Source organism: Rattus norvegicus, chromosome 15 (genome assembly GCF_021556685.1).
Source record: "Rattus norvegicus strain SHRSP/BbbUtx chromosome 15, alternate assembly SHRSP_T2T, whole genome shotgun sequence".
Lineage (NCBI taxonomy): Eukaryota > Metazoa > Chordata > Mammalia > Rodentia > Muridae > Rattus > Rattus norvegicus.
In genome coordinates, this window is record NC_141548.1 from 60,055,714 (window position 1) to 60,531,184 (window position 475,471).

At 43.8% G+C, this 475,471-nt stretch overlaps 2 protein-coding genes, 6 long non-coding RNA genes and 1 pseudogene across 13 annotated transcripts; 3 read left to right on the top strand and 6 right to left on the bottom strand.

Moving 5' to 3' along the window:
• Positions 1-14,428: 14,428 nt before the first annotated feature.
• On the top strand, positions 14,429-17,718 carry LOC108353040 (uncharacterized). The gene is made up of 3 exons (XR_015638994.1): positions 14,429-14,947; positions 16,628-16,702; positions 17,308-17,718. It is a non-coding gene; the product is annotated as an uncharacterized LOC108353040 (long non-coding RNA).
• Positions 17,719-34,608: 16,890 nt separating this feature from the next.
• On the top strand, positions 34,609-358,709 carry Vwa8 (von Willebrand factor A domain containing 8). Of its 2 annotated transcripts, XM_087585390.1 has the most exons (46): positions 34,609-34,863; positions 54,218-54,295; positions 58,247-58,392; positions 80,420-80,550; positions 84,195-84,305; positions 96,398-96,565; positions 101,984-102,148; positions 102,913-102,962; positions 103,493-103,601; positions 105,469-105,573; positions 115,077-115,208; positions 117,284-117,418; positions 117,502-117,579; positions 151,167-151,327; positions 153,090-153,203; positions 161,858-162,026; positions 163,454-163,531; positions 171,597-171,712; positions 178,832-178,938; positions 180,786-180,892; positions 188,350-188,421; positions 203,066-203,142; positions 226,369-226,444; positions 228,076-228,211; positions 230,279-230,398; positions 232,587-232,792; positions 234,957-235,108; positions 251,901-252,009; positions 253,632-253,770; positions 256,960-257,159; positions 263,995-264,105; positions 265,258-265,322; positions 265,723-265,848; positions 267,012-267,121; positions 267,755-267,909; positions 271,743-271,938; positions 276,843-276,924; positions 278,410-278,614; positions 326,573-326,681; positions 329,751-329,907; positions 334,163-334,271; positions 345,065-345,190; positions 347,200-347,358; positions 353,312-353,410; positions 354,108-354,346; positions 357,516-358,692. In XM_087585390.1, exons 4-46 carry the CDS (start codon positions 80,467-80,469, stop codon positions 357,622-357,624), a joined length of 5,433 nt encoding a protein of 1,810 aa, XP_087441516.1. In that variant the 5' UTR covers positions 34,609-34,863; positions 54,218-54,295; positions 58,247-58,392; positions 80,420-80,466; the 3' UTR covers positions 357,625-358,692. The 2 variants fall into 2 exon arrangements, with proteins under 2 accessions (XP_087441516.1, NP_001414212.1); NM_001427283.1 differs by lacking the exon at positions 58,247-58,392 and having other exon boundaries at positions 357,516-358,709.
• On the bottom strand, positions 50,609-51,216 carry LOC120097120 (uncharacterized). Its single transcript, XR_015638998.1, has 2 exons — positions 51,092-51,216; positions 50,609-50,742 (listed from the first exon to the last, which is right to left on the bottom strand). It is a non-coding gene; the product is annotated as an uncharacterized LOC120097120 (long non-coding RNA).
• Positions 67,274-78,500, bottom strand: LOC120097121 (uncharacterized). Its single transcript, XR_015638997.1, has 3 exons — positions 78,311-78,500; positions 70,729-70,826; positions 67,274-69,082 (listed from the first exon to the last, which is right to left on the bottom strand). It is a non-coding gene; the product is annotated as an uncharacterized LOC120097121 (long non-coding RNA).
• LOC148001069 (histidine--tRNA ligase, cytoplasmic pseudogene) lies at positions 195,780-197,864 on the top strand (annotated as a pseudogene). Its single transcript, XR_015638996.1, has one exon. The product of XR_015638996.1 is annotated as a histidine--tRNA ligase, cytoplasmic pseudogene (transcript).
• Positions 307,557-347,339, bottom strand: LOC134482158 (uncharacterized). Of its 4 annotated transcripts, XR_015639002.1 has the most exons (6): positions 347,131-347,339; positions 344,470-344,757; positions 343,434-343,591; positions 332,638-332,804; positions 311,248-311,301; positions 307,557-308,395 (listed from the first exon to the last, which is right to left on the bottom strand). It is a non-coding gene; the product is annotated as an uncharacterized LOC134482158 (long non-coding RNA). The 4 variants fall into 4 exon arrangements; XR_015638999.1 differs by lacking the exons at positions 307,557-308,395; positions 311,248-311,301 and adding an exon at positions 328,451-330,855; XR_015639003.1 differs by lacking the exons at positions 332,638-332,804; positions 347,131-347,339 and having other exon boundaries at positions 344,470-344,726.
• Positions 336,338-340,580, bottom strand: LOC148001070 (uncharacterized). Its single transcript, XR_015639004.1, has 3 exons — positions 340,023-340,580; positions 337,403-339,876; positions 336,338-337,285 (listed from the first exon to the last, which is right to left on the bottom strand). It is a non-coding gene; the product is annotated as an uncharacterized LOC148001070 (long non-coding RNA).
• A 46,062-nt stretch (positions 358,710-404,771) lies between the features above and the next one.
• Positions 404,772-410,608, bottom strand: LOC148001071 (uncharacterized). The gene is made up of 3 exons (XR_015639005.1): positions 410,381-410,608; positions 408,599-408,655; positions 404,772-408,477 (listed from the first exon to the last, which is right to left on the bottom strand). It is a non-coding gene; the product is annotated as an uncharacterized LOC148001071 (long non-coding RNA).
• Positions 410,609-444,289: 33,681 nt separating this feature from the next.
• On the bottom strand, positions 444,290-457,125 carry Rgcc (regulator of cell cycle). Its single transcript, NM_054008.2, has 5 exons — positions 456,984-457,125; positions 456,249-456,434; positions 447,638-447,745; positions 445,933-445,995; positions 444,290-444,680 (listed from the first exon to the last, which is right to left on the bottom strand). The coding sequence occupies exons 1-5, from the start codon at positions 457,030-457,032 to the stop codon at positions 444,673-444,675; spliced, it is 414 nt and encodes a 137-aa protein (NP_446460.1). The 5' UTR covers positions 457,033-457,125; the 3' UTR covers positions 444,290-444,672.
• Positions 457,126-475,471: the final 18,346 nt, after the last annotated feature.

Sequence of the window (475,471 nt, forward strand, 5' to 3'; positions counted from 1 at the left end):
GTGTGGGATACAACAGCATGCCCAGAATAAGGTAACGGAATTAAAAAATTCCTGGACCGTGGTAAATCGAATACAAGAAAAATTACTTCCGACACAGTGTAGTGTGAAGAGCTTGGAGCATAGTAGAAGCCTGAAAGGTTCCTCACTCCTTTCTATATAAGATGTGGAGGGTGAGGGGTGAGGAAAACAAGGAATCTTCAGGGAAACTTATAAGAAAGAAAAGGAAGTGTGATGTTTAAAAGCGAAAGTCAGGAGATGAGCTAGAAAGCATCTCCACACTTAGGAAAAAAGAGATTCATCATTTTCCTTATTTACTTGTTTAATTTCAAAAGGGAATCTTACTCTGTAGCCTGTGGGCCAGACTTGTCTCAAACTCACAGAGATCCTCTTACCTTAAGCTTGTGAGTACTAGGATTACAGCCAAGAACAACTGGATCCACCTTCCCTCTGTGTGTTGAAAATGCACCACCAAAACACACGGTGAGATTGACTCAACCATGTTAACAAGATCCATGACTCCAGTAGCACTACCACCATTTTACTAGTTCCTAATTAGTTCACTAATTCATTCCTTACTACATTCTACATATTAACCCTTGTACCCAGAGATAAGTATAGGTCTCACCTGTCCTCGCAACTGTCGGGGACCATTACAGAAAACCTTGATAGATTAAACTACAAAGAAAAAGAATGGTACCAGCATAATAACATCTGCCCGCAGCTCCTACACCCAGGGCTCAGGGAACTTAGTGGAAAATGGGGTGGAGGGACTGCAGAGATGGCTCAGTGGTTAAGAGCACTGACTGCTCTTCCAGAGGTCTTGAGTTCAATTCCTAGCAACCGCATCTATCACAACCATCTGTAATGGGATCTTCTGGTGCGTCTGAAGACAGCCACAGTGCACACATATAAATAAAGATAAAAAAAAAAAATGGAGGCGCTTACCTAGGAAGCGCAAGGCCCTGGGTTCGGTCCCCAGCTCCAAAAAAAAAAGAACCCCCCCCAAAAAAATGGAGTGGAAAGGGTCTAAGAGCCAGAGGAACAGGACATTTGCTGTCAGATTGTATCTCATAGAAATATCTGAGAAGCTGCCCCAATCGTCTTCATTAATGATTTATTGCTGTGACAAAACACCATGACCATGGTCACTTATAAAAGAAAGCGTTCAAGTGGTGGCTGGCGTACAGTTTCAGAGTACTAATCGATGAGAACAATGTAGTGCAAAAGCAGTTGAAAAGGAGAGGAAGCACGAACGGTCTGATCCTCCACTGACAGAGCTGGCCCAGCACCTAGAAGAAGGGTATTCATTGCTGAGAAAATGCATGCAGGAGATATCAGCCCTGAGAAAAGGTTCCAGATGGGAACAGCATGCTTAAAAAACCACATTTAAAAAGTTTAGGACAGTAGCTAGGGCTACAGCTCATTTGGGAAGTGGAGGCAGGTGGGTTGGACGTTGAATGTCATCCTTGGCTGTATAGTGAGTTGGAGGCCATTCTGGGATATTTGAGAACCCCCTTTCTCAAAAACAGAATAAACAAAAATTTACAATTGTGGAAACTTTTTGTTTACAACAATCCCAATATGAAAAAAATGCTACACATGTAAAATTTTCAATCCAAATTTCTATCATTAAATGGATAAATTAAGAAATAAAGTAATGGAAATTATGTATATATTTTTATACCGACACACACTCTTCTATTCCCCCATCAAAATGTGGTCTCTGTTGGGCCTTGTGATGCATGCCTATAATCCTATCTTGTGGGAGCAGAGGTAAGAGACTTAGAAGTTTGAGGATAGTTTGACCTATATAGTGTGCCCCATCTTAAACAGCCCCCCACACACAAATAAGTAAATAAAAGCTTAAAAATCTGAAATTTTAGGCAGATTCCAGGATTGTAGGAGTCAGACAGGTCAAGAACACCATAAGAACAAGGCCCACAGAATTAACCAGAGATCATAGGATCTCAGAGAGACTAAAACTACTACCAGGGAGCCTGTATCGGTCTGAGCTAGATCCTCTGCATGTACCTTATGGTTGGTGGCTTGGTGTTCTTGTGGGACTCCTAACAGTGGGAGTATGGAGTGTTTGCCTGCCCTTGGAACACTTTTCCTCCTACTGGGTTCCCTCATCTAGCCTTGACACAAGGGTTTGGACCCAGTCTTACTGAAACTTGTCATGCCATGTTGGGTTCATATCCCTGGGAAGCCTGCTCTTTTCCAAAGGGAATTAGAGGAGGGGTGGATGTAGGGGATAGGGGTAGTCAAAGGTGTGAGGGACTTGGAGGAGAGGAGGGAGGAAAAACTGTGGTCAGGATGTAATATATGAGAAAAAAATAAATGGATAGAGAAATAAATAATTTTTTAAATGTCAGAAGAAAAAGTAGTCTCATTTAAATGAAGAAGTTTGAAATGGTGAAAGGCTATGCTGTTTTATTTTGTTTGTTTGTTTGTTTGTTTGTTTGTTTTTGGAAAGCTGACCCCTAACCTTGACTGTGAAACTGCTTCAGACTGCTAATGTGTCTTCCTATGTTAGACTTAATTATTTAATAGGAAACAGGGATCCCCACTGTATTGGAAAGGCAAGGGGAGGCTGCTCTTGACTCTTGCCAGTCTGGAAATTGTGGAAATAAAGCCTGTCTTAGAAAACAGTAGCCCATGTTCTCATGTTTCAAAACCAAAGAGTAGAACACAGTACAGATAAAGCCATCCCTACAGTTATAACCAAGAGCAGATCCTTTACGCAACCCAAACTCTCTTTACTAGATGCTCAAGGATTTGATCAGATAGTTCAGCAGGTAAAGGCACTTGCTGCATTGCCTGGCCACTTAGTTTCAGTCCCTGGGACTCACATGATGGAAAGAATCAACTACTGCAAGTTGTCCTCTGACCTTCACACATGCACCATAGTGTATATGAACACACACACAAACACCACCACCACCACCACCACCACCACCACCACCACCACCACCACCACCACCACCACCACCACAACAACAACAACAAATATCATCGTCATTGTCATCATCATCATCATCATCATCATCATCATCATCATCATTTGAGAGGCACTTAAATTCTTTCAGTCTGGATGCGCAGGGATCTGGCTCTTCTGCCCTTCCTTTTTTTTTTTTCCTTTTTTTTTTTTTCAGAGCTGGGGACCGAACCCAGGGCCTTGCGCTCGCTAGGCAAGCGCTCTACCGCTGAGCTAAATCCCCAACCCCTCTTCTGCCCTTCCATTGTAACCTCTTGTATGGTCCTGCTGAAGGAGCCAAGATGTCCCTTGAAGGTCCCCTCTCTCTGCACTGACAGGCGATAGACAGTGGCAATTCACTTCTCCATAAGAGTGGTGAGAGCTTCAGAGTTTCTGGTAATTAAGAGGTTAGAAAGAAAACATCTCACTAAGAGTTACTTGTACTCTGTCTGAGTGTCCAGTCTCAGTCTGTCTCCTTCTCTGCCTCCTTGTGGCCTTCTTGTCTAAGGTGTCTCCTGGGGGGTAGTATGGAGGTGGAGCTAGCAGTGTTCACTGGGGAATTAGACTCCTGGATGGCAAAGGAAGTCCCTGGGAGAGATGGGAGGGCTCTCCCTCTGACAGTTCTGACAGGTTCTCTGTGAGTGGGAACTCCAGAGCCTATCCTTAGAAGGGTTAACTTTGGACTGTGTTAGACCCCATACCAAGGCCTTGCTTAGTCCCAGAGCTGTGCAAGAGGGCCGTGTCCTTGATTGAAAAGTGAGCTGGCCCAACTGCCTTAGCTGCAGCTAGGTGTGTTTCCTGCCGCTGAGCAGCCTTTTCTGAAGAGCATCCACGTTTCTGCTGCTCAGTGCTTCTCTCTCCCCGTTCTTACATTGTCCCTGTGTCTGTCCTGTGAGTCTGAATCTGTGCCTGCTATTGTGTTTGTCCCTAATGAGCTCTGGGCACTCACTGGAAGCCTCAACCATGGTGCATTACCTTGTCTCAGCTATCTTCAAATGGGGCCCACATTGGCCTTGGAGTTGCTATATAGATAATGGTAACCTTGATCTGATCTTCGAGTCTCTACCTCCACAGTGACAGGACAATAGTCTGCATCACCATGCCAGCTTTACGTGGTGCTGGGGACCAAATCTTGAGCTTGATGCATGCTAGTTGAGCACCAACTGACTGAGCTGCATTCCCAGCCTGACTTCTGGGTTCTGTGGGAGTCGGAACACCCAGCATCTTCACAATAAACCTGATCCCCACCTGCATGAATGAAAGGCATTGAAGATTCCTCACCCGAGGCACTGAAATGTGGTTGGCTAGAGTAGTAAACTCAGAGCATGCGTGGTTGGCTTGAATACACTCATAGTAAACTCAGAGCCACCAATATGGTGCCAGTGCCAGGAAAGAAAGGGAAGCACTTCCTCTTGGTGTCATCTAACGGAGATGGAGCTGAGATTTGAATTCATGGCTTCTCTCTCTTTCCATTCTTCCATGGTCCCCGTGGGTCTACTGGGTGAGTCTGAGTCTGTGCCTGCCTAGAGGCTGTCTTGTGCATTTGTCCCCATGTCTGCGTTTACTCTTGTGAGTGTGTCCCTAACGAAGGGCTTTATTCTCTCTTATTGAACAGCATGGAAAGCACCACATCAGGAAGGAATGAGGGGTGTTTTGCAGAGAACTTTAATGGAGTTTTTAAAAAGGAATGAAGTCACTGCCTCCAACTGGCCCAGATACTAAACACACACACCATCGAGTAATACTGGAATGCTGCCTTCAGCGTTCATGGTGGATGTTCATTTCATAAGGCCACGTTCAGCCCATTTTCCATTTCCAGCAAATGGTTATCACAACACACACACACACACACACACACACACACACACACAGGGTAGGAAGAGCACATGACTTAAGATGACAGCTATGTGTTAGTGTAGATTATAGAAGTTGATTTCACTGGAAATCCAAAGCAAGTAAGGTTGGTTGTTTCATTGTCCTCTTAAAGGCAGGTAGAACAGAGTCTGAGTATGCAGCAGGATAGCAATCATGGGTGTATTATTCACGCTGCCTGCGAGGTCCAGCCTTTCTGTCTCTTAGAGTGGAAGAGATGGCTTTATCACAATGCATCTCTTCAACCTCCCATGAGAGTGTGGCTTGTCCTGTGACTGCTCTGACAATCCCTCCATAGTCTCGTGCCAACATATTGCCTCAGGATTGGTTATTGTATTTGCAAAGTACCACAAACCAGCATTGGATCCAAATGGCCCTCTGCCAAACTCAGTATCATATTCCCCCTTCCGAGGACTTAAAACTGAAGGATCTAGTTAAATTTGAGGGCACCTTATTCAAAGAGGAATGTGTGGGAAAGGGCTTTGAGATTTACTTTCTATGTAAACTCAAGGAATTCTATTCATAGTGCCAAATACTCATGGATGTCTGAGAATATTCTTGACTGAGTGCACTTTCTGCTAAATGTTAACGCTCACGTGACTTCAAACAGTAATCAATAGGAACAAAGTTTAACAGAACACTTCAAGAATTGTCTGCCTCTACCTCTAAGAAGGGCTCTGGTTACGTAGTCTGTGGCTCAGTCTCATGGTCCTCAACATCCTGAACACTCAGATTACACATGCTACTAACATGCCCAGTCTACTATTCTTCCCAATATGTGATGGATAGTGTTAGCACTGAACTCAAACACATTTTTCCCTAAAAAAAATTAGTTATAAGACTTTATTTGAAACTCAGAATCTATTTTCTTGAAATAATAGCATTTGATTTCCTAGGTGAACACACAAAAGATAAAGAATCTGGACCTCTAAGGAGTTGTGTCTTTCTTCTACGTAAGATATACTTATTGATAAGATGTGTTTAAAAACATGTTCAAGTCAGCAGGCTACTCACCTGTTTCCATAATACAAATCAATATGGCCGGTTACCGGTAAGAATCTCCAAGTGGGAATGTAAGTGATTCAAAAGAATAAAGGACCAGGGCTTAGAGGTTGGCTGAAGGGAACGGCTAGAGGAACTTCCAAGCTCTCTTTTCTAATTTCAATCCCTCCATTTCTCTCAATTTCCTGTCAAACATAAGCTCAGGCTGGTGGGCATAGTGAAGTGCAGCACGGGAAACCTGCTCCTTTCCCTCTCTCACTTCCTGGCACTCTCTAGCTTCACCTCTCATCTCCATTTTCTTCCTCCATATTCCTTTCCAGCCTAACTTCCTAGTCAACTCCTCAGTCCTTCCCTGAGCTTTGTTGTTTGCCCCTGTGTACAACACTGAGCTTCTGAAGATTCTCCAGTCTCTGCCCTCCATGTTGCCATAGATTGACTGCGTCCAGCGTTTGTGGGTTCTAGAGATTCAGACTAAGGTTCTCGTGCTTGATTGTGAGTGCCTTAGCACACTAGGACAACCCTCAGGTCTCTATTTTTCTTTTGAGATGAGGTCTTACTTTGTACCCAACATGGCTGTGCAATCACCACAGTCTGCGAGCTTCAGCCTCTCCAGTGTTGTGATATGTGTGAGCCGCCATCTTGACTACCCTGTCATCTCTTGTGCTCTACCATTTCCATTTGTACCCATCTTTCACATTTACCTCGTGTTTATTTGTATGAGTCATATCCAAACTCTTCCTAATTGAGTTTCCCTCAGTATTTTGAAGAATAGATCTTGCAGATTTTTTTAAAAACCTACTTTTAATGGGGGTTTTCAAATCTTTTGACTCCCTTTTAGCCCACTGTCCAAAGGCAGAGGAAAAAAGATGGTGAATGGGACAAGGGGATGTGGATCTGTTTAGAATTAATTCTTTGGAGCTATTCCAGTCTCCATTTGTCAGGACACCAGCAGTCAGGTTCAGTAGTGTCAGAATACCAAACATGAATCAGTAGCTGTGGCATGATCCAGCAGAAACAGCCAGGCCTCTGCTGAATCTGCACAAGTCAGCAGAAGCAAGCAGAACCAGTCTGGACTCTGCCATGTCTTTCTCAAGGAAGTGAACATTGGTGAAGACAAGAGACCAATGAAGCGTTGAAAGGCTAACTATGCAAGCGCCCTGTCTGTTTCGTCCAACTTGTACTCTCCCCAAACATCATGTGTCCTCCCACAGGTCTTGCCTCAGCAAAACACCATGTGAGTGTAACACATGACACAACCAGAAGCTTCCACTTCAGAATCTAAATACCCTATGTCTGGCTCTCCTGCCTCTTCACCCCTATCTCCTTCACTTCATCTGATTCATTCTTAGATTGTGAATCATTTTAGGTGCGTCCTCTTCAGACCCCTTCAGTGTCTATTTCTCACTTAACATTTGGAATACTTTCTTCTCTGTAGAGTACCAGACTATGAGCACTTTGAATGCAGACATTAAGTCTTTAATCTGTAGTAGAATGGTACACAATTGAGCCTTCTAGCAAGTTTGGGATCAGGGACAAGTAGAGAAAGCAATGCTGGGATAGGTCAAGAGCTGGGATCAGGAGCAACAGTAAGTGTCTGATGTATGATGCTCTGAATACAGTTTGGGTAGACTAGCATTAGAGATTTAGATTGGGTAATTCCCCAATAATTGCCTAATAAATAAATATCATAGTTCGAGTCTCATTCATTTGAAGCTAGATGGGGTTAAGTTTAATTGTAATATTTTCTAAGGAGGAGAAACATAATCTCTCCTGTAACTGTTTTCAGTTGAATTAAGGATGCCATTGTTAGGGCCCAGGAAAGCTGAGATCCCAATCAAGAATGGGGAGGGGAGGGGATTCAGGCAATGGTAGGAGGCATTTGTCAGAAGCATCTGGTTCAGTGACCCAGCCCAAAGAGTCAGGGAGCAAGCACATGGGCTGTACTGGTTTCCATAAGATCCAGGACCACCTGGGGTTGGTGTGTCCTAAGCAGTTTTGGAAGCAGGTTGCAGGTCAAAATTGATTCCTGGATGGTTTCTGTCAGCTTAGTGAAAATTTGTTCGGAAAGATATACAAGAGGGGCAGAAGGTAAAGTTAAGGAGTTTAGGGGGGTCTTTACCTTGGGTGTACACTTGAAACTTCCAGGCCTGAGGTCCTGGTTGTTGGAGGTGGTAATAGTAAGAAGCTGTCCTCAGGCAGTAGTCGGCTTAAACTACTGGCTGACAGAAGTGCTTCTCTGGAGTCCATTTGACCTGTGACAAGTGGACCCAAGTCTAGACACCCTGAAACTTACATGAATTTTGTTAAGTTTACAAAAAGAGATAAAAATTTAAGATGTACTAGTATGACCAATGTCTGTAATATGCACTAAAACCCATGCCTATGAGCCATAGAAAAATTGAGGACACCAAAGGATAGATTTAAGTTTAAAAACATGAACACTCTTTCCTCTGTCCAGAGGGATGTATATGTATATGTATATGTATATGTATATGTATATGTATGTGTATGTGTATGTGTATGTGTATGTGTATGTGTATATGTATATTTATAGAATAACCAAAGGAAATTTAAAATCTTGAGCTTGTAACTATGATAATAACCATGTTTTATCAAGGCTCAATAGCTTATCAGAACTTCATTGATTTATATGTTAAAATTCTGAACTTTTGAAGTCTTAATATCAAGTATGAACTTTAAGTCTTATTTTTTACATCTTTTAAATCACCTTCTCAGATCTTTAGAACTTACATCTACTTTTCTTAAATCATTTTCTTAGACCCTCACAACTTACGTAAGCTTTAAATATGCCTCCCACCCCCACACACCCAATCATTTGCCAGGAGACAGCTAATAGGTGGTTGATTACTGTGTTGGTTTAAACAAGAACGGCTCCCATAGGTTCATATATTTAAATGCTTAGTTGCCAGGGAGTGATACTGCCTAAGAGAAATAGGAGGTGTGGCCTTGGAGTAGGCGTGGCCCTGTTGGAGGAAAAGTGTCTGACATGGGTAGGCTTTAGGGGTTAAAGAAGCCCATGCCAAGCCTCGTGGCACTCTCTTTGCCTGCTGCCTGTGGATCAGGATGTAGAGCTCACGGGGTCTTCTCGAGCACCCTGTCTGCCTGTGTGCGACCATGCTTCCCACCATACTGATAATGGACTAGACCTTGGAACCTGTGAGCCAGCCCCAATTAACTGTTGTCCTTCACAAGAGTTGCCTTGGTCCTGGTGTCTCTTCACAGCATTGAACGGTGACTGAGAGGATTACTGAGAGCTGTGACTGGGAAGCCAGTACTTTTAAACAAAGGAATATCAAAAGGAGATACTTTAATGAATAGCCGAATGATAGTTTGTTTTTACATTGAAACAAGTTTTTGTGAGTTTATCTTTTTCGGAGTGAAGCCCATCTGCAAGCCTACCTTTCTCAGCAGGAGACCTAGTAGCTCTAGAAAAAGGAAGGTCCAATTTATACCCAGGAAATGGACTGACTGTGCATGCTGCGGCAGCCTCGGAAGGAGGGGCTGGCTAAGTGGCTTCCTAGAGTTAAACTAATAAAGCTACATGCAGCTTACCATTGAGAATGTCACAGAGGTCTGGGAGGGGTCAAGGTGATCAGGAAGTGGAGTCCAAATGGCCTCAGGATCAATTAAAATAAGGGACTTACCTGATACTGGAAGAGTCAGCTGAGAATCCTCCTTGGTGATTTTAATGGCTTTGTCGGGGACAGAGGCCATCAGTTTTGGGCTGTCATACAGGGCAGCATCAGCCTTTGGCCACCAAGCCCAGAATGTCTGAGAGATTTTCCTGGGGTGGAGGAACCTTGGCAAGGCAGAGTAGAGCAGTCAATCCAGCGATCCGCAGTTTGAACAGGGCCTGGTGGTGTGCTAGGCTGGGGCAGTTCTTAGTTCAGTGGTCAGTGTTACAGCTCTTGAAGTAAGCTCCAGGTGGGGTCAGTTGGGACCCACCTTCCTTGGAGATAGCCTCAGCTACTGATACAATAAGCTAGTAGTTTGGTTGATTAGAGGAAGTCTGTTTTCATTAAATACCTTAAAAGCCACATTTAGCAGATCTCTCTGAGGGGCTAGAGGGCGATCATCTAATAGATTAAGTATACCTGATTTTAAACAAACTTATTTTTTACCTTCTTGATTTAGGCTTGACAGCACATACAGGAGGATAAATCTGTTTTTTTTAAAAACATTACACAATTTTTTATTATTAAATGAGAAAAATCGCAGTTGTTACATTGTCACACTGCTAGTGATGAAGAAAGTCAATGTTTAATCCTCATTTCTACAACATTCCTTTGCAAAGAAATAATGTTCAACACAGCCCAACACAACGTTCTTGGTTTTCTTCATATCGAAGGCCCCCCTAAAAAGTCATCTTCTAGCAGGGTAGGCTCACTACATAAATTATACTTCTTCATTTTTCACAACTCACCCCAAACTGTGTGAGAAATACATCACACTAAAATCTCTAAAGCTGTGAGGAAATCCTTCACACATCGTCTTCACCCGATGTGTCACCTCTGCTGTTTTTCCAGGGTCCAAACTTGAAGTCACAGATCAGGCCATTTTTGAAGACACCATTTTTTTCTTAGACCGTTCTTCTGTAACTTCACTAATACCTTGGAATCCTCTCATTTCACCCTCAGTTAAGGGAGCACATGCTTCATCATTTCCACTGTCTTCCTGCCAGCCCATCTCTTTTCATAATCTGTGTTCTGCCTCAAGTGAGCTGGAAAGAACATCGGTCCATGGAAAAGTCAAAGAACGAATGATCTGTTGAGAAATCACCAAAGCATTGGCGTTCAGGAGGGTAAATCTTGTCTATGTAAATTAATTAAATTTTTACTAATGTAATATTTTTATGATTTTTTTAAGATAAGATTTATTTGTTTTATGTGAGTACACTGTCTCTGTCTTCACACACCAAAAGAGGGCATTGGATCTCGTTACAGATGGCTGTGAGCCACCATGTGGTTTCTGGGGATTGAACTCAGGACCTCTGGAAGAGCAGTCAGTGCTCTTAACTGCTGAGCCATCTCTCCAGCCCCTAATATTTTTATTCATTATTTGGGAATTTTATACAATGCACCCCAATCATACTCATTCCCCATTCCTCCCAGGTCCACCCTCCCACCCTTGTGCCTCCCCTTAACAAAGAAAAAAGAAAAAGAAAAAACACCAAGTCCAATTTGTATTGCTCATATAGACTTTGGAGATTGGTCAAACTCCCAATGGCCAGACCCTTGAAGAAAACCGAGTCCTTCTGTACCCTCCCACCAGAAGCCATCAACTGTGAAAAGCTGCACTTCTGCATCTTTATCAAACTTTTAAGGACTCACTTCAATAGCTTTCTGTCCGGACTATTTCCTTTTTGGAGGGTGCAGGTGCTATAAAATTCTTCAATGTCTCTCATTCTCAGTTATGAGTCTGTCAATACCACTGTAAAAGAAGCTTCCTTGTCCATAACAGCCAGTGGCAGCATGGATCATGAACTTCCACATGGTTTCTGGCAGCAGCTTGGATCATAAACATCAGCCTGGTTGCTGGGGGAGCATGGGTCATGGACATCAACATGACCTCTGGTGCCAGCATGGACCACAGACATCAATATGGCGCCCCTGCAGCAGCACGGACCATGGACACCAACATTGTGTCTGTCAGGGTTAATCCAGAAAATGAAGCACTGTTCATCTTAGATATCTTCTTGTTGCTCCGAGTCAGGGTGATCCTGTGGTTGGGAAGCATATCAGGGGGCAGGAACAATGCAAGTTCCAGGATGCTATAAACTACCCTGCTGGTACCCTGGCATGCCTGCCATGTTTGGATCCAGAGGGCAGCACCACAGCAGGGTGAGCAGCAGCTCCATGCAGCAGGCCACACATCTATGGTTCCATTTCTTCTCCTGTGCACCCACTCCATTCTGCCATCTTTCCCCTCTTTCTACCCATGAATTTCATTTTTACTTGGCATGACTATAAGCATAATTCTGAGTACATCGAAGAATATGGTCATTTATAAGGTGACTGACCATTAAATTGCATGCCTTTCTTTAATAGTTTGCAACAAGTTAGTAGCTTTTATGAGATTAAGATTTTATAGTTTTATTCCTCTTAAGTTTGAGCCTTAAAATTTAAAGATTTAATTGAAGATCCTTTACCATACAAATAACACTTTAAACCATAAATGCAGTTCACAGATTGAGAGCCCCTTACTTTTTTGATCATTTTTGCTAGCCTGATTAGACCTTAGGAATTTACAAACCTTATTTATCAAACTTTTTCATCAAAGATGTTGTTACTTCTCCAACATTTTTCTAAATGCCTGGTGTTGAATACAGTTAGCAAAGACATAAGTGTTTAAATGCTAACTAACATCTAAACATCGCTAAGGTTCGTGTTAATTGAGTAGACCTTTATAACCAGAAGAATTTATAAACCTTAATCAAAAGTGCCTTATTCATCAAATGTGTGTTGTTAGAAGTGCTATATTTATAAACAATTGAAGTATGCCATATACACAGTATACATATACAGTATACATATACACATACATTATATATACATATACAGTGTTGTAGCAAATCTATTTTTTAAACCAGAGTCGAATTCAATTACATAGAAGCATGCTGTAGCAAATCAAGATTACCTGTGTATAGATTTTAAAACTATCAGCTTCTTGTTACGAGTTTTAAACTCACTTTAAGTTATAGATTTTACAGTTTTAACCACACTCAATAAATTTACAGATCCTGACATAGAGTTTAAACAATGGTCTTAAGAGGTTTTTTTTAAGAGCAGAGAGAAGGGGGGTGGTGAGAGATGAGAAAGTTTCGAGAGAGAAAGCTCAGCTGTAAGAGGCTTTGGGGATCGTTTGCTTGTATGGCGGCAGAGGTTGTAACAGTCTGCAAGAACTTGGAAATCTAGTGTGCCATTTTGTGTCCATTGAACTGTACTGAGGCCAAGCCATTTGCAGTCAGACAGCAGGACTAGAGATTGGAGAAGGCAGGAGACGAATCTAATTCTGAAGGGGAAGAAGAGCTCATGGTTAGACAGCTGAGACAGCTGAGAGGTAGAGAAGGCAAGAAAGACTTCATCCTTCAGAAGCAGTGAACAGAGGAGGTCAGAGAGAGCAAGAGCGAGAGCAAGTCTCCCCAAGAGCAGGAATTTTAGCAACACCCCACAAGACCATTTACAAGGAGCTAGGGTTAAATCAGGTGCACGTTAGTCGGGAACTTCTTGCCTTACTCAGTTGCAGTGTAAGCAACAGCAGTTCATGACGCCTGATTGTCTTAGTCATGCGAGCTCCGTGGCAAATGTGTGTTACTATTATAATTTGGTTTATTTTAAAAAAATCTTTGTAGTGCAATTTTGTGAGGAAAAACTTCAGAGAGATTGTTTAAACACTAAATTATATATGTAATGTGCATATAGACGCATATATCTATAAAGTGTGCAGCGAGACAAACCCAATTGGAAGTGATTCCTCATGTAGCATAAGTTACGATTGTCTTTTGCGTTGGGGAAACCTCTCTCAATAGACAAACCATTTTCTCCCAGTCAAATCTTGTCCTTAAAATAGCTGAGCTGTTCGTGCTGTTACTTACATGCAATTGCAATACTCTGACAACACTACTGAGCTGTTTGCGGTGTTACATGCAATTCCAATTCTTTGGAGGACGAAGCAGGGGAATTCCCACAGGTCAAGGCCAACCCGTTTTACAAGCAAGTTCCAGACTGGCCAGCGATACATGACGAAAACATGTCTCGAAACAAAAATAAAAATGAACACTTTTGACTAAAGCATCAAAATTAACTGAAGGTCCCTGGTAATATTCGTATTTGCCAACAAACAAACAAACAAACAAACAAACAACAAAAGTATTCTCTAGGAGTCAGAGGCAGCCACACATTAACTATGTCTGGCCACAGGGAAAACACTAACTTACTAATTCTGGAGTAGATGATGTTCACCTCTAACCAACCACCTTGCTACCCACCCTGACCTGCTGGCCAAAGGCTGAACCAACACAATCAGTCGGGGCTACATAAATATGTTATTTATTACAGACTTTAAAAAGAGAAGAAAGTGGGGTTGGGGATTTGTCTTAGTGGTAGAGTGCTTGCCTAGCAAACGCAAGGCCCTGGGTTCGATCCCCAGCTCCGAAAAAAAGAAAAGAAAAAAAAAAAAGAGAGAGAGAGAAGAAAGTGTTCTCTGTCCTGCTTCTGTACGGTAAGTATTTAGTAAACATTCCAAACCAAAAAAACATACTTCTGTTCTTTCTTTTGATGAGGAGGAAGTCGGGAGATAGGGAGAAATGTAGAAGAGTTAGAGGAAGTCGGGAGATAGGGAGAAATGTAGAAGAGTTAGGTGTCGCGCCCAACCTCGACCAGCAAGGAAGACCCGACCAGAGAAGATCTTCTTCAAGCAGTTTTACTCAGGAACCTTGATACAATCTTCTGACCTCAGGAACCCCCACACCACACTTAAATAGCTAGCGCTGGCCAATCCTAGCAAGCCACGTAGGGATAGCGGATAGGCTGCATCTATACGGAAGCGACCAGGCCAAGCAGGACCAGCCAAATAAGGACTTGTTTTTCACAAGGAGCAGAAGGCGGAAACCGGCACCATCCCTGGGGCGCGGGACCTCGCAGCTCCCTACAGTTAGGATTGGGAATTACATGCGAGACAGAAAGCTCTAGACCTAGGTAGCTACCCAGAGCTTACCGAGCAAGGAGACAGGTCAGGAGAGACAAAAGCCACGTCAGGGGAAGTGGGAGATTCCTCCTCAGTGGGTACTTAAAGGTGAGGTGTAAGGTGAGAGAGGCTGGAAGAAGCGAAGTCAGAGGGTAGGGGGCGAAACCAAGGAAGAGAAAGGGGCAGGAAAGATGGAGCCGTAGCTCTGTTCTGGACATTTGCACCTGAGGGACCCACTGAAGAACCGGGCTGAGGTAGAAGGAAGCTCAAAGAGGCAGGAATACAGAACTAGGAACCCGGGTAGAACAAGAAACGGATATAAGAAGAAACAATGCCATTTCTACAGAAGTGTTCATAAACCCTTCACGTGGCTTTACAAATGACCAGGAAGTAGGATTTCTCCTTTCTCTTTCCGAAAAGCGTAAATAGTGTTTCTATTTATAGGAGTGAAGTGACTGGTGGAGCGTGAAGAAGGGCGTGGAAGGTGAACGTAAGGAGCGGCTCCAGTGAGATACTGAAGCGGCGTGCTTTCTTTCGTTTTATTAGTCAAAGAAATGGGATGTTGCATTACTTAGCAATATTTTGGTTTGCTGTTTTGTGGGTCCATTGGCCTAAATGCCATTCCTAATGTGGTTTATTGTGTTTGCCTTCGATGGTGAAATGCTCAATTACATGGTTGGCACTTAACAAATAATGACACATACCTCTAAGTTTTACTAAAACTCAATGGTCAACTTCTGCCGCCCCTGATGCCAATTGGTTTTTCTCACAAATCAGTTGGTAGGTAATATTAATTAACTATTATTTGACATGGCTTTTTTTTAAAGGCAAGATTTTTGTAATATATCTTAGGCTACCCTTGAACTTACTATGCATCCCAGGCTGCCCTCAAGCTCTTGGAAATCCTCCTGCCTCCACCTTCTAAGTGCTGGGATATTCAGCGTGCACACTGACACCTGTCTAAACGTTGTATTTTAAACTTTTAACAAATGAACTCAAGCGGTACTCATACTCTTTCCTTGGAATGATGTGACAATTGGCTTTGAAATCCTTCCCCCAGAGTTTTAGGTGTGCAGACTACAGTAGTGTCCGTGAGGTGTGTTTTTACATTATTAGACAACAAAACCATTGACGGATGGGAACACTACCAAAGCTTCCATTTCCAAAATGCTCCCTCCATAAGACAATTTCCTCTTTAAAAAGCAGTTGATCAGTGTCTCACTCAACTATCTGCCTTGAATTCAGGCCCGACTAGATCAGCACTGCTTGGCAGTTGGTTGAAAATCGGGTGTGAGAATACAAAGACAACAAAGAGTAACAAGTTTTCTTTCTAAGACAGATGGTCAATGGCAGAAATTTCCAGAACATCCATTCAGCAAGTTTATATGCCCTTGGCTGAGGTTATTAGTATTATCTTCAACCAGTATCATCGTTTTAGAGATTGGTAGAACCATTTGTTCATGTTTCGTGGACATATTTAAAACTTGGAATTATACTTCTAAGTCCATGTAGCCTACAGTGTGGGGTAATTTTCTGAATGAGTTCATCGTGGACTACATGGACACCCATTATGCCATTCTCAGTCTTCCCCTGGGCCTGTCCAGTGACAGATGGACAGAAGGCAGCAATGCCATTCTCCACATAAGCATTAGTGAGCCTTTCAAATGGGATGAAGGGGATGCACCCCAGGACCTTGCATTAACTAATTCCCTTTAAAACAAGTTCTCTAGGGTAGTCTTGTTTCCCAAAAAAATATTCAAAAATGGGTCATCAAGAAGGACTAAAGCCTCCCACTGCTGAAGGGGTGACCTGGATATTTTAATTGCCATTCAATATCTACCTGTGCCTTTTGCCCATCCAGGGTCCCCTTAATCTGACACACTTTCTAACATACTGACCTCATTCCTGAAGTGCTAAGGTGAGCTCACAATTCCCAAGGTTGTTGACTCACCATGAAAATGAGGCAAATGGAATTGAAGGGCTGTTCCCATGCAACTGAGACCCAGCATGTTCTCCTGGCCTGTGTGGTGCAGGAACACCAGGGCTTGCTTTCTCTCTCTTCCCTCACAGTTCACTGAGAAGGGACCTTGACAGAAACATCACTATTTTCCTGAAGCTGGAGGATGACTTTCAAGAAGCAATATGGTTGGTACCTTAAAGATGTTGTGATGACCAAACATGGTTTCTCTTATCTGTAATGCTAGCTTTCAGGGAGCTGAAGCAGGAGAATCACTGAGTTCCAGGCTAGCCTGGGCTATCTTATCTCAAAAAAACAAAACAAAACAAAACAAAGAAGCCCCAAAACAAAAAATTAAAAACAAATCTATAATTTTGACTTTCTTATTTAAAAAATCCTAGATAAAAAACACATAAACTGAAGAATTTCCACTCTTCATTGTTCTAATATCCCCATTTATTCCATCTAGAAGTTGATATTGATCATGAACCCTTGTGCAGTGCTTTTTTATTTTTAATGTTCGTTACCTAAATCTTCATAAGAATAGCTCATATCAGAATTTCCCAGGCATTTGAGGAGTAATAGTTGAATTGCATTAAATTTTTTACAGTGAATGCCTTTGGGAATGTTAATTTCAAATAACAGCTTAGCTTCGCTGATAGCTTACTACAAATCAGGGTTTGTCCTAAGAGCTTTAAACTACTATTTCTGTTGTTTAGAAATCCAGCCAACAAACATTTACTCTGCAGCCCGGGCAGTCCTAGAACTTGTGGTCTTCTTTCCTCCACCTCAGGTGTAACAGGAGTTGGAGCCCTTTGCCGGTAGACCAATTCGATGAACTGAGTTTATTTACTGAGTTTCTACTCTGAAGAAGTCACCTTGATAGGTGCTGGGAACGACAGATGGCAAAACACACCCAGCTAGACTCATGGAGGTCTCGCTGTAGCTGCAAGACAGCTGTCATTCAACTGAGCTCACCAATCAGAAATGCAGTGCTGTTTAATATACAGAGACATCTGGCAGTCAGATGACCCAACTGGGAGGCTGGCTTAGAAAAAAACGTGAATGGCTTCCCTGGGATTGGAAGTTGGCCTGATGTAAGAATAATGACTATGAGATGAATATATTCATGTAATATATGCATAGATAATTCTCATATATATATGTACATATATAAGCCAAATATATATCTTTGGTTTCTAAACCCCAGATTTCCTGTATTTGATTTTAAAAAAAAAATGTCTGTAGACTACAAATCTCAACATATTCTACCAAGAGAATTGTATCTATATTATGACCAGACTTCTAACAGTCGGAAGTTAAGAAAAAACTGGGGCTGGGGATTTAGCTCAGTGGTAGAGCGCTTACCTAGGAAGCGCAAGGCCCTGGGTTCGGTCCCCAGCTCCGAAAAAAAGAACCAAAAAAAAAAAAAAAAAGAAAAGAAAAAACTTAGGTGCAGCTAAAATGTAAAGATACTTCACTGTCATTTCTGTATCTGTTTCCATCCCCAACCCCTTACACACACACCATGAAGGAGTGGAGTTGACTTGCGATCAGCTTTGGGCTGTAGGTGACGGTGTGGATGGTCGAATGCAAAGGATTAGTGCAGAGCTCTGTGTTCCACTGAAAATGTCCTTCAGAAAGGAAGAAGATATCCGTTTATCCCAGTTGTAGATGGATTGAGAGAGGGTAACCAGCAGATTTGTGCTGCACGGATGCAGCCAAGTTTTCCGGGCTGAAGGGCAATATTACTAGATAGGAAAGCAGACCTAGAAGACGGAGTGTAACACATGGACGTGGGGAAAGCAAATAGAGGCCCACCATGCCTGGCTTTTCTTGGAGTTTGGCTTCAGTCGTGTATCACTGTGTAGCCCCGGCTGGTTGGAACTCACTACATAGCCCGTGCTGGACTGGAACTCGCAGAGTTCTCCCACTAGCCTCTGTCTTTACAGTGCTAGGATGGAAGTCTGTGCCACTACACCCAACCCAACCTTCTCAAAGCTTTAAACAACCGGAATTTGCTAGACTGTGCTTCTCTTTCTAACCGCAGCTCCCCTGTCAGGTTCTGGTTCTTAAATTCCTCTTGCTATGTGGTTTTAGGTTAGTGTTGGCTATATAAATAATTCATTATTTTTGGAGCTCGTCAGACATGCTGAAGGGTAGGCACGAAGGGAATTAGCAGACTGCACTGTTCTCATCCTCCTGCTCTGTGCCCAGCTTTGTCTTCTCATTCTTGGTTCTGCTGGCAAGTTCCTAGTCCTCACTACAGACCCACAGAGCCTTCAAGGGAGTGTGGGGAAAACTTAAACCGCCATGTTACGTAATGCTTTCCTGTTTTTAGTTCCCATGTCCACTCTTTATGGGTCTGGTGTTGTTCGGAGATTCTCCAGTCTCCCCAAGAATACATTTTGAAACAAAGAAGAGGCTTTATTCAGATGCTGATGCCGTATACCCCAGACTCATGATCCCTAAGGTATAATGGAAAATTACATTAGTCAGGGGCTTATGAAGGCGAAACTCACGAGGCTAAGTTCTTCACGCCTTCCTGCAATCGTGAGCAAGCACACATACTGACGTACTTCCTGCCTACATGTTACCAAGCACACATCCCAGTGAGTGCCGTCGAGAGCAAGCAAGCTAGTTTACAGAAGCAAAAGCACACACAGTGTTATCTTACGTGAACAGGAGTTTCATTAAAACTGTATAAGGCCAGGCAATTAAAAGAGCAGTCCCCAGTATCCCAGGCAGTTATCTGTCCTTGGTCATTGGGGCTTCCAGGTAGAGGCATTTTTGTCTTATAGATCTCTTAAGCACAGCGATTTAAATTTAAAACATAATGTTTGCCACCACACACTGATTTCTTGTTATAGTTTTAGGTGGCCGTGTTTTCCTTTAAACTGTTTCCTGTACTTTGGGCTTTGCAAAGAAGTACCTCCCCCACCCCCGTCCCAATTTTACGTTTCTAAACATGTACTCTATTAGATGATATTCTAGTCTCAGACCTGTACACCTTTAGAGGGGTCCCCTTTATTAGTTCAATAAACAAATTGGGACTGTTCATGCTGAAAAAGGTCCAGAGGTTCTAGACGATGATCTCACCCTAGGGAGTCCAGAGTCTACCAAGAGAGGCAGGCTATCGATGGAAGACACTAGATACACTAGAATAAGAAAGGAGAAGGCTAGAATAGGCCCATCTGATGGGTAAGGAATTTTGGGTTAATCTTTTTTGTTTGTTCGTTCTTGTTTTTCCAGTCATGGTTTCACCCTGTAGCCCTGGCTGTTCTAGAACTCGTTCTGTAGACTAGGCTGTCCTCGAACTCAAAGAGATCTGCCTGCCTCTGCCTCCCGAGTGCTGGGATTAAAGGCATGCATCACTACCGCCCTGCCGATCTTAAAGGTAAAATGGAAAAAGTGAGTGATGTCTTGTAATAAATAATAGGAGATTCACATTTTAGAAAGTTCCCACTGAGGAAGACAGCAGAGAAATTTTAAAAATTAAAGTCGTCAGGAGATCCCCGAAGCCCCGACTCCCCTGAGGTGTCACCAGGGGAATGAACGGATTATGTGGATGTGAAAGAGTTCCAATTGATGGAGTTTGCCTGTATGTGAGAAGTGTGAACCCTGAAGGAAGGCCAAAGATTTTAATTTGCCTGAAAGATGAAAGTGGATGGTTTGGGCTTTTTGTTGGTTTTTATTTTTGTTAAAAGTCTCACTTTTTAATGCATTTGGCTGGCCTGATACTATGTTGCCAGGGTAGCCTTGGATCCACAGCAGTCCTTTGGTCCCCAGCTCCCGAGTGCTGGGATTTCACATATGAGACAGCACGCCCAGGATAAAGTGGGTCACTATTGTCAGGAAAAGGGGCCTGGGAGGTAAAAGAAAAGTAAGTTTTGAAGGAGAATGGATGGGTTCAGTTTCTTCTTTGAATTAGCTACTCTTCTTGGTGTTATTCAGCGAAAAGACTACTGAACTGGTGGGCCTGTTGATTGTTTTCTGTGTGGTCAAGGCTTGCCTTGTTCACTGAAGGTCGTTTGTTTGACCCCTGTCTCTGACTCCACCTTAGTAGATGCCAGAAAGGGCACCCCCCCTCAGGTCAGGGACATCAGAGATGCCTGCAGACTTTACCAAACATGCCTGAGGGTCAAACCCTCTCCATTGTTAAGAATCCCTGATTTAGGTGGAGGTGGTGTCCCTGGTGTTGACCGTCACACTAATGACATTAGTGTTTGCTTCTCAGTCCACACTTTCCCCAGAGCTCTAGACTCAAGTAATAAACAGATTGGCTGAACAGGATGAGCTCACGTCCATCCATGGCGGTAGTTACAGTCCATCTTCTTTCATTCTTTTGAGGAACTGAGTCAGTTTCTTCGTTCGTTGTTTCTTTCCTTCTTTCTTAAGAGAGAATCTCACTATGTACTCCTGGTTGCCTGGACTTGCTATGTAGACCAGGCTAGCTTCAACTCACCAGATCCACTTGTCTCTGCCTCCCAGGTGCTGGGGTTAAAGGCATGAGCCGTCATACCTGGCAGGAAAGAGGATATTTTTTCTTTGGGAGCATTTTTAATTTTCCCCAGTAGCAAACTAGATACATCTTTTAGGACGTCAGCAAAACGTATGCATTCAGAAACAGACAGTTCAGTTATCTGGCATTGTTCAGATAATAGCTTGTCCTAAATTCATGGGTTTAAATGTGTCAACAATTCTCTCTGTGTGGAAATAGAACTAACATTCTGCCCCCTCTCATTTTCTTATTTCTCCAAGGATCTAATAAGTGCATGCTTATACTAGAAAAAAATAATTTTTTTATGTATGTGTATGTATGGTGTGTGTGTTCCCACATGGAGGCCAGCAGGAGGTGTCAGGCTTGCTGGAGCTGGGGTTACAGAGAGCTGTGTGCTACCTGCCCATAGCTGCTATGAAACATACTGGGATCCACTGCAAGAACAGCAAAGATTCCTAACACAGAACCATCTTTCCAATTCTATAATAGAAACATTTTGAAACATAAAAGTTTTAACAGAAATATATGGTTATCTTGAACTGGTCACTCAGATGATTTTGTTTTCTGTTTCATATCCTTATATAGTGAACATTTTAGAATTGTGTTGTGAGTGCAATTTTATTTTTGTATATTTTGATCATAATATTATTAAAATGTTATGGGTGAAGAATTATAAATTTACTTCAGTTAGTTATTCCAATAGAATAATTTTCAATGTTTAGTATTGTAAATAATGTTGTGGAAAACATTTTCATCCCAAATGGTTTAGAACATCTCCATTTCCTCCTGCTAGGCTCATAAAGGAGTATAAAATACTTCTAGGTCAGTGACATGGGTTGCTATAGCACATCCAAGAATAACTCACGACCTTCTGCAGCCAACCCCAGCAGTGCATAGGATAATCCTCCTAGCTTGTGCTCATCTTTATCACAAAGGCATTTTACTTTTATTAAGTTCTTGCCCAACTGCTGAGATAGCTTGGCAGGTAAAAATGCTTGCTGTGCTGTCTTGGTGATCTCTGTAAGGTAGAAGGAGAGAATCAGTTCCACAATGTTTTCCTCTCACCTCTCTCTCTTGCACACATAATTAACAATAACAACAGTGAGCCTTGTCCATCTGATTGTAACATTTTTTTTTTGGTCATCTTATGTTGAGGGAATAGAATTTGTGCTGTTAGGCATTTTCTAAGAGGTCTGCTGTCCACTGCTGTATTGTGTGTTAGGTATGTGTGCACTTCATGTGCAGGAGTGTATACCTACATGTGTCTATATGCACCATTGTGTTCCTAGTGCCCTTAGTGGTCAGAAGAGAGCATTGGAGCTCCTTAAACTGGAGCGATACATTGTCACCATATGGGACTCAAACCTGGGTCCTCCACAAGAGAACCTAGTGCTTTTAAAAGTATGGACTCAGGGAGGCTCAGACTGTTCTCATGGGCAAGACTTTGACAGTAGTTTGTATCTCTACCTCCCTCATGTTCAGGAGCCTCCTACAGGACCCCACTCCTCCCTCAGGAGTCTCAAAATTTTCATTAATAATAATAATAACAATAATTATTATTATTATTTTAAAAGTATTTATTTTATTTACATGGGTATACTGTAGCTGTCTTAGACACACCAGAAGAGGGCATCGGATCTCTTTACAGATGGTTGTGAGCCACCATGTGGTTGCTGGGAATTGAACTCAGGATCTCTGGAAGAGCAGTCAGTGCTCTTAACCGCTGAGCCATCTCTCCAGCCCCATATTAATCTTTTGTTAATTCAATTTTCTCTCAAGGAAAAGTTTAATAGATGCTGGGCACGGTTGAGTTCCTTACATGCAGATGGACATTTAGACGTTGGTTTTGCTTTACTTACAAATTCAAATGCTATGTCCTGTGCCTTTGAAGGTTAGTGGGAGATGCTTGTGGAAAGACTTTGAGGAGAACACAAACCCAGGAGGGTGGAATGCGATGGCTGATGGATAGTGTAAGGGAGCTTGGTCTCCAATACAGAGATATAGATGGGCGTGTGGGTTTGCGTATGCATGCACACACTTAGTTGGAAGAAGGCACGCTTTCAGAAGGACAACGTTTAGTTTAACTTATCTCTGAAGAGGCTTCTAATCTCCATCTGGCTTCTCGTCTGGCCATGGGATGACCTTCTACACTTCCGTGTACACTGTGATGCCAGCTGCTAGGAGACCTAATCCTGAGTGCAGAAGTAATGATGCAATGCCCCTTGGACCCTATAGAGTACACACACACACACACACACACACACACTACAGCAGTGCACGGCAGGGGCCCACTGTGAGCTAAATTGCTCCTTTTCAAAATACTTTATTTTATGTGCATGAGTGTGTGCCTACGCTCCATGTGCGTGCCTGGTACCGTTGGCAGTCAGAAGAGGACATTAGAGCTCCTGAACCTGGAATTATGGGTAGTTGTGAGCTGCCTATAGGTGCTGGGAACCAAATCTGGGTCCTTTACAAGAGCAGCTAGTAGTCTTAACCACAGAGGCACCTCTGCAGCAGTAAACCTGTTCTTTATGAAGTAAAAGAGATGGGGGAGAGTAGAGGAGCAGAGACACTGGCTTAAGGGTTGTTATCCAGTTCTGAAATGGTAACTTCAGAACAAAGAGGACAAACAAATACTTGTCTTCCACCTCCCCACCCCCTGCCCCTACCCCCAGACCTGTTTATGGAGCTGTAGACTTGGTTTGCTGGGACTAAGATCGTGGTCATAATGGTTCAAGGCATTCTCCCTTTTCTTCCACTGTTCTTTTCTTTTCTCTTTTGAATAACAAAAATCGCACATGGTCATTTGGACTTGCACCTGTCAGCCTTGTGATTTAATAAAATAATACTAAGGGGAATTACCCTTTTCTTTCACCCTACCATTCACTTTTCTGAGATAAACACATGATCAGTGCGTGGCCCTCTCATGCCTTTCCAACAAGAAACATTCTTCAGAGTTTTTACATTTTAATTTACTGATCATAATGGGGTCTTGGGAGCATTGAGGTAACCCCTTCATGGATGGACTAGCACTTGGAATGTGACTGTCATGGAGTGCTGGCCACAGGACTTGGATGTCACTCCCTTGTCAAGTTTTCAGCTTTATGAGGACCCTTATTATTCAGCAATTTTAGTCTTGGCTTATCCCTATCAACTCAAAATTCACAAAAGGCTGGGTGGCGGTGGTGTACACCTGTAATTCTAGCATTCAAGAGGCAGAGGCAGAGACGGGCAAATCTCTGAGCTCGAGGCTAGCCTGGTCTACAGAGTGAGCTCCAGAACAGCCAGGACGATGGATGTCTGTGTAATCTGTCTATGTAAGACATATTCTGTCAAAACTTTGCAAGAAAATACCAAAGAGGATGAGATTTTCACTTCTTAGTGTTTTAAAGTCAAAAAAGAAACTGGGGAGGAAAAAGAAAAACATGTTAAGGGCCTTCCTTCCCCAGGACATTTTGACTAAAATAAAGTACATGAGGGTGCGGATGTGGTATGGAGATTGGGCGTGTCTCCCTGATGGCAGCTGCAGAGCTCCCTGGTGCCCGGTTTCTGCACTTCCTTTTCCATCACACTGCTGCAGGCCTGGTGATGGTTGTTGAGACTGTCAAGCCCTTTCGTCTATAAGAGAACCCAGATCTATCTCTTTGTTCTGCACTACAGCCAAAATTAGAGGCTTAAAGATCAGTTCCCATGGTTATTTAAATTACACTTGGTTTGCGGAGGGACCATCAGGATAACTTCTCAGTGAGGATCCTCAAACCCATCTTCATCATATGCCAGCTTCCCAGGGCTCACTGGAGGATGCTTTGCAACAAACACTGCAAGGACCCTTATGAGTGTTAACAAATGTGAGTCATGCCCTGTTCCGTGCAGGTGATCTAGGATGGAATCCTACAGAACTAAATGAGCAGAGTCTAGGATATGACCTTTGGTTCTAGTTGAAAAATATAACAGCCCTACTCATGATGATGGGACCTTTGAGGACATGTTTGAAGCATTCCCCCTCAGAGACTAAAGCGGTCACAAAATTTAAGGTCTTATACTTAGCAGTCAAGTCAATGCAGGGACAAGGTCCTATTGGCACATAGTGAATAATGACATTGTTGGTCACCATGTTGGAAATCACCGTGAAGCTTAGGACTACAGAGTCAGTCTGTTGGCTGCAAAGTTCCTAAGTTTTGCCAGCAGCTCAGATCTTGGTCACGCCATCTTGGAGAACCTCTTTGTCCTGCCACTTGAAAAATTCACAGCATTTTCAATATAGAGCTCTCCTGATGCCTTATGAATAAGCTTCATCCATATGGCTTTGGCCACATGGATAGGTATTTAGGACACATAGCAGTAATGACCCTTGCGGATGTCCTCGGAGCATAGCCAACCTTGTCACTGGTGTACTCTTTCTCCTTTGTGGAGTGGCTGGCACACAGGGTATTGAGTTCTGCTCAGGAAGGGTATTTAAGAAATCACCTAGATTCTGGACTCTTCCTTCAACCCAACTCAAAAGGTAGGTTCCTCTTCATTTCAGGAGCATCTATACAGACCCATTGATGGCTGCATAGGAGAAAAATACTGGGTTTTTGAAGTGGTTTGAATATGCTTGGTCCAGGGAATGGCACTTTTAGGAGCTGTGGCCTTCATGGAATAGGTGTGGCCTTGTTGGTGGAAGTGTGTCACTCTGGGGGTTGGTTTTGAGACTCTCCTGGCTTCCTTTTGATGAAGATATAGAACTCTTGGCTCCTCCAGCACCTTGTCTGCCTGCATACTGCCATGCTTCCTCCTGCAATGATAATGGACTGAATCTTTGAAAGCATAAACCAGCCCCAATTAAATGTTGTCCTTAATAAGAGTTGCCTGGTTATGGTGTCTCTTCACTGCAATGGAAACCCTAAGATGGTTTTGCTCCACCTGTGATCCTTAAAGATTATCCAGGGTAGAGACCACAATCCATATGTTCTTCCCCTCAGCCATTTTCACTTGAAGGCCCACAACCTTCTTCTTGGAGATGCCTGTGTAAGTTTGACACAGTGTAAAGGGGGCATGCAGAGACACCCAAGACGATTTGTCCAGATTTTATTGATAACATTTCTCCTCCACAAGCATGAAGTAGTGGCTGACACTTCTGAAACCATCTTCTTCTGTGGGAGTGGTCAGTGGGCCCACACTCACCTTTCATCCTTCCTCAGGCACACTTACCTGACTTGGTATGTCTTTGAGTTCCAGCTACATGAGCATCAGCTGATGTCTGTCTGCTTAGCAGCTTGGAGACTATAAAACATTTCAGTCTGAATGGTCACATGGTTTTCTCCGATAATAGTGGTACCTGCAAAGCCATCACATCTGGAGACAGTCACACTGAGCAAAATAAGATGACGGATGCCTGCATTAGCTCTGCCACATACTCTGAGTTCCTCGTGGCTTGTCTCAGTTGCCAAGACAGCACCAAAGTCACCCTTTAAGTCCTTCCACTGTCTCTTTTCACACTACTGTCTCCTGAGGGTGTCATCTTGTCAGGTTCAATTTATTCATAAATTTGTCAGTTGAAAATCCTGGAGATTTGTTCTTACTCGCAGTGGCTTTCCGGAGGCTGCCACTCATAGAGATATGCACCAGTCCATTTCAGCGGAGTACAGACCCTCTCCTTTCACACCTTTTCTCCCACTCATGTGACACATTCAATGTGAACATGGAGAGCACATTCATGCCTTCCCTTCCATTGTCCTGCCTGTCCCATCAGTACTGTCAAACCCAGCACTCTGCTGCTTGCTTTGCAATGCAGGGACACCTTGATTCAACTCATCAGGTATGGACTGACTTATTCCTCCTCCCTTCACAAATAGACACTGTGATGACTCTTCTTAGTGGTCAACTCGGACAACTGGAATGAGATACAATCCAGGAATGGAGGGCACATCTGTGATCCAGATCTTGAGGCTGGAAAACATAGGCTTTTGATCTGGATCTGGAGGCATAATGGGCTACACATGTTTAATCCTAGGAGTAAGAGGCTAACATATCTCTGAGTTCAAGGCCAGCCTGGGACAGAGCAAGTTCCAAGTAAAGAACAACTTAGATCCAGGAGTGCACACCTTTTGCTGGGCCACATCTGGGCCACACCTTTTGCTGAAGACCTACATAAGGAAAGTGGAAGAAGAAAGGCTTCCTTCTTCTCTGCCTGCTTGCACTTGCTTGCCAGCACAACTATTGGAGCCTACCTCTTCAGGATTCTAGCTTATATCAGCTGAAAACCCAGCCTCGTGGGACTGAGCAACTAATGGACTCTTGGACTTCCCATTCACAGCTGCCTATTGTTGGGTTAGTTGGACTGCAGACTCTAAATCATTCCAATAAATTCCCTTAATATATAGAGACATTCCATAAGCTCTGTGACTCTGGAGAACTCTAATACAGGCACCTCTACAAATATCAAAACATCCCATGGCACCCCATTATTATGTATACTGTTTGTGTTTCTCATTGATCTTAGCTAAAAAGCCAAGATGCTACCAATTTTTATATCCTCATATATCAGCTAGTGAATATACTTTAAAAATAATAGACAACTCTAAGTTGAATAAAGAAATAAATTCACATGATACAATGTCAAACAGTCAGAGAAGCAACTGTCTGTGGTAACATGATGTTAAGAAAGGTGTTTTCTCTTACTAGACTTAGAAACTAGGCATAGTGGCTGTGAAAAGCTTAGGCCCAGGCAGGTGGTACACACCTTTAATCCTAGGAGTCACAGACAAGCATATCTCTGAGTTCAAGGCCAGCCTGGGACAGAGCAACTATGGACACAAAGGAACAACCATTCCACATTCTGAAGGATCCAGCCAGTGTCTTGACTAGCAAGCACAGCATCCAACAGAGGCAGGGTGAGGGTGAGAGATAGAAAAGAGCAGAACAATTTCCTAGGCCTTAAGGGGAGTGCAAAGGCAGTTAGTTCTCTCGGATTTAATGCCCTGACCATCTCCAAGAGCAAGTAAGTGCAGGGAGTATTCCAAGGGATTGGATTGGCAGTGGGTGCCATAGCCACTTTCTCTTGACTTACAGGTCAAGGGTGCCAAGGTGGCCTATCAGGGTCATCTGTTTGCATGCAGCTGAACTACAGTCTCATGGTTATTCAGAAAATTCCAGCAGCAAGGTCTATGTGATGTGCTGCAGAAAGCAGGAACTTATAGGGGAACAAGGCTGATAACAGCTGAGTGGCTCACTCAGGAAACTACAATAGAGAGACTTCTAGAGAACCTTTGATACAATTAGAGAGTTTTCATATGAACAAGGTCCAAAAAGAGAGTAACAACGACTACAATTATTTATCTAGAAATCATGATAAGCAACTGGGAGAGGACCATAATTGTACTCAGGCAAATAAAGAGAGTCATTCTCTTTGCCCCAGGCAAAACCTTATACTCAAGGGAAGGTTTGTGTTAATAGTTCCTGGCCTAGTGACTTCTAATGCAGTACAGTTCATACATTTTGGGTCAGGGATCAGGGATACTAGAAAACCTGCAGGATACAAATAGGATCTTACCCTTTCCCCCATAAATAAATAAACGTAACATCCTGGCATCTCACGTCAGGATTTTTTTGCACACAGCTCTTCAGTGTGCGTCTAATGATTCATATAATGGAGAAGCATGCGTGTAGCTATTTGAGTCTATGACCTATGCTTGCCACTCTCTGTAGCCCAGGCTGCCCTCTGCCCATACCTCCTGACTCCCGGGATGATGGCTGTGGGACTGCCACTTGCTCATCAGCGATAATGTGACTTAATATCATTTATAAATATTTGTTTATTTATAAATATAATATAAATATTTACAATTAATTAATATTAGTTAATACTCATTGTCAACTTGATTGGACTGAAAAGATGCCTAGGGGATTTGTAAATGTGCTTCTGTGTGTGACTTGGATGGTTTTCCAGAGACAATTAGATCACAAGACCACTGAAGTAACGAATGGATCAGTCATTTGACAGTCGCTTGTTGGATTCATAATTATGATATTATAGTGAGGTGGTAAAAATTAGGATGTGGGGCCAAGTTGGAGGAAGTTGGTCTGTGGAGGAGTATTCTTGGAACCTGTAATTTGTCCCACCTCTCTCTGTATGTCTCTGGGCTCTATAAACTGTTCTGTTCCACCACACTGTCCCTGTCAGGATGGATGGTTACCTCTGAAATCATCAGCTAATATAAATCCTCTTTAATTTTTTTTTAATGTCAAATATTCTGTCACACTGATGGGAAAAATAACAAATACACCCCAGGCTGGCTTTCAACTCTGGGCGGTCCAGCCTCTGCCTCCTGAGTGCTAGAATTAAAGATATACACCACCAGGCCTAGCTTTAAGTAGAAACAATTGAAATCTCTCATTTCATATTTATATGTGTATGTTAACACACATGCTAAGATTTGTGTACAACACTCTAACAGACATTTGGATGTGCTAAGGGGTTATGACTTAGCATGGTTCTTCTCCAGCAGTCATCAACTTTCATGAGGAGAATACAAAAGTCGTTGTGGTGTTTCTGCTGTATGCAGGATTCCACCAAGTTTGTGAAATACTCCTAAGAAGTGGGACACAGGGCTGAGGAGACGGCTCAACAGTTAAGAGCAGTAGCTGCTTTGCTGGAAGATGCAGGTGTGATTTCCAGCACCTCCATGGAAGATTACAACTGTCTGAAATTCCAGCTCCAGGGGGGATCTGATGCCCTCTTCTGGCCTCTGGGGGCATCAAGTCTGCATCTAGGCAAAGCACTCAACACATAATGAAATAAAGTAAATGAAGATAAAGCAGAAGTGTCAGCTCTGAGCAAAGAGACACATGCTTCAGTTTCTGTTCTGAGCCTTATCATATTCTCTTCTAAGTCTATGAGTAAGGAGGAACTACTGTCTGGTAAGAACCTGAAATAGAGAGCCTGGTGTGGTGGCCCTTGCCTTTGATCCCAGCTCTTAGAAGGCAGAGACAGGCAGATCTCTGTGGGTTCGAGGCCAGTCTGGTCTACAAAGTGAGTCCAGGCAGCCAGGGCACAGAGAAATCCTGTCTTGAGAAAATGAAACCAACCAAACAACCAAACCACCACCACCACCAAACCCCTGAAGTAACTAATAATGGCCTTGGAAAACCAACTTGGGGCTCCTGTGCTCACCGACGGTTTGTGTCCCATTTTCTCAATGAGTAGAGTCAGGAGCTGGTTAGAGGAAACCGACCTCCTGTAGTGATCCTTCCTTCTCGGTTTCTAGTCTGCTCACATTTTTTAATGTTAAATGTTTTTGCTTCCAAATCAGCTTTTCTCAAAGGGACATTCCTCTCCTTCAGAATCTGGTTTTCTTTGAATCACAACCTTAAATTAGCTTTGAATTTCTCTTTTCTTCTTCTTTTCATTTTTCATTAACTGCTTGATAATTCCTTATCTGTGTGGCTCTTGGATTTAAACTCCTATCTTGTCATATTTTCATTTAGCTATTTTATTGGGTTCTTATATCTACTCCTCTTCCAACATTTATTCCACCCTAATCCATTCCAACCCCCACAACACTAGGTATGAGAGAACAAGGGTTAGAGAGGAAAGGGGTCATAGACTTCTTTAGAGTACTTCCTGCTGATTGGTGATGTTGGAGCAAGTCCAGTCTTTGGTCATCAGGATAACCAATTTTTTCTTCTTGTCTCTTTGCTCATGACCTCTTGACAAGCCAAACGAACAAGAACCAGGCACCGCTGACACAGGCCCTCTTGGGGTTCTCCCATTTATACCCTCTCCAGATTCCCCAGAATTAAACTATCTGCTCCTAGTGCACTAGGTAAATCACAATCACCTGGGATTAAAACAAAAACATATTCACATAACATAACTGGTTTTTAAAGTTGAGGCTGTCCATTTTGACAGCATATATATCTATATCCCACCCCCACACAATCCTAGGTTTGTCCATATACAAAATACAAAAATACAAGATAATAAAAATAGTTTTTAGCAGCTGGGCATAGTGGTGCACACCTTTAATCCCAGCACTTTGGAAGTAGAGACAGGTGGTTCTCTGAGAGCTAGAAGTTAGCCTGGTCTACAAAGTGAGTTTCAGCACATCTAGGACTGTTATTCAGAGACCCTATCTCAAAAAATTGTGATGATGATGATGATATATTATAAGTATTATATAATTTATAGCAGTACCTGATATTGAGATGAATCTGTGTGGTTCCAGCGATGTTGAAATCATGCTTCCAATTCACTTTCTGCATACATCAGAGCAATTTTCTTTTATCTCATATGACATTTCCTCTTACTGTATGCATCACAACTTCCTGTAAACTGACATGATGTACTGGTTTGTGTTTTTTTTAAATTACATTTATTTATTTGTGTGTGTGTGTGTGTGTGTGTGTGTGTGTGTGTGTGTGTGTGTAAAGGTCAGAGGACACCTCGTAGGAGTCTGTTCTTCCACCGTGTGGGCTCTGGGGATCAAATGGAGGTTATTATTGGCAGCAAGTGTGTTCCCCATTGTGTCACTTCACAGGTCCTCAGTATGTTTTAGAATTCAGCTTTAGCATATAGTATGTCTTTATGTTTTTATATAAATAACCAGGAACAAAATCTCTGACTGCACATTCTGAAAAGACAGATGGATACAAGTTCAAACATTATATTCTCTGTGAAACTTCACTGACTTTCCTCAGTGTAGCATTGTTTGAGAGCCTTGAGCTTACGTCTTGCACACATCAGTCTGTGCACACCTGCTGGTATGTCTGCTTTCTGTTTTTGCTGTGATCCCACTGTTTTGCAATAAATGGCTGAGTGTGCTCGTGTCTCAATCTCTTCATTGTCTCACCTCTGAGAGCAGTTAGATCATTTATTTTGTTAAACTGCCTTGGATTGTTCTTACATTTTTTTCTCCCCAGGTGCGTATTGAGATCTTCTGAGGTTAAATCAGGATGCCTTGGCTATGGTATGTAACAGAGCCTCAGTTTCTTCATTTCTAAAATGTAGAAATGCTGGATAGTTTTCTGTCCATTTGACATAAGCTATAGTCATCTGAGGGAGAGAATCTCAATTGAGAACATACTCCCATAACATCATGCTGTAGGCAAGCCCGTAGGGGCATTTTCTTAATTAGTGATTGATGTGTGAGGCCCACATGGGTGAGGCCACCCCTGGCTGGTGGTCCTGGGTTTCATAAGAAAACAGGGATTGGGGATTAAACTCAGTGATAGAGCGCTTGCCTAGCAAGAGCAAGGTCCTGGGTTCGGCCCTCAGCTCTGGAGGTGGGTGGGGGTGGGGGAATAAAAAAAAAAAAAACAAGAATGCAGGCTGAGGAAGTCAGGGGAAGGAAATGAGTAAGCAACACCATGGCCTCTGAATCAGTTCCTGCCTCCAGGTTCCTGTCCTATTTGAGTTCCTGTCCTGACTTCCTTCAGTGATCAATGACAGTTACCTGGAAATGTAAGCTGAAATAAACCTTTCCCCACATCAGCCCCTACCCTTGAAAACTTGTTTTTGGTGATGGTGTTTCCTCATAGTAACCCTAACTGAAACAGTTACCTCATATCTGTGAATTGTGTCAAATAAGATTGTTAAAGTGTTCAGCACAGTTTCATGACAGAGTATGTGCTCAAGTTTCTCTAGAACAGAATGAATTGAGTGAATATATATTTCAAAAAGGTGTTTAGATTAGTTTGCACAATAGGAGCTGGGAAATCCAATAGTGGTTGTCTGTACATTAGAGAGGTGGAGAATCTGGTAGCTGCACAGTCCACAAGGCTGGGTGCGTCAGCGTTTCCTGCTGGTGGTGAAGGTTTGGAGGACTCCTGTCAAGCCACTTGGTCTTCATCTATGTCGGAGAAGCTGGATTCCGATGGCAGTGAAGGATGATATTCATCAGCAAGAGGCAGAGGCCGGCAAGCACGAGGAAGGCTTTCTCCTGCCAACTCTTTCTAAGTTTTCTCAGGAAGGTACTGCACGAGCTGGGTGGGAGAATCTTCCCTTTTTAATTACTCCTTCCTTGAAATGCCCTCATAGACACAGAAGCTAGTCTCTTAGTCAAGTCCAGACCCAATCACGTTGACTGTAACAATGGTCATCTCAGGCTCAAAGGGGAGAAGCACAATTTATGTGCTGCTTACAAGCCATTTTCCCAAGTCACCTAGGGGTTGAACGAAGGAAAATAAAAAGGAAATAGGAAATAAAAGGAAGACATGACTGCTCCTGGGAATGATGGAGGAGAAGGTTTATTGTAGATGTGAGGGAGAAAACTCTCAGAGGCAGAGGCATCTGCCCGGGTCCAGAGTAGACAAGACCAGCTGACTCGAGGGTGTGCGTGCGTGCGTGCGTGCGTGACTGGTAGTAGTAGTAGTAGTAGTCGTCGTCGTTGTCGTCGTCGTCTCGTCCAGATAGCTGGATTGTATAGGGAAGGGAAGAGCAGCTGGGGAAAAGGCTGCATTGCCTCTGGGTTGGAGGGTAGGAGACTGAGTAGCTCAACTAGGAGGATCCTGTAACAGGGAGGGAGGGATAGTGGGAAGACCTGGCAGTCAGCGCCAGCTTTGATATGTTAATAGGCACTTCAGTTATCTGTTTATCTGATAACAGGCACTCAGATAGCCATTTGTCCAGGGTTTGAGACCTAACAAGGGTGGTTGTGAAATAGTGAGAATGTATCCATGGAATAATCATGGAATAATGCTGTTTTCACAATTTAAATATTCACTACCTTTATTTTCACTTTCTCCAAACTATATTAGATTACTTCACTCCCCCACCCCCACCTCCATTTACTGCTAAGTTCAAGTTCCTCAGAAAGTTCAAGTGCCTTGGAGGTGGCAGCTCAATTTGATTATAAGATACAGGTAGGTCTAGAATCGGCAAGGCCATTCACTGAGAGCCAGGCCTGCGTCCTGCTTGTTTGATTTCATTGTGCAGAACTTCATTTAAACTTTTTGCTTTGGTTAATTCACTCTTGACATTTCGGGGAGGCAGCATAATTACATTAGGTTTTGTTTGCTTTATGGAAGACTGCTGCTGCTTTTGGAATGCGTGGAAGGGAGGAAGCCTTAGTCAAGTGTCCTACTTTTTGCTCACTAAAGATATAAATTATGTTTATATAACCCTTGCCTCGTAGCCTGACTGGATTCTTCGGGTAGTTGAACGTTTTTTCATTCACCATTATAATGTAAAATTTCCTCTTAAAGTTTAGAAGATAAAACAGGTCCGGCAAAGGAAGGCTAAACAGAGACTTTCAATGTCTGTTGTTGGAAAGCCTGGGAAGATGACAAACGAATTAAAATAGGTGGAGTTCTAGAATCTCTTTTATGTTTTCTTAATTCTGAAGCAGTTTTGAGGGGAAAGCCCACAGTGCATCATAACACAGTGGGCTAGCAGCCAAGAAAGAAACGGCAAGAGTTCAACTGTGCTAAAGGTCTTTGGCATCTCCCCAGTTCGGGGCGTCCCTGGGGTGACCACGCCTGGGGCGGTGCGCTGGGCCCCGGTGGCCGATCTTACCGGCTGGCGCTGCGCCTGTCCTCCGCCCCAGGCCGGGCCCACACGGCCGAGCCCAGCGCGCCGGGGGAAGGAGTTTCCGGCGGACCCGCCTCCCAGCCGCTTCCTGTCCCGCTTGCCGACCGGCTCCTGCCCCGTCCCGGGACGGCGCTTGGCCCCGCAGCCCCTGGAGGTCCCACTCCGTGCCTCCTGCACTATGCAGTCCCGCCTCCTCCTCCTTGGAGTCCCGGGCGGCCTCGGCGACGTGGCCTCGCGGCGCGTGCGGCTGCTTCTGCGGCAGGTGCTGCGGGGCAGGCCGGGTGGGGGCCAGCAGCGGCTGGAGGTCAGACTGATGCACGCTGGGGTGACTGACTCAGGTAACTGGGCCCTCCGACTCCGCTGCTGCCACCTGCCCTCTCTGCTGTGTGATGTGGGGCAAGGCGCTGGCGCCCCCTGGGCTCCACTCTGAAACCTGAGGGATTCGGACTAAGGTCTCTGATGTTTAGGAAGACAACATTCTTCGCCCACTGGAGGTTTTGCTTAGACTAAACTCAGAGGTTCATGCAGTAGCCTTTTGGGGGCTGCTGAAACCGGCGCTTGACCTTGATCTCTGACTTCTAAGGGCTCGGTAGGTGGTTTTATGTCCTGAGCCAACTAGGGCTTGTGATGGCATAGAAAAGTGTACATTCTTGCTGGAGAACCTGTGCCCACGTTTCTTCCCAATTTTAACAGAAGACTCCGTTTCAAGCACTCTTAGAACTGAAAATCAGATTTAGTTAAAACCCTGGACTATAGTTGGAATGAGTGAGTCTCAAAAGAAAAAAAAAAGGGCCTTGCTGAGGATCACACAGTGAAATTGCAATTTAAAACTTGCCTGTCTGCGATCATAACTTCTAGAGCATTCATTTTCTTTCTGTTCTGTTACTCACTTTTCTTCTGCCTGACAACATTAAAAAAACAACCTAAAACAATGAAAGATTTCTTTTGGCTCACAGTCACAGACGTTTGTATGCGTGATATCTCCATCGCTGTGTTGAGGTAGAAACTCATGGCGGCGAGTGGACTTAGCAGAGCAAAGTTGCCTTCTTTGCGAGGCAGAGAGAGGAATCAGGGATAAGACCTACCTTCCGAAGATAGAGTCTACTTTGTCTCACTGGGCTGACCTCCTTGTGTGTATCATCTCCAGATAATGCCATCTCATCTAATGAATCCATCAGTTCACCACTCCAGATGATAATACGCGCTTGTCATAGAAGGCAGAAGTCAAGGGTAGAATGTGGCATAATCTGACAGGCTTTGGGGTAGACTCTGTTTTTTTTGGTTTTTTTTTTTTTTTTTTTTTTTTTTTTGTGCTCTCTAGCTAGCTGTCAGAGCCATGAGTCAGCAGATAGAACATTGGAAAGAGGTTTTTAAAAAATGAAAAGTTGTTTTTTTTTTTTTTTTTTTTTTTTTTTTTTTTTTTTTTTGTACTGACATGCCTTCTATATCAAGGTTTCTAACACTGAAGCTGAGAACTGTGGGTAAACAAAGTTGGTGCGTTCACCAGACCTGGGCACAAGTAAGAGCCTTTATGACAGAATAAAAGATGAACTCTTGGCTATGCAGACTCCTAAGTTAAGACCTTCAAGGTTAGAATGGCACTGTTGAAATCAGAGGACATACACAGGCCCAGCACAGAAAGCAGCAGGCTGTGATGGATTAGTGTTGATGCTGGAAAGACTCTCCAGCATGTGACCTGACTCACTTTGTCCTCAGTTGGCATTATTTCCTAGCAGTGTGACGAAAGAACAAACTCAGGTTATAGACATTTCTTCTCCTGCACCATATGCCTGTTTGTCTTGTCTGCATGTTCCTTTGGTGCCTGTCAACACTGTATACCAAACAAGCATTCACTGGCTTACTAGGTGAAAGTTCATGGAGAGTGTTTCTGTGAGAGTTTGCGATTGCTTTGCTGGCTTTCACGATAGCACCTTTACTAATCCTTTTATGAAGGGGGAAAAGGCCATTTATGTGAAAAGTAAAAAAGAAGTTAGGCAAGGTGGCACATTTTAATCCTAGCACTGTGAGTTCAAGGCCAGCCTGGTCTACATGGAGAGTTCCAGGCTAGCTAAGGAAACACAGTGGAACAGTTGTCTGAAAAAATACAAAACAGATGGGCACTGTAGCCCACCAGCAGGAGGATGTCAGTGAGTACGAGGCCAGCCTGGTTTGTAACAAGTCCTGCATCGCCAGCTCTATGTAGAGAGAACCAAACCAAACCAAACCACCTCAAACCCACCCCAAACCATCCAAGGAGTTCTCAGAGCTCCTGCTTCTCCTCCTTTTCTGTTGGCTGGGGTGGAATCTATAGCTTGTAGATTCCTAATGTCTATGCTTTAATTAGTGGTAGTCATATCTCAAGGTTTCAGAAACAAACCGTCAGTCAGCAAGGAGGTTATGGCTTCACATAGTTGACACAGATCACTGTGACATCGTCATAGACGGGGCCAGCTGGCTCAGTAGGGCTGGATCTGAGAAATCGATGAGCTGGGAGACAGTTCTCTAAACCCACGGCTTTCCTTTATCACCATTTGCTGTAGGTTTCACAGCCTTTTCCTTATGATGTCTGTGTGAAATAGATCTGTTTATACAAACAATAAAATGTTCCCAATAAGCTGTTTTTCACTTAGAAAATGGAAAAATAAATCCTGTAAAACAGTCCTCTCAACACATTAATAATTGCCAGTTTTTGGTGTTGGTTCTGTCAGATTATATATATCTAACTGTACAAATTGGATCATATGTTTTTTGTAAGTTATTGCCCTATATGATCACTTTAATGAGGTATTAACTTCAGACATTTACCCTTATAATTTATTTTATCAGTTTCTTTTCATGAACATATAAAATCTATTTTAAATATTTTTATATGAAAACAATAAAAAAGATATTTGTTCTTATACATGTTTTGTGACTTAAAGATTGTCCTTGGGCCATAATAACAATAGTCATGTGACTTTGGTGAGGAAAAATTCAGAATTCTGGTTTCAACTGAGAACAACTACTGTGGTTTAGTCTTATCTCTGTATTTAACAGATATTGAACCTTATGGAATTCATTGGCTACTTTGACCTCTTAGACTCTGAGGATCTCCTGGCTGTGTTGTGTATTAAAGAATTTAACAATAAGATTCCAGAACAGTTGTAACCATATAAATCACTAGAAAGATTCATATCAGGAACACACAGACGTAAGATGGACATTATTGATACATTCAGTTTTTTACTCTGCTCTAAGTTTTACATTCGTAAAAAATGATGTGGGTTGGGGATCTAGCTCCATGAGAGAGTGCTTGCCTAGCATATGCAAAGTCTTTAGTACAAAAACAACAAAAAGCAAAAGTGAACTATTGGTTTGGACCTGATGCGATTCCCCTACTCTGGGAACTTTGGCAATACTTGAGATGAACCAAGGGAGAGGGATGCTATTAGCATCAGTGGGACTAGGGTGACAGTCAACATCACAGGATAACATCTCAAAACAAAGAAATTACCATTCCAAAATGTCAGGACTGTCACTGTTGAGAACCCTGAACTGAGCCAACTTGTCCATGCTGCTGCTAAAATAAAAACTCAAAACCATTTGAGTTTAATAGAATTGACAGCTCAGGCAGAAGGTACTCAGAGACCTGCTGACATTGTAGGCAAGCAGCTCACAGCTCACAGAAGTAGGATGTGGAAACAGCTTGGCCATGCCCAGCATTTGTTTTATTTGCGCCTGTTCTGAGCAGCTGACAGCTGGTGATTGAGGGTAACTAAGCTACTGTGACTGGCTCCATTTTACTCGTTAAAAAGTCAAAACGCTTGGGATTTCACTGTGTAGGACTCAAAGTACAAAGGTATCCTCAACTTAAAGTCCGAGTTAACTTTAACATTACGACTGCATCCTGAGGAAGGTTCACAGAACTGAGTGCCAAGTGTGGTAAAAGTTAGTGTGCTCACGAATAGAATCCATGGTCTCTAATCCATGGTCTTTTGAGGTGAAGATCTTGAAGTATCTGGCAGAATATTCAATTTTTCAGGGATTAACAAACAAAGTTATTGTAGCAACATTTTATTTATTTGTTTGTTTATCAGGGTCTCTTTATATAGTCCTGGCTGTCCTGGAGCTCCTTAAGTAGATCAAGGTAGCTTTAAAGCCACAGAGAACTTTCTGCCTCTGCCTTCTGAATGCTGTATAGCAACATTTTAAGAAAACACACACACACACACACACACACACACACACTCACTCACAAACACAGACACACACACATACATACACACACAGACACACACTCACACACACATACACACATACACACACACACTCACACACATACACACAGAGACACAGACACAGGCACACACATACACACAGACACACAGACACAGGCACACACATACACACAGACACACAGACACACACACACATACACACACACTCACACACATACACACAGAGACACAGACACAGGCACACACACAGACACACACACATACACACACATACACACACACACTCACAAACACAGACACACACACATACACACACAGACACTCACACACACACATACACACACACACACTCACACACATACACACAGAGACACAGACACAGGCACACACACACAGACACACACACATACACACACACACTCACAAACACAGACACACACACATACACACACACACATACACACACAGACACTCACACATACATACACACACATACACACACACACACTCACACACATACACACAGAGACACAGACACAGACACACACAGACACACACACACACACACACACACACACACACACACACACACACACATACACCCTAGATGTAAGAGTTAAAAATAATTATCAAAGCCGGGCACAGTGGCACCACACCTTTGATAGCAGCACTTGGGAGGCAGAGGCAGCTGGACAACTGTGAATTCGAAGCCTGGCCTACATTGTGAGTTCTAAGACAGCCAGGGTTATGTAGAGAGACCCTGTTTCAAATGACAATAACAAACAGCAGCAACAACAAAAAGAAAGTTACTATTTAAAAGAAAACTGACAGCCATTCATTGTAAAAAAATTGTATTAATTAAACATTGGAAAAAAATGAGTGAAAGGTTCCTGGAATTGACTGGTGTTAATGGGCCAGAGCCATGGAGGACCGAAGTGATCAAATTCTAGAGGAAAAAAAAAATGAGACAGATCAAATTTCCCTCTTATATTTAACTTAAAGGAAAAATATAATGATCTGGGCATCTTTTGCACTGAAACCAATTTTTTGGTGAGCATTTGTGATAGTATGGCTTTCACTGGAATGTTTGTTTCCCGAGTGTCCTTGGGTTCAGTCCGGGCTCCCTCACTGAGCATTGCCTCCTTTGTTGTTGCTTTTATTTTCTCGAGACAGGGTCTTTCTGTGTAGCCCTGGCTGTCCTGGAGCTTGCTCTGTAGACAAGGCTGGCCTCTATCTCAAAGAGATGCTCCTGCCTCTTCCTCCCAAGTGCTGGGACTAAAGGAGGGCACCAGCGTAGCTCAGCTCCTGAGCATCTTGTCTGTAAACTGACATTGCTATGCCTGCTGGACTGCCTTTGCCTTACTGGAATGACAGTGTCAACAACCATTTGGTTTTAAGGGGAAGCAGTATTCACCAAAAAACATGTTAACTGGTCAGCTTCTGAGGGCGCCCTATTTCTTCTGGCTAGACTGAATTCTTGGTGGGTATTCAAAGCTGCCTTTTGGGTTTGTGTGCTCCCTGCCTTTGCCTTGGTTCCTGAACTTCACTCTTCCCCCTCATTAGGCTCAATTTTGCTCTATCAGTTTCACTGCCTGGCCAGATTTCTTCAATAGGAAACAGTGATAGCTTTACTGCCTCCCAGATCTGCATTGTTTGTTTGTTTGTTTTGCCTGTGTGCATGGTTTTAGGCAAGGTCTCACCACGCAGTCTTGGCTAGCCTGGACTACTAGATGTCTGTCTGCCTGTGCCTTGCAGGCAGCACAGGGATCAAAGGTGTGCGCCGTCCTTTTATTTCAGTGTTAAAGAAACAGCATCTTTTCCCTCCACCATTGACAGCATTTCCAAGCTCTCTATGGAAAGTCTTCAGTCACCTGTATATCTTTGAAGCAGTCACTGGCCCGAGGGTGGGGCGTTCTGGTTATTTTGTGGAGAGACCTCTTCTCTAGGGGTGTAGAGTAAAAGTCAGGGTTAGGGTCTCTTCTGGAGACAGGGATTTTGATGTCAAAGAATGGGAAAAGAATAGTGGACATTTAAACACGACAGTTGTCCACTGGAGTGAGTAATTGCCAATCGGGTTCATGTAAGATTAATTACTTTTTTATTATCTTAAACATAGAAATTTTTATATACCTTTGAGAAATCCTTTTAAATAAGACATATTCTAGGAAATAAGGTTAAAACTTACTACTTTAAATATTTTCTAAATTTAATTTCATTTAGAAGGTTTTAGCCGTTGGATTCTTTTTAATTAAAAATCTTGTGCAATTTCTTCCATATCTTAATGACACATAATTGACTATAGTTATCTGTGACAATTTCATACAATATGTGGATTTAGCTAATATGTGTCTTATTTGCATATTTATTATAAAAGTGCAGTTAAAAACTCAGCAATATTGTTTTCGTACTTTTAAAATGGGCTCATTCTGATTAATTATTCTAGTAGTAGTAATTATTCTAGAGTAGACTACTACACTGTGAAGTCCTGATTGAACCTCTTCCAGAACCTCTTGAATGAGACTCACAGAGGCAGTGATCAATGTAAAAGCAAGAGGAGTTTAATTCCGACATGTCAGGGCCATCCCACTTCAAGGGGAGATGACCCTGAGTCACAGAGTTATATACCTTACAAACAATTGGGGCAGAATTTGCACAATGGTAACTAGGCAGGGTACTATGTACATTTGGTGGAGTGAAACAACTTTCAGATTGGACTCAGTGTATCATTCAAGACTTTCCCAAGGGTGGGTCGGTTGGAAGCCACAGGTAGCTTTGTGTGACAGTTTGGCTTGTAGCTGTTCCAGGAACTAAACCAGTTTTCTTCTTCCTGGAAGAGAGGGGTCCTTGTGCTCGGAGGTTTGTGGTGGGAATTTCCCCACTGGCCCAGATGGACTCCAACTTTGGCTCTTTGAACTCTAGTAGTAGTCACTGAGTATCCTATGTTTTAAGTCTCCCCTCCCCCCCAGTACTTTTTATTGAAGCAGGTCTCACATAGTCTAGGCTAGCTTCAAGTTTTGTATGTTGCCAAGTATGTCCTTGAACTTTTGATCCTTCTGCCTTCTGTATTTCTGCTGTGCAGGGATTAGAAGGTGTGCCTCCATGCCTGCCCTGTCTCTATATTTCTTGACAGGATTTTATGTAGCCCTGACTGGCCTCAAACTCATTTGAGAACCAGTTGTCTCTGACTGCAGGGAGTAAAGGTGTGGATCACCACATGTAGTTTTCTTTAATTATTTGATTTTTTGATGTAAAGTCTTGCAATGGTGCCTTGGGCAGCCTGGAATTTGTGGCATCCCTCTGGGATTATTTACACGTGTGACTGCATCTGACTTTAAAATTAGCTTAGAATTAACAAAAGGTTGTCCTCAAGAGAAGCTTGTATTCGCTTCTTCTGCATAAATTATATTACCTGTTGATTTTTCACATTCCACCTTAAACCATCTCATTTAAATAAATCTGTCTCAAATGGCTTGACTTATGAGCATGTCCATACATAGTATGTATTCAAAACATGCAGAAAAATTACTTAAATTCAGGGCTTAAAAACAATATCTCAGAAGACAGTAGTTAATTTAAAACTAATCACTTGTTCACTTGTCAAACATTTGTTGAATATCTAGAGTTTGAATATTTTATTTGGCACCAGATATAGTGATGATTAAAACATCCACCCTCTAACAAGAAAAACACTCTTGAAAACTAACAGTAGTCTCCAAATCTTCAAACATTTTTCTCATCTTCTAAAAGGATTTGCAAATACATGTTTTGTACATTTTTAGGTTGCTGCCTAGAAGTTTTCCTTCTTGGTACAAATGGTAGCAAAGGGTATTGTTTCTGGCAGACTGTAAACACTGGCACTTTAGATGATTTCAATTTCATAATCTTTAGGAGCCCAATGGTGGGTTTGCCGCTGTGTTTTAAAGAAACCTGGAGGCTCTTGGCCATCAAATATTACTTACTCCTGCATATCTTTGAAGCAGTCACTGGCCTGAGGGTGGGGCGTTTGTATTTCAGCTTTACGTGTACTTTATGATTTTATCTGAATATGTCTTTTCTCTTAGAATTTTTATTTTTATATTACTTTTCTGCAACAAAAAAACCCTTGGATGTTTCTTTGGACCTTTATGTTATTATACTGCTTAGTTGTTCAACATGACTTCAGTGTTACAGAACTTGATAACACTTTAGAAAGATACTCTTTAATGACTTGAGCTATTCTCTCAGCTAAATATTACTTAATATTAATTAACTTACTAATATGACTCCTATTCCCCAGTTGAATGTTATTGTTGGAGTGTAAGCAATTTCAATGTAGCAGTGTCAATTACGTCTTTCCAGACTTTCTAAATTATATTTTGTTCTATATTAATTGGCAACTTGATTAGGGCCTTATTTAATTTTGTTGGTAACAACACAAAGCTGGTTAGATTTTATTAATTTGATACAAACTGAAGTCAATTGAGGAACTGCCTTCATCACATTGGTCTGTGGCAAATTTTCTTGGTGAGTGATTGTGGGACAGCCCAGCCCATTGTGGTTAGTCACGTCTTCTCTCAGGAAGCAGGCTGACTAACAGTGGAAAGCAAGCGGTGTTCCTCCACAACCTGTGCTTTAGCTCCTGCCTCAGGTTCCTGCTTGAATCTCTGCTCTCACTTCCCTCAGCGACAGGTTCAAACCTGTGAGATGCAATAAACCCTTTATCTTCAAGTTCCTTTTGGTCATGGTCTTTATCACAGCAGTGGAAAGTAAACCAGGACAGACAGAAACCACCTGACTTGCAGAAGAATGGTGTGCTTGGTTAGTGAAGCCATTTGTGTCTCCATTTCTTGGAGGGTCATTAGACTCTCCTCACTATAATTCATCAGATGGCCTTATCAGTTCTTCTCTTGGTGGCTCCTTCTATAGTGTGCTTTACTAGGATTTGGGGATAAACTAAAATTATTTTCAAAGTGCTTTTGCTAATACATTGATCTAAATTTTTGAGAAAATACTTTAGTCTATTATATTTAAATACATTTTGTCAAATTTTTAAAGTTTTTGCTATTAACAAAGGTATCTATTTTGTCAAACCAATCACTCAAGTTAGCCTTTCTGACAGAAAAAGCGGTTATACCTTTTAGTTAAAAATGAGTGTAATATAGTTTAGGGGATGGAATTTAAAAAAAAAAAACTATCAAGAAATCAGTTATGGGATTTCTGATTTACTAAAACAAGTAAAGCCAAAGCTAAAAGAATCTTGTGGCTGTATTTGTGACTCCTTTCTTTCTATATGCCACGCATTCATTACATTGATAACATATTTCATAAGTGATTTTGTACCTTTGATCTTTTAAAAAATTGACAAAAAGGATACAATATTGAGGTAAGATTTTAAGGCATGAATTAAGGACTATGGTAGATGCATGGTGTTCTGTTAAATGTGTAAGAGTAAACTATATTGATCATGTCTGAAGAATAATTAGATGAAAATCATAAGAATTGGAAATAAATTCTTTTTAAAGCTTCATGTCCATACTCGATGTATTTAGTGAAGCAGAAAACTAATTGGCTGGAGTTCATCATCCTCACAGTAAAAGCATGAAAATAGAGCTTTCTATGATAGGTAATAACTAAAGGGGTTGAATAGGTGTCATTCAAGAATATGTTTTTGCCTGTCTACTTGAAAGGCACACCACATTTTTTTTCTGAAAACTTAAGTTCCCTCTGATATTCAGTCAGAGCATTGGGAAAATTTTTATGGTACTCTATCAGGGACTACTCACTACATGAGATGGGTCAGCATCCATGGTCGACATATGAAATATTCAAGCTGTGCAACATTCCTCTTAGAAATGCATCAGATTATTTTCCGTGGGTGTGTGAACATGTGCACACCAACTTTCAGGAGCTGGTCTCTCCTTCCACCTTGTAGGTCCAGGAATTGTCTCTGGTCTCACGGCTTAATGGCAAGCAATCCCCCTACCCCAACGCCATCTTGCTGGCCTTCAACAGTGTTTTTATGTTTGTTTTGTTTTCTTAAAGCTGTAGCATGAGACAAGCTGATCATTTAGCTTATCTTCAAGTGTGCAAAAAAAAAAAAAAAAAAAGCTGTGTTTGAAGTTTTCTATGTTTGCGTCTGACATTTCCCATCTTGGCTTCTTGATAAAACTCATTTCTCCACTCTGCAACACACTTTATTTGACACAAGCCAGCACCCACCAAAATAGCTCTAAAGCAAATCTTTGCTTCTAGTACAAACATTAATATCTAGAGACACCTTTGTTTACGTTGACTTGAATATTGTTATAGTGTTCAAAGGATGCTTGGTTTTGACCATACACATATATGTTCCTTTAGCTGATGCCTTGACACAGTGTCCTGTGGTAAAATAAGTCAGGGAAGGGACTATTCTGAACACTTGGATGTGAACATCTGACAATGAATTCTGAAAGACTGCTGTGTTCTGTAACCTTGCAAAGCATTTACCTAGCTTCATCTCAAGAGCATTGTCAAATGGGAAAGCCAATAAGTACTTATATTAATCTTAAAATGAATTAGCCAATTCATGTGTATGGGTGTTTTGTCTGTGCGTATGCATGTGTTCCATTTGTCATCTAGTGCCCATGAAGGCCAGAAGAGGGCATTGAATACCATGGAACTGGAGCTTAAGACAACTGGGAGCTGCCAATGGGTGCTGGGAGTGAAACCTGGGCCCTCTGGAAGAGCAGCAAGTGCAGAGCCATCTCTCCAGCCTCCACATTCAGTAATTATAATACGACATGAGATGCTTGGGAAGGAATGGGATGGTATGTCCTTGAGGGAAGAGGAGATGGCGTCAGAGGAAAGTTGGCAAAGATTTGGTGGAGGAGATGAAGCTCTCCCAGGAGCAGCTGGGAGAAGTGAAAGAGGTTGTGTGGGATGTATAGCAGGCAGAAGGCTGATGGTTCAGTCAGTCACTGCAGCAGGATTGCAAGGGCAGGTTGACGTAAAGCTGTCTAGACTGCGGGTAACTACGAAGTCATTGGCAGCTGTGCTGTGCAGGGGGAGTAATGAGCCAAAGATAGACATTTAGGCATAGCGTAGAGGTAGGGCTATTGGCATGGCGTAGATGGCTCCCAGGTCTAGCACTGTAGCCAAAGATGGACAAGCTCATGATTTCCAAGGCAGAAATGATTAAGAGCCTGGTTCATCTCGATGTCATGCCGCCTCCCCTTTGTCTGCAGGAGACATGGTTAATTGATCATTGCCCCATTTCTCAATGAAAAGTTTCCATTGTGGTTCCTTCCTCTGTGTTTTTAAAAGCCTCTAGCTTGATGGCTAAACGTTTGGGATCTTCCATTTACTTGTTCTTGTCATTGATTTCTATGTTAATTCTGTTATGGTCAAGCAGCATACCTCAGGGCTTAGTCCTTTGAAGCATACTGAGCCTTGATTTATGCCCAGCCTGTAACATATTTAGGTTAATGTTACAGACTCTTTAAAAGCACGGATCATGCTGTCACTTAGTAGTAGTATGGGTGGGTTCAGAGTCTCTCTGTCTTCAGTTCTCCCCTTGTCTTGGCCAAAGGACCAGGAAGCAGCTTCCTAGGTTCCACAGCCATTTATCCCCTGCTTCTTCCTTAATGTATAGAGATGAACATATTAAATTATCTGGGCATATTTTGAGTTTATTTCTACTCCCAGTTCTGTTGAAATTATTATTTTTGTATAGTTATTATCCATCTCTCTCCTTGCCAGGTCACTGCCAAAGGTTCGCTCTGTTCTTCAACAAAAGGACATAACTGTTAGGAGAGTGACTAATTTAGGTACCTGGTATGCTTGCTCTCTCCAAAGCCCCTCCCTTGGGCCTAGGGGTGGCCATGACTTTCTGTTATTGTTAGTTTCTTTTTTTTTTTTTTTTTTTTTGGTTCTTTTTTTCGGAGCTGGGGACCGAACCCAGGGCCTTGCGCTTCCTAGGCAAGCGCTCTACCACTGAGCTAAATCCCCAGCCCTTTTTTTTTTTTTTTTTATGATTCTTCTCAGCGTTTTATTTTTATTTTATTTTTTTTTCGGTTCTTTTTTTTTCGGAGCTGGGGACTGAACCCAGGGCCTTGCCCTTCCTAGGCAAGCGCTCTACCACTGAGCTAAATCCCCAACCCCCTATTGTTAGTTTCAGAGTACTGCATTCCCCTTGTTTTTCTAGAATCCTGCCCTCACCTTTATGTGGTTCCTTATCATACAACAAAATACAATAAATTGACATTTTACTGAGTGTGAGGCCCAAACCAGGCAATAAGAAATGAGTGGGGAAGGACTTCTTATGTGCAACAGACAAGGGCCGCATGGAGTCACTCCCAAAGCAGTGCTCTCCTTGAGCAAAAGAAAGGAAGATGGAGATTATTTTTTTTTCTTCCTGGCAGTTAATATATAGTCATATGAGAAGGATTTTGTGGGCACATTCCTGCGTATGCTCAGTTTATAGTTCAAGAAGGGGCAGTGTCTACATTTTTTGGGACATGCTTAGCTTAAGGACATGAAACACATGTTTGAAAAGTTAAAACGGAGGACTGGCACATTTTGGGGCATACTCTGTTTGTATTGTAACAATGGTAGTCAAGAAGGCCTCTGGTCATGCTCACCTTGCATTCCTAAGGATGGCAGTTAGGTGTGGTGGCACAATTCTATAGTCCCAGCACTGTAGAAATGGAATATAAAGGGTACTTGGTCAACCTGAGCTATATCACAAGTTCAAGGTCAGGCTAGCCCAAGTAACCTTCACAGTAAAGTAACCTAGCACAGTAAAGGCTAGCCCAAGTAACCTTCTGTCCTAGAGAGCTGAGGGCAGGGTGTGATAGCACACAAATGCCACAGAGCATGTTCTGTTTTCTTCAGAAAGTTTAGCTGGAAAAAAGGAAAGGAGAGTTTGAAAGTATGTTAATACAGGATTTTGCCCAGAATGGTTCCTGCGACTAATGATTATGTACTTTTAGTTTCTCATTTTGAATCTACCAGTATTCCATTTGCTCCTTACTAGCAATCTGATAAATGTCTCTTCTTAGGGAAAGGGTTTCATTCAGTAGGAAGATTTAGTGCAAAGGCCTGAAAACAGTTTAGCATGCTCAGTACGCTGGTAGCTTTATGTCAACTCAACATGCATGAGCCAGGGTTATGTGGGAAGAGGGAACCTCAGTTAGAAAAATGGCCCCAGCAGATGGGCCTGTGGGCAAGCCTGCCGTGTATTTTGTTAATTGATGATGGACATGGAAGGGCAGGTGTGGGTTGTACTGCCTCTGGTCCACTCGTGCTAGGTACTATAAGAATGCAGGCTGACTTCTTCCTTTCCAATTTGTGTCCCTTTGACTTCTTTTTGTTGTCTGATTGCTCTGGCTAGGACTTTGAGTACTATATTGAATAAGTAGGGAGAGAGTGGGCAGCCTTGTCTAGTCCCTGATTTTAGTGGGATTGCTTCAAGTTTCTCTCCATTTAGTTTGATGTTGGCTATTGGTTTGCTGTATATTGCTTTTACTTGTTTAGGTATGGGCCTTGAATTCCTGATCTTTCTAGGACTTTTATCATGAAGGGGTGTTGAATTTTGTCAAGTGCTCTCTCAGCATCTAATGAAATGGTTGTGTGGTTTGTTTTTTTTTTTCCTTTGAGTTTTTTTCTTAGTGGATTATATTGATGGATTTCTGTATTGAAGATGATGTGATAGTATACTTAAGTGACCCCAAAAATTCCACCAGAGAACTCCTAAACCTGATAAACAACTTCAGCAAAGTGGCAGAATATACAATTAACTCCAACAAGTCAGTAGCCTTCTTCTACTCAAAAGATAAACAGGCTGAGAAAGAAATTAGGGAAACGACACCCTTCACAATAGTCACAAATAATATAAAATACCCTGGTGTGACTCTACCCAAGCAAGTGAAAGATCTGTATGACAAAAACTTCAAGTCTTTGAAGAAAAAAATTGAAGATGATCTCAGAAGATGGAAAGATCTCCCATGCTCATGGATTGGCAGGATTAATATCGTAAAAATGGCCATCTTGACAGAAACAATCTACAGATTCAATGCAATCCCCATCAAAATTCCAACTCAATTCTTCATAGAGTTAGAGTAATTCTCAAATTCATTTGGAATAACAAAAAGCCTTCGATAGTGAAATCTATTCTCAACAATCAAAGAACTTCTGAGAGAATCACCATTCCTGACCTCAAACAGTATAACAGAGCAATTGTGATTAAAAACTGCATGCATGGTATTGGTACAGAGACAGGCAGGTAGATCAGTAGAATAGAATTGAAGACCCAGAAATGAACCCACATTACTATGGTCCCTTGTCTTTGACAAAGGAGCTAAAACCATCCAATGGAAAAAAGATAGCATTTTCAACAAACGATAATGGTTCAAATCATCCATTTTTATTGCCCCGTACAAAGCTTAAGTCCAAGTGGATCAAAGACCTCCACATAAAACCAGATACACTGAAACTAATAGAAGAGAAAGTGGGAAAGAACACGTAGGCACAGGGGAAAATTTCCTAAACAGAACACAAATGACTTATGCTCTAAGATCAAGAATCGACAAATGGGACCTCATAAAATTGCAAAGCTTCTATAAGGCAAAGGGCACTGTCAATAGAACAAAACGGCAATCAATAGATTGGGAAAAGATCTTTACCAATCCTATATCCAATAGAAGGCTAATATCTAATATATACAAAGAACTCAAGAAGTTAGACTCCAGAGAACCAAATAATCCTGTTAAAAATGGGGTACAGAGCTAAACAACGAATTCTTAACAGGAATACTGAGTGGCTGAGAAGCACCTAAAGGAATGTCAACATCCTTAGTCATCAGGGAAATGCAAAGCAAAACAACCCTGAGATTCCACCTCACACCAGTGAGAATGGCTAAGATCAAAAACTCAGGGGACAGCAGATGCTGGCGAGGATGTGGAGAAAGAGGAACACTCCTCCATTTTTGGTGGGATTGCATACTGGTACAACCACTCTGGAAATCAGTCTGGCCGTTTCTCAGAAAATTGGACATAGTACTTCCCGAGGAACTAGCTATATCACTCCTGGGCATATACCCAAAAGATGCTCCAATGTATAACAAGGACACGTGCTCCACTATGTTCATAGCAGCCTTATTTATAATAGCCAGAAGCTAGAAAGAACCCAGATGACCTTCAACAGAGGAATGGATACAGAAAATGTGATACATCTACACAATGGAATACCACTCAGCTATTAAAGACAGACAGTGACCTCATGAAATTCTTAGGCAAAAGGATGGAACTTTAAAATATCATCCTGAGTGAGGTAACACAGTCACAAAGAACACACATGGTATGCACTCACTGATAAGTGGATATTAGCCCAAAAGCTTGGAATACTCAAGAATCAGTTCACAGACCATGTAAAGCTCAAGAAGAAGGAAAACCAAAATGTAGATGCTTCAGTCCTTCTTAGAAGGGGGAACAAAATACTCATGGGAGGAAATATGGAGACAAATTGGAGCAGGGAAAGGTGACTAAAGGAAAGGTCATCCAGAGAAACAACACCCCAACAATACACCTCAATAAAGAGGGTATAGTATATAATCCTAACGTTGCATATGCTAAATTTATTATAAAGCTTTTTAAAACTCTTTTGAGATAGGTTCTCAGGATGTAGTTTAGGTTGCCTTTGAACTGAATTTTGAGGGTAGGCTGCTGAGAACTTTACTTTGTAAAAGATCTGAACAGATGTGGATTCTGTCCTCCTGATGTTTTGGATGATTTCATTAGTTAATTGTTCTCTTCACTGTTATCCTTATGCTGGACATGGGCAATTTAAGGCAAGAGCGAACCCATGGTGAACATTAAAAGATTTCATAAAATTGTGCCCTGGGTCCCAAAGGCTCATTGCTCTCTCATGAGTACAGTGTATTTAGTTAATATTTAAGAGTGCCTTCAATCTTGACACTTCCAGTATTATTCCAGAGTCCAAATTCAAAGTCTCTTCTGATACTCTGGTCAAACTCAGATGAAATCTCTGTAAATTCAAAAAGAAAGTCACAAGCTTTTAGTATACAATGGCATATTCAAAGAGGGAAGAATGGGAGGTTAGGGATTTAGCTCAGTGGTAGAGCGCTTGCCTGGCAAACGCAAGGCCCTGGGTTCGGTCCCCAGCTCCGAAAAAAAGAAAAAGAAAAAAAAAAAGAGGGAAGAATGGGAGATTACTATTGGATGGTCAAACCAAAACCAAGACCATCTAAGTCAATTTGTGCCCATGGCAGGCAGTCTAGACTCCAGCGTACTTGGGGAGCCTCCATGGCTTTGCTGCTGGTAGCCCACTGACACCTGCAGCACAAGTGGTTATTCTTTGGGCGGGTTCTACTCACTGATTGTAGGATTCCTGAGCACATTCTACTTCCCTGACATTTCCAACATCTTTACGATGTCTTTATGACAACGTAGGCTCTGTTTTCACAGCTTTGTGTATTTCCTCTTAGGGAATCCCTGTGGGAGAGCTTACCCTAATGCACCTTGCCTAACCTCTGGCCTTCCTTAAACATGTAGGTAGAAGCCTTTGTGACCTCATAACTCTTGCATTCTGCATACTTACAAAACAAAACAAGCACCACATGGATAATGCCAAGAGCACCCATCAGCTCAAGCAGTAACCAGGCCCCTTGAAACAGCTACACTGGTTTCTGGTGACTGAGACCAGTGGTGGTTGAACCTAGAAAAACACTTCCCTATGGGGCTTAAAAAAAACTTTTTTTTTAAAAATTTAACTTTATTTTACATGTGTTGATTTTTTTTTTCTGCATGTGTAGCTTCTACCACATGTGTGCCTGGTGCCCTTGGAGGCCAGAATAGTGTGTCAGATCCCCTGAAGCTGGAGTTACTGATGGTTGTGAGCAGGCATGTGGGTGCTGGGAATTGAACCCAGGTCCTCTGGAAGAGGCCAGTACTCTTAGCTACTGAGCCATCTCATCTCTCCGGCCCTTCCTAGGCTGCCTTGTATAAGTATAGTATCCCGGCAATTCCATCTTCTTCAGGGAAAATCTCTCAAACGAGGTTTTACATCACCACAGTGGAACTTAGAGAAGTTCCTCTAGTTTCTGAAATGCCCTCAAGGCACTTAGGACCTTGTTTTTTGTTTGTTTGTTTTTTAAATTGCCTGTATTTCTTTAACTACTGTATTCCTGACTTGGGCTCATTAGTAGAGTGCAAGTAAGAGGCCTTTTATTCAGTCCCTAGTATGAGTCGTTCCCCCACCCTCACTCCCCGTGTACTAAGGATTGTAATATTGTATTGTAGAATTTTTGCCTGGGTCCTAGTTTCATCCCCAATAGAATGGGCAGAGAAAAAGAAAACCAGCCATATTCTCTTTTTTTTCCTAAGACAAGGTTTCTCTTTGTAGCCCTGGCTGTCCTGGAACTCATTCTGTAGGCCAGGCTGATACTGAACTCAGATCTACCTGCCTTTGTCTCCTAAGTGCTGGGATTAAAGGCTTGTGACACCACCCCTTGGCTTCCAGATAACTTTTAATATGTTCCTTTCTTATCCAGATTACATAGTTTTGAGGTCCTTCCATTTTGCTTTTTCGTTCTTATTTTCAATAAAAGACTGGCTAATGGGCTGGAGAGATGGCTCAGTGGTTAAGAGCACTGACTGCTCTTCCAGAGGTCCTGAGTTCAATTCCCAGCAACCACATGGTGGCTCACTATCATCTGAAATGGGATCTGATGCCCTCTTCTGGTGTGCCTGACAGGTACAGTGTACTCATATAAATAATAAATAAATGTTTTAAAAAAACGGTAAAAAAATAGCAATAACCATGCCACAGCCTGAATACTATAAGTTTTGAAATTTCTGTTATTCTGATATCAGCCTCACTCAAATTCACATCATATGGACAGAATATAGAAAAGTCCTTTCCCAGTGCATAGTGTGAGAACTCTGTAATCTGTTCTTTATAAAGTCCCTTTCCCATCTGAAGCCTTGTGAGTACAGTTTTCACTGGGTGTTTGTGTTGATATTCTGGTCACCTAAGCTCCCGTTAGCTCAACTGTCAAGCTTACAGCATCCTCGGACTCCTCTAACCTGCATCTTCAAACACCCTGCTCACATAGTAGTTCCAATGAGCTGAGAACTGCAAGAGCAGGTTCAGTCACATCAATGACCCCTCTTTATGTTACCCATTTTCTGGGTCCAAGTTGAGTTGGTTTTCTCATAGTCATGAAGAATGATGGGCATGGGCAACAGAAGTAGGGCAAGCAAGCAGGATTTTACTGAGGAGATTGGAAGTTTCTTGAAGCAAGAAAGGGGTCATAAAAACCAGCTGCCAGATAGTGTTTTGGAGCAGGTGTCATTGCGTCCCTGGAATCTGGCAAATCTGGTCCCACTGTATGGAAATTACTCATCTGTCAGGGGTTAATTTGGCTGGTAAATTTGAATGAGTCTGTGGGAATTCTGATTGATTGATGGGGCAGGTGCAAAAGCATACACTCAGGAAAGCCTGCTGGTGGGAAAAAGGCCCACCATGACATAGCAAGCAGGGAGGAAGAGCCAAGGTTGGCTGACATCTTGGTGGGCCAGGACTTTTGGCTATAAGCTCTTAATCCACCAATTATATAAAGTTTGTCATAAAACTTAAGTGTTCTCACAGCTGACAGTGGATTCTACTGGGGCTGTGGACACATTTTCTTTGGGTCTGTAACCCCGAGTGTCTATAGAATGGGACTGCCTTTGTCCCATCATTTTGGTACCAGTTTTCTGTATTTATTTTCATATCACTTTGACCCAATTATCTGATACAGACAGTTTAGAGGGAGACACACTTTTTTGACTTACAGTTTCTAAGCATTCAGTCTGTTTTGGTGGGGAAGGTACGGTAAAGGGCGCTTCTGTTCAGGTCATGTTGGGCTTGGACTAGAGCAAGAAAGTAGCCAGAGGTACCCCAAGGACCCACTTCCAAGTGGCCTACCCTCCTCACCTACCTTCTGCTCCTAAAGCCTGTGGAATCTCTTAAAACAGTGCCACCAACTAGGGATAATGTGTTCAAGTCATGAACCCATAGGGGACATAGAATCAAACCATAAAATTAGCTAGAAATAAAGTCTTGCCAGGGACAGTAAGATGGACCCTATGGCATATATATATATATCATATATATATATATATATATATTTCCTAATGTAAGTGAAGAAATATAAAAAATTAAAAACCTTTAAAAATAAAATTTTCTGTATTATTCTTGCCTATATTAGTATTGTTATTAACATAAAATATAAGTTTGGTTAATATAATTTAATTTATGTGGCAGCCTAACTCCTGAGATGTAATTTTTTTTAGTATTTATTTCTCTCTGATATAACTTATGCTGTTTATAGAAATGTTAGATGCATGTGCATGGTACATTTGTGTGACATCCTCCTTGGGGGTCAAGAGAGTCATCATTGACAGAGTGTAGTCTGTGCCCCTTGTCTTTTGTAATGACTGTATTCTTCTCTTTTTAGGTGAAACTGTTAATATTGGAGATGTGTCTTACAAGCTGAAAACTCCCAAGAATCCAGAACTTGTCCCACAGAACTACAGTAAGAAATGTTACTTGTGAATGAATATATTTGAGAATTTCATTGTGGCCATTAAAAGCAGAGACAAGTGAGAGTGGCTGGTATAAACCCAGTGTGCCCTCATCAGTTTCATGCTGGTCTGCATGTACTACACAGTGTTTTTCTTGGCTTCTGTCATGGCCTTTGGAGTGGTGAAGCCTTTGTGAGGCATCCCCTCTCTTCACTTGTGGCTTTTATCAGAACTGTCCATGTGCATCACATAAACTATGGCTTAAGTTGGATGTTAAATAAAATCAAATGCATACGATAAAAGGAAACTTTTAATTTGGGTAGTTTTGATCATTTTATGAAGTGTAAGAACATCAAGATCACTCTTATCATCTCTAAATATCTTGTGTCTCTGCTTTTTCCTGCCCTGGAAACCACTGTTGCCTTCTCTGCCACAATAAGTCAGCTGTACTTATTTTTTAGCTTTATAAAAATAGTATCATTATGGTATGTATGAGTATGTATATATGTGTGTGTTTATGTTTATGTGTATAAGTATGTACATACATTCATCTTTGTATGTGTATGTATTGCATGTTTTCTATGTGTGTGTTCATGTTTGTATATGTGTATATATGTATGTTCATGTTTTGTATGTGCGTGTTCATGTTTGTGTCTGTATTCTTGTATATATATATGTGTGTGTGCATATTTGTGTGTATATGTATGTGTATGTTTGTGTATGTATGTACATGTTTATATATATGTGTATGTGTGCATATGTGTATATGCATTTGCCTTCTTTCCATTAAGAAGATGAATTTCAAGTTCATCCATTTTGTTGAACCTTTCCATTGTTTTGTTGAAATTCATACACTATACAGTTCACATTAAAAAAGATTTATTTTATGTGTATGTCTGAACATATGCGTGTGCCTTTAGAGGGCAAAAGAGCATTAGATCCCCTGGAATTGGAGTTAAAAGCAATTGTGATATCTGTGTTGGGTCCGAATCTGGGTTTTCTACAAGAGTAGTGAGTGATCTTAACTGCTGAGCCCTCTTTCTAGCCCCAAAGTTCACTCTTTTAAAATAACCATTTAGTGCAACCAGTATTTAGCATAGCAAAAGACCAAACTTCAACAATAGGGCCGGAGAAAGTTCAGGAAGCCGGGCAAGAAAACAGTGAAAGCAGCTGGAAAAGTTGGAAATAAACACCTCCCACAGCAGGGCATGAGGCCAGGCCCTTTTAGAGAGAGAGAGAAGGCAGATCCCTTTAAGAGAGAGGGAGGTCTGTGAGCTAACCATAGGCAGGTCTGGAGCTGCCTCAAGGTCTCTGTTGGACAGGACACTGAGTGCACAGTAACTCAGCTTCTCCCAAGCATAGCACAGTTCCAGAGAGAGGTCGAAAAGTGCACTAGAGAGCGCCAGACAGCCCAGTTCAGGTCCACAGGAGAAAAGCCCACAATTGCCCAGAGAAAGGGTCCGACCCCGAAGTGGGCGGAGCTTTAGGAACCCAGCAGCAGCACCTGCTAGACCAAGTTAAGGCATGGAGTTGGTCACAGACACAGGCTGGCCTGAGAAGCCCGCGATTTTCCCAGAGCTACAGTGGGACTGAAAGCTCCAAACTTGTGAACTAGTAAAGTATTATTGAAAATAATAAAAGAGAGAAGTAATTGGGTATAAATAATCACAGGAAAATAGTTTAAAATGGATAAAATGAAGTCCTTAAAGAAAGAATTAAATACATTTAAAGAAATGAGACACATAAAGATGAGAGGCATAATGATAAAACTTTTGGACTCTATATAATGCCATTTTTGATGGTTTAAGTATAGAAACAAAAGAGAAAGAGATAAGTGACTTAATTGGAACTAATACATTACCAATGATGATTTCTGTCACATTGGTAATCCTCATTTTAGTCTCGATAGTCAAGATGACCTCTTATGCCTTCTCAGAAAAAAGGGGAGAGCTTTAGAAATACAAGAAAAAGAAAAATTAAAAATGGAGACAAACCTTAGAAGAAAATATTAAAAATATATAAATAAAAATGAGGAAGATACTAAGATAGTAAAATACAAAAATGGGAGAGAAATGAAAAAAAGAAGACAAGCTGTAGAAGAAAAATTAGAAAAAATATAAATAGAAATAAAGAAAATAATAAGGATACAAATACAAGAAGAAAAATATGAAAAATAGAGATAGACCTTAGAAAAAATTTGAAAAAAATTATAAATAAAATTGAGGAGCATTCTTTCAAATGGGATAGATAAAAAAACATCATATTACAGTTTGGCTATACAGTTCAAACTGACTTATAAAGAAAGACAGATAAGTTACCTGTTCAAACAGAGAGCAGGGTATCATATTTAGCTAAATTATATACACTGTACATTCCATACATGTGTAAATGCAAAAATATGTGTTGCCTCTAAAAGCATATATATTCACAGAGGAAAACAACTGGCCAAGCACCCCTGACAAGAGTCACCCTTGGGGATGGGGAAGGATGCTGAGTCTTACCTTACCATCAGGCTGGATCTAACCTCAGACTGCCTTCATAGATGTTCATCGAAACTTCCAGAACAGCTTCAAAAAAAACTGTCAACCTCAGCTAGTCTAGCTGTTCAGACTGTCCCAGCTAGGACTTCATTTAAGCACTGAAAATTGGACAGCAAAATGTTACAGTTTGCTTTCTTAAGACTAATCAATATCCCATTTTTCTTGCCCTCCCCCCCAAAAGGACAAACTATGCCCCTAATCAGAAGGGAGCAATTTTAAGACAGTGATGCTTCATTCTCAAAAAACAGGATGTATGGTTTTGGTCATTCACTGGGTTATGATCATCATTAAAGGGGAATTAATTGCAAGTTGTTAAATGGTCTTGGTGAGGGAGGAAACAAAATAAGGTAGGTTAGATTCAGAGATTTCTTTCTTTTTCTCTTTCCTCTGTTCTTTCTTAGGGGAAAGGGGGGCGGAGAAGGGATACAAAGAAGAAAGGAGGAATATAGAAATTATAGTATAAAAGGGTAGATTATTGTTTCTCCTTTTAAAGCAAAGAACATCAACAAGACAAAGATTTTTACATTGGTATAGACTTTGTACAGTGATACAGTTGTAGGGTTTTATTTTGCTACAACATACTATGTATTTCTTTAAAATGCCATGTTAAGTTCTAGTCCTTTTAAAAACTGCTGCTACAAACTGTTTAGATCAATTAAGGAATCTAACTTAGTAGTCAGATAATCAAACTTATGCTCATGTTAGATACTAGTTTAGTTAATTACAGAAATATGCTTCCTAGCTGGAACAGATAGTAAATAGCTAGAAACAAACAATTCAAAAACAGTATAGACAGATAGATGGTCTTCAAAAACTTCAGAGATCTACAAATTGGCATTTAAAGATCTTTCGTTAATAAAAGGCTTTTTTGACAGTAAGGCAGGTCTGCTCCTAACAGCTCCCCCATTCTGCTTCAGTGAAGATGAGAAACATCGAAGAATCTCCTTCTGGTGTTTGCTTCATGGGTGGCAAGCTGGCCATTGTTGGGGAGCCCTGCTATTAGGATAGCAGTATTTCCATGACCAATGACTTTCTGATCTTGGCACAAAATGGGGGACTCTTTTTCAGCAGGGCGTCCCTGTCCTGCCTCTGGAGAGTGTCCCTGAACATAGGTGGCTGTCCTTGTCTGGAAAGTGTCCTTGTTTAGAACTCTCTGCAACACTGCTTAACTCAGCACATGTGTCCTGCTCTGGCTTCCCACCTGCATGATAGTTAGGTGCTGTATTATAACCAGTCAGCCTTTCCAGCTCACTAGATGCTATGACTAATTATCCTTCTCTACCCATACCCCTATGAAAGCCCTTCTATATCTTATCCCTGAAATGATAAAGTAGACTTGTCCAGCAGTCTCTGGAGGTCATTTCGCTATACTCATAGCCCTCTGAACCCTGCTTCCCTCCCCTGCTCTCTTTGTCCCATCAGGTTGGAGGCCAACATTATCTGAGGAGAAAGAGGGATGCACAAGCCACTGGGCAAAAACTGCCTGTGCCTCAACTCCTGATAGCACGCTGTCCAGACTAGACATTTGAGACTAAGGCAATTCGACTGCCAAGCTTTGCCAAGACAGGGTAAGCAGTCCTTCGTATTTCCTGCTTCACAGGAAAGTGTCAGATATTCTGGGCCAGAAGGCTGAAGGTGAGACTTCAGTGACAGAGAAACTTTGGAGGATTTCAGGCAGACAGCTTTCTCTGTCATTTTTAGTTACAGAAGCTGCTTTCCTGCACTTCCTGCATACTCAGCTAATATTTACCTCCTCTCAGGTCTCTGACGGAGTTGAAGATTAGAAAGTTACTGTCTCAGTTAACCTTAAGTTGTTTAGAATTTAGAAAATGTTTTACTGTCTAAGACATTTCTATGTTGGTAATGCAAGTTATGATGGAAACTGATTTAGATACAGAACTTGAAACTCATCAAGATAAGATAGATAATGGAATATTTTCTCCAAGATTGCCAAATACATATGAATTAGACATTGTGCATGTACTCTTATAGTTTTGTAATTGTTATTGTTTACAGTTTATTATTGAAAGAGAAATAGCCTTTTATAGGACTGAAAGGAGGAAATATAGAATCTCTAGTGTATCATATGGAAGCATCACCTATCAGTAAAAAACGGATCGGCCAATGAGCTGAGGCAGGAATAGGGATTGGCCAATGAGCTGAGGCAGGAATAGGGATTGGCCAATGAGCTGAGGCAGGAATAGGGATTGGCCAATGAGCTGAGGCAGGAATAGGGATTGGCCAATGAGCTGAGGCAGGAATAGGGGCAGTTGTCCAGTAGGGAGAGAGGAACTCTGGAATAGAGTCAGGCATGGGAAGACATTCACCCTGCACTCTGAGGAGACGGATGCATGAAACTGAGAAGAAATAACTAGCCACGTGGCACTCATAAAATAGAATAAATGGGTTAATTAAGTTACAAGCTATTTGGAGAACAAGCTCAAGCTTATGGCCTAGTCATTTATTCATATATAATTAAGTCTCAGAGTCATTATTTCAGGAACTAGAGTGTGGGTAGAGAAGCCCATGGTTATAGTTCAGATTAATGCTTATTTACACACACACACACACACACACACACACACACACACACACACACACACACACAGAGTCACATAAACATACAAGCACCAAAAGAATTTATTGATCTGCTTTATCATCAATGTTTTATAAAGTTGCCTCTTAAGGCAGTAGAAGGAAAGTCGGACAAAAGCGTGTCTATGTTGTCTTCATATTTACCCGTGCAGTTTCCATTACTAATCCTGTTTCTTTGGATGAATTTGAATTGCTGTCTAGTGAGCATTTTTATCAGCCTGAATGTACTTGTACTGCAGTTCGGTTATGGATGAATTCTCTTGCTTTTGTTGTCTTAAAATGTCTTAATTTCTTCTTCATGCTTTGAAGAATAGTTTCACCAGGTACAGATTTCTCAGTTGATGGTTTCTTCTGCGATTTTGAATATGTTATCTTGGTTCTTCCAGCCTTCCTGATTTCCAGTGAGGAGTCAGTTCTAATCTCACCACTAACCCTTCTTACACCAGGAGTTATTTGTCACTCTTCTCCTTAGAAAGGGTCGTCTTGGTTTTTGATGGTTTGACTTGGACCATTTGTCCAGCAAAGGTTCCTGCCCGAGAAGCCTGGTCTGCAGTGTGAGTGTTGATGGATAATGGAACCTTTAAAAGATGGGGCCTTGGCACTGGCAATGATTTGTTTTAAAAGACCAAGACTTGCCTTTCCCCACTGTTTGCCTTCCCCATATTGTTGGTTCTTTCTCTCACATACTCCTGCCATGGTGCTTCAGGTATTTGGCTCTAACAATGGAAAACTGACTTAATACAGTGTTTATTAAGTGCTAGCATCCAAGTTTACCATTTCAAATTTTATTAAGCTTCTTGGATGTTGGTTAATGCTTTCAATCAACTCTGTCAAGATTTTGGTCAGCTTTTCCTTTAATCTCTGCCCACCCTTCCCTGCTTTTCTTCTCTAGACTTGTCATTATTGGTGTGTTGATGGGCATCTGAGACTGTTTCTCCTCCCCATTGCATCAGCTCATCTGTCTTCCGCTTTGCCTTGTTCTGCATCCCTTCAAGGACCTTTCTTTATATCAGATGATTCCATTACTTCCTCACGTCTGCTTCTTTGCCTGTCTAGTTAATTTTTCCTTTTACTTACATGGTTTAAAGTTCATAGTTTCTGTTGGGAGTTTTAAAGTTATTTTTATCTATTGACATTCATTATTTGGTGGCACAGTGATAACATGCTATCCTTTAATTCCTTGTACAGCTCCTGTTAGTTCTTAGGACATATCTATAAAGCCAGTTGCTGGTTGTCCTAGTTGGCTTTCTATTGCTGTGGAAAGCACCATGACCGAAAGCAGCTTGGAGGGCTAAGTGTTTATCTTCCAGCTTTCAGGTCACAGTCAACCCAAGGGAAGTCAGAGTAGGATCTCAAGGTAGGAATCTAGAGGCCCAGAGGAAGAAAGGGTGGATGAATGCTGCTCACTGACTTGCTCAGCCTGTTCTTTTACCACCAGAACCACTTGCCCAGAGAATAGCCAACAGTGAACTGGTCTTCCTACAGTAACCATGAATCAAGAGAATGCCCCATAGACTGGCTCAAGGGTCTGTCCTTGGAGACTGACTCCAGGGTGTGTCAAATTGAGGAGAACTAGCCAGTAGACATGTCTACTAAGTGTCTGCCTGTGTGTCTACCCCTGAGAACACTTCCATACCTCTCAGACAGCTTTCTTTAATTTTCAATGCACAACCAGGCCACACTTTCCTTGTTCTAGTAGCTTCTGTTGTTGAAAGTGCAGGTTAATGTGTCAGCTGTGGAAAACAGTACTTCTCGTAGGGTTCATTGTTGCTGTTACTTTAGGTGACTTCACTTAGCTGTTTCTTTAAGTTGTATATGCGTCGTTACCCTCAGGTATTGAGGTTTTTAGTTTAGTGGTCACCTAACAGTCCCACAGTTTTCTTTTTTTTTTTTTTTTTTTTTTTTTTTGGTTCTTTTTTTCCGGAGAGCTGGGGACCGAACCCAGGGCCTTGCGCTTCCTAGGTAAGCGCTCTACCACTGAGCTAAATCCCCAGCCCCCACAGTTTTCTTAAATGCCCTGACATAGCAATTCTTCTCAGTCTTTACTGAGAGTCTTTTGTTTCGAGCATACCATGTTAGAAACAGGTTGACATGTCTGTGTCTTTCTACAAAGTCAGAATTTATTGATTAACAAAAAAATTCACAAACTAAATCCATCTCATTGGCATTAATTCTCCCAGTGCTCCTGAAGTCACTTGATGTTCATGGTCATTGGCAATCATGGGTTCTTTAACTGCATTATCAATTATATTAATTCTGAGATTACACATTATAGTTCATATCATACAGTGTGTGTGTGTGTGTGTGTGTGTGTGTGTGTGTGTGTGTGTGTGGCTAAGAAAGGGCTAAGGAGGCTACCGCATTCAAACTTCCTGACCTGAAAACAGAGACTGAGAACTCAGTCATAAGCAAGGAAAATGTCTGGAAGGGGTCAGAAAAGAAATTTTACACATTGCAGGCACAAACCTGTTCAGAGCAGAGTTGCCAAAGTGGCCTATGTGCCATGGGGAAAAACTCTTGGTGCCTGGGGTCAGAGGTGAAGGTCCTTTGCTGTGGCCTTTCTGGGTGAGCCTTGTGAGAACACCCAGGGATGCTCTGTGTGCTGCTGTGTGCTGCTGTGTGATATCAGTTTTTGGGAGGCAGGTGGGACAGGACGTTTCAGTACCAGGAGTGGGAGTTACACCTGTTGTGGTTGATAAGCACATGTGTTGGTGTTTTCAGATATTATTTGGCTATGTCTGTGAATTCCTCATTTAACTTGAGAAGGCCATATTTGACTTGTGTGAATGTTCGCCATCAGTCTGTGCCATGGCAGAGCCAGACAGATGGTGGTTGTTTACTCACACAAACAAGGTGCTGAGTCACTCTGCCTCAACATTTGCTTTCAAAATCTAGCCAACTGCTTGTGCTGATTAGTTTTTGTCAACTTGACACAAACTAGAATCCCCTGGGAGGAGGTAACCTCAGTTAAGGAAGTGCCTCCACAGACTTGCGGGCGTGTCTGTGGAGGTTTAATTTTTTGTTTCTTAGTTAATGACTGATGTAGGAGGGTCCAGCTCACTGTGGATGATGGGCAGGTGGCCCTGTGTTACATAAGAAAGCAGACTGCAGTCCACAGAGAACAAGTCAGTAAGCAGCATTCCGTCATGGCTTCTGCTTAAGTTCCTGCCTTGACTTTCCTTAGTGATGGAGTCTGACATCAAAGTGTGGGCTGAAGTAGACCCTGTCCCCTCTAGGCCGGTTTATCACAGCAACAGAAGACAAACCAGGACACTACGGTTTGAAAATGGAGTTACTCAAGGCAAGTCACAGCTTACAACTGCAATTTCATAAGATAAGGAATGACTTAGGACAGTCAGGACATGATCTCCACACCTTTGCTGAGCACTGGAGTGTGAACCCACCCTAAAAATTCCTCACCCTCATTGTAAATGTGTCTGTACCTGCTGCTTATGCAGACCCTCAGGGTCAGCTAAGCGTCAGAAATCAAGTCTTCCTAGTATTTGCCTGGGTATATGCTTGGACTTGTAGGTTCCTAAGTATACATTGGAGCCTTGGGTGAGCATGTATTTCTTAGTTTTTAACATTTTTAAACTCTAATTGATTTCTCTGCTTCAGGCAGCCAATGCTAGATAATTGTAGCTGATTTTTTTGGGGAGAGGATGGTGAGCACAGTATTGTTTCTACACAATGGGCTTTGAGTAGATTAAATAAGGACGAATTCTGAGAATGAACATTGGAGGGCATGGCCAGCCCAGCCCGAGGGATAATTCTCAGGGAATGGGCTTCTGGGAACATTCCAGCCTGTTTTGGTTCCTTTAGTGGCGGCTGGGTGCTGGTGTTTGCTGTGATGTGATGGTAAGTGGCTGGTTTTTAGACACCCATAGAGTCTGGGCAAGTGGCTGGACTGGAATAAGGGCAGATTGAAAACACCACCAAACTCGTTTTCCCCAAGGCTGCTCTGTTTCCCTTGGATTAATGTCTATCAGATGATTGAAAGCCTTTTGTTAATTCTAGAGTTTTGGAAGAATTTATTTGGATAATTTTAACTAGTGTTCTCATTTGTTTTTTACACGGAGAGATGAATTTTCACAGGTTCTGTCTCTGTTTTTCTAGTAATAGGAGGTTACTAGGATTGAGCTCTCTCTCCTGGTTTGTTTGCTTTTCCCTGAGGAGTAATGAGGTACATGGTATTTTTCTATTACTTATTGGCCATTTTCATATCTCCACTTATGAAATGCTTGCTAAAACCATTTTCCCATTAGAGGATATTGAGTTGTTTACCTTTTAAAATTAGTTTCCATGCCGTCCTCATATATTATGACTACAGATCTCATGAATGATGTGTGTGTGTGTGTGTGTGTGTGTGTGTGTGTGTGTGTGTGAGAGAGAGAGAGAGAGAGAGAGAGAGCAAGAGAGAGAGAGCAAGAGAGAGAGCGCTTTCCTTTGCCTAGTCATCATTACCTTGGTTGGTAACATTTATTATATTAGACTCATTGTTTGCTGTTTATTTTGACTTTTGCTTTGTGATGATATTTGTGCCCTTTTCTATGAAGTTTATAGCTCTGTTTTATTTCATCTCAGTTTGGAAATTTGTTTGTCTTCTCTTCCTGTTTTGTTATGTTGCTCAGGCTTCGCTCCTCCACCTCAGTGTCCTGGCATCCGAGCCTGCAGGTGTCCCATTACCCAGCTGGCCCAGAGCCTTTCAGGAGACAAGCTTCATTATTCTTTGTGTAGCTTTAGACACTATAGCAATAGTCTGCTCCTATTCCCAATATTGCAGCTTTCTACTTCCGTTATCGGTCATTGTTTTAAAGATTGGGATTTTAAGATATTTGTTACATTTTGTGGGGTGTGTGTGTGTGTGTGTGTGTGTGTGTGTGTGTATGTGTGTGTGTGTCTGTGTGTTGTGTGTGTGTCTGTGTGTTGTGTTGTGTGTGTGTGTGTCTGTGTGTCTCTGTGTGTGTTGTGTGTGTATGTGTGTGTGTTGTGTGTGTGTGTGTGTGAGAGAGAGAGAGAGAGAGAGAGAGAGAGAGAGAGATACATGCCACAGAGCATCTTTTTTTTTTTTTTTTTTTTTTTTGGTTCTCTTTTTTGGAGCTGGGGACCGAACCCAGGGCCTTGCGCTTCCTAGGTAAGCGCTCTACCACTGAGCTAAATCCCCAGCCCCACCACAGAGCATCTTTAGAGGTAACAGAAAAATTTGAGGGAGTTGGTTTTCTCCTATTGTGTGGGTCCTGAGGATTGGGCTCTGAATGTCAGGGTTGTGACAAGTGTCTTTATATTCTGAGCCCAGAAACAGCTTCAAAAATTAATTAGATTAATTAAAAATTAAATGTACTTCACGTGTATGGGTGTTTTGTCTGTATGTATGTCTGTGCACCACTCATGTACCTGGTGCCTGCAAACGCCAAAGAAGGGCTTTGGAGCCCCTGGCTTTGCCACAGCTGCAGCTGATTGGGAGCCACCATGTGGTGCTGGCGATCAAACCAGGGTCCTCTGGAGGAGCATGTGGTGCTCTTAACCACAGAGCCATCTCTCCAGTCTCCAGAAACAGCTTTGCCCTACACAGTCATTATTTCATTCTCCTAAGAATTGCTGTTTCTTCTTTACTTTTACCTCAGTTTCTTTTCTTATTCCAGCTCCACAAACCCTGGCACAGCAAAGACAACTTCTCTCTGCTTTATAGCTGCCTCAGTATGGTATTGCTGAGGAATTGTGTTTGCCCTTCAGTTCTGTATTCTGTACACTGTAGCTGCTCTCACTTGATCCTGTTACTCTGCCTCTAGAGGCCATTTCAGTGAAAGCCAAGCATGTCTCTAAGGGGCTTACAGTCTGTTATTGATAAAGAAATAAGTATGATACACATTTGCCCTAGATTTTGGTTTTGTCACAGCTTGTTTGAAGAATTATAAATGGTGTAGGTCTTTCAGATAAACTTCCATTTAAGGAACTGCTACTGTGCACTGTTTAGAAACCTGAGTGCCTGAGGAGAATTTCTGTCAGGTCTTCTGTCCATCTTTGCTATCAGTGGGCTGTTGATTTGCAGTAAGGAAAGGTCTTGCATGCTTCTAGAAGGGCACCCCTCAGCTAGTGCCCAGCCTCTGGACCTGTGTGCATCCCTGTGGGCTTGCACTTGTGTGTCTGGCGGGAGGGCCAGTGGGCCGCTGCAGGTGTTTCCTATCCTCCCACCAGGGCGAGAGTTAGCTTCGGGTCTCTCCTGCCCGTGAGAGGACTCATTCTTTTTTTTCCCAGGATTTAAATTTATCTCACTGACTTACTATCTCTCCCCTTCTCTTTCTCTCACTTTCTTTTTTAAAGATTTGTTTCTGTGTGCATATGCTATATAGAAACACTATGGGTGTTTTCAGAGGCTAGAGAGGGCATCAGCTCCCCTTGGTCTAGACTTAGAGGCAGTTGTGAGCTGTTTTTGTGAGTGCTGGGAACTGAACCTGTGTCCTGTGGAAGAGCAGCCAGTACTCTAACCACTGGGCCGTCTCTTCGTGTCTTCATAGTCTTAACTGTGTGATAAAAACTGTCTTTTTTTTTTTTTTTTTTTTTTTTTTAGATGAACTGTTTTGTTCTGGTTGTTAGGTTGATGTGAAATTCTCTTGCATCTTTTCATCCTATCAGTGGGTGTCAGGAACATTTATTTTTAATGTTCATTAGTAAATGCCTGTGTCTAGTGCATTATTGTAACAGACAGCTTTTCTTTTCTAGAGGTAAAACTAGTGACATAATTCTTCAACAAATTGTTATACATGTCTGCAGAAAAATTAAGAAAATAGACCTGTAATACCTTTCATGCCTTGAGTACAAGATTAAGTGGGGGGAAAAAAGATAATGACCTTTGATTTCTGGGTCTTTTTTTGATTATGAATGTAGCTCATTTTTCACAATAAATTTGATACTGAAGAATAATATTCCTTCTTAATAGAAAATAGGAAAATTATTTAGTTCAAGTCTCAGGGAAATAAATCGTTGCTGAGGATGAAGATTGTGCTTAAAAATTTGGCCGTGCTATATTTACTGTGTGAATTTCTCTAGGGCATTCAAATCCCGAGTCCCCTCGACTGTATGGAGACGGAGTCCATGGGCAGGAACAGGTCCCTGTGCAGTTGGAGGGCTCAATGTTCACATTCTTCTTACCCGCCCCGTGTGGCCCTTCCTAAGTCAGTTGAAAATCCTGAATCTACTGACAAACTGTCCCCTGGAGTCTGATTCTTGTACGCTGACATTTCCTGCCTGGAGAGCAGCAGTGTGGGATTAGTAAGGTTATTATTTTGTTAAGACACATGCTAAAAATACTCGTGCCTTCAGTTTTTCTTTAAAACGGAAATCTGGGCAGGGGCGATTGCAGTTCCGCTCTGAAGTCTGAGTGTTGCTAGACAGGCCACGCTCCACCCCTGACAAGTCCACGCAACAGCAGAGCACCACTGTAATGCTCACACAGATCTCACTGCTCCACAGAACCCTCATGGCGTCAGCTCCAAAGCTTGCTTGTGTCCTTTGAAGCTTACTCTTTGAAATGTACCTGAAGGTTTATAGTGGGAGTGTCTGGGTAGCCTTCACATCACTGTTTGCATTTGCTGTGTCTGCTTTCTGTCTGACACTGACATTACTCAGGCACAGTGCCCTCACCTGTCACCTTTTGCATATCAAGGAGGAGGTAGCATATGTTTTACCCAGTGTTAAATTGTTACTTGTCTCTACTACTTAACTGTGTCCATTTGTTACATAAAGATGATTAGACGTTGGACTTGGAAATGGAGGTGTGGCTAGGTCAACCAGATCTCAAGAAGTGTCTGTATAGGCAAATGCAACAGCTAAGTGACAGTCCGGCAGAGACAGCGTATGATTTTGTACACTTGTTTATTGTATTCAGATACTGTGTTTGTTTCAAAATGGGAAAATTACAGGTCTTTACTTTCGATGCTCTGTAATTGGCAAGACATTATGTCTGTAGGTTCTGAGGGAATTTTGAAGCATTTTTTTTTTCCTTTTGGAGTTTCAAAAATATATTCTTAGAGGACAGTTTATTTAGTCAGGTGCCTGCAACACAGGCATGGGAACCTGAGTTCTTTCCCAGTGACAGCACCAAAGCCAGGTGTGGTCCATTGCTTCAGTACTGTGCAGTGGGGCTGGTGGACACAGGGCGGCTCCTGAGCTCCTGGGCAAGCCAGGACAGCCAGGTGCTGAGGTACAGCTTCCCAGAGACCCTGCTTCAAAATGCAAGACACCCAGCATCAACCTCCAGCCTCCACACATACACGGGGACACATGCACATACATGCACAGACAGACACTGCATACACTCACTCTCCCTGTCCCTGTCCCTCTCTCTGTCCCTCTCCATCTCCCTGTCCCTGTCCCTGTCCTTCTCCCTGTCCCTGTCCCTGTCCCTCTTCCTCTCCCTCTCCCTCTTCCTCTCCCTCTGTCTCTCTTTTTCTCTCTCAGTGATAAATGGTGGTGTTTTTTTTTTAAATAAAGTTTCATTCCTTTTTTTCTTGCTATATTTATGCATCACTTCAGCTTATTCTAAGAATTTTTTTTGTTTTTTCCATAGCTAATATTTAAAATGGAGCATAGAATGTTGGCCAATTGTTGTAGAAAGGTAGAAAGATGCTTTACCAATAGTTAGTCTCTCTGAAGCTGTTCTTAATAGTTGGGAAAGTCAAGCACAGGGAAGAGGTCTGAGGATTTATCAATAAGCTGCAGAGCCCAGACTTTCTGACTTCAATTGATTTCCCTTTTTACCCTCTCAGACTGATACTTTGAAGGTACATTTGTTTTTCCTTGGAATTAATCCTGTAATTGAAGGAAGCAGGATACATTGGAAAATTCATTTCTGCCATTGTGGCGTGGCAGTGCTGTATATTTCTGTCCTCACCAGAGTTTTAGAGCGCTGAGAGACGAACTATTGGCAAAGCACCTTTCTACAACAAAGGGCCAATATTCTCTGCTCCATTTTAACTATTAGCTATCAAAAAGACAAAAAACATATTCTTAGCATAAGCACACAGTAGGAAGAAGCAGAAGCAGTGTGTTGCAGTGGCAGAAGCCCTGAGCTGCAGGAGGCACAGACCACAAGTATTCAACAGAAGCCTGGATTCCATGCACACTACAAGGAAGCAGCCTTGTCTTTGCACAGTGCACTTGCTCATTTCAGATCCACCTGAGATCAAGAATGTCACATCCTGCAGTCACCTGTGGACATCTCATCTGAGCTTCTCTGTTGTCACAGTGTCAACTCCACAGGACACCTTTCTGGTTCAGCAGCTAGCCTGCGGCTTGGCCCATCACACACAGGAGTGGTGTTGCTTGTCAGTGTTAAGTGATCCAGCCTTGTCAGCTCCTGCCTCTGCCATTATAACTTCCAAACAGCATCTTGGTCCCAGCCTCTCCCCTGCAAGCCTTGGAGTGTGTAATTGAAGCCCTTTGCTGTCTTGTGTGAAAACTGAATCTCAAAGCTTAGATGAAGTTGGCAGTTTTTTTTGAAGACATTCTTTCATATTTTGTGTTTGAAGTTAAAATGTTTTATTTCAAAGAAAGTATTTCTTCCAGAGCCTTTGAGGTGCTGTTCTCCAGGTAACAGGTCTTCCAGAGATAACTTTAGCCCTCCTTAGAGGTACATCCTGATTCCTTGCATAATCATGTTGTCATCTGCAGATAATGATAGTTGATGTCATTTAAGGTCAGTGGACACACCAAAGTTTTATCGAAGAAATTAGGCCCCACAAATACTGTCTGTAAGAATTATATACAACATTATGCTCTCAAAATAGATTATGAGATTGAAGAGTGTTTTCACTCTTTATTTAGCTTATAAATAATTCAAAGGTTTGAGAAATTCATCAGTGTCATAAATGACAGCATAACTTGGAGAGACAATGTGATTTTTGTGTCAATGTAAATACCACAGAACAGTCACCACAGCGATTTACCACTTTTACTAAATTAGTGCAGAGGTTACACACAGGACCCTGCGGAAGCACTCCCTAAGCTTTTCATAGAGGGAGCTTGAGGAAATGTAAAGGAAGCAAGGCCTCCAGTGCTTATGGTCTTCCTTGTTTAGTTATGGTAAACATGCTCTTTACAGCGTCATACATGTATATAATACATTCTGAATGCACATCATCCCAATCTTTCATATCCCCTCCCAAGCCCTCCCTCTTTCCAACAAGCCCCCTCCCACTGTGGGGTCTTTTTTTTTTTTTTCCGGAGCTGGGGACTGAACCCAGGGCCTTGCGCTTGCTAGGCAAGCGCTCTACCACTGAGCTAAATCCCCAACCCCCTGGGCTATCCTTGTTGACAAGGATGTAGAGCTATGAGCTAGAGAATGGGCAAGTCACCAGTAGCTGTACCACTGAATACAAGGACTCTGCCTCCCACCAGCCTTAGCTGCCATGAGCTTTCTAGGAAGGGACTAGGTCCCATGAGACTCCCCCATTCATGACTGACTGTTGACAAGTCCAGGCTTGCCAAGCAGTGCCTTGGACGACAGCCATGGCTATTGTGAGTTCATGAATGCAGTGACCATGTCATTCATGTGAGGAGACAGCATTCATGACCCTGTTCCCTTTGTTGCTCTTACATTCTTTTCACCTCCTCCTCCATGATGTTCCTTGAGCCTTGGAAAGGGTTGATTATGGGTGTCCCATTAGGGGTGAGCACCTTGACCATACACGTCTCTCTAGTAATTGCATTTGTCATAAGTAGAAACTTCTGTGACCAGGGCTGAGGGCAGATGTTTTACTTTAATATTGTGTAATTGCTTCTTTTTGCATGAGAGTTACTTCTCATATTACTTCTGATTTTTTTTTTAAGATTATTTTATTTTGAGACAGAGTCTTGCTCTGTAGCCATAGATGGCCTGAGACTTGTTTGCTACATACATAGATCAGGCTGCCCTCGAACTCAGATCCTACATACATACATCAGGCTGCCCTCGAACTCAGATCCTACATACATAGATCAGGCTGCCCTCGAACTCAGATCCTACATACATAGATCAGGCTGCCCTCGAACTCAGATCCTACATACATAGATCAGGCTGCCCTCGAACTCAGATCCTACATACATAGATCAGGCTGCCCTTGAACTCAGATCCTACATACATAGATCAGGCTGCCCTTGAACTCAGATCCTACATACATAGATCAGGCTGCCCTTGAACTCAGATCCTACTTCCTCCTAAGTGATTGGATTGAGTGTATGTAGCATCAGACCCAGTTATATGTATTTCTTTAAAAAGTATTTTATTTTTGATTATGTGTATATGCATATATGTGCCACATATGTGTAGGTACCTGCAGAGGCCAGAGTCAGCCAGTCTCTTGGAGGTGGAGTTACAGGCAACTGTTGTGAGATCCCTGACATGAGTCCTGGGGATTGAACGAAGGCTCTTCTGGAAGAGAGATGCAGTCTTTTAATGGCTGAGCCGTCTCTTCAGCTGCTACAGCTAGATGTACTTTTGAGAATGTATGCTCAAAAGGAAGACTTAAGTCAACCTCTACAACCTTTGACTTTACATTAAGGCTCTTCTCGGACTCAGCATGAGCAGTCTTTGTCTAGTGCCTAATTTTTCTTCAATCTTGTTTTGAAACATATTATAAGACATTACATTTAATATATTTTATCACTTTAATTTTCACTTAATTGATTTTGTTGCTTTCTCAGTCTTTTTATCTCAGATATATAATTAAAATTGTATTAATTCATTTTTAATTGATAAATTGAAATGGTATGCTATTTAACATATATTTTTATTTTTGAATTTATTGGAGAACAGTTAAACTTACTATATGTCTATTTCCTCATATAAATTTTTTAGTGAAAATATTTCGAATCTACTATCATAGCCATTTTCAAATATATGATTCTGTTGCGTTTGATAAAAAATATGTGGAGAGAAGAAATATGTTTGATGGATGTGCAGTCAGGTGTGGCGGAAGTGGGAGCTTCCACAGGCTCATGCCGAGGCATCCCTTCCCCCGAGGGACCAGTCACAGGATGGTATAGTATAGAATAGAGTTTATTCAGGTCATGGGGAGGGGAGTTGAGGGAATAGAGACAGAGAAAGGCAGAGAGTAGAGGAGTAGAGGCCGCCATGAGCATGTGGAGAGAGGGGAGGAGAATGAGAAGAGATGGGGAGCAGGAGGGAGAGGACAAAGCAAGAGAGCAAGAGAGAGAGGAGGGGACAAGCAGCCCCATTTACAGTGAGTCATGTGTAACTGTGGGGTGGAGCCTAGACTAAATACCAACAGGTACTGTGCTGGCTAGTTTTATGTCAACTTGAAACAAGCTGGAATAGTTTGAGAGGAGAGAACTTCAATTGCGAATTGAGAAATTGCCCTCATAAGATGGGACCATGGGGCGTTTTCTTCATTAGAGATTGATGTGGGCATTCCTAGCACATCGAGCATGGTGCCACCTCCGGGCTGGTGGTCCTGGGTGCTATAAGAAAGCAGGCTGACAAGTCATGGGGAGCAAGGCAGTGAGCAGCACTTCCAGATCAGCAGTTCTCCTTGCATTAGCTTCTGCCCCCAGCTCCCCACACAGTTGGAATTCCTGCTTTGGTTTCTCACAGCAAGCTAAATAAACCCTTTCTTCCCCAGATGGAGTGTTGACTAGCACACCATTTCAACCTTTGGTCATTGTATTTCATCATAGCAGTAGACACCCCAACTAAGACTTACTCTGTTGTCACCAGCTATAGTCAGCATGATTTCAAACATCTGAACTTGTTCTTCCGATATTTGATTGTCTTTGATCAACATGTCTGCAGTACCCTCTGCCTTGACACATACTGTTGAGGTTTGTAATAAGTTAAATTGGTTTCTCTGGATCTGCGTGGCAATTTGGCTGTGGTTAATGACCATAATTAAATGAGAAAATGAACTCAAATAGTAAGTCTTTAATTAATAAACAGCATTGTAAAAATCAACACTTATGATGTTCACATATTTAGTACACAGATATTCTTACAAGTTGGTGAGAAGAATCATGTGGCTGGGAGAAAGTAAGCCAAGGATTTCAGTAGGCACCACACAGAAGAGAAATAAATGGCCAGTAGATGTGTGAACAGTGTTCTAACTCTGTGTGACAGCCAGCAAGCTGCAAATTTCCTTGTAAGGTGCCAGTTTTCATACATCACCTTGCCTAGAGTTGAAAACACTCCTGTCAGGTTCAGAGAGTCCAGGAAATGGCACTCTGATCTATTGCTGGCCGAAGTATTAGTTCCTGTGACTGCAGGGGAGTGAGATGACCTGCACTTCCAGATCAGAGTAGTATCTGTTCTTACCATTCACACTGACAAACGCTCCGGTGAGTGTGCTGTGACAGGAGCATGCCTGCCATAACAGCCATTTGGGAGGCGGAGGTAGGATGAAGAGTTTGTGTTTAAGCTAGGCTTTGTGATGTGGGCCTGTAATCTTAGCCAGTCAAGGGATGAGGCATGAGGGTTCCAAGTTCAAGTCCTGCCTGGACCAATAGAGCAACTTTAAAAACAGCCCAGACAACCTATCTTGATCTTTCATCAAAATAAAAAGTTAAAAGGGGTAGATAGATTAGCACAGCCCTTAGACCTCATCGGGAATTATTTTGTGGTGGATGGTGGTTAATGCAGAAATTCAGCAAACCATCACAGGCATCAGTGGGATACTCAGCCACAAATGGGGTGTCTACAGCACTGCACCCCAAGGCTCAGGCGTCATCTTAGAAGAAGGGCAGAAAGATTGTAAGGGCCAAAGCTTGGAGTAAACCGTGTCTTCAGCAACAGACACTTAGGAAACAGGACGCAGATGATTCTAGCTGGATCTGATCTGAAAGCTTTCTTCCCATAGTCTCCCTTCCACGGTATCAGAAAATACCATACAAGCTGCCAAGGGAGGGAGGGGATTAATAGGCTACCTAGCTGTAATATCCATGAACTACAACAATGACCATCATAGCAAGATAATCATACAGCTGACATTAAGTGACAGTCATATGTTAGTGGTAACCAACAGCTTTGGGCCCACTCAACCAGAGGAAAATCAGGCTTCGTACTAGAAACCTAGCCAACTTTCTAGAGCTAGAACGGTCATGGACTTTATAAAAGAATTTACTATGGCTGTTTTACTAGACCAGCATGAAGTCGAAACTTAAGGGATCTTTGGAAAGTCAGTTGTGTTGGATGGTGTTTTACTGGGGCAAACACATGAAGGAACGTTTCCTCGTGAAGAAACATTTTGCTCAGACAGCCAGGGGTGAAAGGATGTTCTGCTGAAGCAAGCATGTGAATGGACACGTGATGAAGGATTCTTTGCTAATACACATTTATTGGTCTGCTTTATATTGTATATTGAGTTCATGTTGTTGAGACTCCATAGAGACAAATGCACCAGAAAACTTCTGGTGGTGTGCTGGCAGCCTTTTGCTGCTTCCGAGGACTTGGGCCAATTGGCAGAGTGATGTCAGCTAAGACAGACTTAAGTGCTGAGGCAAGACACGTGGTGAGGCAAGACCCATGGAGGTCATGTGGTGTTTGGAGGGAGTGTAAATAGGACTTGATGGACAGCGTCTGAGGCTGAGCTTGGCTTGCTGGTAGAGCTAGCTGTGCAATGCGGAAGGTCTCGCATGTTCGCTGGTCTTCCCTTCGCTGAGAGAGGCACAGCCAAGAACTTTTCCTGGTGTTCTTATTGGCCCTGGTCCCTCCTGCTGACTTGTGCCAATTTGGCTGAGAACTGGCTGTTCCTGCTAGATCATGCCACTGCTGCTGCTATTCCAACACTACTGAACTGGACTGCTGATATATCCGTGAAGTGTTTGCGAGTGGACTGAGCTGACCTGTGAACTGAACTACAGATTTCCTGACAATACAGATAGGATTTGCTCCAAAGAACCATTTCTAAACAGGTCCACTTCCCCCGTATTCTTTCTTTTCCACTACCTGTGGTGGGTGGTGGGCTAGAAGGAAGGTTAAAGCATTTAAGAATCATCATTAAAAATAGGTTTTGAAAAAATTAAGATAACGCCAGCATAATTCCCAATTGCATTCAACATTTGATTCTTATACCACAAGTAACTATAGCTATCACCCGTTATCAAAGAGCAAGTGGAGACCATTACAGACAGCTACATCTAGACACAGTGCAGAGATCAGAAGATCAGGGGAGTCTAACCTGAATAGCTTCACCACAGCCCCTGCATCTCTGGCTCAGAGACCATTGAGGAAGAGGAAGCAGGACAGTGAGAGCCAGAATACCAGGAAGTCTGTATCAGCCTCATGTAGAAAGGGCTGCGTAAACAAGACGGGAACAACACCAATACCAACAGATATGGTGCCATCGAGGGGTAATCTGTGCTGTCCCATGGTTATACAAAGGGCTATCCAAAACTAGTGATTGCTAGGGAAGCAGCTCTTCCAGAGACCCAGTATTGCTTACTCAGTAGAGAGTGGTCAGAATTGAAGCCATATAAACTCAAATATATATACACCACCATGCTCATTCATAGATTTGTAATTTTCCAATAGATAAAAGCTCCATGTGTAAAATAAAGATCTTTTTTAAAGAACGGCTATATAATACATCTTAATTGCATTTTCTGTAATTTGAATGAAGAATATTTACACGTCATGTTTAAAGAATTTGGTCTTGTTTAACAAGATGTGAAGTTTGTTGGTTCTTCTGAGATCCATTTATAACTAAAGACAGTTCTTTTTCTTTATTTTGTTTTTATTGGTTGTTTTTTCCTGAATATGACACTGAGACAAAGATTATCTCCAGCAAATTGTTAACTCCTTACAGATAAGTCCTTAACTGGGTAGGTTGTTAATTGAAGTTGGATATTAAATTGTGAAGAAAGTATTCTGATATGTGTCACTTGTCATCTTGCTGCTCTTTTGATGACTCACCTTTCTCCCTGTGCAGCTATTGTTACTGTGTGATACAGAGGTTTTTTAAAAAAAGAACAAAAACTTTGTTACCGTTACAAAAACGGATCAACACAGAAGACCAAGAAAGTTCAAAACACTGAAACACAAAACCTAAATTGTGCTGTAGGACTGTAAGAACCAAGACTATTTTACTGTGTGTGTGTATGGTATTTTCCTTCCCTGTATAATATGGCATCATTACTTTGACACTCTGCTGTGTTTCTGTTATTTGTTCCTTTTTATTGTTTGGCATTATTCAGTTGTATAGATGTATCAAAAGTTTGCCTGTTGATGGGCATTTGAAGGTCTCATGCTTTTGAAGCTTTTAGAAATAAAGCTAGGATTATGAGATAGTAGGCTTATTGGTGCTTAGCTCTTTTTGTTTTTATTTTTATGTTTGAATCAGGATATTTGTGCTTTGACAATTGAAATGTAGCAATGTATTTGTTTACTGTGCATTCTGGATAGTAACCCCTTATTCCTATCTATCCTAGTCATGTATGTTTATAAATAGTCTCACATACCTCGTACACTCCCACTCTCTGGGTGCCATTTCACTCTGTCGTGTTTAATTTTTCCTCTTAGAAGCATTTACTTTGATATAGTACTCTTAACTTATTTTGGCTTTTGAAGTCAGAGCTTTAGTGTGACACTCCAAAAGTCATTGCCAAGGCCAATGACCAGGAGATTCCCGCCATGTTCTCTTGTAAAAGTTGTATGATTTTAGGTCCCTTCTTAGTGTTGAGTTGATTTTTGTATAGGCTGTAAGATAAAGTTCCAGTTTCATTCCTTTGCACATGGAAATAGTTTTGTTTTTTGAAAAGATTATCTTACCCCCATCATGTCTTCTTGGTACCCTATCTCCACAGTTAATCATATGTGTTTGCATTTATTTCTGTATTCTTTTCTTTGCTGCACTGGGCCACAGTCTGTTTTTGCACCAGTCCCATACTGTATTGATTCCAGCGGCACTGTCTTTCTTACATGCAGACTCTAGACTTATAGATGTCTGTGTACACACATATAAGAGAGCAGAAGGGGTCCACGTGTGTAGAGAAAGAGGATATACAGGAGGAGGGAGGAAGGATGGGGAAGACAATGGGGCATGAGCAGTGGTACACAGGTAGGAAAGTGTTATAAACAGAAGCCATTGTTTTGTATACCTGCTAAAAAATACAAAAGGAAAGAAAGCTATTCTGTACAGATTGTTTTGTGTCCCTATTCATAAAGGAATATCCTATGAAAATGGTCTTATATCAAATAATTTCTAAAGCTTGTTTTTAAAACATTACCTTTAATATAATTTACTTTTTTGGTTCATATGTTAACACAAGAAGATGTTCACATTTTCCTCTGTTGCCTTTCAAAGTTCTGGGGACATTTCCTTTTTCAATTCCTGTGCAAATTCTAGGGACAACACTACCATCACAAGCAGTGTACAGTATGGCTTCTACTTAGTAGATATGGATATGCAGTGATTTACTTAAGCTATGTTGATGGGTTTTCCCTGGTTTTAAGAAAAACCTCATCTGGGGTTGGGGATTTAGCTCAGTGGTAGAGCGCTTGCCTAGCAAGCGCAAGGTCCTGGGTTCGGTCCCCAGCTCCGAAAAAAAAAAAGAAAAGGAAAAAAAAAAAAAGAAAAACCTCATTTGTGCCCAGCACTTCTGTCAGCATTGCAGTTTTTGTCCAGGTGCAGCTGTGTTGGATGTGGTCTCTCAGTGCCCCTCATGGCTGAGGTTTATGTAGTATTTTTTTCTTTGACATCTCTAAGGGTCTTATTATCCTCACCTTGGTGTTCTCCATGCTCAGCATATAATAGATCCTCACTAAACAGGGCTGTGTGCATGACTATAGTTTAGTCATTTAGCCCTATAGCCTATGTTGTAAATAATGAGGACTTGGGCTTTGAACACATTGTTCTGGACAGACGGACACATGTAGTTGGTGACATTTGGTAGAGTAGACAGTTGCAGTGAGAAGGCTCGTTGTAATTCCTTACAATCTCTGCAAATATTGGAGAATGATCCGACTCCTGGTAGGCCTGGGTTAGCTCTTTCTGAGTTATTTTTCTAAAAATGTGAGTGTCTTGCTTTTATGTACATGTATGTAGTATGTGCATGCCCGGAGCCCATGAAGGTCATCAAAGAGCAGAGCTCACAGACTTATAGTTGCAGATGGTTATTAGAGACCATGTGGGTGCTGAGGATTGAATCCTGGTCCTCTGCAAGAGCAAGAGTAGCAGGAACCACTGAGCTATCTCTTCAACCCCTCTGCATAATTTTTACGGGGATGATTATGGTGAATAAAATGATATATCACTGGGAAATACTTAACACGGCCCCTGAGGATTAGGCTGTGGTAAGTTCTGGGCCCCATTTTCTGTGACTACTACAGAGTGGACTCTTAGCCCAATCCATTTGTGTCCGCAGTGTATACTGTATACCTGCTGTCCAGGCAGGGAGAGGACGTTGCAGGTGAGGACAGACTTCTGCATACTGGGTATCACTGACTTGGGCTGAACCAGATATTTTTGTAGCTGTAGTGGTCATGGTGGTCATATCTGACAAGTACTAACTTTCTTTGGAGAATGAGGAAGCTTAGACCCCAAATGTTTCAAGTGCCTGGCCCAGGAATCCAAGGACAGGACAAATACCCACAACTAGGTCTGTTTGGGTCCAAGGACTTTTTCTTTCACTATATTGTATTGTTTCTTAGAATACCAAAGCCAAAGCTAAACCAACCAACCAATCAATCAAGAGTTTTTAAGGGTTTATTTATGAGAGAATTTGAACTATGCTTAGTTTTAATTTTAAGTTTTTACATAGATGATAAATTAGCATCTACCTGGGAAGAAAAATTATAATTTAGAGCCCTCTAATAAAATTAATTTAAAGCTCTTAAATATGACAACACAATAGTTAAGTTTTTAAAAGAAAAATATTGGCTAAGACTTAGTTAGAAATGTAACTTACCATGACCCAGATGTTTTCTCTTCACGGGGAGAGGGTATCCTGGACTGCAGATGAAGCCCCGTGGTACTGCTTTAACACTGGGTTCCCTTAGTGGCCTACTGGAAGATAGTGGCATCTTGTGCCTGGAGTCAAAGCTAGGGGTTTCTCCCATGTATGTTATGTTGTGCGTGGCAGTTTGGCAGTTTACTTTGCAGATGTTCGTAATGTGCAGCCTTAAATCTTGCTTCTATTTCTGGCATGCTTTTAAGTATGACTCATGTTTCCTTGAGGCTGTCCTAAAAATACTGCTGCTCTGAAGCATTAATGTGAAATACACCACAGGCATCAAACAGCACTGCACAGTGCTTGCTTTCTGCAGGGTAAGGCAGTTTCCCAACCAATTAAATGGGGAAGTGCTGTTAAGAATGTGCTGCACTAAAAATATGACTTAGGAAAGTAGGAATTTTATGAAAAGATAATGTACAGAAACAACAGCGATTAACAAATTCTAATAAAGGATGAAACATCATTAATGTCATAAAATGTAATAGAAACAGGACTAGTAGCCAGAACACCATTTGATGTAATCCTGTGGTAAGGAAAATCGTGAGCTTGAAGGTGTCACAAAGCTCTTGGAGCAGGCTGGTGAGATGGCTCAGTAGGTAGAAGTGCTCTCTGCTGAGTCGCCAACTCGCTGGCTGGGCTATGCTGGCTGGGCTATGCTGGCTGGGCTATGCCTCGGTGGTGGGCAACTTGTCTGTCATTCATGTCTCTACTTGCCAACCAGGATATCAGTTACCCAGGGAGGTCTCGGGGACTTACACTTTACTGTTATTGGTCCTAATGTGAGGCAAGGGTTTCCCAAGACCACTAAAGCATAGAACATAACAGAATATATAGTCAACTCAGACATGAGAAAGTTCCTAGTAACAGCACATAAGAAAGCTTCCTTGGAACAGCATAAGATGGCCGGTGGCAGGTATAAGAAAATGGCCACAGTAATATCAGACAGGCAGTGATTTCTCAGGCCTTAACACTTGTATTATAGTAAGCTACCTTGCAGGTGGGACCCAGGTCAGCTCCATTTTCTGTACCTCATGAACATACAGCTTAAATAGTTTCAAGAGATATTTTAGTGCCTTTGCATTTTGACAATTATTTGTTACATGAGGTCTGGTGTAGAGTTTCCCTCTGTGGTGTGACTTGGGCACTCAGAAAATTGCACATTTAGGAACATTTCAAAAGTTATCATGTTAAGGACCCTCCACATAGCTTTCTGATAGCTTATTTAGTTTTTGTTGTTACACAACTATTATGTACATTTTGTCCCTTTTCCTGTCTTCTGTATTGTTTGGAACAATTAAGACTTTTCTCTCTCTCCTTCCCTTCCCTCCTTTCCCTTCCTCATCACATTCCTATAAGAAACTTAACACCCATCTTCCAGGAAACACGCCCAATACACTCTTTAGTTCAAACTAGACTTAGATGGATTTATTCTTCTTGTCCTTCCTGTGTGAGTAGATGTTTGTTTACATCTTCCTAGGAAATGCTCATATAACAAATGGTGTAGAAGAGTGGACTGGAATTATAGATTCCTTAGGGGGGTCTTCCAAGCATTGGTGTTTGAGATTAGAGCAGACTCCAGCTTCTCCTGTCTGTAACAATCATATCATTAGTTGTCTGGGATCATTTGGTTATGTCTCCTTTGAGAATAAAATGGTTAGGATTTGAAACTCTGATAAAATAATGACCCTAGTTTCTGACTCAGCCATAAGAAGCATTTTCAATCTGTTAAAGACACTACAGATGATTATCCCACTGTTCTCATGGACTTCGAAATGTAAGATGTATGACCCTTTGAAGTCTGGTTGGTATGTTTTCTGTTTAGCATTGATAATAATTTTCATTTAAAACTGAATTTTTGCCAGCTATTTATACTCTATCTATCTATCTATCTATCTATCTATCTATCTATCTATCTATCCATCCACCCACCCACCTACCCATCCATCCTATACAAATGGATATAGTTTTCCCTATATGTATAGTTTATATTATTTGTGGATTTATATAGTTATATGGTAAAGTTGTAATAGTTACATTTGCATTTCATTTTTCCTTTTCTCCAAGTTGCAGCTTCTCCGTCTCAGTCCGTAGTCCAGCACCTGAGATGGATAATGCAGAAGGACCTGCTGGGGCAAGATGTCTTTCTCATAGGGCCTCCCGGGCCTCTGCGACGCTCGGTTGCTATGCAGTACTTGGTGAGCAATCAGTCCTTGTCACTTCCTTAGGGTTTTAACTTTGATAAAGGATTAATAAAGTAAATAAGAGTGAAGAACTTACACAATATCAGAATTAGCCATATTATTAGGGTACTGCTGTCATCAGGCAGTGCCGAGTTCAGAACGGGCTCAGCAGATGTCATGTGGGAAGCCCCTGTGCAGCTCGTTTTGTTTTGCTGTAATTGGAATGCTGTATACCTTTAGAGGAAGGGAAATATAAATCTAGGCAGTCAGTAGTGAGTGCACAGGATCAGCAACTCTGAGGTTTTAAAAGCCAACTGGTCTACCCCTCCCCCAGCCCTTACTTCGCCACTCAGTGAACTTTTCCTTATCTTGGGTTCACAACTTAAAAACAACAACAACAACAACAACAACAACAACAACAAACGATGGTTTTTGAAGCTGTGTGGTTTTTAGAGGGAACCCGAGGCATAGGCGTTTTTAATGTTATACTCACATACTGCTTTTCCTCCTGTTTAAATAGATTAGAAAAACAAATGAACAGAGATTGAATAATCTACCTAATCTTTATCTAGTTAGAAAATTATAGTTAGACTTACCCCTCCCACACATACACCATTTTACCTCTTTGACATGTGTTCTTTTGAATAATACTAGTTCTTAGACAAATGTTACTAAGTCCATTGATATCTTCTGCTCTTAATGCCAGTCAAGATATTTACAATGTCTTTCTGTTATCCTGAATTAATAAGGATTGTGGTCCCGAACCAGGCAAGAATGACCTCTGAAAACAACTTTTTAGAATAGAGGAAAAAAAAAACACTCTAGTTAAAATTTGCTTGTGTTATTTATTATTGAAGAATTGATCTTTATGCTGTTGAAATCTGTTTTATATATTTTGCCTCAGTGGCACGTTTAGTTTACTTTTTATTTTTAAAAACATTGACTTTTTGTGTGTGAAACACACGTATGTTGGTGCTCCCTGAGGCCTGAAGATGCCTCAGATCTGGAGCTGGAGTTACAGGAGGTTGCGGTGCCTCAGTCCTCTGTAAGAGCAGAGAGGCTCTAACCTGCTAAGCCTGCTCTCTGGCCCTCCCTCAGCTTACTTTAGAACGTAAGAGTGTATGTGTGACAGGCGTGACAAAAGTCAAGCCACACATCAGGAACAGCTCTCACTGGCTCATAACCTCTGCATCTGTAATTCAGTTCCAAGTCATGTGATGTGTAACCTCCCACTGTAATATTAGCCTTAGTGAGTTCACAAGGCAAATGTGTCTGGTCTAGGAACAGGGGACCAACTCCTTGGGATTCTTTGCCTGACTCATTTTAAAGACTGTGATATCTCACTGAGATTTGGGTTTTAGATGGACTTTGATGTTAGAATTCTGAAATGAGAGGGGCTAGGAGATCCTAGGGATTTGGTCAAAAAAGCAGTAGGTCTAGAGGTGTGGGTGGAGCCACATGGCTGCTACTGCCAAACTTTAATGGTAGAATAGATCCTAGGTAACCAAACATAGAGGAGAACTCAGTGCCATTTAAATGCACTTGTGGAGACGCAGTGCTACCCGCCACCTTGCACACTCTGCATGAGCACTGTTGTCACAGACATAAGAGCCTTCAGTTGGTAGTGACCTGAGTAGATACTGTCTTGGGGGTAAGTTTACTGAAACAAATAAAAATTAAATAGAGACACTTGATACTTGCTGTGGTCTTAACTCATATTAAAGGGATTGTAGATTGTTTAAGACAATTCTATCTGCTGTGTGAGCTTGTTCTCTTCTTTTGTGAGATAGTGTCTGAGGAGACTTACTTGGCTGAGGAAGGAAGCTGTCAAGACTGAGAGTGAGAGCACTGTCCTCAGTGTGCAGTTCATGGTAAACTGTGGTGCTCTTTGATAATTAGGGGTGCCAGGCACAGTAGTGGCATGCCTTTTATTCCAGAACGCAAAAGGCAGAGGCAGGAGGGTTTTTGAGTTTGAGGTTAGCCTGGTGTACAGAGTGAGTTCCAGGACAGCTAAAGCTTCAAAGAGAAACCCTATTTTGAAAAACCAAAAACCATAGTACTGGAGAGATAGTTCAGTGGGGTTAGAGCACTGACTGCTGTTCCAGAGGACCTGGGTTCAATTCCCAGCACCCACATGGCTGCTCACAAATGTCTGTAACTCCAGTTCTGGGGGGTCCAACACACATGCAGATAAAACACCAATACAGTAAAATAAAAATAAATAAATCATTGAAAAAAGAAAAACCAAATCCAAAAAGAAAAAAGGCTCATACAGTTTTGGCAATCATTGGTCATGAAAGGGTTTTCAGGGAGGGAGGTCACGTTCAGTCAATCAAAGCAGGCATGAAAGATTGTTATCACTGATGTATTCTGACATCAGGAAGCAGGAATCTGCTAAAAGGAGGAAATTACTTTACTCAAGAATTGGCTTTCACAGTCAGATGATTCATTTATATTTAGGAAATCATCATTTGATATTATCACATTTTTATGACTATGCATCTTCTTTATTTAATGTTGGTCTCTATTTCATTATACTCCAAACTATGGCAGTCTGGAACAAAGCTGTTTGAAAGCTGAATGACAGTATTGTCCATCTGTATAAGACAGGGTTGAGTTGCAAGGAATCACAACCTCCATGTGTGCAGACGTCCTCCTTCAGCAGTGGCCTCCTCTGTCAACCTTCTCCTTGAATTGATTCCTAGATTAGTAAAGGCTATTAGACCCTCATGTGACTGGAGAATGGCTCTGCTCCTAGTTCGTCATTGTACAAGCCAAGGTGATGAAAGTTCTTGGCTGTGAGATGAGGGCAGGATGCTTTATGAGAGGTAACTGCTCTGAGACGGGACGGCTTAGATCCCCTTCCTCGATTCACAGAGTAGTTTTCCTTCCCTCCCCTTTGCTTCCTCTTCCTCCTCTTCCTCTCGCTCGCCATCTCTTTTATCTGCTTTTCCCTTCTTTGTTTCACTTTCGGTAAAGTAGCTAACAATTATATCACAATTATAATATAACAATTATATCACAATTACTAAACCCTGGTCAACTCAGTAAATGAATTAAAACCATACTTTTAAAAAACGATAAATATTCCTGACAAAAATTTGTTATGACTTGTTGGAAAATTGCCCAGTAACTATTCCTGATATTTGAGAAGAGTTTAACAGGATACATTAAGTACTAGGATGGAGTAAAAATGAAGCTCTGAGGATGTGTGTGTACATATGTGGAAGCACAATGTATGTGCTTGTATGTGTGCATGCATATATGCATTTGTATGCATGTGTATGCATGCAGTGTATATGTGCCTGTGTATGTGTGTTTTGTTTTTGTTGTGAAGGGGAAGTTTTGAGGCAGTTTCTCCTATGTATCCCTGGCTGGGCTGGAACTTGCTATGTAGACCAGCCTGGCCTTAATTCACAAAGACCACTTACTTCTGCCTTCCACGTGCTGGGATGGGAGGTGTGGACCACATCCCTTGCATGTGTATGGTTTAGTTTCCAGCTTATTGAGTTTCTCTCAGAGACTGAAAATATTTTGAATCCATAATTAGCAGTCACAGTGCTCTTCTCTAGGCAGCAGCTTTGTTGAACATGTTGTCCTAAATTGTAGGCTGGTAGTTTGATTTTAGCTCTGAAATAACGTTGCTCTGTGTTCTACAGGAGCTGACCAAACAAGAGGTGGAATACATCGCCCTGTCAAGGGACACCACCGAAACAGACCTCAAACAACGCCGGGAGATCCGAGCTGGCACAGCCTTTTACATTGACCAGGCAAGCTCTTACCCTGCAGCCGTGACTCCAGTTCTATGGGAAATTGACTTTGGAAATGGAAAGAGAGGTCTCATGTGTCCCTGACACACAGATGTTGTGTGTCCTTTCTAGACAGATTTGATGTAGGGCTTGGTGCTCTCGTTCTTGGCAGTATGTTGATCTAGATTTAAAGAAGTGACTGGCGCTCACGAGGCAGCTGAAGAGCAGGGTTTCTTACCTTTCAATTGCCGCTTACAGCTTGCTTATAGAAATTTCATTTTCTAGAGAAAAAGTGCTATAGCTGCTTTTAATATAGGAGCTTCCCTAGCATGCTGACACGAGTATTTTCAATCTAAAGGTGAGTTAGAGCTGATGTGGGTCTAGGTAATTAACACTGTCTCTCAAAAGACAACAATCAACACACAAAACACTGGGTACCTGTTTGCATTCCGCTGCTATATTTCCAGCATTTTTTTTCCAAATGTGTGAGGGGTCTCTGCATCTATCTGTCAGGGGCAGTAGGGAGACAAGCTGTAGGGGACAAAAGGCACAATATGACTCAGTAGCCAGCATCATATTAGGAAGTCTGACCACCAGTGTTCCTTTCGGTGTATTTAAACACAGCACAATCTGGTGAAAACTATTCCTGTATTAACTAACTCAATCCTGCATGCACAACAAAGTGTACCTAAGTCTCTGGGGAGCAAAGTAAGCTAAATACATTTCAGACATGACTGCAATGAAACTCTTTGTAAAGTATATGTGAAACCTAACAGATAGGTTCCACTGCGATCACACAGTATGTGATCTCATTTGTGATAAAAGGAATTCGTCTGTGCTTTTGTGCACATTGAAATCTTCCAGAAAGCTACACAAGAAGCAGTTATGGATGCGAGATTAGAAACCTGGAATGAGATAAAGGTTTGTTCCTTTTGTGTCTCGTGACCAAAATACCCGGCAGCAATAGCTTAAGGGAGGAGCTTGCTTCATGGTTTCTGAAGGTTTTCAGCCAGTATGGCAGGGAAATCATAGTGGAAACTCTCAGTCCTTGTGGTGGGAGTGGCTGCCAGAGACTGTTCATGGAGATAGACCAGGAAGCGGAGAGAGTGGGCAGAAACCAGAACCTTCAATTCCACGGGCCAAAAGTTCTAGTTTCCGAAACAGTAGGACTAGCTGGGGACATTTCTGCAGGAAACCAGAAGAGCTGGTGTTGTGTGCACGTGAGTGTATTCCCAAGTATCCGGGTTTATAAGTGCACCCTACCACTTATAGGCAGACTTTTCGTGAAGTTTAACATTTTATTTTAATGGGCACAATCTTTATAATTAAAAGAGTACAATTCTGAGGGGGTGGAACAGAACATTCACACCTCTTGAATTAATTGTTCACTACCAAATAAAAAATGTACATGAAGCGCAACTACTTGGTAGTCACTTCGTGGGATGGCGGCCAAACTTAGTGTCACTAGTGCGAAACCTGAGACCTTCGCTCTTCTCCTTCATGGATGGTGCACACGAGTGTATTTTAAAGGAATCTCTTCTGAGAACCGCTTGTATCCCATACGTTATGTGTAAATGCCAGTGGGTGACAGCTGTGGCTTGTGATTTCCTGCTTGACTTTCCAGTCTTACAGTAAGTTTTAATGGGTCTGTAATTTTAAAAGTGGCTTAAAACTTTGGCTTTTCAGAAATGGAATTATTTTAGGTAACTAAATTTACTAATGAGCTGAAGAATTTTTGGTTGTAAATTTTAATTATCTTTACAAAATTGTTTTGGGACTATAGATGGCTTAGAGGTTAAGAGCACTGGCTGTTCTTCCAGAGGTTCAGTTCTGAGCCCCACACAGCAGCTCACGACTGTCTCTGTCCAGTCCAAGGAGATCTGACACTCTCTTCTGGCCTCTGAGGGCTTGAGGCATGCATGAGGCCCACAGTCATTCTAGCAGATAAAATATCCATATACATTAGATAAAATGCAAATAAACAATTGTTTTATTGATTCATATCCATTGGAAGACTTATTTATTTCTTGTTAAATTTAATTTTATCTTATATATGTGGGTGTTAGTTTGTTTTGTGTACTTCTGTGCACCATATGTAGAGAGTGCCTACAAAGGCCAGAAGAAGGTAACAGATCCCCTAGGGCTGGAGTTACAATTGTGAGCTGCCATGTGGATGCTCAGAATCAAACCCTGGTACTCTGGAAGAGGAGCCTTTGTTCTTAACCGTTGAGCCATCTCTCCAGCCTAAAGATTTATTGCTTAAGGCATAAATGTACATTATTTTCATAAAACTATCTGCCAGTCTAAAATATGTATTTTCAGACACATTTCACAGTTACTGCAGTGTATAAAATGTTTGAAGAACCATATACATGTATGGCGTATTTTATCCTCCCTATTTCTTGATGAACCTTATTGGTGATGCACATCAGTTCTTAGCGTTCAGTAGCACATCGACACCTTCCGAGCCTGTGACTGAACAGAGACCATATTGGTCTTTCTCTTTCAATTGCCTCACGCTCTTTTGAGGTTTAAGCTAATTTAAATTTACTTTCTGGTACTTAACAGGTTGTTGGTGAAAGGCATGAAATGAGTCCATAATTAGATAAATAAAATCCAAACCCTGTAACACAGCCTAACAGGGCATCAGCATGTGAACTTACCATGGCTTCCACATTTATTTCCTGTTTTTCTATTAGAATATATCAATTTTATTAATCTCTGGCACTCAAAACTGGAACATAAGTGGCACTTAGATTTGGTGATAGATTTTGCCTTTAAGCTATCAATCAGTCTTGGTAAAATTTTAAGTACACTGAAAAGAAAGAGGCATGACTAAGATCAGTTGGCTTTTCTGTGGATAAGTGATTGATCCTTAAGACAAGACTTGGGGCGTGTGTGTGTGTGTGTGTGTGTGTGTGTGTGTGTGACCTGTGAATGATTCCCACAGAGAACAGGAAGACATCAGATCTTCTGGATCTGTAGTTGGGTGGTTGTGAGTGTGGGTCCTGGGAACTGAGTCCAGAGTCTGTGGCCTTGCAGCAAGCTCTCTTAACTGCTGAGCTGTCTCTCTATCCAAATATTGATTTTTTTAGACATCTGTTTTGAATTGCCACAAGTTATAATTAATTTCCATTTGAATTCTAGGTAGAAAAAAATTGCCCATCGATTGCCACCTAATCACATTTTTGAGACTTCAAGTCTTTTAAGAAATTTATTTTATTTCTTTAATATGCTTAAACATTGAATTTGATTTCAGGCTGTAAAGTTAGTAGCTTTAACTACTACCAGGTAATATCTGCTACCTAGATAGATCACCACATGGAACATTGCCTGTAGCTATATGTGGGCAGTAGGAGAACATTTGTGGTTTTCTGTGTAGTTAACATGTTACCAGTATCCACGATATCACTAAGGAGTTTACGTGACTTGTTCTGGGCTTTACAAAGGTGATTTTGAATACTTTCTACAGTTTCTCTCTATGTGCCTATTTATTTATCATCTAAAAGGAACAACTGATAAAATGAAATATCATGTGTAAAATTTACAATATTCTTTAATATACCTGGTATCTTTTAAAATTAAAAGGCATTAGTTATTTCTTTAAAATATGTTTTTTTTAAATGTCTGTACTATAGTTCACCAAACAGTGATGCTGTTACATAATGTTGATTTTCTGTACCCTCTCATGTTGCCACTAAATTTGTTGTGGCTTTTCAGTGTTACAAATAATGTTTGTTGAATGTGGTTGTACTTAAATGTTTTATGACCAGCTGAGGTTTGTAGACATGAATCCTAGAAGTCTGAATCTTCATGGGCAGGGAAGCACATGCTCTAAAGGGTGCCTCATTACCTCATGTGGTAGCCATTGGCTTACACAGTCTCATCACCACTGAGTGTCTGTATACTCTGCCAAACTGATAGGCTTTAATTTGTGAGGTCTAATTTTTAAGAGTTCATTGGCTCTCATTTCTTTAAGCTCCCAGTCAATGGAAAAGGAGTGTGGTGCTGACAAGGGAAATCAGAACTTCCCAAGACAATGCTGAACTCTGCCACTGGGTCACTGCTCTGCTCACACACTTGCTACCTCTATGACAGCCAGAGCTCCAAGGCTCTCCAGGCCTTGGCTCCTACTTGTGATCACACTGAGATCAGCTTTCCTTTCTATATAATATGAACTGTTTGCAGGGTTTGTGAATTAAGTTTAAGAGTATCAAGAGAAATGATGAGAAGGTATTTGTTGGAGAGAATTCTCTTGTGCTAGTGCTTTATATCAGTGCTATTTAATCTGAAAACTTCCTTAGTGGGGAGATGACTTACCTGTCTTACAGATGAGACAATAAGCTTCCATGGCCAGGGTCATATAAATTGACTAATAGCAGAGGGGGGATTTGATTTTGTTGCTTCTCCCAAAAAAATTATGGTGGTGATCATGGTGATCACATTGACAATTGCAGTGACCACATGGTATGGTTTATAATTGTAACAATAATTAATTTTTAAAAAGAAAATAAGCTTTTCTTTAATTAATATTAATAACTTAAAAATCCCTCCCATATAATTATGTATTCACAGTATATTTGGGTCAGATATTATAATCCTGTTAAAATGAAATGTACTTTGTATTTGTAAAAATAGGTCATTTAGCTTACTTGATTGGGTCATAGTTCTAATGAGGCCAAGTCTATAGGTTTCTTGCATTTGCACACTAATACTGTACCTCAGGGTCTTCCTGTTAAGAACAAGCCCTGACCTTGTCCAGTTATCTTTCTTCCTTCCTTTCTTTGTTTCTTTCTTTGTTTCTTTCTTCGTTTCTTCCTTTCTTTCTTCTTCCCTCCTTCCCTCTCTCCCTCCCTCCCTCCTTCCTTTCTTTCTCTCTCTCTCTCTCTTTCTTTCTTTCTTGTTTCTTTCCTTCCTTCCTTCCTTCCTTTCTTTTTTTGACAAAAGGACTTTGTTTAGTAAGCAGATATTAACATTGGGTATACAGGCTTGTTTAGACCCTGAAATAGACCCATAAATTGTATAGAAATGAAAACAGGCAAAATTCCCACAGTGAGGCTTTGCACTGGCATTTGAAACACAAGACACCATCATCTGTTGTCACTCTGCTGTGGACAGCACACCTGAACAGTGCTCCTTTCTACTGTAACCCAGTGCCTGCTCCTCATCCCCTTCCTGCCCTGCTCCTCCCTCCTCTCCAGCCTTGGGAAACCACAAGGGAAAGGTTTTAGGGTCCTTATGTAAGTACGACATGTGGAACTTGTCTTTCTGTGTCTGTTATTTAATCCAGTGATTTCTAATTTTACCCATGTTCTTTCACTCATTTTGCTTGTTTATTTTTCTGAGACAGGATATCACTATGTGGACTTGGCCGTCCTGGAACATAGCCAGGCTAGCCTTGAACTCACAGAGATTCCCTGCCTCTGCCTCCCAAGTGCTGAGATTAAAGACATGTGCAATTACATCCAGTCATTGATTACTTCTTAGCAACAAACTGCTGTGTTCTGGGGGGTCTTCTCATTTGATTTTTTTTAACTCCATTAAAAGGAAATGAAGGCTCAAAGATGAATCTGACTAAGCTAAAAAAGATGAACCTCACTAAGCTAAGTCACTCTCGGCAAGTAAGTAGTAAAGCGACTTACTGTATTTTTGTTAATGTAACAGATGTGTGAGACTGACACAATAATGACCAGTAACTTATTTGGCTCACAGCTCTGGAGGCTGGGAAGTCTAAGAAGGAGGGGTTTTTATCTGAGGAAAGCTTTCTGGGCATGAAGAGTAGAAGGACAAAGCATGGGGGAGGGGCAGGAAGAAAGGAGAGGAACATAAGGGAATTGAGAGGAGATACAGGCCAGGTTCATCCTTTGCATAATAATTAATCCAATTGCAAGGCTATAACATCAACTGTTCCATAGTAAGTGGCCTTGATTACCTAATTACCTTTTAAAGACCCCACTTTTTAATACTGTTCCATTGAGGACCAAGTATCAAACTAATGATCTTTGAGGGACACATTCACCCTATAGTAGCAAACCAAACCAATGTATCCTATTTTGATATTTGTTTATTTTGTTTAGAGGAAAAAGGGTTTACCATTCTGATATTTTAAAATAAAGATTCGGGGCTGAGGAGATGGGTGAGTTTAGTAACATGCCTACTGCATGGACATGAGGTCCTGAGTTTGGATTTCTAGCAACCACATAAAAGCCAGGCAGGGATACAAATCTGGGTAGGGGGTATGGTGGGGGGACAGGTCAGATATAATCAGATTTCTTGAACTTGCTGGTTAGCTGGTCCAGCAGAATTTGTGGACTTAAGGCTCTGTGAGGACCCTTGCTCAAAAAATAAAATGGAAAGCAATTGAAGAAGACACTCAGTGTTGGCCTTGAGCCTCATACACACATTCACACACACACAATAAAGAACTTAAAATCCAAGTTTTTCATTATATCCCTTTCCTCCAGTATCTTTACATACTGTAGATTTTTTTTAGTAAATGTGAAGTTTTGAGAAATTTATTTTCATTAATAATGACTGTATTAGCAGTGACTTATATTTTAATAAATATCATTACTTTTTAATTCTAGTACTGCTTATTAAATTAGTATGTTCTGGATACCCCTAGAGGGTACTCTCATTTAGTAAACGAGGCCACAGATATCTAGATTAATTACTTGCCGCGGGTCTTATCAAATTGGAACCAAATCTAGAACAAACTTAGTATTTATTTCAGGTCATGTATCTGTTTTTACTTTAGACTCCTTTATGTCCACGTGTTGGCTTGTTAAAGCTGAGGTATGAGATGGCTGGGTCAGCAGGAACTTGATGTATTTTTTTTCCTGATTTTTATTTGAAAGAATTAGGTCTGTAAGGTTCTGTTACTTACTAGACAAGAAAGACTCTTTAAAGTTGGTCTAATTTCTCCTCTGAGGGAATACCATAGCTAGTCATGCCACATAAAAATGTATGTTCACTGTTCTTTTGTAGGTTTTAAGATTTCAAGAGAAACTTTGTGGTGTTTACTGGTCCACATAGAAAGGCTGTAGTCATTCCTCAAGCTCATACTTCTTCTCACTGGGTTCCTGCAGCCAGTAGGTGCAGATGGCTGTTCTTCATATGTCCCCAGCTTGTGTAACAGCGCTCCTTAACTGAGCAGTTGTGTGGCTACTGCACAAGCGGGGGGTGGTCTGCAGCGAGCTGGCTTTAAAACAGCTCTCCTTTGAGGACCAGCACATCTTGCTGAGGAGACGCAGTATGCATGGGAGATCAGAGAAGGCCAGCATTGCCCCTTCTTTCATGAGCAGGCCTGAGATGAGGGGACAGGACTGAGTGAGGGCCAGATGCTGGCCCTGTGGTAAGCATGACACTTGTAGCGGTTTTTCTCTCTAGCTAAGTCGAAGCTTATATTTGGCCCAAAACACCATAGATACATTAGAGTGCTTACTTATTGTTAATTTTATTTATTCCCTGTAAATGTGATCAGATAGAGTAATAAAGTCTGAAAGTGCCGATTAAAGCATTTAGATAATGCCGTGGATGTATAACGAATCAGGAAGCGGTTTGGCAACTGAGGCAGTGCCTGGTGCTTGCTCTCTAAGTCAAGTGCTTCACAGATTCCTTTCCCACAGAGCATCTGCCTAAGGCCTTCTCCTATGAGCTAGTATCCTTATCTAATAAATTGAAACCTTTTAATGTGGGTCACAAGTCATGAGGCTCACAGACTTGACCTGTCTGGGGATGCAAGGGAATGAAGAAAGGACAGACACAGACACTGGTGGAGAAAAATGGGGTTTGCTGGGCTGTGCTCACTCCAGTGGCAATAGCACCAACTACTCAACAGAGCTGAACCTCAGTGTCTATTCTGTACAGCGAAGGGGAGGACTATTGAGTCTCTGGAAGTCTGTAGGCAGCAGGCTCTGGTTGCAGACATGCACTAGGAGGGAGCTGGTTACCGCTGCTGGGCTTTGCCCAGATGGCCAATCACTCAGAAGCATTTGTACTTGCACACACTGTCAACGTTTGCACTTGGACCAGAGAAAGGATCGTTCCTCTGAGCATGGGGTGGAGGGAGGTCTGAGGGCCTTGATATGGCCATGCCCATGTCAATCAACAATTTGCTTCCTTGGCTCCCCACAGATTCGTGTATAGATAGGAGTGAGATGCTTCTGGCTTACAGCCATATTACCAAAGGGTATGGAGAAATGAAAATCCTTTGTGACACTTCTCATTATTTATCATTTATCATTTTAATAATCAAGTTCATAATTGTGCAGGCTCATTTTTGTCACAAACTAGGATCTTCTACCAGGTCACCCAGTGAGCATGTCTGTGAGGCATTTTCTTGATTGCTAAGCTATGTTAAGAGAGCCTACCCACCATGGCCTGTACCATTCCCAAAAGCCTGGGTCTGGGTGATATAAAAGGAAGGCAGCTGAGCATGCTGGGAGGGAGAAGCAAGCCAGTAAGCAGTGTTCCTCTATGGTTTCTGCTCCAGTTCCTGACTCCAGGCTCCTGTCTCAAGTTCCTGGCAGGGCTTCTGATGCTGGACTGTAAACTCTGAGCAACCCTCCCCCAGTTGATTTTCATCTTGGTGTTTAATCACAACAGAAAGCAAAGCAGATCAATAGCTCTCTGTTCATATCCACATGCTTGGATTCAACTGTGATGTGAAACTTCCGATTCATTGCCACTTAGTGCAGAAGATTAATAAGTCACTTATATCAAATTAGGAAAAAGCTGGAGAGATTTACTTTTTTAAATTCTGAGTTGAGTTATGGATCTCATAGCTTACAGATGGCTTGCTCCAACACCAAGCAAAAACCTCCTTAAGTTTTATTTCAGTAATTAATTACTCTCTTTTCTGTATTTATCCACAATTTCTGCCTCTTCTTTTCAATACACCTACGTTTTGAATCATTCAACAAATGGCTGGCCCTACCCATGTGGTGCTCAGTGGGTGTCTGCAGCAGGATTTGTCCTTTATGTGTCCAGTAATTGTGGAGACTGTAGCTCAGCTTTGGGTGGCCTGATCCCCCCCCCCATTTGAAATGATGTATCCTTGTTAAGCATATGTAGAAGTGATTGCGTGTCCACCCTAGCACGGTGTCAGAAGCCTCAAGTGTGAGCCTGGCACAGCTCACTGCTGCCTACATTGGTTCTGACCACAATTCCGGCCTGCCACACTTACTGCTGTGATGTCTTCCCAATGGGGAATCTCTCCTCTAATCTTTAGCAGCAGTGTTCCTAACTCGAGGTCCTTACTGTGTGAGGTTTGCTCTGGAGAAGAGGTGCATGTAGGGGAGGGTTTTCAGGTGACCACGGGGGTACTGTCTTTTCTTGTCCACTAGTTTCTTAATTTCTCATTTCTATGCATCCATTAGAGCAGAGGAAAGAGTCTTTGTGTGCTTGGCTTCTGTCTCTGATCTCTGCCTTCATTCACCTCACAGGTACTGTGGCCACTACACACACAATCCAGAGAATTTTGCATTTCCCCCCAGGAATGTGTTGTCAGATGCTGCTTTTCCTGCCCATAGTTAGCAAACTATGAAATATTGATCTGTGTGTATTTCTAAGTTTTTCTCAGCAAATAGGAATTTTTATCTTTCTTAAGCTTCTAAAAGTCAAATACAATACTTTGTCTTACATTAAAGGTTGATAAGAATTTTGCTACTAGTGGTGATATTTAATTTATTTATTTATTTTTATTGAGAGCTATGTGTTCTTGAGAAGACAGGTTTCTTGTAAAAGAAAGCTTAATTGAAACCTCCCCTGAAGTGGGTTTTTATAAGGAAGTATCCAAGCCCTTCTGTGCCAATCTGTAGGTGGAGTTTTGATATTGCAGAAACTATGGTTCTAGCTTTGTTCTTTACACAGTTAGAAGAGGCAAGGTCCCCTACACCCCATTCTTTTGGGGTCTTTGAAGTCACCTTGATTCATCTGATAATAAACAAGCAAACAAACAAACACCATGACATGATGGTCAGTTCCATAGATGAAAATCAAAATATTTACAACAATGATAGATTTGAAGAATTATTTGTGAGCTACTCTTGTTCTTAAAGTGGGACAGTTGTCTTTAGTCTATCATTAGATCCCAGTCTTATTTTCTTACAATGGTTCATAGATACCTGAAGTAATGAACCCTTTGTTATATAGTACAAAATTGAACAATTTATTGAAAGGATATCTTGATTAAGAAAGTCCTGTTTTTGCTTTGATATTTGAAAAATGAATGCTGTAGTACTCCAGAAATTTCTCTGCTTATTGGATGGGTATGTGCAGGGGAGTAGATGTGGTTAATTTAAAAAGTTCATTGTAAGAGTGATTGAGAGGGAGAAATCAGACCAAGTTCACTGTCACTAAAGGGTTACCAGCAGGCGACCGATAGCAGGGGTATCACAAGCATCTGGGACTCTTAGGGAGGAGATCTGAGGGATGAGGAAGGTTTGAACTAGGGGAGAGGCAGAAAGAGATGAGTTCAGAAATACTCTGGCCTCGTATTTTTGCAGCAAGGTAGACCCAGGCTGGCCTCCACCTGCCTTCCTTTTGTTAGGCTCCTATTTCTAGGTGCTGGATAAGTTCAAGTTGAATTGAGGATGTCAGACTATCAGAACATGAAGATAAAGCAAATCTAGGAGCTGAGAGGATTTGGAGCCCTGTCATAAAGGAAGGGTATAAGATGTGCTGGTTAGTGTTTGTCAACCCGACAGAGGCTTGATCAGTACCGGGGAGAGGGAGCTCCACGGAGGATCGAATCCATCAGATAGGCAAGTCTGTGGTCATTCTCTTGATAATGGTTGACCAGGAAGGGCCCAGCCCATTGCATTGGTGCTGCCCCTGAGCTGGTTGCTGGGTTATATAAGAAAGGCAGAGAAGAACTCAGTACGCAGCCTTCTTCCGTGGCTTCTGCTTTGGGTTCCTGCCTTGAGTATCTATCTACCCTGTGTTTCCTCATTGGTTGTCACCTGGGAGTTGTAAGACGTGACAAACCTCTCTCTCTCAGTTGCTTTTGGTCATCGTATTTATCACACCATGATGCAACCTAGGATAGAAATGAAGCCAATTTGGGAAAAATGGGGTGTGCTCAGTGTTGTAGGGGGAGCCTGGGGTGCTATGGGTCTGATTGCAGACATCTATCAATGCAGTACAACTCTGTGGACCTGAAGCTTTGAAGAGCTGGAGTTTGGAAATCAATTAGCATACAAAAGGTACCTGGAGCCTAGGGATGGAGATCACTTGGAAGCAACATGAACAGTTGTGAGGAGAAGCCATGGGTGATGAGTATTAGTTTGGACCTACATTTAATGAACTTACAGTAGAGGAGAGCTGTTGCTGTTCTAGGAAACTCCAGTGCCATGACACTAAAGATGACGCGAGGAATGGCGGGACATATTTAGCAGTGTTAATTCTGTGTTGCATGCAGAGAAATGTGAATTAGATTTCCTTCTAAAGCTGATTTTCAGGGACTTTGATGTAAACATTTGTGCTCAGGACCTGTAAGTTAAAGAAGTTCACCATTTTCTGGGACTTTATCATTTACTTCCTGCTTCCCCTTGTTACTAATTTTCTTAAATCCACAGGGATATAGTACTTACTTATCAGTTCAGTCAGCCAAATGTGTAATGTTGTCAGCATCGAGCAACACACAAAAACAGAACTTGTTTTAATACTGCATTAGCAAACACTGTGGTCTTCAGGCTTCCCTACCCAGATTTTTGGTTTTCACAAGACATATGGAACAGAGGCCAGGCTATTCCCTTTGTTCCTCTTCTCCAATTAAGGGGTTTGTTCCTTTGTTTCATCACATTACCCATTCATAGGTAACTGCTAGTTTTCTATTTCATTGGCTATGAAATCTAAAATGTAAAGTTTCAAAAAAACCCTAGAGATCATCTCCAGCTCTCTTCATTTAACAGATGATTAAGCAGGCACAAAGAAGTGGAATCGTTTGCCTGAGATCAGATAGACAGAGAAAACAAAAGTAAGACTGAATCCACCTGTCCTGATTCCCTGTCTCCAGAATGAGGAACACGTTGAGTTTCAGTGCGAGCGTAATCAGGCAGGCTCTGGTGCTCTCAGTGATTTCACTCTGACTTTGTATTTCTTGGAAATAGTGTGCTGTTCGGGCTGCCACAGAAGGCAGGACGCTGGTTTTAGAAGGCTTGGAAAAAGCAGAGAGAAACGTGCTTCCGGTACTGAACAACTTGCTGGAGAACCGGGAGATGCAGCTTGAAGATGGCCGCTTCCTGATGTCTGCTGAGCGCTACGACAAGCTCCTCCGAGTAAGAGAGGGAAAGCCAGCTGCTGGTGGGCCTCTGCTCCGGGTGGGACGTGTCTGTGAAAGTGCTCTGTGGGCCTTCTGTTTGGCAAATTGCTTAGTAAATCACAAGTTTATATGATTTTAAAGGGTTCCATCCACAAAGACCTGGATTGCTGGGTTCCCCCACTTCTTTTAACACCTCAATATCTGTTCTCCTCTTACCCATTTTTCTCCTTTTTCCTTCTTTAGTCTAACAGCTATCACGGCAATGACATTTAGGCCTCGCTGAGCCCTTGGGATACAAAAGTCTAGCTCCTAAACTCAGAAAATGCAGTGTTCCTAGGGATTGACAGATGAACAGGGTGTTAAAAAGATACTCCGGGGGCTGGAGGGACGCTCAGTGGTCAAGAGCAGGTGCTGCTTTTCTGAAGGATCCCAGATTGATTCCCTGCATCCACTTGATCGCTCACAACTGTCTCTAACTCCAGTCCCAGGGCCTCTGCTGTTCTCTCCTGGTTTCTGAAGGTATCAGATGCACATATGGTAGACACAGATGCAGGCTAAACTTCACACATAAAGTAACTAGCTGATGACCCAGGCCACCAGCGTTTCCTGCCTGCCACTGAAGTTAACTCTGCTTCCACATCCCAGCCCCCCACTTTGTACTCAGCCCCCGAGTCAGTGGTCGATTGGAAGCATGTGTCTCCCCGCTGTGATCCCAGCATTTACTGGTTGGGGCAGGAGAGTCAGAAGCTCAGGGTTACGTACCTGGTGAGCTCTAGCCCACAGGAAACAAAACACCATCCTCCCAAACTCAACCAGAACAAAATAAACAAGTATATATCTCTCCTGTGCTCTGACCCCAATGGCTTCCCCTTTCCAGTGCAACAGGACACCCACAGAGTCAGGCCCTTGCCGCCTCTTCCCTCAGCTCTTTCTGTCTGCCTCCCTTTTGACTCTCGTCCACATCTAGGCACTGCTATGCTGTACTTGCTCAGTAGGCTTCTTCCAGGTCTAGACTTTGCACAGGTAACTTCTTGTTCCTGAAGTGGTTTTCCCAGGTATTTGCTTGTCTCAGTCCTACAACCCCTTCAAATCTTTGTTACATTACCAGTGCATCTTGATGCTCTTACTTATATTTGCAGTCTGTCCTCTATGTCCATACTGATGCTTCAGTTCTCCTGTGCTGGCTGCTGACACTGTAGACGTTAGTTATGTTCTAGTTTTACTCTCTCCTCCCTCTATTAGTGTACACATTTAAATGGGCAGGGATTTTTCGGACCCTCTGAAGAATGTTTAGCATCTGATGTTCATTGGCTCTTTTGTTGAGTGAATAGTAAATGCAATAAATAAATGACGTAACATAATGTGTACAAAGGGGACAACACTTATGGGCAGTTGGGGGCCATCACCTGTGTGCTGGGAGTTCTGGGAAAGCAGCCCCTACTCTTCACTACCTGTCCAAGGAGGGCTCTTCAAAGACTGTAGCAGTGAGGCAAGCTATGGTGAGAAGCTTCATCCTTGGCCGTTGAGCTTGAGCTGCAGCACACTGGCTCTCTCAGCAGCTGGGGTAGCCTCTCAGCCAGTTCTTAGACATTGGCGCTCGGGACTGCAAGTCCTTCTCACATTTTTATTTACAGATATGCATGTGCTAATCTGTTACGCATTGCTTAAGAGTGGCATCATGTACTGCTCTCTCTCTCTGTGTGTGTGTGTGTGTGTGTGTGTGTGTGTGTGTGTGTGTGTCTTCACCTCCCGTCTCCCTGAAGGAGCCTGGGGTTACAGATGTTTAGATCATGTGTCTGGTTTTCACATGAGTTCTGGAGATTCAAACTCGGCCCCTCACGTACCGTCAGTACGTTCACCCACTGAGCCCTCTCTCCAGCCTGTGTTCTTCACTCTGAGGCTGCTGACACAGGCCTAGAACACACTGGCCACTAGACAGTAGAATCGACGTGGGAGTGTCTCTGATTGAACTGATGCTCTAAGTCCTGCATACAGAGTCTGCTTCTCTATAACCCACCTTGTAACAGTATAGCAGTCTTGGAAAGTACGTAAATGGAATTGTCCTAGCTCAGTAGTCATTTCCTCCTAGATACATGTAAAACTGATTTCATCCTAATGTAGGCAGATGATTATAGATTTAATCAATAAGAAAAAGTTAAATTTGCACCTTCATGTTATTATAGTTTGTTTAGTGAAATAAAGGCAAATTTTATAGTTAGTCTTTAAGAAAAGGTGAGTATCATGCAGATACTTCCCTTTCAGCCGCCTTCTGTTATAAAATAACTATGTGCAACTAGAGATTATACTAGTTACTTACCAGTTTTACTAAAAATTTTAGAAAAATATTACTAAGCACAGAACTATTTTTAAAGCATATTTATTACTTCATATCAACAGATTGGTATATTCTTTATCCTTACAGTAGAATTTATGACTATATTATTGCTTCAGATACAAACTCAGGACACGAGAAGTACGAAGGGTATTTTAGCACCTGAGGCATGGTTATCATCAAGTCAGAGGAATATGATCTACATTGTTTTTTCCCAAGTAGTTGTTAACACAAACACATACTTTTTATTTATTGATAGATATTTCTGAATCCTCAGGATCTCATGAATATAGGTATATGAAGATATCCTTCTTAACACTTATATCCTATGGTGTGTTCCGTGGTAAAAAATATAATTACCATAACTGAAGTCCCCTTTGCTTATGCTTTGTTTATGTAATTACTAAGTTTTAATATCTCAGAAAACTTGGAGCTGGAGAGGTGGCTCCGTGGATAAGACTGAGTTCAGATTCCCAGCACCCACATAAAAAGTTAATCATGGCTGTGTGTATCTGTGACTCAAGCACTGGGGGCAGAGACAGAGTCTAGAGCTTGCTGGGCTTGGGTCAGCGTGATCTCCTGTGTGACAGCACTGAGGTGAAATGTGATAGAGGAGATGCCAGACGCTCTCTTCTGACCTCTGCAGCCATGCACCTGTGTGCATGTGCTATCAGACTGGGGCTCACCCCAGCACCCCAAGGCAGGTCCGTAGGCATTCAAGAGAACCAACTAAGAGTGGAACCAGAAAAAAGATTTACTCATGTGGTCACACTGGGAGGAGACCAATGAACCTGGAATTCCTTGTTCATTTTGGGACTCTGAGGTGAGATCTAAGTTAAACTAGAGGCCCAAAGATGGGGACATCTGAGCAGTCCTTGTCAGGGTGTAGCCCCGCCCACCACTGTCCTCACTGCAGAGGCTTCAGTCTCATCCTGTCAGGGTCTGAGGAATTGTTAGTGCAGTTTGAAATCTCTTCCACAGAAACCATTTCCCCTCCAGCTGCTGCCTTTTCCTTCTCTCAGCACAAGATCCCTGGCGGTTCTTACTTCTTTGGGGGGGGGGAGGGGTCCATTGTTTTACTAATCTGATTGTCAGATTGAAAGATACAAGTGTCTTATTAAAGTGTCTTCATTTCTGTCAAACTGGTTACGTTAGCATCAGGTGAATGTACCCCAAACTTCATTACATGTTACCCCCCTTTGTCTGTCTCTTTCTCTTCTCTTCCTCATCTCTCTCCCTGTCATTTCTATCATTCATCTCATCTATTTCTTACTCTCTTACTGGTTTTGTTTAGATGAGGATGGTGGAGTTTTATTATTATAGAAATAACTAGTTTGTATAAACTTCATATTCTGATTATCTGAGTTTTGAGGATTTCAGATACATCTGATCCAAACACTTGTTTTCTATGTGGCTTCAAGTATGATTAGGTTTACTTTAAAAATTGATCCATACAATCACCCAGCAGACTCTTTCGGTTATGTGCTGAAAAGGGTAAGTCCTGAAGGTCTTGGAGTTAGCATGAGGCAATCTTTTAGGAGTAAAGGCACAAATACAGAACGACAGAAGCTTGCAAAACACGGAGTTAAGTGACACCAAAGGCTCCTCCTGAGCAGGCTCAGAAAGGACCTACTTTTCCTAAGTTCTTCTGTTGAGCCTTACACATGTGTGCTTGCCCTGTGCAAATGGAAGGCAACTGCTGCCATGCACTCACATGAGGGGTGCGTGCTGTCTTTGCAGGGCTGCAATTGCTGGGCAGGTTGGAGCTGCAGGATCATGGAAGGTGGGGCTGCCGAGACTGGGAGAATGAGACATGAAGGATGACAGGGAGGGGTTGAGTACCATATTAAATATTTCTGCATTATCTTATTGCTGACCCTTGGAATTTCTAGTCAGAGTTGTGGACTTAAAACTCTTAAAACAGTGGGTTTCAACCTTCCTAATGAAGTCCTTTAATACACTTTCTCATGTTGTGGTGGCCCTCAACCATAACGTTATTTTCATTGCTATCTTATAGCTGTAGTTCTGTTACTGTTAGGAATTGAAATGTCAGTGTCTGTGTTTTCTAATGGTCTTAGGTGACCTGTGAAAGGGTCATTCAACACCCCCAAAGGGGTTGCTACACACAGGCTGAGAACCACTGTCTTAAAAGTGTGTGCATGTGCAAGTGCTGGCATGTCTGTGTATACACACATGCATATGTACATACATACATACAAATACACACTTGCAGACTTGGTAGAATACCGTGAATCTGTATGTAAGGTAGAGAAGAAAGGCACATTTACCAGGTGTCTGCCTGGTGGATATGTGTGGGCATTCACATATATCCTAATATGTAGTTTTTGTGACACTCAGAGTCATGTAAGTTATATGATTTTCACATTATCTGTGAGAAAATGGAGGCACCTGGAGCAGAGTCACAGCTGTCTTTGGTAGTTTACCTAGAGCTGTGTCAGGTGGCTGTCACAGTCTGTCATGACTCCAGAGCAGCCGTGGCTCTTCTTCAGCCTTGCCGTACACTGGACCATGGGTATGTTATATAACTCCTCTCACCTCTGTTTTGTTCTTTCTTACAATGCTGTCTGTCAGTATTGTGGCTAATTACACGAGACATTTGTAGACTGTGGATGTGATATTCTGAGAAGTTAAATCAGAAAAGCGAGTTTTTAAAAACTGATACTATTAGTCATATGCCTTAATAGAAGTACACCTATAAGTATACTGTTTAAGGCCTGTGGGCAACCTCTACTATGGTGATGTCTGTTCTAGGTCTAACTATTTGATAATGTCTGCCCTCTGACCCTTTCCTTTCATGTCATGGACTAGCCCATGGGAATCTGTCTTGGGCTCTTTCTTTCCTGTGTTCGTGGGCTACCTTTCCCTCCTAACAGCACAGTCTCCAGGCCCTGAGCTTTCTTTGCCATTGGATCCTCATTTGTTTTGCTGCATTCCTCAATGGCTTGATTTTTAGAGAGTTCTCATACACACAGGGTATGGTTCCTCATCTTGGAACTCCTGCCTTTGGAGTCTGTGTCACTGGCTCTGGCATCTGTAGTCTGCATCACTTACGATGTAGTGTTTGATCTCTTACTTTCCTAGGATCACACTAAAGAGGAGTTGGATGCTTGGAAGATTGTCCGAGTCAGCGAAAACTTCCGAGTGATTGCCTTGGGCTTGCCAGTGCCCAGGTACTCTGGGAATCCTTTAGACCCTCCTCTCCGTTCTCGATTTCAAGCCAGAGATATTTATTTTCTACCCTTTCAGGTAAGGATACCAAGGACATAGTGCTTGAAATGGTTTTTATCTATAAGACATTAAATTCTGTAACAATGTTAGTATATTTTTATTTTTGCTTTTTTTTAAATTTTGTATGTATGACTGTTTTGTCTACATGTACGTCTATGTGACCCACTCAATGTTTAGTACCTGTGGAAGCTGGAAGAAGGCATCTGATCTCCTGAAATTGGAGTTAGAGTCAGTTGTGAGCCATTATCTTGGTGCTGGGAATTGAACTCTGTTCCTCTGGAAGAGCAGCTAGTGCTCTAACTGTTGATCTCTCTCTCTTTCTCTCTCTCTCTCTCTCTCTCTCTCTCTCTCTCTCTCTCTCTTTCTCTCCCTCCCCCCTCTCTCCCTCTTTCCCTCCCTCCCTCCCTCCCTCTCTCTCTCTGCCTTTTTTCTTAAGATTGATTTATTTATTCTATATATGTGAGTACATTGTAGTTGTCCTCAGACACACCAGAAGAGGGCATTGGATCCCATTACAGATGGTTGTGAGCCACCATGTGATTGCTGGGAATTGAACTCAGGACCTCTGGAAGAGCAGTGTTCTTAACCACTGAGCCTTCTCTCTAGTACCCCCTGACTTTTTTTTTTTTAAAGACTGCCTTTGCCTTTATTAAATAGAATATACCACGGAATGCTGTAAATTACAGAGTCTACCTAATTAAAAGTTTGGTTTATTTATAAAGCATTGGTGTTTCATCTGTTGTTTTCATTATTAATTGGTTGTATGTTTTTCTGCTATTTAGGACCAATTAAAACTATTATATTCAGTTGGAGCCAATGTTTCTGCTGAGAAGTAAGTATACTTTATAAATATTGGATGATAAAACATTTAATTTGTTTAAAAATTAAATTTATTGTTAAACTAAAAAAAATGCTTAACAGTTTAGTTTGTTGAGTCTTTATAGAGGCTTCCTGAAGACACTCACATTGAAATGAGTCCAGAAGTATGCGTCGGCTTTGCAGACAGACCAGAGTGAAGCAAGAGCCTAAGATTTCAGCAAAAGTGGGGACTGGAGAGCTGTGCTTTCTCCTCAGCGTCCAATCACTTTCAGTGCCTACACCTTAGCTCTGAGTTTTAGGAAGGTGGGGCTGAGGCTCCCATGATGGACTTAGACCAGGGCGTGTAACCTTACATAGGGCATTAGATTAGAGGCAATGCCTAGGTTTCTGAATTTTTAATAGATATTATAAGAACCATTGTTCTTTAAGAATTCATAGTATATTTCATCTGTCTTAGATGAATGAAATTAGCCTATTTTAGACTTAATGTACATTTTACATGTTAAAATGATTCAAATGCAATTTGAACATTGTCCCCTCTAGGATCTCTCAGCTCTTGTCCTTTGCTACAACCCTCTGCTCCCAAGAATCCTCTACACTTGGGCTTCCAGACTTTCCCTTAGATAGTTTGCCAGAGGCAGTTCAAATCCTGGTAAGTATAAAATAATCAAAGGACAGATACATATACTCACATGTGGCAAAGGCGAGTTGTTGGACTTACCATTGGCAATTGGTGACTTGAGTTATCATTTTCTTCTATAAAAGGCCCGAGATGGATGTGTGCACTGGAACAAACTGTGCAGACACCATGGCATGCTTGGTCTCTGGGGAGTTTGCAGTTTTGAAGGGAGAGGTGGAAATGCAGCCTCCTGGAGATTCCAGGGGAAAGACAGCTTCCGGCTGGTCCAGGATATACTTTAGGGAAATAGATGGCTAAGCTGACCCAGCCTGGGGCAAGGCAGCTGAGTTTTCCCACCCAAGCTCCCAGGAGTCACTGGTTAGTGGTTATCCTAAAGGACACAGGTTTCTAAGTGTTAGCAGGTCTCCCACCTTGTGAAAAAAGATGGCTCCAGGAGCCTAAAGGCAGCCTGTATTTGCAAGACTTTTAAAAGTGTGGGAAGGAGAAGAGGCTGGAGATTATAAGAGCAGACCTGAATACGTTGCGGGGAACACAGTTTTTTCGCAAAGCATGTGGTGGCCTGTCTGGAATGATGGGAAAGCCTTCAGGGCAGAGGGCACAGACAGAATGTTCAGCCTCAGATGGGCCTGGAATGTTTGCAGAATGAGAACAAGTTGTATCCTTAGAACTAAGTGTTTGTGGTAGAGACAGCGTTAGAACCCTACCGTGAGTTATTTTGTCGATGAGCAAGCCTGCTTGGGTTTTATGGTGAGGGAAGAATGACCCATCAGAGGTTGGGAAGTAGGTGGAGTGTGATGTAATCATTTTTATGTTAATGGATACCTCCCTTACGGACTGGAGAGTAGGGAGATTCTGGTTCATGGCTGCGACTGGAGGAGGCTGTTGAAATGCTGAGTGGGACCCTGCTGGAGGAAGGCATCATCTGAAATAAGACTCTATGCTTGCTGCCTTCCCCCAGTGTTTGCAGGTAGTCAGTTAGCTTTCCTGTCTGTTGTTTACGTTGTTGTGTACATCTGGCATACATACTTCTTGTTCACTTAATTCTATAAATCTCTTTTCATTTATCCTCAGTACATTTTACTTGGAAAACTCTGTAATCTGAAAAAAAGTTTTAAAATAGCAAACACTCATAGTCTCTTCAGTTAGAAGCCCCTGTTGTTAACATATTGCCACCCCTGCTTGCACATGTACCCCTCCACCCCCAGTTTCCTCTGAGCTACTTGAAGGTAAAGGCAGCATTTTCTTAAAGTACAACCACTAAGAATTGAAGCACCCTGTTTGTCCAGAACATGGCTCCTTTGCTCGACAGCTTGTTAACAGTGATTCAGAAGTGTCTAATAGGCAGCCCATACAGGAGCTTCTGTTTGCTCTTGGCAATAACTTCCTGAATGGTACGAACAGACTTGAGTGCAGTACGATTTGGGTGAAGAGTTTGAGGCTAATGAACACTTTGAAGTTATAATCGTGAGGCTTGCTGGATGCAGATGAGATTAATTCAGATTAGTAATAAAGGATGGAAATGTGTTGCTTAGAGTGACGAGACAGGGGAGACATGTGCTCTGCAGGTGTGTCAGATCTGTATACTGTAGGATCCTGTGTCAGACAGCTGAAGGCTTTTTGCTCTAGAGCTCCAGAACGAGGCCAGAACTAGATAAAGATGCATAGGGACCAGCAGTGCAGAGGAAAGGTGGGAGTGCATGGCTCTCTGGGATATGATGCAGGACAGGAAGAGAAGCCTCTGTCTGCCTTTCTACATTGCTGCAAGATACTTTGTTTCTGCTTCTGGGAAAATAAAGCAACTTCAGCATGATATGTACATAAGATACATTGTCTGTGACTGAGCTGTTGCTGACTTCTATATACGTCTGCTCCTAAATAGGATTCCTTTCCCATGATGCCAATTGAACATGCAATCCGGTGGATGTATCCTTACACTGTTTTACTAGGACACGAAGGGAAGATGGCGGTGGAGGGTGTTCTAAAAGTGAGTATCTGCTGTCCCTCCTCTCCATCCTCTTCATTTCACTTCCTTCCCACTGTCCTCTTTTTCCTATCCCCTCTTATTTTTCCTTACCTGTCTTTTTTCTTTATCATCCCTTCTCTCCCCTTCCAAGACAGGAAGCATATGATGCCAATAACAAGAAAGCAATGGTGGGAGGTGTGGGTGTGGCTAGGAGATCTGTTATATGGGGCAAATAAACAAATAGAGCTGAGCCAAGGAATGGGTATGTTCATTGTAGTGGGAGTTAGACCTCTCACTGTTGGAGAAAGATCACAAACACGGCAAGAGGACGACACGAGAGGGCCCTGAGGGACTGGCTTGGAAATGGAGATGTGAACGGGAATCATGTTGCTTTTCAGTGCATACCCAGCAGAATTGTTTCTCCTGGGAAGATGTGAACAAATGTCTTCTTGCCCGAGATGGAGCACAGACAGTAGAGTAAGGAAGGGATTCCACCCAAATCTAGAATGGTGCACCTGGGAGTTATGTACAGGCGTCTGGAGAGTTTAGAGTTGGCCACACTGTGTAGTCAGAGTGTGTCCTGTGGGTCTAGTGCACAGCCTTGTGAGTGCCTTGTGTGCTGACACCTGAGAGAGATGCTCCCACACTGCCTTGTGAACCTGCTCTCCCTTCCATCAGGGAAGAGCAGTGGGCATTCTTGTGCAAGTCTTCCATTGGTAAACACAGCAGCTCTGATTTCAGTATGATAGGGGCAGTGTCATGGCCAGAGGATACTGTTACCCAATATGTATGAAAAGGTGTGTGTGTGTGTGTGTGTGTGTGTGTGTGTGTGTGTGTGTGTTTACACATTTTCTAGCTATGTGGCCTAATAGAGCCTAGAAACTATGATCACACCAAGTTCCTGAAAGTCTAAATCCCACATCTGCTAATAGGATCTAATTCCTGAGAATTAGGGCTGAACTAACAATTACGTCAAGAAGCAGAAGATGAGATCATGGAGATTTTCAATAAATGATGTTGACATATCAAAACCACAGAAGAACTCACTGCCTTGAACATTAAAAGTAAATAGTAATTGATGAAAATCCATTGTATATAATGGGTATCCATCCTATTAAAATCTAAATATGGAGGAAGAGCACCTTGTTACTGTAGAATGTGTACCAACAAATAGGGAAGAAATTATAGAAATTGAAAAATCACTATTAGGTCATCATTAGATTGATGGTCGAGTTGGAAAGGTGTAAAGTGTGTGTGTGTGTGTGTGTGTGTGTGTGTACACATGCACTTTCATAACTGGATATTAATGTCATCTCCTGAATATCTCCTTGCAAAACACTCAGTTGACTTTAAAATAGGAAAGTGATATTTTTATAGTCATTGTCAACATGACCAGGCATAACAAACTAAGTGACATTACATTGGCATTGTGTGCCTCTCAAGCGTTGTGTTGGGAAGAGAGCATCATTTGTCAGGAATCCAGCTGGGAGTTGAAGATTTGAGTTAGACTATGAAGAAAAACAGTATAATCCTGGGCTAAGGGACACTTTGCAGAAGAAAGACTTGTGTGTTTAAAACTCTTTAGTCCATGAAAGACAACTGAAGAACTGCCCTGGGTTAAGGCAACTGAGGAGTGACAACAGCTACATGCCATGTGCCTTCCTGCAAGCTCTTTGGTCACATAGGAACAGGTGGCACTGTGGCACAGTTGAGAACACACATATGGTTATGGATTGAACAGCATGGTTGTATAAATTTCATATTTAGCGACTTAGGTAGTGATTAAATTTGCTAGAGGTCTTGCTTTCAGGGAATGGTGGGCTCTGATGAGTACAGACTATTATATCTTCAGCTTGCTGATGAGAAAAAAAGAGTTGATTGTTTGCATCTGTGTGGAGTAATGAGGTCACCACATGCTGCAGTGGTAACAAGGAACTTGGGTGAAGGTGAAACAGAAATCTTTTATATAATTGTGTCCTTTGATTTTCTTATTTTGAAATTACTTCAAAGTAAAAATTGTAAAAATTTAAAAAATATCTAACATTTAAAAATTTAAAAACAAATATGCAGTGTAATACAAAGTTCAAATTTATAACATATTCATAGCCTGGAAGGCATTTTTATAATTATGTAGAGTTTATACAAATTTGAAGTGGTTTTTAATATCTTCTCTGGTATAGTTTTATGATATAAATTTGTGTTTTTATTTTTGTTTTCAGTTGCTAATTCTTGGGACATGCTTTTCTTCTAAAATATTTATAGCATCATTTTTTCATTGTATGGTTACCAATGCTGAGTTCCAAAAGGCTAAAAATACCCTGTAATGTTTTGCTAGTGTATATTTATGTGTTGATATTCAGTAGAAAATTATTAGCTTACTAATTAGCTCCCTCTTGGGAAGGACAGTTTGTTTCTCTTTCACATCTGGCTAAAGATGTAGGTTTCCCTGTAGTAGTTGAAATGTAATATTGTCTAGGACCTCCTTTATCTAAAGGCCAGGATTTGACAGCCTTAAGTATTCTTCAGGGTCTTGTTTAGGCAACCATATTTGTTGCGATTTCATGGTTGCAGCACCCAGGTCCTAGCTTAGAGGATATCGTGTAGCAATAGGCATCCAGGTCCTAGCTTAGAGGATATCGTGTAGCAATAGGCATCCAGGTCCTAGCTTAGAGGGTATTGTGTAGCAATAGGCATCCCTGTTGTTGGTTTTCCTTCCTCTTTCATGGCCTCTGAGCCTTAGATATAGGGCTTGCACTGTAGATGTACTGACTGGGCTGAGCATGTACCATGAAGCCATTTGTTTTCTGCTTTTTGTCCACTCTTGGATCTCTAATAGCTTCTATCTGTTGCAAAAGGAATCTTTAATGAAGGGCAAGAACTTCACTCATCTGTCTTGTTACTAGTATTTAGAATATAGTAGACATTATCTTGCCTTAGAAAAATGGCAATAGCAAGTTATTCTACTGTGACTTCTCCAGCCATGGATGATTTGCCAAGTTTATAGTACCAAGTATGAATTCTCACTTACTGAGTGGGCATTTAAGTTCAAGTTGACAGCTAATAGTCGCCCCCACAGCAAAAGTGCCACTATGTTGCACCAGTGGGGATACCTTGCTGGGACAGTCCTGTGATCCATAGGCTTTTTAGCTGGATAGGGTAGTTGATTCTTCTCCCTTGCAGCTTGCAAGCACTTCCAGATCCTATGCAAGCTAGTCCTCAGGGAGAAGGTTTCCAGGTAAATTCCAGATCAAGTTCTCCCAGTCTTGTGTTTGAGGTATGTGGTGTGTCAGTAATAGAGTCTTACTTTTAAGTCCTGGAAGGCAGCAAGGACAATGGCAACAGCCTATATTGTTTTGGGAACCTGTGGGACCTCCTTGACCAACAACTGAAAAGGAAGTTTCCTATGTTTGAGGGGTTTGTTAGTCTATGGCTGTAGGGGAGCATAACCCTATGTGGCCTAAGTCCGCTTCAGCCCCATTCCCACATGTGTATGTATGTATTATAAAAATGTTTCCATGTGGCTTTTCAGACATCCTCAGCAGTATACATCTCCCGCCTGCCTCTGTACTTCTGTCCTTCCTTGTCATTCCTGCTATCCTCTTATAGCACTGGGTCCTGCCACCCTTCTTGATGGTGTGAGTGATAGCGCTTCCCATAGGTTCATGTGCTCGTTAGAGGGGCTGTTTCTAGAGGCTCTTCTCCCTGCCTCCATTTCTACTTCTCTGGCTTCTGTCTACTTCAGGAGTTAGATTTCTCAAGAAAACACTAATGCTGTTTCTCTTAGCTTTGCCCTTCTTTTGGCCTTCATGATAAGGGAAGCAGAAATTGGGTTAGCAGTTCATGTTACAAACAGAAATCATCTAACTGTGATGGTAGGTGTTGGAATTACTTTGATAAGAGAAGAGAGCATGTGAGTGTGCTTGTCACCTTAATTATCTCACCTGCAAGTTAAGTGGCAGCCACAGCTCACCTGAGCCTAAGGATCTGTTGCTCACACTGGCGCTCTGTACACATGGGTACAGAACATCCTGTCTTAGCCTCGGGCCACGCTGCGCTCTGCCGTAGCTCTTTATCTGTTTAGGGCGCTCTGACCTATCTTCTGCCTTAAATTTTTCTCTCACTTTTTAAAGGCATATCTTAAGCTAATGCTTATGGCAGAACAGTATCTTCAAATAGGTTTGTGCGGAAATGTGAAAGTTAGTGAATTTGATTAAATTCAGAAAGGGTTATAATAAAGGAGAGGACATATCTGTTCTAATAGAACAAATCAAGAAGGGATATATTTTTCTTTCATAGATATAAAAATTGAGTAGTTGCATTTGAATTTTAATGTAATCATTTAATTAGACTGCATTTTAAAGAAAAACCTATTACCCAGTGAAAATGCAGTCAGTTAAGACTCAGAATTCTTTTCATTTTCTCTGAACCAGCTATAGAAATGGCTGGAGTGACGTCAGTCCCCAGATGGTGCTTATCACATGATGCTCCTGTTCTTAAAACATCTCTGTAGCCATGGAATCCTTCTAGCTTTAGTTAAGACTCTGAAAGAAAATGCTTTCATTCTCATCGTGCCCTGCTTTGAGAATGGTAAGCTTGCCGGCAGTTTAGTAACAGATGCACCCAAGCTTCTTATAACATGTCTTGGCTCTTAGCCCTACTTAAGTAGGGCTCCGTCATAACAATGACTAAATTAGTATGTTCCCTGGGAGACTTAGAAAGGGTGTGCCACTCTTGTTCATTGATAATATAGTCTGAACCCCCCCCACCCCGTGAAACTTGGAAAGATCTTGCATTTAATGTTCTATCCAGTTCAACAAACATTAATTGAGCATTCATTATTTGGCAAATAATTGTCTACATAGTGAATTCTAGAGATGCAGAAACAGATGCTATCTGATCGCTTCTCTTGGAGAATTTACAGTCTGGTTAGGGTAGCAGGCACTCTAATAACATTTTAATATGGTAATTTTCTAACGCTGTGGCTGAAATAAAAAAGGAATGGCTCTGGTAAAAGCAATGGTTAAGTGGAAACAGGAATGCATGAGAAATGTTTTAGAGGTGGGATGATAGACGTTAGCTGATAACAGTTAGCATGAGTGGCAGACTGAGCACAAGTGAGAGGTCAAGAGAAATGAACCGCACTCAGACAAATGAGCTGCAGATGCTGTCAGTTAACATGAGAAAGCAGAGAAGGGAGCGAGTGTGAGGAGGACACACAGCTCCTTACAGGGGATCTTTATGACTTAGCGCTTTCTAGGTGACTTTGTCTAGCAGCTTTTCAACTGTAGTTCTATTTCTAGAGCTATTTTGAATTAAAGATAAATGCTTGGTACAGACACTGAGTTCAGGTTGGGCCTGGTTGGGAGGCTCTTGGCAGGAGATTTCCAGGCAGTAATGTGCTGTTTTGGTAGCCCAAGGCTGTCTTCACTGGGCTTTGGGGCCCCTTACCCATGTCAGCAGAGTACTGGATGCTGAATTCTGGGAACATCAGCATTTAAGGATTAAGATGAGAACTCTGTGGAGTACTGGGGAGAAGGCTGAGGGAAAGCAGTCAGGAGACTATATTAATTCAGTTGAGAGATTATGGTGGCTTTGGCCAGCGGTGAGGTTGGTAAGAGGTAAATGCATTTAGGTTATTTGGAGGTAGAGCCAATATGATTCGCTAAAGACCTGAGTATAGGCCTCAGTCAAGCAATTAAGGATAATTATACATTTTCCAGATTGTGGAATTTTATTTAAGTTGAGGATGGAGAGGCTGTGGAAAATCAAGATCCCATGGTTGAACAAGTTTGATTGAGGTACAGGTTAGATATCCACATGGGGCTGTCAAAGGGGCCGGGCAGGCATAGATCTCATGGATTCAAAAGAGAAGGATCAAGAGTTATGAAAGTAGATGATTTCTAAAATTATTTGTCTGGATATGATAGGATTATTCTTTTTTTTTTTAAAGGAAATAGACCCAAGTCCTCCTGAAAACATGAAATTTAAAAGACCCTCATTCATTCCATGGCAGTTTTGGTATCCAACCAACTGACTGCATTATGTCCCCACAGTCACAGACGTGAGCTCTGTATTTTTCAATCCGGGATTAATGAATGTTTTTGATGTCTTTCTCTCTCTGCTCCTCTGACAAATGTAGCCTATGGTTTGTTGCACAGGTTTGAACACAACAGTAATAAACTCAGAGTTACCAATAAAAGTTAGGAAAAGAAATCAAAACACTTCTCCTTGGTGTCATTTAATGAGAGCAAGCCCAGATTTGAATTCTCGGCTTCTCTTCTTCCCGTGTCTTCCACTGTCCCTCTCTGTTGTTGTAGCAATCTGAGTCTGTACCTGCTCAAATGCTGTCTCTGTGTCTGTGTGTCTGTGTCTGTGTGCGCCTGCGTGTGTCTCTGACAAAGGACTTTGCTCTCTCACATATTAAACAGTATAGAAAGCATTACATGAAGGTAGGAGTGAAGGATATTTTACAGAGATCTTTAATTGTTTTATCAAGGATGAAGTCATTGATTCCAACTGACCCCAGCTCAGACTTATCAACTTATATCCATGTGGTACTCAGCTTTTGTGATGGATATGCATTTTATAAAGCCATTTTCACTGTATTTTCTGTTTCTATCATAACACCTATACAAACACGTACCTTAAACCAGAGGTGTGGAAAAGTTCATAATTTAAAACTATAGCAAATGCTTTAACTTAATTTGTAGAAGTTACTCACATAGGAAATCCAAAGCAAGTAAGATTGTTCTCTTAAAGATAGATTAAAACAGGCCAGGTACACAGTAAGATAGCAGTCGTAAATGAGGTTCATCTAAAGTACCAGTCTTGGAATGTAAGAGATACCATTACCACAGTACATGCCATACTCCTGCAATTGATAACTTGTTAAATGGTTCTCTCCTGATGTTTCCTAGAGTAGCAGTTGTTGGGAAAATTAAGGAGAATTTCAGATTAGACTAAGAAGGAAGGGGTGGTAAAAATAGGGAGAAAATGAGTTTAGGACCTTCGGTGGTAGTTTGCGGATTTAGCTAGAGCAGTGCTAGTGAAGTGGGGATGTATGCCCAAATCAGGTGGGTAGCAGACACCAAGGAGATAGAGGAGATGGGCCGGCCATGATGCTAGTTAACTATGTCTGGTGGTGAGTGGAAGCAAAGGATGCTGGGGGCCTACAATGATGTAACTTCAAGAGATGTGCGTCCATTATAACAAGACAGTTAAACATCTTTATAGGAACAAAGGCCAGAGGTCGTGGGTACATGAACTGCGAGCTTGGGCAGCGAGGGGATGCTTCTAGAACACCACTGTGCCTTGCTTTGGAGTAAACATCGTTTTACCAGCGGGTACCAGAGGGAGGATCCTAGTCACTGTCACTTACGTAGAACTCCTTTGCCTCCACATCTGATTCTGTGCTCCATGCATGGCTGGAGCCTGTGGAGGCCAGAAAAGGACCCGAGTTAGAGGGTTGCTAGCTGCCAGGTGGGTACTGGGAACTGAACTTGACTTCTCTCCAAGAACAGTCAGTGGTTAGTTCTCTCCAGCCCTCCCCTCAAAGCATAGGTGATTTTGAGGATGAAGGGGGAAAAATTCCATTTTAAAGGATTTATTTATTTAATTTATTTATTTAATGTATATGACTACACTGTCACTGTCTTCAGACACACCAGAAGAGGGTATTGGATCCCATTACAGATGGTTGTGAGCCACCATGTGGGTACTGGGAATTGAACTCAGGACGTCTGGAAAAAGAGTCAGTGCTCTTAACTGCTGAGCCATCTCTCCAGCCCTCCCATCTGCATTCCTATTTACCGACTTTTATTGACTGACCCCTGACTACGTCCCACGTGTGAATCTGGGATCTAGAGATTGCAGAGTCAGTCAAATAGACTCATGTGGTATTTGCCCAAAGGCTGATCTTTTCCTAAGACTTGTGTATCTGAGGGCTCTGTTGTGAGAAGAGAGCCACCTGGACACCTGCTGATCCCCACTAGATAGGCTCCCATTGTTACTCTTTGGGAGAGTAGCCATGCTTCGAGTAGCTACTGACAGGAAAAGCACCCCATAGGAACAGGACAGAACCACGTATTTAGTAGCTGGTGAACTTGGTCTGGAGAATTTCTCTTTTGTGCTCCATAGCCTAGAAATAAGAAGAAAGAGTATTATTCAGTGTAATGTTTCTCAATCCTCCTATTGCTCAATCCTTTAATGTAGTTCCTCATGATGGTGTGACCCCCACCATAAAATTATTTTCATTGCTACTTCCTAACTGTGATTTTGCTACTGTTCTGAATTGTAACAGACGCTCTGCTTGTAACACAGTCTCTGACTTCAGCTTCCATTAGTGTCTCTGGGAGAACACACCTTAATCCACCTGTTTGCTTTTCTGGATATAGCGGCTGTTTGGTTTCATCCAATTGCATTTCATTCCTTGGCTGTGCCTTGTTGCTTTCCGTTGACTCTCCCTTGCAATACCGTGTTAGTCCATGAGATCCATGAGTCACTTGTTGGTGCGGTGTGGAAGCAGTTGTCACCACGCTGTTATATGCTGTGGGAATTTTGTAAAGCATTGGAATTCCTTTATGGTTGCACAAATAATTTTTTTCTTAGGCTTCTGGAAAGGAGTGATTGCCTGTGGGATCTAAGTCTCCAGCATGAAGACTTAACTGGGTTGTTGTGAATATCGAGTTTGAACATGATTTTCTTCTGGATACTATTTTCTGGAGTTCTGTCATCCTTTTCAATATCAGATGGTTGTTCATGCATTGGCCTGCACAAACCTTTCATTTTAGTGATAATGTTCTAAAATGAGTATATGTTTTTCTGTTTATTATTTTTTAAACCACTCTTTTTTATATTGAACAAACCCTATGCATTGGTTTTAATTAATTTTCTATCTCTGTGTTTTCATATATATATATGTGTGTAATATATATATATGATCTCTGTATTCATTCTTAAATACAGTAGCTGGTATAAAGTAGTCAGTGTTAAGATGTCAATAATTGGCTCACATCAAGAAACAAACAATGGCTCTGGCCTTTAAGCCTAATTCTCCACATTTAAACCTGTGCAGAGCTGGTTGTTGACGTTTATTTTAGTAGGTTAACCTATCTACACAAAGTTACTGCTGAATGATAGCTGGATTCTGTTTTTCTGAATTTAGGGAACACATTAGCATCTGTCCTCTGACACAGGCCTGTTTTAATAAGTACTTTCTAAAGTTGAATCATCCTTTTTTAGTAAATTGTAATGTTGTCTTATCAAGAAATGTGGATTATGAACTGGTGCCAGCTCAGGAATGGAGACTTTCCATTTTGTACTAGTACACTTTAGGGGCTATTTTTATATCATCTTTAATTGTTCAAGAAGAAAGGCATTAGTAAAAAGTAAAACATTCTCATTAACTTCAAGCCTTTGCTTGTATAAATAACATGGAAATGGTTTCTGTTCTAATTAGATAGAATTCCAGTTATTTAACATTCTGAAACAAAAGGTAAATTACATATCTTTCTGGTAACTTACAGCGCTTTGAGCTCCAAGGTTCTGGACACTCCCTGCTTCCTAAAGAGATCGTAAGAGTGGAGAGGATGACTGACAGCCACATCTCCCATGCCCACGTGACAATCCGGGTCTCAGGAAAAGAGGTGACCATTAAGGTACTTCATCACAAGTCTATTCATCCTAAAATCTGTCACATGCTGGCTACTTCTGTGGCCTAAGTTAGGCTCTTGATCCCCTACTAAGACGGGCTCTGGTGCATCTCTCTAGATCCATCATTTTGTGGCTACCTCTGGGTGGGGACTCAGAGCTGTGTGGGAAATTCAGGATGAGGAAAACCTTCCTTCCCAAGAGTGAAGTTTACCTGTGTTTTGTGCTTTGAGTTCTCACTAAGGATTAGTGCTTTCAAACAGACACTCATTGGCCAAGGGAAAAGTGGTTTCCTCCAATGGCCTGTCACTGGTACATCAACACACTCCTGGGTAGGCCCCACGCACAGAAGCACTGGGCAACAGAAAACAAACTCCATGACATCAGTGAGCTTTCTTTTGTGAGCTCTTTTGTTTGTTTTGGCTTTTTGTTTTATTTTATATATAGTTTGTCTTGAGAGAGAAAGAACATGAAGTTGGATGGGTAGTGGGTGGGGAGGATCTTGAAAGAGTTGCAGGAGGTATAAAACATGATTAAAATGTTGTATAAAAATTAATAAATACGGTGAAAAAAGAAACAGTGCTTTCAAACACTTTCCCTAGGAGAGACCCTTTTCCAGCTGCAGGAACCAGTTTGAACCGGAGCTGTGCTGCTGAGCACTGTTAGAGAGGGAAGGTGTGTGGTCCTAGAGGTCCAGCTGTGTGGTCTGCTCTGCCCTTCTCTCCTAACCATTGCTCAGGACTCCAGGGACCCCAGAAAACCCAGCTTGCAAGTGCTGGGTACAAGGAGTAGGAGAGAACAAATGCTTGCCTTCTTATGAGTGACCAAGCGAAGCTCTCGTGTAATCATTTGCTATAATTGGGACATTAATATTTATTCATGTAGCTGTACTTATTCCTTGAACTTAATATCAGCTATGACTATCATGATCTAGGTTGTCCGTAATCGGATTTAGTGAGTATTTCTTGTATAGTAGGGGTTGTTGTTGTTTTTTGTTTGTTTTTGTATACTAGAGTCTTAGATATTAGATATAGGGAGACTGTCTCTGTTTCAATAAAAAAAAATAAATTAGTGTTGGATGATGCAGAAGTAATCTAGGTTTATGTGGAAATACACCGTGCAATGGTTAAGTCAGGTCATCTTGGTAAAGACCCTGCACGTTCACTGCCTCCTGTCCCTCCCAGTCAGCCTTTTATGTTAGTAACATAATTTGTCTTGAGAGAGAAAGGACATGAAGTTGGATGGGTAGTGGACAGACTCTCATCTAAACATAACCCAGTGTATACATAATAAAGAAAGTAATTTAATTATACACATGATTTTTAAGTTTATGTATGAGTTAAAAATGAATTTAATTTAAAAACATCCCTAAAGGGGCAGAAGAGACCGCTCAGTAGTTTGGAGCTCTTGCTGTCCTTCCAGAGGACAGGGTTCAATTCCCATTATCCGTGTCAGGTGACTCACGGCCACCTGGTACTCTGGCTTCAGGGAGTTACATGTTCTCTTCTGGTCTCTGCAGGCACCCACACACAGACATGCATACACATACATGAAAAGTAAATTTTAAAGTAAATGTCCCTCAAGAAGAAAAGAGCAATCCAGGTTCAAAGCCCAGCGATTCTGGAGAAAAAGAGAAACTAGCAAGCAGAAGGCAGGCGGATTGGGGGGAACATTTGCACAGATAGAGAGATACTCTAGAGCAGTAAACTAAGGAAGGGGGCGGAGCTGCATGTGGGCGTCAGGAAGAGGAGAAGTCATCAGTGAGATTCCAGTGTGTGGGGACTTTGAGTTTTGTACTTAAAACTGGAGTCTAAGAAAAAATAATGCCAGGCTGGCTAGTATGTTTTTGAATGACCAGTTAGAAAGAACATGGAAATAACATGTTCTAAACATACCTGATAGTCAGGGACTTCAATTTGGAGGATGACTAATGTGATAAGGGTCATCAGGTTGGAATGGAAAAATAATTGCCTAGACTTGAATTAAGATAAATTAATAAGGGACTTTTGAGTGGAAATTGTGTGCTTCTTACTACTTATTTTTTGAAAAACATGCGTATTCTATCTGCCTTTTAAATCGACAGGTGCCAGCTGGGACTAGAGCAGTGAACCAGCCTTGCGCTCCTGACCGTTTCATTCAGACTGTGAGTCACAAGCAGTTACTGGCTGAGATGATGCAGTCTCATATGGTGAAGGACATATGTTTAATTGGAGGGAAGGTAAGAATGGCAGCCTCCCTGTAAGCATTCGCTCTCAGCTGTGAGTGGACTCATCCCTTACCTGGTGGTGTATCCTTTTGCAGGGCTGTGGGAAAACTGTCATGGCTAAGAACTTTGCTGCTCTCCTAGGATACAGCATAGAACCCATCATGCTCTACCAGGTACGCCATTGCTTCCTCAGCCATGGCCTGGAAACAGACATCTTTAGCCCTTCAGTACTTCTGACCTGTTGAGTATTTGGTGTGAATTTATTACTGCAGGAGCATTCAAATTAGAGAACGATGATACTTGTTTGGGGGTTTTGACAGTGCGTTCTAGACCATCTGATGTGTATACCAAAGCAGGATCTGCTTTTCATTAGAGATACATTTTATGAACATGCACTCTCTGTACACCCCGAATACATTTGTTAGTAATGGGAAAGATGAAGTATTCTCTGATGTTGAATTCTATCATCTGGATATGACGTGGTGTGGTTCCCTTGAGATCAGAGTAGCTTACAAGACAGCACAAGGGCAGGCCACAACCAACTTCAGAGCATCACTGCCCCCCACCCAGACACACACATACAGTACAGGCATTTACGGTTCCTAAGTGGAAGAGACCTTTCTTTGCTGGTGTAGCTGCCCACAAGTATGCTGCCATGCTTCTGTAACTAACCCCTCCCTCATGGTGATGTAAATCAATCCAATTGCTTCTCCTGTCTTTGTCTGTTGTTGGTACCCTGTCTGGGGTGAGCAGACAGTTGTTCCCATCTCTACAGAAAAGGTAATGAAAATAGATGGTTTTTACATTATTATAGAAGACATACTATGTAACATTTACCCCTCTGCCCATATAATTCACAGGAGCTAAATACATTCGCAACATTGTATAGCCATTACCACTTTAAATCTTTGTTACATTCGTGTATTTCGTGTGTGTGTGTGTGTGTGTGTGTGTGTGTGTGTGTGTGTGTGTGTGTGTGTGTGTGTGTGTGGTGTTCGGTGTTCATGTGGAATTCAGAGACAACTTCTGGAGTTGTTTCTCTCCTTCCACCATGTAGGTCCCAGGAATTGGATTTAGGTTAGCAAGGTTGGTGGTGGGTCTCTTTACCTGCTAAACCATCTTACCAGCCTCACCGTCCTATCCTCCTTCTCTTCCTCCTTTTTTTTTTCTGAATAGAAACTCTGATCAATAACACCTGAGTTCCATTCTTGCCTACATCATATCCTTACTTTCCTTCTATCTCTGTAAGTTTACTTATTTTTAGATACTTCATAAAAATGAAATCAGATGCCTTTTGTCATTTTCTGTGTAGTTTACTGAATTTGCACTGTGTTGGTATTTATGCTTGGAGCATGTGGCAGGATCTCACTCATTTTCATGGCTGAATAGTATTGCTGTACATACACTATTCCTACGTCTCCCTCTGGTCACAGAAGTGCATTGTTCTAGTTCCTGGTTAGGAGTCTTGTGCTCACTGGGGAAAGGCCGGGTTGCTGCTGTCAGGGCTGTTGGGTTATTCATGGACATGCGATTGCTAGATCCTAGATCCCACCACGGCTGTGCACATTCACGTCCCACAGTGCTGTGTAAGAGGTTCAGTCCTTCCATGTCTCCATCACGGCCTGTTTCACCTTTTGGTTGGTTACAATGGCCATTGTACTGGGTGTGAAATGGCAACACAGTGCAGGTTCAATTCGTGTTCCACAGCAACTGAAGTGTTGAACACCTTTGTGTTGACTGGCATTTTATACTGTCTTTGGAGACACGCCTGAGTTCCCATGAATGTTCTGTTACCCTTTGGTTTTCTTTTAGTTATTTCTTAAGTTTGCATACAAAGTAATAGGTTTCACTGTGACATTTTTGAGAATATGTGTCACACTTGGCTTTAAGTCATCCCTTTCCCTGCTGACTCCCTTCACCCCTCTCTGGCTGCTGTCCTTGCTCCTGAGCAGTTTGTCCTCTTGCCACAGGTATTCAAGTCACCTTCTCATTTACTCCTTTTGTGTCTACACACACACACACACACGTTAAAAATAGGTTCTGCTTATGCAAAAATGTTGTATTTGTTTCTTAAAGTTGACATATTTCTCTTAATACAATGACTTCTAGTTTCAGTCATTTTCTTGAAAATGTTATGATTTTTATTTATGGTGGCTGCCTTAATTAAGGTTTCTATTGCTGTGAAGAAACACCAGGACATGGCAACTCTTATAAAGGAAAACATTTAGTTGGGGCTGGCTTACAGTTCAGAGATTCAGTCCATTATCACCATGGCGGGAGCATGGTGGGGCTCGGGTAGACGTGGTGCTAGGAGAGGAGTCACGAGTTACCGGTCTGGATCCGCAGGCAGAGGGTAAAGAGGGGCATTGGGCCTGGCTTGATCATTTGAAACTCAGAAGTCCACTCCATGACATACTTCTTCCAACAGGCCATACCTACTCCAACAAGGCTTCAGGTCCTAATCCTTTCAAAACTGCCACACTCTGAGCCATGGGGGCCATTGTCACTTGGACCAAAAGCATCGTTGTGCCTATGTAGTATGCTTTCATTACAGTCGTCTGCAGTGGCCATTTCGATGGATTTCCTGATCTTGTTTTTAAGATGAGATTGAGATTTTGAAGGAAGTGCTGATTCTATGGGTTAATTTAGTTTGATTAGTTTAGTTAGTCCTCCAGGCAACTGAACAGGATTTATTTTTCCCTTTATTTCTTCCTAGTTTTTGTGTATGAATCTTTTATCTCACATGTGAATTATTCTAAACTGTCTTTAGATGGACTGTTTTAGTGGGTGTATATGTTGTGTATTTATGCTTATTTTTTAAAAGAAAATGTGTAGCTGGGTTCTTACAGTGAAATCCCTACTCCCTCCCCTCCCCCCTTCAGTTTGTGTTTTGCTTTGCTTTTGGAGACAGGGCCTCATCCATGCAGTTTTGACAGTTCTTAAGCTCACGGAGATCTGCCTGTCTCTGCCTCCCAAGTGCAGGAATAAAGGCCTGGGCCATTTTGCCCAGCTTTAAAAAGTCTTTGTAACGCTCTCTCCTAACACGTGCTCCCTGGTGTTTCTGATGCCACAGCTTTGGTTGTATTGGTGTTGGCAGTTTCCTTATATGGAAGAGTTTCTATTCTTGTTCTTTGACTAGGTTTGGAAGAGAAGGTGACACTGTTTACTTTTATTTTAGGATAGCATTCGTGTCTTTTGCTTACTTAAGCATACTTAAATTATTTCTTTTAATTTTTATTTTATGTGTATGGGTATTTTGCCTGCATGTATGTCTCTGCTCTCTAAGTGTGCCTGGTGCAGGCAGATGCAGGAGAAGGCATTGGATCTTTTGGAATTGGGCTTATAGAGAGTCGTGAAGTGTCACGTAGGTGGTGAGAATCAAACCAGGTCCTCTGGAAAAGCAGCTGTTGTACTTACCTGCTGAAGCATCTTTCCATTCCTATAGTTTAATTATTTCTCATGCTAAATATATTTATATGAAAGTGTTCTTGGACTTGGAAGATAGCTCAGGAGATGAAATGTTGGTCTCACAAATCCAAATGCCTGAGTTCACTCCTTGGAGCCCAGTTGAAAAATTGTCTGTTGTGAGCCAGCTTGGAGTAAGCCTTACAGTGACAGAGACCAGAGATGTGCATCAGCACAGTGGAAGAGAAGAAATTACTCCTAAAGTCGTCATCTGAAATTCCATATGTGTACTGTAGAATATACATGTAGCCTGCATGCCACATGCAGTCAGCTACAACACAGACTTAATGCATCCTTATTTCTGAGAAGTGACATTTAAAGCTGCTAGTAGGGATGCTTGGTAGGACATTTTGTGAGATGCTCCCAGTACAAGTGATCGTGTTGAAGATTCCTTTCATGAACTTTAAAGTACTTTGTCCCTGTCAGGTGAGTTGACCAGAGTCACCTATATTTTATATAGTTCTCATTTTCCCATTTCAGTGAAGACAGCTAAAGGTGGAGGGCAAATTAAGATAATGGTCATTAAAACAATCTGGTGGACAGATTCCAAAGATTCAATATTTGCTGTGAATTTCCATAATCTTGAGAGAGCTATGACGATAGCTATCTGGGTAAGAAATGAGCATAAGCGAAGGTAAAGAGATTAAAATTAACAGGGATTACTGTGCTGCTTCAGATGCCTGTTCATCCCCCATATCTACTCACAGCTCACCAGAGATGATTTGAGGATCTCACCCACCATATCGTCTCACCGCCCTGACCCCGCCACCCTTCTAATTAGTTTACAATAAAATGATTCTCTACTAAATACTGAGGGAAAATGAAATTGATAATACTTTGTGACATATGACTATAAATATTAGATCAGTTTATCTTCCCAAATGTCACAAGACATTTTTAGGAAGACACATTTTTTTTCTTCCTTTAAAAAATTTTTTTTGAGATTATAATACAATTGCATCATTTTCCCCTTCTCTTCTCTACCTCCAGACTCTCCTTTATACCCTTCCTTGCTCTCTTTTAAAATTAATTGTTTTGCATACAGATATGTGCATGTTTATATTCGTATAAGTTTCTAAGTATAACATTACCGGTGTGTATGTTTTCAGGGCTGACATTTGGTACTGGATAACTAATTGGTGTGCGATCTCTCCTACTCTCAGCACTCCTTAGTTGTCTGTGTCCTGTGTGTGGGGTTGGGACATCCTGGTCTTTCCTGTCCACTTTAGCACGTCTGTTCATCCTGTTCAGCTCATGTCTGCGCTGTCCTCAGTGAGTCTTTATGGTGTATTACCTGACACTACCAGGAGACAGACTCACACAGCAGACTCTGACCCTCTGACACTTACAGTCTTTCAAACTTAGTATATTTATACAAGTGTCAACATTTTTAACTTTAAAATAAAACTCCTGTTCTAATAAAGCCAGAAATACTTTACAGACCTTGTGAGTTTTTCCAAATACATCTTTGTGTATCAGTTTTCCCTGATAGTTTTACACTTCCTGTGTAAACTGTGAAGCGTATCTTTGCTTTATTTTGCTGTCCCCTGGAAAAAGAAGCAAGCTCCACATTACATGTGTGATTCCGAATGATTTAGGTCTCCTAAGTATAGTGGAAAACTACTCAAAGTATCCTATGACTGAGGATACCTTAACATGTGAAAGATTAGTTTAGAATCTGAGAACATATTCTTATATAATTTTGGAGTGTGACAATAATCTTATAAAAACATGTTATTAATATTCTTTCCTGTTCAGTTTGTTGATGGATAGAAAGTTGCAACTTTTAAAGTGGATAACAGGTTCTTCTGTTTCTTAATATACTTCTTGTGCTGGATAGTTTATGTCAACTTGACACAAGCTAGAGTCATTTTGGAGGAGGCAACTTCAATTGAAAAGTGCCCTAACGTCCCCTTGCTCCCCTAAACACCAATTGACGTGAGGAAGCCTGTGGTGCATTTTTTCTGTTGATGGTTAATGTGGGATGGCCAAGTCCACTATGGGTGGTGCCATCCTTAGGCTGGTAGTTCTGGGTTCTATAAGAAAGCAGGCTTGAGTAAACCTTAAAGAGTAACTAGTAAATGGCACATGGCATCTGTATCAGTTCCCACCTCCAGGTTTCTATCTTGAGTTCCTGCCAGACCTTCCTGGATGAGAGACTACAGATGTAAGGTAGAAGAAACCTTTCTTCCCCAAGTTGATTCTGGTCATGGAGTACAATTGTCCCAGCAATATAAAGTCTCTAAGATAAAGTCATTATGCAGATCGTAAGGTGTTGCTGTGACAGGCCTAAATGTGTTTGGGGAGAACTGTGGTGCATTTGAAGCTTTGAGTTAGATGGAAAAGATATCTAGTGTTTAGAGCTCATGGTCTGCCCTGCAGGAGCTCAGAAGGCAAGTGTGTTAAGAACACTGCACTTCGGAGGTCTGACTTGTGAAGTTTCAGAGTGAAGTTTTCAGAGTCCTTTAAAGCCTATTAGGACAGTTGAATATTTTGAATTAAGAATCTGTGGCTCGCTGGGTAATGGCAGGATATGCTTTAATCCCAGTACTCTGACGACAGAGACAGGTCGATCTCTGAATTTGGAGCCAGCCTGGTTTACAGAGCAAGTTTCAAGACTTCCAAAGCTACATAGAGAAAGCCTTTCTCAAACAACAAACAGAAAGTGTGCCCTCAATGTCAGCACACAGACACTGTGGTCGGAGAAGGCCAAGTTTGTGTGTAACTCATGCTTGCAGCCCAACTTGGAAACACATAAGGGTCCCCAGATATCATTGGCAGGAAGGGATTATAGAGAGAGGCTGAGGCATGGCACCATGTGGCAAAGATTAAAGTCCCTAAAGAGAGTCCCTGGGAGGTTTACTGGTGAAGTTATGGCCCAGTTACAGGAAACACTCCAGCATTGTAGAGATGTCAGTACCATGGGACCACCACCAAGGACAACTGCGGCGGTGGAGTGGAGCCAGCCTGAGCCTAGGAGAGGAGCTGCGTGTGCTTGGGGTAGCAGAGCTAGAGAGCTGGAGCTGTACCAGGGTCCTCTGGATCTGAGTGGGTCCCTGATATCAAGCATTGAACCTCTTTTATTTTTATTTTACATCCCAGCTACAATTTCCCCTTCCTTCTCTTCTCACAGCCCCCCCCCCCCCGCCCCCAATCCATTCCTCCTCTGTTTCTCTCAAAAGGACCAGTGTCTAATAGCTATCCACCAGCCTTGGCATATCAAATTGCAGTAAGGCTAGGCAGCTCCTCTCCTACTAAGGCTGGACAAGGTAACCCAGCAGGGCAGAAGGGTTCCAGAGGCAGACAGCAGAGTCAGAGACAGCTCCTGTTCCCACTCTTAGAAGTCCCACAAGAAGACCATAAACACTGAACTTTTTACACTGTTGAATTTTGGTTTTATTTGGTCTGATTGTGACTGTGCCCTGGTTCCTCCTACTTTGAATAACAAAATCTTTCACTTATTTTTTATCTTGTAGGAGCCCTCAGGTGAGAGATTTTGAACTTTTAGAGATATTTTGGAATTTTATAGAGACTTTGGAGTTTTAGAATATTTTAGAGAGATTTTTAAAATTGGAGGGAAATTTTAGAAGCTTTGAATATTGGAAGAAACTTTGGCTATTTTAAGAGAGACTGAACTTCTAAAGACCATAGGACTTTAGAAACTGGAATATTTTGTATTGTGATATTAATACTATAAGATCTTGGACATGAACAAAAAAGAAAAGAAATATGGCTTAATGGTGGTGTGTCTGTGTATCAAGTTGAAAAGGGGTCAGTTGTGCTGGCTCGGTTTATATCAACTTGACATAAGCTAAAGTGATTTTGGCAGAGGAAACGTGGTTGAGAAAAGTCCATACCTCTAGATTGGCCTATGGATAAGTCTGTGGAGGCATTCCTTTTTATTTGATTGTTCACGGATGCTCACGCTGGGCAGTGCCACTCCTGGGCTGGTAGTCTTGGATTCTATAAGAAAGCAGGCTGAGCAAACCACCAGGAGCAAGCCAGTGGACAGCAGTCCTCTTCCAGGTGTCTATCTTGAGTTCCTGCCCTGACTTCCCTGGATGAGGGATGGACCAGCTGTAAGACGAATCAAACCCTTTCCTCCCCACGTTTGTTTTGGCCATGGTGTCAAGGCAGTAGAAATCCTAACTTCAGGCATGTTTGACTATGTCTTAGGGTTTTACTGCTGTGAACAGACATCATGACCAAGGCAACATTTTAAGGACCACATTTAATTGGGACTGGCTTACGAAGTCAGAAGTTCAGTCCAGTATCGTCAAGGTGGGAGCATAATGGCATCCAGGCAGGCATGGTGCAAGAGTAGCTGAGAGTTAAGAAAAGACTGGCTAACAGGGAACTAGGATGAGTGTCTTTATGCCCACGCCCATAGTGACACACTTTCTCCAACAAGGCCACACCTCCTAATAGTGCCACTCCTTGGGCCAAGCATATTCAAACCACTAGAACTTGTGAAGCCAGTCTTAGTAGTTTCTATGGCAGAATGTCATTTTATCGTGTTTTATCAATGAAACCTATCATAACTGAAAGGCACAGGCTTCTCCTGATGAATATTTTGCCTATGCTTTGCACATATTTTGCTGACTTTGGAAATTTATGAGCAAACTGATCACATCTTCTGAAAGTGCCTCCCATCTGTTTGTCAGTCTTCAGAGGACACCCATGGACAGAACAGTCGCTGGAAGTGTAGAGAGAAAGAAAAGGTTTAACCTGTTTGACTTCCTTTTCTCTGCAGTGCTGCTTTCTGTGAATTGCGTCAAAATCTGTGCTGTGGATTTTGCTAATTGCCAATCAAGTAATTTTCATGCTAGAAATTAAGCTCCTGAGATGAAACATAAAAATTTGCTTTTAGTTTCATATTTTTAATAAAGCTCATTGATCTTTTGGGACAGATGATGAATTTGAGAGATGAGAATTTGTTTTTGTAATTAATGGGAACATTTCAGAGGTCTGACCCAATGGGGAGAGCTGAGTAGGAGCAAGTGAGGACCCGCCATCTGTTTCTATAGAGACGGAGACATCCTGTTATTTGTATCTGCGTAAAGGCGCACTTAATCCATGAGTTTTGCTGTACTTATGATGACTATTTTTGTAACTAGTTCATCTGAAGTCAAAGGAAAATGGGGTTTTAACAGATTTGTGGCAGTGCATAAACTGTATTTCATACTATGCTATAAAATCTCAAATCACTTGCTCATGTGTTAGGGCAGATTCTTTTCAATTTTTATTCTTTGTCAATGTTGAGGCAGTGAGTTTATAATGTTGAAGAAATGCTTTTTCTTCTTCCCAGCCAGAAAGCTGGATTTTTTTTTTTTGACACTGTCATACTGGGTTTGAAATCTCCTACTCCTAGACGCTAGTTGGATTAAAGGCTAAATTGAGTGAAATTAGAATTGTAAGGGGACATACATCTCTGGGACTTTGAATGAGAATAATCCTGTGCAGTGCATGTTAGCATCTTAGGGTTACCATTAACTCCTTAGTTCAGCTTTTCTCCCTGCACCTGAGGTGAGCCACATCCATTTCCCCTTCTGTCTCTGCTGCAGTCCTTGCCTTTTGCTTTTCAGGGCTGAGCCCCGTCACAGTTCGCTGTTGTGAATATTGCCTTTATCCCAGAAGCTTTGCCTGTGCGCCTCAGCCTTCCTAACCAGAGCTGGCTCCCACACTTCCTTTCAGCCCGGGTTTTGCTAATTTTCTTTCTAATACTTATTTTTGCTCTTTCTAATTCCATTTTATACCTTGGGATCATTTTTTATAGTTGGCAAGATAACATTAAAATTCTCTTGTTTAAGGTGGCTAACTTTTGCTTGCCTGTCCCCCTTTAAGGCCTCACGTGTGTGCTGAGAGCCGAGACAGGCTGTTGAACTCTGTGTCCCCTTCGTGAATACCCAAGGGGCTTCTCGTCAGAAGCTCTCAGTTTCTACAGCCGAGGTCCTGTTTGTAATAGGAATGATCAGCTAAGGGCAAATGTATTTTCATCTTTGTTAATATTATTTTTGTCCTTCCCCAGCTGCCGGTGATTCAGTCAAAGTGAAGTAGAATATATTCAATCTTTCATGTATGGAATATTGAGTTGTTTATAAAGTATGATTGAAAACTAAGTTGAAATTAAAACCTTGTTTGTATGTATTTCCTGTTGTTGGAAGTGCATTTTCAGGATAATGCTGGAAGTCCATGGCTAAGAAAATAGATCTGCTTTCTTTAGATAGTCTTACTCTAACTTTCCTTTATAAGAACTTTGCCATTGGACAACATCCCACCAACCCCCCTAGACTAGAACTGTCAGAGTGCTCAATATTCGCCCATCTCACAGCTAAAGATACGTCTTAGCACAGCTTTAATTTTCTTAGGAAAGAGTCGAATTTTCTATGTTTTTTTTTTAATGTAAGCTTTATTCAGAAACGGTTGTTAATAAAGAATCTCAAATTTTAAGGTTCATTTTGATATCTTTATAATTCATCTGTTCATTTCATTTACTTATTTTCTGTATCAAGTTCTTCATTTGGTAAAATAACCCTAATCTTAAATGGATGTATGTGTACCGTATGTTTGCAGTGTGCATGGAGACCACTAAGACTGCTGGATCTCTTGGAACTGGAGTTTGAATGGACATGAGCCACAGTGGGTGCTGGGAACTCTCGAGCCCTGATTTCTGAATTTTTAATGTACTAGATTTATTGACTTCTTTTATTTTCTCAATTTTTCATTTGTCTTTTGATTTTATGTTTACTATTTTTTTACATGTAAAGGTTAAAAATGAAGTGATGGTTAGAAATGACAATATTTTCCTTAGTTAAATCTGTGTTTTAAATCTTCATTAGAAAATCTTTTTTTTTAAATTGGATATTTTATTTATATTTCAAGTGTTACCCCCTTTCCCAGTTTCCCCTCTAGAAACGCCCTCTTTTATCACCCTTCCCCCTGCTTCTATGAGGGTGCTCCCCCACCCACCCACCTACTTCTGCCTCCCCACCCTGGCATTCCCCTACACTGGAGCATTGAGTCTTCACAGGACCAAGGGCCTCTCCTCCCATTGATGCTAGACAAAGCCATCCTCTGCTACATATGTGGCTGGAGTCATGGGTCCCGTCTTGTATACTCTTTGGTTGGTGGTTTAGTCCCTGGGAGCTCTGGGGGTATCTGGTTGGTTGATGATGATGTTCTTCCTATGGAGTTCCAAACCCCTTCAACTCCTTCAGTCCTTTCTCTAACTCCTCCTTTGAGGTCCCCGTGCTTAGTCCAATGGTTGACTACAAGCATCTGCCTCTGTATTTGTCAGGCTCTGGCAGAGCCTCTCAGGAGACAGCTATGTTGTGGTTTGCCCTGAAGTTGTCTGTATTTTGATGCTAATTCCACTGCCCCAAGGACAGCTGCCTAGTCACTTACTCAGGAATCAGGTGACTTCACCAGAACCTTTTCCCCATTGAATTTGTACAGGTGAGGTGCAGGTACAGGATAGAAGGAGGCCTGTCATTGGAGGAGAAGGAAGGATGGGCGGGAGAGAAGTTTGAAGGAGGAGGAGGAGACTGGAGACAGGAGAGATGGAGAGATGGAGAGAGGGGAGAAGCCATGGCAGGTGATGTTAAGATTCTGCTCTGTGTATTTACAGGTTGTTATCAATGTTCCTAAGGGATGGACGGTACCGGGCTTTATATGTTTAAGTGGGCAATTATATCTTATCAAAGATTGGATCAAAGATTATTGTGTTGTGTGTTCTTTTTTTTTTTTTTTTTTTTTTTTTTTTTTTTTTTTTTGGTTCTTTTTTTCGGAGCTGGGGACCGAACCCAGGGCCTTACGCTTCCTAGGCAAGCGCTCTACCACTGAGCTAAATCCCCAACCCCTTGTGTGTTCTTTTATGTGAGGGTTTGAGTGTAGGAAAGTGTGGGGCTGGGATGTGTTTCCGCCAAGATATCTAGCAGATATCTTGGGGCACTGAGGTGCCAGACCTAGCGGGGTAATAGACAAGTATTCTTTTTATTTTTATATTTTTACAACAACACAGCTGTATCAGGCTCCTGTCAGCAAGCACTTCTTGGCATCCACAATAGTATCTAGTTTTGGTGTCTATATATGGGCTGGATCCCCAAGTGGGGCAGTCTCTGGATGGCCTTTCCTTCAGTCCCTGCTCCACACTCTCTCTGTATTTCCTTTAGACAGAAGCAATTCTGGATTATATTTCAAGTTATGAAGAAATTGAACTGTTGGTTTGATAGGCTCCATATCAATTCCTTTCCAGAGAAGAGGGCTCCAGATTCTTCTTACTCTGCTGTTTCTTTCTCTTGTTCACAGTTGAGAAAAATATTTATTTTCAAGACACATGTTATAATGTAGGATTCACCCAGATTGTTCTGAATCCAATCTTCAAAATTCCTTTTGTGATTGAAGTAAGGCAGTGTATTCCTAGGCTCTAGAGCTTAAGACATGGACATCATTGCAAATAGAGAATAGCTCTGTGCTCTGATTGTTTCTTTGTCATTTTTACACAAGCTACAGTCACCTGGGAAGAGGGAAGAGAAAACTCCTCTATCAGATTGTCCTGTAGGATGGTCTGGAGGAATATTTTTTTTGGGTGGAGGGTTAATGGTTGATGTGGGAAGGTCCAGTCTATTCTGTAGTGCTACAGGTGGTTCTGGGTTGTATTAAAAAAGGAAAGAAGAAAAGGAAGGAAGGAAGGAAGGAAGGAAGGAAGGAAGGGAGGGAGGGAGGGAGGGAGGAAGGAAGGAAGGAAGGAAGGGAGGGAGGGAGGGAGGGAGGGAAGAAGGAAGGGAGGAAGGAAGGGAGGGAGGGAGGGAGGAAGGGAGGAAGGAAGGGAGGGAGGGAGGGAGGAAGGGAGGAAGGGAAGAAGGGAGGAAGGGAGGGAGGGAGGGAGGAAGGGAGGAAGGAAGGGAGGGAGGAAGGAAGGGAGGGAGGAAGGGAGGGAGGAAGGGAGGGAGGGAGGGAGGAAGGGAGGGAGGAAGGAAGGGAGGGAGGAAGGAAGGGAGGGAGGGAGGAAGGAAGGGAGGGAGGGAGGAAGGGAGGGAGGAAGGAAGGAGCAAAGAAAAGATGGAAGAGAAGACAGAAAGGAAGAAAGGAAAGAAGGGAAGGAAGTAAAGAAGGAAAGGAAGGAAGAAAACAAGTTGATCAAGTTATGGAGAGCAAGGAAGGAAGTAGTGGTCCTCACTGGTGTTTGCTTCAATTTCTGTCCTGATTCTTCAATGGTGGCCTATGACCTGAGAGATATAAGATGAAGTAAATCCTTTCTTCCCCAATGCTGGTTTTGGTCATGGTGAATTAGAAAGCAAACTAGGATACTTTGCCTACTACACCATGACCACAGCAACTCTTATAAAAAGAAAGTATTTAATTGTGGGCTTGCTTACAGTTAGTTTCAGAGGGTTAGTTCATTATCATTACAGCAGGAAGCTGGTAGGCATGGTGGTAGAACGGTAGCTGAGAGCTTTACATACTGATCTACAGAGAGCAGGTAGATAAGACCGATGCTGGGCTTGAGGTGAGCTTTTGAAACCTCAAAGCCCATCCCCATGATATATCTTCTTTAACAAGGGCACATGCACTCCAACAAGCCTCCTAATCCTTCTAATCTCTTTCAAACAGTTCTTCTTCCTCCTATTGTAAATATGGAAACTATAAAGACTGATACACGTGTATCTATGTAAGCAAATGTTTAGTATGACAACAGTCTCAGTGATGTATCATCTTCAAAAATGTTCAGTATGTGTGGTGGTTTGGATGAGAATGGTCCCTATAAGTGCATATATTTGAATGTATAGCAGTAGTCTACACTTTGCTGCAAGTATCTGACTTGACCATCATGCTTTGGGGGTAGACTGTACCCATTTATTTGTTGAAGGATGTTTTTAATAAGTTATTTTTTACTAATAAGTTTAGGCATGATTTTGATTTTTTTCCTTTGAAATTATATGTGTGGACATATTTCAATTATGGCTTTTACAAAGCTATGAAGCAGGTAGTACAGAATATTGTTATAAAATTAGGATTTGATAGAATAGGATTGACCAGTAGGATAGACCATAAAATTGTGTGGCGTGCAGAGTCTGCTTTCCTCCTAAAGAGTAGGAAGTCTGAAGGTGCTGCCAGTGGAAGGGAACCTGGCATGATGGTTGTCAGCTAGTCGAGTGTGCTCACCCAATTGTCATTGTCATTCTGCTCAAATGTATTGTCACTGCTCAGTGTTTCCTAACGAGAAAAGCACAACAGTTTTGATCACCTGACTTCTGGGAACTACCACATTCATGTCAAGGTAAGGCGGTAAGGCGAGCCACCCATTTTCCAGATAGAGTAATTTCAGTGCAAATATTATAATTTCCCTTGTTTTTCAACAATAGTTTTACAAGGTTTAATAATTTTTTAAATTTCTTTGACGTGATAGAAGTTGTTTACCAGAAGTTAGCCCACTAGTTACTCAGAAATAGGCCACTAAGTGGTATTTCCTGTCTTTCAAAAGTGAGGATAAGAAAATTAGGCTCAAAGTTTGTAGAGCAGAAAATAGATGACTAATTCATAAGCCGTTTTCTTTCCCTTCAGATTGTACATCTTCAAAAGCAATAAGCAGCAGCCAGGCTTGCCGTGAAATTAGAAGTGACTGAGTTGCACCCTCCCAAGTACCACGGGAGTGCCCAGCACACCGGCCTGACTTACTTTAGAGTGCTGGTGTCATGGGCCTCTTACTTGGTTTTCAATAGTTTCTGGTTTTGTACTTCTAGCATTTAATAAACAAAAGATTAGAATAAAGAAATATAATTTCCTTAAATTAATGATCATTTTCAAATAAAGCCCATTTTAACAGGGTCTTACATTTTATATTTTGGATGTTGTATGACATCTTGAAACAGATAGTCTCAAAAATTGTGTGTAATGATACTTTATTTGAAGCTCCACTGTAACCACTTGTATGAGTTATATCATCTGATATTATAGATGGCAGTATACATCATACTATATATGATAGTATATATATATTACATATATATATGTTTATATGATAGTATGTAGTTATAGTGGTGTATTGAAGAGGAAGGATATTGGATAATGTAACTTGATCATCTTTTAAACTCTTACACACTACATTTTCTAGAGGTAAGAGATATACTTTAAGGTTTAACCTTTATAGTATACTATAAATATTAGTTTTAAGTTAACTGGCCTGTGTTTTACAATGGTTTCATTATAATGCAGCAAGAGGCCAGAGACATGACACAGTGTAACTACTGCCCTTGCAGAGGACCTGGGTTTGGTCCTCTGTACCCACGTCATGTAGCTCCCCACTACCTGTACCTCCATCTCCAGTGATGTGATGCCCTCTGGTCTCATGGACTCCTGTATACACATATAAATGAACACACATGCACATAATATCTAAAAACTTTTAAAAACCTCATGAGATTTGGAGCTGGAGAGATGGCTTAGCAGTTAACACTTGCTGCTTTTCCAAAGGCCTGGGTTCAATTCTCAGAACTCACATGGCAGCTCACGACCACCATAATTCCTGTTACAGGGGTCTGACATCCTCTCCTGGCCTCCATGGACACCAGGCACACGTGTGGTATACAGACTTAATAGAGGCAAAACAGCCACACACATGAAAGATAATTCGGAGGCAGCCGGCTTTGCATTTGCCTTTAAAGAGACTAATGTGATAGTCAGATCTTATGTATCTGAAACACTTTTTAAATTAAGTATTTTTGTTTAAGGCTAGCCATTTTGATTAATTTATTTATTCTTCTGTTTTTATTTCCCCGTATTTGAAATTTAATTGACAATAAAATTGTCAAGTTTTATTTTAACGTTTGTAGCATTGTGGAAGGATTACTGCATCCAAGCAAGCTAACACAGCTGTTCCCCACGTCGCTGTGTGTTTGGGTGGTAGAGACCAATGCTTTACTCTCAGTAATTTAAGGTATGCCGTGAGATATGATTGTCTGTCCTCATGGAGTGCGCCTTAGATCTCCAGAACACGTTTGTCTGCCTAGCTGAAGCTTCATGCCCTCCGACCAACACTCCACCTCCCAGACTTTAGCCACAGCCATGTCCTCCTGAGGTCGTTAGCCTCTGGCTATGAGTGAGATCATTGGCGGGTATGTGCCGGTTTTTAAAAAAAATGACACTTCTCAGATTTTTATTTGTATGATTTGTTTCCCTGGATGTATGCCTGTGTACCATGTACCTACCTATGTCTATAGAGGCCAGAAAAGGCTATTTGATTCCCTGTGACTGGAGTTACAGACAATTGTGAAACATTATTGGAGTCTGGGAATCGAACTTCTGTCCTCGGGAAGAGCAGCCAGTGCTCCTGACTGCTGAGCCATCTCTCCAGCCTTCACATGTGTGTTTCTGTGATTGAAACTTACTTTACTTAGCATCGTATCTTCTCAGTCCATCCACATTGTTGCATCGACAGGACTCTCTCCTCTGGAAAAGCTACATACTCTTTTGTGGAGTATATACACATTTTCCTTATTCATCTCTTGGTGAGGTTGTTATGCATCCTGACTGTTATGAACAAGACTGTGGTGATGCTGTGGTATGGGTGAATTGCTCATCTCACTTCCTTTGAGTTCCTGCCCAGAAGTGGGCTTGCTGAATCATGGGCTAATTCTTTTCTTATCCTTTTGAGGACCTCCATCCTTTCCATAGTAACTGTATTTGTTTACTTTTCCAACAGCAAGGCCCAGAGTTCCTTTTTTCTCCATGTTCTCTCTGTATCCCCTCCCTCCCTCCTTTCCCCTTCCGCCTTCTCCTTTCCCCCTTTTATACATTAGTCATTCTTCCAAGTCTGACAGTATTTTTTGAGGCTTTGATGAGCAGTTTCTTCATGGTTTATGATGTTACCATTACACTACACTCATTGGTCAGTGTTTATCCTTTTCTGAAACACAATTGCTCATATCCATTGTTTATTTTCTTATTTTTATGCTCTTTAGGTATTTTTAAAAATTTCTTTAAAAATGGGCTATTTATCCTCTTAATAAGAGATGTAGTTTCAAAATATCTATCCCTTTTGGCAAGTTGCCTCTTGGATCTGTTGCCCCCATTGCTGGATAGGATTTCTAGTTTGATGCAGTCCTATTTATCTAATTTAATTTTAGTTGCCTTTGCTTTTGGTGGTTTTTTAATTCCCCGTCTAGGCAAGTATGAAGAAGAGTTTGCTCAGTGCTTTCTTCCAATAGCGTCACAGTTTCGGGTCTTTCACGCTCATTTTGGTTTTCTGCGTACTGTGAGATATACGGCCTTACTGCGTGTCAATCCTCCTGCACGCCAACCCACGATTTCCCCAGGACCGGTCACTGAAGAAGCTGCCTGTTTCCCATTACAGATCTTGGCATCTATGTGGAAGACTGACTTGCCACGAGCGGGTTTGTCTGTAGGTGTCTGATCCATAGGCTTTTGTGCTCTTCCTGCAGAACCATGTTGTGGTGCACTCACACCCTCATGGTAGATTTGGAGATCAGATAGTGTACTCGTTCCACCTTTTTTGGGTTTGTTCAACATTTTTTGGGCTACTTCAGGTCTTTTCTTATTTCACATGAATATTAGGACTGTCTTCGCATTTTGTTAAAAGTATCCCTGGAGTTTTTAGCATTGTATCTGTAGGTCAGGTTGACTAGCACAGACATTTTAATTCTTCCAATCTCTGAACATATTTTTGCATTTATTTGTGTCTCTAATTCCTTCCATGAATGTTTTTATGTTTTCAGTTTATTGATATTTAACCCCTTGTTTAAATATATTCTTACTTGTCTTCTGAGACGCTGTTATGACTGGCTCTGCTGCAGTGTGCTACTAAGAATCAGAAGTGTCGGGTTCGTGTGTGACTTGGAATGTTACAGTTCTGTGATTTTTATTTGTTCCAATAGTTTGGGGAGGTGAGATCTTAGGGTTTTCTGTACATATATCACCCCATCCAGAAACAGACTCTTGTATTTCTTTAATGTAACTGCCTTTTATTATTCTTGCCTACTATAGAGGAGTCACATTTTCACCACTGAGCACATTGGACTTAGGCTTGTGTACTGACGCACATTCCTTTCTTTTATACCTCGTTATTGAGAGTTGGGTTCACGAAAGAATTAGGATTTTGTTCCATGCCTTTCAGCATGTGTTGAGATGATCCTGTGATTTTAATTTTTATTAATATAATGTGTCACTTTTATTGATTGTATATATTAAGCCTTCAATAGGATGTTCTTAAATACCTTGGATAAATTGCCTTTGATCTTATTGTGTAATCCTTTTAATGATGCACTAATGTTAGCTTGCTAATACTTTATTAAAGCAGTTTGCCTTAACTGCCATCAGGGGTATTGGCCTGTAGCTCTGCCTGTGGTGTCAGGGAAAGGCTGGCCTCATCAGTGAGGCTGTCAGTATACGCTGGTCAGCAGTGTCCTAAAGCATTTCAGAAGTATTGACTGGAATTCTTAAAATGTTTGCACGTATTTACTGCTTAGTCCGTTAGAGCCTTAGCTTTTCTCCACGAGTAACTTGGTAACTCACTGGTTTGCTATCTTGGTTTCTACTGCATGGTATGTTGTATTTCCAGAATTTATCTACATGTTTTCTAATCTCTACAATTTTGGGGATATACAGAAGTGTTCATGGCAGTCTTCTGATGTTTAATACTGTTGTCTTCTGGGGCTTATAATTTTTTCTTTCCGTCTTTTGGATTCAGGTAGACTCTTGCCTTCACAGAACTACTCAGTCAACAATGGCCATACTCTTCACTGTCTTTTACTCTCATTTACTCTTTCCATGAGACTTAAGATCTTTCTTTGGCTGTCTTGGAATTCAGTTCCAGCTCTCTGCTTCCATAAGGTCAACATTAGTTCTTTGAGCTCTTTCTTGTGTCTTACAAGTTATTCTTTCCAAGTTTTATATGTGTATTCAATGAAGTATTATCATTCACTCTACCCCCAGGTCCTCCCATATGCCTAATGATATGATCATATCCACCTCCTCCCACTTCCGTCCACATGCCTGATGATTGGATCATATCCACCTCCTCTCACTTCCCCCGTGGGGGTCCTCCCACATGCCTGGTGATGTAATCATATCCACCTCCCTCCACTTTACTCCCCTCCCCAAGGGTCCTTTTATATACCTGCTGGTGGGTTCTTCTTTCCTAGGACAACTTTGATAAAACTCTGAAGGTTTAGTGTGTTCTGTGTCCATTCCTGTTTGTCTTAGGTATTTGCTTTTAAGATCCTGTTTGGATTCCTTGATGTACTGGCAGATCACAATCATTTTTTTTATTTATTTAACTTTAATTGTTTTGTGTGGGGGTGTGTTCTGCCTGCATGTATGTCTGTGCAGTATGTCCATAGTGCCCAAAGAGGCTAGAAGATGGTGTCAGATTTCCCGGAACTGGAGTTATAGCTCTTTGTGAACTACCATGTGGGTCCTGGGAGTCAAACTCAGGTCCTCTAAAATAGCAGCCAGCACTCTTAACCACCAAGCCACCCTTCCAGGCCCCATGTCCATGGTTTAACTTCTGAAATTCCTCTGGCTAATGATTGCTAGTTTCATACTAGTAGAGCTAGAAAAATGTGATTTAAGTCTCTTAAAAAATTTACATTTCTCTCTCTCTCTCTCTCTCTCTCTCTCTCTCGTGTGTGTGTGTGTGTGTGTGTGTGTGTGTGTGTGTGTGTGTGTGTGTTGCGCATATGGGTACCCACAGACAGTGACAGATTTCCTGTAGCTAGAATTTCAGGTACTTGTGTGCTGTCCCGTGTGAACGCTGGGGATTAAACTCAGATCCTCTGCAAGGAGAGTAAGTGCTTTTCTCTTTGCTTGAGAGCCTAGCTGATAAGTGACCGATCCATCTCTTCACGCTGTAAGTAGTTTTAACCATAGAACCATCTCTTCAGCCTCAATTTCAGTTTTCTTCAATTTTGTGGCACTCATCTTGCCTAATTAATACATGTCCCATTAGGGAGTGGGCATCTCAGGTTCAAAAGAATGCGTGTTCTGCTCCTGTTGGATGTAAATTCTCTGTGTGCCTCGTAGTTCTGTTTCTCCTGTTTTCTTCAAGGATGCTGTCACCACAATTTCTATCTGTATGACTATCCTTGTTTGTTTTTATAAAACTCTTCTTTATCTTTAAAAATTCATGCACGTGCACAGCAAACTGTGATGATTTCTACCTCCCATTTAATCCCTCCAGCTCCTTTCTATTCTACCCAGCATGCTTCTTCCCAGCTTCATGTCTAACCCTCCAGGTTCAGTTAGAGTTACACATTTGTGCATGGTGTAGGACCATGCACTGGAGCTTGGGAAACCTATCAGCATCCATCTTTTTAAAAGATATATTCATTTGTTTTATGCGTGTCTAGTGCCCAGAGGCCAGGGAGAGCACTAGATTTCCTGGAACTGGGGCTACAGATGGTTGTCAGCTGCAGATGGTCCGAGCATGTGGATGCTGGGAACGGAACCCACGTTCTGTAGAAGAACAGCCTGTTGCCTTTTCTGCTGACTCAAGTCTCTAGCCCCTCCCCCACTTTTAAAAGTGGAGTATTGAAATCCCCCCAATATTGTAATGTAACCTCTTTTCCCTTCAGATCAGTTCCTATTTTTCTTGTGATTTCAGTGCTTAAATGATAGATTTACATATATTTACAATAGGTTTTGTTGATAAATTAATTCTTCTTAACATTGTGTAATGATCTTTTGTCTCTTGTGAGTTTTAAACTTAACACCCATAATTTTAATGTATAGACATTCCTGCTGTCTTTTGTTGTCATATAAGTTTGTCAAATATTCTGTTATTTTCCATTTAGATTGTGTAAATCTTTATAGCTAATATGACCCTTTTAAACCAGAATATAGGGGGCCTTATTATTTTTCTGTTTGCTTGTTTTATATAGGTTCGTTTAGCAGAGCTTTGCTATCTGAAGAATTTAGGCCACTTACATTCGAAGTAATAATCGATAAGTGCTTTCACGTTGTTGTGATTTTCTGTTTGGTAAATCCTGTCTCTTATGGTTCTTCCTGATGATCTTCAGGAGTGAAATGCTTTGATCTTTTTTCTGCTTTGTGTTTCTGTGGTTATCATGGTATGTAAAACATATCATAAGTATAATAGTTTATTTAAATTATATTTAACTTCAGCCCTATACAAAGACCACTCCTTGACCCACATTTGATTTTACTAATGTATAACTTCTTTCTGTATTGTACACCTATTAACTGCTTATTACTGTAGCTCCTTTTATATGTTTTTTCTTTAGCCATTTTATAATTAGAAGTCATTTGGATGATACCATCCTAATAGTAGAATATTCTGCGTTTCTGTGTTTTTTTATCTTGACAGTGAATCCTATGGTTTTACATGTTGTCGTGTGTTAGCATATGTCCTTTTCTTCTACCCTGAAGACTTGCCTTAACATCTCTCCTGGGTCAGGTTGGGAAGGAGAAGCTCCTCGGGGTTTTGTTTGTCTTGGGTCTTTGTTTTCTCTTCATTTCTGAGTGAGCAAAGCCAGCCGACTGCGTTGCTAGCTGTGTTTTCCTGAGTAGGAGTTATTCCATACTCAGCCCTCCTCCTCCTCCCAGCCTGTTAACTTGAGCCATGGAACCCGTTGACTGTCTCACTTCATCCTCTTCGCTGGCTGTTCTTTATTGGGTGCTGTCAGTGTTTGTCAGCTTTTGATCTTTGAGAATTTGATATGTACTGTGTGTCGTTGACTATAATTTCTTTGAGGTTCTTTGGATTCTCACTTACCTCTTCAAATTCAGGAAATTTTATGTCATTGATGCTTAAGTTTTCTGCTTTCTTCTCTGCTCTATTCCTCTGCCTCTATTACACACCCATTGGCTTGGGGATTTCGCCACCAAGTCTGTAAGCTTTCTTTATTCTTTGGGTATTTTTTTTTCTTTTTTCTTCTGTAATTTCAAATGATCTTCTGTAAACTCACCGATTTTCTCTTTTGCTTTGCAAAGCACGGGACCCAGACTCTCCATTGAAATGTTTTGTTATGTTTCTGTTCTGCTGTATTGTTTAATAGCACAATTTTTCTTTGGTTCTTATATGTAGTTTCTGTACGTTTTCTTTTTATTTATTATTATTATTATTATTATTATTATTAATTTAGTCACTGTGACTTTCCTATTGTCATTTCCTTGTGTATCTGTTTTCTTATAGCCCACTGCACTTCTTTACAATAGCTCTCTGAAAATGTCAGCTTTCTGTAGATGAGTGTTTCTTCAGTCAGTTAATAGTTCTATATTTTGTTCCTCTTTCTTTGATTACCTGTGGTCCTTTGGCTTTTCCTTGGTATTGAAGAGAGCATACACCTCTTCAGTTTTCAGACTGACTTTGGCAGTGAAAACCCTTCAGTAGTCATTAGGACCAGAGATTCTAGGAGGGCATTTCAGGGAGGTTCTGAGTAAGTTTGGTACTAGAATCCTGTGTCAACAGGCCCAGTTCATGAGTCCGCAGGTGTGCAGGCCTGGCTTCTGACTTTTTAAGAGCTGACATGTGCTGTCAGATCTACCTTGAGTGTGGGCATACAGGGTCCATCAAGAGCCATGTGGGGATTAGCCTTGTTCCAGGGCCACTGGCATGGATATGGCACCTGAGTGAGTCCCCCAGGTACTTTTGATGTGTGTGCTTGCTGCCATGCCTAATCAAAGCTGTGCTTTATTTGTTTCTTTATTTTAATTAATTTTTTTGGTAATGAACAATATCTTTATGTTAGCTTAACTGATATGATTTACCATGGTTGGTTTGTTTGTTTGTTTGTTTTTCCAGTTTATAAAAGCAAACTCATCTTTTGGGCATGTGTATAAAATAATCATTATAATAAGACCAAATCTGTTAGTTCATGAAAAGGAAAAAAAGTTAAATAACAAAGGAATTACTGTTAGGACCAGAGAAATCAGAATTTGGATAATACAAGGATAATCTTTACACAGTGCACAATAACATGCCTACGAGACTGTACTCAGGTTATCAGGCTTGGTGGCGAGTTCAGTTCCTACGGAGCCATCCATCACACCGGCCTGGATATAATGTCAGCATTCTTACAAGTTTTGTGCGTATTGCAAGTTGTGTGAATATGCTTTATTTGTTGTAATTCTTCCCACTTTACCCTGAAGGTGTCTTCTGAGATTTCTTAACATCCTGCCTATATTTTTTCTTTTTGTCCCGATTATAATAATTACTCAGGCTCATTTTCTAAATATAGTTATTTCTGATTTGGGAGTCAATCTTGTAGTCAGAATAGGGCTGTTAGAAATGGAAATTTTTTACGGGAACCATCAGGAAAGGGCAATGCTTAGCAGAACCACCTGTGTCTCCAGGAACTTGGAATTGAGGACTCTTGGGACCTGAGGTGGTAGCTGCTGTCAGGACAGATTCTGCTGTACACTCTACTGAGTACTATTTAAAGACCTGAATGAAGAAGGATTTTAGACCGCGCTTGTGATGGATGCTTCCTGCTCGTTTCCTGTGGTTTGCATGGCTCGCTCACATTTAGGAAGCTTAGCTCAGGTAACCTCTGCACAGGGACTTGGTGCCTGTGGTGCTGACTGGTGGGAAGGTGGGCAGCTTGGAAACTGCCTGCTGTTTATCCAGCTCACTTGTCAAGTGCTGCCCAGCCCAACCCCCTAACCATCACTGCATCCTGTGTGCTTCCCTAGGCAGACTCTCGCAGTCCTCCTTAGCAACCCCCTAAGGATCACTGCATTCTCTTTCCAACCCAGTAACCAGATGCTCAGCTTCCTGCGCTTCCCCATGGAGGAGGAGTGCAAGGACAGCAACTTTAGTTTTGTGAGGAAAAGGTCAAAGGGTTGCATTAAGCCAATCAAAAAAGTTGTCAGTTTTTTGAAGCTGTGGCACAGGGCTTAGACTTCTTCTCATGCTCATTACCGCCAACAGCTGGTGGTCAGTCTTCCACCATTTGTGCAGAATCTGCCAGAAGCACAGACATCCCTTGTAATTCCTGTACCATCCCTGGGTCCTGAGTGCACTTGGCAGACAGACAGACTTTTACTTCGTAACTGTGAAGAGCACATAATGTTATGTCACTTGAGCATTTGTGCATGAGTAATTGGAATACATTGTACCACAGCCCTTCACTAGGGAGTTATGACCTCCCAAGAAGTAAATCAGACATGCCCTGTCACAACTGCCAGTGGGCTTCCATTATGTTCAGAGTTTATACCAAGGCTTCTTTTCTCGGGTTTATGAGCTCTCTTCCTCCAATGAGGTTGTCTATTAGAACCATTCAGGGCTCTTCAGAACACTTCCCAGTACAGGACATACCCCCAGGACACTGAAAAATAACTGTGAGGTGAGGTCTAGTTGAACATTTTAAATTGCAGGGACAGCCAGGGTTGAGGACCCCTGCTGTACCTGACCCGACCCCCAGTGCCCTTCCCAGCCTCTTCCTGCATGAGCCTCCTACTCGTGCTTCCTTTCACTGGCTGCATCCAGATTACATTTGTCTGGCTTTTTCTGTGTCAAGGCCCTCTTTACAGCCCGTTCTGTTCACTTGTCCTGGAATGGCCTCACTCTGATGTCTGCTTGCTTTTGGCAGTAGGGTTCAAGGTGACTGTCCTTAGAGAAGTGTCCCTGACTCACCAGTTCATCTGCTGTCACGTCACCTTTCCTTGGGTGGCACTGAGCAGTATGTGGTGTCTTGCCGTCCATGTCCCTGCGTGCCTTCTCTTGTCTGTTTTCACTGTTCCCTGGATTGTGAACTGCACGCTCATCTTTTAGTGTCTGTGCTCTTGGCTCCTAGAACAGTGGCCTGCACACATAGGCTTTCAACCTGTTGTATATGTAGCTTTGATGAATAAATAAATTAAAAATGTTGACTACTTTTAAATGATCAAGCTAGCATAGATTACCCCCCCCCCCGATCAATATTATGTGGTGTTATACAATGCTAAACTAAATTTCTGTTGTCTGGTGACATAATAGCCCTCACACCATCATAATAATATACGTTTGGTGATTCTGGCATAATCACACCATATATGCTTTCAGACACTCAAGATATAGAACAAAGTGTTATATGTCCATAATACTTGATCACAAATGACAGTTCATCTCATGTTATTTGATCATCATGCTCTAGGAGTATATGTACCATGTATATAATCACATACAGCCAACTTGCATGATAGGCTATCTGATTTAAGTTTGTGTAATGTGGATGCTATTTGTATGATTAACTTGCTAGTGGACTCAATTCTCAAAGCATTCATCCCTATTGTTAAACAGTACTATGATGTATTTGAACCACAGTCACATACGTGTATTGCTTCTAGGTGCTGATTCACATTTGGCTACCTTAAAAATGTCTGTCAGTGCTGGGCATGGCCTCACTTAATTCTAAAGGCATGTTTTGCCACCAATGATAAGAAAACTACAAAACTAGATTATAGCCCTACCCAAAATAGCACAATTAAAAATGCTATCCCTTCAAGGATGCTGGTTTTCACACTGGCAGACTAGCAGGAATTTGGGTGATCTCGAGTTTGATCAAATGACATAACATAGATGTCTTTGCTGAATACCAAGTTTACATGCTTAGGTAATCACATACCTTCATAAGTCTTAATCTTCCTTAATATTTGACTTTGAAAACCAATCTCCCATAAGGCAGTTGGTGCAGATTTCTATACTAGAATTTGCTGGCACTTCTCTATCTGTTCCTCTATGGAGTTTGTAGTTGGGGGCAAAGTCTGGTTCTTTCTTTAATAGTTGATCTTTCTCATTATTGCTATCCTTATGCTTTGATGTTCTCTGTAGACAACAGTAGTCATTTAGGCTAATACCAGGAGAGATTTATTACAGGGAGTTAAGTAGGTTACAGCGTAGGGAAAGACAGTTTACCCAGTCTAGAATGACAGGTCCAGGGAAGTTTCAATGACAGCTGCCCTTAGAAGAGCAGCTGCCCCTGCTGGCTGTCACCTTCCTTGCTTAGTAGAGCGTGGCTTGCTTACAGACTACTGGCTGCAAAGGCGTGAAGGAAGGCGTTCTAGCCCATGTCATCTGGAAAGAATGACAGGAGACAATTTAATTACACATTTTCTTTTAACTTGTTAAATTATTTGCACCCACTCTTGACCTTGGCTGTCTTTTATTTTGAGGCTTTGGTAATATTTTCTTCAGTTGGATCCATCATTAATAAGATAACAGACCTGGTTAGCTATAACAAGAGAAACTTTAATTACTGTGTGTTTGGTGAGTTGGTGAGTGCACATGTGTCATTGTGTGCTCACACATGTTCACTGTGTGTGTGTTTGTGTGTGTGTGTGTGTGTGTGTGTGTGTGTGTGCGCGCGCGCGCTCGCATGTGCCTGCACGTGCCCATGTGTGTAGGTCAGAGGATAGTGTGTGGGGGGGTCCATTTTCTTTTTCTACAGTAAGTTCTATGTATTAGGCTCCACTTGCCAGGCTTGCGCACCAGGTAGTTTTACCCACAAAGTCATGCCACCAGCCCGAGACTTTTGTTTGTGTTCATGAAGTGAATCTGTAACCAGAGTAGATTATCTCCAAGTAGATCCTAGTAGTTCCAATAGATAGAGGTGTTTCAGAATTCCGTGAACTGTCCACAGAAATGTAGCTGAGAAAGCCATGGCAGACTTGTGATGCTAACATATCACGATGCACATAAAGGTAAACATTTAGTTTCATGTGACAGGTGAGGAGTTCTTTAAAAGAAGAGTGTGAGGGAGGAGCATGGGGAGGGAAGTTTAGCAGTACTTCATACTGGATGGAAAACTGTTGTTGACACACCCTGTGCTCTGTTCCCTGAGCTTGCTTAGGCTTTGTAAACAAGGTCTTGTCATTACCATCTGTGTTACACAATCCTGTGTCGCCTCCTGTCTTTGATAGAGACATAATCCCTATTGTAAAGTTGGAAGTTTAAATTATCAGTTAATCTTAATATATGCCTTTATTCACTGAAAACAAGAGTTTCTCGGCGTGTATATGACTGATAGGATATCTATATCCACGTCTATATCTGTAACTCTATATTGACCTATATATCTGAATCTATCTATATCATCCATACTTATCTATATATCTGTATCTGTCTATATGTGTCTGCATCTACATCTATATAGCATCTATATCTACCTCTGTATTTAATCTGTCTATATCTCTTACTCATCTCTATCTGTATATTTGGTAGACTTAGCTTACAGAATTATAGCTAGTTTCTTTCAAAAACCAAAATAGTTGGTAGCATTTACATATAATTCTTACCAAAATAAGCAATGACAAATGGCCACTGTTAATATTTTAAGTGATAAAGAACAAATATCCACCTAGATATAATCTCTTTAACTAGGACATTTTAAAAAGATTTGCATATTTCTATTTTATGTTTGAACGTTTGCTTTCATGTGAGTCACCGTGTGCTCGCCTGCTGCCTGTGGCGACCACACACAGCGTCTGGTCCTGTGGAACTGGAGGCACAGGTGGTTGTGAGCTACCACGTAAGTGCTGAGAATGAAACTGGAATCCCCGACAAGCTGAGAGTGCTTAGTTACCCAGGATGGCTACATTTCATTTGTGTATTTAAAGACATTTCACAGCAGCAGTAGCAAGCAGTTATAATTGAGGCCATTTTTTTTTTAATTTTTATTTTTTTGGTTCTTTTTTTCGGAGCTGGGGACCGAGAGGCCATTTTTAAAATGAAGTAGTTAGCATCGTAGATGCCAGCCTGATTTTTATAATCCAGCCTGGACTGCATAATCATGTTCCAAGTCAACTGCATAGCGAAACCCTGTTGCCCTGCCAGACAAAGCCATCATTTTAAACTGAGTGAAGTCTTACTCTGTATGTACTTTGATACACTACTTTTGCCAAAGTCATTTTACTTCTTTACATGTTCATTGTAGTGTAAAATTGTAGTTCTCATGTCAATGTTAGTATTTATATTTAAAGGGAGATAGTTAACTTTTCTTTATATGCTGAAATGTGCTGAGAGTTTTCTTTATAATGACATTTAACTTGAAACTAATTCTAACCTAATTCCAGCTGCTCTGTAAACACCCGTAGTTATCTTATTGATTTGTGTCTGGATCTCTTAAGAATATGCTGGAAAAATTAGCTTAGATGCAATATCCCGAAAGTATCTGAAGCATACTGTTACTTTATAGTTCAAATCTATAGTCTCGGATACATGTAATGCAGTTATTGAGATACAATTCCTTTTCAGCAGGCTTTTTCTGCTTCAAAAGCAGAGTTTAATAGGACACCAGACCTTAGGAGATGGTGCGGGTGTTTTCACGAAATTTGAATGAAGGAGCTGTATTGAAGTTAGACAATGATAGCTTTTAAATGAGCTAGATTTAATGTCCTGCTGTAAAGCTTTTGAGGAAATGCAGAAAAGGAAATGGTTGGGCTCTGTGACATGTTAGTGCTAAATTTTTATTGCCAAAAGTTCAAAGGTTTCAGGGGCATTAAAAACGTATGCAAAAATTAACATTTTATTAATGTGCTTCCAAGATGCCTCTAAAAAGCAGGTTTAAGAAATCTTCATTTTTCAATTTACTGACATGCATATAGGTAGAAGAATAAAAATATACATACACTGTGGTGATTTGAATGTGCTTGACCCCAGGGAGTGGCACTTTGGGGAGGTGTGGCCTTGTTGGAAGAAGTGTGTCACTGTCGGGGTGGGCTTTGAGACCCTACTCCTAGCTGCCTGGAAGACAACAGTCTTTGGAGCAAGATGTAGAACTCTCAGCTCCTCCAGCACCATGCCTGCCTGGATGCTGCCATGCTTCTGGCCTTTGTGTTAATGGACCAAACCTCTGAACCCAAAAGCCAGCCCCAATTAAATGCTGTCTTTATAAGAGGTTCCTTGGTCATGGTGTCTCTTCATAGCAATGGAATCCCTAACTCAGACACACATGTACACTTAAATCACTGTACCTACATATGTACACGTTAAATAAAAATATTAAAACAATTACAGGGAACTAAAAGCCAAATGGCCTATATGTGAAAACATTTGAGGGGCTAGAGAGATGGCTTAGCAGCTAAGATCGCTTGCTGTTTGTGCAGAGGACCTGGGTTTGATTCCTGTACCCACATGTTTGCTTCTAGCCATCTATGATGGGACCTAATGCCTTCTTTTGGTATACAGACATACATGCAGACAAAGCACTTATATACATGAATACGTAAATGAATAGATCTTTTTTAAAAAAAAAAAAGAACAAACAAGATGTTAAAAGAAACCACACTTGAAAAATCTCATGTTTTACCAATGAGTATTTTACCTGAAACTAATTCTTATTCCTAACTATTCAGGTTTTGCCTTTGATTGCACTTGGTCTGGTCCAGTTTATGGATGTTTAGTTTGCTGCCCTTGAATTTTAATGCAACAGAAAATAACACACACAGCTGCCTGTAACTTCTGATATTAACTGTTGTGAGCAAATGGAGCCAACTATTTCCTTGAATGGCTAGACTTTTATCTTTCAGTACAGGGACTTATGAAAGTCAGCAGCACGTATTAAAGGGAATACTTTTTCTCTGTGGAGTTTTCTAAATTAATAAGCAATAAGCTAGAAATGAATGATTTCATGAAGTTATACAGAAAGTTGAGGTGATCAAAGGAACTGGGCTAGTCTGCAAAATGCCGTTCATCCTTCGTTTTGAAGACTTAATAAAGGAAGGTTACTTCTGGTCTGTAGATGTGATTTGAAGTAGAAGCATGGGTTAATATTGATCTGTTACAACTTGTTTGTTATATAGCAGCAAATAATTATTCTAATTTTGTTCCAGTCACTATAAGGAGCTTACCAGCTGCTAGGGTAGAGATGTACAGCACATTGTGCTGGCCCCTCTCTCATCTCTTAGTGAATATTAACTTACATCAGTGAGGTGGGCATTGCAAACAGGGTGTGAAGTAACTTGATAATAAAGTACTTTTGGATGAAGACCATATGGAATGTTTTAATATTTTGCACAGAGTTAGGATTCAGGATATGCTGGGTCGAGAATGAAGAATTACTTCTCCTGACAAATAAACAGTAATAAAACCCCCAACAAAGCAACGTCCTGAGATACTGAGCTTCTTATGCCAGAGGCAGGATATTCCTTGTCTCACTTTTGGGGAACAAAACCAAGATTAGAGCTGAATTCGGCCAGTGTGTTACCAGTTTTCAGTGTGGACCTGGGATTTTCAAAGTCAGCATCCATTCATTTTGGGAACATGATGTCATGTTGCTACCTTCCCACCACCACCTCTCTGAATCCAGTAGGAGTGTGTTTTTGTTTGTTGTTGTTGTTATTTGTTGTTGAAAATTTTCCATTTTCAAGGCATAATCCCACAGCCCAGGCAGTGCTGAGGTCATGCATGCAAATTTCCTGCATACAGAGCAAGCATTCCACCTCCCAGCAGGTAGATTTCCAGCCAAGCAGTAAGGGTTCCTAAAGGACACAAGCTTACCCACTTACTTCCTCACCTTCTTGTTTATGGTGCTTTGTTGCACATTTTGCTTGTCCTTGTACAACCTCGTTAAGTACTATTAGAATAAGGAGGGGCGTAAATAAATGAAACTCAGGTTCACATTAGCTTCGTTCCTTATAAAAGATTGTGTTGCCTAGGAGACGTAGCAGGGCTGCAAATGTAATGTTAATAAAAACAGGGAGGTTAGACCTATTCAATCTGACTCTTAAGGGAGACAGAGCCTACACATATGTGCTGCTTCAGAGTTTCTCCAGCTATTTCTGAAACATAGCCTGGGCTTGAAATCGCTGTGCCAAGGCACGTGTTCATTTAACATCTCTGGGACAGTATGTGATGGGACTCTATAGTGAATATTTTGTCTGGAATAGTTAATGTTAAGAGTATTAAGTTAATTTGTTCTAATATTTAAAAATATTTTATGTATGTATACATTTTATATGTGTATATACTCATGTTTGATTTTTAAAATGATTTGAATATGAAAATGATCTACCGATACACTTTTGATTTACATCTAACTTTTCCTACACAAGAACAACTTAGCACTCAGTAGCCCAGCCCTGAGGGGTTAGTTCCCTACCCTGCTGTGCACCATCTCACTGATGATAAGGCCAAGTTTAGCCTTGGCTGTGGTTAGCTCTCAGTGACAGTATGAAGTGATAACTGCTCACACAGCTTGTATAATAATATACATTAATTGTTGAATTGAAAAGTGCTGTTACCCCTCAGAGCTCAGGGAATTCCTTGGAAGGTGAGGCAGAAAGAGTACAAGAAGTAGGCAGGATGAGGGACACCAGGAGAACAAGGCCCTCTGAATCAACTGAGCGGGGCTCATTAACTCACAGGCTAAAGCAGCAGCACAGGGATGGCAAGAGCTGCACTCGGCCCTCTAGTGTACACCGTAGCATTCAGGTTAGTGTTTATGGGACTGCTGAGTGTGTGGACAAGTCTGATTCTTGTGATGAACCTGGGGCTCTTTCCCTTCTATTGTGTTGCCTTGCCCAGCCTTTATGTGATGGTTTTTGTTTTATCTTAATATATTTTGTCAAAAAAGAAAAAAGGGGGGGGGGAGGGGACACTACTATTAAAGTATGGCCTACTTGCTTTTATATTGCAATGACAGAACACTATAACCAGGGCACCTTATAAAATATTTAATTAGGGGCCTCTGTATAGCTTTGGAGGGCGACTCCATGACCAGCATGGTCAGGAAAATAACCACAGGCATAGTGCTTGAGCAGTAGCTGCGAGCTTAAATCTGATCCACAAACACAGCATGGTGGGGCAGGGGCAGGTAGGGAGAAGGCGCACAAACCTGGAATGGTTTAGGTTTTTGAAACCTCCATGCTCACTCTCAGCAACATACCAACTCCAACATGGCCATACCTCCAATCCTTCTTAAACATACTGCCAATGGAAACCAAGCATTCAGACATATAAGCCTATGAAAGCCATTCTTAGAAAGAACAAAGAATAAGGCCAAATTTGATACCATGTCCAAAGCAGCATTTTAAGGTTATGGAGCTTGCCTGAATTTGAATGTTTAAGAATGCCTTCATGGGACTGGAGAAATGGTTCAGTGGTTAAGAGCATGTGTTAATATTGTAGAGGACCCAGTGCTCATAATTATCTATGATTCCAGTTTCAGGAGATCTAATGCCTTCTTTTGACCTATGAAGACATCAGGCCTGCATGTGCTATACATACATACATACCTGCAGACAAAACACTCATATACATAAAATACATAAATCTAGAAAAAATGTCCTGATAATTTAATCCTACTATGTTTCTGAAGTCATTACCTTTTCATGGTAGATGTATTTACCTATTTTTATTTGATTATCACATGTAATAGTGCATTTCACTAAGACATTTCCATGTATGTATAGAATTCATTTGATCACCTTGGTGTTGTTAGCCTGTGCTGTCCCCTTCTGACCTATGATGATTGATTTCATCTTACTAACTAGCTTCCCTTCCACTCTTTTCTCTCTTATTTGGGGGTGATGTACATGACCCAAATGAATTTTATGTGATTCCATGCAGGAGCATGGACATGTTATCAGTGGCTACACCACCAAAGAAAATGTTTTTGCTTCTGTCGGCCCGAATCCATATATCCTCAGGGAAGGATGGAACCCCATGAGACTCGCTCCCCCACAAAAAGATGTTGATGGCCTATATTGTATAGATTTTTGCAGACAGTCAGAGCAGGGCCATCTGTGGAAGCTAGCATTCTACACCTCTTTCCTCCCACTGACCTTAATATTTCTTTCTATTCCCACTTCTGCAGTATTTCTTGCTGTTTGAAGGAGTTCTGTTTATGACTGAGTACTCAATACTCAATTATTCTCAATACTTCAACCAATTATGAGTCTGTATTCGCCATTGACCACTGCAAAAAAGAAGTTTATGTGTCCAAGGCTCACAGATTCATGCTCTTGATATAAGCATACTCACCTAGGAGACACATCACATCCATTGAACCAAACCACACCACAGTAGTTTCCCTACTAGGATCTAAGACCTTCCAGGGTTTCAGTACCAGTCATGAATTACCTTCTGTGTAACAGGCCCCAAATCCAGAAACGACAAATGAAATAAAGCAGTTGGCTGCCTCCATGACAGACATGCCAGTGCTGCACCAGTGGCCACACCTGTAGTCAGTAGTGTGGCATCCGGACCTACAGCTGAGTAACACTGCTGATGACAGTTCTCTTCCAGTAGCCTGCACTGCACCTTCTCGCTCTGTGAGGGCTGGTTCCAGCGATGAAGCTTCCAGCCCAGTTCCAGTTCTATTTCTCTATGTCCTAGGACCAGGTCATAAAGCATTGAAATCAGTACCTTTTCGATAGGAAAACCATTGGAAGAAATAAAGACTCCGATCTTAATCTTGGTTTTAGTGAGATTGTTATAAATATCAAACTAGGAACATTTACAACAGAACTTACAAAGGAGTATAAATTTTTGAATAGCGGCGATGGTACAGGCTTAATTTTTGTTTGATACAGTAGCACAAAGTGCATCCCAAACTATAAGACATCCTTCTCAACATGAACACACAGGAGGAAACTCTGTTCCTATTAAGGCACCACATTGTTTTACTGTAGTTTTACACAGTGCAGCTCTCCCGGCTTGCTTGAATTTGCTGCACTGTTTCAATGCTAGTGTGACGCGTGAGCCCTTAGGCTGCTTTTTAAGTGTTGTGCTATTGTTTCTCAGTTCCTGCACTCCACCTGGTCTCCTTCGTGATTAGCCTCTGTAAATCCAAGGAGTCGAGGCACCGGCCCTAGGAGGGCTTTTCAAAAGGAAACACATATGCTGGATGGAGTAGTAATCTCTGAACGCATGGCTTCTCAATGTGAAAGAGACACTCACACTGTGATCCTGTAGGAGTCCAGGGATGACGTTTGATTCCATTAAAGTGTGGTGGTAATTACTGCTGTCATCCTTTTGAAAGAGGAAGGGGGTACTAAATAAAAGGAGAAAGAGGGGAACCCTCATTCTTTTTTTTTTCTTTTCTTTTTTCAGAGCTGGGGACCGAACCCAGGGCCTTGCGCTTGCTAGGCAAGTGCTCTACCACTGAGCTAATTCCCAGCCCCGGGAACCCTCATTCTTATATTAATCAAATAATGTAACAAGGGGAAAATGCCTAAACCTTTCTGGTGATGTTCCCTTTGGCTTTGAGGAGACTTTTTGATTGCTATTTGAAATATGCTGTACAAGGGCAGATGTGTGCAGAGAAGTGTCTACAAGGCTAAGCATTGCATAGATCTTTAACATTGACTCTGCATATTCTTTGCTGGTGCCTGCTTTTAGGATATGACAGCTCGGGACCTGCTACAGCAGCGGTACACGCTCCCCAACGGTGACACTGCCTGGCGCTCCTCACCCCTTGTGAGCGCTGCTCGGGAAGGCAAGCTGGTCCTGTTGGATGGCATCCACCGAGTCAACGCTGGCACGCTGGCTGTATTGCAAAGGTTTGCATCACAGTCAGTCTCCATGCCAACCTAAACACTGAGTTTTCAGGTTCTGAGGAATTTACAAGTCTATATTTAAGTTGAATTAAAAAAATATTAAGTTGAATAAAACATTATTAACATTTGGTTATAAACACATGACTATCAGATTCCAAACCCTACTTCTGTGGCAGAATTTGCTGGGTAAGAACTGAACGCTTACGGACATAGATCAGTATGTGCAACAAGCCACACAGCTGGAGAGGCTGCCATTTTATCTTAGCTGTACCACCTAGACGTTATCCCATACTGCACTGGAGATGAACGTATTGGAATATTTTTTATTATTTAATTTCTTGAGAGAAAAAGATTTAATATAAAATGTCCATGTTTGTTTATTTCACTCAGTTGGCACAGATATGACCATTTCTGTAACCATTGTTTCCTTATTTTGAGTGGAGAATCAGTTATCCACACATTTAAAAACCTCCAGCCTTTCAGAATTTAATGTCGGAAGATTCTGTCTAATTTCTGTGGAAAATCGTCCCAGCCTGTGTCATTTCAGAGGTTACTGATGCTTTTCATTCCTTTTCTGCTACATGACTTTTTAATCTGACTTACTGGGAAGTGTCAAATAAGTGAAATAAGCCATTTCTTCAACCAGCTAACCGCAGTTTCTATCGCTGACAAGATGCAGGCACTGGGTGGAATGAGAGACTGCAGATGTGTTATATTAGTCTTGATTCACTCTGTGTGGGTTTAAAAATAGTAATCACAAAGTTTTGGTGATTTACCACATTTCGTAGACATAATTTAATATTCTCTGCCAAACAGATAAATGTGGATACAAAATAAGAGAAGACTCAGCCCTCTCTTGCTGGCTGTCTCTCAGAGCAAGGACAAAAGAGCGGCAACAGCAACAGGAGGCTGCACTGTGCTAAGCCAGAGGCTCCAGCGTCAGCCTCCGGTCACCTGCAGGATGGAGCTGTGACAGTACGAGGCCTGGCCTCCATCCCGAGCAGTTCTTGAAATCACTGGTTCAGGCTGGAGTTTTGAACTTAGTCAAGGCTGAGCAATGACACTAAGCTTCTATTTTAAATTACTTGTTCCATTTTCACACCAACTATATGAGGTTGGCATTGTTGTCTTACTTATTTTTTGCCTTAATTTTATAGTAAAATTTAGAGAGATGGAATGGTTCTCCCTTTTCTGATTGTCCAGCATGTCAGACTTGAACCCAAGTCCTCCAGACTGCACTGCCTGTACTCATAGCTTCTGTATTAGTCCTTGCCCTTTGCAGGTCGTAACAGTAGAGCCCTAGGTAGTATGGAAAGCTAGTTTCTTCAGGGCTGCCATGTGGAGGAGCAATGGAGTTATTTCAGAGGCATTCGATATCTTAAATCCTGAAATTCCAACAGTAGGAACATTTTAATAATACTTTGCCTTTAAAAGTTGCATTGGATTCAGGAGTGTACACTAACTCGCTCACACATGAGTGGATGCCCCATGGTTGGCCTGAGACACTCGGTTAGCTGTTTTTGTCTCCCACCTCCTCCTTCCCTTCTTCATGCCTCTTCTTCAGACCCATCTCTGACATTTGGGACTGCTCTCTGCAGAGTCCAGCATGTCTGCGGAGGATAACATAATGGCAGTAAGTTTCAGTTGTGAAAAGTACACCTAACAAAACTGTTAGGCTTGCCCACCAGCAGTGACTGGCCTGGTGATATGTTGCCTCTCCTAACATCACTGATTAACTTGTTTCCTCCAACCCCTTTCCCACCAGACTAATCCATGACCGAGAGCTCAGCCTGTATGATGGATCTCGGCTGCTGAGGGAAGACAGGTACCTGTGCCTGAAGGAGCGGCTACAACTGACGGACGAGCAGCTACAGAACAGGTCACTGTCGTCGTACATTGTTGTCAGCTTGTCTTTGAACACTTATTACTGTATGTGCATGGATGTGTAGGTGCACACACTGCAGCTCACATACAGACGTCAGGACAACTTGAGGGAATCTTCTGTCTTCCTCCTCCAATTGGGTCTTGGGGATCAAACTCATCCTGAGGCTTGGCAGCAAGCGCCTTGACCATTGGAGCCATCTGGCCAGCCCTTGAGCACGTTATTCTTACTGTTCGCTAACTGCTAAGTTGAAAGTAACATTCCTTATTTTTAGCTAAACTAGAGTCAATCAGAACAATAACTGAATGGCTTATTTTGGTGTCCTGGGGATGGGATAGCCTGATACTTCTTAAAACTCCAAGCCCTACTGTCTTCTTAGCCTGCTTTCAAATAACTGTCTCAACTGCAGGTCATGGGCATAACGATGGGTGTCCCAGAGGCATCATAGATCCCCGGCCCCATCTTCCTTACAGCTCTTTCCCTAGATATAACAGTCAAATTCAGTGGGCGAGGTCTGATGTGACTCTGTAGCAGGAAACAACGTGAAAACATTTACAAACCACAAATAGAAAAGATTAGGGCTGGGAGAATGGCTCAGTAGTTAAAGTGCTTCACTTAGGCCAGATCCCTAAGCCCCTATATAAAGCTATATACTGTGTATATAGGGACTGTAACCCCAACGTGAAGCAGAAGTTTAACCAAGACGGGCAGATCTTTGAAACTAATTGGCTGACTAACTTAGCCAAGTAGATAAAGTTTCAGGTTCGGTTAGAGACCCTGTCTCAAAAATAAAGGTGGAAGCCTGGGTGCAGCTATTCCAGGGACGCAGCTATAGATAGATAGACCTCTCTGAACTGGAGGCAACCTTGTTTTTCATAGTGAGGTCCAAGGCAGTCGGACCTACAGCAAGACCTTGTGTCAAAAAATATAACAAAATAAAAAAGGGAGCAATCAGCTGAGGAAAGTTGACTAACCCCGCTCTCACACATGCACCTGTACTAACAGGTACACACACACACACACAGTATACAACACAGATACACACATGTATCTGCACTAACAAATACACACATATACATACATACACACAGTACACAACATACATAACATCTGTACTGACAAGTACACACAGGTACACACATGTATCTGTTAACAAGTACACACATATGTACATACACAGAGTACACAACACACATGCACCTGTACTGACAAGTATACACACAGGCACACACACATACCTGTACCAACATACACACAGTACACAACACAGACACACACACACACACCTGTACTGACAAGCACATACATTCACACACACAGTACACAACACAGTAACAACCTTCCTACGCCCCCAAATGAAAAATATTACACATGCACTATGTGTAAATTCCCTACTATTGAATTGATATTAATTTGGTTACTATCATAATGGCCTTAGATTGTGAAAGGAAACCTTGCGTTGGCAGGAGCTGCATGTTGAGATAGAAGGGACAGACAAGCTTGTGGGTGTCCAGTAAAGGAAGCTGCCGAGTGGCGTGGGAACTGCCAGTGTGAGCAAGTGCATAAACCGATAAAGTCTTAGCACTTGGGGAAATCCGAATGAAGGGTGTGAATGTTTGTGCATAGGCTTTACAGTGGAAGAGAAATATTTCCACTGCATGTCACTCTTCTCTAGACTAGGCTTCCCTGATGTCGCCTGCATGTCAGTACCTTCTGGTGGCTCTTCACATATTTGGAGATTGGTACACTGTGGGAAGGGGAAGCAGTTACAGTGACGACATCTTCCTCACACTCACTTCCTCTTACTCTGACTGGAGAAGCCAAAGCTTTACCTTTCCCGTACTGAAGGCGAGAAAAGCCTCCCAAACCAGTGAAATGCATTAAGTATTGAATGCACATTTTATTTTTGCCTTGGAAAGGAAATGTCAACTTCTTGTTACTGGGTTATCCATGATTAACAGTGGACTTCAGACGTGCTTTTTGAGGTGTACCTATCAATCTGCTGGAGCTTGGAGGTGGCTCGATTTAGCGTTTAGTTCCTCCCTCTCACACCCTCTCCATGCACTCAGTGCTTGCACTTGATTTGCATGGGGATCATGGTCAGGAAAGATACAGATTTTCAGAAAGATGACTCAAAGCAACTGAGAGCAGCTCCCGAGCTTGCCTGGCAGTGTTCCTTAGGATGCTGGAGGCCTGTGCTTCCGCCAGTATCCAGGGAATGGCAGCCCTTCTCTTCTTCTCCTTCCCTTCCCTTCCCTTCCCTTCCCTTCCCTTCCCTTCCCTTCCCTTCCCTTCCCTTCCCTTCCCTTCCCTTCCCTTCCCTTCCCTTCCCTCCTTCCCCTCCCCTCCCTTCCCCTCCCCTCCCTCCCTCCCTCTCTCTCTCTCTCTCTCTCTCTCTCTCTCTCTCTCTTTCTTTCTTTCTTTCTTTCTTCTTTTGTAGAAAGTACCTATATTCTCTGTAACAGTCATACAAAATCTTACAAATAAAAAGCCTCCCAGGAGCAGAGTGGCCTTCAGCATCATGAGGAGGGCTTGGCTCATAGTGGTCATTAGCCCTTCCTCCCCTTGTCATCTCCATCTCCCAAGGTCATGCTGAGAAAGTGGAGGGAGGAAATGTCAGACTTACTTTTCCTCACAGGCTTAGAAAAGAAGTTTTGACCTTAGTATCACCTAGCAGCTTCTTCTGATGTTTGCCTCAGATCACCAAGAAACGTGCTTCATAGGCGTCTCTTGACGTGTCAGTGTGGAAATCCTACACATAAAGTGAGGGCGCCAGCCTCTGTCCTCCCTGCTCAGTGCACACATTTCATCTCCATCCCCTATTCTTTCAGGAGCATTATTATACTTGTGGAGAATTTCATTGAGCTTTAATTTCATCAGGAGAGTAGAGTCTACAGCTGTTACTCAATACATTAAGATGGATTTCTCTCTTATACCCATCCTGTCTTCCCTAAGGCTAGTAATTACCTCCATAGGAAAGGCAGCCTGTAAGTTAGCTCACTGCAGTGAGACAAGAGGGTGGGAACCTGAGCTAAGAGGACACTAAGGGGAGTGGCCCTCGTCTGTGCACACCCCTTTCTCCCTAGTCGCTTCTCTCTTGGTGAAACTTCGTCTCCTTGGGCACACCTAAGCCATGATGCCATGTTCCACCAGCTTCACATCCCTTGTGTAATAAAACCTGGACTCATTCTCGTTTGTAGCTCCAGAGCCCCTGCAGACCTGGGTCTCCCTGGTTTCCCAGGTTCCCTTTCGCTATACTTTGCCTTATTTAGATGTAGGTTGAACCTCCTGGACAGAACTTTATTTTTTTTCTCTTTTATTTCTGTTATCCTTTTGTTGTGTCTTCATTAAATTTTCAGAAGCAAGATGTTCTAACAATGATCTTTTCTTGTCTAAAATCCTTTGGCCTGTTGAGAGAATGGGAAAGATGGCTCAGCAGGTAAGGCATACGATGCTCTTGCAGAGGACCTGAGTTTGCTTGGCTCACAACCATCTATAACTCTAGTTTTAGTGGATCTGATGTCTTCTTCTGGCCAGGGAGGACAATAAAATAAAATGAATTCATTAAAGATAGTCTTGTCAGATCCAAAGGAATTTAGATTCAGTTCTTGTGTATGAAAAACAAGACATACTATCAACAAATGTTTGATGATTATAGTTTTAACTCCTAAGATTCTAAAAGTCTATTCAGGTTAGCAGAAGCTAAATGAAGATATATGTCTGCCTCTTTGTCTTCTGCAGCTGTATTATGACTCATCGTCCTGCCTGAGTTGGTCCTTTATGTTGACCACATGTACTATGCCACTCTGGGCAGTAGCATGTAAAGTACAAGTTCATGATCCAAATTACCTCACCATTAAAGTATATGACTGAAGGTCACAAAGCCTTTACTTTGGAGCACTTAAACAAACTCACTTTTTGTTTTTTACTTATGCCTTATTTCCTTCTGGGAGATTAAAAAAAAAAATCAGAATCTTCTGGCAAGGGAGATTTTGTTGTTTAGAAGGATGGATTTTGGAGGGATGGTCAGAGGCAGTGTCTCATTGCAAATGGAATAGCTGCTGTAGTCTCGCACAATAGATAAATCTCTCTCTTAGGAAGACAGTTCTGAGAACAATGTCTACCAGTGCAGGGAGCAGTGCTCCTAAGGGTGATTGTGAAGCTGTGGCTTTGTTGAAGGTGAGTGGTTTCACAGTAACCACAGTAAGGGAGATCTAAGAGCATCGGTACCTTTCAACCCAGTGCTGAAAATGCAGATTCCTGTTTCTGCTACAGATAGGAGCAGTCTTCGTACTTCTGTTTGGAAAGATTTCTTTGGCTGTCAATAGGAGAAGCTTTCTAGTTGTTTTCATCAAGGATAATAGTGGAAATGTTTTTGAATGAGTGAATTCTCTTAAGCTGAGAGACTTTAGAAGGCCAAGGAAAAGTGATTGCTGGCCTTTTAGGCTATGAGTCTGTTAACTAGGCCTACCTTGACGTACTTTTAAAAAGATACCTTGATAGCATAGGGTCCCCGAATTGACAGTGACGACTGTTGACTCCCAACCCTTCCAACTTCATGGCATGAACCCAGTTTCACAATCACATTTGTCTCCCTCATTGTTTACTAGTTCTTCAGACGTTCATAACCTTGGTCATGTCCAGATTTGGGGCGTTACATTTTCCTCAGGCAGTCACACGCCTAACCACCTTTAGAAATGTTAACATTTTCTTGTATTGTCATAAAGAGAGTGCATGGTCACAGTGATTAAAAATAGTGTGATGGCCCCTTATACCAGACACCAACCACACCTTTGTCTCTGCAGGAAATATGGACCAAGATAGAACTACTTCCTTTAATGACATTCTTCTTTATAAAATCCCTGTCCAAAGACTTTTTTGGAAACAGAGTACAAACTCTAGTGTCTGTTCGTCTGGAGTCTCATGTAGAGCAGCGATACAGATTTGTGACCTGTACCTGCGTGTACTTAGATATGCCCCACTAGTTTTTATTTTGGGTTAATAGTGTGTTTTTATCGGCTGTTCTTGAACATTGACTATAGTCCACAATCTCTGTCTTACTAATTCATTACTTACTAATGAATCATAGCAACATTTACAGTTCTTAATAGAATGCGTTCTGAGGTGGCCTTTATCCTTCTTGTGTTAGAAGTGGGTACAGTATGAACATTCTCTCTGACCTTTCTAGAAGCTACCGCATGTTTTTAAACAATTAAGTTCATAAAAGCAATCAACAAATTCGAGGGAGATCCAGATTTTATGTGTTTGGTTCCTAACCACAAGCCTTAAGGAAATTCTGATTTTTGAAACTAATCCTGAACATTTTTATGGTCAAGGAGCAGTGAAGTGTAATCACTTTTTGTTGTGTGTTCTGTTTGTCTGTTGAGACAGGGAATACAGCTTCTTCCATAGATTCACTCAAGGCCAGGTTGAGACTAGCTTTTCAGCAGGAGAATAGTTTTAGTTCTTATCCCTTACCACCAATGGTCCTTGTTTGTAAAGAGCTTAGGAAGGGGTCTTTTGATCACGGTGATTGGATGCAGCCACACCCATTTACTTACCTGTCACTCATTTTCCTGCTTCATTGCAGGGCTCAGCCCCTGTATGGTCACTAGGAATGCCTCCTTGCCATGCAGTCCTTGCATGGAAAGAACTCAAGTAGTGGCCTGTGCTCACATCCCTGTAACTTGTTGGTTTTGACGGGAGCATTGGTATGATGCCGTAGGAGGCCAATTTTAAACTCCTGTTGCAGCCCACGATCTGTGTCGTTATAGAAACCTTCTGTATCAGTCTTTTAAGTGATTTAAATACATTTTCAACCAAGAGGTAGTATAATTCCCTTCAAAGGGCTGGGGCTTATTGAGCTCTGACTTGAGTAGACAGAGCTCTGCTTAGGTGTACCTGGTCTATGGCATTGCACATTCATCGTACCCCATTGTATGTGCTTCTGAATTCATTTCCACAACCAAGACATCGGCACATATATATTTCTTGAAACACCTTGTTAAGGCAGCCCTTCCGCCTTCCCCTTCCTCTTCAGGTCATTATGGGTAGCTTGTTTGGTTTATAGTCAGAAGCACACAGCACAGTCCAGCTCCTTTTCGCTAGCTTTTCTGTCAGTCCCGTGAGGTTATCCATGTTACAGTGCTTTGTGTTCACCCCACCCACCCCACCCCATCTTATTTTATTTTGATTATGGTTAGTTTTGGTTTTTGAGCAAGGGTTTCTCTTTGTAGCCCTGGTGGTCCTGGAACTCACTTTGTAGACCAGGCTGGCCTCGAACACCAAGATCCGCCTGCCTCTGCCTCCAGAGTGCTGGGATCAAAGCGTGCGCCACCACAGCTTGCTTCATTCCGCTTTATACTGAGGAACGTTAGACAAGATTTTACATTCTCAAACTTCACTTGTACCCACAAACATTAAACCCTAATAATCTTTACATAGTTTTAAAAAAATGCGTGTTTAGCTACTAACCTCTTTAATTCTTAGGAAATGACTCATGTTTATCTGAAGGAAAACACACAGCTTGCATTTTGTTTTTGTCATTGTTAAATTTTAACGAGGTTAGACTTAACCTCTCTATTATATACTTATGGTCTTTGTTTATGTGCTTGTAGTGAAGAAGTGCAGCTTCTTCAGTCCTGCAGCCTCAGGATTACCCAACGGCTGCTGATTCACACTGACTGCAGGCTTAGGAGACTTAGGGTCCGGAAATGACCCCCTGTATAACTATTCGTATGTGCGGAAGCCTTCAGGGAGAGCCTAGAGACTAAAAGGCCCTTCTCATCCTGTTATTCAGTGGTCTGGTGGGCCGTTTTTATCATTAGCATGGGCCTTTCAGCCCAGCACATAAGCCCTATCAAGGCTGGTCCCTTTCAGGTTGGCCTGCTCACTCCCTCCAGTGGCTGTGAGAACCAACAGTAGAGCAAGCTGCGGAAAGTGTGATTCCGGCAAGCACCATCCCCATGTCTACACTCAAACTTCCCTTGGTTCCGTTGCTCTTCTGTTAACTCCACAGCTTAGCTGTGCTATGCCTCCTGCTCCTTTGTTTGAGAATACTCACTAGGCTCCCCCTTTGGTTTATCGGTTGGATTTTAACTTTAACTCCTAATTTGCTGTCCCTCGTCATCACAGTGAGAAACTGTGTCTGCAGCATTAATTTCCTGCAGCCAAACCAAGCTCTACCTTCTCCAGCTGGAGTCGGAAGGATCAGGGGTGAATCTGGCCTCTGTAATTGAGCCCCAGGAAGTCATCTGTAGTTAGCAATCACCTTAGCTGAAGGAGAACTGTGGGAATCTGCCTCTTCTAAGGACCCCACGTACGGTGTCTGCTGTAGTATGAATGAATTCTCAACAACTCTGAGAGACCAGCCTGTCCTGGGAACATGAGGGCCCAGTCTGTGTTGTATTCCTTCACTGCTTTCTCAGAAAAACTTCTTTTGATACATCATTCCAGACTCTTCTAGAACACACACACACACACACACACACACGTCTTTTTTAAAAGTTCAGTGAAGTGAAATATCTATGAACTTCTAATAATTCACTCTCTGTTACATCTTTAGGACGGTAATTTCTTATATATTTGGTTGTGAGCCTAGCCTTTAACGGCTGAGCCATCTCTCCAGCCCTAGGACGGTAATTTCTAAAGTTGATTTCTCCCACCTTACAAATACTGATATGACCTCAAAAATGTATGCAGTCAGGACTTAGAGTGGCCCACTATCTAGTTGCCACTTTCTCTCCTCTGAACTCTTCAGAGTTCTGATTTCATCCACGCCCTCCTCCTGACGTTGCAACCTCTTTATCCTGTAACTCTCAGGTTCCGCAGTTGACTACAGTACACTGCGTCTCTTAGCGGTGCCTCCGTTTTCCTCAGACCGTAGCAAGCCCCAGAACTGTGTTACCCTCTAAACATGTCTTGTTGCTGACTATTCATAGGGATTGGTTAAAACAGAAACGCCAGCAGTAGCACCCACTGGACTGGGCTGTAATACGGGGAGCTTCTGTTCTGACTCCCCAGACATTCAGGGGCCCATGAGTGTCATCCCTTCCTCCTTGGTGTCCTTGGGGAGTGATGTGCTTCCACAGATTTCCACAGACAGTTGTTAAAGAAATTGGTTTTAAGATTCTGACATGTTTGTATCAATGACAAATGCCTTCAGCTTTCTTTACCTTTTTAATTACTAAATAACCTCTTGCTGACCTGATTATAAATTTAATATGACCCCATAGGCCTGATTTAAATGGCTATATTTTAAAATATTTCCCCACCACAAATGATGGGTTTTGGTTTCTCTGTGATTCATACAGAGTGGGTTCCTTGAAAAGCAGAGTTTGAAAAGGCTCTAAGTGACTCTAGAAACAAGGAGATCTATGTAATGAATACGAACTTGGTGTGGCTGCATTTCAAGAGATTTTGGAGCAGTCACTGTGCGAGGGCCAGGGTTTCATGAGCACCTACTGTACACTTAGCCGTAATTCTTTCAGTCTTCACTCTTGAAATCTTAGGAGTTTTTCCAAAGTTCCACTCTTTGGATAACAACTTTAACATTATTAATAGAATGAGAGTTTTATTGCTAAGCTGCATGCCCCGTGTCCCAGTTTCTATTGTGAATAGTTACGTTTTGCTTTTCTCCTTCTTTCCTTTAGATCCATTTTTCCTATCCACCCCTCCTTCAGAATCATTGCATTAGCAGAGCCCCCGGTTGTTGGAAGCACAACACAGCAATGGCTGGGACCAGAATTCTTAACCATGTTCTTTTTCCATCACATGAAGCCGCTGGTGAAGAGTGAGGAGCTCCAAGTGATAAAGGAGATGGTAAGGGTGAGGCCTGCTCGGGGCTCCCACTGAAGCTGCCAGATCCCTGTGGACGGCAACCCTAGAGTCCCGAGTGCTCCCTCCGGGCTGTAGCTGCTGCAGTGGCCATGATTTCCCTGTCCACCTTAGCCAAGCATTGATTTAGCTCCTTGGGAAATCTGAAAGTGTACTGTTTAGTGGGGATGCATGGCCCATGTGAAATAAAACATTTCAAAACTCAGTTTCTCCACATACATCAAGTGTTCAGTAGCCACTTGAGACTCATTTAGCTAATGAATTAGGTAGAAAAGAAAAAAAAAACACATTTTACAACATCATAGAAAGTTCTGTTTGACTGTGCTATTCTATATCACTACTAATTTTATATAAGTAAGACCATTGCTTAAAATACTAGAATTATTGTTTGATTTGGGGGTCTATGTGAGCATAGTTATGAAGGCATAGTCCTTAAGTCTCAACACGTTAGTTCTAAATGCCAGGTTTTTACTATACGTTGGCTTCCAGAGCTCAGCTAGATTAGTCATGGTTTCTTCACCTGAAAAATGCAAGTAATTTTATGCTCTACACTACAGGATTTATTTTTAAAATAAGCAATATAAAGTATGCTAATTGAATTAGGATTTTTTTAAATTCTAGTTACTTAAATGGCTAAAGAAATTTGGAACCAGTATATTTTCAAAATGATTACATGATGCCACTAACATCTCTTTCTTACTCTTATAAATTAAAAATATTAACCTACTATTGCTTAAGTAGAAATTTACATTTATTAAAATTTTTATTTGCATTAAAGGTTTTTGTGATTAAAATTAATATATGTTATTTGTGCAAATACTCTTCAGAGGTCATTAAGTTGAACATGGATATACTAGACTTGAACTCTTGGCAAAACTCCTGTCTTGTCCTCCCAAGTGTCATTAAGCACCATACCCAAAACAATGTGTCTCAAAAGTCTTTGAGAAAGATAAATATCTTGAATATTCATTTTGCACACAGGAATCCTTTTGGGCCACCTTGTAATTGGATGTAGGCATATTATATATGCATTAAATCACACCAGAATTAAATAACTTGTATGAATTAATATTTCCACTGTGCAAGTTTGATTTCAGTCAGAAAATGCCTAACTTGGCCCTGAAGACTCATATGGAAGCTTATGGGGCAGGAACCGGTGTTCACGGTTCTGCCTGATGCCAGCTTCCTGTCTGTGATCCAATTGCAGGCAGAGAAGGGGGGGCTTGGTTTTATCTTCTTGGCTGTTTCAAAGAATGCCAGGCCTCAGGTGTTTGCTGAAAAAAAAAATGAAGTAGTAACTTCATGACTGCAACGTAGACCTAATACTCAGAGACTATCGAAAAACACCCTTCTGGCATTATTTGCTGAATGTCCTCATTTCTTCCTGCTTTTCCTTACTTCCCTCATAACAGGTTCCAAATGTACCTCAGGAAGCGCTGGAGAAATTGCTGTCAGTCACTCACAAACTCAGGGAGACCCAGGATCCCACAGTAAGTCGGGCTCTTCCTGCTTGTCTGTTGCTGACCTGCTCAGTCTTTAGCTGCTGCTTTCCCCATACGCTGCGCTTTGCCCTGTGCATAGTGTAACCCTGATTCCGCTGTCTGTCTCGAGCGCTGTTGGAACCCTTCCTGACAGTCATGGAGGGTGACTCCAGAGGAGTCAGCGAGGCCCTGCAGCTCTGCTCTCTCCCTCCGTCTCTCTGCTGAGGAGCTCCCACTGTTCTGAAGTGTTGCCTAGGCCTGCGTCTTTAGCTTCTAAGTTATCTTTGCTAACAGACTGTTTATACTTCTATTTCAAGAAAAAGGCAATTATTTGCTATAAAAACTAATTTATTGTATGTGTGTGTGTGCATATAGAGGTCAGAGGGCAATGTATAGGAATCATTTCTCTCCTCCCACCATGTGGATTCCAGGGATCACTCTCAGCCTTGGTAGCAGGCACCTTTACCCACTGAGCCATCTTGCTCACCCAAGGGCAATAATTATGTCTTTGTTTTTGTCTGTTAAATGGTGCAAGGACCTCATAAACAAGTATAGTGATTCAACATAAATGCATATATTTAAAATTTCGCTTAGTTAGTTGCTTAGTAAATAGTATCTTTGATGTTGAACTGGATGCTTTAGGGTCATTATAAATTCAACATATATAGCTATCTCTTAAACATCTTTAACTCTCTTCATGCTCCTGATCTAATCTGCTGAATTGCTGGTCTGTGCCATTCTAACATGCTCTAACATGAAAGCAGGCCTCTCCAGTGACCATGAGGTTGACTCTGCTGTTATCTGCAGTCAGCAATTGTCCTTGTATCAGACTTTCACAGAGTTTGTCCTGGAATTTTACTTCCTCGTTATTGACCCTTCACCAGTACCTCTCTCACTGCACAGATTCCTGTTAGTTTTCTGCAAAAGCTTAACAAATTGCCATTACTATTTTAACAAATCATGTCCTGATAAAAAAATTTTTGATCTGGACAAAAGATTTTGAAACCATCCAAAATGGAAGTGTCAACAAAGCTGCACGCCAGGAAGGCTCCTGGGAGAATTCCCTCTCAGTTCCTTTTCCTTTGGGGAAACTGTACTAGCATCCCTCCATCTGTGGTCTCACTGTGCAAGCCTCCCATCACCTCCACTATATATGGGCTGAGTTTTCCTCCGCCTCCTTACAGAGAGACGCATGAGGTTGCATTTAGGGCTCACCCCACTAATCCAAGAGAATGTCCTTCTTAAAAAAATTCTTAATCTCATCTCCAAAGACATTTTTGACATAAAAAGGAACATTCCTAATTTCTGAGAGAGAGAGAGAGAGAGAGAGAGAGAGAGAGAGAGAGAGAAGGAGAGAGAGAGAAAGCCAGTTACCACAGTTCTCTTGCTAATTACCTCTGGGACCTCACCTCATTTTTTCTCTTTCCTGCTTTGTTATTTTCTTTGCTGTTGCTAAGTTTAAAAATTTATTCTTAGGTTATTTCTTATCTGAATACAGTGCATTTAGATTATATCCCCACTGCCCTCGCCTACCCTCCCTGTATCCCAATCCCCCTCCAACTTCATGTCATTGCCACCGTAATGTTTCCCTCCTCTACTCCCCTCTGTAACCCCGAGTCCAGTTAACGCTCACATGCACATGACTTTAGGGTGCCACCCACTAGAAGACTCAGTCACTCTCCTCGTGTGGCTGTCAGTTGCCAACAGCTCTTCAGCTGGGGTGGCTCTTCAGGAGTCCCTTCCCTGTTGATGCTGGAGTTGCCTGACTTGATCTTGTTGAGTTCTGCTGACAGCCACAGCTGCTGTGACTTCCGGAGTGCAGTGGCCTTCACACCAGAGGATGTTGTTTTCCTGTAGCCATTTCTATTTCTACCTCTCGGAATCTTACTGTCTTCTCTTCTTCAGTATTCCCTGAGCCAAGGGGTCTGTGGGGGAGGGGAGAGGGGGGAGGGGAGTGTGTGGGAGATCAGATGCGTCATTTAGGGCTGAGCACTGCAGAGTTACCGATTCTCCACACTCTGAGCAGTGAGTTTCCATATTCACCCTCATCCAATACATGAAGACATTTCTCTGATTAGGGGTGAGGGCGCCCTAATCTATGGATATAAGAATACATATTTAGAAGCCAGATTGCACTATGTTCTCTTAACAAAATTGTAGTAGTAGGGACTGTGACCTTCACAGCCTGAGTTCTGGCCCAGTCCACAATCCCAGGTCTGAGTTCTCTGTGAAACAGGACTTAAGTCCAGTTACAACACAACTGTCTGTCCATAGTAGTCATGACACTACTGCATCATTGGGTGAGTCTTACCAGGCTGTGAATTAAACCTTTCAGGGTTACAGCCAGGAGGGACTGCAGATGGCTCTTCTTCCCACGCTGTGTGGAGCACCTCCTGGCATGTGAGATGGAGCTAGCAGGCAGGCTGCCCTGTTCAGGACACACTGACTAGCGCCGGCCTTGGAGTGTCTAACCTGTTTGCCTCTCCTTGGTGGTTTAGGACTGTTCCCTTGTCCGTTAGATTTGCTAAGATGTCACACGTCCAATCATCCTTTTCCAAGTGAGTGTGATTCAGAGGCATTTCCTTGCTGTTTCAGTTTGTCTTCTCCTCTTGCCTCAAGACTCTCTTCTATCTTAGGCGTGATGGACATGCTTGAGGGACGGACGTTCTCATGTCTTGGGATTTCACTTGTTTCATTCTCTCTGGATTGTAGAATCGGGATCTTTGCTTCAATGTAGTAGGTATTTAGCAGGCATCTGATAGAACGTATTGTCCATGGAGTGACCTTTCCAGTGAATTTCCAGACGTTTTCTTGTTATTCACTGTTTGTCCTTAGACTGAGGACAGCACACTTAGTGGGCTGCTGGTTCTGTGACTTCTGATTGCCAACCTCATTTCCTCAGCCTCTGCTGAGGAGCACATAGCTTGGTGCTATTTTAACTTTAGCACCATTAAAAAAGCCTCTTCTTTAGAAATGCCTAGAATGTGCTTTCTCTCTATTGGCCTGTTCCTTGGGCCCCTATTCGGCTGGGTCACTGTCTTGGTTTCCCTAAGCAGAAGTTACATGTACCTCCCAGTTTGTTTTCAAGACACTAGAAATACTCAAGATACTCACCTATCGCAGTTCTTGTATTTTATTTTTAGCTCTCCAATTAGTCCTTGAACTCTCTAAGTCTGGGATTGTTCAGTCTTCTATTCTGACTTTCTAACTGGAACCTGACAGTGAAGAGATACTTAAATCTTTGAGGAATGAATGGAAAATTAATTAACAACTTATTAAGAGATCATCTCTAGGCTTCTCTACTGGCAGGGTTACATTTTTTATATATATTAACGAAATAATTCTTTAAGAGGAAGAAAAGAAGCATTATTTTTGTTTATGTCTCATGAGATCTTCTTATTTTAAGCAGTTAAGGGTATTAATAATTGCGCTAATATGAAAAACCCGTTGAGTGTGCTTTTAACTTGCATATCCATGGTAACCAAGGGAATTTGTTTCACATTCTCACCTTCCTTTCTGCAAGATAAAATTGCTGTTAGAAATTTGATATTACAATGCCAGGTACACTAGGACTTTTCAAATTAAAGTGAATTCCGAATTTCTGACTGACAGTCTGAAAGCAGGGTTACCAAGTTCCTTATTCAACACAGACATGGCTCACATCAAACTTAGTTCTTGTTTTAAACAGTAGATACTACTGTAAAGATTGTGGTTCTGTCCAGTGAAGGAGTTGTTCTCCTTCACCCTGCACTAAACCTTCAGGGTTTGAAGGGATGAACCTTCCCAATACCAAAAATTTGATTCTCACCTTGATCAATCAGACCCTTTTGACCTTCAACCTTACAGATCCTAAGTTAGTTGAAGATTGTTGGCTCCGCTGTCATTCCCAGCCCCCTTTTTATGAAGGAATAGCTGTGGTCGGAGACTTTATCCCCATAAATGATTCCCGCCCTTGCAGATGGCAACCAGGGGAATGGAATGGTTTGTCCCTGTCCCAGGTGACAGGGCTGGGGCTTTGTGTTGGGGAATCTCATCTCCCCAATAGGTATTCCCACCTTTGTAATCAAACCATAGTCCCTGATAAATATTCTCAATATTTATTACCTCAAAATGATACTTGGTGGATTTGCCTTGATGGCCTCACCCCGTTTGACTACTGAGGCTGTTTTCACTGATAGTTCTGATTTTTGTGTGTTGGTTCAATTGGCTCCCCATCTTGTGTATTATCATTCTGAAGAATTTTTCCACTTGTGGGACCAGTCATTCGAGTCCCCACCCGCTGTGCTGACTAGACAATGCAGAGAACCCATCTCAGCGCTCACCGTCTCTGCACTCCTCGGTTTTGGGGTGGTGGGTGCAGGAACAGGCATTTCTTCCCTGATCTTATCTAACTCCAGATATCAAGAACTTAGTGCCACCATCGACGCTGGTGTCCAGAGGCTCCAACAAGGGGTCGATGATCTCTCTGGCTCCTTCTCATCCCTCACAGAAATGGCCCTTCAGAATCGCAGAGGACTCGATCTGCTCTTTTTACAACAGGGAGGACTCTGTACAGCACTCAAAGAAGAATGCTGCTTCTACGATAAGACAGGAATAGTTAAAGACAGCACGAAAAAGGTCAGAGAAGGCTTAGAAAAGAGAAAACGAGAAAAAGAAAAAGCTGAGAACTGGTATCAAAATTGGTTCTCCAACTCCCCTTGGTTGTCCATCCTGCTTCCCTCTCTGTTGGGCCCCCTAGTAGGCCTACTTTTGCTTATATCTTTTGGCCCTTGGGCATTTAATCGTTTAACCAGCTTTATTAAACAACAGGTAGATAACATAGCAGCAAAACCTGTTCAGGTATATTATCATAGGCTAGCTATGGAGGATGCCTTTGATGAGGGCCAAGCTCACCTACACATCTCCTCCCAATGCAGGCAAGGACATTTTTGTCCTTCAGCCAAATGAGGCCAACATTCTTTTCTGCCTGCTGTCCTGATGCCTTTGCTGAAAAATCAACAAATTGTCACCCCTGTGTGCTGAGCTGGACAGTCAGTGACGGGTAAGAGAGTGGTATGTTCACGAATAAAGGGCCTAAGACAGGAGGGCCGCCATTAGCTGCTGCCTTATCCCATGACGGACTCTGGCCACAAGATTCTCTTGGCCATGTGACAAATATCACTCCAACCTAAGACAGACACAGTTCCCAAGGGGTTCATTCCAGGACAGCACGGCCATTTGGTCACCTTTTCATTTGACTATAAAAAAGGGGGAGATGTTGGGAGTGATGCCCTTGAAATCCTCCATTATTGATGATATTATTATTGTTAGAGTTAAGCATGACTGGGTTCGTGGAAAATCCCCAGCCGGCTGTAGAAGACTAATACAAATCTGGTGGTCAAGATGAATAGTAATATGATAAAGTTGTGGCCTTGCTGAGAAATACATCTGACGTCAAGATACCCAATGTGATGACTTATAATCTTTCTGAAAAACCAACATCCTGTTGACCAATAGATCTGCCAAACCTGTGACCTTTCTAACATCCTGTCAACATCAGCCGATTCCCTGACCACACGAATATTGTGTCCTTGGCCTGCGTAAATGTTTCTTACTTCCCCCCTCCCTCTGTTGTTACCCCTGTTATGGTATAAATTCAGCCCTGGGGAAAATAAAATTGTCGCCTTGATCAGACTCTTGTCTTGGCGTCCTTCTTCACGTCTCTTGTCCCCCATTCTCTTCCAGGTCCCCTCAGCGCCCTCGTTACAGGATGAGATACAAAGCCCATGTAATATTAGGGTACAAGACGGGATGTTGGGTTTTAGGAAATTATATTAGTGTATTATTGGACTGTTAGAAGAATCATGTTGTGGTACATTTCTCAGACTTTGTGTGGTTAAAGTGGCGAGTTTTCGTAGCCTAGGGTACTAAGGGTGGGGTTCCCGAGTTCTCTGCTGTCTAGCACGGGTGAGTGCTTATCCTCAGCACCGCCCTCTACCCTGAGTGCCACTTAGCAGGGACTCAGTCGTTTGCTGCCACCTCCTCTTCCATTTTGCTGTCATGACCCTACTGTAGGACTTTGTCGTTTTGAGGAAAGACCAACGAAGCAGCATCTGCTGCTGGTCCCAGTTGTCTTTGTTCTTTTTCTACACTGTGGCCAGTCAAGTTAGACCTCAGGCTGGTGAAGTTCTCTTGTAAGAGCTACCACAACTTTGTGGCCAGAGTCGTTTATGGAGGCACTGGGGGTCCACGGCGGTTTGAGAGCAGCAGCCATCTACAGGTACGGCAGGGTAGAGCCAGTCTGGCCCTCACGTTCAACATGGGTTTATATTCCTTTTGCTTTCATGCCCTTCTCCATTTCTCCTGCTCATGTGACTACTTTAACCTACATTTGTCAGTATTTTGCTTTGTTTTGACTTATTTTAGCATTAAATTACATCTCATTTTTAATTAAAATTTGCGGTTCTTTATCTTTAAATATTCTCTGTGAGACGAGTTATAGCTGGAGCACAGCACTAGTGGCAACAGAGCCACACCTCAGGGAGTTGTGTGGTGCTCGAGGATGGGGTTATTGGTGCTCCTGGTGGGGGTTCATGAGGATCTCCTAACCCAAACACATCTGAGACGTGTTCCCTTGTCCCCTCTGAACCCATTGTTATTTCCTCTGTTTCCTCTTGCTGCAAAGGTGCTTAGGGTCTCTCTGTCACCCTCATCCCACTTTGTAACAGATCACTCGGTCTTATTGACCTCTGAGAGGTCACATAGCTTCAGAAGGGCTTCATTCCACTGCCTTTAGCCTACACCATGCTGTTAATATGAGCTGTGAACTAGGTCAGTAAAAATTTGATTCATTACAATTATGTGGGTCTTTGTGAGCGTGTGTGGCTGCTTTCATTGTAAGGAGGCCATCTGGCTTATCTATCACTTTGTGGGCATTTCTATCATCTCTGTGATTTGTGGGGTACCCCCATCATCTCTTATTTGTAGCGTGCCTGATTATATCTGTCATTTGTTGGGCACCCCTACCATCTCAGTCATTTGCGGGTCACCCCATAATCTCAGTTGGGTACCCCTATCATCTCTGTTATTTGCGGGGCGTCCTTGTCATCTCTTTCATTTGTGGAATATTCCATTGTCTCTGTCAGTTGTGGGGCATCCCCATCGTCCCTATCACTTGTTGAGTTCCTGTATCATGTCTGTTATTTTGGGAGTAGCCCTACTTTTCTGGCCTGTGCTAAGTGCTATAGAATCATTTTAGAATTTAATCCTCAGAACAATTTCATAGGGGAAGGTGCTGCTAGTGTCATCTTAAAGACATCTTAGACAACATCATATGGCTAGTAAGAACCCAGAAAGATGAAAGCTTTAAAGCACAAGTCAGCAGATAGCCTGACTTTACTGTAGCTGTGGCTCTGTCGTAGCCACTGGGTTGCTGCTTTACTGAACTCGGCAACTGGGTTGCTGCTTTACTGAACTCGGCAACTGGATTGCTGCATTACTGAACTCAGCAACTGGATTGCTGCATTACTGAACTCGGCAACTGGATTGCTGCATTACTGAAATTTGGGGCAAGTGTAGGAAAACAAAAAAGAACGTATTCCAATGGTACTAAGAAAGGGGTTCCCGTAGCAATCCGCCACTGAGGTGATAAACTAGCTGACATCTTTGAGGTCAGCAACTAAACTGTCCACGATTCCTTTTTTGTATTTCAGAAACCACAGATTTGCTTAGAGCTCTGAGTTCAGAATATCTTAACAAGTCAGCTGTGTGAAGAAGAAAGGCGAGAATAGTCGATTGTACGTAAGGGTTTTGTGAGGCAGGTATGACCTGCATGTAGAAAAGCCTTCTCTACTCCCTCCTCACCAAGAGACCGCAGTCTAATTTCATTTCATTGATAAATGCTTTCTATAGATTAGTAAAACTATCCTGAAGGCTACTTGAAGTATAAAATGGATTCTGTTCATTTTTACTCATAACTCATTCCTTGCCATATTTTAATATGGCCTTGTCCCTCAGTAATAGGGAATTGTGCAGTGACAGGGGCATTAACAAGTTGCAGTGAAACTCTTAGCAGCCTGTCTTTGCCTTTTCATAGGCACAGTCCTTGGCCGCCTCGCTCTCCACCCGTCAACTGTTACGGATCTCTCGCCGGCTCTCTCAGTATCCCAGCGAAAATCTCCATGATGCTATTACCAAAGCCTGTCTTTCCAGGTAATCCTGGTCCCCTTTTGCCAGAGGTCAATCCCCTGATCCTTGGCTAGAAAGGTACCATAAGCTAAATTGACTAATTGTCTCTGTTCCCTGTCTGTAAAAAGTGTTGTATCCACCACATAGCTGGTTCAGCCTGCTTGCAGTTATTAGAACATACTTTATATTTATTGAGGAATGAAAGCAACTTTAAGGATGGTATAGTGAAAGGGGTTGGGGATTTGGCTCAGTGGTAGAGCGCTTGCCTAACAAGCGCAAGGCCCTGGGTTCAGTCCCCAGCTCCGAAAAGAAAAAAGAAAAAAGAAAAAAGAAAAAAGAAAAAAGAAAAAAAAAACAAAAAAACAAAAAAAACAAAAAAACAAAAAACAAAGGATGGCATAGTGGTAAAGAATGCCCTGAGTTCAATCAGTAGTACCAGAACATAAAATAAGAATGAATGAATTCATTCATTACAATTCATAATTAATGTAGTTTGTGAATGAGAAAACTGTTTTAGTCACTTCCTTGTGTCACATAGGAGTAAAGGAGTGTGCTTGGGATCTGCATGGTAATCCATGGTCTTCTGAGCCAGGTTCCCTAAGCCTTAGGGTTGCTACTCCCCAAATTTGCTCTGCAACTTTTGTTTTGCTAGTACTGATTCTGTAGCTAAATTTCATAAATCTAGCATGTTTTTGTGACTACTAAGAGTTTACATATCAGTTAGGAAGTGGTTATAATCTGCGTTAGCTTGCAGAGTTTTCTTACAAAATCGTGTTTATATGAAATCTTTTTTATAAGATTAATAATGGCTGGAGAAGGTAGCTCAGTAGTTAAGAACACTAGATGTTCTTACAGAGGACCTGGTTCAGGTCCCACCATCCACAGGACGGCTCACAGCTGTCTGTAACTCCAGTACCAAGGGATTCCATAGGAACCAGGCACACATGTAGCACACAGACAAGAACATCCATACACATTAAGTAAGTAACTTTAAAGATAATTTATTCTCTAAAAAAAAGATTAGCAGTTCCCAATAGGCATAGTTTTATTAGATTATTTATATATACTTTAATATTTTCCTATTTAGACTCTTTATTATTTTTAATGATATTAGCTATGCTTATTGTCTACTCCTTGACAAGAGGAATTAAAGGAGACTTACTTGGCTTAGGGAACTTTGCATTGTCCTTTGTCTGTGCAGGTTTTCTTGTAAATGCCTGTGCTTTGGCTTGAACTTTCTCCCCCTGTGGTGCATCCCACTGAGCTAAGACTCTGTCTGCAGTAGCCCATCGTTATAAGAGGTATTACTCCTGAGTTTTCAACAGAATAATATTAGACTTCTAACAAAGTTGGAAGCAGAGAAGCCTCAGCTGCGTATTTTAATGTCCTAAGCTGCAGAGCACAGACGTTCATCCTTATTACTTACAGCAGTTTGTTGGGCAGGACTTGAGAGCAAAGATGCAAATCCTCAGTGCTAAGCAAAGTAGGCAGTAGAAGATTAGGGAAATAATACAGAATAACGAGAACTAATCAAGGAAATAAAGAAGGATCAGTCAGGAGAATAAATAAAACAAACGGCCTCAAGTATTGAGAATGAGGAAGGGTAAAAGTGAAAAACCGTGCAGCTTGTCCTCGGATATTGAGTAGGTGAATTAGATGTGAGGCTTGCGACACAGCTCAGCAGCAGCACAGGTAGAGTAAAACTCACTGAAAGCATCAATTGTGGAGAGCAGGACAGCATACACTGGCGGTTGTCTACAGCCTGGGGTACTGGGAAGTGGAGCATTGTGGGTTTGTCTTGAGTAAGCAAAATGTTCTAAAATCATTTGAGATGATGGTTGCACAACTGGGAGCATAACTAAAACAACTGAATCATACACTTTAGGCAAATTGTGTAGGTGGAAAATTGCATCAATAGATCTGCTATTAAAATAAAATTAAAGTTAAACGAGAATAAGAAAAGATTGATATTATGGCTGCCAAGAAGTTAGGGCTAGATTATAACGTCTGCTTGAGCAGGATGGGTGGGTCTGGATGTGTGAGACAGAGTATCTTCAGCAGAGCCCCTGCTGCGAAGTAGTGAAGTGAAGGAGGAAGTAGACACGTTTGCTGTAACCAGAGGATGTTAAGAAATCTTGCCATCTCTCTGGAACTCTGTGGGAAAGAAAGCCTAGTGTACAAAGTGCAGTGCCCCGTGCTGACTGGTGCAAGTACGAGGTCTGTGTTGACACCGTCTATGAGGGTGGAAACTACAAGGTGCTATTTTAAGTTAACTCATTGAGAGTTTTGAACAACTGCAGGCTTGCAGAAACTAGCAACCCTAGAGCCCAGTGCATCAATGCTTTACTCCCCAAGGTGTTAAACATCTGAATATAAGCCCATAATCAAAAATTATAAACCTGGGACTGGAGAGATGGCTCAGGAAGTAACAGCACTGGCTGATCTTGCAGAAGACCTGGGTTCAATTCCTAGGACCCACATATAGGTGGCTCATAGCCATCTATCTATAAGTCCAGTGCTAAGAGATCTAGCACCCTCTTCTGGCCCCTATGGGCATTAGTTACACAAGTGGTAAACAGACACATAAGTGGGCAAAACCATATAGAAACAATATTTTTAAGTTATATTATACTTGAGAAACAAATGTGAAGGAAATTTGCCAGATAAAACATTTAGAAAGAGAGCTCCAGGAAGCCATTGTAGAGCATTTGATTTCCCAGTGAATATATTTCAGATGGTGTAAATGTTAGGAAAGATTGGAACCAGCGTAAAGGAGACCTGGAGTTGTGGATTTGAAGGAAAAAGTAAACAAATTTGTAACAAAATTTTTGAAATAAAAGATTCTTACTGGGCAAATGAACAGTAGAGACAGCTGTAGAAGCATTGAAGTGGATGGAAGCTCACACAGCAAGTTGAAGAGCTGTAAAATGAATAGTCGTTGGTAAGCAAAAGATAGCAGGAGAAAGACCGAGATCCACCTAATGGAACTTCTGTGGGGTTTGCTAGGGATTAAACACAAAGCACTGTGCAACAGCTGAATTACACCCCAGTCTTTGAATAGAATAAGAAACAGGAACTATTCCAGCACATTTTAGCTAAGATTGTTCTAGATCAGTAAGATGTGAGTTTATAGGTTGAAATGTGTCAGGTCCTAAATGGGACAAATTAGAGCAAATTCCCATGGTGTAGCAATACAGCTCAGCAATAAGGACAGTCCTAAACGTTTCAGAAGGAAGTCTGCAAGGAACCAAGCATTAGACAGCTTGAGAACAGCCACAGTGAATTCCAGAAGAATTAGACATCTGCTCTTAAGCTTCTGTGGTATAAGTGAGAAAAAAGATTTGATAAAACCCAGTTCTCCAACTACAGCCTAACCCTTAGTAACCCTGGGATATTCTTAGTAAATCATGGATAAGAACAAAGTTCTTTAACTTGATAAAGACTGCTGACTTGAAATTTACAGCAAACATTTCTCATGGTCAACTACTTGGCATATTTCCTTCAGCATTAGGAGAAAATGAGTATAGTATCCTCTTCACTTTATCCAGCCTGTCTGCCCATGCCAAGATTACATGATCAGTCATAGTAAAAGTAATCAAGAGACAGCCATGCAAACTGCTAGAATAAATAGAGTCTAATGAAGTTCTTGTGTGTGCAGATCGATGGCATTCTTGTGCTCTTGCTGACGAGAGTCATTCAAATAAAAGACATGCTGTCCTTCTGTGGAGAAAAGAATCGATCTATTGATGGTTGTCAGAGGGAAGCTATCCTTATGGCTGCATAGAAGAGACTCATTGTGATAAAAATGCCCTGCCAACCGTCTACATGTGCCTAGTCAGAATCCCACAGGTAATAGTGAATTTGACAAGTGAAACTCGGGTTGGCATGGAAATAGAAAGTTCCAAAACTAGCCAAGGAAAATCTGAGAAAAGTACATGTAAGCAGATGCTGTCTGTTGGGCAGCTGTATTCTTCATAACCATGTTACTGCAAAGAAGCTGAAACTATAGAAGCTACAGTTTTGTGAAGCTTAGTGTGTATGAAAACATCACTGTTAATGTAGAAACGAATGGACGTGCCAGCAAAGGGTTAAGATGGACACTTTTCACACAGTCTTATAAAAACGTAAATCTGGTTATGTGCCCAAAAGAGTATAAGCTACTGTGGATGCTAAAGCCAACAGCTAGCAGCATGCCGGGCAAAGCCAGCTGACAATCAAGCATGGACTAGCACCCCGAACTACAAAGTAGGAAAGAGAAGAGCTGGGCCTGGGTAGGCAAAGGATTGAGTAGGCACGTACTCAGAGAATGAGCCGTTCCAGCATGCATGTAACACTGGCAGCATGCTGACCTTATTACTGCTCAGGGAAGTGATCAGGAAGGAACTCCCAGGTACCGTTCTACACTTAGTTTTCGTGCAGTGTTTTCTGACGCTCTCTGCAATGTTACCGTATTTAGAGTGGTTAAGTGCTTACTTTACTCTTAAGTAGATAATTGCGTGCGATTACTAGTATTTCCGGTGTTCACGGTAAAGGTCTGTTTTCCTATCACCCTGCAACCCTTTGTAAATGGGAGCGAACACTCCAGCACCTTCCTTATCCACCCGTCACCTGTTGCCCTTAGCAAACCTACAGTGGGGCAGGTTTCTGCCAGCCTCAGAGGAGCTCAGGCAGGAAGAACTGGAGACTATTGGTGCATGAAGTAGGCTTTCCTTTCTTAATAACCTCTTTTCATAGTGAAGCACTGAAAGGAACTGAATTTCATTGACTATAAGACAAAAAATGAGAAGTTTCATAAGATATGCGTGAAGTATTTATTAAGCAGATAAAGTCAGGAGAAACCAGCCTAGTGCTGGGCTCTCGTTCATGGTCCTCATATGAAACACTATGTAGTCCTTCACCCTGTGCTCTGCATACAACTTCAGGGCCGTATCACACAAATGCATCCTTTGATGTCTGGATACTCAAAACCCAGGGCTAGAGCAAACATTTAGAGGTTCGAGACATACTCAGTTTGAATTCTACAACTGCTTGTTTTATAGAGGAACGAAAGGGCCCCATATGCAGAGTTCTAGTTCACTCTGATATTTTCCATTACATTGAATAGTACCTGAGTAATTTTGGAGGAAATGATCCTTAGTGGTAAAATCTTGGATAAAGCTGCCAAGAATCCAGTCAGAAATGAAGATTAACCGTCTTGGAAAGTGAAGTAATAAAAAATTAATCTAGGGACCAAAAACTGAGTAACCCACATTTTTAAAAACTTCCACATGGTATGAAATTAATAGATTTTATAAGATTTCCACTTTATAAATGTTTACATAATTAACTTTAAGCCTGATAACTAACCACACACAGTGTTTAATGATTATCAACAAGAAAGTTTCACTGTCTCCGGGAACAGAGGCCAACTGTCTAGAGACAGCTTTGTCTTGAAGACGGATTCCAGTTCTCAAGGCTCTGGTGAAAATACTGAAACTTCTTCGGGCTTTTCTCTTAGTTAGGTTCCTTCACTGTAAGTCTACCAGATCTTAATAATTGTATTTAAAGGCCTTTGGAAAAAACACTGGATTCCATTTGTAGAACCGCCTAAACTAAATACCTTGAAGCTCTGAAAACATTAATAAACGTTACAGATTACAGAGTATTTCTCAGAGAGGCCATACTATGTTAAATCTTCTAATACCACTTGTAAATTATCAGTTCAAATCACGAGTATAAATTAATTTCTTATACATTCTAAATACGACTCCATGCTATCCATTGTGCTGCTCAAACATGTTATCTCACTCTTCAGCAGGCATCCCTGTGAAGCCGGTTAGCCCTGTCTTTCTGCCTCAGCCCTCCCATTGCTGGCCTTGCTGCAGTGTGCTTCCTCATCTGTTCTTTAGAACTAGGACTAATCTCTTCCCGAGTCTCCTGTCCTCTAGGCTATAAACAGAAGACCAGAAGTGTTCCAATATAGGGCCAGCCTGAGATGTAGTCATAGACAGTGTGGAGATCAGAGCCGCCAAGAATAGCAGACAAGTCAAAACTTGTAAGTGGTCCATATCGTCCAGGTGATCTAACAGGTCAAAGTAGAAATGCCCACAAAGGCCTAATATTCCCAGACTCGGGAGTACCTCTGAGAGGAATGTTGAGCATGATGCCAGCTCAAAGGCTCAAGAAACAGGACGGAAACCCTGTAATGGGTTTGGGAGATAAGGTGGGGGCTTGGTTTGAACAGCAAAGCAGTGATCTAAATCCTGTGATGACTTCTGAACTGATAAGACAGAAAGCTGGAGATACATAGACTTCCCCATGAGCTTATAGAGCCCAAGTGAGGCAGTGAGTAAGACAGTGTCAGGTCTGTGGCTCAGTCTTATGGGGACAAGGACTCGTAGTTCCAGTGATTTCATAGTCATTCACATGCCTTCTGGCTTATGCCAACCTTTCTACTATTAAGGGTTTGTTCTCCAGCCTGGGGGAGCATCTGCAAGGTTTAGTACTGTGTGAATTTGAATGGCATGCTCTGATTTGTTTATGTGGGACACTGCAGTACATGGTGGTAGCTTTATACTAGCACAGAATAGGCAATCACTGGCCTAAGGGCCTTCCTGTGAGTTAACTGAGATCATAAATTCTAAACATAACTTTTTGTGGAAGGAAAATTGTTCCAAGCCACGGTGCTTATGGAGTCTTTGTAGTTGAAGAGTGTCTTGTCGCTCACAGATTGTTACTTTGACAGTAAAATAGATTTCTTAATGGAAGGAATCACAAAAACAGATAATCTTTTTGTAATTTATGTTTAAAGAGTAAGGAAAACCACATTAATTCACTTCTGCTGATTTAAGTTTGTGACCACCTTAGACCAGGCTAGAATGTTGGTGTTTTATCTACTTAAGAAAAATTTTGATATGCCACAATATACAATTATGCAATCAACAAAATCCAGTTATGAAAGCAAAAGTTTTCATAATCTTCAGTTTATATAAATGAATATTCATATTACATATAAGCTTGGTTATTAAAGATTACACAAACATGTGCTTTACATACAGTTTCTCCTTAATGGGTTGTAATTAGTGAAGGGGGTAAGTGTGTTAAACAATACTTAAGAACTGAAGAAAGCAGTGAGCTCATCACCATCCCCCATCCTCTTACTAGGTTCTTACCAAGCCTCGCTCAGTCAGCCCTGGAGAAGAATCTGGCAGATGCTGCAATAGAAATAAATGCTGACAGTAGCCTGGAACCAGAACTGGAGAATTACAAGTGTAAGTCCTTCTCTTGGTTATTTGAGGGCTACATAACAGTGATCAAACACTCGGTACTATTCGTTTCAGTAAAGCTCTTTTTAAATCCATTTTGTTCTGTGTATTCTGTGAACAAGTGAATCTGTTCCTTTCTTTAAGAAACAGTCTGGGGTGAGGCATGGTAGTACATGCTGTAAGTTCAAGGCCAGCCTGGTCTACTAAGTAAGTTCAAGACAGCCTGGGCTACACAGAGAAACTCTGTCTCCAAAAACAAAAGCCAAAGCCAAACGAACAAAAACCAGTCTGAAGCCAGTTTTTCTGATATTACTTCTTTCAATGAATATTAGACAAGCCCCTGCCCCCACTTTACATGTGTACCCATAGTTAGTTTGATACTAACACACTAAAGGTTTTAAAGTTTCTGTCCTGAATTAACTTGTCTAATTTTGACAAGTGTATGTCTTTCGTTCTGAATGTGTTTCATCATGCAGGCTAGAATTGTTTTCTTCATACGACATTGGCATTTTGAGGGCTACCAAATTTCCTTATGGAGCATGTCAGGGAGCATTTTCTGGGATGACAGAGACTAATAAGAGCCCCCTCTAGTCCCTCCATTCACCTGTAGAGCTACCTCTCTTCACCTAGCTGTAAGTAGACGCTTGAACTGGAGAAGACAGAACACTCTAAAAGTTTCCCGTCCATCAGTTGAAACACAGGGAAATTTTCCATTCTTAAGTCCTTGTCTTTCAAAGCACTGAGTGTGTGACCGTTCTCCAATGGGACTGTAATGGCCACTTTTGTGATTAGTATTTTAATAACTGTGGCTATATTGAATCAAGAGTTTAGTATTAAGGAAATCTAATAACTTTTTAAAAATTATCTATAAATTTAATATTGATGGATCTGCAGATGTGCAAAGGCCTCTCACAGAGATGTAATTACCCTGGACATGGAGAATCTTAGTGTTATTTGATTGGAGCTGGGAACGTGTCTGAGGAAGGTTGTGTTGTCAGGATGGTAGATTGCTCAGTCTGGGAAAGGTCAGCCCCAGTAGTGTCTGTCTAAGCTTCCTGCAGGAGAAAAGGGGCCTAAATGAGAATATTGCTCCCTTGGCTGGCTTCATTAATCTTAAAAGCTACCAGTCTTAGGGAGAATGCATTTAATTCCCTCTGCTTGTTGAGGACTCAGGCCCATTGAACAACCTTCTCATGAGGGCTTGGCTCTCTCTCCAAGTAATGTGGTGATGGCAGTCTGTGTAGCATGGTCATATGAAGGCTGAACTTATACTGTAATGCCATATTCTCCACCTCTGCTTTTTATCAGAATATATGTTTACTGTTCTCCTGAAATTTTATTTGCCCTCATTTGTGATGGCAAAACCAGGCTTTGAGCCCACAAGGCTAACAGCCCTGGCAGTCTTATACAAACAGTATGAGACTTCTTGAAAAAAGTTAGCCTGCTTTCTCCCAGTGTGTCCCCTTTGTGGTTGAAATGTTATCAGCAAACACTGGTTGTGTGAACAGTAATCCAGAAAGCCTCTGTCTACTAAATGTCCATCTGTAAGCCTATCTGTAATGGGTGTTGGACCTTACATCGTGTGTGTTACCTAAGGTACCTAAGTTGGTTCACAGCCATACTCTTGTCCTTTGTGGACTCGTGTGGGGTCTACAATGTAAGCTGGAGAGCTACAGTGTTTTCGGCTTGTTTTTTATTTGCTTAATTTAAATCCTGAGGACTTCTCAAGTTGCAGAGGCTACCTTGCATTCTATGTTGGCCAGACTAGGCTTCTCGGGATATTAGCAGGATGTCACTAAGACTGAGTACTGTACTGAGTAGTTCTAATGCTCTGTTCTGTACAAAATGTCCAGGTGAAGTAGTTGCAGGGTCTCTGAAGATTGGCACCGTCAGTGCACCAGTGCACAATGCCCATGAGAAGATGAAAGTGCCTGACGTTCTTTTCTATGACAACGTTCAGGTGAGAGCATTGCTTCATGGTCTTGGGCAAATCATGTTATAGTACTCAACTCTAATCCAAATGATACTGATGTGTAATTGTAGTCATGATTTCCTAAATTCAGTTCAAGTAAGGTAAAATGAAGTGCTGAAATATTTTTTATTGGTTATTTTATTTACTTATATTTCAAATGTTATCCCTCTTCCCAGTTTCCCCTCCACAAGCCCTCTATCCCTTCCTCCCTTCCCCCTGCCTCTTATGAGGGTGCTCCCCCACCCGCCCACCCTCTCCTGCCTCAGTGGCCTAGTGTTCTCCTATTCTGGATCATCAAGCCTTCACAGGACCAAGGGGCTCCCCTCCCAGTAATGCCAGATTAGGCCATCCTCTGCTACATATCCAGATGGAGCCATGGGTACCCCCTATGTACTCTTTGGTTGGTGGTTTAGTCCCTGGAGCATTGGGGGTTCTGGTTGGTTGATATTGTTGTTCTTCCTATGGGTTTGCAAACAAACCCCTTCAGCTCCTACAGTCCTTGCCCTAACTTCTCCATTGGGGTCCCTGCACTCAGTCCAATGTTTGGCTATGTACATCCACATCTGTATTGGTCTGGCTCTGGCAGAACCTCTTAGGAGACAGCTATACCAGGCTTCTTGGAATCAGCAATAGTGTCTGGGTTTGATGTCTGCAGATGCGAAGGATCCCTAGGTGGGACAGTCTCTGGATGACCTTTTCTTCAGTCCCTGCTCCACTCTTTGTCCTTGCATTTCCGTTTGACAGGAGGAATTCTGGACTAATATTTTGAGGTGAATGGGCAGCCCCTTCCCTCAACTGGGGGCCATGCCTATCCACTGGATATGGTCTCCCCTTTGTTAGGTATTTTAGCTAAAGTCCTCCCTGTTGGTTCCTAAGAACCACTTGGGTCCATAGTATCTGGGACTTTCTAGTAGCTATCCCCAGTCTCCCCCTCCCCCACTGCTACACACCTACTTTCAAATTTCTGACCCTCTGTACTTCTCCCCCTTCTCCTCCCTTTTCTGAACTGCCCCCTCTTTCCCCTCCCCCCCTCTCTCCGTCCCAGATCCCTCTCTCATTCTATTCCCCAGAGGTTATTCTCTTCCCCTACTGAGTAGTATGAAGCATCCGTACTTTGGAGTGATCTTTCTTCTTGAGTTTCATATGGTCTATGAGTTGTATTGTGGGTATTCCAAGCTTCTTTTTGGTTAATATCCACTTATCAGTGAGTACATACCGTGTGTGTTCTTTTGTGACTGGGTTACCTTGCTCAGGATGACATTTTCAAGTTCCATCCATTTGCCTGCAAATTTCACAAAATCATGAGTCATAAGTACTCTATTGTGTAAATGTACCACATTTTCTATATTCATTCAGCTGTTGAGGGTTATCTAGGCTGTTTCCAGCTTCTGGCTGTTATAAATAAGGCTGCTATGAACACAGTGGAACATGTGTCTTTGTTGTATGTTGGAGCATCTTTTGAGTATATGCCCAGGAGTGGTATAGCTGGGTCTTCAGGAAGTACTATGTCCAATTTTCTGAGGAACCTCCAGACTGATTTCCAGAGTGATTGTACCAGTCTGCAATCCCACTAACAGTGGAGGAGTGTTCCTCTTTCTCCACATCCTCACCAGCATCTGTTGTCGTCTGAGTTTTTGATCTTAGCCATTCTAACTGGTGTGAGGTGGAATCTCGGGGTTGTTTTGATTTGCATTTCCCTGATGACTAAGGATGTTGAACATTTCTTTAGATGCTTCTCAGTCATTTGGTATTCCTCAGTTGATAATTCTCCGTTTAGCTCTGTACCCCATTTTTAGTAGGGTTATTTTGTTCTCTTGGAGTCTAACTTCTTAGGTTCTTTTTATATTTTGGATATTAGCCCTCTATTGGATATAGGGTTGATAAAGATCTTTTCCCAATCTGTTGATTGCCATTTTGTCCTACTGATAGTGTCCTTTGCCTTACAGAAGCTTTGCAATTTTATGAGGTCCCATTTGTCAATTCTTGATCTTAGAGCATAAACCATTGATGTTTTGTTCATATTTTTAGTTAAAATGATATAAGATTTAAAATTCCTTTCAATGGTTAAAATTAGAGGAGTTACTGCTATGGGTTTAAATATGTACATATGATGGGCACATATATATATATATATATATATATATATATATATGACTGTGCTTGAGGCTAGTAAAGTATTTTATTGAATTAAAACACACAGACCTATTGGTTGTCACTTTGGTGTCTACTTAAGTCCTTTCTGTAGCTCACAGGAGGTAAGCATCTTATACATCTTCTCTTCCTCTTCCTCGTTGCTACGTACTCCAAGAGCTCTCCTTTCCTTTGCTCCTTTTCTCTTTGGAGGGTGGACTGCGAGAGAGACTTTGCCTTCAACCCTTACCAGTAATTGTGGACTGTTTCTGAAGACACGGAAAGAAGTTTGAACTTAGAAAGCTTTATTACTCTTAAGATTCATTTCTGTACAATTTGTTTTTAGTAAATATTTCTGAAAATATTCCCTTTATGATAGAAGCATGCTTACTTGTAGTTCTTATTTGCTGACCTGCATGTAAACAATGGCATTTACAAAGTACATTGGAACTCCCTTTTATCTTTTTAGGAAATTAGCAAAATTATAGTAAAATTTCTTTGGTTGTTCAATGAGTCTCATAATTTATATCTCTACATGCAGTAATAGTATTTAGGTATCTAGATAAATTTTTCTTTTTTAATAAAATAGCTCTGTTCAAACGTTTATAGCTCAAAACTATACTTTTTGTTTCATTCTCTAATCAGCTGATTTTTCCCTTAAGACCACTCCATCATTGTATATCAAAGGGGCAGAAAATGAAGTTACATAGATAGAAGGAAAATACTCTCATCTATGATATAAAAACAAAACCCTGATTAAAAGAAACAATATTTCTAAGCACTGTCTGTCCACATTTCACATTGGATCCACACAGCAGAAACGAGAAAAACAGAGCAATATGAAGTTGTCAGAAGGAACAATGGAAAACTCCAGAATAGTTAAGATTGCACAGCCTTCATGGCATATAAGGAGGTAGGAAGTTCCGTAGGGAGGAAGACCATGGTGTCCTTGAACAGTGCCTGTTGCCATGGTATTGGTGACACAGACACAGACACTGCAGGTCCTCAGTGAACTTTCCACAGGTGCCCGAGGGGCTTTGTGTAATCCTTCTCCAGAAGCTCCTCTTCCCCCAAAGAGTAACGAATCAACCATTTATGAGGAGTTTAGTTGTTGCAGTTCTGGCTTAGTGCGGTTTGCTTCAGTAGAAGGCATTACCCCTTCATTTATGCTGCAGGTCATCATAGAAGCAGGGATCTGCAGGGTCACTGACAGATAGAGGGGCATTCCAGTCCATCTTTCCTGTGATGTCCTGTTGTCCTCTTACCACCAAGCACTGAAAATGATCTTTAAAATGGTTTCCCCTCATCTTTCCTTTGTCTGCTCTCTCCGCTGAACAGCAAAGTTTCTAACACATGGTAAATAAGTGTTGAGGGGATTAAAAGGCATTAATAAGATTTTGAACATCCATTCGAAAGAGAATTTCTTCATTGAATCTTTTATTATGTTTTATTATGGACTATGACCCTTGGAGGAGTAACTAGGAGAAATGTAGAATAACAAGATTAATAGCTTTTTAATAAGCTGAAGGAACTTTAGACCTGAAAAGTTAAACACACAAGTCAGTCTTGGGCCTAAGGTATCAGGGCACCAAGATTAAATGTTCACACACAAGCAGGTGCAACTCCAAGATTCAAATTGCTTTTTATCTAGTGGACCATACAGGCCAATAAATACATATGCTTACTACAAATGGGATGGAGGTACACACAGGTCTGTGTACTGCCAAGGAGGTGACTGATGGCCACTGACTGGAAAGAGCTCAGAAAACTAGTTAACAAGGCAGCGTTGGAAACCCATTCAGGCTAAAATGGTTATCTGTTTGCAGAGCCTTGGCTGTGTGTGAGAGACAGTCTCTTAGAAAGCCGCATACCCTTGAGCTCAGTCCACAGAGCTTTGGCTTCCAGAAAAGTGTCCAGTGATGAGGCTGGTACCTGAGGAAACTGGCATTGTGCAGGCTTCACTAACGAAAGAATTCAGGTCCTTGTCAAGGAAACCAGCGACAGATTTTAAGCACACTGTACTTTCACTAACTTTCTCTTCACCTTCCTGTGCTGTCCAAGAGTGAGAGATGAGACAGACAGTTGAGCAGTGCTTATTGAAACTGTCCAGGTCACAGTTAAGAACCCGAGGGAGGGGTCTGGGGATTTAGCTCAGTGGTAGAGCGCTTACCTAGGAAGCACAAGGCCCTGGGTTCGGTCCCCAGCTCCGAAAAAAAGAACCAAAAAAAAAAAAAAAGAACCCGAGGGAGGTGAGGCAGTGGGAGTGGACACCTTAAGGACTCCTTAGGTGGTACACGTGGGGACTTGGTTTCAGACTCTCTCAGGCAGCACATCATCTGGTGGATAGAGAGTGAACAGAAAATCATTCCTGCACTGGGAGGGGTGCATGGCGTATGTGTGTGGCGGGGGTAAGAGCAGAGGTTGGCCCTGCACAGGAGCAGGGGAAACTGCTACTCCCAAAGCATTAAGAGTCATCTAAGGAACTTTGAAAAACGAGTGGCAAGCATCTGAACAAAGAAGCAGCCACAGTTGTAGTGTGGAGAACAAATTTCCCTGAGAGAAATGGGAGTTTCAGAAGCTAAATTGGCCAGTGAAATCTAGGCCGGAAATTATCAACGCCCTGACTCCCAGCTGTGGCCATAGAAAAGAAAGAGTATACTGTATGTGTCTTAGTCACTAGAGTTGGTTTTTAGCGAGATCCTAGTAAGAGAGGATCATGATGTGCAGAGGGGCCATGGTGATGTCAGTGGGATCAAGGGACAGAAAAGGATCATTGTTAGTAGGCTGGGGTACAGGAGGAAGGAGAGAGCTTAAGACAAGGAAGCAAGGGGTCAGGTTTGGTTGAGTTTCTGAAACTGGGGAATAGGATCACTAGAAGAAAGCGTGCAGACACGTCTCATGTTATAATCTCCTACAGCTGAAAACTCTGGAGTTTTGTTTTTGCATTTTGTGAGTTCATGTATATATGTGGTCACACACATGTCATGCACAAGAGGAACACACAGCAACTTGTAGTATCCATTCTCTCCTTCCACCATGTGGGCCTCGGGACTGAACTTGGGTCCTCAGGCTTGTAAGGCAGAGCCTTGATTTTTATTAACTATACAAGATCATAAGGAAAGTTCACAAGATAAAACCTGTCTTCAGTTTGGAAGGTTGGCTCGGAAAGGGCAAGGGAGAAGCCCTGTGCTCTTTGATCACCAGCCCGCACTTCTGCTCACTTCTCTTACCTGGTCCTCAGACGGGGCCCTGTGTCCATGTAGGCACAATCCACTCTGTCATATCCTGGGCACCTAAAAGAAAGCCAGGAAGAGAGTGATAAGGAGCAAATACAGTGCTGCAGGAGGATTGGGCAGTGCCCTTAGCCTCAGCTGGTGCTCACGGGTGCTGGTCAGCGGGGCAGGTGTGATGAGGGTGTGTGGTAGACAATGTGAGAGGGAGTGCAGCCAGAGCCCAGGGTCTGCAGGGTCACGTTTGCAGGCCCGACCAGGGGTGCCTGTATCCTTTCCTCCAGCTCCTTGGCTTGTTAGTTTTAGGAAGTACCACCAAGTTTTCACTTAGTTAAATGCAGCAAGTCCCAGTGTAAGTGATGTCCTAGGTCGTCCTCCTAGAGCAGTGCCTCTCAACCCTCGAATGCCGCCATGCCCAATACAGTTCCTCATGTCCTGGAGATCCCCAACTGTACAATGATTTTCATAGCTACTTTATAGCTGTAATTTTGCTGCTGTTATGAATCATAATGTACATGTCTGATATGCGTCCCCTGTGAAAGGATCTGTTAATCCCCAAAGGGATTTCGACCCACAGGTTGAGAAACATTGTTCTAGAAGGTAGTCTTATCTGTTTTCTATTAGGATACTCTATTTATACTGTTAACCCAGTGCTTTTTATTTTATTTTATTTAGTGTTCCAGAAACACAGTAAATAAATTTAGTCACGTCACTTTAAATCTTGTTAAAACTTTAGTTCCTCAGTGTTTCTAACCTAAGAAAAGTAAGAAAAGCCAATATATTCATTATTCTTAAGGGAAGGAAAATTAACTGTTTAATAAGTTCTAAGGGAAAAATGAATGAAAACATTACAGATTTGACAGATTTTGACTGTCAAAAAAAAAATCAGTTCAAGAAAAGCAAGCAAGCAAAATTCTGAAAAATACCTGTAGAGTGTGTGGGTTTTTCAGAGCTAGATCTCGAGTCCCTTGAACATCTTGGAGCTGTTGCTGATTTGATCCAGAAACCTAGAAGAGGGACTTGGAATTCAGACTGTGCTGGGGCACAGCTCTTCTTCTGTCCCATGAGCCTTTGTAGCCTATTCAGGTGTCCTATTTCACAGTCTACAAAGAGAACGAAAGCCTCTTCTGTGGCTGCTGCAACCAGAATTTTGCCTTTTTTTATTATGTTGTGTCATAATTCAAATGAAAACAAATGGAAGGTATAGGGTGCCTTTTTAGTTCTAAGACTTTACATAGCTTCGGAGGGAAATGGTTAAGCTATGTGTGTGAATGGGTGTCTCTGTTTTCTGTGCCTTCTACACATACACACACACACACACACACACACACACACACACACACAACCCAAAATGGAGACATTTGGTTGCTTTTGGTAGCCTTTGTTCACTTATGCTAGAAATCGTCAATTTAAATGTGTCATTAAATTAAAGCCAAGTCTACAGTGTCAATAGTTTGCCTTTGTTCAGATGGAATATTTGAAGTTTTCATATTGATAATATAATTGATTACTGAAATTACTTATATCCACACCATTAAACAAGTTTTTAATCATAGCTAGGTGTGATAGTTCTAACCTTTAATCCCAGCACTAGGTGGGCAGAGGCAGGTGAATCTCTGAGTTTGAGCCCAGCCTGGTCTACATAGAGTGTCGAGGATAGCCAGAGGTAGAGAGAGAGACTTTGTCTCAAGCAACAATAATAAAAATGTATTTAATTCAGGTCAGTTACTTATTGCAATATATGTTCTGTACTCGTAGATAGCATCTTATAGCCAATTTTCTTTTTTGTTTGTTTGTTTCAGGTGTTTTATGAAGTGGGCCACACTGTAGCTGGTTTCTAAGTTGCAAAACAACATAAATTTAACAGTAATGATATAACCAGTTAGATTGTGACAGGCTTTTCTTTTACTTTAAGAGAAAATAAGAAAAGAAAAAAATACTTGAACGCACAGTGGCAGGTTAAACAAATAAGATAGATGAGGACAAGACAACGCTGTTAAACATGCTCACGCTTACTTCTGTGCAACGTTGTGCTAACAGGAGAGCTAACTTTCTTACTTATCCGATTGCATCCTTGTTTTCTAGCACATGGTAGTGATGGAAGACATGCTTAAAGACTTTGTCCTCGGAGAGCACTTGCTACTGGTTGGTAACCAGGTGAGTTTGGAGAGCACTTACTATCGGTTGGTAACCAGGTGAGTCTGGAGAGCACTTACTATCGGTTGGTAACCAGATGAGTTTGGCTGGGAGAAAGCACAGGGGAGTGAGTGCTAACACATTAGTTTCTTCTTTTGGGAATAAGAACTTGGAGATTCTTCTTCCTCCTAGTAAAATGAGATATTTAAATTTTCAGCATAAAGCTCTTTACCATCAGAACAGGAATCTGTACCAGAGGGACTTAGGAGTTCTGTTTTTGCGACAGAGTCTCACGATGTATCCCTGGCTGGGTTGGAAATTATTCTGTAAAGCAGGCTAGACTTGAACTCTTCGAGCTCCACCGGCCTCTGCTTCCTGAATGCTGAGCTCATAGGTGTGAGCCATCTAGCCCGGCTCAATCCCAGAGTTTTGAACACTCTTTTTTTTTTTTTTTTTTTTTTTTGTCACTTAACGCCTGGTGCACTTAGTGTGTCCTTTGAAAATTCCTGCTGTCAAATGAATGGCCCTAGAAGCAGACATGGCTGACAAACTCATCAACAGATCAGAAAGACAGAGAGAGTAGACTGAGTGCACCCAGAGCCGCTGGGGCTTTGGGGATAGTATTTCCAGGATGCTGGAGTGCAAACGGCAGATTTCTAGCAGTTAAGGCATGACTGATAGGCCAGCCATTTTCATATCAGGAGGATTTTCTGATTTTTTTTATTATAAACCTCGTCTATCACCAGCATATATTGGGTACCAGTGTTGAGGAGATGTTTAGATTGAGTAAGTATTTCTGCTGCCTGTGTCTTTTTTGTTTGTTTCTCAAGACAGGGTTTCTTAATGTAGCTCTGACTGTCCTGGAACTACCTCTATAGACCAGGCTGGCCTCAAACTCACAGAGATCCACCTGCCTCTGCCTCCTGAGTTCTGGGCTGCCACAGCCTTCACTGCTGCCACCAGGAGCACCAGCAGCAGCAGCACTGGTTCTCAGTGTCTTTTAAATTATCTGATGGAGTGCTCTGACTCCTTCAGACAGTCGTTTGATGTCTCCATGTCTGATCGCATTGTTTTCAGCCTGGTGTCTTGAGAATTCCTCACCTTGAAATCTGTTCTCAGAAGTAAGTTAGACTTTGTTTCCCGAGTGGACCTTTGTCCTGGTGCTGTAATCCAGCCTCTGGTCCTCCACGCCCACCCCAGCTCTTGTCTCTGTCCGTGTGCTCTGATCCTCATGGTGGCAATGTGCTGTTGTGGAAATGAAGCAAGCACAGAGACCCATTGCACGCCCAGGTTTTTAGTTGTCCAGGACCCTGAGTAACTTGCCGTCCTGGCTCAGTCCTCTGGAGTGATAACGTATACCACTTTTAGGTTTCTGTCCGTGTCTGGTTAGATTGACAAACTTACTGCCCTGTCTACCAATGTGAGTGAGCCACTGAGCTCCTGGGCCTCCTTTCTGACGCTTGGTGTATAGTGTTTATCAGGTATTTGTATTTGAGAAGTATCTTAGAGGATTCCACATGTCCTACTCAGTAAAGTATAACTATTAATAATTCATAAAATATTAGTACTTTGAATGTAAAATTTAGACAGATTTTCCAGGAGATCTGAAAACAATGGACTGAACCCTTCTATAAATGTGCCCCTGCTGGGTCAGTAGGAACCTAGGTGAGCACGTGACGCAGTGCCCATTTGCGTGAGATAGCTCAGAGTCTGAGACTGGAGCCCTGCGACAGAGCTGGGTGATCTTTGTGCTCCGAACAATCATAGCTAGCACTGAGCTGAGAGTGGCGTCTCATGCTTGTATTTAGCAATCAGAAGGTGGAGCTGACCCAAATGGAACAGGGTAAACACTTGAGCCAACTGGGCTCCACTCAAACCTGTTTTCAATCTGTGTGTAGAACGGGCAAGGCTCTGGTCAGCCTTTGTCCACCTGCTCCTGAGGGTGTGAGCATACACACTCGGAGGGCCCTTAGCGAGTGCAGCATGAGGCTGGCTTGCTCCTTTTCCCCACTCTTTATTCAGGATGGTTTCTTTCCTAGTTATGGTGACTAGGTCCTCCTCCTGCAGCTTTGAACAGTAACACCCAGATTTGCCGCCCAGTGGGTTTTCCTGCTTCCCAATGTTTTATATTCCTGCTCACCTGCACTCATGTTTGCCTCGTAAAGCATCACCATGAGAAAAGGCAGGCAGATGGGAGCGTAGGCTGCAGGCGGTGGGCTCCTGACTCTTAGCTCCCTGCAGTGGAGAGCTGCTGTTCTCACTGAGAAGATCAGAAAAGATCGCCACTGCAGAAGTGATCTGTCTCCTCCCTCTCTTTCTAGAACATTGACGAAACTCGGAAACAGAAAGAGTGAAGAGAGGCTGTGGAGATTAAGTAGGACAGAGATGCCAACAGTGGGTTGCATACATGTAAATACACTCAGTACTCTTTATGGAGTGGTTACAGTTAGACGCTGCCCAGCCTCCTATGCACAAATGAGAGTCGGCCGGGCCCCATGCAGAAGGTTAAGTTTTATTGTATCTATGGTTATTTTAGAAGATTGTTGGGATACTAGCCGCATGTCTTAAGCAAGGGAAATTAGAGGAACTGAGTGTTGATTTTGAGGTATCTCAACGATTTTTACCTTTATTAAACCAATCCTACCTTTCCCCCTTGTATATAATTCCATCTTGCCTGAGTATCTATAGCATTAGACAGAATTCCACATATATCTGTTAGGAAGCTGAAAACAGGCCCATGTACAACACTTGCCAAATTAAATGAGAATAAAGTGGCTTACATTCTACCTAGACACAATACGTTTTTAAATTTCTATTTTCACTGAGGACTTTATGCCATAGCAGCATTTAGTAAATGAGGCAGAATTGCCACCTTTGAACCAAATGGGACAAGTGCCCTGGACTCACACGCTTGGTCACTCAGGAGCCTCTGCTGCAGGTGTGGGAGCTCTGCACAGTGCTCCCTCCCCTGTAGTTACAGCATTGCAGCTTCCCCTTGTGATCAGGAGTCTTTGTTTTTATATTATTATGTTAGCATGGCATTCTATTTAACAAAAAGAGAGCTGCCTGCTCATTTCTTAACTGATGGTGCTTAGGGGGTGGGGTAAGGCGAGTGCCCAGCCCTGGGAATACAAAGAACAAACTGCCTGGTTACCCTCCCCCAGCCCCTCTTTTTTTGAACAGTTCTCCATATGAAGCACAAATATTTATAGAAATTGAGTTACTGGGTCAGCCTACAGGTATGTCATTTCTATTTAATTACAAAGCCCCCGCGAATGAACGTTTTGGACGAAGAACACTTGTGTGAAATAAATCATGTATTTTGGCTGGCCCGTTATTTGCGAGCCTTAGCCTAGCGGGCAGGTTGTGAGCTTCTCTGACTTACAGCCCAGCTGTGTGGCCCTTGCTGTCCGAGCCTCGCCCAGGTTATCTCTCCTCCTTCAGCTAGTCCTCAGGTTCCTTTCTCCTGGCCATGTGCTCCTGGTCCGTCTCCTCTCACTGCAGCCTCTCCCTCTCTGCCTCCTTTCTGCTTCTTTCCCTGTCCCTCCTGAGACCCCTTACTGGATCCTCAAGTCCTGCCTTTCTTCTCTCTTTACTGCCCAGTCACAGATTCTAGCCTTTTAGTAACCAACTAAGTTTAAGTTAGGGAGCAAGATTTACACAATAAAGGCTGGTACATGTGTGAATTCTCTTTCCTGGGGCAACCAGACCTTGGGCTACAGGATTTAGCATTTGTATACACAGCACCAGACCAACCCCCAACATGCATGAGTTTTGAGAGCATTTTGCTAGACCATTTGATGGGAATATATTTTTCTAACACCGTCTAAAATGCTTGACTACTCTTGCATAAGAAGCATTTTAAACTCTTGCCTGTTTTGTTTTAGAAATCAGTGTTTAATCAGCGACATAACCAACTACACACTCTGCTACCCACTGCCACTTGGTTTTAGTATGAGGCGAGACTTCACAGCGAATCAGCAGCGTTTCCTATGCTTAATGAGGTGGAATTAATTACAGTCGCTGCTACCTGAGCAATCTGCTAAAATCACTCCTAACCTTTTTCATTTTAAGCCAATTTTTTATGTTTTACCAAATAAGAGCTGCCTGCTAAAGTCTTTAGTCTTCCCTTTTTAGTGTTTTATGATTCATATTTTTCCCTTGTCAAGACTCCTATGCCCACCTTTCCTCAGCCCTTGTCTGTGTTGTTTTTGGTACATGTCCCTGCTTCACCATCTTAGCCTGTGAGCACCCTCAGGTGCTTTGTTCTGTAGGAAGCCTTTTTAGCTGGTGTCACAGAGAAATTCAGTATTGCTGTTGTCTAAACATCTGTGCCATTTCCTACTCTGATTCAACGTTAAGATAGTTGTACTGTATATTTAATTTCAGCTGTAGTTGAATTATATAGTTTTCTTATAAATAAGGATTAAAGCAGTGATATGTGTATTACAGTTTCTCTTGCTTTTAATCATTTACTGATTCTACAATAACACTGTGGAGTAAAATAAAAGTTGAACTTTCTATACCTTCCTCATAAACAGACAAGGTTTAAAAGGCTCCAGTATTGTCCAAGATCACATAGCTAGTCAGTGGCAGACCTAGGTCTCCCAAGCTCCCATTTTCTCCAATACCACACAAGTTCTATTCTATTGATTCTAATAATAGTGACAACAGCAGCAAAAATGCAGTGCCTGACTTTGTTGAATGGTTATGACTGCACTTTTTACAGAATAAAAGACATTCATTTATATAAAAAAGTACATATTTATCCTATTTAACAGTCAGTGACACCTGAAAATCTTCTATTTCTCCAAAACTTCTGAGATTCATGTGTTCATGTGCATGTGCACTTGTGTGCAGGTTAGAGGTCAGCGTCAGACATCCTCTCAGCCACTTTCCACTGCAGGTTTTAAGATGAGTCTCTTACTGGAGCTCACTGGTTGTGCTTGGCTACATTGGCTGGCCAGCAAGCCCCAGCGATCTCTGGTCTACCTCCCCAGTCCTGAGATTATAGGCGTGTACTGCTGTGGCTGTGCCTTTGACATGGGTGCTGGGAATCTGAGCACGGTCCCTCATGTCTGTGGCAAATGTTTTACTGACAGCCATTTTGCATGTTGTCTTGTAGTGCATTCTCTTTGCAGATTTCTTAGTGGTCTCTTTCCCATGTTCTGAAGTCTAATCCTACTGCTGGTTTGTTCCCGTCAGTATCTATCAGTCTGTTTGAGAGAGACTGGAAGTGAGAGAAGAATTCCTGAGGTCTCAGCCTTGGCCGACTGACTCCATTCCACTGGTGCACAGCCAGCCTAAAACCTTTCAGAGGTACATCTCAGTGACCTCCTTCAACTAGACCTGACCATCAAGTCATCCATTCCAATGTCAGCTCCATCATTCCCTGTCACCTCAGTAGTGCCCCCAGCTGGTAGCCACCCTTAAGTATGTGAGCCTGGAGCCACGTTTTATTTTTCACATCATACCAAAAGGATGTTTTCTCCTGTTACCTTTATTTTGAGAAGATCTTGTTCCACTTGTAGTATAAATATATAGGATTATACCAATCTAGTGAATTTCTATTGAGGAAACTTTTTTAGATAAAACTTTATTAAGCCTATTTCATTTCTTGGTTAATTTACACAACAAAGTTAAATTATATTCATATGTTCTAAGATAGACATAACCTTTTAATTTTATAGCATTTGATTTTATCTGTTTTGCATTGTAAAAGTCAGAAACATTTACTTAATGTCAGCCAAGCAGCATTCTGCGACCATTGTTATTATTTTGTATATCCTCTTCCCTTTATTAGTTACAGGTTGACTATGACCAGTTTTTCTGTAGACAAAGGTTTCACAAATGCCTGTTGAGTTATTTAGTATTAAGATGCTGCACGTATTTTGTTGCCAAAATTAAAGAGTGTGTGAATTCTGCTAACTGATTGGAAATGGGCCTGAGCAGGTTCTCCTGTGCTCATCAGAACAGGAGTGCCAGTGTAACTGTCTAATGTCTGCAGGGGGACTGAACAGTTTGTCCAGAAATGTTCTCGTCTGTTCCCTGGTGACAGCAGGGAACTGGATAACTAAGTGTGCCACACTTCCAGTGACTCTGGCAGCCAGGGGGCCCCATGGCGAGGGAGGACTTGGTGTCATCCTGCACACCATTGCTCACCGTTAGGCTACTGTTTGTACCTTTCCGAGCTTTCTGCAGTGACTACTGCCTGATCTGTATGTAGTCTGGAAAGTTTTTGCTATTCTATTATATTCTCTCCACAAATTTAGTTTTTCTGCCTTGCGTTTTTTAGTGAACCATTTTTTCACATTTGTGTTGGATTTGTATTTTCTTCACGAGATGCGTTGACCTCCCTATCCCCTCCATGCGGTTTTGGTGGTACTGAGGCTGACCACACTTCCAAAGTTTCTTTGCTGTATATAGTAGCAGTGTATTCCATAAGCAGATTACAGAAGTATAGATTTTATTCCTGTAAGGAAAGGCTCTTAGCCTTTTGCAGGAAGCTTTATGATCACTTGTGTGGAAGCCATACCTTTGGACTCTGTCTTCTTTTCTTGGCTGTTACAAGATTCATCTTTGTGAATATTTAGGATTATTTCCTGTTCATTTTCAGTAAAGTTGTTTTTCTGATTATATAGTCTGTTTTTATTGGGAGAACTTGAAAAAATAAGAAATTGCCTCTGATTGTATAGCAGCAATCTCCTTCTTGGGCATAAGATTAAAGGGTGTGGCAGTATCTAGAGAATAATAGCCTGTGCCTTTGTAGATGAGCAAACCTAGGCCCAGAGACTGAGTAAAAACCTCCATATGAGAACAGTTTTGCAGATCATAGTCCTAGTGTCCACACTCCGTGTAATGGACTGTAAGAAATGGTAAGCAAAATTTGGAAGGCTCATCAAGTTTCAGTTTTAAAAAGCCAGATAGAATTTATTTTTCTGGTTCTCACAGTTACTTTACTTTGTTATTGTGTATTGTGTGTAGTATTTACTGACATTCAGTTACTTTTCTACAAAGGGATGCTATTGAAAGATAATTTCTAAATATCATGTAGACTGAAGCAACGTTGTACAAATTATTCAAGAATTAAGGGAAACCAGAAAGAAGGACAGAGCAAGCCACTGTGGAGAGCAGGAGCTGTGCTTGTCAATGCAAGCTCCGGAGAGGAGAGGCCTGGACTGCCCCCTCACGGGCACCCTCAGTTCCACGCAGAACATTCCCATACTTGGTCAGGTCAGTTTTAAAGACCTTGGATTAATGGGCATTTGTTTGATTCTATGACATTGTGACACAAACCCTCCTAAAAGCAGTCAAGGAAGCTGCCTCTTGATGTCCATCTTGTGTGGTAAGATTTGAAATACAGCTCAGTTCTGGTTGGCAGACAGGATGGCAGATCGTGCTGCGCTGGAGGAGCTGGTGTGACTCCAGGGATCGCATGTGAGGGGCCTTAAGGAGGAGAAAGCATCCGCTGAGCAGATCGAGGAGGAGGTGACGAAACTCCTAAAACTGAAGGCACAGCTGGGCCATGATGAAGGCAAACAGAAGTTTGTCCTCAAAACCCCCAAGGGCACGAGAGACTATAGTCCCCTGCAGATGGCAGTCCGAGAAAAGGTGTTTGATGTCATCATCCACTGTTTCAAACGCCATGGAGCAGAAGTGATCGATAGACCTGTGTTTGAACTAAAGGAGACACTAACTGGAAAGTACACAGAAGACTCAAAGCTTATCTATGACCTGAAGACCAGGGTGGGGAGCTGTTGTCCCTCCGTTATGACCTTATTGTCCCTTTTGCTCAGTATCTAGCAATGAATAAACTGACCAACATTAAATGCTACCACATAGCAACGGTGTATCACCGGGACAACCCAGCTATGACCCGAGGCCGTTACCGTGAATTCTATCAGTGTAATTTTGACATTGCTGGACAGTTTGACCCCATGATTCCTGATGCAGAGTGCCTAAAGATGATGTGAGAGATCCTGAGTTCACTTCAGATCGGCAACTTCCAAGGTAAATGACAGGCACATCCTAGACTGGATGTTTGCTGCCTGTGGTGTCCCTGAGAGCAAGTTCCGTACCATCTGCTCCTCCGTGGACAAGCTAGACAAGGTTTCCTGGGAGGAAGTGAAGAATGAGATGGTGGGAGAGAAGGGCCTTGCACCCGAAGTGGCTGATCATATCGGGGACTATGTCCAGCAGCATGGTGGGGTATCTCTGGTGGAACAGTTTCTCCAGCATCCTAAACTCTCCCAAAGCAAACAGGCTGTAGAGGGCCTGGGAGACCTAAAGCTGCTCTTTGAGTATCTAACCCTGTTTGGCATTGATGACAAGATCTCCTTTGACCTGAACCTTGCTCAAGGGCTGGACTACTTACTATACTGGGGTCATCTATGAGGCAGTGCTGCTACAAATGCCAACCCAAGCTGGGAAAGAACCCTTGGGTGTGGGCAGCATAGCTGCTGGAGGGCGCTACCATAGGCTAGAAGGCATATTTGACCCCAAAGGGCGCAAGGTGCCATGTGTTGGGCTCAGTATTGGAGTGGAACGGATCTTCCCCATTGTAGAGCAAAAATTAGAGGCTTCAGAGGAAAAGGTGTGGACTTTTGCAGGTGCTTGTGGCATCTGCACAGAAGAAGCTGCTGGAGGAGAGACTGAAGCTTATCTCAGAGTTATGGGATGCTGGGATCAAGGCTGAGCTGCTGTACAAGAAGAACCCAAAGTTACTGAACCAGTTGCAGTACTGTGAGGAAGCAGGCATCCCACTGGTGGCCATCATTGGTGAACAGGAGCTTAAAGATGGTGTCATCAAGCTCTGCTCAGTGACGAGCAGAAAAGAGATGGATGTCCAAAGAGAAGACCTTGTGGAGGAGATCAGAAGAAGAACAAATCAGCCCCTCTCCATGTGATGAACTGAGCAAACTAGTGGAAGAAACAGGATTGGCCTTAACTGAACTAGAACAAAACTGCATATGTACTTAAACAGTTTGGGCGTTTCTGATCCAGCAGAAGACTGAAGGGTGGTCAGAACAGAGGCTTTGTGGGGGGTTGGGTTTTTTGTTTTTGTTTTTATCATTATTATTATTATTATTATTATTATTATTATTATTATTATTTTTGGTTCTTTTTTTCGGAGCTGGGGACCGAACCCAGGGCCTTGCGCTTCCTAGGTAAGCGCTCTACCACTGAGCTAAATCCCCAGCCCCTATTATTATTACTATTATTACTATTATTATTATGTTATTATCCGTAGTCATTGGCAAAAAATGGCTAGGTACTACACTTTCCTTGTGTGGGGGGTGGGGTCAAGCAGTATAGGTGGATTAATCAAGTCTCTGCCTCCTAAACTCCCGTTTGGACTTGAGATGGCTTCATTGAAAAGCCACAGCGCAGATGAACAACCTCCGGCCAATAAACATCTCTGCCACACACACAAAAAAAAAAAAAAAAAAAAAAAAAGATTTGAAGTACAGCCTAAGACATTTTACCACATGGGGTTGTCTTCAGTTCTTCGTGGCCTAGAACTTAATTTAATTTGCCTCCCTCCAAAACAGGCACGCTAGTTTCTCCGTGCGCGTGGCTGATGTGAGCATTGGAGCCATTTTGCACTGAAGGGGTATTTGCACATGGACAGCAGCTCTGGGAATGTTACTCTCCACTTTCTGTACTAAAAGTGTCACAGAAAATTTCATCATAAAAAACAGAAGGCACCTACACAAGGTGTCTGTCCCCTTAGGAAGAGCTGAGTGCGGGGCTCCAGCTCCCTCCCCTTTCCTCCCCTTTCCTTCCGTTTTAGTGCCTATTACCTGAAGGTTCCATTGAGTCACTAGAGATAGACATCTGAGAGGGATGCCCTCTTCCAGAGGTACCTGACTTTACTGGTGTCCTCTAGGGCATGGCAGTGTTGTAGGAAGATAGAGGAGTGATTCTGAGCTAGGATTGAAGGAGAGAAAAACAGTAATCAGGCTAAGCTGTGGAGGAGTAAGGACATTTCACCAGAAAGCAGAGGAGTGGCTGGAAAATGGCAGATGAGACAAGATGGGCCTTGGGGGCTGATAGGAGCATTCAGCAGTGAGGAGAGCATCGGCCTGGGGTTGCTTCTGCTGAGGAGATTCTTCAAGGCCTGTCACTGACATGAAGTCTCACATTTCAGTCTCAGGACCCAAAGCCAGTTCTAGACAAACTTCCCTCTGTCTGATCTCTACTCTTCTTGGCCTCTTTCTCCTATTCCTTCTCCTTTCCCTCTGTGATAGACTACAGATAGCGTGTTCAGGAAGACAGCCTAGATCTCTTTCTTCTGCAAATGACTTTAATTGCCCAAGTACATAGTTTAACTAAAATAATAAGACTCATAAGTTTTGTGACCCCAGAATATGTTGGAGTTAGTAAAGTTGTGGCCCCAAGCTCCCGGAGCTGGAGGAGGGTGGCTTCCTGCTTTTAGTTTGAGTGCTGCCCGTGCGTGAGCTTCATGTCCTCTGTCACTCTCAGCCGCCCAGTGCTGGAGTTGACAGACCCTTGACTCCTGCCCTTCTGAAGCCGCTTCCTCCTAGTGTGTTGTCACGACAAGCTCAGCAGGCCAATGATGGAAAGAAAAGACTCATTTCATGAGATCTCCCAATTCCTTCTCCTGCTAAAAAAGTTTTACTCACTAAATATAATCTCAATACCTATGTAAGAATTTATTTTATGTTAATTTTATTAAAAGAGACAAGCTACACTTATAGAATAGTAGCTAGTAAGTAAAGATATATTTGCACAGGGATAAAGTGAAAATATTAGCAGGTAATTTTTTTAACAGTTACACATTGAATAGTGTCTTATTTTCTACATTTTCCAGTGAGAAAAGAGGGGAGCGTATGTAATTTTTATGACAGAAAAATTAGACATTATTTATGTACTTACTCAAAGTAATCCTGAGGATTTTCTGTTCTAGACAAAAACTATGATTAGAAGGAACAAACAGCTGTAATTGTTTCGCTTTGCTCCGGATATTTACAGAAATTCCTTCCCAGATTCTTCCTTCTGCATTTCCTCGAAGGAACTGTGAGTGCCTCTTGAAGTGAAGTAGGAAATGACCGGGTGAGCTCTGTGGCTTAGGAACGGAGCTAAACAAACTGTGGGCTGTCCTGTGGAGAGGGTGGAAGTGGGGAGGCAAGCAGGACCCTCTCCAGCAGCCCAGGAGGATGTGCAGCTCCAGAGCTGAGACAGGGGATTGAAGAGGAAGAACCAGATGTGGGAAACAGGCACTTCAAAATAAACAAGTCCAAAATTAAACTGCCTTTGTAAACTTCCCTCCCCTAGCCAGCAACCCGTCTCTTCCCCTCGTTTCTTTCTCAGATAATGGCCTGGTCTTCCCACTCTCAGCCCGGGATGAAGACCCTCCATCACACAGCGATGTTAGTTTCCTTACTGTCTCTTAAATAAGTGGCCTGCTCTCTGCTCCTCAGCTTAGGCTGCCATCATTGTGGAAGTCTTTAAAGAGTTTCTCTGCTGCTTCCCTCTGCTCTCACTCCTTTCTCTCTGTCATTCCGTCAGACTAGTTTTCCAGAACTGAACATCTGAGCCTGCTACTCCCAGCCTCAGTGGCTGCTCTTGGAAACAGTGCACTCTTGGCTGCCTAGGCTCTGCCACACATAGAACCACCTCCCCAGACGACCTATTCCTCCCTCTCCACTTCTGCTGTGCTCTTTGACTTCTTGCAGACCTCTCTGGATCACGAAACCCACAAGTCCCCTTATAGCACTCTCTCTACTAGGACACTCCCTGTGCCCCTTCCCCATACCTTCTGATTTCATGATTATTTTAAGTCAAATCTTACAATGTGATGGGCCTTCCTAGGCCTCAGGTTAAATCTCAGAGCATCTTGGGTGCCTCATGTAACCACATTCACACAGAACCCCAGCAGTGTTCCCTTGTGTTCTGTATTGCTTAGGAAATGGCCTGTGAAAGCCACGCTCTCACTTTCAGTGAGTTTGTAAGGATAGAGCAAGCAAAGATAGCGGAAAGAACAAGCAGCAGAGAGAAGCAGCAGATAGCAACCGTCACCAAATCAGATGCTCTCAACCTCCAGCAGACACAGCTGGAGTAGACCAATTAAGAGGGCAAACAAACAAAGAAACAAAATACCAAATTGGGGAGCTTACAAACATCCTTTAGAAACTGAAGCCCCATGGAAACAGCCAGCTGGAGGCCTCAGTGGAGAAAGCATCTCCTTTGGTGTGTTTCTTGGAATGAATGTGGTGAGCATTTAGAAACTGTAGCCACACCTGTGCACTTAGTCAGCTAGCGGAAACCAATGTCCTGGCTCAGCAGAGCAGAGCAGGCTCTCCATGAATGAGCTTGGCCTTCTCTTCCGCATGGGCATCTTGTACTATGGGATCAGCAACAATAGCCTCTTTGGGCAGTGTCCACCTTCTGGCTGGTCTCAAGGACAGGGTGCTTTTACTTTGAGCTCATTTTATTTTTCTTTTGTTAGCGTAAGGAGGCCGGCTGTCCCAAGACACGGGTTTTGAAGGAGGTGAAAGAGGGCCTCCCTGCTCTGCCTGCTTTTTAAACTTGTTTTGGTTTTTGAATCTTGAAACAAGGTCTCTCTTTCTAGCGCTGGCTGGCTGTTGTAGAACCAGTTGTGTAGACAAGGTTGGCTTCAATGTCACAGAGATACCTGCTTCAGCCTCTCTCATTCCGGGACTAAAGGCATTTACCACCATGCCCCATCCAACTCTCTACTTTCCATGGGCTCAGACAGCACACGGTAGTTTACAATATGATGCGTGTTCCACCCCATTTGTGTTTCCCCATAAACTGCAGGCGAAGCATGGCCAGGTGTTCTGTGCACTGTCATATCGAGCCCGTCTAGGACAGGGCTCCCCTGTGTACTTACGGAGCTGAGAATGGAGAGCGGAAGAAGGAAAGGAAGGGAGGGAGGGAAAAAGACATGTCCCGTACTAATACCCTCCTGCACGAGTGCTGGCTTTCATAGCAGTGCTGTCCCGCTGGACATAAGAGGAAAGACTGCACAGGATTCTGATGAGTGCAGCCTGAGCATCCCTCTGGTCAGCAAGAACGGGGTCTCCAGTGTAGCTGAGCAAAGAAGTGTGAACTATGCGTAGAAAAGGAAGGCATGGGCACAAAGTAGACAGCCCAGAGGCTGTGGAGCAAAAAGACAGGAGGTCAGTGTCCTAGAGACCCCAATGACAGCAAGGAGCTGCTCAAGAGCCCGGGCATCTTAACCTGCCCCCGCCCCCGCTCCCGCCCCCGCCCCCGCCCCCGCCCCCACCCCCGCCCCCCAGGGGCTTCCAGGCTCTGTCTCTAATGTCTCTGTGGCTAATGAGGAGGCAAAACTCCTGATGCTTTTCAGGACTCAGCTTTCAGATCTTTACTGTCTCTGGTGCTACCTTAAGTCTGTGTTGTTCGCATTTCTCTGTAATTACAGAAATTAAAAGAGCTGAAAGTCTTAACATAGACATCTTCATCTGACTTTATCTATTTTAAACTGTATGTTTCTTCCAGCATGCCATTTAAAACTTCCATCCTGTCCTAATTGACATGCAAATGTGCAAGTGTAATTTTCCTTGTTTGTGCTTCTGTGCTGGGCTTATGTTTTTTTGTGGGTAAAATCCATGTAGATACTAAGCTGATTCCTAGGAGAGGAAATGAGCCATTATTCTGTTATTAATGAGTTTGACAGTGGTTCTTAAGCTTTCATAACCTAATGTGGGTAGGAGCTTGGGGGATGGCTTCTAAGAGTAAGTAAGGAAGTAGCTTGAGGCCCAGACTGCCTAAATGAATTTCATACTGAAAAATATAACCCACTGCACAGGAACTAAAATGACGACTGTGAGGATCAAACTCACCCAGAACGGAGTCCTCGGTCACTGACTGTGATTATTGTACTGCTTAGCATTGCTGAGCCTTCCTTCTGGGTTTGTGAGAGTAAGACAGTCTTAGTTCCTAACTGCTGGTGCCACAACCGCGTAGTGATTAAATGTGAAGACATTAACAGAAACCTTGAAAAAGTATAAGAAATTACTGCTGTTACTGATATTTCCCACGATACCGAGCCTCAACTCTCTAACTGTGGCTCTTCACGCACAGCGCCAGTGTTAGGTTTAGTTGTATTGAGCCGTTCCCTGCAAACTTTCAAATAGGGAAGTAACAGGTCTACCCTCTACAGAAGGTCACATCCAGCGAGTCAGAGGGAAGGAGGACACATCTAAGAAGAGCACATACATCTGGATTGTGCTAATGCGCCCAATGTTAGACTTCCAGAGCTTTAAAGGAAAAAGCACAGGACTAAATGAAGAAGAACTATGGTGGTCTATTTATCTTCCTATAATGGAAAGATGTGTTTCTGAGGAACTGAAGCAAAGCCGTTGTTTGTATATGTACCTGATTGTCAGTGTTCTGTGATAATATGAGACTTAACTGTGAAACTAAAACAAAGGTCAAGCGGTCAATGCCAGCATCTGGACTTCCTCTCATAAGGACAGTGTAGGGGGCCATGCTTCAGAATCAGAGCCTTCAGTGGCCTCTGTGTCACTGGAGAGGTGCCAGGCATGTTTGCTGGTTTGGGTTTTATTAACAGCAAAAGGTAGTAGACCTTTGAAGAAGTAGCTTGCCAGAAAGTTACCTCCAAAGCGTCTTACTGCTCGACTCTGTGTACTTGCAGGGTGTAGGAAAGAACAAGATCGTGGACCGATTCCTTCACCTGCTCAACAGGCCCCGAGAATATATCCAGCTGCACAGGTAGGAGAATCGTCCATGAGGCCTGTAAGCTGTGACTACATTATTCATCTCTCTCCTGTGAATTAAATATACTGTCTTAAAAGCCACTTTCCTTAAAACGCCATGATGGGCAAAGGATGGCTCAGGGCTCAGAGCACCGGCTGCTTTTACAGAGGACCAGGTTTGGTTCCCAGCACCCACACTGTGGCTCAGAAGCCCCTGTAGCTCCAGTTCCAGAGGGTCTGACACCCTCTTCTGGCCTGTGCACATGTGTGATGCCCATTCTCAGGTACACACATGGATATAAGTAAATCTCTTTAAAAAGCTATTGAGTGATGAATACCTTGTAAACACAAGTTAATAGTTAACAAGTTTTATGCACAAAGAGATGCAGCAGGTCTCATCAACATCTAGGTGCTCGAGTCAGAAAACACATGGAGCCCAAGCCCCTGCTGCTACTCAGCTAAGCCGGCTGACAGGGAGGAGCAACAAGGTTTGTGGGCCCCAGTGTGGGGTAAGGAGCACGCACTATGGAAGGGACATAGTATCTCTTGCCTTCCTTAGACACTGTGTGGATGATTTAGTTTTGCATGGTTGGATTAGTGGTTCAGGGATAACTTTTAAGCAAATGAGATTTCTCAACCTAGTTGTTTAAGCTTTAGCAGTGGATTGGTTCTCATTTTAGAAACCAAATGCAGGCAGCAGATCTACTAGAAACTAAATACTGGAGCAAATCAGGACACAAGCGAGACACACACACACACACACACACACACACACACACCCCAACTATTGAGCAGTTTAAACCCAGTGTCGATTATTGTTTTGATCCTAGTAGATAACAAATGCTGTCATGGGAAAGAACACTGGACTGTGTTAAAAGAATGAGTATCTGGTTTGAGTTCTTTGCTAGATAATTATGAGTTCCTGAGAGAACTTTTTAGAATAAGAACAGTTAGCAGGTCAAAAGTCACAGAGAAAAGTTCTAAAGGAAAGTTGAGATATGATAAAAAAAAAATAAAAACAAAGCAAACCAAAACAAACATTCCATCTGGGATTTCATCCCTGAGGAGCCCCAGCCCAGGAAGAGCCGTAGACCTGGACAGAGTCAGAGGCCCTGGCAACAGCATCCCCTTAGGGACCTGTGAGCTGAGCCAGTCACCTGAGCCTGCGTAGGTGCCGTGGCGGTTGGAGGTTGCCTATGCAGGTATGCTTTAGAAGTAAGAGCCTCTTTGGACCACGCTGAGGTTACCAAGAAAGGAAGAACACAGGCTTGCTGCTGCTGGTGGGTGCACACCTCCCCCCAGCATGGAGAGCAGCCTGCTCAGCGTAATGACCGCAGCTAGAGGAAAGGATAGAGGCGTAAAAGCAAAAAGGGAAGAACGCAGCTCATCATCTTTATAATTCTGGAGCTTCTTCCTCATGCGAGATAACATTAAAAATAAAAATGGATATTTTTGGAGGCAGTAAGGAATGTGGGACATAGAAAGAAGCAACAAAATTAATAAATATGCACTTAAGATGATGGAATTAACATAGAGCAGTTATAAAATAGCCAGCATAAACATTTTCAAGTTTTCTAAAAGGGAACCAAGAAGCAAAACAAGGCACTAATTAGGAGTTCTAGATGCAGAATGGCAGTGCTGAAAAAGAATAACATATATCAGCACTAAAGTCTCAAAAGTGGGGACGAGGGAGAGCAGAAAAATATTTGAAGAGGTAGCAGCAAGGAAGTTCCTGAAATTGATGTAATAACACGAGATCCTCAGTAGCCTAATGGATCTCAAGTATGGTAAAGAGAAAAGCAGAGCATGCCACATCATGTCCAGATGCTTGAAAACCAAGCGAAAATATGTAAAGCCATTAACGTTGGAGAAAAGGCACATTGCCCGTAGTGCACAATAGTAAAAATGACTGTTAGGAGCAATAAATATGAAGGGATTCAATCAAATGGTTGCTTTGCATTAAACAGAGAAAGTTTTGAATAGCACATTAAGAAAAATGCTCTTTCGTGTAAGGAAACATACATTTTTAGAGCAACACACACACACATCCCAGGACTTGTAAAAGGATAGGATGGGACTGCAGGGAGGCTCAGTGACTGTAGCTCTTTGTCCAAGGACAAGCATGAGAAGCAGGGTTAGGTCCCCAGATCCCCAGTGCCAACATAAATGCCAGATATGGTCCCCAGCACTCACATAAACATCTCTCTGTAATTCTAGCCCTTGAAAGTCAGACACAAAGAGGCCCAGAGCAAGCTGGCAAGCAAACTAGCCAGGTTGGTAAATTCCCGGCTCAGTTGAGACTCTGCCTCAGTCAGGAGGAGAGAACGTAGGAAGACTACCAACATCAACCTTGGCCTCCGCCAGCACACGCACGCACACGGTTGTCAACATGCACACGTAAATATACACTAAAGGGATGATGTGTTGTGACCGCAATACGTGTGTAATCCCAGGAGTGTAAGGTAAATAATGGCCCCCCTCTTATTCCTGTTTGTGCTTGTTTGGTTTTTGTTGTTTGGGACAAGTGGGTCTATGTAGCCCCAGCTGTCCTGGGCCTGGCCCTGTAGATCAGGCTGATCCTGAAGTCAGAGATCTGCCCACCCCTGCCTCCCAGTGCATGGATTGAAGATATACACCACCATACCTAGCTAATAATCTTGTTCTACTCAAAGAAACTACTTTAATTATGTCTTTCTTTCATTTTAGAATTGCTGATTTTGTCTTTATTACTTTGTTCTTGTATTAACTTTGGACTTGCTCTGTTCGTTTTTAAACTTCAAAATGCCTAAGCCATTGGTTTTCAGCCTTTAAATTGTAACAAGTGTGTTTGGGTCTTAGGCCCTTCCCCTTTAAGTGAAGGACATAGACATAGCATTCATGATGTTTCTTTGTGTCTGGCATTTCAGTATCTTCAGTGATGAAGCTGGTACTCAGGGTGCTTTCAGAATCTTAGACGATTAGAGACAGCATTCCTTGCTTTCTGTCTAAGTGCCTTTAGTATGAACATTTTGTTATGAAGTAAAAAGTGGTCCATAAAATGGTGACACCTTCTGCCAGCACATAATCGGTGCTAATTCTGACACTAGCTAAATGAATGTGTGAAGATAGTTTCTAAAGTTTATGTTTTATGGTACCTATTGCTATATAATTGATTGATAACAGTGTTGCAAACAAAATAGGTATTCATTTCATTAGGGCCTAAATATCTCTACTCAGTCATATTAAATATTTACCTGATTGTGTAAAGTAGAAGAGAAAAAGGTTCAATTTAAAAGATAAAACAGTATAGAGTTCTCACTAATCTCAACACAGAGGGATTTTCCCTACCTGCAGCATTAGGGTTACATTTCCCATAGACCTTAATGTTTGCTTTAAGTGAAACCTGTTGAAAGGACCTCAGACTAGCAGTCGGAAGGATGTACAGGGCTTCTCTGGTGTGTGGATGATCACTTAAGGTCTCTGCTGTGTCTGTTGTGGAGTTCTTCCAGTGGATTGCTGACGATGTCCCCTAATCAGTTCCTCTTAGTTTGATTTATGGATGTCCTTTGAAGAGATTCCTTACAAGAGCCTTTCAAACAGTTCTGACAAGTGAAGCACCATGCAGCGCTCAGGGGCTCCTGAGCGTGGTCCTAAGAGCGTAGGTTCTGATGACCACGGTGTATATGATGAGCAAGCTGAGCAACTCGTGTCTGTGGATAAAATCAAGGTGTCTAAAGAGTGTGGCTGAAGAGATTTAGACGATTGATAGGTGTGATGTGGTTAGTTGTGTATTTCGAGTGGAAGAGTCTGTGGGAGGCAACGTTCACACAAAGACTTGTGAAGTCACTTACTCAAGTTATGATCTTATGTTCATCTGACACGAAAGAGGACCCTGAATATTTGCCTTCTATGTTCTTGAATAAAAGTACACGCCTTTTTAAAATCAGTATTATCTGATTTTAGGTAGGGTGAGCTGCCAGATTGTGTCTCATTTGCTGCTCTTCAGATACAAAGATGAAGGCACAAGTCCACATTTGTATGATGTCTGCCCTTGGCTGTTTTCCTCACAGCAGTGTATAACAAGTAGAGACGCTTCCAGCACAGTTCTACTTCAGCTGGTCTGTCTGTCTGTCTCAACTTGTGATCAGCGTATTCCAGACTAGATGATTCTGTGTCCTACTCAAAAGTTTTGAACTTGAACAACCCTTTTTATTTCTTTATTCAGAGTTTGATTGATTGGTAACTTCTTGGTTAACTTCGTCTTTTGTTATGTTTTAGATCGTGTACAACATTTGCTCCCCTGATCGCCCACAGTAGGGAATTGTACCACTCAATAGAAAGGGTATGAGTTTTAGAGAGCAATCCTTTCCTCACAAATTTTTGTGTGTCCTTAAACTCCTTGAGTCCTGATTTCCCTATCTATCAAAATAAAATAGTTTCTTGCAGGTAGCTAAGACGATTGAGTAAGAATGTATGCAGCAGGCTCACCGTGGTGTCAGGTACTTGCAACTGCCTTAGCACTCAGGCTAAACTTAAATAAACTTTAAGCTCCTGACTTGCATCATATGGGCAAAATATTCCTAGTCCACAAATCTAAAATTTGAAATACTCTAAAACCCAGAACATTTTGAAATGTGACATGACTTGATACAGTAAAAATATTTGGAGAAGGAAGGTACCACTCACATTGAGTCGTACAGAATTATGGGAAGTTTTCTAACTAGAGAAAGGAACAGGATATTGTGGTTACTGAAGATAAGGCTGTATGTGAATTCAGAAACACAGCTTTGAGGAAAGGGCTGGGATCGGGAGAATCCGAATGAATGAATGAATGAATGAATGAATGAATGAATGTGTGTCTGAGAATACTGGCAGGAGAATGATCACATTCAGGAAATGGAAGAAAGTTGGGGGAGAGGTCTGTACCTGTGACCTGCGCTCGTGAGGCCAACGCTGTGTGACTCTCTGGACATACTGGATGCCGCGAGTGCTTACTGCAGTGACGTGGCTTGTGCTCGTCTCATCTGGACTGTGAACTTCACTCTTGTCCCTGATCGGCCTTTATTAACTACAGGCACCCATGGCTGTTTGAGAATTGAGTAAGATTCTTTGTAGACTCAGGCATCTCTAGAAAAGGGACCTGTGACTGTGTTCTCTAGATAACGTAGCCAGCCCAGCTACTTAAAATGTAGTTATTTTTAAACCATTTTGTGTTTTCTCTATTTTGTCTTCAAAGTTTTCCCTTTCCAAAACCAAATGAAGTATACTTTGTAGCAAGTAGGTGCCAAATTCTACGATTAGCCCCTGTAAAATCAGAGAGCTTGGAGTGAATGCCTTCACAAAGCATAGAATCATCCACACACAGGGCTGTTCCCAGGGCGAGGAAAACAGGATGTGACAGCACAAAATTTGGAATTTGCAAAATCCCACAGGGCAGATAGAAGTGTTGGTAAGAAATGGAAAAGGTGCATACTTCAGTCTCATGGCTGAATCCGACTGAGCCATCACCACATCATTCTCTGTGACGTAGGGATCCAGGGCTGGGACAGGGCACATGGCAGCTGCTGTTGCTCCCGAATAGTTCTGGGAGCTCCTGCGTCTCAGCTTTCCCCACTACACACTTGAAAGACCTATTTAGAAACGTTTATTAGCAGTTCAGTAGGTGGTGGTTTTCCCGTTGACTGCCTGCTGCTCCCGTTTGGCAGCACAGATTATGATAAAGCCTCAAATCGCTATGCGTCGCTCTTTGGGTTTGAAATTATTTTTGACTTGTATCTGGTTGATTTCCAGTTTCATCAAAATTTTTATATTTGTGTCTTTCACCACATCCAAGATTATATCAACCTCACAAGTTCTACAATCACCTAGGAGAAAGGGTAAGCTGTGATGAATTGTTGTCTAGGTTAAATTCACCATCTTGAGAGCATCTGTAAGGGATTATCTTGATTGTGTTAATTGATTTGGAAAGACCTATCTTGACTGCGAATGGGTCCATTCCATAGAATAGGATCTTCCTGGGCTGTAGACAATGGAGAAGGTGGCTGAGTGCCCTCTTTCTAATTGCTGTTGGGCCAGCTGCTCCTGCCACCTTGGTTTCCCACCATGATCAACTGAACCTTTGAACTCTGAGACACAATAAGCCTTTCAGCCCGTAAGTTGCTTTTGTGAGAGTGTTCTCTCACAGCACAGAAGAGAAACTAAGATATGTGATGTCTGTCCTTGTTCCTAATAGTCTTTGAGCCTATGGCTGGTTGCTGTCATCATGTGCTTGTGAATTCTCCCACCACTATCTCTGTTTTAGGTGAACCCGTGAGGCATAGGACTGAGTTCACAGTCACACATTGTACATCCCGGCTCCCGCTCTTTGCTTGATTTCATTGTACTGAATCTGACATGTCTTACTACAGTGCTGTTGTAAACTGTTGGGCACCTAGCTTACATTCTCACTCAAGTCTAAATGATCACTTGATCGGTTAAATTTTAGCATTGTGTTTCTAATTTTTCCTCAGCTTGATCCCAAACTATTTTTCCCTGGGCAGCTGTTCCATTGTTTCCCCTCTTTTAATCAATAACATTGTCCTTACTAGGTCTTCTCTTTGCTTTCTTGACAACTTTTCCAGGTTGTTAAATGTACTTTACCCATCCCTCCTATGAAGTATGTCACCGGTGAATTTTGAGGTCCTCTTTTCTGGCTCCCAGGTAATTCACAGATAGTATTAGTCAGGGCAGGCCTTTACTGCTGTCCCGGGGGCGGCCCTGCTTCTGTGATACAATCTTTTGCTTTGCTTCTAGTTTGTCATCTGTGGGCTATGAGTCAGAGCTGCAGACTGGGACTCTTCATTCCCAAGCAGCTAGCTCTCTGAGGCTGTGTAAAAGCAGGCTGGAAAGAGGGAGGAGACTGTGGGACTCGAAGCTCATGTTCTAAATCACAGGCTTAAGCATGAGAACCACTGATATGGTCTGTCTTTCCTAGCTATGTTATCTCTCACCACCAGAGCATAGTACCTTTCAGTCTGAGAAAACTTCAGGAATACAAATATATAACGTAGAATCAAACTTGTCATACAGATCTAAGAACTATTTATAATTTCTAAATTAGATGGTGTGCCTCCATTTGTGGAAATAAAACAGTAACTGCAGCTGTCAACCCTTAGCCACTACCTCCAGTCACTATTAGGATTAAATTTGTTTGTATGTTTGCGCTCCCACCAGCAGTGGAGGAGTGTTTCCCTTGTTAACATCCTGGCCAGCGCGTGCTCTCACGTGACTGTTTTATCTTAGCCATTTGACAGGTGTGAGGTGGAGTCTTAGAGTCACTTTGATTTGCATTCCCTGATGACTAAAGATGTTGAACGTTTAACTGCTTCTTGGCCACTCTAGATTCCTCTGCAGAGTGCAACCTCGTACAACTGGTTTGGCAATCAATTTGGTGGTTTCTCAGTTCTACCTCAAGACTCGGGTATACCACTGCAGGGCATATACCCAAAAGTCCCCCCACCCCACCCCCATACCACAGGAACACTTGCTCCACTACGTTCATAGCAGCTTTATTTGTAATAGCCTGAAACTGGAAACCACCTAGATGCCTCTCAGCTGAAGAATGGATACAGAAAATGTAGTACACCCATACCATAGAGTACTGTTCAGCCATTAAAAACAAAGGCATTATGGCTTTTACAGGCAAATGGATGGAACTTGAGAATATCATCCCGAGTGAGGTAATCCAGACCCAAAAAGACATGCATGCCAGGGGCCTAGCATAACTGTCCTCTGAGAGGCTCCACCCAGCAGCTGACTGAAATAGATGCAGAGACCCACAGCCAAGCATTGGATGGAGCTCCGGGGTCTCATATGGAAGAGTAGGAGGAAGGATTATGGCCCCTGGAGGGAATAGGAACTCCACAGGAAGACTAACAGAGTCAGCTGAACTGGACTCTTGAGGGCCCTCAGAGACTGAACCACCAACCAAAGAACATACCAGGGCTGGACCTAGGCCTCCTCACTCATATGTAGCAGACGTGCAGCTAGCTCTTCATGTCGTTCTGAGCAACTGGAGCAGGGGCTGTCCCTGAAGCTGTTGCCTGTCTGTGGGATATGCTCCCCTCGCTGGGCTGCTTGTCTGGCCTCAGTGAGAGAGGATGCGCCTAGCCCTTCAGAGACCTGATGTGCCAGGGTGCGGATACCCAGGGGAGCTGCTGCCCTCTCAGAGGAGGGGACGTAGGAGGAGGGGGAACTGGGAGGGGGCAGCAGTCAGGTTGTAAAGTGAATAATAATTGATTTTTAAAAAACAATAATTAAATTTATTAACTCATCCTTTTAAAACTCAAGCAAAATAATTAAATGTTTAAAAAAACTTTTTTAAAGATGACTGGCCTAGACCTTGTAGACTGGGCTGGCACCAAGTTCAAAGGGATCTTCCTGTCTCTGCCTCCCTAGTGCTGGGATTAAAGATATCACTACCACATCAGGCACATGCACACACACACGAAATTACTATTTCACCTTTATTGACACTGGTATGCCAATGGAGGAAGAAACCTATTACTTTTAGTATTTTTTATAAAAAGTAAGACAAGTGACCTCAGTATTAAAGCTTTCTAATCTCAGATTATCTGACCCGTTTTGCTAGTGTCCCAACCATTTACACTGCTGCCTTCTCCCAGTGCCTTTCCGGCCAGCCCCAGCTGCCAGTTCCTTGTGGCATCCACAGGGAGCAAGGAACAATTAATGTCAGTGCCGAATGCCTGCCGCCTCCCAGCTCGTGCAGGCTGGTCATGCTTTTGTGGAGCTTTGGAAAGTGTGGAGCTCGTATGTGATGTGAGAGCTGTGCTCTTAGATGGTAAAGCAGTGACAGATGAACAGAAGGCACTTCTTGTTTATGGTTTGTTTATGTGCAGTGGGGTTTTGCCCGCATGTATGTCGGTGTGGGGGAATCGGATCCCCCTGGAACTGGAGTTACAGACAGTTGGGAGATGCCATGTGGGTGCTGGGAATTGAACCTGAGTCCTCTAGAAGAGCAGCCGGTGCTCTTAATTTGCTCCAACCCCTAATAGAAAGTTATTTCAACCAAGAGATTTGGCGCATGTTCCTGGGATTGCTCAGTGCACAACTCTATGAGGAATTCCTATAAACTGAGGTCTGTCTGTAATGTTTTGTGCAGGAAGAAACAATAGCATTGCTGAAAATCTAAAAGCGATTGCTACTTTCAAATAGTCAACAGTCAGTTAAGTTGGGTTCTCTTGAAGCTGAGCCAGAGAAAAGAATGTTTGTAAGTGATTTCTGAAGGACAGTTTTTATAGGAAACATGCAGCGAAGTAGAAAGTGGTATAGAAATTTAAATAAATGATCATGTGATAGGCAGTAAATTGAGACAAAGTGGAATTTAAACTCTGGAAGCTTAGCAGTAGTAACTTACTTTATAACCTCAGTGGGATTATTCTGCATTTTGACCACTTTCACTAGTCTGGAGACTTAGTGGGTAAGTCGATGCAATGCACCTGTAAGAGAACAACAACCGAACTTGGGCTAATGACTGCTTAAGGGTCCCAGCCAGTAGATAAAGGAAACAGGTCTGCCTCCAGTCCCTCTTGGGGAAAGAGCCATCAGCATCAGCCTGTTGACACAGCAGACATTAGTCCACTCTGTCTCTGTCCTGGTTTGCTGTAGCCTCCTGACCAAACAAAACAAAACAAAACAAACAAACAAATAAACAAAAACAGTCTCTGTTCTGTCCTCCTTAAGCCTCACAGTCACTGAAGCTGATCTCTTTCTATCCTGTGGAGAACTTGTGGTGACTCCCAGTTCCCAGCAACAGGTCCACAGAACACCATACTTTCCTGGAGAAAGAGATCTTAATGCTTTCCTGCCCCTGTTCTTTTGCAAGCAGATGTTGTTCCTGTTCTCTGTGCCACCTTTGGCCAAAGCATTTGAAGTGCAGAGCAGAGCAAGGAGACCAAAGTATGAATGTCACCTCAGGACACTTCTGTGCACTTGTCTGTGTGACCTGTTCTTCAGCTGTTGATTAAACTGAACTTAGGACTAGACCATTAAATCTCAAATAACTAAGTGGATCATTCATATTGTTTATACCAGAATAACTGTCTTTAACTTTTAATGACGGCAAACATTTTTTTAAATTATCAACAAATAAAAATGAAGATTATTTTAAGGTACTATTTTTCAGTTTCAGCTCATGGTTTTTTGCTTCTATTTTTGTATGTTTCAAAATGTGTCCTTTCAAAACAACTTTTATTGATAGTACATTTAGGGACAGTGACCTAGGACAGACTCCGCTAGAGTTCCTGTCATTCCTTATCACAGTTCATGTCCCTGTCCCTGTCTACCCCACTGGAAAGTGAGCCCTCCAAGGATAGGACTATGTCAGCTGCCTATGTGTCAGCACAGTAGCCACACAACCAGCACTCTGGAAGAATGCCTTAACCGACGAGTCTATGAGTGTCTCTTAACACCTACCAGTCTCTGTGACCTCCATTTGGAAAATCTTTTCTCTGAAGTAGGTAGGCATGAGACAGTGTACCTGCCTGTGGGCGGACTCTGGCACGATGTTTCGTTGTTGTTGTTGTTTTCTTTCTCCCCCGCCCGCCCCGCCCCATTTAACAGTCTCTCATAGCTGACGTTCCTTCTGTAAGGCTAGGAGAAACTGCCAGGGAAGGGGACCTCTCAGTCTCAGGGTGACGCAGCCAAAGGTGCATCAGACAAAGGCCAGCAAATGCTGTATGCAGCCCTTTCTTGGCCTTATCCTGGATCGCTCCAAAGTGCTGATCCTCATACCAAAACCCACCGCTGATTAAGCCATACGTTTTCTTCATTTGGGGTTTAAGACGCCATACGAGAGATGTGAGCAAACGCACTCGGATGGTGCAGTTTTAGATAAAATGTGACGTGACACAGCACAGTGCATATGAATGTGTCCAGAGAGCCTCTGCAGCTCTGCCCTGTGAGCCCCTGGCACACATGACCTTCTCCCTGTGCACTGAAGTGCCCAGCAATGAACAGTAGGCCTGGAGTGGAAGCTTGTCTCTGCCACCAGAAGCAGTGTCTCCCTTAGAGACCATCAGACATGAAGCAGTGGGTGGGTAAACCGGAAAGCTCTGGCCGTGCTCACCTGTTTACATACCCTCTTCTGCCCCACAAGACTTTAGCCTGGTCACTGAGACTGGCAAGTGTAGAACCATACCGCAGGGAATGCTTTCCAGTTCCAGGGAGTGGTTTTCCAGAGCGAGGGACATCCACGGCCATTTGGGTCATGAACTTCCTGGTGAGGCTAGCTACTGTGTCATCCATGATGGCAGCCCTTGAGCAGCCAAGGAAGAGGGGAGCCACACCAGCTTTTTAGTGAGGATTCTGTGGGATTGAACTCAGGCCCTCAAGTTTGCATAGCACGTAGCAAGCACTTTCCAAGTGAGTCATCCACAGCCTGCTACCTGTTCTGTTTGCATAGTCATCCAGTAAAGCCATATGTGTTGCTACTAATGCAGTAAATATGTCTTGAATGAAAGACTACAGAATATCATGCAATGAAAATTTGCTCAGTTTTCCTCTTACACATGTAAATCAGAATGTTCTATAATTTCTGATAGCGATTTGTGCAGGAACAGACGTTTATCAGTCTTGGCCCCTGGTTGCCTCTATGCACGACTTTTAATGTTTGTTCTCACCCCATCCTTCTATCCCTTTCCACACTGACTAGAAAGAAACTGGACAGTGTCTTTCATTTTTGTCTGAAAAAAGAGAAGTGCCTGCCAAAAAGCAAAATTGTTTTGAGTTCTTAAAATTTCTCAACCAAGAAAGCTAATTTTCGGCGAAAAGAATCCAATTATCTATGCACCATTTGAGCAGAGTTTTTTATTTCTAAAGGCTGAACAACTTGCAAAATTTTTCTGAGTTTGTGGAAATACTTGTCACGGCTTCAATTAATAAAAGGATTCCTTGTGGAGTAGTGCGAGTCTAGAAGGACAAGGAGACATGATAGAGGTTTGGCACCAAGAGAAGACAGGTTTGGCTCCCGTTCTTCCTAACAAGCACTTACCCAACAGCCGAGGGTGGGTACATCCATATCTGGAGACCTTTGAAAAGAACCTTACTCCCATCTTGGTTTGTTAGGACCTTTTTTGCATCTAGGCTGTTAGAAAGGAGCAAGTGGCACTAGGCAAACTGTCCTCTATGGGACTATTTAAGGGCAGGGCTCTCTTCAGTGTCTGTCAGGAATCATAAGTAGTTTGTTTGCTAACAGACTTTTCTTTCTAAGCCTTGAGAAGGCTCAAGCACTGTAGGCATCCCCATTCCACCCCCAACCTCCCATCCCACTCCAACTCCCATTCCACCCCCCAACCCCCATCCCACCCCAACCCCCATCCCACCCCCACCCCACCCCAACCCCCCATTTCACCCCACCCCCCATCCCACCCCCAACCCCTCATCCTACCCCCATTCTACCCCTTAACCTCCCTACCCCCTTCCCTTGCTTTCCTCTCAAATTTCATCCTTTTTCTCTATTATATTTTTTGGGATGTATGTTGATTACCCCTAGAGATGAGTTGCCTTGGACTTTAGGAGTCTGAGTGGCTAACAAAGTCAGATGTATTCAAATGTAATCTGGTGCTGTTTCTAAAATTTGTATTGCATTAATCATATTCTTAGTTTTTGTCTCCATTCTGATGTCTCCATTTCTCTTAACAAGGACTGAATCTATTTGAAAGCCCAAAGGAATTTCTTTCCCAATATAGCAAGATAAAGTTGCATATCACAGGAGAGGCTATGTGCTTCTACTATTCAGTAAAAGGCCAGGGTATCTGTAAATGGTTAATCCTTAAATTTATTGACTTCATCTCCACACGAGCGCCTCCATGCTCCATTAATAATTATTACTGCACTTTCACTACTTATCTTAAGATAACGCAGGCCTGTACAGGTCTGGGCCTGTCACAGCCAGCTGTGGCTCAGGGGGATTCATGGGGCCTATCCCTGATGGACCATTGGCTGCTGAAGGGCTTGAGGGAGGGAAATCGCTACCTGCAGTTGTATATCCACTGGTGACCCTACTAGGAAGAGTGGGTGTTCCAAACCTGTGGCAGCACAGATGGCCTGGTTAAAATGTGTCGATCACAAACAGAGAATTTGGGAAAGAGACCTGTAGGCAGGAGACAGGGATGGCAGAGGATGGTGGGAGATGGAGGTAAATAGAAAGCAGCTAAGTCCTGTGTGAAAATGTCAGTGAATATAGTCGATAAAGTATGTTATTGAGCCAGGTGATGCTCGCCTTTAATACTAGAACTCAGAAAACAGAAGCAAGGCAGATCTCTGAGTTTGAGGCCGTCCTGGTCTACAGAGTGAGTTCCAGGACAGTCAGGACTACACAAAAAAGTACTACCACAAAAAACAAACAAACAAACAAACAAAATGGTCTTGATATCAAACTTTCACTTAAATATCTAATTTCAGCCAGTCATGGCAGCCCACACCTTTCATCCTGGCACTCAGATGTGGGAGTGGGGAGGCTTGGGGGACTTCTCTTGTGATTTGGGATTTCTAGGTCAACAAAGACCACATACTGAGACCTAGTCTTTAAAAAAAACTTATTTACTAAATATTATTTATATTTTTGTTGTTGTCTAATAACTATTAGTTTTAATTATGACCTGGCCAGCCCGCCAATAATCTAGTCAGTCTTATTGATTTATTTAATCCTAATAATAAAGATATTAATAATTTAATAATAAAACGTATTTAATCAGCTTTTGCACAGTTACTGGCGATTGCCCCCAATCTATCTTTTTATGCTAGATTGGCTACTTCCCATCTGTGCTTCCCAATCACTTGCAGTTTGAGAATCTGAGTCTCACTCACTACCCACGCTGCCTTTGTCCATCTGTCTGGCCTCAGGGGACACTTCTCTTAGCCCATGCTCCTGATCTGTCCTGTCTACCGAAGACTTCCTGCCCTCTCTGTCTTCTGTCCTTCTCCTCTGTTGTCTTCCTCACGGTCCCTACCTGGGACCCCAGCCTGGTAACTGAAACCCCACCTACCTCTATTCTCTCTAATAATTGGCCGTCAGCCACTTTGTTTGACCAGTCCGAGAAGATAGGCAAGCAAAGTTTATACAATATCACTCAGTATACTTGAGAGTGTGCTCAGCTGGACTGCAACCAGGTCTTCAGGGCCAGTATTTAGCATTTGAATACATAGCAGCCCCAGACCAACCCCCAATAATTATTGATAGAAATTATCATTTAGTTCTAAATCACCCCCCTGTTTACAGTATAGATCAAATATCTGTGTTCTTTGTCTCCTGAGCCTTCTGTTTTCTGTTCTCATGTTTACCTCATTTGGAGTGTTCTGTAGATGCTTTGGTTTCAGGACATAGCAGGTACTGAAGCTCTTTTTTGTTTGTTTGTTTGTTTGTTTGTTTTATTGGATATTTTTTAATTTACATTTTAAAAGTTATCCCCTTCTCCCATTCCCCTCCAGAAACCTGCTATCCCATCTCCCCTCTCCCTGCTTCTATGACGTTTCTCCCCCACCCACCCACTCATCCACTCCCTCCCACCTCCCTGCCCTGGCATTCCCCTACACTGGAGAATTGAGCCTTAACAGGACCAAGGTCTTCTCCTCTCATTGATGCCAGATAAGGCCAACCTCTGCTACACATGTGGCTGGAGCTGTAGATTCATCCCTGTGTACTCTTGGGATGGTGATTTAGTCCCTGGGAGCTCTGGGAGGTCTAGTTGGTTGATATTGTTGTTCCTCTTATGGGATCGCCAACCCCTTCAGCTCCTTTAGTCCTTTCTCTAACTCCTCCATTGAGGACCCTGTTCTCAGTCCAATGGTTGGCTGCAAGCATCTGCCTCCATATTTGTCAGGCTCTGGCAGAGCCTCTCAGGAGACATCCATATCAGTCTCCTGTCAGCAAGTGCTTCTTGGCATCAGCAGTAGTGACTGGGTTTGGTGTCTGCATGTGGGTGGATCCTCAGGTGGCGCAGTCTCTGGATGGCCTTTGGTCTCTGCTCCACTTTGTCTCTGCATTTCCTCCTGTGAGTATTTTGTTCCCCTTCTAAGAAGGACTGAAACATCCACACTCTGCTCTTCCCTCTTCCTGAGCTTCGTGTGGATTGTAAATTGTATCTTGGGTATTCTGAGCTTTTAAGCTAATATCCACTTACCGGTGAGTGCATACCATGCATGTTCTTTTGTGATTGGGTTACCTCACTCAGGATGAAAATATCCTGAGTTACTGAATCTCTTATGCCTTCTCTTTTTCTTTCACCCTCAGGTGTTTTGCCTAAGGGGAAACAAAACTGCATCTATGGAAATGAAGCTCATTAAAACATCCTCACAAATCTTTACCTTAATATTTTTGCTCCCAGATGGAGTAGAGAACAGTTTTATGTACCACACAGACAGCATTTCAGAGCAGGCTGCGTTTTCTCTCCTGACCTCTCCCCCTTCCTCAGGCCTGTTACCCCATGCCTCCTCGGAAGTCGGCCTCTCCACAACACACCACCCACCCACAACGGTTTTTTCCCCTCATTTTGACAAAGATTTGGTCTGTGCATAACTTAATTATTTTTATTGTATCTGGCATCATTTTTAAGTAAACTACTGCATATAACAAATTTGACTTCAAAAAAGGATGTAAATTACACTTAAAAGAAAACGAGTTAAGCACACCATTTCCCTATGCCACCCACATACTGACTTAAACTTTGACAGAAAATTGTACTTTGCAAGCTGGTAAGAAGCAGGAACAATTGGTAATAACATAAACGCCAGCAATTAGCTGGACGTTGATTAATAACTCAAGCATTACCAGTAACTGGAAAGCCATCTCTGTTAAAACTTGGGTCAAAGAAACCGGTGCTGGGGTGTGGTTTAGCTTGTCCTCCCCCAGCATTGTTAAAATCATTAGCTAATATTTCAAAGCTGTTTTTTGAAAGGAACAAGTCAAAACAGTTTTGAAATTGCCATACTCTCTTCAGGCATTGTTTTGTATGTGCAGAGTTAATATATTTGACTCAAGATGCTCATAAATGTGGGGCAATGATTTAAATCTAATACTCTGGAAGAAAAACATCACTGTGTCGTTAGGAATCTATGTCCTGTGCTGTCTGTGGCCACAGTAAGTGCCTTGTTACTTACTGACTTGGAGTTTCTAAGATGTCATAGAAATCCAGCCTTTCTCTCACTGTGTCAGGTACCGTACAGAGCAGTTGTGCCATCCACTGTCCCAGCAAACAGAAGGCATCAGCACATAACTGCCCCAGATCCAGGTACCGAGGGTCACTCCCATTGAACACACTCACTAGCATGTCCTTCCCTTTGCCGCTCCACATGAAAGTGCCATAGCCCAAGAGGGCAGACAGACGCTGACTTCATCCTGAGACAGCCTTCTTTTTTCTCTAGCCAGTTCACCAAGAGTCATGTTTCCCACTTATAAATGCCTTTATCTCCATCGCGGTCACCTTTGGAGGGCAACGACAACGGAACAACAAAGCAAAAACCCACAACCGTGTGTTCTTACTTCGAGCACCAAACCTTTAATGAAATCTAATTTGACAAGCTGCATACTATCAGACTTCAGATGTTGTAGGGCAGTTTCATTGGCCTTTTTAAAATTGGAACTGACCTTCAGTTGACTGAGCCCCAGGCACTGTGCAGCACTTCCCTTCCCACTGACGTGACAGAGAGTTTCGTGTTCCTTTCTGGGGCTGCAAGGTGTCAAATTGTTGCCCTTAAAAGATGTGAGAGCTGAGGTGAGGGTTCCATTATGTTGCTATAAAAATCTGTGTGAATAAGTATTTTTCCTTTCCCCTCCCACCCTCTCCTCTACTGCTAGAATATTAATAGTGGATCTAAGTCAGCTAATAAAACTTTGTTCTTAGTTTACTCAAAACTCAAAACTGACTTGTCATCAAAGGTAGTATGAAATATGACTGACAGTGAATGTATTAGACCTGAGAATACAGAAATGGATATATATAACAACGTACCCTAATGTGTGTGCGTGTGTGTGTGTGTGTGTGTGTGTCTGTCTGTCTGTGTCTGTGTGTGTGTGTCTCTCTCTCTCTCTCTCACACACACACACACCCATGTTGAAAAGCACAAATAAATTGCCAGAATGTATTTACACAGTTCTTTACATTTAGTGGAACATTTAATTTGGTTTTTAGTAAATACAAAACAATGATTCTTTGGTGAAGTGGAGGAAACAATCAAGCCTGGGGACAAACCATCATCCCACAAGGCCATGGTCGTGGAAGCTTGGAAGAGGGTCAGGATAGTGATCAGGCAGACCCAGGGGATTAACTCAAGAAATCCATTCCCTGTCAAATTAAAGAATTCTTTCTAACAAAGTATAAATGAGACAGGAAGTGTGGAAACAGTGAAGATGCATGGGTATATCACCCATGTATCTGTTCTAGCCCTGGTATGTGAAGACTGTGATGGAGAGTTACCAAATGCAATAGGAAATCTAAATTCAGTTCATCTGGAATAAAAGATGGACATAATCATCACATGGGAGTGCTGTGACTACTCACCCCCAAGGGTACCTTCCTGACATCACAGTCCTTTGTAAGGCAGACTTCAAGATCGTTTAGACCATACCCTACCTCCGAGGGGCATGTTGCAAATTTTTAAGTTTGCAGTAGAGTACAGAGTCTGAGTTCAGGCAGTGTCTTACACATAGGTGCTCAAGGCTATGCCTCTGGGGCTTCGTTGTTTGCTTTGACTACATGGCAGGGTTTTTGGAAAGGTAATTTGTACTTTGAGAGATGATGAGTATAATTTATTCCATGCCATTTCCATTGTGGAGCATGATTAGGTTGGCCATAGCACTTTTTTCATTTTTTTTTTATTTAGAGAATACTTTATTAGTTTTTGTAATCAAACCCACGTATATAAGACCTTACATATTTAATACAGTGTGTTACCCCTGTACAAATGGAAAAAACTTAAGTTCAACATTTCTAGACCAATATGGCTGTTAATTTCTGTACAGTGCCAACTCAACACAGTAAACGGGGATACTTTTTTCGAAAGTTGACAGCACAGGTAAAGTTTCAAAAAATTCAAATTATATATCTGTATATATATATTTATATTTATATAAAAAGACCAATAATAGCAGTGTGTTATGCATCAACAGCAGCAACAGCTTTTCCAGGTTCTGCAGTCATCTGAACAAAACTGTAGAGACATCCAGCACACTCCATTAAAAAAAAAAAAGTAAAAAAACAAAACCCGAGAAAACAGCACAGTTCTGTTACTCTTGTGGTACCTGGCACCATTTTTTTTTTTAAATTAGCTTCTCAATCATCATCTGGAAAGAAAACATTCTGAGCAACATCATTAAAAACAGCTCTGATAAAGCACGGTCACTACTACGTATCATAAAGCAGGTACAAGCTATTTTACATCCACAGAGGTATGATACAGTACTGTCCTACATCTATAATACTAGAGGATACAATTTAAAAGGCATTATTTGAGACTTGATTCTACTTTTCCAGCAGAGGGCCCAAAGGATGGTGTGACACAGCTTTGTAAAGAAACATATTCTAGACAGGATTTCCTTTCACTAGTGGCACACTTCTAAGGATTCATTCTCTCCATGAATGTCAGCTAAAACCGTTATTAAAAAAATGAAATATCCCTAGAACAAAACCGTATAACCACCGGATTCACATGAAGATGACCTAGTGGAGACAAGCTGGACCTCACCTTACCAACAAGCTATCAAATCTGTTATGTTTAAACAGTGAGACCTCCAAGGAAGGAGATGCCAAGTAGTGCTTCAAAGCTTCGGACCACAATCAAACACAGCATCCTTTTCAACAGAAGCAGAAGCTCATCTGAATATGCTCATGGATGCTGACATCAACATTTAATCATCTCGTCACTCATCCAGGAAGAGGGGGAGATCAGTTACTACTGTACTTTAATGTGTTCAACCAAATCACCATATTACAAAAATAGCAAGCTGCCATAATAAAAAATAAGGCTCCTCTATCCAGCACCAGATAGCATCATTTTACTTTCAAGCCTAGAAATTGCACACTTGTATATAAACCAACCGAAGATGAGGATTGAGAGTTCATCTTGGTGGATTTTTCCTTTGATGAATATGAAGTGTCCTTCCTTATCTTTTTTGATGACTTTTAATTGAAAATTGATTTTATTTGATATTAGAATGGCTACTCCAGCTTGCTTCTTCTGACCATTTGCTTGGAAAGTTGTTTTCCAGCCTTTCACTCTGAGGTAGTGTCTGTCTTTGTCTCTGAGGTGTGTTTCCTGTAGGCAGCAGAATGCAGGGTCCTCATTGCGTATCCAGTTTGTTAATCTATGTCTTTTTATTGGGGAGTTGAGGCCATTGATATTGAGAGATATTAAGGAATAGTGATTATTGCTTCCTGTTATATTCATATTTGGATGTGAGGTTATGTTTGTGTGCTTTCATTCTCCTTGTTTTGTTGCCAAGACGATTAGTTTCTTGCTTCTTCTAGGGTATAGCTTGCCTCCTTATGTTGGGCTTTACCCTTTATTATCCTTTGTAGTGCTGGATTTGTAGAAAGATATTGTGTAAATTTGGTTTTGTCATGGAATATCTTGGTTTCTCCATCTATGTTAATTGAGAGTTTTGCAGGATACAGTAACCTGGCTGGCATTTGTGTTCTCTTAGGGTCTGTATGACATCTGTCCAGGATCTTCTGGCCTTCATAGTTTCTGGCGAAAAGTCTGGTGTGATTCTGATAGGTCTGCCTTTATATGTTACTTGACCTTTTTCCCTTACTGCTTTTAATATTCTTTCTTTATTTTGTGCGTTTGGTGTTTTGACAATTATGTGACGGGAGGTGTTTCTTTTCTGGTCCAATCTATTTGGAGTTCTGTAGGCTTCTTGTATGCCTATGGGTATCTCTTTTTTTAGGTTAGGGAAGTTTTCTTCTATGATTTTGTTGAAGATATTTACTGGTCCTTTGAGCTGGGAGTCTTCACTCTCTTCTATACCTATTATCCTTAGGTTTGATCTTCTCATTGAGTCCTGGATTTCCTGTATGTTTTGGACCAGTAGCTTTTTCCGCTTTACATTATCTTTGACAGTTGAGTCAATGATTTCTATGGAATCTTCTGCTCCCGAGATTCTCTCTTCCATCTCTTGTATTCTGTTGGTGAAGCTTGTATCTACGGCTCCTTGTCTCTCCTTTTGGTTTTCTATATCCAGGGTTGTTTCCATGTGTTCTTTCTTGATTGCTTCTATTTCCATTTTTAATTCCTTCAACTGTTTGATTGTGTTTTCCTGGAATTCTTTCAGGGATTTTTGTGACTCCTCTCTATGGGCTTCTACTTGTTTATGATTTCCTGGAATTCTTTCAGGGATTTTTGCGATTCCTCTCTGTAGGCTTCTACTTGTTCTCTAAGGGAGTTCTTTATGTCTTTCTTGAAGTCCTCCAGCATCATGATCAAATATGATTTTGAAACTAGATCTTGCTTTTCTGGTGTGTTTGGATATTCAGTGTTTGCTTTGGTGGGAGAATTGGGCTCCGATGATGCCATGTAGTCTTGGTTTCTGTTGCTTGGGTTCCTGCGCTTGCCTCTCGCCATCAGATTATCTCTAGTGTTACTTTGTTCTGCTATTTCTGACCGTGGCTAGACTGTCCTATAAGCCTGTGTGTCAGGAGTGCTGTAGACCTGTTTTCCTGTTTTCTTTCAGCCAGTTATGGGGACAGAGTGTTCTGCTTTCGGGCGTGTAGTTTTTCCTCTCTACAGGTCTTCAGCTGTTCCTGTGGGCCTGTGTCTTGAGTTCACCAGGCAGGTTTCTTGCAGGGGAAAAGTTGGTCCTACCTGTGGTTCCAAGGCTCAAGTTTGCTCGTGGGGTACTGCCTAAGTCCTCTCCGCGGCGGCAGCAACCGGGAAGATCTGCGCCGCTCTTTCCGGGAGCCTCCGTGCACCAGGGTTCCAGATGGCGTTTGGTGTTTTCCTCTGGCGTCTGGATGTGCACAGAGTGCAGTCTCTTCTGGTTTCCCAGGCGTGTCCGCCTCTCTGAAGGTTTAGCTCTCCCTCCCACGGGACCTGGGTGCAGAGAACTGTCTATCCGGTCTGTCTCCTTCAGGTTCTGGCGGTGTCTCAGGCGCAGGGATCCTGCCGCTCCTGGGCCCTCCCCCACGGGAACCCAGAGGCCCTACACAGTTGCCTCTTGGGCCAGGGATGTGGGCAGGGGTGGGCAGTGTTGGTGGTCTCCTCCGCTCCGCAGCCTCAGGAGTGCCCACCCGATCAGGCGGTGAGGTCTCTCTCCCACGGGGTCTGGGAGCAGAGAGCTGCTGCGGGCCGGGATCCGCGGGTGTGGGACTTCCGGTAAACACAGGAAGTGCCCGGTCCTAGAGGAATTTTGCCTCTGTGTGTCCTGAGTTCACCAGGCAGGTTTCTTGCAGGGGAAAAGTTGGTCCTACCTGCGGTTCCAAGGCTCAAGTTTGCTCGTGGGGTACTGCCTAAGTCCTCTCCGCGGAGGCAGCAACCGGGAAGATCTGCGCCGCTCTTTCCGGGAGCCTCCGTGCACCAGGGTTCCAGATGGCGTTTGGTGTTTTCCTCTGGCATCTGGATGTGCACAGAGTGCAGTCTCTTCTGGTTTCCCAGGTGTGTCCGCCTCTCTGAAGGTTTAGCTCTCCCTCCCACGGGATTTGGGTGCAGAGAACTGTTTATCCGGTCTGTTTCCTTCAGGTTCCGGCGGTGTCTCAGGCGCAGGGATCCTGCCGCTCCTGGGCCCTCCCCTACGGGAACCCAGAGGCCTTATACAGTTGCCTCTTGGGCCAGGGATGTGGGCAGGGGTGGGCAGTGTCGGTGGTCTCCTCCGCTCCGCAGCCTCAGGAGTGCCCACCTGATCAGGCGGTGAGGTCTCTCTCCCACGGGGTTTGGGAGCAGAGAGCTGCTGCGGGCCGGGATCCGCGGGTGTGGGACTTCCGGTAAACACAGGAAGTGCCCGGTCCTAGAGGAATTTTGCCTCTGTGTGTCCTGAGTTCACCAGGCAGGTTTCTTGCAGGGGAAAAGTTGGTCCTACCTGCGTTTCCAAGGCTCAAGTTTGCTCGTGGGGTACTGCCCAAGTCCTCTCCGCGGCGGCAGCAACCGGGAAGATCTGCGCCGCTCTTTCCGGGAGCCTCCGTGCACCAGGGTTCCAGATGGCGTTTGGTGTTTTCCTCTGGCGTCTGGACGTGCACAGAGTGCAGTCTCTTCTGGTTTCCCAGGCGTGTCCGCCTCTCTGAAGGTTTAGCTCTCCCTCCCACAGGACCTGGGTGCAGAGAACTGTCCATCCGGTCTGCTTCCTTCAGGTTCCGGCGGTGTCCCAGGCGCAGGGATCCCGCCGCTCCTGGGCCCTCCCCCACGGGAACCCAGAGGCCCTACACAGTTGCCTCTTGGGCCAGGGATGTGGGCAGGGGTGGGCAGTGTTGGTGGTCTCCTCCGCTCTGCAGCCTCAGGAGTGCCCACCTGATCAGGCGGTGAGGTCTCTCTCCCACAGGGCCTGGGAGCAGAGAGCTGCTGCGGGCCGGGATCCACGGGTGTGGGACTTCCACTTTTTTCATTTTTAAATACAATGCATACAGAAAGTAAAGGCATGAAACAGCTTGCAACACTGCACACAGGTTTGGCAAAAAGCATCCACAGGTAATGGTAACTTCACAGCTCATCAGAAAAGAGGCTGTGAGCATAGATATCTCAGTGCTGACACTTTTCAACACCCAGCCTTGAGTAGTTTCAAATAAAGAACAGTGTGGTTCAGGCCTTGGATTTCGTCTCCACATCTTCAAAATCCTATGAAGTAATTGTGTTCTTTAAGTACCATTACAGTCTGACCTTTGCCCCGATGACATGGGATGTGCTTGTTCACCTGATGGCCAGGATGGCAAACTTGTCATCAGGATGTTTAAAGAGTATAACATGCATTCTTTGTAATATGTGGTGGTCTAAACAGATTTTTAAATAGTCTATTCATCCTCAGGAAATCATTTTGAGTAGTGGAATTACTACAAATAAGGTTACTGGAGGAAAGGGAACTGATTTGGCCACTGTATTAATTTATAAACTTAGACTTATATTGTCAACAGAATCCTGTTGTTGGCTGCACTTCTATTCATTATGTCATTTGTCTTGGGAAAATCAAGATGATGGACAAATTCAAAGATTTACTCATTGATTTATTTATTCATGCCCAAACACTGGTTTATTTCCTTACTGACTGAAATGTTTGGTTTGATTTTAGGGACACCACAGTGCAGTCTCTGACTCTTCAGCCCTCGGTTAAAGATGGACTGATTGTGTATGAAGACTCACCTCTGGTCAGTAAGCCAATGATAACAATATTTTAAAGTGTGTTTTGCTTGAACCTGTATCTCAGCCTACAGATGGGTAATTGTCTGATTGGAGCACATGTGTATATTGTTTTAGATGTGCATATCTATCTCATTGGAGTACATGCATGTATCATTTTAGATGCCTGTTTTTATCAAAATGATATTATTGAGAAAGTAGCATATTCTTTTACTGCACTTTCTCTCCCAAGTGCAGGAGTCAGGGACTGACACTGATCTCTGCTTATTTTCTGAGATTGTTTTAAGTCTGCTGTTGTTCTAAACTAGCAAAGCATTGACTCAGTATTTTGGGAATCATGGGGCTACTGTTGGCCAGGCTCTAAGGCTGGAGACTTAGAGATCTGTGCCAGGGGTCTCCAAGGTTGAGTCCAACTCCTTTCTGAAAAGAGATGTGTTGGGGAGGAGCCAGATGTTGTTCTTTTTTCTTTTTAAATTTATTCTAAATTAAAAAAAATTCTTATCAAGTCTTTGAGACTACTGTATGAAATTTTGTGATAAAAGGAAGCAACTTAAGGCAATGGTGGCACACATCTTCAATCCCAGCACTCAGGAGGCAGAGGCAGGTGGACTGCTGAGTTCAAGGCCAGCCTGGGCTACAGAGTAAGTTCCTGGACAGCCAGGGCTACACAGAGAAACCCTGTCTCAAAAGAACAAAATAAAAGTCGGGGCCTTTTATGATATGGTCTACCGTGTTATAGGTTATTGGTGTCTATTTAGAAAGAAATCTTAGGGTTATGTTGAAGTGCATAGAATATCTCCTGTCTACTCCCTAAAAAGCTCAAGGAGATATATGGCAAGGTAGGTCAGGTCCACAACTCCCATCTTCCCTCTCGTGGCCCTCTCCATGTGGTCACTGAAGACCTCACGAGCTTGCCTGTGTCTCTCCTTCCTCTGCAAACACCTGTAGACTACACCTTTCTCCAAGATCAGTCTAACATAATACTTTACCTGTGCTTTCCATACCTGCTTCAGTTTCCCAGAAGTCTATTTTGTGTATTCTGCCGAGTTCAGTGTCCTGCAGACTGGCCCAGTGCTCCATTTCCATAATGTCAGATTCACATGCGTAGCTGTGCCCCGTTACTTGGTGAGGTCAAGTGCTCATTTCCTGCTCTGGCAACTCATTCCTTAGCAGAAGAAACCCAATCCCTTTTTACAGTTACTCTCTTAGAGACAACATAGGTTCTCCTTGTTCACTCCTCTGCAAATGCTGTTTGACCATTCATTGATTGTCTTTGCCTTGAATACCCACATCCTCCGATCTATTAGACTGTGACAGTATTTGAAGATCCATGAAAGCACACAGTGACTGTTACGTCAGACTCCTCCCAGCTCTGTGGCCCTTCATCTACTTCTTATATGCCCTAAGTGCCCCCACTCTAGGGTGTGAGGGGTTGGTGGGAATGCATCTAACAGAGGAACATGCGAAGCTGCTGCTGTGTTTTGTAACGGATGCTTCTGTTGCTGACTGCGGTGGTGTCCCCGTCCCCATCCCCGTAACAACAGCTCTGACAGGCCCAAAGCAGTGAGTGATGAGCTTTCTTTCAGTAGTGCTCACTTCAGTTCTCCTCTTGATTATGATCAATTTTCTCTCTTCAAAGGTTAAAGCAGTAAAGTTGGGTCATATTCTAGTAGTAGATGAGGCAGACAAAGCCCCAACAAATGTCACCTGTATTTTGAAAACTCTGGTAGAAAACGGAGAAATGATTCTAGCAGATGGGAGACGCATTGTTGCAGGTGAGTACTGGAAAGGAGTGTTTTCCCCGCCACGGGTTGGTTTGCATCTCTGTATGCTTTGTCGTCTGCTTCGGGTGGTGCTGAGTACAATGGGAGCTTCAGTCGTGGAATCACTGCTCTGTCACTGCACATCGTCCACAGCCCCTACTTTCCCTTCTCCATAATCAGTCTTTGACAATTTCGGTAGGAGAAGTGAGACAAATCAGCCTTGTTCTATTCTGAAAATGTCAACCTTGAACCTTTATACTAAGTTTCCATATATTTGTGTGTTATTCTATTATTGAATTGCTATATGGAAATTTGTAAAAAACACTGGTGCATTTCTTTTGCTCACAAAATTTACATTATTGACTACGTATATTTAAAAATCATCAATGTGGGCTGGAGAGAAGGCTCAGTGGTTAAGAGTACTCGTTGCTCTTCCAAAGCACCAAGGATCCATTCCCAGCACCCCATGTTCCCTCATATCTGTGACTCCAGGCAATCCAGTGCTGTCCTCTGGCCTCCGCTGGCACCAGGCACACAAGTGGGCGCACACATGCAGGCAAAAGGCTAGACACATTTTAAAGATCACTGGGTGCTTTGGGGTGTGTGTGTGTGTGTGTGTGTGTGTGTGTGTGTGTGTGTGTGTACATTTGTGCATATATGTATATCTCACTCAGGAAGGGGTTATTCTCTGCCTTAGGTTTGCTTTTCTTCCTACCCAAACACACATTCTTCTTCCAGTTATTGCTGGAAAAAAATGGAGATAAATTAATCTCATCGGTGTTGTCTTCGTTTGAATTCCTATTGTCATAAGGCAGTGTGATCACAAGCAGCTTTGGAGAAGAAAGGTTTATTTCATCTCATAGTTTACAGCCTACAACTCTCAGGTCACAGTCCATCGCTGAAGTCAGGGCAGGACCTCAAGCAGGACCCTGGAGCCAGGAGCTGAAGGATCATGGGGGGCGTGGCTTACTGGCTCGTGCCTGGTAGCATTCTCAGTGTGCTCTTTTATGCACCCAGGAACCCATACACACACACACACACACACACACACACACACACACACACACACACACACACACACAGGGGTAGCATTAACCACAGTGGTCTGGGTCCTCTCATATCAGTCACTAACACAGAAAATGACTCATAGACTTTTCTACAGGCACTCTTACAGGGGCATGTTCTCAGTAGAGTGCCCTCTTCCCAGGTGAACCACCATGAGCTAAGCAAACAAGCAAACAAACAAACAAACAAACAAACAAACAAAACAGAACAAAACCTAGCCAGCACAAGTATATATAACTGTAAGACAATCGAAGTTTGCCAAATACAGGGCAAGATTTCAGGGATTTTTTTGTCTCTTGAAAGACTTGAAAATTCATAACTAGCCATAGAAAATACACAGCCAGGGTTGGGGATTTAGCTCAGTGGTAGAGAGCTTGCCTAGCAAGCTCAAGGTCCTGGGTTCGGTCCCCAGCTCCGAAAAAAAGAAAATACACAGCCAGCACCGTAAAATCTTCCATATTTGAAGGGCACACTTAAAGAGGGCTCCGCTAGAAAGCTCAGCATCACAGAGGCGGTCCTCTTTGATCTAATGCTGTCGGTGCACGGTCCCTACTCCAGACCCTACTTAGCACCAGTACAGCATTTTAACATTTCTCCTTCACAGTTTATGAAAAATGAGAATTTGCCTTAGCCTGAGTATCGTCCCTTGACAGAACCCCTCTGACTCAGAGAGCAGAGCTCAGCCTGCTCCTGTGCTCTGAAGCTTACGGCACTACAAAGACCAGTGCACCAAGAAAGGAGAAGGGGCTGTGGGGACAAAGCTGTGGTCAAGCGCTGGCTGGGCCTGGCCTCTGTGTGCTCTCCTGTGATTTGGAAGACTAGCTTGATAGAGGAATATAACAGCTTTCAAACTCCAGTGTGACTTTTAAACAGCTTTTTCCCCTGGTTTCCAGATTGAAGCAGGGCCACTGAACCTTGTTGCTTCTATGTCCTACCACAGCCTCATGGATGATGTTTGAATTGGGAACACCTGATTTGAGCAGAATTTCACTAAGTACCCATTTTGTTTTTCAGATGCAGCTAGTGTGGATGGGAGAGAGAATGCTATCGTGGTCCATCCTGACTTTAGGATGGTGGTTCTGGCCAACAGGCCTGGCTTCCCTTTCTTGGGCAATGACTTCTTTGGCACTTTAGGTAAAGCAAGGGCTGTGATGACAGCATCAATAGTTTCAACCACAGTGCTGTGCTGTCCGCTGCTGCTCACCATGCGCTGTCTCTGTCCTAGCCACATGGGGGCAGGGAGCTTTACTAATCACGGGAGTTATTTTTCTGAGATCACTTAGCTAATGAGTGGTGAGCTGAGCTGTGTGTCCAAGTCTGGCTTAGCCCCCTTCCTTCTTAAGCAGGTGTACTGTACTTTGCTGTTTAGTGATACATGATGAATGGCCACCAGTGTCTGCTTCTACCACCTCCTCTAACTGAAAGGACCAAGGCCAGCCGTGAAGAGACTGAGTCATACTGAGTAGAGAGGCCCCTGAGGATGCATCCTCCTCCTCCTCCTCTCACCCTCCTCCTCTTCCTCCTCAACCTCCTTCTCACCCTCCTCCTCTCCCCTCCTCTTCCTCCTCCTCATCCTCATCTTCCTCCTCCTCCTCCTCATCCCCTCACCCCCATCCTCATCCTCCTCATTATCATCCCCACCCTCCTCATCCTCCTCATCTACCTCCTCCTCCTCATCATCATCATCCCCTCATCCTCCTCATCTACCTCCTCATCATCATCATCCTCACCCTCATCCTCATCCTCCTCATCCCCCTCATCCCCATCCTCATTATCATCCCCACCCTCCTCATCATCACCCTCCTCATCCCCACCCTCCTCATCCCCCATCATCATCCTCATCCTCACTATCATCATCATCCCCACCCTCCTCATCCTCCTCATCTACCTCCTCCTCCTCATCATCATCATCCTCACCCTCCTGATCCTCCTCCTCATCATCATCATCCTCATTATCATCATCCCCACCCTCCTCATCCCCACCCTCCTCATCCCCTCATCTACCTCCTCATCATCATCATCCTCACCCTCATCCTCATCCTCATCTTCCTCATCCTCACTATCATCATCATCTTCACTATCATCATCATCATCATCATCATCATCATCATCATCATCATCCTCATTCACGAGGGAGGATTCCTCTGCTCTGAAATCTCACACACATACAGAGCAAGCCTGTGTTCCTGTTAGGATCTTGACCTGGCAGTTCACACAGGATTCGTTCCAGGACTTTACCTGAATAGCCATCTAAGAACAAGGATAATCAGTACAACATTGTATAGTAACTAGAATGAAAACAACTACTGTCCCTCCAAGGGGGACTAGATAAAGAAATTCTTCTGGATGCACACAATAGAGTAGAGTAGAGAAATATCAGTCATACTAGCATGCTGAAATAAAAAGAGTCCTCAGAATAGCAATTGAAACAAGAATTCATGGAAATGGGGATGTAGTCTGTACATTCCAAAAGGGACAGATGTATACTGTAGGCTCACTTACGCTATTTAGGTCGTTTTTACTTTAGATTTCTGCATTCCTGCTGCTGTTACAGATGTGTTCGTGAGAATGCTCCAGAGCAAGGCTGGAGTAATATATATATATATATATATATATATATATATATATATATATATATATACACACACACACACACACACACACATACATACACACATTAACCTAGAGCTGTACTGAGGTAATATATGGTATCTGAAAGATGTTTAATAATTATTTGGTGACTGCATGATAGAGGGACCAAGTACCTTTTACATTCAGGATAAGTTTAATTTTCAACAAAAATACTAGAGCTGTCCTACATGTTTGTATTTGAAAAGGTCAGTCTGTGAGATGAAGCTTGAAGCCGTGATACTCTGCTTTATTGCTTTAAATATACACAGGCATTCTTTTTTTTTTTTTTTTGGTTCTTTTTTTCAGAGCTGGGGGCTACACAGGCATTCTTACACATGCACACACAAAGTAGCTGTGTATCCAAATGCTTCCTAAAGCAAAGTAAGGCCTCGTTGCTGCTGCTCTAGACTGAGCCATTCCGCTGCTTTGCCAGGGCTCTGTATATTTTAATATCCCTCGGGAAGCATGCATTCAGGTGTCACATACCTTTTAATAGAAATGAACTCGTGCAGAACAAACTGTACGTTGACTAGTTTCTTCTGGTTCAGGCATTTCTTCCTTCTTTGTATTCGATGGGCTTTCTGGGATTTGCTGAGGAACTACAGGCTCTTCAAACCACGACTGCAATTTGCGCTGCAGCCTTACAGAGGGTTGGCTGCTCACTGAATGGGATTCTTCTTCTTTTCTGCAGGTGACATTTTTAGCTGTCATGCCATTGACAACCCCAAGCCCCATTCAGAGCTTGAGATGCTCAAACAGTATGGCCCAAATGTGCCTGTGCCTGTCCTTGAGAAGCTTGTGGCAGCCTTTGGAGAGCTGAGGAACTTGGCTGACCAAGGGATTATCAACTATCCTTATTCTACCAGAGAAGTTGTCAACATTGTCAAACACTTAGAGGTGCGGTCAACTCCCATGTCTTCCTGACTGTATGGTTTATATGGATAACTGGTGCTTCCATATTCTATGACAGGTCAGCCAGGCAACCTGATATGTGTGCATACGCTAAGTATTAAATCTAAAAAATCAACAGATATTCACTTCAGTCTTTGAATTGGCTTTTTGCAAGGTTTTGTGACTTGAGCATTCCAAAAAGCTAAAAAAATTTGATGGGTTTATTTTGGTTTTGTTTTTCTTTTTGATAGTATGTGTGTGTGTGTGTGTGTGTGTGTGTGTGTGTGTGTGTGTGTGTGTGTGTGTGTGTTGGAGGGGGAAATAATTAAGCAACAAGGAAATGTTCCTATTGTTTGGCTTTTCACAGGCAGCATATGGTGTCTGGGTAGGAACTATTATAAGTGACATGAGGGAAAGTAGAGCGTGATCTAGCAGACAATATGCTGAAGGAGCATTTGTCAAGATAGGTAGGAGGTCAGGAGAATAAAAGCCCTGTGATCATACACAACATATAACCCACTCGATAAGGAAAAGGAAAACCATGTAAACTCTAGTGATAATAATGATCTCCAGACAGCAGCCGCAGCCTTGTGATTCTTGAATTCTCTTTGAGCTCTAACCCTCCAAGAAAACCTAACTGAAAAAATAAGTTGCTGGGAGGTAAAAGGAGGGAGAGATTTTTAACGTGAGAAACTCTTTCATTGCTGAGGAAGAGATTCTGTTACACAGCACAGGGACTGAAGAGCAGGTAATAGTAATGGATGGTTCATTTCAAGCTGCTAAGGGAGTAGAGTTTAAATTATTATATCCACTAAAATATAATTATGCAAAATGACAACTGGGTCGTTTCACATGCTTTAATTATATTACAACTTATACACATACAGGAATATTGCATTCTATCCTGAAGTCTGAAAAACTGGTTTGAAAAATGTATTTTGTTATATATTATGTTTTATGTATAATATACATTTTATTATTTATCTATTTGTTTATTTTATATGTAGATATATATGTAATAGATACATTTATATGGGAAGAAAAGAATAGATTTTCTCTGTATGAGGCCTTTCTAAGCCTAGCACATGAACCTGGATGGCAGCTCCAAGAGAAAACGAGGCCCTCAGTAGAGGAGCTGCCAGCACACGGGTTCCAGGGAGCAGCAGCACCTCACTCCATTTCCTGTCCTCTTCCCCTCCTTCTGAGTGTTCTAGACAGATCTGTGTTGACAGTCAACATTTTATTTAGCTGATTTGTTTAACTTGGTCAATCTGGTATGCCCTTTTTTTGGTAAATTACTTTTTATTTAGAATACAGAGCAATATGTTTTATATGAGATTTTCATACACACATGGCATGGTACCTCACTCTGTCCACTCCTTCTCTGTCTGCTCCTCCCTGTTATTCCTCCTCACCTTATATTGGTTCCCTTCTGTCCAAAGTGTTCCCTCTGCTCTGTGTGTGTGTGTGTGTGTATGTGTGTGTGTGTGTGTGTGTGTGTGTGTGTGTATGTGTGTGTGTGCGCGTGTGTGCACTCGTGCACATAGTTAAAACTGCCTGTGCATGGGGCTGGGGATTTAGCTCAGTGGTAGAGCGCTTACCTAGGAAGCGCAAGGCCCTGGGTTCGGTCCCTAGCTCCGAAAAAAAAGAACCAAAAAAAAAAAAAAAAAAAAAAAACTGCCTGTGCATGTAAGAGAGAACATGGTATTCTCTTTCCCTTCTCGCCCTCTTTAGTCCCCCAAAACTCTCCCCTTTAAACCACGTCCTGCTCTGGCTTACATCATGTCTCATGAGCTTGGTTCCATGCATTTTCCTGCGAGTGGCACACTTAGTGTCTTTATGGCTGCATAAAACCCTGCTGTGCGTACACAGCACATGTTAATCCATTCGTCTGTCAGCAGACGTCTAGTCTGTTTCATGTCTTGGCTGGTGGAAGAGTGCAGCAGTGAGAAGGTTGAAGAAGCCAACAGAGGGTCTGAACAGGGACCTATACCTGAGATAACACAGTCAAAATGGAGGAGGTCCAGTCACTGCTGTACATAAGTGTGTATGCTTTCTTACTGTCTGGTTATCAGACACAGCTAGTGTGCTTCTGCTGAAGTTCACTAGTGCACTGTTGCTCTATCAGTTACAAACCTTCATAATGATGTATGCCTTTTTTTTCATACAGAAATTCCCTACTGAAGGCCTCTCCAGTGTGGTTCGGAATGTATTTGACTTTGATTCCTACAACAACGACATGAGGGAGATTTTGATGAACACTTTGCACAAATATGGGATCCCCATTGGAGCAAAGCCTACCAATGTGCAGCTGGCAAAGGAGTAAGGAAACCCCCGTTGGTATAACCTCAAGCATTGTTCTTCTGACTCCTAGCTCCTAATCTACTGTAGTCACTACTAGGCTGACTTGGTGTGGGGAACCCTCCAGGAGTGGTGGTCTTCAGATGCTACTGTTTGCTGGCTGGTTCTCAGTTAAGTGGCATCATTTATAGTCCTGTAAATTAAAGATTTCAGTTTTTATGACTATCCCATGAGTAGATGTAACACACTCAAATAAAGGGAAATATTTGTTTCCTTATCAGTCTCTGTCCTTTATTGAATACTGTGGGTCTTGTTATTTCAAAATCCAGTGCAAGTCAGTGTACAGATGTGAACACTGCATAAAGAGTAAAGTGTTCATTACCAAGATGCTTGCTTTATGAGATAGGCTTCTAATATACCAGACTCGTGCAGATCTGAGGGTACTGATTTAAGCCCTATAGATGAGAGAGTAGTGACAAGAATTGGATTCCTAGCCATGGGCTGACAACCCGCCTTTCGTATGCTCAAACCAAATGTGTTATTGGCCAGACAGTAGTCGGCATCTACCAGTTCCTAAGACCTTATTCTCTTATGGGAGGCATTATTTAGAAAGATGTTAGGTTTAAATCAGTGATTAGTCTGGCAATATATGTTTTCCTAAGTCTACATATCATCATTCTTTGAAGTCATTATAAAAACATCATAGTAGAAGCCAAGAAAAATAATTACTAACATACCAAGAATTTCTCAGAGAGAAACAAATATTTCCCTTCTGTGTAAAAGCACAAGATGGTGTTTTGTTAGACATTCTGAGTGTACTGGTTTGTGTTATCGATGAGTAATTTTCTTTCAGGAATTGTGAGTGGGAGTCAGTTGCTTGTGCTTATGGTTTTCTATACAATACTATTTTAGTGATTGGTTAGCATCATTATGGGCATTTGAACAAGGTAATTTCTTGGGTCAACATCTTCTATATTAGAGGGCTGAGAACATTGCCTTTATGCACACACTCCTGCTACTCTCATGGCTTTCTTACAGACCCTTCTCTTTCTTTTCGCTTGGCAATGGGATGGTTCAATCACTGATAACAAACTTATGTCATTAGGATCCAAGCTCTGAGAAAAGTAGGCATGTGAATTGCAGTATTTCTTAGTTGCTGTTTATCGGTGTAACATTTATTAGTTCTGCACATCAATTATAAGAAAATTGTGCCAGTTTTCTCTGGAAGGGGGCAGGAATGGTTTGACTTCTCATTGCTACGCTTAGTTGTAAGAACAGCTCTAAGTACCGCCGGCTTGTTCCTGCCTTGCGCTTGCAATTGGGCCAGACAGAGCCACAGAGACCTAAGAATGAGCCGAGAGCAAACATGGAAAGACGGCGACTTTTTCGAATGGTAGAGCTGTTTGGATCGTGTATGATGTGGATAGCCATTCAGAGCAGGTGTTTCGTCTATAAACTGTAAGGACTCTAGCAGCTCACGGTACTGGTCCTTCCACAAAACCCATGGGTTCCACAGGACTCTTCCTGTCAGGTCACCAGCCCTACATTGGAGAAGTCGGGTGGTAAAGTCAGCAAGGCTTGGGATTTTGTGATCTGTTGTCACACCATAGACTGCATCCCTATGTCTGACACAGACACACTCAGAGTGCTGAATTTCTCTTCAGGCATTTGAATTTGGAGCAGTCACTTCACTGAATGGAATCCCCACTGGTAAAAATGAGAGCATTTTATTATCGAAAACATAAGCTCTTCAGATCAGGGCATTTTTGAGAGTGGAAGAGGAAGTGTTGGCAGTAACTCTAAAAGGAGATGTGACACAGGACTGTTCTGGTCCAGGCTGCAGTGTGCTCATCCTCAAGCAGCCCCTCACTGGGCTCTGCCTGTATGGTAGCCTCTGCCTGTATGGTAGCCTCTGCCTGTATGGTAGCCTCTGCCTGTTTGGTAGCCTCTGCCTGTATGGTAGCCTCTGCCTGTATGGTAGCCTCTGCCTTCTAGCAGAGTGGTACTGTTCCCCATGTCTTAGTTAGGGTCTTATTGCTGTGAACAGACATCATGACCGATGTAAGTTGTATAAAGGACAACACTTAGTTGGGGCTGGTTTACAGGTTCAGAGGTTCAGTCCATTATCATCAAGGTGGGAACATGGCAGCATCTAGGCAGGCATGGTGCAGGAGGAGCTGAGTTCTACATCTTCAACAGAAGGAAGCTGGGAACAGACTGAGCACCGTCAGACAGCTAGGAGGAGGGTCTCCAAGCCCACCCAACAGTGACACACTTCCTCCAACAAGGCCACACCTTCTAATGGTGCCACTCCCTGGGTCAAGCATATGCAAACCATCACACCCCATGTCTGCAAAAGCAAACAGACCTTTTATAAGAAGTAATACACATTGTGCATCTGAAAATCCAAACTCTAAAACTTTCAAGTGTCAAAAATGATGCATGCCACAGCTGGGCATGGTGGCACGTGCCTTTAATCCCAGCACTCAGGAGGAAGAGGCAGGTGGACCTCTGTGAGTCTGAGTACAACCTGGTCTACAAAGTGAGTTGTAGGGTAGCCAGGACTATGAGGAAAGACCCCATCTCAAAAATTAAAAGAAAAGCTGCTGAAGAGGAAAAACACATACCTAAAGGCACATGGCAAGCTGGAGTCAAACGCAGATATGCTAAAAATGTATAAAATTATGTCTAGCTACATGAATAAATTATATATAAAGAAAATTAATGTTTGTACTTGGGCCTCAAAAATTCAAGTCTCCAAACACTTCCTAAGGGAGATGGGTAAAATGAATGGTCCAAGTTCTTTAATATTTAAATAAACCTTGTTAAAACCTGTTGATTCTCTTTTTACCTAATCAGTCATCATCCTGATTGGATGGGAGCAAAAGTCACACGGACTCTAGCACACCCGGTCACTGCTCCACTGAAGATGAGAGTGGGAGGTAACTTAGCCACAGTCTACATAGCTAGCTCAGAGGAGAGATGCTGCAGAGGGAGGCCTCACATGGTATTGATACCCAGCTGCAGGTCGTCTGTCCTTCCTCAATTCAAGTCAGAGTATATACGGCGTGTTTAAGAGCGCTGTTGTCAAACCAGGTATTCAAGACCAGCACTTGGGAAACAGACGGCTAGATCTCTGAGTTGGAGGCCAGCCTGATCTAGACACTGAGCTCCAGGACAGCCAGGACTACACAGTAAGATTCCATCTAATGAGAACAAGAAAAGCTCCATCATTTAGTGCCCGGTGGTAAGATACCCAAAAGAAAAGTGCTGTCTCCCTCTTTCCCTCTTAAATAGTACAGTTCCATTCCCAGGCCTCTCTCTACAGTTTTAAGACTCAGTGTAATAAGAAGGACTTTACTGTCTTGTTTAATAAAGCTTGCAGACCTGTTGGGTGTAGCTTGAAGGGGGTTAATTTTGTTTTGTTTGTTGGTTTGTTTGTTTGTTTTAGTGCTTTGCTCACAAGGTAGCCCTTATTCTTGATGCACAGACACATTCCCAGATCCTGGCCCCAGGTCTGAGCTGAGGTCAGACCTCCATGTTGCCCTTACCCCTTTCTGTTAGGACCCTGTCTGGATGGTTATGGTGTCGTTTTATCCCTTCGGCAATTTCTGCTACATGAGGAAGCACATGCCAAAGGAATGATAAGTATGATCAAATCAGGCACACTGGGAGACATGACTTCCAAATAGAAATGTGCTGCACAGGGAATTGAAGTTTCCTGATTTTTTTGCTCAGTGGCTAAAGAACTAGTGAGAATTATCAGTGGTGTATGGAGTAGAACAAACAGCACGCCATAGCGCCATGGGCAGACACGGGAATATTTGGATTGGAACTAATTGCTTTAGTTTTAAATGTCATTGTTTTTATATGGGGTGTATGTATATAGCGCCTTTTATGTATATATGTATGTAACATATTATATACATAACAGAATTAGTTCTACACACCCAAAGAAAAACATATACACCATGTACTATAAACATAGATACCTATGCATATAGCTGCAAACTTTCTTAGCATAGATTACATGTTTGTTCCTCAACTGAGCTCTTACTCTGAAGTTCCTTTTAAGAGTAAGTGGTCTGGGGTTGGGGATTTAGCTCAGTGGTAGAGCGCTTGCCTAGCAAGCACAAGGCCCTGGGTTCGGTCCCCAGCTCTGAAAAAAAAAAAAAAAAAAAAGAGTAAGTGGTCTGCTATCCTATCAATGCTTCCAAATTGAAAGGTCTGTTTTAGGATAATGTATGAAATCTGTCATGCTGGAGATGTATTTTAAAAGGAGGAGAACGTTTTTCAACCTCTGTTTTAAATGGCATACACTATTTTGTACCTAACAGCAATGAAGAGGAAAGAACCATCATTTCATACATCTAAATAAAATGCAGATGTCGAGAAAGCTATGATTACAGCATCGTATTGTCACACTAATGAGATAATAACAATCATATTAGATGGCGACGGCAGAAGCACGGTAGAGGATGAGGCCACATGCTCTCCAGGCAGTGTGCACTGCACGAGCTAAAATAGTTCTCACAGTCAACTGTTATACATACATACACATGTGTGCACACCATGCATAAGGCTACATTTGTAGATAAGGACCTTGAGACAGAGACTCTTAGAAAACAGGAACAAAGATGCTGTCTATGTGTGTGTATCCGCACCCATACGCTGTGTGTGTTCCAATTCCAGTGACAATATAAACTATATTACTGGCAACTTCTGAAGCAGTTATTAGAGACTGAACTTTTTTTTATTTTTTGTTTGTTTAAAGAGGACCTTACAAAATAAAGGCAAGGAAACTTGTGGTCTTCAGTTCTTAAGCTTGGAATCATCGTTGTCTATGATATATAGACTTGCCCTGTGCACTCACACAGGTGTATTTACGTTTTACTTCCGACATGATAGAAGCTCTTAGAATAAGACTCTGAATGATCATCTCTGATGTCTCTGTCTCCTGACTCAGAACACAAGATGAACTCTCACTGGCCGTGGTCCTTGTGAAATGAATAAACAGGGCTACTTACCTGCAGCTTCCAGGGCTGCCTCTGCCTCCTGCCGTCTGTGACACACAACCTTGAAACCATGCCAGTGGCCTCGAGTTTTGCTCCAGGTTCATTGCCCCTGACGTGGTTTCTACCCCAGCACCTCTTTGGTTTTCTCTTAGGCCTCTTTTCTTATTGCTGGTTTGTAAACAACATACCAAGAGACCAGGACTCCGTACATCCTACCCTACCCTACACAGAGACTCCGTACATCCTACCCTACCCTACACAGAGACTCCGTACATCCTACCCTACCCTACACAGAGACTCCGTACATCCTACCCTACCCTACACAGAGACTCCGTACATCCTACCCTACCCTACACAGAGACTCCGTACATCCTACCCTACAGAAATAGCTGTTTGGAAGTTGGTTTTGTTTTGTGTTTGTTTGATTTTTGTGTCTGCTCTCTTGCTTTCCAGGCTAGCCTCTGAGCACTGGGCTATGTGTCACCTTGCCTGGTTTATACGACGCTGGGCAATCACTGTACCAACTGAGCGGCTTCACCAGCTCCCAGACATGCTTCCGGGAAATCCCTGGGACCTTTCACAGGCACATGTGCCATGTCATGACACTGAGGCATCAGCGCTGTTTCCAGTCATTTTATCTTCCTGAGGCTTTTCTCTTAGGAGGGCACATGTTCCTAAAAGGCATTCTTTCTAAAACACGTCATCCTCAAGTGTCTGTTGAAAAATAAAAATAACTAAATTAAGAGATGTAACTACATATAACGCTTCCTTCCCATTTCTCATTTTGCTCCATTTCCTTCCCTCCTTAAAATTTAAGCTTAAGACACTTATCCTCATGGGCAGATTTGTAAGCCAGGTAAGAGATTCTCAAGAGAAAACAAAGACCTGTTAGATCAGGGTGTTGGGCTTTATGGAGATGGCTAAATGTCCTTATGGTTCCAGGCACACTCGAATGTTCTCACTAGACAGCTCGTACATCTAAAACGACCGTTCCCTGTGACCACCCTGTAGAACTGCCCATGGCTGGTGAAGGAGCCTTATTACAACCTGGCAATTGCTACTCAGATGTCCTGTTGCTAGGCATTCGCCCACCACTTTATTTAAAATGGTGTAAAATCTCACTTTTATGCTAAATAATGTAACACTGAGTTGGTGAGTTACAGAAGTATATTAACCCATGTGTTTTTTAGGAGTTTTTGATGGTCTACACTTTAAACAATTTAAATACAATGGTGTCTGCCCTTTACTGGGACGAGTTTTCTGTACCGTTTCAGTTTTAGAAAATATATATCACTTCCATATTCTAGTTTTTAAACATCCACTGTGTTGACACTGGAATTTTTCATTTTTTTTATTTTAAAAGTTAAGTAAAAGTCTATTTAGAAATTGCTCTTTCTTGGGGTTGGGGATTTAGCTCAGTGGTAGAGTGCTTGCCTAGCAAGCACAAGGCCCTGGGTTTGGTCCCCAGCTCCGAAAAAAAGAAAAAAGATAAAGAGAAAAAAAAAAAGAAATTGCTCTTTCTTGGGACTTTTGCTTCTGTTAACAATAAAGCGTTAGTCAAACTCCAACACCTCCTCTAAGGACAGAATTCTTCAAATTTGTCTGTGGCAGATGAGAGATCAAGTCAGCAGGCACTCCGGTATTTCAGTGCCGTAGGTTTGGGGTTGATATGCATCAGCCCAAAAATGTCAACTGGGAATACTCTGAATGCCCCCAACCCCAGCCACTACCCAGAGCCTAAACCCAGGGCCACTTGCTTGCAGAACACATGGTCTGCTATCCCCACCCCAACCCCATACAACATACCTTTAAAGCATCAAAAATTATGGTAGTTGGTATCTGTCAACTCCTACCACATTCCCTGAGAGCATTGTGAATACAAACTCCCTTATTCTACAAGATATGCATGTGCCTTGGGGTTTGTGCCACACAATAAGGAACTGGGCTTTAGTTCCTTGAACAATGTAGGAAGTGATATAGCTTATAAATAGCAGGCTAGGGCATTCAACCACACTTCTACTAGGAAATTTCAAAGTTATTCAAAGAAATGGATAGGGAAAAGGAACTTTTTTTTTTTAGATATTTCTTATCCATTTTTTCTTCTTCTGAGATTTCTGTGTTCAGATCCAAGGCACATTCTTTGAATGAATTGACTGCTTAGTGTGGTTTGGTTTTGGTTTTGTTGTTTTACTTCTTGTCATGTATTCCAGATACTCCTCCTCAGTCAGACGTATAGCGGGCAGAGATTCTCTGGCATCTCTGGGCCTCCTCTTCTCCAGGCTGTTTCCTTAGCTGTGCAGAAGCTTCATAGTTTCGTGAAGCCCCACTTGTTGCTGTCCCTGTGCCTTTGTTCCGTGGGGTGCATGTGGGGTGCGGCCTGTGTCGTCCTCAGGCTTCACCTCTAGGTTGCTGACTCACTCGGGCTTAAGTTTTGTACTGAGCGATAGACAAAGGTCCAATTTCATTCTTCTGCATGTGGATGTCCAGTTTTTGCAGCATCATTGGTCGGAGGTGTGTTGTTTTCCAGTGTTTATTTTTGGCATATTTGTCAAATATTAAATGGCTGCAACTGTGTGTGCCATGTGGGGTCTTCAGTTTTGTTCCATTTGCCCGCATGTCTGATTTTGTGCCAGCGTTTTTATTGCTGTGTTTCTGTACTAGTCTGAGATCTCGGGAGGTAATCACTCCAGCATTGTTCTTTGCTCTTAGGATTGGGTTGGCTCTATGGAGTCCTTTGTGGTTCCATATGAATTTTAGTTTTTTTTCTATTTCCTTCTGGACCCTAGAGAAGGGAGTACAGGATCAGACTGGATAGAGAAGTTGAACATGGGAGGTCTAAAATGTTTCCTTCTTTGAGACCTTCAAGCATGTATGCAGTGAAATATCATATCTGCCCTCATTTTCTCCGTCAGCTCCCCGAAGTCCCTCCAGCACACATTCCTAACTTCATCCACCTCTATCAAATACGGTCTCACTATTTAGCTCTGACGAGCTCACTATGTAGACCAGGCTGGCTTCAGACTCAGAGAGATCTACTTGTACCTACCTCTTAACTGCTGGGACTGAAGGTCTAGGCCATTACATCCAGCTGCCTCTCTCCTTTTTGAATAACAAATTAAATCCAGTCAATGTTGTCCACGTTTATAAATGTGCAAACGCCCATTGGAGTATAGGTAACCAATCAGTAGCTATGGAAGAATTTTCTTCCCTCTGCTCCTAACTGCTCGTTGGGTAGGGTTGGGGCCCTGTGAGCTCCTACCCCATCTACACTGGAACTTTGGCTGGCTTGATCTTGTGCAGGTAACCATAGCTACGATTTCATGGGCACAACGGTTATGTCATGTCCAGTCGACAGCGTTACACAGCGTTCCTCCACGTCTTTTGACTTGTACATTTTTCTCGCCTCTTCCTCTGGGGTGTGCCTGAGCTTTGGTGGAGTGGGAGGTTGGGGGTATTGATAAAGATGTCCACTCACGGCTGAGCATACCTGTCACTCATCCTCAGCGTGGTAGTCAGTCACATTCCCACAGACTTTGCTTTCTCTTGCTATACTGAAGGAGTAGCTGCACAGCTGTTTTGATCTGATCCTTTATTGGAATGGGGAATAAATAGTTCAGTGTTCCCTGTCTACTGAGAAATTTTGAGATGTACAGGTCTTAAGTAGTCTTACGTCATTATACTTACTCCTTTAAGCTTTCGTAAGTGAGGCTTTATAAACACTTGTCACCTAGTCATATAGAACACCCCTTATAGATGCCTGTTTAAGCTACTTTCACACCTGCTTGCAAGCGGTCTGTACCCTTTGCTGAGATTCTTCTAAGTGAAGGAAACATTAAGATGTAGTCAGAACATTGGGGAAGATTTGCCAATTGTAGTTTGCCTCTGAGAAGAGAAAACAAATAGGTCAAAATACCAACCATCCATTCCCTCATCAAACAGACACTTTTCAAGTGCTGGTGGGGTTGGGGGGTGAGAGGGCACCACGTGGGAACAAGAGCTCCAAAGGTGAAAGGACCCAGTGTTGTCTTAAGTCACGGAAACCGAGAAAGTAGTCAAGAACTAGTGGTGTGTGTCATGTTGTAGCAGTCTGTCAGTGGGAAGGGCATTTGCCCTTGGGGCGAGCCCATGAGGGTAAGGAGGCTGAAGCTGTGCGGTATTATTCTGTGTGCTTGGACACACGCAGGAGGGAGAACAACTCAAGCGGAGAAATTTAATAAGTTTTCAAATTACATTTTATTTCTCATAAACCTGCTGGAGCGTGTGTATGGAGGCTGAGGACAGTTTGCTAGCTTGAGTCAGTTTCTCCTTCAACCATGTGGGTCCTGGGGACCAAGGTCAGGTCTTAGACAAGAACCTTTACCCCACTGGTGGGTGTATTTTGAGGTACAAGTGCTCTGTGAGTAGGAGGGTGAGGGGATGGGTGCAGGGGAGTGAGGCTGAGACAGAAGAGCCAGGTTTAGCTGCGTGGCAGGAAAGGGTCTTCTTGTTTTTGAAAGTGAAGAACTGGATGGCAGTGAACCCAGGCATAGGAAGGCTCAGTGGGAAACAGCGGCGGGAACCCCTGTTGATGAAGGAGGACCTAGTTATCTGTGGGGAAATGGAAAAGAGATGACAGCATTGAGAGAACAAGGTGACCATCAGTGGACCTGAAGCGAAGTCTTACCAATTAGGTCAAGCCTGAACCCTACTCAATGAATCACCAATTAACCAAATCAGAAGCCTGTGCTATTGATCTGTTACTTTCGATGTCTTTATTCTCAGTGGGTTGTCCCTCTGTGGGTCTGTCCCTCTGTGAGTCTGTCCTGTGGGAAATTCAGGATGTTTCCACATTGCCAGTGAAGGTGGCTGGAGTTTCACTCCCAAACATTCCTTGAGATGGTTAGGAAAGGAAAGAACATAAGATTGGAAACCACTAAGATACAGTTGCTAGAGCAGATGACAGAGAAAAAGAAGGCATTTTCCTTCCAGGAGAATTTGAAGAGAGATGAAGGAAAGTCCAAAGCCAGCCTCCAGACCCGTAGCCTGGTAACAGCCTCTAGGAGAAAAGGCAGCCAGAGACCACGGCTCAAGCTGTCAGCCTCTGCTTTGGCTGCCCTAACACTGCAGGGTCATTCTGCAGAGCAGGAGGAAGTGCCAGCCAAAAATAGCAGCTCTACCAAATGTGACCTCGGCAGGCTCTGGGTGACAGAGGTACACCTGGTAAATGAAACTAAGGACTGAACACAGAGTTGGGAATACAGAAGAAAATGCAAGAGCATACTCAGTACACACTGTGTTCAACAGAACAGCGTAAAGGTGCCAGGGATTTGTGTGCCGTAGGGAAGGAGATTTTAAAGGAGGCAAAGGAGGATTCTCCTGGGAATTTGTGGTGCTGCGCATCACTGGTATTTTGTGTTTAAAATGGGCCTTCATTCTCTGTTAAGTGTGTGACTGGAGTGTGTAAGGGTGCATGGAGGGGCGGGTCTTGCAATGTAGCCCATGCTTATCTGGTAGTCTACACTAGCTTGGACTCCTGCCTTAGCTTCCTGAGTGCTGAGATCAGGCATTTGCCACCATCCTCAGCCTTGTGCTGAGTGATTGTTTTACTAAGTAAAAAAATAATCAAAGATTTCATAGATTGGTTTCTAATCTATTCTCTCTAAAATTACGTTCTCTCTACCATCTTAAATTGGAAAGCTACCGACTCTATAAAACTTCTCAGCGTTTCATGTGTCAGTTTGTATGGAAACCCAGAAGGGCAAAGGACTGATTTTCTTTTCCCAGAATGAAATTCGAGGAGGGACTCAAAGGCAAATAATACTTGGATTGTGACTTGGAAGGAAGGATCTCCAAGTTGAGTGCAACGGTACATGCGGCAATCCCAACACTTGGGAAGTAGAGGCAGTAAGATCGTGGTTCAGTGTCATCCTCTGCTCCATGAGGAGTCCAAAGCTAGCATCATGATACCCGATCTCAAAGGAAGAGGGGGAGTTATTCGCTCACTGAAGAGGCTCCTGCAGAATGAATGGAAATGGCCTCAAGGAGGCATTAAAATGCACACGTTCAGGGAATAGCAAAAAAGCAAAAAGTAGTTACAGGGTGGCCCTGGGGCAAAAGGGAGAGAGAAGCAAGTGGGAAGCGTTGGTCAGGGAGCCTTGGTCTGTGAAAGCGCAGAGAACTCCCTGCACTTGGGTCTTAAGAAGGAAGGCCCGAGGGAGGCCGGTGGAATTAGAAGCTCTTTCTTTTTTTTTTTTTTTTTTTTATTTTTTTTATTAACTTGAGTATTTCTTATATACATTTCGAGTGTTATTCCCTTTCCCGGTTTCCGGGCAAACATCCCCCTCCCCCCTCCCCTTCCTTATGGGTGTTCCCCTCCCAACCCTCCCCCCATTGCCGCCCTCCCCCCATAGACTAGTTCACTGGGGGTTCAGTCTTAGCAGGACCCAGGGCTTCCCCTTCCACTGGTGCTCTTACTAGGATATTCATTGCTACCTATGGGGTCAGAGTCCAGGGTCAGTCCATGTATAGTCTTTAGGTAGTGGCTTAGTCCCTGGAAGCTCTGGTTGCTTGGCATTGTTGTACTTTTGGGGTCTCGAGCCCCTTCAAGCTCTTCCAGTTCTTTCTCTGATTCCTTCAATAGGGGACCTATTCTCAGTTCAGTGGTTTGCTGCTGGCATTCGCCTCTATATTTGCTGTATTCTGGCTGTGTCTCTCAGGAGCGATCTACATCCGGCTCCTGTCGGTCTGCACTTCTTTGCTTCATCCATCTTGTCTAATTGGGTGGCTGTATATGTATGGGCCACATGTGGGGCAGGCTCTGAATGGGTGTTCCTTCGGTCTCTGTTTTAATCTTTGCCTCTCCCTTCCCTGCCAAGGGTATTCTTTTTCCTCATTTAAAGAAGGAGTGAAGCATTCACATTTTGATCATCCGTCTTGAGTTTCGTTTGTTCTAGGGATCTAGGGTAATTCAAGCATTTGGGCTAATAGCCACTTATCAATGAGTGCATACCATGTATGTCTTTCTGTGATTGGGTTAGCTCACTCAGGATGATATTTTCCAGTTCCAACCATTTGCCTACGAATTTCATAAACTCGTTGTTTTTGATAGCTGAGTAATATTCCATTGTGTAGATGTACCACATTTTCTGTATCCATTCCTCTGTTGAAGGGCATCTGGGTTCTTTCCATTTTCTGGCTATTATAAATAAGGCTGCGATGAACATAGTGGGGCACGTGTCTCTTTTATATGTTGAGGCATCTTTTGGGTATATGCCCAAGAGAGGTATAGCTGGATCCTCAGGCAGTTCAATGTCCAATTTTCTGAGGAACCTCCAGACTGATTTCCAGAATGGTTGTACCAGTCTGCAATCCCACCAACAATGACGGCAACCAACAGATTGGGAAAAGATCTTTACCAATCCTACAACAGATAGAGGCCTTATTTCCAAAATATACAAAGAACTCAAGAAGTTAGACCGCAGGGAAACAAATAACCCTATTAAAAAATGGGGTTCAGAGCTAAACAAAGAATTCACAGCTGAGGAATGCCGAATGGCTGAGAAACACCTAAAGAAATGTTCAACATCTTTAGTCATAAGGGAAATGCAAATCAAAACAACCCTGAGATTTCACCTCACACCAGTGCGATTGGCTAAGATCAAAAACTCAGGTGACAGCAGATGCTGGCGAGGATGTGGAGAAATAGAAGCTCTTTCTTTTTGAAGATGGTAGTAATTGTTGAGTTTCTGAGATGGTGGAACTACCCTGAAGGGTTCCATTATTCCCATAAACACTCACAGTTCTTGTGGTAAGGAAATGTCTTAGGAATTGTTGATAATAGGTATGCCAACAACTTCCAATTGCATAATGGCCCTAGAAAGATCCAAATCTTCATGTGTTTTCTTTCAGACTCCAGAAATAGTGTTGGCAGAGGTTCAGAGGAGGCAGAAATTTGCCAGAACATGTGCTTTAAAAACCCAACCCCCCTCTTTTTGGAAGTTTTTCTGAGACAGCTCTCACGTGTCCTTCAGATGATATTACCTAACTTTGCTGTCCATATGCGTCGTGTTAGGGCTTGTCTGTGTGTGTTTTTTTAAAGCAAATCCCTTCCTTTCTGTAACATGCTCCAAGCACTATAATTTGACTCAAGTCATAATTTTGATGTGCACCTTTCTATTACTCAAAACTTAGTCTCAGATCTTTGTCGCTGCTTCCACAAGGGACTAGGAAACATCACAACGTGTGTACTAAAATACATCATTGTTTTAAAACACATAAATTCATGAGTGACACCAAAAATAAAAAGCAATTCTATTTATAGGTCTTGAGTTCACGCTCCTCCCCCTCAAAATCAAACCCAGACATCATTCCAGCCAGGACATTACCACAGTTCAACAGCACAGCGACATAATCTTAAAACCATGGAAAATGTCATTGTTGTGTCAATCAAATCAAACGTGAAAACTTAAATCTGGCCAGAGCTGGATACCACATTTCAGTAAAATGGGGGGAAAAAGCCTTTTTGCTAACTGTTTACACTCTACCAACTCCAACCCATTCCACAGCCACCATTTTGTTGATTATTCCAGAACTCACTCATACCTCAAGCAATGCTTCCTCTCTCCTCTGACTGCTAACGCTGAAGGGAAGAAAGTTACAAATGGTCTCTCACATACACACAGTTTGTGGGAGCCTTCATGGGAAATAAATGGGTGTGGCTATAGTTTCCCAACTATATTGTCAGGGTCCAGGAGATATCAGGGAACAGGCCAGGGTGTGTGTGTGTGTGTGTGTGTGTGTGTGTGTGTGTGTGTGTGTGTGTGTGCTCATGCGCACACACAACTCCAGGCCACCTGCCAATGCACCCTTCAACATCGTTGACATTGCCAATAGAAAAACACTACGGTTGCATGGCTCTGGATGCAGTCTGTGTGGGGTATAATGATCCACCCCATACTCTGCCGGTCAGACAGCCTAGTTTTTCAGACAACTAGTCAGGTTGTGAGTTCCATGTCTGTTACTCAGAATGAGTTGGCAACCGAATAAGCAGATTTATGCAGATCCCTGGCATTGACCATAAAATCTGAGAAAGGTTACCTTCTCCAGTGGATGGATATTTTTCTTACTTGGCACTTTAATATTATTTATAAAATTATTAGTGACTACATTAGTGGTGTTGTGTTTCAACAGCTGGGTATCAAGCCAAGAGCCTTGCTCCTGTTAGGCAAGCCTCTGCAACTGAGATGTTTCCAAAGACCTGGATGCATTTCTTATGCTGGGTTATCAACAAATGGTTATTTTTACTAAGTGGTTCTCTAGCTGCAACTAGTTCAAGATGTGAAAACTTTGACCTCAAACAACCAATTCTTTATTCCTTAAGAAAGAATGCCTATTGACCAAGGAACCCATCTGATTGATAGGTACAGATACTATCATTCTGATTGATCAATTTCAGTCAAGAGCACCAAGGTAATACAAGCCCTTTAAACTGTACTGTTTCTTCTGGCTTCCATGGTTATCACAGACTCTCCAAGCCAAGAAAACCTTATAGATCAGTCCTTTTTTTTAAAAGTGAAAAAATTAATACTGAGACATTAGCTGACACTTTTTTTTTTTACAGTTTTGCATAGGTAGTCAATACAGAACCAGGACCGAAACCCAGATGTCTTTACATTCACCAATACCGTGCTGAGAATGAAATTAATGTATCTCCTTATGTTTCTCCTCCCATATTTGGAGAGCAGTGAACTTAGGAGAACAATTGAAGAATGCAGTTTGTTCCCTAGAGGAGCGAGGAAGTTCCCACTCTGGGAGATCCGCCCTGTTACTGCAGAAACACATTGTATTACTTTATTTAAAAAAACACATCGTAGTCTTCTGATTCAGCCAGGCCCCAGCCACCTTCCACTCTCAATCAAGGTTGGTCTGGCTGCTTAAAATGTATTTATTATTTTGTTCAGATTTATCTGAATATTTTTATTAATGTGTATGAGAAGGGTGTGGCTGTGGAGGTCAGAAAGGGCATTGGATTCCCTAGAGCTGAAGTTAGAGGTGATTGCAAGGCAAGGTAGGACTCGAACTCTGCTCATTTGTAAGAGTAGCTTGTGCTTTTTAACTTCTGTGTCATCTCAGTTCCTTAAATGTATTTTAGATAGCATATTCCAATGTGTCCTTCTAAGCAAGGTATGACACAGGGACATATGCCTTAGAAGACACTCATTATAAGGGCCCTTCCTTCCTTTCAAGTTTCAACAGGTCAAAAAAACATATGCAGCCAGAGCGTTTCGTTCCTTGTCTTATGCAAAGAATATTCAAAGCTATATTGTCTTATTAAGCTTATGGAAATGCATATCAGGCTATAACTTTACTGAAAGCCAAATAACTTGTCAGTACAAATATGTGCTGTGTGGATGATCGCCATACTCATTCTAAGCATATTTTGATTTTTGGTCACGTAGAGAACTTTGAACTCTGAGTCTTGTTGTTATCGTTGTTGTTGTTGTCGTTGTTAGTGGTGGTGGTGGTGGTGTTGCTATAATATATAATAAATAAGAAATACAGCTAAGTGAAAGTGACAGACCCCTTGTCCAAGTTTGTAAAGATTCAAGTGAAAAGATTTGCAGTTAAGAAGTGGAAGCTTTGTTCTCAGGTCTACCTGACATTTTATTCTTTATTGCTGACATATTTGCTTTCATATAGGAATCACTTTATTTAAAAGTTGCTTAAGCCAGATGTTGTATTGCATGTGTGTAAGTCCAGCACTTGGGAGGCAGAGGTAAAAGGAATGCCACAAGTTAAGGGCAAGCCTGGTTTTACGTAGTGTCTTCTAGGCCAGCCAGGGTTATTCATAAGATCCTGTCTCAAAAAAGAAATGTGGTCCCCAGGGTGTTCTGGGTCCTGGCCTTAATTACTGGTTGCATGGGTATATTGAGTACTAGGAAACACATTTATGTGAGTATGTCTGTTCTATATTTTACATGTTAATCACCAAACTACAGTCTGTGGGCTTCATTCTCTACAACCTTCCAGCATGGGTCTAACACTCATGTAACCTGGTTACTACTTGATTCAAAATCAAGTAAAAGAACAGACTGAAATGAAAGAGAATTGCTCCAATTTCCTTTAAGCCTTCCTGTAGTCTACCAGGAATCTGCATGTAAAGTTACTATACAGTGTATCAGCTCCAGTGGAATGTGTGTTGGCCTTAAGAACAGCTGTCATAGGTGAAATGGGCCAGGGTCTTACTTCCTGAGCGTCTGAAGTGGAGCGTCTTTCTGCTCCTAATGTGTACACTGTAAACACGATGTCGTAGACTGCATTCTGGGTGAGTTTTGGAGTCAGATAAAGCTTTCTTCCTATGTACATGTGCTCCTGGTGACGTGTGCTGGTGAACATGTTTCCTCCTGGCTGCCTCTATGCCAACCAGACACAAGCTAAAGTCATCTGAGAAGAGGGGACCTCAATTGAGAAAATGCCTCCATAAGATCAAGCTGTAGGCAATCCTGTGAGACATTATAATTAGTGATTGATGGGGGAGGGCCCAGCCCATTGTGAGTGGGGCCATCCTTTGACTGGTGATCCTGGTTTATATAAGAAAGCAGTACCCTGCCATGGCCTCTGCATCAGCTCCTGCCTCCAGGTTCCTGCCATGTTTGAGTTCCTGTCCCAGCGTCCTTTGATGATGAACAGTGGTATGGAAGTATAAGCCAAACAAACCCTTTTCTCCCCAAGTTGGTCATGGTGTTTCATCAAAGCAGTAGTCTATCTAAAACACTTGATAATGGGGAGACATACTTACACTTTCAAATCATCTTTGACAGGTTTCCCCTACCAGAAAAGACATTCATGGGCTACTGGATAATCGGTCAGACGGGAAATGGAATGCAAAAGGTCTTGTGTCCAGCAGAAACTCATCGCATTGACATAAAGGTGACTGTCCCTATTGTTTCCTCTTAGCATTGAATCTAACAAGCTTTTTGAATCTTCTGTTGATGTGGTCCATACTGTCTGAGGCCGGCAAGCAATACTTACTGGTTGGTTGGCTCTTTAGCTTCTGTGCCAACTTAAAATTCAATCTGACCTCCAAGGAATTCAGTGTAGGCAGTTGCTATTGGACAAACAGAACTTCTAAGAGCTAGTCTTGTGTTTCAGGACAATCTATTGGATATATTTTTTATTTTCCTTACAGAATTTCTCTGTGATATTTGTCTTTATGTATGCTAACAAGATTAAATTGTCTTCCTTTTCCCATTTTTACCCATACATTGTTGACATTGTCTTCCTGAGAAAAAGGAAAGGGTCACATGCCATTAGTTATCATCAAAATCATTCTAAGCATTTCAGGGAGAAAGAGTTCCCCTCTGGGCCATTAGGAGCAGAAGTCAGGGATCACACTGAAATCATTGTTCTAAAACAGGTATTCTGTCTGCCACTACCCCACTGCTGGGATCAACATGGACAGCAAAGTCAGCAAACCTAACCTGTAAATGGCCAAAAGGTATATGCAGTAGATTTTGTGGTCTATAAAGATTTGGTTGTAGCAAAAAAAATTCTGTCATTGTAACACGATAACCAGTTATGGCAGTACATAAACAAAAGGATGTTTTCTTCCTCTAAAGTTGTATTTAGAAAATCCAGGAGTGAGTTCTGGTTTGTCATTCCCTTTGGGAGCATAGAGTCTTCTCATTTGTCAGAGCCTCTTGTCAGGGCTGTCCCTTTCCTCTACCCCACCCTCCCAATGTCACCTAAGCATGATCAGAGCACCTAAGTCACTTCCAGAAGTGTTTTCTCAAGGTTTTAAGAGGGCTACAGTTTGACTCTTCAGTTCCCTAGGTACAGTCTATGTAGGAGGGGACATGAACACCAATCTCTAGCCCAAATGTCTTGATTAATTAAGGACTGTAGGACATACGAGTCATTGAAGACTTAGTTGTACAATAGGATTCTTCCAGGAAGTCATAGCTAGCTACCCAGACTGATATGCACAATATTATTAAGTTAGTTTCTTTGCTTGTACTGAGAATCATATGACCATAAGCGAAACATTCCACTTTTTATAAGTAGCACTAATGATTATCAGTCATTTGAGGGGGGTTAGTTTGTCTTATAGGGTAATTTTTAAACATTTCATTGCAAAGATCCACTTTAGCCATTACGTTTCAGTATAAAGATCTCACAACCTTCCTTCACAATGGAAATATACCAGTCCCTGGCTTGTTAACTTATGTTATTTTGATGGTTTGAGCAACTCTGGGTCTCTTTCTATTTGGAGGTCAGTGGGTTTGGATTTAGGAAGTAATGTAGTCATAAGAAATCTTATACTGCTTTAGACATGGTATGCTTCATTGAAACAAAAGAAAGAGAGAACTGTAATGAGCTATAGCACGGGAAAGCACTGATGAAGGTAAGTATATGCTGTTATTATGGTTGTAAGTACCATGCCAAGTGATAAAGTAGAATATGTCAAGACAGCAAATACTGAAATACTGTATTTTGGAAGAACTGCTTTAGTGACTACCCAACCACCTTCACTAACTGTGGCTTTGTTACAGGGTCCAGTACTTGTGAACATAGAAAAGTACCCAATAGAGAAACATGAATCCAGATTCCTGAACTTTACTGAGGAATGTACTTCTTGGCGGTTTCCAGTGGATGAAGTTAATTTAATCTCTGACATCGCTGTATCACATGGTATGTCATTGATTCTTTTGGTCTTTTCCTCCTGTACTATTTTAAAATCAGAGGGATTACAGTGATGTTTGAGGCATAAAGAACTCTGAGAGAGACACAGTTGGTGACTTGGCCAATCCAGATAGCAATTATATGTAATTTAGAACTAATTTCCTCTAACAACCCCACAAAATGCTATTGTGGACCCCACATAAGCATGGCTGGGTTGGTGTACAGACGTCTGTTTCTCATTACAGTCAGAGCACAAAGTTAAGTGCACCCAGGCATGTGCTGAAAATACAAGGGGAGAAGAGTAAGGAGAAACATTGGATCTGAGGAGGGAGGCTGGGGTTCCTGAATGGTGATTGCGTAAACCACAGCAGTGAGGCCCAGAGCCTCTTCCCATCATTGAGCCTTCCGTTGTCAGGGATACAGGGAGTGGGTGGCAGCGGTTGGCGTCTGCACTTGGGGGCTGCTGCCACCGCTGTCTCGATTGAGCCTTAGACCCTGGCTACCTTTGGACAGATGTTCTTAAGGTGATGTCAGTTACTAAAGTGGTAAGAACAAACTGGTAGAAGGCAAGGACAGCTGCTAACTTGACTGAGATGGAGTCACTGAGGGGAGTAAGTCTGGGTCTTGCTTTTGTTCGTGTGAGTTCTGTGGCTGTCATTTAGTCCTCCAGTCAGCCATTTTGAATAAGTGTTTGAGACTGGGTTATTGTTTGTTGGTGGTAGATAAGAGCTCCCAGTGGTAGCACCATCCAGGTGCTCTTATCAGGAAATGTTGTCGCACTCACCGGTAAAAAAAGAGAAAGTTTGGGAATGGTTAAATGAAGGTTAAATGAACTTTGGTGCTTGTGATGTGTGGTGACCCTCTTAATGCACACCTGAGGCAGAGAGCAAATTGCCTGCAACACTTTTTAAACTTGCTGTTGGCCCTCTCTTCTGAACATAGTGCTTCAGGTTGCCGAGCAGGCAGTCACAGTTGGCCTTGAAAAAGACTCATTTGCTTTTCCTCTCAGAGGAACCACATCTGCAATCTGGATTTCCCCTTTGTTCTTATCCTTCTCTTTTTAAAACCTATTCTGCATATGCATATATGTATTATATATATATAATATGTATATATATGTATATATATAATGTGTGTGTGTGTGTGTGTGTGTGTGTGTGTGTGTGTGTGTGTGTGCACGTTAGAGAAAACAGCACTTTCTTGGGAGGGAGTTGGATAATTATATATCTATGTGTTTGAGCCGAGGACCAGACAGCACCTAATGCCTGTAATGTGAGAAAGATTAATAATCCTGTGGTGCATATTTCTGCCCCTGCTCCTTCTGAGTCCCTGCTGCCCTCTCATATTCAGAAAAGTATTCATAAAATGTTAAATCGAACTTGTTTTTGTTCATAATGAATGTATTTAAAAGACTTATAAAGGACAAATTCTATTATCCTGACTGATACTTGGAATTGCTACAACATAGTTCATATCAGCTCTTAAATAACAGGCCAGGTATGGTAGCACACATCTTTAATCCCAGCATTCAGGAGACAGAGGCAGGTGGCTCTCTGTGAGTTCAAGGCCAGCTTAGTCTATATGGTGAGTTCCAGAACAGCCAGAGCTCATAGTAAGACCCTATCTTAGAAAATGATGATGATGATGATGATGATGATGATGATGATGATGATGATGATGATGATGATAATGATGATGATGATGATGATGATGTCTGCTTCAGCTTCTTTCTTCCTCCTCTTCCTCTCCTCCTCCTTTTTCTCCTTCTTTTTTAGACAGGGTCTCAGTGTGTTACCAAGGCTGGCCTATTACTTGCTATGTAGACTAGGCTGGCCTCAAACTCACAGAGATTCACAAGCTGCTGCCTCCCAAAGGCATACACCACCACGCCCAACCTGGTGGCTGTGTTCCTCATTGATATTAGTTTTGTTATTTAAATTTCACATATCTTTTAATGCACTTTTCTAGTGTGTATATACTTATTGTAGAACTGATTATCTTGGGCATATTTGTATATGTTTTAGAATGTTTTAGAATGGCTCATACAAATGCGTGATCCAGATTTTCTTGGATTACAGCAAATTTCACTCCATCTCACTGTCTTCCTTTTCATCTAATTTGACATTAAGGAAATATGATTGCTATAAAATTAATAACTGACAGATAAGCAATGCTTAAAGCACTCATCAGACAAAGGCAGCTTATACCGCAAGGTGCTCACATAAGAGATGGTGGCCCTGTTAATTTAAGGGGGGGGTGCTCAGTCTACAATCCTTGCCATGCTTTGCTGAAGCAGGGGGCACGGCAGCCCCCTCCAGCTCCACTGACGTCGTACCTACAGTCCATTGGCTCCGCTGGCGATGGAAACATACAGAAGCATTCATAGATGTTTTACAAGTACCTGGATTTAAGAGATTTTGGATTTTGGAGATTGCATAAGAAAATTTCCAATAAGAATATTAGATTAGAAGCTAAAATCTATAGTGCTAGACTGTGAGGGTTTAGCTGAGTGGTAGAGTTCTTGCTTAACATGATCATTGCCTTAAGTTAAATCTCCATTACCATATCTGGAAGGGGGAGGCCCACAGGGCTCAGAGGTTTCTTTTTAATTTATTTATTTTATGTATGTGAGTACACTGTGGCTGTCTTCAGACACACCAGAAGAGGGCATTGGTCCCATTACAGATGGTTGTGAGCCACCATGTGGTTGCTGGGAATTGAATTCAGGACCTCTGGAAGAGTAGTCAGTGCTCTTAACCGCTGAGCCGTCTCTCCAGCCCAGGGCTCAGATATTTTTAAAAATCAAATTTCTTATTTATAGCAAGAAAATTCTATAAACTAATGACTATCTAAAGGAGAAGAACTTAGCCGACGATGTTGACAGAGTTCTTCTGAAAGAACAGTGTCCTGATAGAGGAAAGCAGTGGCCACAGAGCTCTTTGCTACCAGGCAGCGAGAAGTTTCCTGACGTCACCGATTGGAGTTATCATGGGTCGTCGTGGAATTCTTTGGGAGCCCAAATAGGTGCTGCTTTACTACGTGGTGTCACTCTGCACATTTAGGAGGTTTTCAGCTTGATAACCTGAAACCCACGTGCTGAGCTTCCCCCGGCTCAGGTACAAGATTCAGCCATGCTAGAACCCTTAGCCAGCCAGAAACCTGTTCACAAACTGCACAACGAATACGTTTTCATTTCAGAAAATGGAGAGCATACACTGTATGTAGCTACGTGCAATCCCATTTCCTTGTACTTCATGAACATGACTGGGGAAAATGGCTTCTTCGTGGACTTCTTCGACATCTTCCCAAGGATGGCCAGTGGATCCTGGCGGCCGTTTGTCACAGTAGCACCATTGGGAAGTCCACTCAGGGGTCAGGTTGTTCTGCATGAGGAGCAGGTAAGGCACACTAGGCACTCACGGGACTGATGTGGGAAGAGCGAGTGCTTTGAAGGAAAAGTCAGCTGTGATTGAAAACCTGTGCTTTCAGAAAGAGCTCGTGCTGTACCGATAGCACAAACCACAAAGCTGGGCTACTGTCTTCTCTCTGCAGAGACCTGAACACACTTTTCAAGTCTGCAAACGGGTCACAGACAGTTTTCTACCTTACCACATTGACAGTTAAGAAACTGTCAGTCTCTTTAAAGAGATAGAACACTAGTGAACCAACAGATGAATGCATCTCCTCCAGGTTGTCTAGCAGCAGGGTGATGTCAGAGAGCGTGAGGAGATGAAGTGGGTTAGGAGGGTAATGGGACGAAGAGTGCCGAGGCGTCTCCTCTGAGGAAGTAGCATTTTAGGGGGATCTAAGTGACGTTTTTCGGAGATAGCCACAGAAATCCAATGAGTGAAGTGCACTGGGATCCTTCTGTATCTAGCGATGCTCAGCTTCTATCCATCACGTTTATAGATTAGTAAATTAAGGTCTCCCTAATGAAAAGGGCAGATGCCTAGCTAGCGTCAGGCTGACAGCAATTCCAGACAGATGACACAGATCAGAAGATAGGCTGTGCTTCCCTTAGTGGAATTCTAAAGGTCTCATTACTCTGTACCACCAATAGACAGTGGTCTGGTCTTGTGTGCCTATTTTCTACCTAACATCTACCAGGTGTTGCGCGAGACATAGTATTTATCTTACAATTCCCATGCCTACTCCCGGGAAAGGGAGGAAGGAAACAGCGAAGGTGGCTCAGTGGTTAGGAGCACTTACTACTCTTGCACAGGACCCAGATTTCTGATACAGTAGCTCACAGTTACCTGTAACTCTTATTCCAGGAGATCCAATATCCTCTTCTGACCTCCACAGACTATGACATGAATATTATACACCTAAACTTGTGCAAGTACACACATACATACCCATAAAAGCAATAAATAAGTAAATAAATCTTTTTTTAAAAAGCGATAACAGTTATTTTTATTCTCAGTTTATAATCTGGTCCAGGATAGACAATAAGAGAAATAAACCACTGGTTAAATTCCACCCTGTCCTAGAGTGTAAGACATGAGAGTGGATGCAACTTAAAATAAGGCCGCTGGGATAGCCCAAGTGGCTGATGGAGGTCAAGGGGAATGGGATAGAAACCTGGACAGAGTGTAGGTGAAGGGAATGGTAAGTCCTGAACCCCAGACGCTAGAACATTCCCTCCTCCTTTTTAAAGATTGAATGAGGGTGAAAAAGGGTGAAGTAGAAAGGTTATTCAGTGAGCGGGAGTAGAGGTGAGGCAGAGGAGGTGGTTGGGAGCAGACTGCTCAGGGCCTTGTAGGCATTGGAAGGTTCTAGGCCCTGAGAGTAACAGGGGAGTGTGGTCTGGCGTGTTAGAAAGGGATTTCTTCCCTTACTCTGTGATCAGTGAGTACTGAGGCAGAATAAAGGGGCCAGTTAAGACCTTCTCACGGTGAGCCATCCAAAAAATATTGGTGGCTTGGAGGGCGAAGGTCATAAGTGATTGACCGAGATGCATTCTGACAGCAAACTGACAGGACTTCCTAACAAAACAGGCATGTGGGGTAAGAGCTCCAGGACAGCTCCAGAGCGTCTTGGTGACACCCTGCCTCAAACAAATGAACAAACAAACAAACAAGAGAAAGCATGAAGACCTGAGTTCAGATCCTCATCCCACAAGAGCTTCACAACCAGAAGAATCCGCCATAGAAAGTACCTGTCAGGGTGATTTTAAATTTAATTAGCTAATCAAATTTGAATGAGACTCAAAATTGGAAGTATTTATTCAAACAGTTCCCCCAGATTTTCAGCTTGTCACATTAACAGAAATTTACAAATTCTGTAAAACTATTAGTTTTTAGATGCTCAGCTCATGTTTTACTTCTCAAAAGACCGATTGTTTTGCAACATTGTAGACTGATTTTTTGTTCAGTGACTTTCATCAAGTAAATAAGGTTTCCACTGTAGAGCTGCACTTGACTTCACAGCCTGTGCCCCGCCTCTAGGCATCCTCAGACCCTGTCTGACTTCTCATCCCGAGCGACACGACATTCGAGGTATCCGTACGCTCCCTCAAGCTGCCCCTCCACTCCCTCCTCACAGAGGTTATCCCAGTCGACTGTTTTATAAAACGGCGCAGTCAGGCTGGATGGTGGTGACGCACACCGTTAATCCCAGCACTCAAGAGACAGAGGCAGGTGGATCCCTGATTTTGAGGCCAGCCTGATCTACAAAGCAAGGTCCAGGACAGCCAAGGATGCATAGAGAAACCCTGTCTCAGGGGCAAGGGGGAGATGAGCAATTTAACTAGTGGTGTAAACATGTGGGCTGCCCTCAAATCCTTCCTGACTGGTAGGACTGAAGACGGAGTTGAAAGGGACACAGTAAAGCCACAAATAAACCCGGCTCTTATCATGTTAAAGCTTTGCTGTAGTTGCATCCTCCTGCTTAGTTGGAAAGTTGCTCAAAAATTCCTTGCTAAAATAAAATCTTAAGTGAGGACAGGAAACCTAAAAATAGCGGCCTTGCCCTGCCCCTGTTCCCCAGGGCTCCTCGTACATCTGCTCAGCCTTTAGTGTCTCAGACTGGGCATGGAGGTCGTCCAGAGGTTACTCTTCTCCCAGTCAGACACAAATACAAGAAACTGCTCAGTTGCTCCACCCTGCCCCCACCTCAAGCAGGGCCAAGCCAGCTTCTTGTACTCATAGGTGACGTGAGATTCTATTTTTGAGCACAGGCAGAATATATCATTAGTCATTTACAGAAGGAACCCATTAACATCTGAAAGGACGGAGCCACAGAGCTCCTTAAGGCTGCCAAGGGTTGGAGGAACCCATTCTCAGCCCACGGGGCAGTGCACTCAGGCTGTGGACACATGTGCTAGGAAATGCGTGCGTGTGTGTGTGTGTGTGTGTGTGTGTGTGTGTGTGTGTGTGTGTGTGTGAGAGAGAGAGAGAGAGAGAGAGAGAGAGAGAGAGAGAGAGAGAGAGAGAGAGTGCTCTAGTCACGTATGCCCAGTTAGGATACGAGTTTTAGAACCTAGAAAAGGAAGGGAGATGGGAATTACACTGAACTCTCTCTGTAATCATCTGCTCATTCTTTATTATTTTAAGACTTCCTTTAATTGCAGATTCCCTAAGAGCTAAGCATTTATGACAGAGTTATATGTATTTATCATGCAAGAAACATTTTCTCTATTAAAACCTACTCAAACAGAATTTAGCCTAGGACCTAGAATTTAGCCTTGCACATTTTCAGCTTGCTGTTACACTTCCTTTTTAAATTATGTTTCACGTGCATGTGTCAAGGCCACAGGGTGATGTGAGGTGTCCTTCTCGGCCTCACTCTGCCTCACATTATTGAAGCAGGGTCTCTCACATGACTGCAGAGAGCACAGGTTCATCTGTCAAACCCCAGTTCTACCTGGAAAGTCCAGGCAGCTGCCATGTCTGGCTTTTATGGCTTTTACCTGGATTCTAGGGACCCAACCTCTGCCCCTTGTGCTTGGTCTGCTGTGGTAAGTTCTTAACAGAGCATCAGAAAGTGTGTCGAGGTCTCGTCTTAAGTAGGATAAGAGAGTGTGTTCTGGAGCCATTATAAATGGCCATAGCCCCGGGGAACACAGGCTTAGGTTCCCAAACTCCACGTCCAGCATAGAGCCAGCTTTATGAAGATTTTAGAACAAAACAGAAAGTGTCATAAATCAAGTCAAGTTTAAAATACACTGGGGGATACACCAGCGAGGCAGGTACAGCAAGATGGGGGGAACTATTTTATAGGCCCAAGATGCTACCTGATGACTCGGTCTTAGCTCTTGGATTAGTAGAAGGTAGTGTTCTGCTAAATTAATAGCTCCTAAGAGTTTTTTATTGATTATTGTGAGATGTTAGTTCAGATTCAGAGTAGAACAAGGCATGGCAGTTCCAGAAGCTAAAACTAGCCCAAGATAAAGTACATAGCCTCTGAGCCTACAAAATCCCTGTCCCCCACAGCACTGAGGCTGCAGTCCGCCCACCCGTCAGCACTGAGGCCGCAGCCGCCCACCCGTCAGTCTCTGCAGACACACACTCCTTCTAGGAGCCTTTGTCCACAGCCAGACGAGGCTTCTTCCCAGGAATTGTAGTTCACAGGTGTTACTTGTGAAAAAGTTAGCGTTTTATCAACATGCTCACTAAAAAATAACATAGCCATAAACCAGAGTATGTGGTGTACAGTATAAACTCGGAGGTGGAAATGTTTTAAATTATCTTGTAAAGTACATTTCTGTATTTCTTTTCATTTCTCTGAACTTTGGAAGACAAGGAAATCTAGAGCCAAATTAGAGCAAGAAAACTGCACTGTTGTGAGACAGTGAGGCATACCTTGTAGATGTCCTTTTACTCTGCCTGCTTTTATATTTTAACCAGAAAAACCAGCTTCTTCGCAGGCTGTGAAGACACGTAATCTCTTCTAGCTTTCTCAGTTTTAAATCCCTATTGCGTGTTTTCCAGTTTGTAAGCTCAGTACTTAGGGTTTATTTCCTTTCTTGAAAAAAATCACTGAGATTGTTACTGCATTGTGATGCCTTAGGATGGTTCCAGGAGTAAGAAGGGCAAGGCCTCAGCCCTCAGGCAAGTTCCACCAAAAGCCAAGGCATGTGTGTGCACAGAGCAGAGTGCCAGAGAGGACAGGACCTGCCCCAGAAAAGGGAGGGTCCTGGAGATGTGTCCAAGTCTGCTTAGAGGTGGGGGATTGTGTGTGGTCCTTCAGAACTGACTGCTTATGCTATCACAGGTAAACCTGGACGATACGAAGACATACAAATTTATTACTTCCCACCACAGGAACCTCCAATGGGAGATTTGAGAGTTCCTTACACAGAATAGCTCCCTTCAGGGAAGAAAAAACAGCAAAACAAAAACCACCAAGCCTTTGTCACACAGAGGGAGAAGAACCCAGAAGTGGGCATCTTAAATGTTTAACTAAAAGGACATGAGTTTTCTTTCTTTTTTTTCCATCTTTATTAACTTGAGTATTTCTTATTTACATTTCGATTGTTATTCCCCTTCCCGGTTTCCAGGCCAACATCCCCCCTAACCCCTCCCCCTCCCCTTCTCTATGGGTGTTCCCCTCCCCATCCTCCCATTACTGCCCTCCCCCCAACAATCTAGTTCACTGGGGGTTCAGCCTTGGCAGGACCCAGGGCTTCCCCTTCCACTGGTGCTCTTACTAGGCTATTCATTGCTACCTATGAGGTCAGAGTCCAGGGTCAGTCCATGTATAGTCTTTAGGTAGTGGCTTAGTCCCTGGAAGCTCTGGTTGCTTGGCATTGTTGTTCATATGGGGTCTCAAGCCCCTTCAAGCTCTTCCAGTCCTTTCTCTGATTCCTTCAACGGGGGTCTCGTCCTCAGTTCAGTGGTTTGCTGCTGGCATTCGCCTATGTATTTGCTGTATTCTGGCTGTGTCTCTCAGGAGAGATCTACATCCGGTTCCTACAGGCCTGCACTTCTTTGCTTCATCCATCTTGTCTAATTGGGTGGCTGTATATGTATGGGCCACATGTGGGGCAGGCTCTGAATGGGGGTTCCTTCTACCTCTGTTCTAAACTTTGCCTCCCTGTTCCCTCCCAAGGGTATTCTAGCCTCTTTCCAGTCTGTCTGTCCACCAGTTGCACAGCTCTCCGTGGTGCTGCAGAAATTGTTGCAGCAGCTGTAATGGAAGTTCTGTGGGTGCAGGGCAGAGACAGCTCCCCACCACTCCCTACTCCCTGAGTTCAGGCTGCAGATCTCCACTCAGATAATCCCACATCCTTGGCTTCACCTCAGAAAAGGATTTCAGGCTGAGCCAATATTGAACAAATATGGAGGGCATGTTGGTGGTGGTGGTGGTGTTGGTGTTGGTTTGTTGTTGGTAGTGGCGTGTTTGTTTCGTTTTAAAATGTGTGTGAATGTGTGCGAGAGTGCATGTGCACACACGTCTATGCCATGGTATACTTGGAATTCTTGATTTTCATCTGGAAAGAAGCTTCATGCCTGACTCATGAGAGAGGGGCTCCATTTTCTTCCTGCCCCCCATCATTTTCCCTGTCTTTCTATCCAGCCTCATTTCAACCTCAGTGAATTTCAAGGTGACAAGCATTTGCTACTAGCTAGGTTTTTACACTCTCACATACTTTTGCTAATCCGATTTTCTACTATTTTCTTACTTGAACCTAGTCTATGAAAAGAATAAAATTTTACTAAGGGTCATATAAGAACACTATGTTAAAGGTTATCCTTTTTATTCTTTTTAAATATTTGATTATTTTCTGTGTGTGAGAGAGACACACACAGAGAGACACTGAGACAGTTGCTGTATGTAGGTTGTATACTATGTGTGTGCTTGGTACTTATAGAGGCCAGATGTTGGTGACAGATCTCCTGGAGCCACAGGCGGGGGTACATCACGAGGTCCTCTGTGAGAGCATGCAGTGTTCTAACGCTGAGCTATCTCTCAACTCCAAGTGTCATCCTCACTTCCTGACTATGTAATAAACAGAAATACAGAGCAGCTATCTTTGATTTTAAGACAACCTTCAAAGAAAAGGTTACATCATTATCTAGTTAGAAAATCTTCAGTAAATTACCAAACATGTATTCTGTGTGAAGATTACCGAGTGTTCTCATGATACCTTACATTTCAGTATCATTGCCTTTCCTTTGGTTTATCACAGTCACCTTCCGTCTCAGGTTCCTAGTCGCTGCTGTTTTTATTGTGGTTGGGGGCGGGGAGGAGGTTGTCTTCATTTCATACCATTTTGTTTCTTTCCAGAGTAATGTCGTCCTCTTGCTAGACACCACTGGCCGTGCCATCCACCGTCTCGTCCTTCCCACAGAAGAGTCTACATCTAAGAAGTCTTCCTGGTGGAACAAGGAGGAAGGTGTAAGGGATACCAGACTTGCCTAGCAAATTGATTGCCAGGGATGTTCCCATCCACAAAGACGGATGCCTGCCTGTCCCTCCCAGTGCCAAACAACAGAAACTAGAAGACACAGAAGAGTTATTCAGCAATTTTAGATTTTGACGTGTAAAGGCTGTGTAGTTAGATATACAGTTAAATAGCAGGAGGTCCCTGTAGTAGATAGCATATTAACATGAAGATTGCCAGGACTGGACTATTAAGGAACATTAGAGCTATTTGAGTGTGTTATTCGTAACAGATTCTTAGTCATGCAGTCAACTTAATTATTTTCCGATAACATAGTTATATTTTGGATTTGTATGTTAATATCTTAAGTATGGCAACGGGTTTGCCTCTGTCAGAGACATGTTTCAATTTATCAACTAAATTAAACAAACCATGTAACCTCACACAGGGAAAAGTTTTTTCTGCCATTTAGATATAAAAGAAAGCTTGTCCAGTGCTTTGAAAATAAGCATACATAGTTTATAAAAGACTGAAGAACTGTTTTTAAGTGTCATAATTGAAATAAGAGCTAGGAAACAAAGTATTTCCTGTATGCCTATATTATGACATAAATTCCACAATTAACCAGTAATGAGCACCTTTTTTAAACCAGTATTTTGCACTTTTTCAAAGATTAATTTTCAGGTGTTTTGCTTACATGTCTATCTGTGCATCATGAAAGTGCCTGGTGTAGAGGTCAGAAGAGGATGTTGGATCCCCGGGAACTGGAGGTGTAGATGGCTGTGAGCCAACATATAGGTGGTAGGAACTGAACCTAGGTCCTCTGCAAGAGTAGCAGGCACCCTTCACTTCTGGGCTCACCCCACTTGGTACTATTTAAAAATTACTCTGAAGAGGCTTTCGTAGCTTAATGATAGACTGTTGGCCCACCAAGCACAAGGCCCCAAGTCCAAGCCACAGAACTCAGAACAAAACCCCCAACACGCCTAAAGAAGCTTTAATATATAACATGCAGTGTGTTTTAAAATATAGGTTAATCTATGTTCCCCTGAAAGTCTTGGCATGGATAAATGCTTCTCTGTCAGTGACTTGGATCATGCATTGCAGGAGTAGTTATGAGATCATTCATGTCTATCTTTGTTTTGTTTTGTTTTGTTTTTCTTTAGGAAACTTATAGAATGTGTAAAGAATTTTCACACAAAAACTGGGTAGTATTCTACAGACAAACAGGGTAAGCTCTTCACTATAGATGATTTTAAGCCAGAATTCTTATTTTGTTCACTCTGTTATCTGATGTAATTATATTCATTTAGTATAAAACCAACAAAAAGTAATAAAATCTTATTCTTGAAAATAACCTCTGAATATCAGAGACCCCTGAGAAACAGGCAAAAAAGTGATACTGTGATTACACAGCCCCGGCTACACGGCAGGTGTCACTTCTTATTTTTTTCTCATGCCTACCCTGGCAGATGGAGAATTTTGTACACCAGTTTTCTAAAATAGCATGTTCCTTTATTGTTGCTTAGTCTGAGAAAATGCTCGTTTTCAGGTTGTATATTATACCATAACCTGATTACCCCACGTTAGCCCCATCACTTCCTTTCAGATATAATTTTCTTCTCTTTCAGGAATAGCTTGACTGTCCTGGATGTCTTAGAAGGACTAACTCACACCATCTCACTTCCCATCAACCTCAGGACAGTTTTCCTTGTAGCGGAGGACAAATGGCTTCTTGTGGAAAACAAAACAAATCAGTGGGTAAACCTTTGGGTGTTCTCTCTCATGAAGTGTGCAGAGGATCAGCCTCGTCTATCACTGCTCTCCCCTAACTTTATGTTTCTGTGCTTATCAGCCTTTCTAAGGAAGGTTTAGAAGTACACACTGAGGAAAAGTTAAAGTATATTCTGTGTCTCTTCTCAGAGAATGAAATGGAAATTAACAATTAAAAATGATGACTTTTACGAATGACCCACTTGTGTTTGGGGCTTTCCTACTAACACACTGAGCATTCACTGTGTTCTTGCCAAACTCCAGCTGCTACAAAGCAACCCTTTCATCCTCTTTCCTGAGAGGCAAACCCTCCATCCTGGAGATGTTGCCTTTTTGTCACAGGACCCACTTAGACATTTCTCCTTTTCATCTCGTGTACGTACTGGGTATAGTTATGGTGGTGTCTGCTAAGTGCCTTCTTGAGCCTCACAGTTTCTGTGGAAGGCACAGTATCCTGCACCGGCCTTCCATGGTGGATTTCAAGTTTATCTTCCTCGTGTGCTACATCCACCAGGACTCTTCCTGCTGGTTAGCAAAGTGCCTTCCAGACAACAGCATCCGGTACTGATAGATCTATGTTTTAGAAATCTTAAAGGCAAATAAAAGCTTGGGCAATTATAGTCATGCACTTCTCTTTCTCAGCTGGTCACAAATCCAGGGCCATACTCGCATCGGCTGCCTGATCCAAGACTCAGGTCCCGAGGGAGCTCCATTTCTGGACATAGCAGGGCACACCTGAAATCCTAGCACTCAGAATACGGAGGCAGGAATCACAAGCCCATGGCCAGCCTGAGCTAATAATTGATCCTCTACCAATACCCTGTCTCAAAATACATCCACAAGAACAAAAATAGAAAAAAGCGAGAGGGGGCTCAATGGTAGTAAGGGTCATAGCTGTGCCTGTCTTGAATAGGAATTTATTTTAAATTTGTATTCACTATGTTATTTGGTATTTCTCCTTACAGTATTGTTGAAAATACTGGTTTGGTAATTTGTGATGAAAGGTTTAAGGTACAAATTATGCTCAGGGGCTTTGAGAGGAAAATAAAATCTAATTTTTCTTGGTCTGTCCTAATTACTGTTAGAAAAAGAAAACGTTTAAGGTAAAATGGACTTAAATTAAGCCAGGCTTCTTGTTTGCTTACAGGAAGTGTCTCCTGACTAAGCCTGCACACATTGGTGCTGAGGACACCGGGGCCTGCCAGCTGTATATGTTGAAAGAAGAGCTGCCCAGCACAGGGTTTGGGGTCACACAAGGTAAATACTGTGTCCCCTGTGCTTGCTGCTGTGTGTGCATGCTTATGCATACACTGCCCTCCAGGCTGATGGGGGACAGGAGCCTCCTCCGCCTGTGGGATACTTACACCTAACCCAACAGCTTAGACTGCACCAGAGGTAGGAAATCAGACTCTTGCACCTACAAATCTTCATCAGGAAGCCATGCTTTGAAACTCTGTGTGAGATTTGTTTACTTGTTGAATGGCTTGTTTGTCTGTCTGTTTCATTTTTTACTTACTATAGTGAGGTCCCAAGTCTAGCCTGGGTTAGCGTCTTTTCCCCCTATGGGCTGCTTGCTGTCTTATCAGAACTTCTGCTCCGTTCATCACAGTTTGCCAACCCTGGCTCAGCTCCTTGATTCAGGAGGATAGTTACTGCTGCAAGTGTTGGCTTGCAAAAGTGCTTGGACTCACTTTGGGAAGATGCTTTGATAATTAAAACCATATTCTCAGACAAAATCTGGCAGGTGTCGTTTAAGATGTTTTTTTAAAAATTGTCCTTTGTTGCTTGAGTTGTTGAGAATGAAATCTTGCAAAAAAAAAAAGCAACAATAATAATTGCTGGAATGTACTAGGATTATATCATGTCTAAGATGTATCTCACACTTTTCAGAAACAGAGTTCTACGTACCTCATAAAGTTTCAAGCGATCAGCTGTCATCTGAAAACCTAACCTCAGCTGTGGGCCAGAAGATTGCCTCTCCTAACCGTATTCTCTCGGATGAAAAGAGTCACGCCACCATAGTTGTTGGCTTCCCAGACCTCATGGTAAATCCCAGCTTCTGACACTGAGTGCTCCTGAGTGAACATTTCTCCTCAGTGCAGCCTAGCACATCTCGGCCGGTCTGAGGAAGAGGAACTGAAAGTCATGTTCTTGTAAACATTTCCAGTCAAGCCTATGTTTGAAACCAGCCACCAAAACTGTGTTCTCCATTTATTTATAGCTTTAGTACTTTAAAAATAGCGTTTAAACTGTGATGTGATAGAATGTAATAAGGAAAATGGCTTCTTTCCGCCTCTGAGAGTTCATGTGACACAGCACTTAACATACTAATGGTGACTTTCTTATCGCCCCATCCTAATTGTGTGCTCATGGACTGACAAGAGGAACAAGCTGAGACCAATCAAAGTGCCGTGTCTTCTAGGATTTATATAAAGTGATTCTTAAATGGCTTTAAGTAAAAGTAGTCCTCATTTTCCCCCAGTGGAGACGTAGAGGGTGAAAAAGTAAGATTATTCCAAGACAAGTAAGTTGCAACCTGATAGTCTAAGATGTAGCCCTGTGTGTTGTGATTAAATATTCAATTTAAATGATTCCCTTTGTGACTGAAGGCAAGTCAGAGTCTGCTGAAGATAAAGCACGGCTCTACTTGATACACCAAGCTCACATGCTTCCAAGTTCTAGTTTAATTAACAATTGGGAGAGTACTTACGGATATAAAACATTTGAAATCCAAAACTGAGTGGATAATATGTGCCTTAGAATTTGACATGAGCATTACTAGTTGTCAGGTCACAAGCATCTGCTCCCACATTGTGCGACTCACATTGCACAGTGCACTACGGTGTCTGCAGCAGCCTTGATAGACTGATAGAACCACGCTGGTGAGCTTTCTGCCACCCTTGCTGCTTAGGTAGAAAAATAATAGAGCTTTTCTGTGGCAATAGGACTGTCTAAAGATCGGCCTCACCACTTTCCTCTGGTTGGAGATATCAGTGTTAAAATGCAGTGCTACCATGATTAAGGTAGAAGGCAAAAACTGTGTATAGGCTATGGCTTTCGTCAACCCTACAGAACTTCCTAGGACACAAGGTTGTAACCTCATCAAAGCCATCGCTGGGTGCTGGTGCCCACTGTGGAGGAGACGCCCAGTTCAAATGTAAGTGGAAGCTCGGCATTCAAAGCAAGTGCACTGCTGAGGCCCAGTACTACGGCAGCACACTGTGCTCCTCTAAGCCCTTTCATGCCAATAGCTCTTTGATTTTTACAATACTTCTATAGTTTTATACATGGAAAAACAGGAAGAGATTATACCTCCCATCCTTCCTCCCACAAAGATTGCAATAACAGACCCAGAGCTTCAGCTCAGGAGTGATTAGCCCCATAGCCTGTATCCTTTGCCACATTGCTTCCCTGCTTGCGTGTGAATTTCCCTGTATTTCTTCATAAGGTTCTACAAAAGGATATATCATTCCTTATTAGGTTTTTATGCAGTTGTCAAAATAAATAAACTATTATAAGTTACATAACTCGCTTACCATAACAGTAAGTAGATAATTTTTAAATCTACAAGAAATATCATTACCAGTGATGACCATTATGGGCGTTCATTTTGTTATCAAGAGTAAGACAAAGAAAGCAGATAGGCAGTGCACACCTATGATCCCAGGACTCAGGAGGCTGAGGCAGAAGAACTGTAATTTTAAGACTAGACTGTGCTAGCAAGATCTTACCTCAAAACAAACATAAACAGAAGACCAGAATACCCACTACCACTACCCCAGCCAAGTACTGTAACATCTTAGACATAGAACAAAGAGAAAAAATCGATAATTATTCTACCTCAAAACTTAAGCCTATAAAAGACACCATTGAACGGATGACAAGACAATCTATAGGCTAAAAGAACATATTTTTAAACGACATCTCTTAACCCAAGACTTATATTCAAAAAACTTAAGATTCATAAAGTTCAAACTAGATATGGTTGCACATGCATTTAATCCAAGAATTGGGGAAACAGGCAGATAGAGCTCTATGAGTTCAAGGCCAGCCTGGTCTACAGAGTGAATTCCAGTATAGCCAGAGCTATTATTTGGAAAAAATACTGTCTCAAAAAACAAAACAACTACAACAAAAAGTCCAGAAAGTTCAAGGCTAAGCAAACAGCCACTTCTTAACATTTCCAGACAGTAAGCTAGTATGAAGTAATACAGGCAAGTGTGGGTGGGGTAAGGCCATCCCTGGTGGAGAAGGGATTATGTGTCATGGTGTCAAGCACGATGACTACATGTCCCTGTGAAGGGGCAGCCTGCTGCGGGAGTGCAAACCCTAGGTAAGCACATGAATGGGTGCATCCCCATGTGGGCTACTGGGACCCAAACAGGAGGCACCAGCTTCAGAGATGAGAGATTGGTAGAGGTGAGAGATTGGCCACGTATCATGGACCTGAGGAAGACATTAAATATCGTGAGGATAATCAACTATACCAAAGATAGATGAATGATGAAAAAATGGATTCCTCACAGTCAGGAAAGGAATTCGCAGATTCTTGAAAGAATGAAGCCTGTAGATGTTGGATTAGAATTTCATATATTTGTGTTGTAGTTTCCAGTATATTTAGGCAAATATAAAAATAAAATTAATAGAAAATGTGAAAACATGGGTAAAAGTCATGAAATATATTTGGTCAAAGAAGATGCAGGGATAGAAAGTAAATATATGAAGGATTCTCACAGCCGTTATACATTAGTAAGAAACTTGAAGCCATGGAGAGATGCTACTCCGTAGCCATTAGAATAAAAATATGGGCAGCACCAAGTATAGAGTACTGAGTGCCCAGTACCCAGCACAAAGGAAGCCACAGGCCAGTGCTTCTCTTGTAGCCTTGTGGAGTGCAAGAACAAAACAGTGAAGTGTGAGCGGTTTGCCTGCTCTCTTTCAAGGCTGGGTAATTAACCCAGTCCAGGAGTGTCATGGCCCAGGGTATAAGACACACAGTAGAATAGAGTGCAGTGGCCAGAAGCAGGTGCATATGGCTGACTACATATGCTGGCCAGGCCGCGGGCAGTGGTGAGTAGCGTTTGGACATTAAGCAGTCCAGAAAAGTAAACACGAGTCCCTGCCACACCACGTGAAGGACAGTACATTCTTTGTGAGTTCTGGACTTAAATGCAAAGACAACACCTTAAAACTTGTGGAGAAAACAGAGGACAGAAATAGTCTATAATCTTGGGAAGGATAAATGCATGAAGTAAAATAATAAGAGGGAAAAAAAATCACAAAATTCCAGAAGAGCTAAATCTGGACAAGACATAGCTATGTAGCCAGGAGGGACACCCCAGGAGCCTTAAAAGCCCCAGCATATTTTTTTTACTTTACATGACTAGTAGAGGCATAGATATTAATACTACTAGTTTAGTTTCTAAATTACATTTAGATCACGTGTATGTATGGAGCCCTGTGACATTTGGACATCATAGGGCAACTTCCAAGAGACTGGTCTTTCCTTACACCCTGAGAGTCGCAGACATCAAACTCATTGTCAGCCTTGGCAACAGCTCCCTTAACCCACCCATCCATCCTGCTCAAGTTGTATTAGTGTAAAAATAACTGTACTGCCATCTTCCCTCTTTTCAATTATAATTCAAAAGTAGAAAGTTAAGTATTTCGTACCTGCATAGACATGGGTTAAACATAAATCTCCTGTGCCATGTTTATTAAAAAAAAAAAGGATTAGGGGATATCTTGAATTTACCCATAAATCTAAGTCAACACTAGTTTAAAGAATCTAAGCACTGTGATGAACGTAATAGGTGTGAGATTTTATCACCGTTTCTCCTCTTTCTTCTCTTTTCTTTTTATCTGTGTTTTTTTCCAGTCACCCTGTGAAGTTTATTCATGGAAGAGGTCGTCATCTTTGGGAAAACCAAGTGTCACTAATATAACAATGTATACGGGGAAGCGGACAAGTGTTACCCCAAGGCACAACAACTGCGTGACTCTCACACACACGAATCAGGTGGTGAGGATTCTGCCCGCGGGAGAAGTCCCTCTGAAAGACATCTACCCAAAAGGTGCGGAGCCGTTTCAGCTTGCCAAGACGGCTAAAGGCAGCTTGCTTTTGTGCAGTGATGTTTAGTCTATCATTGTCATTTTCTACTTAGAAGTATAAACCATCCTGATGGTTAAAGGAGCTAAAAGCACCTCTGTGTGTTGGAAGTTTGTGGACACCTCCACACGGTTGCTCCTTGTGGGCTCTGCAGTGTTCGTCTTCGTTCACGCTGCATCTGCACGTACCTTGACTTACTTAGAACTTGGCTTCCGGAGAGCTCGCTCTCAGAGAGCCCGTGTGTGGATTGCTTTATTCACCAGTCCCGGTTGCCTCGTGTTGATGACTGTGTAAGAAGTGCAGTATTGATCATTTCTGTGTCCATCCACTCATCTTCAAACCCCATGCTATTATTAGCTTGCTTTTCTTAACTTGTGTTCAATCTCAGGTGTAGGGAGAGAAAGTAAACATCTGGGATCGCTGACCAGTGGCCTGAGGGTGCAGATCTGTGAAACTCTCCCTCCAGACCACACTGGTGTTCAGCATAGCCACTATAAGAACCATCATTTGCATAGTGGAAGTGCTGTTATTCAGTACTTGTATTTGTGGTATTAGAGTGGCCTTTATGGATATAGTGCTGAAGTGGTAAATCTTAATCTGCTCTGAACTCCTCTCTGGCCATGGGCACTTCTCGCTACCACTGGCCAGAATGTTCTGGATTCCCCCCAAAAAGACACATACACAGTCTTATATTTGAAATACCTTAAGCATCTTAAGCTGGGCACTTCCAAACCACCCCGCAGCTAGCATGCTTTCCCCTCTTGTATTCCTGAATTATTACTTTCTAAAATCTATATCACATCTCTGCTACCCCAGACCCAATCGGGGAAGTGGCCCCTGGGAGGTACCCTCAGTACAGACATGCAGGTTCCCATGTGATTTTGGGAGCCAAATTAACACAACATAATGCTAAATGTTTTATAACTGTTACTGAGTTTGAAAGACCTGTTTAAATGATTATACTTAGAATCTGTTCTTTCCAAACTAAAACTCATGGAAAATAATCAACTTTTCCTTAAAATTCTCTGCATTAGAAGCAGCAGCTGAATGATATGGCAGCTGCAGTACATCACAGCATTACTATAGTGGAATATATAAAATCATATATATGATATATAATATAGTGTGTGTGTGTGTGTGTATGTGTGTGTGTGTGTGTGTGTGTGTACACAAACAATCTGATCTGTAAACACAGGAGCAGCTTATGCCCCAGTTGATGACAATTTAGTGACTCCTGGACGATGTGTGGGAGTTAATGAAATGAAGGAATTATGACAGGAAAAGGGGAGCCAAGAAAGACACTTCCCACCACGACACAGTGCTCTTCTCTCCACCCAGAAGCCCAGGGCTCCCTCTGACCCTCCTCAACACTCATGTCTGCCCTCCTTTATCCACCTTGTCCCTGTGCTACAACTCAGGAGTGTGTGTTGTATCAGAGTCTAGTGCTAGCACCCATCAGACACAGGCAGGTGCTGGCATGGTCAGGAGTATGTGTTCTATCAGAGTCTAGTGCCAGCACCCATCAGACACAGGCAGGTGCTGGCCTGGCCCTGTCAGAACCACTTCTTCCGTGTTTGTCCCCTCGCCTCTACCTGTGAGAGTTTGAACAGTCACATTTCTTCTGATTAAAGGCAGCACATTTCACTGTTGGTGAATACAGCATTTGCTTAGCCATCCTCACAATCAGTAAAGAAATGTCTTCCTGACCCACTACAGATAACACAGTCAACCCTTCCAGCTGCCTCCAGTCCCTACTGACCTAATTTCTGTCCCTACGGATTTGTCTTTAACGTGATGCTATACTAATGGATTCCTATAAAAGTATATAAATCAGTCCTTGAATGTAAATGTACTATATACGTAATCCTTGAGTCTGGCGTCTTTCACTTAATAATGTCTTCAAGAATCATTTATGTTTTGTGTCTGCCCTAGTTTGCCTTCCTGTTGACATGACAAACATCAGGATCAAAAACAGCTAGGGGACGGAAAGGTTTATTTCACCTTACAGCTTCTGGGCCATCATGAGGGGAAACCAAGACAGAAATGCAGGGAACCAGAAGCAGAGGCCACGAAGGAGTGCTTCCTATTGCCCTGCTCACCCAGGGCTTGCTCAGACTGCTTTCTTATGCAACTCAGGGCCATCTGCTCAGGAATGGCCCTGCTACAGTGGGCCAGGCCCTCCCACATTGATCATTTATCAAAACAAATGCCCCAGAGGATTTCTCACGGGCCAATAGATGGAGACATTTCCTCAGTTGAGGTTCCCTCTTCCAAGGTGACTCTGACTTGTCTGAAGTAGACAAAAACTAGCCAGTACATTGCCAGTATACTGTACTGCTTATTCGGTCTAGTAGTCTACTGTGTGGTTATAGGACTTCCACATGCGCATGCTACCATTTGGGTATCCATTCACAAGCTGATCCACAATGAGTGTTTCCAGTTGTACCTGGCAACGGGGCCTCTCTGAGCATTTGTGCAGAGGTTTCTCCGTGAGCCTACGTTTTTGCTTTCCTTGGGTAGATACTTGGGAGTGGCATTTTTTATATAACCTACAGTCAAACTGTTGAACTCTTTTCTGAAACGGCCAGGCCCATTTGCCTCTCTCTCAGTAGTGAGTGAGAGCACAGTTGTTCCACATCCCTGCCAGGACTTGGTGCTGTCGGCATTTCATCCTAGTGAGAGGTGGATAGTACTTCTCATTACAGCTTTTATATTTATTGCACTTTTATTTAGTGTGTGGAGGGGGCTGGCATTTACCTTGGTGTGCATGAAGAGATCAGGAGACAATGTGCAGGGATTTGGGTTCAGGAAATTGAATTCAGGTTTTCAGGCCTGACAAGGATTGTCTTTACCCACTGAGCCATCTTGCCAGCCCTCATTATGGTTTTCTACCGCCCAGTCATGTTGATCTCTGTTTCATCTGTGTCTAGATGTAAAAGTGACATTTAGTCACCTGATGGGCATGTACACACACATACATAAAGACCGTTCGTTACTGGAAAACATCAGTCAATGAAGCTCTCACTGCAGCCCATGTCACGTTAAATCAGTAAATCCAGACAGAAGGACCTCGATCCTAGCGGCCAGCAGAGACGCAGCAGATTGCATTTCCAGAAGTGGATTTTGTAAAGTAGCTTCATTTGCCTCTGCAGACGCTTGCTTGTTTCACCCAGCAGTTTTTATTCCTGACCTAACCTTGGCCCTGTACATATAAACGCTCCCTGTTCATGGGAACTCGGTGATAAACACTGCAGCAGTGACTTCCCTTTGATGATGAGTGCACTAATCCCTAAATACAGTCCGAAGCTATCTTTGAAATGCACCTGCGCCGTAACCACAGTGGAAATATACTAAGCCTCCCTCTTAAGTACTGCACGTTTAAAATGGATGCATAAAGCTAAGTCTGGAGAGAGACCTGGCTGCAGATACACTTCCTTAATTCATCCACGAATCCCACTGAAGGATACACATGAGGCACTTTCTGTAAATATTTTTGTCTCCTGGTCTATTTTTAGCTCAGTAAACTTTGCTCCCGTTTCCTTTTAAGTGCCTAGAGGTATTGCCATAACACTGCCAGGTACCTGCATAACCACAGAGCCCTCTGCCACTGTGTGGACCGTCTTCATATCAGGATGGAGTCTTGCTTTCTCCTTAGTGAACAGAAGACACAGCCAGCACTGCATTTTCTCCTCCTCTGTCTGTGGAATTAATTGTGGACAAAAAGAAAGAACGATGTAGAGAAAGATTTTAAAATGAGCAGACATGTTGGTCTCATAGTGGTCAGAACAGGCTGGGTAACCCAACTTACTGTTATGTGCTTTTGAAAACGTCCTTAAGTGACAAAGCAACCTTTCGAGGTTAGCTAGGCAGCGCTAGCTTCAAAAGCTGGCCCTCGTTAGAAAAGCAAGACAAAAACCAAAACATCAACAACAACAAAATATGTGCTCAATAAATATATATTTGTAGACCTACTATAAAGTCACCTCATTTCAGCAAGATTTTAGAATCAGAAATAGTCAAAAAATTACAAACGGTGTACAACTTTATCAAAGATTACTTTATTCCATGGAAGCTCAAGGCAGACAGTGTAACTTGTGACAAGCTTATGCTGTCACCTGGGGACAACTACTCTAGCCAGGTGGCTGTTTACGTCTAACACGTTTCCTTGGCCCCCTCTCCCTGGTCAACCTCTTCCCTTCCTCTACACACACACACACACACACACACACACACACACACACACACACCTCTGAATCTCTCACACCTGGCTCCAAATCGAGGATTCCCACTCTGGAATCTTTTCCAAGTCCCCAGAGGTGCACAGTGGCTCAGAAAGGAAAAGAAAGGCAGAGGGAGGAGGGAACTTGGCTCCTTCCTTCTGTGAGCTCATGAAGAGTGACCTCCCTCCCACCTGCCCCCAGCATGCTGGTTAGCATGTCCGCTGCAAAGTTAGCATCCACACATAAACCTCTGTTGCATACGTAAAGGTTCACCAAAGATTCTAGACAGCCCGTTTCAGAAAAATCCTTCACCGTGAGCTTTTGAGATAGCCATTTTGTTTGGTTGAACTAGAACCCCTGTTACTGTTTGTTTTTTGATTTTCTTTTTCTGGGGTTTGTTTGTTTGTTTTGTGAACCACACTCAGTGGGTATGGTGTGAATATCCTGGGCATTTCATTCTAACCCAAACTATAATAAAAGTGATGGCAGATGGGAAAATAGATGGTGCACGTGTAGCTAGACAGACAGGAAAGAACCTTTTAAAGCACGTTTGTGTTGTAAAAGTGTTTGGTTGTCCCAGAGTCCACCCTTGGGTTCACTTTGGCATCCGCACCTTTAACACTGGGCTTGTGTCATGACTTATTTGCAGATGTCACTCCCCCACAGACAGCTGGCTACATAGAGGTTACTGATCTTCAAGCAAAGAAACTCCGATACATCCCTGTCCCCAGGTAATCTCTCGCCTCTGTTCTGACTGTAGCCTGTCCTATGAAAGCAGCAAAGCTCCTCCTGCTCGCCCGTTCACCACAGGCTCACCTGCACAGCTCCCACACTGACGCTGAGCAGTTGCAGAGACCCCGGATGGGCTTATTACCGCTTGGTGCTTTGCTTACTGCCAACCAAAGCCTCCCACTCTACTTCTAAATCGCATCCCCTCCCCTGATGCTCCCAACACAGTGGGCAGAGCCTTGCCTGGCATCCCAGTGAGAGGGGCCTGGAGAGCTCCCTGCATCAGATATAAGCCAGGCTGGTGTGGCAGCATCTGAAGGCTACCCAATGCTAGACCCTCCTCCAACTGCCAGAAGAAAACGGCTAGGTAGGCACAGCAATGCAAACTCAGCAACAGCTTCGTTGCTCGTGACCTCTCGTCAGACTTTAAACTTACGAAAATGAAGTCATTAGCTAGAGTGGTAGATTTGCTTCCTCTAACACATGTGGCCTCTTAGAACGCCTTAATATGTTGGCTTAGTGGGAAGTGTTTTGTGTTTTTAATCATGTAAGGAAATGTCTCATTCCACCTTGGCCATGCATTTGCTTAAAAACAATTGGTTCAAGAATCAAGGTTAAATTGAACACCAGGAATGTTCTACACGCTACCGTTCTTAGTTACTGTATTTTTGCTATGATAAACATCATGACCAGGACAACTTTTGGAATAAATCATTCATTGGTCACAGTTTTACAGTGTTGGTCCATGATGGTAAATGTTGGAGAGAATGGCAACAGGCAGACATGGCACGGAAACATCAGCTGAGAGCTTACAGGCAGGAGACAGAGAGAGTGAGGTGATGCTTGCCATGGGATTTTGAAACCTTAAAGCCCATCCTCAGTGCCATACCTCCTCAGGCAAGGCCACACCTCCAAATCCTTCCCAAACAGTTCCTCTGTCATTAAGTATTTAAATATATGAGCCTATGGGGCCATTCTCATCCAAACCACAGCAGCTAACTTCATAGAATAAAAACCATAACAGAATTACATAACTGCAGAGCCAAAATTAATGCCTTTTTTCTTCAAGTTTTTTGTATCATATATTTGAATTTGATTACACTTTTATTCTGTGGTGCTGGCGATTGAACGTGTAGTGTTCTAGTAAGCCCTGCTTCCCTCCATGTACTCACATATCCTCTGTGGCTGGATTCACAGGGGCAGAAGCCCCTCCCCTCCGCATGCTTGCACAGCAAGCGCATTAACCACTGAGCCGTCTCCTCAGCCCCAAACTGAGTGTGTGCATCTCTCCCTTCATTGGGTGTGTCCTCAGGATGTTCTGTGCTGTGAGCTGGGTGAGAGCAGACAGGAAGCAACTCTGCACTGGAGAAGCACAGGTGCAGCTCTCCGAGGCTGAGGGGATTGAGGGAGGGGTAGCATTGCACACGTTAAGGCATCACCTGCCTGCTTTCCGTGGTCTCTGACCTTACTTTGGGCTCCTCTTTCAGTGCAGAGTCTCTCTCGCCATATACCGCATGGTTATCCGCTATTTCGGACACAGATGCTCTGCTGGCTGAGTGGGACAAGAGCAGCGTCGTGACCGTGGATATGGGAGGGTGCGTCAGACTCTGGGAAACAGGACTCGAACGTCTGCAGCAGTCGCTCATGGAATGGAGAAACATGATTGGACAAGACAGTGACAAACATATGCAGGTATCACTTAAATTGACCTTTCCTCTCACCGATTAATTGGGTTTTAAATGCCACCATTAAGGGAACTTCTGATTTAGCCACTCCAACAGCTGTTAAATGGCTAAAACTGATTTTTTAGACTCTTACAAGAAAAAGCAAATCTATCCATCTTGAGAATGACAAAGTACGACTGTCTTTGCTTTCTGCCAATGCTAAATGCCACCAACATCACGATATACGGATAGGGTCAGCATGTAGCGTCCAGCCATAAGCCTCTCTGGGCTTCTTCATCTTTTCCTCAACTCAGTGTGGTTGTCGACATCTGTGCGTGCTGGAAGGGAGAGAAAATACAGGGGCTGTTGTACACAGCATATTCCTTTACGGTCCAAAGCTAGAGACTGGAGACGGTCAGCAAAGGTCCCCAGTAGTGTGTACCAGCTCCTGTTTGCAGATGGTAACGCTCGGGAGGTGCCATGAGTAGGTGCAGCTCTGACCGAGACGGACGAGCCCAGCAGCAGTGAAGTGCACTCCGTATATAATCTCAATGCTGTCCAGGAGGAGCCAGAGGGACAAGGAAGCCTGCAGACTTACTTAGACTGAAGCGTAAATTAATGGCATCAACTTGCAATTGATTTTAATCTTCAGGAAAAGATCCTTTCTTATTAAATATCATTGTTATGTAGCAGACAGAAAGGTAGTCTCCAAAATTAGTTAATTGGCTAGCTAATTAATTAATGAATTGAAAAAGTGTAGGTTGCCACCAGCCCCATTACTCTGCAAACCACCATTAGCTAGGTAAGGCATCGTCATGTGTCATTCCATCAGTAATTGATTAATAACTACTATTTCATGATCTTCTTTAAAAGAGATGCAATTATGCAATTATATTTGTGAGCAAATGATACATTGTTCTCTTAGACTTTTTTTTTTTAGCATATAGGAATGTTTTTAAAAAAATCTTGGGGTTGGGGATTTAGCTCAGCGGTAGAGCACTTGCCTAGCAAGCTCAAGGCCCTGGGTTTGGTCCCCAGCTCCGAAAAAAGAAAAAAGAAAAAAAAATCTCAAACCAAAATAGGCTACTGACTTTCAATACTTTTGAAGAGACCTAAACGTACAAGTTTAACTAAGTTAGAGCAAAACCATTGCCTAAAGCAGTGTTCGTAAGCCATGGCAGCAGCTGGACAGGGCTGCATGATTTTAGGGAATTTGTTACCTGTGGTTCTGTTCAGAACCATTCTGAACAGTAGCTTCCCATCTGTTGGAACTAAATTTCCTTCACTTCTACTTTCCTTGGTGCCTAGCAGTAAATACTACTGTGTTTGAACTTCAAGTATGTGTTCTTTGAATTTCTCATATAATGCAGAGATCAAAAGTCATGCTTTACCTATGGTCAAGGTGTGCATGGGTGTGGTGGCGCATACCTGAGCTCCAGCACTTGTTTATGTGAGGAAGACAATCATAAATTCAAGACCAGCTTGAACTACTTACTGAGTTCTGGATAATCCAGGCTCCATAGCAGGTCCCTGTCTCAAAAGTATAAAAGGAAAGAAAACGGGGCTTGCATGGTGGTGTACACCTTTAATCCCAGCACGTGGGAGGCAAAGGCCGGCAGACCTCTGAGTTCAAGGCCAGCTTGGTCTACATAGCAAGTTCCAAAGCAGCCAGGACTACACAGAGAAGCCCTGTCTCAAAAAACAAAAACAAAAGGGAGGGAGGGGAGGGAGGGAGAAGGGAGGGCAGAGCGGGGAGGGGAGATTTGGTGACCTAGATTAAGCCTCTTATTTCTTTTTCTAAAATAACTTTGAAAGAATCTTTACTTACAATTTTAGTAATGGTTCCTGGCTGTTTAAAACGTAACCTCTATTTCTTTGTGCTTTAGTCTGTAGCTTTTTTTCCCCCAGGGCTTTTCTGAACATATTGCAAATCTTTGCTCTTTCAGCTCCCAGGTTTACTAATGGGTACACAACAATTAACGTGTTCCTTTCTGCTCTGTCTTGTGTAAATTAAATGGCACTAGCAAATGAAGCTAAATAGTTAAGCTGTTTAACTTAGAAATGAGCAAAATTATCTCAAGAATAACCAAAATATTATATGAACTTCCTGTAATCAAGTATTTCTCAGAAATGTATAACTTTATGTCCTCAGCTCAAAGTTCAAAGAGAAGACATAAGAAAAACTTAGTAACAAAGTAATGCGAATCAGAATTAAATGGTATTTTGATGGGAAGAACTAGATGCCAGCCTGCTCCTCTTACTGCACTGTCCCTCGGTCTGTGTGGTTGATATTAAACATGCACACTGGATACTTAGGTAGAAAAACAGCTTGTGAGTGTGCATCCTTAGGCTAAGTGGCCACAATGAATTCTCAAAATAGTCTGCCACTGTTTGCGCTTTTGGTCAAATCCCTTCATAAATAATGAGGCAGAATACTAACTACTCTATTTAGGTCCACTCATGTTAGGATTCACAAGTAGATTATACCCCCAAATCTACAAGCCATTGCCAGTAATAAGAGGTAAGACTTGACCTCTACAGTTCTGTCCTAGTCAACCTGCAAGCTCTGTCATTAGTGGACTCTTTTCTCAGAAGAGTTCTTCTGCTCCTGGTTTTGGAACCTGGTTCTTGTTGCCCTTCTTCTGCTCCTGATGCCAGCAGCTTTCTTCTGACTCCGACAGAGTGCCCTTATCTCCATCTAGTGGCCATTTGGTGTACTACATTAAAATGAATTACCTTTGCACCCCAGCACTTGGGAAGTGAGCCTTCTGCTTGGGAGATTTCCACAGTCCCTTGTGTGGCTCCTGTTGGGTAGTGGATGCTTCTTTATTTAGGTTGGCAGTGGTGGCCTGGAAAGCAGTCTCTGAAGCCATCTGCTTCATCTTTGCATGATTCTTCTGAGTATAGCAGACTATCAGACACACAGACAATAAGCTATGCTGTCCTTACTGTCTTTGCTGCCTTCTACTGCCTAGCAGCATGAGCATAGAAGACATACTTGTTTGAATTTTTGTTAGTGAATTCTTTGCTATATTTTCAAATGAAAACACAGGGGAGAGTCTACTGAACTCTTCGTATAACATATATTCGTTAATTTGACACTGATAAGAACATGCATTTCTCCTATAATTAGAACAACTATAACAATAAATTCAAATATTGCTACAGCTGGAGTCCCTAGTATCAGTAGTTACTACTTTTAGACTGTATTTTCAGGAGCATGGGTTACAAGCCAAAACTCGTCTAGTTATATTTCAGTGTTGCTCCATTTTTGTTGGTGGTGGTGTATTAGATTTGTACTCTTCTAAACAATTCTATTAAATCTACACCATTTTCCTCAAAAAAATGAAATCATGGTCTCTGAAAAGCTGTCAATGACTGTTCTCATGAGAAAAGGTTGAACAATTATAGCTTTCAAATGTCGTTTTCTAATTACAGCAGGAAACTCAGAAAGCAGATCTCCACATGGTACTGCGGGAATCTCTGTGGCTTTTGGAGAGTGCTCACTCAACCATAAACTTCAAAATGGATAGAACGCTCTGAATCACAGTGGGACTAGAACCCACGTGCCCGTGCAGCTAAGGCTCTGCTCAGTACATGGGAGGCACATGCTCAATGTTTAAACAGCAGGAGATGCCCAGAAAGAAGTGCAGACGGAAGACCCTCTGGGGCCATGCATAGATCTAGTTTATTGTATATAGATAGGTACATTTCTGTTGCTGTGATAAAACACCACAACCAGGGCAACTGATAAAAGAAAGTGTTTAACTGGCCTTATGGTTCCAGAGGATTAGGGTCCACGATTGTGAAGTGGAGGCACGGAGGCAGGAACAGCTGAGCGCTCACATGTCAAGCCACAAGTAGGAGGCAGAGAGAGCCCTCGGAATGGCTGGAAGCTTTTTAAACTTCAAAGCCCAGCCCCAGTGGAACACATGCTCCAACAAGGCCACACCTCCTAATCCTTCCCAAACAGTTCCACCAACTAGGCCACACCTCCTAATCCTTCCCAAACAGTTCCACCAACTAGGCCACACCTCCTAATCCTTCCCAAACAGTTCCACCAACTAGGCCACACCTCCTAATCCTTCCCAAACAGTTCCACCAACTGTGGATTAGCTTCTGTGGACCGTTCTCTTTCAAACTACAGTGGATACCTAATAGTCAGCAGATTTGTTGTTTGTTTCTTTGTTTTTAACTAGGAAAAAAATAATGCAAATTTATTTTCTTTTTATCTTATTTTTACTATTTAAAACAATTTTTTAAATTAAATTTATTTTGATCATATTCTTCCCCTCCCTAAGTCCTTCCAGATCTTCTCCCCTTCCTACCCACTCAACTTTAATTTCTTTCTCAAAACAAACAAAAATCCAATGCAACAACAAACCCTCCAGTCCAAGAAAACAAAACATAATCCAAACAGAAAAAAATCACTAGACTGTAAACCAAATAAAAAGCACGTGTATACACATACACACACACATAAACACACACACATATACACATTCACACACATACACACACACAAACACATACACACACACAGACACATATACACATACACACATTCACACACACATATACACACACATATACAATACACACACACATACACACATTCACACACATACACACACATACACAATACACACACACATACACACATTCACACACACATACACACGTACACACACACATACACAATACACACACATACACACACATATACACACACATACACACATATACACACACATAAACGCACACATTCACACACACACATAAATGCACACATTCACACACACATACACAATACACACACATATAAACACACACACATACACACATACACATAAACACACACATACACACAAGTATACACACACACACACACACACACACACACACACACAGTGGAGTCCATTATATTATATGTTGGTCAACTACTCCTGATCATGAGGCCTGAGAACCTGGAGTGATTAATATACCCAATGTCCCAGAACACAAAACTGGTTTTCCCTCCAGCAAGTGCAAGGGACAGTTCCGTTGTCAATGGTTTGCAGCCTGGCAGTTTTAAGATTTCAGTCAGATGAGAAAGTCTATTTCCAGATTAATTGTTACTCTTACATTTAAACGTATTTTCCCCAATATGCAAGTAGTTATCTTAAGATCTTTTAGTGGTACACAGTGCTCTGTTCAGTTTTCAAAGAAAGCATGATCTACTTATTCTTTCTTCTTTGCTTTAGCCAATAGCTCTGGAAACAGTCTGCTTCGTGTGCCACTGTTCCAGAATGATTCAAGCCCTGTGAAATATAAACTGGCAATGGCAGGAGTAGGGGACTTCCTGGTGGGCCCCCCTTGAGGCATCCCCCTAATAATAATACCACTGACAGGCTTAGTGTGAAAGAAAGTTTATCATGGGGAATAGAGTAAGGATAGGGGGTCTGGAAAAGAGTGGAGGCAGAGAAAAGGGGACAGAGGAGGACAGAAATTGAGAAAGAAGGGCTGTCTGGAGCCATGAGGAGAGAGAGTGGCAGGAGGGCTGGGGTAGCAGGCAGTCCTGTTTATGCGATGGCTCACCTGGCTCACCTGGCAGCCAATGACACAAGCTGTTGCTAGGTCGCTGTTGGGAGGAGCACAGCAGAACTGTCTGCAAGCCAACAGCTGTTACAGCTGCTGACTTTGGGGATCTCCTATCCCAGAAGGAAATGCCTTTCATGGTCTTCTGCAGTTCCCTGCTCTATCTCCTCTATTCATGCACAAATACACCTGGCTTTTACTGTTTGCCTCTGTGGTGACCCTTGGGCTGTGCCTGACGTGATTTTTCTGTTGCTTATTCCTGCTAGAGAAACCCATAGAAATTACTTTTGGCTCGGTAAGGTTCTCAGGAGTTCCTACTAAGAGTGTAAGATCTCCTGCAGGTGTCCCTAGGATATGCTGATAAGGCAGCTGTCCTGGCTGCAGCGAGCAGAGGGTGTTCTGATATGTGCCAAGTTCTGTGGTGTCATGTGTCTGCCCTGCTGATATCAAGCTACCAGAGGTTAACAGTCTGTTTACAAAATTCCGGAATATCATAATATGTATGCAGTGATCCCCCACAAGCAGGGAGGGTCTGGTTCCCGTGTGCCACTAGCTGAACTGTCTTTATGCCTGACCCTTTGAGAACTCTGATAGCTTTTTAAAAAGAGCAAGACTGACATATATAAGGTACTGTCCTGCTCTCTCTGGGAAATATAGAAACCCACGGTTGTCTCAACTATAGATAGCAGTGTCTTTTAGGAAAAAAAACAAACACTTTTTTTCCTCTCCAGTGCTGGGGACTGAACATATGCCAGGCAAATGCTCTCACTCCCATCCCCAGCCTACTCATACCCAAGAAGTAACATCTGGGTTTGAGAAAAGAACTAGAAAGAAGTCTGCCCTGCAGGGACGCTCAGAACTCCTGTATGGGACTGCCTTTCTTACATGCATTGCAGTTCAGAAACAGTTACTAGTCAAGTTTTCCACCCCTCCAAGGACTCCCATCCATCACAGCTTCAGAAATAACTACATCTAAAACAGTAAAACCAACAACCACTTCCCTAAAAAGAATCAGGAAGTTTATAATCCTTGGGAGGCTGTGAGTTTTCAGTTATGCCTTGGGTATATCCGCTAAGAGAGACAGCCCTGTGGAATGTGCACATCCAGTGAGAGAGGCAGCCATATAAACTATGTATATCCAGTGAGAGAGGCAGCCATATAAACTATGTATATCCAGTGAGAGAGGCAGCCATATAAACTACGCACATCCAGTGAGAGAGGCAGCCATATAAACTCTGCACATCCAGTGAGAGAGGCAGCCATATAAACTATGTATATCCAGTGAGAGAGGCAGCCATATAAACTCTGCACATCCAGTGAGAGAGGCAGCCATATAAACTATGTATATCCAGTGAGAGAGGCAGCCATATAAACTACGCACATCCAGTGAGAGAGGCAGCCATATAAACTCTGCACATCCAGTGAGAGAGGCAGCCATATAAATTCTGCACATCCAGTGAGAGAGGCAGCCATATAAACTATGTATATCCAGTGAGAGAGGCAGCCATATAAACTATGTATATCCAGTGAGAGAGGCAGCCATATAAACTCTGCACATCCAGTGAGAGAGGCAGCCATATAAACTATGTATATCCAGTGAGAGAGGCAGCCATATAAACTACGCACATCCAGTGAGAGAGGCAGCCATATAAACTACGCACATCCAGTGAGAGAGGCAGCCATATAAACTATGTATATCCAGTGAGAGAGGCAGCCATATAAAGTATGTATATCCAGTGAGAGAGGCAGCCATATAAACTATGCACATCCAGTGAGAGAGGCAGCCATATAAACTATGTATATCCAGTGAGAGAGGCAGCCATATAAACTATGTATATCCAGTGAGAGAGGCAGCCATATAAACTATGTATATCCAGTGAGAGAGGCAGCCATATAAACTATGTATATCCAGTGAGAGAGGCAGCCATAATAACTCTGCACATCCAGTGAGAGAGGCAGCCATATAAACTCTGTATATCCAGTGAGAGAGGCAGCCATATAAACTACGCACATCCAGTGAGAGAGGCAGCCATATAAACTATGTATATCCAGTGAGAGAGGCAGCCATATAAACTCTGCACATCCAGTGAGAGAGGCAGCCATATAAACTACGCACATCCAGTGAGAGAGGCAGCCATATAAACTATGTATATCCAGTGAGAGAGGCAGCCATATAAACTATGTATATCCAGTGAGAGAGGCAGCCATATAAACTACGCACATCCAGTGAGAGAGGCAGCCATATAAACTCTGCACATCCAGTGAGAGAGGCAGCCATATAAACTATGTATATCCAGTGAGAGAGGCAGCCATATAAACTCTGCACATCCAGTGAGAGAGGCAGCCATATAAACTATGTATATCCAGTGAGAGAGGCAGCCATATAAACTACGCACATCCAGTGAGAGAGGCAGCCATATAAACTCTGCACATCCAGTGAGAGAGGCAGCCATATAAATTCTGCACATCCAGTGAGAGAGGCAGCCATATAAACTATGTATATCCAGTGAGAGAGGCAGCCATATAAACTATGTATATCCAGTGAGAGAGGCAGCCATATAAACTCTGCACATCCAGTGAGAGAGGCAGCCATATAAACTATGTATATCCAGTGAGAGAGGCAGCCATATAAACTATGTATATCCAGTGAGAGAGGCAGCCATATAAAGTATGTATATCCAGTGAGAGAGGCAGCCATATAAACTATGCACATCCAGTGAGAGAGGCAGCCATATAAACTATGTATATCCAGTGAGAGAGGCAGCCATATAAACTATGTATATCCAGTGAGAGAGGCAGCCATATAAACTATGTATATCCAGTGAGAGAGGCAGCCATATAAACTATGTATATCCAGTGAGAGAGGCAGCCATAATAACTCTGCACATCCAGTGAGAGAGGCAGCCATATAAACTATGTATATCCAGTGAGAGAGGCAGCCATATAAACTACGCACATCCAGTGAGAGAGGCAGCCATATAAACTATGTATATCCAGTGAGAGAGGCAGCCATATAAACTCTGCACATCCAGTGAGAGAGGCAGCCATATAAACTACGCACATCCAGTGAGAGAGGCAGCCATATAAACTATGTATATCCAGTGAGAGAGGCAGCCATATAAACTATGTATATCCAGTGAGAGAGGCAGCCATATAAACTATGTATATCCAGTGAGAGAGGCAGCCATATAAACTCTGCACATCCAGTAAGAGAGGCAGCCATATAAACTCTGCACATCCAGTGAGAGAGGCAGCCATATAAACTATGTATATCCAGTGAGAGAGGCAGCCATATAAACTCTGCACATCCAGTAAGAGAGGCAGCCATATAAACTCTGCACATCCAGTGAGAGAGGCAGCCATATAAACTATGTATATCCAGTGAGAGAGGCAGCCATATAAACTCTGCACATCCAGTGAGAGAGGCAGCCATATAAACTCTGCACATCCAGTGAGAGAGGCAGCCATATAAACTATGTATATCCAGTGAGAGAGGCAGCCATATAAACTCTGCACATCCAGTAAGAGAGGCAGCCATATAAACTCTGCACATCCAGTGAGAGAGGCAGCCATATAAACTATGTATATCCAGTGAGAGAGGCAGCCATATAAACTCTGCACATCCAGTAAGAGAGGCAGCCATATAAACTCTGCACATCCAGTGAGAGAGGCAGCCATATAAACTATGTATATCCAGTGAGAGAGGCAGCCATATAAACTATGTATATCCAGTGAGAGAGGCAGCCATATAAACTATGTATATCCAGTGAGAGAGGCAGCCATATAAACTATGTATATCCAGTGAGAGAGGCAGCCATATAAACTCTGCACATCCAGTGAGAGAGGCAGCCATATAAACTATGTATATCCAGTGAGAGAGGCAGCCATAATAACTCTGCACATCCAGTGAGAGAGGCAGCCCTGTGGACTGCGCACGTCCAGTGAGAGAGATGGCTCTGTAAACTGGAAATTGTAGCTGTAAGAACTCTAAACAATTCTCAGAAATAGAAACCCTGTTTGCCTCTCGACTCTGGAAAAAGCCTGAGGAGTCTCCAGCATCTCCTCTCCAAACCATCCTCAGAGCCATTTCAGTTCCTTTCTCTCAGGCCAAGCCGTAAGACATTGCTTTACAATGTTATTCCCACCATGCATAGTAGTTAGACAATAAATAAGGGAATGATATTAGCCATGCTTATTAAATACGGGAACTATATTAGCAATGTTTATTAAAAGTATAAGGAAGCAGATTTAAAACACGCCCGTGATGTATTAAGGTGTCACATAGGCTGACAGGCCACGCTCTAGAAGCATTATGACTCTGAGCATTTTTAATAGTTGTTTAATGTGGTCAATACATCACAGTGGCTACAGAAATAAACTTTCTTACCATTACCTTTCTAATAAAATTATGATTTATTTTTACCCGTGAGCAGTATAGCCTATTTTTTAAGAGTATGTCAAGCTGACTTTAGGTCTGGGTCTTGTGTTGTATGTGATCTTTGACAAATTCCTTGTGCTTTTGAAATTTCACTTCTGTGATTCGCTGATAATGCTGTTTGTCCACTGCAGAGTTCTTGTGAGAAGGAAATACTTTTTTACCCGAAACAGAGTCTAAGTGCTCAGTAAACAGTAAGATTTAGAGACTTACAATTTAAGTAATATTGGGCTACAGAATTGTGTGATGTTTATGTGGGGACAAAGCCACTGTAAAATGAAATGCTATTACCCAGATACCCACTAGTGAATCACAGCCCAGTGGGCTATATAAGTCATCGTATGCCTTGGTGTTAAGTGTAAGCTTTGTTTATAATCCTGCTAGGAAAAAGTTTTGTCAGACCCAAAGAAGGAATTGGAAAAAATAATCTTTGCTTAAACCTGTCAGCTTGAAGAAGAACAGAAAATCAACGACAGGACAATGGTCAGTAGAGGATTACACTTGTTTAGTTCTTCAAGAGACAAGCTAGAGCAGGGTCGAAATGCCCAGCAAAATAAATAGCAGCAGCGCATGCCCGAGGAGGCCAAGGGCAAGGGAGAGAGAGTGAGTTAGATTCTGAGCTGTGTTTTTATAATACCCCACCCTCTAATTTAGCACTTGTCAGCTTTAGGACTTGAAGGCTGATGTTTGGAGTGTGGGTGACACTAAAATCTGGCTGCCTATTCAGGGTCATTTGGTTGTATGGTTCTCCCTCCATCTGATACCCCCAGCAACTGGCTCTCTGCTACCTTACAGGAGGTGGGAGTGGTCAGAGACCGGAACTGCCTGGGCTAAGAAGACAGGAGTTTCTTCCAAGCAGATAGGAAGCCAGGGAAACCATCTTTGAAAGCTGGCAGGACTAAGACTATTTGTGATGCAAAAATCTAGAAGCCCCTCCAGATCACTGTAAAGAACCCACGTGCTAGCAAACTCTACCTTTATTCAATGCCCCACCTCCTGCCTTACCCTTAAATATCAATGGATCCCCTCTTATCCAGAAGCTGGGTAATAAAACACATACGCAAAGAAAATAAACTTTGAAAAAAAGTCTGGGCATTGCAGACAGTGAGAAAACATGTTATAAAGTGAAAACAGGAAAGTAACTCCCTCAGACCTAGAAAGGTAAGACAAATTCTGTAAAGAAACAAAACCATATCCCTAATTAACTTAGGAATCTTCAAAATGTGCGGAGCAAGAACTCTTGGGGGTAAATCTGTTGGTAGAAATAAAAATTAAATGGAAGGGAATAGACATTAGACATCCTAGAACCAGCACACATATGCACACACTTGAAATGACAAAAAGAAAGCCAGGCACGATGGCACATTCCTTTAATCCCAGCACTCAGAAGGCAGAGGCGGGCAGATCTCTGAGTTTGAGGACAAGCAGAGGTACACAGAGAAACCCTGTCTCAAAAAAAGAAAAAAAGAAAAAGAAAGAAAGAGAAGGAAGGAAGGAAGGAAGGAAGGAAGGAAGGAAGGAAGGAAGGAAGGAAGGAAGGAAAAAATTTTAAGACAGGGTTTCTCTGTCCTGGAACTCAGTCTGTTAATCAGGCTGGCCTTGAACTCACAGAGATCTGCCTGCCTCTGCCTCCTGCATGCTGGGATTAAAGGCATGTGTTGCCTCCACCTGGCAAGAATTTTTTGTTCTAATACAATTTTCAGAAACAGAAAATGAAAGAGCAGAAAATCATAACAAAAAGTAACTTAAGGAAATTAGCAGGTGTTCAGAATAACAAACAGAAAACACAAATTCACCTATTATCTACATGAAAGTTTAGAAGCCTGTGGATAATGAAACTTCTCACAGTTTGTAAGTCGAGGGGAGTGGAGAACAGGTTGCATATCCTTACATGTGTTGGGAAGGCTAATGGCATTGGGATTGGGTCATAAAGAGGGAAATTATTCTCAATCCACAATTTAGTATCCAGCAGCACCATGAACCAAGCAGCAGGCAGACTCAGACTCTGGCAGATGCCCAGGCGGCAGAGGGCATTTTCAGGAGTTACTGTGTAGTGTGTTCTCACCAAAAAGACAGAGTGGACGAAAAGTGGCCTGGGTGGAAGAAACAAAAGTCACTAATGCTAGAAGTGACAGAGAAGGAGTGTTTCAAGATGGCACGATGTCACAGAGCAGCAACAGCCAACTCAAGAGGAAGTAAGAAAGTGGAGGAGGGGCAGGAGCGGTGAGAAGCAGGGAGAGAGGCAGTTGAAGCATGAAGTGTGGACACAGGCTGTGCCGTGACCAGGAGGCCTGACGGACAGTCCCCAGAGTCCTCGTGCTGATACACCACATGGAGGTGAGGAGCCATGATGGACAGTCCCCGGAGTCCTCGTGCTGGTACACCACATGGAGGTGAGGAGCCATGACGGACAGTCCCCGGAGTCCTCGTGCTGGTACACCACATGGAGGTGAGGAGCCATGACGGACAGTCCCCGGAGTCCTCGTGCTGGTATACCACATGGCGGTGGGGAGCCATGATGATTTAGGAGAATATGGTTGTGAGAATGGAAACACTGCAGTACAGAGCAGCGTGCTAACTGTATAGTACAGCACAGCAAGGCAGTCGGTGAAGTTAGTGCGGCCGTCCCTCAGTGCCCTCTGAGGACAGCAGTGGAGAGGAATTTGAAGAGGAAACAGAACAATAGTCCTCAGCCCCCCAGCTGAAAGTTAATAGATGATGTCAGAAGGTGAGAACTAGAGATCATGTGAAAATATGGAGAGAGGGCTGGTGAGATGGCTCATCCAGTAAAGAAGGCAGGTCCACCAAGCTGACAGACTGAGTCGGATCCCAGGACCCCCACGGTGGAAGAAGAACTGATCACGTAAGTGTGCTCTGGTGTCCACACGTGTGCCTCCAGAGTGTGAGTGTGTGCATCTGCTGTACTATACATGTTCTAGAACTACTTGAGGTATTTAATTATGTTAGTTATTAGTTTGGTAAATATCAGAAATTAGAAAATAAAATAATTGGGAATTGACCAGGTAGGAAAGAGGAACAAGAATATGCATGGCACAGTTCCCTGGGAGTTGGTTAACTGAAACTCATCTGTGGGCACTTGACTCTTAAAACAATGCAGGGTTTTAAAGGCACTGAATTAAATGTTCCGTTTTTCTGTTTAAAATAACTCAGGAGTTGGCAAGTTGGCTCAACCAGAAAAGGTGCTTGCCACACAAGCCTAGAGTCCTGAGTTTGATTCCCCAGAAGCTACATAAAGGAGCAAGGCTCCAGAGGAGAGCAGCCTCCACAGAGTCCTCCTCTGACCTCCCCCGGAGAGCACGGCACACGTGTTCACACACACACACACACACACACACACACACACACACACACACACACACACACAGTTCATGTGCACCCAAAGTAATAAACTGATTTTTAAAAACAACCCATGGGTTCCTGTTGTGAACTAAACACACTATACCACATCTCTCCCACCAATGTAGACTGAAACCCCGTATAGATGCATATATCACTAGTGAAGCCCCTGAAAATATTACAAAACATTAGAGGAGAGAGGCTGAGCTGAGGAGGAGAACCAGAATTTGAGCTATGACTGAGCCATCTGCGGCCTTCCTCAGTGCCCTCCAGACCTGACCTGACTCGGGGCAGCCTTCACTCTGCAGCTGGGAAACAAGGCTCCTGGGCCCAATGCACAGTGCCAACTAGCACCACACTTACTGGGAAGTGGCTGGTGTTCTCCCTTAAGTGGAGTAAGGCACAGATGATGGTGCCCACCATCCCTGTCCAGCACCACGCTGGACGTGTTAGTATGAGGAAATAAACATAAGGAAAGGCCTGATTGCCTGCCTGGAAAATCCAAACTTAGAACTAATAAGTTTGGCAAAATCAATCACACGTCTCTGTAATCAGAAGCAGTTAGCTATAACATAGTGTTAAACACACACACACACATTACATGCGCTCTCTCTCTCTCTCTCTCTCTCTCTCTCTCTCTCTCTCACACACACACACACACACACACACACACACACACACACACACACACACACACACACACTATTTCTAAGCAGCTCCTCTTGAGAATGAAATACTGAGGTAAGACCTTAACAAGACTGTGTGTATGGTGAACACCACAAAGCACTAAGAAGGAGATAAAAATAGAACCGGAAGAGACAGGCCAAGTTCACCTGTCAGATTTGAAATGAAAAAGACTCCACATCTCAAGACTGACCTGCAGATTTAATACAGCTCTAAGCAGTTGCCAGCAGGACTTTTTCTAACAAGCCAATTCTAAAACGTTTATGTAAAGGCAAGGAGTTAACATAGCCAAAACAATCACTTTCAAGAGAAAGCTAGGCAGTCCTGTTACCCAGTTTGAGGGCTCACAGCAAAACTACACTTATCAAGACAGTGCAGTGCTGGCAAAAACATGAAAGAACAAATCGATGGGGCAGAATAGGAAGTCCAGAAATAGACTAGAGACATAGCACCAATTAGTAGCAGGCCGCAAAGCACTCTAGTGGAGGGAAGACGGTCAGCAAAAGGGGAACAACTGGACAGCCCTGTGCAGATGACAACAGCTGTTTTAAAGACCCTTGTAAGGGGCTGGAGAGGTGGGTCAGCAGTTAGTGCGTGTGCCGCTCTGGCAGAGGACGGAGCTCAGCTCAGCAGCCACATCAAGCCGGTCCCAGATGCCTATGAATCCAGCTCTGGGGATCTGACACCATCTCTGGCCTCCACAGGCCCTGTACTCACACACTCACACCCACACATACATTCACATTTTCTGTGATTAAAAACACTTACTACACTTATAGAGAACCCTGGTTTTGTTCCCCTTATCCACATGGTGACTTACAACCACCCATAGTCCCTGCTCCAGGAAGGTCCCTTCTGGTCTCCGCAGGCAACAGGCATATACGTGGTACACATACCCACATTCAATCGAACACTCATATACACAAAATAAAATTTAAAAAATTTAAAGCACATTTTAAAATACAGAAATAAAATTTCCTGCCACCTCAGAAGTAATATTACACTACAGAGCGCCCTAGCAGTCATGATTATTTGAAGAATGTGAAGCTGATTAAAAATTATTCTAACACTGGGCTGCCAGCATGGCACAGTGGGTAAAGTCACTTCCTGCCAAGCCTGACCACCTGAGTTCCAACCCTGTACCTGCATGTTGGATGGAGAGGATCAACTCCACTAATTAACCTCTGACAGCCGCACACGTGTGTGCACACTCACACACACACACACACATACACACACTCACACACACACACACACACACACAACCCGATAATTTTTTTAAAAAAGTCTAATACTCTTAAATTTTAAAAAGCATTTTTTAAAGAGGTTTATTACAGCTTCATTTTTTTAAAAAATGTATGTGAGGACACTGTAGCTGTCTTCAGACACACCAGAAGAGGGCACCAGATCCCATTACAGATGGTTGTGAGTCACCATGTAGTTGCTGGGAATTGAACTCAGGACCTCTAGAAGAACAGTCAGTTTTTAACCACTGAGCCATCTCTCCATCTTTTCATATCAATTTGGGAGTAAGAAATCCAAGTGTTTAATTCATATATTCGAAAAGTTGAGGCCCAACAAGACGAGAAACTAGCCTCAGGTCATATAGCTTGGTCTGTGTTCGTAATCCACCCAACTGCATGGTCCAGGAAGCATTAACAGTACTCAACTTCTAGTCAGCTATCCTAGAGGTCATAGTACGAGCGGAGTTTAAAACCTGTCCCCTATCTCTGTTGAAGCCTCTTAGGTCACAGGAGTGAATGTGGAGCCAACTGATATCCAGCCATCGTTGGCATCTTCAGCCAGGGTGCTTTGGGATGGATGCCCCTCAGGGTCTCATGAGCTTCAGTTTACCTTCTGAACGTTCTTCGTTTTGGTAGATAAGAAGCCGAAACACTACCTGGTGCACATGACACATAGCAGTGCCCCTGCAGCAGGTTTCCAGAGAGCAAGCAGCCTGTTGACGGGAAAGGCTGGCAGGAGACATTGCCACATGTGGTTGGGCACCCAGTGTCACCTCTAGACCACCATGAAAGGTCAAGTGCTTGCCAGGAATGAATGGCTGACTGACAGGAGGGTCCTCCTCGTCACAATAAACAGCATATTCTCTCCTTGGAGATGTAGTTAAATCACATTGGAATGGGTAGGGGGAAATGGGGTCTCTTGGATTAACTATGATTGCCAACTCCATGAGTAACCATGGCTATAGGAAAGCTAAACCCCAAATTTCTTCCTTTCTCCTTATTATTTTTAAAAGGTGTCTCTGGTATAGGTGTAGAATATCAGGCTAACAGAGTCCAAAGGTTTTGGAGATCACAGTAGAGGCACCCCCCCACATGGCTTTGTGATGCTGATGGATTTGTTGGAAATACCTTGCTGGCCCAAGAAGCATCAATTAACTACCTTGTCCCATCTCCGTGTAAAGTCACTCATGCTTCAGGCGCATTATCTTATGAAAGCACTTTTAGGAGTCACCAGTAGTTGAATTATTTTGAATTTTGACCAAAAGCCTTGTCACTCTTCTTGTGGCCTAGTTGGATATCTATACAGAGGTCAGAAAGCTTTTACTAGCAGCGCAGTTGAACACTGAATAGAAACCGGTACTCATTGGCTGGACCTAGAAGCACCGGCCCCAGAAGCAGACAAGTCACCTGAGGTGTCTGTTTTACCTAATACTGTTCTGGCATCTGTGGGCTTTTTGAAGGAAGGGGATTCTATGGTGGTTGTGTAGTAGAGGTCAGAGGAGAAATGATAGGAGTCAGTTCTTTCTTTCCACCATGTGGGTTCTAAGAATCAAACTCCAGTGGTCAGGATTAGCCACAAGCTCCCTTATTGGTAAGCCAGCTCACCAGCCCATTGCCACCTCCTGGTGGGCTTCTGCCCAGGGCTGCTGGAGAAAAACTAGACTTTCTCTGTCCTGCTGGCAATACGGTCAAGAGGACACTGCAGTTTCAGACTGGCTTCCAGGATCCTTTCAGCCTTGATTCTGTGCAGTGATCTCTATTCCTTGATTTAAGAACTACTACAAAAGCATCTTCTGTTCATATAGGTGTAGATGATTAACATAATATACCAGTCTGTTTGTCTTCATGCATAGCCTTAGAGCACATAATGCTCAGAATAATAATAATAACAACAACAACAACAACAACAACAGAATCTGATTGACTGGCTTTTCCAGCAGCTGGGGTGCCCAGCATTGAGGTTCTGACAGGATTCGTGTATGAAGTGCTCCCCCTTTCCTTGGTGGATCCCGTCACTGACAGGTGACTGTGCTGTGAGAGCTCTGCCTTCATCACCCGTAGAAACTTCTAAAGATAGAGCCTCCTTGGAAGAAGCAGGTTGGTGGGTGTTAGGACGTGTACCGTTCTGGACCTCCTGTCGTCTCTCCTTGCTTCCTAGCTGCCCCATGTGAGCATCTCCACTCCATTTCACCCCTCAGCCATGACTTCCCGCCTCACCACATCCCAGGCAGCTGAACAAGCCAAGCATGGGTGAAATTGTAGAAGTGCGAGCTAAATAAATCCTCCTGTAGGTTATTCTCCTCCGCTGTTCAGTCAGTGATGAAAAGTCAGGCTAACCTGGAGTTCAAGATGGCATCTTGACCTCCATGTGAAAGAGACACTAAAGAGAGTGACAGTCACTCTATTCTAGCAGCGTGGACTCCCTGTCCCTTCCCAGAACCCTGGGGCCTGCCACCCCTCAGATGTCACTCCTTAGTACTGTGTCACAGTCAGGTTTCCACCTGAGTTTTCGACAAGGCTGTACCTGACCAGGGTTAAATTGATTTCCTACACATGGTTTCATGAGAGCCTCTGGAGAAGTTACCAGAAGGAAAACAGAAGTGGGGGAAGGAGGTTTTCCCCACTCCTGCTCATTCTCCGGGCAGACTAGCTCACGCTTCCCTGGGTTCCAGAGCCAGTAGCTGAGCTGCCATTGTTCTTTCTTCCACCAAAAATACTGAAGGTGATGGCTGGGGAACCCCAGGGGGAGAGGAATACCAGGGGGAGGAGTGTGCTGTGTCTGGAGTGACACCCTAAGCTGCAGGACGAGCAGAAAACCTGACCGCTCGCCCCACAGAGCCTGGCCTCTCACCCACCCTGAAGAGCTGTCCTTTTCCAAATTACCTTGTTCTCATGATTCACTTTGATTTGTCAAGTATGGTCTTATATCAGCTGTGCTTGAATACCCCTGAAATAACTGTGGCATTTAAAAAGAGAATCAATTGGTAATTATTGTCATATAGTTAGAGTGAAAACTCTCAAGTAAACTTGAGTGAGAACGATGTATCAGTAAGTAGCTCCTGGCGGCCCTAAACAACAGTTTATACCACAGCTCCAAATGCATTTATATGTGATTAGACACAAACCATACATGAACGCTCAGTGGCAAAGCAGTCCTACCTTCAGTCCCCAGCACTCCCCAGTTACATATTTCTCAGCATAAATATGCTGATGTATCTGGGGTAAGATGGCTCCCTGCCACGCTGTCCCGTCTGCAGTCTAATGGCTTAGTAATTGACTCTCATCCTTAGCGTTCTACTGGTCGGCCCTCCCTCCCACCCCATGTTTCTAGTTTATTTATAACCATACAATAGCAGTGTGATCAAATCTGGCCTCAGGAAGCTCCACAAACCACAGTTTTCCTCAGTAGGTGATGGCCATCCAAGCTGTGCTGTTGGCAGGTCGTCACCCATTGATTATAGACAAACAATAGACGCTCCTTTGAAGCTCCCCTAGCCAGCCGCTTCTGGTGAAGCACTTACTGTCTGCAGGGAGCCTGTTCCATATGGCTGTGATCATGAAGCAGAAGCAGGGTGCCCAATGGTGCCAAGCAGTATGAAGTCAGTTCAGTGTAGAGTGGAGGCCTGTGAGGCCTGTGTGTTCTCACTCACCTCCTGGGATCTCAAACAGAGACAAACCTGTGTGAGGCAAGCACTCTACCCGAGTCACTTCTCTAGCTGAGGCTTGGCTTTTTAAATAGATGTGTTTGAGTAAACAGAGAACAATTTACTCCAGCCCTTTAAAACCCACGGGTGCAGGTGTAGGCGTAAGAATTAGTATTGTGAGCTCTCTTAGCAAGAGGGAGAGCTGTGCCACAAACCCAGGGATGACCAGGAGTAGAAACCATAGGAGCCGAGAGCAGATGCCGTAGCCAACACAAAGCCCAAAGGGCAAGTCCAGGTTCAAACCCAGGTATCCAAGGATGGTGTGGGATGTGCAGCAAAGCCAAGGTGAGGGTAAGGGCTAGAGCCACAAGAAGCACGTGAGCTTGGGACAGTGTGGCTAGGTTCTGTGCAGCCTAGGAACACAGAACATGTTTCAAACAGTTTAAAGGAAATTCACCTCCCAGACATCCATTAGTTATCACTGTATGCTCATAGACGAGCCTGATTCAAGTCAATGGTTCCCAGACTGCATAAGGGCAGGTTGAGGCTTTCTGATTCCTTGAAACTGGGAGTTGTTATGGGTAGTGACCTTGGTATTGAACAGCAATGTGAGAACCATCCCCTTCAATGACGCCCGGCAGCCATGAGGCCCAGGCAATGACTGGGTGTGCTGGGGAGGCTGGCTGAGGAGGGGCAGGAATTATAGACCGATGGATGGATGGATGGATGGATGGATGGATGGATGGATGGATGGATGGATGGATGGATGCATGCATGCATGCATGCATGGATGGATGCATGGATGCATGGATGGATGCATGGATGGATGCATGGATGGATGCATGGATGGATGCATGGATGGATGCATGGATGGATGCATGGATGGATGCATGGATGATGGGTGGGTAGGTGGATGGATGGGTGGATGGATGGATGGATGATTGGTGGGTGGGTAGGTGGGTGGGTGGGTAGGTAGATGGATGGATGGTGAATATAAGTGTATTTTAATATTTATTTTTATATGTAATTTTTTTCTAAAACTCCAATAGAATGTCCTTTAAAAAATAGATCTTGAATTTTCACCTCCAAGTTTCTCACTACATGTTCTGGTCTTCATTAAATGTGAGGGGAATCTGTTTTCACCGATGCGCCTCGAGTGAAAATGGGGGATGGGGATGGGTGGTGCAAGCATTGTGCCATCAGAACCTTGGAGTCAAACTCTGTTTGTGATTTCTGCTCTTTGAGAATTTAACCTTTTTTTTTAACCTTCATAAACTCGGTGTTTTTAAAGACTTTTTAATGTTTCTGTGTGTTACATGTAATACTTGTGTGTATATATATATTCATTAAAAGGATAAATATACATATCCCATTAGCACTAAGTCCTGGAGTATTTCCTCCATGCAGGCCTCAAGTGCAGGAACGTGAGATTAATCCGGTATGGAAGCCTTGACACCAGACCACATTCGGATCCAGCACTCTGTAAGAACAGGAAGCAATTGAAGAGCAGGCCTCTTTGGGTCTTTCTGTCTCACAAGTTCCTCGTTTTGCTGGCTCTCATACCGGTTTCTCTGTGGCATTTTAAAGAGTACCACAGCCCATTGTTTTGTAAAACATCCTTTGTTTTGGGACCCAGAGTATGAATTTTTGGCAGGCGAGTCGCTGACAGCAGCATTCCGTTCAGTGTGCCCTCTCCGGCACTGAGGAGTGGTTCGCTGAAGTGAGGTGGAGGTGTTCTCTCCACTGTACTGCACTGAAGTTGCTGCTGTTTCCCGTTATGGTTAGTGTGTGTTTGTGGCATGTGCTCCAAGACTGTCAATACCCATCCATTAGTTTGTCGTTCTTTGCCTGTACTAATACTGCGGTGGCTGCCGAGTGCTGGTGCCTTACTCCACCGTTCTTCCTGTCCTTTCACACTGGTTGGCAGGCTACATTAGAAAGGCCCTTCCTCCTCCTCTGTCTGTACTCTGATCCCTTGGCTGTGAGCCCCCCCTCCTTAACAGACTCAAGAGTATGGCTACCCTTCTTTGCTTTGCTGCTCTAGTTATCCCTGACTCTTAAGTCAGCATTTGAATACAAAGGGGGCATCTTTAAACTGACTTTTACTTAGCCGCAGGCTCACCAGCCTCTCTCTGCAGTGTTCTCACTTCAGCTCCCACTCCAGAGCTGTGTTCATGGAGTGCATCTTGGTAAGGCGACATTCTGGAGAAGCTCCCCAAATAGGATTCTTATTCATACAGGGACCAATGAAACCCAGAGAGTAACAATATTTTTTCATTCACAGCATTGGAGAAAAGCCTAAGAGATTGTCGGTAGTGTGGCTGCTACCGCATATGTTGAGTATTATTATTAATTATAACAGGCATTTCTCTTATGAACAACACCTCAAGAAGAACATCCATCCTAGTCCATCCTAGCTGTTTCTTCAGAGTTACTTGGAGATATTTTGCCTCTAAGCACAGGCTAGAGCCTAAAATAATATAATGACTTTTCCAAATGTTATTTATCTTGTTATATTTAAGTGTTAACTTCTAAATTGCTCCAAAGTTTTACTTATCTAAAATTATTACTTCTACTGACCACAAGAGGGTGTCAGTGAGCTTAAAAACCGAAGTGTCTCGGCCTAGTCAATGTTAAAATCCTATCTGCTGAGCCATTCCTCTGTCCTCACTGAGTGCCTCTCTGTCTGCTCTCACTAACATTCAGGCGCCTTGGTTCCGTGATGAGGATGGGTGGTTGAACCTGGCTTGTCGGGGTACACCTAAGGATGGCAACATTGTGGAGGCTACAGAAGGATAAAAAGAGATACTTCGGGGTGTCTGTCAATCGGCTCCAGAGAGGGGGTGACTGAGAGGTTCCTGCAGTTTCCAAAGTCATTTAACTCTGGTGACATTTTTCCTAGCTGGACCACCATGCACTTCTTGCCTCCTGGTTAAACTCTACCCTCTATCATGGCCCCTGAAAATAGACGTGGGGAAGTCCCTAGATCCCCTTGTCTCTCATCCCAGTGTCGCCACATTGAGTAATGCCCGTTGCCTGCTATTACTATTACTGTGGCTTCTTTAGGCTTATTGAGGACCAGTGCCCAAACCTGGCTTGTTGGGGGCACAGGCCATGAGTGCTAAGTCCAATAACACATATCCTTTGTGGCTGGGTCATTTTGAGCTGCTTAACTCCTCCCTGGCCTGCTTCTTTCCCTCGGAAGTGGGAGGTGCTTGTGTGTACATGTAGAGGCCAGAGGTCAAGGTTGGGCATCTCCTATTTAACCTGGCGCTCACTGATTCAGCCAGACTCCCAGGCCAGCAGCTCCAGTGTCTCTTTCGTGCTGAGTACAAATCCCCCATGTGCTCTAGGGGACTGAACTTAGGCTTCATGGCAAGCACGTCTCCACCTGAGCCAGCATCTGAAATGTACAACCTCTGAGTAAGCTGCCTCTGCAAATGTCGCCCTCCTGAAAGAGTTACAGTTAGAGAGCACAGTCAGTTGGGTCTTTGCACTAGAAGAGCTTTGACCCTCAAATGAAAGTCTTTTATGAGAAGCGTTGGGTAAGGCGGCATGTCCTGGAAAATGGGACACAGAATGGGTCCTATTGAAGCCACAAGGTACAGAGAAATGTCCTTGAGCCCATAATCCGGGGAGGAGATCCTCCTTCCCGAACTGTTAGTATGTGTCCTCAAGCACTCCCTTCTCCTCTTTGGCTTATTTTTTCTATAAAATCAGGTATATTATAATCTAATCAGGGCTACACAGAGAAACCCTGTCTCAAAAAACAAAAAACAAAAAAGGGGGGGTGGTGGATCCTGACAGCCCTGTTTCTGGTGTGTGGCGTTCTCTCTCCATTTTGAGGTTTAAATAATTTAGCCACAGTGGCTGGGCCAGCAAAGAGCAAAGCTGTAATATCAGCCTGGTCCTCGCAGTTCCATCAATTCAAAACCAAAAAAGATGGGCAGTGCCCACCTGCTTCCCCAAGATAAAGTAAAAACAGAACTGTGTCGATCAGAAAGGGGAGAAGGGAAGGAAAACTATCAATTTCTCCAAATACTACCTCAGTATAAGATTTAAAATATTATCATGGTATTCATTGTGGGGGAAATCTAATCTGCCCAGAATGGTGTCTTAGTATGTTCTGTATTTTGTGAATGACAAAGCAAGATTCTTTACTCCTAGAAAAATTCAAACAATGAAGCCAGACCACTCTCCTCCCAACCTCAGACGTGCACTGTGGGCTCCATGCCTTCACTCTGCCCACTGCACTGCTGTGCCCCAGCCTTTGTAGCTAAGGGATGCCTGGTGAGCCCAGCAGCCTTAGCTGATCACACGGTGATCTTTCACTCTGATCTGTCTGGAAGGCAAACTTCCCAAGCCCAACGCTGGTGTCTGAAGGCTGGCACCCCCAATGCAGCCTGTAATCCTGACCCCGGGCTGGTGCTCAGTAGAGTGTTGGTATGGTGGAGTCAGTGGATGTGTGTCTGAGTTCCCTCGAGGCCCTGGGGAGAGCTGCAACATTCACAGCTCACTACGGTGACAAAGAACTCTTTGAGCAGTTTCATTGTTAGCCTTTCTTTCCTACTGATAAGTTTGTGGCTCCTGAATGAAACCTGTGAGTCAGGTGGCCATATGTCCTACAGTCTGTTTGTAATGACCATTTTTATCTGTCTGTAATATGTATGGACTCCAGCTGGTGGTGGAATGTCATCCTTCTAAGCAGTGAAGCCCAATGTGAGCATTTGGTATTTTCTTCTACCTTTAGAGGTACCTTTAAATTCTCTGATTTCATAGAAGCCCAAACTCTGAACATTATAAAGGTTCATTTCAAAAGAAAAAAAAGTGCCACCGCCACCCAACCAGCAAACCTGTAGAAATTATGTAGAATTATGTGAAACTTTAAAAATTGTTATTAAATACCAACATACTCAAATCAGCAAACTTTATAGATCTTCTCTACTCAAAATATTCACCTAGAAATACACAAAATAACATTATCCTACAAGAAACACAAGTGATATAATTACCTCTCTAGGTAGCTCAGGTTAGCAGCTCTTAGGGTTACTACTGCTGTGGTCAAGCACCGTGACCAAAAGGAACTGAAGGAGGAAAGGGTTTATTTGACTCATATATCCTCATCACTCTTCTTCATGAAAGGAAGTCAGCACAGGAACTCAAACTGAGCAGGACCCTAGAGGCAGGAGCTGATGCAGGGGCCATGGAGGGGTGCTGCTTACTGGCTTGCTCCCTATGGCTTACTCAGTGTGCTTTCCTATAGATCCCAAGACTACCAGCCCAGGGATGGCCCCATCAACAATGGGCTGAGCCCCCTCCATTGATCACTACTTAAGGAAATGCCCTACAGCCGGATCTTATAGAGGCATTTTCTCATAGAGGCTCAACTAGCTGTCACAGTAACCTAATGTAAGCGAAGGCTACTTATTCCTTTTATTGTACACATTGAGCTTTCCTTCTGAATACTTTTGACAGAAAGAGTCGCAGATTTCAGGTACTTTTAGGCTTTTGGAACGTTTGTGTGGATGATGAAGTTTCTTTGGGATGGTACTCAAATCTGAACACGAGATTCGGTTCCTGAAGGCAGCTTCACACAGTAATTTTAGCATACTGACCATGCCTATCACTTGACTCTGGCATGGAAATCTCTACTCGTAGCAGTGACTCAGCTCTCCAAAGGTTCAGGTTTGGATCCACATTAGCGATGCCAAGGTTCCCAAGTGCATAGAGAAAAGTTGTTTACTGTGAGTGGCAGAATATCTGATCCTTGATTGAAAAGGGAGATTTGCAAAGTCTAGAATTACAACCCCCCTCTAGTCAGATCTACTAAACTGCTCAATTCAGTCATTGTAACTAGTAGCATAAACATGCCATTCTTGATCAGAAATTGTAGGCTATGATTTCATGTTGGCAACATCACAGGTAGCCATCAGCCCACTTTCTGTCTTTATGGGGGAAGGGGTGTTTGTCAATTCTGAACATTTTGTAAAAGATAAAATCTATGTTATGTAAGTCTTTATGGAAATCTTTATTCAGTTATAATATTTTAAAGTACACCTATGCTATAATAGACTCCAGAACTTCAGTCTCTTTTATTTCTGAGTACTATACCATTGCATAAGTATGTAGTGAATACTTGTGTTCTCACTTTTGTATGGACACAGGCTTTTGGTCATATTGCATGTGCACCTGGGTGTGAGTAGCTGGGTCATGAGAAAATTCCATGTGTAGCTCTTGAAGGAAATCCCAGACTGTCTTTCAAAGCAGCTGTGTTATTTTATATCCCCACTGCAGTATGGCGGGTTCCTATTTCTTCACATTTTTGGTAGTGGTTATCACTGTCTGTCCTTTCATGGGAATGTCCATAGTCATGGTTTTGACTTACTCTTCCCAGCAGTGAATGATGTCGCACATCTGTCTGGTCATCAAGTGTCTGTTGGCTGTCTGTGTATCTTTGGGGAAATAGCTATTCAAATCCCTTGCCCATTTTCTGCTTTGTCTGTTTTTTTGCTGTTCTATTATCAAAATTCTTTATATAAAAGCTCCTATCTGGTTATGATTTGCAAATACATGTTGTCTTTCTGTGGGTTGTATTTTCGCCTTCCTAGTAGTGCCCAGTGAAGCATACAACCTGTTTTTCTTTGCTGTCTCAGTTAGGGTTTCTGTTGCTGCAACAAAAAAAAACATGACCAAAAGCAGGTTGGGGAGGAAAGGGTTTATTCAGCTCACACTTCCTCACTGTTCCTCACTGAAGGAAGTCAGGACAGGAACTCCAACAAGGCAGGAACCTGGAGGCAGGAGCTGATGCAGAGACCATGGAGGGGTGCTGCTTACTGCTCACCATGGCTTGCTCAGTGTCCTTTCTTGTAGAACCCAGGACTACCAGCCCGGGGATGGCACCACCCACAATGGGCTGTGCCCTCCCCATCAATCACTAATTAAAACACTGTACAGGGTTGTGTACAGCCCAACCATACAGAGGCATCTTCTCAGCTGAGCTTTCCTTCTCTCAGGTGACCATAGTTGGTGTCTAATTGACACAATTACTTATGCTTTGGGTGTCATATCTAAAAAGGCATTGCCTCATCCAAAATCACAAATATCTATCTCTATGTTTCTTCTAGGCATTGTATATATTTGGGACTTAGTCTAAGCCTTTGAGCCATTTTGAGTTCATTGTTTTTGGTATGTTATAAGATAGGAATCCCAAGTTAATTCTTTGTGTATGGCGATTCAATTGTCATAGCACCATTTTTGTTTATTTATGTGTTTTTGAACACTGTAGAAACAATTGAATTGTTCTGGTATATGTACAAAACCATCTGACCATGAAGTCAAGGGCCTCTTCATTTTGTTCCATTAATGTCTAGCTACGTCAGTCCTGCATTGTCTTGAGTTGTTAAATGAGAGAGCATGAGTCCTCAGCAGTGTGGGCTGTCTTGGTTCCCTTGCGTTTGTTTGCATGCACGTTTTAGAACTGGATTATTGGTTTTACCAGGAAACCAGGCAGGGTATTAATGGAGATAATGCGAAATCTTTAGGTGAATGTGGAGAATGTTGCTACCTTAACAACGTTAATGCTCCTGGTAGGTCATGGGTGTGCAGGTGCTATTTATCGAGCCCATGAGTATGCATATCCTTGTACTTATCAGGGTCCTCACATTCCTTCCAAGAATGCTTTGTAGTTTGCAGAGTATAGGTTTTACATTGTTTTATCCTTAATTTTATCTTTGAATGTTCATTACCAGCATAATGGAAATAATATTTAGTTATTTATCTTGTTTTCTGCAGCATTGCTGACCCAATAACTTGTTCTAATAGTTTTTAGTAGAATCCTTGGAATTTTCTATTTATTTATTTATTTATTTATTTATTTATTTATTTATTTATTTATTTGTGGTTGGTTGCTCGGTTGGCTGGTTGACTAGCCTCCTGAGTGCCGGGATTACAGGCATGAGTGAGCTGTTCTAGTCATACAAGCCTGTGCCATGTACTTCTTTCTTTCCCATCTGACCACCTTTAGTTTTCTGTTCTTTCCTAGTCCTGGCAAGACTCTCTAGTATAGTGTTGAGTGGGCATGGTGGAAACGTCCTCATCTTGTTCCTTATCAGCAGAGGGGCAGCTCTTACTCTTTGATTGACAGCTGTCATATTATCTTACTCTTTGATTGACAACTGTCATGTTATCTTTGCATTTTCATATGTAACTCTTATTGGGTTGTTGAATTCTTCCATTTTTCATTTGTTGAACATTTTTGTCATGAATTTCTCAAATGCTATTTAAGCATCTGTTAAGATAAAGATAATCATGTATTTTTACTCTTTATTCTAGTAATTGTGAATTGTATTAATCTATTTTTCATGCATAAGTTCAACCTTGCATTCCTTAAAGCCCACTTGGTCATGATATATAATCCTGTTTTTACTACAATGGGCTCAGTTTCATATCACTTTGTTGAGAATGCTCATGCCTGCACTGCATGTTGGGCTATAGAATTTGTTTAGTATAATTTCTTTTTCTACCTTTTGGTATCAGTCATATTGGCCTTTTGGGTCAGTTGACAAATGTCCTCTCTTTCTGTTCTTTAGAAGAGTTTATGAAGAATTCCTTAAACTCAATTCCTCAATTCCCTAAATGTTTGATACAACTTAGAGGTTATAGTATCTGATTTTGAGTTTTCTTTGAGGAATAGGCTTTTTAAAATTGTGTGTGTGTGCGTGTGCGTGGTGTGTGTGTGTGTGTGTGTGTGTGTGTGTGTGTGTGTGTGTAAGTGCATGTTATAGGACTGCTTGGGGGAGCTGGTTCTCTCCTACCATGTGTGTTGTGGGCTCAGACTCAGGTTGTTAAGCTTGGCTGCAGGCACTTTTCTCTCTGAACAATCTCACTGGCCCCTAGAAAAAGGCTTTCAAGTTACTAGTACACTCTCTTTAAATTGCAGGCAATTTGAGGTGTTAAGGATATCAGATAGTGTAGGCTCTGACTTAGAGCTTGTCTGTCACTAACACCTTCTCAACTCAAGTAAACTGTTAAAAAAACAAAAAGGAAAAAAGAGATTATCAAACAGACGCCATTCAAAATACTAATCTACTTGAATGTATGTATTAGTAAATGGACCAGTCCTCAGGTCCTCTTAGTGCACCAGTAGTAGAAACTGAGCAGGGGTGGAGGGACTTTGACCTGAGAGGGCAAAGCAGATGTTCCTGTGTCTCTCCAAGGTCCAACCTGACCACCCACCTCATGTTGGAGCATAGGAAAGGCAGAGCAGGAGAAAGTGTGCTCGAGTCCTCCTTATGGAGGTGAGTCAGACACCAGGTAGACACTACCCAGCCCCTATTGCATATTTAATACTCAGTGATTCTGTCTTCTTGTACTATGTAGGCCATTGGGTGTCCTTGTCTTTTCCCAGTCAGATGAAGGGAGATGTGGCAGGGAAACTCTGAAGGTCATGCCTCTTCTCTCAGACAGGAAACAAAGCTATGGATAGTGTCTGGTTTATTCTTCTAAAACCGAACCAACGGTTCATTTTATGTCACACCTGTTTATTACTATGAATATCTTGAGACAGAGGCAGCCCTAAGTCTTGCAGGACCCAGCTCTAGAATTGGGCAGAGCAGAGTGAATCCTGAGCTCCTTGTTCTCACTGTGTGATCATGGCAGCTGCCTGTGCAAGCCTCAGTGTTTTTGGATGAAATGGAAGGGATAAGACTTGAAATATACATAGAAGATATTTCACTGACTGGATATCATTGACATTTAGGCGTCATCATAAACCATAGGGTATTTCCAGTGTCCTTTGTGATCTGAAAAGAATTGGCCCTGTTCACACCCAGGCATAGAGGCACAAAAGACAGTATCACAAAAACTGACCTCAGAGACACAGAAACCCTGACCCTATCCCCTCTTATTGTCCCCCACTCCAACACAACACATATCCATCTCAAATAATAGGGGCCTGTAGAATTTGATATTTATTGTTAGGGTTTAAATCTCAGCCCATGCCCAGACAGAACACACCAAGCCAACATGGTTCCACATGGAGAGATTTAATGAGAGAAGAGGAGAAAGGCTGGCCATGAGCATATGGGGGGATGATGGGGAGAAAAGAGACAGGGACAAGGGGCACAAGAAGAGGGAGAGCAAGAAAGAACAAGAAAGAGAGGAGGAGCCAAGCAGCCCCCTTTATAGTCAGGCACAGCTGGCTGTTGCTAGGCAACTGTGGGGCGGAGCATACCTGGCTGTTCCCAGGTAGCTGTGGGGGTGGAGCTTAGACGGAATACTAACATTTATTATTTGAAAATAGAAACTGTCACATAAAATCTAAACAAAACACTGTTGTTGAACTCTGTAGAGAATTTTCTAGGACTATTCAACAGAGAAGAGCCTCAGGGTGGGCTGTGTAGGATTTGAGCTGACATGGTGCTAGTAAGATGCCTACAAGATCTGAGATGGGTAAGGTGTTTCTGTAATAATGGTGTAATCTTCTTCATTGGCATAAGTTCATTAAATATTAAAATCAGTGCCCATTTTAACTTGCTACGATGAAGAGATGTATAAATAATAGGAAATATTTCACTTTACTGCTGTTCCTTTTGGTTTCAAATGTGAATGCTGCTCTTCCATGATCCTAACCTTGTGAGCCATCTGCTCTGTGGGCCTTAAACTCCGACTGAGTGCAGAGCATCCGGACACTGATGTAAACTGTGTGCCAGCATCCCATACTCCTGAGGACTGCCTGCCCTTGGCTCTGTCCATCCTGGAGATGTCTTCTTCAGAGCCTCTCGTCCACAGGCTGCGACTGGGGCTCTGCAAGTGATGGGAGTTGTCTGTCTCCTGGGATGTTAGACTGAGCAGGGCTGTCAGCAGAGTATCTGAGGAAAAGGTTGTTTTACTGTGTGCTAAATGTAGCTTCAAGCAAGAACTATTGTTTGAGACCTTTTATAGACATAGATGAAATTCCTTTTGCCATTTGAACAGTGTTTACATTCAGGACAGCCCAGCTGAGTCTGGACCCTGTGAAGGGCTCTTTTGTTCTCACTTCCTCACCCTTTGACTCACCTTGTTTTTATTCCCTTGTTTACTTTTCGCGGGAAATAAAACCCATCTCCCCAGTAATGTCAAGGGAAGAGCTATTTCAGAAAGCTTAGTTGATGATAGAAAAAAACTTTTAAAACCTGAACCAGATAAATATTGTAAGCTCAAGCTTCCAAAAATTCTTTAGTTTTTTTTTCCAAACACTAAAAAGGGAATCTTTTTTTAATCATCCTAATTAGGAGCAATCAGGCTCAGGAAACCTGGCCCTGCACATGGGGTGCGAAGCATGGCACAGAGACCTGTTCCTGCAGTGCTGGGAGAGCTAACGGTGCAGGGCTCTGAAACAGTGTCTTCCCAGACTTTCATAATGAGCTTAGCTTCGGCTGGCTGAGCCCGAAGTCTTTGATAAATACTTATTTATTGCTGAATTTCCCCTTGTTCTCACATGTTCAGTGCTACCACAATTCCCCATACTGACTTTACACCCACTAATCTTTTCCTAAAGAAATGTCTTCGGGGTGGCACGTTCAAATAACAGTTTTTGGATTTTTAAAATTTTTCTTTTAAAACAGGGACCCTTTCCATGCACATGGCCTGGTGTATTTAAGAGAAGCTTATTGTCTGTAGATTTGTATTTGAGTGCTTTGTGTGCATTTAACCTTACTGAATGTGCAGCAGCGGGTTACCTGTGGGTTAGAGATCATTTATTCAAACCCTTCTCCAGTTACCCAAAAGACGACTTACATTTTTTAAGTATCATAAAAGCTTCCCATCTGCATTTAGGTCCCAGGTTTCACCCCGAGCAGAGCGTAGGTCAGAGACCCATCTGCTCGGAGGAACTTTTATGGGACTATTTTCTTCAGTATCTGAGAAGGCAGTGTGCCCTGCTGCTATTGTCAGGAAGCCTAGGTGAGGGGAAGGCAAGAGACCTGTTCCTGCCCCTCTGCCCCTCCTGTAACAACAGCCTTGCGATGCGGGCCAGTGGTCCCGCTGACATTTGAGAAGACACCACCTCCAAGAATATACCCAGTGTCCTGTGACCCAAACATCTCCAGGTCCTGTTCCTGACTGTCTGTGTGTATACAACACTTGTTACTGGGCTTCTGGGGGGTGCAGTGGTCCCTTCCAAATGTCTCCTCGCTGATGTATGTGGATTCCTGTACATCTGTCTGACACATGCATTAAAAGGGAAAACAGAATTCTGGGACTTTTAAGAACATGTTCTCTACTAAAAGCCAGTCTAACGGATTTGCACCATCTGGCTTTGGGACTGGCAAGACTGGGCTTAGCATTAACAGTTTGTGTGTCAATGGATAAGCTGTTTTCTTCCTTGAGTTTTACTCTCCTGCCCTGCGGAGTGGAAATTGCACAATATGGAGAATTGTGAGTATTAGCCGTGGTCTGTAAGGCGAATAGACTGTAAGGGGGTGTTGTGCTGTGCACAGCCCAGGCCTCAGTGGTGCTCAGTAGCAGGCCCGTGGGCTGACTGCGCTAACTGCGTGTTCCTTAGCCACCAGACTCATCCTTATTGCCTACTCTACAGGTGAAATAGGAGACGCTTCTCCTAGAAGCTTTTATAGAGGGAAAGCAGTGCACGTCCTCCTCTTTACGTCTTGTGGAACATGTTTCCTTCCCGTTAGACGCATGCCAGGAAACATATAAATAGTAAGACACCAGAGGGGCACATATGCTGCATTTGGTATTATCTGACTTAAAATATGTTGAAGTTGACAAACAGACAAGCCAAAGACATTGAAGTGCAAACTTGAATTTGGAATTTGCAGGAGAGGCGGGCGGAAACAACCTTTCCCTCACTACTTGAACATATTTCTTCTCATTTTTGTAAGATAACTTTCTCTCTCAAGTCTTGCTTGGAACAGTCATGTGTGCTGTTCACCACTGGAAGTGTCTCAGTTCCCTTCCTGCCATGTCTTTAGACACGGAGAGCAAACATAATTTTCAGGAGTTGTAAAGCAAGGTAGCGCTCAGTCCAGCTGCAAAGCCACAAGAGGGGCACACGCGCTGTGGCCTGGGCCCAGCTGCCCGAGTTAGGAGGGTCAACTTGGTGTTTACAGTATCTGCAGCAACACTGAACTTCCCAAAGGAGGTCCTGAGAATTAAATGATTTGGATAGAATGCAGAATTTTATACAACCCAAATTTCACAAAACCTTCTTGATTAAAATCCTGACTTACGTTTCCCAGTGCTGATATTACATATCTAGCACGTGTCTACTAAAACAGCTGATTTACACCAGGCCATATTTTTACTCTCAGAACTAATGGAATAACAATGGATGGTATAGACGACCCTGGGCGTGGCCAAGGACTATTCCAAGTGATTCTGTGTGATTTCCTGAATGACACTGTGGATGAGACGGGGCCTTTGTCTTTCTTGTAGATGAGGTACATTACCTGGGATTAAGTCCAGGCAGACAAGTTACAATGTCTGTTCTTCTAACCATGTTGAAGAGTTCTCTTTTAATACCAGCAATATATGTATCTGTTAGAGAACTGGACAAAGAATACATTTGATGATTCTAGAAAAATCAGAACAGACAAGCTGCTCCCTTTCATTTTCTTAGGTTTCACATAGAGTAGAGGTAAATCTCTTCAGACTTTCCAAGGATTTGCCCAAGGCTCTGGGGGAAAACCTTGCTTTAATACAATGCAGAGTAGCACACACTTACCAGCTCTCGATGAGGTCTGTCTGTGTGGACTTACAAAGGGATGTTGGTGTTTGCCTGCAATAAGTAGAAAGGCTCATGTAGATTTATTCATTTCTAGATGATTGCGTCTTTAGAACCAGTTTGCCAAAATTTTACTTCTATGCATCTGTGGGAGTGCCAGCCCTAGAGCTTCTTCCAGCACGGGTGGGCGCTACACGGAATCAGGAAAAGGACTGCCGAGTGGGAGGAAGATAACACATGCAGCCTTCTCCAGGCAAACCGGCTAGAAGGAAAACGTAAAATAAAGAATACAAGCTGCTGTGTGTGTGCGTGTGTGTGTGTGTTGTGTGTGTGTGTTGTGTGTGTGTGTTGTATACATGTGTTTTTGTATGCATGCTTACATGCCTGGGGCTCATGTGCATATACTTGTGTATAGAGACCGGAGGTTAATACCGGGTATCTGCTTTGGTCACCCTCTACCTTGCATACTGGGACAGGCTCTCTCACTTGAACCCACAACACACCCATTGGCTAGTCCGCTTGGCACTTATCCCAGGGATCTTCCGCCTCTGCCTCTGCACACTGGAATAACTGGCAGCCACTGGACTGGGCAACTTCTGTGTGGGATGTGCACTCTGATTCTCATGCCTACACATCAAGCACTTTATGAACTGAGCCATGTGCTGCTTCCTTTAGGCTGACTCCACTCTGTGAGCTTCAACACCCGACCCCCAACACACCCCCATCCCCACACTAAGTCATGCAGGCAGTGCTGGGAGCACAAGGATTAATGGAAGCTGAGCACACACAGGGCTGAGTGGCCACAGCTGCTCAGGGTGAACAGAGAAGCACAAGGACAGTGGGTCTGGGGAGCCTGCTGGGCAGCAGCCTGACCAAGTCTGTGCTCCGGGTGCAGTGAGAGACTCTGCCTCAAAAAGTAAGGTGAAAGCTAAGTATGGCAGTGTGCACCTTGAATCCCAGTGCTCAGGGCACAGAGACAGCAAGAGCTCTACAAGTCAAAGTGAGCCTGATCTACACATTGAATCCAAGCCACACAAAGTAGTGAAGACCCTGTCTACAGAAGCGAAGGTAGGGGAGAGGGGATAACTCCAGAAGGCACTTGGCCTTGATCTCCGGCCTCCACATACAAATACTCTTATGCGCGTGCGCGCGCGCGCGCACACACACACACACACACACAGGCATAAGCACATGCACACACATAACATATTCAAGACCTTAATTTTTTCAAAATTCAAAATAATCTTTATTCAAGAAATTGTTGGTAGGGGTTTGTAGTAAACATATTTTCTAAGTAAACATTCATGCTTCCGATACAGTCTAGGAGTCTCGATCAGGTTTGTTTCTCTGTCCATTAATGAATTAAAAGCCAGGGGGAAACTCAATGTAACATACAGCAGTGGCAGAACCTCAAGCACTGCCAGCAGCAGCGTAGGGAGTCAATAGTTGAAAAAAGTGTGCTTACTAGGCTGAGGAAGCACATGTCAGAGACACAGAGAAAAATGCCCTGTGCAAAGCAGAAGCGGAGCACCCAGTCTCTTCTGGAGACCTGGAGTCTTTTGAGTCTCTGCAGTTTTCCTCTCCTAGTTCAGGACTGGTCAGTTTGAAGAAGGGTAGGATGACCCCCAACTGGTTTATAACATGTTCTGATCCAGCCTTGAACTTGTCCAGCCAGTCTAATAGGTAGCCTGCTTGGTGGGAGACAAAAGCTTACCAGGCCCTTGTCTTAAGATACCAAGTTTTATTTCAAGTCAGGAGGCTGTGGAAGAAGTGGCCATCTTGGAAGTTCATCTTTACTACCTAGTCTTGGCCCCTCCCCAGTGTGTCTGCCCTCCAGGGAGTCTGTCTAACTCCTAGTCTCTTACTTCTTCTGAAAGAGCATTGCCCTGTTGACTGGTGCCAAGAAACATGCTTTAATTTAGTGCCCAAATACCACAGTTCCCTCCCTGAAAAGGCTGAGCTGTGTGTAATGCCCAGGCCATGACGGTTAGTGTGTGTTATGAAGGCAGGGTTTTAATCACTTCACTGGACGTTTAGTGATAGGGACAGCCCTGCCAAGGACATCAGGTCTCGCCGACCTCTTCAGCCCTTCCTCCCCTCTAAGCCTCTGAGTAAAATGGTTTGGTCACAACTAGTAATTATTATTATTATCCTCAGACAACTGGTGCTGACTGGGATTGCCCAGGCACAGCAGGATAGGATTGAATGGTGAGTAACAGTTCATCACACAGCAGCGCTGGCCCCTCTGCAGTAGGCAGACATTACAGTAATACTGGTTCTTAAGAGTTTCAGGCTAGAGAGATGCTCAGTTGTTGACAGTGCTTGCTGCTCTTCCAGAGGACCTGAGTTCAGTTCCTAGCATCTATGTCAGCTGACTCACACACAACCACTTGTAATTCCAGCTCAAAGGATGTGGCGCCCTCTTCTGGCATCTACAGACACCTGCACACATGGGGAGGGGGTGAAATAAACTTTTTTTTTAAACTTTGCTTCACTGTATAAAATCTCCTGCTCTTACTTCAGCTGTTCATTGTACATCTTTCCCCCTTAAAATGTTGAAGCCACGTTTTCCTCCTGAATTGTACCATAAACAGCAGTATTGCTCCCTGCCAGCACTCTCTGCAGGCAGGTGCTTAAAGACCAAGACCTTCCTTCCTGCCGGTGGGTGGTCAAACTGTGGACAGGGGTCTGGACAGAGCGGGTGGAGTTCTCACTCGATTCCTAGGTTCCCTCTTTGATTGTATCTGCTTCTTTTTAAGCAAAATAAAGCAATCAGGATTTTTGGTATTTTGATTCAAGCTCAAAATGTTACTTCCCAAAAACTCCCATAAGTTTTCTTTTGTCATTGGATAGTCCACTGTGTTGAGCAGCTTTTCTTTGCTACGGTCAGGTGACGACAGGTGAGTCTGAACAAAGTTCACTGTTTACTGCTTACTGAACACTGTGGAGCTTGCTGTCGCTTTCACTGACGTTTTCATACATGCATGTACCAAACCTAGATCATATCCATGCCGTCATCACCCTTCCTTATCCCCAAGGTGCATTTTATAAACGGCCTAAAGCCAGAAGTGGGTATTTTCAACTAGCAAGCATGTGAATTTTAAATCACTGAATTCAATACCCTCCACATTTAGGTTAACCTACCAACACTCTAAATGATGGCTTTTTCTTGCCAGATTGATTTATTTTCCTTCTTAGGCTAACCATCCTTCAGGCTTACAACATTCAGGTTTATTGAGCATGGGGAATATCTTTAAAAAAAAAAAATCATTGCGTCTCGGTTTATATAAGTCTACCAGCAGGAGCATTTATCACTCCCTGGGGTGACTGAACCATCCAGGGCTGGCTGCCTGTTAAAATGTGTGGCATTTGTGACAGGCTGGGGAGCTACAGTGGGGCTCCTGCCTTGCCGAGGTGAGATCCCCAAGCCTGACGGTCACCTGGCTGTGGTCAGGATCATTGCAGTGAATAGGCACAGACAGAAAGGTCACCTCTCTATTTTGTTCATATTGAGCAATGCGGTAGATAATTATCTGTCTTCTGTTATCTAGGAAGAATAGGAGCATGGGAGGGGTGTTGTTTCATTTCCTTGAATTTTCTCCCAGAAACAGAATGGCTGTGCGTATAATCCACACAAAGATCACAACACCCCAGAGGTGACCCACCCATTGTTAGGATCTGAGAGTCTTTGTTCTCAAGGAGATACTCAGTGTGTGCCAGCCTTCTTCGGGACCTGTCCTTTAAACAACCATTCCAAAGGTCGTGTTCCATGAAAGGCTACAACAACGTGCACCTCAGCTGTGGGCATGTTTTCTGCCTGCCCCACACATACCAGTGGGCACATGTTTGCAGTGAATAAGTACCCAGGACGGATGGGGCTCTTGTCACCAAAGGGCCATGGGGACAGGATGCCGGGAGACTACAGAGAAGCAGAAGCAGGTGCTGTGTAGGAAAACAGGCTCGCCTTGGGGAAGGCCGGTCACATGGTGGCTCTTCTCCACTCCATTCCACTCTTGGAATTCACCCAGAATGCACACTTTGCTGCTCTAACCTCACCTGATCCCTTTCACACCCAGCAAACTATCTTTGCCTCTAAACAGACAACCACAGTCTACAAAATACATAGATTTTCAGAAACTCTTTTGAGATTGAAAATGTCTTTTAAGCTCAGTCTCTCTAAGGAGTTCTGTATTGCCTGTATGTCTCTAAGATTAGAAGCCCCACCACACACACACACACACACACACACACACACACACACACACGACATAGTTCCTTACCTGTTCCTGCAAAACCTCTTAAAATCATTATCTGTGGGGCTGGCTAAGACTGCTTGCTAATGAGGCTAGGGAGATGGCTCAGTGATGAAGAACACTGGCTGATCTTGCAGAAGTTCAGGTCCCAGCACCCACACAGTAGCTCATAACCATCTGTAACCCCAGTTCCAGGGGATCCAATGGCCTGGCCTTATTAAAAACTAAGTTCCTATCTGCCTGCCTTGGCTCCACCTCCAGACGTCCATCCACTTGGCCCCCCTGCTGACCTCGTCCCTTCCTCCGTGAGCGTGCTAGATTCCGTGGGCCTGTGGGTTTTCCTCTTCTCTGGCCCTGTGCTGTACCCAACCCCACACTCTGAGCTCTCCGTCCCCCACCTCTCCTCTGCCTATCTTGTCCACGTCTTTCTGGGCTCCTTCTTGCCACAATTCCATCCGGGCCACATTCCTATGCCCTTTCCAGGTGACTTATTCAATTTCATGGTTTCAGGCTATAAAAAAATACATGCACAAATAAAACAAAATGTAGAAATTATAGGAATTTACAAAAATGAGCACCAAAAATCCTCAAATGAGTTCTCTCCTGTCTTACTTCATATTGCTAACATAGTTATATTAGAATGGTGCTTTGCATGTGATGAATCACCCTCACGTAGAAAAGGGTTTCAACCTGGAAAGTATGTTTTTTTAAAGTGTTGTGCAATGGTTAAGAGGTGAGATTCAACATTAAAGGTTACAAGAATTTAAATCTTATGGAAGGCTTCATAGACTGTGAGTAGCAGAACAATCCTGAACTGGTTGCTAAGGCTGCAGGCACGTAGATGCGTCTCGGCGACTTTGAAGTAACTGCAGCTAAGTTACACAGATTGCAAGGACTGAGCTGAGTTTCCTGTCTCAGCGGGGTGGAGGTTAGAATGAGGCATCTCCTGTTCATGACCTCTCTGAGTTTCTAGTGTGCAGGTAGCTGGACGCTACAGCAGGTCTGTATGAACCCAGGCAGAGGGCTCTGCTGTACGCAGTCGACTTCAAGCCTGTCTTCAGCTCGGTGTCTGCCTACTCCCTCTGGCCCTCCTCTAGTCTGGACTGCTTGCCTATTGGCTCCACCTACCGCTGTACGTCCTGCTGACCCCTGACCTTCCCCACTCCACACTGGTTTACTGAGTACAGGTCCTCCCTGCCCCTGGCTGAAACTCACAGAACCAGGTCTCACTGGACTGCACATCCTTAAGGTCCTGTGTCTGACTCATAGCCAATGCATAGTAAATAAACCGTAGTGATGGTCTCAGTTCCTAACCATGGCTTCATTTCCTGGAGCTTTCTGTGATCCAAAAACAGCTAGTAAAAGATTCCGGGTGTAAATGCTTCGTACATTTAAAATTTTGCTCTGCCCTGGGTAGCATCATGGGTGCTTGCACTGTAGGACTGTGCTTCCCTCCCCCACAGGAACATGAGCCTGAGGTACTCATCCCTCATCTTGTCATCTTGCCTGTCAGGAGAACCACGTGGTATCACAATGCTTGTGTTCAGAGAACCTTTATTTTACTTAATAATGGTCCTAAAGTGCAAGAAAAATGGTGCTGGCAACTTAATTGCAGCCAGTTCTTCCAATTGATGCCTTTATTATTGGTGGTTATTATTCACCTTTTACTGTGCCCAGTGTATGAACTTCATCCTGGGTGTGTGTGGCACAGGACTGTTCTCTCTGTGGCTCCAGGCACCCTTCAGGAACCCAGGAGCACAGCCCTGTGGTTCAGGCAGACCTACTATGCTCACTGGCAAAGAAGAAAGGAGCACTGTCTGAGCATGACTACGTCATGTAGCTTTACACTGAAGTCTGTGGGCCGGTCATGATACAGAGCTCAGGAGAAAGCACCTGTCTGCTGTCGCTGAATTCTCTCTCTCTCTCTCTAAACCTCTCGCTTGTACGTTGATGTCCCTCCCCGCACAATGACACATTCCCTGGTTACTCTCCTAACATTGACGAGACCCTTGCACACGCTCCGCACTGTAATAGCCCTGGGAAACAACTGCGCTCAGCAGAGCTGCTCCTGACCCACCGCTGGCGGCCAGCCTCCTCACTTTCCACCTCAAGAAAATTAAGGCAAGATAAGGAACTTCGGCCAAAACCAGTTCCCCGGTTAGTGCCAGAAATAGCATGGAAAGGCAGTTTTCTAAGTCCTAGTAAAGCCCTCTTTGCCAGGACATCAAGCTAACACTGAAAAAACTGTCAACCCCACTGAGTCCGTCTGGGGAGATGCTGCCTTAAGTAACAATCCCGCACTGGTCTGTAAACTCAACTTTTTGTTTAAATTGACCCTGGGGACTGAAGTAGAACCCAAGTGTCTGGAGGTGAGGACCTGCATGAGGACTCTGGAACACAGAAGAACAGAGTCTGGGGCTCTATTTGGAAAACGAGAACACTGGTCCCAGAAAGGCAATGTGAGCAACACAGCAAGTTAGAAGCCATAAGAGGCTCAAGTTTGGGTTTCCCCTTTAGCCTTCTGTCACCTGCTGTGAGCCCCTCCTTTCAACACTGTCTTACCTCTTGGCCACTTTCCTTGTCTGACATTTGTGCTTACAGATGCCTACCCTAATTCTCTCTGACTCACCTGAGAGAATGGGAGTAAGTCATGTCAAAATAAGACAAGGGGGGCATAGGGTGTTTCTGTTAAGCTGCCTCATGGGCAGACAGCACAACCCTGATAAGCTGAACTGTTCGTTCCTGGGGTACCACAGTGCCCATAGGAGACAGACAGGAAGTTATCCCTGTCCTAAAGAGTTACAGGACAAGTCAGCCCCTGGAAGGATACAGAGGAGGAAAGGTCTGTGCCAACCCCATTCAACCCCATGACCCTGGACTAAGTGTTCTGTCCCTGCGGTATGATCCACGCTATGGAACCCTTGGCCCAGACCTTCTCAGTGCCCTTTCCCAAAGGCTGTGCTGCCTGAGGCCCAGAACCTCCCAAGCCCAGTACTGTTGGAGGAACCAGGAGGTGTGAGTGTGGCGAAGGAAGAAGACAGGCACACAGGAGGCAGAGCAGGGGACAGACTCCAGTCTTCCTAGGAAAAGGGCAGTCCAGGGTACAAGTGGGAAGTAGACAGACTCACACTCTTTAAGGTACCCTAGAACTGAGTGAAAAAGAGGATAACCTGCTCACCTGCGTGCTTATGTGAGCCCCTGGTTAGTTATGGGTATTGTACCTATGGATGTTCCTGATCACTGAGTAGCCAATGATGCCCGACACAGATGTGTGTCATCTCAGCAATGCTCTGAGTGTAACTGGAAAGCTCTGCTTGCTGACATTTAGAACTCTGAACTTGTTCCCAGGGTAAGAAGCCTTCAAACAAAAATTAAAGTATGTTTCATTGAATCTAGTAGTGCTCTTTCCCTACTGAAAAGTTCCCACCACTGTAGGCCATTCCGTCTGTCACCATTCTGTAGCCTTGGCATGGCTCTGGTGACAGTGTCTGTCCCACAGTCATTGTCTGAGCTGCAGAGGACTGAGTATCGCCACTGCTAATACTAATGCTAACACTAATGCTAATGCTAATGTCAAATGCCAATGCTAACGCTGCTGCTGCTGCTGATACTAATGGTAATGCTAACACTAATACTAATGTTGCTGCTGTTGCTGCTGCTGCTGGTGGGGGGGGGGGGGGACACACAAGCCAGTCCTGGCTTCCAAGTACTCACTCAGAATCCATACAACTGTAGGACACAAGTCAGATCTTCATGTCCTACAGCACTGACTGGTGGGAGTGCTATTTTATCAACAAATTGTTTCTTTTAAGAATGTGTATGATGGGAGGTGGAGTTAAGAGCACTTGTTTCTCTTACTGAGGACCCAGGTTCAGTTCCTAGCACCCACCTAATGGCTAACCATCCATAACTTCACTTTGAGCAGACCTGACTCCTTCTGATTTCCACAGTCACGAGGCACATAAATGGTGCACATGTACACATGAATGGAAAATCCTCACATACGTAAGTAGTTTTTAAAAGTACACATAGTAGGTGCTGTTGGTAAAGTGCTTATTGTGCATATGTGAGGACCTTAGTTTGAGTCTCAGAACCCAAGTCTGAAAGCACACGACTGGTGGCATGTACTTAACAGTCCCAGCACTGGGGGGGGGGGGGGGGGGGGGGGGAGAGGCAGGTGGATAACTGGGGCTCAGAGCCTAGTCAGTGAGGTCCAAGACAAGGATAGACACCCTTTCAAAAAACGAGGTAGGAGGTACCTAAGGAATGACACCCACGTGCATACGAGCACACACACAGATGTGTGTGAATCTATGTAGTGAACATGTATGGAGGTATGCTATAATAAAGAGTGTGCTGTAATGAAGATCTCCATTGTGGTTATTTCATCTGTAACTTTGCACGTATCCTGAGTGCAGCTTTGAGCCAGTGAAGGAGTGTTGAAGACTCCCTCACCCCGTGAGCTTTGAGGACCACACCAGTTGCAAATGCTCTCCACCGCTGATCTGTGCACACTCTATTCCTCATGCTAAGGTGTCATATTCTGATGGATTGTTCTGACCCACAGTGGCTATGACCCATAGTGTGCGAGTCACCATGCTGTGCCTGTGCAAAAGAGGAAGAATGTTCTCTCCCGGTGTCATTATGTGGTTTTATAAGGACTCCATTGCCAAGGGGTTACCTGGGAGGAAGTAGGGGTAAGAAGAATAGGGAGGCTGGGGTTGGGGATTTGGCTCAGTGGTAGAGCGCTTGTCTAGCGAGCACAAGGCCCTGGGTTCGGTCCCCAGCCCCGGAAAAAAAGAAAAAAAAAAAAAAAGAAGAAGAATAGGGAGGGGTTTGTGAACATTGCACAGCCCGAGATGGTAAACCATCGCGGTGTACCTAGAAGAAATGATGGTTAGCAGCATAGCATGGCTGTGTAGAGGGTGCTTCTTCAGAACAAAGGAAGGATTCAGTCAGTTGCCAGGTTTGTCACCTCCCACAGGGACTCTGCATCAGTGACCTGCCTGGTAAGGTTTACTTAGTGTCCCTGTTTTCAGAAAAGAATTCTCCATGCTGAGTGCGTTTTGCACATAGTTATGATGGCTGCTTCTAAGCTATTGTAGACGCTGGATCATATCACAGCCACCTTTTGCTTTGTGATGGTAGGAACGGCTTTACCACTCACACTTCTCTTTCCTGGCTGCCTCAGCACCTCACAAAACTGCTTTATATGTTGCCTTCTGTTCCGAAGAAAGCACAAAACCAGATCATAAACCAGTAGTTACCTGGCCAGGAAATGCCACAGGGCACCTCTTAGCTTCAGCTAGACTGCAGAGCACTGAGTGTCTCCTGCCAGGCCATGTTATACACTGCAGACCAGAACATTGACATGGTCCTGACCATATTCGAGGAGACCTCGCATGACTCTGAAGGTCAACGGTGTTGGATATCACCTTTTGGAAGGCTCTTAAAAATACCAGGCAAAAGTAGAAGAGGTGGAATATATAAGACCCAGCATTGTGCCCCACCCCTCCTTTCTCAGAATTTAGCTGGCATTGTTTTCATGGCTGTTTAGAATACCGACCGTCCTCCTGTGGAGGGGTAGCAGGAGGAACCATCTCTGTGCCAGGAAACTGTAGCTGTGCCAGTTACTTATGAGGTATTTGTGTTCATGGTTTTTTGGTTTTGTTTTGTTTGGGGGTGGGGCATCACTTACCTGCACTCAACGACAAAAACATTTGGTTTCCCTCAAAGATTCGTTCTTAAGTAAAGCCCACAAAAATCACCTTGAGTCCTTCGTTTCTCATTCTCTACTTCCTGGGTTTCTGAAAATCTCCGTCTGTTACTCCTGTTTGAACTTAGAAAGAGAACAAGCAAGGTTCTCAAAGAAAAGTGAGAAGTAACTTTGGGCAGAGGGTTTTGCAACCCTGTCTTATTTCTAGCATCCATTCCGATCGTTTGTGTCTGGTAGCAAGTGGAGACCATCTCCATGGACTCACAGGCTGTGCCTGGAAGCCTCTCGAGTGTCTAGAGGGAAGGTAGACCAGAGAGGTGAGAGTCAAGCTGAGGATGCACAGGGTCTAAGCCTAAGTGCCACTGAGAACCTACAGGCAGGAGTGTTTCCTGCCTGTTAAGATGGCCTGCCATCCAGCGGCCCCACTCTGTGCCAACTATGGGCTGGCACACAGCACTGGACAAGGCCCTTCATCTGTTCACATGAAGTAGAGCTTGATTTGAAATTATTTTTTTTTCTTTTTCTTTTTTTCGGAGTTGGGGACCGAACCCAGGGCCTTGCGCTTGCTAGGCAAGCGCTCTACCACTGAGCTAAATCCCCAACCCCTTGATTTGAAATTATGTCCAGAAGTTAATGCTTACAAGTCTGTGTCTGAGCAGTTGTGGTGCTTGTTCATCAGTGTGCCCATTATACAGAAGGCCAGTGTAACTACTGCTGTCCAGGAGTGGAGTATACAGTAGCACATTAGCAAGGGGTATCTCTCCGCTCCTTTAAGGCCAAGCCCGTGAGATCTGTAAAATACTGCTCATTTTAACTTGGATGGGGTGGTTGTTGTTGTTGTTGCATAGAAATGGCTCCTGGCATAGAGGGAAGGGAGAAAGCTCTTTGCCACAGACTCTGTAAACTGAAATACTGAAATAACATAAGGTATATTCTAAACATCTAATGGAGAAAGGGCGTTTAGAGCTCGAATTTCAAACTTGTAAACATATGCACCAAGCACATCACTTGGACCCCAAATGAAAGTGTGCAAAGCCTCTAGGGTGCTTAGCTGGGAAGAGAAAGGAGGTGAGGCTACGGTGCGGAGTGGAGGTGGTGGCTGGGTTTGGGGAGGTGAACAAAGGGTCCAACTCAGCGTCAAGAGGAAAGTGCCGGTGAATCATTTGAAAAACTCTCACAGGAAAAGAACAGAATTCTTTCACACCAGAATATGGGGCTTGGCAGGGCTGAAGAGGGTCCAGCCACTGCTGTTCATAATGTCACGGGGCCCCTGGAGTAACTAGGATTGTGTGCTGATTGTGGGGAGGCCATGCGGTGGTGGCGATGGGAACTGGGCCTAGGACCTCCAGCTTAGGCAGGCTATAGCAGCAGTGAAAGTCCGGGTTACGAGTGAGGAAAAGTTGAGAGGAGGGCTTTTAGGCAGGCTCTGAGATAAGAGGACAGGAAGTCCCTGTTGGTGTGAAAACAGATGTAGCAAGGACTAAAGATGAATTGAAAACTTTCAGCCTTGCCAGGGATGGGAGTTGGGACATACAGAAGCTACTGGTAAGGCATTTTTATCAATCATTATCAGTGTAGAAGGAGCAGGTTATTTATAAAACTGACGATGATCAACTTCTTATCATGAAAGGCCACCATTCCTGGGACATGCTCATGTGACTTTCATTCCTTCAGGATCTAGGAACGAGCATTCAGGCCTGTGGGTGAGAACAGCGGCGATGCCATGCTTCAGGGGGTGTGTTGTATCTCAGTGCAGCCTGTCCCACCCTGCTGTCTTCTGTTCCCCGTACTGTGTCTCAGCAGAGGCAGATGCAGCTCCACTCTAAGCACTCAGTATCCCAGTGAGCAGCGATTCATTACGACACGCTCAGGAGTCGGAGTATGGTCCAGTCAGCTGCTGCTAATGAGTAAATAGCAGGTGACTGGATGGGTTTCATTATGGATCGTTTTGTGGATTGGTGGCAAAGTGAAGACAGAACCTGGGGCCTCGTGAATACCCAGCAGGCACTTTACCACTGAGGTATATCTTCTGCCCCATGTGGATATTGTCATGTCAGAAAGTTCAAGACCCATCTTCCCATCAGAAGTAAGGCATTGTCACGTCAGGCCTTAGCCTCTGACGACTGTCTCCTACTCATCCTCCATATACCAGTCGGATTGTTGCAAGCAGCAGAAAACCCACCATAATGCGGCTGCAGCTAGACCAATGGTTATTTCCTCCTGTAGACCACAACAGTGACAGGGTCAGCAGCTAAAGAATGGTGTGAGTGGTGTGATCTCTTCCACTACTGTGATCTCTATTGTCATGTAGTTCATAGGCAGAGGCTTTGGTGCTTTGCCATGTCCTCAAGTGGACCTGGCAGGAAGTGTGTGTGTCTGTGTCTGTGTCTATCTGTCTCTGTGTGTGTATGCATGTATGCTCAGAGTCAGCAAGGGATAATGCATGCCAAGTAGTAGAAAGTTCCTCACCACCCTTCTTTCTGATGTGGGAGGAAACCCTCCTGACACTTTCTCTGACATCTCAGGTCACATCTCTAGACCTGTTGATGGTAAGGCCAAATGGAAAGACCGTGCTTAATTCCACCACCCATAATTCACCTGGCTTCTGTCTAGAGGAAGAAGAGGGAGTGAATATTGGGTAAGGACCTAGAAGAGTCTGCCAGGCCATTCCTAGTCCCAATGTGGAAAGCAGTAATCAACTGTGTGGTCCAGTCAGACCTTCAAGAGTTAGCCTTCCTCCCGGAATTATGATCTGGCCATTTATACCATCTTACTGAACTTTACTTTAGCTTTTGTTTTTAAATTATAAACTCAAGGAGGAGCCTAAATATATGGGCCCTTCCCAGAATTATAGGCTTCAGTGAGTCATGTTCCCTTCAGGTCTGCCCTCTCATTACTTCATTCTGGAACATTTTATGAGTTGCAGTTTACAAGATCCATGTTTTCTTCCGTTTAATCCATGTGTAGGAGGATAATGGTTCTTAGGACTATGTCACACGTCCCTAATAGGAATTAAAGTACATCTGCTGTGAGAAATGTTATCAAGGGATTTAGCGCAAGTGTTGAGTTATATCAAAAGTTAGAGGAACTGTTCTCTGACTGGGGGACAATGTTCATCGCCTTGTATGAATTCAGCAGTGTCTGTCTACTTTGCTCATTCAAATGCCTTTCCTAAGCTTTTAGTGGGTGAGCCCAGTTCTCAGAGGATACGCGTTCCAGCGGCACCTCAGGCGAGAGCTTATCTGCTCTCTGAATAGCAGTGCCACTCAGCATGCCTCCGTCTGCCAGAGCAGGCGGCTGCCCTGCTGCCCCCACAGAAACTAGATAAACTCCCCAGATGTCATGCTCCTAATTAAATATTCCTGGAATCTCACAGTATGTGTTTCTGTGAAATAAATCAGGGTTTGAGCAATGTTTCTGTCAAGAATTAGTCTATTTTGAAATGTCTCGTTGGTGTTGGTCTGAGGGTTGTTAGTGGGCAGTGTGAGCAGAGGCACTTCCCTGCAGATGGTCTGACAGAACCTGCTTCTTTCTGGCCAAAGCATTTAGCCTCTCTGGTAGGTATTATAAGTGTCCTTGGAATATCGGAAACATGGCCAGGGTTCCTGAGGAGGTTATCAGAGAGGCCTCTTCTTTTGCCCCGTCATCTTTTTCTTAGTTCTTGAAGTCTCTTAGCAGACTGGCTGCTGGACTGTGTGCAGTGTCTACAGGAGAGAGCCAGTGTGAGCTAAGTGAAGACTGGCTGCTGGACTGTGTGCAGTGTCTACAGGAGAGAGCTAGTGTGAGCTAAGTGAAGCCACATGTCACATGGGAATTTGTTTTTCTTGCATTTTTCAAAGTCCTTTAATTTTAAAATAAACAACAGACCAGAAAGGACACACACAGTGCAAAGTGAAGACCAGTGTCGAAAACGGTTCTTCCACTAGACCTGTGCTTGCTTGGACCAGTGTTAGAACTAACACACATGTGTGTACATGTGTGTGTCAAGGGTGAGGGTCAGATGAAGAGAGGAAAGGAAGAAAGGGATGGATGTTAAATGTCGCCTTCAGTCCTTCAGTCTCCCTCTTCCTGGTTGTGCATGTTCTGTGTTATGTTTTTGTTTTGTCAGCTACCTTTATCTGGAGGGAGGAACCTCAATTGATAATATGCCTCTATCAGATTGGCCTCCGGGCAAGTCTGTTGAGCATTTTCCTAATTCATGATTGATGTGGATGGGCCTGGTCCTCTTGGGGTAGTGCCACTCCAGGGTCCTGGATGGTATGAGAAAGCAGGCTGAGCCAGTAAGTCATAGGGGAACAGGCCAGTAAGCAGCAACCCTCGTAGCCTGCACTTCAGTTCCTGTCTCCAGGTTCCTGCTCTGAGTTCCTGCCTGGATTCCTTCAGTGATAGATGGGGTGTGACCTGAAAACAAGCCTTCTCTCCCCACACTGCCCTCCTCATTCATCCCAGCACCAGAACTGTAACTAGGGCAGAAATCCGCAGCAAGGTCTCAGGTGTTGCTGTGACAGACCTGACAGTGCTGGTTTGGGCAGGATTGTGGGATGAGTTTGGAACTTTGGGCTGGAATAGCCATTGATTGAACAGCTTAATAAGCTGGCATAAGAACTTGAAAAAGAATGCTGAGCATTGCGGGTAATGAAGGCCTCGCTTGTGGATTTCTGCAGGAAACTTGTGAATCCCAAAGACTCTTATCAGACCATTCATGTGACAGACTTTGAACTGAGAATCTGTGGGGTTGGTCAGCTGGTGCTGAAGAATCATCTGTGGCCAATAAGAGACCTGCACCACTGACATGAAACCTCTACTGGGATGGTTGATGCTGGTCACTGGGACTGAGAACTGGGGCTCAGATTCAGTGAGGTGAAACCTCCCAAGGGTGTCTCCCCAGGGTCAGCACACAGAAGCCGTGGTCCAGAGAGGAGGACAGGGTAGGGCTGGCTGCACTTCATACAGGCAACTGAACTGGGGCATGTGTACCAGCCTCCCAGGAGGTTTTATAGGCATGGAGGGGCCCTGGAGGGCAGCTGAGGCTTGGCACTGTGAAAGCCAGGAGAGGCCATTGGTGAGGGTGCAGCCTCAGTGGCCGTGGAGATGGAGTAATTGAAGGGATTGAGGAGAGCGCTCAGTGCACTTCTGCACCAGAACTCTACAGCTGAACATGGCTCTGCTCCTGATCTCTTCTTTAAAAGGAATTCCCTTCCCAACCAAATGGAGGCTGAATGTGATGAAGCTTTTTCCAGACCCAGCCTCTAGTGAGCTGAGGGTACCAACCCCTCAGGACTCGGAGACAGGTTCATCCGTCATGCAGCACCTGGTGCTCGCAGGAGAGTGACCGTGCTTCAACTCTTCTTTTCAGATAACAATTGAAAGAGACAGTAATGAAGACGTGAGTGAGCCCAAACACGGCAAGGAGGACCCAGACAACATGCCCCATGTGGGCGGCAACACCTGGGCTGGTGGAACAGGTCAGTAGCCCATGCGCTCTCCTGGGTCTCGGCAGATTGTCTTAAGTCCATCAAGGCCAGCATTCCAGCCCTGAGATAGTCCCTGCGCTGGTTCTTCTCAGCCTCTCTCGCTCTGTTAGATGTGTTCTCCCCCTCTGCACCTGCACAACATCAAGACATGCAGAACACCTGGCACTGGGAACCCCAGACTCTGCCACTCTGTTTACCCCTCACTTGTAGTTGCTTCATCCGTTAAAGGAGGGAGGGGTGACCTTATCTGCCTCATGAGGTCAGGCTAAAGATTAAATACGAACTTAGATCACGGATCACAACAGTTGGGCTGAAGAACATGGTCACTGGAGTGTCTCCCTTCTTTTCAATTCCTTGCCTTTGCAATTGTGTGCGAAATCTACAGCAAGTTCTTGAAGGACTAATGTGGGGAAGAAGTGGTTCTTGTCCTCATCTGAGAAGGGAGTGTGTGGAGGTCCACGGTTTGGAGATAAGGTTGCTGTGCTTTGCACTGATGGCAGGGTGCCAGTCCTTCCTCTTGGCTGCCCTCCTAGACCATTGTTCCTAAGCCTGCCGTCTTCCTTTTTCCTCCCAGCAGCTGCAACAGACACATGTGCCTGCTCACAGGAACAGGGCCAGACTGCGCACTGTCTGGCTATCTCGCCAGGAGAAGTGCTGGCACGGCTCAGTCCTTCACCTTCCCCTAGGATGCTCTGTGCCTCTTGGCCTTGAAGGCCTTGGCAGGAAATGGGTTTCTGTGCTGAGACAATATGCTGTCAAATAAGCCCGGCACCTCTTGCCTACTCTGTTTATTCACCGAGCCTCAGCTTTAAAGAAAGGCTATTTTTAGAAGTGTCCTTTGATCTGGAAGTTAGTGTCAAGCCAACAATATTTAATCCATATGGAATGCATCATGGGACGAGCTGGCCAGATGTCAGCTTCCCAGTAGTGCCTACGCAGAGGCAAGGTTTCATTTGTTAATACATGGGAGTCTGATAGGCCCAGCACCTATTCAGACCAAACGTCCTGTCTGCTTCCCGGCCTTGGATCTTTCAGTTGATCAAGGCTCCTGGGCTTCAATCTGTCTCTTTCTGTTATTTGTGCCCTTCAGAATGCTCTACATTAAACCCAACTCTGGGCCAGCAAGTCATTTGGTTCTTTTCCATCATCACAGTCTTTTCTTCCCCCTGTGCTCCCACCCCTTTCTTCCCCCTGTGCTCCCACCCCTTTCTTCCCCCTGTGCTCCCACCCTTATCTTATGTTCTGGTTGATGTGAATCCAAGTTCATCTGTAAGCATGTTTCATTTAAATAATGTGAATTTAGAACTGTAGAGTAGGGAGAAGTCTTTCCTTATGAAGGATCAGTCTCAGCTGACTCCCCCAGGGGCCACCTGACCCATTCTGACCACACCCACGCAGTCTCTAACCATTGGATCCTCTTCTCGCCAAAGTGACGACCTGTGGGCACACAGGGAGCTTTATGCTCAATCCTGTCCCACAGATCCTCAAGGAGACCTACCATAGCGGAGCAGGTCAAACCACAGCTTTCCACCCTCAGGGCTTGTCACTGCCAACCAGTACAACTTTCTGCCACACACCTGCTGGACGTGAAACTGGGAAGCATACAATATAGAAGGGATTTTCCACCACCCACTTCTAAATGAAATAAGATATGCTCAATCAGAAGACTAAAATACTGTGATTAATAGATATCACTGCTCTCTCAGTGCTTTGCCAAAGGAAATGACCCACCTGGACTTTGATGAAGCAAAGAGTTCATGCCAAGTTCTCATTTTTAATTTATTAGACAAATCAAAGCTCTAGTGGGGGAGAGTAACGTAATTTATCCAAAGTCTAAACGGTTTCCAATTTTCCACCATATGAATCTAGGAATGACCTCACTCTCTGTGTCACTGAATCATGTAATTATCATAGGAGCAGTCACTCACATAGCTCTTAACTGCATACCAGATACATTCCCAAGCGGTTCGGCCGTGTGAAAATCCCATCAGACAGGTATTGCCATCCCATGCTGTAGGTTAGCACTGAGGCACGGAGAAGATGAATGATTCTTCTGGTGACCCAGCTACTGAGTTAAACCAGGTTCAAACCCAGACAGTCTTAATTACTCAACCGGCTTGCAATAGCAACACGGTGCTATACTGTGCGGTCTGACACTGCCTCTCCAATCCTGGATTCTCATTAAGTTCCCAGATTACATATGTATAAACAAAGGGACCTGGTCACTAGTTATCTAGGAGCAAGGATAATAAATCATTCACACAAAGGCCAAATGTGGCCAACAAACGTAAGTATTTTCTCTGGTCAGTATAACTAGACCAAGCTTTCCTCTGTAATCAGCCAGTGTCTCTACCCCCGTACAGTACTACCTACCTTGCCGTAGAGGCACGTAACTTTCAGTTTAGTGTAAATAGCTCGCACAGCATTACATGACGTGTACTTACAGGCACGTAAACTTGGGCTGATTGAAAGACTGTCCTGAAGCTAATGATGTTTATCTGTTGAGCGTTATTCAAAACTGAAAGTCAAGCCTACATAATCATTGGCTCAGCTCCTGCCTAGCAAGTGATGTGAGGCCACAGAGATGTCATTTTGTTTCTCTGTGAATCATTTTCATTTTTTTCAAAACAGAAGAAACTTTATCTATAAACTGTCTTGGTATTTTAGGGGAAAAAAAGATAACTAGGAGTGTTGCCTCTTTTAACTAGTGGCCATGTAATATCTACAGCCACTGTCACAGAGCCATTCATCTAGGGCAGAACAAAGACATCCACAAATAGTGCACAGAATCACTATTCCCCACAAAGCAGAGACATCAGATGAATTGTTCAAGTTGAATTTGGACTGAACCTTAACACATGTGTAGATCGGGATGGATGAAATAAAAGGAAAAGTTATCCTAAACAGGGGTATCTTAGAGTTTGGACAAAGGTGGTGTGAACTAACTGCCAGGTAGTTCAATTAATATTCCTCACAGGACTGTTTTCGAGCCATGATCTGACTTTTGTTTTGTGGCCAGGTTCTAGACATAACAACTATGTCCTCATGATTTCTTTCCAGGGGGAAGAGACACTGCAGGTCTTGGTGGCAAAGGAGGTCCTTATCGCTTGGATGCAGGCCACCCAGTGTATCAAGTATCTGAGGTTGAGAAAGATGCAGTTCCTGAGGATATCAAGAGAGCTGCAAGAGAGATGGCCCAGAGAGCATTTCAGCAGAGGTGAGTGTGCCCTGTGCACTTAGAGTGGTGCAGGTGAGTGGTGCATGCGCACACACACACTCGCTCACATTCACACACTCACACACATTCACACTCACACTCACACATACACACTCACACATACACATTCACACACACATACACACACATACACACTCACACACATACACACTCACACATACACACTCACACACACATACACACTCACACATACACACTCACACATACACATACATACAGTCACACACACATACACACTCACATATACACACATACACACACACATACACACTCACACATACACATACATACAGTCACACACACATACACACTCACACATACACACTCACACATACACACACATACACACTCACACATACACATACATACAGCCACACACACACATACACACTCACATATACACACTCACACACACATACACACTCACACACACATACACACTCACACATACACACACACATACACATACATACACACTTACACATACACATACATACAGTCACACACACATACACTCACACACACAAAGCTAATGTCGCAAGGACTATGTCCTAGGATGATACTGAGAAAGGTAAAATCTCTGGGCTAACATCAGCAGGGCCTGTACTCATTTAGGGTTTGGAGATAAGAGCTTTGTTTGGGCTACTTTGATTGGCCCCCACTAGAAAGGAAGAATCCACAGGGTATTTTATTAGACATTCACATGTGCTCTTCCAAAAAAAGTGAAAAACCCCAAAGCAGCAGGGAGCTTCCTCTCTCACTGCAGAGCACAGACCATGCAGGAGGGATAGAAAGCAGATCTGCATTTCTGTGCTCTGTGGAAGGAGCCTGGGCAGCCAGACAAAAACATACTCAAGAGTATGTGAGTTATGAAATTCCTCCCACGTAGAACATCTGGTATGTTATTACACGCCGTGCTCTCACATCCTACAAGTAAACAGAAAAGAACAATAGAGACAAAAATGCAGGTCCAGCCTGCCACACCCTCAGGAAAGCCTGCAAGCCTCACCCCTGTGGTACAGCAGGTAAACTTCACATGTCTGGTCGGCGTTGCCCTCAGCCTCATCACTAACTTCCTGGAACCTTGGGCAGCTGCTCTGTCCTCGCTATACCATGCATGCTGCATCCATGGAAATGGGGAACCACCCCCCATCCCCAGGTTCTGAGAATGGAAAACTTATTAGGGAATCAAAGTATTCATTTCTCAAAAGACGTGAACATAACAACAAGTCTTATTAGAATTAAAATATTGCTCCACATCTCATATGAAAAATAAAACTTCCTTTGAGAAAAAAATAGGAATTAGGCATGCGTCATTCTCCTCTTCAATTAGTGAATGGTTGTTACTACCACACCCCAGCCCTCGCAAGTAATCATCCAGTCTGAATTTGCCTACATGGACGTGCAGAGTGCCCTAGCACATGAGCGTCTCCAGGAGGCAGGAAGTCTTCACAGTGGCACTTAGCCATGAGCAAGCCAAAAGGATCACTCCCCTCTGGTTGCCACTAGAAACAAAAGCCTATTGGGGCACTATTAAGACCCAACAGGGAAAGGCCAAGAGTTAGCTGTGATCTAAGACAACTGAATGGACTGATTATAGGAGAGGGGGCCATCCCTGTCTTTTCAGACCTGCCCGTGAGGTGGTGACAGGGAGGACGCAGGCAGGGTGTGCAAAGGAAGAAATGAAACACACAGAGGTCCTAGGGAAGACGGCACATCAAAGCAAGAGCAAACACTACCTTAGAAATGGCCTTGCGACCCATTGGATAAGGGTCTACCTAGTAGTGCCGATTTTGTCTTTAACTTTGTATTATGGACCTTTTCAAGCCCAACTGCAAATAATGAGAACCCTGTGGACCCCTGCCCCCACACCATTCCTACTCTCCACTTTGGATTGTTTAATCCAAGGTATTATCTCATCTTGTCGTAAATATTGCAGACTGTGTCTCTACACACAAAAACTAAATAAGACAGAAATCCCACAGCCCTGCTGATACACACATTCATTTTTACGGTAATAATTCTTTACTATCATGTTGATTACAGAATGAGTCATGTGGACAGGTCCGGAGACTTTTACAGCATCCTGTATCTTGTCTCCAACACTGACCACTCTCTCCCATCTTATTACTTGTAGGAGGGACTGCTTCTCCCTTCCTCTGTAAATTCCACGAGGACAGAACCTGGAGTGGGGCAAACACTCACAGAGACTGAGTAACACGCATGTGCGTGCAGGGGCCAGCTCTCACCTGTTAGTTCTTGTCCTTGCTATCTGTGATGGACTGACTAAGCAGTCCTCACCATTAGTTAGAAGTCTTCCCTGGTACAAAGGCCCTTCCCACATCATTCCCAGCATTCAGTTAGCATTGAGTCAAACCAGATATTAGCCCTGCACCTCAAGAATTGAGCAGCTGAAGCTGACTAACAGGGGGACACAAGTCTAAGACTTGCAGATCATGTACAGAAACGTAGTGACATCAGGTGAGTGGGGACAAGGAAGTGCTCACACTCCGCTAAAGCACACGTGGAAAAGCTGCAGTCAGGTGGGCCACCTCTGTGGAGACTGCACCCACCGCCATTTGCATAACTAAGCAGCTCCTCATTCTTGAATCCAAATTATAGCATGTAAGTCTAACCTATAGAAGAAGTAAAATAAGGACAGATTCCCAGACTCTTACATGATGATAAATATACCCTTTAAACACGTACCACCAACAGCCTGCTGCTGGTTCACACTGATTCCCAGGAGGCTCATCCAACCAGAGCCTAAAGTGTCCTGCTTTATTCTCTCATTTCCTGCTTCGGTCGGTCTTCGACATTCAGACATTCATCCACTGTGAGTGTCCTCTGAGTGTTCTAGTGAAGGCTGACATAACCTGAAATATGATTTCCAGATTTCCTCATAATTAAATTAGCATTGGATGGCTGGGGTGCACAATGCTCACCCCAGAGATAGCTATATAGCTAGAGCTAATGCTGATCTCTCCCAAGGCCACTCTGCTCCATGCGGCTCACTGCAGCCTGAGTCCTCTTCTCTGTGTGTATTCATCCCCTTCCGGTTCCTTTCCCACCCACCGTGCTCCAAGGACAAGCTCTGTCCACACATTTCCCAATCAGTACTGACCAGAGTTCTTTGAGACATGAGGCGGTATGTGGCATATCCTACCTAGTGTTCACTGTGCCCCACTTCTGCTCCCCAAAACTGAAGATTTAACCTAACCTAATGGAATGTATGGAGAACTCAGACTGCGGAAACTAAACAGAAGAGGTATTGTTAGGCGGCGAAGTCTCAGGCACAAATTCCTTTTTGTTCTTTAGAACCCAGAGTTAATAGGACTTAGAAGGGCATCTTGGCATGTCACCTTGAGGGGGTGGCATTGGATATTATAGTGGCCTTGTCTATATTTACCTTTTGATAGCCAGTACTTTCAAAGTATTACATAACAACGCGTTGAGTATCACTGTGTATCAGGGTCTGTGCTGAGTATTAAAGACTCAAAAAGTAAGATGTGGTCTTATTACACACATACATGGAGTTCTGAGCTTCCTCCATTCTGATTATATTTTCCCAGTGTTTTGTCTAAGAGTGAAGAATAGAAACCTTCTATAAATATACTTTATATATAATTTCAGCTATGCATATAGGTTTTCTGCCTACACACACAAAATGAGACAATTGTGTCATGCTTAGACTTTTGAGGGATGCATTTCATATATCTTGTCCTGATATCATCACCTGTAATATTTATAGCCATGCACAGAAATGTGTGTTAAATTAATACACTGTGGCTTTCACACTGGAAAACCCAAGGCCATTTGCTTACAAAAAGACCCCTTTGCTTAGGATTAACTTTAGGTGGCTGTGCTCTGCTTTGATTTTAAACTAAATATCTGGGAGGCCAAAAGGCATCGGGCCCCCTGGAGCTGCAGCTACAGGTGGTTGTGAGCCACCTGGTAGGACCGTTTACATGAGAGATGTCATCATATATGATGTACGGTTGGGGCTTTCCCTTTGTCCTGGGGGGCAGTTTGTTCATCAATTAGCAGTGGACTTTGAGCATTACCGTCCTTTGAATCTAGGGGCATCACTGGTGACATCATTTCTTGGTTTTTCTTCTCAAAGTAGTACAAAGTCACCAAGGAGTTGTTAGAGGTCCTGTCAGTGTGTAAGCAAGTGTAAAGAGGCTCACACGAACGTGGCTTAAGCGGTGTCATCTTACCCCTCTGGTTTCAGACTAAAGGAGATCCAAATGAGTGAGTACGATGCCGCAACCTATGAGCGGTTTTCACGTGCTGTCCAGCGACAGGTGCATGCCCTCCGAGTCATCCTGGATAATCTACAGGTAACCTTTCTCTGTGGGCACAGAGGACTTGGGAAAATCTGGACTTACACCAAAACTGCTGGAGAAAGTTAGCTGAGCACTAGTCAGCCAACCAGAAAGTCATTTCAAGATCAACACGCAAGGCTGTGAACTCAACCCTGTGATTGTCTTAGGGAAGTTCTCCCAGGGAAAATATCTGACCTCACCTTTCTCTTCCTGTCCAGGAAGCAGTAATTTTACCAGTGACCCTCCCAGACAGTGACTTCCTGACTCCCCTCAGGGAAGATCTGTGTATATCTCACCTCTCCTGGAAGTTCACAAATAGAACTCTCTCTCCCCTTAAATCATTTTACTGCCACTGAAGAACAGGTTGGGTCAGGCAGGGTGTGCTTTCTCTGTGTCCCCTGCCACCTCCTCTTCCTGCCCTCCTCTAACCCTGTATTGCCCCACCTCTTGGCTGTTTTACAAGGTTCTCAGTCCCTGAGGACCAGTGGGCACTGGTACAAATTTTTAAAATATTAAGATACTTCAATATTTCCTAAGTAAAGACTATAATTTCTGTCCAGTCTATTCCCTAAATTACACATGAAATCAGAATATTTGTCCAGAAACTGAATGATCATTTTAGGGGAAGGGAGCCCCAGCCTGCACTGAAGTCTTACATATGCTTCCCATGGAGTTCTTGACTTTGGTTCCCTTCTGTTCACTCTTTGTATTCATTACTGTTCTTTTAAAGGAATATTTATTATGTTTTGTTAGATATTGGAGTGTGGGATGCAGTTTTAATCTTCCGTTTTAACCCAAAACTCTGAGGCTTCATTTTTATCAGTATTTTTTTTAATATGTGTATCTGTATGAGTGAATGCCATGTGTATGCAGTGTGCAGAGAGACCAGAAGAGGGCATTGGATCCCTTGGAGATAGAATTTAGGCAGTTGTGTGTCACCTCATGTGGGAACAGAACTGGCTTCTGGAGAAGCACCAAGAGTCTCAACTGCTGAGCCATCTCTCTAGCCTAGGTCTTCATGTTTAAAGAGCTAAAGTTTACTGTCCAGAGGAGTGAGCTTCTCAAATGGTTGACCAGATACCTGATTTCAAAGTCTAGCTGAGATGGTCATCACAATCTTCCCATGCTCATGGAATATAGATATTTTGCCCCCATTTTATAAGAAGGAAATTTAAGACTACACAAACAGTGCAGTTTCCTGGGTTGTGTGGCCAATGAAGCAGGTGTCTGAGCCCAAATCAGGCTCCTGTTATCTGCCAGGTCCTTGTCATCTTCCTCAACCCTGTTGCCCATCCCAAGGGCAGTTCTCATTCATGACCATAATACGTTTTGTACCATCAGCCAGATGCCGGCACAACATTTGCCCATGTTCCCTTACTGAATCTTTAAGCCATAGGGGAATTATTTTGGGTGGGTTTTCTAATCCTCAAGTCATAGTTCTGAGGCTGCTTATCTTGGCCATAGTTACTGGGCAAGAATAGATGAGTCCTCATGTAAGCTATAAAACTGCAGATTGTGGCCAAAGCAAGAAGATTTTGGGTTGGTCCCTTCCTGCAGTCTTCAGCGAATGCTGTGTAACTGTAACTAAAACTCTCCAGCTGTTTTGACATTGCTGTGTAATAGCTGTAACCATGGGCGTTTCCTCACTGAGTGTACACAGTGTGGTCAGAAATGATCAAGATGGCTCTCCAGAGCTCAGCTTTAGGCCCACACAGACTTGATTCCATTCAACGTGGACTATTATGCTGTTATAATATCCAATAGTAATGAAATTACTGGGAAATGTTATTAAAACGGAATACAAAATACAGGCTCCTGGGGGGGGGGGGTCAGAAACTTTGAGACTCAGGCTGACCTCAGAATTGCCATCTTCCCACCTCTGCCTCCTCAGTCCTGAGGCACACACAGCAGCTCCTAGCTTCAGGCTCCTGTTTGTCTTAGCTATAAGATATGAACACCATGGCTGGACAGTGGTCGCACACACCTTTAACCCAGCACTCAGGAGGCAGAGACAGGCGGATCTCTGTGAGCTCAAGGTCAGCCTGGTCTATAGAGCAAATTCCAGGACAACCAGGGCCATTACACAGAGGAACACTGTCTTGAAAACCAAATGAACAAAAAGATACAAATACCAGATGTCTTTGTCCAATTGCTGTGCTAGTTTCTAAATGCTTTCCGTCATTCTCTGTGACCTGTGACGTCACTGACCAGTAACAAATGTCTGCAGACTGAAAGCAGTTTTTGAAGCCATCATATAGACAGAAGAAACACCTGTAGATAGGATTTACTTGGCCACGAGGCTGTATGGAGAAGAACACAGAGTCCAGAATGACTCAGGCTTGGTGTCTGGGGCGTAGGCCTGGAGGCCGAAGAAAACACTAAAGAGAGCAAGACTGGCTGTATTGTGTCACCGCTGAGGTGCCTGGAATAGACTGGTGCCATTCTGTCTTCAGAATGTGTGTGGCACAGCCATCTGGAAGGAGGACTCAGAGAGAAAGACGGAAGCCAGGAACCAAACCATGAAGTAATCTGAATAATACACAGGAGAATGAGACAAGCTCGGGTTCAGAGGATGGACAGGAGGACAGTGCCTGAGGGAACCCTGGAAAACAAGGAGTAGGGGACTTGAGAGGAAAGACTTGCGAAGAAGGTAGCTGTTTCCCCCTGGATGCTGGTGTGTTCTCATTCCTGGGATACCTGAACAACAGTGCAGACATGGCATTTAAAGGTTTTAATATGTAAGCCAGTGTTCAGGAACAGAGTTGGGTCAGCTTGGAGCTGCATGTCCCTAAGGATGTCTGTGTCTGTGGTTCTGTGGTTCTGCTGTTGCTTGTACTGGAGTAGCCCAAGTCAAGAGAGAAGAAAGGTGTCTTGGTTAGGGTTTTATTGCTGTGAACAGACACCATGATCAATTCAAGTCTTATAAAGGACAACATTTAATTGAGGCTGGCTTACAGGTCCAGAGGTTCAGTCTGTTATCATCAAGGCAGGAGCATGGCAGCATCCAGGCAGGCATGGTATAAAAGAAACTGAGAGGGGCTGGGGATTTAGCTCAGTGGTAGAGCGCTTACCTAGGAAGCGCAAGGCCCTGGGTTCGATCCCCAGCTCCGAAAAAAAGAACCAAAAAAAAAAAAAAAAAAAGAAACTGAGAGTTCTGCATCTTCATCCAAAGGAAGCCAGGAACAGACTGAGTATCCTCAGGCAGCTAGGAGGAGGGTCTCAAAGCCCATGCCCAAAGTGACACACTTCCTCCATCAAGGCCACACCTAATAATAGTCCCACTCTCTGGGCCAAGCATATTTAAACCACACAGAAGGGGAAAGTTTAAAAATGTCTGCATTTAAGGGAAGCCAGCAAAAAGCTAAGATGTCCTTTCTTAGCACATCTGCACCTCATCTGTCAGTACAGTGCCAACCTTGTGTACAAGCCAGAGAGAGCACTGATTTCCAGGGTACTGAACACTGGCTATCTTACCAGGCTGCAGAACCTAGGTAACCTTGGAACCAGGTTACCTTGCCAGGTGTGGTTAATCTTGATGGTCAACTTGACTGGTCCTCAAGTCATCTAAGAGGCAAGCCTCTGGGCACACCTACGGGGGACTTCACCCGCTGTGAGTGGCACTGCTCCTGTCTGGGATCCTGAGCTTGATGAGCGGAGACACTGAGCTAGGCAGCCTCAAGTAGTCATTGCCTGACTAGGGCTGTGTGTGACCAGCTGCTCCAAGCTACTACCATATGGCCCCATGTTTTGATGGACTGCATCCTTGACCTGAGAGACAGAGCAAACCCTTTCTCCCATACGCTGTTTTAGTCAGAGTATTTTAGCACAGCAACAGAGAAAGGAGTGACACTAAAGTGGTTGAAAAGTACAAAGCTATTTTTCCTATTTTACTAAGAAGTATATTGTAGAGCCTTTCTGTGCTGCCCAGGGACAGGTTCTTCATTCCCATTGTAACGTAAAGGGAAGTGTGCACAGTGTCTGTCTAGAACTCTTGATATCTTGCAATGAAAGAGGAGGATGTCCTCAAATTCCTTGCCAAAGGCACCCTCTTAGGTGGCACCAACCCTGACTTCAAATGGAGCAGTACATCTGGGAAAGGAAAGGTAATGGTATCTACATCATAAATCTGAAGGAGAGGCTGTTGATTTCAACTTGGGCTGTGGTTGCCATCGAGAACCCTGCTGATGTCATCGCCAGGAGCACCGGCCAGCGAGCCATGCTGAAGCTTGCTACTACCATTGGAGCCATTCCCATTGCTTGCTGCTTAGGGACCTTCAGTAACCAGATCCAAGCAGCCTTCAGTGAGTCTGGCTTCTGGTGGTGAGTGATCCCAAGACTGACCGCCACCCCCTCACAGAGGCGTGTTGTGTCAACCTGCCCACCACTGCTCTGTGTAAAACAGACTCCTCTGCACTACATGGGTATTGCCATTCCCAGGGACTCACTCAGTGGGTCTGACATAGGGGATGCGGGCCTGGGAAGGATTCCACACACATAGCACTATATCCCATGAAGACCAGTGGGAGGTTACATCTGATGACTTCTCTACAGAGACCTGGGGGGGGGGGGGTGAGAAGGAGGAGCAGGCTGCTGTTGAGAAGGCTGTGACCAAGGAGGAATTTCAGGGCGAATGGACCATGCCAGCCCTTGAGTTCACTGCTGCTCAGCCTGAGGTGGCAGATTGGTGCAGCTGCCATCTGTGCTCATGCAGAAGTTCCCTACTGAAGACCCGAGTGCCCCATCAGCCACTGAGGAGCTCAGCAGCTCCCACCAAGTGGGTTAGAGCCACCACGGAGAGGTCCTGAGCTGCTCTGCAGACACCTGAGCAGAGGGGAAAGTGGAAGGGCAATAAAGTTCCTAAAAGCTGAGTAAGAGAAATGAATTGTGGGCAGTGCTAATGACATACAAGAAATTTTGAAGAATTTCTACCAAGTATAATGTACTGGAACTTATGCCAAAGACAATTTTAAAAGCCTTTCTGAAAAATAGCATTGCTAGCAAGTGTGTCAAACCTAACTGGAGCTGGGGAGAAGCACATCACTTAACCCTTGTTTTGTCCCTGCCTAGCAGCACAGGGAGCACTGCAGCACTGAAGAGGAGGGAGAGGAGAAAGGCTGACGTATGCAGAGACTGCAGCAAGCAGAAAGATAAGATAATAAAGAGGCCAGCCCAGCCCCAGGGCTTTGAATGACAATGGCTCACATATTTCAATGCTTAATCTCCAGTTGGTGGAACTGTTTAGGAAGGATTAGGAGGTGTGGCCTTGTTGGAGAGGTGTGTCACTGGGGATGGGCTTTGTGGTTTCAAAAACCCCATGCCATTCCCAGTTAGCTTGTTCTCTGCTTCCTACTTGTGGATCAAGATGTAAGCTCTCAGCTACTGCCCCCAGCACAGTTGTCTGCCTGCTGCCTGCCTACCTGCCTGCTGCCTGCCTGCCTGCCTGCCTGCCTGCCTGCCTGCTGCCTGCCTGCCTGCCTGCTGCCTGCCTGCCTGCCTGCCTGCCTGCTGCCTGCCTGCCTGCTGCCTGCCTGCCTGCCTGCCTGCCTGCCTCCTGCCTGCCTGCCTGCCTGCCTGCCTCCTGCCTGCCTGCCTGCCTGCTGCCTGCCTGCCTGCCTCCTGCCTGCCTGCCTGCCTGCCTGCTGCCTGCCTCCTGCCTGCCTGCCTGCCTGCCTGCTGCCTGCCTGCCTGCCTGCTGCCTGCCTGCCTGCCTGCCTGCCTGCCTGCCTGCCTGCCTGCCTCCTGCCTGCCTGCCTGCCTCCTGCCTACCTGCCTGCCTGCTGCCTGCCTGCCTGCCTCCTGCCTGCCTGCCTGCCTGCCTGCTGCCTGCCTCCTGCCTGCCTGCCTGCCTGCCTGCTGCCTGCCTGCCTGCTGTCTGCCTGCCTGCTGCCTGCCTGCCTGCCTCCTGCCTGCCTGCCTCCCTGCCTGCCTGCCTCCTGCCTGCCTGCCTCCTGCCTGCCATGCTCCCCACCATGATGTCATAGACTCACCCTCTACAACTGAGAACCCTAAATTAATATTTTATTTTATAAGTTGCTTGGTCTGTAACTAAGACAAAAATCAGATCAGCACTACCAGACATTGAAAGTCGGCCCCATTGCAGTGGCTCTTCCAAACACAGCATGAAGCACTGTGGAGATGCAGTTCTCCTGCCAGGACTAGCCACAGCTTCAGGTCCTTTCTTACAGCTTTTGAGGTGATGGTATAGCCTGAATTCAACCAACGCCAGCTTAAATTCCTTAAGGGTCCTGATAGTAATTAAGAGGAAAGAACATGCATGCAAGAGTGGCCCGGCTGCTCTGTTCCTGAATAACTTCGTCATCTGAGAACAAGAACACAAGAAAAAAATGCAACAGGGCAGATGAAGGACTACATGGAATGACAAGCCAGGACATGGGAGTGGCAGCCGGGCTAGCATGGCTTCTTTTTGTTCTCATTAGAAATGTCTCCTATGTGAAGTAAGACAGAGATTTAAAGGAATCAAAGCAGAGCTGATAAAGGGGTCAAACGTAGTAAGGAAAGATGGAAAGAGCAATCAAACAAAATCCAGTCCCCGGACTTAAGTCTGCTCAAGAAGTAGAACAGGCTTGACCCAGCCTGAAGTGCAGACCACAGGGGATCCCATGAAAACTTGGGAAAGTGGACAGAAGCGAACATTGAAGAACTAGTGAGGATAAAATTTAAAAACAATCCTAACTCGAGAGAAGCATCCAGCGAAAAGGGTGCACTGAGCTGAAGAAGGCCTGCATGTGTGGGCCCTGAGAGTATTACTGACTATGGCAGCACCAAGTGCTGTCTGTGTCTCGTATCTTAGGGCCATTAGAATACATGGAGAAAATGTGAGATCTGGAAGTGCTGTAGCTGGGCCTTCAGGCAGAGCTGTTTTTATTGCATTTGCTTATTATTGGGGGGTGGGGATACATGCATACAGTGCATGTGGATGTCAGAGGACAACTTTCTGGAGTCAGTTCTCCAAGCAGGTCGCAGGGATTGAAGTCAAGTTTTCAGGCTTGATGGCAAGTAGTTTTACCGGATTAGCCATCTTGCCAGCCCCAAAGTCCTATTCTTTTCTTGACATATTTTAGGGAAACCGTCTTTGTGCTACAGAATGCTTTGGGATATAATCATCATAGGAAAAAATGGCAGCATGAGAAAATTAAGACCAAACTCTCCAGAGTCTTGTGTGATGACCAAAGATAACAATTACAATATTCTAAGAAGAAAATAACTTCCCTATCAAGTGCAGTAACAATAACCCATGTCTAAGCAGGCACACTTTTATCGTGTCATAATTATTAGCAGAAATAAAATGCTCTCTGCTGCTGCGTCTGTGTACCAAGCCTCCACGGAACCACGTGACTCACACCGCTCCATCACTGCGCCACTTCCTGTCTATCCAAGGTCCACGGCACCCACAGCTAGGGATTAATTTCTTGTCCACTGTTACAAGTTCTGGGTCTCATTCTGTCAGAAATGGACTTGACATAACTCCCACAGAAGACCACTCTGTGGTCTTGAGGGGTACCTCACAATAAAGGTCTTTTTTAATGAGATTTTAAATTTTCTTAAATATGGCGCCCCTGTAGCAGTCATTACTGTACTAATTTTTCTAAGATTTTTATAGTTATGTGTGTGTGTGTGTGTGGTTTACGGATGTAAGTGCAGTCCTTGTCCAGGTCAGAAGTGGGCATCAGATCCCCTGGAGCTGGAATTACGGGTTGCTGTGAGCAAGTGTGCATGCTGGAAGCCAAACTTGAGTTGTCTGCAAGAGCACTAGGTGCTCTAACCATCTCTCCAGCCCCGTATGGTAATGTATAAAGCAACAAAGCACAGTGTTCTAGTCACTTTACTACAGCAAGGTCACTACAGACTTGACAGTCCATTTCTTCTGATGCTGAATAATATTCCATTGCCAGAATTTACCACAGTTTATCCATTTGTATCTCAGTTGCTTCCAAGATTTTGCAGTTAATGCAAAAACATCATGTATACATCTTTTGTGTAGATGCATGTTTCCTACTGTGTAAATACCAAGGCATGCGGTTGCTGGATCCTAAGCATGAGTTTTGTTTTGCAAGAGACTATCTTCACGGGGGCTGCAGCATCCCCACGGGCAATGAGTGTCCACTCAGCCCTTCCTCGCCCACGCTCGGTGACATCAGCGTTTTGGATCCTGGCCATTCTGAAGCACAGAATGATATCTTATAGCTGTCTTAATCTAATGATGTAGAACATTGGACGTGTTTTCACTTGTACAGGCATCATAGCAAAGAAAGCACACTGATACTGTTCTTGCCTTTAAAAAGACTTTTTCTTTGAGAGTCATGTGTATAATGTATTTTGATGATACCCCACACACTTCCTCTGAACTCCTTCCTCTCAACAAGTTCCGTCCTGCTTTGTGTCTTGTCTTAGAGACCCCCTGAGTTTACTGAGGGCGGCTTATGTGACAGTGACTGGAGCATGAGCAACTTGCCAGTGGGTATAGCACTGAAGAATAATGAAATACCATGAAATACCCACAGCACTAGCTGCTAGTCGCTCCTCAGGATAGAGGTGGACCCGCAAGCCCTGCTCCCACCACGAGGGGTGTTGAAAGCCCCATCATCTTGGGTATATTCTCTGCAGGTAGCGGTAGCTGCTGTCAGTCTGTGCATGCACAAAAATGGCTGTGTCCTTTCATCGCCCACCCGTCCTTTAGCTCAGGTGTCCTTTCAGCTCTCTCTACTGTACCTGGTCTTCCCTGAGCCAATATAGATGGCCCATGCACAGTAAACATTCAACAGTGCCTCTGCATTCACTGCCACCACCAGTGAGAAGCTGTCTGACCAAGGCAGCACCAGCACTAACCGGACTGTAAACATAAAGAATGTGTTTGACAATATGTCCACTCGGCTAAACAACAATAGCAGGTTTGCCCATAGGCTTTACCCATTTTTGACATTTTAGAACTTGGGTTTTAAGAGAATTTTATATATTTGGATTATCATTCCTTTATCAAAATTATGTGAATAATTATATATTAATATAAATATGATAAAGAAAACCTGCAGATCACCAACACGAATATTTTAATTCTGGTGGGCAGTTGACCCACACGTATATCCCTACAATAATTCCACGAATGCACGGAAATAGGGCATCCTGGCACAAAGCTCGGATCATGTAAGTATATATTACCAGTGGTGGACGGTGGGCAAACACAACCTTCTAGCCTCCCTCCCACTGGGTCAGAGGTCAGACAGCTGGGACTCGGCTCCTCCATTCTGGTGACTGGTTGGTAATGCCACAGTCTTCCTGGAGTCACTGCCGAGGACTGACTCCCCTGAGATCAACCACTAGGAAAATAAAGAAAAAGTAAATGAGGACATAGTTGCTGTCATCAAAATGGTACAGAGGTTGAATTCTTAAGCCGGGTTCAGGAAGACTGTGGGATTTGTACTGGTATAAAATTGTATGCCATGTTAGATGCCTCATTGTTAAGCATTTATTCACTAATTTTCATAAATCAAAAATGATGACCCTGAGGATTCCCCACCCGCCCTGTTAGCTGCTACGTGACCATGCTAGCCAGGCATGAGCTCACTCCCTACCATGCTGGATTCTTGTAGTGAATTTTTAATGCCTGCCAGAGCTATAGAAAACTAAATTTAAATCCCCTCCTGTTACCATAAAGGAAATATAAAATCCTCAAGTTCTAGTTCCATTCTTCCCCATTTTTTTATATTTCTGGGAGAGTGTGTCTTAAAATCTGGTTTGCATTCCCAAAGCTCTGTTAGCCTAGATCCTAATGTAACTGCAGTCATGGGCTCTCACAAGCACGTGCCTTCCTTGGGATGTTAGAGTTTGTCTTAGTCAGGGTTTCTGTTGATGTGACAGAAGCGACAAATAGAGGAAAGGGTTGGCTAGCCTTATACTTCTACATCATTGTTGAGGCAGAAACTGACACAGGGCGGGAACTTGATGCTGAGGACATGGAAGGATGCTGCTTGCTGGCTTGCTTCCCTTGGCTTGCTCAGCCTGCTTTCTACCAGCCCAGGGATGGTACCACCCACAACGGGATGGGCCTCCCGAGTCAATCACTAGGAAGATACCCTGCAGACTGTCTCCAGCCTCGTCTTACAGCGGCATTTGTTTGGGTCTCTTCCTCTCAGATGGCTTTAGCTTGTATCAAGCTGACATAAAACTATCCAGCTCAGAGTTCTTTATCCTTTACCTGTCTGCTTGGGCCACCTGGCATAGTTGTAAGTTCCCACGGCAAAGCGTGCTGTGGAAGTTCCTTCCGAAGCATTCAGATGCTTTCCGGATCTGGAAAAGCAGAGAGCCGTGCATGGCAGACTGCTCCCATCCTCCCAGCTGTTTCAGTTTGCACACGAAGTCTCAGGAACTTGAGTATCAAAATTCCCATCCAGAAGGGAGAGCGCTGAAGACCAGCTCACAGACTCTGTCTCCGTTAACAAGTTCAAGCTGATTATTTTGTTACCTAATAAATCTTCTAGGATCACTGTGACAGAAAACCCATAAGAAATACGTCATCATTACATTTCCAGACGTTGACCTTTCCCTGGGGGTTCATTTGCATACTGCCTTCCTGTTCATACGTCCTCCGTGCGAGTTCTTTGTGTTGTTCCATGTGGTAAAACAATTTCAACCGAGAACCCACACTGCAAAGGCCTTTCTCAGAGGCAGAGAGAGACCTCACTTACTGTCGGGATCCCACTATGCTTCCTGTTATTCATGCAAGAAGTGTGTCAAAGAACTGTAGCACCAACCATGTAAAGTTTCACGTGCGTTTGTTTGTGACATTGCAGGCTAAAGGCAAAGAAAGGCAGTGGCTAAGACACCAAGCTACCGGAGAGCTAGACGATGCCAAGATCATTGATGGGCTGGCTGGAGAAAAGGCCATCTACAAACGTCGAGGTGATCTGGAACCACAGGTAAATAATGGGGAACCCTGAGCCTCAGATCCACATAGTTCAGCCCTCTGTAGAGAGTTCATAAGTTGTGTCAAAACACCATTAACCCAAAAATATGCAACTACAGAAAGCATTATGGAAGACATAATTTTTTTTTTAAAAAAAGTCTCATCAAGACATGGAGCACACGCACATAACAGAAAAAGATAGAACAGGCAATGCGAGCGCCAGGCATACAGTCTTCTAATCCAGACACCCAAGAGTCGGAGAGATTGAGACCAGCCTGAGGTACAAAGTGAGGTCCAGGACATCCAGGCTACATAAAGACACCCTTTCTCAAAACAACAAAGCAGGGCCAAGCTCCTTCACAAAGGTAGGGTAAGCTTTAAGCAAATCCAGAGGAGTTAAGAACAGGGTTCAGACTGTGGCCTAAGGTTTGGCAGGCAAAGCAGGGGAATAAATACTAAAACCTGGTTTATAGATGCTAGTTTATAGAACAGAAAAGGGTAGTTCATGGTGCTATGGTCTTAGGCCAGCCGCCTCAGAGAAGAGACCAAGAACAAACCCTGACCACCAGCCCTGCAGCAGCCGGTAGTCAAGAGCTACCTATGCGACCACCTACAGGCCCGCTCCCCAGTTGCAGAGTGGGTACATCTGTGTCCATCAACTGCCTTCAGTTTTTAGGAAACCGGAGTTCTCTCCTAAGTTATACTAATTGTAGTAAGTATTCATCAGGCTGTGGCAACACAGTCAACTAGAGAATCTGAGTGAACTTTGGGGTTTCCTGTTGCCCAGAATAATCAAAACTGTGAGCGACCCCTGGGAACCAGGGCGCAGTGAGGGAGTGCAGCAGTGCCACACTCTGTAAGTTTACTCAGTGGATCTGGGGGTGATTTGGGAGATCTTATTTCTGTGTCACTGCCACGAGTCAACAGCTGCTCTCTCTACTGACTCACTGTGGTCAGCAAGTGTTTGGACACATCTGTGAGCTAGACATGCACATATGTGTGCCATGATGCTTCTAATTGGGGCACACTTAACGTTTTTAAAGGAATGTAGAAAATTTACTTCCTACTATTATTCTCTAAGCATCCATGATACCTTAAATTATTTACATATATATATACATATATGTGTATGTACACATACACACACACTCACACAGGAGGGGTCAGTTCTCTCCTTCCCCCATGTAGTCCTGGGAATGGAACTCAGTCATCAGGCTCCAAGGCAAGTCCCTTACCCACCAAGCCATCTCATGAGCCACCCTACCACCCTCTAGAGTGTTTTCTTGAAATTATTAGTTCTGCTTATCATCTTTCATGCACACCAGCAAGTATATAATAATAGAATAATCTGGAATTTTTCTTATTTATTGTTACTGACTTTAAAAAAAAGTCACATTGGCAGATCTGGACCCCAAGCTGATCTCTTAAGATTTCACATTTTAATCAGTAATTTTTGCCAGACAGCAGATCAGCACCATTTTGACTGCCAAGAAAAGAAAAAAGTTCACCCACCAGAAGAAACCCTAAAAGCTCTAAAGAGTCGAGACGTTCTGAAAATACTTAAGCTCTTGGCCAGACCCCCTCTCACATAACTAACTGTGTTTTAGCAGTCTGGCATTTCTTCAGCCTAGGTGAAAAATGACCTTCAAGTGACTGCACGACAGAACAAATGAAGCTTTTCCTCCAGCCACACTCTCTCCGGGGCGGGGTGGGGTGGGGTGTGCTGGCACATAGAGCAAAGGACACGGGGCCTTAGCCTCCCAGGCTGGTATTTCTAAAATGCATTATCTTTAAGTTGTAAACCTCCAGGCAGCAACTTTACCACCGTATTCCAGAGGCAGCTCTTTTCCATGTGCTCCCAACAGCCAGCCTAACATCTGCTATGGGTATAGTCATCGCCCCCAGCCTCTGGGACAGCCCTGTCCAGGCTGAGCCTGAGTCAGATCTGCCCACCTTAGACTGGCACAGCAGAGCCTGGGCGAGAACCAGCTGACCATGGTCTTCTGCCATTCCCATCTTCAGCTGGGCAGCCCACAACAGAAGCCCAAGCGCCTACGCCTGGTGGTAGATGTCTCTGGCAGCATGTACCGCTTCAACGGGGTGGATCGCCGGCTGGAGCGCTCGATGGAGGCAGTGTGCATGGTCATGGAGGCCTTTGAGAACTATGAGGAGAAATTCAAGGTAAGGCCAGAGCTGGCCATCTAGAGCTTTATTGGTCACTTAGGGTCAGCCCTGGAAAGGTAGGTGTAGACCCCACCCAGAGAACCAGGCACCCCCTCTCACCAGCAGGGAACATGGCCGCTGCTTCATCTAATAGTAACACAATGGAAGGGTCCAATAACCTCTATCCTCACTAGAAAAGCACCTAACATACAAGTCGTGTGATGTTAAACCACAGCACTTCCTGGGAACACTGGACCTGTTCTCATTTTCCTGGGCATCCCCCTCTCGTGCCTCTGAGCACTGACATCCCGTCCCCTGCTGTGGTCATACACAGCATCCTGTGCTGATTCCCTTCCCTGTCCTCATGAACAGTGAGCAGACAGTGATACACACTGCAGCTGACAGGACGGTTCCCCCAAGAGGAAGCCGCCTTCTGTTCAAACCGTTTCCAGCTTGTCATTGTGGAGTTTGCTATCAAGTCCCTCATCCCAGATGTCTGTGGATAGGGAGAGAACGCACGTTCTACTGTGTTGCCAGCCAATAGGAGTCAACTCACCTGCTTGTGATTGTCCAAAGAAAACACCGGCATCACAGCAGATAACCTGACCACCAACACATGCCGGAGAGAGACACAGTATCTGCACACACTGTGCAAACTCTGGAGTCTGTACTGAATAGAACAACCCTTGGGGAACAGACAGTCTCAAATCAATTGCCATTTAAGGTCGCCTGGACCTCTGCTTATGAGTATAGTCTACATTAAGCAAAAGCAAGAGACAAGTTGACTGCCATTTTCCTTAGGCTCCTTGTGAAGGGTGCAGCCCACTGGCTCTCCCGGGTTCCTGCCTAAGTCCCAGGGAGAATGGCCTTTCAGAGCTCAGTGGTGAGGAGTGCGCAGCATCCCGCTGTGACTGCTGGTGGGGCTGCAAGGCTCTGCACAGTACAGGGGTAAATGCATATAACACACGCTGACCATAAGGAAGCGCTCTGCTTCCCTTCACAACAGGAATGCTCTCCCTTGTGGCCCCCGAACCCTGTGGAGTTATGTAAGAGTCGTCTTGGCTCTACTGTAGCTGCCAGAAATCCCAGAGCCCCAATCAAAGACTCACTCTGGCAGGGTGAGGACAGGGCAAGGGGAATCTGGGAAGTTTCTGAGTAGCGTTGCACTGCTTATAAGACACAGCACTTCCTCCTGTGGGAGGCAGAGGTGATCAGCCTTTTAGAGCACACCCCTGCTGGGGCAAACAAAGCAGCAGGCCTGCGCTCTCTGCACTGAGGCGGCCATTCAGCCTTCCCATCTCTTGACCCTCCTGGATCTCATGTGATTGCATCCAGATTTTTTTTTTTTATAAAAAATGTTTATTTAAACCACTTTGGCCAATGGGTGGCTAGACAGCCAGGGGTCAGCATATGTCCATAAGCGTTTGGGTCTGAACCTGCCCCAGCCTCCCCTCAGAAGCTCTCTCCAGGCCTTCTTCTCATGCTTATTGGAGACCGCCATATTGCTGCCACCCCACCATACATCTTGAGAGTTGATTGGCTTGGGCTTCCCAGACCCCCTCTGTAGAGGACAGAGGAGTGATGGAGTCACATATTCCATGAGAGCTTTTCCTGCTTCTAATTAGGGTACAAGAGGAGCAGGCACATGCAGTACAGAGGAGGAGGATTAGGACTGAGGCTCAGCCTCACTCCAACTACACGCATGCATTTTGGTTTCTTTGTAGAAATATTGGGATATCCCTATATCATTGCTATCTCAACCAGTCAGCCACACACTCAGTTTCTTGACTGTGAAAGAAGGATAAGGTCCAGCAGCAACTGCTGAGAGACTGCAGATACTCAAAAAGTATCTCCTGGGCAGATAGATGACGGTTGGTGGGGTACCCAGCGTGGCATCGCTCAGTGTCTTTGGGAACTGGCAGTGTGATCTAAAGCTCCCCCTGAGTTCCAGACAGTCCTTAATTCAGTCTTCCTACAGTTCACCTGTGTTCTGCAGCCTTCAGAAGTGCCTGCTGGTGAGGTGGTCTGCGCACTACCCATCCCTCTCGGCATCTGCTTATGTTGTGTTTGACTAGAGCTGTGCTGCCTCGTGGGTCATACAGTCTGCAGGGGGAGGCTCACTTACAGTCCTCACCACCACCCACACCAAACCACAGGGACCCTCAAGCATGAGCGTCACTGAGGCAGAAACCTGATTTAGCGCATGACGCTTGCTAAGCCTTTAAAGTACCTCAGAGTGTTCAGCCACCTGACTTCACACATTCCCAGAACAGCACAATTCACAGACAGCCAGCAGCAACTCCGCCAGGCTGGAGACCAGCACCGCTTCTGCTGGTCACACAGCTCTTAGGCAACTGATTTCAGTTAGGGAATTTCTCCTTTGCTTCATCCTGTGTGTTCTTTTCTCCAAGCTCCTTAAAGTAGACTTCCTTTTCAAAAGCTCTTAATGTCCTGACAGTTCTTTCAAAGACTGTTTTTCCACTAAACATCCAAACAATGGTACCAGAAAATGGGTTTATTCTCTCACTCAGAAGTTGGGCTTTGGAGAGACAATAATGTAAAATGTTTAATTGTTTCCATGAAGTATGTAAGTCAGGCAAACAGTATGAAGGGAACCCTGTGGGGAGTGTGTGGGGTGGGGCACCCCACTTGCCCAGCACTACCCAAACAATGCCACTTAACTGCACAGTGTGCATAAAGTGGACATCGTGCAGTTTATTCCATTGCCAAGAAAGAGCTGGGGATGCAGCCTTGGTGGTAAAGAGTGTGAGCAAAAGCTTTAGGGAGTAAAAGATTATGTGGCTTTCCCAGTCACTATCCACAGAGGGAGTCAGGACAGACACCACAGAGCAGTGAGACTCAGTGGCCTAGGCTCAGCCTTTCCATACGGCCAGGTCCATCCGCCTGACTACATGTAGCACCATCTACAGTGGGCAGGCTCCTCTCTCCTCAGTCAGGACAGTGTCTCACAGACATGGCCGAATACCAGGCTGATCTAGGCAACCCTTCATTCAGCAGAGGCTCTCCGCCTAGGTTAACAATAAGTTCTAACCAGACCTCTTAGCCTACGCAGGACCCTAGGTTCTGTCCTCGCATCTGCAAAAACCGAAGATGGAAAAGAAACCCACTTTTCTAGAACCACGCTGAACTCTTGCTTCTCACCAACTTCGAGGACTTTCCCTCAGTAGATGGTGTTGAGGGTCCTCACTTCCCACGTATGAAACAACAGATGAAGACCAGACACAATATATGTGTGCTCCTCAAACTACGAGAAGCCAGCTTTTCACTCCATTAGATTGTCACAGAGCCTTGGGTCTGGGCATTCTCTTCACCAACATCAGCCTACAGATGAGAAAGCCAGGGTTCAAAGAGGTGAAGTACTTGGCCCAAGGTCACACTGCTAAATGTGCAATGCCAGGGCTTGTGACCCCCTGGTGGCCCCCATTGGGGATAGTCTTACTTGTTCTGTCCCTATTCCTTGGATCTGTTTTACATATTTCCAAACTTATGCCAAGTCAGTATTTCCAAACATTCATTCAAAAGTAAAAACGTTTCATTACCATCTCCCCCTCTTAATACGCCGCCCCACAGTCAGGAAGACTCTGTTACTTCCCAGAAGGCTTTAGAAAGATATGACTCACAGAGACACGCTTAGCTGAGTATCTGTAATTACTCCTGTCCCAATGCCTTAGGAATGTTCTTTGAGTTTAAATATGGAGACCAGTCACGCTATTACGCTTTGCATATATTTGTTTACCCCCAGATAGGACTCCCCAAAACACTGCACAAAGTTTGCTGAGACCATCAGAATTGACTCAGTAACTGATGTGGAAATATTAGCCCCCCCAAAAAAATTAAGAATAGATATAGGACTAGCTTGAGGACTCATTACTTCTCTGTGGTAACTTGAATTAATAGATGAATTTAGAGACAACACTAAATCTTAGGAAGGCTGACAGCCCCTCGGAGTGTCAGCCTTTCCTACAGCAGAGCTGGTTCAGGGACCTAAGATGACCCGTGTGAGGATGCTGGCATGTGAGGAGGGGAAGCAAGTCCTGACCATCTTCATCACTAAGTGGACAGCGCTGTCCACCCCTATGACCCTGGGAAGCGGCTGAACAGATATTATCCCTCTGTCAGAGAGGAGAAGTGATGACAAGCAGGCACCTTTAGAGGCCATCTAAACTAGCATCACTGCAAGGCAGGAAGGAGATTTAAAAGGTTAAGCCTTTTTTTTAATGTCCCGGCCACGTCACACGGTGACTCTGAGAACACTGCTCCTCCTGGGGATGAGAGCTCCGTCTTCCCTCCTAGCCTCCTCAGTGCACAGTGTGGGCACAGCCACAGTGCAGTCCATCTTTCCTCGATGGCCCTGCCCTCGTCCTGTTTAAATGGGGGTGTGGGGGGGCACTTTCACCAGAATTATTTCTACCTCCCATTTCAGACATGGCCGTCTCAGTTATGTTCTATTGTACTTCTGATCTGGCTTAGGAGAACGGTGTTCTGGTTTCTGGACTGTAAAAGAATGTCGCCCCCACACAAAGACAGGCTGCTTTTTACCCCAGGCTCCCCGAGAGCATCTGTGTCTACCGTAAACATGCACAGAAACTGAGCGTGCAGAGATCAACACGTCAGAACCTGTCTATCATCTGCAAAGGTGCAGATGGGCAAAGGCTCGCTTGCCCTGTCCCATAGCACCCAGTGCGGGGCATGCAGGAGGGGCTGGAGAAGAGCTGTTGTGAGTACTGCATTGGCAGGTATCCCAAATGTCCCTGGATCTTCACCCCCAAACATGCAGTATTTCCCATGCAGATACCTCAGTTGCCCCAGTGTCCCAGCCTTTGTGGAATTACAAAATATCTCTAATAGAGGTAGAAGGGTTCAGAGAGACTGACTCTCCCAGACTGTTTCCCTCTGGCTTCTCTTTGGATTTTGTAGCGGGACACCTGACTCTAACACTGGGCTCCTCTCAACAGTCAGTACTTCGTGTGCCCAGGAGATGGGGGTGAAAAGGTGCTTCCTAAATTGAAAGCTACATGCCATATATTAACAAGTGGAAAAGCAGATTATTCAGTCACATGGTCAGTATCAGGCCATTATGCTGATGCCGGTGTGTTTGCTGTCACTATGCACCCTGGCATGTCTGTCAGGAGGAACTGATTGCCAACAGCTTCTGTCAGAGAGTATCTTCCGAGCTGACCTGAACATAAGTGTGGATACATTTTGCCTTTTCTACACTTTAGTTTCTTTGAGTATGTTTCACTTTTACAAATAGAAATAGGTTGTTCTCTGTTGGGGACAGAATTGAATTGCTTGGAATGGTGACAGAGGTCCCTAATTTCCTGCTGACTCTCAGCTTTTGGGAGCCACTGACACTCGTGTCCATGGTCTCATCTATCTATGCCATAGTTAACTCCCTCATGTCAGATCTCCCCTTCCATCAGCAGCCAAGAGAGAGCCTTTAAAAGGAGCTCTGTGTGATTAGATCAGACCCACTGGATAACTTCTCTTTTGATTAAGTTTCCTTGACTGTGAGTTAAATTACATCAGCCGGATCCTTTTTGTCATGGAAGTTAATGTGATCATATGTGATTTCCCCATTATGTTTACCAGACTTGACCACAATTATGGGGAGAGGGCAGAGAGCTTGCATGAGGCAGCTGGAATCCTGAGAGCCCCTGTGAGGTCTGCCCAACACTATGTGCGTTTCCTACTAAGTCTCCCTTGAAACGTACACATGGAATCTGGGACAGCCACCAAAGTCCCCTTCACACTTCCCACCTCTTTCCAGGGGACAGAGGTCTCAGAGGACGGTGGACCCAAACAGAATGAATCCAAAATCATTTGCCTTTTGCATCCTTTTATGACCAAATATTGATCAACTTGGAACAGTCCAGAGTTGGGGATCTCTAGACCGAAGACCATTGTGTTACTCACCGACTTCTGACCTCTCCAACTCTCTTCCGAATAGTACGACATTGCTGGACACTCGGGAGATGGCTACAATATCAAGCTCGTTCCAGTTAACAAGATCCCTAAGAACAATAAGCAGAGACTAGAAATTCTGAAGGTAAATACATTGTTCCTTCCACATTGTGAGATTTTCTATCAGATTAGATAGAAACTAGGATTCCCTGAAGAAGCAACAAATATCTCAGGGGACAAATAGAAACCACCTTCCTTGCTTAAAGCCCTGTTTCCACCCTCTACTGTTGTGTTCTCTAAATGTTTTCAGAGTACTCATTGTTTTATTAGGTTTGGACATCTGAGATCAGAATTCCATAATCACACAGGCTCAGTAGAAAGGTAAACAATGGCCCCTTTCAAGGCACTCTGTATTTCAAATTTTATATTTTTGTTGTAATTTTGAGTGATAAATTCAGTCTCACTTAAACCTGCAGAAGATACCATGATCTTAAAACAGGTTTCCTCCTTTGCCACCGAAAACAGTGATTAGCATCGGATTAACTTGTGTGCTGGAAACTCAGCCCATCCCTTCTTATTCTCCTGCACTGTACCTCTCTTCCAGATAGTACCAGTTACATATTTTCTTACTTTAAATCGAATGTTGAGTTGTAAAAGTGTCAGTTGTGGACATTTGGGAGCAATGCCTGTGTCTAAGGAAAGTCATCCCTATAGAACTGTCCGTGTGCCATGTTGTCTCCAGTACGTAATCAAAAGGCAGGTAGTCTGCCAATAGACCGACCGTCGTGGTTGTTGAAAAGGAGTTGCTCACCTGTGGTTTCTGTGCCCAACTCTTACCTCAGACAATGCATGCCCACTCTCAGTTCTGCATGAGTGGGGACCACACACTCGAGGGGACGGAACATGCCATCAAGGACATTACCACAGAGGAAGCTGATGAGTACTTCGTCATCATATTGAGTGATGCGAATCTGTCCCGATATGGAATAAACCCAGCCCGCTTTGCCCAGATCCTCACAAGCAATCCTCAAGTAAATGCCTTTGCCATTTTTATCGGCTCTTTGGGGGATCAGGCAGCCAGGTGAGTATTGCCACAGCAGAGAGCAGATCTAATAACTGGCGTGTGTTGTTTCTTGAACTTCATTCCTAGGGGCTGGGGAGGGCAGGTAAGATGGTCTAGAGTTCTACCCTGAAGCAGCTACTGTCACACTTGGGCTGCAAACACTCTGGCTTGTTTAGACAAGCAACCATAGTTTTGAGGGAACTCAATGCTCTAAGGTTTGTCAGACAAAACTTTATAATTTTAATTGTTTTTATAAAATAAGTAATTACCAAATTGATTTTCCCACTAATTGGTTAAACAGTATTTTATAGATTAAGTACTTAATCTATAAAATCTATAAGATCCCCAGCCCAATCTCATCATGTCATTTCAAATCATACTCAAAATAGTAAATATAGCTCAGTGGGGTAATAGCTCAGTTGTTAAACACTTGCCTGGCATGCACGATCCCCATGTTCAATCCCAAATATTGCCAAAAATAAAGAATAGTGAATGCCCTAGCATAGCAGAAAGTGTACTCGTCTGTATGTAATGTGTGTCTATTTGGCGTGTAAACAGGCACTGTTCTGTCACTGTGACGAGACACTATGACCAAGGCAACTCTTACAGAGAGAGTATTTACCTTGGAGGCTTGTGCACAGTTAATCTGTGATCAGATAGTAGGAAGCAGACAGGCGTGGCCCTGGAGCAGTAGGAGAGAGCTCTACATCATGATCTGGCATCAAGCAGAGAGAGAGAGACACACTGGGTCTGACATGGATGTTTGAAACCTCAAAGCCCACCCTAGTGACATACTTCCTCCAGCAAGGCCACGCCTCCTAATCCTTCTCCCCAACTGAGGACCTAACTTGAAAATATATGAGCCTATGGGACCATCCTCATTCCAACTACCACAGACATAAAGAGACTGTCATATGCATATGCATACAAACATACATACATATATACATAGATATCCCTATAAATAAACTTCAATAACTCACATGAGTATATATTTAGACATGTGTGTGTATATATATATATATATATGCATAGATATATGTCTACATATAGATGTGTGTGTATATCTCTCACTGGAGAGGCATGTAGGGGAAGCTCCCTGGACACACAGGAAGACTGACTGTATGTAAGTGTGTGTGGATGGTTAACTCCCTGGACACACAGGAAAACTGACTGTATGTAAGTGTGTGTGGATGGTTAACTCCTGGACACACAGGAAGACTGACTGTATGTAAGTGTATGTGGATGGTTAACTCCTGGACACACAGGAAGACTGACTGTATGTAAGTGTGTGTGGATGGTTAACTCCTGGACACACAGGAAGACTGACTGTATGTAAGTGTGTGTGGACGGTTAACTCCCTGGACACACAGGAAGACTGACTGTATGTAAGTGTGTGTGGACAGTTAACTCCTGGACACACAGGAAGACTGACTGTATGTAAGTGTGTGTGGACGGTTAACTCCTGGACACACAGGAAGACTGACTGTATGTAAGTGTGTGTGGACGGTTAACTCCTGGACACACAGGAAGACTGACTGTATGTAAGTGTGTGTGGATGGTTAACTCCTGGACACACAGGAAGACTGACTGTATGTAAGTGTGTGTGGACGGTTAACTCCTGGACACACAGGAAGACTGGCTGTATGTAAGTGTCTGTGGATGGTTAACTCCTGGACACACAGGAAGACTGACTGTATGTAAGTGTGTGTGGATGGTTAACTCCTGGACACACAGGAAGACTGGCTGTATGTAAGTGTATGTGGATGGTTAACTCCCTGGACACACAGGAAGACTGACTGTATGTAAGTGTGTGTGGATGGTTAACTCCTGGACACACAGGAAGACTGACTGTATGTAAGTGTATGTGGATGGTTACTTGCTATAGTTACCATGCTGCATGATATATGGAATTTATAGCCAGACAATAAGTACCTCTGGGACTACCCAAAAGGCCAGGCCAAGAAACCCTTCCCGTAACGTAAACACACTAACAGAAGGCATCCATGGTTTTCCTCTGCCCAGAATACTCATAAAAGGCAGAAAAAACAACCGAAAGTGTATCTCAGGAAAACAAAAGCCATCCTGTCTTACAAATGGGGGGTCTGGCTTTGCTTCTGCCCTGCTGCATGCCGGGCTCTGTGGTACAGACTCCCATAAACCAGGGCGGTTTCAGCCCCTTGGATGCTGCAGCTTCCACGGTGAGCTTGAGAACAGCCTGGGCACCGTGGATTGGGCTCGCTCAGTGCAGCCGACTGCACACACCTCTCTCACTTCCATGTGTTAGCACTTCACATTTTCTGGAACCTTCCTGTCTTCAAAGCCTCCTCTGTCCACATTTCCCCCACACCAGGGCTCAGCAGACGGCGAGCTCAGCAAATGCTGGCTGAGCTGAAGCGGGCATTTTTTCTATCTAGTGAACAGATCCTGTTGGAATACTTAAGAAAGCACAATAATACCCTTGTGGTTTCCTGGGGAAATGGTCCAACATTCGCTGGCAAAAGGCATGGTGCAGACTTAGCTGGTCTGCCCTGCATGCCAAATACATGATGCTGCACAGAGTGCCTGACTTTTATTAAATGTCACCAAAACCAAACTTCTTGGCACAATGAAAGGCAGCCTTCTTTCCAATACATCTACGCCTTGCCGTCTTATTGCCTTCAAAGATGGCCTTTTGTTCCCAATGATAAATTGACATTTTTAAAAAATTACCATAAGCCCTGTTCACCCTCGGCGCTGTCAAGCCGCAGTCGAATGATGCACATTGCATTTCACGGTTTGTGGCGGGGAGGAACCAGAAACCCACTTGGGGACTTGGTTAAGTAGCGTGTTGGAGGACTGTTTATAAGAAAGGTTTTTAGAGAAGTACAGCATCAGACCAGATGCAGGCGAGCTAATTCCAGATGGGCCCCTCGGGCACTGTCCTGTAAGGGACTAGAACATATCAGGAGAGGCTAGAACTTGAAGACCACTGGTTTCCTCACTGCAGAGCTCTTGCTTTCCCTGCCCTTCGCTCCCTGATGCTTCCCCAGGCCTTCCACTGCATAGAGACGGACAGTTCAGGTGCAGTAAGGTGAGAAAGTGAAAACAGCCTTTCCCAAGAACCCATTTGGATGCAGTGGCAGCCAGGCAGGGCTGGACCGGAGCCTTGATTTGCAATGGTGATTCCCTCCTTTCCCTCTGACAGGCTTCAGAGAACTCTGCCTGCTGGCCGGTCCTTCATCGCCATGGACACCAAGAAGATCCCTCAGATTTTACAACAGATCTTCACCTCCACCATGCTCTCCAGTATCTAAGAAGCAGCCTTTACCGTCCCCAGATTGGAGGCAATATGAGCAGACAGAATTCTAAAAGACCGCAACCCAGCTGACCTGCGCTGTGGCGGGCTGCTGCCGTCCAGCCGCGAGTGGGCTTGTGGATGGAAATGTATTCTGGATGGGTTGAAGGTCTGCAGACGAAACAAGTTGACCTGCATTTCTTAGAAGGTCAGCATTGAAGGATGCAGGCGCAGAACTGCAAGACTCGGCCTCGTTCTAACCCCAGAAGATGCAAACCACCCACTTTCGCCTTAATAGGTCATCTGCTGCCCGTAGCCATGCGGAGCCTTTAACCCCATAGTTTGACACTGAGTGGGGACAAGCCTGCAGACCCCACCCAACACGCTCCTGTCTACAATTATTTCCACTTTCTCCCCAGAGTGTATTGCCCAGCAAATTACAATTTTACAGCATTTAACCTTAACAGGAAAGTATTTGGACTGCAGTACTTCATAAGGCATTGGCTTCTCTCAATAATTCCATTCTCTTGTCAGAAAGGAACCAAACGATCCTTAGGGTGCTTGCTATGCCACTGACTTCTCTTCCCTGCTACCTGAGGTGAAGGATAAAGGATAAAGATGAAGGGCCTCAGTTCCCTGTGCCAAGCCCTTTCCGTTCTCCAGAGTTCCACAGTGGCGTGGAGTATACTGTCCGACAAATTACCCAAAGTTCAAAGCACTGTGTTTGACTGGGTGCTGACTGGAGACTTGTTTCGATTTAACTAAAGAAAAGGATACTTTTCAGCCAAATTCTCTTTCCTTTCAAAGTCTTTAAACTCAAATACTCCAACAGAACTGTCTCTCGAGGCATCCAGTGAAATGCCACTCTTTACAGCTGACTGTGAAGTCGGTGCTGGGGTGGGATGTGCGTGCCTACTTAGTGTAAGCGAGAGAACTAATCTTTGGTGACGCTACTTACCCTAGCCATGTACACTGTCATTGTACAGTAAATTCATGTCATTTAGTCGTAGGACAGAAAATGCTCCCCATCTCTTCTGACACCCATCTCCTCCTCATCCACTGTCAAATAAAAGCAGTTGCTTCCCAATATGGTGTCACCACCCAGTGAGTGCGTGTGGTTTGTATTTCTAGTCACCTGCTTGTTCCGGGTGCTCAATTATCCCAAAATGTACAAAGTTCCAACTCAGTGCCTTCAGAATGTAATCACATGACTACTTACCACCACTCCTATTGGCTGATGATTTACTGCACCGCAGGGATATGCTAAACGGCTCTGTGCATTGTCAGTTCAGTTCTCACGGCCTGACAAAGTGTTTTCACTCAGAAAACTCGTTGCTTTCACGAGATTTCTGACCACAGACTTTTGATCATTCACTGAATTACTAGTATTACTTTGCAAACGAAGACATGGAGCCTTAGTGACATCCACAGTCACAGGCAGGTGAGCGCTTGCATGAGCCCCTCACCCACACTGCGTGTTGCTGCCTCCTGACTTCATAGAGGGCTCCCACTGCCTCCTTCCTTTCTACTCCTCTTTTTGCTTCATAGAGCCACCTTCCTCCCTCTTGTCCCCACAAATTTTATCTGTGTGCTTTCAGGCCCTCAGAGGTATGGGGACTGGGGCACGAGACACTTCTGGGAAGAATCTTGAAACACCACAGTTCTTCCTGGGTACTGCAGTGAACTGAGGAAATACACATCAAGGGGCAGCTTAGCCCCTAGGACACTGCCCCTGGCAACTTTTGGAAACAGCATTCACAAGTGGCTCAAGAAGCAGGCCCTCTACACAGCCTGAGTACCCAGCAGAACGATTCTTAAACAGGGAAGGAATGTTTCCTAGTAATTAAGTTTCCCTTTCCCGTAGCCAGATATCCTTTGCTATTGTGATTTGAAAGAGAAAATAGACTTCTGTGTTTTCCTTATTTGTAAAGGGAAGGATGGTGAGGGAGGGAAACACGGCTTTTTTTTTTTTTTTTTTTTTACTTACACTACCTACGAAGTGAGTGTGTTTATTATTAAATGTACTTAATTATAGGCCACTATGAACTGTTCCCAGGCCCTCATAATAATAACCGCACTGTGTGCCCGAGGGGTGTGCATTGAAAGACGTCTAACCCGTGCCTCTCTTGCAAGCAAATGAAACGCTGAGAAGGTCCATTGTTAGTCCTGGGCGGCCAGGAGGAATGAGCGCGGTGAATAGCGGCAGTATGTGGTGTGTGTTCCCCTTGGAATCCTGTGCCCCAATAAGATGACCTCATCGCAGATGGGGCGGCTTGAGCGCACAGCCACAGAGTGGGTCAGACCAGGAGGATTTGAAGGGAGTGTCAGATGTCCGGAATGAATCACTTAATTCTTTACCCCCTTTCTTGGGAAGCCTCGGAGGAGGAGAAATTCCTCTGCGCCTGGAGGATTTTCTCTGAACTGACCCTGAGGCTTTGAAGGCCCATTAGTGGATTTCTGAGCACAGCCTGATCAGAGTTCCCCAAAGGCCAGCGCCAGAGTCTGCCCTCCCCGCACCTGGCTCCTTCTGGGCCTGCCAGCTCAGCCAACTTGAGGTTTTTCAGCGAGCCCAGCACAGAGATGCAGAGAGAGGGAAACAGAAAATGGTTACTCTATCCTCCATCTGTGTTTGATTTCAACAAAGACAAAAGAGGAGAACCCCCCCGACTTGTAAGCCAGTCTCCCCTAACACGGGCAGCCTGTTCTGAAGCCACATCTCTGGAACATCACAGTCAACTTTAAAATCCAACCGATTCTATAAACAGTGGGAAAATAATTAGATGGACAGGGATGTATAGTAAAGATCTTACCTACCGCCTTGAGCTGCTAATTGCTCTGGCAGAACTACTAAAATGCCAATTTTCCACTGGTATAACTCTAGAACTAGTCTGTAAAGTGATTCTGGATCCTGAGTCCCATTAACTACCTGTGTACACTTGAGCCAGTCTGGGTCTCATTAAACTGAATCAATGCCTTAAGATAGTTGAAGAAAATAATTACTAAAACTACAGTTCTATGCCTGTGTAACTTATTTACTCAGTGAGGTGACTTGTCCTGGCTTCTTGTAATAGCCACATCACTTCAGTGTGACCTACGGAAGTATTTAGCCCGTGGTAGCCTGGCTTCCAGCACACAGGGTCTTGGCACCTGCATCAACTACCCCTTCACAGCGTTGCTGACTGAATATGAACACTCCATTACACGAGCGCCATTAATCCCACACAAGAAGGATCTCTCCCTCAGTAGATAAGGATTCCAGCCTGTTGTCTCCAGCTTTGCACAGTGAAAGTGCGTATGTGCTCATCTGCACGAGAGTCAAAAGGGGATCAAGGACTGGAGAGCTACTTTCAATGTGAAAGCCGACCCTAGCTGAGCAATGCCCAAGTGTGTGTATGCACATGTGTGTGTTTGCATGTCCTGCAAACACAGCCTGCTCCAGAGGGGTGTGCTTGCCTAATACCTCAGGTGGAGGAGTCTGAGCACCGAGTGAGGCTCCTACCTTCAAACACAGACATGCGCACCAGGCGCTGGCCATCGGAGTGCCAGGATTATGTAAGTTTGAACTTGAGTAGTGTCTGTGGTATTTGGGCCACTCAGAGCAAAATGCAGCACTCTTAAAGTGGTTCAGATCCTGGGGTGGTGAGAACACTGTGTTCTGCTTCAAGGAATCTTATCAAGTGGATGTGAGCCACTTTGTAAGGCTGTCCCTCCCCTGTGGCCCACGGGCACCAGATACCATAGGCTTTGGAATAGTTAGAGCGTGTGGCTACAGAGGAGTCTCAGAACATAAGGACTTGTTGAAATCAAACCCAGATGAAGCAGTAGTAACAGTAGCTGGCGTGACCCGGAACTGAAAGGGAACAATGGCTCTGAGAGCAGGCATGTTCTTCATGGAGGTCTGAATATGGTGTAGTTGGTCTCACGACACCAGGCCATATATGAAGCCTTTCTGACTTCAACATGAGAAAAAATAGATGTATTTACTCAGAGGATATTAAAATCATGCTTCCTTAGGCTTGGATATTTGTATTACAAATGCAGATGCTGACTTAATGGTGCTGCCAGTTTCCTTATTCTAGCACTAGTAACTCTTCCATGGTGGGAGCTCCAGAAACAGAGTGAATCTCAACAAAACTGGTTGGTCTGTGTCCGTTTACAAAACTTGCATAGCCCACATGAAACTGAGCCCTAGAAGAAACAAAACCGGGAGTCACCTCTGTACCATCCTCACAGAGACCACATGGTGAGGCTGGGGACTAGCCTGATTGGACAGCCTTGGTCTTACCAGGGCATCCGGGACATGTGGGTGACTCTCACGGAGCCTGGCACACCTGGGGAAACTGAGGAAACTGCATCCAGGCCAGGGAGCTGAGAGTCCAGAAAAATCCGCACATGTGCGCACACACACACACACACACACACACACACACACACACACACAGAGAAGATGGTCAGTGAGGAAGACAAGAAGGTCAGTCCGTGTACACACCAGGTTGAACGATTACTATGCTTATTAGGAAGTTGGTGGAGAAGGGATCCCTATTGGGTGGGTTTCCTTTACTGTGCTGAGAGTTTTGAACAGCTCCATTCAAGGCTGACGGGTGTAAGCAGCACATTCATCACAGGCATTGTACAAAGATTTGGTACCGAGTGTGGAACACTAGCACTAAAGAAGCTTTCTCCCTGTGACCTTTCTTAGACACTGGAGGAGAGGGCAGGCCCTGGGTGGCGGAGGCAGAGGACTGTAACAGCTCCTCCAACTGCCTGAAAGCAGACATTCAATTGCTTGGCTGGAGGACAGCTGCACACAGCTGGCCTGGCTCTGTGCCCCAGCGTCTGAAGTCTGTCCCCGGAATGGCGTATCTCAGTGAGAAGGGATGCTCTGTCATAATACACATCCCCCTGCATAGCCATCCATCATGTGTGTCTTGCTTGGAATTCTTTTGTCCGAATGCTCTTCCCTAACAGCTGAGGTGAATTCAAAGTCCCAAAGCAGAGGTGTGGTTGGGGTAAGGACGGAAGGAGCTGTATTTATTATTTTTGTGTCTTGGTGGCCAAATACCAGACAGAAACAGTTCAGCAGAGGAAAGGTGTATCTGGACTCATGGTTCCAGGGGGTTTCAGTCCACCTTGATAGGAGATCAGTCCAGACCATAGTCCCAGGACAGCATGGTGGAGCAGGAAGAAAGGGAGCAGGAGTCAGGCAGGGTAAAACCTTTAAAGGCTCAGACCTTATGACTCACTTCCTCCAGGACCCATTAGATTCTCACGGAGAAGAACCAAAGTGGTTTCGGGTGGGGGAAAGACATTACAGCTCTACATTTAAAAGTACCCGGAGGGTGTTGATGACAGGAAGGAGTAGCTGACTGAGTGCGGAAGAGAAGAGGAGAGGAAAGTTAACTATTTTGCATGCATGGGGGGTGTCCGAGTGTTTGCACAGGCCTTGGGAAGGGCTGTCGGGCAGAGGTCAGTGAGCCAATATCGTGTGTCTCTTCTCACTGCTCCCTTCTTCAGCTTTTGGAACAGGATCTCTTACGGAACCAGTGCCCAGAGATTATCTGTCCAGTCAGCACCAGTCTCTACCTCCACCACTGGGCTTATCCGGGTATGGCACCGTGACTGGCTTTTTACATGGGTGCTGGGGTAAGTACGTGTCCTCTCGCTTGCCACCCAGTGTGCCACCTCCACAACCCAGAGACTGTGTTTTTAAGCTGATGTTAAGTTTTTGGAGGCCTCGGATCTTTAATTGTTAAGACACTGTCATAAAACCATGTTTCTGTAGAGGCTGGTTACAGACTCTTCCAAAAACTTCAAACATGACGACAGATGCCTGAGATCCCCTAGGCAAAGGAATCATGAACTCCAGGTCACCCTGAGGTGTGAAGCAAACCTCTGTTTTAACAAGACAGCAGCCAAGCTCAATAAATAAAGCAAAAAATGGTGGTAGACTATGCTCAAAATATAAGATAGACTTGTATGAAGATGTCATTATGTACCACAGCCCATGGTGGAAGGTAACCCCTGGTGTTGCGTTGCCTTGATCAGTTTTGCTTGGGAACCATGACGTACTGATAAACACCTCAGACCTCGTTCAGAGGCTAGAGTGGTCTCTTTCCCAGGAGGAACGTGGTGCAGGACCAATGAAAAGTTAAGATACAAAACCCAAGTGTATTTCCCTGTGTAGGCGGCTCCATCAAAGCACGCCGTTACCATTTCCCCTCACTGGACAGGAGGAATATGCTCAAATGTGAACAGGCTCACATTAACCCCATCAGTCCTCCCCAGGATGGAATGTGGAAATTCCGAAGCCCTTTCCACAAGCTCCCCATGGAACATGGGCCAGTCTATCCAATGGGGCTCGAGTGAGTTCTGCCTCTACAAGGGAAGCAGTTTCAAGGCTTGGGGCCTCCTAGGGCGTTTGTGGTCCCTTCTGTGAACAGAGACTGTGCAGTACGTTCTGTAAGTCAGACTCACCAAGGGATGAGCCACAAGACAGAGATCCATGATGTTTGGGTTGAGAAGACTCCTCCTAGTTTCCTAGCCTGCTCTGCCCCTGCCAGCCATGGCTACCTGAGACACCCCAAACAAAGTTCTTCTTGGATCAGGTTCCTCTCACCCCTGAGATGAGGACAATCCCATCTCCTGTCATCAGAGAACTGAAACAGAATAACAAAAGGACTTCCTAAGCCGTAAGTGTGAGCCTGTGTAAGAGGTATTTGGAGTTTGTCCCCAAAATGTGTTTATTGAGGTGGTTTCCTGCACACCTCAATCCTGGTACTGTTAGCGGAGCTTCTGAGGAACACCATTCCAGAAACTTTGCTTTTCTTCTAGAGACACAGGACTGTAGAGCAGCCAACATAAAATATCAACATTTGTGCCTGGCTACCAGCCCAACGCCATCACAGCATGTTGGTATCCCACATCTGCAAGCTCCGGACCAGAATTCCTCACCCAGTGCTATGCTTTCTTTCTCTTCACTTCTGGAGAAAAAACAACCATCCTCCGAGAGTCTTGCTCTTGTGGGAAGACCATTGATGCCCCAGGAGCAAGACACCTTTGATTTTAGGCCCATGGTGGAAGGTAACCCCTGGTGTTGAGTTGCCTTGATCAGTTTTGCTTGGGAACCATGACGTACTGATAAAACACCTCAGACCTCATTCAGAGTCCAGAATGGTTTCTTTCCCAAGAGGAACACGGTGCAGGACCAAAGGAAAAGCTGCAGGAGGGGTGAAGGTGTCAGGACAGGTAACTGAGGTTAGCCAGATCCTCGACTTTACTTTGTTGCTAGGAGCAAGTGGCGTCCATACTGACTTGTTTATGATGATGAATCAACTGTTTCTCAGGAGCTAATGACCTGTCTCTCAGAAGGGTCAAATAACCTGTCTTAGAAATGGTTCTAGGTGGTTTGCACTGCAAGCTCAGGCCTCCTCAGGAGGCTGATCATATTGGACAACCTTAAAGACTGTAATCAAGGGTATCTCAGATGACCTCTCACCTGTACTCGTCCCTCAGCCCAAGGGGGAAGCATCCTGACTCAGTTTTATTTAGACACTCTGCAAAGGATTGGTCTTATTAGTCAAACCTTTCTGGCAGTAACAGAGGACGATATACAAAGACTAAGCATAGGATGCTGTGTCTGCATAGGCAGAGGCCATGTTAATAGTAGCATCACTATTAGAATAATAATAGCTAACTCTTACCTAGTAGTTCCTATGTGCTGGAAACTTCTTAAGCACTCATGTAATTCACTAAACCCAAATGTCAGTGAACCTGGTATTTATAATCTAATTGTAATGAAAATCCATTCTATCAAGTTGCTGTGTGGAGAGTGAAGCAATTATCAGACCTAGAAAAATCTTAGAGTAGCCATGGAAACCATGTCTCCAATGTCTGCTGTGGTTCCTTTGGGGACTCAAGTACCCCACCACCACCTGGACACTCACATTCTCCCAGCAGCGCCTTCTCTAAGCTAACTGGGGAAGTATGACAGTAACACACACTTCACTAAATGCCCAATACACCCCTCCGCTGTATTCAAGGGGCAGAAGACAGTGTGGGTGGAGATAGTCCTAATGGCAGAGCCTCCGTGGGCTGTGTTTCCTGGATACTTTCAGTCTTTATAACCCCTAAGTCATATATGTTGGAATCCATACCCATAGTGATTAATTACATTGGGAAATGGGACTGTTGGGGATTGAGTAGGACCTGAGGATGCAGTCCTTCTGAATATGGTTGCAGCCTATCTGAGTCATGACAGGACACCACAAGTGATCATTTATAAAGCACCCCAACTTTTTTGTTCACAATTCCAAAGCTTTGAAAATCCAAGATTGAGGCAGTGACATCTGTTGTGAGCCTTCTTACTGTACAGCCTATGGCAGAAGGTGGGAGGGCAAAGGAGCCTGTATGGAGATGACTATAATCTTTTTACCAGAAACACATTGTCTCAATAACCAATCAACCCAGTCTCATGAGAAGAGCACTGATCTCCTCATGAGAGAAGGCCCTGGTGATAATCACTTTGTGAAAGTCCCAATTCTTAATACTATTACAGTGGTTATTAAATTTCAACATGAGGCTTGGAAAAGGCAGGCAAACTGCAGCAAGATCTTCCCTTTACTACGAGCTGGAAGGCAGGACACATCATCAAGAAAGCACGAAGAAAGTGTGCTCCACAATGCTTGACCCCGGCCTCCATGGGCAGGGCCAGTCAGAGCAGCCCTGAGTGTTTGGCCGTCCTGGGTGTTCAGCAAGCCCTATAACTGTTTTCATATCTGTCTTCCCTGTTCTGGGGAATAAGGGCAGGTACCAAGTCTTGTTTGTCTTTGGCTTGAACATAAAGAGGTGATGAATGTGCCTTTAGTGAATGATAGCTGTGGGATGAAGAGGTGTAATGGTCCCAGGAGACAGAAGCTGTGCTCGCTTGGGGACAGGGGGGGTGGGAGGGCAGGAACAGTAAGAATTGGATGAACCAGAAAGATCAAGGGAATCCCAGATGGAGGCAGAGGGATTGACAGTTTGAGCAGAACTTGGCTTGCTCTTGGAGGCAGCTGGGCAGGCAGGCCTGAGATTACAGTTCTCCTTCTCCAGCCGCTGCTCCCCAGCTAAGTATTTCTAAGAGGCTCCAGCCAGTCTTTGGGATTGTCCCACCACTAACCCTGAATGGCCAGGGGTGAAACAGGAAGCAGCTGGGCAGTTCATGCCTGCCTGGAGCCCAGAGTAAAAATAGCTCAACAGAGCAAGCCTTGGGACTGTCTCATGCCGTGGCTGTTTTGTTTTGTTTGCATTTTGCTGTCTCAAAATGAGTGGAGAACTTTCTTCCCCAAGATTACAAGTTGGATGAGTGATGGAAGGCTCTGTGTGTGCAAAGGAGCCCTCAGGGAAGAGGGTGCACATTTGCAAGTCCTTTTGGAGAAGGTGCCTTCTCTACAGCAAAGAAAGGAAATTAGAAGGGAAACTCAGTTTTTGTGAATCTGCCTGGGAATCTTTGACTGGGTCATCATGGCTGCCAAATATTTCCACCATCCACACTTCCCATTAAGACTCCAAATTCATAAATTCCTAGAAGACTTAGAAAAAAATAATTACTTGGCTAATATTCTAAAACCCAGGTTTATGAAGAACCTCATGTAGCAGGTAATAATGAATTGGAAGGGTTGAACAGAATGATGATGAACAAGTAAATGAATAGATTTATGGGTGAATGGATATGTATATGGATGGAGGGATGGATGGATGGATGGATGGATGGATGGATGGATGGATGGATGGGTGGGTGGATGGAGGGAGGGATGGGTGTTTATGAATGGATAATTAGTAGATCCTAAATGATTGAGTAGCTGCTAGGCAGGTAAATAGATAAGGCAAAGAGGAGAAAGTCTACCCTGTTTAAGACTTCAGGGAAAGGATATTCCTGAGACTTATTAATACCCATGATAAGGTAATAGTCAGAAAGCAAAAATGGATTTCCACCTTTAGCCCAAGCAATATTGTTACTGTATTTTCCCAAGTAGCCCCAAACACAGCCATGAAAGAGCTGAACACTGTCTGGAAATGTTTTTACCCAAGAGAAGACAGAACCAGATGTACAAGCTTGAGACTATGATAAAATCTTCATCGTGACAGAGTCAGAGTTGTTTGGGTCACTTTGAGATGAATGTATGTCCAAGTCAGTTGGTAGTGACAGCAGACACCCAAAGCACCCCCAAAGAAACCATTCTGTGAGTACCTAAGACAGTTCCCAGGGACCCATGCTGCCTAGCAAGGCTTAATAACACATGACCTCAAGCTCATGGGCACCCAATTCAAATCATAACTTCTATATTAACTAGTTGTATATCCAGGGGAAAATGTTCCCTAACAATTTGTATTGAAGCACTGTAACATTCATTTTTTTAAAGTATACATTGCTGTGGTTTGACATATATTCAAAAATTACGCCAATATCACCACTGTCCAATTCCAGAATATTGTTATGATCTCCGATGGAAACTTCATCCTGCCTAGGAATCACTTCCCATTGCTCCCTCCCTCTTCCCTGGCACAAGTCTACTGTCTGTGAATTTCCCTGTCTGGACATTTCATATAAATGACTTCATGCCATATGAGATGCTTTCATCTACCATAATGTTTTCATATCATTCCTGTTATATTTATTATTCTTTTTTATGGGCAAGTAATATTTAAGTGAAAGTATCACATTTTGTTTATCCACTCTTACAGGGATGAATCTTTGGCTAATACAAAGAGCATTCATGTATAAGTTTATGAGAACATGTGTTTTTAGTTATCCTGGGTATAGAATTAGGAGTAGAATTTCTGGGTTAGATGACTCTGTTTAATGTTTTGAGGAACTGTCCAACTGTTTTCCAAAGGAGTTGTACCATCCTACATTCCCACAAGCAGGAGGTGGCTTCGGTTTCTTTGACCCTTGTCAACAAATGCTCTCGGCTTTTTAACTATGGTCATCCTAGTAGTGCTCATTAATATGTCACTGTCATTTTAATTTGTTATTTCCATAATGGCTATTAATCCTGAATTTCTTTGTCTATTCCTATTGGTCAATTGTATATCTTCTTCATAGCTAGGGTATGGCTCAGTGGTAAAGATTTGCTTGGCACACAAATAATCCAGATCCTTGACTTTTTAATTCCCAGCAACATAGACACAGGTGTATATTTTTCTTTTGAGAAGTGTCTATTAAGACACTTTGTATCTAATTTATTATATGTCTGTTATTAACTTGTAAGGATTCTATTTACAATGATTTACAAATACTTCTCCCATTCAGTAGGTTGTGTTTCCACATTTTTTTATGTAGACAGGGTCTTAGACTACATCCAGATCTGGCCTGAAATTCATTATTGTAGCCCAGGCTGGCCTTGAACTTACAGAAATCCTCCTGTCTAAGCTTCCTGAGTGATGGAATTACAGTTGTGAATCACTTCATCCAGCTTGTATTTCACCCTCTTGAAAGTGTTTTTGGTGTGTTCATTTGTTTGTGGTTTGGGGACTTGCTTTTGTTATTCTAACCGTCCTGGAACTAACTATGTAGCAGCATATGCCATCACACCTGGCTTGGGTTATGTGTTTTAATTTGAATTTAAAATGATATTTTAAGTTTGGATTTAAATTTTAAAATGATCTTTGAACTTACACACTTTGTTGGTCACTTACACTTTTAGTGTCTAAGAAAGCCTGGCCCAATGCAAGATCATAATACCCTAGACTTAGAACTTACATGTTCTTCTAATAAGAGTACAATTTTCAGGCTTATGTTTACGTCTGGGACTAATTTTTGAGTTGGTTTTTGTAAATGGTATGATGTATTGACCAAACTTCATTCTGTTACATATAACTATCTGGGTTTCCCAGCACCACTTGTTGCAAAGATAATTCCCAATTTAGTTGTCTTGGCCTGACTTCTAAAGATTTGTGTTTCTCGCTGCAGACCATGCTGCTCTCAGTCTTGTCCAAAGAAGCTTCTGGTGCAGTGGGCAAAGACCAATAAATGCAAAGACTCATAGCTGGTTCGAAGGCTGGCAATAAGTGGCTCTTGGTGCTCATCCCTATAGAAGACATTTATGTCACCCCTTCGAACACTCGAGGAACAATGCAGAAGAGGGGGATTAAAAAAATCTAAGAGCCAAAGGACAGGGAGAAGTGCTGTGAAAGGCCATCTCCTGGACATAAGGCTAGGGCATCCATGAACTCAAAGCAGCTATGGTGGTCTGCACAAGGCCTTCACAAGACTGACCCTATCAGTACTCCAGCATGGATTAGGGAGGGGTTCACTGAAGCCTCTCCCATGACTGAGGAGTTATTGACAGTCAATCCTTGCTGGGGGAGGCAGAGTCATTTCGACAGTGGTGTAATCACTGGTCAGTTGCCCATCCTTGTATATAGTCCACAGCCACCCTCACACAAACTACCCTAGTTCAACTCAGATGGGCACATGCACAAGCTTGACTTTCCCACATGCATATCAAGCTATGTCATTTCTATGTGTGTGGGTGGGAAACAGAGACAGAGAGACAGAAAGTGATGCTGAAAAAGACTGGTAACATTTTACATCAACTCTTATCACTGTGGAGAGGACCACAATTTAATACAAAATGCCACTCTTCCTGTAAGAGGTGACCTGTGAAGATGGTTTGCTACCCTCTTGACCCAGAGAACCCCACCAAAATCATGCAATTCAAAACGTTCAAACCCTCAGGTTTACTTTAAGAACAACCAGGAAACTGTCCAGGCCATCAAGTGTATGCATATCTGCAAAGCCACCAAGTATCTGAAGGATGTCACTTTAAAGAAGAATGTGTGTCATTCTGGTGGTATAATGGTGGAGTCAGTAGGTGTGCCCAGGACAAACAGTAGGGCTGGGCATGGGGACGATGGCCAAAAAAGAGTGCTGATGTTTTGCTGCACATGCTTAAAAATGCAGAGTGATGCTGAACTTAAGGGTTTAGACATAGATTCTCTGTCACTGAACACATCCAGGTGAACAGGCACCTACGATGTGCAGACGAACCTACAGAGCTCATGGCCGGATTAACCCATCCATGAGCTCCCCCTGCCACACTGAGATGCTCCTCACTGAGAAGGAACAGATTGTCCCAAAGCCAGAAGAGGAGGTTGCACAGAAGAAAAAGATATCCCAGAAGAAACTGAAGAAACAAACACTCATGGTATGGGAATAAATTCAGCATAAAAGAAATGCAGATAAAGTTTAAAAAAAAAAAAAGTCTTCCACCCATGTACTTAAATCTTTTAAAATTACGTTTACCAGTGTTTGATAGTTTTCCATATATAAAGCTTGCAGCTTTTTAAAATTTTGTTCCTAATTTGTTTTCCTTTGACGCTATCATATATGTAATTATGTTCTTAATTTAATTATTGTATTGTTCATTGCTCATGTGCAGAAATACAGTTTACTTTTACTTATTAATTCTGTGCCCTGTAACTTCATTGAATTTGTTAACTTCATAGGAGTAGGGATTGGACATTCGTGCTAACATTATCCTACTGAGCCGTATTCCCAACTGTTTAACCTTTCTTTCTTTGTTAATAAGGTCTCTCTATTTACTATGCAGCCCTGGCTCTGGAACTCACTTTGTAGACCAGGCTGACCTTGCACTCCCAGAGATCCACCTGCCTCTGCCCCTGCGCCCCTGCGCCCCTGCGCCCCTGCACCTTTTGGATTAAAGCTATGTAGTACCACACCTGGCCTGTTTTTACTTTTCAAAAAATTAGAGACAAGGTCTCTGTAGTCTACCTCAGCTGTCCTTGAACTTTCTCTCAAGCCCCAGCAGGCCTTGAACTTGTGATCCTTCTGCCTCGGTCTTTCAGGTAGCTATGACTCACTAAGCCACACTAAACGGGTCCACTTCCAGCAAAACACTAGGAAGCTCTCAGCTCTTACTGAATATGGGGTAGGGGTTAATTCATGCTCTCCAGATTTCTGTAAATCTTTGATTCCCCAGGTTTAGGAAAAATTTAATCTGACTATTTTTGCCAGTGTTCATGCTTCTATGTAGACTGAGGTATTGGGAAGCCTTTAGTTCTGTCTGTATGTCACTCTGTCTGTTTCTCTGTGTCTGTCTCTGTCTCTCTCACTCTCTGTCTCTCTTACTCTCTGTCTCTCTCACTCTCTGTCTCTCTCACTCTGTCTCTCTCACTCTCTGTCTCTCTTTGTTTCTGTTTCTGTCACTCCGTCTGTCTCTTGCACACACACACACTATACTAAGGAAGCCTTGTACATTCTATTCCCTTGACTAAAATGAACCCTCTGTCTATACTTTTTTGAGATAATTATGATAATGCAACTAAACACCTGTTGTCACTTGGTACTAGTAAGTACTCAGGAAAGTTTCTGTCACCAGATGAAAAGGAAGGAAGTGACAATGATTGTGGAGTGGTCGCCTAACCGTGTCATGAGCACAAGCTGCACAGTCCTCAAAACCCTCAGCTCACACAGAGAGCCTGGCAGCCAGTGCCAGCACTGACGGGCAGCCAAGCCCCATGCTCCAAATCCTTCCTCTGTGCCTGTCTCCTTGTCAAAACTGGCCTTTCCCAAATGCTGGCTTCCTTGACAGGGTTGGGGGGTAATATGTTCATCCTGGGGTGTTTGGTCCCCAGGTAAATGAACCCAGGCATGCTCGAAAGTCTGAGTGAGGCTCACAGAACCACAACCATCCCAGGCCACAGCCAGCCTGGGTGGAGGCAGGAGCAAGCAAACCCTTCAAACAGGACACAGGCTCCACCACCTTTCCCTTGGGCAGCCCTGGTTGGCAGACGTCTGCTGACTTACAAATTGTTCTATGCCCATCTGTATATCAACTGGAAACATTAACTGAATAACTGTCATAAACCTCTATGTGGGGCTCCTGTGCACATCACCTGAGAGCACCCAAGATCCTTGTCCCAGGGCACGACCCATGCCCTGCACTGTACTTGGCCACTGATTGATTCCGTATCACTCTCCCCTTGGCAGGAAAGCCTTCTATTCCCTTCCCATCTGCCCACCCTCAGGCCTCTGGGCCAACATGACCTCCTGAGAGAAGACTGACTTCCCCTGAGTCTCTTTTGAAACTGCTTTGCTTTAGGAAGCCAGAAAAGACCCAGTGAACACTTGCTGTTTTGCAGACACTGTCCTGACTTCCTCTTGAGGGAGTACATTCTCATGGCAAAGCCAGTGAATAAACAGGTCGGCGGGTAGTGTGCAGTGCTGTGACAAGCTCTCAGAATGCAATGAGAAGGGTCAGGTTTGGGTTGAAGGCCACTGTCTTAGATATGGTACACAGGGAAAAGATAACTGAGGGAGTTGGGGCGTGGCTGTCAGTAAAGTACCTGCCACAAAAGCAGGAGAACTTCCCAGACTCCCAGAACCAACATAGAAAGCCAGGCTCTGGAATCGCACTGTGGATGAACAGGGCAAGGGATGGCAACAGGGGGATTTCTTGAAGCTCAGCATCCAGCCAGCCTAGCAAGTCAATAAGCTTTGGGTCCAGTGAGAGATTCCCCCCTCAAAAAGCAACAGTTGACAGCGGTCAAGCAAAGATACTCTCCGAAGAGTGACATACTCTCAATTGTCTGAGTCACTCGTAGCTTCAAAACACTCTACAAGAGGGAGACCACGCCTGGTTCTGGAAAGTTAACCAACGACCCAGGGCTAGTGAAGTCATGGATTTCAGAAAAGGATCTAACCTACCACTGAAATAAACCAGCACAACCCCTAACTGCATCCTAAATGCTTGTTCTTATAACCACAGAGGAGAGTAGCTTTTGCCTCTCGGTGAGGAAACTTCTCTTTGCAGCAGACAGAGACCGCTATACAAAACCACGACCAATTGAATGCACGGTTGTGGAGCCCAGGCCCATCAGATACATCCGCAATGCAACTCCCTCACCTAGATGATGGGGCAGAGAGATTGTAAGAGCCGGAGAATCGGGGAGTTTGCTGTGCAATTGCGTCACCTAGAAATGTCAGAAGCTATAACCATAAAGTTTCATCACATGACTGCCTAAACATGAGCTGGGAAAGGATAACCAGACATGCTAAAGTGGGCGGGGGTGGGGTGGGAAGGGGGGCAGAAACCACAAGGCCTCAGCTCTACACAAAGAACCACAAGAGCCAAGGAATGCTGAAGTCTGGAGAAATTCTCTCCTGAGGGAAGAGCTCACCAACTGGCTCTCCAATACCAAATGGTCAGCCCTGAAAACATGCATACAAGTAACATTATACAGACTAATCAGGTTGTAGTACACGCTTAGGAATATACTTGTATGTATACATACATATACGTAACAACAGTTAATGAAAAGTGAATTTGAAAGAAAACAAGGAAGGGGATGTTATGGATGAGTTTAGGATGGGAGGAAAGATAAGTAGGAAATGATACATCAAAAAAATCAAATAATTAAAAAGAGAGAGGGGGCATGCTTCAGAAGGCCAAGGTTAGCGTGAGACTGACAGCAGATCAGTAACTCAGAACTAAGACAATAGGAAGTAACTAGCCAGGCCCAGGCTCGCGGTGCATTTTGAAATTGGGGCCCATTTGCTAATGGACTGTGTGTGAGAGAGAAGCACAGATGGAGATAACTCCAGGACTTTGGACCCTCAGTGTTGAAAGCAGGAAGCTGCCCCTGGAGGAAGCCAATGAGGAAGAATAGAGAGTATGGTCTGAGTCCATATCTCCTGCCCCAAGACCCATTCTTTGCCACACAGCACAAGCTGTGGCATAGCTCTTGCCACAGAGGTTTCTTGAGCCATCTGCAAATAGCCACAGGTTTCATTCTTTGTCCTCTGTGGTTGAAGGCTAGAGGTACCTTGGCCGTCTCCAAATAAAATTTTCTTCAACCACACTGAATAGTCTGGAACTATAGGAACTTTACAAACCTCAGTGGTCACTAGAGGCCATGCCCTGAGAGACCCCAAGCTGCGACACAACAGGCTTAGTTGAGCAGGGTTGGGACAGTGGAGGCCACAGGACAAGGAAGGAGCAGAGAGCAGGAATACCAGACCTTGTCAAGATCATTGGACTCATGTTTAGAATACACGGGGTGGGGGTTTTTTGGTTTTTTTGTTTTTCTGTTTTTCAGGTTACAAGGCAAGCCACTCAACCAGAATGTGTGCCCAAGAAAGATGTCTCAAGGGTTTTTTGGTTTTCTTTTCTTTTATTCCTTGTAGAGTTTTAATCTGCAGATTTTATTTGTCTTTGTTTTTGTTTTTAGCATTTAAGTTATTTGATAACAAGGGCTAGAGAGTTAAAGGTACACACTGTTCCCACAGTTCCCAGCATTCATATGGGCTGCTTGACTCCACCCACAGGAAACCCAGCACATCTTTTGGTCTCCTTGGGCACCTTTGTTCTCAGTGCTTGGAATGGGAACTTCGCACACACCATTCAGTATTCAACCGCTGAGCTGTAGTCTTATCCTGTACACTCTTCTTCTACATTTCTGTTCCTCTAGTGGTTTCCAAGGTGTCCAAGTTATCACCCAGGGCTGAAAACTACTACTTTGTGTCAATAAATACTTCCTCAGAGTCTCCTGGTATTGGCCAATTTCAACTTGGCTAATCAAAGGGTTGGGCACTGAGAGAGGGTATACACACATCTCTCCTCGCAAAGTCAGACGAAGCAAACCAGGCTATGGGGTATTCTGTGCAGAACTGAAATCAAATCCAAGTCTCCAAGGAAACATTACTAATCTGCCAGGCCTCACTTCCTGTCTCTCCACCTCCAGCCCTGCAAATACTTAAAAAAAAAAAAAAAACCAATCTTCCCAAGCTCTGGGTCTCTCCAAAGAGGGCAGAGTATAGGCTGAAGCAAGTGTTCCGATGTTTGAGTGATCCTTTCCCCACTTTAGTGGGGTGGTGGCCGGGAACCAGAGAGGAAAGAGAATGACAGATATTCTGGGGCAAATTGTCTAGGCAACAGATTCTGTTTCAATTCCAAATAGTGTAGGCTTTGATGCAGTCTCTGGGGCCCTAGTTAGTGCCCACAGGGCCATCAGAACAGGTCCCAAAGACACAGCCAACCTAATTATTCAATAGCTACCTCCAGACCTGCCACGGCTGTGACCTCTGCCCTTGTTGCTCCACTCCCCAGATACTTTTGTGGATAGAATCCAAATAACGTGATTCCAGTAAAATACAAGAAATGCCTGCTCCTTGAAAACTCAGGATCTGCCTTGGCTAGCAAGCCAGCACAAAGCCGAGGAAGGAAGGCACCCTCCACGGTCTAGATGAGAGTAATGGCTATACCTTGTACACCCATCTTCCCTACCTGCCTTCTCATGTGGTGTGGTGACTGAGAGGCAGATGTGGCATTGCTGGCCTGGATCGAGCCATGATTCTACAATGACATTTGCATGCCCATGCTCAGTTTCCTCACAGGTTTATGAAGGATATGAGAAGATGCTGACAAACAGGGATGCACCATTTTGTCCCCGCTTCTTTGGTCCCCTCATTTGCCCTTTGGACCACCATTTGACAGAAATGAGACATCTCTTATTTCCATTCAACAGAGGTGTCCTTTCTGTAGGGGCAGAGGTAGAAGGGCCAGCTGCCCAAAGGCCCCGGTTATGTAGAAACTCGTCTACTTTCAACATCCCCGCTGGGTGAGTAACAGCCAAGTGCTGTGCGCACTGGGAGAAAGGTCCAGGACTGGTCCCGGATGATTAGGAGGATGGCCTATGACCTGCCTTAGAGAGAGATCTCTGATATCTCCTCATTGCTGATGATGAAGCCCCAGGGAAATCTAAGGATACGGGATTTCCCCTTTGCCATCCTAGTCAGCGACCGCACAAGGAAGAGACAGTTTGCAGTGCTGTTTCTGACCCATGCCTAAGTGGTAGCAATAACCCCCTGCTCTTCCTATACAGAGGATTTTCAGGGAGCCCTGGTCGGTGAACAAAGGGTGGAGGGGTTTTATTGTAGGGGACTTTCTATTGGCTAGAAGCCACAGCCTTCCCAGAACAGCGCTGCCAAGCATACTTCCTCAGCCTTACTATCTGAGAGCAGCAAGCGTCTACTACTCCTGTGGTTCTCTGAGTTGCTAAGGCCCAGCTGGGTGACTTTTGAGGTTTTCTCACAGGACTACAGACAAGACACCCAGGACTCTCCAGGAATCTCTCCTAGGTCCCAGGGAGTGCTGCCCTGTCTATGACATAATCTCAAAGCCTCTGTTTCCCACTCTCTGTGTGGCTTCTAAAGGTAAACTGGCTAATGGGGGGTCAGGACCTCTGACAGATAATCAAGGTTTCTTTTCAAGACTTAACAGGGGAGCTGGCCTGGCCTGGCTTCCTCTCCCACCTCCTGATGGCTCAGGAGTCAGGGAAGCAGCAGCAGCAGCAGCTCTACCTCTTCATGGCAGAGTACAGTGTCACGGTCCACTGCAATCGACTGCACACGCCCAGGTCAGTCTTCACAGGAGAAAGGAGTCGTCGCCAAATCTTAGCAGATATGGCAGACACTGGAACTATCCTAGCTTGCTGCTTGAAGCCAGAGGCGGGGGAGGGATTCGTAAGGGCTGAGGCTTTGAGGCTGTGTGAGGACTTAACCGAGCTGAAGCTGGAGGCAGTGAACCCTGAACTCACGTCCTCGGGATGGAAGCGGTGTGCGGTGGATTAGCAACTCCAAGGACAGGCAGCCCCTGGCTGAGCAGGGAGAAAGGAGCCTGACATTCTTGTCTGGTTTTAAAGCTCCACAATTTCATGTTGATTTCATCTCTTGCTCTGAGCCCTGATGTCCTGTGCACCTCCATATTATGTGGCACATCAGAAGGTGAATGCAGACTGGAGTGCATCATGAGGAACTCCTCGAGGTCACCCGCAGCTTCAGACAGCTCTCAGGGGATGGCATGTACCTCAGCTTTACCTTTGGCACATCCTGACAGACCCATCTCCCTTAATGTCCCAACTCCACATCGCTGCTAGTTCCCAGGCCGCCCACAGATGGGAGCTCCAACCTTCCAAATAAGCAGGAGGATATTAAGGCCTCCATCTGAACCAGGCCCATGCTCACACACCCTCCAAAAGACAACTGAAGAAGAACGCCTTCACACAACGTGGCAGTTACCCGAGGCTTGGCCTCTGAAAGCCAAGCATAATTTCTAAATGTTCGCAGCAACTGATAAACACCCACAGACTGTCATCCAGGACTCTTAGCAAACCTGATTCTGTCAGCTCCCCCGTGTCTCCTCACACCCACCTTCCAGAATATCCTGAAGCAAACCCCGGGCATCGTTTCTTTCAGACATGAGTAATTCCAGATTTGACTCCAGAAGCAAGGTGCCTTCTCTTCCATGATGATACTATGGCTCATAGACCTTGAGAACCCAAGGGCCCGCCCAAGGCAAAGCCACTCAGTGGAATGTGGCAGAGATGAGAAAGCACCAGGCTGGCCTGAAGGTTCAAGTTCCCAAGAACATGAAGGGACCGGAAGAAGAGAGAAGGGTAAACAGACACCAAGAAGATTCCGGAAGGTGACGGCTTGGGAGCAGCCAAATGCTGCTGTGCGCCAGTCTTCCCATTCCGAGCTCTTCCCACAGAACCACAATCTCTGGCCAGGTGTGCCAGAAGATAGAGCCATCCATTCATTTCTACCCCAAGCCAGCAGTGACTGTAGCCAACAGCTCGCCACAGAAGGGTTAGACCAGCAGCCACAGCCACGGTCTCGCTGTCTCTCCTGCTTTCTCACTACCCACAATGCCCCGCTCAGAAGAGGAACAGAACTCCTGCATTTCTTGCAAACGTGGGTCAGAACAAGGTGAAGACCTTCGGAGAATTAGAGGGGGTTTCTGTTACGGAGCATTTTGTAAGTGACTCCACCTCCAGCTGGTGAGTGTGACTCCGTGGTAGAACACGTGCCAGGCACACAGGGCCCTGCGCTTGATCCTCATCACTGAAGGAAAAGCCACTGGGGAAAATAGCAAATATGAGTTCCTAAAGGACAGCGGAATGAGCTTTAACCCCTCTCTATCTGCACAGCGGGCGCCTCAGCCTCGGCCCTACTCGCTGACTCGCTGATGGAAGGCAGGTAGTTCTTTGTTGTGGGGTGATGAAGAGGCTGCAGAAAGGTTCCCCTGGATGCTGTGACAGCCCTAGCAAAGATGTCTGCAGACATTGCCAGCTGTCCCTTGGAGGCAAAGTCACCCATCTCTAAATCAGCCTCTACTCTACATGAATAGTAAGTACATTCAAGCATTCATAGCACTTTACAAAATAGAATCACTTTATTCTATATGGAGAATGTATTTATATTGAGAATATGTTTATATATAGAATAAATATTCTAAGTTGCTCACCAATAAAACCGTGACACAGCTATATTATAGCACTCAAACACACTCCTGGTCCCAAACTATTACATCTCGGTGAGTTTCTGTACAGTCAGAAGGGCCATCCTGAAGTCATGGCGCTTTGCTTAGACTTTTACCACCAAAGATCCTTGAAGCCCACAGCCTTCCAGGAGATGCCGGAGTCTCCATGGGCCTCACTGTGTGTGAGTGCTTCCTTTGAAAAGAGAGGCGGGACTGTCCACATTCAATCTATTTAACTTGAATGTTTGTTTGAAAAGAGAGGCGGGACTGTCCACATTCAATCTGTGAGATGCTGGCATCTCATGGGGACTTCATGTCCTGGGACAGGATGGGCTCATTTTATCAAGGAGCTGAGCTCAGTATGGGCGAGTACGGACTCTGTTGACATTAGCACACTAGAGGACCTTCATGGCAGATTCCTTGGATTTTAACACAATTGTGTTTCATGACGTATTTACTGGATCATGAGGAGGAGTTGAGAGCTTTGCCAGCTGTGTGCTCCCAAAACTGATTGACTAACACTGAGATGTGCAGAGGCCCAGGGCCAAATACTAGGCATTTTTTTTCTGTGTCTAGGGCTGTCTAAACTATGAGGACTTAAATCCAGGTTACATATGGTGAGTCGTGAGTTGGCTGTGCCCATCTAGAGTCACCAGGGGTGTTCAGTACGCTTGCTTTCTGTCTGGGCTGGAGAGGGGGCAGCTTCACAAACTGATAGATTAAGAGAGTAGACATGAGATCAAGGAGACCCTAAGGCAGAGGAATCTCTCTCCTCTCATTCCACCAGATGCAAACCTCCCCTCTTATCTAGGAGCCCGGAGACTTTTATTAGGCCCATCACCTAACAGTTTCGATTTAACCATCACTGACTTGTTCTGGCTGCTCTTTGAGATGGTCTCACCCATTCCCCTACCAGGAGAGGTGACTTTAGTTCACCCTAAACAGCAGGGCCTTACACCAGTTTACAGCTTAGGAGTGGGGAGATTCTGCAATTTAACTGCAGGCTTATCCCTTGATCAGTCTACTCATGAAGAAGGCTAGAAGGCAACGCTTGTCTCTTAGACTGCGGGCTCCTCTCCTTCCTGGGTCCTGCGGATACGGCTAGAAGGGAATAGTGCCCTTCCAGGAATAAGAGCAGCAGAGAGGTCGGGGGTATCAGGTGAAAATGGTGAGGACCAGGACCACAGGCATGAATGAGAAGAACAAGTCAGACACTGGGATGACTGCAGGGTGTTTTGTTAGGTCAAGTTCACTGCCCCTTCAATTGACTAAATATGCCTTTCGGGATGCTGTGCTGGAGACTCAGGAGGATGAGGGAACTGTCTGCCTCTCCCAGTCTTGGGCGATGGAAATGGAAGCCACTAAGGTTTCTTCAGGTCCCCCCCCCCCCGCCCCCACCCCCTGCTGGCCTCCTGGGCAGCTGGAGTAAATTAAACCCCAAGGATTAAGAAAGAAAACTTTAGACTTTCTCTCAGCTTGTGTGAGGTGTAAATATCCTCTGGGGGATGGTGAACCGTGGCCCCCAGGGAGGGCTCTTAATTATAACACCATCATTCAATTACAGCCATTCTGAGGGAGGGAAATAAACAAGAGGGAATGTTCCCTGAAATTCCCTATGTTCAACGTTTCTCTTACCTCAGGACCACCCAGAACTCCTTATAAACAACAAAACCCTACAGGGCGGATTTGCAGACCCTATCAAACAGGAATGCCAAAGGCTCCAACTATGTGGTTGTGGGAAAGACATCATCCACGCTGAGAAAGGCCTTCCAATGCGTGGCTTTCGGGTCACCCATGCTCTGTAAGTGAGCCTTACAAAGCCATTGGTCCCCCAGCGTGAGTTCTGTTGAAACTGAACTTTGGTTTGTCACTGGGACCTTATGGAGAAGGCTAGATGTGGCTTAATCCCCCTGGGAGAAAACCCTTACAACAGGCAGCAAATGTATTTATAGGTGTTAGTAGATTGTCATGGTATTAAGAAACTGGTAAGATATTAGAATGTAAAGATGAAAATATTTTTAGTAAATAAAGATTTATATATGAAAATTAAGATGGCTGGATTTTTTTTCTAGGATGGGAAAGAAAACTGGACAGGTTATCCAAGTTACAAGGGTCTAAGTAAATTATTTAAAAGTTATATAAAAGAGGAGACTTAGAGAAAATATATATATATGATTTAATTTCTAAGGTCAAAGTTTAGAACATTAATATCAAGCCTCTGCTTAAATAAGTGGAGTTGTCATAAGGTATTAATCTACTCTTCCTAACAGTTTTGGGTACTGGCTTAGAAAATGAATGTCAAGTCAGGATTTACTTTAAAATGTTTTATTTCTACTCAAGCCTTATCTAAATATTACATAGAAGTTAAAAGCACCAGACTGGGGCTCACCGTCGTATCATGTGCCTTTAATCCCAGCATTGGGGAGGCAGAGGCTAGCAGATTTCTGAGTTTGAGGCCATTGTGGTCTGCAGAGTGAGCTCTAGGACATCCAGGGTTACAAAGAAAAACCCTGTCTTGGAAAAGAACAAAAATAAAGTTCCATGATGCAACTGATCTTTTGGGCACCCGACAACTGTACTTCGAGGTCCATTACACATGTGTTCCAGGAGCTGAAGAGGGAGAGTATTTCTACCCACTTGCCTTCCAAGCTCAAGTAAGTCCCAGGAGACTCTGGTGCACCACTAAATTAACCTGTAATTATGGGAAGTCACCTGCGCTCTCCCTCAGGAGGCTGTGGCGTCTCCACTAGAAGGACTCTCACTAGTTGTTGACACGGGCACTATTTTCTCACACTTTAAGTGAAGCATTGGTCAGGCAATTTGGTTTCCCCTCACTTGGAGGTAAAAACGCTGACCAGAGGAGCTGGAAGTTTTCTCTAGCTCAAGGGACTCCTTGAGGACCAGATCCTCCACTGGCCTTGATAGTAAAAAGAAAGATTAATCGCCTACCTACATGGTCTTAAAACAAGCAGCAGGAAAGTCTAGCCAAGGTTAAGGAGATCAGTAAGCAGACTGGGCATGGCTCGGTGGTTAAGAGTACAGTACTATGCTCTTCAAAAGGACCTGGGTACAGTCCCCAAACCCACATGACAACTTATAACGGCTCCAGTTCCAAGGGATCCAACACCCTCTTTTGTCCTCCATGATCGTCTGTCCTCCATGAGCACTGAGTGTACATGTGGTGCACATACATGTAGGCAAGACACAGAAATCTTTTAAAAACAATTGATATGTTAATATGCTAAACTGTCTAAGGGCCTGCAGTCCTCACACATTAGGCTTAACCACGTGAGGTGTTATTTAGAGGCCAAGTTCTTAATAAGAACTTTTGATAAGGAAAACCCTACCTAGATATATTAAATCATAATCTGGGCTCAATTCAACATTTCAGTGTTGTATCTGCAGCTGAGAAAAAAGGGATTATTATTATTATTATTACTTTGTTTTTGTTGGGGGTTTTTTTGGGGGGGGATGGTTTCTCTGTATAGCCTTAGCTGACCAGGAACTTGATGTGTAGCCAAGGCTAGCCTCAAACTCAAGAGATTCGCCTGTCTCTGTCACTGAATGCTGGGATTAAGGTGTTCATCAGACCACCTCCACTACCACCCAAACTTTAAGGCTCAAATCTTAATGTCCAGGCTAAATCTAAAACTGTTTTTACCAACTATGGATACACTCTTTCTCTCCCTGGAAGAGTTCTTTTCACAGCCATGATGCACCCAGCAGCAATCTAACTGCCCATCTTCCCTGATTAAAGCTACCAAGTACCCTGCTGCCAAACTTACAAATGGGGACATATCGGAAGACCCCAGGTAGTGTCCATGAGGCATTTCTGGATAATATTCTAAGACATAAAGATTATATTTGTCTCTCAGATTGTCAACCAAATGTTGACATCTGGTGATCCCTCAAACAAAAACGGAACCCAGATTTCATCCTGGTCTGGCCTATTGTGTCAGCCCCACTGGGCATTGTGCCTGGCACTTGGGCAGGGACACCTGTTGCTGAGAGGGCACTGCCAATGACAGTTGCGTTGATTTCTCCTGTAAAGCTCCTAGGTGCTGTCTTCCCTGTGTAGGAGTGTGACATTGCAAACGGCTGGTTGCACGGTCACACTTTAGTCGTGAGGCAGCACCCTTAACAGCTGAGCCACCCCTCCCAGTCAGCACAGTCATGCTTGCATCTGTTAAGTGAATTTATGTCAATACAGATGCAAAAAAGACCACTTCTCAGGCCTTACCTTCTCGGGGCTCCCGTGCGGGCTTCAGCTAGCTTCATGATGGCATTGTACCTTACTACACGAGATAAGTGCTGATCACGAGGCCATTAAGGTTGTTCCTAAATGTCCCCCCGAGAGCGTGATAGAAGGAACCCATGGGCCTGCTCTGAACTTAAGCTCGCTGAAGAAAAGCTTCTCCGACTTCAGACAGACTAATGGTGTGTGCCAGCAGTGGACAAAAACGACAAAGAAACGTCAATCTGACGCACGTGGCAAAGCCTGCCAGGGGTTACGTGGGTGGCTGTCTAGCCTGTCCTCTTCCCCTCATAAAGCAAATCTGCCCTATTTCCTTAACTATGCTCTCAGCGGGAACTGCAGTAGCACTAAGTCTCGCTCCATATGCTGCAACTACCCCGAAGCACCACGCACTCACCAAACGGCTGTCTCATGATCCGGATCTTCAGCCCCTTAAACTGACCGTCGCAGGGGCGCTCCCTCTGCTGCCCTCTCTACATCGTCCTCTTGTCAGCGTGAAGTATTCAGAGTAATGTGTACCCCTGAAACCCTAACAGAAGTTAGGGTGATCCCTGAGATGGGGAAATGAGAGACTAGGAGTTAGACCAGTGGTTCTCTGTGAGTCAACCTGTGAGTCTGGGACTCCTTTGGGGTCACATCTGATATCCTGCAGTCAGATATTTACATTGCAATCCATAACAATTGTAAATTTGCAGTTAAGAAGTAGCAACAAAAACAGTTTAATGGCTGGGGGTCACCATAGCATGAGGAGCCATCTTGAAGGGTTGTAGCATTGGGAAGGTTGAGAACACTGTGTTCGAGAGATCCCTGATAGACAGAGGGTAAAGCTGGCCACCCTCCTCTTTCTTCCTCACCCTTCCAGCCAGTCAGGCTCCTGTGGACAGCTCCCGAGGGTCCAAGGCCAGACCAGGACACAGCACACCTTCATCTAAAGTTGTGGGCTCATGGACTTCCTCTTTCTTTCTTTAAACTGAGATGCCCTGAATGGGGAGGGAGAGTGCCATTTTCACCCACAGAAGCACTGTAAACACCCTGTCTTCAGGAGAGGCCAGGTCTTAGCTTCCCAAGTTCCCCTCTGCTATGCAGAGGAACTTTCTCCCAGTGTTCCTGTATGTCTGCATACATGAGTGTGTGTACTGTATATGTGTGTATGAATGTGCATGTGTGTGTATGAATGTATGCGTGTGTGTGAATGTGCATGTGTTTGTGAATGTGCATGTGCGTGTGTGTGTATGAATGTGCATGTGTGTGTGAATGTGTGTGTGAATGTGCATATGTGTGTGTGAATGTAATGTGCATATGTGTGTGAATGTGCATGTGTGTGTGAATGTGCATGTGTGTGTGTGAATGTGCATGCATGTATATGAATGTGCATGTGTGTGAATGTGCGTGTGTGTGAATGTGCCTGTGAATGTGTGTGTGTGAATGTGTATGTGTGTGAATGTGCATGTGTGTGTGTGAATGTGCATATGTGTGTGTGAATGTGCGTGTGTGTGTAAATGTGCATGTGTGTGTGAATGTGCATGTGCGTGTGTGTGTATGAATGTGCATGTGTGTGTGAATGTGTGTGTGAATGTGCATATGTGTGTGTGAATGTAATGTGCATATGTGTGTGTGAATGTGCATGTGTGTGTGAATGTGCATGTGTGTGTGTGAATGTGCATGCATGTATATGAATGTGCATGTGTGTGAATGTGCGTGTGTGTGAATGTGCCTGTGAATGTGTGTGTGTGAATGTGTATGTGTGTGAATGTGCATGTGTGTGTGTGAATGTGCATATGTGTGTGTGAATGTGCATGTGTGTGTGAATGTGCATGTGTGTGTGAATGTGCATGTGTGTGTGTGAATGTGCATGCATGTATATGAATGTGCATGTGTGTGAATGTGCGCGTGTGTGAATGTGCCTGTGAATGTGTGTGTGAATGTGTATGTGTGTGAATGTGCATGTGTGTGTGTGAATGTGCATATGTGTGTGTGAATGTGCGTGTGTGTGTGTAAATGTGCATGTGTGTGTGAATGTGCATGTGTTTGTGAATGTGCATGTGCGTGTGTGTGTATGAATGTGCATGTGTGTGTGAATGTGTGTGTGAATGTGCATATGTGTGTGTGAATGTAATGTGCATATGTGTGTGTGAATGTGCATGTGTGTGTGAATGTGCATGTGTGTGTGTGAATGTGCATGCATGTATATGAATGTGCATGTGTGTGAATGTGCATGTGTGTGTGAATGTGCATGTGTGTGAATGTGTATGTGTGTGAATGTGCATGTGTGTGTGTGAATGTGCATATGTGTGTGTGAATGTGCGTGTGTGTGTAAATGTGCATGTGTGTGTGAATGTGCCTGTGTGTGTGTATGAGTGTGCATGTGTATGAATGTGCGTGTGTGTATGAGTGTGCATGTGTATGAGTGTGCATGTGTGTATGAGTGTGCATGTGTGTATATGACTGTGCATGTGTATGAATGTGCGTGTGTGTATGAGTGTGCATGTGTATGAATGTGCGTGTGTGTATGAGTGTGCATGTGTATGAGTGTGCATGTGTGTGTATGAGTGTGCATGTGTGCATATGACTGTGCATGTGTATGAATTGCATGTGTTTGTATGACTGTGCATGTGTATGAATGTGCATGTGTGTGTATGACTGTGCATGTGTGTGTATGAAGGTGCATGTGTGTGCATGAAGGTGCATGTATGTGCGTGAAAGTGAACATGTGCATCTTCACCTTAAATAAAAATATTTTTTCATCAGTTGATTCTGGTGCTGCATCTAAAATTTTCCCTGTGCTACCTTTTGTGCTTGAAATTTTTTCCCTCCTTTTAATTCTTCAACTGGCAGAGAAAAATGAACTCACTGCAGCTCACTAAATGGTAACACTTGTCTGTCCTGCTCTCCAGTGGGAAGTTAGAGTGCTGCCTCTGAGCTCTCAATTGCTGGGCCTTGGAAGGTCCCCTGCTAATTAATGATTGTCGGGAGGATGACAGACTGGCCCAAGTTGTTACAGAGATGAGCACCATTGTAGATTTCTGGGGATGAGGACCATAGGGCCAGCCGGGGAGTCGCTCATGGCTATCTCTAGCTATAGCACAAGGGAACCGTACAAATAAATGGTCATTCTAGAAAACAAAGTGCAGGACCATTGGATACTCAGCTGAGAAAACCAGGCAGATGAGGGAGGAGGGCAGGGTGAGGAGGGTGTCTGCAGGAGGACACAGGCAAAAGATCGGTTTACACAAACAAATCTTCATTTTTTTTCAAGTTTTGCACATCCCTAACCATCAGAAAAATGCAAATTAAAACTATTTTGAGATATCACCTCAGTCCAGTGAGAATGGCCGTTATCAAGAAATCTAGGGCTGGAGAGATGGCTCAGCCGTTAAAGGCTAGGCTCACAACCAAAAATATAAGAAATCTAACTACAAGTTCTCTGCACCCAAATCCCGTGGGAGGGAGAGCTAAACCTACAGAGAGGCAGACACGCCTGGGAAACCAGAAGAGACTGCACTCTGTGCACATCCAGACGCCAGAGGAAAACACCAAACGTCATCTGGAACCCTGGTGCACGGAGGCTCCCGGAAAGAGCGGCGCAGATCTCCTCGGTGGCTGCTGCCGCAGAGAGGACTTAGGCAGTACCCCACGAGCACACTTGAGCCTCGGAACCTCAGGTAGGACCAACTTTTCCCCTGCAAGTGACCTGCCTGGTGAACTCAAGACACAGGCCCACAGGAACAGCTAAAGACCTGTAGAGAGGAAAAACTACAAGCCCGAAAGCAGAACACTCTGTCCCCATAACTGGCTGAAAGAAAACAGGAAAACAGGTCTACAGCACTCCTGACACACAGGCTTATAGGACAGTCTAGCTACTGTCAGAAATAGCAGAACAAAGTAACACTAGAGATAATCTGATGGCAGGAGGCAAGTGCAGGAACCCAAGCAACAGAAACCAAGACTACATGGCATCATCGGAGCCCAATTCTTCCACCAAAATAAACATGGAATATCCAAACACACCAGAAAAGCAAGATCTAGTTTCAAAATCATATTTGATCATGATGCTGGAGGACTTCAAGAAAGACGTGAAGAACTCCCTTAGAGAACAAGTAGAAGCCTACAGAGAAGAATCGCAAAAATGCCTGAAAGAATTCCAGGAAAACACAATCAAACAGTTGAAGGAATTAAAAATGGAAATAGAAGCAATCAAGAAAGAACACATGGAAACAACCCTGGATATAGAAAATCAAAAGAAGAGACAAGGAGCTGTAGATAGAAGCCTCACCAACAGAATACAAGAGATGGAAGAGAGAATCTCGGGAGCAGAAGATTCCCTAGAAATCATTGACTCAACTGTCAAAGATAATGTAAAACAGAAAAAGCTACTGGTCCAAAACATACAGGAAATACAGGACACAATGAGAAGATCAAATCTAAGGATAATAGGTATAGAAGAGAGTGAAGACTCCCAGCTCAAAGGACCAGTAAATATCTTCAACAAAATCATAGAAGAAAACTTCCCTAACCTAAAAAAAGAGATACCCATAGGCATACAAGAAGCCTACAGAACTCCAAATAGATTGGACCAGAAAAGAAACACCTCCCGTCACATAATAGTCAAAACACCAAACGCACAAAATAAAGAAAGAATATTAAAAGCAGTAAGGGAAAAAGGTCAAGTAACATATAAAGGCAGACCTATCAGAATCACACCAGACTTTTCGCCAGAAACTATGAAGGCCAGAAGATCCTGGACAGATGTCATACAGACCCTAAGAGAACACAAGTGCCAGCCCAGGTTACTGTATCCTGCAAAACTCTCAATTAACATAGATGGAGAAACCAAGATATTCCATGACAAAACCAAATTTACACAATATCTTTCTACAAATCCAGCACTACAAAGGATAATAAAGGGTAAAGCCCAACACAAGGAGGCAAGCTATACCCTAGAAGAAGCAAGAAACTAATCGTCTTGGCAACAAAACAAAGAGAATGAAAGCACACAAACATAACCTCACATCCAAATATGAATATAACAGGAAGCAATAATCACTATTCCTTAATATCTCTCAACATCAATGGCCTCAACTCCCCAATAAAAAGACATAGATTAACAAACTGGATACACAACGAGGACCCTGCATTCTGCTGCCTACAGGAAACACACCTCAGAGACAAAGACAGACACTACCTCAGAGTGAAAGGCTGGAAAACAACTTTCCAAGCAAATGGTCAGAAGAAGCAAGCTGGAGTAGCCATTCTAATATCAAATAAAATCAATTTTCAATTAAAAGTCATCAAAAAAGATAAGGAAGGACACTTCATATTCATCAAAGGAAAAATCAACCAAGATGAACTCTCAATCCTAAATATCTATGCCCCAAATACAAGGGCACCTACATACGTAAAAGAAACCTTACTAAAGCTCAAAGCACACATTGCACCTCACACAATAATAGTGGGAGATTTCAACACCCCACTCTCATCAATGGACAGATCATGGAAACAGAAATTACACAGAGACGAAACAGAAATTACACAGAGACGTAGACAGGCTAAGAGAAGTCATGAGCCAAATGGACTTAACAGATATTTATAGAACATTCTATCCTAAAGCAAAAGGATATACCTTCTTCTCAGCTCCTCATGGTACTTTCTCCAAAATTGACCATATAGTTGGTCAAAAAATGGGCCTCAACAGGTACAGAAAGATAGAAATAATCCCATGCGTGCTATCAGACCACCACGGCCTAAAACTGGTCTTCAATAACAATAAGGGAAGAATGCCCACATATACGTGGAAATTGAACAATGCTCTACTCAATGATAACCTAGTCAAGGAAGAAATAAAGAAAGAAATTAAAAACTTTTTAGAATTTAATGAAAATGAAGGTACAACATACCCAAACTTACGGGACACAATGAAAGCTGTGCTAAGAGGAAAACTCATAGCGCTGAGTGCCTGCAGAAAGAAACAGGAAAGAGCATATGTCAGCAGCTTGACAGCACACCTAAAAGCTCTAGAGCAAAAAGAAGCAAATACACCCAGGAGGAGTAGAAGGCAGGAAATAATCAAACTAAGAGCTGAAATCAACCAAGTAGAAACAAAAAGGACCATAGAAAGAATCAACAGAACCAAAAGTTGGTTCTTTGAGAAAATCAACAAGATAGATAAACCCTTAGCCAGATTAACAAGAGGACCCAGAGAGTGTGTCCAAATTAACAAAATCAGAAATGAAAAGGGAGACATAACTACAGATTCAGAGGAAATTCAAAAAATCATCAGATCTTACTATAAAAGCCTATATTCAACAAAACTTGAAAATCTACAGGAAATGGACAATTTCCTAGACAAATATCAGGTACCGAAGTTAAATCAGGAACAGATAAACCAGTTAAACAACCCCATAACTCCTAAGGAAATAGAAGCAGTCATTAAAGGTCTCCCAACCAAAAAGAGCCCAGGTCCAGATGGGTTTAGTGCAGAATTCTATCAAACCTTCATAGAAGACCTCATACCAATATTATCCAAACTATTCCACAAAATTGAAACAGATGGATCACTACCGAATACCTTCTACGAAGCCACAATTAATCTTATACCTAAACCACACAAAGACACAACAAAGAAAGAGAACTTCAGACCAATTTCCCTTATGAATATCGACGCAAAAATACTCAATAAAATTCTGGCAAACCGAATCCAAGAGCACATCAAAACAATCATCCACCATGATCAAGTAGGCTTCATCCCAGGCATGCAGGGATGGTTTAATATACGGAAAACCATCAACGTGATCCATTATATAAACAAACTGAAAGAACAAAACCACATGATCATTTCATTAGATGCTGAGAAAGCATTTGACAAAATTCAACACCCCTTCATGATAAAAGTCCTGGAAAGAATAGGAATTCAAGGCCCATACCTAAACATAGTAAAAGCCATATACAGCAAACCAGTTGCTAACATTAAACTAAATGGAGAGAAACTTGAAGCAATCCCACTAAAATCAGGGACTAGACAAGGCTGCCCACTCTCTCCCTTCTTATTCAATATAGTTCTTGAAGTTCTAGCCAGAGCAATCAGACAACAAAAGGAGGTCAAGGGGATACAGATAGGAAAAGAAGAAGTCAAAATATCACTATTTGCAGATGATATGATAGTATATTTAAGTGATCCCAAAAGTTCCACCAGAGAACTACTAAAGCTGATAAACAACTTCAGCAAAGTGGCTGTGTATAAAATTAACTCAAATAAATCAGTAGCCTTCCTCTACACAAAAGAGAAACAAGCCGAGAAAGAAATTAGGGAAACGACACCCTTCATAATAGACCCAAATAATATAAAGTACCTCGGTGTGACTTTAACCAAGCAAGTAAAAGATCTGTACAATAAGAACTTCAAGACACTGAAGAAAGAAACTGAAGAAGACCTCAGAAGATGGAAAGATCTCCCATGCTCATGGACTGGCAGGATTAATATAGTAAAAATGGCCATTTTACCAAAAGCGATCTACAGATTCAATGCAATCCCCATCAAAATACCAATCCAATTCTTCAAAGAGTTAGACAGAACAATTTGCAAATTCATCTGGAATAACAAAAAACCCAGGATAGCTAAAACTATCCTCAACAATAAAAGGACTTCAGGGGGAATCACTATCCCTGAACTCAAGCAGTATTACAGAGCAATAGTGATAAAAACTGCATGGTATTGGTACAGAGACAGACAGATAGACAAATGGAATAGAATTGAAGACCCAGAAATGAACCCACACACCTATGGTCACTTGATTTTTGACAAAGGAGCCAAAACCATCCAATGGAAAAAAGATAGCATTTTCAGCAAATGGTGCTGGTTCAACTGGAGGTCAACATGTAGAAGAATGCAGATTGATCCATGCTTATCACCCTGTACAAAGCTTAAGTCCAAGTGGATCAAGGACCTCCACATCAAACCTGATACACTCAAACTAATAGAAGAAAAACTAGGGAAGCATCTGGAACACATGGGCACTGGAGAAAATTTCCTGAACAAAACACCAATGGCTTATGCTCTAAGATCAAGAATCGACAAATGGGATCTCATAAAACTGCAAAGCTTCTATAAGGCAAAGGACACCGTGGTTAGGACAAATCGGCAACCAACAGATTGGGAAAAGATCTTTACCAATCCTACAACAGATAGAGGCCTTATATCCAAAATATACAAAGAACTCAAGAAGTTAGACCGCAGGGAGACAAATAACCCTATTAAAAAATGGGGTTCAGAGCTAAACAAAGAATTCACAGCTGAGGAATGCCGAATGGCTGAGAAACACCTAAAGAAATGTTCAACATCTTTAGTCATAAGGGAAATGCAAATCAAAACAACCCTGAGATTTCACCTCACACCAGTGAGAATGGCTAAGATCAAAAACTCAGGTGACAGCAGATGCTGGCGAGGATGTGGAGAAAGAGGAACACTCCTCCATTGTTGGTGGGATTGCAGACTGGTACAACCATTCTGGAAATCATTCTGGAGGTTCCTCAGAAAATTGGACGTTGAACTGCCTGAGGATCCAGCTATACCTCTCTTGGGCATATACCCAAAAGATGCCCCAACATATAAAAAAGACACGTGCTCCACTATGTTCATCGCAGCCTTATTTATAATAGCCAGAAGCTGGAAAGAACCCAGATGCCCTTCAACAGAGGAATGGATACAGAAAATATGGTACATCTACACAATGGAATATTACTCAGCTATCAAAAACAACGGCTTTATGAAATTCGTAGGCAAATGGTTGGAACTGGAAAATATCATCCTGAGTGAGCTAACCCAAACACAGAAAGACATACATGGTATGCACTCACTGATAAGTGGCTATTAGCCCAAATGCTTGAATTACCCTAGATGCCTAGAACAAATGAAACTCAAGACGGATGATCAAAATGTGAATGCTTCACTCCTTCTTTAAAAGGGGAACAAGAATACCCTTGGCAGGGAAGAGAGAGGCAAAGATTAAAACAGAGACTGAAGGAACACCCATTCAGAGCCTGCCCCTCATGTGGCCCACACATATACAGCCACCCAATTAGACAAGATGGATGAAGCAAAGAAGTGCAGACTGACAGGAGCCGGATGTAGATCGCTCCTGAGAGACACAGCCAGAATACAGCAAACACAGAGGCGAATGCCAGCAGCAAACCACTGAACTGAGAATAGGACCCCCGTTGAAGGAATCAGAGAAAGAACTGGAAGAGCTTGAAGGGGCTCGAGACCCCAAAAGTACAACAATGTCAAGCAACCAGAGCTTCCAGGGACTAAGCCACGACCTAAAGACTATACATGGACTGACCCTGGACTCTGACCTCATAGGTAGCAATGAATATCCTAGTAAGAGCACCAGTGGAAGGGGAAGCCCTGGGTCCTGCTAAGACTGAACCCCCAGTGAACTAGACTATGGGGGGAGGGCGGCAATGGGGGGAGGGTTGGGAGGGGAACACCCATAAGGAAGGGGAGGGGGGAGGGGGATGTTTGCCCGGAAACCAAAGAATTATTATTACGTATTAAATAAATTAAAAAAAAAACAAACAAACAAAAAAAAAACAATGTCAATCCCATTGAGGAGCCCATTCCCAGCTCTGGGAGGGCAGCTTAATAAATAAATAAAAAAATAAAAAAATAAAAAAATAAAAGAAATCTAACTACAAATGTTGAAGAGAATATGGAGAAACAAGAACCCTTTTTACTGCTGGTGAGGTGAAATGAATACAGTAATTATGGAAATTAGTTTGGAGCTTTTTCAAAGAATTTAAAATAGAATGACCACTCAGCCCAACTCTTTCCCTCATGAGCGTATGCGGGGGGACTCCACACTCTACCACAGGGGTATTTGTACTCCAATGTTTTCAATCTGTTATCCACACTGTAACAAGAAAATGAAACCAACCTAATTGTCCATCAACAGATGAATGAATAATGAAAATCCGGTACATATATAACGTGGAATACTACTCAGCTGTGAAGAAAAATGACATCACAAAGTTTGCAAGAAAATGGGTGGACTTAGAGTATATTAAACACAATCTTAAAGGAGATTCTTACATAATCTTAAAAAGGGAAAAATGCATTCTCCCCGATATGTGAATTCCAGCCTACATTATATCTGCATGTACATGTAAACGAGTGCACATGTGCATACAGCGTACCACGTAGAAAGGAGAAGAAGGGTAACTCTTAGGTGCCCAGGAGGAACAGAACGCAAACGATGGGCAGATGAGGCACGAAAGAGGATATGAAGCTAATTTTTCTGGTTTTAACTCCATTGTTGGTGGTTAGTGGTTTTGTGGTGGGAAAGTGCATGAGAATGTATTTGACAGTGAAAGTGTGGACCCAATGTGAAGCTGCAGAGCTTCAGAATGACTGATAACCGAATAGAGGGTCTCTGGTTCACATCACTGCACGGTGTATATGCCAAGTTCTTTACAGTAGGCGGGAGGGAGGGAGGAAGGGAAGTGGGAAGGAAGGATGGAGAGATGATGAACAGAGGGGCAGACGGACAGAAGGATAAGAACGAAGTCAAGGGAGAGATGGCATGGCAGCCTGAATCTCCTTGAGACAAGAATAGAAATTTTAACCTTTGGGCTTCCTGAATGAAAGGGGAGGCTGTTCTGAGAGACTGTGGGAACAGCCTGTCTTTAGCACTGCCCTTGACCAGGGTGCCAGGGACAAGGGTCAGACGGTGCTGGCCCTCAGGCACAGGGAAAGTATTTGGGGTCCTGGGTTCCCACATGGAGGCTACCCCAACTCCCACACCCAGGGCTCAGCAGGGCCAGGAACTGCCCTCTCCACCCTCTCCCATGGTGTAAGCATGGATGGGGAGGGGCTGGCCCAGGCCCCCTACTGAGCTGGTCATTCCAGCACTTCCAAGACTGGGACTCAGAAAGCTGCATCTCCTAACAGAGGGGCTTTGTTCCAGCTAGCCTGGGGGTTTCGCCCTCTTCACGCAGGGACAGAACTAATGAGACAGGTTTATGTTATTGTTATCTTCAGCTTTGAAAGAACATAAATGTGAACATTCACGCAGGCTGGAAGTAAACAGCACTGTGTGCTATAGCTGGTCAGGGGTGGCCCAGTCCCCAGCTCCCCTCAGTGGATGGAGAGGCTTGACCTGGGATACTCCGTGTTCTACCCTCTGAGGGGACCTGTGAGGTCTGAGGAGAAAGAAAGGGGACATAGTGAAGCACTCTTGTAACCCTGGGCTGGGGAGGCTGAGGCAAGGTCACCAAGGTGGAGACCAGTCTAAGCGACACAGTAAGAGTGTCTCAAAAGAGAAGTGAGAGCAGTCTGCCGGTGAAGGTTCCTCCTGCTTCCTGAATGTCGCTACAGAAGCAGCTGACTGGGCTGCTCCCCACACCCAAACCAGGGCCTTTCTCCTTTAAAAACAAAAACAAAACATACATGTATACATCTTGAAATTTTCAGGCAAATGGATGGAACTAGGGGGAAAAATCATCCTAAGTGAGGTAAACCAGACCCAGAAATATAAATTTGGTGTATAGTCATTTATATCTAGATATTAGCCATTAAATAAATGATAACCAAGCTATGATCTATGAACCTAGAGAGGCATAGAGAGGGGAACATGTGGATCTCCTGGGAAGGGGAAATGGACTTTGTGGGTGGACTGGAGAGGGGATGGGAGGGCTAAGAATGGGGGGTGAGGAAAGGAATGAGGGGAGAGACAGAAAGAATTAAAGAGCATTGGTGGCCGTGTGGAAAGTAGTGTAGTGGAAACTTAAAGAGCGTAGGAGGGGAACCTAATGAAGTCTGCAAAGAATGAGGGGAACAGGATCCCTCCTGCTCATTTTTTTTCTACCAAGCTAAGCAATCCAGTGCCAGGACTGGGTTTCATCCCAGCTGTTGGCTGAAAGGGTCCCATGGAAACCCCTAAACAACCCAGGCTGTTGCCAGTAGGTTGCTCTCCACAAGCTGACAGCAAGGCTCCTTTGCAGAATATAACACCCACGCAACTCTCTGAACCTGGAGAGGATGAACAGATACCTACAAAGAGCCTCACCACTGTGCGCTGGTGTCTATGACACAGAACGGCACTCTGCAGAAACAGCAGCACCACCAAAGGAAAAAAAGCAAACACCAGCCCAACCACAAAACCTTTGATCTACGATCCGTCCTGACTGCAATATATACCAGGGCAATGTTGGCAGAAACATGTGGGAGGAGCCAACTGACGTCTGATTTCATGTGAGGCCCACTCCAAGAGACGGAACCCAGGCCTGACACTGCTTTGGTGACCAAGACCCAGAGCATAGATAGCCCAGAGCGAGGGTAAAACCAAATACTAGTGGGAAAAACAAACCTCCTTATGACACTCTGCTATACTCGTAGATCAGAGAGGCTTCCTCCTGAAGCAAATGGGAACAAATACAGAGGCACTATGTGGAGAGAGACACCTTGGAACACACGGATGTAAACAAGGTGTCCCCATCAAGTCCTTCCCCTCAGAGCTCATAGATCCCTGTGGAAGAGGAGGCGGAAGGAGGGAGGGAAACAGAAGGAACAGAGGACACAGTCTGCTTGGCTTGTCCAACTTCAACGTGAGGGTGTTCATCTTATCTGACTATACTTTTTCATGTTTGCTTGTTATCTCCTAGAAGCCTGTTCTGTTCTAGTAACAGACAGAACGGGGGTAGATCCAGATGGCAAGGGAGATGGGGAGGAAGTAGGAGGAGCAGAGGGAGGGAAAACTGTATTCAGATTATATTGTATGAGAAAAGAATCCATGTTTGAGAGCCAGGGAAACCCAGCTCCATGAATGAACTGCAATGAATTGTGGTCATTTTCACCCCGTGACAAAGCGATAAAGAGGAAGGTAACCACATGACTTCAATACTAGGTGGATAAGTGCTGGCCACAGAAATAGCAGCCAGGAGTTACTTACGATGCATAACATGCTGGGTAACTTAAGCTCGCTTGATTCTTCCAGCTCTGGGACAGGCCTATACAATCCTAATTTTCCAGAGAAAATTAACCTGTGACCAATATCACAGGGTCAGTAAGTGGTAGAGCTAAGGTGATGTGCCCAAAGGACCAGGCACAGCAACTGGACATACACTAGTAGTTCTAGCAGTCAGGAGGCAGAGGTAGGAGCATCAAGAGTTCAAGGTCAGCCTGTGCTGCGTGGTAAGACTTTGTCACACACCTTTTCCCAAGAGGGAGAGTGCCCGGAAGCTGTCCTCTAGAGTACACCCTCAATTTTCAGAGGCTGTGGCTATCAACGAGCCTTTGGTGGATGGGTGCTGCAACAGAAAGGCAGAGGACTCAGATGTGTTTGACCCCTGCATCCCTGCTTGCAGGCAAGATTGTTCACAAAATGCCTAGCTTGCCAGATCATAGCTAATCTGACCATGAATTTAAGTTAGTCTTTTTTCTTTTTCTTTTTTTTCAGAGCTGGGGACCGAATTAAGTTAGTCTTAAAGAGAGGCAACCATAGCTATTTTTACCCTCCTATTGTTCAGTCAGGCTGGGATCATCGAACGCCAGGCTCCAGTGAGCCAGCATCTGATTCCCAGGACAGAACAGTCCTGCCAGAGTCAGGCAGAATTACAATGTGTGAACAGCCGGGGCTCCTGGAACACAAGAGAGCTTAGACAAGAAGTTAAGCAATCTCACTGTGGGTCCTCCCAGCACTCCATAAGAAGCTATCTGTTGCCAATGATCAAATGGTGGGGGCTAAGGAGGTGTGGTGACAGCCTGCAGAGAGGCTGACTGTGAGCCGACAGGGTGCTTGGAAGCAGAACTAAGGTGAGAACTGAACACTGTGCATGGGGTAGCATCTGCCAGCCTGAACCCTGAGGAGTGAATGGGTGTCAGACAGTTTCAGCAAGTGTTGAATAGATGTCCCATCAGAATCCAGAGGAGAGAGTCATCACTTGAATTTGCTTATTAAACAAGTAAGATTAGGAGAGAATGCCTACCCCCCCCCCAAAAAAAACCAGTAGAATAATAAAACAAAATTTTAAAACCCTGCAAAGTCTAGCAGGGCAATACCATGAGAAGAATGAATGTTTGAAAGGATCCAAAGGGAGAGTGTGCCTGCTGCTGCTACCCACCCCTCTTGCCCATCCTTCGGGAACCATGGGGCCGAGCTAGCACCAGTGCCTGTAGTACAACCCTTTCTCCAACTCACCCATGAAGCCCTGGTAAGCGCTTCAGCCCGGTGTGTTTTGAGATCTGTGCTGAGAAGCTTTCCCAATCTCAAACACTCCCCCCTTTGCTCCGAGGCCGCCCAATATACAGATGGGGGAAGGGGACCAGATCTCAGAAACAGCAAAGAACCAGGATCTTACACTAGGTCCCTTATCGGAATCCCAAAAGAAACTATGTCCCGTCCCCCTCCCCCACCTCACCCCCACCCCCATCTTTCATGACTATCCAGGAGCCAAAAGACAGGTCCTCCTTAAATAGAACTTGCTTAGGCAAAACCTCCTCTGACAAGATGGGTTTTCTGTCCTCACTCAATCATTTCCTCTCAGCTCGGAAACTGGGACTTAACCATTTTATGATATCAAGTCAGGCCAAGAAGGGGGTTGAATTTATGACAGATTTTACTTGTCTGTCAGATTTCCATCACAAAACCAGAACCATGCATCAGGAACAGGTTCCTAAGGGTAGGATGTAGGTCAGGAATCGGTCACCCTGAAAACTGGGGACTGGAGGGAAACAGGATCCTGCAGGAGAGGAGCAGGCATGGACTAAGGCAGACACTGAGGAAAGAGCTCAGCTGCTATGCTCTGGGCTCCTGCCAGTGCCCCGAAGTCAGGGACGGTAGAGGAGACTCTGGGAAACTCCAGTTCATTACAGCCCCAGGCTTCCGTGAGCCACAGGGAGAGGAGAGAGTGATGATAAAAACACCGGAGGAGGGGTATGGACCTGACCTGTGATTTTATTGGAATCTCCTGGGGAAAAGCAAGGTTCCCCAATGGGGCTAGTTTAAATAATGTCCACATAATCCCAGCTACTCAGCTCTTGGATTGGTTATGGCAGAAAATAGTGCCTGCACGGGTATATGGGCCAGAGACAGAAGCAACTCAGGGCTGGTCTGCACCTCAGAGGCTTGCTTCAGTTGGGCCCTTTGCTGTCAACATGAGCTGACTGGTCCAGGGGGCAGCCAGAACAAGTCTCATAAGATATCAAATATCCTGCTATACAATTTAAAAAAAATTAAACACAAAGCAATATCATGTTCTCGGCCCCAGTGTCTCGAAGGGGAAGGTTCTCTCTGGAGGTGAGCGACCCCTGAAGCCTCTGTCATGAGGCTACGGCAGAGCTAATGACCTTGGGATGACCCCTCTGAAGCAAGACTCAAAGGCAACCCTGCAATACACAGAAGCGTGTAACTCGATGCTGTCTGGACAGACGTGAGATTTGACACTGGCCATTCCACTCGTACTTTCAGCTGAGGCATGCACACTACAAGACACTGGCTCTCAGCAGCTCCGTCTCACAGGTTTAGCCTGCTGCTCCCTCCACTCGGCCCTAACAAGTCCTCAGATAAAACAGTCAGGACTTCAACACTAGCTCAGGGGTACTACCCGCACATCCTCCGGCAAAGTGCAGAGCAGCTGGAGGGAAGAAACCGTTTCCCAGCAGAGAGACCTCGCTGGTATCTCAGACCTGTCTGTCCATCTGAGTGAGGAGCTGGCCCAACCGCACCAATAAAATAAACCGATCAAACACAAGTGCCGAGCTTGCAGGCAGGGCAATCTGATTTTTTTGTACCTATTATGCTACTGAATAATTATCTTCATGATACATAATCTTGCCATTTGTGTTGCAAGTTTTTCCCGTTTGTTCGATCACACCGAGTCTTTTATACTGTCAGCTCACTGAGGATTTAGAACACACTCTCTACAGAAAAATCCACTCCCCTCCTTGAGCAAAAGTAAGAAGAGCCCCCAGGCTCCCTGGGAGCCTCGGTGGGGTTGAGAGTCTGTGTGGGTTTGAGAACTTTAAGAACTGATTAGATTTCTTTCTCTGCCGACTATCTGTCCCTCCGTTTTCCTTTTAAAGCTTTGTTTTATTTTACATGTATGAGCGACTGCCTGAATTCACACATTGCTGGGTGGGAGTGCCTGGGTCACAGAGGCCAGAGGAGGACAGCTAATCCTGTGGAACTGAGGTCACAGACAGTCGTCAGCTGTCTCAAGGGTATTGGGAACCGAATCGAGGTTCTCTGCAAAAGTAGCAAGTACTATTAAACACTGAGTCATCAGCCCAGCCCCTTGGTTTTTTAAATTTTTTCCATAAGTAGTCTTTTTTTTTAATTAACTTAAAAGAATATATTTTTGTAATTATTTATGGCAATATTGGTTTGTCACTCTTTCACCTTGTTTATAGAGGAGGGTTTTTTTTTCCAATCTAGTTGCTATGCAGATTTACTCTCTTGGTATTTTGTTGAACTAATTTTTTCCACAGCAGTGGGTTTCAACCCCCCTAATGCTGCAACCCTTTAATACAGTTCCTCATTGTGGGGTGACCCCCAACCATAAAACTATTTCATCACTACTTCAAAACTGCAATTTTGCTGCTGTTATGAATCATAGTATAAATATCTGTGTTTTCCGATGGTCTTCAGTGACTCATGTGAAAGGATATTCCACTCCAAGGGGTCTCAACCCACCAGTTGAGAACCACTGTTCTAGAATGTTTTGTAAAGCTTAGACAGACTTTTCTCTTGGGCTACAGAGAAGGCTCAATGTTAAGATCTCTGGCTGTTCTTCTGGAAGATCCTGACTTGATTCTCATGCCCACATGATGGCTCACAACTGTCTAACTCCTGTTCCAGGGGATCTAAGACCCTCTGCTGTTGCCATCCTCTGGCACCAGGTGTGTGTATGGTCATATACACACAGGCAAGCAAAACTCCCATACACATAATATAAATACCTTTTAAAAAGCTGAAAAAAAGGGGTTGGGGATTTAGCTCAGTGGTAGAGCACTTGCCTAGCAAGCGCAAGGCCCTAGGTTCGGTCCCCAGCTCCGGAAAAAAAAAAAAAAAAAAAAAAAAAGCTGAAAAAGAGAATGCGGCAGGAGTGGCGGAGAGGAGAACTTCTTTGCTGATATGTGTTTAAGTTCTTAGAAATCAGATGCTCTCCTGGTTTTATTTTAGAAGGTTAAATACTGGTTCCACCTAGAATTCCTTCACAGAGGAAGTGAGTAGGGATAAGGTCCTTTGTCTGTGTAAACCATTATAACAGATTACCCTAGACCTAGTGGTTTAAACTATACCTTCTTAAACTGTGTCACCAGCCGTGTAGGGCCACATATCTGAATGTGGGGGCTGGGTTGCAAACCCTTGGCAACACTACACGGCTCCTGGATGCACACCCAAAATTCAGTTCAAAATCAACTGTGTAACGAACCTGGAGGTTTCCGGCAGCACGCACCCTGATCACGTGACTGCCCTGCAGCCTTGTTTCAGAACACACTGCCGTGTGCCCGCTTTGCCCACAGTCACATAGCAACAGGGAACACTTCCTGTCAGAGCCTCAGAACCGAGCCTCTTCTACACCATGAGCTGTGGTGCTGCGTTCACTGTATACACAGATGACTTTAATAGAAACATAATGGATTACAGCCTGGAAAATATTATATTGTATTGAAATGTCTGATTTTAAAAGTTGTTGTTTGAGTGCTTGACTTGAATTCTTTTTTTTTTTAATCATTCATTGAATTTAGGCTTGGGATTAGGAGAGAATTCTCAACAACTTCTGAAACAGTGCTAAACACACTTCTGCCATTTCGTTTTACGTATTTAGGCAAAAATGGCATTCTTAGCATTCACAATTATAAAATCAAAAATATCGGTCAATTCTGAAAAACTTGTGGATAGTGCCATACGTCCTGCAGTATAGAACGTTTACCCAAGATTTAATCTCTATGTAAAAATGAGCAATCCATCTCATTAGTCTGCAAATTCTCTTTAATCTTTAATAGGTAGTAAACCTATGTATATTTAAGTTTTTTAAAAATAAATGTTATGATACATTATCAGTAAATATCTTATTTGTATACCTATTCTATATACCCATATACCTGTGGTCAAGTAAATACTTCTCCAGTGAAGACATTTTAAAGGGCCTGGCTTAAACAGCCAACATTTATTTCCCTAAATCCTTGGACTTAGAAGTCCAAGATCATGGTGCTAATAGACCTTGTATCCAGTGAAGTCACGTTTCCTAGCTTGTGAATAGCTGTCTTCCCACATGAGAAAGAGGGGGCAGCAGGGAGGGGTGGGGATAAGAGAATCAGAATGATTTTGTTTTATGCAACTGAGCATACAAGTCTGGAACTCCAAGGAAGACCTACACCGGAGGAAAAAAATGTAGAAGCCATCAGAACATAGGAGGTGTTCAAGGTTATGAGAATGGATGAGCTAGCAGTGACTCGGGAGACGACCAGAGGGAACCAAGAGTGTGTGGAAGTGAACAGCAGAACAGTAGAACAGCAACGTTCAGGGATTAGGCAAAGAAGGGAGCCAGCTGCAGCAGACAGAGTGGGAAGCCACAGAGAAGGTGGAGGACACCAGACACCGGAGTTGTCATGGAAACAGCACTGTGTTTCAAGAAGTGGCTAACCAATGTCATTTACCAAGGTGGAAGGCAGTACAATAAGAGTTTCCATGGAATCGTGCTGAATCAAACAGAAAGGAAAGAAAATCCAAGTTCCTAGAGTCAACACAAGGCAAGAGAAATGAAAGTAACAATCTTCAAGAAAGGTGACTCCAGCCAGGCATACCCACCAGCATATACTTGTAATCCTAGCACTTGGGAGGCAGAGGCAGTCAGAATCCCCAAGTTACCCAGGGCTACACAGAGAAACCATGTTTCAAACAAAACAAAATAAACAAATCAATGATGAAAATAAATTAGACTTTGAAGAAATAAAGAAGCAAGAGAGCCCTCTTCTTTACTAAACCAGCTCTATCATTCAGTGATTTGCCCAATTATTTTGATCGGATAACAGCACCCTTTCTTCTAACACAATTAAAAATGCGTCACTTTTAAATGTTTTTCCATGATATCAGTGGGATTCTAACTGAAAGGAGAAACTCACCAGAATTCTGCACCAGTTACATCCATGGTGATATTAAGTCCTCATCACAACCTTGTGAGCAAAATATCATCATCCCTATATTACAAATGAGAAAGAGAGGTCCAGGGGGAACAGCAGGCCAAGGTCACTCACTGGGCTGGTGAGCGATGCAGCTGGGACTCACACACAAATGTGTTTGCTTACAAAGCACAGACCCTTTTCACCCCACCCCCACCCCACTCCACCACCAACCTAGACAGAGTGCAGAATGTAACATGAAGGGATTGGGAAGTAAGAGAAATGGGGGTTTAAAAGAAAAACCCCATGCCTTCTGTACTTCATACATGGGCTTCTTAAGTTCCCATTCCTTTAGTAAAATTATTCGGGTATTTGACCTGGTCCATATAGGTTTTGTTAAACATGCTGGACGTCTGCAGAAGGCCTGAGGCTTTCTGAAGCCGGCACAGGAGGGCATCAGAGCCTCACCTCCTGCAAACTCCCTTACTTTTCTCTCACCGTGCTATGACGCTATGATCGAAACCAACTTGGAGAGCAGAGGGTTTATTTGACTCACACTTCTACATCACAGCCCATCATCAGTGGAAGCCAGGCCTTGTACTCAAGTAGGAACCTGGAGGCAGGAACTGAACCAGAGACAGTGACAGAATGCTATTTACTCACCTGCTCTCCACTGCTTGTTCAGTTTGACTTTTTTTTTTTTTTACAACCCAGGACCACGTGCTCAGGGTAGGCAATGCCTACAGTGGGATTGGCTCTCCACATCCAATATTAAGAAAATGCACCACAGACTTGCCTACAGACCAACTTGATGAAGACAGTTCCTCTTCCCAGGAGACGATAGCTTGTGACAAAAACTCACCTGCCCAATTGACCGACAGACCCATTGTCAGCTTGACACACAAACAAAACACATCACTATTTTTTTAAATATTTTATTTATTTATTATATATTATGATTACACTGTCGCTATCTTCAGACACACCAGAAGAGGGCATCAGACTCGTTTCAGATGGTTGTGAGCCACCATGTGGTTGCTGGGATTTGAACTCAGGACCTTGGGAAGAGCAGTCGGTGCTCTTAACCACTGAGCCATCTCTCCAGCCCCAAACACATCACTATTAAACCATAAACTTTCCTCTTTTGTTTGTCCCCAAGATCACATTAATATTAATAACACAATATAAAATTAAAATACAGTTCAACTTTAAAGTTCAATTATCTCTTTAAAATATTTAACTCTTAACTGTGTGGGTGCCTGTGAAATAAAAAACAAGGAATTCTTATTCCAAGAGATGAGAGTCAGGCTATAGTTATAGACAGATCAAACCCAAACCAAAACCCAAAGTGTAAATAACTCACTGTCCAATGCCTGGACTCACCATCGTCTGGGCACTAAGGTATTTAGGTAGCTCCTTCTGCCGTCTGCAGCATACAGCTTGTCTTCCAGGCTTAGGCCAGCCTGGACACATCTGCTCCTGTCCTTGGCAGAAATCCTACTATCCCGGCATTTCTAATATCCTGGGATTTCTACTGCAACTGAGGCTGCACCTCCACCAACAGCCTCTCCTGAACACTCACAGTGCCAAGCCTCCATTGCTCTCCATGACTCCTTCGTGCCTTCAAAGCCAGCACCATGTGGGAGACTTTACACCCTATTTGCCGAGTTCTACCACCAGGTAAATAAATTACAGCCTTGGCCTCCTCTGAACCACAGCTTCTGTGTGCCGACCCTGAGGAAACACGTCTCACCTCAATGATGGGGCCTCTTATTGATCACAGCTGGTTCTTCAGCCCCAGATGACTGGCGTCTATTGTCTCAAAGAAGCACCCATTCACTTCCAGTGAGTCCTACTGCAAATATCACGGCTCCAATAAGCTCTAGGCATTTTCAGCCCAAAGTTCCACCACCACAGGGCCGTCCCAGCAATATGCCACACTTTGTCCTAGTTCGCTGTCCATCGCTGTGATAAGAACGATGTGACCAAAACCAACCTGGGGAAGGAAAGGGCTGATTCAGCTTACGCTTCCACATTCTAGTCCATCAAGAGAAGCAAGAGCAGGAGCCTGGAGGTGGGACTCCTCAGAGACCACAGAGGGATACTCTCTACTGGCATTTTCCCCATGACCTGCTCAGCCTGCTTTCGTAGACCACCCAGGACCACCTGCCTAGGCTGGGCACTGCACACAGTGGGCTGGGCCCTCCCACGCCAATCGTTAATCAAGAAAATGCCCCGAAGATGCACTTATAGGACCATCTGATGGAGTAATTCCTCAGCAGAAGTTCCCTCCTCCAGATGACTCCCGTCTGTGTCCAGTTTACAAAACTAACCAGCACAAACACATTAGTAATGCCTCAGTGTGTGTTTTACTCATCTGGGGAGTTTGGTTTGGTTTGGTTTTTGTTGTTGGTTTGGTTTGGTTTTGCTTTTGATTTTGTGTTTGTTTGTTTTTGTTTTGTTTTGTTTTGTTTCCTTCTTTAGACAGGCCCTCTATAGAGAGGAACTTGCTAAGTTCCTAGAATCCTAGAAACTTGCTAAGTAAACTAGGGTGGCCTTGAAGAGCCACCTGCCTCTATTTCCCGAGTGCTGGGTTTAAAGGCTTGTGACACCACACCTGGTTTCTTACTGCGTGTTTTAATTATACCTAACAGGGTAGCATGCCCACAGCAACTAAGAGACAGGGGGAGTTAACTGATTTGATTGTAGCAATCACTTTGTAATATTTGCATGCAATCACTTTGTAAAGTATGTGTGCACGCAATCACTTTGTAATATTTGCATACAGTCATTTTGTAATATATGTGTGCATGCAATCACTTTGTAATATATGTGTGCATGCAATCACTTTGTAATATATGTGTACATGCAATCACTTTGTAATGTATTGTGCATGCAACCACTTTGTAATGTATGTGTGCATGCAATCATTTCCTGCTTCATACATCTTCAATCTTAGATCTTAGATAAACACAATTAATTGCCTCCATCCCTTGGCTTCTCTAGTCTCTTTGCCAGGGAGAGGGCAAACTGCTTCTGCCCCTTACAAGAAGTGCTCCTCCTCCACCCCCAGCCCTGCACATACTGTCCCAGAGAGAGGCAGTTGCAGCTATAGCAGCAAAGAGGCCAGTGTCTAAGCAGTGTGTGCTACAATATAGGAAGGTATCCTCGCCCTGTGGGTTTGGTGTCGGGGCTAGGATGCCCCACCAGGCTGTGCACCTTCTAAAAAGGTTCAGAGTGTCCCTGGGACACTGTGAGCAGCCCACTGTCTTGCTCATTGGCCCACCCCATTCCCTTAGCTGTACTCTCACTTGCTTTTGCTTGCAGCTAGAAACTCTGACTGATAACTCTGATTTTGTTATTTTCTTGGCTAGGAGGGAATTCCTTTAGGCTTTCATAGCTTCAGTTCTTACCAGTGTATCGAGTATCCAGCCTCCGTGGCCCACTGTGGACACAAAGGCCTCCCGCTGAGCTATGGCATCCGATACTCTCAGTTTTCCCCTGGCAGAGCTCCAGAAGTTGGCCAGCTCTCCAGCTGCTGTGACTATGAAGTCTCACCGTGGATGTATGTGCCTGTTCCCACCTTATCTTGGCTCAGGGAAAACCCAGCTGTCCCTCAGCAGTACCTGCTCTTCCCCAGGGCTCTGCAGAGCCTGCAGCTCTCTAGCTGCTTGCTGCATTGAAGGAAAACAAATAGAGAAGTGCGTGCTGTTGAAACTTCACCAAAGCATCTCAGATTGTGTCTTGTTTGCTCTGTTTGCTGCGCTCTGCCTGAAATTGGACAAAATTGTCACCCTGGGCTAACAATGGATGACTCAAACTCTGTGTCCCTAGGAACTCCTTAGTGGTTCCTCAAGCTGCTCTTGATAAAGGCACTCAGTGTAACTCACACACAGGCCCAGGATAACTTCTAACCATCAACATTGACAAATATTCAAACTGTGCCTCCAGAATGTGTTGTTTCTTCACTTACGGCCATGTCTGAGGATCCTAAGGCTTCCCAGAGGCCTCCTTGCACTAACTACATGTGTGGTGAGTTGAAGAGACTCACTAGATTCAGCAGAGGTTGAGGGACATGAGTGTCACGCACTCCCTTGAGTATAAGGTTCTTGGTCAATAGTCTCATTTTTTCCAAAAAGTGTTTTTGTCACGTGACCTGCCATGGCTTCCATTAAGGTAGGGGAGGGCATAGATTCTGTAACCTCAAAATATGAGCCTTGGTCTTAGTACAGTGGAGAAGCTCATACCCACTCAGGGCTATTGATGACATGTCCACATCTGCTTCTGATGTCACTACCACACGGCTTATTCTATCCTAGAAAAGCATTCTTGCTGTTTTCCTTCTGTCCTCCCCTGTTGGCTACTAAATATTCCAACCACCAGAATCTGGAACACCAGAAGGAGGCTACAGTTTTCTCCTCTAAGAAGGGATGTGTTCTACAGGAAGATTTAGGGCACTGTGCTCTTCGAGTCTTAGCCACAGATTGGTGTGGCCCCGTGGGTGGTGACATCTCACCCAGGGCCTTACACCAGAGGAGAGAGCTGTAGTGAGGAGTGATGACAGTGTGGGGTTTGCTGAGGCCTCAGTGGCAGGGAGCAAAGACCCCGACTGGGTGTGGAAGAGATTTACAATGTAGTTTCTTCTCCCTGGATATCCTGTTCTGGGGTCAGGGGTCATATTACCAATCTCTAGAATGTTTGGGTTGTTGCTTCTGACTTCAAAGATTTCTCTTCTGTATCTCTGTTCCCACCACAAGAGAACCACTTGAGAGCTGCAGGACCTCAGAGACTGCTCTCAACTCCTCATTTTACAGTCACCTGATGCAAAGACCAAAGCAGAGGATCAAGTAGTGATGCATTCAGGGCAGTGACGTGGGAGTACACTTGTGCTTCATCTGTGGGATCCTTTGGCCCAGCCTTACAGCCCAGCGTGTGGTCTGGAGAAGGAAACCATCTGGGACCTCCATCCACAACATCTTTTTCCACTTCCCTACTACATAAGGCCCCCATTTCTCTCGACTTTGAAGTAGTTCATTCTGCATGCATGGCCTCCATCTCCATCCACCTCCCCTGACGCTGGAAGGGGCAGGCACTAGATCCAAGTAGGGCCTCCAGAATAGAATGTCTAAGTATACAGGGGCTGGCTGGGGCTCACACAAATTGAGCCCTGGTAGACATACCACAAAAACTACCAGCTTCTATGAAGCCAGGAGTGGGGAAAGTCAGGTCACTTTTGATGAAGGAGATCTTAAACTGAACAGTAGCCTACAAAGACACCAGTCCCTAGTGCCTGTGAACATCCTGCCTGATGTGGGAAAGCGCTCTGCAGATGGACTAAGGTAAGGGGTCAGAGAGATCATGCCACATGACCTGGGTGGGCCCAATGCAGTCACAAGGTCCTTACAGAAGGAAAAAGGAATACAGCTGAGAAAGAGAAGCAATCAGATTTTCCAGAAGCTTCTAAGAACGCCTTGCCAGCATGTTGAGTTTCAGATTTTTGACCTCCAAAATGGTTAGAGAATAAATGTGTTTTGATTTAAGCCACTAGTTATTTTTTTTTAGGCTGCAATGAAATGGGAAACTACTGTAGAGATCTCAGGGAAGAGCCAGGACCAGGAGGGAACCCAGCATGGCGCTGTGTGGATTTCACATTCCCAGGCCACAGGTCTCCTGGCACTGGGGGCTCTGTAACCTCAAGTAACAGAAAACCCAAATCAAGTTAGCTTATACACAAGTCCTAAGGCAGGTGGTTCCACACTCAGTTGACTGGTGATGTCAGTTGACTTGGGATAGTGATGTCAGTTGACTTGGGATAGTGATGTCAGTTGACTGGTGACTAGTGATGTCATGGAAGAGCTCAGTTCTTGTCATTCTCCATCTCATTGTTTTAATTCACAGTGTAGATGCCAAAGCTGCAGACAGTACATCTAGGTACATCATGGTCCATACTCAGGACGAGAGGCCACTGCATCTTTGAGTCTCTTGTTGAGAATGACGGAAGCTGTATCCTGCTGCTGTTCCTTTCTGAAGCCACATTCCCCTCCCATCTCCTCCTGCCCATGCCTAAACCGATCACTGCTGAGAGAAATCAGACCACCAAAATGTGGGTTAATAGAGTTCTGCCCCAGAAGCCAGACTCTCTGAAGTATTTGGCTGTTGAGTAAAGGACGAGCACCGGAACTGAATTGTTTGAGTCAAGAAGAAGTAAATCCATTTCCAAGAGCATCTACTCTACACCCTAACACCCACATGGGACACACGTGCTCCTGCCAGCACTAGGGAGGTAAAGGCAAAAGGATACAGGAGCCTGTTGGCCTGCCAGTCTAGCTTGCTGATGAGCTCAGTTCAGGGAGAGACTCTGCCTCAAAATAAAATGAAGAAGCAACTGAGGAAAACATTCAACATTGACCTCATTCAACATGGAGCAACTGGCCTCCATGTGTGTGTAGGGACACCCTGATATATACATGTAGTTCATGCACGCACACACACACACACACACACACACACACATACACACACACACACACACACACACGCATGCACAGAAGCACACATGCACACATTCATGTTTGTAGTACATATAGTTCCTAGTTAGAAAGGCAGAGAGATCAAGAATGAAAATGGGTGGGGCTGGAGAGATGGCTCAGTGGTTAAGAGCACTGACTGCTCTTCCAGAGATCCTGAGTTCAAATCCCAGCAACGACATGGTGGTTCACAACCATCTGGAATGGGCTCCGATGCCCTCCTCTGGTGTGTCTGAAGACAGCTACAGTGTATTTATACATAATAATAAATAAAATATTTTTTAAAAAAGTATTAGGGAGGTGAGTCCAGGGTGTTTTAAAAAAAAAGAATGAAAATGGGTGGGATTAGATGGCTTGAGGGAAGTTCTCAAGACCAAGACAACCTTGTGTTACAGTTATCAAAGAAAGAGCTAAAACCATGGGATCATTGCTGCAAAACTTCTAACAAAGTACCTCTCTTACTCAAGTCACAACACCAAGAACCCAGGCTGATCTGATTTCTGATTCTGGTACTGTTTTGTTTTCGTGTGTGTGTGTGTGTGTGTGTGTGTGTGTGTGTGTGTGTGTGTGTGTGTGTGTGTGTGTGTTAAGTGTGTAAGTGTGTGTGAGAGAGTGTGTATGTGTGTGTGAGCTAAGTGACTACAGGCTCAACCTTCCAAAACCATGAGCCCAAATCATTGTTTCCAGTTTCTCTCAGGTATGTGGGTCCCACCAGCAACAGAAGCCCAGAGGAAAGTCAAGGGAAGCAGAGAACACAGCATCCACCTGACTCCCCGTCCTCCTCCACACACTGAGGCACTGGAGACTGCCAGGAACAGGTTTCAGTATACAAGCCCTCCTTCCCTGTTTTCAACTGACCCCACTACTAAGAGAGAGGTGAGGGGCTGGCTGGAGAGATAGCTTAGTGGGTAAGAGCATTTGCTTCTCTGGCAGAGGACCTGAGTTCAGTCTAGCATCCACATCAGGTGACACAACCACCTGTACCTTCAGCTCCGGGGATCTGACACTCCCTTCAGGTCTCCATGGGCACTCAAACTCACACACACACACACACACACACACACACACACACACAGAGAGAGAGAGAGAGAGAGAGAGAGAGAGAGAGAGAGAGAGCGCTCACCAGCCATACCCATACATACAAATAAAGTATCTTTTTAAGTGAGTTATGGAGGCTAGAGAGGTGGCTCACTCTGTAGAGTGCTTGCCACACAAGTGTCAGGACCTCAGTTCAGTCTTCAGAACCCTCATTTTTAAAAGTCCAAACATGATGGTATGCGCTTGTAATCCCCATGCTGGGGAGGTAGAGACATTTGGGGCCCTGGGGCTTGCTGGGCAGCCAGTCTAGTTGAACTGGTGAGTTGGAGCCCTTGTCTCCAAAACCAAGGGAGAAACTAGACTGGAGATTGTCTCTGACCTCACATGCATAAATACACACACACACACACTCGGACGCACACACACACGGTGGGGAAGAGGGAGGGAGAGAGAAAGGGGAGGGAGGGGGGAAGCGAGGAGGGAGGAGGGAGGTCCCACGAAAAGGCCAGAATACTTACTTTGAGTAGCACTAACATGGTGATATTTCTTCTGTCTGTTCACAGCCCATCCCTAAAGGATAAGCGTTCCAATAAGAGCCCCACTTTTAAGGTGAGGAAATTTTCCAACTGATACATTGAGTCTTTGTTCTTGAAGGAGCTCTCCTCAAGTGTGAGTAGTGACACATTTAATGCTAAACAAACACACCATGAAGAGCCCAGACTGGTTTTAAAACAACTTTTTTTTAACATTAAACTCCAGGACTGCACGGCTTGGAGCTAGCTCTTCAGCTGAGAGGAAATGACATCTACAAGACAGGAGAGCCCCAGATGCAGCTTTTTGAAAGCTTTTTTCCCCCTGAGACAGGCTCTCTCTATGTAGCTATAGCCCTGGCTATCCTAGAACTCACTCTGTAGACCAGGCTGGCCTTGAACTCAGACATCTGCCTGCCTCTGCTTTCCATGGGCTGGGATTAAAGATGGATGACACCACTGCCCAGCTGGGCTTGTCTTTTTATTTTTATTTTTATTTTTTTTTTTTTACATTTCGAGTGTTATTCCCTTTCCCGGTTTCCGGGCAAACATCCCCCTCCCCCCTCCCCTTCCTTATGGGTGTTCCCCTCCCAACCCTCCCCCCATTGCCACCCTCCCCCCAACAGTCTAGTTCACTGGGGGTTCAGTCTTAGCAGGACCCAGGGCTTCCCCTTCCACTGGTGCTCTTACTAGGATATTCATTGCTACCTATGGGGTCAGAGTCCAGGGTCAGTCCATGTATAGTCTTTAGGTAGTGGCTTAGTCCCTGGAAGCTCTGGTTGGTTGGCATTGTTGTACATATGGGGTCTCGGGCCCCTTCAAGCTCTTCCAGTTCTTTCTCTGATTCCTTCAATAGGGGACCTATTCTCAGTTCAGTGGTTTGCTGCTGGCATTCGCCTCTGTATTTGCTGTATTCTGGCTGTGTCTCTCAGGAGCGATCTACATCCGGCTCCTGTCGGTCTGCACTTCTTTGCTTCATCCATCTTCTCTAATTGGGTGGCTGTATATGTATGGGCCAAATGTGGGGCAGGCTCTGAATGGGTGTTCCTTCAGTCTCTGTTTTAATCTTTGCCTCTCCCTTCCCTGCCAAGGGTATTCTTTTTCCTCATTTAAAGAAGGAGTGAAGCATTCACATTTTGATCTTTTTAAACAGTGTTTTTATTCTTTGAATGTTGGATACAAGTACACAATGTATATTGATCATATCACACATTACTACCTCCCTCAACTCCCCCTGGTGCCCTCTAGCCCATCTCCCTCCTGACCTTGTGTTCTTTCTAGTACTGTTATCAATAAGCACACATTCCGTCATTTCTGCCCATACACACTGTGGGTGTGTGTCCATCCACTTTGGCCTGAGCAACGGACCACAGGCCATGTCCCCGAAGGACAGACTCTTCCTTCCTCAGGAGCCAGCGGGGTTTACCCTACTCTTTTAGATTCCTGCCACCCACAACTGTTCACCCAAGTGATTCTGTGAGTATCTGGTCACTGTTACAGATCTCTGAGAGGGGAAAAACAGCTTTAAGGGAAAAGAACTTAATTTTGACTCCAGTTTTAGGTTTGGGCCCAAGGTCAGTGGCTGCATTGTTTTGGGCCTAAGATAAAGTGAAATGTCCCAGCAGCAGGAATATGAGGTCACTCGATTCATGGCAGCTAAGAAACAGAGAAGTAGGCCCCAGAGAAGCTACAGACAAGGAGCACGTTAAAGGCACACCTCAGGAAGCTACCTACCACTATTTCCTCTCAATAATGCCATCAAAGTATGAATCCATCCGTGGAGTAATCCATTATTGAAGCTTAAACCCCCTGATCCAATCACTTCCCAGAGACCACATTAGCAGCTGAGAACTGAGACATGAGCTCCTTGTAGAATACTTCCTGCCCAAACCATGGTGGTCACTCATTGCTAAGTCTTTCCTCTTTGTTACCTTGTCCTGTTCTTATTGTCCCCACAGTATTTGAGATTATTTTTGTAATTTTTTTCATTATTTATTATTCACTTTATATCCCATGATCAGCTCCTCCTCTTCCCAGTAACCCCCTCACGCATCTCCTCCCCTCTTTCCCCTCCTCCCTTCTCCTCTGAGAAGGGGGAAGCTCCCCTGGTTATACTCCCACCCTGGCACATCAAGTCACTGCAGGACTAGATCCTCTCCCACTGAGGTCAATCAAGGCAACCTAGTTAGGGGAACCAGATCTACAGGCAGGGAACAAGTTTGGAGACAGCCCTTGCTCCATTTGTTGGGGTAGTAGCATAAAGACCAAGCTGCACATCTCATTCACATGCATGGCGCCTTTGTGTGACCTTAAGGTCACGTTGTTTATTTTCCTCTCTGTCTCCCCATTAGAATGGGGGTGGGGGGCTGGAGAGATGGCTCAGCGGTTAAGAGCACTGACTATTCTTCCAGAGGTCCTGAGTTCAAATCCCAGCAACCACATGGTGGCTCACAACCATCTGTAAAGAGATCCGATGCTCTCTTCTGATGTGTCTGAAGACAGCTGTCTTTATAATAAATAAAAAATCTTAAAAAAATTTTTAAAAAAAAGAGAATGGGGGTGGGGCTGTGGTGTGCTCACCCACCTCACTGTGGAATGTCCAGGGCCTCCTCACCCTCCTGGTGTGCACGGTCCCTTCAGCTGGATGCCTTCTCCTAGCTATTACGCTGCCCTTCAGCCTCCTTTCCATCAGCCCAGGCTTGGGTTCTGTCCCAGGGAAGGCCACTTTGACAAAGGGAAAGGAAAAGCAAGTACATGACACGGATGTGCTGTTGGAGCTCAATCAGACCCTTCATCTCCCAAGATGCTCCTCTCCAAGCATTTCATCACAGACGAGAGCTTAGGACAACAGCTTTGAGGAAGACAAGAAGCTGCTTCTCCGGGACCTCTGGGCTGCTTCCTCCTACCGGCCTCTTCTCCACAGGCAGTAGCTGCCCTGAGAGACAGAAGGATCTTTGGGTTCAAGCCAAGACTGAGCTACATAGAGCGATCTGGGGTAGCCAGTACTTCATAGAGATACCTCATCTGAAAGAGAAAAAACAACAAACAAACAAACAAAAACAAGAATAGACGTGTCCTGGACTGAGCTGTTGGTGAGGTGCACAGCAACCTGGGAGTGGAGGAGGTCAAGGGTCATACCCATCTCCTGGCCTTTAGATGTGGATAGGGCTTGGAGAAAGCTTCTAAGTCATCAGTATTCCCCTAGCTATCTCTCTGCCACTCCTGGCATGTGATAAAGTCAAGCAGGATCCAGCCGCTCAGCTCAGAGGGTCTGGCAAGGCCCAGTATGATTGCAGGTCTGTTCTGGCTTCACTGCTAGGAGAGCTCTCAGCCAGGGTTAACCTCAGGAAGGCCAGGAAAGGACACAAGAGGCCTCGGTGAAGTGTTAGAGACAGACAAGAGCAAGGTTAAACACAGCTCATTGACAATCACTATGTCTTATTAAAACATGATAGACATATACTATAAAAATAAATAAAAGGTGGGGTAGCGGTATGTGGAGGCATATGCCCTTACTCCTCACAGAGATAGGTATCTCTCTCAGTTGGAGACCAGCCTGGTCTTATAGAGAGTTCTAGTACAGCCCGGGCTATCTAATGAGACCTCAACTTCACAAGAGGAGTTAGGAGAGCCATTCTTTTCTCTGTAAAGCCTTGGGTCCTTTCTAGCCTAAGATTCTTCAAATATGGGATGCATTGATTTTTATGCTTTTATTATTTTAATGGAATTTGACATTTTAAATAAAGAAATAAGTATGTTTTAAAAATGTACTTTGTTATTTAATGTTTAGAATAACAATATTCTTGAGAATTATTAAAACACGATTTTTTTTCTTCCCTTTTGTGATCCTAGGGGTTGAGCCAGGGCCCAGTGCGTGTCAGACATGCTTGTAGGTATTAGGTAGACATAGTCTACCAACTGAACTACATCCCTATCCCCAGACTTAAGATTTTAAAAGCTGACAAAAAATGAAATAAAAAAGCAAAATCAATATACCCTTTTCTAAAGCTTCCATTATGAATTTCCACCACGTGAGAGAGCCAGACTCGAACGGACTCTGAGGTGTAACCGGCATACAGTAAACTGCATATGCTCTGTTTACCATTTGATAACCCACCGCTGTACCACAATGAAGGACTTCTTTCTTCAACCTTCAACAACTACCCAAAGGGGGCCGAACGAGGAAAGACAAAACTATAAAACACTTAGGAAAATACACATAAATCTTTATGACTTCAGGTTAAATAGAAATTTGTAGTAAACGACAGCAAAAGTACAAAACTCTCTGAGAGGACATTGGACTTTATTAAAATTCAAAACTTCAAAGCACATTATCAAGACATTACCAACATCCTTTTCCACCCACTTAAGATGACTAAAATCAAAGAGACCGACGTAACACCTGTAGGCCAGTGGCCAATTTTGTACCATGATCAATAAAGTTGATATGCTCATTTAAAATGTTAGGGATCTCACTGCCAATATTGCAGCTAAGAGACCTTTGCTTAGCTCAAGATCAAAAGGAGGCTGTGTTTTCTTCCTATCGTTTAACACCAAGATTTGGTTTTGTTCAAATAAATTGACTACCTAGTGATTTGGGATGTTGTAGGTTGTGTGTGTGTGTGTCTGTTTGTGTGTGCATTTGTGTGTATGATTTGGGTTTTTTTAGGTTTTATTCATATGTATGTGTATGTATGTATGTATGTATAATGTATATATGTATGTATGCATGTGTGCATGGATACACGTGCTTGGGAGGTGACTGTATGGCACACATTTGTGTGGGGGAGACCACAAAAGACAGAAGAGGACTTTGGACACCCTGCAGCCAGAGTTATATGTGGTTGTGAGCCACCCAATATGGATGCTGGAAACTGAACTTGTGTCCTCTGGAACAGCAGCAATTGTTCTTACGCCCTGGGCCTTCTCTCCATCCCCAGGGATAGCTAAGGGTTCTGATTCGGTTGATGGGACTCTCCCCCTGAAGCCCTCCTGGGTGGATCTTGTCCAGCCCTGTCTAGCTTCCTCGTACATTCGTTTTGTTACACAGTGACCACTACTTGCCTTAATCTACTATCTTAATCTCCACTGGCCTCCATAGATCTTTCCCTGCACTGCCTCTCTTCCTCAAACTCTCAGTCTAGCTTAACTCCAGAGACTGCTGAGTGTACCGTAGTTGACCCACCAATGCACTACTGCTTGGAAATTCTTGACAATAAAGGAAACCATGCAGGACTGTGTCTCAGGGACCCCAGTCTTTCATTGCACGATCTATGAGCCAGTATCTTAACAAAAACAGTGACTACTCTGTTTTGTGGCACCTCCTAGGTGGTCAGCTTTATCAGGACGAAGCTGCACATCTTCTTCCCAGCCCCTGAGCTGTCACTGGGTGGACAATGAACACAGACTTTGTACTTTTATTGAGAAGCACACGGTCACAGAAGTAGCTGCCGCTGCTCCAGGTGAAGAGTGGAAAGGTTATGTGGTCTGAGTCAGTGAGAACGACAAACAAGGTTTTCCCATGAAGTAAGGTGTCTTGACCCTCAGCACAGCATGCCTGCTGTTGAGTGAGGGGCTTTCTTGTTATAGACCAAGGCGAACTGGAGAGAGTGAACACAGGTCCGTTTGTGGAGGTACAGTGGTTGCCAATCTGACTGTTCTCAACTTGGTTATTGTTGAAGGGGGATGGAGTTATGCTAGGTCTGACAGTCCAAAAGTGCTAGCAGAATCCAAAAGTTCTTCATTCTCTCTAAAGATGAGTGTCTACCAATATGTTGTGAGAAAGCCCTTAAAGATGTAAGAAGCCCAGGACCAAGTAGTTGAGACTCAGCGTCTTGTTTCTCCACGTGTCCTGTGACACAAACGTTGACTAAGGTGTTGCCCTGAAGAACTAACCCACTGGGTGCCAGGTGTGGTGATCCACACCTTTAATCTCAGCACTACAGGGGCAGAGGCAGCGGGATCTCTGACTTTGGGGCCAGCCTAGTATACACAGCAAACTCCAGGAGGGCAGGCTAAGAGAGACCTGATCTGAGAGAGAGAGAGAGAGAGAGAGAGAGAGAGAGAGAGAGAGAGAGAGAGAGATTACTAAAAGGAAGCTGCAGAATATACTAATCTTTTGGCTAAAGGAATGAAAGAAGCCAAAAACAGCCACCAGGACAGGTCACTAAGAGACATTCGCTGTCCTCACTGAGATCTACTTCTAAGTCTCAATTCAGTCAAACTAAACCTTGAAGAGGAACAAATAAAGGACCAGACCTTGAATCTCAAATAATTTTAAATTAATAAGTGATAAAAAATAAATGATCAAAATAATATAATAAACATAAATAAAATAAAATAATAAAAATAATAAATGTGTTGCCCATCTTGCTCTGTTTCCCGCTATTTCAGGTACATGAAAGGTCCATCGTACTTCATCTATAAGGAAGTAGGCATTAAAGGGAGCTGTTGATTTTTTTTAATTGACTGTTGATTTGAGTAATAATTACAGAGAGCAGAATGCTAAAATAAATATAAAGTCTAGAATGTTTGGGTCAGGTAAGAAAGAATTATTGAAGCCATTGATGGTCACTTAACTCCCTTCTTCCCAGAAGCAGGACTGTATTTTACAATGACATTCACTTGGTACTGTAGGGCTCATTCCCAAGATGAGACTGTCTGATAATCCCCTCCCCCAGGCTCTTTCCCAGAACTGTTGCTGCTAAGATGACTGACCGTTACTCCTGTGCTTCTAGCAACTGCGGTGTTCACCACCCTCCACACCTAGACCAAGATAATAATAATCATAATTAAAGAGTGTACACATAGAATAAGTAAATGAAGTATACATTGAAATGCCCTTACCTCTGGTGATATTAGTAGCAGTGTGCTCTTTCATATCTTAGACGATCACTTTCTCAGCTTGCATGTGTGTGTGTGTGTGTGTGTGTGTGTGTGTGTGTGTGTGTGTTTGTCTCTTCCTTCCTTTATTCTGGGTTTTCCCTCTCTTTTGACTCTGAGTTAACTCACAAGACTCTTCTTCCAGGGTAGGAGTTGTTAGACAGTTTTTGACTCCCTCTTAGAATCCAGAACAAAGGCAAAGAAGATTAAAACTTGTCTTTAACTGGATGGATGGCTGGTTCAGCCACCTTGGAGGAAGACTCAAGTAGATACAGCATCTTCCAGTGCTGGGTGCCACAAAACCTCCTGAGAGGAAATTAAATTGCAAAGTATCTTGATTTCTAATACCAATGTGTCAAGTCCCAGTGAGCAGCCTCTCCCCTGCTCACGGCCTAGAAAGATTTGAATACTTTTACCTAGTTCTTCACTCTTTACAAAACGGTTGTTCTTACTCCTCCATCATCTTGCTAACTGTCATTTCTGTCCCTCCCCGAGCCAGCAGGAGGATCCTGTTCTGTATCTTAGCTAGCTTTGCTCTCTGTGGGACACAGTGTAGAAAGCTCTGTCTCTTGGGGCAAGCACTGAGTTTCACGAGATCCATCCAACTAGCAGGGCTCTCCATGTCCCTACTTCATGTAGTTGGTCGATCATTCTCCTCTGCCAAGGTCTCTCCAAGACATCACTCCCTGGGTCGTCTCCAAGCAGGAGCTGGAGGGAAGGAGGCTGAAGGCGGTGTAATAGCTGGCAGAGGACTCCAGCTGTGGCACAGTGTCCATCACAAAGGCCCTGTGTACAAGCATGCTGTGTAGAGAGCAATAGTGAAGAGACCAGGGGTCTAGAGGCCAGTGAGCCTCTGGTCTCACAAGCCAGGGTCTCAGCTTTCTGGTGGAATAGATTGGAAGCCATAGGAGGGTGATTTGAGAATTATATGCTGTCAGCTTAGCATCTACATGGAAGATAGATTTGGGAGAGGAAACTGTGGGGAAAGCCAAGCAGACAGAGATTAGCTGGAAGTTTTGCCACAATCTATGTGAGGGAGATGACAGTATGAAGGGGGTTGGTAGTGCTGTGAGTAGAGAGAGGTGGAGCCAACAGAAGCCATTGTTTGGGTTAGGAGTGCTGAAGGAGAGAAGAATCCACGTTGATACCAAGGATTTCAGCCTTAACAAGTAGAAGGAAGGAATTAGCTGAAGGAAGCCTGCATGTTTGGGGCAGGGACTGAATCAGATGGTTATTAAGATATGTTTGCTTGAAGATCCTGTGAGAGCCAAATGACGAAGCAGACAGACACTCCATTCCAGAATGGCGGGGGAGATAAAGCCACAGTTACCAGCAATCCTACAAGACAACCTTGAAAATCATGAGACTAAAGGGAGTGAGTGTGTGGAAAGCGGAGCAGAGGTCCATGGGGCTAAGTCATGCAGCTTCTAGCCTTGAGATCCAGAAATATGAGGGGCTGCAAAGACTGGAGACGACCCACAGTCATTTACATAAGCAGAATGCAAATCTATGGTGCCCCAGAAACCAAGGCAACGTAAGAACTCAGGAATGTGCCAAGTGTGGAGTTGATGAAGGCACACAGACCACTGGAAACCCAGCAGCATCACCAGTGACCAGTGGAGAAGGGGTTCATTCCCAACACTCACATGGTAGCCCACAGTCAGCCATAAATCCAGTTCCGGAGGATCTGATGTCCTCTTCTGGCCTCTAATAGCACCAGGAACACACATGGAGGACAGACAGACAGACAGACAGACAGACAGACAGACAGACAGACAGACATGCAGGCAAAGCATTCATACACATTTAAACAAATTAACCTGGCTGGGCATGGTGGTACACACCTTTAATCCCACACGCAAGAAGGAGAGGCAGGGAGGTGTCTGAGTTCGAGGCCAGCCTAGACTACAAAGCAAGTTCTAGGACAGCCAGGGCTATATGGAGAAACCTTGACTTGAAAAACCAGCCAATCAAACACTCAATAACAACAAACAAATGAACCTGCATCTGGTAGCACAAGTCTATAAATACATCACTCAGAGGAAGCAGATGAGGGAGGAGAGTGAGTTCAAAGCCCACCTGAGCTACACAGTGAGATCCAAGCTGTCTGCACTGTACAGCAGGATCTGTCTCAAAAGAAAAACTAGAGAATATATATGTCTAACACTTGATTGATTTACAGATATCAAAATAGCCAGCCAATGGAAGAATGGCACTCACTGAGACTGGTATTTTCCAAGGTTTTTTTTTTTAAACAGTGTGGAAGAATGACTAAGATAATGTGCATTGTCTTAAAGGTGGAATAAAAAGAATTAAGAATTCGGGGAAAATTCTAAATGCCAATTTTATAACTATCTTTGGCTAAATATCATAGATGAGTCTTACTTTTCCTTATCATTTTCTGTATTTTCCATATGTATATGTATCTGTCCCAACTCAGATAATCTGTGGTCCTTCCTAAAAGGGCTTGATGGCGTCTGTGTCACCTCTGGTCTTGCGGTTCACATACAGGCAGCCTCCTCCACCTCGCAGTCAGACTGTGAATTCCTGGCACACACAGTCCTGGTGTGTCCCATAAGGGTTGACCACCAGAAGCTTTAACCTAAAGCTCAAACAGTTGTTCATTTCACAACCACCTATTTCTTCAATAACAGATTCTTTCCCCACAACGAGTTGTATCTCCTAACTCTTCCTTCCTTTCTAGACTTGCCCACAACTCCTGCTCTCAGCCTTAAGTCTTGGAGGCAGCCTTCTGGACTTGAAGACATAGAGATTCAAACATATATCCCAACCAAGGTTTGGGAACTCTGACTCACGGCTTTGGCAAAACGAATGTTGGAACAGAACACATGAGAAGAAACTCACTGGGTTAGCAGCCAGCTACTGTAATTAGGCTCTCGGAACATACATACATTGTACTCATTCATTTACATAGTGGCTGGACACAATCGGATGCAGGCTGAGTGTGGCCAACTGCAATCAGATCGGCCTGGCGGGCTAGCCTGGAATATGCTAGAAAGAGCAAGACGAGGCTAACCATGAGAAAGTATGGCAGGTCCTTGCTTGTATGTCCGCTACAATCCACTGACTAAAACAAGTCACACAGCAAAGGCAGGGATGAGGGCCAAGCAAGGGAAGAACCACACAGTTGTATGAGAGAATGTGTGACTGCAGGAGCTGGAGGCAAAAGTCAGTCTACACAGCCAAGGAAGGATGAAAACGAAGCCAAGTGCCAACATGGAGGGGGAAACGATGTTCAAAGGACACATTCTTGCAGGCGGTTCCCACTCGGAGTTACTTTCTCAATATTTCCATTGAATATCAACCCTCAAAGCCCCAAGAGACCATCACTGGGCACACCTCCTACAAGTAGCTTCCAGAGGAGACTTGGAGCCAGACTGGTCTAGATGGGTCAAGAGTAACAACTGTGGTTCCAGGGGAGAGACGGGACCCTTCATTCTGTCTCAGGAATACTAGAGACGGAAGCCTCACCCCACCTTCCAAAACTATCCCAAGATAAGCCTCAGTTGTCATCTGCTCTGCATTCCCACTTCCTGCCACGGGGAGAGGGAACAGCCTTTCCTGGAGGTAGAAACCGGGCTGTCCACTGGTAAACTGCATCTATTTGAAACATTTGAAGATTCTGCTATCATTCCAAGAACTATTACTGAAACACACAGAAAAACAAAGAAACAAAAATTCATCAATGGCATTAGAATAAACTAAATATGCTGACTACAGTGGTCTCAGTTAAGAGCACCGCCTGCTCTTCCCAGAGACCTGGGACTCATGCCCAGCACACACAGATGGCTCACAACTGTCTGTAACTCCAGCCCCAAGAGATCCAGCGCCTCTTTCTGGTCTACATAGGCACTGTATGCATGTGGCCCACAGACATATTTGCAGGCAAAATGCTCACACATATTAAAAAAAGAAAGCCAAGTATAGGTGGCACACTCCTTTAATCCCAGCACTCAGGAGACAGAGGCAGGCAGATCTCTGAGTTCAAGGCCTGCCTCGCCTACAGACCTGGTTTCAGGACAGCCATTGCAGTCTGACAGTTCTTCGCCTTTTCTTCCCCCACGTCCACTTTCAAAGCAGACCTGTCCTTTTAACCAGCTCTATCACACGGCTGGGGGACCCCTAGACGCAGTGGAATGGAATTTGCTTTCTAACCCTAGCACAGATGGCTGAGCAAGTCTGGACTTTCACCCTCTTACAAAACACAGTAGCCAAGAGAATGGGACTCTGGAGTCTCAGAGACCTGTAGCAAAAAGTGTCTACTCACTATGGCCTTGAACAAATTGTTTGCCCCCTCAAGCCCCTCCTGGGTCAGTATAGCAGCCAATGCCTAGAACAATCCTGTGGATAGAATTTTAAAAGGTTGATTACAGTGCCTCCCACATGTAGATTTCCAACAAGCCTAACTAGAGATCTCACAGACAAATCTGAAAATCTCAACTCTGAGAAGCAGGGACCACAACTCACACGTCTACTGAAACCCTTATAAGATCGGGCCCACTTTGGAAGTTCAAGGAAGCTCCAGTTTGGAGCTTAGCACTCCTGAACGTAATGAAGCGTTATAACCAGAAATGTTGTGGTCTGAGCAAGAACGTGCAAAAGTGCAGGTGTCTGTGAACTGGAAAGGAACTCGCAGCGAGAGGCCAGAACCATCTGTTGCAGGGACGAAACACCTGCTGCTCACTGCTGGCTGCCCCACAGGAGCAAGCTGGCCTTCCTTCTATACCACCGTCTGATTACATCATGTGCGGTTTGGTTTCAGTTTGGGGTTTTTTGTTTGAGACAGGTTCTTGCTTTGTAACCCATATTGGCCTGACATGCACTATGTAGCCCAGGCTGGCCTTAGACTCTAGATCTGAGCCTTGTAGAGTTACTGCCAGAGTGATCTTCTAGATCTTTGCATCCCAAACACTGAGATTGCAGGTTTGCACCACCACGTCTGACTCTGTTTAGACTCACTGAGAGGTAAGAATGCTAGCCGCTGTAACAAACCGTTTATTTTCAAACTAACTCATGCTACCCTCCAGTAAATTTGATGTTTCTAATATATTTCCAAGCACCCTTGATTCAATTTGATACAGATGTATGAAATGTTTAAACGGCGGCAGATGTTTCAAACCTTAAAAGGCAGAAAACGGCCATGATTTGAATGTCTACTATGACACACAAACTCAGGCTCTTTACAAACCCCTTTGGTCTACTTTAAGAGTAGTAGGCCCAGAGGAAGAAGAGTGCATGCCCTGGGGTGGGGTGGGGGGTTACAGGTCATGGGGCACAGTGGGAAATCTTGATTCTTTGAGTAAGGAAAAAAAGGAGTGAAAGCTAGAAGCGAAGACTCCAAACTTGTGAGAGGGCTGGAAGATTTCTGGGAAATGGGGAGGCAGAGGTAAGAAGGTTGGGATGGTAAAGAAGGAAAGGAAGTAGACTGAGAGGGGGAACCTGGAGCAGATGTGGGGAAAGAGAAGAGCCACTTAGAGCGATACCTGGGGACACATTCTTCCAGGTGTGACGTAATTCCCTTCTGTGTCTCCATGTGGGCTTACTGGTTTTCTACACCCAGGAAGTGGCAGGTGTACAACACGCTGTGACTCTGAGAGAACAGGGGCCCTCACCTAGGTAGAGCTCTGCTAGCTGGTTTTTGGAAGTTCTAGAACTCCAAAATAGTAAACATCTGATAATAGACATAGAACTATGTGACTGATGGAGAGACCTGGGAAGACTAGAGAAGGATTTTTGATATAATTAATTTAATATGCAAATATCCTTCCCCCCACCCCCCAATGTCTGTGGTCTGTGATCCCTCTCAGTTGGCCAGCTCTACAGAGCATGCTCTGGGAAATTCTCTGGATGGGTAGAAGAGTTGTGGGGACAAGGTTGGCTTAGACGATCGGATACAGAAGGCACAAAGCAGGAAGCGAATGTCAGAGTATCTTAGATGTTTCTAGAAAACATGGACCTGACTGATTATAATTGATGGGAAAGTCCTCTCGATTTTATTATTAGGAAAATGCTAGCTGTTTTACAAAATGACCCCAACATTTCAATCCACGTGGTGATTTAGGCCCCAGGCTCCTTGCATCTTATGGACCTGACATCCCCTGTGGTCTCAAAGCCCCCTGTACCCAAAATACAGGCCCATCTATTTCTTTAAAGCCTTTTCCAGAAGACAAGGGTCACTTCTATTCTCATCTCATTTCCAAAGGCTATCACGTGACCATGCCTGACTGATCACGTGACCACACCTGGTCATGATTAGACCACAGATGGAGAGAAAACAGAAACTGTGATCTTTGTGCCTGCTGAGACAGGAATGATTCCACAGTAGCTAAGGAAACAGTTCTGGGAGTTAGCCAGCTATGCACATGTGTGCCTATTAATAGCATTGTGTTTGTTTGCCTGCTTCCTTCCACTGTATTACAAGCTCCACAAGCTTGGGAAGAGGGTTGCTTTCTTCACAGAAGAATCCCTACTTGTAATTGTACTTTTTAATTCTCCTGATGTAATTGTTGTCTCAGAGGATTACTGCCCCCATCTGCTAACTTAGGGCTAATCCTGAAAACTTCTAGACTCCTTACAATCTAATCCTTACAATGTTTTCAGTCTCTGAAACTTGTTGCTGAATAAACTCACCCCTTTTTAGTTCTTCCTGAGCTCTGGCTGGCTGGTTCGACTCAGCTGTTTGGGCTTAAACTCCTCTCCAAGATGACTCATTCAATCTAGCTTCTCTTTCTTCCTCTCCTGAATTGCCCTGCTTGGCCTCACGCTAACTTTGGCAATCTGTTCTCATCTTCTGGTTCCTTCTCACTCTCTGGCTCATTCTGCCTTTACCGGTGTCTAGCTTGCTCTCTCTCCAACCTGTCTCTGTAAAACTCTTGCAGTAAAACTGTCTCCTCTCTGCACTGCCCCTCAGGTAGCTTCCCTTTCCTCTCTCTTCTTGGGAGAGCTGGGCGTATCCTATTCTGTCAAATCGTTCTCTGATTCGACACTTTGTCTGCCACTCAATTAGACATCACTTTCAAACTTTCGTGCTTCCTTCTACAAATTCACTCTACTTCCTTGTTTGGAATTAAAGGTGTGCACTAAAGGTGTGTCTGTGTTCCAACCAAAGAGATTAAAGGTGTGTGCTAAGGCTAAGTCACACCACAACTAGAAACCGGTTCTTCCAGTCAACAACAGTCTTGGGATTCACAGTGTGATCAAGTACCCTGCAGTGCCTGGTTGTCTGAGGAGAGCTCGGACGAGTTGTCCCGTTTAGAGGCTACAGGCTGACCGTGCCAGGGAGTGGGTCGTAGAAGTTGCTCAGGTGTGATATGATCCAAGTGAAAGGAGAAGGTTCTAGGACTCCACAAGAGCCCCTTATAGACACCAAATGTGTAGGATCCTTGTCCCTCAGTTAAGAAATCGAAACCACTCCCGACATACCAAATGTCTAGGAATTTCATTCATAAATACACAAATAACTGAAAACATTTGCTTACACAAACCCTGAACACAACTGCATATGACAGTATATCTCAAAGCTTCCAAAAGGAGAAACAACTGAAGTATCCATCAACAGATAAACGAGTTAAGCAAAATCTGCACTTTGAAATATTATTTGGCCATAAAGAAGAATTATCTACTGGTTATAGATACATGAACTTTGAAAGCAATGTACTAGTAAAAGAAGCTAGCCACAAAAGGCCATATAATGCATGATCCCATCTAGACACAATGGGAGAATCCATAGGAGAAGCAGCTGTGGTTCCGCCAGGGGATGTGGAAGAGGTGAGCACTGGTGAGTATGAGTTTCTTTTGGGGGTGATGGGAATGTTCTGAAATGTAGTGATGGGGCCAAGCCCTGTGGCTCCACTAGAGAACAGACCCATACACGGGGGAGACTCTGTGATAAATTGAGCTTCACTCAATGACATAGTTATTTAAAAGTCTATCTTGAGGCAAGTTGAGAAGCATGGAAGGACTTTGGACAAGCAATGGTGACCCAAGGAGGCATCAACACAGAACTGGTGTCTTCAGTTTAACAGTGAGGACAGCAAAGAGAAAAGAAAAAAGAAAAAAACAAACAAAACAAAACATGAGTCGCTGAGCCCTAACCAGGAGTTGAAGCTGGAGGCATGTGGGCATGTGGTGGTTGGAAAGAAAATGTGCCCCCTCTCCTCGTAGGCTCATAGCGAGTGGCACTATTAGGAGGTGTGGCCTCCAGTACCATGTCAGCCTGCACACCACCCTGTTTCCCACCATGATAATAATGAACTAAACCTCTGAACTGTAAGCCAGTCCCAATTAAATGTGTTCCTTTATAAGAGGTACAGTGGTCATGGTGTCTCTTCACAACAATAAAAACCCTAACAGCTGCATAGAAAGAAGATACCAGCTGCCCAGGCCCCACCCCGCCCAGTAAGGGGAGCTCCAGGAGTCTCTGACAGATCTTTGCTGTGAAGGAGCCATGAGATGGGTCACACTGGAGGCTCAGAGATTCATTGCCAAAGAATTTGTCCTTTCGTTGCTAAAACATGAAGCCGATTCTTGTCACAGCACATCAGTGCCTCCCCTGCCAACCTGAGCTGTACCTTTTTGCTGTTTTTCCTTCACAATATTCATAACTGCACAGCCAAAGCTATTTCCATGGAACTTGGCTCAAGTTCCACTGAAGCAGAGACTCAGGCACGAAATAATACCTGGCAGTTTGACATCCTGTCCTATAACCGAGTCTATAACACCATTGGGTTTCTTGAGCATTTACTATGTGCCAGGAACCTTGGCATCAGAATGAGAGAGGTACCAGTGTCTTGAGAGAGACACTGCCTTGGGGCAGATGAGGTAAGATTGCCAAATGCAGTGACAGAGGCAGGAAAGGTACAGTCAGAGGTGAGGAAAGGCCTGAAGCCTGGGCTTCCTCCAGGGCCTGAAGGACCTGGGACTGGCCTTGCAGTCATCAGATGTCAGTGCAAATTTTTCCTGGGAGAAACACCCCATCGGGGGTTGCAGACTGGAAGTCCAGGGAGGAGGAACTAGGGCATAGGCGAGAGCCCAAACCAGGAAGATTTTTCAGATCTTCCCTAGTCTGTAAGTAGGAACATCCAGTATATAAAACCTTTACCAGGTTTTAACCATGAGGAGTTCCCCAAAAAGGGCTTTCTGGAGGACGGGTAGCATTCAAAATTTAAAACCACACCTTAGTCCTTCATGGTAACAAAACGTACTCATTACAAAATTTCAACAACACAAAAACTCCTTTGTTTTTCTTCATGGATGAGTTCTATGTGTTTTCGTTTCTCTCTTTTAATAAGTCTTAGGTTGCTTATGGTATTTACACCAAATACTCAAGTCCCAACACAGGTTAAAGACTTACCCCAAATCTCCAACTAGAAAGCAGCAGGGCCAAGATTTCAATCAATTCTCAGGTTCCCGGTTCAGCTTTCTTATTACTCCAAGCTAATTATAAAATAGGGGAGGCATTGATTTTTCTTTGAACGAAGGGTTTTAAGGCCACAATTTGTGCCAAGACAGGTCTAAAAGCACACACAGCTGCTTCCAACTTGAAATCATTTCAGCTCAGGTCAGCCAGGCTACATCTACCGTAGGAACATGGGGACCTGGTGGGGAAGCAGCCATCGCTTCCAATAGCTCAGGGACAAGTGGAGGAGACAGTAGACAAGACCGCCCCTGGGATTAAGCAGGTACAGGAAGGCAAAATGCAGAAGACTCCGAGGGCAGCGAAAGCAGGCATGAGGCAGCAGGGCCTTGTGTGCAGGGCTGGGGCTGTCGCTCAGTCAAGTTGATAGGATGCTGTCCTGGCATGCACGAAAGCCCTGTAGCAGTTATCACATGAAAATCCCAGCACTTGGGAGGTGGAGGCAGGAGAATTAAAAACTCAAGGTTATCCTTAGTTACAAAGCAAATTCCAATCCAACCTGGCCTGTAGGTTGGTTCATTTCCAATATACTTAACTGTGTTAGGGACCAAGCTAGGTGGCTTCCAAATTAAATGCCCCTGTTGCCTGAGGTCTAAAGAAATAAATTTGATACATTTGCTCTTTTTATTTTTCCCACAGACCGTCTGGACACGGCCTGAGGAGCTGAAGGGAATAAACCTGGGGCCTTATTCATCAACTTCCCTCCTCAGAAGTCATAAGGTAACCATGGCAACACTGACCCAGGTTACTTCTGAGACTGTCAAGCTGAGTCAAGAAGATGAAGGGAAGAGCTGAACTTCATTGTCAAGGGGCAAGGTTTATGAGATTTTATTTGGATCAATGTCCCAAGGAAGTGGACTCCTGAGCCCTGAATGACAGGAAGCCTTGAGGGGTTACAAGACCTTCCCTTGGGACACGACTGGCATGACAGGAGGAGCAAGGAGCAGCCCTGTGACTGCACTGTCCTGACAGGAGCTCTGACAGCTGCCTGCGCACTGGGGCTGCTCCGAGAACAAATGAGTCACCTATGTCAAGTGCCGTGCCCATGAGACAATTGCACTCGAGTCCCACTCTCGAGAGGCCTCGGCGCTGGCTTTCTCCTGCAGTCACATCCGCATAAACAACCCCTCACAATCGGCCCTCAGAAGGTGACTTCACACTTAAACGTAAGGTCTGTCTATTTAAATCCCAGAACAGGATGTCTTTGTCCTCAGAACCCCTGAAGTGACTTCTTAAGAATCCATGCCACACTAGAACAGGCATATTTCATGCGACAGTCCCCTCTTCCTGTACTGCCTAAAAAGGTGACTAAGGTGAGCTCTCGTCTGTGCTGCATTTAGACTGCTTAGCAGGCTCTGTGCAGCTCCAGTGAGGAACTGTCATTCGGTTTGCCAAAGTCCAACAGCCCAAGAGGCCCATGTGAGGAGTGAAACCCTGGGAGGAGCAGCCACAGTGCCGAAAAAGCCTCACCACATCAGGTACACCTCCCGCCCTCAGAAGGGGGCTTCCCCACACCCACTGAAGCTCATTATAATCATTTAAAAAGGAAAGGGGGATGGGAAGATGGCTCAGCAGCTCAGAGCACTGACTGTCCTTGCAGAGGACTTGGGTTTAACTCCCAGCACCCACACAGCGGCTCTGCGATGTCTGTCCCCAAGGATCTGCAACACCGTCTTCCTATGTCACCAGGCACTTGGGGAACGCAGACATACGTACAGGTGAGACACCCAGATGAATTAAATTTCCTAAAACTGTAAAAGGAAGAAAAGGCTGGGGTTTGGAGCCAACAAAGCTCCTTCCTCCCCCTACCACCTCCTCTGAGTGATGGGGGCCTGGGCTTCTTCCAGTCTCATTTGTAAAAGGATTCAGGCCAAGTGCACCAGCCTCACCTTTAATCCCAGCACTGAGGAGGCAGAGACAGACAGATGTCTGTGAGTTCAAGGCCAGGCTGGTCTTGAACATATCAAGTTCCAGCTCAACCAAGGCCACATAGTGATGCCCTATCTTTTTAGTTGTTTTTGGAGATTGGCCCCCACTCCACACACACACACCCTATCCATACAGGGTTTCTCTTGCTGTAGCCCTGGCTGTCCTGGAATCAACTCACAGAGAACCAGCTGCATCTGCCTCCCGTGTAGTGAGATTATAAAGTGTACACCAGCACTGCCCAGTGATACCCTGTCTTTAAAACAAGAAAGAATGGAGAGAACCATTTTAGTAGATTTCAAACAAGGACAGGGCAGGTGTTAACCGTGCCCAGGACACTTTGAAAAATTCCTCCATTCTGTTATGTGGTGGAGATTTCCAGTGATTAACACTCCAGAAGAGCTTTCCTAACACTGCCCACTGCAGACCCCTGATGGTTCTCTCACTCAGTACTCACCACCTTCCTTTGGTCACTGCCAGCAGTCAGTCCCCAGCCAAAAGGGGAAACACACATCCCTCTAACTACCCGTTTGTAAGTACCCTGCAAGATCTGGGAGACTCTAACAGACCCCTGGCTGCAGGTTTTACACCATAATAAAGAAAGAGCTTATGCGTCTGAAGTCATTTGTTCTTTTTCTTTCCTTCCGGTTGACCTTTCAGTAGGCAAACTGCTGGTCTTGACAGACGGGGATGGCTGAGTTCAGGGCCAAGAAAGCAGGCAGGTCTAGTAGCACAGGCTGAGAGTGAAAACGTCCTCAGGGTTAGGACAAGCAATCACATTCAGGATTTTGATCAGTAGCCAGAGAAGGGACAGAAAAGGAAAGGAGGAAAGAAGCCGTGCTTTGTAACTCAGGTAGACAAGCTTAGCAAGGAAGATCGGCAAGCAACCACCTGCAAGGCTGTAGGGGCTCCTGGATGAGGAGGATGAGGGATCAGGACTCAGATTCCCCGAGACCGAGACCGACAGATGGGTAGGGAGTCCTATTTAACTAATAAAGCTCATCAACTTCCAAGATGGCCGGCTTCCCTGCCCACAGTTAGCATTTCTTCTAGGCTCCGCCCAACAGTTATCTAAGCCAGGTGCACACTTAAAAAGACAGTTCTGGCTTCTCTGTCTCTCTCCCTCCCCTCTATCCCCCCTTCCTCCATCCCTCTGTCCCTCACACCACCCCCACTCAGTTCTTGGCCAACCTCGGCCTCTTCTCCTGTTTCTCTCTCCTTTCTGTCCTCTGTCCCCTTTCTTTTTCTGCCTCTACTCCCTTCCCCACAGTCTCTTTCCCATACCCCCTTCCCATGTCCCAAATAAACTACATTTTATGCTAGACCCTGATGGCTAATACCTGGGTGTGGGGCCCTTAGGGTACCTCAGCATGGGCCTGCTAAGGCACCCCCTCCTGCTGCGTCACTACCACCACTAGTGATCCGATCTACTAGAGATCCACCGAACCACTGAAGTATCACCCTCCTGACCTGAGTCAAAAGCCTGAGAGCTTTTCCTCCCACTAATAGACTGGGTCTGTGGAATTACCTGACAAGTTCAAGGCCAGATCATACAGTGTGTCTACCCCAAACCTATGGGCCTGTTAGCCTCCAAGTCTGTGTTCAACTGACCAATCCTAAATAGAAGGAGGAAGATCTTCCTCAGAAGGACTCCTTAAAACTACCAATCTTGCTGGGTGATGGTGGCTCACATCTTTAATCTCAGTACTTGGCAGGCAGATCGCTGAGTTTGAGCCCAGCCTGGTCAACAAAGCAAGGCTAGGGCTGTCCTGGAATGCGGAGAAACCCTGTTTCAAAAACAAACAAACAAACAAAAAAACCCGAAAAACAAAAAACAAAAAAACAAAAGCAAGCCATCCACCTTGGAGGGGAATCCAGGCTTCAGCTCCAGAACCCGCCCTCCTGTTTTGCTGAGGATCTTGATCTCTGCGTGCCTTGATGTTATAGGCACACATCTGTGCATGTCCTCATTCCCAATAAATGCCTTTTACCGGCTGTCTCTGTTGCTTCCCTTTGCTAGATCTAAGATTTACCTACTTCCTATTTTCCTGCCTCTTAATTTATTAAACCTAACAGAACCAGATCAAGATTCCTAGATGTTAACAGAGTACGTTGTTTCAAAAGGAGAGAATCATCCTCATCCAAGGCTGCCTTCAGGTAAATCAGCCTCCATGTGGAGCTGGACGAATGAGTGAAAGGCCCAGCTTGTTTCACCCTTGACGAGGACAATCTTCACCCTTGACGGAGATGACTGCATGTAATGTTCTGGTCTCCAGTGCAGTTTACAGCGCCATGCTTCTACTAGGGGCTGAAGTAAAGCCAGATCCCATTCTTTTGACAAGGAGGAGTAGCTTAATGGGCTTCAGCAAAGTCTTGACACCACTACCTTTTCACATCGATTCAACTTTAAGGAGGAGAAAGCTGGTTACGAAGGAGGAGGATTCATGCTCCGTGGCTTCCTAACCTCCTAATGTCCATCGAACTGCCTAACAAGTGTGTCCAACTCGCATGCCCATTGGATGCCATCGCTGTCCCTTAACTCTGGGTCTCTTGCTCCCTCCTTGGCAGTACCAGAAGTGACAGAAGCTGTGGTTTTAAATTGCCACTGGCCTGTTGGGCAGGGCAGCTCTTTGGAAGGAGGCTTTACTCCCAACCCTCCCGTTCTATGTCCCCGTGTCTCTTCTGGATTACGCAACCAAAAGCACCAGAAAGTAAGAGCCCAGACTCCAAGGAAAGAAACAAGCCAGGTATTTGACATCTTAAAAGAAAGCAGTGACTGTCTGGGGTGCTCTTGATTATCTGGAGGAAATGCTAATCTGACCTTTTAGACAATGGGGACGCTGTTGACAAACTCTTTATTCTCACTGAGGACAGTTTGTCTTTCGAAAGGGACCTCAGTATATAATCAGGGTGGATTCTGGACCTGGGGACAGACACAGCAGATCTCACAGGCGTCAAGAGCCCCCAGTACAGAAGCCGAGGCTCACAGTTGTCCATAAACAAAACCAGCAAGCAAACAGTTGACAGTGGTGTTAGTCTGGCTGTGCTTGGCCACCTCCATCAAACTAGCTGCCTGCCCAGTGAGGAGCGGGTCCTTCATTTTCTCTGACAAGACTTCTCTTTCTTCACTGTTTTGAAGGACCCAGATTTCATCTTTCCTTGTACCTTGGGTCTCCAGGGGCCAGGCACGACCTGTTTCATAACCTCTCTGCTGTCTCTATACTTAGCACAATAGAGCTTCCTCTCAAGGTGACCTCCCTTCCCACATGTTTTTCTTCTCCCAGCTTGAGGCTCCCTGGCCTTTTGCCCTGGCAATCTTTCTTATCTGCACCCAAGCACCTAGTAAATGGATATCCTTCAAGGAACAGTTAATAGCCTGACAGCCCAGATCCCCTAAGATTGTGGGGGTTCCTTCTGTTTAATCTGTGGAGCTCAGCTCCCCATAGACCTGATTTTGTCCTCCTGGTTTGTCTTCTTTCTTTCTTTCTTTCTTTCTTCCTTTCTTTCTTTCTTTCTTTCCTTCTTTCTTTCTTTTTCCTCTTCTTCCTCTTCTTCTTCTTCCTATTCTTTTCCTCCTCCTCCTCCTCCTCCTCCTCCTCCTCTTCCTCCTCCTCCTCCTTCTCCTTCTCCTCCTCCTCCTCCTCCTTCTTTTGATTTTTCAAGACAAGGTTTCTCTGTGTAGCCTTAACCATTCTGGAATATGCTCTGTATGTGCCTGCCTCTGCCTCCCCAGTGTTCGGACTAAAGGCTTGTGCCAACATCTCTAGCTACTTGCTTGTTTGTTTGTTTTGTGTGTGTGTGTGTGTGTGTGTGTGTGTGTGTGTGTGTGTGTGTGTGTTTTGTTTTGTCTAAGAGATACAACATCTAATAGACTCCTAATTCTTAGGAACCAGCCTTGTTTTCTGGTCTCTAAAATGAGGCGGTTGGACTAAATTCCATTTTGTTTGCTTGTTTGTTTTGTTTTATGGATGAGCTCAAAGAAAGCCAGCCAGTTAAGGTAGCACTTGTTAGCATTCCTTCTAGGCTCTGCCTACCGTTACCTGGCAACAGCCAGGTGTGCCTGACTCACTATAAAAGGGGCTTCTTGTCTCCTGCTCTCTTACTCTTACTCTTATTCTCTTCCTCCTCTATCCCTTCTCTCCCCATTCTCCTCCCCCCTTTCTCCCCATGTTCATGGCTGGCTCTCTCTCTGTCTCTGTCTCTGTCTCTGTCTCTGTCTCTCTCTCTCTCTCTCTGTGTGTGTCTTTCCCTGTCTCTACTCCCTCAACTCCCCTCCCCATGCCCTAAATAAACTCTATTCTATACTATACCCATCATGTGGCTGGTACCTCAGGAGGAAGGGATGGCTCAGCATGGGCCTGCAGAGGCACCTTCCTCCCACCTCACCACACCTCACTCTACCAAACATATTCCTGGTTCTTCCTTTTCTTTTTTACAAAACACAACAGCACTGGACGAGGAAGCAGACACTAACAGCTAATGTTTTCAGAAAGGTGCTACCAGTCTACCCTCCAGAAAGATCCTGGACTTCATTTCACTTTCATGAAAGAAATCTGAAAGTTATCCGAATAAAATGGACTTTTGTGTACCATTCTTCCCAGGAAGAGAAAAGGGGTGGCTAAACCGACTATGGTGGGAAGGTTCTCATACCAGATGGCCTGAGAATAATCCAAAGACTTTTCCAAGCAGAAGTCCACAAAGGCCACCACAACCTTATACCCAAAGAACTTGTCCAAGGACATCTGCCCAGAAACATCTGCTTAACCTCAGGCAATGTCACTTTTGTAATTAGTCACCAAGGCCAAGGGTAGTCATTTCAAAACATCTGCTGTGACCCTTCTCAGTCACCATACAGTCTCCTTACCTCACCCCCCTCCTCCCATTGGCCAAAGGTGGACATGCTCCTGCTGCAGGACTCTACTCTTCCTACTACAGCTCAGCTATTCCCAAATTAATACTAGCATCGTTCGATTTTTCTTCTTTTAAGGTTAGCTGAGCCATTTCCTTTCTTTGGGCCTGTTTATGTGTCAGAAGCTTCCCTGAGTAATCCCCACTTCTAAAATTCCTCTCTAGCTGGCTCAGCTATCACAGGAATTTCTCTGCCCTCCTTGTAGCTATCTGAGCCAACCCAACCTATGAACTTCCTCTGACTCCCAATGTCCCAAGCAGGAAGGCCCCCTCATCTTCAGTCCCTCCTGGAATGGCTGGTGACTGGATGTTACCTTCCCCTGGACTTCCAGGATCTCCTTCCTGCAACCTCTGCCCTCACTCTCAAGACATCCATGACAAGAGAAGGTCACACTCTGCTCCTGGCCTTCCCAAACCTGTTCTCCACTGGGTGGGGGCTTCCTCTGGCTCAGAATCCACAGCCAAGCCCTGACTTTTCTGGTTCCAGAACACACTTTGGCTTCTGGCCTAGGACAACAGGTCCCAAGACTTCCAGGGTGCACGTGGGAATGGGCGCTTCCCATGTGACCTGTGAAACCCTAGCTACAAATCAGATTCTGGTCTATGAGGTAACCAGCAAAGGCAAGTTTGCAGGAGGTGAGGCTGCCCCAGTGCCAGGTCTGGGCACGGTCACCGCCCTCTAGGCCAGCCCAGAGAGACACTACAACCAGTCCCTCATGGCCCAGGTCTTCCAAACTGGACCCTCATTCTGGTCCCCTATTCCGTTATTCCTTTAACTTCATAATTTATAAATGCATGAATACCTGGGTATAATTGTACACACGCAGGCATGTGTTACATATACATACAAACCACATACACCCACCCTGCAATTATTCTATATACAGTCTCCAAAAATAGAGCTGACTTTAAAGTCTCTATTTTGCAGGGGAATATAAACTCTGTTGAGATCAAGGGGGATCCCTTCACTGACACTTAAGGCCCTGAAACCCCACCCCCACAAATTCATTTCTTTGGGCCTCCAAGATCTCTTGGTTTTCAGGAGCCTCTTCTTCCCTTGTGAATTAGAAGTAGCTGGAGAAGGGACTTCTGTAGGCTCCAATAGCAGTGTTAGTTCTAAATCAATGTCTCGCAATCAATGGTAAGATAAGGAGAAGAGCCTGGAAAGAGAAAGCAGCAAAATCTGTGTGCATGGGCAGTGGTCAGCAAGCACCCGATGCTCTCTGCTGTGTCCAGACAGCCTGTGGTGCTGAGGAGTCAAGAGAACTTATCACTCAGTGGACATGGACTATGCTTGCATCCAGCACCATGGTAGTCAGGGAGCACCATGGTAGTCAGGCAGGGAGACGAACCAAACAAGATCCTGGCCCTCATGGAGTTCATCCAGGGGCTGAAATCTGGGGAGACAGGCACCAAAAAGCTGGGTTGGTTATTTTTCTCACTGGTGTGACAGAGCACCCAGCAGAAGTAACCTGAGGGAAGAGAAGGGGCTTAGAGTTAGCTTAGCCATTTCTGAGGGATTTCAGTCCAGCATGTTGAGGAAGAGACGTGCAGCAAGGCCGTGTGGTAGAGACTCCTCATATCTTGCTGAACCAGGAGGCATAGAGAATACAGACGAGTATAACCTTCAGCATCTTTGTCCAGCCAGCCACCTCCTCAGCAGACCCCCAAAGTTCCACATTTTCCTAAAAGATCCCATTAGATGAGGACCGAGTGTTAAACCACGTCAGCCTGTGGGGAGTGTTTCTGACTCAAGCCATCACAGATGCACATAAGCCTTACGTTGCAAAACAAGATGGGTGAACTTAAGGAAAGTTCTAGAAGGATGTAACACCAATGACTCAACCTAGACCGGGGAGCAAGGAAGGTCTAAAAAGGGGATACTAGAATCGATCCCAAAGATCTATTACAGAATTAGGTAGAAATGGGGCAGGGGATACATTCTGGGCTGTAGGAATTGTGTGCACAGAAGTTCTGTGACAGAAAGGGTCTCTAGCCTGATCCATGTGGCTAGTTTTAATCCTTAGCATTCAGTGAACTTTGAACTTGGAGAAAAATGTTCCCTTCTAAAAATGTGCTTCCCTTAACTTTCCACTTTTCCCTGGATTTACTACCAAACTAGGCAGAGAAAGTGAACTATGCAGGAGAAAGACACTAAGAACAAGCCTTGGCTGGGTGTGGTAGCATATGCCTTTAATCCCAGTACTTGGGAGGAAGAGAGAGGTAGATCTCTGTGAGTTCAAGGCCAGCCTGGTCTACAAAGCCGAGTCCAGAACATCCAGGACGATTACACAGAGAAACCCTGTCTCAAAAACAAAACAGAACAGAACAAATAAGCAAACTCGGGGACGTATTTTGAGATTCAGATGTAAAAGAAACACATACTGAGGGAACGAGAAATACCTCATCTGCTCTGAAATGGAGAGCAGCAACTGTAGGACCAGAACACCAACCATGATGGTGTAACAGGCCCAGGACTGACCATCCTGCTCTTGAAGGATATAAGGCCTGCAGCGGGGAGAAAGCCCAGTCAGCAATGGGGCTTGGACACCCAGAAACATGGTACACACTGTAGTAAAAGCTTAATTTTACCTCAGGAATAGTAGTCCATTGTGCCTGTGATGCTGGACACAATTCGTTGGCTCTGTTTGATTTTTGTCATGACCCTAGCAGACAAGAACTCACCTCTCTGCTTCAGAAATAAAGCCATAAAGATGCTGGGTATGAAATAGCTTTCTCATGGTCCCACAGCTTCTACACAGTATTGACGAGAGCTTAGCATGGTCTAGATTCAAAACCCCTCCTCCATTAACCACCACACACACAGAGGGATACATCCATGAAGAAATGTCATCAAATCCCAACCTTGAGTGTCAATAGTCAGTCATCGGCATCAGTCTCCCCTCAGCTCAGATGAGGTTTCTCTCACCTGAGACAAATGTGGTATGGAGTCTCCCAGTCATTATTGTTGAGGGTGAGACATGTGCTGGGCCCCTTCACCCCATTCCAGAGGCTGGTTTGGCACATGAATACTTGAGCTGGCACTGAATTGTCTTACTTGTGGGTATGAAATATTTTGTTTTGTTATTCTTTGGCCATTCCTCTCAGAAATTAGAACAGAATATTTCCATTCTAACAACAACAAAAACAAAAAACAAAAACAAAAACGCCTGCACAGAATCCCATCTTGCTATGTCCCCAAAAAGACTGCTAGCTGACCTTCTCTGGATCACAGTCAAGTGGTTTTCCAGGGACACTCCAGGTCCTAGAGAAGGTGAGTTTTATCCTGTAACTAAGACTTGAACGAGGGATTCTATGTGAGCAGAGGTAATATGAGTCTTCAACAAATGCTGTGGAAAGGGACAAGCCTGGGGCTTGACAAGCCTTCTCTCCTTCCCCTGGCTGACAGATAACTGTGAGTGCTAGAAGCCTAGCCATCCTTCTGATCAGGGAACAACCCTGCCCTGCTCATCTCTAGAAAGTTAGTGAGAAGTAAACCTTCAGCTTGTCTACCTCTTAATCTCTCATTCAAGAGCTTAGAACAATGCCCAAGAAAAGCACACAGAAATGTACATGACGAATCTTCAGGTGGGGGCTGAGCACGCATGCTTTCCAAGTACAGATGACGGACCATCTGTTTTCAAAACAGGTGAGGGCCTTGCTCCGTGAAACACATCTTACAGAGCTCAAAAAACACTTAACATTCCCAGAACCTCAGGCCCTGCATGACTCAGGCTACTTGTCCCCCAACCAAGTCATTATCCAACCAAGGTCCATAGAGTAAAAGCCACCCCTCCAACCCACTCACAGCAAAGAATTCATTCCTTTTCCCCAACCCGCAGAGCCTGGGTCTTGGGAGCCCCAAAAGGAAGAACTGAAATGTAGTTCCTCAGCTCCAGCATCAAAACACATGGAGAAAGCAAAGAGCCTCTGATGAGAAAAAAAAAGCTATCCCCAGGAGATAAAGCATCGTGAGCAAGAGTCAGACCCACACAATGGAAAAGACGAAATCTAGAAAAGACGCTGAGCACTTTGATCCAACAGAGGGACTGGAGAGATAGCTCAGTGGTTTCAAGCCATCTCTGCTGCTGTGTCAGACAACCTGGGTTTGGTCCCCAACCCATACATGGCAACTCACAACATGGAGTCTATAATCCCAGTTACAAGGGATCCAACACCTTCTCATGGCCTACGAGTGGGCACTGCCCACACATGCTGCACAGACATACACACATGCAAAACACCTATACACACAAAACAAAAATAAATCGTTTTAAAAATGAGAAACTTACTAATGTAACCCTTTACCACAGTGCCATCATGCTTTAATGGTACAAGCTTGTCCTTTGAGGCCACCAGCCAAAAGAGGGCAATGACTTTTCAGCTCTTTTTTTTAACAAAATGGAAGATACAACAAATGTAATGAAGAAATAGAAGGCATTCATAGTATCAGTAGAGAGGCAAAGACATCAGTACTTACAGTGTGATGCCATGTTTGTAACACACACACATACACACACACACACACACACACACACACACACACACACACACACACACAGAGCCAGAAAAAACACAGACATGGGACCAGCATACACAAAATCAATGTCAGTTCTGTTCACCACCAATGAAGAAAATCTGAAAGCAAACTTCATAAAAAATCTATTTTTTTTAAAGTTATTCGTTTTATGTTTCTTTGTGTGGGTGTGTGCTCCTGGTGTATGAGTGTGGGCCTGTGTGTACCACAGCACATGTGTGAAGGTCAGAGGACAACTTTACAGATGGGTTCTCTCCTTCTACCTTTACTTGGGTTGTCAGATTGATCTCAGATTGTCAGGCTGGTGTGTCAAGTGCTTTTCCCCACTAAGCAAGCTCTCCATTTTTAATAGTATCAGAATATTTAGTGGGTGGTTTAAACAAGAATGGTCCCCCCCATAAGCTCGTGTTGTTGACTGCTTAGTCATCAAGAAGTGGCACTATTTGAAAGGATTAGAAGGATTAAGAGGTGTGGCCTTGTTGGAGAAAGTGTGTCACTAAGAGTGGGCTGTGAGATTTCAAAAGCTCATGCCAAGACCAGTCTCTCTCTCTTGGCCTGAGGATCAGCTACTGTTCCAGTGCCATGCCTGCCTGCCTTGCCCGCTTACCTGCCATGACGATACTAGATTAACCTTTGAAACTGTAAGCAGGCCCTCAACAAAATGTTTTCTTGTAGAATAGTTGCCATGGTCATGATGTCTTTTCATAACAGTAGAGCAGTGATTAAGACATTTAACAATACATTTAATAAAAGATGCAAGGTTTATACCACAAAAACTATAAGCTATAATTGAGAGAATTAAAGAGGTAAAATAAACTTCTGTTACTTGTAACTTCACAAGAATTTAAACAGCTCCTTATGAATTGAAAGGGATTTCATGCCTGTAAATAAAGATCAGCTGTCAAGGCAGAAAGCATCAGCCTGGCATGGTGCACATCATGAACACCACCATGGAGAAAGCAGAGCCAGGAAGTTCGTGAATTTGAACTTCAACCCTGAGCTACACTGCAAGTTCTATGACAGCCTGGGCTGCATCATGAAACTGTGCAAAAAGATGGGAAAGAAAAAAGGAGACGGAAAGAGCCTCTTCATTTGCAGCTCCTGTTCCACAGTGGCACAAATCAGACTCAATGTAGGGAAATGTCTTCTTAAAAAGTTGTGACAACTAGCTGGTCTAGGGCAAAAGAATGGTGACGGAACTAATTTTGTACCACTTAACTCAAAGCAAATCACAGGCCTAAACGCAAAAGCTAAAACTACATTTTTTTTGTCTAGTTTGTGTGTGTGTATGTGTGTGTGTGTGTGTGTGTGTGTGTGTGTGTGTGTGTGTGTGTGTTTGAGTGTGTGTTAAACGGCAGCACAAGGGGGAGTCTTGGCCCATTCGACAGGCCTAATATAAAAGGGGGGTTATTTGGGACCTGGAGGAGGGGGTCGAGGCAGAGGAGGGAGGGGGACAGAGAAGAACAGAGAGAGGAGAGAGAAAGAGGAAGAGGCCCACTGGGACACATAGGAAATGGGAGAGTCAGAGAGGGAGAGGGGAGAGGGAGGGGAGGGGGAGGGGAGGGGGAGGGGGAGGGGGAGGGGAGGGGGAGGGGGAGGGGGAGGGGAGGGGGAGGGGGAGGGGGAGGGGAGGGGGAGGGGGAGGGGGAGGGGAGGGGGAGGGGGAGAAACAGTCCTTGAATGTAAGCCGGTCTTGTACTTGTACTGGCTGTTGCTAGGTAACGGTTGGCCGGCACCTAGAGGAATGCTAACAGTGTGAATGTGTGTCACGTGTATGAACGGAGACGGCAGAAGACTATCTTAAGTTCTTTCCTTTTCCTTTTTCAGTACTGAGGATTGAGCCTAAAACACCATTCTAGGAAGGCAAGCACCCTACTACTGAGCCACAGCCATGGTCTCACCCACCTATGTTTTAGAACCAACGTCTCTTACTGAGCTGGAACTTGCCAAGTTGGATTGACTGACTGATACCCGAACCCCAAGGGCCTGCCTGTCTCCCCCTTCCCCGCGCTGGAATGACAAGCACACCACAGTGTCCAACACTTTTGTGTGTGTTTTGGACGTAAAACTTGGGTCTTGATGCTCTCAAGGCAAGCACTTTACTGGCATCTCTGACATCTCTCTCCCGATGCCTGGTTTTTATTTTTTGTTTAATTTTGAGACAGATTCTCACTATGTAGCCCTTGAACTCGCCTATGTAGCCCACGCTCACCTTGCACCGGAAGTGATCGTACCTCAGTGTTCCACAGCTGGGATCATCATCATGAGCTGCTATGCCCAAGTTAAAAACTACGAAATTATTTATATATATATTGGTTTTTCTTTTTTTCTGATTTATTTATTTATTTATTTATTTATTTATTTATTATATTTAAGTATATTTAAGTACTCTGTAGCTGTCTTCAGACACACAGAAGAAAGCATCGGAGCTCATTCCAGATGGTTGTGAGCCACCATGTGGTTGCTGGGAATTGAACTCAGGACCTCTGGAAGAGCAGTCAGTGCTCTTAACCACTGAGCCATCTTCCCAGCCCAAACTATGAAATTATTAAAAGAAAGGCTAGGGGCAACTGTGTTGGAGCTGGGACCTGACTGGTTTCCTAGGGAGAATGCCACAACTGCAAGGAACAGAAGGATTTCAACAAAATTAAAACATTCATTGCTTCAAGGACAGAATCAAAAAAATACAGCTCTCTTGCTAAAGTCCGTGGAGCGATATAAACGAGATGTACCCCTGTTCCTTGGTTTACAAACCGAGGTGCAATTCCACAGTTCTACCAAAGTTTACCAGCTTTAACCAACGGGTTTATTAGGTCTTCTTACAGAGCAGGGGGTGAGAGTTTGTGGGAAGGAGATAGGTGACCTTAAGGCAGAGAACAAAACCCCCTGGCTATGCAGATGAAGTCCCCACCCTTAGTCATCAACGGGCTATCCTGTAGCTCTGCCCCATTCCCTAAAGTATGGGCAATTAAGAAGAGCTGCACACAGCTAATTGTGAGGAGGTTGAATACCAGGTGAGGGTTCCAAGACCCTCCCCACCCCCTTTCTAGGAGGGAAGGTAAAAAGACCCGGTTGTGAGGATCTTTTATAAGAAGGCCCAGATGGACTCCTGAAGATGGTGGTCGGACAGTCCTGTACGACACACCCACAAAAGAGAGGGTATTTTTTAAGTCACCTCTCTGATAAGGAACCTCAGTAATTTTCTACAGCTCCACACTGAAACAGAAGTCAGTAAACACTGAGAAGACTTCATTGATCGGACTCCTCGCCCAGTGGAGCTCTCTTCAGATAGAGACACCATCACCAAGGATGAGGGCATGGGGCAGTGGGAGGCCTCAACGACAACTGGCAATGTGACACAATGTGACCGCTTCCATGCCAATCAACAGTTCCTCAAAAGGTTAGCACAGAGCTTGGTTAGATCCAGCAATCCTAGGTCTGCTTCTATAACCTAGAAGACGTAAAACAGACCTCCAAACACTTGTACGTGGGAAGTAATGAGAGTGTTACTAGGCCAAAAGTAGAAACCCAAATGCCATCCATTAACTAAGCAATGGTTGTATATACAAAATGCAACGTCCTCGTGGTGGAATACTATTTTGTTACTCAAAGGTATGCCATATGGATTAACCTTGAAAATGCACTAACAGAAGAACACTGTATATAATTTCACGTAATGTGTCTAGAGTAGACCAATTCATACAGACAATGAACAGCGATAATGGCTGTAATATCTGGGGATATGCTAAGAGCTTCGAAACTAAAATTTCAGTAAGTGAATTATATCTCAAATATTCTAAAAAAAGGGGGGTGTGTGTGGTGAGATAGCTCAGCCAGTAAATGGCACATGCTGCACTAGCCCGCTGACTAGAATTGAATCCCAGGAGCCCATTCAAAGTTGTAGGAAAAGTTGTACTCCAACCTCCACACATGCACTGTGGCACATGTGTGCATATCTCACACACACACACACACACACACACACACACACAAGTTCTTTAAATTATGAGAGAAAATGTTTACATCGTACACAAAGCTTTCTTAGAAGATTGGGGAAAAGAAAACAAAAGGTATCTTTTCACAATACCCTACAAAATATCGAAATCTTATTAGTTTTCAAACATGCATTGCTAGGTGATTTTTACCACTGTAGGAACATCATAGAAAGGACTCAACGCAAACCTGGGCAGCATTATGTTGATCAAGCGAAAAGTCTTCATACAATCAAGAAAATTGGTAACCAATGTCTGAAGCAGCTGTTAGTACAACAGAGAGACTGTGTACAAATGTCTAAAACCTGTGACCTAACGGTGGGAAGTAGGTAATGACTGCACAAGCCAGGAAGTAGTGTGACTGTCGCTGTCATGCTCAAATCTTTTTTTTTTTCTTTTTTCTTTTTTTTCGGAGCTGGGGACCGAACCCAGGGCCTTGCGCTTGCTAGGCAAGCGCTCTACCGCTGAGCTAAATCCCCAACCCCATCATGCTCAAATCTTATGACTGAACGTGACACTATGTATGACCTGAAGCACAGTAGGCTCACACCGGCGTCACCACAAATATCTAATGCGTCCCACTAGAACACCATCACAGTGGCTGTGATGTCATAAGGTACTGGAGCACTTCCAGTTCTGGTGTAATCTATAGGACTGTCATCCGATGTGGCCTGTCATCCACAGGAACTCAGGTCACTCTGCACCATGTGACTATATTTGTGGTCCTAGCTTGTTTTCTGTTGCTGTGATAAAATCGTGACCAAAAGCCGTTTGGGGAGAAAAGGGATTTATGTGACTTATGTGTCCCCCTTAGTAAGTAAAACTCTTACAGGCACTCAAGCCAGAGCAGAGGCAGGAACCCTGGAGAGACGCTGCTTACGGGGTTACCCTCCGTGGCTCCCTCAGTTTGCTTTCTTAAAGCTGCCAGGATCCCCTGCTCGGTGATAGCACTGTCCAGACTGAGCCAGACCCTCCCGCATCAATCATTCATCCAGCAAAAGCCCCGAAGATAGCCCATTGGCCTATCAGTTGAGTGTAGTTCCTCAAATGAGGCTTCCTCTCCCAGGTAACTCCAGTCTACTCAAGTTTACAGAACCAAGCAGCACGAGGAATGTAGGGGTGGGTACTGCATCAGCAGCACAGACACATATATACATATACATATATATATACATGTATATGTACATGTATTATATGTAATGTATAGTGTATGTATAGGTGCATGTATGTATGTATATGTATATGTATAGTGTATGTATAGGTACATGTATGTTATGTATATGTATAGTGTATGTATATGTGCATGTATGTATATATATGTATAGTGTGTGTATATGTATACATATATGTATATGTACATGTATATACCAAGACTGGAACAGATGAAGCTCAGCACAGCCCTGAGGATGACACACAGAATAATGAACTAGTCCATGGTTTTCATTTTCCTCGGTGGCGTAGCCACTGAGAAGTGTCTGTCCCTCAACCTCCCACCCACACTCAGGCAAGAAACTCTAATCAAACTCTGGACTACACAAAAAAAGACTCGAAAGTAGGAGGGTGACTTGCTGAGAAGGGTCCACAGGAAAGGGAGAGAAAAAGGGAGGGATTGGAGTGTATGTGAAAATGGCTATAATGTATTCTATAAAGACAAAAAACTATCAATAAAAGAAAAGTCAAAGACTTTTTAAAAAGATTTATTTTTATGTTTTTTTTCCCCATATATATCTGGGCAGCCCATGTGTGTCTGCTGCCTGAGGAAGTCTAGATTCCCTGGAACTAGAGTTACAGATAGCTGGGAGCAGCCTTATGGGAGCTGAGAATTCCATCTGGGTCTTCTGGAAGAGCAACCTGGGCTCTTCACTGCTGAGCCAGCTCTCCCGCTCCAAGGGAAAATGTTGAGATTTTATTTTTTATGTCCTGTTTGTGCACCACATGCATGCAGTGCCAGAGGAAGCCAGAAGGTGGCGTTGTATCCCCTGGCACTGGAATTCATGACAGGTGTGCCTGCCATGTGGGTTCTGGGCATTGAACCCAACTCCTCTAGAAGGGCAGTTAGTGCTCTCAACCACTGAGGCTTCCCTCCAGCCCCACAAAGACAAGGTTTAAGGTAAGGAGTCTGTGTAAATGGGGTTCTCACTAGGACTCCAGAAGCCCATCATGCCGCTAGGAAACTACTAAATGGAGACACACTGACAGAAATAAGACAGCTTTCAAGGTACAGATCCCAGTTTAAATTTTATTTGTATACAAAAATATATTATGATGGGAAAGCTTATTATGACCTCCAACTATATATAAGTAATTACAAATATTTCCATAAAAGCACTTTAATTTATAGAAGAGCTATGTTTAAGGAGTAAAAACACATTAGATAGATCATCTGTTGAATATGGTGCAGGCAGGTAAACAAAGTCAGCCTCATTGTCTGAACTGCCCAGAGATGGACCCAATGGCTAAAGTTATGGCGAACCAAGAACGGCCGGATGCCTCGAGCTCTGCCCGCTCCCGCAGCAGACTTAGTAGCCGATTTTGCCAGGGCCTGGCGTAGCCTTCTGGAGTTTCACTCTTGTGGCATAAGAATCTCAAACTCCTTGCTTCACATACCTGGAAAGAAGACATAGAATAAGTTACCCCTGCTGGAGGCTCACAACTCCCTCGCTTAGCCACATCACAGAGTCTCAGACGGCATCAAGAGCAAGGTTAATGGCAGGTTTCCTGTGCGACGTATGGCTGGTTAACTGGAATGGCTAGGAGGCCAGCTTCAGTGTGCGTAAAGTAGGCAGGCATGTTGCACGGACTGAATACAAATTGTGTTGCAATTAGAATCATCTCTGTCGAAACAGGCCTCCGTCTTCTGATGCAGGTTGGCGCAAAAGAGGGCAATAAAACCAGCAAGCAAATACAGAACGACAAAGTGTTAAGAGCATGGCTATTTTAAACAGGCTACTCCAAAATTAGCTACTGGGTCTAAACTTTTTAGATTTTTTACCTCTTTGGCAGAAAAAAAAACCCAGAATATTTCTTACAGAAAAAAAAATCACTTTCACTAAGTAATTAAGAAACCAGAACACGGGCTGGGGATTTAGCTCAGTGGTAGAGCGCTTACCTAGGAAGCGAAAGGCCCTGGGTTCGGTCCCCAGCTCCGAAAAAAAAAAAGAACCAAAAAAAAAAAAAAAAAAAAAAAGAAAGAAAGAAACCAGAACACAAGTCCCCTATGAGAAATGCTGACGCCAGCAACCCTACAGGCTGGGGCTGGTCCTTCTGCGTCCTGCAGGCTTGTCCTTTGGAAGTGGATCATGCAGACAGTATGGCAGGTCCTCCCTCTAACACAGGTCCCCAGCCCACCCCCATTTCAATTTTGATCTCAAGTTTTCGGTTTGGGGTCACACAAAATAGATAATGATGGTAAAATTCCCAAAAGAGAAGCACGCACTGAATCTGGGTCGCTGGGGAGTTGGCCTGGGTCAGACCTCTCACCAGGCATCTGCATCAAACCCAGGGAAGTTACCCTGTGCAGAACAGACCCCTGTGGTTTGCCGGAGGAAGGCATATGTGACCAATCAGCCCCCTTCTCTCAGGACTGAACATCTCCTCAGCAAAGCTCTTACCATTTTTGAAACAATGTGTCATTGGCGCACTGCTGACCTGTTTGCACAGTTGGGAAAGCCACTCCGCCTACCTTCCTGCAGGCTCACCCTCCAAACTGCTTTCTGAGCCAGTGAGGTTGCTATACCTAGAGCCTTATGGTGAAACTCTCTACCCGCCAGGGGCAAGCTGGGAAACTTCACAGCACATTATCAAAGGCGTGGCTCGGTGTTCTGTCGGGTGATGTTTTAAACACCAAGCATGTACTCACTTGCTAAGGTTCTGTCCAGATCAGCGATGAAGTCTTCGAGCTCTTTAGTGTCACCTAATTTGGCTGCAAAAGAGAACAGAGTTCAGCTTCCCTCTCGGACACAGCTGATAGGGGATTTCTCAGGGTTTTGGAAACCTGTTGTCTTCAGAGACCTCACGGGAGTGTGCCCGCACCAGACCTCAGTGTCTGCTCGACATTTACTTTCATCTCAGCAACTGGCCTGGAGGCTACCACCCTCAGCCACCACCCACCCACCTTCCTAACCTGGAAGACGGGTCTCTCAGGGTCATAAAAGTGGGGAAGGGGGCAAATTGTGCTGTTACTGGAAGACATTACTGTAGTCCTCCAATGTGATGTGAGTGTAAAGCTACTACTATTTGGTGTCAAAGTGGAACATGGAAAGTGGCAGTCTCACTTGACACACGCAGAGTAGCACGGAGCTTGCGTCTACACACTGCTGCCTCTGCAGCGATGCCTACGATCTCCATAGGCATTTTACTTTGCTAACTATCGTTCTCTGTCAGTCACCCTTGCTGCCTACAACAGATCGTCGTTCTCAGCTCTCAAGCCCACTCACCACCAGGGCCTTTTCCTTCTGCAATCCCCACCTCTGGAGGATTAGGTAGCTCAGATCAAGCAGTACGCAAGCCACCCTCTAGGCTGCTCTCTCCCCGGAGTGCACAAATCCATTACAGATCAGAGGCTGAACAACCGTGGCCGAATCCCCAGTGGTTGCCAGCATTCTCGTTGAGAAGGGAATTTAAAAATACCTCTTTCGAGAAAGAGGGAAATTCTACTTGAATGCTGCATGGAGACAAGTGGTGGAATCTTCACGTTCCTTTGAAATTTGGCTCCTTTTTTTTTTTTTTTTTTTTTGTATTTTGCATCTGTTTCCAGCCACTCCAACTTTCCCTGGAGGGGGTAACTTCTTTTTGTTCTCAAAAGGGCGCCTGTCCAATGTAACAGAATATTCGGCTCTCTAGCTGGTGAAACTTGGCCAGTTCCGAAAACTAAGAAGGATTGGTGAAACTTTATCCCCTCTTCAGTCTATTCATACCTAAGCAGAGAGAAGGGGAGCTGATGTTTTCAATTACGTCCACTTTACTTTTTAAAAACATGTATGTTTGTAACATGTATATTATAGATATTATCTATAATATTATATAAAGATCTATATTAAAACTATATATATATTTGGTATATGTGTGTATGTGTGTATGTGTGTGTATGTATGTATGTATGCATGCATGCATGTATGTGGGGATCAGAGGATAACTACTGAAGAGGTTCCAGAGATCAAACTCAGCTTGTTGGGTTTGGCAGCAAGCACCCTTTCACACTAAGCCATCTCACTAACTCTACATGACATCGCTCTTGTCTCATAATGACAGTTGCTAAATTCTGTCACCCAAAAACCCTGGGGTAAACAGTTAATGAAGTTAAAAAAGAAACTTCTCATTGCTGCAAAGCCACATTGCTGAGTGTTTTACATTCCGGAACCAAGTCTGGGGAGACAATGAGAAGCACTCCCTCGACCACAAGACATTCAGCCAAAATCCAATGGAATGACTCGCTTACTCAGCCCTCAGCCCTTCCCCAACCATTTTCCTCATCTATCTGCTTTGTGTGCTGCGAAGGGAAAGCCTAGGTGAGGATGGGGGTGGGGATTAAAGAGCAGAAAAAGCAGTCCAGTTGGTGAGGTCACCTTTCCGAGGAGTGACAGCGGAGGACAAGAGGGCTGGAGTGGAGTCCGTCGGAGAATTCAGCTTCTCATCACTGAAGGTGAAGCTGTCCCTGTACAACGAGTCTGCACCTTGAAGGGAGAAAGCCATATTCATCAGGAGCTATATTCAACCAAACCACATGCTAGACAGTGTGGGTCTACGGCTGTTAATCTCAGAGAACCAGATCTATACTTTAAAAAAGCAGGCCAGTTCCCAACTAGGCCCTAAATGATGTTAGGCAAGGAAGTGTGCATGTGTGTGTATTCAGTCAAGTAAGTCCATTGGCAACCATTGTTCCTCTGGGGGGAAAAAAAAAAGTGTGACCTGTTAACAGGATTAGATCTCTATTAGTCAGATCCTGGGTGATGGGACGGGGGTTGGAATATGACTTAGCCTAGTTGGTAGGGTGCTTGTCCAGAAGGCCTGAAACCCTGGGTTCAGTCCCCAGCACCACATAAATTAGGCACAGTGGTGAAAGACCAGGAGTTAGACTCCCTTGTAGGCAGGACAGATAGACAGAGGGGCCATGGTTGGATAATAAAGGTAGTGAACACCCAAGACAGCTGGCTTCTTCCTCAGCTTCCTGACTTGAAACAAAAACCTGGCAGTTTAAGCAAAAGGCCTTGAAGGCTTTTGTCACCCACCCTCAGGCTCTCTGCTGATGGACTAGCTCAACAGGTTCAAGGCTGGATCAGGACTTGTTACACTACAGCTGTGGCCCAATCAACTAACTATCCTGTCCCTCTTCAAACTGGCTAGCCCTAGATTAGGGGAGGAGAACTCCGTAGTCTTAAAAAACAAAAACAAAAAACTACAAAACAAAACTAAACAAAACAAAACAAACAAACAAAAAAACCAACCTGGCTTCTGCTCTGAAGAGGGTCTTGTTCTGTGCGTCTGACACATACGTGTTTCCTCACCCCCAATAACCATTTTAAGTGCTAATTCTGTCTGCTCTGGTTTGCAGTATTTGAGATTTCTCTTCGGCTCCTGCTGCATTTAAGACTTTCCCTGCCTGGGTTCAGTCCCCAGCTCCGAAAAAAAAGAACCAAAAAAAAAAAAAAAAAAAAAAAAGACTTTCCCTGCCTTTAATACTTTAATTGGTAAAGGAAACAACCAGAGCCAGAGCCCTGGACTGTATCAGCCGCGTACCAGTCAGCGGCACACCGGTGATCCCAGCGCTCTGGAGGGAGAAATAGGGGGATGGGAAATTCAAGGTCATCCTTAGCTACACACTGAGTTTGAGGCCAGCCTGACTCAGGAAATACATGAGGCTCTGTCTTTAAAAATAAAGGGGAGGGGGTGTGGGGTAATGGAGTGAGGACTAAAGGGATGACTCATCAGTTAAGAGCTAGCTGCTTTTCCAGAGGACATGGGTTCAATTCCCAATACCAGCCTAACAGTTCCCAACAATCCATAACTACAGGTCTAGGGATCTAATGCCCTTTTCTAGTCTCCTTGGGCACCAAGTACAGGAGTGGTACATACATAGGGGCAAAACACTCCTACACATAAGTCAAATTTAAACACTCAAAATATAGGATCATTTTTCAGTGAAAAATGTTTTCTTCCTTCTAAACACTTTTCAGCTATAAGCACAATGTTGGGCCCTGCATCTAATTAGTTTCCCTTCCTTGCTCTTGAGTCCTGACCACACAGTTCCCAAGATTCTGCACTCCTGTACTGGAGTCCAAAACAAAGACTGTTTTTGTTCTTGTCTGTTCATCCATTACAAGCAAGGGACTTCACGGCTCCTCCTATTCTTATGCCCTAAATGTCAAGGCCCTGCCAGGCCATGCTGCACCAGGGCCAGCTACTGCTTGCTCAAGGGTGCTGAGAAGAGACCACATTCTGGGCCTCAATTTACTCATCAATAAGAAAGGAAGGAGGACTGGACAACCCTTCCAGACCTTCCCAGTTCTAAGATTCTAAGTCCTGCAGAGAAGGAGGAAGCCAGTCCTGCTCTGAAAAGCTAACACCGGAGGCTCAAAGACAGAGGTTAACGGAAGCAGGATGTGGCCCCAGAGGTGGTGGTGAGGAAGCCAATTTTCTGGTTAAAACTGAAAGGAAAGCAAAGCCAGCCAGCGTACAGCTGGAGCTCTGGAAGGCCCTCGAGGTGAGCAGCTGAATGAGAGCCTAGCCAGGCCCCTGCTACCCCAGAGGCTCCTGGTCTTCAAGCCACTTCCCTCAGTTCACGGAGAGGAAACACATCTTGCTCTAGTTCCATTAACATAGAATGAACTTGTCTGAATTATTTGTTAATGTACTCAGAATAAAAGAAAATCCAGCTCTGACAGAAGTTTCTGGTCTTGTGAGAACTGGGCTCTATTCCTGCAAGGCTGCCACCCTCCTCAAGTAATCTTGTTTGGCTCCATTTCCTCTGCCTTCCAACCACCTCCTTGTCATCTTTTCCGGCCTACAGACCAACCTACCACACTTTCCCCAACGTCTCCAGAGAATCCTCCTGAGCAGTCCTCGAAATCTTTGCTTCCTTAAAGAGTTCTAGCCCAGACTACCTTAAAGGACCACAGCCATTTTTCAGGGCTTTGATGATCAACCCATCCCGAGACCTTCAACACTGAACCTTAAATCCATACTTCCCCTCCAAAAATGTTATCATTCACTCCCACCCCCCCAGAATGCTGGTCCTTGAAACGGGAGACCAATTGTGTTCTGGCATGACCAAGAACACCACTGAACCCTCCCACTCTGACTACCGTGAGAAGTATAATCACTTCTGGTCTACAGGTCTGGCCTCAGCCCTACTTCCCAAGTGTACCTGAGAATGGGACACTTTGTGCCCTCCTATTAATATCTCTTAGGATGTTGGAACTCCCTAGAATTTGACTTGGAAGCTCTTCTGCTTTTTTTTTCCCCCAGCCAAGTCCGCCTGTAGAACAGCACCAGTGGCAGCAACCCCATCCCCTGCACACAGGAAAGTACACCACACACATCTGTCGCTGCTCCCTGGAGGAACATCACCGTTTATCACTGTCAGTAACCAGCAGCGATCACCACAGATGCAGGCTAAGAAGAAACATAGGAAGAGAAGATCTTTGGAGGCAAGAAAGCCCCGGAAAGACTCAGGGGAAGCAGGCTATAAGCCAAGAAGGAATACCAGCCCCCTTGCCACCTTATCCTTGTCTCTTAAAGACATCCAAGAACATCCATCATTTAGACCAGAGCTCCAGCTCTGAGACCCACTAGCCCAGAGCTTAAAGGCCACCCCTCCCTGTTCTCTATCTCTCAGAACAGCTGCCACTTAAGAGCCACTTTCAATACCACACCTCATTCCACCCATCCCCGAATACACCACAGTCCTTGCCCTAGCTTTGAACTTCATTTCTGTTCAGCTCCAAATCTCCAGACATTTCTCATCCACATATAATCAGGTTGGTTCGCCTTCTAAACAGTTGAGCCAGTAACCATTGGCTGTTTAAAGAGACAATAATCTCCACATGGGAAAGGCCATTACAAAAGAGAATGACAGAATAAAGACCATCCACAGAGGAGTAAGGGAGACCTTATCCTTGAGGCGGTGGGGAAGAGTCTCAGGGGACCATCCTGGCTTGCCTTTGATCCTTCAAAATCTAGTCCGTGTGATAAATTCCTTAACCCATGCATTTCCCTCAAGGTCAGAAAATAGAGGCAGAATCTGCTTTTGACATGACAAATCCATTCAGTTGTAAGTCTGTCTGATCCGTGTTTGCCTCTTTGCTGAGGAACTCATACTGCTCTCACAATGAGGGAGAAAGAGGGGATAAAATACAGCATCTATATTACACATACATACAGGTCAGCATAGCCTAAGGCAGTAACAACCCACTCATTCTGCATATGATGCTGTGGTTTCATAACGATTTGATTTTCGAGTTCCTAGGAAAACAGCGGGTCCAGGGAGGAGGACCTCATCACTGAGAAGAAAAAGAATCAAGGGGTTGGGGATTTAGCTCAGTGGTAGAGCGCTTGCCTAGCAAGCACAAGGCCCTGGGTTCGGTCCCCAGCTCCGGGGGAAAAAAAAAAAAAAAAAAGAAAGAAAAAGAATCAAAATTCTAAGCCCTGGATTCCTGCTGTTTTCAGGTTATAACATTTATTTTTTTAAAAGTTTCTCTTCAGAGGTAGTTAACCAAGAACATACCCACAACACAGAGATACTCAGACTCTGAACTTCTTTACTCAGTTTTTCCCCTAACAGGCTTTTAGGAAGAGCCTGATGAACAGACTCTCATGCCAGAGGTTATAGTAGATGAATAGATAAGCCAGGTTCAACCTCCTACTGTGTCTGCTCCCTTAGAACTCTAGTTCTTGCAAAAATAAGATTCAGCCAGTCGGATAAAATGACAGCGGTGTGTCTCTGGCTGATATCACAGACAAGTACTGCTGTCCCACCCTGTGTGGTGTTGTCACAATCAAGGGGCGCAGTGGTGATCTGAGGAACCTTCATGTGTGGTAAGGTAGACCGTAAAGCATCTACTTTAGACTGCCTTGAAGGAAGGCCCACCTCACTAGAATCAAATTCCTGCTACAAATGTTTTAAATTTTAAATTCCTGATCCATTTAATACATTGAAATCTCAGATTCTGGGACTGGGTCTCCTAAGGGACCATCAAAGAATAAATAAACAAAGCATATTAAATACATGACCCCTAACTTTAGGTATGGCCATCAAGTATAAGAAATTCCATAGTTCAAACAGAAGCTTTGTTTAAAAGAAAGGCATAGGATTTTTTGGTTTTTGTTGTTTTTAAGTTGGGGGAGGCGGATTTGGGAGAAAGGTAATTTAGGGTTAGAACTGACACATGCTACCCCAGAGAAAAGTAAAACCACAAACAGTGAGCCTTGCCCAGAATGCCTGTAAATATAGAACGATCTGCAACAAGTGAACTACAGTAATTAACCAAGAAAAAGGAAGCCCTGGGCCTGTGGACTTTCCTACAGGGAATGACAGGCATGAGGGGGTCTTACTTCTCCTCCATTTCTAAATTCTGACAGCTTCAGTGACACGTGGCACAGTGACAAAGAATCCTGGGTCTATTTGATCGCTGTGCCCCCAGCTACCCTCTGGGATGGCCCTGTTCCCCCTAAGATAGTTTGCCTGGTATCAGAGACTAAGACCCGTCACTCGCTCAGTTCCTAACATGGTGCCAGGTATCTGGAGGGCTCCTACCTAGCCTCATCCTCTCACATCTTGACAGGTTTAAACTCCTGACTCCTCAGCTCCATTAGCCACTGGCTTAGTAACTGTGATTCTGGTTTCTAGGATCCCCAAGGCGTCCTCTCTCAGGGCCAGATTAGAATATTCTAAGCAGAACTGTGTAGATGTTCTAAGTCTTGCTGTGCTAAAGAACCCAGTTCCTTATTCTCCCTAAGATATCTGCAGTCTCATCATAGCTACAGCATGGAGAGTAGACTTCAGACCCTTCCTACCAAACAGCAGAACACTTGCCCTCTCACAGGACAATCTATGTGAAACCCCAATATATAAGAATCACACCTTCATCTTTAAAGGCTTAAGTCAATATAATTAACCATTTGCAAAGTCAACCAGTAGAAACATACAATTAATACATGGGTTAAAATTTGGGATAGAATGAGTAAAAATTTGATTAGACCCACTTAAAGACTCATGCTGTACTTTCAAAGCCAATAAATAATAATAATAATAATAATAATAACAACAACAACAACAACAACAATAATAATAATACTGCAAAAGAGCTGGGTGTGATGGCACACACCTTTAATCCCATCACTTGGGTCTCTGTGAGTCTGAGGCCAGGCTGGTGTATAGCGTGAGTTCCAGGATAGCCAGAGCTACATAGTAAGACCCTGGCTTCAAATAAATAAATGAACCTAAAGGTGGTCAACTTCTACAGCACCCCAGAGGCTCAAGCCTGAAGACTACTTTTCTAGCTCCCAACTGCACTGCCCTTTTACTGAGAATCTTAAAACTGTTCCTAATGGAGTGCTATGGGAAAGACACAGTCCTGTAAAAAACCCGTTTTTACTTATTCCCCAAAGTGAATGTGTGTGTCTATGCATTTGAATACAGTACCCTGGGAGGCCAAAGGTGTGAGCTGTCAACACAGGTGTTAGGAACTGAATGAAGTCTGGTCCTTTTGAAAAGCAATTCCAGTCTTCAACCTCTGAGACATTGCTCCAGTCTCAAAACCTGTTGTTGTTGTTGTTGTTCGTTTGTTTGTTTTGGTTTTTATGAGGAGAAGAAGGTATTTTTCAAAAGTCAGAAATAGTCATCACCTATGTCCACAGACCTTCGATCCTGAAAGCCTTGAGGAAGACCTGCAATACCATATATAAAAAGATGCATGATCTGAGCTTGAGGGAAACACCAGGCTACTCCCAAGTTCGGCTCACATGCTAGCCAACCCTTTGTAAAGACAGAGCACTGCCATAGATGGCCAGCCTTCCTTCTGTTATTTTATCAACAAGATTAATTAATGAAGATAAAGGTGCCTAACTTGTAGGACTGTGGTAAAGATTTTGTGTGATAACATTCAAAGAACAGCCAGAGATGGCTGATAACAAGAGCTAACACGTTACAATCATAGCAACCCCAAGGAGAGCTTGCTAAAAGTAAGCTAGTTGCTGTTGCCGCCATGATCAGCCAGATTGGCCCTCTCAGGAGAGCTAAGTTTCAGTGGGCTGCACTCTCCCAGACATCCACTTCCACCAGACAGATCGAGTATTAGGAATGTCTGCGCTCATTCCTGGAGACGATCAAGACATACATGTTATGTGTCCTTAAGGAAACATGACTTAGATACACACAAATCCCAAGAGGATTTCTAAGCATGCAGGAAACAAACCACATTGCCAGCAAAGACCAAGGTCATCTGTGCTTTCTCAGATCCATCCTGTTACTTCTCTAACCACTACAGTAAAAGCTTAAGTTAACAAAAGCGGAAAGCAAAACAGGCAGAGATAACAACTCTCTCTCAAACTAAGAAACTGTAGCAAATTCTCTTTTTAAGACTCCTAAAAACACACCCTGGATCTTAAACCCCTCCTGGCAGAACTGGTGGGTGCTGTCCACTGTCACCTCATAGGTTCAGACTCCAGACTGTGGCTTAGCAAGGAGCTGTCCTTGACTACAGGGCAGCAAGGACAGACCTAGCCTCCTCTCCTGTGGAGAAGAGAATTTATACACGATGAAAAATGTGTCCCTTGATCCAGTGGATGAAAAATGTGTCCCTTGATCCAGTGGAAGGAGATATATTCAAGTTACGACACAGCTGTGGAGACAAATTTCCAAAGGAAGGCTTCTTTTGCATACTGTGAACAAGTGACCAGGCCATTGGCATCAAAATGCAAAAGCTCTAAATGGAGAACAGTTCACCAGCACTCTTCCATCCCCCTTCACCTCCTAAGTCACGTGGCGGTCTGTGCAGACTGCTAAGGAAAATCAAACTGGAGCTCGGGTTTCAGATCCAAACCCTGACCAGGATGTCAAACATTATCCCTCCTTAGGAGGACAGCTCGGGCCCAGAATCTTCACCCAGAAAGAAAGGAAGAGCTTTCTAGACTTCAAAACAACATGACTTTTACTCCCAGAATCGAGGACAGCACAATTGGTGATGTCTGAGCCTGCATCTAGGGACTAAGGATTCATGAACAAACAGAATTTAAAGCTTACACTGAAAAACAGTGAATAAGCCAACCAAGATTTGAAAACAATTATGTAATAATAAAAGTCACCAACTTCACTGTCCTTGCAGGTCACTTGGGTTACTGAAAACACTCCCCCCCACACCCCCTTTTCTTTCTACCAAGGTTATTAGGACAGAGGCATTGTGGAAGAGGTTACCAGGATGAACCAACCTCTCTGGGTAACCCGGAGGGTGGGCACCTCTGAACCCTGCACTTGACCTCAGAAGTGCCTGAAGTGTCGAAAGAGCCAGACGGCAGCTCAGCAGAGAGCGAACGAAGTTATTTCAAGCATTCCAAAAACAGCAGCTTATGAAATCATTTTGGTTTCACAAATGTTTCATTATTTGTGCTCACCCATGTCCCCAAGTCCCCCAGCACCCATTCTGGAAAAGGAAAGGGAGGGTGCTGTTGGTTTAGTGTTTGCATAGCATGCAAAAAGTCCTAAGGCGGACCCCCAGCATTGCCTAAACTGATGTGCCCAAGCAAGGAGGCAAGGAGGATCAGAGGTTCAAAGTCATCCTCAGCTACATAGATCACCTGGGAAGGGTTTCAAAATAGTAAAAAAAAAAAAAAAAAGAACAACGGGAGAAAGGCGGGAAAACTGTTGGCAGGCCTGGCTGAACTCCCAGGAGTTCTGGCTGGCTGCACAAACCCTCAGGCCTCATGATACACACCTGCCATGACAGGTAGACCCACAGCTCTTCAAGAGCCCCCAAGATCCCCTCCGTGACCGTCCCCCCCTCAAGGATGCCTTAATGACCCCCGCATACACGGGCTAAAGACTCAGAAAGTCAACTCTTTCTGAGTTGACACCCGGTGTACACCCCCAGACACCGTGCCTCAGTTTATAGATGACACGGGTGACTCTAGAGCTCTGGGAAGCCTGAGCCCTGGGGTTACCTTCTTCCACAGAGCTTCACTTACTCTCGGAGTCGCTGAAGCCGCTGCTGTCACTGACGCTGGCGCTGCTGCGCCGCTTCATGCGCTCCAGGTGCTCCTCATAGTGGAAGTGGCGCTCGTGGAAGGGCGACGCGAAGTCGGCCAGCACCGCGTCGAACTCGCACAGCACGTCCGTCAGGTCTGCAGCGGCCGCGGAGTCCATGGCCGGGGCTGGGGGAGGGCACAGAGGGGATCTGGAGGGGCGGCCAGCGTTCCCTAGAATGGCTAACTTCACTCTGCCTTTGCCCGTGACAGCCACGCAGTCAGTTACTTGGTAAGCTCTCAACCACCCTCTAAAGCGCCTGTCACCAGACACAGACGAGAAGCGGCCTCCGTGGGTGGAGCTGGGAGTCTGGAAGTCACTTAGCCCACCCCACGCGCTTTCCTACTCGTGCCCACGCTCGCTCCCTGGAGCGCGTGGCGGCGGGAAGTCTGAGTCAGCAAGCACCCGTTACGTGTCAGGCTCAGGTTCCTTGTCCCGCGTGGGTAACCAAGCTGAGCCTGCATGGGACGAGCGATTCGGGGACGGGATGCCAGGGTGATGGAGGACAGAAAGGTGGACATTGGAAGGGGACCATCGCGACCCCTCTTCTCTCGCTCCTACCTGCAGGCTCCGACTCTCAGGGACCCCGGAGCTGAGCGTGTAGCTTAGCGTGGACACAGTCCCTGGCTTCGATTCCGGGGCGCAGAGGTGGAGGGGACACCCAAAAAGGCACTCACCTGCGGCCGCCACGGCCGCGGGGCTGCTCTGCGTGGAGGGCGGCTTCATGGAGAGGTTGCTCAGTGACACGTGTAGTAGAGATGCTGAGAGGTGTTGGCCCTGGTGGCTGCCGCCTGCACTGCGGTCCGCTCGGGTGGTTCAGCCTCGCTCCTGTCTGAGCCTGAGCGCTAGCTACTCGCCTGCGCCGCCACCCGCCAGCTACACCCTCTTATAGCCACCGGCAGGGGCGGGGCGGGGCGGGGCCGCCGAGTAAGTCCCAGACGATCTAGGGGACGCCCCTGTCTCCCCACCCACTACCCCCAGCACCGCCCTAGCCACGCGCCGGCCTCCGGAGAACCGCAGTGACGACTAGTGTCGCCGGAGCCCGGGTTACCGCCCCAAATATTTACCCGCCGTTTTCTCCACCACCCTGACAACCCGACCCAAAGAAGTGTCTTTGTGGGCATCAAAATTCCCGCCTTCTGGCCAAGCCTCCTTGAGCCTCAGGTCTCTCATCTATGAAATGGAACTGCAAATGCAGAGCCTCCTTGCTTGCTGCAAAAATAAAGGACCTGAGGACCTCAGTAGGTTGTGCGAGGAGCCAGTCTCCATCTGATTTTCTCAAGGAATTTGCAAGATGGTGCGTGGACAGAGTAGACAGCTGAGGCTGTGGGTTGAGGTGAATGCAGTCTTCAATTGAGGTGACCTCAGAGTGCAGAGCACCACATGGACGGATCCATTCCGGTATAGGGCCATATGATTGAACATCCATACTTAGCACGGCCCAGTATAATTCCTGCCTCGGGTGACAAATTGCCCTTTTCCGCAGGTAGTTACTTAAAAGTACAGTAAGAGGCTATAAGTGCCTGTAGTCCCAGGCCTGAGGAGATTGGGAGAAGGGGGCGGGGTCCAGGAAGAGAATGGAGATTTGAGGGCTACCGTGTGAAAACGACATAGCACAATCCTGCCTGTAAAGTGTTTGCTGTGCAAGCATGAAGATCTGAATTCGAGCTCCAAAATCCACATTAAAAACAAAACAAACAAACAAAAACAAACTGGAAGGACACCCATTTATAATCCCAGCCCTGAGAGGCAGAGGCTGGCAAATCCCCGGGGCTCCCCAGCCTAGCCTAAAGTGAGAACTCCAAGCCGATGGAAAGCTGTATCTTAAAAATATGGAGGTGGGCAATGCCTGAGAAATCAATCACATTTGAAGTTGACCTCTGACCTTGACATGCACAACATTCACCTGTGACCTGTGTGTGTACCTGCCCATGCTACACACACACACACACACACCACACACACACACACACACACACACACACACACACACACACACACACACGGACAAAATTAATTAAATGTAAAGTAAGGGGTTAAGTGGCAGCTGGAAATATGTTTAGTGATAAAGTGCTTGCCTAGAATGGGTAAGCCCTGAGTTTGAAGGCTCATCCTCAGACCTGCAAAAAAATAAATAAATACTTTTCATAAATAAAGGTAAAACCATCAAAATTGAATACAATGAAATGTCCCTTAGCTACACTAGACATTTTTAAGGGATCAATGGCCATCATCACAGAATCTTTGGACAGTGTTATGTGAGGACATCTTTCCTTGGTGACTCCAGCCCTCCAGCCTAGGTGTCAGAATGTGGCATGCACCAGGTCTCTTCCCAACAGCCACCCTGAAGAGCATGATCATTGCCAATGGTCGGCAGGTGTAAAACTGGAGTAGGGCAACTAAGCAGCATGTCTACCCCTTAGTGGTTTAATAGAAAGCAGGCCTGTCTCTTTTCAGCGCCACTTTGAGGTTAGCCACACCCTTCCTCCCTAGGGTGGAGAACTAAGCAGTCCAAGGAGGCACTGAGCCCCAGAGAGCTGATAATGCAGGCTGCAGAATCCCCAAGCAAGGCACCTCCTTCTTTAACCAGCACCGCCCCCCACTTTCTTCTCTCTCCCAAAGCATTGTTTTTGATGCTGGTGGCACCCACTGCTCATGCCCTGAGCTGACAGCAGCAGCCAATCTGGGAGGTGCAGCCAAAAAGGTGCTAATTACATGTTTCAGTTAGTTCATGGAGCACAGTTGAATTGTCAACAGTCCACCTGGTGGGCAATTGGGTTGCCCCCAGCCCATCCTCAAAGGCCTCATGAGGTGTTACACATGTGTTGATCTTGATTTCTTCCCTCTAACCAGGTAAAGGTTTAAACCCTTAATTTCCAGAGCCTCCTGCCTGGGCTCCATAGCCCAGGGCCTTTTATGGCCACCACCCACCTGACAGCAGTGACAGAGATAGTCGATGACCTCAGTGTTCAGGTGTGACCTGTCCCTCAGGAGGGATGGGGAGCTCTTTCCTTCACCTCCTCACTGAGACTTACCTAACTTCCAAGTTTCAAAAGGTCATTCTGACATCGAACACAATGGCCTCAAGAAAAAGATGGGCTGGAGAGATGGCTCAACAGTTAAGAGCTCTGACTGCTCTTCCAGAGGTCCTGAGTTTAATTCCCAGCAACCACAAGGTGGCTCACGACCATCTGTAATGGGATTCAATGCCCTCTTCTGGTGTGTGAAGACAGTGTACTCACATACATAGAATAAATAAATAAAATTAAAAAGGGAAAAGAAAAAGATTTGATGTTGCCTTTGATTTCCAACAGGGAAATCAGGACTTCTTGTGCCATATAGACCTGGTCTTTGTTTTAAATAGTCTCTCCCTTGGTCTACTTTGCTATCATATCATAAAAATATCACAGGCTAGGTAATTTGTGAACCACAGGAATGTCTTCGCCACTGTTCTGAAAGCCAGGAGGCCCAAGATCAAGACTCCCAGTGCTGATTGGTAAGGGTTTGCTGACTGCTCGTGGGGCAAAAGGAAGGAAAGAGAGCAAATGGCCCCCACTCAGGCCCTTTGGTAACCCCCTAATTCCATCTGGGAGAGCTCTATTCTGCTAACAGCCAGTTCACAAAGGCCCTGTGTTTGCAATGTTCAGACCACCAAGGCCTGGCATATTCAGGCCATAGTCCCCTCTTCTCTGCACACTACTTACTGGACACTCTTCTCTTGAAACTTGTCTAGAGCATCCCCTATGGGCCTCATCTTTCCGAGTCCTCTGGGTTATCATGGCTGAGCTCCGGCTCCCTGCCTGCCTCTCCTGGATCCTTCTCAGGTTTTACCTTCTCTCAGCCGTCTCAACCTCCTCCTCGGAAATGTAAATTCATTCACTTTATTTATTTTTTTTTTTTTTACTTTCAGAACTGATTTTTCTCCCCTTAAATGTCTTATCTGCAATGACCCATAGGACTCCTGCACTTGATACTCCTCCACAAATACTCTGTGGAAGAAGCTTCTAGTTGAATCTGTAAATAAACAAGTAGACTCATGGATTCCTGAAATAGTATATTTCCAGTTTGAGTTCAAATTGGTGATATGACTACATTTTGGGCATCAGACCGAGATATCTTATGTAGACTCCTGGGTAAGTCTCCCTTGCTTGACTGTCTTCCCCAGGGTGACAAGGAAGCCTTGAAGCTGGATTTTAGCCATGAGGTAGAGGTCACTTTCCTAGAATGGCAGCAGAAACATAGAAGTGTCTTGGGTCTCTGACGTCATGAAGCAGCTATGTTAACCAACCCTGGGTAACCAACATCTACAGGAGAAAAATAACGTCAGGGCCTGGAGATGTTAGCTCAGGGGACAAGCATGTGCCAAGCATGTGTCAAGCATGTGATATTTGAGCACCAAAAATGAATAAGTAAACTGAAATCGCCATCGTGTGTAAGCTCCCATAGGGGAGGGGTACATTCTGATCTTTAAAATTCAACTTTAGCCTTAATGCCTCCTGTACCAAATAAATAACACTCTTGGGGAAGGGGGGAATTAGCTCAGTGGTAGAGTGCTTACCTAGCAAGTACAAGGCCCTGGGTTCAATCCTCAGCTCCGAGAGAGAAAAAAAAAAAAAAAAAAAAAGACAAAATAACATTCCTGGCAGTTCTGGTCCTTCCTATAACTCTAAGAGACAGACTTGCCTTCTTCCTTAGGCTAGCTTGAGTCACCTGTTCATAGCTGAGCTGCTAGGTAAGTTAGAACAACAGATGTGCATTCTCTCCCAGAGCTCTGGAGACTGGAAACTGGTAGTCACATGCTCGCTGGGCCGGCTTCCTCTGAAGGCCCGCAGGGAGGATCTGCTCCAAGCCTCTGCCTGTTTCCTAGGGGCCTGCAGGTCGTCCTCAGTGTTTGATGCTTGTCAGTGTGTCACCCTGATCTTCTGATTGTCACGTGATATCCCCTGTACATCTACTTGGATCTCTTCTTTTAAGGGTAGCAACGACTACCTTACATAGAGTAGGCTTGCTGTAACTTTGGACGGCCTTACCCTAACTCCTTCTCGTCTCCAAAGACCTTATTTCCGAGTAGGTGACATCCATAGGTATTTGAGCAAATCTGACAGTATGACACAATTTAACCCAAGCCAGTGATATAAATCCCAAATGGGCTTCCATTAATGAAAATCATAGTAGAAAAGATATGGTGTCAAGACTTGACAGAAAGCTACAATGACGAGAGATGGTTTTAGATGTAGCTCAACAGCAGACTGCTTGTACCCATCCCAGCACCACAGAGGGGGACAAAAGATTAATTTGGCAAAGGATGGTAGTGCAGGAGGCTGAGGCAAGAGGATTGCTAATTCAAGGCCAGCTTGGGTACTGGCTTTGAAACCAGTGATATTCTGTTTCAAAATAAAAGACTAAGCAAATGAACCATTGGAACAGGATAGAATCCCCAAATGGATACAAACACATTTGGGCTTCTAAGAAGTAACAATGCGGTGAGAAAAGTCCCTTTTACGATGATACTGACATAACTGTCTACCACAGACCAGACCAAAAAAAAACCTGGTTTGAAATAGACCTATAGCATATGAACTAAAACTGTGATTCTTTCAGTAGGAAACAGGAGAATATCCTCGTGACTCAGTGATTTCAGACATTGTGCAAAAAAAGAAAACTGAAAGCAGGAAGAACCCCACCCATCTACACTTGCATGGGCATTGCATGCATCTGAGAAATAATTTGTTTTTTAAAGCATAGAACGATCTACAAACTCATAATAAAACGACAAAACATAACAGCCAAGACACTTGAAGATATACCTCACAAACCAAGAGAGGTGAGCGACCCATGAGCACATGCGATCTTCTCTTCTCGTGGGTTAGCAGTTCTCCTACACAAGTGGAATGAAACACGAGGTGAGAATACGCTTTTTCTGTGCAGTAGCCCCAGTTGCTAACTGAACATTCTTCCAAGGCATAAACACAAAAACATACAAGTCCTGATGTAGAACTCTCAGCTTCTTTTCCAGCCCCATGCCTTCCTGCACACTCATGCTTCCCACACGATGATAATGGACTAAACCTCTGAAAGTAATGGCCGGCCCCAGTTAAATGTTTTCTGTTATAAGAGTCTCCACGGTCTCTTCACAGTCATAGAAACCCTAAGACGGCCTGTATTAATTCATTTTCTGTGGCTGTCACAGAATACCTGGCTCTAAGTACCTCTCAAGTAAAAGGGAGATATTCAGCTTGTAGCTTTGGAAGCTCAAATCCACCATTGGCCAGCTTTATGGTTTCCACCTCTGATGAGAGTCATTGCTATATCACCCCATGCAGATAGCATTGTGGTATGAACTTATGTAAGAGAGATAACACTAAGAGACAAAAAGTCAATAAAATGCAGGGCTTTTTTTTTTTTTTTGCTTGTTTTTTTTTTTTTTTTTATAACAATTCATTTTGGGAAGTAACCAGAGTCACCAAGAACTACATTAGTCCCTTCCTAGGACAGGGTCCCCAGTGACCTAACTACGTCCCATTAAACCTTACCTCTCAAAGATCACACTACTTCCCAACATCACCACATTAGGAACAAAGATCACAATATACAAGTCTATGGGCAGGAGCATATTGAAGCCAGACAGGGCCCAGTCTGATAACATGAATCTGTAATTGTGGGATGATGTCATACAGGTGAGGCAGATACAAGATAGAAGGAGGCCAGTCATTGGACGAGAAAGAAGGATGGGCGGGGGAAAAAGTCTGAGGGGAGAGGAGGAGACTGGAACGAGAGGAGACTGGAGAGGGCAGCAGAGAAGCTGCAGAGAACATGGAGGCTGATGTTAAGATTCCACTCTGTATTTACAGGTTGTTATGAATGTTCTTAAGGGATGGATGTGTATTGGGCTTTGTATGTTTAGGTGGGCAATTATATCTTATCAACTGGATCAGAGGTTATTGTGTTGTGTGTTCTTTCATGTAGTGGTTTAAGTTTAAGAGAGTGTGTGGTGGCCAGAGACGCTGGGCCACCACAGAATTGAGATGTGTATTTCTGGCACGGTGATAGCCTGCCTTGGGGACTGGATGGATAGAGAGATTGTTGCCAGGCTCAGAGAGAGTGTGTGATATGGGATGGATATGAGATTAAGATATCTACCAGATATCTTGGGGCACTGCAGTGCCGATTCTAGTGGGGGTAAAAGACAACCAATTTTATAATTTTACAGCAACATGCAATAATTATTTATTATTACATTAATAGCAGAGAACGTTTCCTGGCTATAGCTAAGGGGAGGATGTGGATGTGGAAGACAGGGATAAGGGATGTGTCGGTGCTAATTTTGAAGACTGGAGAAGGAGTAATGGGACAATTAATATCAAGGTGGTGGAGAGGGTGTGTCTCAAGTTAGAAAGGCAGGAAGACAGTTTCCCTGTTAGGGAATAGAATGCGACCTTGCCAGCACACCGACTGAAGCCCAGCAAAGCCTTCGGGGGATTTCTTTGATGCTTTTGTTTTGCTTCATAGTGCGGTGGCTTAGGCTACCCAGGATTCACAGTCTTCCCTTTCTGCCTCCTGGGTGCTGGGATTTCAGGAGTGTGTCGCCACACCCAGTTCCTCGTTGGAGTTCTAGCACAAAAGCTGTAAGATATGTATTTGTGCGGTCACTTGTTACAGCAGTAGCCAGAATGCTGACAAGACTGTACACTGTATCATTCCATCTACATGAGATACAGACAAAAGGAAATCAGTGGAGATTGGAGCCAGAACTACAGGGACCAAAAGAACTTCCAGGAAATGTTCTGTGTCTCCATTTGTGTGTTTAATACTTACAGTATACAGAAAACAAAGCAAAACCAAAAAGAATTAGACAGAATCAGTGTGCATTTGACTGGGTGTAAAATCTACTCTTGGAAGCAGGAGCCACTGTGCAGTTACCTTTCCACACTGTGAGGATCTGCAGTGCCCTCTGTCTCCCTTCCAACCGTAAGCACACACCCTTCACCACAGACTCCCAAATCACCATCTTCCAGCTGCAGACATTTCCCTAATCATCCTTAGAAAATTCCAGAAAAGCAAGCAATTAATTCCAGAAAAGTCAGCAGATTTCTGCAATGACAAGCTGGTGTCCCCAACAGTGTTTAGAAACAATCCCAGCCCTTGATACTTACCAGACAGACTCTTGACAGTTTCTCTTCTTGGGTCCTGGTGACAAACTCATGAAGTTAGCATCAGGACCACCGTTTTACAAATGCAAAAGCAGCCCTGTCCCTGTGACCCAGTTAATGGAGTCAGTGCTGGGCTCCACAGCAGTTCACACCCCCCTGCATCCTCCCCATGACCTCCCTACCACCAGCTCTCTCTCTCTGCTCTCTGGTAGGGCTCACCAGTCATTTATAACAAACAAGCAGTGGCGTTAAGTAGGGCACTCCAGAGGTCAAGGCGCTCCTTTAGGATGGCTGAGCACAGCGGAGGATCCTCTTGTGTTTGTTGGTTTTAAGGGGGTAATAGTGTCTTTTTTCTGTAGTGCTGGGTATCAAGTCCAGAGCCTTGTGCATGCTAGGCATCGGCTGTCGAGCTCCCCACAGCCCAAGTCAGTTTGTTTTTAAGCCCAGGTCTTATTCTCAGTCCAGGCTGGTCTTGAACTCCTATTTCTCCAGCTACCACTTCCCAAGTGCTGGGATCATAGGCGTGTGCCACCATGCCCACCACAAAAGAACGTTTAAAGACATGACTACGCTTCTTCTCATAATTGTCTCTCAGTACAGTTTACATACAATTTAGCTGCACAACTATAGAGGGTCAAAAGTTGATAAATGTTGGCATATACTCACCAGATATTGAGCATAGACACACACCGGTTTTATTTCCTGCCCTATTGAGACCCCCATCTTAATCTCCTTCATTCCCCTGACAACCCTGACACCTTGCTTCACATTGTCACCTTCAGTTAGCTATATAAATGGAACCCATCATATGCACTCCTCTGTAATTATGTTGAGGCTTACCCATGTGGCTACGTGATTCCATTTTACTGATGGGTCTTCCTCCACTATGCGGATCTGCCATGGTTAACTTCCTCATGTGTTGATAGGCATCTGGGTTGTGACTGGTTTGATCTATTACAAAGAAAGCCAGGGGCATTTGCTTTTCTTGAATAAATTTAAGGATAGAAAGACTGGATCATGTGGCAGATTTGTGGTTAACTTTAAAAAAAATGATTTATTTATATGTGCTTTGGTGTTTTGCTTGCATGTGTGTCTGTGTGAGGTGTCACATCACACGGAACTGGACTACAGGCAGTTGTGAGTTGCCGTGTGGGCGATGAGAATTGAACCCAGGCCCTCTGGAAGAGCAGCCGGTGCTCTTAGCAGCTGAGCCATCTCCAGCCCCCCTCCCTTCTCACAGTGTCTTGCTATGGGAAGCTGCCCTCAAACTCAAGCCCTCTGTCTCAGCCTCCTACATGCTGATATGTGATAGTCGTATGCCACCAAAATAATACACAGCACTTCTTGGGTGGTCTTCAAGCCAGAGATGTCCAGAGGTGGACTCTACAACTTTCTGCTGCCATTCTCTGAGAAACAAAAAGAAAAGAGAGCTGTCTCCAAGAGTCTAGTCCCAACACAGGATCTGTGCAATGTCTCTGCTTTCTCCAGCTGTCCCCACCTCACCGGACCTACAACTACAGCCCTTTCGGAATTTCACCTACCCCATTTCACTTGACTGCAGGAGAAGGGTTTCTTAATGGTTCAGTCACAAAATAAAACTCCTGAACAGAAGACACATGTGACCTTACATCCTAATGTTCCAGAGGGAAAAAACAAATTTCAAATGATCAGTCGTGTGTGTTTGTGTGTGTGTGTGTGTGTGTGTGTGTGTGTGCTGCCCATGATAAATACTACATTTTCATTTGTTGAATGTCCCTGGCTAGTTTTCTGTCAACTTGACATGAGGCTAGAGTTGTCTGAAAGAAGGGAAACTTTCTAGGGGAGGGCCCAGTCTGTTGGGGCGGTGCCATCCCTGGGCAGGTGGACTTGGATTTTATAAGAAAGCAGGCTGAGGAAGCCATGACAAGTGAGTTAGTAAGCAGCACTCTCCATGGCCTCTGCTTTAGCGCCTGCCTCCAGGCCCCTGCCCCTGTGTGTGTCACCACGGCGATAGTAACCTTAACTATGTCGTGAATGAATAAATCATTGCCACACACATTTCTGACACAGGCACTCACGTGAGTGGAAATCATTAGGTGAAACACAGGAACCAACGGTTCGTGTGGAGAGAAGTAGATGGAAGAGTGCAGTGGGCCATTCTTAACCTGTAATCCCCAGAAGTCAGGAGTCAAAGTCAGGAGGTGAGCTTCAGGCAAGTGGATGCTACAGTTAGACCTGTCTCTAAAGCAAAAGAAACAACAACAACCACCATATTGGGGTGATCTGGAATGTAGGTCCGTGGTAAAACATAGGCCTGACATTGCAGGCATGGGAGTAGGGGTGGGGGAGGGACTGAAAAGAGTGCAAAACTCCCTCCTGAGGAACATCCTGTTTCAGAATCCCCCATAGAGAAAACTTCAAGATGACCATATAATTACAATGAAAACTAAGCAAGGCAGAGATCTCAGTAATAAGAAACAGACTGGCTGCAGGGGTTCCCAGAGTATGGGAGCATACACTTCCCACCCCACCCCCCATTCTGTCACACTCTGCAAGAGAGAGAGATGCTCACGGCAAGGCTCCCCTGGTCTCCCAACTTGAACTGCTCTCCAAAAGAAGAACAGAAGGAAATGCAAGGTAACTTAACAGCTTCTTAAACACCAAGAGTAGTCTGGGTAAGAAACAGTGACACGAATGTCTAAGTGGTCAACATAGAAAATGTTAGAGCCACATTCAACCTCACACACAAGAAACTCTGAGAGTAACTTGGGTAAACCTGGTGGGGGCTGCAGGCTCTCTCTGGAGCTGTCCCTTGGATTGTCCCCAGCACGCGTGCCACTGGCACTGAGATATCATCCTCTCGCTTCACTAAAGAAGACACTGTGGGGCTGGAGAGATGGCTCAGTGGTTAAGAGCACTGACTGCTCTTCCATGGGTCCTGAATTCAATTCCCAGCAACCACATGGTGGCTCACAACCATCTGTAATGGGTTCTGATGTCCTCTTCTGGTGTGTCTGAAGACAGCTACAGTGTATTCACATATGTAAAATAAATAAAAATAATATAAAAGGTTTAAAATATTTTATACAATAGTTTATTTAAAAAAAAAAAGATACATGTGTGGAGAAGAGGAGCTGATTGAATGTCTCAGGAGGAAAAAGATCACTTTTAATCTGGAGTATTGTAAAAGCTTTTAAAAACTGCTTGGTGTGAGCGCTAGAGAGAAGATGCCATGGACAAAGTTTCTGGCACAGAGGCCTGAGGACCAGAGACTGAATCCCCAGAACCCACAGCAAAGCCAGGTGGATCTTCTGGGAAGGCTGGCTTTGCTCAGACAAATTCCTGACCTCTGGGTTCTGCATGAGATCCTTCCTCAGCTGATGAACTGGAAGATGGAGGGGTACACCTGACATCAACCTCCGGCCTCCAGGTTGATGTACATGCAAAGTGTACACACACACACACACACACACACACACACACACACACACACAAGGGGTTGATGGTATGGAACAACTCAGGGGAAGTTCCCACTGAGGTTCTCAAACTCAAGTGAGCACCAGTAAAAACTACAAGTGTGGAAACACACTACCTGGCTCATCTCCAGAGTGCTAAATTTAGCAAGTTGGCTAAATCTGACTTGGGACTTAAGGATCTGTATTTCTGGCTGAGCATGGTGGCGCATTCCTTTAGTCCCAGCACTCGGGAGGCAGAGGCATGCAGATCTCTGTGAGTTCGAGGCCAGTATGATCTACAGAGCAAGCTTTCAAGACAGGTAGAGAAACAGCTGCCTCGAAAAGCCAAACAACAAAAGACAGACAGACAGACAGACAGACAGACAGACAGAATCTCCATTTCTAATGTATCCCCAGTGAGCACAACTTACAAACTATAGATAGAAACTGCAGGTCAACTGGATAAGTCTTATCAAGAGACTTATCCTGATACTCAAAAGAGAAAAAAAAATGAATATAAAGCACACAGAAAGGTAATTGCAAAACACCATTCCAGCTATTAATCTATAAGGATGCTTAGCCCTCTTTTGATGTGTTGTTGGCTTAGAAAGCACAGTTCACTTACATAGAATCAATAAGTGGACATGCATGGAAAACCCACAACTGAGTGAAACCACTCCAAAAATGCAAGCAGATAGGACTAAACAGCGCCAGCTGTGAGTGGAATGACACAGCAGAGAGGGGGCCAGCAGTCAGTCAACACCAGAAGTGTCCTATCACCCACGGAAATGCTCTGCTCCAAAACCATAAACTAGGCAAACAGCCTAAAGGGGAGGAGTACTGGATTCTCTATTTCCTCCGGCCAAAACGCAAAAACTAAGACTAAAAAGTTAAACGATTCACTGTAATAAATATTCATGAGACAGTATGTCTTCAGTTAAAAAGCAAACCAAAAAAAAAAAAAGGCTGGAGGCTGGAGATGTAGCTCAATAGTAGAGTGGTTGTGTTAGGTTCCAAGCACCATAAAAGAAGAACAAATGAGCCAGATTAACATGCAACAGTGGGGTGGTTAATTTGGCAACACCCACCAGAAAAGCCGGGACACTGTTTCTGAATGAGCCAGAACCCATGAGAAAGTGGGCCTGAGAACTCCTGTGGATAAAAGAGAGTGGAACTTGAGTCTCTTAGGCACCCAGCAGCGGCCCAGAGGTTCTGTTTGAGCTGAGCTCTCAAACCTGGAACCAGTCAGTCTGCAACAGAGATTCTAAAACCACGGAAGGTCTGACCTGATTTTTGTTTTTCACTTTTAGAATCTGTAAGACTGCTGCAGCTGAATGGGGAAGAAGCAGAAACACAATCAGGACAAAAGGTAATACTTCCCCACACTCTCAGCTAGTACGCAAGGACACAAATGCAAACAGGATACTGTCGTACCCGTCGTAGGACCTAGCAGGGCCTGGCTAGCTAAGAATGGTTTGATTCATAAGAGCCCCCAGACTGGAAACCAGTCCAAACTCTATGAGCAGGAAAAAATGAGCAAATTTCAACAAGAGAGGGGATGAATTACTGATACATGCCACAGTATTGGTGAATCTCAAAAACAGTATAAGCCAAAAGAGCTAGGTATAAAAGCACAGGCAAGTGGCTCTTTTAAGTACCTTTCCTTTTGCTTGTCTATTGAACTAGTTAGTGTCTTAAGTGTTTAGAAAATATTGATAAGGGGCTGGAGAGATGGCTTAGCGGTTAAGAGCACTGACTGTTCTTCCAGAGGTCCTGAGTTCAATTCCCAGCAACCACATGGTGGGTCACAACCATCTGTAATGGGATCTGTTGCCCTCTTCCGGTGTATCTGAAAAACAGCTACAGTGTACTCATATAAACATAATAATAAATAAATCTTTAAAAAAAAGATTTAAAAAAAGAAAATATTGATAAGAATTTCTTACTTAAGGTTGATAAAGAATTCATTTGTTCGGTTGTTTGTTTTTCAAACAGGGTCTCACTGTACAACTCTGGCTCAACTAGAACTCACTCTGTACACCAGGCTGGCCTCCAATACAGAGATCCACCTGCCTCTGCCTTCAGAATGCTGTGACTAAAGGTGTGAGCCACCAATCCACCTCTGGTAGATAAGGGTCTTAATCTGTCAAAAATTCAAAATTTGGAGCCAGCAAGATGGCACCTTCTGCCAAAGCTGACAGCCTGACCCCCAGAACCCACATATCAACTCCAAAAGTTTGACCTCCTCTACACGTATACCATGGCACATACATATTCGTGTACACATGCAAGTATGCACACATGTGCACATGCAAATAAATAAATGTAAAAATATTTAACAATGTTCAAAAATCTAAATTTATTAGTTATGAAAGTCATATCTAACTGTGTTAGGAAATATAATTTGTGTGCAATTCTGGGAACCAAACAAGGGTATCATGCCAGCTAAGTAAATGCTCTGCCAGTGACTTATACTCCAGCCCTGTGTTTTTTTAATTTTAATGGTTAAAAGACTGCTAACTGTTCAAAATATTTATAAGAAGGAAATATATTTTTGCTAATCAAGTCATAATAGCAGGAATGGCTCTTCTTTGCAGAAAAGCTTGTTATAGGTTCATTGTTCATCAACAGGTATTGAACAATCACCTCCAGTCCTCCCACATGAGGACACATAAACAGAGCACAATCTGATGGCACCGGGCACCCTGGGTTCTGTCATTTACATGGAATTATATTCAAGGTGTGCAGTTTGCCTTTAGAGATGGCTCACAACATTGCGCTCTCTCTCTCTCTCTCTCTCTCTCTCTCTCTCTCTCTCTCTCTCTGTCTCTCTCTCTCGTGTGTGTGTGTGTGTGTGTGTGTGTGTGGTGTTGTTGTTGTTGTTGTTGTTGTTGTTTGAGATGTTGGTAAGGCATCCACAGTGCACCACACTTGGCTGGGCTGTCACCACACTGCCTGGATCCAGTTCAGAGTTACTGGAGACTGATGTTCCCAACCACTTCTTCCTTGCTGTGCCAACCAGCTTTGCCCTAAGGCAGATCAGAGTGCAGTTCCAAGTTACAAAGACATGTGACCTCTGGCCTTTCCAAGCTGCTTATGGAGAAGAATACACCAAATATGTCTACAGTGCCTGACACCTAGTAGGTGCTAGGATCACAACAGATGCGTAGATGGAACATGTTTTTCTGAACATCGCCTCTCACCATTTCTTCCCCAATAGCAATCGCAGCTGGTTCCCTGCTCTGGGCTGGATGTTTTACATACTCTGTTTTTGATATTCTTCCTGCCTTACTTTCCTAGGGTCTACACCCGGCCTTCTGCGGCTCTCTCGGTGCTATGTTCCCTGCTCCTCTCTTGTTGGAATTCAGCTTAATTGTGTCACCTTTAGGCATTCCTTGGTCACCCCGAATACCATTCTGTTTATAGTTCATAGTCATATGATCATTTTCTATGCCATTAAGCAGTGTTTATCTTCATTTTAAATGTCTGGGTAAATAAAAAATGACTAAGTTAAAATGGTAAAAATACCCTACTTTTTAACACATATTTCCCCCATGTTTACTATTAAAAACCCATACTTCAACAAATATTCTAGGATTTATAGATCTAAACTCATTCCAGATTTTCCTTTTTAAAATTAGTGTGTGTGTGTGTGTGTGTGTGTGTGTGTGTGTGTGTGTGTGTGTGTGTGTTAGAAGGCAACTTTGTGGAAACTGTTCACAGAGGTTACATTTCTAAGTTGGAAAAAATACAAAATGTGAAGTTCTTGCCTGAATTTCTGCATAGTTCGGTGAGGGTTCTTCTGACTCTGTTCCAGCCCTCTGCAGACGGCACAAGGGAATACTGTCCTGCCATACGTTTTTATTTAGTATTCTCTTCCTGACCAATCTACAGAAATGTAATAGATTAATAATGCAAAAGAATCTGATGCAAGCCACTGCTTTCTGAATCGTCACCCAAATCAGTGTTCTCGAGGGCCACCTTGCAGTGTGGCACCTGTTGAATAGAATTGTGTTCGGAGCTGGGATATAGCTCAGACACACAGTGCTTGCCCAGAGCATGCAAGGCTCTGGGTTTGATTCCGAGCACTGGATAAAAAGAAAGAATTCATTGTGGTGGGATTTGATGGTAGGAAGTGGGAAACCTCTGGACTGGAGGGAAACTGGGGTTGGAGGGGTGTCGGGAGTTTTGGGCAAGCTAGGGCTATAGAATACAGACCTTGTGTCAAAACAAAACAAAAAACAAACAAAAAACAAAAAAAAATCTACCCCCTCCCTTCACTAAATAAAATGTATACATTAACAAATATAAATAATCTGAAGGCATACGGAGCGGCTGCCAGGCCAACACTGTGGCACCTGTCAGCACCCCCTCCTCTCCCACTCCATTTTGTCCTGTGGGTCCCCATTAAGCACTGTTTTCAGCCATAAGCCTCTGGGCTTTACATAGCTACACATGTCTTTCAGATTAACCCCCATCTCTTCCCGCAAGTGGCTGCTTTATTCTTATAGCCAACAGGACACAAAACTCAGAGGCAGAAAATTGTCTTCTATGTTTTTTAATGTCTTAAAAGCATGTGTGTGCCCATCTGTTCTCAATCAAGAAGAAATCAGAGTTAGGCATATAAAAAGAATCCAGTATCGCGGATCAATCAGCTTGTTAACTAGTGTGGGGTGCCAGCGATTTTGTGCACAGTGGTGGGATAAATAGAGAATACACCCGAATACATCGGCTGGGCTGGGGGCCAGCTCAGGAGTGGAGCACTCCTCTAGGACTTGTGAAACCCTTGGTTAGATCTCAGGAGCCGGAAAACCTGCAAACAAAAGACCGACAAGGACTCTAACTCCCTTTAGATCTGGTACTTTTTCTGAATTGGGAGGATGTTTAGTGTGTGGTTTGTTTCTCTAGATACTTGCTTCATCTTTAAACTATAAAAACAGTGATAGGAGGAGGGAGGGAGGAGAGGAGGGAGTGGGGGAGACCAGAGGGAGGCAAGGGTTAGAAATTATGTTTTTTAAATATCCTGTTTTCTTCTAACAGGCACGTTTTTATGGCTCCTTTGTTTGGAGACAGGGTCTTAGTATGTAGATCAGGTGGTCTTGAACTCACAGAGATCCTTCTGAGTATAAGACTTCCAGAAGGGCTCCACTTAGGCACAAATGGACTAAGACTCCAAGTGGGTGCCAGGAAAGAACCACAAAAGATCCACTACCTGAACTGTGAAAACCGAACCTTAGCCTGTAGGAGACGAGTCCTAAACCATGATATATTCACAATGTGACATTATGGACGGCAGAGAGAACGAGCTATTGCCCAATGCGGTGTGGGTGAGACCAAGAACAGAGCTGTTTACCCCAGCAGCTCATCACACAGGGCTGTTCTCTGGGGACTGAGCCTGGCCTCTCCCACACTGCATCCTATGGAGGGAGGTGGGAGCTGAGGAGACAAGATGCTGAACTGTCAGCACGGCCAACTCATGTTGTTCCCCTTCACTGTTCACCTCACTCGGGAAGGAGCTACTAGTGTGTTACACGAAAGATCAACAGGATTTTTAGCAAAACAAAAAACAAAAAAGAAAGAAGGACTGAGAACATCAAAGAACTATGGTGTTGATTCCTCTGCCTGGGCCTGTACAATATAGTATAGTCAACAAAGGATTCTCCAAGCGCTTGTGAAATAGAACAATGTGATGGTGAAGTGGTTACTACAACCTGACAAATAGACAGCCTGCCACTCATGTGCCCTTTCGTATACTTAAAGTAGTTAACCACTATATACTGGTATACACACACACACACACACACACACACACACACACACACACACACCACACACACACACCACACACACACACCACACACACACACACACACACCACACACACCACACACACACACACCACATATATATTTGTATATGCGCATATATATATATATATATATATATATATAGAGAGAGAGAGAGAGAGAGAGAGAGAGAGAAGAGAAACAAATAAATAACATCTATTAGTATGTAGTATTTGTCATGGGATTCTTGGACTATGAGTTTGAAAGCCTAATAAAAATTTCCTTTTATGTTGGCCATTTACGAAAACATTTTAACACACGTAACTTATTTTAACTTGCTTACAGCCTGGTAGTCTTCACAAGTGTAAATTTTTCTAATTTTAATTTACATAGGGATTTGAATTATAGAGAATTATGAAAACTCCTTGATCAAAAACGGAGAATTTGGTATGGAAGAATAAGTTTAAAGGGAAAATTATGTCCGGGTCAGCAGATGCTGGGCTTGCCCTTTTTTTTTTTTTTTTTTTTTTTTTTTTTCCCCTCGGAGCTGGGGACCGAACCCAGGGCCTTGTGCTTGCTAGGAAAGCACTCTACCACTGAGCTAAATCCCCAACCCCCCTTTTTTAAGTGGGTGGTAGGTGAGTTTAGTTATATAAAGGAATAAGGATGATGGAGATCTCTCTCTCTCTCTCTCTCTCTCTCTCTCTCTCTCTCTCTCTCTCTCTCTGCTTCTTGATTGACAGGGTCTCATTATATAGCCCAAATTGGCCTGGAATTTTTTTTTTTACCTAATTTTTTGAGAAGTATTTTTATTTTCCGTTCATGGGTGTAAAAGTAGGACAGAAGGACAGAGAATGGCCGTGTCTGGGAGGGTGGGTGCTGGCCATCCATGGTCATATGATACTTGGGAAATCAAGTTCCCCTCTTAGGCGTCTTAGTCTCATTAATAGAAGTAGAGACACAAACAGAACCCATATCCACCCGCACCCCACTTCCTCACCCCACCCCCGGCAAACACACAGAAGCCTGAGGGCAGCTTTTACAGTCTAGAAGGAGAACCCTAGGGCAGTCAAGCTGGGAATCTCCTGGCTGCCTGGAAGGGAGGAAAGAGGAAAAACAGCCAAGCTATTTGAGATAAAGCAACCAGAGGTCAGTCACCTAGAGGCCGCCAGCCATGCACCAGGAGCAGATTGTTAGCAGCAGGAGGAGGGCGTTAGAAAAGGTGTTAGGAAGTCCAAAGCTTTGGTTAGGGAGTTTAAAAAGCATACTTAGGTCCTGGTCCTACTGCAGAAAAGAAAAATAAATAGTTCTGGGTTCTGTGTCAGCCATCAGACAGGGCAGGTCCCTGAGCCTCCCGGCAGCTTTGATGGCTGTCAGGGCTACACTGCAGCCTTGGGCTTGGGGTGGGAGACGGGCAGTGAGCATGGACAGAAAAAGCACTTTGTCTAAGGTGAGCACCCTAGCTAGTCAGGTCCCCGATCTGCCACAGCACTGAAGTAACCCTTAAGACAAGAGACAAGGGCCTGTCTCCACCTAGAGGTAGATTCTGCTCTCGACACTACCGGGCCCAACAACTTAAAATGAAAAGTGTAGGAGACACCCTAAAATTATTTTGTAGATTAGAGGAGTGCACAACAAATAGTCTCAAAGGCAAGGGCTCCCCCACAGACACCCCAGGAAACCTTAACCCTGATTCTTACTGCTTTCAGTATTTTTTGTGTATTTTTTTGTCTGTTTTGTCCTTTTGTTTCAGATCTAGGGCTCACATGGGAGGCCATAGCTCCACACCTAAGCT

What these genes read in the sequence shown, in the direction of transcription:
- Rgcc (NM_054008.2), bottom strand. Translation starts at nt 457,032, where the DNA reads ATGAAGCCGCCCTCCACGCAGAGCAGCCCCGCGGCCGTGGCGGCCGCA. An exon ending in CGCGGCCGTGGCGGCCGCAG is followed by an intron (nt 456,435 to 456,983) that starts GTGAGTGCCTTT and finishes GCCCTCCCCCAG; the next exon opens with CCCCGGCCATGGACTCCGCG. An exon ending in CGCTGTCACTCCTCGGAAAG is followed by an intron (nt 445,996 to 447,637) that starts GTGACCTCACCA and finishes TCTCTTTTGCAG; the next exon opens with CCAAATTAGGTGACACTAAA.
- Vwa8 (NM_001427283.1), top strand. Translation starts at nt 34,704, where the DNA reads ATGCAGTCCCGCCTCCTCCTCCTTGGAGTCCCGGGCGGCCTCGGCGAC. An exon ending in ACGCTGGCTGTATTGCAAAG is followed by an intron (nt 151,328 to 153,089) that starts GTTTGCATCACA and finishes CTTTCCCACCAG; the next exon opens with ACTAATCCATGACCGAGAGC. An exon ending in AATGTGCAGCTGGCAAAGGA is followed by an intron (nt 235,109 to 251,900) that starts GTAAGGAAACCC and finishes CATCTTTGACAG; the next exon opens with GTTTCCCCTACCAGAAAAGA.